The following is a 493899-nucleotide window of genomic DNA, read 5'->3' on the forward strand; positions in this document are numbered from 1 at the left end:
ATGTTGTTTTATTTATTCCTGTGGAATATGACAAATTTGTATTTGTAAATATAAGTTATATTGATAAATATAATCATAAATCCGGGAAGTTTCATACAGCTTGAAAGTAAGAAATAGTTCTTTTTTCTATTTTTTTGGTATATGGTGTCTTGTTCTTGTTTGTTTTGTATTAACACATACCGTTTTGATTAAATAAAATAATTCGATTACATTTTTTCAGTTTTATACAGTTTTTTTCACAATATGTTGAAGAAATCACTTGTCAGTCAAATTTTAAATATTTCCTGCTATGCGTTCCAGTTGTATCAACTTATTTCTTTGTAAAATAAAATAAACTACTTTGAAATTAAAATGACAGACACATCTATCACTGTCAAGAATCTTCTCGTGGGACAGACTATAACACACCAATAAAATAAAAAAATAAATAAGAAATTTTACCCTTTCGTTAACTCCTATATTTGAAAACTACAATTTCATTAATTTTCAACAAATTAATAAGAACGGACACAAAAATAAAGTAAAACGCATTTTTTAGGAATTTTTGACAACAGAAATATAACTTGGCTAAGAAACCCATAGAAATTAAAAACATATATATTTTATGATTTTACCATATTATTAAAAGTACAAACAACTGAAATGTGAAGCTAAAGTAATAAACATAAATTATTTTCAACAAAACTGCAAACCTTGAATGTTCATAACTTTTTCAAATACAGTTCATGCTAATATAGGATCTGCATTTGCCGCACATGGATCGTGCACATTTGATTCATGATTTTTGTTTTTTGTCATTTCTTCATTGACATATGGTTGCCATATACCAGATCTCTTTCTTTTCTGGTATTGATTATTCAATTTTCTCTCTTCTATAAGTAAGAGATTCAGAATCGGAGTTATGGTTACTCTTCGGAGAAAAATCAATGTCTCGATTAGCGATGGGAACTATCGAATGAATTAGACTATCGAATGGTTACTGAATGAATGATTTCAACTATCGAATGGTTTCATTCGAATAAAATCATTCATTCATTTGTATACTAAAGCATATGTGACAACCTCGCCGTGCGACTAAATGGTTATCGTTAAGCCACGACTATCGAATGCTTTAGATAAATGAAATTTAGTATTCGTTTGATTTTTGTCTGCGTCGGTGCATTATTAGTTCTTCCAAATTTTTATAACTTGCCTTCTAAATACTGTGCTATTTTTGCGTTTATTAAAATATTTAAAATACTAAAGTAGTAGTGTTTTTTTTAAATTGACGATTGTGTACGTGTGCAGGTGGTCAAAATTTTTCCGAAAATTTGTGTGATTTTCCGATCTTTCAATTATTTAATTTTATACGGTATATGGTCTATTTTTTTAATGGGAAATTTTGAGAAGTAACAATTTTTAAGAGAGATGAGGTGAACTTACAATTAATTTTGAAAATACATATGTATTTGAGTATGATTGATTTAAGTAATGTGGTAATGTGGTTAAGTAAATGGTTATCGAACTCAAATTTTGGGGTGGGAAAATTAAATTGATTGATTAAAATTTTACACGTGCCAATTTAAAAAAAAAAGTTAACGATATTTGTATTTTGTTTATGCTAATTCTCTTACATGTAGATTTTTGCGAAGAAATATTTCATTTATTTTTTAAAGTAAATGCCAGTAAAAGCAAATATTAGTTTTAAATAATAATACAAAGTAATAAACATATATAATTTTGATTTCTAATTTTTTATTTATATTCTTCTTCTATTACACTGCATGCTTAGAAAATTAATAAATGTTTATATTTCATGATTTTAAAATTTGTTGTTAATATAACAAATTAGTTCTGTAATTATTATTATTTAATAAACCAACGTTGCCAAAAAATTTAGAGACTATATTATTTTTAAATAGGATCTAATATAAATAACTTTGACTTCTAATTTGTTGTTTATATTTTGCTACTACTTATAAAAATGTTTATATTAAATGATTTTAAATTTTGGTGTTAATAGGTATAATAAATTATTACTGTTATTATTATTTATTAAACCAGTTTTGCTTAAAAACATTAAAAATCATTTTCCTACATCCAAAATAAAAATTATTATTGCAGTGTAACAACAGCATATTAATAAAAAAAATGCAAAATATATAGTCATACCACAGGTCATACTATCCCTAACTAACTATAATACCCAAGAATAATATTCTTTGCTAATACCAACTAATACGAATATACGGCAACAGCGCCGTTCATAATGTATTTTCTGTGTAAATACTGGCACCTCAATAAAAAAAATAACGTGTCCTTATCTTTATCTGACTCAAAATCAAAAATTTTCCGGCTTTTTTCATACCATTGCCACCACCGCCGACCGCTGTCGGGTTTCTAGGAAAGAAACCTACGTCGCCGGGCGACAACTAAAATCCAATTTATATTTTATTATAATCGATCCTGACGAATAAATGAATTTTACAAATGAATGAATTTTATAAATGAATGGTTTTTGCTGCCTAATTAATATATTTCAAGGCAGATGACGCATCTATTCGATATTTTTATTCGAATAGTTTTCGACGAATGTTTTCTTACTAGCTATCGAATTATTCGAATGAATTGCAACTATCGAATGTTTCGATAGTATTCATTCGATAGTTCCCACTACTAGTCTCGATGGTCTTCATCTCACTTAAGCCTCTTTAAGTTCATCAAACCACTCAATTAATGCTTCCTCAAAATTAGCGTCCCAGTGAGGCACACTTTTTAGACTACCCATCATCCTAATAATGTAACATTCTTGGCGTGGTGGTGCCACACAGACCCCAATGAAACTTTAGCATCCGCTGGTAGGAACAATACTTGATAAAATCAAGTGCGCCTTTTACAGTTGCATATGGGTACCCTAACTTAAAGGTAAATGACGCGGCGAGGCCTAATTCTTAAACGTAAACATTTTACAGAGGTTAAAATATTGCTTGGGGCCCCCTGGACCCCACCACGCCAGTTGAGGGTTAAAATGAAAAGTTGTGGTCATTTCCGGTGAAACAGGAAGTGACCGAAAACAATTGAATACGTCAATCAATCTTTATTTATGTCATATATATTACTAACATACCAAATCTGTTTTTAAGAAAATAAAAACGTTATAGGGGTGAACCCTTATAAGAAGGTGTTCTTTATAAGAATACATTCATGGGGATACCCTAAATATAAATTTCAAGATATTTTTGTACTATGAATAAATTTGCGTTCAACAAGAATCCTTTGAAATATGACATCCAGTAGAGATATATCGCCTTTGAATGAGTTTTTCTACGGTCTTACTCTTTTCTTTTACAGATACCATCAGTAAAAAAATTGCTATAAAATATTTTTAATTATAATTTATACATTGCTATCTGCTTTACTGTAAGCATTTACTTACACAACCCTACCCGTTCTCAGAAGCTAACCTTGCTTTCTCGTCGTGATGGATCTTTTGGATAATAAAGTTGTAAAGTTTCGTATTCGTATGGCAAACAACCTTATATTGTCTAGAATCATCTTAGAAACAGCTTCATGTGAGATTGAATTAACTCAAAGCGGATAAACTAATACATCCTAGATTAGTTAATTCAGTATCAGTTTACTTATAAATAAAAAGTGAAAACAAATAAACAAATATTTAAAGCGTGAACTAAAAAACCTTAGAAATTTGTTGTCCTAAATTTTCATGTACGACGAAATGATTTTGCACTTTTATGAAGAATTTAATTCTTTATCGAATGGCCCAAACGGTTCTACGATATTTTTTTTCTTGAAGAAATAACGTATGATCGAAAAAAATGGCGTCAAAGACGGGTGGGGAATGACCATCGATAATTTTGGCGAGTCAATCTCATTTACTTACAATTGACAAAAAAACTTGTCAAAATTAACACTAATTATAGAAAGATAGAGAGTTTATAGAAAAAGAATAGAGAGTTTCCAGACACAGAATGTATTTCAAAAATATTATTTTTCTCGGATTTACTAAGCCGTTGTAAGGTTGATTCTCGCTATACCTTCCGTTTCCATTCCATATCCGTTCCGTATTTTTTATTGTATTGACGCTATACGTAAGCTTCCGTTCCGTATCAGTTCCATACGTTTTAGTGTACAATTACATTACGAAAGTTTTATTTTAAAAATTTGTATCTTTTGAAAAAGATAATAGATTTAATTAAAAGGTGAAAGAATAAATAAAATGTTAACAGAGCTGGTACAAATGTAAGAACTTGACAACGCTTTTTCCGATAGGCTTTAGTCCGTCCGCCAAAAAAATGAATGGAATGAAAGGATATGGAACGGAAGGGAAACGGAACGGATAGTGTGCATTGTCCTATTCATTTACATGATATAATACTTTGTGTAAACGGAAGGGAGCTGATATGGAAGGTATAGTGGGAATCAACCTTAAAGATAAAAATTAATAAAGAATTAACAACGGAAAATTTAATAACTATTTAGAAATAAATTGTTGTTTTTCTAATTTAATTAACAATTATACAAATAATAATAAAATTAATACAATAATTATTCTTAAAAAAATACATATGTTTACGACATTTGTTAAAGCAAAAACGAAAGAAACGAATAAACGAAAGTGGTAAGAAAAGGGAATTCACGGTTGAGAAATTGAAAATAAAATGTTTTATCTTTTACGGTGCATTACCGGAAGGACATTGACCAGACTAGTAGAACAAACTGCAATTTTACGCTATAAGGCACACACCACAATGATAAATCTGTTTTTATCATTCGAATTTGACCGACACAACCGACCAAAATAAAATAGATCAATAATTGCCTTTTAATTAAAACAGAAAGCAATAAATAGATCAACACATTTGAGGTTGGAACCTTTAACGCGTTAAAACGGCAAAATAAATCACTAGTCAACGACAACACAGGGTGTCCCATTTTCCTCTGTTTTCTGGGGTTTCTCGTTTATGAGTAAAGATGCAAAGATTGACACATCACTGTACTACATCAATTTCACCTTTTCGATTCACACGCAAATAGACCTATTCAATAAACAATATGTTTTGGAAATAGATGATTTAATTAATACTCTTTGATATACAGGGTGGTCCAAATTGTATACGGTATACTTCGGCAGCATATTCTACAGGTAAAAATAGGTAAGAAAGTTCGTATAAATTTATATCCTAAAATGCTTCGTTCATAAGATACAGGTTGTAGAAGTTTCATTCTCATTTTTTCCAAATAATTTCTGAACTAATATCAATATGTGAATGAAAACAAGGGTGTTTTTTTGACATGAGAAATTTGATTTCAATGAAAATACTCCTACTTGTAGGGGGCGCCACCTACATATTTTTAATTGGTTTGAAGAGTAATAACTTTTCGTCTGTACCTGTATTACATTACTAAGTAAAAAATATAAAGTTTTTTACGTAAGAAAGGCCTCTTTGCAAAAATTGCTACGACTAACCGTTTTCAAAATATTTGAAATGTAAATTATCAATACATGCCAAGATTAACAAAAATTAAACATACTGACTTGACAGTTGTTTGACTGAAATGATTTTTTTGATTTGATTGAAATACGGTGAAACAGTTTCTGTTGAACCTTTGGTACAGAAACATTTCAAATTTATGATTTCAGTCTAATAACTATACAGGGTGGCCCATCGAGTTCCGCAAGGCATAACGGCCAGGGTATATTTTTTTTTCAAAAAACCAAAAACACGTCAATTTTGTTTGTGAGGGGGACAACTTTTGCCCCAAAAATTATTGCAAAATCATCAACCCTCTAAGCGGGGGTGTCATCCCCCAAATTTTTCCAATGGGAAGGCGGGTCGAGTGTCACTGCAATGAAAAGAGCTTTCTATTCTCTATATTTCCCCGCTTCGTTTTTGAAAATCGGTCGAGTCATTGAGAAAATATGAAGGATTAGGATTGAAATTTGAAAAGTTTATATAAACATTTATCAGAGTAAATGATAAGGATAAATTCCTTCGACCAATTTGCTATTTTTTCTTATTATTTCTAGATCAGGTGCGGTAGCTGCTAGATAGCTGTTCTGAGACTTGTGCGTTGAAGTTCTTCTCAATATCGTTAAACTGACCCACAATACAATTTCCAAAAATACCAGACCACACGTTCAATTTCTGAGGGTTTTGCGTGTGCACCTCATGAAAAAAAACCCTGAGGTTGTCCTCCACAGAACACACTAAAGAAGAACGCTAACTCCCATGCATTTTTTAGTTTCAAAACGGTTTCAAATTGGTAAAGAAATCTGTAATCTGTATATTGAAGTGGCGCCATCCCATTTTGACGCCGTTTTTTTTTTTCGACCATTAGTTATTAAAAAATTAAATTATCAATAACTTTCTTAAAAATGTATTGTTTTCAATTAAACATGATCATATTTCATATTTAATAACGTTTTTATTCACAAATTGGCAAATCTAATAAATATGACAAATATACAAATAGAAAAAACTAAAAATAAATAGTATAAAGAAATATTTTTAAATATTAAAAGATAACTACAGTTAGTTGCAGTTGAAAATATGGGTTTCAAATCCATACTCCAAATACTCAATGTGAAAAGTGTTGTGAACCTAATAAATGAGACATACCTACAATAATTAATTACAATGTAAAGTATCAAAATTTTAATTTAGATACAAAATATGGTAAATCGTGAACTTGTATTGATAATAAGGGTTTCAGTACGTATTAAAAATACTGTTGGTAAACTGAAGAATTCGCTTAAATACTGAAATTAATAATAAATCGCCCTCTTGTACCCCGGATACTAAAAATATTCTGGACAAAATGATGAATTTGCCTACTCCTATTCTTATATTTGCCATGCACCGAATAAATGGGTCTAAAGATAAAAATTAATAAAGAATTATTAATAACGGAAAAATTAAAAACAATTTAGATATAAATAATTGTTGTTTCACTAATTTAATAAACAATTATACATATAATTTTACAAATTAATACAATAATTATTCTTAAAAAACTACATAATGTTTACAACATTAGTTAAAGGAAAGACGAAAGAAACGAGCATAAACGAAAGTGGTAAGAAAAGGGAATTCACGGTTGAGAAATTAAAAATAAAATGTTTTATCTTCTACGGTGCATTACCGGAAGGACATTGACCAGACTAGTAGAACAAACTGCAATTTTACGGTATAAGGCACACACCACAATGATAAATCTGTTTTTATCATTCGAATTTGACCGACAGACCAAAATGAAATAGATCAATTGCTTTTTAATTAAAACAGAAACCAACAGATCAATGCAATTGAGGTTGGAATCTTTAGGCATTAAAACGGTAAAATAAAACACTAGTCCACCATAGTACAGGGCGTTCCATTTTTGTGTGTTTTATGGGGTTTCCCGTTTATGAATCGGTTGATTCGGTTTCCACTACTAGAGGCGGGCAAAGATTGAACGACTCGTTCAATTGAACAAGTATTAAAAACGAATCGTGAGATTCGATTCACCGCTTAAAATACGGTTCGTTCAATTGAATCGTGGCCAGCACTGTGTTGTATTATAGCTCAGAATACAGAGACTCGACATGAAAATGAACCAGGAGTAAACGCAAAACTTAGAGCACGGATCCATAAAATTTGAACGAATGAGTCGTAAGAATTGAATCGGATCAAAATGCGGCTCGTTCGTTTCAACGGCTCGTTCGTTCAAAGAGTCGTGAGTATTCATTCATTGCTTAGAATACGGTTCGTTCAATCGAATCGTGGTCAGCACGGATTCATAAAATTTGAACGAACGAGTCGTAAGAATTGAATCGGATCAAAATGCGACTCGTTCGTTTCTACGGCTTGTTTGTTCAAAGAGTCGTGAGGATTTATTCATTGCTTAGAATACGGTTCGTTCAATCGAATCGTGGCCAGCACGGATCCATAAAATTTGAACGAACGAGTCGTGAGAATTGAATCGGATCAAAATGCGACTCGTTCGTTTCTACGGCTCGTTCGTTTAAAGAGTCGTGAGGATTGATTCATTGCTTACAAAACGGTTCGTTCAATTGAACCGTGGCCAGCACGAATCCATAAAATTTGAACAAACGAGTCGTAAAATGGAGTCGTAAGAATTGAATCGGATCACAATGCGACTCGTTCATTTCTAAGTCTCGTTAGTGCAAAGAGTCATGGGAATTGATTCATTGCTTACAACACGGTTCATTCAATTAAGTCATGGTCAGCACGGATAAATAAAATTTGAACGAACGAGTCGTAAGAATTGAATGTCAATTTTTATGATATCATACTTCTTGCAATGGTTTATAGAAAAGACTTTTTTGTCGTAAGATCATTCAGAAAGTCTATTTAAAAATTTACGATTTTGTATTCAAAAGAAGTATTATATTTGAACAGTGAAATATTAAGTTAACTTGAAATGAAATGCGCAAAGTTATAAGTGTCCATTCCTTTGACATTTACCTGAAAATATCTCGAGAAACAAAATGTTAAATGCCAAAAAAGGAAAAGATTCGATTAAATATATTCAACGCTCTATTAAATTAACTATGCAATGTATAAATTATCTCATAAAAGCGTCAGAGGAAAGAATCCTTCTTGTACCCACTCGTGTTAAATCAGTATAAAATGACGTATCAAGAACGAAATAGGTAGACAGGCTCAAGTACCATAATTTATAAATACCGGTCCTTAACGGTGGCTAATATGCACGCGTCTTTATAAACGGTATAAAATTATTCATGCTAAATTTAAATTTTCGCAATTAAACCTAATTTACAAACTTATTATCGCCTATTCCATATATGTATGGGAAAAGAAAAAAAAAGTAAAAGTATTTTAAGTTGACGTCTCCTTTTTGCTGCTAAGATTAATCTGGAAGGGGCCTACTTTGTTTACGCGGAATCGAACCGCGGCTATCGGCCATATCATTGTCAATGGCCTGTCGACTTGCCGAGTGTCTAAATCGACTCTTACTCACGGTGATAATCGATCTCATCCTCATTTAGGAAAAGAAAAATACATCAACAAAATTCACCCTCCTTAACAGCACTTAAGAGACATAAAGGACCATTACTGCCGCTCTACTTTTTTTTATTAAGTTATCTTGTAGACTTCGCATTAAAAGAGGTTCTAAAAGAACAATGTTCGACTGCAAGATCTGCTAATAAAAACTTTGAGGCTTAAAGTATCACAAACACAATTCGTTTAAACCAAAAAACTCGTAATACAAAACTAAAGTGTCAAAACGAAATGACAATGTCCGAGAATAAATAAATAAATGTGGCAACTTGACATTTTTACAGCAGAGCTACCACCTGAATCCCCAGCAGGAAACTTAAATTCCAGTTAGTCAGCCCGGCGCCGAATATGCCATGGGTTGATAATGAATTTAAAATGGCGCCCTCGGTTACGTAACTAAAAGTTTAATTGGTATCTGAATGTACATATTATGTTCTTTATATCCCAGCAAGGTTAAAATCTCTAGAACTAAAATTTTTTTGAAGATATATGAAAGTAAATAATCTAGACTACTAAGTTTCCGCCAGATTAAATGGGTGTATCATCGTCTACCTGTGTAAAAAATCATGAATCATCTTCCGGCTTTAAAAAGACTGGTTAGATGATTAGAGAATCTATGTTAAATGGAAATTTAAATAGGGTTTAAATATTATGTTTTGATAAGAGTCTGTCAAGTGAAAGTCAACAGACAGATCACCCGTTTAACTTTCGAAAAAATGAATTTATCTAAAGGCAATTTATCATTTAAATTATGTAGAACTTTTTACAAAATTGCCAGCGACGATCAAAATCGTCTTCGTTGAGTTCTTGTACCAACTGAATTTTGTACGGGTGGAACTTCTGTTTTTTAATATCCTTTGGACACTTGCACGATTCACGCCGGTCTCATTGGCTAATTTTCTTGTACTCAACGTACTATCTATGGCAACTTGGCCCAATACGAATACCTCCATAGCTTCATTTACTACAGGATTTTCCCTCTGCCTCTTTTTGTTTATTTACTCAATTATTATTTACTCTGATAAATGTTTGAATAAACTTTTCTTATTTCAATCCTTCATATTTTCTCAATGACTCCACCGATTTTCAAAAACGAAGCGGGGAAATATTGGGGGTTGAAGATTTTGCAATCATTTTTGGGGCAAAAGTTGTCCCCCTCACAAAAAAAATTGACGTGTTTTTGAATTTTCAGAAAAAAAATACTCTGACCGTTATGCCTTGCGGACCGTTTTCGATGGGCCAGTCTGTATAGTCAAGATGTTCAATTTTTGTTAATAATGATATTATCTATTGATTATTTCGATTCGAAATATCTCAAAAACCATTAGCCGTAGCAATTTTTACCAAGAGATCTTTTTTGCGTAAAAAACGGTCGAAATGTATATTTTTTACTCAGTAGTTTTATACAGGTACGGACAAAAAGTTTTTACTTTTCAAACCAATTAAAAATATGTAGGTGGCGCCCCCTACATGTAGGAGTCATACTGACATCAAACTCAAACATCTCATGTCAAAAAACTCCCAGACACCAATTTTCATCCAAATATTGAAAAATTAAATTTTTATTTCGATTAAGTTTCCCGAACACAATTCGGATATCACCCTGTATATTAAATTTCTTCAAAGACTAGTAAAATTTCTAATTGTCCAAATAACCGCTTTGTGATTTAAAATCCTGACACAATGTATTTCCAGATTTATACACATTAGAAAAAAAACAAGCATCAAATAATTCCGATTTTGTATGCAAAAGAAGTATTCTATCGGAACGGTGAAATATTAAGTTAACTTGAAATGAAATGCGTAAAGTTATAAATGTCCTCTCTTTTGACATTTACTTGGAAATATCTCGAGAAACAAAATGTTAAATGCCAAAAAGGAAAGATTCGATTAAATATATTCAACGCTCTATTAAATTAACTATGCAATGTATAAATTATCTCATAAAAGCGTCAGAGGAAAGAATCCTTCTTGTACCCACTCGTGTTAAATCAGTATAAAATGACGTATCAAGAACGAAATAGGTAGACAGGCTCAAGTACCATAATTTATAAATACCGGTCCTTAACGGTGGCTAATATGCACGCGTCTTTATAAACGGTATAAGAATTATTCATGCTAAATTTAAATTTTCGCAATTAAACCTAATTTACAAACTTATTATCGCCTATTCCATATATGTATGGGAAAAGAAAAAAAGTAAAAGTATTTTAAGTTGACGTCTCCTTTTTGCTGCTAAGGTTAATCTGGAAGGGGCCTACTTTGTTTACGCGGAATCCGAACCGCGGCTATTGGCCATATCATTGTCAATGACCTGTCGACTTGCCGAGTGTCTAAATCGACTCTTACTCACGTGATATCCGATCTCATCCTCATTTAGGAAAAGAAAATACATCAACAAAATTCACCTCCTTAACAGCACTTAAGAGACATAAAGGACCATTACTGCCGCTTTCCCGTGCAAAATATTCTAATAAAGTTCCGATGAGTTTTTTACGACTATTAAGTTATCTTGTAGACTTCACATTAAAAGAGGTTCTAGAAAGAACAATGTTCGACTGCAAGATCTGCTAATAAAAACTTTGTGGCTTAAAGTATCACAACACAATTCGTTTAAACCAAAAACTCGTAATACAAAACTAAAGTGTCAAAACGAATGACAATGTCAGAGAATAAATAAATAAATGTGGCAACTTGACATTTTTTACAGCAGAGCTACCACCTGAATCCCCAGCGGGAAACTTAAATTCCAGTTAGTCAGCCCGGCGCCGAATATGCCCATGGTTGATAACAATGAATTTAAAAATTGCGCCCTCGGTTACGTAACTAAAAGTTTAATTGGTATCGAATGTACATATTATGTATTTAACATGTCAACTAAGTTCAATTCTTTCGAACTAAATTTTTTTGAAGATATATGAAAGTAAATAATCTAGACTACTAGGATTTCCGCCAGATTAAATCAAGATTGTATCACGTCTACCTGTGTAAAAAATCTTGAAACATCTTTCCGGCTTTAAAAGACTGGTTAGATGATTAGAGAATCTATGTTAAATTGCTTTTTAAATAGGGTTTAAATATTATGTTTTGATAAGAGTTTGTCAAGTGAAAGTCCAACAGACAGATCACCCGTTTAACTTTCGAAAAAAATATGAATTTATCTAAAGACGGTATCATTTTAAACTATGTAGGTATAACCTTTTTTAAATATCTTTCCAGCTTTAAAGCACTTGTTAGATGATTAAAGAACCAATGTTGTATGTACTTGATGGTTTAGTTACTAATTAGAGTAGGTATCTAATATTTTAGATAAAAATAGACAATTATAAATTCGATTTCGTGTATCTTAAACACTATTTCATCAGTTTTATTATAAAATTTGTTTTATACTCTTTGGCTAAATTATAATTATTGGACAAAATATAATTTAACTGACTGATAAAAATATTCATGTAAATTGAAAGGCTGTAAGTTTTTAACGCAGAATTAAAATAGGAGGTTTGAAAATGTCAAAAATAATATGTATGGCATTAACACTCGTTCGAAAGTAAATGTAGCTATTCTAAATAATAAAAAATAAAACAAATAAGTTGATATTCATATCTGCGGAGATTAAACAGATTATATTTATATATTTATTAGCCGACCATACCAACAGGTATGGTAGGCTATTAAGATCGACAAAAAAAAAGTTTCATACACTCTAACATCATAAATGACCTAAATACAAAATATTTTCATGGTATCTGTCTGTCCGTCTGTCACACGAAAACTCAAAAACCGCTAAACCGATTTTAACCAAATTTGGCACAAAAATACTGTGGCACCCGAGAATCTGGCCATTAGTTTTTGGGCGAGGTGGGGGGTTGGTAAGGAGGTATGGGTGGGGGTTAAAAATTTTAAAAAATCGTAACTCCAAAATTACAGTAGCTAGCGAAACGCGGTTTTCAATTTAAGATTAGAAATAATATTTGCAACAAATTTGTAATAACATCAAAATAAGTCAAAGTCGCAGTTTTTGAGATATTCCGTGTTTCCGTAGTCCGTTTTTGAGCAAATCCGTGTGGAGAACTCCAAACCAGTGTACGTAGATCGCCGAGTAGCGACAGAAACCGTCGGCTCTTTTGATGTGGTGGGACCTTTGAATAAGAAGACTAAGGAAGGAGCATATATCAAAAATCTTAGGTACACCGCGATGGGCCTCAAATATGGCCGACTTAAATTCCGGTTTATCAGTGTCGTTCTAATTTTATTTAAAAAATGTAAAACTATGATGTAGGGTAGACGTGGGGTAGACTCAATAATTTGTTGTTTTATTTTACGTTGTGAATAAATGTTGGTAGTTATTAAAATTGTTATAAAAATATATAATTTTATAAAAATAGATAAGTTATAATAAGTATTTATTAACACAAACATCCGATACGCTACTGAAGCAGGTAAGTCAAATTAGCGTATCTAAATTCTTTGACATCTAATCTTTGACAGTAATAAATAAAAGCTAAAATGCAAGAAAAATATATAATTTAGTTAATTTAAGTGAATTTCATAAATGATCGGTTTACTACACGTAAGTATATTATATAGTCACTTACTAGCGAAAAGTTGTTCCATTATTTCACTCAATTTTTGCCGAGATCTACCGCACGCTACACAACCAACTATTTTAGAGTCTTTTTCGATAAATCGCGATAGTGTCACTGTTAATTTAAGTGCTGCCACAATTTCCATCTAGATTTACTACCTTTATACAACTATCAGTAGTAGAATTCTGTAGAATAAATAATAAATAATATAAAATAAGCTCCGTAAAGACTGACAAATCCACAAAATTTCAAATCAAATTCAAATGTGTGAAATGAATCGTCAAACAGAACTGTCAAGGATCCCCACCCTAGAGTGCTTTTATGGTGCTTTTTCCGCCCACCATGCATGAATACATGGATAGCATTATGCTCCTTCCTTAGTCTTCTTATTCAAAGGGTGGGACCAAATTTTCTTTCTCTCTCTTTTGACGTGTTTGACAGATAGACTACGTATTTAACTGCTCAACTTATGAAGTGGTCCTATAAACATGGTATACACTGCTCACAATTTGAAGTGGAATTAATTATAAAGTTTTATACATATCTTTTTTGTTTTGTTTTATCCTTATTTCTAAATTTGAATGTATAAAATATCTTACTGCTAATAAATAATTAAAAAAAACGATTCGTTGCCTGAGGTATACTTGAAATAAAGTATATAGAGATATTTGATAAATGGCAACAGTGGCAACTTCGCTTCTTCGTATGACAGATAACCTACTTATTTCGCGCAGCCGCAAAGAAAATTGAAAACGGGACTGTCGCTATTCGTCGGTTTAGGTACTCTGTCCAAACTCCCATCGGACGCGACCCCAGGTGGCGGATAGGGGAAATAACCGCGGAGCAAAATTGGAAAAATTCCTTTACTTTGAAACTAAAAGAACTGCCTACCAACTTTTTATTAAAATATTTTAGTATGGACGATTATACGTGCCTCCCGGCGCCAATTTTTTTTATATAGGATCGCTAATAGAGAGTCTTCCTAACAAAATCTACAGTCAAAAACAACTGAATACGTCAATCAATCCTGATGAACAATCCAATTTATGTCAGATAGTCATACCAAATCCCGTTTTTTCTGAGCTCCATTGAGGCTGTGTTTATACGAACTATCAGGACAGCCTATCCCATATAGACTTTAAAATATAATGTTATAGTTGCAGTATAAGGATGGTATTACTTGGCCAAATTTCGTAGTTCTAGGTTAACGTTCTAGGTTAACGTTCTAGGTTAACGTTCTAGGTTAACGAATAATATAATATTATATAACAAATACATTTTGATTCCCTTGCGAGTATCGAAATATGCGCTTTTTGGTGGCATAAACGGCTGTATCTTTTTTGTACGTTAAAAAAAAAAAAGATACTGTATTTAAAATAGCTAAATTCGAAATCTGAACTAGACAAGCGCACTTATAATGACAAGAAAAATGAGATGAGGAGAATGGTAAAAGAAGAAAAGAATAAAATGTGGGATGACAAATGCAAAGAAATTAATACGTATATAGAGGGAAGAAGGAATACGGAAATATGGAGATTTATAAAAACAACAACAACTGAAAAACAGGAGCCCCTATAGAAATAATAACCAACAAAGAATGGGTGAAATATTATTCCAAATTGTTGTCAGAGAACAGACCTGAGTATCAAGAACCGCCACAGCCAGAAATAAACATTGAAGGAGAGGAAATATACGTGGATACCAACAAAATAAAGACCGCTATAATGTCTTTAAAGAATGGAAGAGCATGTGGCCCAGAGGGAGTATATGCGGAACTCATAAAATCTGGAAGCAAAAAACTGTTTAGAATGTTAATAAACATAGTTAACCAGTGCTTAAATGGTCATCCAGTACCTGAACAGTGGAAAAAAGCATATATCTCCTCTATATATAAAAAGGGCTCAAGGAATGATCCCAATAACTACAGGGGAATTTCGGTCACCAGCACTATGAGTCGCCTCTATGGAAGGATACTGAGGAACTTAATTGAAGAGGAATACTCCAGCTACGAAGAAGAAGAGCAGAATGGTTTCAGAAGCGGAAGATCATGTACAGATAATATCTTTGCATTGAAACAGATCATCGAGAAGAAATCTGCAATGAACCAGGAAGTTCATATAACATTCATCGATCTACAAAAAGCATATGATACAGTGCCAATAATAAAATTATGGGAAGTATTGCACTAATCAAGAATTAACGCCAGCTCTGATAAAAGCTGTACAAAATCTTTACCATGGAGGAAAATCACAAATAAAAACGGTCAACGGTCTCTCAGAGGAAATTTCTATCACTAAAGGGCTCCGACAGGGTTGTTGTTATCCCCAACACTATTTAAAATTTATATTGCCAAGGCCTTACATTTATGGAAAAGAAAATGTAACGGAATGGGTATAGAACTAAATGACATATGCCTATACACCTTGCAATTTGCAGACGACCAGGCCATAATTGCAAACGACAAAGATGACATGGAATATATGGTGCAGAAAATAATTGAAGAATATGCTAAATGGGGTCTCACAGTAAATATAGAAAAAACAAAATACCTTCCAATTGGAGCTAATACGGAAAATCTTATTTTAGACAATAATATGGAAATTAGGGCATGTGAAGATTACCAGGTACCTGGGATCGATTTTTACAGGAGATGGAACGGACGATAGAGAAATAAACAACAGAGTAATACAGGCACGAAGAGTAATCAGATGCATAAATGGCATTCTATGGAGCACTGAAATTACAAAAAACAGGAAATATAATACATACGAGACACTAGTTAAAAGCATATTACTCTATGGATGTGAAACATGGCAACTCACTGAAAGGAATAAAAGGAAATTAGAGACAACAGAAATGGACGCGATTAGAAGAGCAATGAGAATTTCACGGAGGGATAAGATCAGAAATGAAGACATTAGACAACAGATGGGAATAGAGGGAACAATAGTAAATGACATAGAACAAAAACAATTAATGGTACGGCCACGTTCAGAGAATGCACAATGAAAGAATTCCAAGACAAGTCATTCATTGGATACCACCTGGTAAACGAAAGAGAGGACGTCCCAAGAAAACATGGATGGAAGGAATAAGAAGGTCGATGAGCGAGAAAAATCTGACCGAAGATCAATGGGAAAATCGCACAGGGTGGAAGTTAGGCATCGGACAACGTCGTAGGACGTTCTGACCCGAATTTATATATAACTTAGAAGTTCGATTTTTTTCCAGCTTCGAGAGACAGTAGACCTGAGTATATGGTTTTAAATTCAACTCGATAACTCCACGCGTTCCCGAGATATATGGTCTTGACCCTAGATCATATTATACTTACGTCGATAAATCAACGCCATAAGTTTAGCATTAAAAAATATGTCTCCAACATCACGACATGACATTTTCAAACCTTCTTTATTGCACTTATGAAATGTTCAATGGGTTTGTCTTTCTCGAGGACCTTACTGTGCGCATGCGCATTAAAAGTTGCACGTATTTCCAAAATAATCACAATTTTTGAAGTACGGAACCCTAAAAATGAAAGCATAATCTGCCAATGACTGAATTGTGGACTAATTGATGGCTATAAGTTACAAGAATAATAGAAACTCTTTGTCTTAACTAGCAAATAAGACATATCTTCGGTTGGTTAAACTTGACCTCCGCATATCGAACAGCTGAACGCGAGCACCACAAATAAACCCTATCAGCCGCATTTTAATTGTTTTTCATCGTTTTCTACGATAGAGCCGAGGAATAATGGTCACAATAACGCGCCGCTGACGGTAACAAGTGGCAAGGACCTGTTACAAATAAAACGTCTAAATATAAAGCGGTGGCCGCGCGGTCCGAGTGGGCGAGATTCTCATTAAAAGGCCGCACCGGCGAGTGTTGCTTGGGCTTTTCATGGCGTTTAGTTAGATAACGAAAAATAATAGATCCAGGATGCGTTTAGGGGATATTACAACGCTCTACGCTGACAGTGAACTTATGTTATGAACTCGTCTTTATGTGTTTTGGTTGGGGTTGCCAAATCGCGAAAAACTAAAATATCCGGACAGGATTTGTAAATGTCTGGAGGTTGTTATCAGGGGAAATAAAAGAAAATTGTGACTTATGAAATGTATACCGGGTGTTTCTCAAAAATGGCTCACCGCTATAATTTTTTATTTTTTCAGATAAAAAACGGGATTTGGTATGAGTATTTGACATAAAATCAGGATAGATTATTGACGTATTCAGTTGTTTTTGGTCACTTCCTTTTTAACCGGAAATGACTAGAACATTTCCGAAAAAACAGGAGGTGACCAAAAACAACTGAATACGTCAATCAATCCTGACTTATGTCAATCCGACGATACAGGCTCTCTGCCGATTAATATAGTAGCTGAGTGAAAATTGACGTAACATATTCAATTTTAAAATCAAAATATTCAAAACAATTAAACTTGTACTAAAATTAAAAAAGAAACAAGGCAATTATGCCAGGAAACGAACACCAAAAAATACTAGTGATGGGCAAAACTGTTATTTTTAGATAACAGTTGAAACTGTTATAGTTATTTATAAAAAACAGCTTAAAATAACAGCTTAAAAATAACAGGTTTCTTTATTTTATTGCTAAATATCTGAAAGAATATGAGGCGGTCACCGCCAGGCGTATTAACGCAGTTGCAACAATGACGGCCGGTTTATACATTTTTCGTTATTATCTCGAAAACTAAGCATCCTAGCGAAAAAAATGTTCTATACAAAATGAAAGTAAATTCAATTGTTTACAAAAAAGGTCCTATTCGTTTTTCGCTAGGAGCAGTAGTAAAGAGTGTATGATACTTTCAAAATGCGAAAATTATGAAAAACCATGTTTTTGTTGTTCAAGGACCATATCAAATTCTTTCAACAGAAAAATAAAGTTTGTTTTGCGAGAGGCATCTTGCGGCAAATAAGCTAACTAGTTGTAGCTTAGGTATTGTATTAAAATATATAGATGTCGCCATCAATGCTCTAATTAAATTTGCTGACACAAGATCTGCTCGACTCGGTCTTCAGTGCGCCGCTTTTTATCTAATGAGTTATAAGTATCAAGGATTAATATAGTCTATAAAATGAATAACTTTGAATTTTGACCGTTATTTTTTACCAACATGGCAAATATAAAATCCCTCTGTCAAAAAAGTTACTGATATTCTTTAAATTGAGTGCCTGAACTAGCCTGAACGAATCAGATAGGTAACTCTTTTTACTTTCGTGAAATAGAAACGGAAAATAATAAAACAAGTGACAATTCTTCCTCTTCTTGCAAAAATCAACACGAAATGTCATAATTGACAAAAGTAAAATGTCATCAGCTTTTGACATTTCTAAATATTAGACCAATGCCGTCTCTATTAGAACAGCCACGAGGCGAGATTTATGACGTCACGCTAGTTAGATAATACGGATTAATAAATATGTTGGAGAATACATGGGAAACATAATTATTCCTCGTATTTTTGGTTTGTATTTTAAAAATGATATAGTTTACATGAAATATACATAATATACAGTTAATAAATACAATATAATATATACCGATTTATTGTAATAAATACTTTGGCTAATAAACATGAACCATACAAATGCAGCAAATGTTTTACAATATAAAAATAATGAATAGGTGGTACATAAGATAATGGGTAAAATGTAAAATATATTTTAAATTTTGGGGTTCGAAAATCAATCTAATTTAACAAAAAACATTCAATATCTACTAATAGTGATGTATTATTATTTGCATTCACAAAATTTATTTATATATTATAATATTTACTGCAATTAATAAACTAATATAAATTTGTCAAAAGATGACCACATATTTTTTTAAATTATTATTCTTAACACAAAAACTATCTACATTGACTATGGAGTACGATTTCAGTCATATGTAAAACATTTGCTGCATTTGTATGGTTCATAGTTTATCTGCCAAAATATTTATTAATATAAATAGGTATATATATTGTATTTATTAACTGTATATTATGTATATTTCATGTAAACTATATCATTTTAAAATACAAACCAACAAATCGAGGAATAATTATTTCCCATGTATTCTACAACATAGTTATTAATCTGTAGTATCTAACTAGTGTGACGTCATAAATCTCGCTTGAGGCTGTTCTATTAGAGACGGCATTGCGTCAGCATGGCCGCAAGTTGCTAACCAAGTGCTAACCTAATAAAATTAACACTAGAAAAGCCCGCGGGAACTGTCAAATTCAAAGTTATTCGTTTCACAGACTATAGCAGTAGTAGCCACAGGAGACGGTGATACCAAAATCGTAAGCTGTGGTTTGCAGGCAGCTAACCAGCATCAAACTGTGACAGTCATAGGGGGAGGATATAGACCTGTTGGTGTTGCTAGTTGCATTAACCTCCCCTGAGTCACGTTGGTATAATGTCGCCAACCTCCAAAAGCTGCCATATGCGAAGACATTTCTGTTACTCCATTCGTTCCGCGGTTATGATACTACCTCCGCTATTTATAACAAGAGCAAAGGAGGGGTGGTTAAAGTATTTTTAAAGGCTGAAGAGGAGGTCACAGACATTTATAAAGTCTTCTCTGATCCCTTAGCAATACAGGACATGGTAGCTGATGCAGGACAGCTGATTTTTTTGACATTGTACCAGGTCCCAAAAGGAGCAGACCTGAGTACCCGAGTACGACACCAGGCCTTTGTTAAAGCAAAGGCCTGGTGTAACTTAAAGTCAACAAAGCCAAGATCTGATTTTGAGGCACTTCCACCTACTAGAGGCGCTGCTCGCTAGCACTCCCTCAGAGTTTATTTGCAGGTTTGTGTCAATATATGCTTTGTAAACAAAGCCTTAGAAACTTAACATTTATTTCGTATTACTGTAATGACCAACAACGGATGAATTATCATTTGCAGCTTCAGCACTGGCTGCATGGAAATCAGCAGCAGGAGCCAACTGCTTGGGGATGGTTGAATGGGTTGGACGGCTTCCTCGCACCTGTCACAAGCACGGATCCAGTTGCGCCAGAATCTGTGCTAAGTAATATATTTTGAGGGTGCAAGACTGGTTGCGGAAGCCTTTGCGGGTGCCGTAAAGCAGGCATACCCTGTTCGCTTGTGTGCAGAACTTGCCGCGCTTCGTGAACCAACGGTCCTCCAATCATCGGCATCAACGGCGACGACGATGATGATAACTTTGACGATGAACTCGAACAATAGAGTACTTGATATTGCCATATATAAACTTAAATACTTATAAAAAAAATTCTGGTTTGTGTTAATCTTCCACTATACACAGTTTTTCTACCTATTCGTATTTTCAAAGTATTATACACCCTTAACTGCTGCTCCTAGCGAAAAAATGAATAGGACCTTTTTTGTAAACAATTGAATTTACTTTCAGTTTGTATTACATCCACATTCTTACATTTTTTTCGCTAGGATGCTTAGTTTTCGAGATAATAACAAAAAACCTATAAACCGGTGTTTTTCACCCCTTCCCCCTCCCCCCATGGCTAACGCACAAGGTCTATGGCTACGAACTTTTGGTACGTTACTACTCTGGGTCTCTCTCTCTCAACCCAACCACTTAAAACAATGACCTCCTTGACACACATTTTTTTCCGAATTCATGTTTTCGTTTCCTGGCCTAAATCGCGAAAAAAGATTAAAACCAAAGCAATCAAACTTCATTAAAATATATCAAATTCATCAAACTACATTAAAATATAAAACAACTAAAATAACGGTAAAATTTGATGGCACACTATGGGCATTTATCAGAATAAAAATATCGGTTCCAGTAGTCTGCTTGTCTGTATTAAATCGAGGTGAACTATTTATATTTTAATTTATTTACCAATATGACGAAACCAAATTTTTTACGGCCAGCCATAATAACCAACCATAAAAATATGTTTAGCAAATATTTATGGCTTGGCATTGGCCAACAGTTTTGATTCTTCGCTCATTATACACAAGTAAAATTACAATTATCCGAAAGTGATGATATTTGCTGCTATTCTGACAAAAAGAGTACAAATCTAAAAAAGTATGTTTTTTAATAATAGTAATTATAGAGGAAAACAAACACATTTATTTTCCACAATAATAACCCAAACCCAAGACATCTAAAAAACAACTCTAAGAAAAGAAATGAAAATGATTATGTCCTCTCAAAATCTGGTCATGGTCTCGGCTCAATTCCTAATTAAATATTTATATTGTTAATAACGTATCATAACATTAATTATACAAGACAATGTAGTAAAAAAAATGGAGCATGTTGTACTTTTTATCGCCATGTCGTATTAATATTTTTTCAAAATTAGGCAAAATTTGACGTTGTGTTTCGGGGTATATACTCCAATACATTCCCGATATGCATATATGACTTTACTAAGTGTCAAATAGAGAGTGTGTCACATCACACACATCCTTTTAAGACATATTAAAAAAATAAAGCTTATTAAAATATAAACACTTTTGCTTAAACATTTTTCATTTTTTGATTAAATTTAGTTATGATGTAAGTGATTTTTGACATCCCACAAGACTGAAGCTTAAAAAATAACCAAAACAGTACATACAGTGTATCTGCAATGTATCATATACCCTAAAGAAAATAAAGAGTGACTTAATATAAATTAATTCAATACGCTTAACTTTTGTATTTGACCCGTTGATCAATCACGTAGAAACTTAATATAGATCGTCTATAAATTAGGAGAGGACTAGGATAATAAATCTACTGTAATAGAGGAGTTTTAAAAAATATTTTTTAATTTTGATTTTTTTTCCATTAAAAGTTCAAAAAAGTTTAAAAATCTCCCTCCACCCATACAAAATGTAAATAGCCTTAATATAGATCGTCTACAAATTAGGAGAGGACTAGGATAATAAATCCACTGTAATGGAGAAGTTTTAAAAAAATATTTTTTAATTTTGATTTTTTTCCATTAAAAGTTCAAAAAAGTTTAAAAATCTCCCTCCACCCATACAAAATGTAAATAGCACATTTTTCTACTTACTTGAAATTCAATCCCAATCGGCTATTCTCGTGCCTGAAGATACTTTTCACCTCCCTACCGCCCGAACTCTCACCCTCCGACGTATCGTCCAGAGCTCCGCCTTTGTTCCGCTGGACACGCCCCTTCACTTCTGACGTTTCCGAATCCGATCCGGAATCGTTACACGAAATGCCTTCGTCGTCTTTGTCTGTCGCGGTCTCCGTTCGACTCGGTTTCACTTTACGAAAGGCCGATTCCGCCCGAGACGACTCGAGTGGGAACGAATCTAATCGTGTAGTTTCGGCGGGCGGGGAGTCACGCCTACGGAGGGCGGGACGAGCCGACGCGAACGACTGACTGCGACGCGGTAAAGGGGAAGAGGCGTCGCTAGGGTGTGGCTGTTTGAGGATGCCACGGCGTTCAGATATGTTTTGATCTGAAAAAAGAAAGCAAGTGCATTTTTATAAAATCGACAGCTTGTTACTAATATACAGGGTGATTCACGGCCATGGCACATTAGACGTTTATGGATTAGTTTTTAGTTAAAAACCATAATTTATTGATAATAGGGCAACATATTTATTAGATTAAATTTACAGGAAAGAAAATCCAGAAAAGATCCAGTGGTTCTCAAAATTTTAACAAAAATCATTTTTTTGGAAATTTTCAAAGTAAAATAACTCCGCTATTTTGGACTCATTTGAAAAACGATAAAGTGAAAATATATTTCTTTTATCAAGATCTACCACCCCTTAAAATACTTGCACTTATTTCTGGGACACCCTGTATAGTTAAAATATTATATTAGATAGTTAATATATTATTTTTGGTTCTTATTAAGAAATACATAAAAATATCTAATAGTAAAAAACCTTTTTTTAAAATATATTAATATTTTTTAGTTATTATTAATTATTGTGAATGTATCAAAAATTGAAAAAAAAACTAATGAAATTAAAATCATCTCTATTTGATTCCGAACTACAAAATTCCCTCTCTATTTTCTTCACAAAGGAGGCGTGGCTTCTTAGTAAACGAATGGAGGTTACTTTGCTGGTCCACTGTAAAATTCGCCTATATGATAAATATAACTGAAAAAATGAGCCTGGCGCATTCGCCAAAATGTAATTTTCACATTTGCATTGTTTGTCGCATCTGTTTAGGTTAGTCTGTGTTAATATCCAACTGGTTTATTTAGACAGATCAAATATATTGACTTCGTTAACTTATAACCTCAGATTAACAATAACTTATAACCCAAATTTCAACTTTAAACATGTTTAATTTATGATTTTACTCACGATCATGTTTTTGTCAATTTTACACGTTTTATTTTTTTATCTTAAAAACTATTAGAGCTAGGTATAGGTTAGTATAATAGAATATAACAGAACAATGTAATAATATACCGGGTGTTCCATTAAAAATAAGAAAGATGCTACCACTTTTCAAATGATGCGGCAACATTGTAATGCTGAAAATATTTTAGAAAGATGAAGCAGGTGCCTTTATGTAAAAATCCAAATTTTCAAAAAAATTCACCGGTTCTCCATAAACGTCTAACGTGAATCACACTATATTTATCTTGATGAGAAATATAATTAAAGATATTCCTTATTTGTCTCTTACAAAAGCTGCGTAAAATAACCATTCGTAGACATAATATTAACATATCTATACAGATTTAATAGAAAACATTAATATTTTACCTCTCTCCTGTCGTTTTTTCTTCGCCTCTTCGGCCAAACTTCTCATCTGGCTCGCCAACGACATATCTGACTCTTCAGTTTCTTCTGGAGGTTCTTCTAACTCTAGTCCGTCGCCCAGCGATTGGAAAGCGGAATCAGAAGAAGTTTTGTGACAGACAGGGCTTTCTGGAGACACGCCCACCTGCAAAAGACAATATTTTAAACAAAAATTCGAAATAATCCCAAATGTGTAATATTTTCTTTATTTTTATCTCTTTTCTTACACTATTATATAAGCCGTTCGCTGCATTGTTCACTTAATCGAACTATATCGACAATATTAGTATCTGGTACTCTTTAAACATTTATTACATCTTTAAAAATAATCTAAAATGTCAATATTCCATGGGTATATTGACAAATGAGGTCTAAATTATAAGAAAATGCATTTTCTACGAAAAGTTGAAGAGATAGGTAAAAAATGGTATAATGCAATTTGATAGACAATTAAATTATGCATTTGATTCTCCTAAAATATACAGAGTGTTCCATTTAAATTAAACAAGTTATTGCCGTTTAAAACTAGTAATTATTTAAAATAAATTTTTAGACACTCTGTAAAAGGTAGTATAATTTTATTATTGCAGCAAAAAAATTAGTAACATAGTAACTTCAGTATAATATTTGGTTTAAAAAACTTAAATAAACCTAGAGAAATGAAGCATTAAAATTGTTACTGAATTTTGACAAAAGCGTACATATTTCAAAAACGTTAAGATTAAAATGCGGTAAACCTTAATCAAATTTACCTTTATTTCAATCGTAGTATCTAAAAATAGAATAATATACAGAGTGTTCCATTTAAAAAAATACTATAACATTTTTTATTTATTTAGGACACTCTGTATATTGTAAAAATATTTTTAAATTGTAGCTCTAATAGTCCTTGAACGAACCCAAAACTTACAATTTGTAAAAATCTAATCGTTTCGATACAATACTCCGTATCGTATGTGGTGAACAACCCTGTATAATAAATAAATAATACAGTAGTACTTACAGTTTGGAAAGACGATGACAGGAAGGAGTTTAGGCGACTCTCATTCTCTAACGGCGATGTGAAATCAAAGGTGGCGGCGTCCAGTGATCGGGACGAGCCTGACAGAGTGCTGTGGGCGTGGTAAGAAAACTGAGAGGGGCGGGGAGAGTGATCCTCAGATTGGGAGGCGTGTCTAGGGCTTGTGTGGTTGACAAGATTGCGACTGCAAAAAGAAAAATATACGTATAATTTGATATCAAGTTGTTGTTAAAAAATAGAGTTATGTATTATCTGACAAACGGATCTGAAGCAGCGAAAGGACTGCGAGTAAAAAATTCTATTTTGTCTACTATTTAAGAGTAAAATAAAATTGCTCAATGTTACCTATAAATTTAATATATTTTTAGCTCGTTCCAGTATATTTAATCATATATAGGCTGCTGAGTATTTTAACGTAGTTCTTGTTATATGTATTGTTGTTATTTAGTTAATCGTTTTGTCTATTACAAAAGATAAATATTTCCTAAAGATATCATTCGCTTCGGACACACCGGCAATGCTGAGAAAATTTATCATGGCAAGGCATCCCGAAATCAACCAACCTAATTGGTGGAGTTTTTCGCACACTTCATTACCAGGTGGTAGCTATGCGCATAACATTTGTCTATTGGCCATTGCTACCTCCAATTTTATGACCATCACTGGAATTAGTGGAAATAATGACTACTATAAAAATATCACATACACTAGCATATTATTGTTATACTAGTATAATATACAAACACTACACCTTGGATATTTTATGAATGAAATCGGTCATGCTTTCATGTTGGTTCAGATCTGTTTATCAGACTGTATTTAAAAGATGATTTTTTAAATTATATCTACTAAAGATTTCAAGAAGAACGAAACAGATGATGTACAACTCTATCTTTGAATCTGTTTGTACCTACGGATCGGAGACGTGGGAACTCACAAGGAGAAACAAGGATAGATTCCCCGGGCTTTTCTAGTGTTAATTTTATTACGTTAGCAACTTGCGACCATGCTGACGCAATGCCGTCTCTAATAGAACAGCCTCTGAGCGAGATTTATGACGTCACGCTAACATAACTATTCCTTATATTTGACTATGGCTGAAATCGTACTCCATAGTCAATGTAGATAGTTTTAGTGTTAAGAATAATAATTTTAAAAAATATGTGGTCATCTTTTGACAAGTTTATATTAGTTTATTAATTGCAGTAAACATTATGTGGTTTGGTTTGGTGTGCATATTTTATATGCAATTTTTTGGATTATATTCGACACTATATTTTTATATGACACAACACTGATGAAGGCTATAATGTTAGCCGAAAAGTTTTTTTTAAACCAAAAAAATAATGAAAAACCTAATAAAAACTTAATCAGCGTTTTTCGCGAACCTAAATCCCAAGAAAATCAAAAATTTCAGATTAATTTTACATTATAAAATGACAGCGATCTTTATTTCATAGCCATCGCTGACGCATTTTTTCTATGATATTAATACAATATCATAGAAAAAATGCGAATGCAAATATAATTTTTCGAACATTGATACTTGCAAAATATATGTACATATAAATTTTGTGAATACAAATAATAATTAGTATATATTGAATGTTTTTTGTTCAATTAGATCGATTTTCAAGCCCCAAAATTTAAAATATATTTTACATTTTACCCAATATCTTATGTACCTATTCATTATATGTATATTGTAAAACATTTGCTGCATTTGTATGGTTCATAGTTTATTTGCCAAAGTATTTATTACTATAAATAGGTATATATTATATTTATTAACTGTATATTATGTATATTTCATGTAAACTATATCATTTTTAAAATACAAACCAAAAATACGAGGAATAATTATGTTTTCCATGTATTCTACAACATATTTATTAATCCGTATCTAATTAGCGTGACGTCATAAATCTCGCTCCGAGGCTGTTCTATTACAGACGGAATTGGTCTGATATTTAGAAATGTCAAAAGCTGATGACATTTTACTTTTGACAATTATGCCATTTCGTGTTGATTTTTGCAAGAAGAGGAAGAACTGTCACTTGTTTTATTATTTTCCTTTTCTATTTCACGTAAGTAAAAAGAGTTACCTATCTGATTCGTTCAGGCACTCAATTTAAAGAATACTTAAAGAATATCAGTTACTTTTTTGATAGAGGGATTTTATATTTGCCATGTTGGTAAAAAATAACGGTCAAAATTCAAAGTTATTCATTTTATAGACTATAAATACCTACGGATCGAAGACGTGGGAACTCACAAGGAGAAACAAGGATAGATTACTTGCACTTGAAATGGACTATTGGAGGCGTAGTAACAGAACATCTCGCCTAGATCACGTAACAAATGTTTGTATAAGAGAGGAAATGCAAGTAAATGGTACTATCTTGGATACCATAGAATCCAAGCGATTGCTATGGTTTGGCCACCTTCAAAGAATGGATGATTTAAGAATACCCAAGAGAGTATGGGACTGGATCCCAGTAGAGAGAAGAAAACGTGGAAGACCAGCAAGAACATGGCAGAATGATGTTCAGGAAGCCATGCTTGAAAGACAACTGAGAAATGGCGACTGGTGGGACCGGAATTTATGGAAGTCGAGGAGCGGGAAACGACACTAGTCGTAATAACACCCGCATGCATATATATATACTAAAGATATTAGGAAATTAATTATTTTAGAAAAATACACACGTCTAGAATTCAGAAAATTAGTAAATAATAATAACAAACAAATAATAAAACTGAGCATTCAAAAAAGACTTATGAATTGATTTTCTGTCATCAAAATATTTATAGTAAAAAGTTTTGGTAATAATTAATTTTAATTTTGAAAAGAATACAGCGAATATCTTCTTCTTCTTCGGGTTCCATCTCCTAATGGAGGTTGGAAATCATCATGGCAATTCTAACTTTATTAACAGCTCTTCTGAATAACTGGTTTGAAGTTATTCCAAACCATTCTCTCAAATTCTTGAGCTATGATGTTCTTCTTCTTCCTTGGCTCCTTCTGCCCTTTATCTTTCCTTCTATTATGTTCTGCAGCAGGTCATATTTAGGTCCTCTCATAATGTGCCCAAAGTACTCAAGTTTTCTCTTTTTAAGGGTGTTAATCACCTCTTCGTCCTTCTGAATTCTGCGTCGCAGTTCTACATTTGTAACCTTGTCAGTCCATGCAATTCTCAGCATACGCCGATAACACCATCTTTCGAATGCCTCAAGCTACTCCATTTCGGCCTTTTTAAGTGTCCAAGCCTCTGAACCATAGAGTAGAGTTGCGAATATGTAACCCTTTAGCATTCTTAATCTAAGCTTTAAGTTGATGTCTCCACTGCACAGACATTTTTTGAGTTTTACAAAGGATGCTCTGGCGATGGCTATTTCTATTCGAGCTTTTATTTCTGCTGATTGATCCAAGTTTTCGGTCAACCAACTGCCTAGATATTTATATTTTTGTACTCTCTCCATAGGTGTATATCATCTATTGGAACATTGGCTTGGACATCTTCTCTCTTAGTGATTATCATAAATTTAGTTTTCTTAGGGTTCATTTTCAGGCCATAGACTCTACAGGTGGCGGAATTTCCAAAATTTGTTATCTTATTGGAGTTTGTCTAAGTAGACAGTCGTAGTGGAAGTGGAAACGGGGAAGTTGTTGTCCATCTCTGTTTAAGCATAGACTTTTTATAGGCGTTTCATTCCAATGCATGTAATTCCTATGCCTAGAGATCCATTGCCGGGCCTGTATATTAAACAATAGCGGAGAAAGTATACATCCTTGACGAACGCCACTCAGAATCTTCACTTCATCAGAAAGTTGGTCGTCCACTATAACCTTCGCTGTTTGCCCCCAATAAAGATTTGCTATTATCCTGATATCTCGGCTATCAATATTCATGCCTTAAAGTATTTCAATTAGTCTATGATGTTGAAGTTTATCGAAAGCCTTCTCAAAATGTTTGACAGCGAATATGTTTGATTGTATACAAAAAGTCTTGCAGTATATGTAAGCAGGTTGTAATTTTTTAAGATATTTTCTAAAATCCTTTAACAAATCACAACTTTACTTATTTTAAAATAAATAAAATAATACAGTTGCAATTCATAAAAACAATTCACAACATTTATAATACTGCCTCTCAGATGCTATAATAAAGAGATTTATATGAATCATTGAATATTATTGATACCCACTTGAGATTATTTTTAAGCCATCTTAATTGAACGGGATTTTTTTGCCAAAATGGTTCACAAAAGAGTACATATTATATTATTGTCAAACCAAAATTGTAAATAAATGAATGTTATAGAATAGTATATTATTGTTAAAAATTGTTTGAAATTGGATTTATTCGGAATAAAAATGACATTTTGTACTCCTAATAAAACAATATAGGTACTATTACTATACAAATACAGTAGTAAAAGTAATATACAATCAAAAATACTGTTGGTGTAAAACGTAAGGATTTATTTATAAGTAAAAGCGTGGGTTATTTCATCATAACGTCAATACGATTACATTTTCCAACTTTGCTAGCTATTTTAGACCAAATGAAATAAAATCAAAATATGAGAAACTCTAAAACTGCTATGTAAACAAGTTTATTATCATACAAAATCCCAGCAAATATTAAAATATACCCCAACCATGTAACAAAATTGGAAATAATTTTAATAATAATAACCAAGTTTTCATTATTCTGTTTTAATTCAGATATTTTGTTTATTTTTATGTCTTGGCGGGTAACATCAACTGATGTTATAAACCAAATAACCAACATATGCATTCATCATCAGCATATTTCAATATTCTTCATCTTCTTTGTTTTGTACTGGATATGTTTAACAAAAGATCTCAATAAGATATGAAGCAAATACTATATCTACCTTTGTGGTGAGTTCATTTCTAAAAAAAATGGATATTTCATATTCTGATAGACTCATAGTCTAAAATGTTTCCTTATTCTTAGTAAGAGTATATAGCGAAATATCAATTTCCAGAAGATATGGTGTGTTTAAACTACCAACAACGTAAAAAAATGTATGTTTTTGTATGTAGCTTATTAATTTAAAAAAATGGAATTGATTTAAAAATAATAATAATTCAAATATATAAATAAAATAAACGCATAAGTAGCTTAAACTCTTCAGAAAATCAAACAATAAGAAACTATAGTGTATCTGAACTACTCTCGGCGTAAACAAAAACATACCTGAATCGCAAGGTTTTGTTTATTTTCTCAGGTGAAAAAAAGACGAAAATATCGCGCACTGGGCTTATAGATACGTGCAACTGAACGTATTAAATGAAACTTTCGCAAAACTTTTCGAAATCGGTCTAAATTTAGACCCCCTTGAGAATCCCAGGACCCGTGCCAAGAAAAAAAAGAATTTTTCTTAATGAGATAAAACAAAGAAAGAGAGAAAAAACGTCGAAATCGGACGATAAGATTATTTTTTTATCTTGGCGAAAATAATAAACAAATATAAATTTTATCGGGAGTTGATAGGAGTAAATGATTATATAATCATGGGTGGTTTGTAACCATATGGTTTTCATATATTATCTCCAGAGTAAAAATGTGTGATTTCAACAGACGACATCCCAAAGAAGAAAGAGAAATAATTTATCCTGAAATTAAGGTTATGGTTTTATGTTCCGTTTCTATCGGTTTCCTGAAAGTTTTATTACAACGGAACACGGTTCCTGAGAAATATCTATCATGATTGTCACCAAACTAACCAGCAGCGCGGTAAGGCTGGTTTTTCTGGTTTTGTTTGTCAATCAATGTCATTTATGTGGCAGAAATGAAGCAAAAATTGCAAGTTTGAGTGAAACTCACATTTAATTTATAAAATTTGTGTTATTATTTCCTAGAAGCAATGGAGGTGTGTAGTAAATGTAAAGAAATTTTATTAACTAAATAGAGTCATTTTTTAGGACCATTTAAACTTATCATGCGGCCATTGTTTCAAGTTAGAAACATTGAACGAAATCATGAGAAGCAAGACAAGAAGTAATTATGAATGTTTTGTGAACTATGAAAATATAAATATTGATTAGATCTATTTATTTATTATTGATTTATTTTAATATCGATCAGTTTCCTATGTGGCTACGGACCTGCAAATCCTCATCATTTGAGCTGTTTGACGAGTTTAACAGTTCATTAATAGAGTACTTTTCAATACTAAATTCCATTGAAAAGAAGAATCAAGCATAAAATCAGAGAATAGATACATCAAAAACATCACACATTGAAAACATACATTAAAAATGCGTAAAAAATAAGTTCTATAATAAACTCGTGAGGCGTTATTCGGATTAAACGTTATCACTCAGCGTTGCAGAGAAATGAATGTCAATGTAATCGCTTGTTTTATAGATTATAGAAAAGCCTTTGACTGCGTTAACCATCAAAAACTTATAGAAGTCCTCAAAACAACCGGAATAGATAGAGAAGAAATTCGATTGATTACAAATCTGTACTGGCAGCAAAACGCAGTGGTTAAAATTGAAGGAACATCGTCAGAAGAAATCACGATTAAACGAGGTGTAAGACAGGGCTGTGTGCTGTCACCGCTCTTATTTAATATATATTCAGAGGCTATCTTCAAAGAAGCTCTAGAAGGAATCGAATATTGGAAAATATGGAATTAAGATTAACGGGAAAGTGATCAATAATATCAGGTATGCCGACGATACAGTTGTGCTGGCCGAGAATGAACAAGATTTGCAGAGGCTAATGAATGAATTAGTTCGGCATAGTGAAAACTGCGGTCTCCTCATAAATACCACAAAAACGAAGGTTCTTGCATTCACCAAAACACCTGTGCAGATTCACCTGGATATCAACGGTGACCCAGTAGAGCAAGTGTCTTCATACAAGTATTTGGGGTGTATTGTAAATGATCAATGCGACCCGAAGAAAGAAATTAGAAGCCGCATAGAACAGGCTAGAAAAACATTTATAAATATGAGACAATTTTTCACAAGGTCAGATTTGAGTTTGGAGCTACGGGTACGCATAGTCAGATGCTACATTTTTTCAGTTCTCCTGTACGGGTGTGAGAGTTGGACTCTTGACATATCGTTAGAAAAAAAAATAGATGCCTTCGAAATGTATATTTACCGCCGTATATTAAGAATATCATGGGTCCAAAGAGTTTCAAATGTGGAGGTTCTTAATCGAATGAGAAAACAGAAAGAACTCATGGTTACCATCAAAGAAAGAAAAACATGCTACATAGGCCACATAATGAGGGGTAAAAAGTATGAACTTCTCAGATTAATAATTGAAGGCAAAGTAAAGGGCAAAAGATCTATCGGCAGACGCCAGAATTCCTGGCTAAAGGACATTCGTAGATGGTTTGGTTGCTCATCAATCGACATATTTCGTATGGCTGTATCTAGAATGACGTTAGCTATTTGGATCGCCAACCTTCGAAAGGACACGGCGTCGTAAGAAGAATAAAGGCATTGAAATTTAGAAAACGTCAACATTTGACATATCCAGTATTTTACCAAACCGTTCCGTATCTAACCGATGTTTTCCATGAACCGCTCTTCACCGTAGTTTACCGGTTTCGTTCACCTGGTTTTGCAACGGAATATGGCATAAAACAAACAGTGACAGTTATTGTCATTTTAATTCACAAGTAGAACTTCCGTTCTCTCAGTCGCCGTGATAGCATCGTACTTCTAATGGCTAACAGTTCAGAGGTCTGAATTTAGAGAAAGTTTAGCAATCAGACATCATTTTCGGAAGAAAGTATGTACAGGGTGGTCGAAATTGGTCTGTTTTAACAGGGAAAACCTATTTCCTGACTAGATAGAGCAAAACCGACGTAGATATCATGGGCTCGATTTCTGAGAGACGTTTAATGGCATAAACCGCTTGTTGATATTTTCACTGCCAACTGAGATACGGGGTCTTTTTGATTTTTTTACCATTTTGAAAATTGCCCATAACTTTTTTATTTCGCGGAATAATAAAATTCTGTAAAGACGTTCTTAAGGCACTTTTTTAAGCACAATCCAGTGGCGTAGTCAGTCTTTTTCTATACTTGCTCTTTTTGTCAGAAATAATAAAAAATATAATTATTTAAATGAAAATCATAGTTGGCTATGAACTTAAAAAAATGCTGATGTTTAACCCGTTGCAACAATACAAAGTTATGGGTATTTATTTCTAACAATGAGAGAAATATTAGGGTTTTTATCTTTGTATCGAAGCGGGCTTTGATTTTGTGTTGACCTAGTTGCCTAATTAAATTTTATCGCAATTTCATATTCTATATTATTATTTATCTGTAAAATTAAAGACTTTTGAAAAGACAAATCAACATTCTATATTAGTTTTACCAATTACAATTAAAACGCCATTAATAGAGAATTTAGAGATCGGATTGGAACAAGGGACCCCATATCTTGGCCTGCTAGATCCTGTGATTTACCTTCTTTCGGCTTTTTTATGGGGGAAATTAAAAGACCTTATCTATAAGGGAAGAACCATTGGGACGAGAAAAGAATTACAGAAGGCTACTAGGCAAGCTTTTGGACTTACACCGTTCGCCTAATAAATCGCTGTAACTCTGTGCGCAAAAGATGTTTATTATGTATTCAACAAGGAGGTGCTCAGTTTGAACATCTTAGATGATTTTTTTTAGAAAACTATATTCGTCACTCAAAAAATACGTTTTTTTAGCTTTGTTCTTTGTTTATTGTATCGATTTCAATTGTAATTACTAAAACTAATATACAATGTTAATTTACCTTTACAAAAGTCTCTAATTATGCAGATAAATAATAATATAGAATATTAAATTGCGATAAAAAATAATTAGACAACTAGGTCAACACAAAATCAAGGCCACACTTCGATACAAAGATAAAAAAACTAATACTTCTCTCATTCTTAGAAATAGGTACCCATAACTTTATATCGTTCGAAATGGTTAAACGTTATAAAATTATATTTTTTATTATTTCTGACAAAAAGAGCAAGCATGGAAAAAAAACTCACTACGCCACTGGATTGTGCTTAAAAAGTGCCTTAAGAACGTCTTTACAGAATTTTATTATTCCGCGAAATAAAAAAGTTATGGGCAATTTTCAAGATGGTGAAACCAAACCAAACCACTCAAATATTAGAATATTTTTGATTTAAAAACCGGTGAGTTTTTCGGAAAACTTTTATTATTAAGATTTTAAGATTACTTATTTTAAGATTTTTTAAAAATTTATACAGGGTGTTTCATAAAATATGACCGTTGAGTAATCACGATCCTGCTTAAACTGCTTGACGTAAAAAGCTTATTTTTGGCAAATGGATTTTTCAAAAGTCAAATTCCAACGAGATGAAACTACCCCTCAAATATTACCAAGTTACATAATAATATCGCCATATTGTTTTTTCTCATGCTGACATAAATGTGAGAAAATTTTATCCAGTTTGTATGTTAATGAAAATTCTTGCTTTGCTTTATCATCACCATTACAAATGATTAATTCGACGCGAACGAAGTCGCGGGTACACGCTAGTATTTCCACAAAGTATACAAAATAATACAAACCTCGCTTCCAGTTCGTTGGACGTCACCGGCTGCGTCCTGTACCTATCCCCGCTCCTCTTCTTCGGAATAGCCCCGCCATTCCCATCGCTCTTACCCTCGCCGGTACCGACGTTCTTCTCGAAGGTCTTGATCAGTTCCAAGACCGAAAGAGGTCGCGCCTTCTTCAGATCCCGGTCGTCCTCCCTGCTGCGCCCTATCGCGTTCGAGGTGACGTTGAAATCGGCGCAGACCGTGTAGGACCGGCGGGAGGTGCGGAATCGGCTCGCCTCCACGTCGGACGAGGTGGAGGGTGCGGTTGCTGCGTCGCCGCAGAAGGAGAGGCGCGGCCTGGGCGATTCGGCGCGCAAGGATCCAGATTTGAGGATCGGTTTGACGTCTGAAAAGAAATGAAATAACAATGTTGTTCTAAAATTGGCGTAGTTTATCATCAAACAAATCACAGCCTATTTATTAGGCAGCCAGTTGACTTATGATCATTTTCATTTTATTTATATACTCTCTTTTTTTCTCAGGTAAGATTTCGACAGAAGATGACAGAAAAAGAAGCAGATGACGTCCATACCAATCCATTTATTTCACTAAAAATAAGTTTCTAATATTTTTTAAGTTAATTATGGATGAATTTATATATAAATCCGCCATGCGTCGTCTCTTGTTTTTAACTGATTTTATTGGTTTATTTCAAAAATGACAGATCATATTTCAATATTATTTATTGGTTTGATGGGACGATGAACGACAAACGGACGCCAATGCGTATGAACGCGACTTAAGATTTTTGGGAATTGTCAAACTCTTGCAAGTACTGAATTGTCAAACTCTTGCAACCAAACCAACCAAATTATAAATTATAATTTTGTGTTGAATGTGTCAAATTATGTCAAATAGAAGTGATAAATATTTTGCATTTTGGACTGTGTTATTACGTGTATTTCGTGTTTTTTTTAAATTAAGTGGAGCAAACTGGAGGAAAAATTAAGTGTTGACCTAGATCATAGTTTACAGTTAATATTCGGTGCCCAGAGACACAGTTTGCCAGAGAATTGTATTAGTCACAAATAAAGTTTGTATACCATCTCGTATATGGTACCAAAAACTGGAGTAAAATAACATCACACGATAGGTAAATAATAAATTTTAGTACTGCACAGAGATAATGTCAAAAGGTACTGAAAAAAAAAAGATTAAAGTTAATTGACCAATTTTTAAGATATAAAATTCAGTAAGTGTTGTTATTGATAAAATATTTTGTTTTATTTATGTTGTGTTTTATTTATCCCTTTGCAATATTAAAATTGTTTATTTGTACATAAGTTATATTGATAAATGTAATAATAAATGCAGGTTAGTTGCTTGTTTTTTTTTAGTATGTGGTGTCTTGTCTTGTATAAAATACAATCTTGTTTATTTTGTATTGACACATACCGTAATTTTTTTTAACATAAATAACTCAATTTTTTCACTTTTATATATGTTTTTCACAATATTTTGAAGTAATAACTTGTCACTCAAATTTTAAATTATTAATTTTCTTATATACGTTCCAACTGTACTAACTTGTTTCTTTGTAAAACAAAATAAACTACTTTGAAATTAAAATGACAGACACATCTATCCCTATCAAGCAGTTTGTCGTTGGACAGACTATACCGAGTCGGATTCTGATATACGTGGAAGCTCCATTTATAAAAATTGTCGCGAAAACTAGCCAAGTTGACTGGCTGTCTAATGAACAGACTGTGGCCTAAATTAAGTATATTTTACATTATACTTACTTACTTAATAATAATATCTCAAACCAAATATTAATCAACAAATATCTCCTTAAAAACATTTTATTTCAAATCCACCTAGTCTCCGCATATCTGTAAAGCATTAGGCATATTGTTTTAGTCTGTTTTGATCGTTGGATCCGAAAAGATTAAACAGAAATTACTGCAAACTATGGTCCCATTGGGCCCTTTGTATCGTCTAAGCAGCCGACTATGTATCTCTAACTAGTATTTATCACACTCTGATAAATTATTTAGTCAATTACAATTCAATCCATCCGAGTCATGTGCCTTAGTGTTCATGTCTCATTACTAGAGACAAAAGAGCGTTGCCTAGCCCAGACAATTATTTTACATGACATATCATCAAATTTAATTTATAACTAATCAAACAAATGTACGCAATAAGCTTTTCTTATTTTTATTCTAAAGGTTGTCTTGTTCTAAATTGTGTCAGAACTTAAATTAACACACTGACAGTATTGCGATCTCGGTCAAAAATCGAAGGAAATAATGGAATAGTTTATTAGATAGAGATAATAGATTAACATTATTTATTGACAACGTAGAATAAACCAACAAATTATTGAGTCTATCCTGCATCATATTTTTACAAGTTTTGAACAAAATTAGAAAGGCACTGATAAACCGGAATTTAAGACGGTCATTCTAATTTCCCAACGCGCTTTAATAAGTTTTTTGAGATGCTCTTTTTTAAACTTTTTACTCAAAAATCCAACGAGAAAATTCATGACAGTGAGAGTTGTCTGTTATTTTAATTTATAAGGAAATTGTATTTTTTCTCAGTCACAGACAGAGACTTTATTTCCTTAATTAGATGACTAAATTTAGTAAACAAAAATATGGAGTGGATCACTGAATTTCTATAAATGGTCAATTCGGTTGTTTTAAAATTTTACTTATTAAATTTTTAATTTACCGTCGGAATCCTGGCTGGAAAATCTGGAATATCGTCCCTCTTGACCCGTATCCAATATTTCACGCTCCAAGCTATTTCTCGGTAATTTCAATATGGGTCTCATGGGTTTATCCTCGCCGTCATCCGTGTCCGTGCTCGACTTTTTCTTTAGAATTGGTTTAGGACCGTCCGACGAACTATCACCACTAAAACTAATCAATATAATAATTAAAATCATGCAAAACATTTTTTTTTAATTAAATATCGCATAAATACAAAATTTTACTAAATTTAATTTGTTTTGTATAACTCATGGTTATGATATCTCAAGAACGTCGGAATGCGTGGAAGCTGGAATAGTAGGACAGAAACAAGAAACAAGGATTAACTTTCCTCGTAAGCTTATCCAAGGATGGCAACATTTTCGAGGCAGAAATAATGGCCATCCATTATTGTGCAGAAGAAATAATAGAAAAGAAAGAACACACCGTTCAGTGGCCATCTTCACAGATAGCCAAACAGCGCTAAGGACACTCGTTTCTACAAAGGTCAACTCTGTGTTACTCTCAGTTAGCCTGAGTACCAGGACACGAAGGTAATAAGGGTAACAAAAATGCAGATAAAAAACAAGGTCCATCAATGCCAGTCACAAGATTGTCCACAAAATAGTGGGTAGTGAGTGGGTAGTAAATTTCTAGAAGACAGGCAAAAAAGTTCATAGTATAACATTCGCCAAAATTTACCACAGATCTGATAAGCAAATATAGGACGATTGTTAAAAATATGATGGATCTACTAACATGGCAAGCTTAATAGGGATCTAAAGCTGACGACTGACAAGGAGCTATATGAAGAGATCAGTCTCGAAGTTATTAGACTTTTTGAAAAGGATAAAAGGACCAGAAGAGGACCGCAATAGATCTAAAAAGTCGCAGTAAAAGAGGCCAAACTACACCAAAAATCTATTCTAAACTAATTTGTATAATACTATTAGGCTAATAAGGATGCAATCAATAATATAAAACCTTTGAATAAAAAGATTAAGGAAGGAGTATAATGCTATCCATGTATTCATACATGGTCGATGGAAAGAGGACTCTAGGGTGGGGATCCTTGACAGTTCTGTTTGAAGATTCATGGGGTCGTTCGTGGATTTGTCAGTCTTTACTGAGCTTATTTTATGTTATTTATTATTTATTCTACTACTAATAGTTGTATAAAGATAGTAAATCTAGAAGCAAATTTAGTGGCAAAACTTAAGTTAACAGTCACTATTGCGATTTATCGAAAAAGACTGTAAAATAGTTGGTTGTATAGCGTGCGGTAGATCTCGGTCAAAAATCGAGTGAAATTAATGGAATAACTGTTTGCTAGTAGGTGACTAAATAATATACATAGGTGTAGTAAACCGATCATTCATGAAATTCACATAAAATTAAATAATTTATATATTTTTTCTTGCATTTTTGCTTTTATTTACTACTTGTCAAAGATTAGATGTCAAAGAATTTAGATATGTCAATTTAATTTACCTGCTTCAGTACCGTATCCGATGTTTGTGTTAATAAATAGTTATTATAACTTATCTATTTTTATTAGAATTATATATTTTTATAACAATTTTAATAACTACCAACATTTATTCACAACGTAAAATAAAACAACAAATTACTGAGTCTACCCTACATCATATTTTTACACGTTTTGAATAAAATTAGAACGGCACTGATAAACCGGAATTTAAGTCGGCTATTTTGGAGTCCCATCACGGTCGATCTAAGATTTGTGATATGCTCCTTCCTTAATATTTTTATTCAAAGTATAAAACCGATATAAATCAATAGAATGTATACCTGTAAGAGTAATCTTCTGAAAAGCTTTTCTTTTTCAAAATAGGTTTTACAGACTCTTGAGAAGCCTCTGGTTCCAGAACCATCTCAGCTCCACCAGCCGCTGCCAATATAACGGCTGTAGTGATTGATACGTGTGGAGTACTAGAATTGCTTCCTAAAAATGATAATTAGTACATAAGACATTGTCATCAAAGGGGAATTATTTTAAAAAATGAAAAAAGTTTCATATTTTCAAGAAAAATCTGTTTATCCCTAGAAAATAACTCACCAGCACTACTTGCTCCTGATCGTCGTTTCAGAATACTCTGCGGTGAATTCAAAGAATGATCGTCATCATCAGGTCGAGGTTTCCTCTTCAAAATACCCTGGATATGTATCTCAGGAGACTGAGTTCTTCTCAGTTCCTCCAGTGACGATCTCCTTTGATTTTTGAGAATTGATCTAATAAGAATAAAAGGATTAAGCAACAATATTCTCTGTAGATTAAGTTTTGAGACTTACTTTGAGTCTGAAAATTTGTTGGCCACGTCCGGACTGCAACTCCTGTGCCTCATGACGGTAGACTCGTCTAGGCTCCGCCTCTTTTTCAAGATTCCTTGTTTACGATTGGTCGTGGCCGGCTCGACGACGCTGGGTGAAAATGTGACAGGTGTCGAATGAGGTTCAGTCTTTTCATCTGAAATTACATAAAATTAGTGATTGAACAGCAAACAATCACGTTAAAAGAGTATTTATGATTGTTGAAAATAATTATGAACAACTGATGATAGTAATATTTTACCTTGGGCTACTTTCCGTTTTAAGATGGACACAGGACAAACGTGTGATGGGCCTGGTGTCTCGTTAACTACAACTATAACAGTCTCTTTCTCCTCTCTCGGTTTACGCTTCAGTATGGAAGAGGGCGTTGTGTCCATAACCTAAAAAAAATACTAGATAAAGTATTTCCAAAGTACGTACGTAAAGTACGTAAAGTATTTTTTTGTAAAGTATTTTAAGTTAACGTTCTCTTTTTGCTACTAAGGCTAATCTGGACGGGGCCTACTTTGTTTACGCGGAATCCAAGCCTGGACCGTATTATTGTCAATAGCCTACCGATTTAGTGAGTGTCTAAATTGCGTGTCTAATCGCGATTTTTGCGTTGTTGCGTGTGAAGCGCTTTTGCGATTTTACCATTTGAAGCTTTTAATTCGATTTGTGTACAGGGTGGGTCAAATTCGACGCTTTTAAATGGAAACACCCTTTTCTATAGGAGATAGACAAAAACTAATATCGGTGTCTGGAGCTCAATTTTTGCCAAAAACATGATGGTGAAAACCGCATATCGATATCTGTTACCTTTTCGGAGTTACGGGGTGTTTTTCAAAAATATGCATTTTTAACAAATCGCTGTAACTTTTTTTGCTATGTAAAATTTTGTATTTTTATGAAAACATTTCCAAAGTACCTTTTTACGTAGAATTTAATGGTTTAAGTATAATTCTTTTAAAATTAATAATTTAAGAATTATCAACAGAAAATTTGATTTTTTATATGGGACACCCTGTATATTTTTAATTTATTGAAAAGAATTTAAAATTACCTCTCAGAAAATATAACACACTTGATATTTTGCGCGATTCCCCTTCGAGATATAGAGTATATAAAAATTCGCCCGCTTTAAATAAGTAGGCTTTGAACGGCACTGACTGTAATGCAAAAAAAATCTAGCTGTGAGCATCAATTAAAACGAAAATAATATTTTCTATGAGAGATGTAGAATTTTATAACAACTTAAGATATATTCAACCAACATCAACACATTTAAACTATATCTAATAACAATAAAAATAAATAAGAAAACAAGACATGAGATTTTGCTACAGGTGTTCGACATATCGACCGTCTTCTGTTATGGACAGACGGGGCAGTTTTTGAACATTTTTCGCGGAATTTATTAACTTAGTGGGGGTGAAAGATACCCTCTCGTAACTGCTAAGTATTTCTAATTCTTGTCTAGATTATACGGAAGAATAAGGAACCTTTATTCTTCCGCAAATATATCCATAGGATTTGATCCACGGGCACTAAGTCAGGCGGCCTCGACGGCTAACGGCTGGGATCTTGGTTAGCTATTCAATTATTCTTGAAATTGACTGCAAAAATTTTCTGATAACTTCAGCTTTCAGAGGCCTCTTGCTGGAAAAAATATGTTTTCGAGTTTCATTAAGGGCATATCATCAATAAGGTGTCCAAGGCCTACTAGTTAAAAGTGGCAAACTTTTATAAATTCTGTATTTCGAAGGGGATTATATCAAAATATCGAGTGTGCTATATTTTTGGAAAGGTAATTTTAAATTCTTTTCAGTTAATTAAAAATATAGAGGGTGTCCCAAATAAAAAATCACTTTTTCTGTTAATAACTCTTAAATTATTAATTTTAAAAAAATTATACTTAAACCGTTAAATTCTACGTAAAAAGGTGCTTTGGAAATATTTTCATAGAAATACAAAATTTTCCATAGCAAAAAAGTTACAGCGATTTGTTAAAAATGCACATTTTTGAGAAACACCCCGTAACTCCGAAACGGTAACAGATATTGATGTGCAGTTTTCACCATCATGTTTTTGATGAAAATTGAGCTCCAGACACCGATATTAGTTTTCGTCTATCTCCTATAGAAAAGGGTGTTTCCATTTAAAAGCGTCGAATTTGACCCACCCTGTACATTAAAAACACGCCAAAGAAGCGGCACGCCTGCAGTTTCTATCAAGATGTCGATTAGTAACGTCGCAAGCTCGTGGATTTCCCGACTCGATCAACAATCAATCCTGTGAGAAAGGGATAGACGAGATCGGCGCGGTTCGCGTCGCAGAGACGAAGATAAAAGATTTGCTCGGATCGATCGTTGATCGGGCCGGATGCTCGACACAAACGCAATCTACTGGTAGTGCCAGTTAGTGGTGTGTGTAAAAATAATAATTATTATTAGCCATTTATTTTAGGAATTTTAGTTTATTGGTGTATAGATTATTTATGTTGTAGTTTTGTGGTTACTTGTGTGTTATAATTATAAATATAATAATTATAATTATATAATAGACTAGTAAATATTACTAATTGCTAACGCAATTTTAGGACATGATTTATACAGGGTTGTTCACCACATACGACGCGGAGTATTATAACTAAACTCTTAGATTTTTGCAAATTGTAAGTTTTGGGTTCGCTGAAGGACTATTAGAGCTACAATTTAAAAATATTTTTACAAGATACAGAGTGGCCCAAATAAATAAAAAATATCAAAGTTGTATTTTTTTTAAACGGAACACCCTGTATATTATTACATTTTTAGTTTCTACGATTAAAATAAAGGTAAATTTGATTAAGGTTTACCGCATTTTAATCTTCCCGTTCATGAAATATTTAGGTTTTTATCAAAATACAGTAATAATTCTAAGGCTTTATTTCTCCAGGCGTATTTAAGTTTTTAAAACCAAATATTGTACTGAAGTATTTCTATTTACTAAATTTTGTGTTGCAATAATAAAAAATATACTACCTTATACAGAGTGTCTAAAAATGTATTTTAAATAATAACTAGCTATAAACGGCAATAACTTCTATAATTTAAATGGAACACCCTGTATATTTTATGGGAATCAGATGCACAATTTAATTGTCTATCAAATTGTATTATATCATTTTTTACCTATGTCTTCAGGTTTTCGTAGAAAATGCTTTTCCTTATAATTTAGACCGCAATTAATAAATAATCAATATACCCATGGAATATTGACATTTTTGATTATTTTTAAAGATCTAACAAATTTTTAAAGGTTGCAGAAGATATTAATATTGTTGATATAGTTCGTTTATGTCATTAAAAATAAAAAAATAATTGTCTAAATAATTGTAAAAGAGGACCAATTAATATGATTCCAGTATTCAAACTACATTAATTGACTGTTTGCGTTGATTAATAATAATTGATTCAAATACTAAAAAACTTAATTTTGTATGTGTATTAGACAGTGTGGTAAAAATAACACCTTAAAAATGTTATTTCATTTTTTGACGGATGCTGATTTATAACAACAGAGACGTTCATTTTCATAACTTATTATTATATTGATATCTGATCCCAAATCCACATTTATTTAGAATAATTTATTAACTAACACAGTTAAATATGTAATTAATTAGTATTTGGGCGGAAATAATGGTGGTATTCTTAATTATGGTACACTCTTTTATAAATATTTAAATAGTTTTATTTTTGTATACAAATAGGCTGGTAATATTATCGTTTTTAGCACCTGTACATTTGTTGCTTTAAAAACAACCTAAAATGTCAATATTCCATGGGTATATTGATAAATGAGGTCTAAATTATAAGAAAAAGCATTTTCTACAAAAACTTGAAAGGATAGGTAAAAATAGTATAATACAATTTGATGGACAATTAAATTGTGCATCTGATTCTCCTAAAATATATAGGGTGTTCCATTTAAATTTAAACAAGTTATTGCTGTTTAAAGCTAGAAATTATTTAAAATAAATTTTTAGACATAAATTTTTACAGAAAAGAGTATTAAAAACTTTGATACCCTTGGAGAAATGAAGCCTTAAAATTTTTACTACAATTTCACAAAATTGAAAATATTTCAAAAACGGTCAGGTTTAGAAACTAAAAATGTAATAATATACATGGTGTTCCGTTTAAAAAAATACAACTTTGATATTTTTTATTTATTTGGGACACTCTGTATCTTGTAAAAATATTTTTAAATTGTAGCTCTAATAGTCCTTCAACGAACCCAAAACTTACAATTTGTAAAAATCTAATCGTTCAGCTACAATACTCCGTGTCGTATGTGATGAACAACCCTGTATATGAGCAGTCCAGGAGTTCATCAAAAATATTGATATTTTATACAAATTTTGTAAAAGTGAATCAAATTATTACGTGTAAAAAACTATTAGGTAAACGTAAAAAAACAATACGCGAATAAAAATGTTACACGTAAAAAACTATTTTTACGCTTACTATTTTTACGTGTATAAAACTATTTGTTACTCGTGAAAACTATGTTTTACGCGTAAATAACATTTTTTACTTACGAGGCTTACTCACGAGATATCCGATCTGATCCGGCCTCGAATCCGCGTGAATGAGCAGCGTATGTCTTTTTTGTGACGACACGGAACTTGCCATGGAACAACAACACGGCAGAGTTTCCAGACAGTCACCCGTCCATCCGCCCATTGTCTACAATCGCTTAACTTCGGTGATCTACCCGGAATCGATGCCTCGACGTAGCTGGGCCGTTGCCCTTTATAATCGTGCATTAAAAAACCTCTTCTTTGACATAACTCTCTTACCTGTCTAGCTGGACTCTGCCTCTTCGTGGCATTAGCGGGAATCTCCTTGGTCCTATTGGCCAGTCTCTCCACCCTAGCCAAAGTCTCCCTCGTGAAAGCTCTCAGTTCCTCCATTCTCTTGGCTATGTTCTTGTTGGTTTCGTTATCGGAATGCGAAGCGGATTGCTTGGCTGAACTGGTTCTGGCAAGAGAGGAAACGGGCGACGACTTGTCCTTGGACACGGACGCCATTTGGGCCTTCCTCGCGGCGAAAGGTTTGTATTTGTGCGTATCGGGTGTGGAAGGGGAGGTGACGGCCCGTCTGGCATTTTCCATGTGGACTGACAAGTCCGAACGTCTGTAACGGAGAGTTTCTTAAATTAATTTTCATAAATTAATTTCTACAGGGTGTTTCAAAAAACATATGCCATCCAAGTAAAAATTATTATTAACATAGGTCCGATTCTGCTTTGTTTCGTAGCTACAGACTACTAAAGTCATTATTAATTATCAAATATTTTTCGATTTATTATAATTTTCTTCCAAGTACTTTTAACGTTTCGAATGAAATTTTCAGGGTAAAAGTTAGTATAAATGAGACATATTTTAAAGCTAAAAACGTGTCGACATATTCACCAGTGACGTGTATATGGGTTATCATGTACGCCACTGACTGTTTTTCTCGTTACCGAAATAGTTAAGCAATTTAAAGCCGATTAAAAGTTTTCTCTTGATATTTTGTCCATTTCGGCCTACTTGATGAGATAAATGCAATTTTATTAATTTGCCTCGATCCAAATCTAATAGCAACCTTTTAAAAAAATTTAATATAATAATTTGATTCCTCATCAAAAAATATGAAGAAAAGTTCCATAAACATGGGTATGGAAATGCATGGTCTTCGAGTTACAAGATGTTAAAATTTTTTAAAATTGTTTTTTTTGTAATTATTTTAAATACCGTTATTTTTTTATTTGAAATTGCTCTAGGTTGGACTAATAGTTATAATAACTGAGGTGAGGTGAGGTAATCATATTTAATAATAAATTAGGTGAAATATATATTTTTTTAATTTTATTTATATGTATTTTTATTTATTAATTGAAGAGTGGAAATACCAAAGGGTGTAAGTGCCAAATTTTTCAATATTAAGTTATTACATTAAAGGAAATGAATGATGAATTTATAAAACGTAATTATGTACAGGGTGGGTCAAATTTGACGCTTTTAAATGGAAACACCCTTTTCTATAGGAGATAGACAAAAACTAATATCGGTGTCTGGAGCTCAATTTTTGTTAAAAACGTGATGGTGAAAACCGCATATCGATATCTGTTACCGTTTCGGAGTTCCGTTTCGCTGTAATTTTTTGCTATGGAAAATTTTGTATTTTTACAAAAACATTTCCAAAGCACCTTTTTACGTAGAATTTAATGGTTTAAGTATAATTTTTTAAAAATTAATAATTTAAGAATTATTAACAGAAAATTTGATTTTTTATATGGGACACCCTGTATATTTTTAATTTATTGAAAAGAATTTTAAATTACCTTTCCAAAAATATAACACACTTGATATTTTGCTCGGTTCCCCTTCGAGATATCGAGTATATAAAAATTCGCCCGCTTTAATTAAGTAGGCTTTGAACGGCACCGTCTGTAATGCAAAAAAATTCTAGCTGTGAGCATCAGTTAAAACGAAAATAATATTTGCTATGAGAGATGCAAAATTTTATAACAATTTAAAATATATTTAACCAACATCAACACATTTAAACTATATCTAATAACTAAGACAGGAGATTTTTCTACAGGTGTTCGACATATCGACCGTCTTCTGTTATGGACAGATGGGGCAGTTTCTCGCGGAATTCATTAACTCAGTAGGGGTGAAAGATACCCTCTCATAGTTGCTAAGTATTTCTAATTCTTGTCTAGTTTATACGGAAGAATAAGGAACGTTTATTCTTCCGCAAATATATCCATAGGATTAGATCCATGGGCACTAAGTCAGGCGGCCTCGACGGCCAACGGCTGGGATCTTGGTTAGCTATTCAATTATTCTTGAAACTGGCTGCAAAAATTTGCTGATAACTTTAGCGTTCATAGGCGGTACGTCATCTTGCTGGAAAAATATGTTTTCGAGTTCCATTAAGGGAATATCATCAATAAGGGGTCCAAAGCCTACTAGTTAAAAGTGGCGAACTTTTAAAATTTCTGTATTTCTAAGGGGATTATAACAAAATATCAAGTGTGCTATATTTTTGGAAAGGTAATTTTAAATTCTTTTTAGTTAATTAAAAATATAGAGGGTGTCCCAAATATAAAAACTATTTTTCTGTTGATAACTCTTAAATTATTAATTTTAAAAAAATTATACTTAAACCATTAAATTCTACGTAAAAAGGTGCTTTGGAAATGTTTTCATAGAAATACAAAATTTTCCATAGTAAAAAAGTTACAGCGATTTGTTAAAAATGCAAATTTTTGAAAAACACCCCGTAACTCCGAAACGGTAACAGATATTGATATGCAGTTTTCACCATCATCTTTTTGATGAAAATTGAGCTCCAGACACCGATATTAGTTTTTCTCTATCTCCTATAGAAAAGGGTGTTTCCATTTAAAAGCGTCGAATTTGACCCACCCTGTACAAGGTGGCGCCTCTCATACGCCGCGGAAGCTCCAAGGAGAACGGTAGTTTATACCGAAATGAAATTTTGGCAGCATATGTAAGTTAACTGGAAGCATTTTTAAAAAATATATAGAATTATACAGGGTGTCCCCAAAAAAAGTTATACATCAAAGTTGTGTTTTTTCTAATGGAACACCCAATATATTAATTCATTTTCGGATTCTAGGAAAAAAATAAAGGTGAGTTTTATTAAAGAAACATATACCTAAAATCGAAGGATTTTGACATATTTCCCATTTTGTGAAAATGAAAAGTAAATTTTAAGTTTCGATAACAGCTACCTAAATTTTAGTTGACCTTGTATAGCCTGAGATTTAATTACAGTAACCATTGTATGTTAAACCAAATTGAAATTTGACCCGAAAAGTTATACAGGGTGACACAAAATTAATATGGAACATTAGTCACATTTAAAAGCAAGTTACTCCTTTATTTTAAATGAAACACCCAGTATATTTTTTCGGTTCTCAAAATTACATTCGAATCACTAAAAGTACGTCAACAGATTATTACCGGTAGCTACGAAACAAAGCAAAATCGTACCTAGGTTGATATGAAAAATAAATTTTTAAAAATTATTTTTACCTGTGGAATCTCCCCACGATAGAAGACACATGTTATTTGAAACACCCTGTATATGCCCAATTACCTTGAACTTGCCTCATTATAAGCTTGGTGCATTTTAGTTGATTTCAAAAAATTCCGACTACAACGCTTTATACGGCAGAAATCAGAAATGTTCGCTGTGTATTACACGCCATCCCGGTTACAGTTCATGTTGATCGTATTAAAATAATACTGAAATCGTGGCTTTGTCATAATATTTAAGTATTATAGTTTTTGCTAGTGCAGTAATTGAGACTAGAAAACATTCAGGTAGGAGGTTTGTGTGATGTAACGCTGTTTCGGGTAGTAAAAAATAAGTGAAAAAGAATTCGAACAGTGTTGTGACAATATCAAATGTGAATAAAACTGCCGAAAAAATGTTAACGGGTAAAGGAAAGCGTAATTAAGGCGCTGTTGGTGCAACATATAACTCACCTTTCCCGGATATTCAACTCTCCCGAAACAACATTTTATAGCTTCATACACAGTTTCTTACACAGATTTGATCAAGAACAAAAATGGATTTAAGCAGTTCGACGAAATAAGTGAGTGAACAGCGTGCTCGTTACGTAATCAAAAAATTAAATAGACATAAACTATGAGAGGATAATATATAATTTGCAATATTAATTGTATACTTTTTTTAATCAACTAGCGATTAAATGTTTTATGAACATCTTCTAAAATTATAATTATGTACCTTTAAAAAAATTCGTTATAGCCTAAATAGTCCCAATGCCCCACTAGCAAAACCGGTGATTAAAACTATGCTCGCTACCGTAGTTGAACTCATCTAAAAAGTTTTTTTAACTGGAATAATAAATTATAATACAAGTTATATAGACCTTTTTTGAAGATACCAAAATATTTACTTTTTTATTCTTATTTTTAGAATTTTCACAAATTCTACTTCCTAACACTTTTAGAATAATTAAGTAAATAATAAATTTTAATTTTTCGTATATTCGCTATTTAAAGCAGTGTATTTGTATATACCTACTAGTTAATTACGATATTCTCCGATGGTGGCAGCACTGGCGGAGAATGCACCAAGCCTATAGAGTATGGCACTGTAAGAATAACTGTTCGTGTAGGAATTCTTCTCTTACGTTTATATTCTTGAATAAATGGTCTGGGATATTTGGAAAATGTACAGAAAATAAATGCTTTACAGCTTGTGTATACTTTTTCCTCCATAATACAACCACAGATTATACAGATTATAATCTTTGTTTTTTCTTTATTGTTTTTCGTGGTTCCAATTTTCGGAATCGGGCACTAGTTAGGTGACTAGTTTGCGCACATAGCACGCCCACTTATGGCCTCTAAAATTGTGCACAGCGCCTGACCGGCACAGTTATTAGAGAGATATCGGAAAACCGAATAGCGTCATCCAGTATTTACGCCTCTGTTTACGCGTACCTTATCATGGTTACGATATGCGCGAGTCAATTTTTAACGCAACACCCGCTAATAACGTTACCGCCTGACGTAATTTGCGGATCAATTACACCAAGCGCTCTTTCTAAATAACCTCTGATAACGTTTCAAAATTGCTTAAATGGGCATGTGCGGGTATTTGACAACCGGAGCCGGCCGGCGAGATCTTTTATTTTAGGTTATGTTTGAATTGTTTTGAATTATTGTTTTAGTTTTATTAGGTAATTTGATATTTAAGTAGCTGGGATTAGTTTTAATTAAATAAATATGGCCCAAAATATGGATTCCACCTGTTCTAATACTAAAGAACCTATAAAGAGTCTTAGGTTTACAGCAGATGACGACTTGGCCCTTCTAAGAGAATTTGTTACTTGTTGCCCTAAACCCACTGGCAGACGTTGAACAATAAAGCACTGGAAATAAGCACTTTAGCCCTTTAGTTTTAAAATACCTAGTAAAAAAAACAATTTCAAAGTTAGGTTAAGTTTAAATAGCGGACGCGACGCGATCAGAATTCTTTCCGATCCGATAACTATAAATGAAGAGAGTTAATACCACCTCACATAAAGGAAATAACACCTGGCCTTATTAACGTCCATGCACGCTATTCGGTTTAGCGATATCTCTCTATTACGCTGTTTATTGTTATTTTACGCGAATTTATTTTTGCGCACAGGAAATTTGACTCGTTTGCACATCGTCATAAAAAACAATTTTCGTACCACGAATTAGGGACAAGATTTTTATCTGTATACTTATAGGATACCTAATCTGTGATACAACTAAACTATTTTTTTTATTTAGATCTGTTATTCACATTTACCAGTTACCAATTATAGTTAGTCAATAGGACATTAAAAAAATGATTTCTTTTAAAATTATTTTTGGGAACAAAAAAGTCAATTTGACATTAAAAGACTGAATTTGAAGGTGGCATGTTTGTTATTCTAACCGTATTATTTTTTTGATTAATTTAGTATTTTTGTATCGGTCATAACTCAAGAACGAATTTGTATAAATTATTCAAAATGAACAATTTGCTTCATTTTAAGGAGTTTTTTTAAAAAGTTTTAAATATACTTTTCTGGAGAATAAAATGGGGAAAACTTATTCATTACTTTTAAAATTTACTTGGGATTTCCAGGTCGGCGGTGCAACAGACTGTATAATCCTTACTAATATTATAAACGGAAAAGTTTGTTTGGATGTATGCATGGATGTATACATTTCTGTTACTTTTTCACGCAAAAACTACTGAATGGATTTTAATGAAGCTTTAAAATAATATAGCTTATACATCGAAATAACATATAGGCTATAATGTATAAAGATATTATAGAAAAATAAAAAGATAAATACCAGATAGTTCAAGCACTTAACATCCGGAGTGTTAATGGACTGTTATTATTAACTAATTTAACTTTTATTCGATGCTTTAATGCTTTAAATTTAAGACTCTATTAAGCTGTGCTGTTCGGGTCGCTCACAGGGGTCGCGTAAAGCGGGTGTGTGACCGTGATTTCAGAAATCTGCCTAAGGTTTAGCCCGATCCTGTCGTGTTAAGCCACATCCAATATTCCAAACACACGTGCTTGGATTAAGGCTTGATTAAGGTTTGCAGAGCTTCAGCATTTGCCATAAAATAGCGAGCAATTTGTTACAAAACCATGTGAATTATATATCACTGTAATTACAGTTAATTATATATCACTGTAGTTACAAAACTTCAATCTATTTGCATATTGTAACGGAATTTTAAATGATGTCTTGATTTTCGAGAAACTTTAGTCCAAACAATATTTTGTTGATGTTTGACCAACAAAATCATAAAAATAAACAAGTTATCTAAAAATGTGCGGATATAGTATAATCCTTTATCTTTAATTTCCTTCTTCGTTTGCGTAAAAATACCTAGTCAGTTTTACATAAAACGTTAAATGCCGAACGCTTATTTTGCTACTTTTTCGGACTATTGAAATGGACTCTTAATGAAGAAACGAATTCCTTAAAAAGTATAATTTGAACCATATTATAAAAACCGAACTTACCTAGGAGTAGTTAGTCTTGGAGTTGTTAGTGGAGAAGTTGGAGTGACGGTGGCAGATGAGAACGCAGCGGTCGGCGAAGACAAGGCAGTGAACCGAGCTGGTGAAGGCAGATTGGGAGATGGAGTTAGGGGCGAGGCAGTCGTTGGAGTATCACCTGAAGTGGTTGAAGCGGGAGGCCGAGGAGATTGGTCCAGCACCTCCTGGGGGAAGAATCGTCGGCGTCTTCGAGTGGTCTTTTGATCTTCTAAGACAATACAGAATTAATAAATAATGTTTCATTGGATTCTACAGGGTGGCGTCTCATATACGACGCGGAGGAGAGACGCTCCAAGGAGAGCTACAGCTTGTATTGAAATTAAATTTTGTGAGCGTATGTAGGTTATTTTAGAGCATTTCGGATTCTAGGAGAAAAATAAAGGTGATTTTCATTAGAGAAGTATATGGCTAAAACGTAAGGTTTTTGATATACAGGGTTGTTTACCACATACGACACGGAGTATTGTAGCTAAACGATGAGATTTTTACAAATTGTAAGTTTTGGGTTCGATGAAGGACTATTAGAGGTACAATTTAAAAATAATTTTACAAGATACAGAGTGTCCCAAATAAGTAAAAAATATCAAAGTTGTATTTTTTTAAATGGAACACCCTGTATATTATTACATTTTTAGTTTCTACGATTAAAATAAAGGTAAATTTGATTACGATTTATTATACTTAAACCTTCCCGTTTTTGAAATATTTTCAATTTTGTGAAATTGCAGTAAAAATTTTAAGGCTTCATTTCTCCAAGGGTATCAAAGTTTTTAATACTAAATATTTACTGTAGTTTATTTATTGATCAGTTATTGTGTTGCAATAATAAAAATAATACTACCTTATACAGAGTGTCTAAAAATTTATTTTAAATAATTATTAGCTTCAAACGGCAATAACTTGTTTAATTTAAATGGAACACCCTGTATATTTTACGAGAATCAGATGCACAATTTAATTGTCTATCAAATTATATTATACCATTTTTACCTATCTCTTTAAGTTTCCGTAGAAAATTTATTTTCTTGTAATTTAGAACTTATTTATCAATATATCCATGGACTATTGACATTTTAGATTATTTTTAAAGATGTATCAAATTTTTAAAGAGTACAGATACTAATATTGTCGATATAATTCGTTTATTTCATTAAAAAATAAAAAAAAACTGTTCAAATATTTGTTAAAGAGGACCAATTAATATGATCCAGTATTCAAACTACATTAACTGACTGTTTGCATTGATTAATAATAATTGCTCCAAATACTAAAAAACTGAATTTTGTATGGGCATTAGACAGTGTGATAAAAAGTAACACCTTAAAAATGATATTTCATTTTTTAATAAATGCTTATTTATAACAACAGAGACTTTAATTTGATAACTTATTATTATATTGATTTCTGACTCAAATCCACATTTATTTATAATAATTTATTAATGAACACAATTAAGTATGTAATTAATTAGTATATGGGCGGAAATAATGGTGTTATATTTAATTAATGTGATACTCTTTTATAAAGATTTAAATAGTTTTCTTTTTTTGCATACAAATAGGCTAGTAATATTATCGTTTTGCTAAAAACGATAATATTACTAGTCGGTACATTTTGTACATTTGTTGCTTTAAAAACAATCTAAAATGTCAATATTCCATGGATATATTGATAAATGAGGTCTAAATTATAAGAAAATGCATTTTCTACGAAAACTTGAAGGGATAGGTAAAAAATGGTATAATACAATTTGATAGACAATTTAATTGTGCATCTGATTCTCCTAAAATATACAGGGCATTCCATTTAAATTAAAGAAGTTATTGCCGTTTGAAGCTAATAATTATTTAAAATAAATTTTTAGACACTCTGTATAAGGTAGTATAATTTTTATTATTGCAACACAATAACTGATCAATAAATAAACTTCATTAAATATTTAATATCAAAAACATTGATACCCTTGGAGAAATGAAGCTTTAAAATTTTTACTGCAATTTCACAAAATTGAAAGTATTTCAAAAACGGTAAGGTTTAAGTATAATAAACCTTAATCAAATTTACCTTTATTTTAATCGTAGAAACTAAAAATGTAATAATATACAGGGTGTTCCATTTAAAAAAATACAACTTTGATATTTTTTATTTGGGACACTCTGTATCTTGTAAAAATATTTTTAAATTGTAGCTCTAATAGTCCTTCAACGAACCCCAAACTTACAATTTGTAAAAATCTCATCGTTTAGCTACAATACTCCGTGTCGTATGTGGTGAACAACCCTGCATTTAACAATTTTTAAAAATGAAGAACAAATTTAAAAATTTAATAAATGCTACCTAAATTATAATTTATCCGTTATATCGTATTATGTAGATAAAATTACTATTGTACTTTAAATGAAATTAAAATTTGAGCCGAAAAGTTATACAGGGTTAGAGAAAATTAATATTGAACACTAGTCACATTTAAAAGCAATTTACTCCTATATTTTAAATAAAATACCCGGTATATTATTTCCAATACTCAATGGAGAATTCATATATCTTAAAAATACTATTAAGGTTGCCTAGCTTTTAAACAATGATTTTCCTAGGTATCTTCATTATGATGTTGCAACTTTTGATAACTGTGATACCCTTTTGTTAATTTAAAAAAAAATAATGTATGTAGAGCAAAATATTCAACGGTAATAAAAAGATACACGTTGAAAATATATTTTGATTATTACAGAATTGAAACTAGATATAAAGGTATAATTATTTTGTAACAAAAATTAGCTGGATAAAATCAAATGCTCAAAATTCTTCCATTCCTGTTCGCTGCATAAAATAATACTCTTTTCAAAAGATCTTTTCATGTTAAGAGGCACAGTGAAGTTCTATTTCGACAAACAGCCACAATCATTTCTTTCATGTTGTCGACAATAGTTTTGTTAATGTAGGGTTTTGAAAACATTAGGTTTAGCATATCCCGATAAAAAAACAGTCAAGACTAAATAAATCCAGAGCATTTAAGTATTCTATTAATTGGTGAATGCACACTGCAGTCCAGTTCATAAGTTTCCATTTTCGGCAAATTTCTGAGAATTCTTTTGGTTTTAACCATAGACTTAAAATAAAATATAGACTGAGCATCTCATTCATAAATAGCTGGAACATGCGGTCAGACAATATCTTGTTATTGTTGTGTTATTGTTTTAGGTTATAACGAGTGCGACACGAGCGATAGATAGGTTGTCTCTGTCGTAACGGTCGTTCCCTGACGACTCTGCCGATAAACACAACACTTCTTTCGTTTCTCAAGTACACCTGAACTCTCCGTATCATAGCCGGGTAATTTTTTTATTTTAATGAAGCTATAAGTAAATTAAAAATATATCGTATTTAAACGTTTTTATATTTTATTAAGATTTAGGACAGGTTTTTTACATAAAAGTTTAGAAAAAACGTCTTAGAGTCCGAAAAGGATAAACATAATAAAATACACGTTATAGAAGAAATTTTATAATCGAAATTACGTAATTTTTGAAATTAATAATAAATTATTAATTTTAGTCAAACATTTACAACCCCTAATATTAATCAAAACCGGATCTATTCCACAGATATAATAGAATCGGCGACAGGGAGAGAAAAAAAAATGATTGTTGTAATTTTTTTTCTAGTTAAGTGATGTCTTATTATGTAAATTAGAGAAAACATAAATCTGTTCCATTAAAGCAAGGAAGGTGATAGGAAGTGGATAAAATAAAAACTACATTTATTTAACTCGGTACTGTCTTTATTATACCGGGTGCGGCTCAAAAGTGGCTCATCCCCATAATTTTTTTATATTTTCAAATAAAAAAACAAGATTTAGTATGTTAGTATATGAAATAAATTAGGATTGATTGACGCATTCAATTGTTTTTGGTCACTTCCTGTGTCACCGGAAATGACTATAACTTTTAATTTTTAAACGGCACCCTCGGTATATTTCTACTTTATTCGATAGAAAATGACACTCTGAATAGAATGACATATCATATGTCAACTTTTGACATTTTCGCATATGGTTTAATTGTAATTGTAACACGCGGTTCATAACGACAATTTGGCTCGAAATACCAAGTGTGTGGTATCAATATATTCATATGAAAATGCTTTTTCCAAATATGCTAATGAGTCACCCTTGTTCCATTTGAAAAAAATGACATATGTATGATTAAAAAAACGATTTGTACATCTTTTAACCTGCCTAGACAAGACACGAAACCTATTAGACGATCAAAACTATTTTTCCAAGGCTCCTTGATTAAAACTTAGTGTTTTTAACAACACCATGGCACCCTGGATTGACATTTAAAATACGATTTGTTTTTAAGCGACAATGTCAAAAGTTGACATATGATATGTCATTCTATTCAGAATGTCATTTTTTATTGAATAAAGTAGCAATATACCGAGGGTGCCTTTAAAAATCAAAAGATGTAATCATTTCGGTGAAACAGGAAGAGACCAAAAACAATTGAATACGTCAATAAATCCTAATTTATGTCATATACCTACTAACATACAAATCTGTTTTTTTATCTGAAAAAATAAAAAAGTTATAGGGGACGACCCGGTATATTAAAAAATATTGTTTCATAATATAATATCATTTTAAAATTCTTGTACGTTATTTTAGATTCTGAAGATAATTTTAAAATAAACCGTAATATATTTTTAATAAAAACATTATTAATTATTAACAAGGTTATAATTATGATTTTGTTACAAAAACCTTTATATAAATGATTATGTAAGAGAAAAAAGTCAGATTTTACATTTTACTAAAATATTATCTAAATAAGCGCCTTTCTAGAACAACGCCACTGACTCCCAATGGGTAAATTGAGAGTTGCCTACCGGTCGAAAGTCGTTTCAAGACTTAAATGGATTATTTAAGTCAAATTTCTTGCAAATTTGGCACTGGCGAACCATATTTTATAGTTCTTGAACAGAAAAAGTAAATAAAATAAACACTTAAGGACTACAAGCTAAGAAAATGCGTTAATACAACCGGGGAGATAGCGGCAACAAAGCTTTACCGCACACGTGCGACACGTACTACAAGGTAATAAATGAATGAACAGGCGATCTCGCCTCTAAGCGGTGTTGCCATATTGTAAAGAACTTATCCTTTTCAAATAGTGTCCGACTTATAATTTAGTAGTATAAGGACTATTTAATACATCTATGGAATATTAAAACCTACTTTATAAAAATGTAGTATTAATATCTCAATATATGTGTATAATAAGAAAAAAAATATTGATAATATTAAAGACGTGACAACATAGGCTGGATGAGGAAGGTTCGGTCGACTGTACCTAGAAGTAAACATGTGTACAAAAAAGATTGTTTGACTGCGTTGAGATGTAAATAGTGTAGTCTATATTTTATTTTAAGTCTATGGTTTTAACTGACAAAAATTGATAACTAGTTGTTAAAGTTAAACTAATTTGACATCTATGTTGAAGTAACGTCAAATATATCACAGCCACCGAGATTTTACCAAATAATAAAGATCTACTGTCACTAAATCATAAAAATTAAAACATCTAGGAAAATCAAGGGTAGGCAACCTTTATAATATTTTGAAGAGATTTATGTCTCTTCAAAATACCTTCCCACTGAATATCGGAATAATATACTGGGTGTTCCATTTAAAATAAAATAGTACGTTATTATTACCTTATATCATACAGTATGTAGTTGTTGTAAATAACATATTTCTTACTACAAGATCAAATTAATTTACAACGTACTCTAAAAGAAAAAAAATTAATAAGCTTTCACCTTGTTTGTTTCAATTACCAGACGTATATGTTAAACAACATAATATATACCTAACAGCCTAAAACCTTTCACAAAAACTCCGTCAACACCATTTGCCGCAAATATTCACAATTAGACGCCGCCAAAAGCAAAAAATACTTTGGGTAATTGTACACCCGTCAACGATTTTCAACGTCTGGCATATAATGTAAATTAAGCAGGCGGGAAACTCATTTTCGCACATTTATTTGGAGAATTTTCACAAAAGAGAATGTTTTGAAAACATAACCCGCTGAAAAACTCGAGTTAGACAGAACTAAAGTGAAATGTAAACCTAGATGTACTTGAACTTCTGAAACTTGAAATAATAATAATAGTCTTTGGTGATTATAAAGAAAAAAATAAATAATATAATGGGGTATAAAAATGTGAGCAACATTTAGTGAAAAATGCGGCTTATTTGGACAAAAAAATAATACTTTCAGAAAAAATGGAATTTGTAATGACGCAATGGTATCTCGCATCAATTATTGCAAATGTCGATCGAAGATTGTCTTTGAAAGATCTAGAACCGTATGCAGCATATACAGGGTTGTTCACCACATACGACACGGAGTATTGTAGCTAAACGATGAGATTTTTACAAATTGTAAGTTTGGGGTTCGTTGAAGGACTGTTAGAGCTACAATTTAAAAATATTTTTACAAGATACAGAGTGTCCCAAATAAAAAAAAAATATCAAAGTTGTATTTTTTTAAATGGAACACCCTGTATATTATTACATTTTTAGTTTCTACGATTAAAATAAAGGTAAATTTGATTAAGGTTTATTATACTTAAACCTTACCGTTTTTGAAATATTTTCAATTTTGTGAATTTGCAGTAAAAATTTTAAAGCTTCATTTCTCCAAGGGTATCAATGTTTTTAATACTAAATATTTAATGAAGTTTATTTATTGATCAATTATTATGTTGCAATAATAAAAATAATACTACCTTATACAGAGTGTCTAAAAATTTATTTTAAATAATTATTAGCGTCAAACGGCAATAACTTCTTTAATTTAAATGGAATGCCCTGTATATTTTAGGAGAATCAGATGCACAATTAAATTGTCTATCAAATTGTATTATACCATTTTTTACCTATCCCTTCAAGTTTTCGTAGAAAATGCATTTTCTTATAATTTAGACCTCATTTATCAATATATCCATGGAATATTGATATTTTTGATTGTTTTTAAAGCAACAAATGTACAAAATGTACAGACTAGTAATATTATCGTTTTTAGCAAAACGATAATATTACTAGCCCATTTGTATGCAAAAAGAAAACTATTTAAATCTTTATAAAAGAGCTTACCATTAATTAAATATAACACCATTATTTCCGCCCATATACTAATTAATGACATACTTAATTGTGTTCGTTAATAAATTATTATAAATAAATGTGGATTTTTGAGGCAGAAATCAATATAATAATAAGTTATCAAATTAAAGTCTTTGTTGTTATAAATAAGCATTTATTAAAAAATGAAATATCATTTTTAAGGTGTTACTTTTTATCATACTGTCTAATGCCCATACAAAATTCAGTTTTTTAGTATTTGGAGCAATTATTATTAATCAACGCAAACACTCAGTTAATGTAGTTTGAATACTGGAATCATATTAATTGGTCCTCTTTAACAAATATTTAAACGGTTTTTTTTTATTTTTTAATGAAATAAACGAATTATATCGACAATATTAGTATCTGTACTCTTTAAAAATTTGGTACATCTTTAAAAATAATCTAAAATGTCAATAGTCCATGGGTATATTGATAAATAAGTTCTAAATTACAAGAAAATGCATTTTCTACGGAAACTTAAAGAGATAGGTAAAAAATGGTATAATATAATTTGATAGACAATTAAATTGTGCATCTGATTCTCATAAAATATACAGGGTGTTCCATTTAAATTAAACAAGTTATTGCCGTTTGAAGCTAATAATTATTTAAAATAAATTTTTAGACACTCTGTATAATGTAGTATTATTTTTATTATTGCAACACAATAACTGATCAGTAAATAAACTTCAGTAAATATTTAGTATTAAAAACTTTGATACCCTTGGAGAAATGAAGCCTTAAAATTTTGACTGCAATTTCACAAAATTGAAAATATTTCAAAAACGGTAAGGTTTAAGTATAATAAACCTTAATCAAATTTACCTTTATTTTAATCGTAGAAACTAAAAATGTAATAATATACAGGATGTTCCATTTAAAAAAATACAACTTTGATATTTTTTACTTATTTGGGACACTCTGTATCTTGTAAAATTATTTTTAAATTGTACCTCTAATAGTCCTTCATCGAACCCAAAACTTACAATTTGTAAAAATCTCATCGTTTAGCTACAATACTCCGTGTTGTATGTGGTGAACAACCCTGTATAATTAACTGTCTAAAATGGCTTTGAAATTAACATGTGACTTAGTTATCAAGACATAAATGGCTCAGGTTCTCAGAGTGACGAAGGACACTACGAACGAAGATCAAACTCCAAAGGACATCTGTTGTTATTTTTTTTTCGAAGTGGTTCGGATGCCTGCCAAAGCTGTATACCATTTACATTTATTATAACTGTTCCCATATCGCTGATAAATATAAGAACGGTAGACTATTAAGTAAAATCGAGGGGTGTCTCCCTTGGGTAAAAAATGTACTGCCAAAATATCATTTTACTTTCAAGCGACTTCAAATGACTGCGAAGAAGACTGCCTATAACTGCCATGTAATTATTATAGGCGACTGCTGTAAGACTGCCAAGAATATGTACAGGGTGTCCCACTCAGAATAGCTCTCGGCTGTATCTCAGAAAGCATTAGTCAGAGAGCATGCGGAAAAAAATATTCATAGCTAAAGAGGCCATGAGAAATTGCTGGAAATTATTTTTAAGTATGTAGAACGGCCGCTGGGAGGCGCAACTGCTATAAAAAAATAAGAAAAAAGGAGTTTTTACACAATTTCACCTACATAACGGGTACTATAAATAATAACTTCATAATCTTCAGTAAGTTTTGAATATTTTTCATTAGAACCATTTTCCCCTATCTGCCACAATAAAGTGGTGGGGGAAGGTTACATCTGTTTTTATTTAAATATTAATAACTCCGGCCTGGGTGAACGGAATCCAACAAACGGGGGCTCGTTTAAAAGAGAGTTTCTTACTCTATATTATACCGTATAAACAATAATAATAAGCTTTTGAATGTAGACGCTAGGGGGCGCTGTCTTACAATTTAACAAACATTGCCCGTTTTTTCAAAGAAATTAAATGCGATTGTTAATGTAATTTTAGCTGATAGTAAAGAGTAATAAACCGCATGTTGATATCTTTTTTCAAACCAAAGTTATTAGCAAAATTATAACAAATATGAAAATATAAGCCCTTAATTACCTTATTTTTCTAACACGGTATTACTAGCTTTCTTGATTATGAACATTCTGACAAAAAATAAGATAGAAATGATTAGTTTATTCTAAAATCGACATATACCAGAATACCATAATAACAGATCAATTAATATTTAATAGTAGTGGGAACTATCGAATGAATACTATCGAAACATTCGATAGTTGCAATTCATTCGAATAATTCGATAGTTAGTAAGAAAACATTCGTTGAAAACTATTCGAATAAAAATTATCGAATAGATCCGTCATCTGCCTTGAAATATTGTATTCTAGTAATTCGGCAGCAAAAACCATTCATTTATAAAATTCATTCATTTATGAAATTCATTTATTCGTCAGGATCGATTATAATAAAATATTAACTGAATTTTAGTTGTCGCCCGGCGACGTAGGTTTCGGCAATGCTATGAAAGAAGCCGGCATCTTTGATTTTGAGTCAGATATAGATAAGGACACATTATTTTATTATTGAGGTGCTAGTATTTACACAGAAAATACATTATGAAGGGCGCTGTTGCCATATTTTGGTATTAGTTGATATTAGCAAAGAATATTATTGTTTGGCTTTAGTTAGTTAGGGATAGTATGTCTATATATTCTGCATTTTTTTTATTAATATTCTGTTGTTACACTGCAATAATACTTGTTATTTTGGATGTAGGAAAATTATTTTTAATGTTTTTAAGCAAAGACTGGTTTAATAAATAATAATAACAGGAATAATTTGTTATACCTATTAACAACAAAATTTAAAATCATTTAATATAAATATTTTTTTTAAGCAATAGCAAAATATAAACAACAAATTAGATGTCAAAATTATTTATATTAGATCCTATTTAAAAATAATATAGTCTCTAAATTTTTTGTGTGTGGCAACGTTGGTTTATTAAATAATAATAATTACAGAACTAATTTGTTATATTAACAACAAATTTTAAAATCATGAAATATAAACATTTATTAATTTTCTAAGCATGCAGTGTAATGGAAGGAAAATATAAATAAAAAATTAGAAATCAAAATTATTTATATTAGGTGCTTTATATTACTATTTAAAAATTATATTTACTTTTACTGGCATTTACTTTAAAAAATAAATGAAATATTTCTTCGCAAAAAACACGTGTAAAACTTTCATTTTAATTTTCTCACCCCATAGTTTGAGTTCGATAACCGCATTTACTTAACCACATTACTTAAATATGTTTATTAAGTTCAACTAATTCATATTATTAAAACATCTAAAATACAAATATGTATTTTTAAAATTAATTGTAAGTTCATCTCATCTCTCTTAAAAATTGCTACTTCTCAAAATTTCCCATTAAAAAATAGACCATTTACCATATAAAATTAAATAATTGAAAGATCGGACTACGGAAAACCACACAATTTTTTTTCATTTATTTTAACTATTTTAATAAACGCAAAAATAGCACAGTATTTATACAGCGAAGTTATAAAAATTTGGAAGAACTAATAATGCACTGACGCATACAAAAATCAAACGAATACTAAATTTCATTTATCAAAAGCATTCGATAGTCGTGGCTCAACGATAACCATTTAGTCGCACGGCGAGGTTGTCACATATGCTTTAGTATACAAATGAATGAATGATTCTATTCGAATAAAACCATTCGATAGTTGAAATCATTCATTCATTAACCATTCGATAGTCTAATTCATTCGATAGTTCCCATCGCTAATATTTAATAATAAAGATATCAATGACAGTTAATAAGAAACGACGCCTCAGTGAAGTCATAGTAGGCTTTGGAAAAATGTTGCTTTTGACGTAATAGTATAAACGTCAAAGTGTTATTAGATAAAAATTTTGATAGTCTTAGCAAAGTTTTTTCTCTAGTGAAGAAAGGCATTTTTAGAAAAGCAATCAAAAGATAATGAACTCACTGAGGTGTCGTTTCTTGCCACCGTCATTGATATCTTAATTATTAGATATTAATACACCTAGTATTATGGTATTCTGGTTCATTGTCGATTTTTTGAATAAAATAATTTAGCCCCCTCTGGCCCAGTCCGACTCTGCACTCGTCCTTAAAATGCAAGTTCTTGTTGAAAATCGCCTCGAAGCAAGTAATATAATAAACTGAATTTGATCTAAATAATTTAGTTTTCATCCCCTTTCATATAAATTAATTCACGTTTTGTATTCTGAAATTGAGTTACTTAAATTTAAATAATCCCCTTCAAAACACACTTAAATCTCTCCAATATAATTGGTTTCTGCTATAACTGAATTTACACTGAGTATTATTATAAAGTTCAGTTGATTCTAAATTGAATCATCTTTTCAATACGTAGTTAAGCCTTTCCATTATAGTTCGTTCCATGTTTAAAACAATTACCATTATAACAAGATGAGTCTTTTTTCTTCTTGATGGTTAAACGTTTTTCAGCGTCTGGCATATAATGAAAATAAAGGAAAGAAACTCAGTTAACCACGATTATTTTCGCAGCAGAAAAATATAACAGAAGATTCTTTTGAAAAAATCAGCACAGACAAACATAAACTGAAATTTGGATGTAAAGAATGTCCTAATAGTCCAAGAAAATAGGCGGAAAATTATAAATTTCAAATAAGATTTTTTTTTTAAATTCGCCTCGAGAAGGGGTGAAAAATATAAATAAAAAGTTTTTTCCCAAATTTTGGAGAAACGGTAAGGACTTAAAACAAATCAATAAAAGCTGTACCCTAGCTTCCAGCCAGCCTATCTCAGCTAATTTTGATTTGAGCCAAAAGGGTATAGACCATTTTTATACAAAATTGGACGCTCTAAAACTTTTATTTCAATTTTTTTTCTAGTCCTTATCGTTCCGAAATTTCGAAAAATAATTTTATTTATTTATATCACATCACCCCTTCTCCGGAGGTGAATTTAAAAAAAGTCTTTCACAATTCGTTTTTAGATCTTTCAAATTAACTTATGTATATCAAAAACTGAAGTTTTTACCAAAACTTCCTATTTGAAGGCCTATTTCCTTGGACTACAGTGACGGCTATGCGATGATGAATATTTCCATTTTGGAAATATTGTTTTTTTTTGTCTTGGTTTTGCAATCTATTAATTAGTCCGGTCTTAGTCTTGGTCTTGTTGCAGACACGGTGAGTCTTACGATTTCAACAAAATATTTTGAAATTACTCCAGCACAATTGGTTTTTGCTATAAATAAATTCAATATCATTCAAGAAGATGCCATCTTCTGCTGAGTTAATTCTAATTTGAATATTTTACATATGTACGCATGTACGCACGTAAACATTTCCATGTTACCTACTTGTTAGTAATTTTCATTGATTAAAATGATTACTCACCATTAAAACTAGATGGTGGAACTTCTTCGCAGGTAAGAGATCTATTCAGGTTCGATTTTCTTTTGCTGCTTTTATCCCTTTCCTGTTTATTTTTTGGAGTACCATCTGACAGAGGAGATACACTTTTCTGAAATGAAACAAAAAACACTTGAGTATACTTTTAAAATAACAACATTTGTAAGAAATAAATGGTAAAAACTAAATAAAAGGAACTAAACTAAAATGAATACGGATATACTAAATATACGTAGTCAAACTTGATAACGATTATCACAGGAATTGAGTCATTCTCTGGAAATGTACGAGAATTTTTACCATTGATGGTCAAATAAATATTGAATAGAGTTGAATGGGTGATTCCATTCTTACTGTAACTTTTTATGTCCTGTACTATTTTCTATCACTGGTCTATACATTATCTATGTAATTTTATTCATTATTTATATGTTACTGTAAATGTCCCAAATGTGGTAAATCCTAGGTTTTACCACATTTCAAGTTGGTTAGCGTGGTTATTTGGGGGGTGGTAAATCCTAGGTTTAGCGCGCTGATCCTAGGTTTTACCGCGCTTATCCTAGGATTTACCGCATTTCGGACATTAACGGTAACATATACATTATCTATTATTTTTAAATTAATGATAATCGTTAGGCAACCAGTAAACTCATAGAATATGTATTTCTTTTGCGTAACCAAGATTGTCACTCTAAATTTTACATAACCAAATCGTTGACACTCTAAATCGCTGTATTTTTAGACAGATGTCACTTGTCTTGTCATTATTCAATTCATTATTCGAATTCTTAGAATACTGTTAACAAAATTTTCATCTTAAAATAATATTTTAATCAATCACAATTGTTTATCTCCATTATTTACCGGATTAATAATTAGGAATTGCAATTTAATCCAGGCTTTGAATTTTTACACCCAACGCGCGTGAAGAAGTTTCACAATTTTTTTTTTAATTTCAAAAATTATAATTATATTTTTTGATATTTATAATTAAGTAAATTAAAAAAAAGTTCTAGAAAGCTAGAACCTCTAATTTTCTTGTTAAACATCTTCCTAGTCATTTTATTCGCTGATTTTTATGAATTAACAAATAAAAACTGAAAGATCTGCAAATGGCTATACAAAACATAAACCACAAGGAATAACTTTCCTACTGCATACCACGTCTATCGGCACAATTATCTCTCTTTTTCCTTTAAGAAATTAAATTTGAATACAGAAAGGACCTTTGCAAAATGAAAGACGGTGACCCTTTTCCGTGGTTGCTCGGTTCCGGCTCATGTATTTTTCATGGATATTTGCACATATTTTTTGCCGCACAGTACATCAATTTACCTTTTTTGGAAGTCGTATTAAAGTAGAGACTCGTACTTTGAAAAGAAAATGTTATTTCTTGCATTAATTTTGCTTAGAGGTGGGTTTTGTAAAACATGGCAGTGAATTATAAAATATTAGCGTGTACCAGCGACTTCGTTCGCGTCGAATTAATCATTCGTAATGGTGATGATAAAGCAAAGCAAGAATTTCCATTAACATACAAACTGGATAAAATTTTCTCACATTTATGTCAGCATGAGAAAAAACAATATGGCGATATTATTATATAACTTGGTAATATTTGAGGAGTAGTTTCATCTCATTGGAATTTGACTTTCGAAAATTCCGTTTGCCAAAAATAAGCTTTTTACGTCAAGCAGTTTAAGCAGAATCGTGGTTAAGAAATTACCCAACTTTTTTAAAAACACCCTGTATGATTTTTTTAAAAATTTCAAAATATGTAAAAAAAACAAATAAATTATGCTTGTCCAAGCGTTTTCCCGAAAGACTAACCGTTTTTTAAATAACAAATATTGTAATATTCGAGGGGCGTTTTCACCCTCTTGAAATTTAAGATTCGAGAAACCCCTCCTTATCGAACCTCTACACCCCACGGTCAATCCGTTTGCCAAAAATCAGCTTTAAACGTCAAGCAGTTTAAGCAGAATCGTGATTACTCAATGATCATATTTTGTGAAACACGCTGTATAAATTTGTAAAAAATCTTAAAATATGTAAAACAACAAAATAAAATATACGTGTTTAAGAGTTTTTCCGAAAAACTCACCGGTTTTTAAATAAAAAAATATTCTAATATTTGAGGGGTGGTTTCACCCCCTTAGAATTCGAGTTTTGAAAAATCCCTTCTTATCGGACCTACACACCCTAAAGTCAATCCATTTTCCAAAAATTAGCTTTTTACGTCAAGCGCTTTAAGCAGGATCGTGATATCAATGACCAGATTTTTCGGAACACCCTATATACATTTTTAAAAAATCTTAAAATATGTAAAAAAACAAAATAAAATATACGTGTTTAAGCATTTTTTCGGAAACCTGACCGCTTTTAAATAAAAAATATTGTAATATTTCAGGAGTGGTTTCACGCCCTTGGAACTGGAATTTCGAAAAATCCCTTCTTATCGAACCTCTCTGCAATCAACCTGTATGCCAAAATTGAGCTTCTTACGTTGAGTGGTTTGAGCAGGATCGTGATTAATCAGTGAAACAGATCTGTAGGTACCCTGAATTTTTACATTTCCAGAATTTAAAAATAAAAAGGCCAAAAAAGAAGAAACAATAAAACACATTTTATGTAAATATGCGGTACTTTGTTTTGGACAATGAAAAGTCAATGACAAAGATCTATATGGAGTCTAAGTCTTCAAGTTATTATTAATACCTGTGTTCAGGGCCGGATCTACCTATGGGCTGTTTGGGCTGCAGCCCAGGGCCCCGAGGTTACAAGGGGCCCCCAGGCCCCGCGAAAAACAATAGACCCATAGGTGGGAACTGTTGAATCGTGAAATAAAATTAAAATTCAGGTTAAAAGTTTAAACCAGACAAGATGGCCTTGCCACTATGATGCTGTCAAAGCCTTAAAAAATAACTATGATGACATTATGAAAATTTTCAAAAGTTTCAGCGAAAATGAGGTTGAGAAAGTTGATTTCCGGAAAGAGGCACGAAATTTATTCAATAAAATGGCGAAACTCGAGACTGCAAGTTTGATTGTCTTTTGGGAAGAAGTTTTGGAGAGATTTCATTTAGTTAATAAAAAAATACAGAGCCCTGGTTTAGACATTTGCGAAGGCAACAAGTTAATTGTTTCTTTAAAAGACTTTGTGAGCAACATACGACATCAATCAGATCAAATGTTACAGGAATACGATGAAAAAGCTAAAAAATTAAGTACTAGTGTAATAATAGACTACAATTACATAAACAAGAGACGCATTATCCCAAAATTTTCAGATAAGTCTACAGGTGAATTCTCAGTATACGGCGCAGAAAGATTTAAAGAGACACGTTAAAAGTTCATTCACACGTCAGCATTTAGTGAATGAGTGCATTCAATTAAAATCGTACTTACTCCAATCTATGTCTGAGTCTTACACCTCTTGCAGTGACATTTTTATGCTCATGTATGAAAATAAACTTATTAACATGTTCCCTAACTGCTATACCATTTTAAAGATTTTTTTAACATTGCCAATCACTAGCTGTGAAGCAGAACGCTCCTTCTCCAAGATGTCCTATGTAGAAAATAAATATAGGACAACAATGTCGAACCATCGACTAAATAATTTATCACTTCTTTCCATAAATTGTGATTTAACAAAAGACCATCAAAAGACTTGGAATGTGATGACCAAATAACTGTCAATTTCTGTGACTACAACCTATCAATTTCTTTTACTAATTCATAATAAGTAAATAAATAAAATTGTTTTATTGTTTTTTTTATATTCTTATTAAATATCACTATTTCGGTTTCTCTCTCACCCAAAGTTTGCCTGGAAGAGATTGCTACCACAGCAATAAGGTCGCCTTTTGTACAACTAATACTTGCGTAGATTTAAGTAACATTTATGTTACTTAAATCCACATATCACAAATACCGAAGTCTACAGCAGAATAGGCAGAAAAAGAGAATTGCTCAATATAATAAAAATAAGAAAAACATCATACTTAGGGCATATATTGAGAAATGAAAAATACCACGTCTTACAATTGATAGTTAAGGGTAAGATTGAAGGAAAGAGAGGTCTCGGCAGGAAGAAACTATCTTGGTTGAGAAACATCAGAAACTGGACTCACCTAATTTTGAAGAACTTATAAAGAAAGCCGAGAATCGTGAAGATTTTGCCAATGTGATCGCCAACCTCCACGAAAGAGACGGCACGCAAAGAAGAAGAATAATAATATATCATTATAGAAACAGTTTTTTGATATGGCTATTAGTTGAGTACTTATGTAGGCCCCTAAGTAGTTTCAGCCCAGGGCCCCACAAATTCACGATCCGCCCCTGCCTGTGTTAATACCTAGAGATCAGAAAAGAACTACAGTAGGATCTGGAAAGATCGCGGTGAAAGAAGCTACCTCAAAAATCTAATCTATACTAAACTGAATTTTAACAATACGTGAAGATACAAATTTTGACAAATAAAAAAAAACAAGTCTAAACTACGACAAGCCAATACATACATAACCCTGTAGTGTACGATCTCTAACAAAGATGTCAAATAAGTGCCACTATAAATTCAGCCGTGATACACTTTCCATGTTTATAGACTGGCTTTTTTTATATTTATTTCATCTCCTTGGCGAGTTGTTTTCTTTAGAGGCCACCCGCACGACCGTTTTATGTTTTACCGTTTCCTTATTATCCTTATTGGCCGGGTGAGACAACCGAACCGCCAGCAGACCGCCATATACGTTTCAACATTGTTTGCCTTGTTTTAGTTTATTTCCGATTGACATATCGGTTAATCAATATACAGGGTGGTCCGAACCGTATTCCGGAAACCTCGGCAGCATATTGTGCAGATAAAATAAGTAAAACAGTTCGTATAAATGTATGTTCTAAAATGCTTAGTTTCGGAGATACAGGGTGTAGATGTTTCATTTTTGTTTCGATTTTTTCCAAATAATTTAATGAAGTAATGTAAATATTTGGATGAAAATTGGTGTCTGGGAGTTTTTTGACATGACAAATTTGATTTTAGTATCAATATGACTCCTACTTTAGAGGGCGCCTCCTACAAATTTTTTAACAGGTTTGAGGACTAATAACTTTTAGTCCAAACCTGTATAAAATTACTGAGTAAAAAAATATGCATTTACGACATTTTTTTACGTAAAAAAGGTCTCTTGGGGAAAATCGCTACCGAGTAACGGTTCTCGAAATATTTGGAATTGAAATTATCAATACCTGTCATCATTGACATAAATTAAACATGTTGACTAAATAGTTATTAGACTGAAATCATAAATTTGAAATGTTTTTGTGCCAAAAGTTCAACAGAAACTGTTTTATCATCCTTTCTTCGCAGAAAAATTTATGATTAATTTAAAAAATATAAAAATTTCCCGAATTTATTATTTCAATCAAATAACTATAGTAAACGCCACGAATGTTTGGGAGTGATTTATCGCTTGATGAAGTTAGAATCGACACGCGCGCTATCATTTTTACTAGTAGTGGGAACTATCGAATGAATACTATCGAAACATTCGATAGTTGCAATTCATTCGAATAATTCGATAGCTAGTAAGAAAACATTCGTCGAAAACTATTCGAATAAAAATTATCGAATAGATGCGTCATCTGCCTTGAAATATTGTATTCTAGTAATTCGGCAACAAAAACCATTCATTTATAAAATTCATTCTTTATCAAATTCATTTATTCGTCAGGATCGATTTTAATGAAATATAAACTGGATTTTAGTTGTCGTCCGGCGACGTAGGTTTCTTTCGAGGGGTGTCTCACTATTGGAATTACCTGTACATTTTCTTGGCAGTCGCTGGCAGTCATTGGCAGTCTTACGGCAGTCGCCTATAATAATTACATGGCAGTCATAGGCAGTCTCCTTCGCAGTCATTGGCAGTCGCTTGGTATTAAAACGATATGTTGGCAGTACATGTACATTTTTTACCCAAGTGAGACACCCCTCGGTTTCTTTCCTAGAAACCCGACAGCGGTCGGTGGCAATGCTATGAAAGAAGCCGGCATCTTTGATTTTTTGCGGAGTCAAATAAAGATAAGGACACATTATTTTTTTTATTGAGGTGCTAGTATTTACACAGAAAATACATTATGAAGGGCGCTGTTGCCATATATTCGTATTAGTTGGTATTAGCAAAGAATATTATTCTTTAGCATTAGTTAGTTAGGGATAGTATGTCTAATGTTTTGCATTATTATTAATATTCTGTTATTACACTGCAATAATACTTTTTATTTTGGATGTAGGAAAATGATTTTTAATGTTTTTAAGCAAAGACTGGTTTAATAAATAATAATAACAGTAATAATTTTGTTATACCTATTAACAACAAAATTTAAAATCATTTAATAATATAAACATTTTTTTTAAAAAATAAATGAAATATTTCTTCGCAAAAAACTACATGTAAGAGAATTAGCATAAACAAAATACAAACATTGTTAACTTTTTTTTAAATTGGCACGTCATTAAGGGTGTATTCCAAACTTTCAATTTAATTTTTTCACCCCCAAAATTTGAGTTCAATAACCATTTACTTAACCACATTACTTAAATATGATTATTAAGTTCAACTAATTCATATTATTAAAACATCCAAAATACAAATATATATTTTTAAAATTAATTGTAAGTTCATCTCATCTCTCTCTTAAAAATTGTTACTTCTCAAAATTTCCCATTAAAAAACTGCAATCTAACCTAACCATAATATACCATATAAAATTAAATAATTGAAAGATCGGGCTACGAAAAATCTTGACCACTTCGCATACAATCGTCAATTAAAAAACCCCTACTATTTTAGTATTTTAAATATTTTAATAAACGCAAAAATAGCATAGTATTTACAAGGCGAAGTTATAAAAATTTGGAAGAACTAATAATGCACTGACGCACACAAAAATCAAACGAATACTAAATTTCATTTATCAAAAACATTCGATAGTCGTGGCTCGTGGCGCAACGATAACCATTTAGTCGCACGGCGAGGTTGTCACTTATGCTTTAGTATACAAATGAATGAATGATTTTATTTGAATAAAACCATTCGATAGTTGAAATCATTCATTCAGTAACCATTCGATAGTCTAATTCATTCGATAGTTCCCATCGCTAATTTTTACATTAAAAACGTACATTTTTACCGCAGACGTAGGTTTTTAAAGGCCCGGTCTAATCATCTGCCTGCGCTCCTCCTACTTATTCTAAAATGTTAGCGTGATTGACAAAGACGATACTATATCGCGTTTCTTTGACTGATTCGTTTTTGTGCGTCAGTCCATTGGTGTGCTTGCAGTGCGACCAATGGGGCATTCCATTTTATATTTATAACCAAATATATGTTTTGACAAGACTTTGACAGTTAAAACAACAAATTTCATCTTAAGGTAATGGTTCTGTTTATTTGCATCACCCATCTTTCTGAGAAGAATAATAATGTTGATGGTATTTTTCGTACCTTAAATTCTTTAGGCATAGCCGTAGAATAAGGGTAAAAATAATATTTTATACAATTTGTCGAATATACATATACATATAACCATATTAAATGTATGTTCACAACAATATGTATATTGATTATTTACATTCTAAATATCTTGAGAACAGTTAGTCGTAGGGATTTTTACCAAGAGACATTTTTTACGTAAAAAGTCACGGAAATGTATATTTTTTCACTCAGTAGTTTTATACAGGTACGGACGAAAAGTTATTATTCTTTAAAACAGTTAAAACACATGTAGGTGGCGCCCCCTACAAATAGGAGTCATATTGACATCAAAATCAAATTTCTCATGTCAAAAAACTCCCAGACACCAATTTTCATCCAAATATTGACATTACTTCAGAAATTATTTGGAAAAAATTGAAATAAAAATTAAACTTCTACACCCTGTATCTCCAAAACTAAGCATTTTAGGACATACATCTATACGAACTTTTTTACATATTCTTATCTGCAGAATATGCCGCCGAAGTTTCCGGAATACAGTTCGGACCACCCTGTATAGCTCGACGTTTAATGTCAAACTTGAGTTTAAATGAACGACAAAAATCATACAAAAAATAGACAAATAGACAATTCTCAATTTGTCTTGTTACAGTAACTCAATGGTTATGTGCAAAATTTGATAAAAATCGGTTTACTACTTGAAAATGGTATAAAAATTTTGAAATGAAAAATTACAATACTAGGTAATATTGCAATTTCAATAAAAATTTTTGAAAAATAGAATTTAAAAATACCCAAAATTTACAACAGATTTTCTCTAGTCGTGTACTATATTATGTAGAACCAGCAATACAAGCTCTGTATATATGTTAGCATCTGGAATCACGTTATGACATTGATATATGTCAATATGGCAATAATATCAGAAATAACAACTTGTCAATGATATCGGTATGTAGGACGTATTGGTGTGACATCTTGTGATTTATGGCTAAACAGGGATTTGCAGATTTGAAGTCAATTTATCAATATCCTATCCAGATTGTGATTGATTAACATATTAAAAAAATGGAATTTAAAATACTGGATGAAAAACAAACTCTTATAATTCCGACTATTATAAATAGTTCAAAAACAATAACATTATACAGTATGTCCCCGGATTGTCTTTACAAGAAAAACTTTTTTATTATTGACATTTTTTATTTTTCTTGTTCATACTTTTACAAATTTCCAACACCGTTTTAGAAAAAATTAAAAAAAAAATGAAAATATGGTTAAAAATTTTGGTTGAATTTTAAAGTAAATTTTTAAGTCCTAAAAATCAAAAGGCGTTATGGTAATATGATTTCGATTTCATTCTTTGATTAGATGGTTATTAGTACACTACTATAAAAGATACCGTATAATCGAAAAAAAACGGCATCCAGTTGGCTTGGAAATGAACATGATAATGATATTCCCCATATAATTTTGCATATTAAATGTCTGCGATCTTCATTTGATAGCTATCGCTGACGCGGTTTTTCTCCATCATATTCTCTTATTATTACAAAGAGTGCATATTTATGTCATTAATAAGTAAATTGTGGTTTACTGCGTTTTTCATGAATATAAATAAAGTTTATAATGAGAATAAAACATTTAAATAATAAAATGAATAAAAGCCTATCCAACAAGATAATAACTCTTTCAGCTTGAATAGGAATTTTAATGTTTGAAAGCTGCTAACTATTAAATTAGAGAAAATGGGAAATAAAACTTTATGACGTGCATAATTATACCTGTTTTCTAAAAACATGCTATTATCTGTTAAGTAATAAAATTTATTCAATCACGTTTGAATATCGTATACCTATTTTAACTCACCAAGACAAAACAGGAGGATCTATCGATAAGTATGTAAATAAAGTAGTATGTAGTAAACAAGTAAGTAGAGTAAATAGACTGAGACCATTGAAAAGCCAGTATCCGAGACGATTTTACAAAAGTTAGTTTATCTACGATATCAGATATCAGTCGTGCCAAAGTTTATGGCATAATATGCGAAACAAAGGAAGATGGGTTGTTAGAAACAATCTTACAAGAAAAAATCTTTGAACGAACAGGACCAGAAAGATGGAGGATATCATGGCTGAAAAATAGAAGGACTTGGTTGATCAAAACATCCTCAGAACTCTTTCGGATTGCTGCAAACAAAGTCTGGATCGCTATTGTTACGTTTTTCGTCGGTTCCGTGTGGATAGAAAGTCACAATTTATTTAAACACTATTTATTTAACACTAATGAACAAAAATAATAACGATAAAAGACTTATAGAACTATTTACAAACGATTTATAACTAAGAATTTATTTTGAATTTTAGCGCGTCAACTGTATATTTATAACTGCCCCTGTAGGCCACCGCCGCCGGCTTTTATACCAACAGGTAAAGAACTCTAGAATTGTCCATAGATCGTTAGGTGCGTAGAGAAGGTTTTCGAATGTTCTCGTATGTACTCGTCCATTCCAGTGGGACTCGATTCTTCTCGAACGAATGAATCATTGCGGTGTCTATGCGATGTTAAGGTCATACGAGGGCGGGCCATATTGTGAGGTTAGGTCGAGTCCACACGGGCCCGCAACACTGCCCCCTTCTTAGGCACATGCTCGTCCCGAGATGTATACGGTGAATGAAGGTATTTGCAAAGCTGGCCCCTGGTACATTGCGAAGTCTGGTAGAAATAGCAGTCTACAGTTTTCTCTCCCGATCTCAGCTTTGGGTTGTAGCAGCAAACGAGGATCTCGATTCCCGTAAATCTGAACAAGACTTCAATCATGTTCCGGATTGTACGCCAACTCAAACCATCGAGTCCACACGCCAGCTTCGGAATGGCTAATCGTGCAATGTTGTTGTTTAGCAGGGCTTCTCTCAGTTCAATCAGGGTCTTCCATAGATTGAGATAAGTCGGCTTACTCGGGGACCATTCCTTGGTGACCAGGTAGAAGATGTGCCTTGCTTGACCATGTGCATTGTCGGTTAGCCTCAAGACGCTTCCAACCTCTGGATCCTGTCGGCGTAGTTCTCCGACACGCCCAAACTTCTCATTGAACGTCGCAGCGATTCCTCTGGACATCCGCAAATCTCGAGCCACACAATGAGCGAGCGAATAATCAGGAGGCACGGAAAAGAGGTCTCGTTGATCTTCTTTGGTTACACCATAGCGAGCCTTCTCACTGCTGTTGTATCGGGCCATGAAATCGTCAAAGGACATCTCCGAATCAGGGGGATCAAAGCTGCAGGTTCTCACGGTCCCAGCACGATCTTCTATTTCGCCTTGGTAGGGGCTCAAACGGTTGAAATGGACTACCCTCGGTTTTCCTTTTGGCAATTTTCTGATACGGTATACGACGTCATTAATTCTATCCATGACTTCGTATGGCCCTTCCCACGAGGATTGTAGCTTCGGAGATAACCCACGACGTCTCTGCGGGTTATATAGCCACACCAACTTCCCTGGTTGGTATCCTCCATGCTCAGCTTGAATGTCGTAGTGTTCCTTCATTCGGTCACTAGCACTTTGAATATTTAGGCGGACTCTCTGATGAATGTCGTCCATCCTTTGACGTAGTGTGTGGACATAATCTTCTCCGGCGACTTCTTCTCCCGGTCGGCAACCAAATTTCAGATCACAGGGTAGGCGCACTTCCCGTCCCATAACGATGCTGGCTGGAGTTTGCCCTGTAGATTCTTGGACGGATGAACGGTAGGCCAACAGGAACAGGTGAAGAAATTTGTCCCAGTCTCTTTGGTGGTCAGAGACTACTTTGGCCAGATAACGGTTGATAGTTCTGTTCATGCGTTCAACCATCCCATCGGATTGTGGATGTAGAGCAGTCGTCCTGGTCTTGCGGATGTTCAGGACTTCACAGACGCCTTGGAACAGATTGGACTCAAAGTTTCTTCCCTGATCTGAATGAAGCTCCATGGGAACACCAAACCTGCAGATCCATTCTTTAACAAGGGCATCAGCAATCGTGGACGCTTCTTGATTTGGCAACGCGTAGGCCTCGACCCATTTGCTGAAGTAATCCATTACTACCACAATGTATTTGTTGCCATCGTTCGTCTCCGGGAAAGGACCAGCCACGTCGATCGCTATTCGTTCGAAGGGACTACCAACATTGTACTGGCGCATAGGGGCTTTACCACGCTTTTGTGGCCCATTAATGGCTGCGCAAATGTCACATTTCTTACACCAGGCCCTCACATCTTCTTTGCAGTTCACCCAGTAGAACCGTTCACGCAGCTTGCCAAGTGTCTTGGTAACACCAAGATGTCCTCCGCTGGTTCCATTGTGAACTTCCTCCAAGACTTCTGGGACCCTCTTCTTTGGAATGACGATCTGCCTTCTCTCTTCTTGTCCCTCCGGTCTCTCGATCACACGGCGAAGTAGTCCGTTATCTATTACCAAGGAATTCCACTGGGCCCAGTACGACTTTACGTTCGGCGAATATCTGCAAACTTCTTCCCACGTTGGTCTTTGGCCTGTGTTTTTCCAGTTAATTACTAAACCTAATTCTGGGTCACTGGTTTGGTCATTTGCAAGATCTTCGGGTGCCAACTATCATTAACCACAGTTGTTCTTAGGAGTTTCACTTCTTTCTCTTCTGCTCGGGAACAATGCTTACAGTCCTTAGCGCAAGGTCTTCTGGAAAGTGCGTCGGCATTCCAATGGATTGCCCCAGCTCGATGTTCTGTGTCGAAGTCAAATTCTTGTAATTGTTCAATCCATCTAGCTACCTGCCCTTCAGGATTCTTAAACTGCAACACCCATTTCAAAGCAGCATGGTCTGTTCTTAACAAGAACTTTCTTCCATAGAGATACTTGTAGAAGTGTTCCACTGCTTTAACTACTGCTAGTAATTCTCGTCTGGTTACACAGTAGTTCCTTTCCGGTTTTGACAAGGTCTTACTAAAATATCCAATGACTTTTTCTTGACCATCCTGGATCTGAGACAGAATAGCGCCTAACGCAACATTGCTAGCGTCGATATCCAATATAAAGTTTCCGTTGCCAAGAGGGTAGCTAAGTATGGGCGCACTAGTCAGGTCCTTCTTCAATTTTCGGAATGCCTCGTCAGAATCTGAGTCCCAAGAGAAACGCCTCTCGCCTTCGGTAAGTCTGGTCAATGGTTTTGCGATGGTGGCGAAACCCTGTACATAGCGGCGATAATATGTGCATAGTCCCAAAAAGCTTCGTAGTTCATGTTTATCTTTAGGTATTGGCCACTCTTCCACTGTCTTGGTCTTCTGTAGATCTACCGCAACTCCTTGGGAGGAGACTACATGTCCCAAGTTTCAAACCAGAGCTCCCTAGTCGCTTGAAAACTTCTTCCAAATTCTTCAGATGATCGTCAAAGGATTTCCCAACCACTATGATGTCATCCAGGTACACTAAACAGGTAGTCCAGGATAGACCCTTTAACACAGACTCCATTAGTCTCTCAAAGGTAGCTGGCGCGTTGCACAATCCAAAAGGCATGACGGTAAATTGCCACAGTCCGGTGCCCACCGAGAACGCTGTCTTCTCTCTGTCTTTCGGCGCCATGTCGACTTGCCAATATCCACTCTTCAATCTAAGGTAGAGAATATAGTCGATCCCGCCAGCCTGTCTAGAGTATCGTCTATCCTCGGCAGGGGATAGCTATCCTTCTTGGTAACATTATTAAGTTGCCGATAATCAACACAGAACCTGGTGGTACCGTCTTTCTTCTTTACTAGTACTACCGGCGATGTCCACGGGCTGTTAGATGGTTCGATGACACCCTCTTCTTTCATTTCTCGAAGGATTTTGTCAGCTTCTTCACGTTTGGCGAGCGGCAGTCTACTCGGATTTTGTTTGATTGGTCGTGCATCTCCGGTGTCAATTTTATGTTGTACTAAATTGGTACGACCTCTATGTCCTGCTTCTCCTTTATCAAACACATCTTGATACTTGATTATCAGGTTTCTCAATTTTCTACTATCTTCGGGAAATAATCCCTTAACGTTTACTAACTCCTTAACCATTTTGTCCGGAATTTTTGAAATCGAAACTTTGGAGGCTTCCACGCTTCGAATGACTGAGGAGGCCGAACAACAGTACCCTAACAGGGTTCCCTTCTTCAAGGATACAGAATGATAATTCGTGTTCATTACTCTTACCGGTACAGACTTCTTCGCTCGTAGCAGGGGTTTTCCAACAGCGACCCCTCGTCCTATTTCGCTGTCATGGTTCCTTGGCTCCAACAGAATAATACTCCCATTATTCGTTTTACCTTCCAGGCGACCATCCAAAAATATCTCACAGCGCTCAGGGATCGAAACATCTTCTGCTACTACCACGCGAAGCGTCTCCTCACATTTTCGATGTAGAACCACTTCTTCTTCATTTATTTTCAAAATTTCTTGTTTGAGGTTTAGTTCAAAACCTCTAGTGGTCACGATGTCCATTCCGAGAATAAGTTCATCTTCGATGTCTGCTACTAACACTCGATGATTAAAACAGGTGCTTCCGATAACAAAATTAAGATCTACCTCTCCATGGATGAGAGCGCAGCTTCCTGTAGCTGTACGTAGTCGCCATTGTGTTGTTTTAATCCTTTTTGATGTTTTAAGGATATCCGGCCTGATGATCGTTTTGGTCGCACCCGTATCCAACAGCATGGTCCGTAACTCTCCATCCACGAAACTAGCCACAAAAATGCTGTTGAACTTGTGTTGTAGCGATGCGACTTGAACAGTTTTCGTTGGAACCTGTTGGGTACTGCTCCATATGTGTCCCTTTGATTCGACACTTGGCGAAACCGAGTCCACGTCTTTTTCTTGACAGTGACTTCTTACGTGTCCTGCCTGGCCGCAATTCCAGCAACAAGTCGGTCCTTTCTTGCCCATGTACTCCTCCATGACTTTCCGTACAATGCTTTCCACGGATTTGTCGGAACATTGGTTGACCGCCCGTACTCTCACTAGAGACCGAGAACTGTTTCGCGGCCTCAAATTCTAGGGCACGTGCTAAAGCATCCACCAAGCGCGTTGGGTGGGCTAGAAGAAGCGCTTGCCTTGTCTCCCTGTCACGTAAGCCATCGGAGAATGTCTGTACTGCCAACCGCTCCATAACATTCTCGGGCGTAGCAGGATACGCAAGGCGAACCAGGCGGGCTACGTCGGCTTCAAACTCCTGCAGAGACTCATTTGACTTTTGAATGCGATTTTTTAGCTGTGAATGATAGACATGTTCCAAATGAGCTTGGCCGTACCTCATTTCTAAATGTCGTACCAATTGCTGATAATCTCCCTGTTCCGATGGTGACAGTGTCTGCAGGATATCAGTCGCATCTCCTCGCAGTGCGACAGTCAAAGCGGTAGCCTTTTCAGCGATTGTCCATCCGTTCGCTCTCGCAGCGGCCTCAAACTGGCAAAAAATATTGGCCCAAGCGGTTTTTCCGTCAAACTGTGGAGGCTTAATAACTGACTTTTGAGATATACTTATTTTCGACTAGTTTCGGTGCCTCCGATGTTTCTTGACATTTTGGTGAATTGGCCTTTTCTATTTCTTGTTTTAAAATTTCGATTTTTCTATTTACATCTTCCTCAATCTCTGTTATTTTATCTTGTGTATCTATTATCTTTTCTTCTAATTCCTGTATTTTATTATTAAAGCTGGCCTGTATATCTTTAGAATTTTCTGCGATCTTATCTTCTAAAATATTAATTAAATCCTGGGAATTTTTCATCATTTTATCACTGATTTTATCTTCTAAATTATTCAAATTGCCGTTTAAATTGTCTTGCAATTCTCGGGAATTTTCTGTAATTTTGTCATTCAAACTGTCTTCTAATTTTTGAGAGTTTTCCGTCATTTTATCTTCTAATTTTTGTAGGCACGAGTCAAGGTCACCTTCGAACTCAAAGCAAAATGTGTCCGGATCCTCGCCTTCCTCCCTCAAAACGTCTCTCAGTCTGGTTTGCAAAATACTTTTCTTTCCATCTGTCTCGCACTCTCTCTCTTCCAATATGGATTTCAGTTCGACACTTTCAAGTCTTTCAACAATTTCTTCGGAGCCATTGTTAGTCTTTTTTATTTTTCTTATCACACACGCCACACCTGACACCAATTGTTACGTTTTTCGTCGGTTCCGTGTGGATAGAAAGTCACAATTTATTTAAACACTATTTATTTAACACTAATGAACAAAAATAATAACGATAAAAGACTTATAGAACTATTTACAAACGATTTATAACTAAGAATTTATTTTGAATTTTAGCGCGTCAACTGTATATTTATAACTGCCCCCTGTAGGCCACCGCCGCCGGCTTTTATACCAACAGGTAAAGAACTCTAGAATTGTCCATAGATCGTTAGGTGCGTAGAGAAGGTTTTCGAATGTTCTCGTATGTACTCGTCCATTCCAGTGGGACTCGATTCTTCTCGAACGAATGAATCATTGCGGTGTCTATGCGATGTTAAGGTCATACGAGGGCGGGCCATATTGTGAGGTTAGGTCGAGTCCACACGGGCCCGCAACACTATGATGATCGCCAACATTCATTGGCATCCTACTATTGTATGGGAGGGAGGAAGTGTCCCCCTTCCTTGAATTATAACTCATCATACAGTCTCAGGGCTTGGACAAAAGGTAGTACTTGAGACGGTTTTACAGAGGTTACTTCTCCGTCTCCAATATCGAGCGTACCAAAGTTTATGGCACGAATGGTTGTCTCGGCGCACTCAGTGATTAAGTGTTTTGATGTTCCCCCATTTTCCCCACATAATCCCTTCTATATCTTATCTATCTTCTAGTAAGCCCACATAATCTGCATTCGTCTTTGTTTCTTAGCTTCAATCTACTGAGGTGTTCGTTGAGGAGACAGTGTCCTGTTAAAAACTCCGTGACTTGAAATCAAGAGTTGTATACCCTTTTTATAGAACTTCTATACTACTAAACGGTTGTATAAATGGGCCTTTTTTGGTTGTAAAGCTATCATATTACGGTCTTATAGCACGTTATATGAATTGAGGTATCCTATAAAAATTATCACATAGCTGTTTATACAGCCTTTATAAAATAAAATTTGCTACTTGGGTAGGGCCCCGAAACCGGTAGTGAGAGCAGGTTGATCCACATTATGTCGAACACAGCGTGGAATTAATTACTATATTAGCAGTTTAAGGCAAGAAACTCTTATATAATTTTATTATATACCTAAAAACTGCAAGAAATTTATTTTCCATTATATAAATTCTTTATATATTAGGAAAACTTAACTTTACCGCTATTTGTAAATCTTGGAAGCTATCGCACATTCCTTTAGCTTATTTTATGTGAAATATACTTTCAGCAATTTGACGTTCCAGCTCACGACTTTGAAAATATTAGAATTTTGCTAAATTATTATTTTTCAAATTAATGAATTGGAACCAATGAACCCATATGATGGCCTCCCTGATTCCCGGATTTGTTCGTTCTCGAGTTCTGATTTTGGGGTTTTTTTAAATAATATGATATACATCCTGGCAACTACAATAATGTCGAACACCTGAAAAATGGTTTAATAATGCAATCTTTTAGATATTTGCAAACCCATCCCGTTATTAGTAGTTCTCTCGGTCGTAAGTCCTGAGAAATTTCTTCGAGTGTCTTAGACCGTAGAAGGATTCCCATTCCAGGTTACGGATGGAGGTTCTTCCAGGTTCTTGAGTTCTGCTTTAAGTTGGTTTCCACTTGGGAAACAGAACGGTTCTGGTTCAGTTAAGAAGACGTTCCTAAGAAATGGCGCACTTTCGGACTTCCCATTCTACCAAAAAATGTCCCCTCTCTTAATTTTGATTTTAATAAAGGTTTCCTGTCTGATATCTCTTCAATCGGTCCTGATGAACTACTTTCTAAAATATATGAGCACTAATACAGAGCGTACATATTAGTTTCGCTTTGCATCGTTTAATTGTGGATCTCAGGTATTACAGGAAATCACGGAATTAATTTCGTAAAATGTCATAATTAATTGAATCATTTCAGTTTGCCTGTTTGCCGGTTCTAGTCAATGAATGTATTTATTTTTTACATCGATTTAGGGCCATTGTATGTAGAAATACACATGTCACCACATTTAAACTTATTTTTCAAGAAACTAAATTAATACTACTTAAATGAAAATACAAAAAGCTTTGAAAAGTGGCCGAATTGTCAGAAGAATGTTAGTAAATTTTATAATAATGTAACGTTTTTAGTTCGTTACATGTCTTTTTTATATATAATATATGATGTCTGGCCTATCATCACCGGATTCCCTCTCGTTCAGGCCGGATAGTTTATTTGACGCGTAATGTTTATGTTCCCTAGTCGCCAACCCTGTTATCGTTCGACACAACCCTGTTATTGCTCTGAGGAGGCGCTGTCAACATCGCTTCTGTCAACTGTCTCCGTGCTTAACCTCACTTTGTTTTGACGCTCTGTTGTATCCCAGCTTTTGGAAATGGTGATTATTTAAGTCTTGCTGTATAATTTGAATCAGCTGCTATTTCGAGGCTACAGGTAAAGATGAGTTATTACCTTTTATAGATTCGATATTATTATTGAATATTTTTAGGGTAGAGTTACGGATGTCCCAACTTGTATTTGTGTTTTGCTGGCACGTTGGCGTCCCTTTTCTTTTGTCCTCCAGAATGTCACATGGAAGAAAGGATGTTGTTTATTATTTATTGAGCCCTCGGAAGTATTTCGAGGTAGGTTTATTTTGTTTATTAGACCTTGTTTGGTTTTAAACAAGAGTTTCATATTTTTAGGGTCCAAGATACGGACTGTGTCCAAGATACGGGCTGTGTCCAAGATACGGACTGTGTCCAAGGTACGGACTGTGTCCAAGGTACGGACTGTGTCCAAGGTACGGACTATTTCCAAGATACGGGCTGTGCCCAAGATACGGACTGTGTCCAAGGTACGGACTGTGTCCAAGGTACGGACTGTGTCCAAGGTACGGACTGTATCCAAGGTACGGACTGTGTCCAAGGTACGGACTGTATCCAAGGTACGGACTGTGTCCAAGGTATGGACTCTGTCCAAGGTACGGACTGTCTCCAAGTACCACAGCGTGGATGTAGCTTGAGTCCCATGCTGCTTCACTCCCATTTCTAAGCCTAGTCAGTAGCTACGGCTGTAGTGATTCACGGTGTCCTCAATCTGGCCCCTTTTGTTGTTTTGGCCAACAGGATGGCCGACAGACAGTACAGAGATGCTAGACCACCTCACGCTGCTACTGTTTGAAGCAAGATTACATAAAGAACCGCTAAGTGTAGATTTACGTTCTAATTTTTATGTTTTGGATTTTCTATATTTTCAGTCTTAAACAGTAACGTACATTTTAAATAATATCGTACAGACTATATTTAGTGGTTAGACTATTAAGAACATTTATGTCGATGCAGTAGTTACAATGTGATTTAGATTTTAGGTTTCATTATATTACGCCTTGTAATAGTATTACTTTCTATAGATATTATTATTGCGCTATATTAACAGATGAATAACGAGACATAGATTCTAGAATCTACAGGTTGCAACACATCAGATTTAATACCGCATAAAATTTAACAATTTAAATAAAGTAATGCTACTTTTCTTATATTTTCTATAACGTTACACGCATTGTATTTTTCATAGTCTCTTTCATAGAACATATTTAATATTATTTACATACATAGTTTTACTCAACAAATAACCACTATAATAATTATTAAAATTGTACAATGCTATTTACCATCAGAATTCATCATGAATAAATATAGTCATTAGTTTTAAGTATTATACAACTGTGTTTTCTTTCTCTGTACATGCCTGGCGCCCAATATCTATTTTTTTGTTTATTGTTCTTAATTAGTTTCCTTTCCAGTGAAATACCTTATCCACGACTGATCTCCGATGAAAAGCTGCCGTTCGCAGTGGTAGTGGTTTAAAAAAACGCTACAATAATATTTATATAACATTTATTGATCCATCCCGGTAACGCAAGAACTGCTTTACTCCAAAAGTTTCCTGAAATAGAATAACGAACCCTATTAAAGTATACTTTACTCAAACTTGTGCCACATACAAAGTTTACATTAAATTAGTAAATTGAAACGAGCGACCTACTTACGCCGAGGAACTACCTACCTACTCCATAAGTCTGTTAGTTTCCAGATCTTTTAATTCAAATCTAAAATATTTAAAAACAAGTTCTATACAGGTCTAGGGTTACACAGGCCGACAAAAAAAAAATTTTTCGATGTAACACAAAGCTCAATAGGATATTGTGGTAGAATGAACCTATCTAATCACGAAAGTGGCAAAAAAAAAGTCGTAACACGTAAGGTTTTTTTGTTACATTAATAAAACATCATTCAATATTACAATATTCAATATATTAAGATAGCTATTCAAAACATGATTTAAGAACTTCTTAAGCCTATATACCGATTATATTTTATAGTTTACACTCCTCAAACATTACTTATACCTAAAAAGTACAAAAACAATCGAAACGAGATCAAAACATAAACAAAAAACTTTTACTTTTTCCTTTTATGAGGGACCGCGTCTTCTCTCTTCAAAACCAACAGTAATCACCCATCATGGCTGGATCCCATCGTCCTTGATAACGAATTTCCATTGTCCTTATGTCTTGATGGAATCTCTCACCTTGCTCATCACTGACAGCACCCATATTTTCAGGGAAAAATGACAAATGAGAATGGAGAAAGTGAATTTTTAAAGACATTCGGGCACCAAGCGATTTATAAGCATCTAAAAGCTCATTAACCAATTGTTCGTAGTTCGCATCCTTATTGTTTCCCAAAAATCCCCTCACTACACTAACAAATGAGGTCCATGCTCTGAGTTCCTGCCTGGTAAGCGTGTCTGTGAAATTTGTGTCGTCCAACAATTTCCTGATTTGTGGTCCAATAAAAATACCCTCTTTCAATTTGGCATCACTCAACTGGGGAAAGACTTGCCTTAGGTATTTAAATCCATCACCTTCTTTATTCATAGCTTTCACGAAGTTTTTCATGAGGCCAAGTTTGATATGAAGAGGAGGCAGGAGGACGTCTTTGGGGTCTACAAGAGGGATATACTTGACATTTTGGGAACCCGGTTGAAATTCACTTCTTTCTGGCCAAATTTTCTGTACATAATGATGATTTACTGCACGACTGTCCCACAAACAAAGAAAACAGCAATATTTTGTAAATCCTCCCTGAAGTCCCACTAAAATTCCTATAACTTTCAAGTCCCCACATATCTGCCATTTATACCTGTTGTAGTTGATTCTATCTAAAAGCATGCGCATATTTTCATAAGTTTCCTTCATTGTCACTGAATGGGCAACTGGTATAGAGGGTTTTAAATTTCCGTTATGCAATAACACAGCTTTTAGGCTATATTTCGACGAATCTATGAATAAGCGCCACTCACAGGGAGAATGTTCTATAGAAAGTTCCTGCATTAAGCCATCGATATCAGTACATGCACACAACGAATCCTCCATACTGTAGAATGCAGAGAACGGAGCATTTCTTTTTCTAAAAGTGGTGATTTTTGTTTCATTGGCTAACAGATTCCATTCCTTAAGCCGGGATCCAAGAAGTTCTGACTGCTGCTTTGATAACCCCAAGTCACGCACTAAGTCATTCAACTCGCTTTGAACAATCAAATGTGGCTTGTCGGAACCGCCCTCTGGGGTAAAGGTAGGATCAGTACACTGGTCTCCAGAGCTGTTTGATTCAATATCTTCCTTATCTTCCAAAACAATACCTTGCCAGTCTAAGGGCGCGATCGGCACTGGGAGATCTGCACCATGAAGAACAGGTCGTATGGCAGACGGCAAATTGGGATACTCGATCTTGTGCTTTTTGTTTTTGGAAAACCTTCAGTTTTCGTCAGGCAAAAATAGCAATCGTCAAAATGGTTAGTTGGTTCTCGCCATACCATTGGAACCGCAAATGGCATTTTTTCCTCTTCCCTTTCATCCACTGCACAAGCGACACGCTACAAGTAACGCAGCACACATGAGGAGCCCACTGCTTGTCTTGATCTCCAACCAAAACTCCAAAATACTTGAAGTAGGCTTTCTTCACATTTTCAGAAAATGGTCTGGCTTGTGATTGCACCATAAATTCTCCACAAATGTAACAAAATCGATCAGGAGACACTTTACAACTGCGGCGCGTTTGACTTGACATTTTCGTACTATTTATCTACACGCATAGAACAACTCACGTCGAAAATCAACTGAAAACTGAACTCTCTTATGTTTTTCACAATATATTATAGTGCACAAAATGCGTCCCTTTCAATCATCCCATCATAAAATTTACCTGTATGTAAACGAATCTACCTAGACTTAATACCTGACATCTATAAAATTGACTACCTGCAAAAAAGAGGCGTAATTAGGCAACTGAAAAGTGGTACGTGTAGGAGCTTCAGGAGTATTTTTTCTGTTATTAGAAGCATATTTTTATGAAGAAATTCTGCAACTGACTCGTGTTACAAAAATCATGTCGGCCTGTGTTATTATCGTATCGCAGCAGCAGCGATGCGGTTAAGTAGTGAAGTGATATTAACTCCAAGAAGATTAAATTTTTACGAGTCAATCAGATTCTGGATAAATTCCAAAGTTCCAGGTTATAAAGTTGAGTGTAAGTCGGACCGTTAAACTCTCATATTCGACAACGTATTTCAAAAATTAATAGTGCTGAAGAAGCAGCAATTTGTCTTATCAACGTGTCCCATCATGTTTAATATTATTGTATATTTTCTAGTTTTTTTTTATGAACAGATTTCTTCTTGTTCTTAGGATGCCGATAATTAGGCAAAGGAAATAAAGAATTAGGGGAAGAAAATAAAGTCCTCCTACTCTGGGTGCCAGAACTGCCAGACCACCAAGGGACATGAAAAATCAAACGATCAAGCTAGAAAAGGAGCGAACACTCCACAAATGGACCATGCAGGACAGTTCTGATTCCTAAGTGGAAACCAACTTAAAACGGAACTGAAAAACCTGGAAGAATCTTTCCGTAACCTGGAATGGGAATCATCCAATCCCCGGACTAAGACACTTGAAGAAATTTCTCAGGACTTACGACCAAGAAAAATCAAAGATTTTCCTTGATTTAAGTAAGAACAATATTCGGACTGTCACGGGATTTTTAACAGGAGACTGTCTCTTCAATGAACACCTCATTAGATTGAAACTAAGAAACTTTGTGGGCTCAAAAACGTCAGAAGGCGTAGGAGCTGGGATAGTAGGGCCGAAACAAGGGAGATCCTTCCACGTAAGCCTATCTAAGGATGTCACAATTTTCCAGCCAGAAATAACGGCAATCCACTATTGTGTAGAAGAAATAATAAGGCAACAAAGAACAAATCGTTCAGTGGCCATCTTCACAGACAGCCAAGCGGCGCTAAAGGCACTCGGCTCCGCGGAGGTCAATTCTAGACTAGTGTGGGACTGTGTGCGTGCTCTGAATACTTTGGGCGAACGTAGCACTGTTACGTTGGCCTGGGTGCCAGGGCACGAGGGTCACAAGGGTAACGAAAAGGCAGATGAAAGGGCCAAGCAAGGCTCATCAATGCCATCCATAGGCCCAGAACCTTTCTGCGGCGTTGTAAAGGCGGTCACGAGAATGGTCACGGAAAGATGGGTGGTCAACAAATCTCTAGAATGGTGGAGAAACTCACCAGGACAGAGACAGGCGAAAAGGTTCATTGTAGAACATTCGCCAAAATTCACGGTAGACTTGATAAGCAAGGACAGAAAGACAGTCAAAGCTGTAGTAGGTCTACTAACAGGGCATTGTAAGCTAAATGGGCATCTAAAGCTGATGGGATTGACAGACGAAGCTATGTGTAGGTTCTGCCAATCTGAAGAAGAAACGTCAGCACACATTTTATGTCGGTGTGACAGCCTGGCAAATGTGCGGTTCCAGGTAATAGGCAATGATAGGCCATTGCCAAGGAGCTACATGGAGGGTTCAGTCTCCAAGTTGCTAAACTTTGTGAAAAGGATAGGACTGGAGAATGTAATCTAAGGATAAGAAGAGGACCACAATAGATCTGAGAAGGTCGCAGTGGATCAGGCCGAAAGCCACCTAATCTATGCAGATTCTGTGATAGGATGCCAATCCGTTGCGAATGTTGGCGGTCATCAAAGCGATCCAGACTTTATTCGCAACAATCCGGAAGAGTTCTGAGGATGTTTTGATAAAAGTCCTGGCATTCTTCAGTCATGATATCCTGCATCTTTCTAGTCCTCTTCGTCCAAAGATTTTTTCTTTCTATAGTGATTCTATCCCATCTTCCTTAGTTTCGCATATGTCCATAGGTATTCTAGTTTACGAGCCTTTCGAGAAATTGTGTTCATCACTTCCATATCTCCACGAAATACAAAATTTACAAAAAAATATAACAAGTGTCAGGAAATAACTAAATTATATATAATGCACACGTGAAGTAATTGAATTAATATAGGTAACTCTTTAACCGAATTAGTTACATAAACTCTTTAACTAGAATTAGCATTGAATTGTTCATATCACGCAATGACAAAAAGCATTAAATACAAGTTTAAAGGTTTTCGTAACGATATAATACGTACATTCTTTTATCAATATATCAAAAAATTATTTGTGAATTATAAATATAAAAATTTAAATGTAACCTCAAAATCTATTCACAAGAACCACGCTACAACAACATTAAAAACATATGTATTATTACATTTATACTTATTTATTATTTTATTACTACTTATTCTTTAAAAATGTTTAATTCTAAAATAAATCTGTTAATTAGGAATTTACTCTTGGATTTTACTCGTACTAAACAGTACTTTCCAGTTTTTTTTTCTTTTTATTGTCTTACGGTTCAACATTTTTTAAAGGCATACTACAAAAAGATTCCGTCCAATTTACTACAATGATTCAATAAAATTTAAATAGTTGTCATAATAAAGGTATTATTATTTTGATGAATTGAAAATTATTAAACTGCAATACAAGATACTTAAGAAAGTGCCATTTATAATACATTGAAAATTTCTGAAATTATAATACCGTATGATCCAAAAAAATGGCGTCCATTTGGCTGGGAAATGACGATATACTCTGTTTTTTTTCTCAGGTAAGATTTCGACAGACGATAACAGAAGAAAAGCAGATGACGTCCCATACCAATCTATTTATTTTACTAAAAAAAGTTTCTAATAATTTTTAAGTTATCTATGGATGGGTTTAAATATAAATCCGTCATGCGTCGTGTCTTGTTGTTTTTAACCAGTTTTATTGGTTTATTTAAAAAATGACAGATCGTATTTCAATTTTATTGGTTTGACGGAACGATGAACGACAAACGGACGCCGATGCGTATGAACTCGCCTTTAGATTTTTGTCATTTTGACGCTTGTCAAAGTCTTGCCAAATTATAGGTTATAATTTTGTGTCAACTTTTGTTAAATACCCTGCGTTTTGGAAGATGATGCATTTTGATTCGTATTATTACGTGTGTTTTGTGTCTTTTGAAGTCAAGTGGAGGAAAAATCGAGTGAAAATTAACTGTAGACCCAGAGCACAGTTTATGGTTAATACTCGCTGCCCAAGCAGAAAGGCTTATACACCAATGAAGTTGCCATCGATAAAGTTTGTATACCATTTCGTCGTAGATAAGTGCATCTCGTATATGGTAGAAGATCAAACTAAACACATACTAAAAACTGGAGTAGCGGTAAAATATCGACATCACACGATAGGTAAATAATGGATTTTAGTACTGCAGAAAAATAATGTCAAAAGGTACTGGTTTAAAAAAATTAAGATTAAAATTAATTAATCAACCTTTAAGGTATAAAATTTGGTAGGTGTTATTATTAATAAAATAGTTTGTTTTATTTACCTATGTTGTTTTATTTATTCCTGTGGAATATTACAAATTTGTATTTGTACATAAGTTATATTGATAAATATAATCGTAAATGCGGGTAGTTTCATAAAGCTTGAAAGTAAATAATAGTTCTTTTTATATTTTTTTGGTATGTAGTGTCTTGTTCTTGTTTGTTTTGTATTAACACATACCGTTTTTATTAAATAAAATAACTCGATTACATTTTTTCAGTTTTATACAGTTTTTTTCACAATATTTTGAAGTAATCACTTGTCATCTTGTCAATCAAATTTTAAATATATCCTGCTATGCGTTCCAGTTGTACCAACTTATTTCTTTGTAAAATAAAATAAACTACTTTGAAATTAAAATGACAGACACATCTATCACTGTTAAGGATCTTCTCGTTGGACAGACTATAGCTGATATTTCCCATATAAATTTACATATAAAATGACAGCGATCTTATTCATTACTACATAGCCATGGCTGACGCCGTTTTTTTTTTTCAATCACACGGTATAAGATATACAGAGTGTTCCAAAACAAATACGAAAAACTTTAAGGAGTTATTTTCTGGTAAAAATAAAAGACTTTGTAATATAAAATTTTAGTCAAAAATCAATCTTTTTTACTCAGTTTATTTTCGGTTTTTGTTATTAAATTGCATTTAACACAGATCCATATCTCTAAAAATACGATTGATATAGCGTGTTAAAAGTGAGAAGAAATAAAAAAGAACAATTCTGATAAATAAAACAATAATAATTTAGACACTTACCTCCGTCTTCGGCGAACCCGCGACCCTGAGAACGACCTGCGCCCTCAAACTCGAAGCCCTGGTCGGTCTAGGACCGCCCTCCGACCCACTGGACGACGATCCGGCCCTGAACCCAGTGGCGGCGGCGGGTCCCCCAGCTTCACCGACGCCCCTGCCGAACTGCTCGGCCAGCTGTCTGCGCCGCTCCTCCTTGTAGCGGGCGATCCTGGTCGCGCGCGCAGCCTCTCTCTGATGTGGATGGTTTTCGGACGACATGGCGCAGAAGATGGCTTCATCGGAACAGGAGAGAGGGCGTTGCCATCGGGGTAGGCGGGTGGCACGTGAACGTCGTTTGGAACGTCTATCTGGAAGAGATAATAATAATAGAGTTTCATTATCACTTTCTACATAGTTTCAAAAAAAAAATTAATTTTGCAAAACAGCTTATCAATATTAAATGATTATTACTAAACGATATTATTTTCACAATGAGTATTGTGAATTTAAAAATTAAATTTAAATCAAAAATACAATCTTGTAGTAAAACTATGTCTATAGACATATTCACAAAACTTGCGTGAATTTACCATAATATATTACTTCACTTATCAGTCACTTAAGGATTTTATATATTAGTATAGATTTTTTTTATAATTTTTTTTATTTCTCTTAAAAACAAAAACACTGAAAAGTTAGTGCTCCCATTTAAGTTAAAAATTTCATTTATCATTATTAAAGAAACCTACTCTATAAATAACTTAAAAACTACGGTAAATAGAGAAAAGAAATTAAAGGTCGCAATTCTACAACTACGATGTTGTTTCTTTTGTTTGGTAATTTTATTAATGTCAAATGTCAAGATAGGAAACTTCCTAAGTGAATTTCGGGCACGGTTTATTAGAAAATTAGAGATCGTTGGAAGATGGAATGTTCTTAATCGAAACGTTGCTGAAGTGGGAACAGAATTGGGCGAATCTCTCTCTTAGAATCTGCCGTTGTTAAATGGGTAATTTCCTATGGTAATTTCCTTCTGCTCGTGCTATATTGTTTCACGGCTAGTAGGCACCTAATTACTCATAAAAGTAAAGCACATAGTGTGGTATTTTAACGTCAAAGAAATTACAATAGAACATTTGCATAGTTATTGAATATACTTATTAGTTTGTTTTACAGGTAGGTAGGTATACAGGGTGCCTCCTCTCATACGCAGCGGAAGCTCCAAGGAGAACGGTAATTTATATCAAAATGATATTTTGGCAGCGTGTGTAGGTTAACTGAGAGCATTTTATAAAAATATATAGAATTATACAGGGTGTTCCCAAAAAAAGTTACACATCAAAGTTGTGTTTTTTCTAACGGAACACCCTATATATTAATTGATTTTCGGATTCTAGGAAAAAAATAAAGATAAGTTTTATTAAAGAAGCATATACCTAAAATCTAAGGATTTTTTCGTATTTCACATTTTGTGAAAATGAAGAGTAAATTTTAAATTTCGATAACAACTAACTAAATTTTAGTTGACCTTGTATAGCCGGATATTTAATTACAGTAACCATTGTATGTTAAACCAAATTGAAATTTAACCCGAAAAGTTATACAGGGTGAGATAAAATTAATATGGAACATTAGTCACTTTTAAAAGCAAGTTACTCCTTTATTTTGGATAGATTAATTTTGTCGCCTCACCCTGTATAACTTTTTGGATCAAGTTTTAATTTGATTTAAAGTACAACAGTTAATTTAAGTACATATTAGGCTATACCGGGTAAATTCCAATTTAGGTAGCTTTTATTGTAATTTAAAAATTGTTCTTAATTTTTAGAAAATGTTATATATGCCAAAAACCTTACATTTTAGTCATACACTTCTCTTATAAAATTCACCTTTATTTTTCTCCCAGAATCCGAAAATCAATTAAGATATAGGATGTTCCATTACAAAAAATACAACTTTGATATGTAACTTTTTTGGGGACACCCTGTAGAACTCTCTATATTTTTAAAAAGTGCTCTGAATTAACCTACATATGCTCACAAAATTTCATTTCAATAAAAAAATGTCGCTCCCCTTGGAGCCTCCGCGGCGTATGAGAGGCGCCACCCTGTATAATACAATAAATGAATGAAAATTAAGTTATGTATGAAGGTGATTGCACTGCTACATATTGTAATAATTAAAATACCGTATGATCGAAACAAAACGACGTCCAGTTGGCTTGGAAATGACGATCGATGACATTTCCCATATAATTTTACATATAAAATGACAGCGATCTTCATTTCATAGCCATTGTTGACGCCGTTTTTATTCGATCATACGGTACTTCATTCTTATGTGCACTGTTTAGATTTACTTACCTAGTAATCGAAATAGTGGATTATTTTTTTATAATAAAATTACTATGGTACCGCGAGAGCGCAAAGTCATTATGAAGATGTCTAATATTGATACGACCAACTATAAATGTTGCTAGTCAATTTAATAGATAACAATTTATAACAGAGTAGTTGGATAGGTGATTCCATAATCACACTAAAAATATAAGTAATTTAACATAACACAATCTCCATTTATTATAATTATTTGCATTTTAATTTTAGCGATTTTTTATGTATACATATTTGTTCCATAATCTCTCTATATTCTATCTCAACATATGTCTAAGTATTATCTGTTATTTCAGACCATAGATTTAGGAAGAACAGATATCACATTTTGCATTTTAACCCGATCAAACAATCGGAGGTTGACTACGTACTGTAAAAACCAACTGAGATAGAGAAGGCGACATTGCCACATCTCAAATTTGCGCCTATCTACTTAGTTTGATTTGCAGAAAAGGTGACTTTAAAACCTTCACCGGATATCAATAAATCTCAATTTCTTAATTAAATTAATAGTTTACTTTTAAAGAAGCATGCGTAATAATATGTTATTAACCAGAGGATATTGGCGTTACTATTAAAGGACATGTTTACTGTTTAATGTGCTGAAACGTCTAGAACTATTGGCAACGTCGCTGCTAGTCTTCCAGAATGAAATGAGCCGTCCGTCCCACCACCCCTCGCGACGGCCCTTGGTCCGTTATAGCGTACTACGTTTAGCTTACGGTGTGTTTGAAGTCGGAATCAAGTCCGAAGTGAACTTTTCAGTGTTTTTCAGTAGTTTTTGCTTTTGTTTAACGTACTTTTGAATCTGCGAATTTTCAATATGGTACGACAGTGTCAAATGTGTGGAAAAATAAGCTCAAATTACCCGAATTTGTCTTTTCACAGGTAGGTATTGCTTCCGCCGGGCCGTAATCGCCGTACATAGGCGTCCCACAAGGGAGCCTCTCACAATTAAAATAATTTCTAATTATATTTGTTGAATTTTGAGCTATTAAAACAAGAACGTAGTAGCCAGTAATTGAATTATAATTCGTCTCAATTACTACTTAACTGTTGTAGATCATAACAAATTTGAATATAAACGTTGCATTTGAAACTTTATCATAAGCCAGAAAGTGACATTTTTTTTCTTAAAATTGCGTCATATTTTGGTCATTATATATGATATTCTAAAGGAATTTTGCTCAATAAATAAACAAAGGTGTTTACCCGCCCTTTTTTACATTTTATTGCATTATTATATCTGCCCCTTCGGCCTCGTTTAAACAATTTTTGACCACCGTACAAATACCTCTTCCTAGAGTTATTTGTACGGTGTGTTTACCTTTTTTTAGAATGGGACGAACTGTAAATAATTCTTAGGCTACTAGTTTTATACATACCTATTACCTATTACCTGATTCTTTCTAATTTTTATTTCAATTTTTTACATAAGATGGGGGCCATTGTAACGCACATTTTCAAAATATTTTTGTCAACATACAGGGTGATTCTCGGGGTGATTCAAACCGCAATACATATGCTTAATACAGTTCATGAAGATTGGGACATTTAACTAAAATTTGATTGTCTGATGAAGCTACCTTTAAAAGTATAAATATAAAGTAAAGGATTTGCAAATAAACGTAATATTCATTATTATGCGACAGAAATCCCATACTGTAGCACACAGATTTGATACGTTTAATGATAAATGCCTTCTATTGAGAGACTAAAAGGTAATTGCCTCGTATCAGAGCCATCATAATACAAGAAGAAGACCGAAAGTCAAATCTTGTCTTATATTTTCAAAAAAAACACAATTTTCTCATTAAATATTGATTTTAGGTATAGGAAGTTATTAATAATACAAAATTAAACAACTATTACACAGTACTTTACAGGAAGCTATCGATTGCGAACTAACTAAATCGTTACTAATTACTAATTTTAGAAAGTTCTTTTTAAGATCAAAAAAGGTAAAACTAAAACCTAAATTAGCATTTGAGATTAAACGGGAAGTTCTAAATAATGTTGCCTATTCTAAACAAGAAAAAATTATTTATAAGTTTTATAACATCTCTAATTAAATTTGGACGAAAATAATATTTCTGTTTGCTGTAGGTAATTTTCTCAGTGAAAATACGTAAATAAAATTGACTTTTTAAGTCAAAAAAAGTCAAAAGGACAAGTTATTCCAAAAAAGGACTGTCCTTTTCAAAAAAGGACAGGTGGCAACCCTAGGTATTTCTGGAATGGAAATTAAATGGCAAATCTACAACTTTAGTTTGAAAATATGTTCCGGCCACCTATGTTTACAAAAATGCCTGAAATGTGCTTTACCATTGCCTCCATATTCTGAAAAAAAAAATTGAAAGAAAAGTCACCAACAACAAACCTAATATAGAACTGTTTCGGTAGTCTGAATCACCCTGTAAATATTCAAAAGTAACTGAAAGTTTATATAAAATTAACTGTAAGTTTAAATTGAAAATCGACGTTGGAGCGATTTTCGAAAACTACCTACTAACGTTTCAACATAAGTATATGTGGGATATTAATTATATTATTATATTAGACCTTATAACAAAACTCATCTGACGAAAAAGTGTTAATGTAGTATATTAATATGGAGTAAACATTTTACTAATTACTTTACTTTTACTTTACTAATTAAATTCGTTCAAAAAAACGATACGCCACTGGCCATTAGAACAATCCAAATGCGCCTAGTTGCCGGGGTCGGAAATTTTAGACTTCTCTGTCTCTTCTGTCCTTGTTTGACACATTGGAATGTTTGATACACTACCAACGAGTATTTATGAATGAGATGTTCGGTCTATATTTATAATGTCTTTGTTTCAGACTGTGTTTCGGAGGACAAATTTAATAGAGGACCAAAGTAGGGGACTCTATACATCCATAATCTCTAAGTTGGTTTGGTTTGGTGCTGATTGTTTTGATTAGATTTGTTTTTCTTGTATGTTTTATTATTTCGTATCTAATGGCAATTTTGTTCCGATTTTCGTTAGGCGCAGAATTCCAGTAATGTTCTTCCAGACAAGAAGAGATGAAACGAGTATCTACATACATAAGTTCTGTTTGTGACTTTTTATTAACCTTTATAATCTATACTGATATATAAAATCCTTAAGTGTCTAACATACTGATTAATCACGATCCTGCTCAAACCACTCAACGTAAGAAGCTCAATTTTGGCATACAGGTTGATTCTAGGGTGTGGAGGTTCGATAAGAAGGGATTTTTCGAAATTCCAGTTCCAAGAGGGTGAAACCACCCCTCAAATATTACAATATTTTTTATTTAAAAAACGGCCAAGTTTCCGAAAAAACGCTTAAATACGTATATTTTACTTTTTACATATTTTAAGATTTTTTAAAAATGTATACAGGGTGTTTCGAAAAATCTGGCCATTGATTAATCACGATTCTGCTTAAAGCGCTTGACGTAAAAAGCTGATTTTTGGAAAACAGATTGACTTTAGGGTGTAGAGGTTCGATAAGAAGGGATTTTTCGAAACTCGAATTCTAAGAGGGTGAAACTATCCCTCAAATATTAAAATATTTTTTATTTAAAAACCGGTGAGTTTTTCGGAAAACTGTTAAAGACGTATATTTTATTTTGTTGTTTTACATATTCTAAGAGTTTTTATAAATTTATACAGGGTGTTTCATAAAATATGACCATTGAGTAATCACGATTATGCTTAAACTGCTTGACGTGTAAAGCTGATTTTTGGCAAACGGATTGACTGTGGGGTGTAGAGGTTCGATAAGGAGGGGTTTCTCGAATCTCAAATTCCAAGAGGGTGAAAACGCCCCTCAAATATTACAATATTTGTTATTTAAAAAATGGTTAGTCTTTCGGGAAAACGCTTGGACAAGCATAATTTATTTGTTTTTTTACATATTTTCAATTTTTTTAAAAAATCATACAGGGTGTTCCAAAAAGTTGGGTAATTTCTTAACCACGTATTAACCACGCTTATTTTTGGCAAACGGATTTTTCGAAAGTTAAATTCCAACGAGATGAAACTACCGCTCAAATATTACCAAGTTATATAATAATATCGCCATATTGTTTTTTCTCATGCTGACATAAATGTGAGAAAATTTTATCCAGTTTAGTATCACCATTACAAATGATTAATTCGAAGCGAACGAAGTCACGGGTACACGCTAGTTTTTTAAATGAATTCACAAAGAATATTGGTGAATATAAAGATATATTATAACATATTTACATACATGCCACAAATTAGCCATATAGCGATTTTACAAACAAAATGTAAAACTTTAGAGCGGATGGTAAATTAACTACAATAATCTGTGGCTAGAAATAACCCTCAATATTGTTATTAAATTCACAAATATTTTTTTTCAGTGCAATAACTAAAATAACTGACTTGGTTTTACATGAGATCTCAAAACTTTCTGTAATAAAATAATTGCGTTCGGATTTTTTTTTTATATTTTATGTTTTTGAAGGGAATTATTTCTTTTTCTCTTCTTTCAATAAAAGAAATCTGAGAACAAAACCTACCTTTACAACAAAAACCCACTAAAAGTTTTAATAGAGTTTTGGTAATTAAAAAACTAATAAAACATAACGCTAATCGAACATACAAAAGGTCTAAACAAAATTTTGAACTATTAAGAACAGCGATTAATTTTTTTTTCAATTATCGCCTTTAGTTTATAGAGATTTTAGCCAACAAAAACCTATCCTCATTTACAAAGCCATTACAAAAGTAAACACAGGAATAAATAATACTGGTTTAATTATAAATGCTCTTTCCTGTGCGTCGCTGAGTCACTTCAGTCGACCATCTGAGGTCAGGAATATTTCGATTGACCATATAAACAACGCAGACCATTTTGGATTTAGATAAGCAACCTTGTTACATCAAGTCTATATAGTTATACTCTGTTTTTTTTCTCAGGTAAGATTTCGACAGACGATGACAGAAGAAAAGCAGATGACGTCCCATACCAATCTATTTATTTAACTCTTTGAATAAGAAGACTAAGGAAGGAGCATATCAAAAATCTTAGGTACACCGCGATGGGCCTCAAATATGGCCGACTTAAATTCCGGTTTATCAGTGTCGTTCTAATTTTATTTAAAAAATCTAAAACTATGATGTAGGGTAGACGTGGGGTAGACTCAATAATTTGTTGTTTTATTTTACGTTGTGAATAAATGTTGGTAGTTATTAAAATTGTTATAAAAATATATAATTCTAATAAAAATAGATAAGTTATAATAAGTATTTATTAACAGAAACATCCGATACGCTACTGAAGCAGGTAAGTCAAATTAACGTATCTAAATTCTTTGACATCTAATCTTTGACAAGTAATAAATAAAAGCTAAAATGCAAGAAAAATATAAAATTTAGTTAATTTAAGTGAATTTCATAAATGATCGGTTTACTACACGTATGTATATTATATAGTCACTTACTAGCGAAAAGTTGTTCCATTATTTCACTCAATTTTTGCCGATATCTACCGTACGCTACACAACCAACTATTTTAAAGTCTTTTTCGATAAATCGCGATAGTGTCACTGTTAATTTAAGTTCTGCCACAATTTCCATCTAGATTTACTACCTTTATACAACTATCAGTAGCAGAATAAATAATAAATAACATAAAATAAGCTCCGTAAAGACTGACAAATCCACAAAATTTCAAATCAAATTCAAATGTGTCAAATGAATCGTCAAACAGAACTGTCAAGATCCCCACCCTAGAGAGCTTTTATGGTGGCTTTTCCGCCCACCATGCATGAATACATGGATAGCATTATGCTCCTTCCTTAGTCTTCTTATTCAAAGATTTAACTAAAAAAAGTTTCTAATAATGTTTAAGTTAACTATGGATGAGTTTAATTATAAATCCGTTATGCGTCGTCTCTTGTTGTTTTTAACCAGTTTTATTGGTTTATTTCAAAAATGACAGATCGTATTTCAATTTTATTGGTTTGACGGAACGATAAACGACAAACGGACGCCGATGCGTATGAACTCGCCTTTAGATTTTTGACGTTTGTCAAAGTCTTGCCAAATTATGGGTTAGAATTTTGTGTCAACTTTTAGTCAAATACTGCGTTTTGGAAGATGATGCATTTTGATTCGTGTTATTACGTGTGTTTTGTGTCTTTTGAAATCAAGTGGAGGAAAAATCGAGTGAAAATTAACTGTAGCCCCAGAGCTTTGCCCAGAGCACAGTTTATGGTTAATACTCGCTGCCCAGGCAGAAAGTCTTATACACCAATAAAGTTCGTATACCATCTCGTCGTAGATAAGTGCATCTGGAATATGGTAGAAGGACCATACTAAACACGTACTAAAAACTGGAGTAGCTATATCGACATTACACGATGGATAAATAATGGATTTTAGTACTGCAGAGAAAAATAATGTCAAAAGGTACCTACTGGTTTAAAAAAATTAAGATTAAAGTTAATTAATTAACCTTTAAGGTATAAAATTTGGTAAATGTTATTATTAATAAAATAGTTTGTTTATTTATGTTGTTTTATTTATTCCTGCGGAATATTACAAGTTTGTATTTGTACATAAGTTATATTGATAAATATAATCATAAATGCGGGAAGTTTCATAAAGCTTGAAAGTAAGAAACAGTTCTTTTTTATATTTTTTTTGTATGTGGCGTCTTGTTCTTGTTTGTTTTGTATTAACACATACCGTTTGTTATTAAATAAAATAACTCGATTACATTTTTTCAATTTTATACAGTTTTTTTCACAATACCTATTTTGAAGTAATCACTTGTCCTTATCAGTTACATTTTAAATATATTAATTTCCTGCTATTTGCTGCTATGCGTTCCAGTTGTACCAACTTATTTCTTTGTAAAATAAAATAAACTACTTTGAAATTAAAATGACAGACACATCTATCACTGTCAAGGATCTTCTCGTTGGACAGACTATACTATAAAACACATCATCTTGGTTAAATTGATTGGAATCTTAAATCGAATGACATGAATAAAAATATTAAAAATACTTCAAATCCTTCAATTTTCGCAATGAAAAACAGGAGGCCCCCTTTTACGCGGCATATTTATAAGGGGTTTCGCTTATAAGCGTTTGCATTTTTCACACCATTGACTTGTTTTACGCGGTTCACTTATACGTGGTTTTATTAATTAAGAAAGTGAGATGAACCGCCTATTTAAAAATAGATATATTTCTTTAAATTCAAAACATTCAGTTTTAAGACACTCTGTATACATAAATAAAATTATTGATTTTTAAAATATTATTCACAAACTAGGGAGGGGGAAATCAGGCGACAAACAGAGAGATAATAGTTGTTAAATAATAGCTTTTAGAATGTCGTTCGAGACGCATTGATGTTAATTTGGTTTGTAAGTTTTGTGACAAAGAATGGTTATTAAAGGTAAAGTAAATGTTTTCCCATTAATTAACTAGTGTTAACTAAAGAATATATTTCATTTTTCCTGTTGTGATTCTGTTCTAAAGCTTTTCTTGATTTATTTGATCAGAGGGACCACAAAAATTACAGCGTGGTACCCACGAGGAACTAAGAGACCTAGAAGGAGACCGAACCTGAGATGGGACCATTATTATTACATATTAGGAAATTAGCAGGGATAACTTCACTGAAAAAAAGGATCTCTCAGTCGAAATCAATATGACTTTGACCCAAAAGATTGGCGCTTTTCAATAGGGCCAAGAACGACGTTTCTTTGCCCAAAGCATTAACTATCTTTTCATACGCTTTAAAAAATTACTTTAGAGAATAGAAGAATCTATCTGTCCAAAGTATTTCACTCTTGACCCAAAATAAATATGCAAAGAAGTTCTTGCTACAAGAACAATAGTCTCTTTGATTCATGCAAAAATTCTTGATTGAAAAGGGACATTTCTTGATTAAGAGACACTTTTCTTAAACCAATAGCGAATATTATTTACTCAGCTAAAATTCATTTTGAGATAAGAGAAGTCTATACATCATATATAGGCATATTAGATACGAGGTATATTATTTTCTGATAAATTTAGGTTATTTCTGCTTTTTCACTCCTTGGTATTTTTTGGGGTGGTTCATCACTCTACAAATTACAAAAAAATGTTAAATCACGATTAATCAAAGTAAAGCAAATAAATTATTAAAATTATAAGCTTTGGTCACATTTTGAATTTTTTAATTCGACGACTTGAAATTCTAAAATTTTGGTAATTATTTGCATAAAAAAATCGATACCTATATTCTTATTCTATAGTCACGCATGCATTATCTAAACAGATGCATTAGGTAAATGTCTCTTACCTTCAAATATAGCAAATAAATGCTCTAATTTCCATTTTTTCAGAAACTCCTTTAAAGAATCCATATATCCTAAAATTTGTCGATAAAAAATGACAAATGCATGTTCATAACGATCACTAATTTGCTATGCGATATGCGTTTAAAAAGCAAATTATGCAACATTCCAAGTGAAGTGATTCCAAGCAACAAAACCCGTGCGTACTATGATGTGCGACCTATGAAATGCGACGTACGACTGATTGGACTGCCGACTGATTGTATATACCGTCCTTCGTCATCGTCTTTGCGTGTCGTTATTATTTTTCATCAAAAGAGTATTTAGCTATTGGAAAAATGGCCATGTTTCTTGAATGAAGTACTTCCTAGCGTATTTTTCTTATTATCTTAAAACAAAGTAACTTGCACTTGGTTGAATGAAAATAGATTCAAGACAAATTTTCGAAATTTTCAAGAGAGAACCAAATTTTTTTTTCAAGAACGATGACGACTTTAGTTCAAGTCTATCTTTTTAATCAGTGTTGGGACCACATAGCATAGCCAACAAGCTCAAAATAAGGTTAAATTCATGGGGGTTTGGTTCGACTCGAGCATGCGAATGACCTCACACGTCACAGAAATCAGGGATAAAACGACTGGCATCATCCAGCATCTGACGAGAATCACTCCCAATATGGAGGACCTCTCGCGGAAAAAAGAAGCCTTCTGGCTTCGGTAGTTCATTCGACCATGCTCTACGCATCGCCAATCTGGGACAGATCCATGCCCTTCAAACATTACGAAAACATGCTAGAAAGGATAAACAGGAAGTTAGCACTCAGGGTAGCATCGGCATCGGCACATGTCCAACAGTAGCGGTACTGTGTGTACCAAACTAAGATACCTCCGATCAGTCTACTGATCCAGGAAAGAAACGAAATATATAAAAATGGAACTTCCTTCCGGAAAGAGGCCAGGAAAATTGTACTAGGGCAATTGCAGACACGATGGGAAGCATATAGCAGGTGGACAAAGACTTTCATGGATAAAATGCGACCAAGCAAACACGGACTACAACATCACGCAAGGCCATGGAGTATTTGGCGAGTATCTGCAGAGGATCCGCAAGGCTGACCCTCCTACATGCTGGTATTGCGAGGCGTCAGACTCAGCTAACCATACACTATTTGAGTGTCATGCGTCACGCGCACGAAGATATACAGGAAAACGCAGAAACAGTATGTGGTACGAAGATTACTAGAATAAACGTAGGAAATCTTCATCATGCAACAAAAATATCGAAGCGATTTGCGGCATGTTAAGGAACATTATGAAGAAAAATGAGAAGGACGAAAAAGACAAGATTTGGATACAGACAAGACCAACATAGAAGAATGATAAGTCTCTAATCTCGATGCCTTCGGCGGTACTGAAATTGGCAAGCTTAGAACACAGATGAGTTTTTAGTGGGTAGGTCCTCTCGCAGGAGGGAGATCCCCACACTCTGGCCCTAAAGGCGTTTCCCATCTATAAAAAAAGCACAGCCAACAATAGACAACAACGGGTCCAACTACAAATAGAGTATTTAAGGGAAGCTACACCATAATCGGAAATGGTTGAATAAGCTGAAAATGATGACTTACAATTAAGTTGAATTTGTTGTATATCGTATCTCGAAAAAAATATACTAGACAATTTACTAGATTTGGACAAAATATAGTTTTACGTATTTCAATCGTATTTCCAGTTTTTATTCAAAAAAGAGAAACAAAACAAGCAGTAGAAAATTAATTTTAGTTTTTTTTTTTGCAGCGCATTTTTTCCTTACCAGAGCGTGTATAATTACCATCCGGCTCATCGGACGACGTGCCCAACATATTTTCTCGAAATATGCAAAACCGCCCAAATATTTATGCCGATCGGTAAAACGCGCACACACGCACGCTTTTTTTTTGAGGTTAAACTTGTTTGTTTATCAGTCGATATCGAACCGGCTCGTTGGTTGGACTGAGAACGAGATGCATCAGCCAGGCCGCACCAAACCGTTTTTTGGCACAAAAATCGAATCAAGCATCTCCCGTCATGCTTTAGATATTTACTCACACACCGTGTGTGTGTATTTTAATGTATGCTTCTTGATAGATCGACTCAGAGCAATAAATATGCATGAATGCCGTTAATACATATATGTTGATGGAATGGAATCGATAGACAGTTACAATCAGTTAACAGACAGTTAATCGCGACCTTACAGATCTATTGGGTCCCCCTTTCTTGAAAAATTAAACTTGATATACCGAGTGTTTCTCAAAAGTGACTCACCTCTATATCCATTTTATTTTTACAGATAATAAAACGAAATTTGGTATGTTAGTATATGACATAAATCAGGACTGATTGACGTATTCAAATAATCTCGGTTTCACCGGAAATTATTACAACTATTTATTTTAAATGGTATTCTCAATACAATATTGTGATCAACGTGAATGACATAATATCATGTCAATTTTTGACATTTTCAATTAAAAAAGCTAGCATTTTAAATTTCAATCTAGAGTGCCATGGCTATGTTAAATCATTAATTTTTAATCAAGGAGCTTTGCAAAAATAGATTTGATCGTCTAGTGTTTGTCTTTTCTGGACGGTTCCTTAATGAGACTGTATTCTTCGTTTTTTTCTAAAGGCTATCATTTTTGACATATGACACAAACATATGTTTTTTTAACGGAAACCATAGTTGGCCATGACTTCATAAAAAGCGCCATTTTTAAACTTTTCAGCGATATAAGCTATTATATGTTTTTTTTTTTTTTCGAAAAATTACTTAGTTATAGCCAATTAATATCTTTCTTGACTAATTTCATTTAGTTGGTATGGTATTCTTATTCTGTCATGATTTATAACTTATAAAAAGGCAGAATATTTTATTAAATGGTTTCTTACTCGCTCTCACAGGATACAACATTTTAATGAACAGTGCTTTACATAAAATCAATAAAATGAAAAATATACGAAATAATTCTGATTTCTTTCGAAAATCGACAACTATGAAACTATGAACCCTTCCTGGATACAAACGGTACATTGTGAGACAGGAAATTGTAAAGAGAAACAAGCCCTATAACATAGGATACAACATTTTAATGAACAGTGCTTTACATAAAATCGATAAAATGAAAAATATACGAAATAATATACATGTACTGATTTCTTTCGAAAATCGACAACTATTAAACTATGATTCCTTCCCGGACACAAACGGTACATTGTGAGACAGGAAATTGTAGAGAGAAACAAGCCCTATAACATAGGATACAACATTTTAATGAACAGTGCTTTCCATAAAATCAATAAAATGAAAAATATACGAAATAAAATAAATGTACTGATTTCTTTCGAAAATCGACAACTATGAAAATACGAACCCTTCCTGGACACAACCGGTACATTGTGAGACAGGAAATTGTAGAGAGAAACAAGCCCTATAACATAGGATACAACATTTTAATGAACAGTGAAATCAATAAAATGAAAAATATACGAAATAATTCTGATTTCTTTCGAAAATCGACAGCTATGAAACTATGAACCCTTCCTGGATACAAACGGTACATTGTGAGACAGGAAATTGTAGAGAGAAACAAGCCCTATAACACAGGATACAACATTTTAATGAACAGTGTTTTACATAAAATCAATTAAATGAAAAATATACGAAATAATTCTGATTTCTTTTGAAAATCGACAACTATGAAACTATGAACCCTTCCTGGATACAAACGGTACATTGTGAGACAGGAAATTGTAGAGAGAAACAAGCCCTATAACATAGGATACAACATTTTAATGAACAGGGCTTTACATAAAATCAATAAAATGAAAAATATACGAAATAATTCTGATTTCTTTCGAAAATCGACAACTATGAAACTATGAACCCTTCCTGGATACAAACGGTATATTGTGAGACAGGAAATTGTAGAGAGAAAGAAGCCTTATAACATAGGATACAACATTTTAATGAACAGTGCTTTACATAAAATCAATAAAATGAAAAATATACGAAATAATTCTGATTTCTTTTGAAAATCGACAACTATGAAACTATGAACCCTTCCTGGATACAAACGGTACATTGTGAGACAGGAAATTGTAGAGAGAAAGAAGCCTTATAACATAGGATACAACATTTTAATGAACAGTGCTTTACATAAAATCAATAAAATGAAAAATATACGAAATAATTCTGATTTATTTCGAAAATCGACAACTATGAAACTATGAACCCTTCCTGGATACAAACGGTACATTGTGAGGCAGGAAATTGTAGAAAGAAACAAGCCCTATAACATGGGATACAACATTTTAATGAACAGTGCTTTACATAAAATCAATAAAATGAAAAATATACGAAATAATTCTGATTTCTTTCTGAGATACCATCATAGAGAACATCGTAGAAAATTCACCCTGTATATAATACAAATTAATAATACTTTAAATTTAACGAAAAATTTTGCCGTTGCATTTTTTGCATCTAAGTGTATATGTCGCACCCACTTAGCCTAATTGTCCGTTTCATGAAATGGATATCCATTTAACCACACACCTAACCAAACCAAATAAACTTTTATTCCTCCATCTGGTACCAGTTCCCGAAGTGGATATCCATTTCATGAAACGGACAATTACACTAAGTGGGTGCGATATATATAAAAACAATGAAAGAACAAAATTAATTTAGTTTTTCATTCACTTCATTCGCCATATTTAAATATCGAGGATCTTTTTCCTAAGGTAACTTGACAACTTTTTTTTTTTTCGTTCGTACGATATCTTTGCAATAAATGTATCAGGTTATAATATGTACTATTCAAGAAATTATAATAATATCTGTATTTCTCTGACCATATCGCTCTGAGGATAGCGACGATTTTACAAGAAAAGAAAACATAATGGATAGTTTAACCACTAGACCGTACACCCTATTATTAGAAGATTGATCAATTATAAACATTAATAGATTAGAAAAAAAACGCGTCGGACGTTCCATATATTTTTTCTATTAATAAATTGATTATAACCACGTGGTGAAAGAAATAATAGGAGAACTTATGGAATTCCATAATTTAAATACGCAAAACAGTGTTGATTTTAGTAAATTGTTGTTTTAGGTTGTGATGAAAAAAATATTCGTATAACATATGTAATTGTTTCTATACTAGAAAAACAATGGGAAGAAGGAAATGAATCAGTTTATTTACATAGAAATTATTAAGAAATATAACTGATTTTTTTGATGAACAATATTCCATTTGTATTTTCATTGAATGATTTTCTTTAGGCTTGACGCACATAGAAAGAGAAAAAAACTGTTTTAAACAAAATCTTTTGTTTGTCTCTTATTATGTATGAATTATGCTTCGAAGAGAAGGAAAAAGGCATCAGATACAGGACGGGTCGCGACTAAAACTAAAAATATATAACATAATATGACGATGCGTCGATCGCCGTCTTTCAGCTTGACTCTTGACTGTGACTAAATGAGCCTACTTCTTCTTCAAGTGTATCTCTGTATCGCTCTCGATCTTGCGCTACATAGAGAGATTCATCCGCACTCAAGCCTCAACCACGAAAGCTCCTTGCGCCCAATCCAGTTAAGAATTAGTCGGAGAAATTCATATCGAGGTCCTCTGGTTATACAGGGTGAGTTTCCTACGATGTTCTCTATGGGTATCTCGGAAACTACTGGAGATAGAGAGTCGGTTAAATGGGGAAAGCATTGCAGTTTTGTGGGGTCATAAATATGCGCCTTTCAGATTTTTGAAAAACTTCATGACTTACTAGATATTTCGAAAAACACAAATTTCGGCTATTTTAAAAATTGTCCCTAATTCCATTATAAGCTATTTTAAACAAAAAGTTTTCAGATAAGAGTTATAGATAATCATATCCTTAATGAGGCTGTGTCCTCCGTTTTTTTCTAAAGCCTGTCATTTTTGACATATGACACAAACATAGTTTTTTTTTTTTAAATGGAAACCATAGTTGGCCATGACTTCATAAAAAGCGCCATTTTTTAAGCTTTCTAGTGATATAAGCTATAATATCTTTTCTTCGAAAAATTACTGAGTTATATCCAATTATTATCATTTTTAAACAATTTTACTTAGTTAGCCATGGAAACAAGTTCAATCGTCTTTGCTCTCATAAATGTGAAGCTGTCACATCCAAACTTTGTAAATTAAAATAAACAAAAATTGTAAATATGAATTTTTCAAATGAAGAAAAGCGTGTAGATACTCGCGCATCAATAGAGTGGTTCCAACATGACTTTCACTATGACACATCACCTCCCACCCCCTATAATGAAAGAAATGTTAAAAATTATTTATACCATAATTATACAAAGGCAGGGATAGGAAGACGTGGACTAATTGCATAGGCCTCCTCGATAACCTGATCTATCCATTTTAGCATTTTTTATGCGGTATAGTAACAATAAGGTTTACAAAAGAACTTATGCATTAAGAGAGGCACTCGAAGTGGCGGTACGAGAAAAGTTTAATTAAGTCGACCGGTCCTTCTGTCAGAATAGGTAGTAATTCAGTTTTAAAAAGATGCAACTCAAAACAATGGCGGATTTTTTGAACATTTTCTAAAATAACTTAAAATGTATGTAGTGTAGTGATATTATTTTTTTAAGTTTTAGTTTGTGTAATGTAAATTATAAAAAACCGTTTAGTAATATATTCTGACTTTTTATAAGTTATTAATCATAACAGAATAAGAATACCATGCAATATAAGTGAAATTAGTCAAGAAAGATAAGAATTAGCTATAACTAAATTTAACTATTTAAATTCTAGCTGTGAGCATCAATTAAAAGAGATGCAGAATTTTATAGCAATTTAAAATATATTTAACCAACATCAACACATTTAAACTATATCTAATAACAATAAAAATAAATAGCAAACCAAGACATGAGATTTTGCTACAGATGTTCGACATATCAAGCGTCGTCTATTATGGATATAGACGGGGCAGTTTTTGAACATTTCTCGCGGAATTCATTAACTCAGTGGGGTCGAAAAATACCCTCTCATAACTGCGAAAGTGTTTCTAATTCTTGTCTAGCTTATACGGAAGAATAAGGAACCTTTATTCTTCCGCAAATATATCCATAGGATTAGATCCATGGGCACTAAGTCAGGCGGCCTCGACGGCCAACGAGATCTTGGTTAGCTATTCAATTATTCTTGAAATTGGCTGCAAAAATTTGCTGATAACTTCAGCGTTCAGAGACGGTGCGTCGCTGTAAAAATATGTTTTCGAGTTTCATTAAGGGCATATCATCAATAAGGGGTCCAAAGCCAAGTTAAAAATGGTGAACTTTTAAAAATTCTGTATTTCGAAGGGGATTATAACAAAATATCAAGTGTGCTATATTTTTGGAAAGGTAATTTTAAATTCTTTTCACTTAATTAAAAATATAGAGGGTGTCCCAAATAAAAAATCAATTTTTCTGTTGATAATTCTTAAATTATTAATTTAAAAAAAAATATACTTAAACCATTAAATTCTACTACTAAAAAGGTGCTTTGGAAATGTTTTCATAGAAATACAAAATTTTCAATAGTAAAAAAAGTTACAGCGATTTGTTAAAAATGCACATTTTTGAAAAACACCCCGTAACTCCGAAACGGTAACAGATATTGATGTGCGATTTTCACCATCATGTTTGTGATGAAAATTGAGCTCCAGACACCGATATTAGTTTTTGTCTATCTCCTATAGAAAAGGGTGTTTCCATTTAAAAGCGTCGAATTTGACCCACCCTGTACCTCATGATATAAATGGCAAGCAAGCACCAAAAAAAGGTAAAGAACTTTTTATTTATTGTTATTTAGCGCTAAAATAATAATTCTCATATCAAACATCTCTCTTCAAAATAAAATCATATCTATAAAAGTATTATTATTACAATAAAAAAATCATAAAAATATGACAACCTGAAGAATGGTGGGTGAGAGAAGAAAACTGGACCTATATTAGGATCCACGACCTCATTTTACATAAGAATCAGCAAAGATGGTTAGGGTTGCCACCAATCCTTTTTTGAAAAGGACAGTCCTTTTTTTAAACAAATTGTCCTTGTGACTTTTTTGCCCAAAAATGTCCTTTTTATTTACATATTATCCCGACTTAAATTATCACAACAACCAGCAATATTCCTTCAAATTTGATTAGTCATGTTGTAAAACTTATAAATAAATGTTATTGATTAGAATCGGCAACTTTATTTAGGACTCTCCGTTTAATTTCAAATGAGTTTTTAACCATTTTGATTTTATAAAGAGTTTTTTGGCAGTTTAACACACACCCCTGGTCCCGTTTGAAAGCCCAATGTCTTTTTTTGGCTTTGCAAAAAGGTGGCAACCCTAGGAATGGTACCATTTAGAGACCAGTGTAATCAAATTGGCGATGCGTAACACAACGTATGCAGCGTCTCTTTAACCTGAACCAAGTAAAACCTATCGATAATAATTATCCACTTCAACTAAACATCACTAGATTAGAAGCTACAAAACCGATTTTGCGCGCTCTCTCTCTTGCTCTCTCCGCTATAAACAAGACCCTGCTGATGATTTTTTCACGCGCGAAACCTTTTGCATAATAACATCCATCCATACACCAGCACCGGTCCTACCTGTTCGGTGCACACTTTCACTGAGCCCCGAAGCTCGAGCATCATACCGCGGCTGATTTAACATAATTACATGAAAAAAGAGATTAAAAACAGAGTCGGGCAACATTAATCGGCATCGGTGTGCGTTGGCTGTCGGTGTAAAACAACAATTACCGCTGAAAGAGCGCTGCGAAGGCCGAAGAACCGTACGGCTGGCAATGTATATTATTATTATCATATAAAATGAGAGGTAATAAAAGTGACGAGAAGAACTGCAGGTTGTTACGAGTAATTACGTTTATACAACTTAATGGCATAAAAAAGAATAGCGATAGTGTAAAAATAAAAGTTATTTTTGAATATATTAACGAACGTTAAACGTCAAAATCGTTTGGTACAAAAAACACTGGCAAAGTAGTATATCTGTCCTTAGAAAAAGGAAAAGATTAAGGAATAGGTGTATAAACAAATTTGGTGGAGGGTGACGGTGGATTAATATAGCTGACTTAAATTCTGGTTCATCAATGCCGTTCTAATTTTATTTAAAACGTGTAAAAATATAACACAAAATACTAGCGTGTACCAGCGACTTCGTTCGCGTCGAATTAATCATTTGTAATGGTAATGATAAAGCAAAGCAAGAATTTCCATTAACATACAAATTGGATAAAATTTTCTCACATTTATGTCAGCATGAGAAAAAACAATATGGCGATATTATTATATAACTTGGTAATATTTGAGGGGTAGTTTCATCTCGTTGGAATTTGACTTTCGAAAAATCCGTTTGCCAAAAATAAGCTTTTTACGTCAAGCAGTTTAAGCAGAATCGTGGTTAAGAAATTACCCAATTTTTTGGAGCACCCTGTATGATTTTTTAAAAAATTTCAAAATATGTAAAAAAACTAAATAAATTATGCTTGTCAAAGCGTTTTCCCGAAAGACTAACCGTTTTTTAAATAACAAATATTGTAATATTTGAGGGGCGTTTTCACCCTCTTGGAATTTGAGATTCGCGAAACCCCTTATCGAACCTCTACACCCCACAGTCAATCCGTTTACCAAAAATCAGCTTTAAACGTCAAGCAGTTTAAGCAGAATCGTGATTACTCAATGGTCATATTTTATGAGACACCCTGTATAAATTTATAGAAAATCTTAAAATATGTAAAACAACAAAATAAAATATTTTAATATTTGAGAGATAGTTTCACCCCCTTAGAATTCGAGTTTCGAAAAATCCCTTTTTATCGAACCTCTACACCCTTAAAGTCAATCTGTTTTCCAAATATCAGATTTTTACGTCAAGCGCTTTAAGCAGGATCGTGATTAATCAATGACCAGATTTTTCAAAACACACTGTATACATTTTTAAAAAATCTTAAAATATGTAAAAAAACAAAATAAAATATACGTGTTTAAGCGTTTTTTCGAAAACTTGACCGTTTTTTAAATAAAAAAATATTGTAATATTTGAGGGGTTTGGTTTCACCCTCTTGGAACTGGAATTTCGAAAAATCCCTTCTTATCGAACCTCTACATCCTAGAATCAACCTGTATGCCAAAATTGAGTTTCTTACGTTGAGTGGTTTGAGCAGGATCGTGATTAATCAGTATGTCAGTCACTTAAGGATTTTATAACATTAGTATAGAAGTATAGATAATATAATATTGGTGAAACATCTAGACCCTTAAATGTAGGAATAAAAGAACATAAAGACTATTTAAGGGCGACTGTCACAAATCTAAGATTTGTCAGCATTCATGGAACACAGGGCACAGCATAGATTTTAACAAGGCTGTACTTAAACTGCCGTTAAACGGTAGCTTACTAAAATGCCGTTAATAGGTATGACGTCGTTGATGTGACGCACTTGACGGCTTTATGAAATATAGGAATTTTATAAGAACTAATCAACGCTATCCATCCCACCAAATAACCAACTTAACCAACGCAACTAACCTCGACACTGATAAAAAAATATAAAAAACAAATATAAATTAGTAAAAACCAACCAACCCCACCAAATAACCAACTAACCAATGAATCAATGAATCATCCTCCAAATAACCACGCTAACCAACCCGCCAAGTAACTAAACCAATCCAACCCAAAAGAGTGAAACCAATGCAATAAGATCACGTTATAAGCAAAAAAAATATAAAAAAGTCTTGGTGAGCGTGAGATTTGAACCACGGACCATTCGCTCACGAACCGATAGCCTGCTCTTGCATGAAGCTTCTTATATAGCTAGGCATTACTTTCCGCCGAGATGAACGACGTCACAATATCTATTAACGGCATTTTAGTAGGCTACCTTTTTAACGGCTGTTTAAGTACATCGTTTTAACAATGCAAAAACTATAATGAAAGAAGCGATAGCCTCTAAAAGAAAAATAAAAGGGGCTTTTTTAATACAATCTAATAAAAATAAATAATGTATTGCTCATGCATCTGTAGATGTTAGTAATGCATGGCAATCGCTTCTTTGATTTTAAAGATCATAACATAAATAAATATAACATACGTAAAAATTAAAAACAAATTAAAAATCAGACAGAAAGTTTTAAAGCTTTTTGGTTTTACCTTATTAAGTAATTGTTATCAAGTAGTCATCGTTAATTTTGAAGTTTAACTTGGATATAATGTCATTTTAACAGAACGTCAACGGTTTTTGTAGACGTATCTGTTTTAAAAAAACTAAAGGGTTCCCGAATAGTTGTATTTAGTTATTTTAAATAGTTTTTTTCTTTGTTCTTTGTATTTTTTGCTTCCGACGACGGAAAGAAATATACTTTCCGAAACGTTAAGCATTTTTTTGTCCGTTAGGTAAATTTGTTCATTACTAAGCCACTGCTGACAATTAGACACTGTTAGATTAACGCAGCCAGTGTTTACAAAAAATAACTTTTATATTTTGTAGATTTTCTTCCAGTGGCGAAATCACTAAAATATAAAATAATTTTTCTTCGTTTTTTTAAATGGAACACCATGTATATTACTTTTTTATTAGATGGAGAGTTAAAAATGAACATTTTTTTTATTTAAAGTATTTCAAAAATTTTAATTGTTTCGCGGATAAACGCAGTATTATTTCATATGGCTCTTTCAACGGTAAAATACGAGCGAAAAATCATTGGGTGGCTTGGATAAAAATTTACTGTCAATGCCATATGAAATATAAAACCGCAAATATCTGCGAAACCATTAAAATTTTTGAAATACTGTAAATACAAAAATTGTTCATTTTTTAATTCTCGATCTATTGAAAAAAATGATATATAGGGTGTTCCATTTAAAAAAAAAAAACGAAGAAAATTTATTTTATATTTTAGAAAGTTTGGTGTAGACTTTTGAACATCCTGTATCTTTGAAATCCACTTCAAAAAAATAAACTAATCTATCTCCCTTAATTTTATTACAATTAACTTCACGTAACTATACTTGAAATTCCATTATCGTATTATATTCATAATTCGCCATCACATTCGTATGCAGCTGTTCGCAAATTTCCATTTTTCAAAGAGTTTCTTGTTTCTTGTAATTTATTGTTCAGATATTACTGTTAGAAAATAGATAATTGCTTTAATATATTATAATGTCATAAAACACATTTAAATGTTTATAAATTTACGGTAATATTAAATACTAAAAGTGCAATATGTAATAATAAAAACATGTAAATAAAAATATACATAACAGTAGATATTGTTTGCAATTCAAATTTCTCGGTAATAGTTGAATATCAATCTATAAAACAGCGACAAAGATTAACTTGTAAAAAAATATATTATGTGCTAGAAACCATGCATAATAAGCCAAGTAATACGTTCCAGTATAACCTTCGACAATTTGCATTAATTTGAATTCAGTACCTACTTATCGAAGAATGAGAAAAAATTAAAACGAAACCAGTCATTAGAACGATTGCTGTACTATGATACAAATCGCCATTCGATTTTAACTGTGTATGGGAACAAATACAGTTACAAATCTAAAGTGCATAGTGAAACAAACTACACAATTCTATATCGTATGAACAAAAAAAACGGCGTCAAAGACGGCTGGGGAATGACAATCGATGATAATTTTGGCGGCGTCAATCTCTAGACGTCGCGTCGTCTATTAAAAGTTGACATAAAACTTCTCTTGCCGATATTGTATATTATTGAAGTAAAATTTCTTTACACGCGATAGGAGTAAGAATCCAAAGGCGTTACACGACACGGCCTTGACATAGCGAGAAAAAAAATGAGAGAAATGAGCTACCCATGTGGTCCCACCCTGCAAAGTTGGATACAACCATAGATTTAGTAAGAACAGATATCACATTGTGCATTTTAACCCGATCAAACAATCGGAGGTTGACTACGTACTGTAAAAACCAACTGAGATAGAGAAGGCGACATTGCCACATCTCAAATTTGCGCCTATCTACTTAGTTTGATTTGCAGAAAAGGTGACTTTAAAACCTTCACCGGATATCAATAAATCTCAATTTCTTAATAAAATTAATAGTTTATTTTTAAAGAAGCATGCGTAATAATATGTTATTAACCAGAGGATATATGCGTTACTATTAAAGGACGTGTTTACTGTTTAATGTGCTGAAACGTCTAGAACTATTGGCAACGTCGCTGCTAGTCTTCCAGAATGAAATGAGCCGTCCGTCCCACCACCCCTCGCGACGGCCATTGGTCCGTTATAGCGTACTACGTTTAGCTTACTGTTTGTTTGAAGTCGGAATCAAGTCCGAAGTGAACTTTTCAGTAGTTTTTGATTTTGTTTAACATACTTTTGAATCTGCGAATTTTCAATATGGTAGGACAGTGTCAAATGTGTGGAAAAATAAGCTCAAATTACCCGAATTTGTCTTTTCACAGGTAGGTATTGTTTCCGCCGTAATCGTACATAGGCGTCCCACAGGGAGCCTCTCACAATTAAAATAATTTCTAATTATATTTGTTGAATTTTTATCTATTAAAACAAGAACGTAGTAGCCGGTAATTGAATTATAATTCGTCTCAATTACTACGTAACTGTTGTAGATCATAACAAATTTGAATATAAACGTTGCATATATTTGAAACTTTATTATATGCCAGAAAGTGACATTTTTTTTAAATTGCGTCATATTTTGGTCATTATATACGATATTCTAAAGGAATTTTACTCAACAAATAAACAAAGGTGTTTACCCGTCCTTTTTTACATTTTATTGCTTTATTATATCTTATATCTGCCCCTTCGGTCTTGTTTAGACAAGTTTTTACCACCGTACAATACAAATACCTCTTCCTAGAGTTATTTGTACGGTGTGTTTACCTTTTTTTAGAATGGGACGAACTGTAAATAATTCTTAGGCTACTAGTTTTATACATACCTATATACAGAGTAACCCAGGCGTCCAAAAATGCTTTTTACCTATTACGTTTTTGGTTTGTGATTTTTATTTCAATCTTTACATAAGATCGAAGCCATTGTAGTATTTTCAAAATATTTTTGTCAACATACAGGGTGATTCAAACCGCAATACATATGCTTAATACAGTTCATGAAGATTGGGACGTTTAACTAAAATTTGTTTGTCTGATTAAGCTACCTCAGTAATGGATTTGTAAATAAACGTAATATTCATTATTATGCGACAGAAATCCCATACTGTAGCACACAGATTTGATACTTTTAATGATAAATGCCCTCTATTGATAGACTAAAAGGTAATTGCCTCGTATCAGAGGCATCATAATACGAGAAGAAGACCGAAAGTCAAATCTTGTCTTATATTTTCAAAAAAACACAATTTTCTCATTAAAATAAATATTGATTTTAGGTATAGGAAGTTATTAATAATACAAGATTAAACAACTATTACACAGTACTTCACAGGAAGCTATCGATTGCGAACTAACTAAATCGTTACTAATTACTAATTTTGAAAAGTTCTTTTAAGATAAAAAAGGTAAAACTAAAACCTAAACTATCATTTGAGATTAAACGGGAAGTTCTAAATAATGTTGCCTATTCTAAACAAGAAAAATTTATTTATAAGTTTTATAACACCTCTAATTAAATTTGGACGAAAAGAATATTTCTGTTTGCTGTAGGTAATTTTCTCAGAGATTAAACGGGAAGTTCTAAGTTCTCTTCTTCTCCCAGGGAAAATACGTAAATAAAAATGACTTTTTAAGTAAAAAAAGTCAAAAGGACAAGTTATTCCAAAAAAAGACTGTCCTTTTCAAAAAAGGACAGGTGGCAACCCTAGGTATTTCTGGAATGGAAATTTAATGGCAAATCTACAACTTTAGTTTGAAAATATGTTCCGGCCACCTATGATTACAAAAATGTCAAAAATATGCTTTACCATTGCCTCCATATTCTAAAAAAAAATTGAAAGAAAAGTCACCAACCACAAACCTAATATAGAACTGTTTCGGAAGCCTGAGTCGACCTGTAAATATTCATAAGTAACTGAAAGTTTATATAGAAGTAACTGAAAGTTTAAATTGAATATCGACGTTGGAGCGATTTTCGAAAACTACCTACTAACGTTTCAACATAAGTATATGTGGGATATTAATTATATTATTATATTAGACCTTATAACAAAACTCATTTAACGAAAAAGTGTTAATGTAGTATATTAATATGGAGTAAAAATTTTACTAATTACTTTACTTTTACTTTACTAATTAAATTCGTTCCAAAAAACGATACGCCACTGGCCATTAGAACAATCCAAATGCGCCTAGTTGCCGGCTCGGTTGCCGGGGTCGGAAATTTTAGACTTCTCTGTCTCTTCTGTCTTTGTTTGACACATTGGAATGTTTGATATACTACCAACGAGTATTTATGAATGAGATGTTCGGTCTATCTTTATAATGTCTTTGGATACAACGTTTCGTTTACATCTTCATCAGGGTGGGACTAAGGATTTGATATTGAAGAAAAATGTGGGACGATATCGGCATAATTGGGGACGGGCTACAGGATGACGCCCTCGACGTTTCAAACCGATACCTCTAAATGGACGAAATTATCAGGATTTTTCTTAATTATGGGTCAATTGGAAATTGGAACCAAATTCAGCGCGTGGATAGAGGTACCCGAAATATAGGCGGGTCTTTACTCAATCTATATCGGTATTCATCAACAAGACACATCTTTTTTGCATAAAGCAGTTTTTACCAAGTTTTTACATTAATTTATTTACATTATTTTGTTTTGTGTTAAATTATTGATGAATATTGATATACATATATTGAGGAGAGACCCAGCCTATACGCGAGCTGTCACTATTCTCACTTCCATCAGCTGCTGACTGGCGGGGTTCTATTATCGACGAGTCTGATTGTTTTTTATTAATAAATATAGTCAGTGAAACGTGATAACCTGCTAACTCCATTTTTTACGTTAATAAGTTTTTTTATACCATTAGAAAGAGAAAAAAATACTCTATAAGTAGAGAAAGCAAACACATTTTTTCCCATTAAAGAAAATTTTCTATTTTAACTCAATAATATCTGCCAACTCCCAATGATCTGAAATTGCCACCGAAATGCTGCTATCTCCGTAATTTCCGTTACGATCACGCTAAAGCAAACACACCATAGACTTGAAATAAATAATAAAAAATAATAAATAAAAATAAAATATAGACTGAGCATCTCATTCATAAATAGCTGGAACATGCGGTCAGACACTGTCTTGTTATTGTTTTAGGTTATAACGAGTGCGACACGAGCGATAGATAGGTTGTCTCTGTCGTAACGGTCGTTCCCTGACGACTCTGCCGAAAAACACAACACTGTCTTTCGTTTCTCAAGTACACCTGAACTCTCCGTATCATAGCCGGGTAATTTTTTTATTTTAATGAAGCTATAATTAAATTAAAAATATATCGTATTTAAACTTTTTATATTTTATTAAGATTTAGGACAGGTTTTTTAAATAAAAGTTTAGAAAAAACAATTTAGAGTCCAAAAAGGATAAAAATAATAAAATACACGTTATAGAAGAAATTTTATAATCGAAATTACGTAATTTTTGAAATTAATAATAAATTATTAATTTTAGTCAAACATTTATATAATAATAATCAAAACAGGATCTATTCCACAGATATAATAGAATCGGCGACAGGGAGAGAAAAAAATAATATATGATTGTTGTAATTTTTTTTCTGGTTAAGTTATGTCTTATGTAAATTAGAGAAAACATAAATCCAATCCATTAAGGCAAGGAAGGTGATAGGAAGTGGATAAAATGAAAACTACATTTATTTAACTCGGTACTGTCTTTATTATACCGGGTGCGTCCTAAAAGTGGCTCATCCCCCATAATTTTTTTATATTTTCAAATAAAAAACTAAGATTTAGTATGTTAGTATATGACATAAATTAGGATTGATTGACGATTCAATTGTTTTTGGTCACTTCCTGTTTCATCGGAAATGACTATAACTTTTAATTTTTAAACGGCACCCTTGGTATATTTCTACTTTATTCGATAGAAAATTACACTCTGAATAGAATGACATATGATATGTCAACTTTTGATATTTTCGCATATGGTTTAATTGTAATTGTAACACGCGGTTCATAACGACAATTTGACTCGAAATACCAAGTGTGTGGTATCAATATATTCATAAAAAAATGCTTTTTCCAAATATGCTAACGAGTCACCCTTGTTCCATTTGAAAAAATTGACATATGTATAATTAAAAATACGATATGTACATCTTTTAACCGGCCTAGACAAGACACGAAACCCATTAGACGATCAAAACTATTTTTCCAAGGCTCCTTGATTAAAACTTAGTGTTTTTAACAACACCATGGCACCCTGGATTGAAATTTAAAATAGGATTTGTTTTTAAGCGACAATGTCAAAAGTTGACATATGATATGTCATTCTATTCAGAGTGTTATTTTTTATCGAATAAAGTAGAAATATACCGAGGGTGCCTTTAAAAATCAAAAGATGTAATCATTTCGGTGAAACAGGAAGAGATCAAAAACAATTGAATACGTCAATAAATCCTAATTTATGTCATATACCTACTAACATACAAATCTGTTTTTTTTATCCGAAAAAATAAAAAAGTTATAGGGGTGAGCCACTTTTGAGACGACCCGGTATATTAAAAAATATTGTTTCATAATGTAATATCATTTTAAAATTCATGTATGTTATTTTAGATTCTGAAGATAATTTTAGAATAAACCGGAATATATTTTTAATAAAAAACATTATTAATTATTAACAGGGTTATAATTATGATTTTGTTACAATCTAAGTAAGTAAATAATGTAATGTAAGAGAAAAAATTCAGATTTTACATTTTACTAAAATATATATCTAAATAAGCGCCTTTCTACAACAACGCCACTGACTCCCAATGGGTAAATTGAGAGTTGCCTACCGGTCAAAAGTCGTTTCAAGACTTAAATGGATTATTTAAGTCAAATTTCTTGCAAATTTGGCACTGGCAAACCATATTTTATAGTTCTTGAACAGAAAAAGTCAATAAAATAAACACTTAAGGACTACAAGCTAAGAAAATGCGTTAATACAGCCGGGGAGATAGCGGCAACAAAGCTTTACCGCACACGTGCGACACGTACTACAAGGTAATAAATGGATGAATAGGCTCCCTCGCCTCTAATCGGTGTTGTCATATTGTCAAGAACTTTTCCATTTTAAACAGTATCCGACTTATAATTTAGTAGTATAAGGACTATTTAATACATCTATGGAATATTAAAACCTACTTTATTAAACTGTAGTATTAATATCTCAATATATGTGTATAACAAGAAAAAAATTATTGATAATATTAAAGACGCGACAACATAGGCTGGATGAGAAAGGCTCGGTCGACTGTATCCAGAAGTAAACATGTGTACAAAAAATATTGTTTGTCCGCGTTGAGATGTAAATAGTGTAGTCTATATTTTATTTTAAGTCTATGAAACACACGGATTCTTTTTCGTATGTTTCTTTAGTACAGTACGTCGATCCAGGGTCGCACTAGGCCAAAGGGGCCCGGGTGGCAATGTAAGGAGGAACCCGTGTGGATTTTTTTGCGTATTTTTTTTTATTTATTTCGCCTTACGTTTTGGTAAATTTTCCCCTATTATATACAGGGTGAGTCTTAAATAAGTGCAAATATTTTTTGCGCCAAATTTTTTTTTTTTGAAAATTAAGCATTTTTAAAAAAAATTGGATTTTTTTTTAATTTTTAGTTTAAAAACATACTTTGTAATATGGCAACATAGGTAGTAGATTAAATTTACAAGAAAGAAAATCCAATGATTCTCAAAATTATAGCAAAAAATTGGAAATTTTAAAAGTGAAATAACTCGGTTGTTCTGGATTTATTTGAAAAAACGGTAAAGAGAAAATATTATGTTTCTTTTATCGAGATTTACCGGTCCTGAAAATATTTGCACTTAATTAAGACTCACCCTGTATAGAAATCAGGGAACTACCCTAATGCAAGGTAAACCAATGCAATGCAAATGCCATAATGCAATGCAAAAGCAAATGTTAAGAATAAGTAATGAATTATCCCTAACAGTTATATATATATAATATGGCCCGTCCGACCCTGCGTCGATCCGTTCTCTAAATACGGGGTATCCATAAAGGGTAAGGGGAAAAACGAAATTCTCTATATACGGGCAATTCATCGGCGTGCTAAAAAATAGTTTAAATAACATTACTTAGTTGTACAAGAATTTCCATAATACCTAATAAGTTTTAGTTTTTTCAACGTTTTTCCACGTAAATGATACATAATTATTATAAAAATTAAAAAAATAAGGAGAAAAGTAATAAAAATTAAATAAAATCACGCACTGTTTTTCAAGCTCGGTCTACTACCGTTGTATAAAAATTAGGATAAGCATGGAAGGATTCTACCATATCTTCTAAGAATTATAAGTTTAATTTTTAAATTATTTTCATATTCATTAAGTCCAAAATGCTCCTACTTCAGTTCTTTAAAAATGCATTAAAATTTTAGTCGTTTTTGGACTTGTATGTTTTGCTTCTAGGCCAACGATATTCTAAATATATGGTTATGAATATCATATTTTTTAAATTTAATTAATTATTTCTAAATATGTTTAGATAATATTCAATTCCATTTTCAAAATTTCAAACAATAAAGGTTGCTATCTCCAGAAGTATATTTTTATTTCTTATTTCTGCAAGACGAATATCTGCTATCTCCCTATTGTGTCTGAAAAAAATTATGTAACACGAAATATTGAGGTTTATTGTTCCCCAGCAAATAAAATTCTTATCTCTTTAACATATTAACGCATGAAAATACTTACTACATGTGTACATATTTTTTGGTACCGCTTTTAATGGAGTTAGCAGTTTATCACATTTCACCAACGATATATTGTTTTCACTATTATCTTGCAAAGTTTCAGCCTTCAGAAATCACTTTGAGAGACAATTTTTTTTGACAGCGCGTTTGAGTCCCCATACTGCTTATGTCTGACTGTTATATTTTTGTTTTACATTGCATTCGAATTTTATCTACAACTTTTCAGGCTTCAGAAAACAGTTTGGAAGTGTTAATTAAAATTACACCTTTTTGCGCGCTTCTCAGCGTCAGGTGTCCCGGAACTGAAACAGTGCCAGTTCCGGTTCAGCAGTTCCGGCAGAACTGCTAACTGCATCTTTGCTTTTTAAAACCAAAATGCAATCGATTTTAAAAATATGGGCCATCAGAAAACTCTTGCATGTTGTTGCATCCGGCTCTTGAACTATTAGGTTAGGTTAGCTTAAAGCACTTTTCTATGTATTACTTTTTTATTTTAACGTCTTATTTATTATACGATAAAATTATATCTAAATAGGTTAAAAAAGTCGGTTAAATATTGATATGTGGTATCAGTCTATGACGAATCGTCAATATTAAAATGATATTTTTAACAAAATTTTGTATTTTTAAAATCTATGAGTATGATATAAATAATACCAGTGACAAAATAAAAATTTCTGAATTCCCATGTATCTCATATAGTCTAGTCTGTAAAAAATCTATGAATTAAATTCTTTATCGATAAAAAAAACATCAAAAACGTTAACAATAAAGAATTTTTGAAAAATTTCCACCATTCCACTTCAAAATAAAAATGTTATTCTTCAAGGCGATATGGTGTACACGATTGCGATTAATCAACGTGATTTATGATAGACGATTAATTCTGAATAATGAAAAATATTAAATATTATTAAATAAGTGTTTATAGTTGTGTGTGTTTTGTTATAAAATTTGTTAATATTTATTTTAATCAGTTGAATGTAAATAATATGTTTGTAAAATTAAAACAGGATGTGAAATCGTTGTAGTTATGTGTCCCGGGAAGCCTAAACTTATTTCAGGTGACACTAGCTAGTTTTTGAAGATAATTAAATAGATCCGAATAATAGTTGAATGAGAATGAATTTTATCCTAATCAGTAAATGTTTGTTTTATTATTTTCATGTATAACGAGAATGTGCTTGCCAATGACCAACTAAATGGATATTTGAGGTAAATATTGAGAGAATTGTAACACCTGGTTGAGTAAGCTCCAAGAATAGTTATTTTTACACAAGTTTCAGCTCAAAACTCTTCTTATAGGAGCAATGACGTAACATACATTATTGTATAATCCATTATTATTTAAAAATAGGCTAAATTTTTAATTGTTCTTGAATATTTTCATTTAATGTAAAAAAATTAATGCCTTTAACGCAACTTTTTATTATGTAAGAGGATTACCCTTAATCTGTGAGATTACATAAATAATTTTGAATGAAAGAGAGAGTGAGAACTATTCCTGGTTGTAACAATAAAGTAGAAAGTTTTTTAACAAATGTGCCTCATTCAAATTTGCACGTGTTATAATAAATGACTTTGTTAAATATAAATAATTTTATAATTCAATTCAAATTCACATATTTCCTCTAATTTATTAATATTTGCGTTTGGTAGACAGATTTTATACCGGGTAATATGATAATCATTTAGAATCGTTTTAGAATAATTATTGTTGAAGTGTTTCGTACCAAAAAAAACTCAAAACATGATTTAAAAAATGATATTTTTCAAAAGTGACTGTATTATTGTATACTTTAAAATGAGTTTGTTAGAAAAAATATTGTTCCCGTCATACGTCGTGTCTTGTTGTTTTTAACCAGTTTTATTGGTTTATTTAAAAAATGACAGATCGTATTTCAATTTTATTGGTTTGACGGAACGATGAACGATAAACGGACGCCGATGCGTATGAACTCGCTTTTAGATTTTTGTCATTTTTGACGCTTGTCAAAGTCTTGCCAAATTATAGGTTATAATTTTGTGTCAACTTTTGTTAAATACCCTGCGTTTTGGAAGATGATGCATTTTGATTCGTATTATTACGTGTGTTTTGTGTCTTTCAAGTCAAGTGGAGGAAAAATCGAGTGAAAATTAACTGTAGACCCAGAGCACAGTTTATGGTTAATACTCGCTGCCCAGGCAGAAAGTCTTATACACCCCATCGTTAAAGTTTGTATACCATCTCGTCGTAGATAAGTGCATCTCGTATATGGTAGGAGGATCAAACTAAACACATACTAAAAACTGGAGTAACTATAAAATATCGACATCACACGATATGTAAATAATGGATTTTAGTACTGCAGAAAAATAATGTCAAAAGGTACTGGTTTAAAAAAAAATAAGATTAAAGTTAATTAATCAACCTTTAAGGTATAAAATTGTGTGTGAGGTATAAAAAAGTGTTATTATTAATAAAATAGTTTGTTTTATTTACCTATGTTGTTTTATTTATTCCTGTGGAATATTACAAATTTGTATTTGTACATAAGTTATATTGATAAATATAATCATAAATGCGGGTAGTTTCATAAAGCTTGAAAGTAAAAAATAGTTCTATTTATATTTTTTTGGTATGTAGTGTCTTGTTCTTGTTTGTTTTGTATTAACACATACCGGTTTTATTAAATAAAATAACTCGATTACATTTTTTCAGTTTTATACAGTTTTTTTCACAATATTTTGAAGTAATCACTTGTCATCTTGTCAATCAAATTTTAAATATTTCCTGCTATGCGTTCCAGTTGTACCAACTTATTTCTTTGTAAAATAAAATAAACTACTTTAAAATTAAAATGACAGACACATCTATCACTGTCAAGGATCTTCTCGTTGGACAGACTATAGTAGAAGAATATATATATATATATATATATATATATATATATATATATATATATATATATATATATATATATATATATATATATATATATATATATATATATATATATATATATATAAGGACAACTAATACACAGCTCGGGATCTCTACTACCAGAAATCAACAGTCTCTACTACCAGAAATCAACAGAAGAATTAAGTTAGCATGGAGTCCTTATGAAAGAAACTCGATCGTATTCAAATCTAGAATGCCACTTTATCTAAAGAAGAAAATATTCGACTAATGTGTACTACTAGTCATGACCTATGCATGCGAAACCTGGACACTTAAAACTGGCATTATAAGGAAAGTACAGATCGCACAACGCTCAATGGAATGAAATATGCTGCCAAGGAAGACCGTAAAAGAATAGAGTGAATACAACAAAAGGACCCAGGTAATAGATGTCATCCACAGAATCAAATCCCTCAAGTGGCAATGTGCAGGACACCTGACAAGAAGGACGGACGACAGATGGACCACAAAAATTACAGCATGGTACCCACGAGGAATTAAGAAACCTAGAAAAAGACTGAACCTGAGATGGCACATTGATATTATGAAATTAGCAGGGATAACTTGGACCCGCATAGCCAATAGACAACAATGGCACAAATTAACAACAGATGCGAAAGAACACGTTAATTTACGCGTGAATTACGCGTTCAGGTTTCTGTGACCTTCAGAAAGAGCTCATAGACAATCCGCATCAATGTATAGTTTGGTTATATTATTTGTTTGGGTGAAAATAATCTGCACCAATATGTTATCGAGGCATACAAAAAGGTCCACAGACTTCGAGACATACGAAAAATCAAGTCCATTTAGCGTGTGTCGCAATTTTCACACCTTAAAAAATTAGTTTTTTATAGCTATAGCAACTGCAGCGACTATGAAAAAAGCTGTGTGATTTTCATAGAAAATAAGGGCACCTGTAATTCATTTGAGAATGTTATAAATCGCTAAAAGAGGTTTGAAATCTCTTGGATTTCTATTAATATTAAATAAATTTTATTAAAAATTGAACTAAAATTGTTAGTATCATTAAAAACAATTCAAATTCAAAAATTGGTGAATATTAAAGAAAATTAATTTATTATACTCATTTAAGGTGAATATTAAAGAAAATATAAATACAGCTCATTCTAATTATATTAAATATTTTATTATTTTTATTTTATTATAATATACTATTAAATATTTTCTGCCTTAACTGCTCCAAGTTTTGAATTTCCTCATGGCCGTAAATTTTAGATTTTATGTACCCCCATAAAAAGAAATCATTCACCGAGAAGTCAGGTGAAATTAAACGTCAGTCTAAACAAAACTGTCATTTTTGAAAACTTGTCAAAATTTGGACACACGCTAACTGGACTTGATTTTCCTATGTCTCGAAGTCTGTGCACTTTTCTGTATAATCTCGCAGTAATTTAATAGATTGCTCGTCATATTATATCAGCTCGTAGGAGATTAGGAAAAAAAAAGATATTTATAGTTTAAAAAATAATTTATTTAACAAAATTTAATTAAAGACGTGACAAAATAGTTACATTTCTATTGGTTCTATCGGACTTTTTTCGACTGTATAAATCTTTATTTTTTGTACTAACTTTAATGCATAAAATATTTTCAATCTAATAAATAATTTAATGATGTAAATAAGAGGAAATTTCTCACATGGGTGGTCAAATTCTATAGTTTTCATTATATCAAACAGCCTCTGAATGTTTTATTCAGTGCAAAACTCATCAAAATTTAATATAAATAATTTTTCCAGCCCGTCAAAAAAAAATGAACAAATTTTTCCACTTTCATGATCAAAGGCTTTTAAATGGGTAAATAATTTCGAGTTATCCAGAGATTCGGATTCTTTTGCAAATTTTAGACAAATATCACATTGATGTATTTGAAGACCCTTTTTAATGATGTAGTCAAACATAATTAAAGGCATTTTGAATTGAAAACATTCCTCAGAGGCTGTTTGATATAATGAAAACTATAAAATTTGACCACCCATGTGAGAAATTTCCTCTTATTTACATCATTAAATAATTTATTAGATTGAAAATATTTGATGTATTAAAGTTTAGAAATAAAGATTTATATAGTCGAAAAAAGTCCGATAGAACCAATAGAAAGTGTTACACATTTGTCACATTTTTAATTAAATTTTGTTAAATAAATTAATTTTTATACTATAAATATCTTTTTTTTCCTTATAAATAAACACATTTGCATCCCATTTTAAATAAGATATACAAATTACCAAAACTTAGAAATAACAGTTCAAAAGTTCAACAAAAATCCAACATGCGTTTTTAAAAAGAAACATATAACCACGCACTATGTCATTCCAGCAAGCGAATACGACACAGCATAGGTTTCCGGACTAAACGACTGGTGTATTTACACCACTCAATAGGCGTGTCGGGTTTGCCGAGCGGTTTCCGATGCAGTCGCTTTCTTTCGCATCTGTTATAGGTAATTTGTGACAATGGGCCCAACTACAAAGAGAGTACCTAAATATGTGAGGGAGGCTACACCATAATTGGAAATAGTTGAATAAGCTGAAAATGATGATGATGATGCTAAGTCAATAATAAAAATGTATGATGCAATTTGTTGCGAATTATTTAAGTATTATTTCGAAAAAAAAAATGTAACATATTAACCAAACATTAATATTAACCACAGTTTAAAAATAACCCTGTATATTATTATGATATATACTAAAAACTAGACAATTTTTGTGTATTAAAGTGTTGATAATGGTTTAGAAAATTATATAACGATTACGATTCTGGAAAAAATACAATTATTAGTTTAGCATATTGCTAACAACGGTATTGACAATTTTTATCGCTAAATAAAATGCAACTGTAAATACGTTATCCAATATCGAATGGAAAAAACAACTGCATAAACCTGAAAGCTGGCATTTTTCGGTCTAAAAGCATAAGTTAAGTGATAGATATTTTCAATATCGTACATAAACAAAACCAGCTAAACCTTGATTAAATCGACCAATTGCAAATAATGTATGCAAAAGATTTAATATCGAAAAGGCTTTTGGCCAAAATAACGTTTCCATACTATACCGGATGCTTTTCAAAAGTAGCTCACCTCTGGAATTGTTTTATTTTTTCAGATAAAAGAACGAGATCTGGTATATGTTAGTATATGACATAAATTAGGATTGATTCACGTATTCAATTGTTTTTGGTCACTCCCTGTTTCACTGAAAATGAGCACAATTTTTGACAATTTGACACCCTCTGTATTTTTTTACTTTATTCCATAGAAAATGACACTCTGAATAGAATGTCAATATACAAATAATATTATATGTCTAGGTATGTATAATATACTACCTATATATGGCTTTTGACATTTTCGCATATATGGTTTATTTGAAATTGTAACATGCGGTTTATAACGACAATTTGACTCGAAATACCAAGTATATGTACCATACCGCAATTACTCGCTGACGAGTATTTGACACGCATCAGAAGATGGTCACGCAAGGCGTTTTCTTTCATGAGCTTTTCTCATGAAGTATATGTGGTACCAAATTATTCATAAAAAATGATTTTTCCATATATGCGAATGAGCCACACTTGTTCCATTTGAAAAAAATGAAATATGATTAAAAATACGATTTCGGCATCTTTTAGCCGGCCAGGACAAGACACGAAAAACATTAGACGATCAAATCTATTTTCCAAGGCTCCTTGATTAAAAATTAGTGTTTTTAACACAACCAAGGCACTCTAGATTGAATTTTAAAATACGATTTTTTAAGCGAAAATGTTAAAAGTTGACATATTATATGTCATTCTATACAGAGTGTCATTTTCTATCGAGTAAAGTAAAAATATACCAAGGGTGCCATTTAAAAATCAAAAGTTGTGGTCATTTCCGGTGAAACAGAAAGTGACGAAAAACAATTGAATACGTCAATCAATCAGATATTTCACATTATTGTCTACTGCTTTCAAACAAACGATTAGAACAGTTACAAGAGAAGAACTATGTATTCTACAAGTTGGTGTAAACATATTACTGTACTAAAATAATTTGGAAAAAAGTAAAGAAAATTTGTTAAGTCATAAATTAAAATAAATTTGAATTAATTATAAAGATTTTACAAATTGGTGGACAAGCAATTAAGCAATAAATTAAACGTGTTCAAGGAAAACACGACGAATGAATAATCAGTCGATTGAGAATTTTAGTGCTAAATATTACTAATCGTATATACACGTTTAAATGTCACGATACGATCAATTTCAAAGTTAATTCATTGTTCAAAATCATTAAATTCTTACAATGGAATCATTAGTTAATATGACTATGTGGATTTTCTTTAATAAGTTGGGATTTTTTAAACAGCGTCGTGCAACAGGGCCTTAGGTATCTGTAGGTCCTATAATAAAAAACTTACAACCCAATAGCTCCCAATATACCAGTGAATTTGACCGATGTGATATACCACGAACCAAATCCGCGGGTAAAACTTTGTTTTTGTGTGGCTAGCCAAATTAGCCATTCTAAAATCAAAAATTTTAAAATTTTAAGTCCTTGACTGACTTAAATCATTTTATATATATTTCGCAGGCGTATCGAATAACTCGGCATTTTGCAAAAAGACTAGGCATAATATAAAACGCCGGCGTTTTTAACAAAAGAATGATATTTTACAAAGGGCCTATCTGTTTTCAGTCGCTTTGCAAAATGCCTAATGAAGTCTAGTCAGATTCCACAAAACATTTTACACGGAATTGGTATAACTAACCTAAATTTATCCAACGACATTTTTTGAATTTCTCTTTCAAAATTTGGAAATAATGGCACATAAAGTGATAATTCTGTTAAATAGAGTATGGTTGAGGATGATTATTATAAGGATTTAAATTCATTTAGTCTAAAAGAAAGCAAAGTTCCACAAAGAAGCAGCCCTGTACACACAATCGAATTACAAAGTTTAATAATTAAATGATATATATTAATATTAAGGTTTTAATCTATTTTGTATTTAAAATTAATGTTATTTATAATTAAAATTTATGAAATAGGATTCAAGTTGTTTTCGTCTAAACATAATTAAATTTTGACATAAATAATTATTGTTTGTGTACAGGAAATATAGGGTATTTTTTATTAAAGCTTAAATTATTCAATATGCTTATGCTCATAGCTGACTAAACTTTGATCATTTTTTAATCTGCCTGACCTCGATTCTCGATTTGGCATTTTGTAAAATGACTGAAAACAGGCAGTCTTTTTGCAGAAGCGTACAGAAAATATCATCATTGATTAATATGCCTAATTCTGATTAGGCTTTTTGCAAAGTGACTGAAAATAGATAGGCTTTTTGTAAAAATTCCTTCTTTTGTGTAAAAAGCCGACGTTTTATTATATGCCTAGTCTTTTTTTGGCCTAGTCATTATACATAGTTAAAATAAGGCTTTTTACGCATCTGTATACCTACTATGTATAATATACAGGGTGTTTCAAAACAAATGCGAAAAACTTCAGTTAGTGATTCCTTGTTAAAAATAAAGGGTAGTTTGCTGTATAAACGTTTGGTAAAAAGTCAACCATTAGGGAGATATCGCGGTACAAAGATGGCGGAAAAATAATGTTTTTATTTTTTATCTTGAATACGAAAAGAGATAGATTAATGAAATTTTATGGAAGCATTACTGTTATGAAAACACACTTTCTGGTAATTTTTTCACTTTTTTAAAATGAGTGGAAGGGGTTGAAATAAACTACCCCTATCATTCTTGTTAACGAAATTTAAAGAAAAATCTCATCAAACATATGCAAAAAAATAATTTGGATAGTTAAGTTTGTTTAGAAACTTTTTTATCTCTTGTGTTTTTTTGATAAAACTCACCGATTTGAAATTAAAAAATAAAATGTAAAGCATTATCGCCATGTCAGGATAAAAACATTTTTAAGAAAAAAGGCTTCGGAATAATTAATTGATCGTAAGATAATAACGTATTGCAGTAGAGTAATATCAAATAAAATAATATTAGAAACATCCTAAAAAGTGACAGCGGCCGACTTAGATTTTTTCCTAAAAAAATTACAGTAGCCCACTAGATTCTTTATCTCAAAATGTTTTTTGTCCTCACATGTAATGCTTTACATTTTATTTTTTAATTTCAAATCGGTGAGTTTTATCAAAAAAACACAAGAGATAAAAAAGTTTCTAAACAAACTAAACTATCCAAATATAATAATAAATAATTTTTTTGCATGTGCTTGATAAGATTTTTCTTTAAATTTCATTAACAAGAATGATAAGGGTAGTTTATTTCAACCCCTTACACTCATTTTAAAAAAGTGAAAAAATTACCAGAAAGTGTGTTTTCATAACAGTAATGCTTCCATAAAATTTCATTAGTCTATCGCTTTTCGTTTTTATGATAAAAAATAAAAACATTATTTTTCCGCCATTTTTGTACCGCGATATCTCCCTAATGGTTGACTTTTGACCCAACGTTTATAAAGCAAACTACCCTTTATTTTGAACAAGGAATCACCCCCTGAAGTTTTTCGCATTTGTTTTGAAACACCCTGTATATGTCGAGGTATATTCGTTTAATTCAATACCTTAAAATTTAAATCATTTTGATTTTAGAAATGACTTAGACTTACGCTTTAAGTCTTTTTGAAACTGACTTGTTGCAGCTCTGCCAGTGAGACTGATAGGTGAGACATAGTTGAGGTCTGTACTTATAAACAATTAAAAAGACGCCCGTAAAAATATAACAAAAATTACATTCAAAAAATCTTTCAAAAATTTCCAGTTTAACTTGAAAGTTCAGAACTTGAAAACCCATTACTTGTTGAAGAAAAAAATACCCAGAAAAGCGTATTTCCTGTTGAACTTAAAAAAAAGATATTACATGTAAATATTTGTGGAGCAGGCTTACTAAATGCATTTTGTACATTTTTTAAGATTTTCAACCAAAGGTAAAAAAACAAAAAAAAATAAAAAAAAAATTTATTTTATTTTTATTTAATTTTATTTTATTTTTTTAATTTTTTTTTTATTTTTTTTTTAAATTTTTTTTTAAACTACATTCGCAGAGTTACAATATTATGTCAGAAACGACGTTCTAAATTCATTTGATCCCATTCGAATTAAATGGCGTAAATACCTTGGACTTTCTATGTGCTGTATGTCCATTGATGGTAGACAAACAAACAGAAGTATGTCCTTTTGTGCTGTGGATATACTGCTGGTTGTTTGTCACTGCCAGATAAAGAGTGTTTTTTATACAACTTCTCTATTTTTTTTTAATAATACTACTTAAAATAATGAGTGGAACTACGACTGGGGACCATGTACCAACAAAGAGAAAATTCACGTTTAAAGGACACTCAGCAGTTTTTTTTAAAGATTTTTCAGATTTCATCAAAACTAGCTTTTTCACATGTAGGTATTTTTATGATTTTTTATCCATTTTTAAGTATACTAGTTTTTTGGTAAATTTCTTGCAAGAAGCGTAGTTTTTCTTTGTTTACCAACAAATAAACAAAATGCATCTAGAAAATATGCTCCTCATTTGTAGTCCACTTCAGTAGTCTTCAATATAGCAAACGTTACATTACCTTTGAGATAATACCAACGGCACGTCCCGTGCGAGTACAAATGCACTAGGGATGGCAATTGAAAAAGCTCAACGCAGTTATCCTTGAAACTACTATCAACATTTGCGGTAGCAGACTTGAATGACAAAAATATGTGGCAATACTATGCCAAGAAAGAAATTTACCACTACTAAGAGAGCTGTGTTCTGGTGGAATAGCCATATTGCAGAACTGCGCAAAGAATGTGTCCGAAAGCGAAAACTCTACCTTAGAAACAGGAGGATCATATCCGCTGAAGTTTTGCACCTTTGGGAGGAATACAAAGATACAAAGAAAGCGTCGTGGTACCTACGCGATTAAAGTCTCTAAGAAAAATTTCTGGAAAAACATTTGTGATAATATTGACTGTGATATCTGGGGAGATGGATATAAGATAGTTATGCGTAAGTTGCTAGGTTTCCCTCCTAAACCTCAACTTACAATGGACTTTACGGTAAAAGTTGTAAAACATCTGTTCCCAACTCACCCACCTGTGATATATGACTGTGATATTTACAATTTAAATAATAAAGTTTTAAATTTTACAATTAACGATTTGTGTGTGGCGTCCAACAAACTAAAAAAATAATAAAGCTCCTGGTCCCAGTAATATACCATCAGAAGTACTAAAGGCTACTGCTCATAACAAACCTGAACACGTTCTATCCGTCCATCATAGCACAGAAAAGTCGATTCCCATCGGAATGGAAAATAGGCAAACTGGTAGTACTAAGGAAGGGAAACCCATTACTGAACGAACCAGCATCTTTCAGACCACTCAGTCTCCTAGATGCAGAAGGAAAGCTGTATGAACACCTCATACGAACTAAGCTGGTAGAGGAAATTGCTCGCAAAGGGGGATTCTCAGACACACATTTCGTGAAGGAAGGCAGACTGTGGATGCTATCCTTAAAGTAATGCAGATAGCGGAAGAAGCTGCTGCATACACGAGTAAACATCGTAGACTATGTCCAATGATTACAATTGACGTCAAAAATACCTTTAACAACGCCTCCTTGCAAGGTATATTGAACAATCTGCAAAAGAGGAAAAGAAAATAAATCAACGTCTAATTGATATTATAGCATCCTACCTATCAGAAAGAAGAATCATAATAGAGGGGTTGAAAAAAACTGTGATGGTAAATAGCGGTGTACCACAGGGATCAGTCTTGGGACCTATGCTCTGGAACGTACTCTATGATGAACTACTAAGGATAGAAATGCCAGATAAAACAACTTTAGTTGCCTTTGCAGATGACCTTGCCATTGTATCATGTGCAAAGGATGAAGATGTACGGATGAACACCGTCAACTTGGCAATCCAACGACTTGTAAACTGGATGGAGAATAATCTGTTAAGCGTAGCTTCACATAAAACGGAAGCAGTATTACTGACCAGAAAAAGAAAAATATCCCCGGTGCAGTTTTATATACAAGGAACTGTAATTTACCCAAGTAATTCTTTAAAATACTTAGGAGTGTGGCTGGATACCAAATTGAATTTTGTGGACCATATTAATAAAACCATCACCAAGGCCGAGAAAATTATCACCGCTTAGGCCTTACTCATGCCAAATGTAGGGGGTGCTAGAGCATCAAAAAGAAGAGTACTTGCTAGTGTTGTACACTCGCAGCTGTTGTATGATGCACCGGTATGGCATAAAGTCACTAACAATCGCAAGCTAATGCAAAGATTAGGCAGAATACAACGCATTATGTGTATTAGGGTATGCAGCACATACAAAACTGTATCCGGAGAGGCTATAGGAGTTATAGCTGAAATAGCGCCTGTTGATCTGCTCAGACAGGAACGATATGATAGATACCATGGGATGGATAAAAATCTAGCAAGGACAAAACTTCTCCAACAGTGGCAGGAGAAATGGAATAACGGAATATATGACAGATGGACTAACAGGTTAATACCCGACATACAACTATGGTTAAACAGACAGTATGGAGAAGTCGATTATTTCATGAGTCAAGCATTGTCTGGCCATGGGTGTTTTAGAAAATATTTATACGAACGTCGTAGGGTTGATAGTGCATCATGCATCTACTGTGGTCAGGACGATGATGTTCAGCATACAATATTTGCGTGTGAACGATGGCAGGTCCTTAGAGAACAATTCCGTATAGAAACCGGCAGAGGCTTTGATTTACCCGCCTTTATGATGTACCTAGTTAAAGGGGAAGTACAATGGAAGCTAGTGTATCGGATAATCCGAAATATAATAAGTTGTAAAGAGATGGAAGAGAGACAACGAGCATGATAAATCTATAGACACCCTTTGCACTGAAGCAATGCGACAGCGGATTCCAGTGTAAAGTGGTAGTTGGAGGAGGGTTATTTTAGCCGGTAAGAATCCGGCACTACCCAACTGTGGGTGTTTTATGCAAGATTTTTTCCCTCCTCAACGGAAAAAAAATATAGCAAACGTTGAGTATTTAAGAGTCTGTTACGCTGTACTGTTCGGGTCGCCCTCAAAGGTCGGGAGCGGATGTGTGACAGAAGAAAATATACAATATTATACCATACCAAACCAAACCAAACACGCGTGCTTTCATTAACGCTTGATTAAGGTTTGCAGAGCTTCAGCATTTGCCATAAAATAGCGAGCAATTTGTTACAAAACACTATGAATTTTATATCACTGTAATCACAAAACTTCAATCTATTTCCGTATTGTAGCGGAATTTTAAATTATGTCTTTATTTTGGAAAAAATTTAGTCCAAACATAAGGAATATTTTGTTGATGTTTGACCATCAAAATCTTAAAAATAAAGAAGTTGTCTGAAAATGTGCTACAATACGGATATAGTATAATCCTTTATCTTTAATTTTCTTCTTCATTTGTGCAAAAATACCTAGCCACTTTTCCGGACTAGTAAAATGGACTCTTAAAACAAAAACTAATGACAAATTGTATAGAAAAAGTGCTACAAGTAAATTATTGTATCAAGTAGGTATTTATTATGAGTTTCTACCAGAGAAACACACACACATGTTATACTCTGAAATTTCTAAAAATTCACCTTGCTACCAATTAAATCGTTTTATAGGCAAAACTTAAGGAAAAATCGTTGCCTTTCTCTCAGCGCATGTTTCCATAGCTGAAGGATATGAACACAAAAGTAAATAAATACCAATTACGCCACCAGAACCGACAGAACGTACTGTAAATACATTTATCTCGAACGATATTGACAATCGGTTTCTCAGTTACTTTTACTTAATGTTTATCATTTGCAATTTCGAGATTATTGCAACGTAATTACTGTGTATTAGCGGAATTTTTATCTTTTATCAGAGTAATGTTTAGTTAGAAATACCTAGATTTAACCGTATTGTAACAATTGTTTAATTTTAGCTGTGAAATCGAGACATACTATTGAGAAAACGTCAATAGTGATACATATGTATATGAAAAATAAAAGTGTAGAATGTCATAAACGTCAATCCGTCAAAATAGTTGGCATCTTTGACAGCAAAATAATTATTTACGAAAGTGATGATTTGGTTTGACGAAAAGATTTGTTCTCTGGGCACAACTCTCAGCGTGAGGAATAAAAAGAAGTCGCTAGGAGATAAATCTGAAGAATTCGCAGGATTCAGTCCAGTAGTTGAATAACCTAACTGTAACTCAGCTAGGTGAGAGATCAATATGATAGAGTTGTTACAGTAAAAGTTAGAAATCAGTGATTGTGTTAACAATTGTTAACAATTACTAGTAAAAGCTCACATTCACTGATTTGCTAAGACTATGCCAGTAAAAGTTAAACAGCTATTTTTGAAACCAACTTTAACTAGTGAATGCTAGCATTCTCTGGACAACAGCAAGGAGTTTGAATGATTCAGTTATCGCGGTTTGTCACATGCTCAAAAAAATGAGGATAAATAAGGATAAGTTGAATAATAGGCAATAATATAAGGATAACATTAAATCGGGCTAAACGTTGACAGACATCTGGCATAAATTCGCTTTGTTTTTTGTGGTTATGTATAGTTGTTTTGTTATGGTTCTAAAAAGCGCTGTGCGGTATTTTCCCTTATAGAATTTTTTTGTGAAAAATTAAGGTAAACTATGCACTCGCAAGAATGTAATAGTGCTTGTTTTTCATTTTTGCTATACAATGAAGTCAAAGCAAAAGTTAAGCGTGCAGGAGAAAAAGATGTGATGTGACCATGAATTTATTAAACGTTTTGATATGGTTGAAGTAGTGGATTTGAAAAAACTCCCGTTGAAGAAAATTCGAACAAAATAGGAACTTTTTGTTTTATTTTTGCCTGTAAAATCAGCCACCGAAGTTAGATACACTATTTTCTTGACACCCAGTATATAATTTTATTTTTAGCGTCATTGACGAAAAAAAAACTTAAAAATAAAAATTTATATTTTCTGCGATAATCAGTGATGTACTCGTAGGCAAATCTATACTAATATATAAAATCCTTAAGTGACTGACAAACTGATTCATCACGATCCTGCTCAAACCACTCAACGTAAGAAGCTCAATTTTGGCATACAGGTTGATTCTAGAGTGTAGAGGTTCTATAAGAAGGGATTTTTCGAAATTCCAGTTCCAAGAGGGTGAAACCACCCCTCAAATATTAAGTTTCCAAAAAAACGCTTAAACACGTATATTTTATTTTGGTTTTTTACATATTTTAAGATTTTTTAAAAATGTATACAGGGTGTTTCGAAAAATCTGGTCACTGATTAATCACGATCCTGCTTAAAGCGCTTGACGTAAAAAGGTGATTTTTGGAAAACAGATTGACTTTAGGGTGTAGAGGTTTTCGATAAGAAGAGATTTTTCGAAACTCGAATTCTAAGGGGATGAAACTATCCTTCAAATATTAAAATATTGTTTATTTAAAAACCAGGGAGTTTTTCGGAAAAACTCTTAAACGCGTATATTTTATTTTGTTGTTTTACATATTTTAAGATTTTTTAAAATTTATAGAGGGTGTTTCATAAAATATGACCATTGAGTAATCACGATTCTGCTTAAACTGCTTGACGTTTAAAGCTGATTTTTGGCAAACGGATTGACTGTGGGGTGTAGAGGTTCGATAAGGGGGGTTTCTCGAATCCCAAATTCCAAGAGGGTGAAAACGCCCCTCAAATATTACAATATTTGTTATTTAACAAGCGGTTAGTCTTTCGGGAAAACGCTTAGACAAGCATAATTTATTTGTTTTTTTTACATATTTTGAAATTTTTTAAAAAATAATACAGGGTGTTCCAAAAAGTTGGGTAATTTCTTAACCACGATTCCGCTTGACGTAAAAAGCTTATTTTTGGCAAAACGGATTTTTCGAAAGTCAAATTCCAACGAGATGAAACTACCCCTCAAATATTACCAAGTTATATAATAATATCGCCATATTGTTTTTTCTCATGCTGACATAAATGTGAGAAAACTTTATCCAGTTTGTATGTTAATGGAAATTCTTGCTTTGCTTTATCATCACCATTACAAATGATTAATTCAACGCGAACGAAGTCGCTGTTACACGCTAGTAACTGAATATAATAAATTATCTGTGGTGCTCATTTCATCACAGTTTTTTTTTCATTTTTACTGGAACAAAACTGTAAATTTTTGATAACATCAAACAATCATTGTTTGAATAGTCTGTCAATCTTGACGTTAAAACTAAATATAGCCGATCGAACAAATTTTGAGAAAAAATTGAAAGATGCTACATGCTACTTTCGATATTTTAAAGGAAATATATTTGTAAATGGCCATTCCCATTCATTTTTTTTTTAAATCCAAACATTCTGCTGTGTGTAATATTTATCAAAATATTTTTACTAACAGACTTTCAGCAAAAGCAATTGTAGATTTTTTTACGAAAAAAAACATTATACAGTATAATTAATATCTGAATTATTTCAAAAGATACCGATTGTTTTCTCAAAACTGGTATTTTATGACTTTCCCTGATTACTAATCGTTATAAAGGTCAGAGTGATTAAACATACTCTGATGTACTTTTTAACAATATTTAATAACAATTATTCTCTTTGAAGTATATTTCTTTAATTAATTTTATCAGAGGCGCAGTAAATTTTAACTATATGTACATATTCAAAATATCGCAAAAAAATGCAAAACGAAAAAAAGGTTTAATAAATTCTTCTGTTAAAGATGTCATATATGTTTTAGAATACAGAAAACTTAATTAAATGTGAATCAAAAGACAATAAAAGATTTAGGACAAATATTTTAAGCTCTTAAAATTCTTTGTTGCAGGCTACTAAACAAAAATTATTTTAGAAATTGTTTTTGTTGATTTCTATTGGATTTAAGTAATTCTAGCATTTGCTTTTTTTCGTTTTCTCTTTTTCTGTTTCTCGTTGTGTGTTTTAAATTCTCGCATATTTTTGCAAAATAGCACCTAAAAACTCGAATTTTGATCAGTTTTTTTGCTAGATATTAGCGTCGATTGAGGAAATAAGCGTGCGCAACCTTATGGGCAATTTCGTTGCACAAAACCTGTCCGAGATGTAGCTGGCGGTATCGTCAGCCTGTCCGAGAAAGCCGCTGCGCCCTTTCGTTTACAGCGCAGCAGATAAAGAATACTGTACCGTAGTCCGTAGTTCTGCTTTCAATCGACAGAGTGGTTGCCGGAGACAGTATTGCCAGATCTACTGGTTAATCCGTAGATTTGCGCATTTTGGGTACAGTACGGATAGTAGTAGTAATAAGTAGGAGTAATAATACGGATTTTCTATCATTAAATAATTAAATGTAATATTATATGATTAAACAAAGGACGGCGTCATAGTTGGCTTGGATATGAAGATCGTTGTTATTTCATATGTAAAATATTATAGTAAATATCAATAATCGTAATTTCCAAGCCCACTAGATGATTTTTTTTCGATATTAGAACTAAATCATACAACAGTTTCAGTGCCTATAAAAAAATAGTAATTTTGTTGTTTATTCTGTTTACGAATAAATTTTCAATGCATAAATGTGGATTTTTCATCGAAAGATATTTTCGTCAAACGTATTACAGATATTACACATATTAATATGGCTGTCGCTTTCAGATCGACGCCGTCTTCGATATGCCTTCGGTGGCCGAATTAGAGAAAATAAGTGTTTTATACGTTGACCGCAGAACGATTGGTGTCTCTACCGTACAGCACTTGAGACGTAAGGGGAAATCGAATCAGTCTTGTCACGAATTCTCCCATTAGGTTGCCTATCTTCCCAATTCTTTCAATCAACGACATTAGATAGACTATTAATATATGTATACTGGATTACTTGATATTTATTGATACTAAAAGGAAAGTTTGTAATTAGATGTTCCCCAAAAACATATATCAAAATATCTTCTTGTTATTGATTGGATATGTATGTTTTATTTCATGATTTTATCATTTATTTTAATTTTATTTTATAATAATTTTATCATTTATTTCTAAAAATGTTATAAAATTTAAACCAACAAAGTTTAGTGTCATTTTTAACCAAAACAAATTTTGATATTTCTAAGAATATGTAAAATATGACACACAAAGATAAATATTTAGAAATTTATGCAGGTGAGTGTCTCACAATCCACAAATCAGGTATGAAGGCCTAAGGCATTCAAAGCTGGTCTGCTCATACTGTATCGATAGGCAATGTTATTTTTTAATTGGCTTGGGTTATAGACATAGAAATTTACACTAATAACTACTAATTATGTAATAAACAAAATAATCATCATCGTCTGTTCTAAATCTCACTTGGGGGGGAAAGTGAGATATAGCGAGATTCTGCTTGACCCCCCCCCCCCTTGATTTCCTCCTAGCCAGTCGTTGAGGATTTTGATATATTACTGATGATTATACTTAACCAGCTAGGAATATCTAAAACCACAGGAATTTTGTATCATAAAAAGTCATCCATATAAAAAAATAGATTATTTTTATTGTCATTGGCCTTTCAAAATCTCATTCAATGTTTCACTTGCAATTTGACTGAACAAAGAATATAATAAGCTACGCATATATTGAATGTCCGTATATGTGACGAAATATGTTCAATGACCTCAAACAATAAAAACACGGGAATTTCACTGCTATCAAATTATATGACATATATTTTTAGGTATAAGTACTTCATTTATCTGATAATATAACTATTAAAATACACCAGTTAAAAATTTATACAGGTAGGTATATAATTTCAAGTAAATACAAAGTTTACTGATTAAAAAAAATATATTTAGTCTCTAAGTTTCCAGACAAAAGAAAAAAGTTAGTTCGTAAACTTTGTAAAAAGTAAATTTGTTTTACAAATTAAATAAACACATACATATTTAAAAAATTAAAATTTATAAGAAAACAAAAAAGCTCCAAAAAAAATTAATAAAATGGTTAATTTGATCATGAAAACCCAGATCTTACATGAATTTATTAAAGACAAAAATAAAATTACTAATATAATAACTAACTTCGATAAATAATATCCTTATTGCGAGTTGAGTATAGAAGAACTTGGAAACATTTTTGAATAAACTCTTTAGAATGATATGAAAAATTAAATGGAAAAAGATGGAACAACAATAGAATTCCTAGAAATTCCATCACTCTCTTCAAAATAACATCGCAATAGCTTTATAAAGTTTTTGTTTAAGTCAATTTCAAGAATTTATTATTCCTTATAAAATATACTACCTCGGATCTGTTTGTATAAAAACAATACCTATCAGCAAATATATCGATGGAATTAAATATTTGCGGTGAAAATCGAGTATACAAAAAAAGTAACAAGACAAATGAATACACTAATACCATTTCATTGTTTACTCATATGATATGACACACACATGACAATAAACAATATCAGTTTATCAAGATTACAAACACTATAATACATTTACCTGCGTATATCAATGTATATTTTTATATAAAACATTCAAAAAATACATAAAGATAGATACGAATATAGCAGATATAATTAGTTTTTTTTAAATATTAAGAATAAAATATTGATAATTCGTCTTTTTTAACCAAAAAAAAAGAAAAAATCCTTAGTTGTTCAAGAAATTTATCAGAATTCAACATTGACTTTACTCCTATCATATGATGATAATTCAGGAAGTATTGCTCAGATAGAATATATAATCATGCTTTCTCTCTCTCTTGTCAAAATTTTTACGTTGGATTGGAAATTAATATATTATGAATATAAATCATTTTACTCGATATATCCTAAGGCAATAATAGAATAGAAGCCCTAGCAAAACAAGGTTTTATATATAAAATAGGCCTTATATAGAAACTCTCGCCAATATAATATGTTGGAGGCAGATACCGAATTCGGCCTATGTCCGAAATAATTAGACATATGGCGATTATAATTTCACCGTCTCAATATCTTTAACAATAACAGAGATACGGGGGGTGTCCCAAATTGCAAAATTTTCAAAAAGACCCTGTAGCTCAGAAACGAAGAGGGCAATGAAAATTTTGTTTATCCTTCCAAAAAACGATACGCTACTGGCCATTAGAACAATCCAAATGCGCCTAGTTGCCGGGGTCGGAAATTTTAGACTTCTCTGTCTCTTCTGTCCTTGTTTGACACATTGGAATGTTTGATACACTTCCAACGAGTATTTATGAATGAGATGTCCGGTCTATCTTTATAATGTCTTTGATTTCAACCAAAATGGGACACCCTGTACAACGAACTAGTGGAAAGAAAAGACATTCTAATAAATAACATAACACTGAAAATAGTAAAAGAATATATATATGTACATATATTTGGGACAACTAATACACAGTCGGGATATCCACTACCAAAAATCAACAGAAGAATTAAGTTAGCATGGAGTACTTATGGAAGAAACTCAATCATATTCAAATTTAGAATACCACTCTATCTAAAGAAGAAAACATTCGACCAATGGGTACTACCAGTCATAACATATTTATGCAATAACCAACAGAGACAAGAAGACAGAGTCAAGTCCCTCAAATGGTAATGGGCAGGACACCTGGCAAGAAGAACGGACAACAGATGGACCACAAAAATAACAGCATGGTATCTACGAGGAATTAAGAGACAAGAGACCTAGAGGAAGACCGAACCTGAGATGGGATCATGATATTAGGAAATTAGCAAGGATAACTTGGGCTCGCATAGCCAACAATGGGCCCAACTACACAAAGAAAGTATGTGATGGAGGCTACACCATAATTGGAAATGGTTGAATAAGATGACTGAATAATGATGATGATGATAAATCATTTAAGCCAATGTTCATTCGTCACTTCGACCTCTCCAGATATTTTATGAAAGAATTTAATCTATGATCTTTTCATCATCTTCACTGTCGCAAAAAACTTCAAAAACACTAAATTCCATAAATGTTTTTATGTTTTACTTTCCTGACAGTAGCTCAAAATCATCAAGCACATCTCATACTTGTTAAACAAATTAAATTTAAAAAGCAAAAAATATTAACTTACAGAAAAAACTCTTCTATGCACAACTACTTTGACGATTCACGCTAACACACAAAACAAACAACAAACAGTTAAACAACTGTACGGTAACAAACTGAACGCGATCAACTACTCGCAGGTAGATTGATTGATAAACAAACTGGCGTGGCTGAGCGTACGCGGAACGGATTGAAACGCCGAAGAGATTAGGCACGTGCTAGCGCAAAGACAAACGCGACACGAATGTGTTCCTGCGACAGAGCGAACAGGAGGCGGCACGCAGGAGAACAGACTGAACAGAGATGGAGCGAGCCGGCATCGGCGGCAACTTGTGGCTCGCCTGCTGCTGCGATCGAGTCTCGCTTATCATCTTTCGCGAGATTCCAGACCATCGACGTTCGAAAGTGTAAACAACGACTTGATTATCACTCCTTTATTGATAAAGTTACTGGAAATATTCTTCCCCTAGCAGATGCGAGACCTTGTCAGGTGCTAGGGGAAATCCCCTCTAGCACTTTGGCTGGGTCTAAGGAGTATCTCATTGTCTAGTCCCTGGCTTAAGTGTCGTAGCCAGGGAATTGCACCAAGATGTATAACCACAGATTATAAACTTTGTTTTTTCTCTATTGTTTTTCGTGGTTCCAATTTTCGGAATCGGGCACTAGTTAGGTTACTAGTTTGCGCACATAGCACGCCCACATATGGCCTCTAAAATTGTGCACAGCGCCTGACCGGCACAGTTATTAGAGAGATATCGGAAAACCGAATAGTGTCGTGCAGTCGAAGCGCTATTTCTAAGTAACGTTTAAAAATTGCTTAAATGGGCATGTGCGGATATTTGACAACCGGGGCCGGCAGGCAAGATCTTTTATTTTAGGTTATGTTTGAATTGTTTTGAATTATTACTTTAGTTTTATTAGGTAATTTGATATTTAAGTAGCTGGGATTAGTTTTAATTAAATAAATATGGCCCAAAATATGGATTCCACCTCTTCCAATATTAAAGAATCTATAAAGAGGCTTAGGTTTACAGCAGATGACGACTTAGCCCTTCTAAGAGAATTTGTTGCTTGTTGCCCTAGACGTTGAACAATAAAGCACTGGAAATAAGCACTTTAGCCCTTTAGTTTTAAAATACCTAGTAAACAAAACAATTTCAAAGTTTTAAATTCAAAGTTAGGTTAAGTTTAAATAGCGGACGCGACGCGAACAGAATTCTTTCTGATCCGATAACTATAAATGAAGAGAGTTAATACCACCTCATGTAAAGGAAATAACACCTAGCGCTTTATTAACGTCCATGCACGCTATTCGGTTTAGCGATATCTCTCTATTACGCTGTTTATTGTTGTTTTACGCGAGTTTATTTTTGCGCACAGGAAATTTGACTCGTTTGCACATCGTCATAAAAAACAATTTTCGTACCACGAATTAGGGATAAGATTTTTATCTGTATAAATATAGTATACCTAATCTGTGGTATATCGATGCCGGATGAGACTACCCTGTTCGTCATACCAGGCACCCTCTACTGTCTGTGATCATGTATCACGGGCAGAGGGTGTGTGGGGATCTTAGCTTAACCGTCTGGACCAAGAGAAGACAACCTCACCAAAAACCTAAATCCTATGATGGCAGGACCAGGTCAAAGGGATGCGTGGCTGGATAGAAGACTAGCCCCTACTACCCTGAACCTTGGGGCACCAGGCGGCAACCCATTGTATTCTCGTCTCCCTTATTTCTACATACGACGACTAACCCTTGTGGTGCAATTGACTTCAAACTCTTCAAACCCAAGGAGGCAATACAGAAAGAGGGTTATATCCAACAACAGTAGTAGCCATTTCCAAAATCGAAATTAGTTTATGGACATTTTTATAGGTAAAATCCCTGTTAAAGATACAAAAATGTAGTACTGTAAACATTATTATTTGGACATCGTCTGTTATACCCCAAGTTTCATTTTTAGATACAAAATCGAAAAAAAAATCTCGTTTCGTCGCATTTTTGGTACATAATATGTTTCGTAACATAAATCACTTTTTGTTTCCAAACATTTTACTAAAATATGGGGTCGCTACATAAACTATAACAATAAAGATCTTAGTATCACAAGTTTTTCGAAATTTTAAGAAACAGATGTGGCTCACATTTACAGATTTCGTACCCGTTTTGTGCCTGAAAAGTTTCCATAATTTATTTCATGTTCTATCAAATGTGAGAACATAACCTTACTTTATTGTTTGGATTTTGTTTTGCAGATTTGTGCATTTAAGCATTCCTCAAGTTTTTATAGTAAAAAAGCAAAAGGAAGGACATATGGTGAATACAAATACAAATATTTTACTTATGCGATTTTATAATTATTTATTATACGCATCACAGAGATGATTTGTTTTAGGAATAAATGTAATAACAGCCATACCCAACAGGAGATCGAAGAAAAATGTTACCAGCAAACGTTTTCTTCTCTTTTTTTCCACGATGGAATACATGTTTCTATGTTTTAATTGTGTTATAATAAGTAAATAAAAAAATGTTTTAATTATTTTGACCAGAAGTTTTGATTGGCGTTGTTGACAGGTGACTAGCTCAACATTTCCACACAGATAGCGCTAAACCGGAACATTTTGGAAACAAGGTTTCCATTTATTGTCGATTCATTTTCGAAACACAAGTTTCTCTCTTTTTAGACACAAATATGATATAATGTAGATGATTTGGGTCTAATATATATTTTTTATCGGCCGTTGAGCTTTTAAACTTATAAGAACGCTGTCTACTTACACTGATTTATATATTTTCATTTCCAGAACCATAACATAAAAATAAAAATCTATATTTCAAACAAAAATATTTTTAGCAACAAATAATGATATATAGAAGGGACATTAAAAATATGAAAGTATATTATTAAATTAAACGATGAATTTGCTTGTTCCAGACATTTTTTGTGCGAGAAAACCTAAAAACAGAGATTTTAAGACAAAAAAATTATGGTAAAGGTCGACATTGTTGATGGTTGTTTTCATTTTGAAATACACATATAGAGTATTTTAATTTGGTTTTTTTTCTTCACATTTAGAAACAGTGGCTGCTGAAAACAGGAACATCTTGGACGCAAATTGCAGAAAATGTTTCGAAACGTTTCGCCGTTTCGGCTAGTGCCACCATATTGGAAACACATGTAATAAAGCCATATAAAATATTTAGATTTCGAAAATGTTTCCTATTTGTGGCATACCGTTTCCATTTTGTGTCAAGAAACAGAGACACAATTATTAGAAACATTACCTAAAATGTGTCCAAAATGCTACTTGGGACTCAATTACAGGTATTCCTAACAAATTATGTTGATTACTTAAAAATTCTATAAAATGGACATTTGGACATTGGACAATCCCAACAAGGTTTTTTCTCTTCAAATGTATTTGTTAATATTCAGCATTAAAATTATTTTATATGTTACACGCTATAATCTATCTTTGAATCCAATCAGAGTTCTATATTCCAGCACGTCAATGGTCCGGGCGGATGATTTGTCCCGCGAATGCGATGATTCACCGAAGAGAGAATTTCTGTGCGACCCAGAAGGACAAAGAAGCCGTGGTCGAGCACACGGTGACGAAGACCAAGAATTTAAATGATTTTTTTTTCGAAAGCAAGCGGTGAAACCGATCGTCAAACGATCACGTAAGCCTTGGCTTTGTTTTTGTTTATATCCACGTTCGATTTTATAATAAAATTAACATTTATTACGATCATTATAGCCGAATTATGATTACTAGATTCGACAGGTGTCAGCTTATAATGTGTTGGAGTCAATGACGACGCAAAACTTAATAATTTAGGGGTATACATATACAACCACCCTTGTAGATTGTATAGGAGGGGGGAAGTGAATCACCGCAACCTTATACAACTATTGTGTCCCCTTTTCTTGAATTTGACAAAAGCCGGCAGTATCTGAGACGGCTTTATATAGGTTAGTTCTCCAACTCCGATAGCAGTCGTACCAAATGGTTGTCTGGACCACACAAGGTCTGGACGCACTCAGTAATGAGGTATTCTGGTGATTTCCCATTTCCCCACAAATCTTCAGTCCCCGTTGGTTCTTAGCTTCAATCTACTATGAAGTGTTGAGGAGACAGTGTCCTGTTAAAAACCCCGTGAAAATCCGAAGACTGTTCTTACTTAAATCAAGGAAACTTTTGATTTTTCTTGGTCGTAAGTTCTGAGAAATTTCTTCAAGTGTCTTAGACCGTTGGAGGATTCTCATTTCTCATTGCAAGTTACGGATGGAGTCTTCCAGGTTCTAAATTTCCGCTTTAAGTTTGATTTCCACTTGAGAAGCAGAACTCTCCCTTCGTGGCATGACTTATTATATGACTTGAATATTTTATTTGCCTAATTAGTTCAGCTTCTCTAGGCATTCTTTGGCCAACTTTGAACTGATGGTTACTCATAAAGTTGATCGTTTTTAATATAACCAACCTGAGATAAGAGACAATTTTTGGTCTAAAAAAAGACTATTTTTGGGCTATCAAATAATCAGTCTAAAGGATCCAATCCCCGTTAAAGGATATTATTTTATTATAACACTAATAACCCCGTCTACTAAAATTTATGGTCTTTAAATATTTATCGATAATGTTATTTTTGTAGTTCGTGAAATCAGAAGCCTCAATCCGACGTTGATAATTCAATGTACACGAGTCTCGAAAACTACTAATTCTACGTAAAAAAATGACAAGGACCGTTTTTGTAGGTAATCCGGAGTTTAACCATAGTTTTTTTTATTGCAAATAATTAATCTTCATACAATTTTATGACACCCGTATTTTTTTATTTTACTTCAATTTCATCCCATTTTTTTAAAAAATTAATCAATATTAAGAATTTCAAATTTACACTTTTGCAATTTTTGACGTCACCTATCAAAAGTGTCACGGTTTGCCACCAGGTACAAAGGTAAATAAAAACCATTTTTCTAAATGTATTTTAAAGTAGATATAAGATTAATTGTAAAATAAAACTTAAGGAACTTACGTTAAAATGATCTTTACAGCAAAATCTCGTACTTTTGCTGACATATTGTTGTCTTGCCGCTTCAAACCAGGCTCTTCGACGGCTTTCATCCAAAAGAACAGTTATAAAAACTTTTTTTGGAGAGCCTTCAGAGTTATTTAGACAGCCCTTCACAAAACAAACTTTAATACCCTTCATTACAAAAATAATAAAGAGGGTACAATAAAACAAAATTGAAAACTCAAAGTGTTTAACGCCAAACGCAAAATCAACAAAATACAAATCTAACCTCGAACGCCTCGAACATCCGAACAACTTTAGTAGTGTTTAATGCTTCGATAAAAATGGCAGTAACCTGTTAATAATAAAAATTTAAGTTTCAATTTCTAGTAGTGAAAAATATAAAAGTAAATTTAATATTTTATATTTAATTATTTTTATATTATAAAGAATAATCCCACATAAAAACGTATTTTTTAACGATCTTAATAAAAATAGAAAAATCTAACGTGATTTTAAGATATATGGCGTAAATACGGTAGCAAAGAACTAGACACGCCATAATATTATTCTTCAGAGGCTGGAGCGCCCTCTCTCAACTATTCAGTCAAATGCTGATAGGTGACGTCACAATTTTCTACGGGTCATTTCAAACCAGTGAAATTTGTATTGAATTTGCTTTATTATTTATTCCTTAATTGTAACTTCGTTGCATTTCTTTTTGCATTGAGGGAGTACTTTTTAATCACTTCAATTGAATTTTATATTAAAAATAACAAAAATTTACTATATTTAAACACCGGATTGCTTAAGCTTCATTTTTTATACCAAGAAAAATGTTGTCAATTGCATATTTTGGCAGATATTTGCAAAATAACTGATTTTCGGCCTAGGAGCAGGCGTCCACCGAAACCAGTAAAATCTCGAAAGTTATCCACGAGAAATTTGAATGCTAGCATTCACTAGGAACCTCCAATTAATTGATCCTAACATTCACTAATAAAATCTTGTTTCAAAATTAGTTTACACTAGCGTAGTGTTAGCAAATCAGTGAATGTGAGCTTTTACTAGTAACTGTTAACCAGTGTTGCCAAATTTCTGAAATAGAATTTCCCACGAAGACGGTCAAAATTTCCCGTTTTTTCAAAAATTCCCACGACTTCGCAAATCCAATATAATGTCGTCAACACAATACACATATTATGTTTTTTAACTGAAAATTTAAAAATGCTCTAAACAAATTTCGAAATATACTTTTCAATTTTTTTTCGCGCAAAAAAAAACTTTTACCCACCTCTACTTTATTGTATTTAGTTGCGGCAATGCTATAGCTTGAATTTACTCAATTTACTGAGAAATGCGTATACTACAACTATTTTTTTACGAATAATACATGAATTCAGAATTTTCCACGAATATTGCGTTTTGGGTTACAATTTCCCTTTTCCCTTTGGATCTCGAAATTTCTCACAAATCGAGAAATTTTCCACGAGTTGGCATCACTGCTGTTAACATTCAATGATTAAATTTTTTTACTGAATTAATACTTTTATAAAAAAATATCTAAATGATACATTAACCGAACAAAATTGATTATATCGTAGTAAGTATATAATTATAAATATATTAAAGCCCAAAAGAATCTAATGGTTATTTTATTACTATTTAATGAAATTAATAGATAGTAATTTTATGGTCGCCACACACATAGTGTGTAAATGCCTTAGTCGTAGAGATTGGGGATCCTTGACAGTTCTGTTTGACGATTCATTTGACACATTTGAATTTGATTTGAAATTTTGTGGATTTGTCAGTCTTTACGGAGCTTATTTTATGTTATTTATTATTTATTCTACTACTGATAGTTGTATAAAGGTAGTAAATCTAGATGGAAATTGTGGCAGCACTTAAATTAACAGTGACACTATCGATTTATCGAAAAAGACTCTAAAATAGTTGGTTGTGTAGCGTGCGGTAGATCTCGGCAAAAATTGAGTGAAATAATGGAACAACTTTTCGCTAGTAAGTGACTATATAATATACATACGTGTAGTAAACCGATCATTTATGAAATTCACTTAAATTAACTAAATTATATATTTTTCTTGCATTTTAGCTTTTATTTATTACTTGTCAAAGATTAGATGTCAAAGAATTTAGATACGTTAATTACGACTTACCTGCTTCAGTAGCGTATCGGATGTTTGTGGTAATAAGTACTTATTATAACTTATCTATTTTTATTAGAATTATATATTTTTATAACAATTTTAATAACTACCAACATTTATTCACAACGTAAAATAAAACAACAAATTATTGAGTCTACCCCACGTCTACCCTACATCATAGTTTTACATTTTTTAAATAAAATTAGAACGACACTGATAAACCGAAATTTAAGTCGGCCATATTTGAGGTCCATCGCGGTGTAGCTAAGATTTTTGATATGCTCCTTCCTTAGTCTTCTTATTCAAAGTCCCTGATTTATCTATAATAGTCTGGACTTTTTTTACAATGGTTATCTTAATTACGTATTTAGGCTGTACATGGTATACTCCAATTAAGGTAGCTTTTATTGAAATTTAAAATTTGTTCTTCATTTTTAGAAAGTGTTAAATATTTATGTAAAAAACTATACATTTTAGTCATATGCTTGAAACTCTACTTATTTTTCTCCAAGAATCCGAAAATCAATTAATATATAGGGTATTCCAATACAAAAAACACAACTTTGATGTGTATTTTTTTGAGGGACACCCTGTAAAACTGTATATTTCAAAATATGCCCTAAATTGACCTACAATATGCGCACAAATTTCATTTCAATATAAACTGTCGTTCTCAGTTCTCATTGGAGTCTCCGCGACGTATGAGGGCGCCACCCTGTATATTTATGAAACATAATATACGCAAATATTATTCTGAACAACTTTTCTCTTTGACTTTTTTCGATATTTTCTTAACCCAAATTTAAAAATTCAATTTATTTTGGATAATTTTTATTTACTTAGTTTAACATTATTAAGTTTGTTGCTTTAATAATTCAAATATTCATGTGTTTTTAAAAATCTTCTATCAAGAAACGTGACTAATCATACAAAGTTATGAATGTTTTAATCTTTATACAACGCGTATAAGAAACAATGATACGCGAGTTGCTTGAAATGTTTATATCTAGCACGTAAGACATTCTACCATAATATAAAAATAAACCGCCTAAAATTATTATACTTATACAAATAAACTAAGCCTAAAATTAGAAATGACAACACAATCTACAGAAAAAATATTTATTTATCCTATTTTCGCAAAATAAATTACAAAACTATTTTTTTTATACATACAGCTTTAATTATAATATTTTATTTAAACAGCAATCATTACAATTATTATTAGAATCATAAATAAAGTAATAATCAGTCGGTGAGGATTCGACCGCAGGCAACCACACATACACCGAGTTGTTTGACTGGTTGTCTAACATCTAAGCGCGCTTATTTTTAAATTCGACTTCATAAAGGCAGGCAATATTTTTAAATACATATTAATTTAAAACATGCTTTTTTTAAAAGTATAAACTATGTAAATATATTTGATTTGGCTTCTTAGATTATATAATTCAGCTTAAGGTCACTTTTATTTTCATGAGGAAATAGAATGGAATCCTTACTAAAAATAACTGGGATCTACCTTGATATTCGCTATAAATATAATACATAAATTCTCATGTCATTCTATTATTACATTTTATTTCGAATAAATAAAAAATAGTAAATTCTTCAGTTCAAAAATTTGAGCTGATACAAAGATTCATTTTCTTTATATGACGAAAATGAGAAAATATTAACAAAAATGCTACACAAATAAGAAAAAGACTAGATCTTTGAAAAATTGTATCTTGACTGAACAATACTAATTAAAAAATAAGCTAATAAAAAATAAAGCAAAAATGTATTGGATGTAAAATGTACCGATAAATATACAAGGTATAATATTTTTATTTTAATGCTTAAATATAGCAACTACATTTTACGGGAAAAGATATTTTAGGGTATTAAAAACAAGGAATTTACCTACATATTTTGGTAACTCTGTCGGGTTAATACACCCTTTAACTATATTAATACAGAAAATATTTGTTTTTATCATACACTATACAGTATGTCCCCAGATTATCTTTACAAGAGAAAAAACTTTTTTATTATTGACATTTTGGGAAAAATGCATTCTTCATAAAAATTTTTGCTTGTTCTAAAATGGTTAATCCCGTTTATACTTTTCCAAATTTCCATACCTTTTTATATAATTTCGATTTCATTCTTTGATAGATGATTATTATTAATTTTGATTAAAGTCATATTTTTTGCTGTTATTAAAGTATCACATTTTCCGATAACTATTATCACCCTTTCCATAGCAGTAGGACTTTTTTCATGTTTTTTTTTAATTATCTCATGTATAACGGTCTGGAAATTTGAACAAATATAGACGGGGATAAACCATTTTAGAACAAGCAAAAATCTTTACGAAGAATGTATTTTTCCCAAAATGTCGATAAAAAGTTTTTCCTCCTGTAAAGATAAGCCGGGGACATGCTGTATATTAATATACAATAATTAATAATAAATAATTACTAATGACTTATAATCACTATTTACGAATTTTTATTCTCAAGGAAAAATTACTTACTTAGGTATCATCAGATATAAACATATTATTAACCGTACATTTAATGTATTTTACATTGAAAAAATACCGTATGATTGAAAAAAACGACGTCGATTGGCTTGAAAACAAGATTAAAATAACAGTAACCTTCATTTCCAAGCCAACTCTAACGCCTATGGTATACTATTAACTATCCTATGGTATACTATTAGCAATCCTATACTATACTATTAGTTATGTATTTAGCTATTTTTATATTAGCTATTATAAATGCAATACAGAAAAAAAAGGTTGTTTAGCTATGTATATATTTACCTATAATTATTTCATCGGTACATTATTAACAACAAAATCACTAATTACTATTCTAACGTACTAAAACAAAACAAAAAAACAATCACAAAAAAAACAGAGTAGAAAAATAAAGCGTATAATATTTGATGTATTTGTCATTTTTTATTATTTGGTTCTAGCTTCAACAAATACTCTTCAATTTTTGGAAACAGATACCTACTGATATGTCAAAACTACACCATTGCATTACATTAATTCCTATACCGGGTGCGTCTCAAAAGTGGCTCACCCCTATAACTTTTTCATTTTTTCAGATAAAAAAACGAAATTTGGTATGTTAGTATATGACATAAATTAGGATTGATTGACGTATTCAATTGTTTTCGGTTACTTCCTGTTTCACCGGAAATGACTACAACTTTTGATTTTTTAAGATTTTTAAATGGTGCCCTCGGTATCTTTTTACCTTATTCGATAGAAAATTACATTCTGAACTTTTGATATTTTCGCATATGGTTTATTTGAAATTGTAGCATGCGGTTCATAACGACAATTTAACTCGAAATATCAAGTGTGTGGTATGAAATTATTCGTAAAAAAACCTTTTTCCAAATATACTAATGAGCCACCCTCGTTCCATTTGAAAAAATTGAGATATGATTAAAAATACGATTTGGGCATCTTCTACCCGGCCAGGAAAAGACACTAAAAACACTAGACAATCAAATTTATTTTTCCAAGGCTTTTTGATTAAAAGTTGGCGTTTTTAACATAGTCATGGCACTCTACATTGGAATTTAAAATACGCTTTTTTATTAAGCGAAAATGTCAAAAGTTGTCAAATATGTCATTCCATTCAGAATGTCATTTTCTATCGAATAAAGTAAAAAAATACCGAGGGTGCCATTTGAAATTCAAAAATTGTAGTCATTTCCGGTGAAACAGGAAGTGACCGAAAACAACTGAATAAGCCAATCAATCCTAATTTATATCATATACTAAAATACCAAATCTCGTTTCTTTATCTAAAAAAAAATTAAAAAGTTATAGGGGTGAGCCACTTTTAAGACGCACCCCGTATATACAGGATCGCATTGCAACAATTCTTATATAAATATTTTTATAAATACACAGGGTGATTCAACTATATTTTTAAACTAGTAGGAAATAAAGTTTTTTACAAATGGATTTGGCATAAAATTTTCCTTTTATTTATCTACATTTTTAAATTCACAAAAAAGTGCTTAAACACTACTTGTAATACCTATATAAGTTGTCCCATAAAAATATAGTTTATATCAACATTTGCTAGCGTATGTTGTTTTAGATCATAATATGTATTAAACCTTTAAAAAGCCTATATTTTTTAATGAATGAACTCAAAAAAACAGTAAAAAAGTTAGGACATGTTAAATGTGGAACAAAATAAAATGCTAATACCACAGCTTATTCAGCACCAGCTGGTCAACTTAGCGTATTTCAGACAGCCAACAAGTCATCTACTGGACATACTTACATACAGGGTGAGTTTCCTACGATGTTCTCTATGGGTATCTCGGAAACTACTGGAGATAGAGAGTCAGTTAAATGGAGAAAGAATTGCAGTTTTGTGGGGTCATAAATATGCGCCTTTCAGATTTTTGAAAAAGTTCATGGCTTACTAGATATTTCGAAAAAAACAAATTTCGGCTATTTTAAAAATTGTCCGTAATTCCATTATAAGCTATTTTAGACAAAAAGTTTTCAGATAAAAGTTGTAGATAATCACGTCCTTAATGAGACTGTGTCCTCCGTTTTTTTCTAAAGCCTGTCATTTTTGACATATGACACAAACATAGGTTTTTTTAAATGGAAACCATAGTTGGCCATGACTTCATAAAAAACTCCATTTTTTAAGCTTTTTAGTGATGTAAGCTATAATATCTTTTCTTCAAAAAATTACTGAGTTATAGCCAATTCTTTTTATTTTTAGACAATTTCACTTAGTTAGCCAGGGAAACAAGTTCAATCGCCGTTGCTCTCAGAAATATGAAGCTGTCACATCCAAACTTTGTAAATTAAAATAAACAAAAATTGTAAATATGAATTTTTCAAATGAACAAAAGCGTGTAGATACTCGCGCATCAATAAAGTGGTTCCAACATGACTTTCATTATAACACACCTAACCCCCACCCCCCATACTGAAAGAAATGTTAAAAATTATTTATATCATAATTATAGAAACGCAGGAATAAGAAGAGGTGGACTAATTGCATGGGCCTCCCCGATCATCTGACCTACCCATTTTAGAATTTTTTATACTGTATAGTTAAAGTTTCTGTAATTCTGTAAACTTTGGTATAGTTAACAATAAGGTTTACAAAAAAACTTATGAATAATTAAGAGAGGCACTCGAAGTGGTGGTACGAGAAAAATTTAGTTAAGTCGACCGGTCCTTCTGTGAGAATAGGTAATAGTAATTCAGTTTTGAAAAGATGCAACTCAAAACAATGGCAAATTTTTTGAACATTTTCTAAAATAACTTAGTGTATGTATTGATATTATTTTTTTTAAGTATTAGTTTGTCTAATGTAAATTGTAAAGCACCGTTTAGTAATATATTCTGACTTTTTATAAGTTATAAATCATAACAGAATAAGAATACCATGCACTCTAAGTGAAATTAGTCAAGAAAGATAAAAATTGGCTATAACTAAATTTAACTTTTTTAACATGTATTAAAAACCGTTTTCTGAAAAACGTAACATTCACCAGTCAACGTATTCTCGAAAATGTATGGTCAAGAAAAGTTGAACCAATAATCCTAAACGTTTTTCTTCATTTGAAAAATTCATATTTACAATTTTTGTTTATTTTAATTTACAAAGTTTGGAAGTGACAGCTTCACATTTATGAGAGCAAAGACGATTACACTTGTTTCCATGGCTAACTAAGTGAAATTGTTTAAAAATGATAAGAATTGACTATAAATCAGTAATTTTTTGAAGAAAACATATTATATCTTATATCGCTGAAAAGCTTAAAAAATGGCGCTTCTTATGAAGTCATGGCCAACTATGGTTTCCATTTAAAAAACCTATGTTTGTGTCATATGTTAAAAATAACAGGCTTTAGAAAAAAACGGAGGACACAGTCTCATTAAGGATGCGATTATCTACAACTTTTATCTGAAAACTTTTTGTCTAAAATAGCTTATAATGGAATTAGGGACAATTATTAAAATAGCCGAAATTTGTTTTTTTTTCGAAATATCTAGTAAGCCATGAACTTTTTCAAAAATCTGAAAGGCGCATGTTTATGACCCCACAAAACTGCAATTCTTTCCTCGTTTAACCGACGCTCATCTCCAGTAGTTTCCGAGATACATCGTAGGAAATTTCCGAGAACATCGTAGGAAACTCACCCTGTATAAACGAGTAGTGAGAAAACTGTCGGTCTCGATCATTTTATTTTTAAAAGAAGTCTCAGTGTAATTCAGAATTCGACTTGTGACAGAACCTAAAATAAGGGAATATTTAACTATTTTGATGACGTTTATTGATTTTCTGGCTTTTAGGAATGCCGGTTCACCCTGTATACCAATGAGGTAGGTATATGTTCCAAAAACCAAATAGTATATGTTTATTTGCGTGTCACAGCTTTTGAGACAGGGACAGAGACACACAGAAAGAGTGAGATGTGTGATGTCGCAGTACAGAAACGTTTCGAGCTACACGCCACAACACCAGCAGCAGAGAGACCCACTAACCTACGGACAAAAAGAAAAAACAAAAATATATCAAACAGATTGCAATATTTCTACGGATGCGTTCATATTACCTATAGTAGAGACGATGCGATGCTTGTGGGATGCAACAGATGCAAGATGCACAAAACAGAGAATGGCTAAAGAGTGCGAGAACGACAGTGCTGATGGAATGTGCCAATTCGTCAAAAATGTTACTACGTAGTTTTATTTAAATTTGTTAAAACACTAACTAACAATCGCTAAGATTTATATAGTGTGTCACCAGATCGTCTTTTGGAAGAGAAAAAAACTTATTATTGACATTTAAAGGAAAATGCATTCTTCATAAAAAAAAATTGTTTGTTCTAAAATGGTCAATCCCATTTAAGGTTGATTTTCACTATACCTTCCGTTTCCATTCCATATCCGTTCCGTATTTTTTATTGTATTGACGCTATACGTAAGCTTCCGAATCAACCCGCTTAATCAAAATGAATAATAACAATCTGTCAAAGAATGGAAAAGAAATCCAAACACCATAGGTGTTTTCATTTCTTTTTTTTGCATTTTGACTTTTAGGACGACTTTTCAAAGGTATTTTCATATTTTTTTAATTCATTTCTTTTTATTTTCTGTAAAACGGTATGGAAATTTGGAAAGTTAGTCTGTGGTAAAGTGTAAACGGGATTAGCCATTTTAGAACAAGCAACTCTTTTTATAAAAAATGCATTTTTCTCAAAAACTTGATAATAAAGTAGTTTCCCTCTTATAAAGACAATCCGAGGCCATACTGTATACAACTTAATAAAGTATTAATTATAATGTTTAATTAGGTATGTATATCAAGTCGCGTAATAAGATAAAAGCTTTACATTTACACAAAAAAGTATTGTAAAGAAACTTGGACCATTTCTCAACGCATTAAATACCATTGAGTACGTCTACTATAATTAGAAATAATATACAGGGCATTTCAAATAAGCCGTCCATTAAAAGCATTTTAGAATCTATTATACAGGGTATCTCAAATTACCAGCGAGGTCTTTGATGCCGATCACAGTAAAAATTTACAAAAAGAAATGCAAATACAATACAGATGTATGACAAAATTTAAAAGTCTATTATTACCAGAATAATTTTTCTAATTTACGATTTTTGAAACAGTCTTGTAACAACAATGAGCTAATAATCTAAATTAAAGTATGATTGTTTTTATATGCCTAAGAAAATTAGAGATTAAACAAATGATAATAGTTTATCTATTAACAATATTTTTATCGATGGTCTATTAAAATTTAATTTTATTGTTCTAGTATTTACCTAAAGTTGGTTTTGGTTCAAGGTCGAAAAATAATACCTATGAACCTACCTGCTTATACAGGGTGGCGCCTTTCATACGCCGCGGAGGCTCCTAGGAGAACGACAGTTTGTATTGAAATGCAATTTTATGAGCATATGTAGGTTAATTCAGAGCACTTTTTAAAAATATAGAGAGTTCTACAGGGTGTCCCCAAAAAAAGTTACATATCAAAGTTGTGTTTTTTGTAATGGAACACCCTATATATTAATTGATTTTCGGATTCTGGGAGAAAAATCAAGGTGAGTTTTATAAGAAAAGTATATGGCTAAAATGTAAGGTTTTTGACATATTTAACATTTTCTAGAAATAAAGAACAATTTTAAAATTATAATAAAAGCTACCTAAGTTGAAATTTACCCGGTATAGCCTAATAAGTAGTTAAATTAACTATTATACTTTAAATCAAATTAAAACTTGATCCAAAAAGTTATACAGGGTGAGACAGAATTAATATTGAACATTAGTCACCTGTAAAAGCATGTTACTCTTTTATTTTAAATGGAACACTCAGTATATTATTCCGATATTCAATGGAGAATTCATGTCTTTTCAAAATAAGGTTGCCTACCCCTCAAACAAATATTTTCCTGGATATTTTCATTTACATGATTTGATCTGAGTAGATCCTTATTATTTGATAAAATATAGGTGGATGTGATATGTCTGACGTTACTTCAACATAGCTGTCTAATTAGTCCAACTTTAATAACTAGTTATCATTTTGTGTCAGTTAAAACACACAAAAAAAAATTTCAGAAATTTGCCGAAAATGCAAACTTATCCTACATCAGAAAGAATTGATATGATTCCAACTTTCTTTCAATTAATAGAATACTTAAATGCTCCTGATTTTATCTAGTCTCTTTTTTTATGGGGATATGTTAAAGACAGTGTTTACAAAACTCGACTATTGTCGACAACATGAGAGAAATTATTGTAGCTGCTTTTCGAGGTAGAACTCCACATATGCTTTTTAAAATGCAAAGATCCTTTTGAAAAGACAATCATTTTATGCAGTTAACAGGAAAGGAAGCATTTTAAGTATTTGATTTCATTTTAGCTAATTTTTGTCACATAATTATAGTTTTATATCTAGTTTTAATTCTGTAATAACTAAAATATGTTTTAAACGTGTATCTTTTTATTACCCTTGAGTATTTTACTCTACAATCTTTAACTTTTGTTAAATTAACAAAAGGTATATCACAGTGTATCACACAGCCCCCCTAGATATTTTCAAATAATAAAGATCTATACTGACGCAAAATCATAAAAATTAAAATATACAGGGTTGTTCACCACATACGACACGGAGTATTATAGCTAAACGACTAGATTTTTACAAATTGTAAGTTTTGGGTTCGTTGAAGGACTATTAGAGCTACAATTTAAAAATATTTTTACAAGATACAGAGTGTCCCGAATAAATAAAAAATATTAAAGTTGTATTATTTTAAATGGAACACCCTATATATTATTACATTTTGAGTTTCTACGATTAAAATAAACGTAAATTTGATTAAGGTTTATTACACTTAAACCTTACCGTTTTTGAAATATTTTCAATTTTGTGAAATTGCAGTATACATTTTAAGGCTTCATTTTTCCGAGGGTATCAAAGTTTTTAATACTAAATATTTACTGAAGTTTATTTATTGATCAGTTATTGTGTTGCAATAATAAAAACTTTACTACCTTATACAGAGTGTCTAAAAATTTATTTTAAATAATTACTAGCTTTAAACGGCAATAACTTGTTTGATTTAAATGGAACACCACGTATGTTTTATGAGAATCAGATGCACAATTTAATTGTCCATCAAATTGTACCGTTTTTTACCTATCTTTTCAAGTTTCCGTAGAAAATGCATTTTCTTGTAATTTAGAACTCATTTATCAATATACCCATGGAATACTGACATTTTAGATTATTTTTAAAGATGTACCAAATTTTTAAAGAGTACAGATACTAATATTGTCGATATAGTTCGTTTAGTTCATTAAAAAATAAAAAAAACTGTTTAAATATTTGTTAAAGAGGACCAAAATATAATTCCAGTATTGAAACTACATTAATTGACTGTTTACGTTGATTAATAATAATTGCTTAAAATACTAAAAAGCTGAATTATGTATGTGTATTAGACAGTGTGGTAAAAAGTAACACCTTAAAAATGATATTTAATTTTTTGACAAATGCTTATTTATAACAACAGATACGTTCATTTTCATAACTTATTAATATATTGATTTCTGATTCAAATCCATATTTAATTAGAATAATTTATTAACGAATACAATTAAGTATGTAGTTAATTAGTATTTGGGCGGAAATACTGATGGTTTATTTAATTAATGGTATACTCTTTTATAAAGATTTAAATAGTTTTCTTTTTGCATACAAATGGCCTAGTAATATTATCGTTTTACTAAAAACGATAATATTACTAGCCTGTACATTTTGTACATTTGTTGTTTTAAAAACAATCTAAAATGTCAATATTCCATGGGTATATTGATAAATGAGGTCTAAATTATAAGGAAATGCATTTTCTACGAAAACTTGAAGGAATAGGTAAGAAGTGGTATAATACAATTTGATAGACCGTTAAATTGTGCATCTGATTCTCATAAAATATACAGGGTGTTCTATTAAAAGTAAATAAGTTATTGCCGTTTAAAGCTAGTAATTATTTAAAATAAATTTTTAGACACTCTGTATAAGGTAGTATAATTTTTATTATTGCAACACAATAACTGATCAATAAATAATCTTCAGTAAATATTTAGTATTAAAAACTTTGATATCCTCGGAGAAATGAAGCCTTAAAATTTATACTGCAATTTCGCAAAATTGAAAATATTTCAAAAACGGTAAGGTTTAAATGTAATAAACCTTAATCAAATTTACCTTTATTTTAATCGTAGAAACTAAAAATGCAATAATATACAGGGTGTTCCATTTAAGAAAATACAACTTTGATATTTTTTATTTATTTGGGACACTCTGTATCTTGTAAAAATATTTTTAAATTGTAGCTCTAATAGTCCTTCAACGAACCCAAAACTTACAATTTGTAAAAATCTAATCGTTTAGCTACAATATTCCGTGTCGTATGTGGTGAACAACCCTGTATAAGAAAATCTTTGTCTGAGGGGTAGGCAACCTTAATAATATTTTGAAGATATTTACATTGAAACTACTAATATCTGAAATAACCTACATATTATGCTCACAAAATTGCATTTCAATACAAACTGTCCTTCTCCTAGGAGCCTCCGCGGCGTATGAGAGGCGCCACCCTGTACAACTAAATAATCCGTTAAGTAGTAAAACTTATCTTTGTCATTTCCGAAAATATAGCAAAAAAGTTAAAATTTCCGGTTTTTAAAGTAAATGGTTATTAAAGTATGGTTTAGGTATGTGGATGATATTTTTGCTGTTTTTGACACACATTCAGACACCATAGATAATTTTATTTCTAAGTTAAATAATCGTTTTCCTTCCATTAAATTTACGCATAAAATTGAGAACAACGACAGATTACCATTTCTAGATGTATTAGTTATTATAAATACTAATAATTGCCTGGAATTTGATATATATATATATATATATAGGAAAAATACGACCACACGCAGATATATTCCTAATGAATCACATCATAGTGTTGAACATAAAATGGCTAGTTTAAATTTCTTAGTTCATAGATTACTTAGTTTCCCACTTTCCAACGAAAGATATGAAATAGAAAGAGATTACATTAGGAATGTAGCTGAGTGTAATGGATATTCTCCTTCACTAGTTGATAAATTAATTAGAAAACGTAGGTATAGGTTAATGATTTCTGAAAATTCGACTTTTCAAGTGGAGAAAGATACGTCTAAATATTTTTCGATACCGTTTGATAGAGAGTTATCCCGTGGTCTAAAAGGAATTTTTAAGAATGTCAATTATAAACTTGTGTATAGTGCTAATAATAAATTACAACAATTATTAGGTAATCCAAAAGATAAAACACCTCCACTAGAAAGGTCGGGTATTTATGAAATTTCTTGTAAAGATTGTAATCAGAAATATGTTGGGCAAACGAGAAGATCAATATTAACTAGATTTAAAGAACATTTAGCTCAGATAAGATATGGTAGACCGGATAAATCTTGCGTTGCCGAACATATTGTTGATAATGAACATTGTATAGATCTTAATAATTTAAAATTAATTAAACAAGTCTCAAAGTACAGGCAATTAGATGCATATGAAAGCATCAGAATTAATAATTGTAAAGATAGTATGAACAGAGTCAAAGGTCCAATTCCTTCAAGGTCTTTGTTCCTACTACTCTAGTGGCGTAAATCTAACTGTTACGCTCAGTTGGCTCTGACTCGGTTGGCTAGATTTTGCCACGCCCACTCGGTGCCCACTGAGCGAGTATATAAACGCTCAACTTGTAGATTGTACTTTAGTTTATAATCATCTGCTGATGATGCTAACATGGTTAGCGAAACGCGCGTCCAGTGTAAAATAAAAGTGTTTTGGTGTATTGTGGTGATTTAGTGTTTTTATTTTGCAATGACTGGCATAAAAATTCGACCGAACGAATCACTATCAGTCTTGATTTGTCCGGACGCGACTGGACTGTACACGACGTGTTTTGTTTGCATGACTGTCCTAGATTGGATTCAGCAACGTCCGACGTGACTGATCGTGACTGGATTGGACTGTGTTGGTGCGAAATGGCCCTAACCATGTTAGCATCATCAACAGATGATTAAAACTCACATGAGTTTTAATCATCTCAAAAGTAAAGTGCTTTGGTGTATTGTGGTGAATTAGTGTTTTATTTGGGTATTGTAACACCAAAGGTAACCCCCAACTGTAATCTGGATTTTTTATGTCCATTTTTTCGAATGTTATGACATCGAATATTAACTAATGATTATGATGATGTATTTTAATAAACTGTGCTTATGACGTCCAAAATACCGTATGATCGATTAAAAACGGTGTCCAGTTGGCTTGGAAATGACGATCGTTCACATTCGCCATTCGCCATATAACTTTACATATAAAATGACAGCGATCTTCATTTCATAACCATCGCTGACGCCGTTTTTTTTTCAAGTCATACGGTACATTGATGTAGAAAACTATAGAAAACCGGAAATTTCATTTTTGCCGCCATATATTCGAAAAGCGCAAAGTTAATCTTCAGAAAAAGAAAACAAAAATTAATTTTCAGAATATGATATTGGATTTGGCACATCCCAAAGCGCAGGTCTTTATGATAACGTCATAACATGGATGCGATGAAAAATGGACCAAGCAAGATGGTGCAACACAATTTTGCGATGAGCTTTATACAATTCCTACACATAATACGCTGCAAACATAAAAATATTCAAAATATTCCTTTAATTAAAATGCTTAATTCCAACAGTTTTATCTATTAACTTTTCCATTATCAGAAAATTATAATATAGATAAACTTAACGTTGACATATACAAATCTTTATAGATATTACATTACTAGACATAAAATGACTCTAAAGCCCCATTCAAAACCTCGAAATTAGTGGAATAAATTTGTGGTTTCATTTATACTTCATACTTAAGAGTTTACGATCATTCACAATGTCTAAAAAAATACAATTAAAATTAACAGAATATCCTAGCAACAGAGTTTGCTGTAATCAGTTGCATCCATAGATAAAGCATAAGAATTAGATTTTAATACAATAAACTTTTGATTTCTAACCATAATTTCTCTTGACGGGTGATAATACTGATAATCCAAAACCAAAATAACATTAGTTGTAAATTTTGAAGTATATTTAGTTGAAAAAGTTAAAGTTTGTTAACTTTTTCTGCTAATTGAAAATTACTACCACTAATTTTGACGTTCTAAATGATTACCTTGAAATTAGGGGAACAAACTTCTATGCCAATTGAAACTACTAATGTATTCCATTAATCTGGAGGTTCATTCTGATCTGGAGCTCATTCGACTCCTCTAATTTCAATGTAAGCATTCAGAACGTCAAAATTAGTGGTACTAATTTACAATTGGTGCAAAAAGTTAACAAACTATTAACTTCTTTCACTAATTATACTTCAAAATTTAAGAGTAATGTTATTTTGGCCTTTGATTATCATCTGTCAAGAGAAATTGTCTTAGAAATAAAAAGTTTATTGTTTTATCAGCTAATTATTACAACTGACTATCGCAAGCTGTTGCTAGGATATTCTATTAGTTTTGATTCTGTTTGTTAAACATTGTGAATGTGATCGTATACCCTCAAGTATAAAGTATAATTGAAACCACTAATTTATTCCACTAATTTCGAGGTTCTGAATAAAGCTTAAGAATCCAAAATTATATATCTGTATGAAATAGATAATAAAGGTGGGTGTTTAAATAATAGTTTCTGATTCATGCTGAACAAAATAAATATATTCGTTGTCTCGTAAGATTGTGTAAATAATAGAAAATCTTATCTCTAAAAACTAAGATAGGTATGTCATTCATTAACCAGTTGTCTCTAAAGTATACAAAATCACATTAAAACTATAAATGTATGTACAAAACAAAATAACATTTAGGTACGAATAGAATAATATACAGGGTGTCCCAGGCTGAGCATGCATTAGAAGTTTCTAGAGAACCACAATATCTAGATCGGAGATTTTTTGCACATCATTGTTTTACAATGAGATCTATCGATTAAAAATATTATCAATATGGCGGCACTTTGACAGCAACTTTCTTATTTTAAATGGCTACCCCAATTTTTTATTATACATTTATCTGTAAAATTTTATGAATTTTGATATCAAACACTCTATATCCAACATTAACCGTTTCTGAGAAAAAAAATATTTAAAATTTTTAGAGGAAAAAAACTACCTGTCAAAAAAATTTGTATAGCCTAAAACTCAAATTTAATGATTACCACAGTCACTGTGACATAAAGAGAAGACATATGGCTATATATTTCAAAAATTAAATTGTTAGAATGTCATACAGTAATGACGTTAGCTGTCATTGAATTGAGAGATTAAACAATTATCGTAAATAATTTTATTCAAATGGAAACCAACTTTTTTATTTCACTAGTGAAAAGGTTTTCCAATTCGTTACTTTTTGAGTATACATGTTCCTATACCTAAAATAAATCGTTTTTGAGCTATTTAAGATTTAGTTTGAAAACGTATATTTTCCTTGATTTTATCTAGATTCCTTTGACAGTAAGTGTCAAATTGTCAGACAATTTATTTCAATCTATCAAAAAACTAATTATTTGAATTTTCTCTATTATAAATACTGCCTGCCTTAAGAGTTTAAAAAGTGTATTTATAAAAATATATCTCGTATTTTCGCTCTTTAGTGATATGTAATAGTTGATATTATTAATAATGTACCGCATGATCGAAAAAAAACAGTTCAAGTTGGCTTGGAACTGATAATCTATAAAATACTGCTTTTTGAACAAAGTGTCACAATATGACATGGCCAGATCTATTGTTTTGCATCACTTGACGTTTAAAGTCATAAGCTACTGGTTAAAATCAAGAAAAATATACGCTTTAAAAATAAATCTTAAATAACTTAAAAACAATTTATTTTAGGTATAGGAACATGTATAGTCAAAAAGTAACGAACTGAAAAGTATTTTCACTAGTAAAATAAAAAAAAGTGGGTTTCCATTTAAAACAAATGATTTTTGATAATTTTTAATCGCTCAATTCCCTGACGTTTAGGCTATACACAAATTTTTTTCGTCCAAAAATGTTAATTTTTTTTTCTCAAAAACGGTTAATGTTTGGTATAGAGGGTTTAATATCAAAATTCATAAAATTTTACAGAGAATTTAAGTATGTATTAAAAAATGGGGGCACCCATTTAAAATAAGAAAGTAGCTATATTGAAAGTAGCTCCGGAAGTGCCGCCATATTGAAAATATTTTTAATCGATAGATCTCGTGAAACGATGTGCAAAAAATCTCCGATCTGGATATTATACTTTTCTAGAAACTTCTAATGCACGCTCAGCCTGGAACACCCTGTATATTGCCGCAAAATATAAATAGTAATACTTTTATCGAAAAATTTACAAATCATATTAAAAATAGATAATAAGATACAAAATCTATCTATGCTACATCTATATTTTAAATATACAAACAATCGAAAAAAAACACAATAGAGGTAATTATTCATTCTTAATTCATGCCTGGTCAATATTAGTTACAATAATGATATGACAAATATTGTACGAAAAACAAAATGTTAATTTTCATTTGTAGTACCATCAGAGTTGTACCTATTCATATATTATTAAATTTAATAGACATAAAATTACTGAATAAGAAAAATGGTCCAATAAAGATACACTCTTCAGGCTTATAAAGTGATGTGATGTCAGAGGTAAAATATTTTGTTTTATGCACCAAAAAGCTCAATAGAAAATAATACTTGTTTTTAACCTGAATTGACATGATTTACGTTATTTACAAGGTATTCGGTAGTCTAATATCAGATCGTATCTATACAAACTTACTTCTATCTCTGATGGTACTACAAAAACAAAGCGACAACGAAAGACATAACGGCAAACAGCAAGCCAAGAACGGTGGTGATGTCGACGTAAGCCAGCTGGTGGGCGCATGCGAGCCCGTAAGTGCACGCCACCGCCACCTTGGCCGGATCGTGGTACCAGCACTCCCCCGGCTTCTTGGCATCGAAATCATCGAGATCATCCCGACTCCTAGAAGCCCCCGGGAGTGGCTGGAGGTCCAGATCTCTGGACGTGCACTTTCGGGCGGTCTCCAGCACCAGCCGCGGGCTCTTGAGCGATTCCAGCTTTAAAGGGGGTTGTTTAGAGGGAGTTGAGGGACAAGCTGCAGCGCTACGCTCACCTTCCTGTTCCTGTGTCGTCGTTTCAATGTTGTCGTAGATCGAATCGGTTTTTGCTTCGAACTTCGGCACCTGGATGTCGTCGATGTCCTTTTTCAGCTCCTGGAACGTGGCCACCAGCTCGTGTTTTCTCTCTTCGAACGGCGACTGGCATTTTTGGAACTCCTCCTTCTCCACCTCCTTCTCCATCAAATCCACATCGATTTTGTCATCTTCAGAATCAATATTTTCATAGTCATGCTCGGACTCTTGACTTGTTTTACTACTCGCATCGAAACAAGACTGCACGATCACAGCAGACTCAACAGGAGGTATTTGCACCTTAATTTCCTGAACCACCTCGCAAGGAGCTTCGTTCTTGTCAACGACAGCCTTCAAAAGTTTTTGACAAGGTTTCAAATCTACCTCCTCCTCTTTCTTACAACGTTTCTGTTCGAGCTCCTCCAATTCTTTAGTTATTCTTTCAGTAGTTACTTTGGCTTCTTCAGCGAGAGCGTTGAGCAAATCATCCAAAGAGGAATTGTCAGATTTGTCATCCTCCAAAGCCGATTTAGGAATAGGAGTCGATTCTTTCGTAGGCGTACGCTGAAGCTTCCTTTCTGGAGTCAAACCCTTCGGTGGACGAGAAGACATCTGGTTATCAGCGTTCTTCAAACCGTTAAGAAACTTCCTGCGACTCTCCCGAAAAGCATCACCGTTAGGTCTCACCTCTGTATCACTCATAAACGCTTTTCTAGTATTACAAATATTCTTTCCCTTCTCCTGAAGCACCTGTCTGGCTATCTCCATAGCATCAGCAATATCGGTCAAAGTTTTATTCTTAAGTTCATTTTCAACATCTTCTTCACTACTCCTGGCGGATTTTCCAAGAATATTACCAATATTAGCCGATAAAGACCTGACGGCTCGTCGCTTTTTCAAATAATTCAAATCCAAACCCGAATGAGGTAGAACAGGTTCTTTATTGGAGTCCTTTCTGAGATTTCTGAAAGCGAGATCGTCCTTGACTATGTCAGGAATTTTGGTTTGTTTATGGACAGGTGTGTAAACGTTTTCAGGGGTCGCGTGGAGGTAGTCACTGTTAGCTGAAGGAGTCACAGGTCCTAAAGGAATACCGAAAGGTGGTTGAGTTTCAATGACTCTAGGTGTGCCCTGAGCGTGTTTGAGGTTTCTATATGTCACGTCATCAAAGGTTGTATCTGGTTCTTTGCTGACTTTGGTCTCTTTTTTACGTTCGCCTTCACTATCGTAAGCTGCCTGAATCGGAGACGACAGCAAGTAACTTACTTTGGATATGACAGACTGTGGGTCACTGATAGTGACGGCTTTTTCCCTCACTAATTTTCTGTTATACATATCGTCCTCTTTGGTATCCGGTATCCTGCTTCTGCGTACCAGTCTCTTCTTTTTAGGTCCATCCACCTGATCGAACGGTTCATAACTGAAGCTCGAATCACTTAAAGCTCCTTTTTTACCTTTGGAATTAGCTTTCTTAGCTTCCTCTGCCTTCTGGATTAGAGTTTCTTTCTCTCTTTGCTCAGCTCTGTCCAGCAAGTTCTCATCCCCCAATCTTAGACTGTTATAAATAGCTTCGAGTTCATCTAAAGCTTCCTCCAAGTTAGTCGATTTCCTATTAGAATCTTCTAACTCGGTTTTGTGAATCTCCTTCACTGTGGGTGACACAGGTTTAAAAGGACTGGCCCCTCTAGACGCTTCTAAGTTCGAACTCTCATTCAAAACAGGACTAGGAAAATAAACTTGGCTCTGAACTCGAGTTTGGCTAGTGAACATCTGAGGACTGTTCGAGACTGGTTTTGAAACCGGCTTGGGCACCTGGTTTTCTTCCCTTTGCTTCCAGAATTCCATAGCTTTCTGCGTGGGGGAATCTTTTCTAGGTTCTACCTTATTACTACTACTCTGTATCACTATAGGTTTTCTACTTCTTGGGTATCGATCTGCTAGGTAATTATAACCGTCCACGGTATGTCTTTCGTCCCTACGAGTCAGGTATCGATAAGGTTTTGGTTCGGGAGTGGTCGAAGCAGGTCTAATAGTAGCCTGAAGGTTAAATGAATCTGAAGGTATGTGAACCTCCGAGTTTGATCTAGAACTAGGACCGAAGTTAAAAGAACCCATTTTGGGTTGTAAAAACTTATTTCCCGCAGAGTTAAAGGACTTGGATTTGGTCTGTCCTAAACTACTATCTAAATAGAAGGTATTGGGTCTACTATTCTCGAAATAATGCGATACAACCGTCCTATTCGGATCCCTTGGAGGTGGCTGAGGAGGCTGTCTAGCACAGTTCACCTGACCCGAGTCTATTAGACTGAAATTCCTATAACCTCTTGCACTCGGTCTCATAATAGGAAACTGAACGTGCATGATGTTGTTATCTTCGAAAGAAGGAGCTTTGTGAATGTTGGCGTCACAGGAAATGCTTCTCTGGCTGTTGTTATAGTCGTTCATAGAAAGAGGAGGCTTATAGGAGGGATTACTGGTTGAATTACTCACTCGGTATTTTCCGTGAGCTCCGTGACTAGGAGGAGGAATGGTACTAAGCCCCGAAATATTCGATGAATCGATACTACTGTGGTCAGTTCTCACAGCCATAGGCAAATTTGGACTCCTACTAGGCGACCTGGTATCGTCCGCGTCAGATTTAGACAACCTCAAATAGTTATGAGGATTCTCTCCATCTCTTGAGTGTCTTTTTAAGTATCTCTCAGTTCGGGCTGATCGCGATTTTCGACTATGCCCATTGTCGCTTATCGGTCTCGCCAAACTCTCATCACTTCTCATACGTAACGATGAATTAGATCTTAAAGAAGAGTCTTCGTCAGAACTGCTTTCGTTGTTGATTGCGGTTCTTCTAGCGGCAGCTCGAGCTTTGATCATACCTTTTCCTTTCTTCTTTGATATGCTGTCAGCTGAACCGAGCGAGCCCACACTGACCACTGAGGAATTTAAGTTAGTAAACGAGTTGTAAGAGTTCTGAGATTGAGGAGGGTTATTCGAGGGTATCAGAGGTAAAGTTCGACCAATATAATTCGAGAAACCTCCTGAAGGATCGGAAAGAATCCCTGTATCTTCGTGGTGATTGTAAGCAGGAGCTTTGGAAAGCACCACGTGGTCAAAACCACCCAAAGTTTTAGGTTTTCGTCGTTTCCCATCACTTTTTCGTCTACGCCTATTCAGAAACCCCTTCTTCCTGTCCTCATCGCTGCTGCTTTCACTTTCATCCTTCTTTTTTCTCCGGAACAAGCTGCCTATAGACCATTTCTTCTCCTTCTTCGTAGTTTTTTCGGGAAAATCGTAGCTGTAGCTGAGGGTGGAGCGCTTGGTGGGGTAGAAGTCGGGCGGACTGCGGTAGATAGCGATCTCCTCCGTACTGTTCATGGTGGCGTAGGGAGGAGGCTCATCTTTGTCCCTGATCCGAATGTTGGTTTGGGAAGACCACAGACGCGGTCTGTTGCTCACCGTCTGTAACAAGCGGAAAAAAATACATATCAATTGGGATTTCGTTACTTGGACAAACTGTAAAGTCGCATCGCGAGTTGGAGCCTTATTCGGTATCTTTTTCTACATTTCTTATTGCATCGATCGGTTCGATAGTTACAGAATGGGGCTCCTGATCGAGAAGCGACGGAACCGCGACCGCCTAGTGCGTTGGAGCCTTAAATTTGCTAGAGGAAAAAACCGCAAAATGTATTTTATTACTAATGAAGTGTATCTATGAAATAATACTTTTGCAGATGTTGGTTCTGAATGATACCGGATATTTTAAATAAACCACAAAGTTTATATAAGGCGAAATTTCATAATATACTTAGTCAAACTTGAAAGATAAACATTCCGGTGTTTTTTTAACCATAGTAAATTTTTGTTATTTTTAATATAAAATTCAATTGAAGTGATTAAAAAGTACTCCCTCAATGCAAAAAGAAATGCAACGAAGTTACAATTAAGGAATAAATAATGAATCAAATTCAATTCAAATTTCACTGGTCTGAAATGACGCGTAGAAAACTGTGACGTCACCTATCAGCATTTGACTGAATAGTTGACAGAGGGCGCGAGCTTCTGAAGAATAATATTATGGCGTGTCTAGTTCTCTGCTACCGTATTTACACCATATATCTTAAAATTACGTTAGATTTTTCTATTTTTATTAAGATCGTTAAAAAATACGTTTTTATGTGGGATTATTCTTTATTACCCCAATATTAAATTTACTTTTATATTTTTTACTACTAGAAATTAAATCTTAAATTTTTATAATTAACAGGTTACTGCCATTTTTATCGAAGCACTAAACACTACCAAAGTTGTTCGGATGTTCGAAGCGTTCGAGGGCATACCGTGACACTATTGATAGGTGACGTCAGAGATTGCAAAAGTGTAAATTTGAAATTCTTAATATTATAACAGGCCCAGACAAAGTCGTCAAAGAGTCACAACTCAACAACAAGACCGCTTTGTGTGCCAAATTGCTAGAAGAAATCCCGATGTTTCTCATCCAGGGCTACAAAGACCACTTCTGGTAGATACAGGTCTGAACGTTTCAGTTGAAACCATAAGAAAAAGGCTTCCTGCTCGAGGGTTGTACAGTAGGAGAGTTAGGGTCCCACAGTTACTCGGCAAAATAAAATAAACCCGCTAAATTGGTGCCTTCAACATCAAAACTGTACAATTCAGAATTGGCAAAATGTTCTTTTTTCGGATGAGGCCAGAATTGGCCTAAGATCAGATCACCATCGAATACGGGCTTTCAGAGCTTCAGGAAGACGAGTGAGACTCCCGGCTGTCAAATCTGTTCCAAGCATATAAAGGAGCAACTGTAATGTTCTGAGAGGATTTTTTACTGGGAGCAAAAACTCCATTGGTACCACTTCAACAAACTTTAACGGGTCGGATGTAAGTTGATTTAGTGCTAGAACCAATCGTTATAGGCTTTGGAGAGCTGCAATTGGAGATAATTTTAACTAGGATACATTAAAATACGCAACCAACCGTCCAATTAGATGAAAGAGGTACGTACCCTATCGTTGGGTATTGTGCAATCACGTGATGCTCATGTCGTATGACGGTTAAATCTTTGGTTAGAATTTTTGTTGTTGTTTTTACCTGTTTTTACAGTTTTTACTTTATTTTTCTATTTACATCAGATTTATATTTTGTAATTGCCTATCAGACAATACGTATTTAGAAAAATAATAAGAATTAGGATCGTGTTTTTTTTTAAATCCTGGATATTTGGAACCCTTGATAACATAACTGCTTTTGATATAAAAAGTGCATTTTTGATTATTTACTTGGGCTAGGATATTAAAATATCGGTTGGATTGTACGACATAAATAGATGTAGGTATGATTATTTATATATATGTATGTATTTATAAAGCTTACTATCTGTTTTGCATTTTCAGTTTTTGATCAGACATTTCATTTTATTTGTGAAATGCCCACAAAAAAGCTTCCCATGATTCAACATCAGTGTGTTTGCTGCATAATGGATCATTCCTGCTGAATTTTTAGATCATTTGAAGACTACATGGAAAAAACCAGATAATATGTTACATTTTCATAGAAATTGATAGCGAGACAATTTTATAGGCAAGTGTTAGCATTATTCGAGGCACCATCAAAGAAAGCAATAATAATATGCTTAGTCCCAGAGATATTACAGCTTAGTTATTTTGCCCTACAGGAGAAAAACCAGAGTAGTTCACTCGTAATTGCATTTTCTCGGCTCCAGTTAAAATGAACAAAGCTGGTTTTTCCTGTGGTCTTCATTTGAAATAACGTAAATAAATGTTTATACATATGTATGTGATGATTAAATTGGTGTTAAGGAAATAAAAATGTTTTTCGATATTAATATATACCTATATATGTATATTTATTTTGAAATAAATTACACTTTTAACAGTTTAATGGAGTTTTTAAAGCCAGTTATAATATTTATATTTTAAAAACTTGAAATCATGTGGATGTAATCACGCATTAAACCACAGACTAACTTATATAAGTCAAAAAGTAGATTTTAGTGTTAACTTTATATAACTTGTAAGTAAAATAATAAATAAAACAAATATGAAAAAACCAACAATTCTAATGTATATATTAAAATACAGTACAATAATAGGTATCTGATACCCTCACTTAACGTAGAATAATATTCTACCCAACTCAATACTATGTCCAACATGAGTTTCAAATATATCGGGCCCTAATCGTTCCTGAAAATAATATTTTTTTACATTGTTATACCATATTCTAAACTATTTAATATTTCAGTCACTTAAAAAGTTAATTTGTATTGAATAATTGTCTACCATTAAAGCAAATTTGGACTAGTATTTTTAATGGGCATATTCTGTGTATGGATATAGGTACTTCCTCCAGATTTTGGGTTCAACCAATTTATTCTTAAAACCTGAAACATCTACGTATAAAAAATAGACAGGTTACTAATTATAATAAAATTTACCCTTAGAATTATACTTCTTTAACAAATAATTTCCATTGGTATACTTTTCCATGACAAGTAATCAACTTCCTAACATTTTTTAATTGATGTAATACTTCCTCATGATGCGAAAAGAAAATCTTTTCTTTAGCACACAAAGGACAAACGATATGTTGGCTTACTTTCAGATTAGTTACTTTTCCATAGATATCCTCATGTCAATTCAAAGACGATGAACATGAAAATGATCATCACATGAAACATCACAAACTAAAAACCTAATAAACAAGTTTATATCGAATATAGAAATAAATTTAGTGTTCTTACCTATTGTCGTCCAAATCCACGTTAATAGATAATTAATTTTTGGATTTTATCTTTTATTTTTAAATATATCTTTCGAACTACTGGTTTTAGTAATTATTAATTTAAACGAACTAAAAAGTCAAAAATAATAAACAATTCTCTTGTCAATTGTCAATTTTCTCCAGGCACCGAACATTATCGATAACGCACGATCTACGACGATTACTCCTTTGATCTGATTGGACGGTTCAATGACGGTTGGTTGCGTATTTTAATGTATTCATGCACGATAATGCACCTCCCCATACCAGCAGAGTGGCTATAGGGAATGTCTGGAAACGCAAGATGTCATAGTTTAGGAATGGCCTGCATGTTCACCAGATCTAAACTCTATCGTACAATTGTGGGACCAACTCAAAAGAAGGGTTAGAGCTCGCTAGAGCACAGCTTATTGATGCAGCATTAGCAGAATGATTAAATATACCCCAAGAGAACGTTGATAATTTAATAAAAAGCAAGACAGCGCGGATAGAAATTTGCATAAGGGCTAGAGGTGGGAACACATGGATTATTAAAATTATCAATTTTCTTCTTGTTTTTGGTTTTTGTCAATTTAAAATGTAAATCTTATTTCGTATTAGAAATAAAAAAACACCATTGTGTTTATTTTGGGAACTGATTAATTTATTTTATTGCTATATGGATTATATTTTTCATTAAAAGTCTTTGGCAAGGAACGTGTTTATTATAATTTATTACTCAAGCGAATAAAACTTTTTAGATTAGTAAAAACACGACAGCTGCTTCAACTACGGTAACAATTAGTAGTGGGAACTATCGAATGAATACTATCGAAACATTCGATAGTTGCAAATCATTCGAATAATTCGATAGTTAGAAAATATTCGTTGAAAACTATTCGAATAAAAATTATCGAATAGATCCGTCATCTGCCTTGAAATATTGTATTCTAGTAATTCGGCAGCAAAAACCATTCATTTATAAAATTCATTCATTTATTCGTCAGGATCGATTATAATAAAATATTAACTGAATTTTAGTTGTCGCCCGGCGACGTAGGTTTCTTTCCGAGAAACCCGACAGCGGTCGGTGGCAATGCTATGAAAGAAGCCGGCATCTTTGATTTTTTGCGGAGTCAGATATAGATAAGGACACCTTATTTTTTTTATTGAGGTGCTAGTATTTACACAGAAAATACATTATGAAGGGCGCTGTTGCAATATTTTGGTATTAGTTGATATTAGCAAAGAATATTATTGTTTGGCTTTAGTTAGTTAGGGTTAGTATGTCTATATATTCTGCATTTTTTTTATTAATATTCTGTTGTTACACTGCAATAATACTTGTTATTTTGGATGTAGGAAAATTATTTTTAATGTTTTTAAGCAAAGACTGGTTTAATAAATAATAATAACAGTAATAATTTGTTATACCTTAACATTACATTAACTTTACATTAACAACAAAATTTAAAATCATTTAATATAAATATTTTTTTTAAGTAGTAGCAAAATATAAACAACAAATTAGATGTCAAAATTATTTATATTTTTTTGTTTTCACTCTTGGCTTTAGGTCGTTGGGGTTGCAAAGATGTTTCTAGATTTTGTTCATTATTTTTTTATTTTGTGACGACGTTTCGACAGTATATGTCTTTTTCAAGCCTCTTGAAAGTAGATTCTTACAGAGTTAAAATTTGTTAAACTGGACAACACAATAACACATATTAACTATTGTTTTTAATTGTTTTTGGACATTACACTTTACTACGAGCACGTACGTATTTCCTTGCAGATCGCTCTGTATAAAACACATTTATAGGTTCAATACCCGATGTCTACTCTCAGTAGACATCGACAACGACCTAAAGCCAAGAGTGAAAACAAAAAAATATATAGTATACAGGTCAAAGAAACGAAACAAAAAAAAAATTATTTATATTAGATCCTATTTAAAAATAATATAGTCTAAATTTTTTGTGTGTGGCAACGTTGGTTTATTAAATAATAATAATTACAGAACTAATTTGTTATATTAACAACAAATTTTAAAATCATGAAATATAAACATTTATTAATTTTCTAAGCATGCAGTGTAATGGAAGGAAAATATAAATAAAAATTAGAAATCAAAATTATTTATATTAGGTGCTTTATATTACTATTTAAAAATTATATTTACTTTTACTGGCATTTACTTTAAAAAATAAATGAAATATTTCTTCGCAAAAAACTACATGTAAGAGAAATAGCATAAACAAAATACAAACATCGTTAACTTTTTTTTTAAATTGGGACGTGTAAAACTTTCATTTTAATTTTCTCACCCCATAGTTTGAGTTCGATAACCATTTACTTAACTACATTACTTAAATATGATTATTAAGTTCAACTAATTAATATTATTAAAACATCTAAAATACAAATATGTATTTTTAAAATTAATTGTAAGTTCATCTCATCTCTCTTAAAAATTGCTACCTCTCAAAATTTCCCATTAAAAAATAGCCATATACCATATAAAATTAAATAATTGAAAGATCGGACTACGGAAAACCACACAAATTTTCGGAAAACTTTTGACCACCTGCACATGCACACAATCGTCAATAAATAAAATTAAAAAATAACTACTATTTTAGTATTTTAACTATTTTAATAAACGCAAAAATAGCACAGTATTTATACGGCAAAGTTATAAAAATTTGGAAGAACTAATAATGCACTGACGCATACAAAAATCAAACGAATACTAAATTTCATTTATCAAAAGCATTTGATAGTCGTGGCTCAACGATAACCATTTAGTCGCACGGCGAGGTTGTCACATATGCTTTAGTATACAAATGAATGAATGATTTTATTCGAATAAAACCATTCGATAGTTGAAATCATTCATTCATTAACCATTCGATAGTCTAATTCATTCGATAGTTCCCATCGCTAGTAACAATCATAGTTTTTCCACATTAAGCCTTTTTCTTTAGGCCGCGCTGCATAAATCCGCAACAAAGATGCAGACTGTATATCCGAAATGTCTACGAAATCTCAACTTACATCATCCAGGAAACGTAGGATCTTACCGTACAAAAGAACCGAAACAATCGGTTAGATTACGTAAAGCGAATTTATAGTAACATCAGTTGGTGCGAGAAATTATTAAATTAAATGCGACCATTCATGTTTTCGTTAGGTGAAAAATGTAAACAGGCGAGTCACAGGATGTCGAAAATTATTAGTAGGTATGCGTGGGCAAAGAAGCTGTTCTATCTCGCGCGCACACGCTTTTGGTACCCTTGCCAAAAAATGATCTAAACGATGTACGAGGATGTGAGCAATAACATACTATAAACGTGAATTATGAATACACGGTCGTAATTCTATCAAAAAATCAGAGTAAAAAAGTATATAAGCAAGAAATATACCGTGCTTTTATTTTAACTTTTATTTTGTGAATATACCGGGTGCGTCTCAAAAGTGGCTCACCCCCTATAACTTTTTTATTTTTTCAGTTTAAAAAAACGAGATTTGGTATGTTAGTATATGACATAAATTACAATTGATTGTCGTATTCAATTATTTTCGATCACTTCCTGTATCACCAAAAATGAATACAACTTTTGATTTTTAAATAGTATCCTCGGTATTTTTTACTTTATTCGATAGATAATAACATATGTCAACTTTTGACATTTTCGCATATGGTTTGGTTTGAAATTGTAAAATGGTGTGTGGTATCAAATTACTCGTAAAAAATGCTTTTTCCAAATATGCTAATGAGCCACCTCGTTTCATTTGAAAAAATTGAAATATGATTTAAAATACGATTTGATGATACGATTGAAAAATATGTCTTTTTGCGGACGACACTAGCTTCACTTGGAGCAACAAGGACATCGCGGCACTTCATAGGATTATATCAAATGACTTAATCACCATTAAATCTTGGTGCGATTCGAACCTTCTGAGTCTCAACATTTCTAAAACTAAGGCTTTGCCGTATAAAAACTCGTTGCGGCCTTTTGTACTTAACAACACCACCATTGACGTCGTAAAATCTGTAAAATTCTTAGGGCTTGTTGTGGACAATTCTCTGAAATGGGACATACATATCGAAGCTTTGTCGAAAAAATTGAACTCTGCCTGTTTTGCATTAAGGTCTGTTTCTAAGGAGCTTAACTTGTCAGTGGCTAGAACTGAAAAAAAAAAAAAATAAAAAAGTTATAGGCGTGAGCGACTTTTGAGACACACCCGGTATATAAAACTCCGTATACTCTTTGGTATGTTAGTATATAACATAAACGAGGATTGATTGATATATTCAATTATTAGTTTTGATCCTCGTTTTGATCACTTCAATTGAAATTGAAATGAAAGGATTATTTAGTAAATTTTTGATTATTGAATGGTACCCTCTGTATTTTTTTACTTTATTGGTAGAAAATGACAATAGTCTCAATAGAATAACGTACAATATGTCAATTTTTGACATTTTCGCTTAAAATAGTATTTTAAATTTCAATCTAGAGTGTCATGACTAAAAACCACTAATATTTAATCAAGGAGACTTGAAAAATAAATTTGACCGTCTAATGTTTTTCGTGACTTCCTGGCCATGTAAAAGATACCAAAATCGTATTTTTAATCATAAGTCAGTTTTTTCAAATGGAACGAGGATGGCTCATTACCATATTTCAAAAAAGCATTTTTTAAGAATAATTTGGTACAACATACTTGGTATTTAGAGTCAAATTGTCGTTATGAACACATACACCCATTATACTCTAGATTGATATTTAAAATATTATTTTCTAAGCGTAAATGTCAAAAGTTGACATATGACATGTCATTCTATCCAGAGTGTCATTTTGTATCAAATAAAGTAAAAAAGATACAATAGTTTATATGTCTGTTTTACTCAATACGTCAATTGTCCTGACTAGTGTAACGATCACTAAAAATGTAACCAATGATATCCTTTTTTTTTGAGAATGAGTTTTGAAGAAATGAATTCATATAATGACGTAGAATATCTGAAGACATTTAAGCATAATTATAAGATTAAGGATTATGGTGTTTAATTTAAATTTGTGTTATTTGCTTAACTTTTTAAATAATAATTAATGAAACGATACTAATATATTCCTAACATTTGCAGATGACTGCACAATTTATTTATCTCTATTTGATTCAATTAAAAGTGTCTCTTTAATTGATTTTTAACCTCACTTACCAGTTACCAAAATATTAAATTAATAAAATTTTAACACGCGACTTATGACCTAACTTTATCTCAAGGATAAATTGACTTGCTTATTTTTCAGAATAATAATTAGAAAATATAAATTATCTTTCTAGTAAAATCTTCTGAAAAAGAAATATATTTAATACATTTGCCACATGAATTATAAATAAAACTATACTATTAAATTTTCTAATTCTTAGTACATTACAAAATATATTATGATACAAAATTACATAGGTACCTACATAGAAATTATAGTTTTTTTTCCATAGAGAAGTGGAAAACTTAATATACCAATGATTCTACATTTAGAGTTTTATTATAAGAACAAGATTTGAATTAAAATTAGATTTCTATGTTGATTATTTTGCGGGTTACTGGTTTAATTTTAGTTGATATTGATTTACTACAACATTGAATTTTATTTTGTAAAATGGCCGTTCTAGTATTTAATATATTTTTTGCCGCGCCGCACATAATTTTTGAGAATGTTTCTCTGAAGCTGATTTACATAAGATGTTTCTCGTCACATCAAGTTATGTAGGCACATAAATTGTGTGCAATTAACTTATTTTGATCCAAAAAATACGTATGTTCTATGTCCACGGAATATTGCTCCCTCTATATTTTGTATGTCCACGGAGATAGGTATACAGGGTGAGTTTTCTACGATGTTCTCTATGGGTATCTCGGAAACTACTGGAGATAGAGATTCGGTTAAATAGAGAACGAAATGCAGTTTTGTGAGGTCATAAATATGCGCCTTTCAGATTTTTGAAAAAGTTCATGGCTTACTAGATATTTCGAAAAAACAAATTTCGGCTATTTTAAAAATGGTCTCTAAAAAGTCCCATTATAATCTATTTTAGACAAAAAGTTTTCAGATAAAAGTTGTAGATAATCACATCCTTAATGAGATGTGTTCTCCGTTTCTCTCTAAAGCCTGTCATTTTTGACATATGACACAAACTTCCACCCTTTTTAAAACATTTTAAAATGGCCATTTTTAAAAGACCATTTTTAAAATTCCCAAAATTTGTTTTTTTTTTCGAAATATCTAGAACATGAACTTTTTCAAAAATCTGAAAGGCGCATATTTATGACCCCACAAAACTGCAATTCTTTCCCCATTTAACTGACTAAATTGATCTCCATTAGTTTCCGAGATACCCATAGAGAACATCATAGAAAACTCACCCCGTAGATACCCGACGCACTGTTGCAGACGACTCTGTGTTAACGAGTGATTTCTGTCGAGTGAACTCACCCTGTATATTAATCATATGGTGTGTATTACGTAACGTAATGTAAGTTAGAGTATTAATCATGTTAAGGTAAAGTAGGTAAACGAAACAATATTCGTTACTTACGCGAGAGTGATTCGAGCTAAAACAACAAACCATGTCCAGGAACAACGGAATAAAGACTGACAAAAACCTCTCTAGTTGTCTTTTTTTTCGCGAATCGTATGAATTATTCCGCGAATGAAATCATCCGTTCCATATATGGAGTGTTTCAAATACGGCAATTGTTACATTAAAATAACACTCACGTCGTCATAACTTTTTCCTTTATTAACATGAAACGAAGGACGATAATAATGTGTGAGATTGTTAGAAAGGAGAAAAAGATTAAAGACTCGTTAAAAGAAAGAGTGAAGATTATAAAAAAGGCTGTCATATGGATGTCAAGTGCTACCTAAAGAAGCTAAACCATGTAAAACCAAAAGGAACTCTTTGCTGCGGATTCTGCGATAAAGATTCTGAAACCAAAGCAAACTGTAAATGAACGAAGCAATTCCAAAATAATATGACAGTAGAAAGAGTATACCGAGTACGTCTCGAAAGTGGCTCACCCCTATAACTTTTTTATTGTTTCAAATAAAAAAGCCAGATTTGGTTTGTTAGAATATGACATAAATTAGGATTGATTGGCGTATTCAATTGTTTTTGGTCACTTCCTGTTTCACCGGAAATGACTACAACTTTTGATTTGTAAATGTCACCCTCGGTATTTTTTTTTTGCTTTATTCGATAGAAAATGACATTCTGAATAAAATGACATATCATATGTCAACTTTTGACATTCTCGCTTCATAAAATCGTATTTTAAAATTCAATCTAGAGTGCCATGGCTATGTTAAAAACACTAATTCTTAATCAAGGAGCCTTGGAAAAATAGATTTGATCGTCTAATGTTTTAGTGTCTTGTCCTGACCAGTTAGAAAATGCAGAAATCGTATTTTTAATCATATCTCAATTTTTTCAAATGGAACGAGGGTGGCTGATTAGTAGGGAATGCAATCCCGCACCAAAATCTCAATCCCGCAAACCCGCGGGATTAAAGCAATCAATCCCGCGGATCCGCAAAAATGCGTGATTGTAAACAATAAATGCTCTTCTTTTCTCTCTCCGATTTTGGGATGCGGTTTGGACCAGGTTTTAGACGCATTTATTGTGATTAAGATGCTATGTAGTTTTCGAAAATATATTTAGCGAATTCTCGTATACAGTGTTTTATAATAGTGTACAAATTTGGTCAAGAATTTTTTCTACCGAAAATTTACAATTTTTGAAAAATCGAAATTTTAACTATGTACGACTAATCTCTATTGAAATTAGAAAAAACAATTTGGTGTTTTTTTTTAATTTTTTGTTTTAAGGAAAATATGAGTTTTTTCGAAAAATATGCATTTATAGTCATACATTTGGTCCTAAATGGTACAAAAGGCATTGTACATTTTGCATAGGCCCACAATATACTGATATAGCGTGTATCTTAAACTAGCTGAACAGAAATTTGGACCGATGTATACAGGGTGTTCAAAAAATATATTTAATATTAAATAAACTTAAACTTTATTATAATTTATCTACTTATTTTATAAATAAAAATATTATTCTGATGTTGAAGGTTTTTTTTTTAATTTGTGTTAGTTATCTGCTTTTAGATACACTCTATATCAATAATTTTTTGGCATATGCAGAACGTACAAAGCTTTTTGTACCATTTAGGACCATCGTATGACTAAAAATGCATATTTTTCGAAAAAACGTCGTATTTTCCTTAAAACAAAAAAATAAAAAACCGATCAAATTGTTTTCTTCTAATTTCAATACAGATTAGTCGTACTTAGTAAAAATTTCGATTTTTTAAAAACTGTAAATTTGCGGTAAAAAAGATTCTTGACCAAATTTTCACACTCTTATAAAACACCCTGTATACGAGAATTCGCTAAATATATTTTCGAAAATCACATAGTACCTTAATCACAATAGATGCATCTAAAACCTGGTCAAAACCGCATCTCAAAATCTTTTTTAGTTCAAGAGATATTCAACTTTAAATTTACCCTAAAATTTTGCTTGTCCCGATAATTATGTCCGGCAGTTTATTTGACGAAATTGTCCACAAGTACTACTTAAACGCTTTACTTCACTTACGCACGCCAGAAAGAAATCTAATAACTAACCTGTTTGTTTCACGTATTTTTAATGGCCAAGCCGTAAGGGGAATCCCCTGGTGTCGATCCCGCAGATCCCGCACGGTAAATCCCGCAAATTTGATCCCGCGGAATCACAGAAGCATCCAGCATTTGCGGGATTGCATTCCCTACTCATTAGCATATTTTGAACAAGCATTTTTACGAATAATTTGATACCACACACTTGGTATTTCGAGTCAAATTTACGTTACGAACCGCAAATTATAACTTCAAAGAAATCATATGCGAAATGTCAAAAGTTGACATATAATATGTCATGTATTCAGAGTGTTATTTTCTATTGAAAAAGGTAAAAAAAATACCGAGGGTGACATTTAAAAATCCAAAGTTGCAGTCATTTCCGGTGAAACAGGAAGTGACCAAAAACAATTGAATACAATCAATCCTAATTTATGTCGTATACCAACATTCCAAATCCCGTTTTTTTAACTGAAAAAATAAAAAAGTTACAGGGGTAAGCCACTTTAGGGACGCACCCAGTATAATATTTTGACAATTATTACTAAGATTAATAGTTTAATTCTCACATTATTGACCATTTTATTATTTTCCCATGCATTTCAATGCATCTCATTTTACGTATATCATTAGATCATTTCTTTTAAATAATACTGTAATATTTCAACAATACTTGCATATTAATGCATACAAACACCTTGAAATAACTGTACAAAATCATTAAGGCTATACAACATTGTTGTTCTCTTTGAACTGATTCTTTTCGCTTTTAAAGATACGAGAAATCGTTCAAGGTTATCAATTTCGTTAAATGTTTGTTGTTACTCTTCATTGAACTTGTTTGTATATTTCTAATTCAAGAGCAGAAGTCTGAACTACCAGACGGGTCATCATATCATATCACATATCGTATAAAGTTATGAATAAATGAATAATTTCCATGATTTTTAACTTTGGTGTCCTAAATGGTGGTAAAAGAAAAATAAGTATTAATACAAATTTCTGATAAAGGAAAAATTAGAATAATTGTAAAATATAAATAGAAAAACATAGAAATAAAAAACATAAAGTTAGACTCTAACAATGAAAAAATATAATAAAAGAACCGATACGCTCTAAACGAAAAATTTCTAATCCAATCAATTAAACTCAAATTTGCATTATTACATTTATATTCTTCATTTTAGAACATTTAAATAAAAGCTTGTTTTTAAAAAGATATTTTACCAATAATTTTATTAGTGTGGACAAACCCCTTCCATGCGAACAGACAGCAAAATTAAAATTTATAAGCCCTATATACCTAACCTGCATCAGACCAATAATGACATATGGCGAGAGGAAACAAACGCTGAAATGTGAAATCAACAATGTAAATGGAATACAGGACGTAGTGAGATGGGGCAGACAAAGAAAAAGACAATGGTTCGCACACGTAAAACGCATGGAAGAAAACAGGCTATCACGCATAGCTCTTGAAGGAAAATCCATGGGTAAGAGACAGTCGGGAAGACCTCCAGACAGTTGGCAGTCTATCTCCCAAGAACTCCTACATAGGCGACCTTAAACACTAACAGATCGACTAGATCGCAAATAAGTAACAGAAGAAGACGAATTTTCTTTTCAACTTTCTAGTTTTCTCTCAAACTGTCCATTTCTATTAATGCATCCCCAAAGCTGTTTACAGCAACACTAGAAGAATCTTCTGTCAACTACACTGGACCAACAAAGGATTGATAATAAATAGAGAATATCTTAACCATCTAAGATTCAAAATAAAACACTAAATCACCAATGATTAATGCTGATAATGCTAACATGGCTAGCGAAACGCGCGTCCAGTGTAAAAGTTAAAGTGTTTTGGTGTATTGTGGTGATTTAGTGGTTTATTTTGCTGTGTAACATCAAAAGTTCCAACCCCCAACTGTAATCTTCGATGGCTTCACGGTCAACGGAACTGAATCATTATCGTAAGTTTAAGAGTTTTTAATCATCTGCTGATGATGCTAACATAGTTAGCGAAACGCGCGGCCAGTGTAAAAGTAAAAGTGTTTTGGTGTATTGTGGTGATTTAGTGTTTTATTTTGCTGTGTAACATCAAAAGTTCCAACCCCAACTGTAATCTTCGATGGCTTCACGGTCAACGGAACTGAATCATTATCGTAAGTTTAAGAGTTTTTAATCATCTGCTGATGATGCTAACATAGTTAGCGAAACGCGCGGCCAGTGTAAAAGTAAAAGTGTTTTGGTGTATTGTGGTGATTTAGTGTTTTATTTTGCTGTGTAACATCAAAAGTTCCAACCCCAACTGTAATCTTCGATGGCTTCACGGTCAACGGAACTGAATCATTATCGTAAGTTTAAGAGTTTTAATCATCTGCTGATGATGCTAACATAGTTAGCGAAACGCGCGGCCAGTGTAAAAGTAAAAGTGTTTTGGTGTATTGTGGTGATTTAGTGGTTTATTTTGCTGTGTAACATCAAAAGTTCCAACCCCCAACTGTAATCTTCGATGGCTTCACGGTCAACGGAACTGAATCATTATCGTAAGTTTAAGAGTTTTTAATCATCTGCTGATGATGCTAACATAGTTAGCGAAACGCGCGGCCAGTGTAAAAGTAAAAGTGTTTTGGTGTATTGTGGTGATTTAGTGTTTTATTTTGCTGTGTAACATCAAAAGTTCCAACCCCCAACTGTAATCTTCGATGGCTTCACGGTCAACGGAACTGAATCATTATCGTAAGTTTAAGAGTTTTTAATCATCTGCTGATGATGCTAACATAGTTAGCGAAACGCGCGGCCAGTGTAAAAGTAAAAGTGTTTTGGTGTATTGTGGTGATTTAGTGGTTTATTTTGCTGTGTAACATCAAAAGTTCCAACCCCAACTGTAATCTTCGATGGCTTCACGGTCAACGGAACTGAATCATTATCGTAAGTTTAAGAGTTTTTAATCATCTGCTGATGATGCTAACATAGTTAGCGAAACGCGCGGCCAGTGTAAAAGTAAAAAGTGTTTTGGTGTATTGTGGTGATTTAGTGGTTTATTTTGCTGTGTAACATCAAAAGTTCCAACCCCAACTGTAATCTTCGATGGCTTCACGGTCAACGGAACTGAATCATTATCGTAAGTTTAAGAGTTTTTAATCATCTGCTGATGATGCTAACATAGTTAGCGAAACGCGCGGCCAGTGTAAAAGTAAAAGTGTTTTGGTGTATTGTGGTGATTTAGTGTTTTATTTTGCTGTGTAACATCAAAAGTTCCAACCCCAACTGTAATCTTCGATGGCTTCACGGTCAACGGAACTGAATCATTATCGTAAGTTTAAGAGTTTTAATCATCTGCTGATGATGCTAACATAGTTAGCGAAACGCGCGGCCAGTGTAAAAGTAAAAGTGTTTTGGTGTATTGTGGTGATTTAGTGGTTTATTTTGCTGTGTAACATCAAAAGTTCCAACCCCCAACTGTAATCTTCGATGGCTTCACGGTCAACGGAACTGAATCATTATCGTAAGTTTAAGAGTTTTTAATCATCTGCTGATGATGCTAACATAGTTAGCGAAACGCGCGGCCAGTGTAAAAGTAAAAGTGTTTTGGTGTATTGTGGTGATTTAGTGTTTTATTTTGCTGTGTAACATCAAAAGTTCCAACCCCAACTGTAATCTTCGATGGCTTCACGGTCAACGGAACTGAATCATTATCGTAAGTTTAAGAGTTTTTAATCATCTGCTGATGATGCTAACATAGTTAGCGAAACGCGCGGCCAGTGTAAAAGTAAAAGTGTTTTGGTGTATTGTGGTGATTTAGTGTTTTATTTTGCTGTGTAACATCAAAAGTTCCAACCCCAACTGTAATCTTCGATGGCTTCACGGTCAACGGAACTGAATCATTATCGTAAGTTTAAGAGTTTTTAATCATCTGCTGATGATGCTAACATAGTTAGCGAAACGCGCGGCCAGTGTAAAAGTAAAAGTGTTTTGGTGTATTGTGGTGATTTAGTGTTTTATTTTGCTGTGTAACATCAAAAGTTCCAATCCCCAACTGTAATCTTCGATGGCTTCACGGTCAACGGAACTGAATCATTATCGTAAGTTTAAGAGTTTTTAATCATCTGCTGATGATGCTAACATAGTTAGCGAAACGCGCGGCCAGTGTAAAAGTAAAAGTGTTTTGGTGTATTGTGGTGATTTAGTGTTTTATTTTGCTGTGTAACATCAAAAGTTCCAACCCCCAACTGTAATCTTCGATGGCTTCACGGTCAACGGAACTGAATCATTATCGTAAGTTTAAGAGTTTTTAATCATCTGCTGATGATGCTAACATAGTTAGCGAAACGCGCGGCCAGTGTAAAAGTAAATGTTTTGGTGTATTGTGGTGATTTAGTGGTTTATTTTGCTGTGTAACATCAAAAGTTCCAACCCCAACTGTAATCTTCGATGGCTTCACGGTCAACGGAACTGAATCATTATCGTAAGTTTAAGAGTTTTTAATCATCTGCTGATGATGCTAACATAGTTAGCGAAACGCGCGGCCAGTGTAAAAGTAAAAGTGTTTTGGTGTATTGTGGTGATTTAGTGGTTTATTTTGCTGTGTAACATCAAAAGTTCCAACCCCCAACTGTAATCTTCGATGGCTTCACGGTCAACGGAACTGAATCATTATCGTAAGTTTAAGAGTTTTTAATCATCTGCTGATGATGCTAACATAGTTAGCGAAACGCGCGGCCAGTGTAAAAGTAAAAGTGTTTTGGTGTATTGTGGTGATTTAGTGTTTTATTTTGCTGTGTAACATCAAAAGTTCCAACCCCCAACTGTAATCTTCGATGCTTCACGGTCAACGGAACTGAATCATTATCGTAAGTTTAAGAGTTTTTAATCATCTGCTGATGATGCTAACATAGTTAGCGAAACGCGCGGCCAGTGTAAAAGTAAAAGTGTTTTGGTGTATTGTGGTGATTTAGTGTTTTATTTTGCTGTGTAACATCAAAAGTTCCAACCCCCAACTGTAATCTTCGATGGCTTCACGGTCAACGGAACTGAATCATTATCGTAAGTTTAAGAGTTTTTAATCATCTGCTGATGATGCTAACATAGTTAGCGAAACGCGCGGCCAGTGTAAAAGTAAAAGTGTTTTGGTGTATTGTGGTGATTTAGTGGTTTATTTTGCTGTGTAACATCAAAAGTTCCAACCCCCAACTGTAATCTTCGATGGCTTCACGGTCAACGGAACTGAATCATTATCGTAAGTTTAAGAGTTTTTAATCATCTGCTGATGATGCTAACATAGTTAGCGAAACGCGCGGCCAGTGTAAAAGTAAAAGTGTTTTGGTGTATTGTGGTGATTTAGTGTTTTATTTTGCTGTGTAACACCAAAGCTTCCAACCCCCAACTGTAATCATCTAAAATTCGCTGATGACATAGTCCTAAGTGCCAATATTTCTGAAGCACAAATTAACGAACTAAATGCAGCCAGCAATAAAGTAGGTCTCAAAATAAATTTTGCAAAAACTAAAGTAATGTACAGGGTGGGTCAAATTCGACGCTTTTAAATGGAAACACCCTTTTCTATAGGAGATAGACGAAAACTAATATCGGTGTCTGGAGCTCAATTTTCTTTAAAAACATGATGGTGAAAACCGCACATCAATATCTGTTACCGTTTCGGAGTTACGGAGTGTTTTTCAAAAATGTGCATTTTTAACAAATCGCTGTAACTTTTTCGCTATGGAAAATTTTGTATTTCTATGAAAACATTTCCAAAGCACCTTTTTGCGTAGAATTTAATGGTTTAAGTATATTTTTTTTAAAATTAATAATTTAAGAGTTATCAACAGAAAAATTGATTTTTTATTTGGGACACCCTCTATATTTTTAATTAACTGAAAAGAATTTAAAGTTACCTTTCCAAAAATATAGCACACACTAATAAATAACACAAACCTGGAAATAGTAGAAAAATATATAACATATTTGGAACAAGTAATATACAGCTCAGGATCTCTATTACCATAAATCTACAGAAGAATTAAGTTAGCATGGAGTACATATAGACGAAACTCATATTCAAATCTAGAATGGCATTTAATCTAAACAAAAATTAATTCGATCAATGTGTACTACCTAGCCATGACCTATACATACGAAACTTGGTGAACACTTAACCGACATTATAAGCAAACTACAGATAATACAAACAAGTCGTCTAGCGTACAGGAGGCTGGATATTGGGAGCAATTTTATAAATGTCTGGTAATTTGTTCGATACTACATTCGCATAATTTTGAATGTTGTGGATCTTTAAGATAATTCCAATTGACTATATTGTCTTTTGTGCTGCCAATCCCACTTCTAAAGTCTGTGGGGGGAAGGACTTCAGAAGGTGGGATCCATTATTCGATATCTGCATTTCTCAGTGTCCACAAGATTTGTCATCGCCATCAATGAAGATGCATCGTCATCGATAGTAGTTTTTGGGAAGCTCGTTCTAGATTTCAATCTATTTTCCCAGGTAATAGATGTCATTCACAGAATCAAATACCTCAAGTAGTAATGAGCAGGACACCTAGCAAGAAGGACGGACAACAGATGAACCACAAAAATTACAGCATGGTACTCACGAGGAATTAGGGAGACCTCGAAGACCTAACCTAAGATAGGACCATGATATTAGAAAATTAGCAGGAGTAACTTGGACTCGCTTAGCCAACAATAGAGAACAATGGGCCCAATTACAGAGAGAATATCTAAAATATAAAGAAGGCTACACCATAATTATCAATGGTTAAATAAGCTAAAAATGATGATTATGATGATGATGATCAGCAATGCATTATTTGCAAGGTATTTTTCCTGTTAATTTAGAACTATCTAATTCTTCGATGCTGAACTATTTAACAATCCTAACTCCTTTCTTCGACTACCACGAGTAACATAAGCTTGCCCAGCGGTCACTCAAATGAGCCCAAACACGGTGTATTTATCCTGTTTAGTTTAGGAGTTTGCATGGCCACCACCCAACTCCATCTTCAACTCCAGATCAGCTTCATGGTACCATAATATTGCATTCCCCACTGAAGATATACAAATTAGCTCCCAAGATTCGACTGAAACTATCACGACAAGTTAAAAAAGCTTGTAAAAACAAAGGAAGCTCGACAAAACCGATTTATTTCAAATGTAACACTGTGTAGCATCTCAAAAAATCATCATCAAATAAAATCCTGAAAATAAAAGTTAAAAGATCTTCTAGTTCACCGAAACACTAAAAAGAGACACTATATTGATCCAGTACTCCACCAATAACCTTAATAATTATTATTCCGGTAATACAAACCATAATTATTAAGTAATTAATTATTAAATCGGCCAAGAGAACGTGTCTCTCACGCGGTACTATCTAGAATAAAAGCCATACAAAACCGCTCGTTATCGTATGGCTTTTCGTACCGATTAACGAAATAACGCAAAAAAAGAAAGCAGATATTTATGGGAACTCGATCGAGATGGAAACATAATGGGCCTTTTTGTTCTCATGGTACCTGCTACCACACCGGCCGCCGTAGTGGCGCAATGTATATTTAGTTTCGGTGCTTGTCGTTAGTACCTACGTGTACGCCCGTATCAATCCGTTCTCTCGGGTATGAGAATGTATTGTGCATGAATAGGGAGATTTCAGTACTGATATCGGTTTTAAGTGGGTACTACTACTGACACCCATAAAGTGATTTCTTTCTTTACTTATAATTGTAGGAAGATTCAATTCATCTAATCGGAAAATATTTATAGTAGGGTACTCAAGATGGCTAATTGGGATTTACTCGAGATTTACTCTACACCAAGAAATTAACTGAGTACAATAATGATATATTGATCTGACTTTAGATCTATTTGCAAAAACATCACTTCTACTACTATAGCGTTTTTTTAAACCACTACCACTGCGAACGGCAGCTTTTCATCGGAGAGCAGTCGTGGATAAGGTATTTCACTAGAGAGAAAATTAATCAGTAATAATTAACAAAAGATATATAGATATTGGGCGCCAGGCATGTACAGAGAAAGAAAACACAGTTGTATAATACTTAAAACTAATGACTATATTTATTCATGACGTTCTTTGCTGATACATGACATTGTAGAGTTCTAGTAAATATATAGTGGTTATATGTCAAAGAAAGTGGTGGTAAGAGTCGTACTAAATATCAATGAAAACAACTACGATAAAATCAGGACATGTAAAGTTTAAGAGAAAATATGAAATGTAGCATTACTTTAATTAATTTGATATATTCCATATGATGCTAAATCGAAGATGTTACAACCTGTAGATTCTAGAATCTATGTTTGATTATCCATCTATTAAAATAGTGCAATAATATCTATGAAAGTAATACCATTACAAGACGTAATGCAATGAAACCTAAGATCTAAATTATATTTTAAAGATTATATCGACAGGAATGTTCTTAACAATCTAACCACTGAACATAGTCTGTACGATATTACTTAAGATGTACGTTATTGTTTTAGACTGAAAATGTTTTAGATGTTAAATGTAAAACTAGAACTTAAATATACACTTAGCTGTTCTTTTATGTAACCTTGCTTCAAACAGTAGCAGCGTGAGGTGGTCTAGCATCTCTGTACTGTCTGTCGGCGATCCTGTTGGTCAAAACAACAAAAGGGGCCAGATTGAGGACACAATGAATCCTTACAGCCGTAGCTACTGACTAGGCTTAGAAATGGGAGTGAAGCAGCATGGGACTCAAGCTACATCCACGCTGTGGCACTTATATGTAAGAAAAAATCATTCTTACTGGGGACACTCGTCCACAGGACATCTGTACATAAGATAATGTCTGTATATAAGACACTACCCGTACCTTGGACACAGTCCGTACCTTGGACACAGTCCGTACCTTGGACACAGTCCGTACCTTGGAAATAGTCCGTACCTTGGACACAGTCCGTACCTTGGAAATAGTCCGTACCTTGGACACAGTCCGTACCTTGGACGCAGTCCGTACCTTGGACCCTCGAAATACTTCCGAGGGCTCAATAAATAATAAACATGTCCTTTCTTCCATGTGACATTCTGGAGGACAAAAGAAAAGGGACGCCAACGTGCCAGCAAAACACAAATACAAGTTGGGACATCCGTAACTCTACCCTGTAGCCTCGAAATAGCAGCTGATTCAAATTATACAGCAAGATTTAAATAATCGCCATTTCTAAAAGCTGGGATACAACAGAGAGTCAAAACAAAGTGAGGTTAAGCACGGAGAATTGACAGAAGCGATGTTGACAACGCGCGCCTCCACACAATAGTAACAGGGTTGTGTCGAACGAGAACAGGGTTGGCGACTAGGGAACGTAAAAATTACGCGTCAAATAAACTATCCGGCCTGAACGAGAGGGTATCCGGTGATGATAGGCCAGACATCATATATTATATATAAAAAAAACATGTAACGAACTAAAAACGTTACACTACTACTACTACTACTACTGCCATTACTCGCTGACGAGTTTTCTTTCATGAGCTTTTCTGTGACTGAAAAGCCTGATACGTAATGTTATCTCTCTTCCGCACTCTGGACATTCAAAAAACCCATTATCTTGTTGCCTCTTTACTTTTTGGTTGTCGTTGTTAACTGAGTTTACAATTCTTCTCCATTGCATCCTATTGTGAGCTGCTTCTTCCTATTTATTCTACACATTTGCATATTAATGCCCTTTAAGTTTTCATGAACAATATCCTTGTACCTTTTGAGTTGTCCACCCGGTTACAGTTTAGGATTGGAACCTTTGGTGTTACAACAGCAAAATAAAACACTAATTCACCACAATACACAAAAACACTTTACTTTTGCACTGGACGCGCCTTTCGCTAACCATGTTAGCATCATCAGCAGATAATTAAAACCCAAATTGAACACTAAGTAACCTACAAACTAAGAAATTTAAACTAGCCGTCTTATCTGCAAAACTATGATAGATTAGGAACGTAGATATAACATTTATTTACTATTATAAAGACTATTGAACAAGTGAGTTCCTACAAGTATCTAGGGTACGAAGTACGTATTGGCAGAGACAATCAAACTTGCGAGATTGGTAGAAGAATAGGCTTATCGAGGACTGCCTTTGGCAAATTAAGACATGTATTCCGGTCAGTGCGTTCTACCGGTACTGACATATGGTTCTAACAACTTAATAAAACTCTAACCTTAATCAAAAATAGTGCGAACAAAATAAGAATAGCGCAACGAAGAATGGAACGAGCCATGTTAGGCCTATCTCTTATAGATAAAATGCCTGATACAACTATACGCAGCATGACTGGATTGTTAGATGCGGTGGAAGGAATCACTCACTTGAAATGGAGTTGGGCCGGACATCTGGTCTGACTGAAGATCGGATAATCGGTGAACTACAAAAATTACCGAATGGAGGCACAGGCAAAACACTAATCGTAGTAGAAATCGTCCACCCATACGCTGGTCCGACGATATAAAAAGAATCGAGAAAATTGGATGAATGCTGCGAGAGATCGTGAGGAGTGGCAGAGAACCATAAGCCTGAAACCATAAGCCTGGTCGAGCAGTGGACGCGAGTGGCTGTGTGATGATGATGATAATAAACGCTCAATTTGTTATTTAGTTTATAATAAGTTTAGTTTTAGTCATCTGCTGATGACGCTTCTGGAAAGTGAATTACTCGTAGTGTTTTATTTAATTGTTGCAACACCAAAGGTTCCAACCCTCAGCTGTAAACTGTATCTGAGTTATAACTCAAGAAAGGGGGACACATCTGTAAGCTCGCAGTGATTGAACTTCCGCCCTCTCGTACATTCTACATTGACCGTAAGAAAAATATCGTGTAAATTTATCATAAACTGTGTAACATTTAGCTTCTATTTATTACCACTGTAAGTATATTCACAATTAGACGATTAAAATAAAAAAAAACTTCTTTTAATTCTTTACGAGACTATAAAATATTTAAAGACCGTTTAAAACTTTTATTCTGAAAGCCAGTATTATATTCCCAAAGCCACCGTTCCCTTTCATCTCTCTACATCGAAGCACTTTATACCAGCCGATACGTTTACGGCTCTTCTACTCAGATGAATCACTCATCAAGCTTTAATATAACGTGATGAACATATGCGGCAAACGATAATATAATCAATGACCCAGTTGTTACGAAGTTCCGAAGCATAGTGTATAAAATTAGGATACAATGATTTTTTCACTTATTTTAATTATAGACATTTTGTTTGAAGATGGATTTTCCAGTCTGATTGTAGAGAAATCAAGATATCCATACTAAATATATACGGAGTATATAAATTATAATGAAAATAGAGTAAATTGATTTATGACCTTTCTCTTAAATTAAATTGTAATTTTTGCACGCTATAAACAATTGAATTTAAAATAATGCTAGTATATTTTCGAATTAAACCGTTCTTTCTCTTTAAATACTTTAAAATATATAAATACTACTCGCAATGTATTACAACAATAACTTTTTTATTTGCAGAAATCTGTGTACCAAGTCTGTGTACTGGTCTAGGTATACTTGCATCTTGCATCTGAATGTTCCTTAGAGCTATTGGACATTTTTTATTAAGTTTGAATAGATCACAGAACCAAACCAAACCAATACCTTTATTAAAGTTAACTTAAATTAAATAGAAAAGAATATACACTCAGATGCAAAAACGCAACGGAAAAGAATTTAGTGTACAGGCACTAAGTCCAGCGTCCTCGACGACCAACGGCTGGAATCTTGGTTAGCTATTCAATTATTCTCGAAATTGGCTGTAAATTTTTTTTTGCCTGTAAAAATCAGCGTACCGAGGCGGGTGCTCGTCTTGCTGGAAAAATATGTTTTCGGGTTCCATTAGGGGCAGATCATCAACAAGGGGTCCAAAGCCTACTAGTTAAAAGTGGCGAACTTTTAGAAAGTTGGTATTTTGAAGGGGACTATAACAAAATTTCAAGTGTGCTATATTTTTGGAAAGGTAATTTTAAGTTCTTTTTAGCTAATTAAAAATATACAGGGTGTCCCAAATAAAAATCAATTTTCCTGTTGATAACTCTTAAATTATTAATTTAGAAAAAAATATATACTTAAACCGTTAAGTTCTACGTAAAAGGTGACTTGGAAATGTTTTTATAAAAATACAAAATTGTCCATAGCAAAAAAGTTACAGCCATTTGTTAAAAATGCACATTTTTGAAAAACACCTCGTAACTCCGAAACGGTAACAGATATCGATGTGCGGATTTTACCAACAAGTTTTTGATAGAAATTGGGCTCCGATTGACACCTTGTTATTGACACCATATTAGTTTTCGTCTATCTCCTATTGAAAAGGGTGTTTCTTTAAAAGCGTCGAATTGGACCCACCCTGTACACATTAGATGAAACCAAAATTAGCGCCAATCTATACACTTACCACTTTGGATGGACCTCCAAGATGATCATTAAAAAAATTACAAATTTAAATAAACATTGACCTAATATTAACGGTGAATCATCCTGTAGAACGTAAAGTTATATAACTCAACTGCCAGACGGGTTTAAAATTATTTAATGTAAATAAATTAATAGATACATACCGCTCCCTTTACTTACACAAGAGAATTAATAAGATATACGGGTCGAACATCTTCTAACTTTCTAATTGCCATGATGAGTTAAGAATGTTTTGAACAATGTTTTAATATGGTATCTTCTCTTTACTTCCGGCAACGGCCCAGCTACGTCGAAACACCGGTTCCCGATAAATCACCGAAGTTAAGCGACGTTAAACGATACAAATGGATGGACGGGTGACCGTCTGGAAACTCTGTCGTGCTGTTGTTTCATAGCAAGAGCGAAAAATTTATAGACACACACTGCCCATTCACGCATTCAGTAAGAGTCAATTTAGACACTCGGGGGTACCAAATTATTATTTTTTTTTTCCATAGCAAATGTTAAAATTGCCTTATATCTATCAAAAATAGTAGATAAAATAGTACTTTAACCACAAGGGTAGATTAAATGATACTTTAACAGCGAGGATAGGTTAAAAACTGTATTTCTTCTTGCACGTTTTTTAATTGCTTCCATTTTTGAAAATTTTTGTATTCCTTTTCATAAGTTATTCGAGATTTAAATGGAAGTAGTTTGGATATGGCGTTTGTCGCCTCAGCCTGAATATCTGTTGGTAATTTACTTATTTCGTTTTGAGCCATTTCTGGCTCCAATTCAATCAGCAATCGACACGAAAGAGAATTAAGAAATATTGACTCAAAACTGACAAATAAAGAGAAGCTGCCTCTTTATCTGTCAAATTACATAGAAACCAACGCAAACCCAGCACAAAATTTTTTCTACTCGTAATAAATTCCTTGAAATAATAATTTCTGAATATTTTTTAAAACGTAACTCGCTATGGAAAAAAATATTGCTTTATACACGACGATAAAATTGCATTACCATCTCCCGAAATTTTCTCCCCGAAAAATCTCCCGAAATTTCATCGCTCGTGAATTAATCTTTTCGATCGACGATATAATAATACTACTTGGTAACAATAAAATGGTATTTTATCGTCTTGTATAAAAAATAACTATTTGATTTAGACACACCAGGGCCCGAATTCTGGAACTTCGGCATAAAAACGTTACGCTTTCAAAGCGGTAAGCGAAAGTATTCGATTAGCGGAACGCCAACAAATCGATTTTGGTATTCTTGTTGCCGTGCGAATCGTTTTCTGGATACGCGTTGAGCACATATTGGCAGCATCTCAATTTCGCAGATATCTAATAGTCAAATGTGGATGAAACAATGAAAAATGTTAATGTTACGTGAATTTCATAACCTATTGTTGAGTTATGTCAACCTATTTTTCTATGGAGATGTTATTATTCTTATTATACGAGGGAAATGTTGAAGACCCTTCTCAATATTTTTGATGTTTTGAACAATATTTATAGCTACCAAGTGGTGAATTATCAATTACCTTATTGATGAATTTACAGAAGAAATAGTTTTCATTAGAGAGCAAGAGAACGCACAAAACCACAATTTTTTCTATTTTTACTGAGAGTTCGACAAGCAAAACGATCCTTTAAGCTAGCCGTTTTCGAATCGCTTAGCGCAATCAGTAAGGACGCTAAGCCCGCCAGATGAGTTAAGTGCGCGCTAAGCGAAAATTAACTACTACTGCGAAAATTAACGTCATATACCTGAGCGTCTAAAAGCGCTTAGCGTTTTCTAAGTTACAGAATTCGGACCCAGTAGATGATGATACTACACAGTGTACACCCATGGTACAAAGAATACAAGGTATGATATTGCGCAGGTTGGTCGCTACGTCACAGGTGATAACAGGCGCTATTGGTCAGCACGCTCCGCGCGCCAGTTAAAATCGTCAAGATATTGTTATAAACCTGTTTTTTTTGTTTATATACCGTCATTGAATTATCGCTAAGCAAGTTACTGTGGAGCAGTGCGTAAGGAGTCGGGCTAGGAAGCGAGAGACCGGAGTTCGAATCTCGGCCGGGACATAGCTTTTTATTTATTTTTTTAAATACTGTTGTATTCTATAGTTTATTTTTGTAGTATAAAAAAAAGAACTATTTATTCTGTTATTTTTTAATCTCCGGTATTAATATAAATTGATTGTTGGTACAATACCTCATTTAATATAAAATAATATTCTACTTTTTGAAATGTATCGGGCCCTAATTGTACCTAAAAGTAATATATTTTTAATGATATACCATATTGTAAACTATTTAATATTTCAGTCACTTAAAAAGTTAATTTGCATTGAATAATTGCCTACCATTAAAGGAAATTTGAGCTATATAATCTTTGATGGGCATATTCTGGGTATGCAAATACTTCCTCTAAATTTTGGGTTTCGTTCAACCGATTTATTCTCAAAACCTGAAACATCTACATATAAAAAGAAGCACAGGTAACTAATTATAATAAACTTCACCCTTGGAATTACTTCTATCACAATTACAATACATTCATCTGCATTGGCATTTTCTACTTTTCGATGGGAAACAATAAAATTCCCAACATTTTTTAAATGACGTAACAATTCCTCTTGTGGTTACTTTTCCATATATACCCTCATCTCTGTCCTCATGTGAAATCAGAGGCAATGAACATGAAAATTATTTACCATAAACATCGCAAACTAAAAACCTAATAAACTATTTTATAGGTACCGAATATAGAAATAAATTTAGTATTTTTATCCTATTATGGTCCAAAGTCCAAATCCATGTTAATAGATAATTATTATTTTTAAATATATTTTTTTGGAACTTCTGGTTTTAGTAATTATTAAATTAAACGAACTAAAAAGTCTTAAAAATAAACAATTCTTAACCATAACCCCAAAAAATGCAGATCTCCTGTCAACTTTCTTTATTTTTTATTTATTCCTCATTTTCCTAGTGACGTCACAGGTGGTATGCGCGAACTGAACGAAATTGGAGCCGCTATCGATCATACCTTGTATTCTTTGTACCATGGTGTACACCTATCATTCGCAGATGATCAGGCTGTTGTGGCACAAGATGTATACGACTTAGAATAGAGTCATGACACGAATGTTTATCGAGGACTATGAAAAATGGGGATTAAAACTTAATATTAAAAAAAATTAGGACAAGTCATCAGACATTGCAATAGCTATAATATCTCTAAATGAAAATATGTAAAGACGGAACACTAGATGTAACACGGATAGCAATATTAGAAGGAAATGCAAGGCAGAAAAGTAGTTTCAATGCTAAATGGAACACTATGGGATAAGAATATAACTCCATCGTAAAAAGCATAGTTACATACAGCTCTGAAGAATGGCACTTTTTTGTAATTAACGGTAGATGAAAGACAGCATAAGATATGATGACATAATATCTTATAAACAAAAATATAAATTGCAAGTGGTAATCTTACATCGATATCATGAATAAAACAGTACCGCTTTTCTTTAGTATCCACTTAAATTCAATTCCTCTCAATAAAATTACAAGAATACCTCGAGTCGTATACGCGTTCGAAAAAGGATTTTCTTCTAATGAATTATTAATAAAATATAAGAAATATTTTTACGGTAGCGACGCGTACTTATTTTCTTGTTTTCCTCGTGGGTATTCAAGGTTGTTGGGTACCTACCTCGGCGGTAGGTACTCTTGTTTCTTGTCTCGAAATTAACTGGTTCTGCGCCGCTCCGAACTCCGAACCAACACGGACAATAATTGTGCCGTTATTGATTAATTGTTCTTTGTACTGTTATCGTTACGTTCTTTTTCTCTCCTTCTTCGATAAACGTGTTCAAAGCGAAAAAAAGGTCTTTTAATCATACAACGCTAGCCGAAAAGATCGTTATAGATGATAATGCTTATCTTCTTATAATGTATAGTCCGTCTAGAAAGTATCGGGAATTTTATATTTTTCCTAATTTTAATGTTTTTTTTTTCTGTAACACTCTAAGACAACAGTAATCCATCACATAGGTTGTACCGATAGTAAGCTATGACCAAAATCGCATGGCCACACCATCTGTCTAATATTGCTGATTGTAAACCGGTGTTCGCGAAAACTATGTAAACGCTTTAGTGGCATTAGGACGACAGAATCCACGCCTAGGGTTTCGCAAATTGGCTAACAGATTTGGAAGTCAGCGAAAATTAAAAGTGTGCCCAGAAACCGTCCGCATATCACTGAAAAGACAAGGCTACATATCAAGGAAGCCAAAAAAAATCCCTGCAATAACACCTCTACAAAGGCAGCGAAGAATGGATTTTTGTCAACGTTTTCAAGAAGATAATTTTAATAATGTTTTTATTTCTGACGAAAGTTGTTTCCAGCTTGTAGGAAACCACCTAAAAATCCTATCAAAAGAAAATGTTACCGTGCAAGTTTCAAAATTTCCCACTAAAATAATGGTTTGGGGAGCAATATCTCAGCGTGGTGCTACACCTCTGTGTATAGTTGATGGAACTGTTAATAGTGCCTATAATTGTCATATTTTAAATGGTTTTCTTCTTGAAACGGCTCAAGTTTTCTATCCATTTCCAGTTTTATATCCGTTTTCAGCAGGATAATGCAAGATGCCATACGTCTGCCTATATTCAAGCTTGGATTCAAGAACACCATTTGGCAACAATTCCACGGCCAGCAGCTTCACCAGACCTTGGTCCCATTGAAAACATATGGGGACTAATGAAGATTGAAGTGGAACGAGCAGCTCCACGAAATAAACAAGATTTGATTCGCTCAGTTTTACAGGCCTGGACTACCGCCACTGAACATTATGGTGTGGACCTAGTTTCGGGTGTACCTGGACATTGTACATGGAGGTTGTGTAAGTAAATAAAATTAATAATTTGTTATAATTTTGTTAATTCAAGTCCTAAAAATATATATCGATAATTGTAATTTTGCTTTCTTTATTCCGGATACTTTCTAGACGGACTATATATCTTCTTGGACTGACATTGCCTATATATATTTTTTTCTAATTTCCACAACGTTTCGCTCAGATGTCACGTTAGCTCAAAAAGCCGGGCTCCTTTTTGGTTCCAAAAAATTTACACGGGATGGGTTTTCTATTGTGTTAACTATAATATTCTTTGGTACAGGGTATAAAAATTTCATTTTAATTTCGATTTTTTCCCAATAATTTCTGAAGTAACATCGATATTTGGATGAAAATTGGTGTTTGAGAGTTTTTTGAGATGGGAAATTTGATTTTGATGTCAATATGACGCTTACTTATAGGGAACGGCACGTAAATATTTTTAACTGGTTTGAAAAGTAATAACTTTTCGTCCGTACCTGTATAAAACTACTTGGTGAAAAAATATACATTTCCGCCGTTTTTTACTTAAAAAAAAGACCTAAAAGACCTCTTGGATAAAATCGTTACGAGTAATCGTTCTCAAGATATTTTGAGTATAAATCAAATTAGATTTTAAATTATCAATACATGTCATCATTGACAAAAAATGAACAAATTGACTAGATAGTCATTTGTATGAAACATTAAATTTGAGAACATTTTTTTCAGTCATATTAAAAAAAAGATTAAAACAGTTAGAACCTTGTTGAAAATTATTTCACTTAAGTACCTATTTTGCCATATTATCAAGATGTAATGTTTTCTTAACTGAAAATTTAAAAATTTTCACAAAATATAAAATTGTCAAATTATTTTTTCACATAAAAACCTCATAGGCGTGTTTCACAGATCGAAATATACCGATTGAAACTTACCTTGTGTAGTACATTGTACTAATAAAGTTCGTTTCAATGTACGCAGCTCCGATTTACGCGGTAGTTTCAAGGAACATAACCCCTGCGTAAAACAAGGAACTGTAATAAAAACTGTAATAGGAATTGTAATAGAAACTGTGATAGGAACTGTAATAGAAACTGTAATAGGAACTGTAATAAGATATCAAAACATGGCCTTGTAGGGTTCAAGTCGCAACTTTTTTCTGATTAATCATCTTTATATCTCTTCTGGTTTATGAGGTAACTGTAGTGTGAATTCTTTGAAACACCGTGTTTAGCTTTTAGAGATGAGCAACAAACCGCAAACTGCAATCAATCGCAGCGATTTTAAAATCGCAATCGCAACCTGCGATTGCCTCTCATAGGAAACTGCGACTGCGATTTTTTCTATTTGCTAGTTTCAATTTAGGCAACCAATATTACGATAGTTGCGATTTGCGATTTTGTTGCGATGTGATTTTGTAAATTAGGACCGTGATAACCTTATATCTGCGAGTTTGAATTTTTAAGAGTTGCGATTTGCGATTTTGTTGCGAATGTAATTTTTTGGTCCATTGAAGCATTTTACAGTAAACTACTATTTCATGTTTTCCTTATTTTGTTTATTTATAGAAAAGGTATTATTTTCTAGGGCCTATATCATAATATATCGGGTGTTTCTTATGAGTGGTTCGCCTCTATAACTTTTTTTTATTTTTTCTGATAAAAAAAAACGAGATTTGGTATGTAAGCATATGACATAAATTAGGATTGATTGACGTATTTAATTCGTTTCGATCACTTCCTGTTTCACCGGAAATGACAACAACTTTTGATTTTTGCGTTTTGCTCATCTCTAATAGCTTTAATTTCTATGATTTAAAAGTTAACTGCATCTAATAAAAAAAGTTTTATTAATACACCAACGGTTTGAAATAATATTAAATAACAAAGGCGAGTTTATTAAATTGAATCGAGCTTAATTACATTTAGACGAATGCAGTTTGTTTCTAACGGGTGGTCTAGATGAACGATTAATAAATTCTAATCAGAGAATATAGTAGTTAGATGAATAATAATGTGCATTTATAGATTCCGATGTGAGGAGGAAAATAATTAACAAATTTAACGTGGTGAATAAGGCTTTGATGATACAATTGCAACTGTTCATAGAAACTGTGTATTAATTCTGCTATGTTCTGAAGAGTGAAATAATTAACAAATTCAACGTGTTGAATAAGCTGTAATGATGAAATTTTAACTGTTTATAGAAAACATAAGGACTTTTTTATATAACTGTATACTGTGGTTCACAATCCAGTTACTTGATAGATATCGTTGTTCCAGTGAATGATATCTGTGTGAGATATTAAAAAATGATTTAATATAATATACCGTACGTTTATATTAGCAGATTACGTTTACTCAGTAGTTAAGACCATACTATAACGTAGTATACTGATGCTTCCAAAACCAAAGCAAGAAAACGGATAGAAGTACTTAAGCCGAAAACTAAATATTCCGAACCAATAGGCAACCTACCCCAGCATCATTCAAGTAGAAATCTACTACTATCAAAAGATGCGTACAAAAATAGGAACCATCGGAAACAGGAAATGGCAATTTATTCGGTAGTCAAGCAGCCTTAAGAGAGATCAACACAGTAACCATCAATTCGAAATTGGTCAAAGAACGCCTAGAGAAGCTGAACAATTAGGCAAAAAAAAATAAAGTCCTCCTACTCTGGGTGCCAGCTCACAAGGGTTAGAAGATAATGAAAAAGCAAAAGATAGAAAAGAAGCGAACACTCAATTAACTGGACCAAAACGGTTCTGCTTCGCAAGTGGAAACGAACTTAAAGCAGAACTAAAGAACCTAGAAAACGCCATTCGTAACCTGGAATGGGAATCCCCCAACAGTCTAAGACACTCGAAGAACATATGACATTTCTCAGGACATACGACCGAGAAAAATCAAAGACTTTCCTTGATTTAAGTAAGAACAAACTTCGGATTATCATAGGGTTTTTAACAGGACACTGTCTGCTTAACCAACACCTCGGTAGGCTGGGCTGAAGCTAAGAAACAACAGCGAATACAGATTCTGTGGGGAAAATGGGGAAACACCTCATCACTGAGTACGACTGATATCGGAAATGGAGAATTAACCTATGTAAAATCGTCTTAGATATTGGGTTGGCTCCACATTACTAATTTTGTGTAGATCTAAACAAAAAAAACCTCGAAAAAAAATTAGAAAAGATCTTTGTAAAAACGACAGTGTTCGATCGAACCAGAATACTGAAAGGGATTATATTAAGCTATTCGTCGGCTAAAATTAGCCAGTGACTCGATGCGAGGCGGAATCTGGCATTTATTTTCGAAAGGATCCTATTTTTACACGGCCGAACCGCCAACTTTCACGTTCTTTGAACTGAAACGAAATTTCGATCCAAAATTTCCTCGTTTTTGTTAGAAAACCGCTAACAAAGAGAGATAAAAAGGATTTACAAGAGAACGAGTTGGCCATCTCAAACACATTAGTAAACATAGAGGATACCAACTATACAGGGTGAGTCTTAAATAAGTGCAAATATTTTTAGGGGTGGCATATTTCGACCCCAGGAACACGTCTATAACATCTTTTCCACAAAAAAAGATTTTGAAAATTGTGCCATTTTCTTTCAAATTTGCCTGTATATTTTAGAAACCTTTTTAAAACTATACCGGGTGCGTCTCAAAAGCGGCTCATCCCTATAACTTTTTTATATCTTCAGATAAAAAAACGAGATTTGGTATCTATACTAATATATAAAATCCTTAAGTGACTGACATACTGATTTAATCACGATCCTGCTCAAACCACTCAACGTAAGAAGCTCAATTTTGGCATACAGGTTGATTCTAGGGTGTAGAGGTTCGATAAGAAGGGATTTTTCGAAATTCCAGTTCCAAAAGGGTGAAACCACCCCTCAAATATTACAATATTTTTTATTTAAAAAACGGTCAAGTGTCCGAAAAAACTTTTTTTATTTTGTTTTTTTACATATTTTAAGATTTTTTAAAAATGTATACAGGGTGTTTCGAAAAATCTGGTCATTGATTAATCACGATCCTGCTTAAAGCGCTTGACGTAAAAAGCTAATTTTTGGAAAACAGAATGACTTTAGGGTGTAGAGGTTCGATAAGAAGGGATTTTTCGAAACTCGAATTCTAAGGGGGTGAAACTATCCCTCAAATATTAAAATATTTTTTATTTAAAAACCGGTGAGTGTTTCGGAAAAACTCTTAAACACGTATATTTTATTTTGTTGTTTTACATATTTTAAGATTTTTTTTGTTTTGTAAAATATGACCATTGAGTAATCACGATTCTACTTAAACTGCTTGACCTTTAAAGCTGATTTATGGCAAACGGATTGACTGTGGGGTGTAGAGGTTCGATAAGGAGGGGTTCTCGAATCTCAAATTCCAAGAGGGTGAAAACGCCCCTCAAATATTACAATATTTGTTATTTTAAAAACGGATAGTCTTTCGGGAAAACGCTTGGACAAGCATAATTTATTTGGTTTTTTACATATTTTGAAAATCATACAGGGTGTTCCAAAAAGTTGGGTAATTTCTTAACCACGAATCTGCTTAAACTGCTTGACGTAAAAAGCTTATTTTTGGCAAACGGATTTTTCGAAAGTCAAATTCCAACGAGATAAAACTACCCCTCAAATATTACCAAGTTATATAATAATATCGCCATATTGTTTTTTCTCATGCTGACAAATGTGAGAAAATTTTATTCAGTTTGTATGTTAATGGAAATTCTTGCTTTGCTTTATCATCACCATTATAAATGATTAATTCGACGCGAACGAAGTCGCTGGTACACGCTAGTGTTAGTATATGACATAAATTAGGATTGATTGGTGTATTCATTTGTTTTTGGTCACTTCCTGTTTCACTGGAAATGACTACAACTTTTGATTTTTAAATGACACCCTCGGTATTTTTTTACTTTATTCGATAGAAAATGACATTCTGAATAGATTGACATATCATATGTCAACTTTTGACATTCTCGCTTAATAAAAAAAAATATTTTAAAATTCAATCTAGAGTAGCTATGCTAAAAACACTAATTCATCAAGGAGCCTTGGAAAAATAAATTTGATCGTCTAATGTTTTTAGTGACTTGTGCTAGCCAGTTAGAAAATGCTCAAATCGCATTTTTAATCATAACTCAATTTTTTCAAATGGAACGAGGGTGGCTCATTAGCATATATGGAAAAGGCATTTTTTTACGAATAATTTGATACCACACACTTGGTATTTCGAGTCAAATTTTCGTTACGAACCGCAAGTTGTAATTGCAAATAAACCATATGCGAAAATGTCAAAAGTTGACATATGATATGTCATTCTATTCAGAGTGACATTTTCTATCGAATAAAGTAGAAATATACCGGGGGTGTCATTTATAAATCAAAAGTTTTAGTCATTTCCGGTGAAACCGGATGTGACCGAAAACAATGGAATACGTCAATAAATCCTAATTTATGTCATATACTAACTTACCCAATCTCGTTTTTTTAACTAAAGAAAAAATAAAAAAAGTTATAGGGGTGAGCCACTTTTGAGACTCACCCGGTATTTCGACCCCAGGTCGAAATCCAAAATCGTGGATTTTTTAAATTTTCCTGCACATTTTAGAAAACTTTTTAGAACTGCCTTATCACCGCAAATTTTCCCACGGTATAATTTCTTAATCTATGACCTTACCACACTAAAAGGAATGCAAATTCAGAAAAAATCCGGTGGCTCTCAATTTTTTTTAATAAATATTTTTTTTTAATTTTAGAACTTGAATAACTCGGTTATCTTGGACTTACTACAGGGTGAGTCTTAAATAAGTACAAATATTTTCGAGACTGGTAGATCTCGATAAAAGAAACATATTTTCTCGTTTTTCAAATAAGTCCAAAAAAACTTAACTCTATGAAAATAACCGAGTTATTTAACTTTTAAAATTTTAAAAAATAATGATTTTTGCTTAAATTTTGAGAACCTCTAGATCTTTTCTGGGTTTTCTTTCGTGTAAATTTAATCTACTACCTATGTTGCCATATTATCAAGAAATTATGTTTTTTAACTAAAAACTAAAAATTCCAAATTTTGAAAACAAAAATCGCGAAAAAAAACTAGACGTGTTTCGGGGGTTAAAATTGTACTAACCCTAAAAATATTTGCAAATAAGCAAATTGAATGCAAAATAAAAAATAAAATTAAACTAAATTTAAATAGAGAAAATGAAATTAAAAAAATAATAAACATGAAAAATAAATAAAAAAATGCATGTGCAAAATATAAGTATTAATAATAAAACAAAAAAGCTTGATTTTACTTCAAACATCAATTTTTTTTCGTGCATTTCATGCAAATTTTTATTCGTTTTCCTGCTTAACATATTTCTAAAACGTCTATTTAAGAAATGAGTGCGTGAGTTTAAAAGAAAAACAAGAAATTTATCCAATTACACACGTTGCAACATAACAACAGACAGAAGTGTAGATAGAGATCACGAAATGCACACTGCATTTTCTGCGAAATTCTAGGAAGTAAATTGAAGACAATAAATACACACACATAACGCTAAATGTATGGCGCTCAACGCGTTATAAACGTGCAAATACGCCGTAGTAAATCAAGTAATAGGATTACCATATTTGCTAACAGCTCAAAGTTACGTAAAGTAAATATCTACTTATTGTGTGTGTACCTTTACTGTATAAAATAGACTATAGACTCTCTATTTATTGATTTTTATAATTAATCCAGAGAAAGACAGTTTGGTAGTGGTTTTAAAAACTACGTCAGTTTTCTTTCCATATAAACATTTAAAGAAACCAAAAATATTATATTTCAAATAAAATTTGGTTTGTCCTGAAATAAATTCACATATATCATGTTTTGGGGGGTTGGGCCAACTTCACTGAGACAGGGCTCGTAGATATTAAATTAATAGATGCACGGTAAGTAGATCCTAAAAAGTACTATACAAGTTTTTGTACTTAATAACACCACTATTGACGTCGTGGACTTTGAAAAAGCTCTGTTAAAATGGGACTTGCACATCGAAGCTTTATCAAAGAAACTAAAAGCTGCCTGTTTTGCGCTCAGATCAGTTTCTAAGGAACTTAACTCATCAACCTCTAGAATGGTCTACTATGCCCTTTTTGAGTCGCATCTTCGTTATGCCCTTCCATTCTGGGGTACTTGCTGCGCGACAAAATTTGATCGTATTTTCAAACTACAAAAGAGAGCAGTTCGATACTTATTGGGACTGAACAATAGAACTCACTGCCAGAATCCGTTTGCTTAATCCGTAAGCACATATCTGCTGTTCCGAAAATGCCATCTCACAACTATCAACTTGGGAATGCGGAGCACGATCTTTATCTGCCAACCCCAAGCTCAGAACTAGTTAAGGGCTCAATACTATACAATGCCCAAAACATGTACAGGGTGAGTCAACGATAGAGTAAAGTCCATTATCTCATTTATTTCAAGGTTTACAAAAGAATGTTCAATATAAAAGTTATAGGGATGGTTAAGATACACATTTTAAAATTATTATAGAGTATACAAGGTGCTTCAAAAAAGTGTGGCGGCTATAACATATGTTTTTTTAAATACAACACCCTATTTTTTATTTTATTTTTAGATTCTGCGTAAAATTCCATAACTTTTTTGTATATAATGTTATATACCTAAAATTAATAGTTTTTGTAATATTTCAATTTATTTAAACAAATGTTAAATTGCAGAGTGGTAAAAAATTGTCAGTGGTGCCATTGTTTCTGAAGTTGGAGTACCAAAATTTGGTAGGAGAGTTTTATAGAGATGAAAAAAAAGATATATGTAAAGATATTTTAGTTAAATGATACAGTGTGTTTAAAACATATTTGTGAATTTCAACTACTTAAAATTAAAAAATCTCAAATTTTTTAAATGGGGCACCCTATATATTATCATTTTTTCTGATAGATTTGACAAAACTCTTCAACTTTTATTAAGTATGTCATATCCCTATTTTTAATAGTTTGCGATTTATTCCCATTTTTTCTATTTTTACCGATATTTTTAATACAATTACCCTATCAAATCATAGTTGCCATGACAAAACAAAACTATTTATTACTTACCTTTAACAAGTAGCTTCATAATTAGTTACAATTGCTGGTATTAGTTAAAATTAATTAACTTTACTCAAATAAACTAAATCGCAGTAGTGAATTTCTTGGTGTATTTCTATATTATGAAAGATGACACTTGGGATTTTTCGTCGGGGCGAATAGCCACAGATTAGGGTAATACTAGATTACCTAATTGCTGAAGGCTACTGATATAGGAATTTTCTTCGACATACAGTAAAGTTTTTTCTCGTAGTAATACTGGTTTATAATTCATGTGGTAAAGTCAATATTACTACTGCTGTGAAACCGTCCCATAACACACTGAAGATGTTTTCTAGATAATCTACATCTATTCTTATTCTCCTTAGCAAAATACCATATAATATATAGTACTGAACCAAAAATACGTTTTTCTTGGTTTGTTCGTGTATATCAGTCACATTGACTAATTCATTTCAGGAAAATCTGTAACTATTATCTCTACCATTTATACTAATTACAACAAGTATATGACATACTTAATAAAAGTTGAAGGGTTTTTGTAAAATATATAAGAACTTTACTGTATGTCGAAGAAAATTCTTCGACATACAGTAAAAGAATTTCTCGTAGTAATTCTGGTTTATAATTAATTTGGTAAAGCCAATATTACTACTGCCGCGAAACCGTCCCATTACACACTGAAGATGTTTTCTAGATAATATACCAGATCTTTATAGTAGTTAGCAAAATAGGTACTATATAATATATAGTACTGATCCAAAAAATGTGGTTTTCTAAGCTTGTCCGTGTATATCAATCACATTGACTTATTCATTTCAAGAAAATCTGTAACTATTATCTCTACCATTTATACTTATTACAACAAATTAAACTAAAATTCAAATATTTTTCTTAACTTTCTTAACAGACATGAAATTGTGATAATTATTACTTTTTGTCATGGCAACTGTGATGGTATAGCGCAATTATTGTATTAAAAATATGGGTAAAAATAGAAAAAAATGGAATAAATCGCAAACTAATAAAAATAGGTATATGACATTCTTAATAAAAGTTGAAGAATTTGGTAAAATCTAACAGAAAAAATGATAATATATAGGGTGTACCATTTAAAAAAATTGAAATTCCTTAATTTTAAGTAGTTGAAATTCCTAAATATATTTTGAACACCCTGTAACATCTAACTAAAATATCTTTACATAGGTCTTTTTCTATATGTCTATAAAATTCTCCTACCAAATTTTAGTTGTCCAACTTTAGAATCAATGCCATCTTTGACAATTTTTTGACCCACTGCAATCTAACATTTGTTTAAACAAATTTAAATATAACAAAAACCATTAATTTTAGGTAGATAACATTATATATAAAAAAGTTATGGAATTTTACGCAGAATCTAAAAATAAAATAAAAAATAGGGTGTTGCATTTAAAAAAACATATGTTATATTCGCTACACTTTTTTGAAGCACCCTGTATACTGTATAATAATTTTAAAATGTGTATCTTAACCATCTCTATAACTTTTATATTTAATATTTTTTGTAAACCTCGAAACAAATGAAATAATGGACTTTACTCTATCGTTGACTCACCCTGTACAATCATTTGCCTTTGAATATCAAGTCACTTCATTCTTTCCCGCATTTCGCAAAGCTCTGAAATCATACTTACTGGAGAGAGCACTATCTGCGGTAAACGACTTTTTGTTGATGTTTAATCATGAACAATTTTGAATTTTAAAATTTTGATCATCTCACACACTGGTTAAAGGTCTAGTATTTAATATTTAATAGTTTATAACTCTTACATGATTTTATCCATATACAATTTTCCTTTTGTAAAATTTTCTTGATACGCCTGTGTTCTACAATGTATGTTTTATTTGTAATTTTAATGGCGTAATTTTTTTTTGAATTGATTTGTACTGTATGACATTTTTTAATATTTGTATATTTGTTTTTGTGCTTTTGTTTGTTTTGTAAATGCTTTGTCGATGAAGCTATTTTGGCTTTTTGCACAATAAAGCGTTGTTTGTTTATTTATTTATTTATCTGTAGCTAATCCATTTTCTGATCTATATTCTTCTTTTACGTCTAGTTTTTTACGCAATAAGTTTTCAGGCAATTGACAAAATTTTGACAGTTTGAAGTACGGCTTTACGCACAGTCGCAATTTTAAATCAACGGAAGCTTTTTGATATAAAATGTGGAAACTAGGAATATACTTTCAAGTTAGAATTCCTGTAACTTGATCAAATCACTTGACTCTTGAAAACACGCGTATATGTTAAAATAAAAACAATATTTGCCTACGAAAAAATAAAAACAATATTTGCCTACTTTAAATTAAAAATTAGTGTCATTTCGGTTAAGTGAAAAATAAAATTCCTGACCTCCTTAACTGAATTATTGAAATAAAGATGGACGATGGACTCATCAAAAGTTACTTTCGAATTATTTTATCGAAGATATTCTGCCGATATACTTTCACTCTGACACCAACAAAAAACTAGCTACACGAGATTAAAAAGAAACAAAATGTTATTTTTAATTGGAGTTATAAAAATCTTTATAGTTAATGTTCAAAGTCAGAAACTATTGGTTGACATATAAACAAAATGAAATAGCAATTTTATGATTGCATGCAAACTGCCGCTCATAGTCTTATTAATTAAAATATACAGCAATTAAAATGATTTAAATGATTAATGGACAGTGTTAGATAATTTTGCCCAGGTACAAAGTACTACAAAAGCATTAATAATCAAAACGTCGATAACCGTAGTAGTCCGCAGCACTTCTCTTTTTAAGACATTTTTCTCAAGTCATGCCATAATATCTAAAAGAAATAAATATGTGAAATGAACAAAATTCTTACAGCTTTAGTGTATATTAATAAATAATATTTTCTTGCCTTTAGCTGTGTATTTTTTCTAATTTCGAAAAATCGAAAGTAGAGAAAAAATTAAAAAAAATAAAAAGTAAAAAGAAAATTGTTTGGCTTGTCGTAAAGGGGGGAACCAAGCTCCACTCCCACAACCGGTTTCTGGGCCTACCCTTCATCAGGTGGGCTGTCCAGGGGCTGGTTCTCATTTTCTTTTTACTTTTTATTTTTTTTAATTTTTTCTCTACTTTCGATTTTTCGAAATACAATAACAAATCAAATACACAGCTAAAGGCAAGAAAATATTATTTATTAATAGAAATAAATATGTAGACCTTAAATGTTTAAATTAAGGAACATAAAGAGTATATTTAAAAAGGGAGGGTAAAGAACAAAACGCTTATTTGCCTCAAAAAAGTTCACTTTTCGGAAACAGCGAGTGAATGTTTTAGTGTTATGTTATAAGTTAACCAATGTGTGACTTTAAAACGCCATTTTTAAAACAGAACTATTGGAATATGTAGCGGAATTCAATTACCTCGGGAGTTTGATTTCGGAAAAGGCCAATATCAACTCTGAAATTCAGCACAGAATTAGCAGCGCCTCAAGAGCATTCTGGAAATTAAAAGACAGGGTTTTCTACAATCATGACTTGAGCACAAAAACGAAACTTGTACCGAGTAATAAGCAGTGTACTGAGCAGTGTACCGAGCAATAATAATCCCCACCATGTTATATGGGAGCAAAACCTGAGTGCCGATGCCGTACCGTCAACACATGAACGCATTAAACAAGTTGCAAAAGAGACACCTTAGACAACTCTGAAGAATCAAATGGTTCCATCATGTCTCAAACGTATCAATCCTTGAAAAAGCTAACTGCGAGAGTATTGAAGTCACGGTACAAAATCCTACTTAAGTTGGGCTGGTCACGTATGCAGAATGCAAGGAAACCGCATACCAAAATCTCTGCTTTACGGTGAGCTTGTAGACGGTAAAAGGAGGCCGGGTGGACAACTCAAAAGGTACAAGGACATGTTCCACAAAAACTTAAAGGGGATTTACATGCAGAATCAGTGGAAGAAGCAACTCACGATAGAACTCAAACAGTTCTATCGTGAGTTAGTCAGTTAACAGCGACAACCAAAAAATAAAGTGGCAACAAACCAATGAGAGTTTAGTTTTAGTAGAGTGCGGTAGACAGATAATATCACATATCGGGCTTTTCAGTCACAGAAAAGTTCATGAAAGAAAACGCTTTGCGTGACCATCTTCTGATGCATGTAAAATACTCGTCAGCGAGTAATGGTAGTATGTATGTATTTTTAAAACAGCTGACTGTATGTTCTTCTTGCAGCAATAAATCTGCAAAATTCTCGGTTTAGCGTGACAATTATCGGAAGAAAAAACAATTTGCAGTTCTTGTAGCAAAAAAATGAAATCTTAAATTTGTTAAGAATTCATGGGACACAAGCTACAAAAGTAGACTTTAACAATGCAATATTATAATGAAAAAATCAATGGCTAAAAGATCAATTAAAGATTCCTTTTCAATACAAAACACAAGCGAAAAGCAGAGATTTAACGAAACTATGACAAAAATTGATACAAGTAGACAAAAATCACATCTAGAAAAAATAGCTCGGCAACAGTCGCGTGTCAGAGACGTAAATGGATATATCGTGTCAAATCAAAGGTCATTAAGAAAATTAGTTTCATTACATAGCATTTTATAAAATTGATATTTCACTCAACGTTTCAACAATTTCTCGTATGCTTGAAGTTTTAATATTCATATACACTCACCGGCACAAAAAACGGGCATAAAATTTTGATGTGTTTCAAAATTTAATATATTTTGTTATAGTGGTCCGATTTTGATGATATTTTAAGCAATTTGTAACTAAATTATTTGACTTTTTAGAGTCTCTTAAGTCGGCCGTAAGTCTCTCTGTCGTAAGTTGGCCAAAGAATGCCTAGAGAAGCTAAACAAATTCGGCAAAGAAAATAAAGTCCTCCTACTCTGATGGGCCCCGCTCACCAAGGGATAGAAGGCAATGAAAAAGCAAATGATCTAGCTAGAAAAGGGACGAACACTCCACTAACTGGACCACCAACTAAAAACGGAGAATTGAAGGATCTGGAAGACTCCATCCGTAACCTGGAATGGGAGTCCTCCAACGGTCTAAGGCATTCGGAATTAGTGATGGGTTGTTATTTAACTGTCTCTTGTTTTATAACAATTATTTAACGTGGAGTGAGATGCATCCTGTACACTGATTCAGGCGGATCGAGGGGCAGGGCGTAGGTAGATCGGAATGTATAGGTATAGACGAGTGGCGGCATTTTGGCTTTTTTTATATCGCAATTTGTAAACAGCGCTTATTTGTAAACAACCACCGTTTTTAGAGAGGTATTTTAGATAACAATCGATATATAGAAATGTTTTGACACCCTGGAAATACCATATACGTATTACTTTTTACAAATATACTCAGCCTAATCTCCAAAAAGTGAAGCCCAAACAGTGAAAGAACAATATGGAATTCTGCATGTCTATTTCACCCGGATATTCATTTAACTGAGCATGCCTCACCTGAAGAAGTTTTCATTGGTCGATGTTTTTAAAGGGAAGTGGTTGACTGACATTTCCCCTAACCTTCAATTTTATTTATATTTTTATTATTTATAACACATTATCATGGAGTTGGAAAAATATCAAAAAATAGTTGGAAAATAAACTAAACAAAATCACTCTTTTACGCGCACAAATAAAAAGTAATCCAAGCAAGAACTAAAACAACAATCAATCGGGTTTGGCGCAATCGCAGTTCAATCCATATCCGGGTGAAATAGACTTATGCAGTTCTAATATGGAGCTAGATTTATGTTGTCTCTTCTTACGGCACAGAAATTGCACACGAGGTTAAATAGGGAACCTAATTATATTTGTAAAGAAGTAATACGTATATGGGAAATACACCGAGCGTCATTGTTGCAACTTGCAACTGCGTTAATACGCCTGGCGGTGACCGCCTCATACTCTTTCAGATATTTAGCAATAAAATATAGAAACCTGTTATTTTTAAGCTGTTTTTTATAAATAACTATAACAGTTCCAACTGTTATCTAAAAATAACAGTTTTACCCATCACTATTCGAAATAGTTCCTCAGATCTCACGACCGAGAAAAATCAAAGATTTTCTTTGATTTAAGTAAAAACAATCTTCGGATTGTCACGGAGTTTCTATCAGGACACTGTCTCCTTAACGAACACCTCGGTAGGCTGGGCTGAAGCTGAGAAACAACGGCGAATGCAGATTCTGTGGAGAAAATGGGGGAAACTCCAGAACACCTTATCGCTAAGTGTACCCTAGACGACGACCTTTCGTGCCATGAGCTTTGGTACGGCTGATGTCGAAGATGGAAGCTGATCCCCTGGAGCCGTCTCAGATACTGGCTTTTGGAGTTATAACTCGTTATAATTCAAGAAAGGGGAACACATAATAGATCTTGATTAACGCGGTGATTAACTCCCTCCTAAACATTCTACATTCTACATATCAAATTATTTGGTTGATATAAAGTTATAAAAAAAAACTAATTTAACATTCTAAAATTGAAAGTCTGGAACCCTCCTGTCAGTCAAATATATCACTTTTCTACAAAACCCAAAAACGATGGATGATTTAAGGTGCAGCCAAAGTGGACACGTCTAGACTCAAAAGATATACAAGGGCTCGACGTGCAGGTAGCCAGATTAAAGGTATTTTCGTGATTTTTTCTATTTCGGAGCTCTGCGTGTAGGGAAAGTGCGTTGTTTAACGTATCGGAATGAACGGTATTACGACAATCTCGCGTAGCTTGTCTAGAAAATTGAGTTTGTGGTCCAAGGCTAGGTAGGTATATAGCGAGTCGGCTCAGTCGACTATGTTATGTAATTACATACCGCATTTTATATCAGTACCAATAAACCAAGAATTCTAACATTGAGAAAAGTACATAGATTAATATTTAATTAATACTAAACTTGTCTTTAAAACTATAGTTCAAATCAAATAAACTTTTAGTCACGTGATTAAGCTTGACCGGCACAGCGTTGCCCGCTTTTACATATTTTCTTTTAATCAAAATATTTTCGGAAACAAAAATAAATCTATACTAATATCTATATATATAAATCTGACTGTCCTGACTGATACTGACTCATCAACGATCAGACCAAACCCTTGACCCTAGAAAGCTGAAATTTTGCACAGGGGTTCCTTTTATGATGTTTACGTAAGATAAGAAAGATTTTAAAAATTCATCCCCTAAGGGGTGAAAGGGCCTGGAATATTACGATATTTTTATTTAAAAACGGTCGAAGTTTCCGAAAAACGCTTAAACACGTATATTTTATTTTCTTTTTTACATATTTTAAGATTTTTTTTAAAAATGTATACAGGGTGTTTCGAAAGATCTGGTCATTGATTAATCACGATCCTGCTTAAAGCGCTTGACGTAAAAAGCTGATTTTTGGAAAACGGATTGACTTTAGGGTGTAGAGGTTCGATAAGAAGGATTTTTCGAACTCGAATTCTAAGGGGTGAAACCACCCTCAAATATTACAATATTTTTATTTAAAAAACCGGAGAGTTTTTCGGGAAAACTCTAAACACGTATATTCTATTTTGTTGTTTTACATATTTTAATATTTTTTTAAAAATTTATACAGGGTGTTTCATAAAATATGACCACTGAGTAATCACAATTCTGCTTAAATTGCTTGACGTTTAAAGCTGATTTTTGGCAAACGGATTGACTGTGGGGTGTAGAGGTTCGATAAGGAGGGGTTTCTCGAATCTCAAATTCCAAGAGGGTGAAAACGCCCCTCAAATATTACAATATTTGTTATTTAAAAAACGGAATCTTTCGGGAAAACGCTTGGACAAGCATAATTTATTTGTTTTTTTTTTACATATTTTGAAATTTTTTAAAAAATACAGTGTTCCAAAAAGTTGGGTAATTTCTTAACCACGATTCTGCTTAAACTGCTTGACGCAAAAAGCTTAGTTTTGGCAAACGGATTTTTCGAAAGTCAAATTCCAACGAGATGAAACTACCCCTCAAATATTACCAAGTTATATAATAATATCGCCATATTGTTTTTTCTCATGCTGACATAAATGTGAGAAAATTTTATCCAGTTTGTAGGTTAATGGAAATTCTTGATTTGCTTTATCATCACCATTGCAAATGATTAATTCGACGCGAATGAAGTCGCGGGCCACACGCTAGTATAATATATATTTCCTTCGGCCACACACTCGCTTTACCCGACCCTAAAAGCCACCGTGACAAGTACAACGTAATAGACTCTTAACAGAACGTCAACGGTTTTATAGACGTAATCTGTTTAAAAAACGAAGTATGTATTATCGAATAGTTGCATTTAGATATTTTAAATATTTTTTTTTCTTCTTTGTTCTTTGTATTTTTTCTGCTTCCAACGACGGAAAGATATATACTTTCCGAAACGTCGAGCATTTTTTTGTCCGTTAGGCAAATTTGTTTAGGTTAATTTTTTACAGTGGCGAAATACCCATATGGGACTTTTTGGATAAATAAATCAACAACATAACTTCTTGGGGTATGATATTAGGTTTTTACATTTTGAAGCAAGCAAGGTTATATTTTTTACGGCTTTATGTATCAACTAGCGTGTACCAGCGACTTCGTTCGCGTCGAATTAATCATTTGTAATGGTGATGATAAAGCAAAGCAAGAATTTCCATTAACATACAAACTGGAATTGCGAAAAAAGTTTGAAATGTTTAAAAAATTATATAGAAAACTTGGTAATATTTGAGGGGTAGTTTCATCTCGTTGGAATTTGACTTTCGAAAATCCGTTTGCCAAAATTAAAGCTTTTACGTCAACAGTTTCGTGGTTAATCAATTACCCAACTTTTTGAACACCTATATGATTTTTTAAAAATTTCAAAATATGGCAAAAAAACAAAATAAAAATAAATTATGCCTAACCTAACCTAAGCCTTTTCCCGAAAGACTAACCGTTTTTTAAAAACAAATATTATAATATTTAAAGGGCGTTTCACCCCTGTTGGAATTTGAGATTCCAGAAACTACCTCCTTATCGAACCTCTACACCACACAGTCAATCCGTTTTGCCAAAAATCAACCTTAAACGTCAAGCAGTTTAAGCAGAATCGTAATTAATCAATGGTCATATTTTATGAAACACCCTGTATAAATTTTTAAAAAATCTTAAAATATGTAAAACAACAAAATAAAATATACGTGTTTAAGATTTTTTCGACAAACTCACCGGTTTTAAATAAAAAATATTCTAATCTTTGAGGGTGGTTTCACCCCTTAGAATTCGAGTTTCGACTAAATCCTTCTTATCAACCTCTACACCCTAAAGTCAATCCGTTTTCCAAAAATCAGCTTTTTACGTCAAGCACTTTAAGCAGGATCGTGATTAATCAATGACCAGATTTTTCGAAACACCCTGTATACATTTTTAAAAAATCTTAAAATATGTAAAAAAACAAAATAAAATATACGTGTTTAAGCGTTTTTTCGGGTAGTTGCCCGTTTTTTAAATAAAAAATATTGTAATATTTGAGGGTTGGTTTAACCCTCTTGGAACTGGAATGTCGAAAAATCCCTTCATATCGAACCTCTACACCCTAAAATAAACCTGTATGCCAAAATTGAGCTTCTTTCGTTGAGTGGTTTGAGCAGGATCGCGCGTGATTAACCAGTGAGTCAGTCACTTAAGGATTTTATATTAGTATAGAAAGGGTATAGATAACATCTTTCGAATTCTGCCAAAAATATTTCAAGAAATATTGTCAAAAATCTTTTAAATTATTTTATGGCGTTTTTCTCTGATTAGACACGGGTTTAAAAAAAATCAATGAAAGAAATTCCTTAGACTAGAAGTAATCCTAGACCCGTCTGTCTCACCCCAACGCGTTTCCGGCTTTTAGCATCCCATTCCAAGCCCCGTTTACGATTCTGCTTTATGTTTTTGTCCTGTTTTCTCCGATTGGTCGTTCGCGGCCTGTCGTTTTGACAAACTGCACTAAAACCTTTACGTTGACGTTTTTATTGGCTTCAATTAGCTACATTACGGACGTAATAAATGTTTGGAAGCGGAGAACGAACGGACTAATAGGAATTGATGGATCGGGGTTAATAGAGGGCATGGTCGGTGCGATAACCGATGGACTAATTCAAGCACTTGGAGATATTCAAATTTTGTTTATGTGAATGAACTAGTTGATACCTGGTTTACTTTGCTATGCACATAATATTCGAAACAGTACACTGGGTGCTAAAAACCGCCATTTCATTAATTTTTATCGTATAAATTTGTGATCAAGAATCAAGAAGCCTTGGAGAAATAGATTTGATCCTGTAATATTTGTCGTGTCTTATCTTGACCGGTTAAAAGATGCCCAAATATAATTTTTAACCAAAACGCAATTTTTAGCCGACCATACCAATAGGTATGGTAGGCTATTAAGATCGACAAAAAAAAAGTTTTTTTAATTTCACTCAAAATGAGTTTTTTGGGTCATAAATAACCTAAATACAAAATATTTTCATGGTGCCTGTCTGTCTGTCCATCTGTAACACGATAACTCAAAAACCACTAAACCGATTTTAACCAAATTTGGCACAAAAATACTGTGGCACCCGAGAATCTGGCCATTAATTTTTGCTGGGGGTGGGGGGTTGGTAAGGGGGTATGGGAGGGAGTTAAAAATTTTAAAAATCGTAACTCCAAAATTACAGCAGCTAGCGAAACGCGGTTTTCAATTTAAGATTAGAAATAATATTTGCAACAAAATTTGTAATAGCATCAAAATCAGTCTCGGGCGCAGTTTTTGAGATAAAAAAAATTGGAAAAATTCCTTTACTTTGAAACTAAAAGAACTGCCTACCAACTTTTTATTAACATATGTTAGTATGGGCGGCTATACGTGCCTCCCGGCGCCCATTTTTTCAAATGGAAGAGGGTGGCTCATTATGGCATATTTAGAAAAAGCATTTTTTACAAATAATTTGGCACCAAACACTTGTTATTTCGAGTCAAATTGTTGTTATGAACCGCATGCTACAATTTTAAATAAACCATATTAGAAAATGTCAAAAGTTGACATATGATGTGTCATTCGATTCAGAGTATCATTATCTACTAAATAAAGTAAAAAAATACCAAGAGTACCATTTAAAAATCAAAAATTGTAATCACTTCCGGTGTTGATACTAACATATGAACAAGATGATGATACTAACATACCAAATTTGATTTTTTATCTGAAAAAATTAAGAAGTTATAGGAGTGCGCCACATTTGGAGAAAATTATATATCTTAACGTTCCCTATATATATAACTGTTATACATATTTAACATTTTTTCGGAATTTTAAAAACAAACGAGATAATGAATGTTACTTCATCGGTGACTCGCCCTGTATGTACACATATTCTAAAGTAAAAAAGTTTCACTAGTTTAAAAATCAAATGAGATTAATTTGTAACTAAAAATTTCAAGGTTTGCATGTTATGTACGTAAAATGTTTAAATATTATGACTAGCATATGCATGCCTGTCATCATACAGCTGACAGCCATACATATGTACGTAAATCATTTTAATATAAACATAAATATTTATCCCACAAAATATAACTAATCCAACCCATATATCAATTTGTATTCAATTGTTTATTTACATATTTTGAAATATGATTAACTCGACGCGAACGAAATCGCGGGTACACGCTACCCAAGTAGCATCTATCTGACTTCGAACTAAATCTGACCTGAAGCGACGTCAGACTTTGTGCAAATTTAGGTCGGGTGCTGGTGATACAACCGGTGACGTCGCTTTCCTATTAAAAGCGACGTCGTTGGATCCGAGTCGGTAAATCCAACGATCTGTCGACGTACAAAATAACAACGTACCTGCGTTTTTAGGCAGTTATTACTGAATATTTACCCCGGCGGAAGTCATACCTATATTTTCCTTGATGATCCTAGGCAAATATTCAATGGACAAATTTATCTAACAGGAAAAGTTAAGGTGGAAGATGAATGGTGGAGATCCCCAACAATGATTTGTTTTTATGCTGTTAATTTTATGATTCTTCTTATTATGTGCTGCTTTAATAGATTTAGGATTCAAGTTCCGAGCGTTAAATGTTACGGCGACTGCATCAGAGATGAATAAAGATGTTATTCCTTTATAGTATCAGATAGTAAATTTTATCGTATAATAAAACTGTATTAAAATATACTTTTTTATTATGCCTAAAAAAACACTAAACAGGCATTTAGACATTCATCTACATTTTACAGAAAGAGGTCGAGGCTTTTGCAAAATAATAGTAGTAGTAGTGATGTCTTGCCTCCACCCATAAATGCTTTTTATCCGGAAGAGATGCTGCATTACACTGGTGCATCTTAATTTCATTTTTTAGCTTAGGAAATCAGCAGACCCCATCCTCCTCCCTTATGTGAGGTTAGGCTTAAAAAAGTGGCTGTCCATTTTTTTAAGGAGAAAACAAAAACTAAAATATAGTTGCACAAATCCAAAAATCACTGATACGCAAAGTGAGGTTACGTGGCGTACGTTGGAATTATATACGTCATAATACGATTGCCGGTCGTCCGGTTTGATTACTTCGGTCGTGTGAGACGACTAATGTTGGAGACCCGGTCGGAATTGGTATATTGGTAGTTCATATTAAGTCGGACACAGAAATCCGCCATTCTTAAGAAGTATCCGATTGTCAGCCATTTTAAAATCGTTTTTTGTTTTTAAAATTTATATTCACATTTCGATTTCTAGTAGAATAATATTGATAAGGTTGTGTTTGGGGGGAACCACAGTACAGTTTTATGATTAAACCAACATTAAATCAAAATTAAAATTTAAATATTTTACCATCGGAAGTTTTCATCGAAAATATTATTTCTACTTCAATCAAACTTCTACCTGAGAACAAAATTACGAGTATTTATTTACTTTTGGAAAATCATAATTTTCCATAATTTATATAGTACCTATACCATTAAAATAACATTATAGTGCATAATTATTTTATCCCTTGTATATGCGCCTACCTCTTAAAGGTAAAGATTCATTTACATTTTTCACATTAGTGTTAAAAAATTCTACACCGGTTTAACACAGGAAACTGAAAAAATACCGTATTATCGAAAAAAAACGGCGTCCAGTTGGCTTGGAAATGACGATCGATGACATTCCCCATATAATTTTACATATAAAATAACAATGATCTTATTTCATAACCCTCGCCAACCATCATAACCAGACGCCGTTTTTTTCGATCATATTGTATACCGGGTGCTCAATGACACTCTGAATAGAATGACATATCATATGTCAAATATATCTTGTCATACCAGGACAAGACACTAAAAACATTAAACGATCAAATATATTTTTCCAAGGCTCCTTGATTAAAAATTAGCGTTTTCAACACAGCCATGGCACTCTAGATTTAAATTTAAAATGCAATTGTTTTTGAGCGAATATGTCAAAAGTTGGCATATTATGATATGTCATTCGATTGAAAGTGCCACTTTCTATCGAATAAAGTAAAAAAATACCGAGGGTGCCATTTAAAAATCAAAAGTTGTTGTCATTTCCGGTGAAACAGGAAGTGACCGAAAACAATTGAATACGTCCAATCAATTCTAATTTATGTCATATACTAACATACCAAATCTCGTTTTTTTATCTGAAAAAATAAAAAAGTTATAGGGGTGAGCCACTTTTGAGACGGACCCGGTATACAGTATTGTCAGTGGTGATGAATCTTGGATTTACTACTTTTATGAGCCCGAAAATAAACGTCAATCGGCTGTTTGGGTGTTCCGAGATGAACCATGGCTTCCTTTTGAGCGACATTTGTCTCAAAAGCGGGTCATGTAGCAACAGTCCCTGTGAAAGATCAAAGAACCGTTACTGCCGATTGGTACATATCTATTTGTTTGACGGAAGTAATTGCTAAGTTTCTCCAAGCAACCCTTAACGACGAATGATCCTCCACCAAGACAATGTAGGTTCCCACACAGCTCGGAAAACAATTGAGCTTTTAAAGCAAGAAAACATCGAATTGTTAGACCATCCTCCAAACAGTCCCGACCCAAGCCTAACGACTTTTTTACTTTTCCAAAAATTAAGAATGAACTGCTTGGTCAAGGGTTCCAGTTCCAGAAAATGCAGTCAAAGACTTCAAAAACGCAATTTTGAAGGTACTAACAAGAACAAGCGAGTCTATATGCAAAATATAAAAGACGACCCTCGTATCAACATCAACTAATTTACTCAAACAATGAAAAACGAAAAAAACAAATTAAAAATTCAGAGAATCCCATTTAAGGCGAACCTTATGGGCGTCACTGTATATAACACCAGGATCACATTAGAGAATATGATTGAAAAAAAAATGTTTTTAAATTTAAATTCGAGCCTAGTACAAACCGAACAATAACAATTATAAAGCCGAATCCACATGGTGGGCGAACATAAGTGAAGGCTTGATGATGATGTGCTATTGTCAACAGCAGCTGTTTATCTTTCAGACGCATCGCCTTGGAATGTAAATAATCTCTGTTCAAATTTATATTAAACATCAAATTTTATCGTACAAGGATGTGTAAAACATTTGTTTGATATATATATTCACTCTGAAAAAATATATAAACATAGACAAGCCCTAACCATACAGGGTTGCCAGACGTCCCGATTTAGGCGGGACTGTCCCGATTTTAATCGATGTGTCCCGATATGTCCCGCGGCCCGAGACTGTCCCGATTTGTCCCGCATCTCGTTCTCTGCCTTCAAATTCCCAAAATCTTCCTTCGCCACTATTATAGTAGGAGACAGGCGACAATGGCATCATGCGTAAACTCTGTTATCGCCTCGTGTCCGCCTCACCGTTTCAAGTATCGACGGTTTAAATACATGACATATCGATGCATCATTGCCATTCCTACTGATTCTTCTTTTTCTTTCACGGGATTTAGTCGCTTGTCGCTTACGTTTTGTCGCAAGGTCTTTGTCTTTTTAATTTTAAAAGACCTTGTTGTAGTGTACTTATGTTCACTTGTGTCTAGCCCTAGCAGGCAACTGTTAAGCCCGACCAATCACGTTAGAGTTTTTGACAAACACGAATGAATTAACACACTCCAAATAACCACGCTAACCAACCTGATTGGTCAAGCTTAATAGTTGACTGCTAGGACTAGACACTTCTCTTCTGTTCTGTGGTGTACTTGTACTTTGGTGTTTGGTGTACTGCACAGAAGGTAGAAGGTGTACTTGCTCCTTGCTCCGTGTCCGTAGTCCGTGCAGTGAGTGCTTTACCCGAGATCAAACGCTTGCGTATTTATTTCAACAATTTAGGAAACAGGTACGATATATTATGAGTTAATTTGCTGCATATTACGTACATTTTAATATTATATATAATTATATAATTATAGGTTAATTCTTTTTTTTTTGCAACAAAATGGATTCAGATTCCTCAGTGTCCTCTGATGAGATTGACTGGCTAGGGGTAAATTGTGGTGTTTTTGAAGATGAAGATGATGTGGTCAATGTCGTCAATGACGGAAATTCCCGAGAATTTGACAACGGTGTTACGATGTTAAAAAATCAAGAACTTTTCCGGGAAAATACACGGCGGCTGCGTGTTCAATTTTGCAAAAAATAAAAGAAAAAGAGAGGTAGGTATATTAAACTATTTTCATATACAGAATAATCCACCAAAAGATACGAGGTTTGTTAAATTAGAAAAAAGTTGCGCATTTTTGTGCTCAATAAAGTTACGTTTACAGAGTTGCCAAAATTTCATTTGTTTCCAATATACAGGGAAATATGTACAAAATGTGTAACATTTATTTTATTTAAAAAAAAAATAACTCAAAAACCATTAATAATTATAGAATCATAAGTTTTGTGCACAAATTTTATATTTTTTTCTTTTTCTACAAAATATGCTACTTGGAAAATTCACCAAATGTATAGCTGTTCAGATATCGATACCAACTTATTTTATTTTTTTTAATACGGACTTTTTAAAATATATTTTACAGACGTCTGGTAACAAAAAATGGCCATCATAGAGGGGGTTTTCTTGAGTACGGACCTGAGAATAATCGGGTGTTATCGTCAGCATTTATTATAATTTCTTAGCAATCATGTTAACTTTATATTATCCCCTTTTTGATAAAAAACAACTACCTACCTATACTATCTTATTTTTTAATAAAATATAAATAATGTTAATATGTTCTTTATTTTTCTGTTTAGTGCTTGTTAATTTTCATTTTAAAACATTTTTATACCACAATCCCTCAATAAATTATTATTTAAGATATTAAAATAAACATTTTTGGGCGTGACACCCAAACATTTTCACCTCCGGCGGTCATTCAGTGCGTCCCGCTTTTTCTTCTTCTAAATCTGGCAACCCTGTAACCATAACCATAAAATGTTATGGAGATTCCAAATAACAACTAGGCAACGGCAACATGTGTAAAATTGACAAAAACCTGATCATGAATAAGCGTTGTTAAAATCATGAATTGGACATTTTTCAAGTTGAAATTTGGGTTATAAGTTAACGATTGGAAACTACCCAGTGAGCAAAGTTTTGTCACATTTAGGGAACATTAGGGAACAGTTACGTATCTGCGTTTTATTCTTCATATAAGGCAAAAGATGGGCCTGGTAACGTAACAACGACGTCACCTAGGACACCTTTCCCTTAAAGGAGTAAAATTGAGTATACTGGATATACACATGGAGAGCAAAAAGAACAATTATTTCCATTTGTTATAAAATTGGAAATCTTTGTATACAGGGTTGTTCACCACATACGACACGGAGTATTGTAGCTAAACGATTAGATTTTTACAAATTGTAAGTTTTGGATTTGTTGAAGGATTATTAGAGCTACAATTTAAAAATATTTTTACAAGATACAGAGTGTCCCAAATAAATAAAAAATATCAAAGTTGTATTTTTTTAAATGGAACACCCTGTATATTATTGCATTTTTAGTTTCTACGATTAAAATAAAGGTAAATTTGATTAAGGTTTATTACACTTAAACCTTACCGTTTTTGAAATATTTTCAATTTTGCGAAATTGCAGTATAAATTTTAAGGCTTCATTTCTCCGAGGATATCAAAGTTTTTAATACTAAATATTTACTGAAGGTTATTTATTGATCAGTTATTGTGTTGCAATAATAAAAATTATACTACCTTATACAGAGTGTCGAAAAATTTATTTTAAATAATTACAAGCTTTAAACGGCAATAACTTATTTACTTTAAATAGAACACCCTGTATATTTTATGAGAATCAGATGCACAATTTAATTGTCTATCAAATTGTATTATACCACTTCTTACCTATTCCTCCAAGTTTTCGTAGAAAATGCATTTTCTTATAATTTACACCTCATTTATCAATATACCCATGGAATATTTATATTTTAGATTGTTTTTAAAATAACAAATGTACAAAATGTACAGGCAAGTAATATTATAGTTTTTAGTAAAACGATAATATTACTAGCCCATTTGTATACAAAAAGAAAACTATTTAAATCTTTATAAAAGAGTATACCATTAATTAAATATACCACCAGTATTTCTATTAAATACTAATTAACTACATACTTAATTGTTCGTTAATAAATTATTCTAAATAAATGTGGATTTGAATCAGAAATCAATATAATAATAAGTTATGAAAATGAACGTCTCTGTTGTTATAAATAGGCATTTGTCGAAAAATTAAATATCATTTTTAATGTGTTACTTTTTACCACACTGTCTATATATATACACATACATAATTCAGCTTTTTAGTATTTGGAGCAATTATTATTAATCAACGCAAACAGTCAATTAATGTAGTTTGAATACTGGAATTAGTGATGGGTTGTTATTTAACTATCTGTTATTTTATAACAATTATTTAGAAATAACATAACGCAACCGTTACTGCTTTTAAAAAATAACAGATATAAAATAACAACACGCAGAGATCGAGTGTTCGTGAAACGAAGTCGGCGCTCTGCACCGCCACGAAATTCGATGCTGCTCGAAGCAATTCCAAAAAACAACTAGTATGGATGGAAAACCTATTATTTCGACAACCATCGATACAGGCGGCGAGATACAACGGACAACGGAGTGGGGTATGCGCTACGGCGCGGCGCGTCGTGTTGGGCTGACAACAGCTTAAAAATAATAGGATATAAAAGAAGCAGCTTTTTTGAAACAGTTGCGGGCATAACGCCTGGCTGTCGAGATAACAGGAGTGGGAAAGGAGCGCTGCTGCATCGGTCGATTGTCGATGGAGGCTCGCAACGGGTTGGAGAATAACGCATCAGTTGTTTTAGCTATGTTGTTTTTTTACCTGTTACGAGCATAACAGAACGGCGTTCGAGATAATCGGAGGTTTGAAACAGGTTGGAGAATAACGCATCAGTTGTTTTAGATACATATTGTTTTTCAACCTGTTACGAGCATAACGGGCGGAGGTCGAGATATTATGGCGCTGTATGTTTCAATACTTTGTTATTAAGTTTCAATATTTAAGTATTTATTTATTCTGAAAAATTTTCAGAATAATATTTTAAGATTTTTTAAAAATGTATACAGGGTGTTTTGAAAAATCTGGTCATTGATTAATCACGATCCTGCTTAAAGCCCTTGACGTAAAAAGCTGATTTTTGGAAAACGGATTGACTTTAGGGTGTAGAGGTGCGATAAGAAGGGATTTTTCGAAACTCAAATTCTAAGGGGGTGAAACCACCCTCAAATATTAGAATATTTTTTATTTAAAAACTGGTGAGTTTTTCGAAAAAACTCTTAAACACGTATATTTTATTTTGTTGTTTTACATATTTTGAGATTTTTACAAAATATATACAGGGTGTTTCATAAAATATGACCACTGAGTAATCACTATTCTGCTTAAACTGCTTGACGTTTAAAGCTGATTTTTGGTAAACGGATTGACTGTGGGGTGTAGAGGTGCGATAAGGAGGGGTTTCTCGAATCTCAAATTCCAAGAGGGTGAAAACGCCCCTCAAATATTACAATATTTATTATTTAAAAAACGGTTAGTCTTTCGGGAAAACGATTGGACACGCATAATTTATTTTGTTTTTTTACATATTTTGAAATTTTTTAAAAAATAATACAGGGTGTTCCAAAAAGTTGAGTAATTGATTAACCACGATTCTGCTTAAACTGCTCGACGTTTAAAGCATATTTTTGGCAAATGTGAGAAAATTTTATCCAGTTTGTATGTTAATGGAAATTCTTGCTTTGCTTTATCATCACCATTACAAATTAATAATTCGATGCGAACGAAGTCGCGGGTACAACTTAACAAGTATAGCTAGAGACGTGAGAAATATAAAATAAGAGACGCCCCCCGATGCGCAGTGGACATCCCACAAATTTGCTTCAATCAGATTTTTCGTAGCGTAACTGCATCTCTCTTCCGCCGAATGCGTTCTCTCTCTATCGTGTGCGCGACCGGTGCTATCCCCAAGTCTCTTCCTATATTTGTCAAACTGTACATGCTAGTTTAAGTGTAAAATTAATTCGAACTCTAGTGTGTAGTTGGTTTACTTATGAAGAATATACTACACATTTTCTTATATTGCTATTTTTTGACCGCAAATGGTAAAATCATAACGAAGAGCTTCTCGCCCGTCGAGTGAGATGCACCCTGTACACTGCTACGCAATTCAGAATCTACGCGGATCGAGGGGTAGGGCGTAGGTAGATCGGAATTTATAGATATAGACGAGTGGCGGCATTTTGGCTTTTTTATATCGCAATTTGTAAACAGCGCTTATTTGTAAACAACCCCCGTTTTTAGAGAGGTATTTTAGATAACAATCGATATTTAGAAATGTTATGACACCCTGGAAATACTACCACCGAGCACGTCATTGTTGCAACTGCGTTAATACGCCTGGCGGTGACCGCCTCATATTCTTTCAGATATTTAGCAATAAAATAAAGAAACCTGTTATTTTTAAGCTGTTATTTTAAGCTGTTTTTTATAAATAACTATAACAGTTTCAACTGTTATCTAAAAATAACAGTTTTGCCCATCACTAACTGGAATCATATTAATTGGTCCTCTTTAACAAATATTTAAACAGTTTTTTTAATGAAATAAACGAACTATATCGACAATATTAGTATCTGTACTCTTTAAAAATTTGGTACATCTTTAAAAATAATCTAAAATGTCAGTATTCCATGGGTATATTGATAAATGAGTTCTAAATTACAAGAAAATGCATTTTCTACGGAAACTTGAAGAGATAGGTAAAAAATAGTAATACAATTTGATAGACAATTAAATTGTGCATCTGAATCTCATAAGATATACAGGGTATTCCATTTAAATTAAACAAATTATTGCCGTTTAAAGCTAGTAATTATTTAAAATTAATTTTTAGACACTCTGTATAAGGTAGTAAAGTTTTTATTATTGCAACACAATAACTGATCAATAAATAAACTTCAGTAAATATTTAGTAATAAAAACTTTGATACCCTCGGAGAAATAAAGTCTTAAAATTTATACTGCAATTTCACAAAATTGAAATTGCAGTATAAAAAGAAATATTTCAAAAACGGTAAGGTTTAAATGTAATAAACCTTAATCAAATTTACCTTTATTTTAAGCGTAGAAACTAAAAATGTAATAATATATAGGGTGTTCCATTTAAAAAAATACAACTTTGATATTTTTTATTTATTTGGGACACTCTGTATTTTGTAAAAATATTTTTAAATTGTAGCTCTAATAGTCCTTCAACGAATCCAAAACTTACAATTTGTAAAAATCTAGTCGTTTAGCTACAATACTTCGAGTCGTATGTGGTGAACAACCCTGTATATATTAATCGGTTCAAAACGTTCTACGTCTTCCGATGCCATCTCTCCATGCCTGTCTGTCTCTCCATGCACCGTCTCCGAGAGCTCTTTCCTTCATAAACTTGTTTGTCAATCCCTTCCTGCCAACTTCTTCTCGGTCTACCCGGATTTCTTCTTCCTGCAGGTTTCCAGTTTATGATTTGCTTTCGGATTCTCATTTCAGCCATTCTTTGGACATTATTTAAAAAACGGTCAAGTTTCCAAAAAAACGCTTAAACACGTATATTGTATTTTGTTTTTTTACATATTTTAAGATTTTTTAAAAATGTATACAGGGTGTTTCAAAAAATCTGGTCAATGATTAATCACGATCCTGCTTAAAGCGCTTGACGTAAAAAGCTGATTTTTGGAAAACAGATTGACTTTAGGGTGTAGAGGTTCGATAAGAAGGGATTTTTCGAAACTCGAATTCTAAAGGGGTTAAACTATCCCTCAAATATTAACATATTTTTTATTTAAAAACCGGTGAGTTTTTCGGAAAAGCTCTTAAACACGTATATTTTATTTTGTTGTTTTACATATTTTAAGATTTTCTATAAATTTATACAGGGTGTTTCATAGAATATGACCATTGAGTAATCACGATTCTGCTTAAGCTGCTTGACCTTTACAGCTGATTTTTGGCAAACGGATTGACTGTGGGGTGTAGAGGTTCGATAAGGAGGGGTTTCTCGAATCTCAAATACCAAGAGAAAACGCCCCTCAAATATTACAATATTTGTTATTTAAAACACGGTTAGTCTTTCGGGAAAACGCTTGGACAAGCATAATTTGTTTGTTTTTTTTACATATTTTGCAATTTTTTAAAAAATCATACAGGGTGTTCCAAAAAGTTGGGTAATTTCTTAACCACGATTCTGCTTAAACTGCTTGACGTAAAAAGGTTATTATTGGCAAACGGATTTTTCGAAAGTCAAATTCCAACGAGATGAAACTACCCCTCAAATATTACCAAGTTATATAATAATACCGCCATATTGTTTTATCTCATGCGGACATAAATGTGAGAAAATTTTATCCAGTTTGTATGTTAATGGAAATTCTTGCTTTGCTTTATCATCACAATTACAAATGATTAATTCGACGCGAACGAAGTCGCTGGTACACGCTAGTTAATAATAATTCTATGATTATAGTTTCATTTCAAGAATTCCGTCACAATGACAATTTAAAAAAATAGAAAGTGAAGTCTAATGATATTTATAAAGTTTGGATATTTGTCATTGTTAACGAAACAATTATAATAGAATATATTATTTTTTAAATAGTTTTACTGAAGAAACCAAAAGGTTTAAATATGCGAACATGATACATCTTTGAAAAGCAATTTTATTTGAGTTACGCTTTTTTTTATTTGAACGATTTTATAACAAACCGAATACTTTTTTTGGTCTCCCTGTTCGATAACCAATCGGTTGATTTAGACAAATGTAGTAGTTACCTTTATATAAAAATCCAATTTAAAAAAAAATCCCATAACCGGTTCTCCATAAACGTCTTACCTACCATTGCCGTGAATCACACTGTATATAGTCTTTTATACATGTTTACGTATGTATTACATGTTTTATACATGTTTATGTATGTGTTGATAAAATTTCTCGATAAATTTCTAGTATGCGTGTTATAAATTTGGATTCAATTAATAGTGTGGCAACATTTAGATGTCCGATGTCATTGGTGGCAACAATGCAAGATTTAAACAAACTATTTAAGTACTACTCTAGGTTTACTTATTTCTCTGAGCTAAGTTTTTCTTGAATGTTAAATAGAAAGCCATCGCGAATTTATGCCATACATTATCTTATCAGGGAAAAAATCACTATCAGATTACAAATAAATATTCCTGGATTATTAACAATGCCTTATTTAATCAAGTAAAGTAAATGTAAACAAAATACATCACATATTATAACAAAGAAAAACTACGTCCCACTAGTCAACTCGTATCCCCAACTATGTTGCCGTTTGCTGTCGCCTTAAAGTTTAAACTTAAATTATCAAAGTGAGGCAGAGTCAAATGTAAGCAATATCATCCAGGATATTGGTAATGATGATGCATAGACTTTGACTGTGTCTTTCTTTGTCCTCTTTTAAGAATGGAAAAGTTTATCTTAATATCCTTGATTGAGGGGTAATAATAGAACTGTAGAAGTTAAAATATGTTCCTGAAATACATCCTCGTACATACTTAAGTCTCATTCAGAACCTCGAAATCGGTAGAATAAATTAGTAGCTTCAATTAGACGTAGAATTTTGTTCACCTAATTTTAATGTAGGCATTCAGAACGTCATAATTAGTGGTAGTACTTTTCAATTATTGGAAAAAGTTAACAAACTTTTGACTTTTCCACTAATTATACTTCAAAATTTGCGAGGAATGTCACTTTGGCGTTTGATTATCACCAAAGATATTTAAACTCGGGAGATACAACGATCCATTCATAAAACGCTCTAAACCTTCATCACACATTGGTTTGCGAAAATCAACGAGTGCGAGAGAGAATGGACAAAGAAGGGAATAAGGTATCGGCGCAACGGCAACAATGTAGTTGTTTACAAAGATTAGACGGTTGAGGTCAATTTCCAGTGGCGTGCCGATCGACCGACAGTATTGTAAGGAAATTAAAATAATTGTTTAATAAATTTAAAAAAATAATAATAACACTTACATATTTGTCGCATTGTAAAAAGTTGAGGGTGGATATTAATGGGAAAAAAATATGTTGAGGGAGGACAGCGAAATAAATAAAAACCGGCATAATTTTTTATTATAAGACGGCTTTACACATAAGAATAACGATTAAAAAAATCAATAAGCGCTTTTTACTTTATTTTATTAAATAAAATATCAAATTTTGGGTGTATTAGTAAATGCAGTTTCAATATCTTGTTCCAAACCTTGTTCATCTCCGGTGAATGAGACTCCCTCTATTAGCAATAACAAAATAAAATAGTTATTTTAACCTAGTAACAGAATATTTTACCAAAAACTAATATTTGTAGACTTCACATATTTTTGATAAAAACTTTATTATTATATGTATATTTATTATATACCTATATGAGTTTTACAACTACTAAAATATGTGTCTAAAGGGATCGCACCGCGATTAAAAAACCGATACAATGACACAAAGTACCAGAGTGGTGCGACCCCAAAAACAAAATAGAAATAAATTAAATTATAAAAATAAACAGAATTAAAAAAAATAAAATTCGATAAAAAAAGTGAAAATATAATTTTATCAGGGATGAGCGGAGATAAGTGTGTAAGTACCGGTGATAAGTTAAATTTGGATTTAAATGATACACTCTCTTGTACACAATACATGAATGCGCCATATTTTCAAATTAATGTCCACAGAAGTCCACAAAATAACGCAAAAATACTATAATACTGCAAATAAAGAATACAGAGCTTGATCGGCGGCATAGCAACATGGCAACAGGAGAATCTAGGAATTTTCATTCATCCTCGAAATCCGTTGTACTACGTCGGCATATTTCTAAAACTGACGTTGCCAAACTGCTTTTTATTATTAAAAGAAACACGATCATGATATTTTTATTCCATTATAAAATTTAAAATAGTTAAGCAGTTAAGCATTAAATGAAAAAATCGACGTTAGCAAATTAATGTAGTTGATATATTACAAAAATATAACGAAACTATGTATTACTTAATAATTGGTTGTGGTATTTAATCGAATACTAATACCAATATACAGGTAAATCTGGCAAATGTTTTCGGTGTAAGAGAGATGCGAAAATAAGGATAGAATAATGACCGATGAAGGAAAAAGGTAAACAATTGTATCTCTTGAGTTTAAATATCTTTGATTATCACCCGTCAAGAAAAATTTTGGTTAGAAATCAAAAGTTTATTGTTTTTATAACCTAATATTAGAATTTCTCTATGGATACAACAGACTACCGCAAGCTGTTCCTAGGATATTTTATTAATTTTAATTGTGTTTTTTAGACATTGTGAATGATCGGAAACCAAAAAGTATAAAGTGTAATTAAAACCACTAATTTATTCCACTAATTGGGAGGTTCTGAATGAAGCTTAAGGTTTGTACTTAAACAAAGTTCCCAAATTTTTTTATTCTAGGAGCTACAGATGACTGACGCACTATTGCCGGACCCTGTATAATAGAGATAGATCTCTAGTTAAATAACTTAAGTATAACAATTACTCTGACATTACAAAAATGCAAGAAGTAAAACGATGACAAAGTCGGTCGTCGTGTGCCGAATACTGATTCGCGAACCTTGAATTGTCACCCAACATGCATGTATGTACAATACATTAAGCATTTAATCGTAGCGATTTTAATAATACATAATTGTTGTCTGCAAAATGTCGTTTAAGGTATGCCGAAAACGTGACACAGATTTTCAGGATAGGCAAATTGAGATATCTGCCTTAATATTTGCGGCCACATGCAAAATAACCTGTTGAATAATTTAAATGTTATTATTCTTTTTTAATATTAGATATGTAGACGTAGATTTAACATTGACTTGTTTAGGAAAATGTCCTTTTGATTCTCTAACCAAGGTGTCCATATCTTTAGAAAGTTTTGGAAAAAAATAAAACACTGGCCATTAACTTTTAATACATTTGGAGGTTTATGAGAAAAAATATATAATATTGTATTGTTATTATTATAATTGGGATCTTTTTTTACTAGCTTTAACTGGCAATAACCTGTTTAATTTAAATGGAACACCCTGTATATTATATTATTCTTACGTGAATCAGATGCCCAATTTAATTGCCTATCAAATTGAATTATACCATTTTTTACCTATTTCTTCAAGTTTTCGTAGATTAAGCATTTTCTTATAATTTAGACCTCATTTATTACTATACCCATGGAATATTGACATTTTAGATTTTTTTAAAGCAACAACCCACCAACAAAATGTTGCTTTGTTGGTGGTAAAAAAATAATATTGCAAAATTTTGTTTACAAAAAAAACTAGTTTATTTGTTATACCAATTAAATATACCACCATTATTTCCGCTTAAAAATTATTCAATTACATAACTTAATTGTTTTAATTAATAAATTATTCTAAATAAATGTGCATTTGACTCAATATAAAAATAAGTTAGGAAAAAATCTATGTCAGGAACGTCTCTGTTGTTATAAATAAGCATTCAAAAAATAAAATAAAATTTATAAGGCGTTACTTTTTACCATACAGTGCAAAATTCAGTTTTTTAGTATTTGGAGCAATTATTAATTATTTGACAAAAAATATTTAAACATTTTTTTTTATATTTTAATAAAACAATTATATCTACAATAGTAGTATCTGTACTCTTTAAAAATTTGTTACATCTTTAAAAATAATCTAAAATGTCAATATTCCATGGGTATAGTGATAAATAAGGTATAAATTATAAGAAAATGCATTTTCTACGAAAACTTGAACAGATAGGTAAAAATGGTATAATACAATTTGATAGACAATTAAATTGTGCATCTGATTCTCGTAAAATATACAGGGTGTTATTTCCGTTTAAAGCTAGTAATTATTTAAAATAATTTTTTAGACACTCTGTATAAGGTAGAATTTTGTTAATTATTGCAATACAATATCTGATGAATAAGTAAACTTCAGTAAATAATTAGTATTAAAAACTTTAATACCTTTGGAGAAATGAAGCCTTAAAATGTTTACTGCAATTTCATAAAATTGAAAATATTTCCAAAACGGTTATGTTTAAGTGTGATAAACCTTAATCAAATTCACCTTTATTTCAATCGTAGAATCTAAAAAGAGAATAAAATACAGGGTGTTCCGTTTAAAAAAATACAACTATATATTTTTTACTTATTTGGAACACTCTGTAGCTTGTAAAAATATTTTTAAATTGTAGCTCTAATAGTTCTTCAACGAACCCAAAACTTACAATTTGTAAAAATCTAATCGTTTAGCTACAATACTCCGTGTCGTATGTGGTGAACAACCCTGTATAGAACATCAGGACATTTACTTATAAAACCATGCATTAACCCCGTCTCTACGACCGAATTAATTTTATTCCATTGTGACGCGAGGGTAGTAAAACATTTAATTCCAAACAAATATGCGAAAATGTTTTGTGCGTGCCTTGAAAACGGGAACGCAATTTAATCGAGACGTGCTTGCCCGAGGGACAGCAAACACGCCATGAAAAACAGAGGACATACGAACTTATAACCTTGATAATTATGTAAGTGGAAAAGGTCCATATTAGTCGAGACAGAAAAATAAATAGACGAAAAATAAATGACATCAGTGACCTTCACGCTGTAAGGAAACATTGGCCGTGACGTTAATTTTTGTTAATTGTTCCGTGAGTAATTTACAGTCGTCCAAAAGATCGAAAAAGACGTCCAAAAGTATCGAAATCAAAATGTTTAAATCGAGATTTAAATATTCCAATAATTGTGAAAAATTTATTTGTAACGATAATATAAATTATGGCTTATTCTTGGAACTGTTTTAAAAGTAACCCTAAATCCAACATCCAACATTTTATATCTATATATATAAATCTGACTGTCCTGACTGATACTGACTCATCAACGCCCAGACCAAACCCTTGACCCTAGAAAGCTGGAATTTTGCACAGGGGTTCCTTTTATGATGTTTACGTAAGATAAGAAAGGATTTTTTTAAATTCATCCCCTAAGGGGGTAAAAAGGGGGGTGGAATATTACAATATTTTTTATTTAAAAAACGGTCAAGTTTCCGAAAAAACGCTTAAACACGTATATTTTATTTTCTTTTTTTACATATTTTAAGATTTTTTAAAAATATATACAGGGTGTTTCGAAAAATCTGGTCATTGATTAATCACGATCCTGCTTAAAATGCTTGACGTAAAAAGATGATTCTTGGAAAACGGATTGACTTTAGGGTGTAGAGGTTCGATAAGAAGGGATTTTCCGAAACTCGAATTCTAAGGGTGTGAAACCACCCCTCAAATATTAGAATATTTTTTATTTAAAAAACGGTTAAGTTTCCGAAAAAACGCTTAAACACGTATATTTTATTTTCTTTCTTTACATATTTTAAGATTTTTTAAAAATGTATACAGGGTGTTTCGAAAAATCTGATGATAGATTAATCACGATCCTGCTTAAAGCGCTTGACATAAAAAGCTGATTTTTGGAAAACGGATTGACTTTAGGGTGTAGAGGTTCGATAAGAAGGGATTTTTCGAAACTCGAATTCTAAGGGGGTGAAACAACCCCTTAAATATTAGAATATTTTTTATTTAAAAACCGGTGAGTTTTTCGGAAAAACTCTTAAACACGTATATTTTATTTTGTTCTTTTACATATTTTAAGATTTTTTAAAAATTTATACAGGGTGTTTCATAAAATATGGCCATTGAGTAATCACGATTCTGCTCAAACTGCTTGACGTTTAAAGCTGATTTTTGGCAAACGGATTGACTATGTGGTGTAGAGGTTCGATAAGGAGGGGTTTCTCGAATCTCAAATTCCAAGAGGGTGAAAACGCCCCTCAAATAATCTATACTAATATATAAAATTCTTAAGTGACTCACTGATTAATCACGATCCTGCTCAAACCACTCAAAGTAAGAAGCTCAATTATGGCATACAGGTTGATTCTAGGGTGTAGTGGTTCGATAAGAAGGGATTTTTCGAAATCCCAGTTCCAAGAGGGTGAAACCACCTCTCAAGTATTACCATATTTTTTATTTAAAAAACGATCAAGTTTCCGAAAAAACGCTTGAACACGTATATTTTATTTTGTTTTTTACATATTTTAAGACTTTTTAAAAATGTATACAGTGTTTCAAAAAATCTGGTCATTGATTAATCACGATGCTGCTTAAAGCGCTTGACGTAAAAAGCTAATTTTTGGGAAAACGGATTGACCTTAGGAGAGGTTCGATAAGAAGGTATTTTTCGAAACTCGAATTCTAAGGGGGTGAAACCAACCCTCAAATATTAGAATATTTTTTATTTAAAATCCGGTGAGTTTTTCGGAAAAATTCTTAAACATGGATATTTTATTTTGTTGTTTTACATATTTTAAGATTTTTTAAAAATTTATAGAGGGTGTTTCATAAAATATGACCATTGAGTAATCACGATTCTGCTTAAACTGCTTGACGTTTAATGCTGATTTTGGCAAACGGATTGACTGTGGAGTATAGAGGTTCGATAAGGAAGGGTTTCTCGAATCTCAAATTCCAAGAGGGTGAAAACGCCCCTCAAATATTACAATATTTGTTATTTAAAAAACGGTTAGTCTTTCGGGAAAACGCTTGGACACGTATAATTGATTTTGTTTTTTACATATTTTGAAATTTTTTAAAAAATCATACAGGGTGTTCCAAAAAGTTGGGCAATTGATTAACCACGATTCTGCTCAAGTTTGTATGTTAATGAAAATTCTTGCTTAGCTTTATCATATCACCATTACAAATGATTAATTCGACGCGAACGAAGTCGCGGGTACATGCTAGTCAATTCATAAGATGTCAGAAGAATAAATCAAACCAAAATGCAAACATCATAACAAAATAAAAAAATTATCTCCAGCCTACCTAGAAGACTTCGAAAACAAAATCCACAACTCAGTGACTTCAACCAATCCAGGCAATTTGAAATGAAAAAGCGCATTCTTGCTTTAGTTTGATTTAAATATTTTTAGATATTTTATATGGTTCCAGGAAAGATCCCACCACACAAACGGTAAACCCATTTCTATTTAAATTACGGTAAATATATTAAGCAGCCGTTTTGTGTAGATGTATTGTTATCGCTCATCAATGAATTAAGAAAACAAATACAAATATACAAATATCTAGAGAACGGCATGTACTTGCCAATTGCCATTATAAACAAATTGATCAAAATGGAGGTACTGATTTTTAATTGACTAAGTTCAACGACCTGTTAATGTAATGTATCATAGTATATCTCAAAAATCATAGATCAGCTTGACAAGCTGAAGCTGAAATTCCAAAGCAAGGTACTTGCTAGGATGCTTCTTGGTACAATAGCAACAAGAATCTCCTTAGAAACTGAAATAATCATAACAATAATCTAGAAACAAAAGAATAAAATAATCTAGAAACTGAAATAATCATAACAGAAGTCCAAAGATTTTCTAAATGATGAAAAATGCAATCACAGACATGTGTACACCAACATAAATTTACTCTTCAATAACCATCCAGATATTGCTGACGTAATGTACACCACCGAAATAACCAGCGTTTTTAATAATAATTAAAGATACATCAGTGTGGATGCCCTTTAAATTTCAAAATAACTGTGATTAGATTAAGACTCATTAATATCAGTAATTGCTCATATATACTAATAAGACTGGAATTTTGTCAGATACCTATACAGAATACCACTGAAAACATAAAATCTATAACTTTTCTACCTATTTCGTTCTAGTGGGCCGTTTTTGATGATAATTTAAGCAATATATATAAATTCGGGTCAAAACGTCCTACGACGTTGTCCGATGCCTAACTTCCACCCTGTGCGATTTTCCCATTGATCTTCGGTCAGATTTTTCTCGCTCATCGACCTTCTTATTCCTTCCATCCATGTTTTCTTGGGACGTCCTCTCTTTCGTTTACCAGGTGGTATCCAATGAATGACTTGTTTTGGAATTCTTTCATTGTGCATTCTCTGAACGTGGCCGTACCATATTAATTGTTTTTGTTCTATATCATTTACTATTGTTCCCTCTATTCCCATTTGTTGTCTAATGTCTTCATTTCTGATCTTATCCTCCGTGAAATTCTCATTGCTCTTCTAATCGCGTCCATTTCTGTTGTCTCTAATTTCCTTTTATTCCTTTCAGTATATTTTCAATATATCTAAATATTAGTAGCTAAATTATTTGGCTGTTTAGTATCTCTTTCTAAATTAAAAATGAAAGTTTCTATCTGTGAATTATGGGAAGGAAAATAAAATGTTGATATTTTTGTTGATGTTTGTTGTGTTGAATGTTTCAAACACCCTGTGGGATATGTTAAGACAGCAAAGAATTTAAAAATCATTTTATAATCTAGGTACATTCGTTCTCGATAGTTTGTTTTTTGGTTCATCTCGATAGCTTTATTTTTGCTATTCGCTTTTGAAGAAAACACTAACACTTTTTCGTAATTTTTATATTAAAATTAAAGCTATGACTTATGACCTAGTAAGTTTTAGTCCCGAAGCCGGCTTTCTTGACATAAGATTTGCTTCTCTAATCTTCTTACAGTCCCTTCATTTCCATGAACGTTTCTTAGGTGCAAATCATTAAAAATTTTAGAAGCTGGGAAACGGCGGTTTCTTAGCGATAAACTAACAATAAATCGATCGTCTTGATTAGAAGTTCTCATACGAAGGTTCCTCAACGTCTAGCATATGAACTTGTCTCGAGGAAGACAACATTGTACTTCGTACACACCTAAATCTATTAGCGACATAATTTTGATCTATATCATCTTCAATTAAAGCAACTATAGCGGATACAACTTCTGGACTTAAAACCATCTCTACTAGAGTAACTGCCTAACTGCCATCAGACAATAATAATACAGTTTCTCAATAACACTAAAATTACATATAAATAGTTGACTGGGACCAAAAGCAAAGGCATGGTTTTAATGTAAAAATTACGAAAAAATGTTAGTGTCTTCTTCAAAAGCGCATATTTTAAAAGAAAAGAAAGAATATTCCAAAAAAATAAAGCTACTGAGATGAACCAAGATGATAAAATTATTTTCAAATTTCTTGCTTTGTAAACATATTCCACAGGGTGTTCCAAACGTTCACCAAAATAACAACATTTTGTGTTCCCTCGTATGATTGACAGATGGAAACTTTCATTTTTAATTTAGAAAGACAAACTAAAAAGTCAAATAATTGAGCTATACATTTTTTAAAAGATCATCAACATCAGTCCACTAGAACACAATATATCAAACTTTAAAATACATGCCCGTTTTTCGTACCGCTCGGTATTTTGTATATTCGCTCCTCAGTTTGAAGTTTGAAATTGATTTACTAATACCAAAGGTAATCCTATTGTATTCTTTCCATTTCAAGAATTATTGTTATTAAAATTGTTTCACCATATTTCTTGTCGTTCATCTCATGCATCGACCCATTATTTACAAACAATAACACTGATAACCAAAATATGAGATTATAATATATTTAAATCTAATTTAATAAACACATTAATTTTATTATCCTATTTAATTTAAATAATCCAGTCTTCAAAATTGCTTTACAATTATCTTCAAACCAAATCCATTATTTATAACAGTACATTAATAATAGGAGCGTAAAAAACTATACTCACACTAACGCACACGGTGCTCAATGGCATCTCAAAGAAATCCAAACCAAGGTCACCAATTTCGGCTATGTAATATACGCATACAATCCATTACAGTCGGCTCTTTATAACAATTTATAACAACTATCAACACTTCACAGCTAAAACTAGTAAGTTTTCTTCAAGTCAAACACACTTTGGCAAAAAAATCCAGATGAAGAACGAACAAAAATTCCCCGAAAAAAAATAAAAACAAATTTTAAAAGGCGCTTATTTTGACGCTAGACGCGCCACTTGTAGAATAAGAGCGGTAGTACCAACTAGCGACCTCTCACTCGGGCCTCTCGCATGTTACTAATAAGGTTCGTAATCGTTTGTTTCGTGGCCTGCTGCGATCGAAAGGAACGGCGGCGGCAGCGTCGGCAACGTCGATTCTCGGCTCGAAAGGACCATCGACGAGACAAGAATAATACGCGATAATTTTATATGAACGCTTATCCTTTGTAAAGAGATAAGTCGATTTGTTAATGGGTTTGACAACATTGCCGTTGTGTTGGGTGTCTTTCTGGTCAAACAAACAAGCCCTTCCTTAGTAGATTTGTTTTCATTGTTTGCGGAAAGCAAGAGGGGTATAGTAAGAGAGTTTATAGGCAAAACCTGTGCAAAATGCAGACTGGCATGTATCTGCATCACAAAAGACATAAGAACCAATAGCAACAATGAAGACCATTCTAGACCTAACGCACATTGTCATTGGCAAATATGCCAATGAGACAACAATTAGAATGGTCACTGACGAAAACAGCACTGGAAGAATTGTCAAATGAGGAGCCATCCAAAAGAAAAAGTCCACTCTTCCAACTCCCAATAGATGCCATACCAAGAATGTACAACTTTGAGAAACACCTTTCTGTAAAATTGAGCAACAAAAAGAATTGGAAGAAAGGAACGTTTGCTCAGCAGTAAAAAGGCCACCATAACGTGGTATACTGATGCTTCCAAAACCAAAGCAAGAAGAGAGGAAGGATAGAAGTATTTGGGCCGGAAACTAAATACTCCCAACCAATAGGCAAATACTCCAGCATTATACAGACAGACATCTACGCTATCGAAAGATGTGTACAACTTCTTTTAGATAGGAATTATCAGAAACAGAAAATAGCAATTTTATCCGATAGTCAAGCAGCACTAAATGCTATCAACTCAATAACCATCAATTCGTAGTTGGCCAGATAATGCCTAGAGAAGCTGAACAAATTAGGCAAGAAAATAGTCCTCCTACTCTGAAAGCCAGCTCACCAAGGGATAGAAGGCAATGAAAAAGCAATAATCTAGCTAGAAAAGGAGCAAACACTCCACTAACTGGACGAGAACCGTTCTGCTTCCCAAGTGGAAACCAACATAAAGCAGAAGTCAAAAACCTGGAAGACTCCATCCGTAACTTGAAATTGAAATCCTCCAACGGTGTAAGACACTCGAAGAAATTTCCTAGAACTTACGACCGAGAAAAATTGAAGATTTCCGTTGATTTAAGTAAGAACAGTATTCGGATGGTCACAGTGTTTTGGGTGAGCACACTGTCTCCTCAATGAACACCTCAGATAATTGAAGCTAACAAACAAATAGGAAAACATCAGAACAAATAACTGAGTGCACCGAGACCACAACCAATCTTAACATAAACTTAGGTGTGACCGAGGGTGCGACTGATATCGATCACGTATCGGGCTCTCTAAAACCGTCTCAGGTACTGGCTTTTATCAAAGCCCTGAGACTGTATGATGAATTATATCTCAAGAAAGGGAGACACGATAGATCCATAAGGTCGCGGTGATTAACTCCCCCCCCCTTCCATAGTGGTAATTTTCATTCTCTTGTTCGACTTCGACTAAATTAATGCTTCCCTGATAATATAGATGTAATCGATAGCGATGAAGCCACTATCAAATAAACAAAGTTAAATTAAGATAGGAAAATAAACAATGGGCAAGTAATCAACAACATTAGATAATATGTAATCAAGGAAAACAATGATTACTTCAAGGAATATAGATTTGGACTATCAGAAATAGAATTCACTATAATACAGAATGTATGTATAGTAACCACCTGAATATAAAAAAGACGCTTAAGAAAAATTACTTCAATTGATAATTATAGATAAATATTAAAAATAACTTAATAATATCGCCATTAAGACAGAATCGTGAAGCCGACAGACACTTTTCTAAGCTAACATGATTTTGATGTTCCGTTTGATGAAGTAATTGTCCAAAAACTGAAAAAAATAAGACCCAATACAAGACAATCCATTCTTGACGATGGTTATTTCAATACAATCATAGCCATTATGTGTACACGTGTGTAGAAAACAATGACAGCATTAGCCATCGTGGGCCACCACGGCCAATCATGGTTAATTTTATGCCACTTGATCGTCAAGAATGTAGAACTCATGTAGAACTGTTGTGCCTCAAAAAATCTCTTATAAATCACTATAGACGAAGCATGATGAGGGAGGAATAGCTCCAAAGTAGAGATGACTAGATCCGGATTGATATGGATACGAATTCACGAACTTCTCTCCGGTGCTGGTACTGATGGATGTAGATCCTACTGAATATCAACCTCTATCAGCGGACCTCACTGTTAACAGCCAACCGGCCACTCTGTCGGCAGATAACGAAAAAATAACGATGCAGCAAAATAAATCATTATTGGGGAGTATTGGAATAAAGAGAGAATTATAACTGCTGCTGAATTGTATTTACATTTTTTCAGAGTAATCTTAAAAAATAAATACAAGGTATCTTAATTATCTTTAGAAATGGAACACCATTACAGAAGAATACAACGCCTCATTACTTAATAAACTGAAGATAGAAATCGCAGCAATACGGCCAGATCGGAATAAGAAGTTTTGTTTCGCCAAGACAATGGGCTATCATATCATACCTCCCTTCCCCTAGGAGATGCAACACCTTGTCGTTGGTGGGGAAGCTCCTGAGACATATAACGATGCCGGACGGGGCTACCCCTATTCCTCATACCAGGCACCCTCTAATGACTGTGGTCATGTATCACGGGCAGAGGGTGTGGGGGGTCTTAGCTTAACCGCTTGGACCTAGAGGACACAATGGCGGGACCAGATCAAAGGGATGCGTGGCTAGATAGAAGACTAGCCTCTACTGGTCTCAACCTTGGGGCACCAGGGGACAACTCATTGTATTCTCGTCTCCCTTACTCCTACATGCGGGGCTCTGTAGAAGTGGACCAACTAACCCTTGCGGTGTAATTGGCCTCAAATCCAAAGAGGCAATAGAGACAGAGGGATATAACCTATATTATCGATTCGGGACAACACCGGTATCAGGTCTAATGAGAGACCAAGTTAACGAGGTGCAAAAAATGGAGATAGATCCTCCAGCCTCCACCTCACAGGTACCTCAGCCGAAGACAAGCTCCCCGACTGTGAAGGGTACGGAGGGCTAAACCCCAACCGTGGAAGGGTTTATCTATACCCTCGTAGGAGGTACATGCCCACTCCTCGGAGGATGAACGTCTGTTGTCGGAGGGGGATGGGAAAATACCCTGTCACCCCTACAACAGGATGTATGATGAGTTATAGAAATATAATTCAAGAAAGGGGGACACAATAGATCTTTAAGGTCGCGGTGATTAATCCCCCCTCTTACTTATTCTACATTCTACATTCTACATCATACCTCTGCGATTTCCATGGCGGATATTCAAAAGAAACAGCTTAAACTGTTAAATCACTGTCCGTATTCGCCAGAGTTAGCCAGGGACTTACTTTTATTCACCAAGATCCCAAGTTGCAAGAGGCGCTCGAAGCTGGAAGACTCCATTCGTAACCTGGAATGAGAAACTTCCAACGGTCTACTCGTAAGACACTCGAAGGAACTTCTCAAAAGTTATGACCGAGAATATCAAAGATTTTCCTTGATTTAAGTAAGAACAATCTTCGGATTGTCACGGGATTTTTAACAGCCGACCATCCGTCTCCTCAATGAACACCTCGGTAAGTGCAGTAGTTGAAGCTAAGAAGCAACGGCAAATGCAGACTCTATGGGGAAAATAGGGAAACTCCAGAACATCTCATCACTGAGGGCGCCGAGACGACAACCATTCGTACCATAAACTTCAGTACGACTGTTATCGGAGATGGAGAACTAACCTCTATAAAACCACCTCAGATACTGGCTTTTGTCAAAGGCCTGAGACTGTATGATTAGTGATATCTCAAGAAAGGGGGACACAATAGATCAATAAGGTCGCGGTCTACAATCTACAAGATAATTCTCTGAGGTTGAAAACTTTTAGACGACCCTCGTACCAGTATGACCATCACTAATTATACGATTAATTACATCCGACACGCTTCTACTTTTATCGACGATCCGACAACGTGGCCGGACGTCCCCAACCCTCCAGATCGATGTCCCCATTAAGCTCCTCCACCTCTATTTCCGTTTGGCGGTGGCTGGCGTTGTCGCTAAAACAAACGTCCGGGTGGTTTGATTTATTCCAGGTAAAGATCGTAAAAATTGCCGTTGTTTCGCGAATTATTTGCTCCTAGCTTCCAGGTAGATGCCCTCCGAGTCCACGTATATTTGTCTCTATCGCTTCATTAAGTAATTGCTTCCTCGATCGTTGAAACGCGATCTCGACGATGAGTATCGTATGAACATAAATAAACATAATTAAACAGGCTTTCGATCTGACAGCTAAATAACTTATTTTAGTAATATAAAATAGGTTTTTTTTTAGAATTTAGAATGAGTGGGAGGGGGGTTAATCACTTCGACCTTACAGATCCATTGTGTCCCCCTTTCTTGAATAATAACTCATCATACAGTCCCAGGGCTTTGACAAAAGCCAGTATCTGGGACGGTTTTATAGAGGGTAGTTCTCCATCTCCAATATCAGTCGTACCAAAATTCATGGCACGAATGGTTGTCGTCTCGGCGCACTCAGTGATGAGGTGTACTGGTGTTTCCCCATCTTCCCCACAGAAATCTGCATTCGCCGTTTCTTCTTAGTTTCAATCTACTGAGGTGTTCATTGAGGAGACAGTGTCCTGTTAAAAACCCCGTGACAATCCGAAGATTGTTCTTACTCAGACCCAGGAAGATCTGTGATTTTTCTTGATCATAAGCCCTCAGAAACTTCTTCGAGTGTCTTAGACCGTTGCAAGATCTCCATTCCAGGTTGCGGATGGAATCTTCCAAGTTCTTGAGTTCCGCCTTGAGTTGGTTACCACTTGGATATACTAAAATAGGTTAATAATCAAACATATTTTTCTCATAAAATTAAAATAAAACCTAGAAATGTCCTAGAAATAACATTTACACGTGGTTCCATTTACACATAGTCCTTGCATATTAAAGAGATGAGTAAAAGTCATACAAAGTTACTTTCATTTTTTTAAACCCTGTTTTTTAAACCATATTATCTGATTGACTTACACTGAATGACTTCTGAACCCTCCACATATATTACAGGTTGTCCCACAAACAAGTGCAAGTATTTTAAGGAGTGGTAGATCTGGCCAAAAGAAACATATTTTCTCTGTACCATTTTTAAAATAAATTGATAATATCCGAGTTATTTAACTTTGAAAATTTAAAAAAATACTGATAACGTTTTGAAAGCCGCCGGTAGAAATCAATTATCAGCCGCAAATACCAAGCAATTACCAGAATCTCAGCTTGTTCGACACCCAGTGTACACACATTAACTAGAATGATTTAAAAACGACTTGGAAAATTCAGATTAAAAGTGAAAAACTTACCTAACATTAGAAAGAACATTTCCGGAAAATGTCAAGAAAAATATAAAAATTTCAACATTTTTTTTTCTCAAAAAAAAACCTAATTGACGTCTTCTGGGGTAAAACTATGCTACCAGTTAAAATACATGCACTTATTTCTGGGACACCCTGTATATTACAATATACCCCTTTCGACAATAATATTTGAATGGTAAAAAAACAAAATGTATGGAATAGAAGCTTAAGAAATTACATTTATTTATAAAAAAAGACAGTATCTTCAGCATCACAATATTTTTTTATGCAATTAATTAATAACTAAATTTTGCATAAAAGAAGGTATGTTGGCATATGAATAAGCAATTCAAAAATATCCCAATTCGTTATTACCAAACCAAAGAAATTAAATCTAATAAAAACGCTCAAATGTATGTTAATATCTGTTAGTCAAGCAGTACAAATGCAAGGTAATTAGCTTATTATTGGGTTAAACTTTGAACTGGTCAAGGTTTTCAACACGTTCCTTGTAATATAGTTAAAGAAGAAACACTGAAGTTCAGTTAAATACGTACGAATCCATTAACATAGTACCCATAAAGTAAAATGTCCAAGACATTTCTTTAAAATTAAATAATAAATATAATGTAGACTGTCCAAAAAAATAATCGTTTATAGGATTCTTCCCGGATTGGTTTAAATATCAAATTTGAATTAATCTATTTAAATTCAAAAATTAAAGAAACTATCTTTGTCAAGGTCCCTTCTTATTCCGTAGTAAAGCTGATGCTGATTGCCACTTTATTTAAGTGTGAAACAAACTGGTAAACTCTGACCATTCTTATTTAAAATTGCGGCCCATTACCATGATCCCATCTGCGTTCACTGGTAGAGTAGTCCTGTCCTGTAGAATGTATAAGGTAAGTTATAAGTTATTGGTAACGAGTTCTATCTTATCGTACAGTCTCAGGGCTTAAAACATACCGAAAAAGTAGGTTATATTACTCGATTTTCTTTATATCTTGTCTAATAAAGTACCTCTCAAATATTGCTTTACGATGTTCAAGCTCCAGTAGCGGCAACTTTATTGGAGATAACACAGAGGTCTGTAAATATGTTCGTTTAACCTGAATTAATATAGAAACATCTTTAGATAACTTAACGCTAAAGTTTTAGACCGCTTCGTTTAAAGCTGTACCTTAACTGAATTTTTGAAGTTGACAAGTCAGTCGAAAAATGGAATTAAATCGAGAAAATTTTCACGCAATAATTTTTTACAATTTTCGAAGACAGTTGTCTCAACAAAAATGTCATACCGAGTTGGTTTCTGTTTTCAGCAATGAAGCGCCACATTAGTCGAAAATTTCTCGTTGGTATGGAGAATTTAAACCTGAACGGATTAGTCGAAGCGACAGACCAAGAACAAGTCCACCAACAATGGCAGTTACCCAGGAAGACGTCGATGCTGTACGTAAGCTGATGCAAGAAGATCGGCATGTCACATATCGTGAAATTGGAGCATCATTGTGCATATCAAAGACCCTAATCCAAAAAAAAATTTACATAAAAAATTATCTGCAAGAAAATTAGTTTCTCGTTGGATACCGTATCTGTTGACAGAGAACAGAAAGCAATTCGAGTCAATTGGTGTTAAAAAAACTCTACACCGGTTTAACGCAGGAAACTCAAAAAATATATACAGTATTGCCAGTGGTGATGAATCCTGGATTTACTATTATGAACCCGAAAATAAACGTTAATCGGCTGTTTGGGTGTTCCGAGATGAACCAAAACCGACGAAAGTTATCCGTTCGTGACATTTTCGACATTTGTCTCAAAAGCGGGTCATGTAGCAACAATCCCTCTGCAAGATCAAAGAACTGTTACTGCTGATTTTTTTTCCATGACAATGGGCCGTTCTCTGCCGGAAACACTGCGACCTGTTGCCACGCCCTTTCTTATTCGAAGTTCAATAAAACACAAAGTTTACTTAATCTGAATGAGTTGCATAGAGGCCACTAGCTTTTTAATTTTAACAGCCGGGTGGTCGGGGTTCAAAGATATTAATAAAAGGGCGCCACGAGATTATACTCTATGAACTCGGCAATAAAGATGTAGCTATTAAGTAGACTTCAACACTAACCTCGAACTGTTGAGTGCAACTATCATGAACTTCAAATATTCTATAACTATTTGTACTTAAGTGACTCTAACTTAACTATGAGACTAGACTGTAAATAATACTACTAAAAATATTTAAGCAATTTATTAAAATATCAAAAAGTTTATATTTAAAGAAATGAAATTAAAGTTAAATGAAATGTAAAGTTAAATGAAATTTAAATCAATAAGTACTAAACCTATGACGTCAAACCCCCTTATCTAACTTAATACTAGATACAAACAGGGTGGTTTACATAAAGCAAATCTAAATCTAAACAGTCTTACTCTAATCAATGTACAATCTTGAAACAACTCGGAAGTTCCTCCGGCTGAGCTACGGTGTATAGCTACAGAGTGGCTACGGCGGTGCACAGCAGCTCGGTGTACTGTCACTGGAGCCCACGGATGTCAGCAGACGTACGGATGCCGGCCAGGTGTAAGACTTCAAAAGGTGAACATAAAAAACCCTAAATAATATTGGTTGTCTTAGAAAAGAGCCTCAATTATAGAACAAGGACTAGCACAACGTGTAGGAGTTAATAAAGGTAGAACTTTGCCTCAAAGAGGGTTTATGATGTCCAACGGGTAACTCTACACACGGGCAACAGGAACGGATGGAATTCTGGACTGTTCTGTGCTACGGTCTGGATTGGTCTTCTTGCTCTACAATTACGAACAACCAAATAAGACTTAAGAAAGATAACACTCAACTAATCTTTCTACACCACGTGGGCGTGGAAAAGTCGAAAACCAGTCAACAATATGAACAAAAATCAGTTGAGCATTGACTTAGAATAGGCAGAAGAATTATAGCATACCTTGGAACTGTTCGGGGACTTCTTGGGCACGTGGAATCGGAATATCGGTCGGAGAATTTGGCTATTTTAATCCCATTGCGGAAATTGGTCGGCGGTCCATAAAAATCATCAAAATCCAACCACGTCTCTGACCAAAGGTGTTTCGGAAGCCTTAATCCTTCTTTACGAAGACCTGCTATTCGCCAACAGGGAATGCTTCACGAAACGGCAGCCAGTTCTTCACGACGATATTCTGACGGTGGATAACCAAGAAGTGATGCAAGGATTCGATTTCCTTCACAAAATCAGATTTCAACCAGAAATCTCCCTCCAGGATATAGATAGAGAACTATATATCTTGACTACTCCAACTCACAAAAAGGCATAAATAAAAAATAATGTTTTAGAATATTTTCTAACAGCCATATTTCATATCCGGTCAATGAACGAACTAAACTCAGAAATCCCACAATTAAATGAACGAATTGCACACTCCGATCCACATCAAAAATAACCAATTTAACTACGAAATTTTATCTGATAATTATAAAATTTCAATAACCAAAACAAAGGATAAATAAATCCAAAAACATCTGATTTGATCTGACAGTGACAAGTGACAAGTGATGACTAAAGATAAAAAGAGGTCGACAAAAATTCTAATGCTGGGCGGCATCCAGTAACAATATTCTGTGGCTCTATAGCGCGGTGTATATCGGGTTGCATAATGGTAAAATTTAAATAAAATAATATTTAACAATAAAATTATAGTAAACATGATGCAAAAATAATAGCTATTTGCGATATTTTATGAGCTAGCACACAGAGGTCGTTGCGAGGAAATCTGACTGTTACACTGTGAGGCCTATTGTGTTTGTCCCCTTTCTATATCTGCACCCATTCTCCGATCCCTGTGCCCTGCACTAGCTTATGCAGGTCCTTGATAGAATGGGGGAGCATAGTTCCTCCGGTTCTAGCCTAGCTTTCCCAAATAAAAAGTGTCGCTTGCGATCCAGAGCCTCGCAATGACATATTATGTGCTCAGCTGTTTCAGGATCTTTATTGCAGAGTCTGCAGCAAAGACTTCCTTGATACAGGTTGAGCTTGTTCAGGTAACACTTGACAGCCATGTGTCCTGTCAAGAGGCCTGTTGTAATCCGCACTTTATCCCTGCTAAGCATTAGCAGTTCTTTTGCGGTTTTAGAGCTAGGTCCTTGGATAAAAGCCTTGCTGTGCGTGTACCCCTGCCTGTTTCTCCAATGGGCATTCTGCTTTTCCCTGATCCAGAGTTTTAGTGCACTACGGGCCATACATTTGGGTATTCCCAGTACTGGCTCTGGACCAAGATAGGATGCCGATGATCTTTGCCTAGCTAGCTCATCGTCTTTTTCGTTGCCTTGGATGCCGGTGAATAATTTAATTCTGTTCCTTCATGAACTAGTTCACCCAGGCATCCCAGACGAGTCTCGTTACTGCTGATAGGGAATATCTATTTGTTTGTCGGAAGTAATTGCTGAGTTTCGAAAAAGCAAACCTCAACGACGAATGGTCCACCACCAAGACAATGCAAATTCTCACACAACTCGTAAAACAAATGAGTTTTTAAAGCAAGAAAACATCGAATTGTTGGATCATACTCCACACAGTCTCGGCCTAAAACCTAACGACTTTTTTAGTTTTCCAAAAATTAAGAATGAACTGCGTGCTCAAAGGTTTCAGACCCCAGAAGATGCAATCAGCGCCTTCAAAAAATGCAAATTTGAAGGTATCAGCAGACGAGTAGAATAACTGCTTTCAGAATTGGTTCCAACAAATGTAAAAATGCATTTCTCTTCGTGGAGAATACTTCGAAATACAGTAGTGATTAAAAGTTATCTACTGTTTTTTCTGCCTCTACATGCAAAATATAAAAGACAACACTCGAATATCGCCATTTAGATTGAACAACTGACAAATTTATATGGTTCAGCGTACACAGTACACACTAACCTTATTGAATTCAAGTTGTTAAATGCACGTACAAGTATTAAAGCAACTGCAGAGTGTACAGAACCTATAAAGTTTATGTAGGTTAAATGTTTACATAATGAAGTTAACCGAATTAGCTTTGATATGCCTCCTCGACCTACCGCTCTCTATCAAAAATCCTGCATTATATAGTATCTATTTGTATAAATCACTCGGTATTACGAGAACTAGGCTTGCAGGAATTATTTAAAAGCCTCTTTGAAACTGGGTTTATATACGACGTCCCATATAGATTAGGTGCTTTTACAACCTTTCGAGTAGTTTCCGGTAACACGAAGTGATAAATTGGTTATAACCGATGAGGAAAAACGACGAAATATACAGGGTGAATATTTTTTCTTTCCTGCAATTTTCTTGGAATATTATATTTCAATCACGTTTTATCCAGACCCGTCCGGCTAACTTGTAGGTTACATAGTCCATTAAGTGATACTAATTATTTTGAAATCTTGGCCGATAAAGGGTTAATCGAAATTATTAATACCTGTGTTCATTGACATACAAATTAAACATGACTAAATAATTATTAGACTGAAATCATAAATTTGAAATGTTTTTGTACCAAAAATCAATTTTTCGAAGAAAAATTTATGTTTAGGTTTAAAAAAAATATAAAATTCCCAAATTTATCATTTCAGTCAAATAACTATCTACTCAACATGTTTATTTTTTGTCAATAATGACATGTATTGACTATTTCCATTCTAAATATCCTGAGAACGGTTATTCATAGCGATTTTACCAAGAAACATTTTTTATGTAAAAAATTACGGAAATGTATATTTTTTTACCCAGTAGTTTTATACAGGTACGGACGAAAAGTTATTACTCTTAAAACGTATGTAGGTGGCGCCCTCTATAAGTCGAAGTCATATTGACAAGAAAATCGAATTTCTCATGTAAAAAAAACTCCCAGACACCAATTTTCATCCAAATATTGACGTTACTTCATAAATTATTTGGAAAAAATCGAAATAGAAATGAAACTTCTATACCCTGTATAACGAACTTTTTTACTTATTTTAGAAGTGCCTAGTTCTCTTGACCAATCAGGTTGGTTAGCGTGGTTATTTGGAGTGTGTTAATTCATTCGTGTTTGTCAAAAACTCTAACGTGATTGGTCGGGCTTAACAGTTGCCTGCTAGGGCTAGACACAAGTCTTATTTTTATCTACAGAATATGCTGCCGAAGTTTCCGGAATACAGTTCGGACCACCCTGTAGATGAATTGGATTGATAATTTAATGTTATTGGTAAAATAATCAATCCAACTACGCGAATGCCGTAAAGTGTTGAAAAACAAATGAAAGAACTGTATACAGGGTGAGTTTCCTACGATGTTCTCTATGGGCATCTCGGAAACTACTGGAGATAGAGAGTCGGTTAAATGGGGAAAGAATTGCAGTTTTGTGGGGTCATAAATTTGCGCCTTTCAGATTTATGAAAAAGTTCATGGCTTACTAGATATTTTGAAAAAAAAAACAAATTTCGGCTATTTTAAAAATTGTCCCTAATTCCATTATAAGCTATTTTAGACAAAAAAGATAAGAATTGGCTATAACTAAATTTAACTTTTCTAACAAGTCTTGAAAATCACTCTCTAAAAAACATAACATTCACCGGTCAACGTATCCTCGAAAATGTATGGTCAAGAAAAGTTGAACCAATAATCTTACACGCTTTTCTTCATTTGAAAAATTTTTATTTACAATTTTTGTTTATTTTAATTTACAAAGTTTGGATGTGGCAGCTCACATTTATAAGAGCAAAGACGATTGTTTCCATGGCTAACTAAGTGAAATTATTTAAGAATGATAAGAATTGGCTATAACTCGATAATTTTTCGAAGAAAACATATTATAGCTTATATCGCTGAAAAGCTTAAAAAACGGCACTTCTTATAAAGTCATGGCCAACTATGGTTTCCATTTAAAAAAAAACATATGTTTGTATCAAATGTCAAAAATGACAGGCTTTAGAAAAAAACGGAGGACACAATCTCATTAAGGATGTGATTATCTACAACTTTTATCTGAAAAAATAGCTTATAATGGAATTAGGGACAATTTTTAAAATAGCCGAAATTTGTTTTTTTTTAAATATCTAGTAAGCCATGAACTTTTTCAAAAATCTGAAAGGCACATACTTATGACCCCACAAAACTGCAATTCTTTCCCCATTTAACAGACTCTCTATCTCCAGTAGTTTCCGAGATACCCATAGAGAACATCGTAGGAAACTCACCCTGTATTTCTTTTTCTGATCCCTTTAGAAATTGTCCGGCCAAATTATCGCCAGTAGTGCCAGTTACGATTCTTCTTTTTATGAAACGTAAATTGTGCATGTGGTTCATTCAAATGAACGAATCGTAGGAGTCGATTCAATATGAGAAATTAAATCGTGTGATTCGATTCACTAAAAAGAATCGTAATGCTCATCACTAACTGATATCGGAGATGGAGAACTAACCTCTATAAAACAAAACGGTGCTTAACTACACCCCTCCCATACAATCTAGAATCTACGTAATTCGTTAACCACAAACATTGACTTTGCAGTGACCGAAAAATTCCCACTGGTAAATCGACAGTCACGTTTATTCTTAACATATTTTCGTATCGTTTGTTTATCCCACGGGACTTTTCAGAAAGACGAGCGATCGTTCCAGTTAGGCGGCCGATCAAAAATAGTCCTGTGGCGCGTAAACCGAGACCGGGATTTGTCGATAAATCGGGGGCATTTACCCGATCATGAATGAAACATTTCGACTGTTTGTTGTTTTATAGACGCCAGTAATAATATTCCCGACGATGCAGGGATATTTCTAGAAGTGTGTGACATATTCGTCTGTAATCAAGAAGCTTTGATGAAAAAAAGGATGAAAATTTAAATGAAACTAATTTATTTTGCCACGCCCTTTCTAATTTGAAGTTCAATAAAACACAAAGTTTACTTAATCGGTAATGAGTTGTATAGAGGCCACTAGCTTTTTAATTTTAACAGCCGGGTAGTTGGGGTTCAAAGATATTAATAAAAGGGCGCCACGAGATTATACTCTATGAACTCGGCAATAAAGATGTAACTATTAAGTAGACTTCAACACTAACCTCGAACTGTTGAGTGTAACTACCATGAACTTCAAATAAACTATAATTACTTGAACTTAAGTGACTCTAACTTAACTATGAGACTAGACTGTAAATAATACTACTAAAAATATTTAAGCAATTTATTAAAATATTAAAAAGTTAATATATAAAGAAATGAAATTGAAGGTAAATGAAAATAGATGTATGTAAAGTGAAATGAAATTTAAATCAATAAAAACTAAGAGTATGACGTCATAATCCCCCTTACTTAAACTAAGTACAATATCCTGGGTGGATTACAAATATCAAATCTAAAATTATACTAAAATTCTACAGTCTTACTCTGTCTTGGCGTATATACTTGAAACTACTCAAAAGTTCCTCCGGCTGAGCTACGGTGTACAGCTATGGGGTGGCTACAGCAGGGTACAGCAGCTCGGTGTACTGTCACTGGAGCCCGTCAGCAAATGTACAGATACCAGGCAGGTGCAGGACTTCAAAAGGTGACATAAAAACCCTAAATCATATTGGTTGTCTTAGAAAAGAGCCTCAATTATAGAACAAGGACTAGCACAACGTGTAGGAGATAATAAAGGTGATAAAGGACTAATTAAATCTGAACTTTCCCTCAACGAGGGTTTATGATGTCCAACGGGTACCTCTACACGGACAACAGGAACGGATTGAATTCTGGACTGTTCTGTACTACGGTCTGGATCGGTCTTCTTGCTCTACAATTACGAACAACCAAATAAGACTTAAGAAAGATAACACTCAACTAATCTTTCAACCCCACGTGGGCGTGGAAAAGTCGAAAACCAGTCAACAATACGAATAAAAATCAGTTGAGCATTGACTTAGAATAGGCAGAAGAATTATAGCATACCTTGGAACTATTCGGGGACTTCTTGGGCACGTGCAATCGGAACAACGGGTAAAAATTCGGCTATTTAATCCCTTGACGGAAATTTGGTCGGTGGTCCATACAAATTCAACTAAATCCAACCACGTCTCTGACCAAATGTGTTTCGGAAGACTTAGTCCTTCTCTAAGAAGACCTGCTAATTACCAACAGGAAATGCTTCACGAAACAGGCAGCCAGTTCTTCACACGATGTTCTTCGGTGGGGAAATACACAAGAAGTGATGCAAGGATTCGATTTCCTTCACAAAATCAGATTTCAACCGGAAATCTCCCTCCAGGATATAGATAGAGAACTATATATCTTGACTAGTCCAACTCACAAAAAGGCATAAATAAAAAATTATGTTCTAGAATATTTTCTCCTTAGCCATATTCCATATCCGATCAATGAACGAACTTAACTCACAAATTCCACAGTTAAAATGAACGAACTGCACACTGCGATCCACATCAAAAATAAACGATTTAACTACGAAATTTTATCTGATAATTATAAAATTTCAATAACCAAAACAAAGGATAAATAAATCCAAAAACATCTGATTTGATCTGACAGTGACAAGTGACAAGTGATGACCAAAGATAAAGAGAGGTCGACAAAAATTCTAATGCTGGGCCAGTGACAATAATGTGTAGCTGAATAATATCGCGGTGTATATCGGGTTGCATAATTGTAAAATTTAAATAAAATAATATTTAACAATAAAATTATAGTAAACATGATGCAAAAATAATAGTTATTTGCGATAATTTATGAGCTAGCACACAGAGGTCGTTGCGAGGAAATTTGACTGTTATAATTTTAATATATTATATTATGTATATTAGGGTGAGCCAAAAAAACTAACCTATGTAATTTATAGGTTAAAATAAACCTAATAACCGCGAAAAAACATATCCCCGGAAGGCAGAATTTTTAGCTCAATTTTAAAAGGTGTCGGTGAATATTAAAAGTTTTCCATTTAAATAACACGTAATTTTTTTCCATTAAAAGTACCATAACTTTGAAACGGTTTACAATAAAAAAATATTACATCGCGGATTCTTGTAGAGCATAAAATTTACTAAAAAATCTATCTGAGAGTAATTTTTTTCATTTCAATAATTCGCATATTTGAAAGCTTTGAAAAATGAAAAAAAATCACTAAATAAACACTAAAACTGCATTTTTTCACTTTTCAGAGCTTTAAAATATACGAATTATAAACCGTTTCAAAGTTATGGTACTTTTAATGGAAAAATATTTTTTACGTGTTATTTAAATGAAAAACTTTGAATGTTCACCGACACCTTTTAAGATAAAAAGCGAGCTAAAAATCTTGCCTTCCGGTGATATTTTTTTCTCGGTTATTAGGTTCATTTTAACCCATAAATTCGACATGTTAGTTTTTTGGCTCACCCTAATGTATATCTACAGGGTGTCCCACTTAAGATTGATACAAGCCAATATCTTGGTTGTTTGTTGAGCGATCTTTTTCATTTTTGGCAGGAGGCTGTAAACAAAATAAACTGAAAATATTTAGTTTATTTGTATCGTATCTTAATTATTATGGAAGCTATCTGAAAACTTAAATCGATTATTAATTGATAATTAGTTATAATTGGTTACTGATAATAAACCAGTTTATCCAGTGGCGTCGTAAGTACTTAAAAAAAATAATAATAAAAATAAAAATGTCTTATTTTAATAACACACCCTGTATCAATATTTATCAAAATTAGAACTTAAGTATCTTGGGTAAGGAGGATTCAATATAATTTATCAGATTTTAAATAAATACTGTCCTAAGGGTAGTTTACTCTTGACTCGAAAAATATCAAACCCTATTAAAACGTACGTCTATGAGGTATCGCATTTCTTACCCTGGGCAAAATGCACGTCTTATAGCCATACAGCCTCCTGCCAAAAATGAAAAAGATCGCTCAACAAACAACCAAGATATTGGCTTGTATCCATCTTAAGTGGGACACCCTGTATATAGAGATGCACAAAACTGCGATTCTCCAATCGCAATTGAAACTGCGATTGCGATTTTTAAATCGCTGCGACTACGACTCTAACCTGCGATTACGATTTTAATATTTAAATATTGTACTAATTCTATTCAGACTGTCATTTTCTATCGATTAGAGTAAAAAAATACCGAGGGTGCCATTTAAAAATCAAAATTTGTAGTCATTTCCGGTGAAACAGGAAGTGATCGAAACGAATTGAATACGTCAATCAATCCTAATTTATGTCATATGCTTACATAACAAATCTCGTTTTTTTATCACATAAATAAAAAAGTTATAGAGATGAACCACTCTTCAGAAACACCCGGTATTTTAGGATCTTGGCCTTAAAAAGTAATACCCTCTCTGTAAATAAATAAAATCAGAGAAAAAATTCCACGCATTTTACTATAAAATGCTTTAATGTACCACAAAATTACATTCGCACCAAAATCGCAGCTCCTATAAATTCAAACTCGCAGATAGAAAGGTTAGCGCATCACGGTCCTAGTTTATAAAGTCACAATCCCAACAAAATCGCAGCAAAGTCGCAAATCGAAACTATAGTAATATTGGTTGCATAAATTGTAACTCGCAAATAGAAAAAATCGTAGTCGCAGTTTCCTATGAGAGCCAGTCGCAAGTTGCGATTGCGATTTTAAATCGCAGTTTGCGATTTGTCGCTCATCTCTATATCTATAGTTCATATCAAATAAACTTTTACTCACGTGAGTAAGCTTGACCGGCACAGTGTTGCACACGTTTAATTATTTTCTTTTAATCAAAATATTTTAGGAAAATAAATTAATTATAATTATATAAACAGTTATTATTTACATCAACTAAACTCACCTTAAGGGACATAAAGAGCCATTACTACCGCTTTCCCGTTCAAAATATTCTAATGAAATTGAGATTAGTTTTTTTATGGTTATTAAGCTATCTTGTACACTTCGACTATAAAAATGAATGCCAATGTCAGGAAAGTGGCAACTTGACATTTTCTACAGCATAGCTACCACTTGAATACCCAGCGGAAAATTTTAATTACTTAATAAACTCATTATTTATTAAAATTATAATAATTATAATTGATTATTTAATAAAAATTTGATATTATTTTTATTCAAAAACTCAATTTTTATTAATTTTACTTTTGAAATCCATCTCTTGCTTGCTGATTGACAAACTGCACTGCAGAAAAATGCAATTACGCGTCGACTACTCTGTTTATTCCCTTGTACGTAAGCGTATTATTTCTTATTTTGATGGTGCCTCGAATAACACTAACATTTGCCTAAAACTTGCTATAAGTTGTCTAGCTATCTTAATTTCTATGAAAATGTGACATATCTGTTTTTTCCCGTGTGGTATTCAAATGGTTTTCTTCAATCCATCATCTTGATCTTGCTTCTTAATCCCATTCTAATTTTGACTCGAATTCTATTAATGCATCTGTGAGAATATTTAATGATAATTTTTAATGATCTTTATTTGTACATGAACTGGAATTCTAATATTTTATAGACGTTTTCCCAATATAAAAATGTGACATCTGGCATGGTATTTTAAACAAAATCACATAGAACAACAAACTAAAAATGGAATAAAACAGATATTTATTTATTTTTAAGGACTGTTTTTAAAACCATAATAATCAATCTAAATTCTCACATGCAGTTTTAAACAAACATTTTTTTATTCAACTCTTTTACTTTTATAACGTAATACAAAAGCTTGTATAGTTAGTTATCAGAAATTCTACTAGTAGCATTCACCTTTTAACAATATGTAAACAGAACCATCGGAATTGTCGAGGTGGAGTGCTGAATATGAAAAAGTGGGAACGACTTTATTGAAGATACTTTATCGTGTAAACCTCATTTCGTATTCCATTGACAAGGCAACCATGGGTGACCGACTCTACATATAAATTCTGAATATTTTCACGTTTACTAATACCACTGTCCATATCTGTCGTATTTTAATCTGAAACCACATAAAGTAAAGCGACAATGCAACCAATCCAGGACAATTAACATCAGGAAATAAAATAAAAAAGCTTTACGTTTGCTGTCACTAGTAAAATTTAGAAACATAAAATTAGTCAGCACAAAAAGATTACTCACACTCAAAGGTGAAAATATTGGCAAAGTAATAACGAATTCACCTATTCACCACAATACACCACTGGACTTATTAGGAATATACAGAGTCCGGCAATAGTGCGTCGGGTATCTGTAGCTTTGCCACGCCCTTTCTTATTCGAAGTTCATTAAAACACAAAGTTTACTTAATCTGAATGAGTTACATAGAGGCCACTAGCTTTTTAATTTTAACAGCCGGGTGGTCGGGGTTCAAAGATATTAATAAAAGGGCGCCACGAGATTATACTCTATGAACTCGGCATAAAAGATGTTACTATTAAGTAGACTTCAACACTAACCTCGAACTGTTGAGTGCAACTACCATGAACTTCAAATATTACTATAATTCGTTAAACTTAAGTGACTCTAACTTAACTATGAGACCAGACTGTAAATAATACTACTAAAAATATTTAAGCAATTTATTAAAATATCAAAAAGTTTATATTTAAAGAAATGAAATTGAAGTTAAATGAAATGTAAAGTTAAATGAAATTTAAATCAATAAGTACTAAACCTATGACGTCAAACCCCCTTATCTAACTTAATACTAGATACAAACAGGGTGGTTTACATAAAGCAAATCTAAATCTAAACAGTCTTACTCTAATCGATGTACAATCTTGAAACAACTCGGAAGTTCCACCGGCTAAGCTACGGTGTATAGCTACAGGGTGGCTACGGCGGTGCACAGCAGCTCGGTGTACTGTCACTGGAGCCCACGGATTTCAGCAGACGTACGGATGCCGGCCAGGTGTAGGACTTCAACAGGTGAACATAAAAAAACCCTCAACGAGGGTTTATGATGTCCAATGGGTAACTCTACACACGGGCAACAGGAACGGATGGAATTCTGGACTGTTCTGTGCTACGGTCTGGATCGGTCTTCTTGCTCTTGGAACTATCGGGGACTTCTGCACGTGGACTTCGGCACGTGGAATCGGAATATCGGTCGGAAAAAGTTGGCTATTTAATCCCTTACGGATATTGGTCGGTGGTCCATGTAAACTCAACAGAATCCAACCACGTTTCTGACCAAATGTGTTCCGGAAGCCTTAATCCTTCTTTACGAAGACCTGCTATTCACCCACAGGGAATGCTTCACGAAACAGCAGCCAGTTCTTCACGACGACACTCTTCAGCCGGGGAGTACACAAGAAGTCATGCAAGGATTCGATTTCCTTCACAAAATCAGATTTCAACCGGAAATCTCCCTCCAGGATATAGATAGAGAACTATATATCTCGACTAGTCCAACTCACAAAAAGGCATAAATAAAAAACGACGTTCTAGAATATTTTTCATTGTCATATTTCATATCCGGTCAATGAACGAACTTATTCACAAATTCCCACCATTAAATGAACGAATTGCACACTGCGATCCACATCAAAAATAACCAATTTAACTACGAAATTTTATCTGATAATTATAAAATTTCGATAACCAAAACAAAGGATAAATAAATCCAAAAACATCTGATTTGATCTGACAGTGACAAGGGACAAGTGATGACCAAAGATTTAGAGAGATGGACAAAAATTCTAATGCTGGGCGGCATCCAGTGATAATATTCTGTGGCTCTATAGTGCGGTGTATATCGGGTTGCATAATTGTAAAATTTAAATAAAATAATATTTAACAATAAAATTATAGTAAACATGATGCAAAAATAATAGTTATTTGCGATATTTTATGAGCTAGCACACAGAGGTCGTTGCGAGGAAATTTGACTGTTACAGCTTCTAGAATAAAAAACTTGTGAATTTTGTTTAAGTTAAATTTCAATATACCGAGTATTTGTCCATCACTGATGCAAAGATCTTTAATCAATAATACTACTAACAAACATCATACCACCAAAATGATCTGTCCTATGGAGTTTGACAATTCTAATATTTTTTAACGTCATATGCTTGTCGAATCTAGAACTAATATTTTTATAACAATTTGCGATTAAAAATAACAAAAAGGCTCTTCGGCGGAAATGACCTCCTTACAAACCAGATCTAACACCGCTACGGAATATAACAAATGTCGCGCGTATTATATGGATTATCGTTTCCGCTAATAGACTGAAGAGGCAAAAATATAGGTTATAATTTTCCCACATATTTACTATCTTTAGATTGTTTACAATGATAAGCGTAAAGAAATAAGTGTATTTTATAAAAAGAAAAAAAGAAACTGTTATATATTGGTGTCTTTAGTTCCAATAATACATATTTTTTTGTGGCTCGAAGAGCACCATATTTTCATATTTAGACGACGTTTCGTGCACTACGAAACCCCATCATCAAATGAATCAAATCAACAATTCGTCTGATTTCAATGAAATTTGGTTGGTCGATAGATTAGACCAAGGCCAACTTAACCGGATACCACACGTATCACTGAGACAGTTCGTTTTGACGTAAGAAACGTCAAGGCAAATATTTACAGCAAAATCTCAAAATATTGTTCGAAAATTAAACTAGTAGCATTATTGTCACTAAATTTTATTCCAATCTCAAAACAAGCTTTTTGGGGTTAGGCCGTTTTTGCGCAGGTATAGCCTCAATTGCTTTATTATTTTATTAAGACCAGTAAAGACTAGTATTTGAGACTGTTTAGATCGTAATCTAAAATCACAATGATAACATTAAACAATACTTAAAAGTGAACTACTAAAATTAATATAGGGAAAATTCATTGTAATTCAGTTCATAGAGACTAGTGTATGGTCTCAAGAGGTTGGTACTTCAACAACAACTGTTGGTACCAACAAATCCATGTAATTTTCGCTCACCTTCGCTCTGATTTAGCCACTCTTTAAACTAGTGATGAGATCACTCGAGTGAAAAATATTCGGTAGGAATGTCTCGAGGATTTTTGTCGATCCTATAGGATTACGGTGAACTTGTAGAGGGTAAGAGGAAACCGGGTGGACAACTTAAAAGATACAAGGATATTTTCCATGAAAACTTAAAGGGGATAAGTATGCAGCATCAGTGGGAGGAAGCAGCGCACAACAGAACGCAAGGGGAAGAATTGTAAAATCAGTAAACAACTACAACCAAAAAGTAAAGAGGCAACAAAGTAATGCGATTTTTGAATGTCCGGAGTGCGGAAGAATGATAACATCACGTATCGGGCTTTTCAGTTACACAAAAGCTCATGAAAGAAAACGCCTTGCGTAACCATCTCTTGATGCGTGTTAAATACTCGTTAGCGAGTAATGGCAGTAAGTAAGTACTTACTTACTGTAAGTATATAAAATAAAGCTTTTTATTTACCTATACATTGTATTTTATTTATAAAAATAAAATACTAATAAATTTGAATTGAAAATATTTTCCGATATAACTACGAAAAATGCCACACCGTTCCAAAATTAACAAGAACAGCGCTAAATAGTATTTACATTGTACAGGGTGGGCCAAATTGGACGCTTTTAAAGGGAAACACCCTTTTCCATAGGAGATAGACGACAACTAATATCGGTGTCTGGTGCTCAATTTTCATCAAAAACATGATGGTGAAAACCGCACAATCATATATCTGTTACCGTTTCGGAGTTACAGGGTGTTTTTAAAAAATGTGTATTTTTAACAAATTTTGTATTTCTATTAAAACATTTCCAAAGCACCTTTTTACGTAGAATTTAATGGTTTCCATAGCAAAAAAGTTACAGCGTTTATTATAATTATTACAGCTTTTATTATAATTTATGCTTGCTTTTGTTAAAAATGCATATTTTTCAAAACCCGTAACTCCGAAAAGGTAACAGATATCGATATGCGGTTTTTACCATCATGTTTTTGGCAAAAATTAAGCTCCAGACACCGATATTAGTTTTCGTCCTATACAAAAGGGCGTTTCCCTTTAAAAGCTTCCAATTTGGCCCACCCTGTACATTGTCCTTATGGGCACTTTCCAATCTAAACTTTTTATTTGTCTATAATAAAAATATACAGCGATATCGACAAAAACATCGTTTTATCAACGTCATTTCGTTCACGTTCACAAACATATATTTCGACAATTAAAAATTGACACAGCCATCCCCTGCAGCGATCCTCTGTTTCCCAATCGGAACCTTGATACATTTTCGAAAAAAAAACACGTAAATATAGACGTTTCGCTAATAAATTAACCAAACGGTGCGGATGCTTTTGTTTTTGATAATAAAAAAATTGGCGCCGGGAGGCACGTATAGCCGCCCATACTAAAATATGTTAATAAAAAGTTGGTAGGCAGTTCTTTTAGTTTCAAAGTAAAGGAATTTTTCCAATTTTGGTCCGCGGTTATTCCCCATATACGCCACCCGGGGTCGCGTCCGATAGGAGTTTGGAGTTCTCCACACGGATTTTCTCAAAAACGGACTACGAAAACATGGAATATCTCAAAAACTGCGACTTTGATTGATTTTGATGTTATTACAAATTTTGTTGCGAATATTATTCCTAATCTTAAATTGAAAACCGCGTTTTGCTAGCTACTGTAATTTTGGAGCTACGAATTTTTAAATTTTTTAACCCTCTCCCATACCCCCACCAAAAACTAATGGCCAGATTCTCGGGTGCCACAGTATTTTTGTGCCAAATTTGGTTAAAATCGGTTTAGCGGTTTTTGAGTTATTGTGTTACAGACGGACAGACGGACAAAAGGACAGACAGACAGACACCATGAAAATATTTTGCATTTAGGTCATTTATGATCCAAATAACACATTTTGAGTGAAATTAAAAAAACTTTTTTTGCCGATCTTATAATAGCCTACCATACCTGTTAGTATGGTCGGCTAAAAATATATCGCGATATCGATAAAAACATCATTTTATCAACGTCATTTCGTTGACATACATTTTGACAATTAAAAATTGGCACAACCATCCTCTGCATCAATCCTCTCTTTCCCAATCGGAACCTTGATACATTTTCGAAAAAAAAACACGTAAATATAGACGTTTCGCTAATAAATTAACCAAACCGTGCGGATGCTTTTGATTTTGATAATAAAAATATACCTCCATTATCGAAAACAACGTCGTTTTGGCCGCCGGCCAGACCTTGGCCGGAGCTCGACCGGCTAAATTTAGAACACAAAGATTTTCGAAAAATCGTATCGGAGACTGGGAGTCGTCGATTGGCCGGCTCCAAATCGAAGAATTTTCATTGATGTGCCTTGAGAAAAACGCATCGCGCGGTATAAATAGCTCGTTAGGTAAGTCGTAAGTAAAAACATGCATCGGTTAAACTGTGAAAGGATGGGATATGTCTGGATATCGAAATGATCTAAAAAGAAGCACATTTTTATGTGTCGATGGATAATTACTTCGTCGTCCATAAGTTACGTGAGGGTTTTTTGAGGTTCTTTTTTTTTAATAGTACTGTGGATTTGGTTGGTTCCTTGTGAAACATCGTTGAAATATTAGTATTTTAATAAAACACGCTTTTAGATGTATCAAATTTAAAAGGCTTCCCAGGATTTTTTATCGCCCCTCCCCCACTGGTGAGATGTGAGATTTGTCTCGTCCTCCCCTCCCCTCTCCCCTAATATCACGTGAGATCTGTCAAAATTTGTATTTTAAGTAGGTATAAATGCGTTGGATTTATTTCAAGAAACATAACTTGCTTTATTATGTTTATTGAGCCTAGTAAAGTTGCCAATCGTCCTTTATTCCAGAGGACAGTCCTCTTTTTAATAGCACTGTCCTCTTTTCTCTCACGTATTGAAAAAGTCCTCTTTTTTACATACCAAACTCAAAATCTAAAATATATTCGTCTCAATGCTTAAAAAAAATTGTTGTTCTGTTTCTTTCGCTACTTCCATTCCGTTTCTACAGAAAAAAAAATGAAGAAATATTTATGGACAGGAAACATTGGTGGAAGCTCGGGTGGAAGCGATAAACATGTTTAACGATTTTTAGTTTATTTTAGCTTATGTTTTGAAAAAAATATGTTGAAAATGGTTTCTTTTATTTTAACAAATGTTGAGTATAAATGAGGCGTCAAATTGCAAAACCCGCCTTTTCCATTTTTTTTAAATGTGGCCCAATGACTAGGGAATGCAACCCCGCAAATGCTGGATCCCGCAAATGCGGGATCCCTCTGAGATTCTGCGGGATCAAAGTTGCGGGATTTACCGTGCGGGATCTGCGGGATCGACACCAGGGGATTCCCCTTACGGCTTGGCCATTAAGAATAAGTGAAACAAACAGGTTATTGTTAGATTTCTTTCTGGCGTATGTGCGTAAGTGAATAAAAGCGTTTAACTAGTATACTTGTGGACAATTTCGTCAAATAAACTGCCGGACATAATTATCGGGAGAAGCAAAATTTTAGGGTAAATTTAAAGTTGAATATCTCTTGAACTAAAAAAGATTTTGGGATACGGTTTGGACGAGGTTTTAGATGCCTCTATTCTGATTAAGATACTATGTGGTTTTCCAAAATATATTTAGCGAATTCTCGTATACAGGGTGTTTTATAAGAGTGTGAAAATTTGGTTAAGAATCTTTTTTACTGCAAATTTTCAATTTTTAAAAAATCGAAATTTTTACCAAGTACGACTAATCTGTATTGAAATTAGAAAAAAACAATTTGATCGGTTTTTTAATTTTTTTGTTTTAAGGAAACTACGACGTTTTTTCGAAAAATATGCATTTTTGGTCATACGATGGTCCTAAATGGTACAAAAAGCTTTGTACATTCTGCATACCTATGCCAAAAAATTATTGATATATAGAGTGTATCTAAAAGCAGATAACTAACACAAGTTAAAAAAAACTTTTTTTGAAAACCCTGTATACATCGGTCCAAATTTCTGTACAGCTAGTTTAAGATACACGCTATATCAATAAATTGTGGTCTATGCAAAATGTACAATGCCTTTTGTACCATTTAGGACCAAATAATGTATGACTATAAATGCACATTTTTTCTTAAAACAAAAAATTAAAAAAAAACCACCCAATTGTTTTTTTTCTAGTTTCAATACAGATAGTCGTACATAGTATATTTCGATTTTTCAAAAATTGTAAATTTTCGGTAAAAAAGATTCTTAGCCAAATTTGTATACTATTATAAAACACCCTGTATACGGGAATTCGCTAAATATATTTTCGAAAACTACATAGCATCTTAATCACAATAGATGCGTCTAAAACCTGGCCCAAACCGCATCCCAAAATCGGATAGAGAAAAGAGGAGGATTTATTGTTTACAGTCCCGCAATTTTGCGGATCCACGGGACTGATTGCTTTAAACCCGCGGGTTTGCGGGATTGAGATTTTGGTGTGGGATTACATTCCCTACCAATGACATATATTAATAATGCACCCTAAAATCTACATAAACATAGTCCCAAACTGCAGCAAAAGTCGCCTATTCCTACATAATATTCACTACAAATTACGTTACTGCAGCAAAATTCGTCTTATCCACTTATATTTGCTTTTGTCATTACAGCGCTTTCAGATGGACCGGACCGTCCGCGATGGACCGTCCGTCGTGTTTTTTCAAGATAACCGTCGGACGAACGCCGTCGGACGGAGCATACGTGCCCATGTGAAATTGTTCATATAAACTCATGGTACTTGCTCGAAGTCATGGACGCTCCATCTGAAAGCGCTGTAACAGCGTGTTTTTTCTCTTTAAAAATTAAATACTAATTTTTATTTCTAGAAAAACAAGATACAAAGCAATGATTCCACTCAATGGACACGTTTTTTTGTAAAATAACACTTCAAACATTTGCTAAAACAGTTTTTGCATACTATCTCGAAACCCTCGCAGCGTTTTTGGGATAAGGCGGGTTTTGCAATTTGACGCCTCATATTTATTAATATTTACTAATGCTTTGTGAATTTTCAAAAGAAACTGTAAATTCACTATAATAAAATGTTTTAATTTGTTCTCACTCTATAGTACTATTACAAGGAGTTAGCGATTTTAAAAGATACATGTCCAATGAATAAGTAAATTTACTATGAGATACACATTTTTTAAATAAATTCAAAAAGAATATTGGTAAATATAAAGATATATCAGTTGCATTTCAAAGTCTGCTTGGTACTTCCGTAATGATACTGCAAAATTTCTTTAACTCATTTGCAACTATTTTTCACCCAGTACTTCTAGAAGATTTGCATCCATCCAAAGAGATTCAATAAATTCTATTTGGAAGTTCATTGGATTGTTCATTCATCATTAAGTAATCATATGTATTTCATCAATGAATGAATGTTTGTTCACACTTCAATTCGCAGACGATTTAATGTATTTCATCATGAATGTATTTCATCATGAATGAATGTTTGTTCACACTTCAATTCGCAGACAATCAAATAATAGTTGCCAATGACAAAGACGATATGCAATATATGCTAAGAAAACTTATTGAAGAATTCGGAGAATGGGGCTTGACAGTTAACATAGCCAAAACAAAATATCTATGTATAGGCGCACAAGAAGGAAACTTGAACTTGGACAACGGTCACGAAATTAAGCAGTGTCAAGAGTATGAGTACCTGGGAATTACATTTGATAACACTGGAACTGACGGCAGAGAATAGAGAAAAGGATTATCAACGCGAAAAAAATAATCGGATGTCTAAATGGAATCTTATGGAGCAAATCAATAACACAGCGAAGAAAATTCAATATATATGAAACCATAATAAAGAGCAACCTCCTGTATGGAGCAGAAACATGGAGAATAACTGAGAGATACAAGAAGGGGATAGAGGCCGTAGAAATGGATGTCATTCGAAGATCAATGGGAATTTCAAGACAACAACGAATAAGAAATAATACCATAAAACAACAAATGGGTATAGAAGATACGATAACACAGGATATAGAGAAAAAGCAGCTGATCTGGTACGGACATGTAGAGCGAATGAAGGACACTAGATGGCCCAAGAAAATAATCAATTCGCAACCAAAGGGCAGAAGAAAACAGGGAAGACCAAAACTGGAATGGCAAAAAAGCGTACACAAAGCGATGAGTGAAAGAAACCTGTCAACAGAGGATTGTACGAATAGAACAGGCTGGAAATTGGGTATCGGACAACGTAGAAAAACGTTCTAAACCGACAAATATATATATATATATATATGTATTTCATCATTTTTTTTTTCATTAAATCAAATTAAACAAACTAAATTACCATTCCACCAAGTTTAAAAATATGAATTATTATATCTAAAAAAAGCAGCGCAATTGCCGTTAATTGAGCAGAATTAACATACCGAATAACTCGGTTTGTTAGTATAATTATTATATTAACGACGATATTATTAATTAATGGTCCCGCCACGCGTATATCTTCCATAAAATGGAAAATAACACCGTCTTCCTTTCTCTATTTTTAACTTGTCATTAACATACAGCCTGACTGGCAACGTTGGAGGTAGACAGATTACTCTCTAATAGTAACACGAGTATATTTTTCGGTCTCTTTTCTCTCTTTTTTTCGGAAAAATGTTTTCTAAAACCAAAGAGTTGTTAATTAGCTAGAATATCTATTTATATACTGACAATGACCTTATGTAAAACGCACGTGTGTTATTTTATTTAATTTCTTTATTAACATTAAATTTTAAAAATTATATAAGTACTATTGTTCTCATCATTTAAATTTTCCCATCACGGCGAAACACAAATTGGTAAATTGCTTCTACTTCAACAAAATTTTATATCGCCAAAGGAAAATGTAATATACAGGATGTCAAAAAAATAGTTTTTCGAACTTCGATGGGTGATTCTACAAATAAAAATAAAACAAAAAGTTCCTATGAACATATGCTCAAAAATGCTTCCCAAAGAAGTTACAGCGCTCAAAAAGGTAAATAAAACTAATATATACAGGGTGCTACAAATTCGAGGTACGAGCATTGGTATCTCGGAAACCGTAATAGATACGAAGATGGTTAAATTGGGGCAAAGTTGCTCCTTGGCATGTTCACCAAGATGCGATCAAAAATTTTTTAAAAACTTCAAGGATTGCCGAGTTTTTTGGAAAAAACAAATTTTTTTGAAAATGAATTTTATTTTTTCCTGTCGTTACTTTTTAGAAAATCAAAAAACTAATTGCACATTCTCATAGCCACTTTATTAGGGCTATCTGATGGTATTTTTAGATTTTCAAATTAGCTGATAATCTGTGAGATACAGAGGCCAACTTAATTTTTTTAAATACGGATCTGCATTTTTTATTTCAGGTTTTGAAACAATTCTGTCTCCTGAGAACAATGATATGCCACACTTGATACTTTTTTTTTTGTTTTGGGTACCTTAACAGTAACAAAACTATTTAATTGTTATTTAAAATAATTTCAAGTCCGACTCTGGTTTTTTAATTTATTTAATTTGATTATATTCATCGCTATAATAATATTGATCATCGCTAATTAACATTGAATAAGAAAAATCACGCCAATTGAAACATTCAAATAATTAATATCCAGGTCAGCAATTTAAAGATATCTATTATGTTTAACTTTTTTTATTGTGAATTTGAAATCTCAGTGAACGATCTAATAATATGCATAATATTAATCGTAGTTATTATAAATAAATCAACTTCTACAAACTAGTTTCTAATACTTTGCCCATGTTCGAAAGAGTTAACACCCTCCATAATGCACAAATTTATTTTTCGTTTAAACTCTTTAAACAGATCTTCTTCTTATACTTCCGAATGCATTTTGTACTCTTTAATTGTTTTTATTACTCGTTAATTGTTTTTGTACTCTTAATGTTGAAATGTATTGATTTCAAATGTCCAGCGCTGATCAATATTTTTGTGATGAATATAATCAGATGAAATACATTAAAAAAACAGAGTCGGATTTGAATGTATTTTAAATAACAATTACATAGTTTTGTTATTGTTAAGGTACCCAAAACAAAAAAAAATCAAGTGTGGCATATCATTGTATTCAGGAGACCGAGGTCTTTCAAAACCTGAAATAAAAAATGCAGGTCCGTATTTAAAAAAATAAGTCGGCGTCTGTATCTTACAAATTATGAGCTAATTTGAAAATCTAAAAATACCATCAGAGAGCCCTAATAAAGTGGCTATGAGAATGTGCAATTAGTTTTTTGATTTTCTAAAAATTAACGACAGGAAAAAATAAAATTGATTTTCAAAAAAATCCGTTTTTATCAAAAAAATTAGAAATCCTTAAAATATTTAAAACTTTTTTGATGGCATCTTGGTGAACATCCTAAAGCGCAACTTTGCCCCAATTTAACCATGATATCAATGCTCGTACCTCGAATTTGTAGCACCCTGTATTTAGAATATTGGTAAATCGTTTTTCTTGAAATTTGGTACTCTTACACACATTTTAATGCCAAAATGAATAGCGATAGTTGACACCCTGTATATTATATTATTCGCGAATAGGGAGACGTGATATCCCCGAAGTTGTTTAAAGCAACACTATAAGAAATTTTCAGTCAACTAGGCTGGACCAACAAAAGACCGAAAATAGATGGAGAATATCTAAGATTCACTGATGATATAGTCCCAATTGACACAGTCCTGGTGTTGGCTTTTGCCTGGTATTGTATTGTGGCCTGTTCAGTTTTCATTTAAAAATAGATGCAGTTTTTCTTAAATTAGTTAAAATAGGCTTGTCCGAAATTCTTCAAATTTGATATATGCATTATGCATTTACCATCCGCAGATTTTTTTAAAAACCCATTTACGACTTCGCTGTAAAATCAACAGGGAGGCCAATATTTAGACAAAATTCGCATGGAATTTCCTGTTTCAAACGACGCCGACGATGCACCACCCGTTATAGGTTAAATAAGAAATCATGTGTATTCCACTCTCCCCTAGGCGTATTATAAAAATATTAAATTTTAAGTAAGAGTGCATTATATTTTTACAATTCAAGTGGAAAACTTACTTAATTAGTACAGTAATTAAATTGTTTCATAACGAATTAAAGTTAAGTGCTTTCTAATTATTCTACAGCCATTATACTAGGTAGTTTAGAATAAGGTTCTTTCTTGTACATGTTTTACACTCATCTAATTAAAAATCAGTAAATTTTTTAAAAGCTATAAATATGAACAAGAGCAACAATGATTTAGTAAAAGGAATATACATAAATATTAATAAATGTACAGGGTTTTTGGAGATCATTACGAGCCCTAACAACTATATTGTCAAGAAAAATGGCGTATCCGCCAGAAATTAAAAATGTATTACTGGTTGCCTGCACAACCGCAACGTATCCGCCAGAAATTAAAAGACTTTTTCAGACGCCATCTTTTAGTCAAGTCGAGAAGTAAGGGAATCAGACAATGGAATTGTCTGGTATGAAGAAGTACGCTTTCCGAGAATTGGGGAAAATTCGAGAAGCAGTCAATAGAGTATATAAGCCGGAGCCATCGACAACTGAGACAGTTTTTGAAATTTGAATATACCGCGTGGAAATTGAAAATCGGACAATTTGGTGAAGGAATCTTATAAATAGTTAGTTTGTTGTGTGTTATAAATTAGTAATTGTGTATAAAGTGAGAAAATAAATTCGTTAAGTATTTTATCGTGAGTTTAAATTAGTGGACCCACGGAATCTGTAACAATTGGTGTCAGAAGTGGATTCAAGAGGATTTTAAGCAGAAATTAAGTGGATTGGAAGATTTTTAGACCGAATTAGAGTATTTTTATGGTTGGTACAAGGGAACAAGCGAAGAAAATGGAGGAAGTAAGCAAATTATTGGGCGATTTTATGGAGAATATGAGAAGAGAGAAGGCAGAAGAACAAGAAAGACTCCGTAAAGAACGAGAAGAAGAGCGAGCCCGACTAGAAAAAGAGAAAGCAGAAGAACAAGAAAGACTCCGTAAAGAACGAGAAGAAGAGCGAGCCCGATTAGAAAGAGAAAAGGAAGAGGAAAAACTACGACGTCAACAAGAACAGGACCGGCTTGAGAACATTTTCGAAGATTTGAAAATTCAACGACAACAAGATAAACAAGAAGAACAGGACCGGCTTGAGAAAATTTTAGGCAATTTAGAAATCCGTCAGAAGAATGAATGGAGGGAAATTTTAGAAGATATAGAGACGCACCGCCAGAAAGAAAGACAAGAAGATCAAAACCGTCTTAAGAAGAACTTTGAAGAACTAGAAAGAAGGCAAGAAATCCACCTTCAAGAAGCCGTAGAAGATCTGGAGGAACGCCTTCAGCAGAAAATGGAAAAATTAGAGATGGACCTACACAAGACCAAGGTACAAGTAAGACACCTGGCGTTCATGGAACTGCGAACCTCAAGGCCCCGACCTACGATGGACAAACCACCTGGACGATGTACCACCGCCAGTTTGAAGCAGCGGCTGCTGCCAATGGATGGACTGACCAGGAGAAAGCAGCGGCACTTGTCATCGCGCTGCGTGGCCCTGCCCTGGAACTCCTGCAAACTATTCCTGCAGCCCAACAGCAGGAATATCAAACTTTGGTCGCTGCACTGGACAGAAGATATGGCGACCAACATCGACGCCAACTTTACCAGGCACAGATCAAGACACGCCTGCAGAGGTCCGGAGAGAGTCTGCAGGAATTTGAAGCAGACTTACGTCGGCTGGTACACCTGGCATATCCAGAAGCACCGGAAGGATTTAGGGAGGAACTCGCTGCTCAGTGCTTTATCAGCGGACTGAGGGACAACGAATTACAGAGGGCGCTGCAAATATCCCGATTTTCCACCAGCAGCGAAGCACTGGTCAGGGCGCTGGAAATCGAAGCTGCCTTTAGCGCCATCCCTAGGCCGAAGATAAGATCGGTAACGGTCGAGGAACAGCCCGAAAGCACTCACAGAGGTTTGGAGGAGATGTGTAAGAAAGTCGACAAACTATGTGAGCTACTAATAAACAAGGGAGTCAACAACACCCAGACAGAGAACCAGAGAAGATTCCAGGACATAAGGTGCTTTAGATGTGGCAGGAATGGCCACATTAAACGGATTGCCGCGTTCAAATGCGATCCCGTTCACCATCCAGAGAACGTAGGCACCAGGAAAACTAAAAATCAGTCAATACTAAGGGGCGAGTATTGACTGGGGAGAACAGAGCCCCCAGGATTTTTTCCATTAGAAGTCTAGGAAGAACCGCTGACAGTTTGGTGATCGACGGGAAAGTCAATGGAAAGAGAATCCGAATGACAGTGGACACTGGCGCTATGGTTTCGTTGGTGCGGGCTAACTCAGTGCAAGGATTGAAGCTGGTGCCTCTGAGAAGAAGAGTGTGTTTACGTACAGTTACGGGGGAAATGGCCGTTGTACGGGGAGAGGCTATCGTCGAACTGAAGTTAGGAAATTTGAAGTTCCAGCATAGCGTTTTAGTGGCAGATATTGAAGATGACTTCATCTTGGGCATGGATGTGATTCGTCAACATGGATTTTCGTTCGATCACCAGAGAAATATCTTAAATATTGGAAATGAAGAGTTCATGTTATCTCCAGACGAGGGACCAGGCAGAATGGATGTAAGATCAGCGGAAACTGTGGTGATACCTGGTAATACCGAGAAGATCGTATTCGGTAAAGTGGAGAAAATCGCTGGGTGCTGTGTTGGACTGGTACAAAGTAGCGACAAGAAACAAGATAGGTACTTAGTAGGAAAATCATTGGTGAACACCGACAAGAATATACCGATCAGAATTGCGAATGTTTTCCTGAATTGTGTCAAGATCCAAAAGGTCACAAGATAGCCATCTGCGAACCTGTAAGAAGTGTCACCCGATGTGATGAAGTGTCGTCAGCTGTTACACAAAAGGCATCCCAAGAAACACTAAAACATCTAGAACAGCCATGGGATCACCTAACACCTGAGGAGGAAACAGAAGGCCAAGCAGTTCCTGCTAAAGCATGGTAGTATTTTTGAGAAGAACAACAGTGGAAAACGGATTTTGTGAAGCACCGGATTAATACTGGTCATGCTCAGCCGATTCGACAACGTCCTAGAAGGGTGCCCCTTTCCAAACAACAAGAAATGGAGACAATGGTAGATAAGATGCTAGAAGATGGAGTTATCGAAGAATCATCGAGTCCATGGTCATCTCCTGTTGTTTTGGTGACGAAGAAAGATGGTAGTACACGATTCTGCGTGGACTATCGGAAGCTCAATGACGTCACTAAGAAGGACAGCTACCCACTGCCACGTATAGACGACACGTTAACCACACTGGCAGGTTCGTGCTGGTTCTCCACTCTCGACTTAAAGAGTGGATACTGGCAAGTTGGTCTGGACGAGGAAGACAAAGAAAAGACGGCTTTTTCTACAGGAAACGGACTATACCAATTCAAGGTCATGCCGTTTGGATTATGCAATGCTCCAGCCACTTTCGAACGTCTCATGGAGGTGGTGTTAAGAGGATTAACTTGGAAAACGTGCTTGGTTTACCTCGACGATGTATTGGTTATGGGAAGAACTTTTGAGGAGCATTTGCGAAATTTAGAAGATGTCTTCGGCCGCATACGGAATGCTCACCTGTACTTGAACCCGAAGAAGTGTAGTTTATTCCAGCGACAAGTGGAATTCTTGGGTCATGTAGTCTCAGCAGACGGAATTTACACCGACCAGAAGAAAATCGCTGCAATCAAGGATTGGCCTAAACCTCGCGACAAACATGAACTTAGAAGTTTTCTGGGTTTATGCACATATTACAGAAGATTTGTCAAGGGATTTGCCAACATAGCTGCACCTTTACATAAACTTACAGGTGATGAAGTCGGCTACGAATGGAACACCGATTGTGATGTAGCCTTTGAAAGACTTAAAGCGGCTTTATGTTCAAGTCCTATTTTAGCCTACCCACAACAACAAGGAAGGTATATCCTGGATACCGACGCCAGCAACATCGGCATCGGTGCAGTGCTATCACAAGTGCAAGATGGCGAAGAACGAGTGATAGAATATTACAGTCGAGTTCTATCCAAACCAGAAAGGAATTACTGCGTTACCCGGAAGGAGCTGCTAGCAATTGTAAAGGCAGTTGATCATTTCATAAATACCTGTATGGCCAAGAATTTTTAATTAGGACAGATCATGCGGCTCTCAAATGGCTTATGGAGATGAAACAACCTGAAGGCCAAATAGCACGATGGCTCGAGAAGCTCCAGCAGTATCACTTTACCATCCAACATCGTGCTGGGAAGATGCATGGTAACGCAGACGGTTTATCCAGAAGACCCTGTCAAACCGATTGTAAGCACTGCTGTAAAACGGAACAACGTGAAGGCACTGTCATGATAAGGAGTTTTAAGCTTGGAGCTGATGAACAGTGGACGACGGCACAGTTGAGGAAAGACCAAATGGAAGATCCAGACATCGGAGCAATACTAGGGCTCAAGGAAGGTAACGGCGAGAGACCACCGTGGCAGGATATTGCGGACAGAGGGCTAGTTTTCAAAGCTCTCTGGGCTCAGTGGAATTCACTGGTTATTGAGAATGGATTGTTAAAGCGCATGTGGGAAAGTGCGGATGGCAGGACAGTAACAACTCAGTTACTGGTACCAAGGAAGAAAGTTACCCAGGTATTGGAAGAAATTCACGGTGGTAAAACTGGAGCCCATCTTGGGGTAAACAAGACCTTGAGCAAGCTGAGAGATCGTTTTTACTGGGTGGATTATTGCGAAGATGTCAAGAAATGGTGTCGACAATGTAAAACTTGTGCAGCCAGCCAAGGACCAAGCACTCGCTCTAGGGGAAAAATGAAACAATATAACGTTGGACTGCCATTCGAAAGAATCGCTGTTGACATTGCAGGCCCATTCCCTGAAACGCACAAGGGCAACAAGTACGTTTTAGTAGCGATGGATTATTTCAGTAAATGGCCAGAAGTTTTTGCCATTCCAAACCAAGAAGCATCGACTGTAGCTGAAGTATTGGTCAATAATGTCTTCAGTAGATTTGGAATTCCCTTAGAGCTTCACACTGACCAAGGAAGGAACTTCGAGTCAAGACTGTTCCAGAAGATGTGTGATCTGCTTGGTATTCACAAGACTAGGACAACAGCTTTACATCCGCAGTCTGATGGGATGGTCGAAAGATTCAATAAGACCATTGAAGAACACCTCTCGAAAATGGTGGCCGAACATCAAAGAGATTGGGATCAACACATACCGCTGTTCCTAATGGCGTATAGAAGTGCAGTTCACAACACCACCGGACTTTCACCATCGAAGATTTTATTTGGTCGAGAATTACGGTTGCCTTGTGACTTGGTGTTCGGATCACCAGACGACGGCACCACAAATGTAGAGGACTACGCGGATGAACTGAAGGAAAGGTTAATGGAAATTCATAAGGCCGTAAGAAGTAAGATTACGCTAGCCAGTGACCGGATGAAAGCTCGTTACGACCTCAGAGCCAATTCTACGGGATTTCAACAGGACGATATGGTATGGTTATATAACCCACAGCGCAAGAAAGGGAGGTCCCCAAAGTTAACTCCAGCATGGGAAGGTCCTTATACAGTCATCAAGAGGATAAATGATGTTGTGTACCGGATTCAACGCAGCCCTAGAAGTAAGATGAAAGTAGTTCATCTGGATCGATTGAAGAGATATCAGACAGGAAACCTTGATCGGGACGATCAAATTTGAGAAGGGGGCAATGTCAAGAAAAAATGGCGTATCCGCCAGAAATTAAAAATGTATTACTGGTTGCCTGCACAACCGCAACGTATCCGCCAGAAATTAAAAAGACTTTTTCAGGCGCCATCTTTTTAGTCAAGTCGAGAAGTAAGGGAATCAGACAATGGAATTGTCTGGTATGAAGAAGTACGCTTTCCGAGAATTGGGGAAAATTCGAGAAGCAGTCAATAGAGTATATAAGCCGGAGCCATCGACAACTGAGACAGTTTTTGAAATTTGAATATACCGCGTGGAAATTGAAAATCGGACAATTTGGTGAAGGAATCTTATAAATAGTTAGTTTGTTGTGTGTTATAAGTTAGTAATTGTGTATAAAGTGAGAAAATAAATTCGTTAAGTATTTTATCGTGAGTTTAAATTAGTGGACCCACGGAATCCGTAACAATATGTTGGGACAAGGTCATATTTTGGAATTATTGCCCTGGTTTTTCAAAATAACTGAAAAATATATCTCTAATTTTTTAAATATAAACATAGCCATATATCCTAAACAACATGACAATATTTTTATGAATTTGTAAATCAATCCATATTTACAGTAGCGGATTTTGTTCATAAAAGGACAAATTTGCTGACAACTAAATGTTGGGACAAGTATTTTTAAATAATTAATATCATCATAGGCGGCTTTGCTATAAACGTCACAAATATCGCAAACTTTTTACTTCAGCATTGACAGCTTGTAAGTGACTCGATACTTTGTGTAGTGAGATTTACTCTAAGTAATTTTAATTTTTTTAATTTTCAATTTTGTTAATTTAATTCAAAGTAATGGTCCGTGGAAAAGCTACAAATCAAAAACTACGAGAAATTATCATTCGTCAAAACGGGAAAAACAATTCGAAAAATTTCTGATGATTTAAGTATTCCAAAAACCACGGTCTTTAATATAATAAAAAAAATACGGCAATCTGCCAATGTAGACGTTAGAGGTAAAAGTTCGGGAAGGCCAAAAGTTGTATCTCAGAGAGATTTACGAAATTTAGTAAAAATTTGCGCAAGTCTGCGAGAAGAAGGTTTAAATATATCAAGAGAATGTTGCCGGACATATATCCATAAATGTGGTCTGGGGGTTTTACAAGGTAAATTTTATTTTGTGTAGATAATCAATTACCTGAAGATTATTGATACAAATGCTTATTTAGGCCAAAGAAAAATCGCTACAATTGGGCAAAATCTAAATTATCGTGGACACAAAATGATTGGAATAAGGTCATATTTAGCGATGAGTCTAAATTTGATGTTTGCGTTGGAGATCATCGAAAACGAATAATACGAAATAAAGCAGAAGCCTTTCATAAAGATTGCTTAAAGAGGGTTGTTAAATTTCCTAAGGGGATTATGGTTTGGGGTTGCATGTCAGCAAGAGGTTTGGACAAATTAAATTTTATAGATGGCTAGATGGCTGTTATATCAACATATACTTGAGACCTCACTTTTGCCTAGTGCTCAAGAATTGTTTCCAAACGAAGACTATATTTTCCAACAAGATGGAGCATCGTGCCATTCAGCAAAATCAACTAAAAATTGGTTCGGTAATAATAATATAAAAGCTCTATCCCATCCTGCAAGTAGTCCAGACCTCAATGTTATAGAAACTGTGTGGCATAAAATGAAGCAATATTTAAGAAACCACCCTCAACGAACAATTTTTGATTTGCGGACAAAACTGCAGGAAATTCGGGAAATTTTTTTCCTCAAATGTGCCAATCTTTGGTCAATACAATGCCATTAAGAGTTCAGACAGTTGTTAAGGCGAAAGGTGATGTAACTCCGTATTAAACAAATTTCTTGTTGTGCTGTCCCAATATATAGTTGTCAGCAAATTTGGCTTGATTTTGGCAAAATAAGCTATTATCTAAAGTGATTTGTTTGCAAAGTTATAAAAATATAGTAAAATTGTCTAGATCATATTGTAATGTTTAAATTTAGAATAATAAACAAAATAAATTGAGTCGTTTTAACAAATTACTATTTTTATTGCAAAAAAAGACCTTGTCCCAACATATAGTTGTTAGGGCTCGTAGTGCAATACCTGCAGGCTTACCTATTGGCGGTAGGAAAAAACATCGTAAAAAACTTTGTGTAGGAGATGTATGGTTTTACCTAAACCGCCAGAAAGTGAAATAAAAATAAATATAAGAGGATCAGCAAGTTAAGAAAAAATTATAATTTTATTTTAATACAGCATATCCAAAGGATTTTCTTCACAAGAGCAAAAACTTCTTTATTATTGATATCTTGAGAAAAATGCATTTTTCAAAAAAAAAGTTTGCTTCTTCTAAAATGGTTAATCCCTTTATATTTTTCCAAATTTGCATACCGTTTTAGAGAAAATTAAAAAATATATGAAAATATGGTTGAATTTCTTTAAATATGGTCCTAAAAATCAAAAGGTGTTCCATAGCAATATAATTTCGATCTCATTCTTTCATATTAGATGGTTATTATTAATTTTGAATAACGTCATATTTTTTGCTGTTTTTAAAGTCATCACATTTTCCGATAATTATTATCACCCTTTCCGTAGCATTGAACTAAATAAACTTTGTGTTTCTTTAACATTTATTTTAAAACAGCAAAAATATGACATTAATCTCATACTAATGAATTAAATATGTCAATAATGACATGTATCGCTTCTACCAAGAGACCTTTTTTACGTAAAAAACGGCGGAAATGTTTATTTTTTTACTCAGTAGTTTTATACAGGCACGGACAAAAACTTATTACTCTTCAAACCAGTTAAAAAAATACAGGTGGCGTCCTCTAAAAGTAGAAGTCATATTGACATCAAAATCAAATTTCTCATGTTAAAAAACTCCCAGACACCAATTTTCATCCAAATAATATCGAAGTTAGTTCAGCACTCCTCGGTCAATAAATTGACATAATTTATAATTTGTTAAAATGTTTCGATCGATAATTTGTTTTAGAATCAGTACCAATCACTAATTTTAAAATCGGTATTGAAAACTATTTCAATCATTTTTGATCGCTCCGTACTAACTGAATATGTTTTGCCATTTGTTACAAACTTTTTGGTTATCGCTGTATAGATCTCTCCAATATTTAATCATAACAAAAGTACTTACATAACAAAGTGAGTCGTGGAACTCAGAGCAATATCCAAAAAATCGAAAATCACAGAAACCGAAACGCCAAATTCGTCCAGATCATTTCGCACCACCTATTAACCGTACACGTCCAACGTTCCCGGTTAAAAATAGCACAAATACTCGGAAATGATCCGCGAAATAGTACTAAAAACAATGAAAAATAAACTTTCGAACTGCTAGACGAGAGTCGCGAACTGAACCAAGGCAAAAACGCCGTGAAAAGATCGTGGAGTAACGCGAATGTCTCGTCTGGATGCGTCCGATTCAACTGAGCGCCGTATCCCGAACCAGCTCTGGATGAGATGAGGCCAACGGGCCGGAAATATCCTCAATTATAAAGAGTTTTGGATTCGGGAGTTTATGTGAATTTCTAAACACGAAAATATACATGTTTCATGTAATACAGATGCCAAAAACATAAAAAGGAAAAAAACTGTCAAGTCTCCCAACGTATTACTTCCACACCATAAGCTGTAAAATCTCAGCTGTAAAACCAAGTCAGTTGTTTTAGTTAGTGTCTATGAATGTCTAAACACGCAAAATATACCATATAATCGAAAAAAAACGGCGTCCAGTTGGCTTAGAAATGAACATCGATGACAAAATTCCCCATATAATTTTACATAATATATAAAATGACAGCGATCTTCATTTGACAGCTATCGCTTACGCCGTTTTTTTTTTTTGGATCATACGGTACATGTTTCATGTGGTATTGATGCCGTCTGATTCTTCTGACTTCAAATATATACAGAGTGATCCAAACTGTATTTCAGAAACTATCCAGATTTTCAAAAAAAAACTATCACCGGTTCTCCATAAACGTCTTTACGTTCCATAGCTGTGAATCACCCTATATAGGGTGGTTCGAACTGTATTCTGGAAGCTTCAGCAGCATATTCTGCAGATAAAAATAAGTAAAAAGTTCGTATAAATGTATGTCCTAAAATGCTTAATTTTGGAGATACAGGGTGTAGGAGTTTCATTTTTATTTGGATTTTTTCCTTGATTATTTCCAAATAATTTCTGAAGTAACGTCAATAATTGGATGAAAATTGGTGTCTGGGAGTTTTTTGACATGATAAAAATTTGATTTTGACGTCAATACAACTCCTATTTGTAGGGGGCGCCACCTACATGTGATTTAATTGTTTTGAAAAGTAATAACTTTTCGTACGTACCTGTGTAAAACTAATGAGTGAAGAAATATACATTTCCGTAATTTTTTACATAAAAAATGTCTCTTGGTAAAAATCACTACGAGCAACCGTTCTCAGGATATTTACAATGAAAATAGTCAATACATGTCATTATTGACAAAAAAATAAACACGTTGAATTTGAATAGATCAGGGTTCGAAAGTAGTTAATTAAGAGTGATTTACCTGATTAACTACGTGTAGTTTTTCTTCAAAAACTACCTTTTTCCCGTTCATTAACTTAACATAACATAAAAACTACTTTAATTAATAACATAAAAACTACTTTAATAAACTACGTATTGATATTACGAAAAAAAAATTTCCTATAGGTTAATTTTGATAGAATTATGTAATGCATATAGCTTTTTATTTAAGTAAAGAATTACACATTCATAAAAAAAACAGAATATAATGGTTAACACAGACTTGTCAAGACTTTGTAGAAAGAAATACGAAGAATATAATCGAAAAAAAACGGCGTCAGCGATGGCTATGAAGATCGCTGTCATTTTATATTCAAAATTATACGGGGAATGCCATCGATCATCATTTCCAAGCCAACTGAACGCCGTTTATTTTTCGATCATACGGTATTTTTCAACCTGATTTATAATATGGTCATCAGTTTAATAATTTTCCGTTTTATGAGGGGTCTAAATAATAAGTTGGGAATATTATATTTAAAACTCTATTTCTTCTGTTTTCTCAAATATATTTATATGTGTTTTGTAAAGCTTTTAGTTATCTTTTACCTCACCTCTATCTTTTACCTCACCTCAAACCTGCCCCAAACCTGTAATATTTGAAAGTTACATAAACTACACCCTCTACATCAATTAACTACATGTAATGTAGTTTATGTAGTTTTTAAGAGTGACATGTAGTTTTCTGAACCCTGGAATACATACCTAGTTATTTGACTAAAATAATAAATTTGGGAAATTTTAATTTTTTTTAAATTAATCATATTTTTTTCGCAGAAAAAATGATTTTTAAAAAGAGAACTATTTTACGTAAAAAACATCGCAAATGAATATTTTTTACTCAGTAGTTTTATACAGGTACTGTCGAAAAGTTATTACCCTTCAAACCAGTTAAAAAATATGTAGGTGGCGCCCTCTACAAGTAGGAATCATATTGACATCAAAATCAAATTTCTCATGTTAAAAAACTCCCAGACACCGATTTTCATCCAAATATTGACGTTACTTCATAAATTATTTGGAAATAATCGTAATAAAAAACAACCATCTACACCCTGTATCTCCGAAACTAAGAATTTTAGGACATGCATTTATACAAACTCTTTTGCTTATTTTTATCTACAGAATATGCTGCCGAAGTTTCCGGAATACAGTTCGGACCACCCTGTATAGTAATGTTGCTTCTTTTGTAAATAGTTTTAACAATAAATATTACATTTTCAAAATGTAATACAAGATCCATCATAGATTTGTTTTGAACCGTGTTTTAATATCTTTCGTTTTGAACTATAAAATTATAAAATTCATACCTTCGCCATTTTATCATGAAATTAAATATGATTTGAAAAAAAAAGTTTAGAGACAATAACTAAAATTTTATATTAAATTATATAAAATTAAACCTCAATATGTAATTCAAAAAATATAGTAATTTAGTATTTTCTTTTGAGACTAATAATTTGTTTAAATTTTCTTGTTCTAAGTATGTATTGCTATAATAATATTTTGATTCAAATTCATTGAAAATAGAGCAACACATAGTTTGTTCAATAAGCCCTTAATAAGAAGCAAAAAATATGTTTTTTTTTATTTCTATAAAATTTACCCTACACAGGAATATGCAGAAATATGTTTTCTTCTAATATGGCGAATGCGCTAGGATTTCGATAATATTTTTTGAAATAAACAAACATCTCTGTAAACTCCAAACACACTTTACAATAAGTAACACATATCCACAAAAAATATTTTAAAACGTCAATGTTCTGTATATATTTACTATATAAAAATCAATAATAATATTAATTCACAAACCAAATAGAATTAAAAAAATACCCTTGGGTACTAAAAATAAATATTGTCATAAAAATATTTAAAATATCCGGTACTTATCATTTAGAACTCTCCATGTTTAAAAATTCAAACGTTAATCTGCTATCATGAAATATAAAGAAGCATGTTTAATATGTTACAGGTACAGCACGTTTACCATTTTGATTTACATTTTGCAACAATAATGACACTATCATAAAATAATCTTGATTTAAACGTACTATGTAGGTAATATATCTCTTTTAAAACATTATTTCTATTTTTGTTGCTTAAATTAAGAATAAAACAGCTTACCATAAAATCAGTGTCTTGATATTAACACAATATGATCTACATTTTAATAGATAAATACACAAATTAATGACACTGGTTTTACAGTGTTTCAATCAAAAGGAAACGTAAATTTACTCACCAAATTTTGAAGTCCTGCTGCTGTATTCTCAAGCATTCACAGTCACAATATTTGGCTCCAAGTCAGTTAGTTACTCAACACAACAACACCGTTAAGTCACAAAATTACTCACACGCAACACAAAACTGAGAAAGGTTAACACGAAAACCATTATACCGTTCAAATCTACACAAAGTTAGTGATAAAGATGTAAATTATTTCAGTTTAGCAAAAAAAATCAGTTGAAATCGAACAAAAAACAATACAACAGGTCTTGATTGTGATTCACAACCAGGCCGAAAAGAGAAAAACAAGGAGATCAAAGAGACTTACCCTAATAAAATGTAATCCAAAAAACCGTATAAACACTATTTTAGTAAGTTATTTCGAAAAATCCAAACCGCTTAATATTAAAAAGACGCTAGAAATTCACGTTAGCCTAAAAATAAAAAACGATCTACTGACTTTGACAATTGACATTTCGGACGGCATGTCCCTCGGCTTTGTTGCCAAATTCCAAAAGTAAATTTGATACTGGAATTTCGAATAGTTTGAAGTTAAAATTAACACGGATGTTAAAAGTCTGCTCGACAATTTATTTTAAATGCAGTTTTATGTTAGGTCAGTTATGAAGAACAAATCTAGATTTTTAAAACAAGTCTAGTTCTTAAAATAAACTTGGACGTTAATAAGATCACTGGCAACGTCGAAGAGAAAACATCTGAAATAATTTAATGTAGGGGATCACATAGCCGTAGAACAAAATTAGGATTAAAATATTAAAAATACCTAATAATTTTTTGATCATTGTTAAAATTATCAAAACCAAGATTTCATTATCTCTATTATATTTTTATATTATACTTTGGCATAGAAACTTAATATATTAGCCTAAACTTTAATTGTTAAAATGTTTCTTAACTTATGTAATACAAAATAAATAAATAAATTCTGCGATAATTATTACGTTATTATTATAGATAATATATATTATCTTAAAGTCTGTGTTTTTATCTACTCAGGAGTGCAGTATAATAAGGATTTTATCAAAGTACCAAGTTCGGAGATAAATTGAGATAAAAATACTAAATTTTTATCTTAATATTTTGAAATCAGTGGCATCTCAATGTCAACCTGTCTGTTATAAATACATTTCAGGTAATTAAAAAATTAAATATAGCGTTTGCGACTTATCAAAATAACAATTTAGTAACGGAAAAATTTATCGTCAACTTAAAAAGTGTTATATTTTTTATATTTTTAGCCAAATTTTTGTGATTTTTTTGGCAAACTGTATAATATAAATATATCAACTTTGAATCTGAACATCCGTTTTTTATAAACTTTAGAATTGGGTTTTATTATACAGGGGTTTTTATTATACAGTTGGCAATACTAGCACCAACTTTAGAGGATCTCCAGAAAATAATAAATAAGATAGGGGACATGGGAAATCGTTTCGGTCTTAAAACCAACGCTGCCAAGACCAAACTTATGGTAATAGGACGCCAGCCTACAATCAACACCGCATTGACCGTGGATGGAACTATTATAGAGCGAGTTCCACGATTCAAATATCTGGGTGCCATGATCAATGAACGATGGGACTGCGATGAGGAAGTTAAACTTAGAACGAATTATGCAAAGTCAACATTTTTTAAACTTAAAAACTTCCTATTAGCACGCAGTCTCCCGCTAACACTTAGATTACGGGTAGTAAAATGCTACATATGGCCAATCTTACTATACGGCGCAGAAACCTGGTCTCTCAAGGCTAGAACCCTAAACCGCATCGAGGCTTTCGAAATGTGGACTCTCCGAAGACTCTTATGTGTGCCATGGACCGCACATGCCACCAACGAAGAAGTTTTAAGAAATGCAGGCTAGGAATGAGAAATGCTTAACATAGTTAAAGAAAGGAAAGTCTCATACCTCGGCCATATCCTTAGAGGAGACAAATATTACATTCCTAAGCTGATTCTACAAGGAAAAATAGAGGGACGGCGAGGCCCAGGAAGAAAACAACATTCCTGGCTAAGAAACATACGGGATTGGTGTAACATCAGAGACGCAGCCACCATATTTCGAAGAGCCGAAAACGGCAGTCTACACATTGTATGAAGAGTACAGACAATCGCCAACGTGCGGCTAAGCACAAGGCACAGGAAGAAGAAGATAAAGGGGTTATCGAATTGTTGTTTTTTACGTTAAATTTAAAAAACCCTGTGCAATAATTTCGTAAACAAATTTTTATAAAACATTATTTTTATGTTAGAACCAATCATCAATCAGTGTCATTTTGTTTTTGTTTTGGAACCTGTCAACGCATGCCTTGGCTAATTTTTAAGAGCGAAATGAACTTGCCACCAAAAATTTGCAATTTTTTCAATCGTCATAAGTATCCTTTTGAAGTTATTTTTCAATATGACAAGGCGGCTTTGGTGATTATTTTGAACTATATGCTGCTATGAACTGCTCATGTTCAACGTTTGAGAAATGCTTGGCAGAAGGGTTAGAGGCGATGAGGCGGTACCAGCTTCATTAAATGATCTTTGCTTAGTCCTTATAAAAGAATGGGAAAACATAACACAATATGATATTCCCTGGTGGCAAGCGAAACCTTGGGTCGGCGTTTACATGTATAGGAGCGAATAGCTATGGCAATCTAGTAAGTCGGAGAGAGCAAAAATACGAAGTATTTATTACATAATCACTTAAGCTTGATTTTCATGCATCCGTTGTCCGATGATACGATGATACGATATTAATTTTATTGGTTGAATTTAAAGACTTCGATTGGTTAACCGTTTCTAACCAATTGAAGTCTTTAAAGTCAACCAATAAAATTAATATCGGACCATCGTATCAACCACAAAACACATACACAAGAAGAAATGCGAGCGCCTTGCTAAATATTGGAAAGTGAAATTGACGTTTAAATTTGACACTATTGACAAGTCTACTGCTACTAGCGCCCCCAATTTCGCTTGTAGGAACTACGGACTAAATTGTCACGCATGGCGGGAAGTTTAAAAAAATAAAAAAAATTATTTCTTCATTTATTTTTAATTATGACATACACAAAAACACAAAAAATACACCATTTTTTAAAAATATGTTTAATATCAATATCAAATATACAACAGAAATTAATTTCACCACAATAAATTAATAAAATTAAAAGAATAATGTTACAAGTAGATCAAGAGACAAAATTAATTATAACAAAACTGAAAAAAATGTCGAAAGTAAAATATATGGGAAATGTCTTCGATCATCATTTTTAAGCCAACTGGACGATTATTTCAAACATACAAGCTGAGTTCGTTCATAGTGCTCTGAGAAATCTAGATAAACAAAGAATAATAAATTAAAAGTATTCCAGGGGAAAAGAGAGGAAAAACCTGTATCGTCTCTGATATCTGTCAGGGTATTGTTGAAAGTGTCATATTTTTGCTCGAAGTTTTCAGGTCGATCAAAAGATGACATTTACAACAATACTTTGCTGTAACTTTTCACAAATATCAGAGAGAGTACATACAGGTATTGCCTCTCTTTTCCTCTGGGATGCTTTATATCTGTTGTTCTTTGTTTATCTATATTTCTCAGAGCATAATGCCGAACACGACTACAGTATATAATAATTTCAATATCCGAAGTGGAAAGAAAAAGATCACCTTTCTGGTTTGTACTATGGTCCCTTTCTTCCGATGGCTCATCTCGTTGATATTTAGGAAGGATAAATAGGAAGGAAAATATAAAATTCAATTTGATTTGATGATCCTTTTCTGTCACCTAAAATCAGGAGAACGACAATGAGCATGTTAAGATGAAAAAAAAATTATCAACACTTACCTACACGTTAGTCCGAGGAGTTTTATTAAAAACCTATATTTGTCTAAATAATTTATGTATTAAATTTGCAAAGCAAAATGCAGCGTGTAAACAAAAGAAATAAAATGGCGACAAGTCAACGTGAACGACCCGACAAGGAGAAAAGTGGTGTTCGAATAACAAATTATGGGTCACCAAAAATTGTTTTTGTCTTCTTTCAACGCACACTTTAGAAAGAAAAAGAGATGAACTGGAATACTGAAAGAACGTCAAGGTTTTATCTGTCACTCTTGTCAATAATTTATCGGTAATGAAGATTCCTAGAAAATCGCTTGTGGTCAAGTTTTCAACCATTGCCAGTTCTCCCATAAGAAGTGTCATCCACCTGTATCAACGGATAACGGACGCATGAGAATCAAGCTTTAATCTGACGCTGGATTCCATGTGCTTGAGAGAATACTTGCCTTATGTCTTTATTCAGTACATCTTATTTTACTAAGCGTGTTGACCGGACTCTTCGTACACACGAAAACCGGCACCCAAGATCAGAAATGCCGACCCTATTATGCAGGCTCAATGACAGTATAAACGGACATATACAGGCAGTTATAACAGCCAAGGGAGGCAATACAAAGTATTAGCGTATTCTTTAAGTTTTTTTTCTGTTTGTATACTTGAGTATTACAGACGTTTTCTTTAATATCGTTAGTTCTGTTATCGTTATTAATGTTTATTAAAACCAGGACTGTATCGTTACTTAACGTTACGTACGTTATCTTTAATGTTTTTTTTTTTTTTAATTTAATATAGGGTATCTTTAATAATATTTTTTTTTTAATTTAGTATACCAGGTGCGTCTCAAAAATGGCTTACCCCTATAACTTTTTTTTCAGATAAAAAAAAACGAGATTTGGTATGTTAGTATATGACATAAATTAGGATTGATTGACGTATTCAATTGTTTTTGGTTACTTCCTGTTTCGCCGCAAATGACTACAACTTTTGATTTTCAAATGGCACTCTCGGTATATTTTTAGTTTATTCGATACAAAATGACACTCTGAATGGAATGACATATCATATGTCAACTTTTGACACTTTCGCTTAAAAACAAATCATATTTTAAATCTCAATCTAGAGTGCCATGACTGCGTTAAAAACATTACTTTTTAATTAAGGAGCCTTGAAAAAATAGATTTGATCATCTAATGTTTTTCGTGTCTTGTCCTGGCCGGTTAAAAGATAAACAAATCGAATTTTTAATTATATCTCAATTTTTTCAAACGAAACAAGGGTAACTCATTAGCATATTTGGAAAAAGCATTTTTTTACGAATAATTTAGTACCACACACTTGGTAGTTCGAGTTAAATTGTGGTTATGAACCACATTTTATAACTATATACGAAAATGTCAAAAGTTGACATATGATATGTCATTCTATTCAAAGTGTCATTTTCTATCGAATAAAGTAAAATATACCGAGGGTGTCATTTAACAATCAAAAGTTATAGTAATTTTCCGTGAAACAGGAAGTGACTAAAAACAACTGAATACGTCAATCAATCCTAATTTATGTCATATACTAAAATACCAAATCTCATTTTGTTATCTAAAAAAATAAAAAAGTTATAGGGGTGAGCCACTTTTTTGTTTTATTTCCATCATACTGTAGGTTACATGTACCGGTATTTTCGGGAGCCGCTTTTTTTTGGTCATATAAAAAGGGTGTCATACGGTATTTATTTGACATTCGAAAGGACTCATAATCTCATAATATAATCTACTTTTATCACGATATTATAATTGCAATATTTACTAATTTAATTGAACCACTTACAAAATATTTGAAGCATCCTCGTCTCGTTTGATAACCCTTTTCATTAACACGGCCCTATTTTTCTTATCGCAAAAACTCGTTCAATTTTTCCTGACCTCACTCTCAATTATTGTTATTTTTAAATAAACGCAAAAAAAGACACAAATCGTGTGCAAAAAATGATTCCCTATCACACTCCACCACTGGAATAAAAATATCAAGAAAATATCGTCCTCGAGTTCGACGTTGCCAGATTTCAAATGTTAATTTCAGAGAAAATTTTCAATGAAACTATTTTTATTTTTTTCTCCGCGAATTAGCTAGAATTTTTTAAGCGCGGGTACAAAATATCACAAACCTTGTCGTACACAATTTTATAAGTGATGTTCCACAACCCCTAGACCATCATTTCAGACTAAATGGTGAAGGTAATCCATTATATTCGAGAAAATGGACAAGAACAATATACTCTGAAAGAATTGCAAGATATAAAAGATATTGAATTTAATTTTGAACTTTTATCATTGACCCCTCTTTGATGTTTGTTACTTATAAAGTTATTAGCAATTTTCTTTTGTTTACGATACTTCCGGAAATTCCAAAAATTACAAAAAAGCGGGAAAAGCTGTTTTTATTTTATTCAAATGTGTTTAAACAAATACATCAAACTTTCTGTGTTGCTTAAAGAGACTCTAAGAACAATTGTTAAAAAAAGCTTGACAAAAGTGAAAATATGGGTAAGTTTGTAAACATTTTTGGATCAAGGAATGTTTGTCCGGTCTTTTTATTATCATAAAATATGACAAACTTCAAACACATTCCAAAATGTGATAGCTGTTGATTCTGCCTTTTAAATGAACTTTGAATCATCAAAAAATATTAAATTTTAGCCGAGTTATTAAATTTGTCCTATCAATCAATAATACGCTTATGAATCTCCGGAGCCGTTAAGACTTGGAGAGAAAATTCAGGGATTTTCGAGGTGGAATATCTCGAAAACTACTAATTTTACGTAAAAACCTACCTAAGCTTCATTTTTTATTCCAAGAAAAATTTTGTAAATTGTATATTATGGCAGATATTTGCGAAAATCTGATTTTTCAGCCATTTGGAGCAATTTTTTGTAGTGTAACAACCCAGGGAACTGTATACAGTACGTCTGTCCGTTCTGTAGCTACGGGGTAACAGTGAGAGGGGAAACGATATATTCTCTCGATGTTTTTCGTAAAAAATTAGACGACGCGTCCCATCAATAAAAATTCGACAAATTTGCAAGTAGCCAATAAAATGAGTGGACGGAGCGATTTGCGGTGACGTCAAGTCGACGTATATAATATATTGCTGTTTATTTAAATGTTTTTTGTCCGCATTCCTTTCATAGACACAGATCCAGCAGATGTACTGTACCTACCAAACGATTTAAATGAAATAAAGAAACCTACGTTGTGTTGAAAACATTTTTTTTATTGTGATTACATTGGATGCGCCCGACAGAAGCAATATTTTTGGAAATTTGAAGGGAATAGGTTATATAAATGAAACGCTAAATTTGTAACTAGCCCTACTTATTTTGTTAAATGAAATAAAAGGAGTGCCGTACTCTGCCTGGAATTCATAAGTAAAAGAGCACGACAGAGAAAACCCTGATCACTATTCCAAAGAATCTAACTATGCTGTCCTGAACTTTAATAAAATAGAAATAATAATAATATTGAAACTGTCTTCATATCAAGGTTTGTAGTTTAATACATTCAAAACATGCCACATTTGTTATATTCAAAACGGAAGAGGTTTTTGTCAGTTTAGAGGTCCCTACCCGTAGGTCCTAAAGTCTCTTGTTGCGAGTCTCGAAGCTAAAGTTGAAGATTTGGTGCCACTGTCTTTTGATTATAAGTTATACTATGAGTTATTCTATTTATTGTTTTTGTTTGCCCTTTTGCGAGCTAAGATATTCGCACAAGCACGGTCGAAAAATGTTAGTACACTCAACAAGGCCCTTACTCTCACACTGAACCACAAACATCGGCACGAATGGACAGTAAATGATTGTATTTAGATTACTTTTAAACTGAAATTATTCACAGCATAATCCATCCCATATAACACAACACAATCCTATAGATATCTTGAGGATATCCACCAAGGATATAGTAAATATCTTAGGGATATCCAAAAAGTAGAGGAGGATATTTATGGGATATACAGATGGGACAAAAAAAGTCATCTTCAAGACATCCCTAAGCAAGCCTTTTACGATTATTTGGGATATTTATAGGATAATACAAGGATGATGTTGGGAGCATTATAGAATATTTTTAGGACATTATATGAGGACTGTTTTTTGACAATACTTACTTCATCCTTAGTTTATAGTAAAAACGTTCGCGATTTAGTTTTATTTAGCCACATTTTGACGTTATTCATTGGATATTTTTATTAACAGCTTAACAGCTCTAAAATATACCTACATATTATGTCAATGAATTTTGCGTCAAAATTTAGAAGTTTATTTGTATGAGTTAAGAGCTTTCAATTTATACTGTACCATCGAAAAAAAAAACGGCGGTCAATTGGCTTGAAAATTACGATCGATGACATAACCCATATAATTTTACATACAAAATAACAGCAATCTTCATTTCCAAGCCACCTCTGACGCCGTTTTTATCGATCGTATGGTATTATATTAGATTATACTACCCTTTATGGAGTCTAGCAGTTTATGTCTAGCAGCAACAGTTTACATCAAAGTTAGCACACAGGATACAGGTATAATTTCTAACACCACACATTCCAGAAACTCAAAATTTAAACACATAAATAGGATTTCTGTTTGAATAGATCAAACACGAAAATGGGTTTAGGGATAAGGAACAAGCGCTTTTCAACAAATTTTCACCTATAATTTTGTCACAAATTTTTCATTGTAAGACCCTGAGTCGTTCGTCGTTTTTCGACATTAGTTGAGGTTAGGATAGAATTTCTGCTAGAACAAGGCTAGAACTATGAGTATAAGAAAAAACTAAGTCAAACTCAACCAGTTTTGTTAGTTTCAGTCATTTTAAGTCCATTCAATATCGACAAACGACCTAATTCGCCTCGAATTTCACTAAATCAAAGAACTGAATAATACACGATGCAAAAACAAACAACTGTCGAGATGGATTGTGGGAAATTTTTTGCGCGGGCGTTTTAAATTCTCTGTATTGGCCAAGCTCATAAATATCCAGATTATCCAGAAGATACCAACAGAATATTTTGTTGCCTTGACGTAATATATATCTATCTGTACGGTTTATTGCATTTTATGTTATATAAAAAGTAGTACATTATTTATTTTTCCTAAATATCTAGACGATATCGTTAGGATATTTTATTATCATGAGCATGTTTGGATATCTCAGCTGGATGTACATTAGATATACGACAGAGATATCCATAGGATATTCTATTCTGAGACATCTACAGGATTTCAGGATGTCTGGAGGATATCCTGTCTTTATAAGATGATCTTATAATGGGACATTCGGACATTCTATGAATATCCTGCGGATATTGTGTGTTATATGGGATCTCTGGTCGTCGCCTGATTTCCCTCTTCTTAGTTTGTGAATAATATTGTAAAAATTTTTAAAATAATTTTTATTATGTATACAGAGTGTCTTAAAACTGAATGTTTTGAATTTAAAGAAATATGTCTATTTTCAACTCATTAGGGAAATTTTGTTAGGAGAAAAATAGTTGGTATCTTATCTAATATTAATAAGGCGTTGGTAATTAGGATAACTTTCAATGTCTTGTAAGTCGAAAAACTTGCTTTAATCAATTAAAAAAGGCTTTGACTTGATAGATATTCCATAATTAAGATTATGGATAATTCTCCTATGATGCAAAAGGAAGATGATTAAACATCCCTAGATCTACCTAAGTAAATATAAATCTGGCAGCGCGGCGTAACGAAGATAACGAGACGCCGCACCACGTGCTAAAAAGACGCAGAGCTACGACCTACCTACTCTACACGCGAAGTTATAAAACGCGTAGCGTAGCGCGCCCGAAACGTCAGCCTGCGTCAGCTCGCGGTGTGCCGTGCCGCTGCATGTGCCTTTCTATTTTATAATCGTCCCGATTTTTTCATTTAGTTTTTCCATCCGAAACAAACGTCGCACAGTGAAAATGTTACTGAAACTGGTGTCGATTTTCCTCTGGACGATGGCCGCCAGCGCCATCAAAGGACATCAAGACTGGGGTAAGTGAAAAAAGTGCGATTTTTTTTGAATCGGAACGGATTTACCGCCGCCGCGCCATGCGGCTGGGATTGTCCGTCACGTAGGCCCTGCTCGCGCTCGATACTCGCTTATTTTTCGTATAATTTCAATTAAAACCGTCTTTGATCTGAATAATATCATTATAATTTATAACATTCATATTTTCATATTTTTTACGGTACGTTATATAACAAAACATTTTTTTTTTATTAATAGATATCTTTTTTTATTTATACCGATCAAATTACAATGCATTCGAAGTTCATATGTTTTAAATTATTTAAGTTATTATAGATAAAATATTATAGAGATTAATTACTATTTCAAAGTTCATAGAAAGTTTTTGGCAATGAATCATGTTAAGTTCATTCCCACATTTCGTAACTTTTACATTTTGCTCACGTGCATATAGACCTTAATTAGTAAAACTGTTATGTAAATCCGATATATTATTTTATTTAATTAGATTAATAATTATAAATAACAACTATACCATACAAGTATTAAGTGCTGTTGTATTATATCATGGATAAATTAATATGATTTGAATTAGGTATAAAAATATGGAATTTTTTCTTACCACTTCTCGTATACATCCACTTAAACAGTTATTGATTACTTATTCATTCAATTTGATTTATTTTAATTATTTATTAAGTTATATTGGGAGTTTTTGTTTAATATTGATTATAAAGATATACAAAATAATCAATAATTTCTAAAAAATAAAATGATTTTCTTTTAAAATGCCTATATGAAGTACCTAGGTGTGCGACTTTTTCACGAGACGACAACAAAAATATTTAAATCTTTATTTTCTTGAAATGATAAAAAATAAACTTTCTATTTTTTTATGGAAGGATTTACTCCTATAGCTACTAAAATACTGATTACTAAAATTATTTATTTTATTTTATACTTTATCACTATGTACTGATTACCAAATAATGTAACAAATTATTTAATTACTTATTTATATTATAATAATTTTTATCACTGTATATTAATGAAATTGGTAATGTAAATTTTTTAGTCAATGTGAATGAAATATAAAATTATCTGGATATACGGACACATACTTTGTATATTTTATTTATTGTGGTTAAGCAAAAACCGCTCACGTATGTTTGTTTGTTACATGTTGTGTAAATTCCGATTTTATAAAGTAAATTTAACATTATGAATAATATTAATACTTTATCTATCATAGTATACAGTATAATTATTAGCAAAAACCTTTTACTATAAATATTTAACAAATATAAAAAGTATCATTATAACATTACGAAAAAGTATGTTTACACGGTGCCACTACCACCGCCAGTATTGCCGTACCTACCAATGAAACTGGCCCCTGCTACTGGATAGGTGTAAATCAGCCTTTATATCATATAAATCTTAATTAAAATAATTTAAACTATTTAAAATATTATTTATATTATTTCATATTTTGATTATTATTTTTGCGAATTTCTTTCAATTCACAGGATACAAAGGGGCGGATACAAAGTGGCGGATACAGAGGGGGGGTCCATGGGCCCCCCCCCCCTAAAGTCTGTAAATTGAGTTAAATATTAGGCTTTTGGGTTAAAAAAAAGCCCCCCCCCTAAGGCATATTTTGCATTATTTTTTATTTGGGTCCCCCCTAAAATAAATTTCTGTATCCGCCCCTGACTGTACCCCATGATCCATTATACCCTATGATCCACTGTACCTTATGATCCACTGTACAGGGTGGGTCAAATTCGACGCTTTTAAATGGAAACACCCTTTTCTATAGGAGATAGACGAAAACTAATATCGGTGTCTGGACTTAATTTTTATGAAAAACATGATGGTGAAAACCGCACATCAATATGTTACCGTTTCGGAGTTACGGGGTGTTTTTCAAAAATGTGCATTTTTAACAAATCACTGTAACTTTTTTGCTATGGAAAATTTTGTATTTCTATGAAAACATTTCCAAAGCACCTTTTTACGTAGAATATAATGGTTTAAGTATATTTTTTTTAAATTAATAATTTAAGAGTTATCAACAGAAAAAATTATTTTTTATTTGGTACACCCTCTATATTACAACAAAACAACTAGTGGGTAAATGAATTTGTAGATATATTACGACATTTCTTGGAACTTTAGTTTCGGAGATATTAATTTAATCGGACCTTTTTAAAAAAATTAATTTTATTTTTCAGAAACTATTAGAGACAGAGTTTACCAAAAATGCTTTTTATAACTACTAGTGGGTAAATGAATTTCTAGATATATTACGAATTTTTTTGGAACTTTAGTTTCGGAGATATTCATTTAATCGGACATTTTTAAAAAAAATAATTTTATTTTTCAGAAACTATTAGAGACAGAGTTTACCAAAAATGCTTTTTATATCTACTAGTGGGTAAATGAATTTGTAGATATATTACGACTTTTCTTGGAACTTTAGTTTCGGAGATATTAATTTAATCGGACCTTTTTAAAAAAATTAATTTTATTTTTCAGAAACTATTAGAGACAGAGTTTACCAAAAATGCTTTTTATATCTACCTTATGATCGACTGTACATTATGATCCACTGTAATCTATGATCCACTGTACCCTGTGATCTGCTGTATCTTGTCATTCAGTGATCCACTGTGTCTTGTAATTTGTAATCCATTGTATCATGTGACCCGTTTACTCTTCCGTGTGATCCAATGTGTCTTGTAACCAATTGTGTCTTGCGATACGCTGTGGCTTGTGATCTGTATCTTGTGATTAGTCTCAACTTTATGTAGATCATACCAAATAAACTTTTAGTCACGTGATTAAGCTTGACCGGCACAGCGTTGCCCACTTTTACATATTTTCTTTTAATCAAGATAACTTAGGAAACAGAAATAAATTAATTATAATTAGGTATATATAAACAGTTATTATTTACATCAACAAAACTCACCTTCTTAACCGCATTTAAAGGACATATAGGGCCATTACTGCCGCTTTTCCGTTCAAAATATTCTAATAAAGTTGCGATGAGTTTTTTGAAACGGCTATTAAGCTATCTTGTACACTTTACACTAAAAGAGGTTCTAAAAAGAACAATGTTCGACCGCAAGATCTGGTAGTAAAAAATTTTAAGCTTAAAGTATCACAACACAATACATTTAACCAAAAACTCGAAATACGTAACTAAAGGGTCTAAACGAATGACAATGTCAGGAAATAAATAAATAAATGTGGCAACTTGACATTTTTTACAGCAGAGCTACCACTTGAATGTTCAACGGGAAATTTTAATACCCGTTAGTCAGCCTGACGCCAATTACGTCCATGGTTGGCAACAATGAATTTAAAAATCGCGCCCTCGATTACGTAACTAAAAGTTTAATTGGCATCGCTTATATTTTCGCTTCGTAGTGTCTAGTGTAATCTGTAAGCTATTTATTTCATTTCTATTAAACACATTTTTTTATTGCAGTATGGATATGTTAGTTATATAAACTCGAGAACATAAAACCAGGGATTAATAATTATAATAATATATGTAATACCACAAGTAATACGTTTATTAACTTAATTTATATTAGAGAACAACGGCATACGGTCGAGTCGGCCGCTGCTGGCACGTATACGTAGACGTAAAGAATCTTTTACGTGTATAAAAAATAAAAAAATATAAGAAATGCGCATGCGTACGCAAACGTTTACGTGTTTGTAGGCCGACTCGACCGTATGCCGTTGTTCTCTATTGTTACGGATTCCGTGGGTCCACTAATTCAAACTCACGATAAAATACTTAACGAATTTATTTTTCTCACTCTGTACACCCAACTTATACTATTTACAACACAATTTATGCAACTACTATTACTCTAATGGTTCTGGCACCTTCGCCAATGAATTCACAATTTAAAAGCGGTATTATCAAACTTCAAACTGCCCAACCGCCAAGCAGGGTTCGGAAGTAGTTAATTAAGACGTAATTTACCTGATTAACTACGTGTAGTTTTTCTTCAAAAACTACGTCTTTTCCCGTTCATTAACTACATGAAAACTACCTTAATAAACTATGTATTGATATTATGAATAATTTTCATTTGTATGAGGTGTAATAGAGATAACATGACGTAAATATTATATTTAAAGCCATATTTCTTCTGTTTTTTTTAAATATATCATGTGTTTTTAAAGCTTCAACTTATTATAACCTCACCTCAAACGTTTGATATTTGAAAGTTACATACATAGGTTACATAAACTACACCCTCTACATAAACTACTTTAACTACGTGTAATGTAGTTTTTAAAAGTAACATGTAGTTTTCCGAACTCTGCCGCCAAGCGTGGGTCTTTATATACCCCTACTGACGGTTTCTCGAACCTTCTATAGAATTCTGTAATATTCTTTGTTTCGCTTTCTGGTGAATTCGCCATGTTTCTTGACACGTAGGCACGTTGCGACAATGTAGGCAACCAGTAATACAGTTTAGCGCCACATACACCTTGACAATATGTAAAATCACAATCAATATAATATTTAAAATAAATGAAGTACGCTATTATTTTAAGTGGAAGAGTAGGTAATTTATAAATATGTATTTTTGATTTAGTTAGGCAGACAAAAGAATAAGAAAATTAAATAAAAATAATACCTTTATTAATTTTTGAAGATTTGGGACAGAGATTATTTTATTTATATAATTTATAAGTAAATCTTTGTATTACCTATATGTAAACATTATTTATATAAATGTATTATATTTTATTATCAAAATTTGCCCTTACTGTTAAAGTTTAAATATTTTATATGTTAAGTTATTATTTTATTAAATTAAATTTTATCTATACGTAATCTATTTTATTCCATTATGTAATCAACTCCAATAATCAAGTGAATAGTGTGAATCCCTACAGATTAGGTACATTATTTTACAATAAACATTATTAGTCGGGAAGTGCATCTGATGTAATAAAATTCGAACCTTTACACACGTTTATGATAAATGTACTATCTTAATAGTCAATTCATTTACTGTTAAATAATCATTGACAAATAAATATTATCTAATGAGGAATATTCAGTTAAATAATCTATTTCTATTTATAACAATTAATTTGTTAGTTTGAGTTTAATAGGGTGTTATTAGCTTCGTTCCAGCACACAAATTTGGACAGTTCTGTTAGGATACCAAAATTCAAATTTATAACGTAATTTTTTATTATTAGGGAATGCAGGGTGCTACAAATTCGAGGTACGAGGATTAGTATCTCGGAAACCGTAATAGATACGAGCATGGTTAAATTGGGGCAAAGTTGCACCTTGAGACTCTCTCCAACATGCCATCAAAAAAGTTTCAAAAATATCAAGGATTGCTGGGTTTTTTGAAGAAAACGAATATTTTGAGAATCAATTTTATTTTTTCCTGTTGTTACTTTTTATAACGAAAAAGTCACTTTATCAGGCCTATCTGATAGCAATTTTAGATTTGCTAATTAGATTTTAAACGTTCACGTTTAAATTCTCCATACCAACGAGAAATTATTGTCGAACGATGTGGTGCTTCATTGCCAAAACAGAAACCTGTCTTCGAAAATTGTAAAAAAATTGTGCGAAAATTAACGAATCGATACTTTGACGTTAACTAAAGATGACAGTTAATTTTGACATTTGATATACAGGATGAGTTTTAAATAAGTGCGAATATTTTCAGGGCTGGTAGATCTCGATAAAGAAACTTATTTTCTCATATTCTTCAAAATGAGTTATTTTACTTTGGAATAGAGGTGTGTAGTTCGTGAACGAACTAGTTCCAATCAACTATTCCCATCCAACCCCGGAATGAATGGAACTAGTTCCCAGTTTCTCAAAGAACTAGTTCCTCAGGACCTATTCCGGAAACGGTCGATTATTAGGTAAAATATAGGAGGTACCGCAAAAAGTTAAATACAAAAGTTATAGGGTTTATAAATATCTATTAGCGGGTAATACATTTAAATATACAAGGTCGTTCATAAAGTCGTGGCACATCAAAGTTTTATTTTTTTAAATGGAACCCCCTGTATATTATTGCATATTTCGGTTCTTTCTTCAATTCTAGGCAAAAATCGAAATAAACACAATGTACCTCAAACCAACCGTTTCCGAGTTAATGAATTTTGAAAATATCACTTAAACAATTTGATATAATTAATTTCGATATGTTCAGTTTAATTTAACGATGCCATTCTGCCAAAACTGTGATACTTAATAACATTTGATATTAGTTCTTAAGTTAGCATTTATAGATGTATAAATGAGGGTATATCAAGTTTGGAAATTACAAAATTTTCGTTAACATTTCAATTCTTCAATTTATGTACATTGTGTATTACGATTATTGCGTAAAATTGAAGGAAGAATTTAAATATGCAATAATATACAGGGGGTTTCATTTAAAAAAAATAAAGCTATAAATTTTTTATTTTTTTTTTTCGTGAAAAAAACCTCATAATTGTTTTTCTGGGGTCGAAATGTACTACCCCTAAAACTATTTGCACTTATTTCAAACTCACCCTGTATATTATTATGTTGACAGGCGCCTACCATGTCATAAAATTTAAAAGACAACCCTCGTACTACGAATTTAAAAAAAATGTTTTAAAAACATCGATAGCACAAAAAACTGACCTGTTCCTGGCCTAATAACACTTTTTTAATGTAAATGAACTTATAGCTAATGGTGTTTTGGGTACATACAAAGTACTGGTATAAGTGAAAGTATCTTTCCTTCAATTATATTATTAATGTTATAACAAAAGTGTAAAATAATATTTTAATGTAGCATTGTTCTGCTTGTTCCTAATTTCACTCTTTCTTTTAATATAGTAAGTTATTATTTTTTATACAAGTGACATTAAATTATATTCCTGCAGTAAATAATTTTTTCTATTATTATTAAATAAATCAAGGACTGACGTCAAAGAAACAATCAGTGCATTTCTGATTCTTGAAAAAAATAATGCAGTTATTGCTTTATAATCAAAATTGTTCAAAATACTAATTACATATTTAACAAATGGTTTTAATGCACAATCAGACGCACAAAAAATAATTTATAAACAATGCTTATTGTATATACGTATATACACTAATTTTATTTTAATAAGAATTCATAAATTAATTTCCTCAATAATGCCAATTAAATACAGCTAAGGTTCGTTGTGAAGTAAGAAAAAATCTAGAAGGTTATAACTGTGTTTTTTTGTTTGTGTGTTCAATTTATTTAAACTATATAAGTTCAAGTTCATAAAACTACTCATGCAGTTCCAATCATTATTTTTGTTCTGCTATTTTGTACAGGAAAATAGATTTATTAAATGGTCACATAAATATCTCTTAAAAGTGCTGGTAAAAATGATTTATAAACAATAAACCCTATAAGTTACCTTGCAATCTTTTAAACATAATATTACATTTTTAAAGTAATTAAATAAGTATTGCAAATATTAGTTTTAAACTAGGATGTTACAACAGACACAGATTACAAATACAAAATTGAATAGATGGAAAAATTATTTTAATTATTTGTGGTTTGAACATTTGACAACATAAATAATTATGTATTATGTACCATTTTTGATGTTCTAATTTTTATTGATATATGTATTTAATCTTTGAATGAAATAGACATCTATTTTATTCGTTTTTTATTCTGCAACATATCTACAAGGAGAAAACATTTTAAAATTCAATTTATCAATTTTTAATCACACTTCAATAGCATTTAGAAAATCAGTGCGATCTATGAAAGGTAACGTTTTCAATTTTGTTGTAAAGTAAAAAGGCTAGGAAGTAAATTTTCAATTTTCAATAAAGCATCTAGCTCATTTGCCAGCTCAAAATTAGAATTTATAGTTAGGAACTCGTATTTTCATTGGAGAAACCCTGTTATATTTATTTCAAACCAATAATCAACGAGAATATTCGTATAATTTAAGAAAATTACTGTAAATCGCTATAAATAATGAATAATAAACAAAACATTTACACATAAACCAGGATTCTTCTTCTTCTTAGTGTGCCGTATTCATTTAATGAATGTTGGCGACAATTCTGGCAAATTCGTCTCGATCTTGGGCGACTCTAAAGAGTGAATGGGCATCGAGACCAGTCCAGTCTCTGATGTTCTTAAGCCAAGAATACTTCTTTCTTCCGATGCCACGTTTTCCTTCAATCTTCCCCTCCATAATCAGTTTCAGGAATTGATATTTGGTGTTTCTAAATATGTGGCCCAAGTAAGCTGTTTTCCGTTTTTTAACTATTTGAAGCAACATTCTTTCCGTTCCCATACGTCGCAGAACTTCGTCATTTCTCACGCGATCAGTCCAAGGAATCCTGAGCAATCTTCGAAATATCCACATCTCAAAGGCCTCTAGTCGGTTCATAGTTTTTGCCTTGAGGGTCCAGGTCTCCACGCCATATAGTAGTACTGAGTATACGTAGCCTTTTACAAAACGGTAACGTAGGCGTAGACTCAGGCTTTGGTTACTCAACAGAGTTCTCATGTTCGTGAATATTGCTCGGGCTTGTTCGATCCTGCTTCGAATCTCCGTGTCTGGATCTAGGTCTTCGGTAATCCAGCTGCCGAGGTACTTAAACTTCGGGACCTGTTGAATCTGTTGGCCGTTCACCGAGATGTTTAGACGGTCGATCGGGGTTCTGCCAACCATCATAGTCTTCGTCTTATCGATGTTGATTTTTAAACCGAGTCGCTCGCCTTCCGCGGATACTCTATCGATAAGTCGCTGTAATGCTTCTTGGTTATCAGCAATGATGACTGTATCATCAGCGTAGCGAAGGTTATTAACCGCGTAGCCGTTGATCTTTATGCCGTCGTCTGTGTCCTTTAAGGCACTGTCAAAAATGGCCTCCGAATACAAATTAAAGAGGAGAGGCGACAAGACACAACCCTGTCTTACACCCTTCTCTATTGGAAAACTAGAGGTGGTTTCATTTCCTACCTTCACCGATGCTATCTGGTTTAAGTAAAGCTTTTTTATGAATGCCAGGTCGTTCCTGTCCACCATTTTCTCCTCTAGAAGTTTTATAAGTTCCGAGTGGTTGACACAGTCGAAGGCTTTCTGGTAATCTATGAAGCACACGCATACATTCTTTCGCTGGTCTCGACACTTCTGAAGAAGAACACTCAGACTGAATAATGCTTCCCTTGTGCCAAATCCCTGTCTAAACCCAAACTGTGTGGTGCTGATCTCCTTTTCACATCTGTTGTATATTCTTCCGTGAATTATTTTTGTGAAGAGCTTTAAGACCTGGCTCATTAAGCTGATCATTCTAAACTGGTCACAGTGGTCAGCATTGGGTTTTTTTGGTAAGGGTACGAACACCGAGTGTAGCCAGTCCTGTGGTATTTGACTCGACTCATATATGTTGTTGAACATTTGCACCAAGACTTCAATGTTTTCCTCGTCCAGCAGTTTTATTATTTCTATATAAATCTCATCTGGTCCTGCTGCTTTTCCCTGTTTTCCCTGTTTAATGGCCTTTATGATTTCTGACTTTAGTATTTTGGGTGCGGTTTCGCCAGCGCAATTATCCGTAAAGATTCTCTGTTCATTTTCGCGGAATAGTTGTTCGGTGTATTCTTTCCAGTGGTTCAGTAGGCTGCTAATGTCAGTTATGAGTTCGTTACTGTCATCTTTTATACATATATATATATATATATATATATATATATATATATATATATATATATATATATATATATATATATATATATATATATATATATATATATATATATATATATATATATATATATATACTATATTTGGTATATATTATATATACCAAACCAGGATTGGCATGATTTAAATCAAGTGATTTTTTTAATTTTTATCATGTGATTTAAATAAAAAAAATATTTTATTGAAACTATAATAAATCAAAAAATAACTGTAAAAGTTGTTAAAATGTGTGCTAGAAAACTATAAAAAATATTTCTATATCAGATATAACAGATAATAAATCGAAAAATAATTGTAAATGTTATAAAACTATATAAAAATATCTATTCATCAATTTAAATGTTGGACCGACTTTTGAAGTAATTTCGTGTTCGCAACCAATCCATTAGACCGCTAAACACAGGGATTTATCTTAAAATTTATGTATAAGTGACAAAAATTCGCTGTTCGAATACATATCATTTGCAAAGTCTAGTGCAGAACTAGGTTCTTCTAATATACAGACTATATCTTCATTCCCGAGAATCTAGAATCGTTGTCAGAAAATATGTTGGTTTATTTTTTTTGAAACGGTTGTATGTTTCCAAATTCCTACCGAAATTTTGATCTGCAGTAAGTACTTTGATATTAGATAATACATACTAATTTCATTCTCGACTTAAGACTATTTCCGAACAATAGTGTATTGTTTTATTAGGAGTAAAAATTATACTTTTTTTGACGATGCTGTACCTTTGAAGGACCATCTAGCCTATCTAGCCTCTACCTTTGAAGGACCATCTATTCCGACTAGAGTGAGGCACAAAAAGTACATTTTTACTCTGAATAGAACATTTTTTTTAAACATTACAAATAGTGTTTTAATCAATTTCAAACATTGCAACTAATATAAGCAGTAATCGAGCAACAATTATTTGTATTCTCGTTGAATTTGACACTTAATATCAGTTTAATATTATATTTTTGTAATTTTGTGCTTAGGCGTAACAGTCCTTTACTTTTATGCCTAGGCGTTAAAATGACAAAAATTAATACTTTTGAGACGTTTGAAAAAAATCCTTTTGATCTGAAGGGAGCGACTTTTTTGCGGAATATATTGGTGATCGATGTAGAAAAATGACACGCGCTCTAGAATTGTTAATGTTATCGGTATCGGGCAGAGTTATAAAGATTTAACCATTTAGGATAGGACTTTAATTGGAAATAAGTCCTAGTCATTTGGAAATCCGTTTTAAATATTGTTTTGAATTAAAATCAAAAAAATCTGATTTTTTTAAAAAAATCATGATTTTTTCCAACCCTGACAAAAACTGACCACATAAAACAAATTGTTGGTTAGTAGTAGTCAGAGATATATGTAGATGTAGTAATATTTTTTTGGTTTAATGGCCACAGCTGCCAGGGCTAACGATAGAATTATCGTTTTTAATAAAAATTAAAAAAAAAAATTATAAAATTTTAAAGATAGAATAGTATACGGTTTTATATTAACTCTAATTTTTTGGAAGTTTATAAAAAGCATTCTTAAAAAATATACAGGGTGAGTCTTAAATAAGTGCAAATATTTTCAGGGCTGGTAGATCTCGATAAAAGAAACATATTTTCTCTTTACCCTTTTTCAATTAAGTTCAAAATAACCGAGTTATTTAAGTTTGAAAATTAAAAAAAATTTTTTTTTTTGGAAAAATTTTGAGAGCCACCGGATTTTTTCTGTATTTGCATCCCTTTTAGTGCCGTAACCATAGACTTAAAATAAAATATAGACTGAGCATCTCATTCATAAATAGCTGGAACATGCGGTCAGACAATGTCTTGTTATTGTTGTGTTATTGTTTTAGGTTATAACGAGTGCGACACGAGCGATAGATCGGTTATCTCTGTCGTAACGGTCGTTCCCTGACGACTCTGCCGAGAAACGCAACACTGTCTTTCGTTTCTCAAGTACACCTGAACTCTCCGTATCATAGCCGGGTAATTTTTTTATTTTAATGAAGCTATAATTAAATTAAAAATATATCGTATTTAAACTTTTTTATATTTTATTAAGATTTAGGACAGGTTTTTTTAAATAAAAGTTTAGAAAAAACGTCTTAGAATCCAAAAAGGATAAAAATAATAAAATACACGTTAGAGAAGAAATTTTATAATCGAAATTACGTATTTTTTGAAATTAATAATAAATTATTAATTTTAGTCAAACATTTACAGCCCCTAATATTAATCAAAACAGGATCTATTCCACAGATATAATAGAATCGGCGACAGGGAGAGAAAAAAATATATGATTGTTGTAATTTTTTTTCTGGTTAGGTGATGTCTTATGTAAATTAGAGAAAACATAAATCTGTTCCATTAAAACAAAGAAGGTGATAGGAAGTGGATAAAATGAAAACTACATTTATTTAACTCGGTACTGTCTTTATTATGCCGGGTGCGTCCCAAAAGTGGCTCATCCCCATATTTTTTTATATTTTCAAATAAAAAAACAAGATTTAGTATATTAGTATATGACATTAATTAGGATTTATTGACGCATTCAATTGTTTTTGGTCACTTCCTATTTCACCGGAAATGACTATAACTTTTTAAAAATTTGCGGTGAACAGGCAGTTCTAAAAAGTTTTCGAAAAATATACAGGGAAATTTAAAAGAAAATGCACGATTTTATTTTTTTGCGAAAAAACTTCATAGACGTGTCCTTGGGGTCGAAATATCCCACCCCTGAAAGTATTTGCACTTATTTAAGACTCACCCTGTATATATCCTTCAAATCCTTCAGTTTATTAGCTGTTAGTAAGAACTAGTAAGAAGTTTCAATTCAAATATGCGCACATAGTGCACATACTGTTTCTTTTCGACTAAGAGCGATAGATAGTTGGGATTGGGAGCTGATGTTAAAACTTAAGGGTATAATAACACTTAAGGGACATAAAGGGCCATTACTACCGCTTTTCCATTCAAAATATTCTAATAAAGTTGCGATGAGTTTTTTACGGCAATTAAGCTATCTTTGCACTCAAAGAGGTTCTAAAAAGAACAGTGTTCGACTGCAAGGTCTTCTATAAAACAACAAAATAAAATATACGTGTTTAAGAGTTTTTCCGAAAAACTCAGCGGTTTTTAAATAAAAAATTACGTAATAATAAGTAAACTCTGTAACTTATTCAATACATTGTATCTGTCCATCCAAGGTAAAGGCTATACCTATCTATCCTAGCCACCGTGTAGTGATTCATAGAAAAACCTTTGTAAAATTATGTGTAGCAACAAATAAAATCTGTCAGGAACAAGTCAACGATCAATCGGAAAAAAAACTTAACAGATTTATTAACTGCAAGAAGTTTACAAGGATTTTATGTCGGTCCTATACGAGTCAGATCGAAAAAGAAGGTTATTGTGAACCGTCTGAGAGAATTTTTTCCCTTGTAGTGTTGTGTTTCTCGGCAGAGTCGTCAGGGAACGACCGTTACGACAGAGACAACCTATCTATCGCTCGTGTCGCACTCGTTATAACCTAAAACAATAACACAACAATAACAAGACAGTGTCTGACCGCATGTTCCAGCTATTTATGAATGAGATGCTCAGTCTATACTTTATTTTAAGTCTATGACCCATATCTATCTGATTAATTTTTTCGTTCTCGGTGCACTCGTGGATGTGAATTGAAATTTTTTTATCTTTATTTTGTTATGATTACCTGCGTCTCATGAATATTAGTCTGTCCAACGATCTATTACAGTGGCAGTTGTGCCTGTCATTCTAATTCACAACTAAAGCTTGATTTTCGTGCATCCGTTATCCGACGATACGATGATACGATATTAATTTGATTGGTTCAATTTAAAGACTTCGATTGCTTTGGTTTGGTCAGTTTTTAAATTTATTGCATTTTCATGCCTCCGTTCATCGGATGTACGATTTGCTTGTGATTGGTGTCATTTTATATTTTCATTTCCATATCGATTTCGCTGTTTTACTTATGTTTAAGAGCCACTTACTTATGTTTACAACCAAACGCTTTCGAGAGAGAATTTTAAGAAAGCTGGTTCTTTATATATCTTTTGTTATGCTCTCCTGAACATAGTGCGGATCATCTGGCTGCCGGTAGACATTGCTTTCACTACTGCGCATCATATCTGTATTCAACATCTTTCACTACTGCGCATCACAAATTTTCCCTGTATTTCAGGAACTAAGGAGGCTAGGAAAAACATATGTGTAGCATATTTAGTTTCATCAAAAAGTAGCAAAATAATTTGAAAATCGCATCATTGTATCTCTGCTCATACACGAGAAATCCCATAAAACACACGAAAATGATGTGATGCGCAGTAGTACAGCAGTACTACCACAGTAAACCAGCTTTCTTAAAATTCTCATTTTCCTGACGTTGCTATTAGCTCTTGTACTATTATATTTTAATTAAGGTTAGATTAATTTTGTCAAAACGTCCGTTGTCGTACGATCTTTCTTCGTTGGCCGGCTGGAGTAAAAAATTTACGGATGAAAAATATCGCGAAAACGCTATGGCCAATCAAAGCGCCGCACGCTGTCGGACCATCGTATCAACGGATAACGGACGCATGAAAATCAAGCTTAAATTGACTTTTCTGTCATTTGTCGAAATCTCCCTGACTCGTTGGATATACTTTAGCTGATACTAATTAGCAAAATAAAACAATAATTCACCACAATACACCAAAACTTTACTTTTACACTGGACGCGCGTTTCGCTAACCATGTTAGCATCATGAGCAGATGATTAAAACTGAACTAATATTTAAGATTCATTCATATGATCTTTACATTTATTAATTCTGACTTTCACATATGCATCTAATTGCCTGTAATTTGAGACTTGTTTAATTAATTTTAAATTAATAGTATCTATACAATGACTTTTCTTTATCAACAATATGTTGAACAACGCAGGATTTATCCGGTGTACCATATCTTATCTGAGCCATATTTATGTTCTATTAATCTAGTTAATATTGAGACAGCTAAATTATCATCGATTATCATTGCCTAGCTTTCATTGACTCCTTTTTTTTAATCGGATTGTATAAAGAACCGCAATTTTACTAGCCTATCGCATTAGTTATTTTAGTTATTTTATTAAGAGTGTTAATTTTAGGTAAAACTATTTATTTTCTAATTATTTTGTATTATTTGACATTTCATTTTATTTCCTTTTTGTTATAATAGTCTCTTGTTCTTATTAGGAATAGATTGATGGCTACTTCCTCAGCATTTCATTATTACTTGATCTTGGTTGATCTTGGCCTGTTAAATGATCCGTGATTAATAAGTTTTCTTTTGACTTCGTTCTTTTTAATGACAAATACAAATATATCACGTAGGCATACTACTGTAAAATAAATGTTTTTGTTTTTTTTTTCGATTTTATTATCAATGTGAATGATGGACACCAATTATTACAGTTGGGGTTGGAACCTTTGCTGTTAGAACAGCAAAATAAAAACATTAATTCACTAAAATACACCAAACACTAAAATGTAAACTTTTAACACTGGACGAGCGTTTCGCTGACCATGTTTGGTTTGTGATCATCAGCAGATAAGTCATCATTATCATTTTCAGCTTATTCAACCATTTCCAATTATGCTGTCGCCTCCCTCACATATTTAGATATTATCTTTGTAGTTGGGCCCATTATTGTCTATTGTTGGCTATGCGGGCCCAAGTTATCTCTGCAAATTTCCTAATATCATGGTCCCATCTAAGGTTCGGTCTTCTTCTAGGTCTCTTAATTCCTCGTCGGCACCATACTGTAATTTTTGTGGCCCATCTGTTGTCCGTTCTGTTACCTGGGTCTCCACTCTATTCTTTTATGGTCTCCCTTGATTATTCCCAGCATATTTCGTTCCATTGAACGTTGTGCGACCTGCAGTTTCCTTATGATGTCCTTTTTAAGTGTCCAGGTTTTGCATACGTAGGTCATGACTGGTAGTACACATTGGTCGAATGTTTTCTTCTTTAGATAGAGTAAATGAGTAAGACTGATTAATCATCTGCTGATGATGCTAATATGATTAGTGAAACGCGCGTCCATTTTTAAAAGTAAAGCGTTTTGGTGTATTGTAGTGAATTATTTTTCGTCTTATTTTGCTAGATACCATGTACCTCTAATCTCTTATCTCTATAAACTTTGTTACCAGGATTTTAGCTTTTGAATTTGAAATTTGACAAAAAAATATATTGAAATCTTTGAATAAGAAGACTAAGGAAGGAGCATAATGCTATCCATGTATTCATGCATGGTGGGCGGAAAAAGCGCCATAAAAGCACTCTAGGGTGGGGATCCTTGACAGTTCTGTTTGACACATTTGAATTTGATTTGAAATTTTGTGGATTTGTCAGTCTTTACGGAGCTTATTTTATGTTATTTATTATTTATTCTACTACTGATAGTTGTATAAAGGTAGTAAATCTAGATGGAAATTGTGGCAGAACTTAAATTAACAGTGACACTATCGCGATTTATCGAAAAATATTCTAAAATAGTTGGTTGTGTAGCGTACGGTAGATCTCGGCAAAAATTGAGTGAAATAATGGAACAACTTTTCGCTAGTAAGTGACTATATAATATACATACGTGTAGTAAACCGATCATTTATGAAATTCCCTTAAATTAACTAAATTATATATTTTTCTTGCATTTTAGCTTTTATTTATTACTTGTCAAAGATTAGATGTCAAAGAATTTAGATACGTTAATTTGACTTACCTGCTTCAGTAGCGTATCGGATGTTTGTGTTAATAAATACTTATTATAACTTATCTAATTTTATTAGAATTATATATTTTTATAACAATTTTAATAACCACCAACATTTATTCACAGCGTAACATAAAACAACAAATTATTGAGTCTACCCCACGTCTACCCTACATCATAGTTTTACATTTTTTAAATAAAATTAGAACGACACTGATAAACCGGAATTTAAGTCGGCCATATTTGAGGCCCATCGCGGTGTACCTAAGATTTTTGATATGCTCCTTCCTTAGTCTTCTTATTCAAAGATTGAAATTTAACCCCCATAAGAATGAAATGTCTGTCATCATACAGAGCATGCTTGATCGTCTTGATTTTTCTGCAATCTATAAACGCAGACAGTATTTATATTAAGAACAAAGATAAATATTATTTACATATATTTTTGAAAATGAAAGAAAAATAGTCTATTTTGGTATTTGTGTATATATAAATAATGTAAATCATAAACATATTTGTTTGCAAAATAATTTTAATCTGGATTCTTAAAAAAATAATTATTGTTACGGATTCCGTGGGTCCTCTATTCAAAACACACAGAATTTTTCAAGAGAATCAGTTTACTTGAGTTAAGAGAGTTTTTCTTCAGGCAAAATATTTTCTTTTACGCTAAAATAAATTCTCTTGCCACTATTTTTTTTTCCAAGAACGATGACGACTTTAGTTCAAGTCTATCTTTTTTATCAGTGTAGAAACGAACGATCGCATTGTGATCCGATTCAATTCTCACGATTCTTTTTTACGACTCATAGTTTAAATGTTAGGGATCCGTGCTAGCTACGATTCAATTGAACGAACCTATTCCAAGCAGTGAATCGAATCTCACGATTCATTTTTAATACGCGTTCAAATGAACGGCTCGTTCAATCTTTGCCCACCTCTAGTGTGTCATCTTCTAATTTGGAAATTAAACGTCAGCTTTACGTTTATTCTAGAATTATTCTTGTATAAAAAATAACTGCGAATACAAAGTAACGCTGATCTTTGACTTCAGAATTGATTAGCTAATTTATTGAACTTGTTTGCGTAATCCAGTTCATTATTTTTGTTTGGTTTGAAGGCATCTCTGTATATTGGAAATTTAGCAAATGCTTCGATTAGTGAAATATCTAAATAAACATGTTTCTAAATAATGTGGCGAAAAACCCAAACTTTTTTCAAGAAATATGTTTCCCTTGCAATGATGCTTCAAAAAAATCTAAAAGAAAAAGTTATAATGCATTTAAAAATTTTCTGGTTCTAAGTTTACCTGATACGTCTAGTTGAAGTTTTTCAGTTCCGGTTTTAGTTGGTTTCCGCTTGGGAAACAGAACGGTTCTGGTCCAGTTAGTGGAGTGTTCGCTCCTTTTCTAGCTAGATCGTTTGCTTTTTCATTGCCTTCAATCTCTTGGTGGGCTGGCTGGCATGTGGCTGGCACTCAGAGTAGGAGGAATTTATTATTTTTGCCTAATTTTGTATATTCTTTTTGTTAATTCTTTGATGAACTTCGAATTGATGGTTACTGAGTTGATCGCTTTTTATGGAGCTTGCCCTTCAGGTAAGATTGTAACGTTTTTAGTTCGTTACATGTCTTTCATATATAATATATGATGTCTGGCGTATCGTCACCGGATTCCGTATCGATCAGGCCTGATATTTTATTTGAAACGTTTGGCGTAAATTTTACGTTCTCTAGTCAACAACCCTGTTATCGCTTCACTGCTTCTGTGGAGGGCTGTCAAGATCGTTTCAAGGCGCCTCTCTGCACTTTAACCTCACTTTTTGGTTTGGCCGGTTTGCGGCACGGTTGCAAACCCTGCTTTTAGAAATGGTAATTTAAATCTTGCTGCAAAATCTGAATCAGCTGCCATTTCGAAGCTACAGGTAAAGATGAGATATTATCTTTTTTAGATTCGTTATTATTATTGAATATTTTTAGCGTAGAGTTTTGGATTGACCCACCTTAACTCGTATTTGTATTTTGCTGGCACATTGGTGTTCTTTTGCTTTTGTCCTCCAGAATGTTAAATGGAAGAAAGGACAGTTTCTGTGTTTATTATTGAACCCTCGGAAGTAATTCGAGGTAGGTTTACTTTGTTTATTAGACCTTGTTTGGTTTTAAACAAGAGTTTCATATTTTTAGGGTTCAAGGTACGGACTGTGTCCAAGTTACGGATATTATCCTATGGTTGGATGTCCAAGTTACGAACTGTGTCCAAGGTACGAGCATTATCCAAGGTCCTAGTAGTGTTCCAAGGTACGGGTAGTGTTCCTATGTACAGATTTCCGGATCCGTCCACTGTACGGATAGTTTATCCTATGTACAGAGTGCCCCAGCGTGGATGTGGCGTAGGCCTCATACTGTTTTGTTCCTGTTTTTAAGCCTAATCGATAGTTACGGCTGTATTAGTTCATGGTGTCCTCATCCTGGCCCCTTTTGTTGCATTGGCCGAGAGACAGTACAGAGATACGAGTCCCACCTCACGCTGTTACTGTTTGAAGCAGGATTGCCTCAAGAACAATCAACTAAGTTTAGATTTAAGTTCTAGTTTTCACTTTCTTTGACATATAACTACTATAATTACTAGAATTTTACAGTGTTATTTACCATCACAGTCCATCGTGAATAAATATAGTCATTAGTTTTAAGTAATATACAACTGTGTTTTCTTTCTCTGTACATGCCTGGCGCCCAATATCTATATTCTTTTGTTTGTTGTTATTAATTAGTTTTCTTTCCAGTGAAATACCTTATCCACGACTGCTCTCCGATGAAAAGCTGCCGTTCGCAGTGGTGTGGTTGAAAAAACGCTATAAGATGGCTGTTTCTTGTTTCCGATAGTTCCTTTCAAATGCCGGATCCAGACCAAGGCGACAAAAAGTAAACACGATTTTGAGACAAAAACAAGACAAACTTGCGACAAAAAAATGAGGAAGACAAACTTGAGACAATTTGTCCACACCGCAAGGACAAAAGTACAACAAAGTCAAAAGTTTAGTTGTTGCGAATGAGTTTTATTAACCATGTTTGATTTCACTGATGGTCTCCTACTGTTGGCAGCACACGCCATCCACACTGCGCCGACAACTTGTAAAAAATACGAACAAAACATAGACACTTTGATCTTTACCGACTCGAGACGAGACACTGAAAAGTCTCCGAATTTTGAAACAAAACAAAAATGAGACGAAAATGTCGCAGAAATGTATTGGATTTGTCGCAATTTTGTCGTAAAGCATGAATGTTTCTGTCTTGTCGTTGTTTTATCTGCTTGGTCTGGAGCCGTCATAAGAAAAGTGAAATATATCGATGTTGAATATGTTGATTTTTTTGGTTCTGTTTAATTTTTTTATTTAAATCATACATTTCCATGAAAAAGGTCCATCAATACTACAAGTAACGTGCGTTAAGTCCAACTGTTCAACTGATTTCTGTTTATTTACCATGCAATTGCGTTCTCTTCAAGTCCTGTTAATTACTTACTTATCGATATGTAATTTAAAAATAATGAGTACTAACAAGTCGCAGATATGCTTGAAAATTAGGCGTCTAGATATTGCGCTTGCATTCTTTCTTTATCGATGTTTTCCATTTTTTTCTCCAAACCGCAATCTGCTTTATATATACAGCTTCTTGCACAAGTAAATAATAACAAAATACAAGAACGTGAACGGGTCACAACTTATTTGACATTATTATTTATTATTGTTCATAAGGATAGAAAATATTAATTAATATTATTAGAAAACAGTTTCTAATGTTTTTGTTATTAATTTTATATACCATAATTATACAGAATAGTCACTTCGCTCATCAGTATATGTTATTAATTCGTTTCAGGGCCAGCGGAAGGGCCGCCCGGGGCGCCTGAAACGAGGGGCGCCACGACAGCAACTAAAATATTTAAAAACAGTAATCTAAACAAATAGTAACGAATATCCAGTTCATTAATTAATCGGTACTGTCAATTTCCACATTAACACATTAGCTATTACCACACCACATAGGGAAGAATATCTGACTAAACATTATAAACACTATACTATATCCTAGATGTATTCTATTATAGTTTACTGAAATTATGCTCAAAAAAATCCTTAGCACGAAAGCTTTGGGATAGTTTTGATTTCTTCTATTCTATATGTTTTTTGAGTGCTCTATCCGAAACTGGGATTTGCGAATTCATTTTCGTGGAAGAATATTAAACAAAATTAAATAAAAAAATATAACTCGGATTTGTTCGTGGCATTTTTATAACTCAAAAGCTAACAACTTTTTCTAAATAATCCTTCTTTCTACAATTCTCGTTTTTATAAATTTCTAAACAAACTGTTTTGGGTCAAGAGCCAGCAAAATTAAGTTTTAGATTGACCGCTCAAAATTGCACTTTTCCACACCCTTTATTTGTTATTAATGGCTGATATGCCCTAAAGTTATATGCAGCAAATATTCATTCGCAAGAAGTTGAAGAGGATCCCGATATCCTTATTATTAAAAAAAAAACTTATAAGTTTGCCTCATTAATTAAATTAATTTATTAATAGTAGTGGGAAAGATATCAATCTTTTGGTGGTTTTGATTGTTCCGGATTGAATATGTAGTAATACACTGAAAATGGTAGCAAAATCGTAGAATTTTCTCATTAGAGGAATCACACAAAGAAAAATTTCGCACAAAGAAATGCTTCTCAAACATTGGCTGATCCTCATTTTGCAGCCGACAAAACTGTCTGATCATAATACTGATTCTGCACTAAATATGTAATTTTTTGCGAAAAAGAAAGGAAAATTTTCTTAAATTCTTAATAATAAAATATAATAAAAAATAATGCAACTGCTTGCAATTAAATACTGTTTTGATTTCAAAGATCACTTATACCAGAACGAGACTGCCGAAGTTGAAATTCTATTTCTTATGCTCTATATGCCGAGTGCGTCTCAGAAGTTTCTCCCCTTATAATTTGTTTATTTTTAACACAGCCCTGGCACTATAGATTAAAATTTAAAATACGATTTTTTAAGCGAAAATGTCAAAATTTGACATATGATATGCCATTCTACTCAGAATGTCATTTTCTTTTGGAATAAAGTAGAAATATACCGAGCGTGCATTTAAAAATCATTAAGTCATTTCCGGTCAACCAGGAAGTGACTAAAAACCATTGAATACGGCAATCAAACCTAATATATGTCATATACTAACATATCAAAAATCAAAACTGGTTTTTTTAACTAAAAAAATAAAAAATTTATAGGAGTGAGTCACTTTTGAGACCGGTGTAGAAAAAACAACAATCGCAGACTAAGATTGAACGAAGAGAAGAATTTTGAAGTATATTTAAGTGAAAATTTCACACCTCTACTTTTCAACCAATAACATGCTTTAATGTTGACTAGTTACCATGGCAACTGAAAAAATTTCCGGAAATTTTTTCGAGGCGCCACGAAACTTTAGTGGAAATTTTTTGACAGTTGAAAAGGTAAACATAAGATCTACAATCATAATGTGAATGAACTACAATGTCTATATATTGAAATATTACCCATTTGAGTTTTAGCATTTGATGTAACTAATTAAAAATATAATAATATTTGTTAATATTATTAACAAATTGAAATTATTTTAAAATGTCATGTTGGATTAATATTTTTTTTTTTTCAAATTTAGGTGTGAAATTTTCTTACCGAATACCACGCAAGCTTAAATTATTCCTGGAAATTTTCTTTCGGGCACGAATATTTTAGGAAAATTTTCAAAATATTCGTGCCCTCAAAAAAATTTCCGAAAATAATTTAAGCTCTTGTGATATTATAAGTGAAAATTTATCGTTAAAGTAGCATAGATATGCTTATTTGTAGTTAAAGTATAGGACTGAAGGAAAAAGAGAGTTATAATAACTGTTAAGGAGGTGGGAGGGGGGGCGCCAGATAGGGTACTCGCCCGGTCTCAATATTTTTCTTCCGCCGCGCCGGCCCTGATTCGTTTCATTTGCGATCGAAAATTATTTGTTATTTTTATGTTTTGTTTATTTTATTTAAGCTCTAGGTTGAACTAGATATTTCAATCAGATGTCTAAAGCCCCGTCTACACTGTTTTACCTATCGGTTTTGCATGTCAGATAAAACGAAAGACCCAGAAAACTGACGGCTATCACCAAGTCAGTCTATACAGGGTTCGGCAAATATTCCGTCGGGCAGCTGTAGCTCCTGGAATAAAAAAATTGGAAATTTTATTTAAGTGCAAACTTAAAGTATGTACGAGGATGTATTTGAGGAAAATATTTTAACTTGTGGTTCAAAAAAGTGTGAATGGATCGGGATGATTATTTTTTAAATGGAACACCCTGTATATTAATGCTTTTTGGCTTCCTTTCAGATCACTTTACATAATCCTAAGATATGAGTAAATATATTTCGATAATTTCAGAGATATTAATAAATAAATAAAAAATATATATTTTCAACCTTCGTTAAAAGAATAATTACATATTACAAATACAAAAACTGTCCTGAAATCAAAACTGTACTAGGTATTTACTTCACATGGTCTATACTTTTATAAATATCGTAATCTTCAATCATACAGGATGTTCAAAATTCTGCGGCAAACATTCTAAAATATAAAGTAATTTTTCTTTTTTTTTTTAATGGAACCACCCTGTATATTATTTTTTCAATAGATGGCGAGCTAAAAAATGAACTTTTTTTGTATTTAAAGTATTTCAAAATTTTTAATGGTTTCGCCGATACACGCAGTATTATTTCATATGGCTCTTAAATGCGAGAGAAAAATCATTGGGCGGCTTTGATAAAAATTTACTATGGAAAATGCCAAATGAAATATAAAACCGCGATATCTGCGAAACCGTTAATTATTTTGAAATAAATGCAAAAAATGATCATTTTTTAGTTTTTCATCTATTGAAAAAGTAATATACAGGGTTTTTCATTTAAAAAAAAAACGAAGAAAAAGTATTTTATTTTTTTGAAAGTTTGGCGTAGAGTTTCGAACATCCTGTATTATTTACGATTACCATATTTATAGCAAAGTAAATACAGACCATCTAAAGTAAATACCTAATATAGTTTTGATTTCACGACAGTTCTTGTTTTTTTAATATTTTTTTTTAAGAAAGCCTGGAAAATTTATATTTTTTTATTTTTAATTAATCTCTCTAAAACTAATACCTAAATATATTGACACCGTTTTTTTCGAGCATATTTTATTTTTTTAGACATTATGAATGATCGTGAACTCATAAGTATAAAGTATAATAATTAAAACTACTAATTTCGAAGTGCTTCGAAATTAAATGCTTCAGTAATTATATCAATAACTTACTTTTAAAATAATAAATGAAAACCAAAGCAGTATTAACTACTTTTTAAATAGTACATATTTTTTAATTATTTCTAAAAGCCGTGTCCATTGTAAAATATTTTTTGTAATGTACGCGTAATTTCGAAAATAATAGAAACCATACAAATTTAATGTAATGAGCATATTGTTTTGTAGCATTGTATTTTATTGACGTACTTCTCATATAACGCCATCGATTGTTTAAATATTGCTCTGCTGCGATAAAAACCAACGAGGTAGAGAATTTTTATTAACCCAATGATAAAAATTGAAAAAAAAAGGCATGGATGCGACGACATTGGGTATGTGTTTCCGATCACGTAGTACCCTGTAATTCGAACTTTTAGCCAGTGCTTAAGTCAACAGCGAAATGTCTAGTTGGCACTAAACAAATGCGGCAAAACATTTGCAATTTGCATGATTTATTTGTGTAATTGATAAGTTATTAAATTATCGATGAAAATAATATCATGGCTTGCTCGTCAATCGTGGGCAATCATTTGCTTTTAAAAAATAATAACATATCCATTAGCACCAATAAATAATAATTAAACATATTATCTGAAATTTAAGAGTTGCGAAAAAACTATTGATTATATTATAGAACAAACACATATACAGGATATCCCAGAATAAGTGCTGGTATTGTAAATGGTAGTAGGTCGACAGAAACGCTCCCATGAGGTTTTTTTGCGAAAAATAATGCTGAAAATTATATATGTTTTTTACATTTTCCAGAAAATATTGCAAAACTTTTGAGGTTCGAGAGAATGCAATGCAAAAATTCAAATAAAATTAATAATATAGATTTCATTTTTGTCTCATACTAACATACCAAAGCTCTTTTTTATACCGGGTGCGTCTCAAAAGTGTGGCTCACCCCTATAACTTTTTTAATTTTTCAGATAAAAAAAACGAGATTTGATATGTTAGTATATGACATAAATTAGGATTGATTGATGTATTCAATTGTTTTCGGTCACTTCCTGTTTCACTGGAAATGACTACAACTTTCGATTTTTAAATGGCAACCACGGTATTTTTTTACTTTACTGGATAGAAAAGGACACTCTGAATCAAATGACTTATCATATGTCAACTTCGACATATTCGCTCAAAAACAAATTGTATTTTAAATTTCAATCTAGAGTGCCATGGCTGTGTTAAAAACATTAATTTTTAATCAAGGAAGCTTGGAAAAATAGATTTGATCGTCTAATGTTCTTAGTGTTAAAAGATGCCCAAATCGTATTTTTAATCATATCTCAATTTTTTCAAATGGAACGAGGGAGGCTCATTAACATATTTGGAAAAAGCATTTTTTTGCGAATAATTTGATACCACACACTTGGTATTTCAAGTTAAATTTTCGTTATGAACCGGATGTTATAATTTCAAATAAACCATATGCCAAAATGTCAAAAGTTGGCATCTGATATGTCATTTTATTCAAAGTGTCATTTTCTATCGAATAAAGTAAAAAAATACCGAGGATGCCTTTTAAAAATCAATAGTTTTAGTCATTCCGGTGAAACCGGAAGTGACCGAAAACAATTGAATATATCAATCACTCCTGATTTATGTCATGTACTAATACTAACATACCAAATCTCGTTGTTTTATCTGAAAAAAATAAAAAAGTTATAGGGGCGAGCCACTTTTGAGACGCATCCAGTATATTATATTCACAAATAGAAAAAAAATTGATCTGAAAATTAAAACAACATAAAATAATCGAGATATTAGAAGTACCTACACCTACTACCGATTACAAGAAAATAATAATTAGTAACTAATTATAAGTAGGTAACTACTGAATAAACAATATATTAGAATGGGATGAACATGCAACAATGCAAAAAAAGCATATGTGAAAGGTAATAAAAATATGACTTTGCTTTTAGATAAAACTGATATCAAATTGTATCGATTATAAATAAGGAAATATTATTGGAACTGCAACTCATTGTACCTATTTAAAATTAACTTTGAACTACGTTAAAAATAATAACTCATTGTTGTTTTTTCTTAGTGTAATATTCGTTATGCTGAAAGCTATCGTTGATTCAAGATACGCAGATATGAAAATCCAAGAAGCGTTTAAAACAAATTGGAAACGTTATTCAAAATGATATAACCGGTTGTATTTCAGAACACGCCACAGAAATTAAAGAATCCGAAAAAAAAAGAGCACGTTATTTTATTCGGTGCAAGAAGACGAAACAACAGATATTACAGAAAAGTCTAAATGTTTTTAACCCAGAGACAACATATATTTACGAACTGGGTTAGGGTACTATGTAAATTTAGGAGGGGGGGGGGGCAAATAGACGCAACTAAAATTTTGTCGCCTACCCAGTGACACGGGTCACGAGGCGCCACTGAATGGCAGTAGATAAGTCAGTAGATAATCGCAGGTGGATGACACTTCTTATGGGAGAACCGGCAATGGTTGAAAACTTGACTACAAGCGATTTTCTAGGAATCTTCCTTACCGATAAATTATTGACAAGAGTGACAGATAAAGCCTTGACGTTCTTTCAGTATTCCAGTTCATCTCTTTTTCTTTCTAAAGTGTGCGTTGAAAGGAGACAAAAACAATTTTTTGTGACCCATAATTTGTTATTCGAACACCACTTTTCTTCTTGTCGGGTCGTTGACGTTGACTTGTCCCCATTTCTCTTTTCTTTTGTTTACAAGCTGCAGTTTGCTTTGCAAATTTAATACATAAATTATTTAGGCAAATATAGGTTTTTGATAAAACTCCTCGGACTAACGTGTAGGTAAGTGTTGATAATTTTTTTTTCATCTTAACATGCTCATTGTCGTTCTCCTGATTTTAGGTGACAGAAAAGGATCATCAAATCAAATTGAATTTTATATTTTCCTTCCTATTTATCCTTCCTAAATATCAACGAGATGAGCCATCGGAAGAAAGGGACCATAGTACAAAACAGAAAGGTGATCTTCCACTTCGGATATTGAAATTATTATATACTGTAGTCATGTTCGGCATTATGCTCTGAGAAATATAGATAAACAAAGAACAACAGATATAAAGCATCCCAGAGGAAAAGAGAGGCAATACCTGTATGTACTCTCTCTGATATTTGTGAAAGTTACAGCAAAGTATTGTTGTAAATGTCATCTTTTTGATCGACCTGAAAACTTCGAGCAAAAGCATGACACTTTCAACAATACCCTGACAGATATCAGAGACGATACAGGTTTTTCCTCTCTTTTCCCCTGGAATACTTTTAATTTATTATTCTTTGTTTATCTAGATTTCTCAGAGCACTATGAACGAACTCAGCTTGTATGTTTGATATAATCGTCCAGTTCTCCAGTTGGCTTAAAAATGATGATCGAAGACATTTCCCATATAATTTTACTTTCAAAATTATGATATATCTTTTATTTCTAAGCCATCTATGACGCCATTTTTTTCAGTTTTGTTATAATTAATTTTGTCTCTTGATCTACTTGTAACATTATTCTTTCAATTTTATTAATTTATTGTGGTGAAATTAATTTCTGTTGTATATTTGATATTGATATTAAACATATTTTTAAAAAATGGTGTATTTTTTTGTTTGTCATAATTAAAAATAAATGAAGAAATAAAAATTTTTATTTTTTTAAACTTCCCGCCATGCGTGACAATTTAGTCCGTAGTTCCTACAAGCGAAATTGGGGGCGCTAGTAGCAGTAGACTTGTCAACAGTGTCAAATTTAATCGTCAATTTCACTTTCCAATATTTAGCAAGGCGCTCGCACTTCTTCTTGTGTATGTGTTTTGTGGATAATCGTCAGCGAGTAATGGCAGTAGACAGTAGATAACGCAGCAACAAGCAAAATTGCGTTATTTCTCCATAGTGGTAGGTAGTGCAGAAGTTTCAGAATTGTAAAGAATTTTTAATATAAAAATGGTCCCCTTATTAAATTCTGATAAAAAGTAGTCGAGCTTGTAATAGTTATAGTATTGAGAGATTTTTTACCGTTTTTAGAGTTCTTAAGATTAATTCAGAACCTCGCAATTAGTGAAATAAATTAGTGGTTCCAATTGGCGTAGAAGTTAGTTCCTTTAATTTCAATGTAAGCATTCAGAACTTCAAAATTAGGGGTAAACATTTTCAATTAGTTGAAAAAGTTATCAAACTTTTAACTTTTCCACATTATACTTCAAAATTTGCGAGAAATGTCATTTTGGCCTTTGATTATATTCCGTCAAGAGAAATTATGGTTAGAAATCAAAAGTTGACTGTTTTATAAGCCAAATATTAGGCTTTCTCTGTGGATACAACTACGGTTGCCACCTTTTTTGCAAAGTGAAAAAAGGACATTGGACTATGAGAAAAGACCAAGGGGGGGGGTTAATTATAAATCGCTACTTTAAAATTTTGAAAAACTAATTTTAAGATCGAATTGGTTAATAATAAATCGTAAACTATCATTTGAGATTAAACGGGGAGTTCTAAATATTGTTGCCGATTCTAAACAATAGTACACTGTTTTATTATGAGTAAAAATGATACATTTTGTGGCGAAGCTGACGACATACGGGCGAACAAATAAAGTAATTTTTACTCCGAATAGAACATGATATTTTTTTTCAAACATCACATATAATTTTTAAACAACTTCAAACGTTGAAAATAACATAAAAATATTTAAAAGTAATACACTTTATGTCAGTTTAATAATATACTTTCGTACTTGCGTAAAAATGCTTTACTTTTATGCCTATAGGCGTTAAAAGAACTTTTTTATATTGCAATCGACGGTTCAAAAATTAATACTTTTCTGATTTTTGAAAAAAAAAAAACATTTAATAAGTTTTATAACATGGCTAATTAAATTTGAACGAAAGAATTATTACTGGTTGCTATAGATAATTTTCTCAGGGAAAATGCGTAAATAAAAAGGACATTTTAGGATAAATAAAGTCAAAAGGGCAATTTGTTCCAAAAAAGGACAGGTGGCAACCCCAGATACAACTGACTAACGCAAGCTGTTGCTATGATATTCTATTAATTTTAATTGTATTTTTTAAACATTGTGAATTGTGAATGATCGTAAACTAAAAAGTATAAAGTGTAATTTAAACCGCTAATTTATTCCACTAATTGCGAGGTTCTGAATGCAGCTATATATACTCTCACTATGCGATGGTGTTGCCAATAATATATTATGACATCTTGACACAATAGCGCTACGCCTTCTTTAGTGACGTCATACTTCAGCCTTAAGCCTTAACAGTCGCACCTGGAAGTGGGGGGTCAGGCGATGACCCCAATTACCTTTTTTAACACTACTTACCTATTTTTACATTCTTTTCAAATATCCTTTAGGACATTTATTTTACATATTTTTTCAATCCCTAGACATACAATTTGTTGGAATTTGCTAAGAGTTTGACCTTCGCCGGACGTTTTTATAACGCATAGTATGTCCGCGCGTGCGCGACGCGCCTAATAATAACGATATGGATGTGTCTGGCAACTTTTTACCAGTATCATCTCAGTTGTTGCAGAAATGAGTGTTAGTCTAGTGTTGATTTTTTATATTCTAAAAGATTCAATTACATTTGGATATGAGTGGAAGATATTTGACTGATCGCGAACTGGAAGAAGCTCTTTATGAGGATGACGATGATTTGTGTAGGGATTACATAGACCGAGATTTGGAAAGCTCAGACGAAGAATCCGAAGTCGACCAAGGTGAACAAGAACATCAGGATCGCTTTTTTGAAGAAACAGAAAATGAGTCATCTTGTAAGTAACTAAATAGATGGTTTCAAAAAACCATAAAAGAATGCTATATTCATGGCAAATACTTGATAGGGGTTGTTATATCCTAAATGTTTTTGTACTCTTTTAGCTCCAAATTCTCAGTTAGAGCAGCACGAATCTGAAGAAACCATGGATGAGGATTCAGCCGAAGAAAGTAGTGATACGGAGGGAAATAATGATGGTTGGTACATTTATTCTCAAAATGGTTTAGTAGTACTTTTGATTGTTTTTCTAGACACTATAGCAAGACGTCGTCCACGACCTAAAGGTATAATAGATCAAACCAGTTCTGACATGGTTTCTGTATCAGGTCTGACATGGAAACCTAAACCCATTACTCGACGAAGGCAAATAGCTGCCAATCTAATGAGAGAAGCACCAGGTCTAAAAAACGGAATAAATCCTAAGCTGCCGATTGAAGCGTTCCGGCTCTTTTTCGATGATGATATCATTGATTTTATTTTGCAATATACGAATGAGAAACTCGCCCTTGTAAAAGAAAGCACTCCGCAATCTGCTTTCATACAAAAATCAAGAAGTTTTGAAAAAGATGAAATATTAGGATACATGGGATTTTTGATAACAGCAGGTGCTTACAAGCAAAATAAAGATCCACTTATCGACTTATTCAGTGAAGAGAATTTGCCAATTTACAGGGCTACGTTTTCACATTCTCGTGTCCAACTACTACAAAAATGTATGAGGTTTGATGATCAAGCTACTCGAGGTATTCGTAAAGAATATGACAACCTTGCTGCAGCAAGAGATATTTGGGAGCGAGTCACAAGCAAATTTCCAGACTTTTTGGCTCCTTCAGAGTCAGTTGTAATAGACGAGGAGCTTATAACCTTTCATGGAAGATGCAAATTTCGTTTATATACTCCTACCAAACCTGGTAAATACGGAATTGAAGCTAATGTGCTGTGTGATTCAGAAAATTACTATTGTTTTGCTGCAGAACCATACGCTGGAAAAGTAATAAATCAGCCCAAAGATTACAATAGTGGTCCGGCAGTTGTAAAACGTCTTGTAGCATTAGCAAAATTGCATAACAGTGGTCGCAACATCACAATGGACAGAAAATTTACATCTCTCCCAACAGCAAATGCTTTTTTAGATCAAAATCTTACTGTCGTGGGAACGATAATGAGTAACAGAAAAGACGTCCCACCAGAACTAAGACCACAATCTTTGAAGGATGCAACACCTGGCACAATTCGCTTTGCTTTTCGCGACCGGGAAATACTTGTAAGTTATGTGCCAAAAAAGAAGAAGGTCGTCACTGTGCTATCTACACAACATCACAACATGCAAGTGCAAAATGACAAGCCAGAAATTATTTTGTACTAAACTCCACCAAAGCCGGCGTCAATACGCTTGATAAATGTGTAAGAGGATATAGTTGTCGGCGTGGCACAAGAAGATGGCCGATGGCGGTTTTTTTTAATTTGATCGATATAGTTAGTTATAACTCCTATATTCTTTTCATAAAAGCTAACGAGAACTGGGCAAGAGAAAATCCAAAACAAAAATCAGGAAGAAAAGTTTTTTTAAAATGCTTAGGCAAGGAGTTGTGCCAAATAAATATGAGTAATCGATCAAAGAAAAGGGGACTCAAAATGTTCGTCGTGAATCAATAGGACCAGCTACTCGATCCGCTGTGCAAAATATTCCCAAAAAAGGAAGATGTTTTGTTTGTCCAAGGTCGGCCGATAGAAAATATATGAAGGCATGTTCTAATTGCCAAAAGTATATTTGCCCTAGGCATACAGCCAGCGAGCAAATTACCACAATAAGAAATTGCACAAATTGTAATGTTTAGGTATTTTACACTTTTATATACGATTTGAATACTGTTTCGTTAAATTTAATAAAAAATAAATGTTTATTTAATTTAAATTAGTTTTAATTAAAATCCTTGGGTTCTCTAAACTTTTTTTCGTTAAAAACTTATCCAACTTTTAAGAAAACGTGGGGTCAGTCGCTAACCCCCGTTCCGATTTTAAGAAAACCTGGGGTTAGTCGCTAACCCCCCTGTTCCACATTTTCCGGGTACCCAGTTCTGGTCCTAGTGCGACTGTTAAGGCCCACAGAATATCTAGCTATTATATCTAATAATATCTAGCTATATGAATATACGCAGATATTCTGTGCTTAAGGCCTCTTTTCTCGAGGGCGACTACTTGTTCTATTCTTGAGTTGAGTCACTCCGTATAACAGTGAAATTCATGAAAAAGACAATCTGAATATATTTTAAAACATTTGCATGCATGCGTGCATTATGATAATCCTATAAAATACCAACATATCCATAAAATTTATTAGGAAATCTTAATCGTGTTTCGTCGAACTGATAAAATCGCGTAATGTAATTCCATAGTAAATATTTTATATAACCTTTTTTATCTAATACGCTGGCCCCGTCTCGTAATACTGAAAAATCTAACGTTGTTTATAGGAAATTGTTGTTGTCATTTTTGACGTAAACCGCATTCATTAATAAAAATTACGTGCTGATACGGTTTTTATGGAATGTTTTATATTTATAGATATTTTTACGCAATATTTGTGTATCTTGGGATATCCACTGGAAGATTTTTTTCATATTAAAAAAAAATGAATATATTGCTAGTGTTATTTGCATTATTAATGAGATATATTATAAAAATAGATTGTTTTTTTATTTGCTATATAGATTACCCTAATTATTGATTAAAAACTTTATTTACTAGTTGTTTATAGAAATAATCATAAACAAGCGTCACGGATGGCAATATAAAAAGAAGTTTGATTTGAATTAGAGAAAACTTGGGTTTTTTTTTACCCAAACGTTTATTTCAAAAATGTCACAAAAGTAATCTCTTTTTATCACCACTCGTTATCTGGGACAGTCTACTTGAAGACTACATAAAGAACCGTACATTTGCCAGGCTATTGCACTGACAACTACTTGTTGCACTAACTTTTTTTCTAATTGTCACTTTAGACATTTTCGCTTACAAAAATCGTATTTTAAATTAATTTCAGAATACCATGGCTATGTTAAAAACACGAATTTTTAATCAGCCTTGGAAAAGTAGATTTCATCCTCTAATATTTTTCGTGTCTTTTTTTTAATCATTTTTTTCAAATGGAACGAGGGTGGCTCATTAGCATATTTGGAAATAGCATTTTTTTACGAATAATTTGGTACCACGCGCTTGGTATTTCGAGTCAAATTGTCGTTATGAACCGCATGTTGCAATTTCAAATAAACCATATGCGAAAATGTTAAAAGTTGACATGATACGTCATTCTACACAGAGTGTCATTTTCTGTCGAATAGCGTAAAAAAATACCGAGGGTGTCATTTAAAAATCAAAAGTTGTAGTCATCTCCGGCGAAAGAGAAGTGACCGAAAACAATCCCTGATTTATGTCATTTACTAATGTAAAGTACCATGATAATAAAGTACCAAATCTCGGTTTTTTAGTTCAAAAAATTAAAAAGTTATAAGGGTGAGTTACTTTTGAAAAACACCCGGTATATTGTTTAGCTTTTAATTGTTTGTAGCTTGTTATTTTTTATACCCCTAAGTAATATGGGTGGTCAACCCCAATTTTTTTTATTTTTTTACGAAAAAATACATACAGAATGTTCAGCCATCGTTCACCATTACGTCATCATTATTTGTCAAATATGAGTTTTAGGGTATGTCTATATATATATTTTTTAATTTTGATATTGATCGATGTTCGTCAATAAAATTATAACCCCAAATCAACTGCCAATGAAAATTACTAAAAGAATATGCAGTAATAATAATTTACGAAATGCGTAATGACGTCACCAATATATTTCATATGGTTATCAATTTATTGAGAGACTTCGACAATATATGACGTGACGGTGAACGATGGCTGAACATTCTACAGTATGTCCCCGGATTGTCTTTACGAGAGGAAAAACTTTTTATTATCGACATTTAGAAGAAAATGCATTCTTCATAAAAATTTTTACTTGTCCTAAAATGATTAATCCCGTTTATACTTTTCCAAATCTCAATACCGTTTTAGAGAAAATTTAACAAATCTTGAAAAATCGTTGAATTTTTTCTAAGTCCTAAAAATCAAAAGGCGTTTCTATGGTATAATATAATTTCGATTTCATTCTTTGATAGATGGTTACTTTGAATAAGAAGACTAAGGAAGGAGCATAATGCTATCCATGTATTCATGCATGGTGGGCGGAAAAAGGACTCTTGGATGGGGATCCTTGACAGTTCTGTTTGACGATTCATTTGACACATTTAAATTTGATTTGAAATTTTGTAGATTTGTCTTTACGGAGCTTATTTTATGTTATTTATTATTTATTCTACCACTGATAGTTGTATAAAGGTAGTAAATCTAGATGGAAATTGTGGCAGAACTTAAATTAACAGTGACACTATTGCGATTTATTGAAAAAGACTCTAAAATAGTTAGTTGTGTAGCGTGCGGTAGATCTCGGCAAAAATCGAGTGAAATAATGGAACAACTTTTCGCTAGTAAGTGACTATTTAATATACACATACGTGTAGAAAACCGATCAATTATGAAATTCACTTAATTTAACTAATTATATATTTTTTCTTGCATTTTTGCTTTTATTTACTACTTGTCAAAGATTAGATGTCAAAGAATTTAGATACGTCAATTTGACTTACCTGCTTCAGTAGCGTATCGGATGTTTGTGTTAATAAATAATTATTAAAACTTATCTATTTTTATTATAATAATATGTTTTTATAACAATTTTAATAACTACCAACATTTATTCACAACGTAAAATAATAAAAAAATTATTGAGTCTACCCCATGTCTACCCTACATCATAGTTTTACATTTTTTTAAATAAAATTAGAACGGCACTGATAAACCGGAATTTAAGTCGGCCATATTTGAGTCCCATCGCGGTGGACCTAAGATTTTTGATATGCTGCTTCCTTAGTCTTCTTATTCAAAGGATGGTTATAATTAATTTTGATTAACGTCATATTTATGATGTTATTAAAATATCACATTTTCCGATAATTATTATCATCACCCTTTCCGTAGCATTGAACTAAATAAATTGTATGAAGACATTTTAGAACAGCAAAAATAAGACGTTAATTAAAATTCTGTCAATATCTATCTATCAAAGAATGAAATTGGAATGATATTTACCATAGAAACGCCTTTTGATTTTTAGGACTTAGACTAAAATTCAGCTCTATTTTCATGTTTTTTTAATTTTCTCTAAAACGGTATGGAAATTTGGAAAAGTATAAACGAGATTAACATTTTAGAACAAGCAAAATTTCTTATGAAGAACGAATATTTTTCTCAAAATGTCAATAATAAAAAGATTTTCCTCTTGTAAAGACAATCCGGGAGCATACTGTATACAACCCTAAATTTTCAACCTTCCACCATCAACCTCTATTTTTAGCCGACCATACCAATAGGCACAGAATAACTATTAATTATTCTGTGCCAATAGGTATGCTACCTAGGCTATATATATATTAAGATCGGCAAAAAAAAAGTTTTTTTAATTTCACTCAAAATGAGTTATTTGGGTCATAAATGACCTAAATACAAAATTATTTCATGGTGTCTGTCTGTCTGTCCGTCTCTCTGTCTGTCCGCCTGTAACACGATAACTCAAAAACCGCTAAACCGATTTTAACCAAATTTGGCACAAAAATACTGTGGCACCCAAGAATCTGGCCATTAGTTTTTGGTGGGGGTGGGGGGTTGGTAGGGGGTATGGGAGGGGGTTAAAAATTTTAAAAATTGTAACTCCAAAATTACAGTAGTTAGCGAAACGCGGTTTTCAATTTAAGATTAGGAATAATATTTGCAACAAAATTTGTAATAACATCAAAATCAGTCAATGTCGCAGTTTTTGAGACAAAAAAAATTGGAAAAATTCCTTTACTTTGAAACTAAAAGAACTGCCTACCAACTTTTTATTAACATATTTTAGTATGGGCGGCTATACGTGCCTGCCGGCGCCAATTTTTTAATATGGATATGTATTAGTAATTGAATAATTTTCAACCCCGGTCGATAACTGATCAATTATCACTTGATCGTTATCCGTGCCAGGCGTAATCATAGGAATAATTTATATGGCAAAAACATTTTTGCCGGGTTAGCTAGTTTTATATCGCTAGGTATCTTAGATAAAGAATTTTTTATTATCTCTGATCTCTGATTAGCACTAAGCAGTGTTTAAAATATATGATAACTGACATTCAAAGTAATGCGCCTAAATCTGACACCAGGCCAACGGCCAAATGTTTAATCGATCTTTAGTCAGAGTAACAGTTTGTCGGGCAGGTCTACGTGATCCGTCCATGATCCTATTATTAGAATTGTAAAAACCTGTGTTTAGCATGCAAACAATATAGGTTAAAGTGTCGTAAATACACAAGTTAATAGCGGTAATTTGTTATTTCAAACTAAAATTAGAATAACAATATAAATCATGCATGGATAATTTATATATTATATTTTTTTCTGTCTGTACTCCATAAAAAATAAATTAATGAGATCAAATTATACAGGGTGTCCCAATATTCTGTGGCCATAGAACTACTACGTATTTTTGAAACCAAAATAACTTCATTGGACACAATTTACCAGGGTTGGCAAGATTTAAATCAAGTGATTTTTTTAATTTTAATCATGTGATTTAAATTAAAAAAAAATTTTTTGAAACTTTATTATAAATTAAAAAATAACTGTAAAAGGTATAAAAATGTGTCCTAGAAAACTATAAAAAATATTTCTATAACAGATAATAAATAGAAAAATAATTGTAAATGTTATAAAACTATATAAAAATTTCTATTCACCAAATTAATTGTTGGACCGATTTTTGAACTAATTTCATGTGAATCCATTAGACCGCTAAACGCAGGGATTTATTTTAAAGTAATTTATAAGTGACAAAAATTCGCTATTCGAATACATATCATTCGCAAAGTCTAGTGCAGAACTAGGTTCTTCTAATATAGAGACTATATCTCCATTCCCGAGAATCTATAATCATTATCAGAAAATATGTTGTTTTATATTTTTTTTTGAAACGGTTGTATGTTTCCGAATTGCTAGAGACAATACATACTAATTTCATTCTCGACTTAAGACCTATTTCCGAACAATAGTGTATTGCTTTATTTATAATAAAGAATTATACTTTTTTGACGATGTTGTACCTTTGAAGGACCATCGTAAAGCTATTCCGACGATACAGGGAGGCACAAAAAGTACATTTTTATTCCGAATAGAACATACTATTTTTTTAAACATTACCAATAATTTTTTAATCAATTTCAAACATTGCAAATAATATAAACAGTAATCGAGCAACAATTTGTACACTCGTTGAATTTGACACTTAATATCAATTTAATAATATATTTTTGTACTTTTGTGCTTAGGCGTAACGGCGTAACAGTTCTTTACTTTTATGCCTAGTCGCTAAAATGACAAAAATTAATACTTTTGAAACGTTTGAAAAAAAATTCTTTTGGCCTGAAGCGAACGACTTTTTTAGCGGAATATATTGGTGACCGATGTAGAAAAATCGGAAACGCCCCGTAGAATTGTTAATGTTATCGGTATCGGGGTATACATTTAGCCATTTAGGCTAGGACTTTAATTGGAAATAAGTCCTAGTCATTTGGAAATCCGATTTAAATATTATTTTGAATTAAAATAAAAAAAATCAGATTTAAATTAAAAATCGGATTTTTTTGATTTTAAAAAAAAAATCATGATTTTTTCCAACCCTGCTATTTACCTTTTGAATGAGGTTTAGGGTGCCTATGTTTTGCTAAGCGCTTTAATATTTTACTTTCACAAAAAAAATCAAGAAAAAATACGGGAAAATGAAAACTAAATTGTTATTTCTTTGCTCAATCTGTGATGATTTTATTCGATCACACTGTATACCTATTATAACATGACAAAAATTTTATAAAATATTTTAAGATTAAAAACCTTGGATTAACATAAATTGATCCTAGATAAGTGGGAAGGTGTGTGAGATAAGTCATGTAGGTAAGGAGTACATAGAAAGTGATATAAAAAATCACATGCTAATCTAACGGCATTGACCTTCTATTTCGGCAGTCCCAAAATAAAAATGAGGCTTTATCAGCTGTTTGGCTGTGCAAACGTAATGATATAATTAGACTTTAACACGGATAACATATAGTTATTTATAAATTATATTATATATTAAAGTTTCCGTTATGAAATTCAACGCAACAGTAATTAAATTTTATTTTTCTATGTTAAAGAATGGTTTGAATAGGTATCTGCAAAATTTCCTCGCTACGACCTCTGTGTGCTAGCTCATAAATTATAGCAAATAACTATTATTTTTGCATCATGTTTACAACAATTTGAACCCCGACCACCCGGCTGTTAAAATTAAAAAGCTAGTGGCCTCTATGCAACTCATCCCGATTAAGTAAACTTGTGTTTTATTGAACTTCGAATTAGAACAGGACGCGGCAAAGTTTGGCGTAGAATTTTGAACATCCTGTATGATTTAAGATTACGATATTTATAGCAATGTTAAGGACAGACCATCTAAAGTAAATACCTAATATATTTTTGATATCTGGACTGTTGTTGCATTTTTAATATTTTTTTTTTTTAAGTTTGAAAAATATATATTTTTTATTTATTTATTAATATCTCTGAAACCATTGAAACATATTTCCCCATATCTTAGGGTTATGTAAAGTGATCTTAAATGAAGCGAAAAATGCAATAATATACAGGGTGTTCCGTTTAAAAAAAATCAGCCCGGTCCACTCACTCTTTTTTGAGCCACCCTGTAGAAGTTAAAATATTTTCCTAATTTTTCTTCTATTTCCAGAAATAGCAGTAGTAATCAACGACCAAATCGAGCTCCTCCAATCCAACGGCATGCTGATCGGGTCCACCATGCAACAGTTCACCAAGCTGAAGGCGCTGACCTTCGACAACGTCCGTCACCAGTTCGTGGTCAGCGACATGGACCATGACAACGACACCATCTTCACGGTCCAGCTGACCAAGGAGACCGAAATCACGCCCATAGTGCCCGATCTACCGGACGATGTCCAGGTAAGAGCAGCGGTTTAAATGTTAATAAGATTAAGAGTCCGAAAAAGCAGCAAAATAAACGTTCGGTATTTAACGTTTTACGTAAAACTGACTAGGTATTTTTACACAAATGAAGAAGGAAATTAAAGATAAAGGATTATACTATATCCGTATTGTAGGATATTTTAGACAACTTCTTTCTTTTAAGATTTTGATGGTCAAACATCAACAAAATATTCCTTATGTTTGGACTAAATTTTCTCGAAAATAAAGACATAATTCAAAATTCCGTTACAATACGGAAATAGAATGAAGATGGTCTTTATTCATTTTGCTTACACAACGTTTCGATCAGAAGTATCACTGACCATTATCAAGTGTGTTCGGTGAATTTGTTAGGTGCAGTCAAGCCACCTTAGCCATTATCACCTTAAGAGGTGAAACAATAAAGTCGGGCATTGCAGATCATGTGTGGTCCAAGCACCACAACATAAAATGGTCGGAAGCCCTGGTTGTCCACAAAGAACCCCATTGGAAAAAGCGCAAGTTTAAAGAGGCCGTATTAATTTCTAATAATAGCAAAATCTTTAGCAATCGAAGTATGGAAATTTAAACAATATGGCAACAACACCTCATGCTTGACTGAACCCAACAAAATTACGGGTGAAAGCTCGGCTCTAGTATATAAGCTCAGTAGTTTTAGGATTTAGTTTAGTTCACACTTGATAACGGTCAGTGATATTTCTGACCGAAACGTTGTGTAAGAAAAATAAATAAAGACAATGGAAGTCCGAAAATCCTTTAGTTTTAATAATATTGTCATTCTCAGGTTCACTTAAGTCGTTGTTTATTGTTTTTTTTCCAATGCTTTTTTCATATCTTTACTTTGTCTCTGGCACCAATACACCTGTATACTCTTCATCATTATTAAGCAATGATTTTCGTTTGTTTCAGGGTTTGGCAATTGATCCCATCGAGGATATTCTGTACTGGACCGACTCGGTAAATAATACAATTAATTATATTAAACTAAACGACTCGGATTCTGAACCACAGCTACTTTTCGCTTTCAGTAATGTCATTCCGCAAGACGTCGTTATAGACGTGTGTCGCAGGTAAGTCTATACAATCATTACATGATAAAGTCTGTCCAATGAATCGTCAAGATTTCGACATACGACATCCAAAAAATTACAGAAAGTTAAATTTATGTACTTGTGAATGAAAATGACTGTCAAGTCCCTTCATTGGACCGATTTTATTAGAAAAATATAAGTACCTTTAGAATTCATAACTTTTTTGGTATAATACATATCGTAGAGATGATATTGTTTCGAGAATTCCCTGAGCTTTTAATTAAACACACTAACGTATTTACTATAAACAACCAGAACTATAATTTTCTATTTAAAGTACACCAGAAGTACACACTAAATTATCACAATTAACGACAAACTACTAAAAAATTACCAGTTCCTTTTAACAGATGCGTCTTTTCACTTTATAATTAGCAACTGACTCACTTGTTCCAGTTTCGACGCTTTTTATAAAAAAGTTATGCTTCTAGAGCATTAATTTCGACTTCTAGGCTCTGGACATTCCGCGATTATTTGTCTATTCTAGTTTATGCCTATGCTTCGATCGGCATGGGCAATGGCATTGTTGCCAAACGGTGGTAATACTCCTTCCTATGATTTTCGATAACTTTTAAAAACTACAAATCTTTTTTTATTTTGATTTTGTTACTAAATCCAAAGCTGTTTTTACAAACTTGACAGCGTCTCTATTATTCACTACAGTATAAAGATTTGAAAAGTGATTAAAAATAAAAATAAGCGCAGAAAGCTCTGTAATAAATAAAGTAACCAGATTTTGAGTCAACCATTAGCCCCCATACACCGGCGGATTAGTTGGCCGACTTGATCGGCGGATTTAGGCCCGTATTTATAGTCGAGTCTCAAAAGCGACTCCAGTCACGAGATTCAAAAGACCGACAAAAATAACAGGCTTACTAACAGGTTTACGTTTCGTCTAACGTTACGTTACGTATACACGAGCCTAGTAAGCCTGTTATTTTTGTCTTTTCAGAGACACAGTTCGAAATGCGACTATAAATACGAGCCTAAGTAAGCTAAGATTTAGTAATCACCAGGCAAACACAATGTGCACACCAAAATGTATTTATATCCTTGAAAACTTCAATTACCTTGTTTCTAAATATTCTAAATTTTATTTAATTAACCTAAATCCCAAGAAAATTAACCTTACTCTGGACATTATTTATATTAAGGTGCGTCCAGACCTGACGAGAGCGAGACAAGAGCAAGACGAGAGCGAGATATCCTCTATCCATTTTTTGAGGCAAGCCTGCCACGAGACAAGCGAGTTGGATCATAGTAAAAGGAACCCAAACACATATTAAATAATTGTAATTGAATATAACAAACGATGTCCAAATAATAACGCAGATAGTAATAGATTTTTGTATTTTTAACATGGTATTTGGTTCGTCGTATTTTTTTCATAGTCGGGTTTTCCCCTTTTGGCTGTTTTCCCCTTTAGCCCTTCATTTGTTTTGAGACACAGCGTCTTTTACATAATTGGTTTTTTAACGTTTTGAGAACAAAAAGTTAAATAGAAAAGTTATTGGGAGTGTTAAGAAGTACATTACTGTAGAATATACAGGGTAGTTCAAAAAAAGTGTTGCGGATATAACATATATTTTTTAATGGGTATACCCTATTTTTTATATCAGAAAAAATGATAATACATACGGGGTACCATTTAAAAAATTTGAGATTACTTAATTTTAAATAGTCGAAATTCATAAATTAGGCCGTCGCAAAACCGACAGAGAACGGATTGCAACGAGGCTCCGTGGGAGGCTCTCGCGAGACCCGTCCACACTTAGCAAATTTGGAATGTCTCGCGCTCGTCTCGTCAGGTCTGGACGCACCTTTATACCTACTGCGTATTTAGTCATTATTTTTAAGTGTTACTGTTTGAGACCAAAATTGTTGGTTTCTACTATATCTGCAAATATCGTGAGATAATTCGTACAGAACGAACAAAAACAATTAAATTTTGCATCTATCTTTGTTGCATGTTTTTTTGCCCTCCTGTTTTTTATAACATATCCACTGTGGATACAGCTATTTAATCTCTTCTGATCATAATATCTTTAGAAAAAAATTGCTATTTTCAGGTACATCTACTGGACCAACTGTTACGTCAACGAACCCACCATAGAACGTTCCTTCCTCAACGGTTCCAACAGGGAGGTTGTGGTCAGTTCCGATCTAAAGTCGCCGGCGGGTATAGCCATAGATTACAAACGTCAGCGTTTGTATTGGGCCGATATGCGCGAGGGGATCTACTACAGGATCGACAGTTCAAACTTGAACGGGGGCGATAGGGAGATAGTGTACGAGGGGAGTCATAACAAACCATTCGGGATTGCCGTGGATGAGACGTCTATATACTGGACGGATATCAATAATAACGCGTTATGGAGGTAAACATTTATATTTATATTTAAGAACCAAAATTATATTTTATACAAACTAAAAACTAAAATAATACATCAAACAGCTACGACTTCCAGTCAATATGTCACTAGATGATACCTAAATATAATAATACACTTTAATAGTTTAGAATTTCCTGTTAAAAGATCTCGCATATACAGTGTTGTTCACCAAATACGACACGGAGTATTGTAGCTAAACGATTAGATTTTTACAAATTGTAAGTTTTGGCTTCGTCGAAGGACTATTAGAGCTACAATTTAAAAATATTTTTACAAGATACTGAGTGTCCCAAATAAGTAAAAAACATTATAGTTGTATTTTTTCAACGGAACACCCTGTATGTTATTCTATTTTTAGATTCTACGATTGAAATAGAGCTAAATTTGGTTAAGGTTTATCACACTTAAACCTTACCGATTTTGAAATATTTTCAATTTTGTAAAATTGCAGTAAAAATTTTAAGGTTTCATTTCTCCAAGGGTGTCAAAGTTTTTAATACTAAATATTTACTGAAGTTTATTTATTGATCAGTTATTGTGTTGCAATAATAAAAGTAATACTACCTCATACAGAGTGTCTAAAAATTTATATTAAATAATTATTAGTTTTAAATGGCCAATAACTTGTTTAATTTAAACATCCTGTATATTTTACGGGAATCAGATGCACAATTTAATTAGTGTCTATCAAATTGTATTATACGATTTTTTACTTATCTCTTCAAGTTTTCGTAGAAAATGCATTTTCTTATAATTTAGACCTCATTTATCACTATACCCATGGAATATTGACATTTTAGATTATTTTTGAAGATGTAACAAATTTTCAAAGAGCACAGATACTAATATTGTCGATATAGTTCGCTTATTTCATTAAAAAGTAAAAAAAAACTGTTTAAATATGTTTTGTTAAAGAAGACCAATTAAGATGATCCCAGTATTCAAACTACATTAATTGACTGTTTACGTTGATTAATAATAATTGCTCCAAATACTAAAAAATGAATTTTGTACGTGTATTAGACAGTGTGGTAAAAAGTAACACCTTGTAAATTTTATTTCATTTTTTGACGAATGCTTATTTATAACAACAGAGACGTTCATTTTGTATAATTATTCTTATTATTATAATGATTTCTGAGTCATATCCACATTTATTTATTAATGAGGTCTAAATTATAAGGAAGTACATTTTCTACGACAACTTGAAGAGATAGGTAAAAAATGGTATAATACAATTTGATTTTGAGACAATTAAACAGGGTGTTCCCTTTAAATTATACAAGTTATTGTATATTGTTGCATGTTTTTTTGCCCTTTAAAGCTAGTAATTATTTAATATAAATTTTTGAACTCTGTATAAGGTAGTATATTTTTTATTACTGCAACACAATATCTGATCAATAAATATTTAGTATTAAAGACTTTGATACCCTTAGAGAAATGAAGCCTTATATTTTTTACTGCAATTTCACAAAATTGAAAATATTTAAAAAACGGTAAGGTTTAAGTGTAATAAACCTTAATCAAATTTACCTTTATTTCAGTCGTAGAATCTAAAAACAGAATAATATACAGGGTGTTCCGTTTAAAAAAATACAACTATAATATTTTTACTTATTTGGGACACTCTGTATCTTGTAAAATTATTTTTAAATTGTCAACGAACCCAAAACTTAAAATTTCTAAAAATCTAATCGTTTAGCCACATTACTCCGTGTGGTATGTGGTGAACAACCCTGTATAATATAAAAATATCCTTTTGAATTTTAAGGTACTACAAGAGCGACCGTGGCTCGCCACCGCAAAAAATCCGAGAATTCAAAGAGCGACCTCTAGGCTTAGTCGCCAAAAATGTCCAGATTCGGAACTATCCAGACTGCAAAGAATTAGAAGTAGCCATCGAAAAATACGGTGACAGAGAAGAGTCATTCGACAGTTACAAAGAAGCTGCTATTGATTCCACGGAGGTCACCGAGTGTCTCAATGGTGGTGAACAAATCAACAATTATTGTAAGTGTAGAAGAGGATACACTGGGCGAAACTGTGAAATTGATAACTGCCATAACTTCTGCATACACGGTACATGTCACTTGTCAACGCAAGGTTACCCCATGTGTTACTGTCCAAAGGGATTTGGCGGTACGCGCTGCGAATTGGATATGTGTAAAAGTTTCTGTTTGAACGATGGCGAATGTAGTTACTCCAAGTAAGTATACAATAATTATTTACCGCTAAATATGTACAGTGTACAGGGTGGCTCGAATTCGACGCTCATCATTGGGATTTCGGAAACCGTAAGAGATACAGGATCGGTTAATGGAGGCAAAGTTGCGCAATTTGATGCTCAATAAAATGCCGTATTGCATTTTGAAAAATTCTGAATACTTCCGAATATATTCGAAAAAAAACGGAATTTTCAATTTTGTTTTCTATTGTTTCCTGGCTTTATTTGTTAAGATAACTTAAAAATGAAAAACACATTTTCATGGCCGCTTTTTCTGCTCTATAACTCTGTGTGATTTAATATTGACTCTGACGTTTCGGCTTCTGGCGACCATCATTAACCTAATTTTTTTAAATACGGACCTGATTTTTTTTTCAATTTAATTAAATCCTTTCATCACTCTTAAAACACTATATATAGGCACTTTGATATTTGCCGACCTTTACGTTTATTATCTCTTACGGTTTCCGAAATCCCAATGATGAGCATCGAATTCGAGCCACCCTGTACAGGGTTGGCCAAATTGGACACTTTTAAAGGGAAGCACCCATTTCTGTAGAAGATAGACGAAAACTAATATCGGTGTCTGGAGCTCAATTTTTATCAAAAACATAATGGTGAAAACCGCACGTCGATATCTGTTACCGTTTCGGAGTTACGGGGTGTTTTTCAAAAATGTGCATTTTTAACAAATCGCTGTAACTTTTTTGCTGTGAAAAATTTTGCATTTTTGTGAAAACATTCCCAAAGCACCTTTTTACGTGGAATTTATTGGTTTAAGTATATATTTTTTTTTAATTAATAATTTAAGAATAATTATCAACAGAAAGTTTGATTTTTTATATGGAACACTCTGTATATTTTTAATTTATTGAAAAGAACTTAAAATTACCTTTCCAAAAATATAGTATACTTGATAATATTTTGCTCGACTTCTCTTCGATATATAGAGTTTTTTAAAAATTCGCCCACTTTGAATAAGTAGGCTTTGAACGGCGCTGGCTGTAATGCAAAAAAATTCTAGCTGTGAGCAGCAACTAAAACGAATATATTATTTGCAATGAGAGATGCAGAATTTTATAACAATTTAAACTATATTTAACAACATCAACACATTTAAATTATATCTAATAACAATAAAAATAAATAGCAAACCAAGACATGAGATTTTGCTACAGGTGTTCGACATATCGACCGTGTTCTGTTATGGACAGACGGGGCAGTTTTTGAACATTTCTCGCGGAATTCATTAACTCAGTGGGGGGTGAAAGATACCCTCGCATAACCGTTAAGTACTTCTAATTCTTGTCTAGATTATACGGGTAATTTAAAAATAAGAATCTTTATTCTTCTGCAAAGATAAAAATTCATAAGGGCAAAGTCCGGCGGACTCGACGGCCAACGGCTGGGATCTTGGTTAGCCATTCAATTATTATTCTCGAAATTCGCTGCAAAAATTTGCTGATAACTTCAACGTTCTGAAGCGGTGCCTCGTCTTGCTGGAAAAATATGTTTTCGAGTTCCATTAGGGACAGACAATCAATAAGGGGTCCAAAGCCTACTAGTTAAAAGTGGCTAACTTTTAAAAATTCTGTATTTCGAAGGGGACTATAACAAAATATCAAGTGTGCTATATTTTTGGAACGGTAATTTTAAGTTAAATAAAAATATACAGGGTGTCCCTAATAAAAAATCAATTTTTCTGTTGATAACTCTTAAATTATTAATTTAAAAAAATATATATATTTGAGCCATTAAATTCTACGTAAAAAGGTGCTTTGAAAATGTTTTCATAAAAATACAAAATTTTCCATAGCAAAAAAGTTAAGCGATTTGTTAAAAATGCACATTTTCGAAAAACACCCCGTAACTCTGAAACGGTAACAGATATCGATGTGCGGTTTTCACCATTACGTTTTTGATAAAAATTGAGCTCCAGACACTGATATTAGTTTTCGTCTATCTCTTATGGAGAAGGGTGTTTCCCTTTAAAAGCGTCCAATTTGACCCACCCTGTAGATATTTTGTTTTCATTATGTTAATATACAATAATGGCGTTTTTTAGGGGTGACTTGATACCAAGCTGTCGATGTTCCGAACATTATACCGGGAGTAGGTGTGAAATTAGTACAGAATTTAGCAACTTATGCTTGATGTACTGTAGGGAGAACACTAGCGAAAATGATTATTTAATTTCGAAAAATCGGGACTTAATATGCAGGTAAGAAACTTTCGAAAATGTTCCAAATTAAGATCAAATGAATTGAAACATATTGTACCTCCGCCTTTATACAGGGTGGTCCGAACTGTATTCGGGAAAATTCAGCAGCATATTCTCCAGATAAAAATAAGTAATAAAGTTTGTATAAATGTATGTCCTAAATTGCTTAGTTTCGGAGATACAGGGTGTAGAAGCTTCATTTTTATTTCTATTTTTTCAAATAATTTCTGAAGTAACGTCAATATTTGGATGAAAATTGGTGTCTGGGTGTTTTTTACATGAGAAATTTGATTTTGATATCAGTATGACTGCTATTTGTAGGAATCGCCACCTACATGTGTTTTAACTTTTTGAAGAGTAATAACTTTTCGTCCGTACCTGTATAAAAGTACTGAGTACAAAAATATACATTTCCGTGATTTTTTACGTAAAAAAATGTCTCTTGGTAAAAATCACTACGAGCAGCCGTTTTTAAGATATTTAGAATGGAAATAGTCAATACATGTCATTATTGACAAAAAATAAACATGTTGAGTAGATAGTTATTTGACTGAAATTATAAATTTGGGAACTTTTTATTTTTTTTTTAATTTATCATAAATTTTACTTTGAAAAAATTATGATAAAACAGTTTCTGCTGAACTTTTGACACAAAATGATTTCAAATTTATGATTTCAGTCTAATAACTATTTAGTCAACATGTTTAATTTATGTCAATGATGACAGGTATTGATAATTTTGATTCCAAATATCTCGAGAACCATTACTCGTAGCGATTTTTACCAAGAGGCCATTTTTACATAAAAAACGTCGTAAAGGTATCTTTTTTTTACTCAGTAGTTTTATACAGGTACGGAGAAAAAGTTGTTACTCTTCAAAACAGTTAAAAAATAAGTAGGTGGCGCCCTCTACAAGGAGGAGTCATATTGACATCAAAATCAAATTTTTCATGTCAAAAAACTCCCAGATACCAATTTTCATCCAAATATTGACGTTGCCTCAGAAATTATTTGGAAAAAATCAAAATAAAAATGAAATTTCTACGCCCTCTATCTCCAAAATTAAGCATTTTAGGACATATATTTATACAAACTTTTTTACTTATTTTTATCTGCAGAATATGCTGCTGAAATTTCCGGAATACAGTTCGGACCACCCTGTATAACTTATTCATATTCAGTGTTTCTCATATTTAATGTTTATCGCAGGTGTACAAATCAAGATTACGTCATCTCCAAGAACAACCTAACGGCCTCTGCTCTTCTCTCCAAATCCAACGAACCTCCTGAGGCCAACTTCATCACCAAATTAGTTTCGGACAGCGACTACAGCGTGCTGGCCGCGCTGCTGTTGATGTCCGTGCTGGTCATCATCTTCCTGACGGGTTACATCCTGGCTCGGCGCAGGCGCAGGAAGGACCCTGCCCCGTCCAGGCGCATCATCGTCCGGCCCAACGTAACGCCTCTGACTTACAGGCCACAGCCAACAAATGATCACTGCGAGATTACCATCGAGAATTGCTGTAACATGAACGTCTGCGAAACGGTAGGTAATTCAACTCAAGCTTCATAAATTGGCTCTTTCACTATATTTTGGAATTCGCATAATTAAATAAAGCAATTAATTCTAGAATTTTCTGCTATCTCACTTTCGAAAAACTTGAAGTCGTTCTTAGGAAAATAAATAAAAACAAAAAAGCCCAGAATAAAAAACCGCACTTTATTTTTAATACGTCACACCTGGCATGTTGAAAAGCGGCAACACCGCCGGGCCACCATGCTGACCCATTTAAAATTTAACCATTTCGGCGTCAACTTTAGGAAGGTTATCAGATGACGCCTTTTCGAATCCAGGTTCTGGTACGACCATGATGGAACAAATTATCAAAAAATAACAATTTAAAACTTAAAATTTGATTACAAGCTTTCACAAACGGTGTAAACAAAAAATTTAACCTCAAATTTATTATTCAACGTGCACGTCAAATCAAATCGCAATGTTGCCAGTTGTTGGCTGGCGTACGAGCACGGTTCTGTAATGTGATTGGGCGTATTTAATATTATTATTATTAAAGCAATTTTGAGGGCCTATAAAAAAATTATGCAGTGTCATGGAACTACTTTTTTTAGATAAATATACTGAAAATAGTCTTATGTTTCAGATTTTGTCCTTGAATTGGTTATTTTATTTTTTGTGAAAGAGCCTCGGAAAGAGCCCATTGAATAGGTTGTCTCACTCTTGTCCTTAACTCACTCTGTGGTTGTGACGTTACCCGGCGACCCGCTACCGCAAGCGCTCTCTCTTCTATGCCTTTAAAGCCATATAGCTCTGTTATTTTCTAGTTCATATTTAAAATATTTGTTAATTTTGTTGTACCTTAATTAAACATTATACAGGGTGTTTGAAACAACATGTGCCATCTTTCCTGGGGAGATTCTTCACGTAAAAATAAAATTTATTGTTCATATCAACATATGTCCGATTCTGCTTTGTTTCGTAGCTACAGGGTGTTAAAATCTTAATATTTTTTCGGTTTATTATTATTTTCTTCCAAGTACTTTTAGCGTTTTGAATGAAATTTTGAGGGTAAAAGTTACTATAAATGCGACATACATATTTTAAATATAAAAAAATGTCGACATATTCACCAGGCACGTGCATATGGGTTATCACTGGAATATTTTTCTAAAAAGCATGTACACCACTGACTTGTGTGAATTTATCGACACTTTTTAGCATTAAAATATGTAGCACTTATAGTAAATTTTACCCTCAAAATTTCATTCAAATCACTAAAACTAATTGGAAGAAAATTATATTAAATCAAAAAATTATTAAGACTTTAACACCCTGTAGCTAAGAAACAAAGCAGAATCGGACCTATGATGATATGAAAAATAAATCTTATTTTTATGTACGTGAGGAATCTCCCCACGAGAGATGGCACATGTTTTTTGAAACACCCTGTATATGCACGAATCTTACCAACTCTATCTTATTTCAGCCATGCTACGAGCCTTCCAGTCTGAGGAACAAGAACAAGGAAGACCAAAAGACGCTCCTTACCAATATGGAAAATGGCGAGGACGCGTACTAAACAAACATCCTCTTCGGTGAAGAGTAGGCTGTGAAATTTAAAGTATTACCCGATCGTCGTTCATTTTTTACAGGGTATATGAGCGTGCGCAGTGGGCCAGGACATTTGTTAAGTTTTCTTTTACTGATAGATACTACTAAAAACCAAATAAAATAGGCAGCTGATAAAAAAGTTATATATTCAAAGGCGAATCTGCCGGTAAATGCCAAATATGCCAACATTCCCTATGGAATTTTTACGTTTTTGAAATTGTTCAAATTTCAAAGTGGTTCAAATTCCTTCCAATTGAGTGAAATTGACGTCATAGCAAGCGTATAGAAGTATAATTTCAGTGTGAGCTTTACTATGTATTACTAAAATTCTTGACAGCGATAGCTACAATTAGATTATTTGGTGTTTTTTTCTTAAAACTCAAAACTGGGACATATAAATTTAAATATGTAATTATTAAACTACTTAATTTTTATTCATTATTTTCCATTTTCATGTTGTAGTTTTAATGTTTAACACTAAATAAAATTTAAATCATCTGTCTAGAATATGGTACATAGTAATTCAGCAGGCAAATATGTATATCTACGCGTACTGTGACGTACTTGTTTTGTCATTGAACTAAAAGTTTTCAACTTTAAATGACTTATTCTCAATATATTGTGTTTTCTTTGGTAACTTTTATTATGTCTATAAACACCGTATGATTGAAAAAAACGGCGTCAAGTTGGCTTCAAGATGACCATCGATGACATTTACATATAACTTTACATATAAAATGACAGCGATCTTCATTTCTGCGCCAACTCCGACGCCGTTTATTTTGCGATCGTATGGTCCTTCAAAAAACCTTTTAATGTCTCTCAAAAAAATATTAAGAATGGCATCTGTCATTGCTAAAATTGCTTAATTATTTTTTATGTATTTCAAAGATAACAAGATTTTTTTCTATTGAATCAATAGATGTTCATCAAAATGGATGCGTGTTATTATATCTTTCATTTTTGAAATGTTTATTTTTAGCAAATTTTTATGCAATAAGATTCAACGGAAAATGTTTTGTCAAGTTTAAAATGTTATATTTTTTTTATTTTTTTTTCTGATCGAAAAATAATGTTTTAGGAAACAACTCCTCAATTAACCCTGTATAATAAGCCAAATACTAAAGTTTATAAAAAACAGAGTTTATGAATTAAAGTTAATACATTTATATGCAGTTTAAATAATAATATACTAAAAAATTCATGAAAATAGGGCTAAAAGTAAAAAAATATAACATATTAAACCTGACGAAAAAATTTTCCGTTGCGTTTTTTTTGTATCTTAGTGTAGGTAGATGTTTGAACCACTTTAAAATTTTTTGATTCTTTTATTCGTGGACCATCTTAAATGGTTCCTTATTGAACCCCATGAGACTTAAATAAAAAGGGGTACACACTACTTAAGCTCTTATTTATTTTAATTTCAAAGTTTTAATTCAATAACTTAAAACGATTTTCTTTTCATACAAAAGGAAATTATATATTTTATATAAATATAACCAGTTTTATGGTTAAACAGATATCCTATAAATTGCCAGCATCATGTACAATAAATTTTACCTTCAAATGATCTTCTTTTCTACTATTTGTGATTAAGTGTGCTTAAAATAACTTAATACTTAATTCTCTTACTTATTTGTTACTATTTATAGAAGGAAGTACTTATAGCTAACCTTATAAGTTAGTAGAAACTACTAACGTACAAATTATAAAAGACATTTTGTTTGATATTGTTAATTTATTACCTATTTAATTGATAATAAGCTGGTGTAGTTCTCGAACAATCTGCAATACTAAATGAATGAGAGGAAAAACATTAGTGAAATTTAGATTTTAGTTAGGCTAGAATAGTTATTTAAATTTGTGGCTTTTAATATCCACGTGAGAAATGTGATATTAGGAGACAATTTAAGAATTATTATGAATACTTTTGTAAATTGAATAATAAAATTGATCATAAAAAACTTGCATGTATTTTTATTTTGAATTTCCCGCTCTGACCTATGTGATTCCCATCCCATGGATTTATGGTGGATATACCAATAAAGATACAATATAAAAAAAAAGAAAGATCTACATGTTGCCGATATGCTACAAGTATTTTTAGAATAAGAGTTTCAAAGATGGTGATATTAGACATTAAACAACCCTGAATGGGTAAAATAATTAATAAAGTTAATAAAACTATTGACAGCTTTAAATCATTTTTAATTTTCGTGTTGCGCGCTCATCTTGTCTAATCGCACGACCACGTGACCTTTCTTAACCAATAAGATTTGCAGAAAAGTGATCCGAATCAATCCGACTTACTCCAAACGCTTGAAACGAACAGGACGTTTAGACGCCTTTTTTGACCTTTCACGTCGACCATTTCCTTTCAATTTGGCAGCATTTGTTGGAAGCCCTGATTTCTAGCGGAAAATAAATGTCCCCTAGATTATTTGACAACATTTAAAAGGTAATTTTTTAATTCGTATGTGTTGTTTTATTTGAAGGTAATTTTAAAGATTTTTCTAAAAGAAGTTGGACCACGTTTTAAATGGTTAGAACTGAAATGTGACAACGTCATTTTCCTAGTTTATTTTTTATAATTTAGAGACATTCTTTATATTTTCTTATTCGTACGAAATAAGGCAATAAGAGACTCTGTACTATATTAAAAATGGTAGTAAAACTTCTAAACTACAAGTTGAGAAGAAAATATGTGCAGTGCCACGAAATCTTAACACCTTGATAAACAAATATTTCCTTGAATTTAAGTGAATTATGACTTCGAACACGAATGTTTGTCTGATCTGCAATGCCAGTTGTTTGTCAAGCAGAAATACTATCAAAATCTTCGATAAAGATGTAAGTAGACAAATTGTTCCTGGTTTGAAAGGGTGTACAATTCTGAAATATATTTTCTAGTCTGCTGTAATTAGTGAAATAAGCATCCCAGTAACTATAGGACGTATCCTGAAAAGAGATGTAAGGAAAGACAATGTTCATTCTGAGATATTATGCAAGAAGTGCTTCAAATTAGTCGATGAGTATGAAGAAATACAAAATCGGATGGGTGAAATATCGAAAGAAATTTCAGATAACTACAAAGCCAATATCGAGTCTAGACAAATAGAGACAGACCATATGCAAGAAAGCAGCAATAGGGAAAACAATGAATTACCAAAGAAAATTCTAGATATCCCTTCAAGTGATGATGAATCTTCCCAGGTAAATATAGGTTTTCTAGTTTTATTCTTTTGCACTGTTCAGTTTCTTTATTTAAGGTAATAGAAAAGCCCCTAGAATCTCTAGAAGATATTAACATGGTTTTGGTTAAAATGCATGATACTCCGATGGAGGATGATGACGATATAGAAAATGGAAGTCAAAACTACCAACCAATCCACGTTAATTCAGATGGTGAAGAACAGGAACCTTCATCAGAAACAGGAGGTAATAATTAGTATTTATAAAATATTTGAAAAGAACAGAAAAATATAATTAAAAAATATTATTCCCAAAGCTTATTAAAAATTTACAAACTTTAGTTTTTGAGATATTTAAAGATATTTAAATATGCATGCTAAAATAGAAAAGACTGTCAACCCCCTGTACATTACTTTTCAGAATTAATTATTGTGCTGACTTTTAAGCCAGAGAAATAAACTTTACTAAAAATTTTGATTGCTTCGTTTAATGTATACAGGGATATTAAAAATTGCTGGTCTATTTTAAATATTTATCTTACATAAAAACTTCAATATTTTAAATGCAATACTTGCAATGTATTTTTTAAAATAAATCGAAGCATATTTAAATGCTCTTTCAAACTATATTAGCAATATTAGGCTTTCCTATACCAATCTAGCTCAGATTTTGAATAAAGAGTAATTTTCCAATAAAATGGCAACCAAGAGGGCTGGTGTCTTTATGGCAAGTTTCTAGCGACAATAGCTATTTTCAAAATTGAAATTAGTGGCTGACTTTATTTAAATTTATAGCAGTTTAATTTTTTTTAATTTGCCTACAATAGTTTAATAAATAATGTATTGAATAAGTATTTGTTATTTTATCAAGAAAAATGAAGTAGTTCTTAGATTTATTTTATGATGACTTGTAAATACATATATGGATTTTCTATAAAAGAGCCAGTTATGGCAAATTCATTTTCTTCGCTTCCAACGACACTAACGACAGGTTTCTGCCTAATAGGTTTTTTATAAACCACACTACTGCAGCTCTGCGAAATAGGACAAGTAGTTTTTCAAAGGAACGCTTATCAGGAAATTTCCTATTTGGATATCTTTGAGCATAAGCCCTTGAGGCCAAGAAGCAATTAGCTTGAGGCCAAAAACCTCACAAAATAAAATCACTAGTAACATATCCATTTGTTCCGCCAGCAGGTAATGCTTTATTTTTCTTGATAATAATAATAATAGCTCCCGTATATAGCGTTTAACGCCTTGGGAGTAGCAAGGTACAGCTTGTCATACTAGAGCCGTTCAGTATACAAGGAAGGTAATGTGGCTAGCACTACGCTTCAACCGCCTATTATTACCTCAGGATTGTGAATCCCAAGTACTCATTTAAGGCTGAGTCGACCTAGGTACCCAAACTATTTTTATTTTAATAAAAATAGTCGGCTGATGCAATGCCGGGTGTGGGAATCGAACCCACTACCTTGAGATTGGTAGACGAGAGCCTGTACCTCTACGCCACCGGGCACCTTTTTTTTTTTTTTTTTTTTTTTGATAAAATAATAAATACTTTTTAAACTATTTTTTAACTTAATTGAAAACTATTACTACGAATTTTGGCGTTCTGAATGCTTACATTGAAATTAGAGGAACAAATTGAAATCACTAATTTCGAGGTTCAATGTTCTGAATGAAGCTTAAAACTGTATTACTAACTTCATGCATTATTATCATATAAATATGGTTATATTTTTTTAGAAAAAATTACATTCATTAAAGTAGAACCCAATGTTAGCGATACTAGCTCAAACGATCAAACTCAGGTGTCTCACACTCCTGATACAAGCAAACCTAACATTTTAAAGCGACGTGCTTCGTCCAATGGCATTACTTATGGTGGTGACAGCATAGGAATGCAGTCTGTTAAACTTAAACCAACTGAAGAATTAGAGGCTCCAATTGTAAGCAGGGATGGCAAAGCATACACATGTCTTTTGTGTGTTGGTGATGAGGTAAGTGATTTTCTTAGGAGCAGACTTTCTATTATAATCGCAAAACATTTTCCGATGCACGTCATCAATCATATCGACATGACACTAAGGGTTCGAACTCACTGACGACCAGGTCGCAACGACCTGGCCGTCGCGTCGGTTGGCCGGATGTATTGCGTTTATAGCTGCGGCCAGATGAACGACCAGTTTCAACAGAGTTGTCAGATCTAACGATTTTTTGCTTTTTACCAATTAGAAAATATTGTTTCAGAAATGTTAAAATATACGAGTTAACTAAAAAGCGAAGCTGTTATTCATGAGCTTATTAAATGTTCTAATATTAAATAATGCATTTAACATATTCTTGGATTTTTCGTTAATAAATACTGGTGTGGTAAATGGAGTAAGTAAAATCTCCAACCCCGACTACACGATAACGTCGTTATTTCCATGTTTTTCAAATCCGCGATGCCTGCTATTCCATCAGTCGTTTCATAACAGAATATTCTACATCCTACGTCTATGTAATTTAATATGTGTAGAGTGAGATATGTAACTCGTGAGATTTTCAGCATTATATCAATAAACGACAAAAACAGTATTGTTCCTAAAGGTGCGTCCAGACTTGAGCTGAGCATTTTAGCCCAGACGAACCGAGCGCGCACGAACAAGCAGAACAAATAGGCCGAACAATAAGCATTGTGTACGCGCGAACGACAAAAACGGACATAATCTGTTTCTTTTTTCTACTGATATGGACTTCTACTGATGGCTCTTATCGACTTTAGAAGTAAGCATATTAGGGCCATCGTAAAAAAAGGTAGTCAGACACTGGCTCTAAATATAAGCAGGTAGAAAGTTTAGCTTCCAGTTATTTCAATGTTTACAATATAAATTCCTCTTTTTTATTGTTACTGAGATTCTACAACAGTAAATACTTCTATTTTTATAAATGTTTAAGTTACTTTTACTCTTAATTTTTTTAAAAATAATGTAGGTACTTAGTAGAAATATAGTCTAATGTTACCCTGTTTGAAAAACGTTAAGTTAAATATAATATTTAAAATACAGTAGTTGTCCTCCCTGTACATGACTACAATACAACTAAAAAAACTAATTTAACAAAAAAAACAAGTGGTTGTAGAAAAACTTTAAATATGTTTTTTTTATTTTTTAACATCGAAACTCGAAGGTATAATAACAGGTATCATACCAACCATAAATAGAGTATAAAAATATATATAATATATAATATAGTACTATATATAATATAGTAATAAAAAAAAAGAGACTAGATTTAAGTTTCCCTTTGATCCAGTCTGTATACTATTTCTTTGGATTTTCTGCACGTGTGCAAAAACTACACTAAAACACTATATCTTATAGAAAATAAAATATTGTGCGTTGAATTTGGGGGATTTCATCTGAAAAATTATTAACTTGGAAGAAAACCGGCAACAAGCGGCAGAAAATAATAATATTTTAGTGCAGTCTATCTATGTTGGTCACATTGCGCGGTTTTTAGCAAAGTTGTCCTTTATTATTTGACAATTATCCTATTATTAGGCAGTTTTTACAATTATCCTAGTGCATAGAAAATAACCTAACGGATAAGAAAGGAATCTACGTGTTAATTTTTTGACGCTACATAGTGGCGCCATCTAGTTGAGCAGCGCGTACTATTCATTAAATGGCGGGAATATAGCGCTAAAAGCAAAACTTATAAATTGAAATTTTATAATCTAAACATTAAATCTGCTATAGCAAAATGACCAAATTGAACTTATGCCGACAAGTACAAATTATTCTACTTTTGTTTCATTTATTTATAAATAAAAAAAAAATATTTTTTATATTTTTCGTATTTATATATATAAACGATAAAATAATTTGTAGATGTTAGCTCAGAAAATTGGTCATTTTAGCTTTAACAGATTTATTGCATAGACTTTTATTAACAAGTAGGGATTGTATTATTGATTAATCTTTTTTTTAATTATTTATGACAATTTGGCGAAGTAAAATAAAACACAAAAAATAAACACAATTAAATATTATATATATTACAAACACAATTATATATTATTTCATTTATTTTTTAAATGTTTCATACGTCTGTATGCCTCAAAACAATTCATTTCTAATATATTTTTGCTGTCAGGATTCAGCTTACCCATTAATATATTATTTAATTTTTTAACATAATTATATATGTATATTTTGACAAAATGGGAGAAAATAAAAGTTTCTATTTCCTCTCTGTGAGGGCACTCTTCAAAATTAAAATTTATTTTGCACCTTAAAACGGATATAATTCGGACTCGTATATTGGTTTTATCAATCGCAGAAGGTACGTAGCTTTGTAGCATTTCATAAATTTTAATAATATTTTTTATAAGGTCAACATTGGCATAAACTAATTTTTTTACAAATGGGTCGTATTCTTTAATAGATACAAGTTTGTGATGAAATTCATCAATATCTGCGTTGTTGTGTAACAAATTTAATTTACAAATGTCACAACCTGTTATTTTTTTAAATAAATGATTACATATAAATCCGCTGATGTAGCTTAATGTAGCCTTTTCAATTTGTGTTACATCTTGTAATGTAACTTCAGGTGGATGCCAGCGATCAGGTACTTGAATTTCCTGATTATCTTTATTGCTATGTAGCATTTCCCTTAATGTGGACAAACAATGTGACATATCGTCTTCACAATTTGCCGTTTGAGGGTGGTATCTAATGTTTTTGACAATCAAGGCTTTGTAAAAACTAGCAAAAGCAGCACATGTAGGATTTGTATTTCTAATACCATATTGTCTTATTTGACAAAAGAAATTTTCGAGCGGATCTTGGTTAAACATGCGTGGAGCAAATGCTTTGAAACCATGAACCATTAGAATTCTATTTATTTGTATAAATCCCCTGATAGTTTTTATCCAACCATTTAATACTGGTGGCTTGGATCTATCTGTTGGTTTTGATTTTATAAATTCCATGGTTTCTAAAACATTTACTGCACTTCTCCAAAACCTAACATGGGCTGATTTGTCGGACACAAAACCTCTTAATGGTTTTCCTGCACTTGACTGTCCAAAACTACCATTAGTGCTGTCAAACAGGTTATCAAAAAATATTAATAATTCGGCAGTATCTAATGCACTCGCATCCAACTCTGAAGCTCCATCGGCGGATTTTATTCCTGATATTGCACAGTATTTTATTGCAGATGCCACTGTTGCACTAAATATTTGTGCTGCAATAGAAACTTTCATTTTTCTCATTTTATCTTTGTAGATATGTTGATCTGTTATTTTTCTCATCACCCGTATATTATTAGATTTGTCTATATTGTAGGCTTTAATAATATGTGACCACGATCCTAACATTTTTTTATTATTTAGAGTAAATGATAAATTTTTGTTTAAAAAATTATTTCTTGTGCTTTTTACAAGATGCGGTGGATCAAAAAGTGGTAAAACTGGTCTATCCTTTATGTAAAGCACTGTATCATCCCAATTTTCATTATTGGATATTTTTTGCATTCTTGTCTCTTCACGAAGCAAACTTATAGCTTTTACATTATTAGGACCTTGGTCACATATTAAACCTACTAGAGTCAGACCAGCTGAGATTACTTTTTCTGTAATAATTTTAATATAAAAAACAATTTCAGCTGCTGGCATAGCAGATTTATTAAATATGTATGCTACAGGCTGTTTCCATTTACTGAAAACTCCCCGTAACATAAAAACTGTGACATGATCAGCCACATTTAGATTTTTGGTAAAGCCTACTACCATATCCAAGTTATAATTGTAATCTAAATGTGGCTGAAGAGACATTTCGTCAAAAATTAAATTACAATATTTATCTTTGTTTTTCATATTCTTGGACATATTTGTAATACTAGTAAAAATTGACTCTGAAATGCCCATTTGTATAGGAATTTTTGATAACAACTTATTTAAAGTCCTTGGTGTAGGTAATGAAAATCCGAGCCTATTTAAATTTTTGTAGGTTGTTGGTGATGACTTCCACAGCATCAACGAGTCTAACTTAGTATCTAAGTCAAACCTTTTTCCTTTAGCACTTTTTTCAATGTTTCTAAATTGATTCTGGAAAAATCTTCTTTGGAAAGAACTCATTTTCCTGAACAGCCTATTGCCATTAACATTGAAAATAAGTTTCTTTGCTTCTGATAAGCGCTGCTTAATGGAAGCATTGCGGCGTTTTAATCTGGAAGCTTCTTGTTTCCATTTCCTTGATTCTTTATATAATGCTAGTGTTTTAGGTGACATGTTCTTCTTTCTAGCAACCATAGTAATGCTCTTGTGAGCTGGAAAATAATTTATATTCATTAGAATTAAAGAATATTTTATAAAAGTAAAATACTAATATATGTCATTATGTCTCTGGATTGTCTTTACAAGAGGAAATTTTTTTTATTATTTTCAGAAAAATGCATTCTTCATAAAAAATTTTGCTTGTTCTTAAATGGTTAATCCCCTTTATACTTTTCCAAATTTCCATACCGTTTTAGAGAAAATTCCAAAAACATGGAAATATAGTTGAATTTCTTAAGTTAATTTAAGTCCTAGGAATCAAAACGTGTTTCTATGGTAATATAATTTCGTTTTCATTCTTTGATAGAATCATTGTATATGGATAGAATTTTAATTAACGTCGTAGTTTTTGCCACTTTAAAATGTTATAGAAGTACAAAATTTATTTAGTTCAATGCTATGGAAAGGATGATAATAGTTATCGGAAAATGTGATACTTTTACAAATGTTTAACAACAGCAAAAAAATGCCGTTAATCAAAATTAATAATAGCCATCCATCAATGAATGAAATCGAAAATACCTATATTACCATAGAAACGCCTTCTGATTTTTAGAAAAAAATTCAACTATATATTTTCATACCTTAATTTTCTCTAAAATGGCATGGACATTTGGAAAAATATAAATGGGATTAACCACTTTAAAAGAAGCAAAATTATTTTATAAAAAATGTAGGTTTTTCTCAAAATGTCAACAATAAAAAAGTTTTTCCTCTTGTAAAGACAATACGGAGACATACTGTAGAAAATTTGCTACATATAATTTTTTTAATTCTGCCTTTTTGGAGTTATAACTCTAGGTAATATCTGTGGTACAAGGCATAACCCGATAATATCAAATATGAAATGTGAAATAATGTGCACATTCAGGGACATTCAGCGGCTGAGCAAAATTCTCAGCGGTCAGTTGGCCGCTGTGTTCCCGGAACGCGCACAATGTTAACATATTCTGCCTTAGTACCACAGATATGATCTAGAAGTATAACTGTATATTGTATATACATGCTGAGAAAAAATTAAAAAATAATTACCTGAAGGCTTGAATATGTCACTGACTTCTACATCATGTTGTATGTGCTCTTCTTGAGGTGCAGCTAGCAAAGTTATGTCTTCTAATCTAATTATCTTTTGGGTATTACAGTCCCTTTCCGATAAAGGCAAAGGTCGTTTAAATGAAGGCCCTCCCTGGTCTACTTCCGTTGTGGTAACTGTTATGTTGGTGTTACTTTCCAAAGTATCTATCCCAAATGTGAGTTTTAAAGGATCTAAAAATTAATGTATCGTTTTTACTTGAACATACAACTTTTCTTCTATTTAAATCTATACAATATGATCAAAATGTCTTATGTACAAACATGCTTTGAATAAGCACAGTTAAACACTTCGTATGAAAATTTACATTAGTATTTTATAACTGTAAAAGTCAAAAGTTTACGTGATACCTAATAAAACTTTCTGATAGTATTCCTATTTAAAAGTACAAGATGATCATGCTGGCTTTAAGTTCAATAGTTACAAATGAAAATTCTAATAAGAACTGTTTTTCTGTCAAAGTTATACAAGTCACATAAATATAAACCTTCTGATCACATTGTACCTGTTTGTCGATTAATGAATGGAAAATTATATTTAACTAATGAAGCTAGAACAAATAAAATGTATGTATAATTATTTACCTGGGAGATGTAAAGAGGGCACACAGTTCTTTATTTTCTTTAGTAGCAATTCTACATCACTACTAGTAAAATGCTTATTACAAATATACACTTTCTTGTATACTTGTTCTGGTGTCAAGGTAGAAAATTTAGCATTTCCTGTTGCTCTCCACCAAGACAGGAATAAATCCCATTTATATTTGGGATTAGGAATACGAAATAAATATACATTTTCATCGTTGCGGTAGCTTCTACCACAACCAAACACTCCACAACTAAAATGAGCCATTTCCTAAAAAATAAATAAAAATTAACTACTTTTACAATGCAAAACTATTTATAATAAACTTACTGTTTATACGTACGTTGATATATGCTAGAAATAGGGCACAAGTTAATATTATAGTAATCACGAAAGAAAAAACTCAGCAAACAAACGATCAACACAACAGTTCGCAAGCAAATAAAAATTTTGAAATCGACGCGTGCCGCGTACTTCACCTGACAGAAAATGGCTGACTTATAGGTGTTTAACTGGTTGCATATGGGATGCATTCAACACCTAGCGCCATCTAGTTCAGCAGCGCTAATTAATTTCTTGAAAATATTTGGCCTATAAAGATTCAGGCCCCTGTCCTAGTGTCAGTCATTATTTTGTATAATATCGTGTTGTTGTTGAATCTTTGTAATTTTCGTTTTTTTTGCCTATTTTTATAGTGTTTTTTTTTAATTGCACTTTTAAGCACAAACAGTTCTTTCAAGAACTAAATTTTCGAGATTTTGTATTGCATTTCTTGATATTTTGTGTTGAAAATATCCAAAAGCATTTAAACAGTCGAAGCAGAGAACTTGTGGCTTCCCTGTTTTTTTTTTAACTATTTTGAACGAGAACGTGACGGTAAAGGTCCCTTATTACCCTTGACTGCAGTCAGAAAAGTTAGTTTATATCAAATTATATGATTATTAGTTCGTGCATTAATAGAACCCTCTTACTTGTACATACATCAATAAATAAATAACCCACAATAACGCTTATAATAATCTTTATAATGGACTAGTTTTTGCCAATATGTAATAAGTAAAATAAGCTATAAAACAAATAACTCAATTAATCACTAAAATATTAGTTATTAAATTAAAAATAAAACTCTTTAAAAAATGATATAATAAATATGTTGTTTGTCAATTTTAGCTGAATTAAGGCTGTATTCCGTTGCAAAACCAGGCGAACCAGACCGGTAAACTACGGTAAAGAGCGGTTCCCGAAAAACATCGGTTTGATACTGAAAGGTTTGGTAAAATACTGGAAACGTCAAATGTTGACGTTTTCTAAATTTCAATACCTCTATTATAAAATTTATCTTTAATGCATTTTTAATGTACCTATTATCTGCTTTTACGTTTGCTTCTCCTTTTCAATGGAGTTTAATATTGAAAAGTATTTTATTAATAAACTGTTAAACTCGTTAGACAGCTCAAGTGAAGACTTGCAGGTCCAATATTAAAACAGATCAATAATAAATAAACAAATCTAATCAATATTTAAATTTTTATAGCTTACAAAACAGTCACGATTACTTGTTGTCTTGTTTTTCATGTTTTCTTTAAATGTTCCTGACTTTAAGAAAGAATGGCTGCATGATAAGTTTAAATGGTCCTAAAAAGTCATTCTATTTAGTTAATGAAATTTATTTATCTTTACTGCCTACCTCTATTACTTTTGGACGTATATACAAAATATTACAAATTTTAGAAATTAAATGAGAATTTCATTCGAACTTCCAATATTTGCTTGATTTCTGTCACATAAATGACATTGATTGACAAACAAAACCAGAAAAACCAGCCTTCTCGCGCTGGTTAGTTTGGTGACAGTTATAACCGAATTTTTCAGAAACCGTGTTCCGTAATAAGAAAACTTTCAGGAAACCGATAGAAACGGAACATAAAACCATAACCAAGGTAAGCAACGGAATACACCCTAAGATTCATCTCATAAATCCATCACAATCCGGCAGCGCTGTCGCCATCGCTTGTCAGTCAAAGTTGATCACGTGCATCGGAAATTGTTTTGCGATTACCATAGATGCATTTTGTCCATTTTTTCGAATTTTGGCAACCAAAGAAAAACTGCCACGCTTTTTGCGAAAAATTTACCGAGAAGCTAGTGTACTAGAAAAATGGATAAAAAATCATAAAAATAGTACATATAGTAGTTTTGATAATATCTGAAAAAATTGAAAAAAACTGTTGACTGTCCTTTAGACGTGAAATTTCTTTATACCACGGTCCGTATCCCCAACTACATGGTCCCCAATCGTAGTTCCATTCATTATTTTAAGTAGTATTATTCAAAAAATAGATAAGTTGTAGTACAAAAAAAACTCTTCAGCTGGCAATGACAAACAAACAGCAGTATGTCCACAGCACACAAGAACATTCTTCTATTTGTTTGTCTGCCGTCAATGGACATACAGAACTTAGAAAGTCTAAAGGCGCATTCTCACGACTCGTGTACTTGACAAACATTTGTTATTGGAATATACTCGCCATGTCGTGAGAACGGTTTCCTTGATTACTTGTCGCGTCCCCACTCTCTGTCGGTAAATATAGCCCGAGTCAAAGGATAACAATAATTATTCGTACACTTTTCAAACTGTACTGGGCCAGCCTTGTCTATACTTGCCGAGGCGCAAAAAAACGACTAATATATATAAATAATTGACCTGTTATAGAGTATGTCCCGTTTATTTCCGGATCGTAGTGTTTTTCGAGTTAATTGCGGATAATTTAAAATGTTAAAACAATAATAGATTATATAATATCAAATTTACATTAATAACTTCAATATTGGCGACATACCTAAATCGTTCTCACAGCAATAAATGGAATGGACAAATGAAGACTACACGGGAAAAACCAGATATGTCACATTTTCATGGAAATTAAGATAGTGATACACTATCTTAATAATAGACATATTAATATCTTAATTAGACTATACTTAACAATAGACAAATGTTAACGTCATTCGAGAAAAAAGAAAGCAGTAGTACCGCTTAGTCCCAGAGATATTACAGCGTGGCTATTCTGCCGTACAAAGGAAAAACCAGAGTAGTCCACGTGTAAATGGCAAAAACCAGAGATGTACTTACGCATGGACGATAAGCTTGCATCTTGCAATTAGTATTATTATGTTATCAATTTATGTATTGTAATAAAAACCTACTTAAATATTAATTTTCTTCCTACAACAAAAAATAATAGTTTAGATTTAGGTTTTATACAACCTTTAATTGGACATCCCTGGTTTTCCCCTGTTTTATTTTGCATTTTGACATTTTTATTTCGGTATTTCAGAGATGGCGATAATTCACAATATTAATAATTCAGAATTGATAGTACAGTACGTCTGTCCGTTCTGTAGCTACGGGGTATCCGTGAGAGGGGAAACGATATTCTCTCGATGTTTTTCGTAAAAAATTAGACGACGCGTCCCATCAATAAAAATTCGACAAATTTGCAAGTAGCCAATAAAATGAGTGGGCGGAGCGATTTGCGGTGACGTACTCGTCAAGTCGACGTATAAAATATATTGCTGTTTATTTAAATGTTTTTTTGTCCGCATTCCTTTCATAGACACAGATCCAGCAGACGAACTGTAATATATATTTTTCTAATTATTCAACCGAAAATAACATATTTCTTTAAAAACACTAAATTGTATTTTTCTCGGCTCCAATTAAAATGGACAAAACTGGGTTTTCCCGTGTAGTCTTCAAATGCTGTTGTTTTGGAAATTATGGATTTATACGAAAATGAGCGCTTCATATGGACGGCCAAACATAAAGAACATAGAAATCGTATTGCAGTGTACAGTAAAAAAACTTAAAAAGAAAAAAGAATCACTAGCAACGACAATTTCGGGACGACCGGTATCCATCGATGCGACTATACTGTTTACTTACCAAGGATTTAAACAATGTTTGTGCTGGCGTACTTGTTGAAATGGACACGTCGTGTGAGCGCCACACTTGCCGATGTAGTTTACAAAGTGGGGACTGGTGGGATACTTGCCAAGTACGCAAATATTGGCGTACTTGCCAAGTAGACGAGTCGTAAGAGTGTGCCTTAAGATATTTTTGCCATTTAATTTGAATGGGATAAAATGTATTTAACATGTCGCTTCTGTCATCATATTGTAACTCTGTGTATGTAGTTTGCAATGCCACTTCTGGTTGAAAATCTTAAAAAATGGACAAAATGCAATTAGTAAGTCTGCTCCTCAATTACATGAGGTGTTTTTTTTTCAAGATTCTTTGTCAAAGATTCTCTCTTTTTGCCAAATTAGCTATATAGTTAACTACTGTTTTCCAGGTAACCGGTGAAGACAAAGAAATAATAGCGCACATGAAGGAAGCCCACGAGTGTCGTTTGTACATTTGCGACGTGTGTGGCATGGACTTTAGAAAAAGAAATTTGCTGTCTGCGCATGTCGACGAACACGTGGCCAACGAAGAGGGCGACTTCCAGTGCGAAGTTTGCAACAGGATATTTACCAATCTCCGTCTCTTTAGAATTCACAGAAGGTAGATATTTTTTTGTTTCTCCAATGGTGATATCATTCAATATTATAGAAAATCTATGTAGAATGTAGAATGTAGAATGAGTGAGAGGGGGGTTAATCACCGCGACCTTAAAGATCTATTGTGTTCCCTTTTCTTGAGTTATAACTCATCATACATGGAGATTTTTTGTTGGGGGGACAGGGTATTTTCCCTCCTCTGACAACAGATGTTCTTCTGCCGAGGAGTTTTAATTGTTAGTTAACCGGAAATGACAACAACTTTTGATTTTTAAATGGCACCCTCAGTATATTTCTACTTTATTCAATAGAAAATAAAACTGAATAGAATGACATATTATATATATATATATATATATCAACTATTGACATTTGAGTGTCAGTGGTGAGCCAGGGTGGGGCCTGAGATTACAAAATTGCTGCTTGGACGTAAACCTTATGTTTTTTTATTGTAGAATGCATTTGCCCCCAGCCAAGGCTTGGAGTTGTAGTACGTGCGCAAAAAGATTCAGCAGCAAGAATTTGTTGGACGAACATGTTAACATGCACCTGGGCGTGAGGCCTTACGTTTGCAACGTTTGCGGCAAAGACTTTGCTAGCAAATACACTTTTAAGGCCCACGAAAGAACGCACGAAAATAGACCAAGACCTTACAGGTAAGTTACATAAATGCACGCATTTGTATCTACTGCTTATCAGGGTTGAAAAAACATGTTTTTTTTATTTTTAGAGGGTGTCTTAAATGAGCGCAAAATTTTTAGGGCTTGTAGATCTCGACAAAAAAAACATATTTTCTCTTTGACGTTTTTCAAATAAGTCCAAAATAACCGAGATATTTTACTTTGAAAATTTCAAAAAAAATGATTTTTCGCTTAAATTTTGAGAACCACTCAATCTTTTCTGGGTTTTCTTTCTTGTAATTTTAATCTACTATCTATGTTTCAAAAAAAGTCCTATTGGTATTTCGCCACTGTAAGAAAATCTACAAAAAAAATAGTTATTTTTAGTAGACACTGCTGCGTTAATCCAACAGAGACTAATTTGTCAGCAATGGTTTACTAATAAACAAATTTGCCTAATGGACAAAGAAAAATGCTTATCGTTTTGGAAAGTATATCTCTTTCCGTCGTCGGAAGCAAAAAAAAACAAAAAACTATTTAAAATATCTAAATGCAACTATTCCAGAATACTTTATTTTTTTTGAAAACAGATACGTCTATAAAAAACGTTGACGTTCTGTTAAAATGACATTATATAAAGAAAAAAAGTTTCGGAAAGAGATATACTTTCCGAAACGTTTTTTGTCCGTTAGGCAAATTTGTTTATTAGTAAACCACTGCTGACAATTAGTCTTCGTTGGATTAACGCAGCAGTCTTTACTAAAATAAATATTTTATTTTGTAGATTTTCTTACAGTGGCGAAATACCCATAGGACTTTTTTGAAAAGATGAATCCGCCACAGAGGTATAGACATTTTTTACTATCTATGTTGCCATATTATGAAGATATTATGTTTTTTAACTGAAAATTAAAAAAAAAACTCCAAATTTTTTTTGGCGAAAAAAACCTCATAGACGTGTTTCTGGAGTCGAAATATTCTACTCCTAAAAATATTTGCACTTATTTAAGATTCACCCTATATGACATGCAACTATACAATGTCACACATTATATCATAGCCAACGACACACGAGAAAAATGTTATACCTATAAGACTTCTGTCATTTTTTAAAGGTGCGAACAATGCGGTAAGTCGTTCCTGAGTCAGCAGAACTTGACTCAGCACGAGAAAACTCATTTGGGTATAAAAGAGTTCGAGTGTCACCTGTGCAACAAGCAGTTTGGATCAGCCAATAACTTAGAGGTAAAACTACATACAGTATTTGCCAAATTATCGATATTCTATTCTGATTATCGCCAAACTCCTTTAAATCTAAAACTTATTTATCAGGTACATTCGATCGTGCACACTGGCTACAGGCCGTTCATATGCGGCCTTTGCGGCAAAACGTTTGCCAGAAAGGCTGAAATTAAGGATCACGAGAGAACTCATACCGGGGAACGACCGTATCAGTGCGAATTCTGTGGAGCTACATTTAGTCAAAGGTATTTTCTGCGTTTTCGTTTGTATTTCGGAATATTTATAATTTTATTTGTCTTTTTGTAGGTCCAACCTTCAGTCTCATAAAAGAGCCACTCATTATGATGATAAAAGATATAGATGCGAGGTAAGTATCTTTTTACTTTTTATTCTTTATTTATTTCCATGATCAAATACATTTATTGATGTAGGAGTACGTCTATATACATATTCACCATAATTCACATAATTTGTAAATAGAGTAAAACAATCTCAAAACATATAAAATTCTAAATATCTACAATAAACACTCAAAGTAAAAAAACAAAAATATTGTCACATACATGTCCTTAGACAGACCTATCCACTAAATATTCATTGACACGGTAGTAGCCTCTATCCACCAAAAACCGCTTCAATGGCCTTTTGAATTGAGGTATACTGTTGATTCTCTTTAATTTATTATAGAATCTTCCTATATAGGATGGAGATCTCTCAAATAAAGCAATTATAGCCAAATCTTGTTTCATAACCATGCAAGTTTATGTTATTATCACTCAACTTGCAATATTTTCTAATGTATAGAATACAGCAAGCATAATGTATTATGTAGATTGAAGGGAACGTCAAAATGTCATACTTCTGGAAATGCATATGACCACGACTGCCACAATTTGCAATCTTACTGACAACAAATTCAATAATTCAGTATCACTGATACAATCTTTTGCCAAGTCTTAAACATTTTCATCCTACTGACTGCGCCATGTAATAATGTGTTGGTTATTAAATGATTTATTTAGTAACAGGTTGAAATAATTTATTATAATCTTTTGTTCTCCTATGATTAAAAATTAGTAGTTTTAACACAACCATGGCACTCTAGATTGGAATTTAAAATACATTTTTTTAAGCGAAAATGTCAAAAGTTGACATATGATATGTCATTCTATTCGGAATGTCATTTTCTATCAACTAGAGTGAAAAAATATCGAGAGTACCGTTTAAAAATCCGCAGGCCTGCGGATTTGGTATGTGACAGGCTTGGTCCGTCACAGACCTGGCCCGCCACACAAACACAAAATTTTATCCGCGGATTTTGCTCGTGTCATGTCAAGTTGTTTAACTTTACCGCTGGTGTATGGCGGGCTATTAATTTACTTAATTATAAAATTAAATTGGCAGTGTTATAACAAAGTAAAGTAATATTTTTTTTTATCATATTATGTAGTATTCAGAAAAATGTAACATGCCTTTTTACACTTTAAAACAGGATTGTGGTAAGTGCTTCAAACGCAGACGACTGCTGGACTATCACATTAAGGCTGCCCATACTGGAGAGCGTCCATTCAAATGCGAAGTATGTCAAGCTACTTTCGTCTATCCAGAACACTTCAAGAAACATCGGCGCATTCATACTGGCGAGAAGCCCTTCTCTTGCGAGGTAACATACTTATTCTCTTTATAATTAAGTTATCGAAGTATCCTTTGTATTAAAATACTAAGGAAGGAGAATACCAACAAATTTAGGTTGAGCGCGAAGGGAGACTTATTGACCGACATTTAAAACGTGTAAAAATATAATGTAACTCAATATTTTTTTGGTTTTGTTTTACGTTGTCAACAAATGTTATTAGTTACTAAAATTGTTACAAAAATGTATTTTTTGTCATACGCTCCCAAAAACAGCTATTTTACGGACTCATTTCAGTCCGTAAAATGTTTCTTTTTCGGCCTAGGCCGTAAAGGTCGTCATGGCAACCTTTATGGACTAAAATGTCTAAATTCGTTATTTGGTTGTTTTATTTTGTCATTCGAAATTTGTCACAAAATCACATAAAATTATACATATATTTATAATTAAATTATTAAATACTAACAATATCAAAAGCTAAGTTATTTGTTTAAAGTAAGTACCTAGGTACCTATTTAAAAGAGGCTTTTAAATTAAAATATTCTTAAATTACAGTCACAAACATTCAAACCATCGTCAATTTGGTCGAAATATTCCATGCTGAGAGCAGTGTTAAGTGTTAAAGAAGATATTTATATTGACAAATTTCCAAAACTTTTGCTTTTTTGAAGAGGAATTCGGTTGGTTACGAGCCTAAAAAGTCTAAGGTTTTGTCCATAAAAGAGATCGGTGATTTTTTGGCCACGGCTAGTGATGAAACTTATTTACTTACTAAGGTAAGTTTGCGATAATGATTTTTAAAATATATAGATGGTTTCTTATTCCATTGTATTTGATTTTTAAATTATTAAATACTAACAATATCAAAAGCTAAGTTATTTGGAAAAATAAAAATGAAATGAACAATTTTGTGCATTTTGAAAACTTGCATCTGCAATCGAAACGACTCCTCCATTGGCAGGTAAATTTACTTTCTGATGAGGTGGAGTAAATGCGAACGATGATGTACTTGGTAATACATCCGTGGAAGTGGTCGCGATTTTCTTTTCCCCCATTAGCAGTTTGCAAACTTTCTTCTTTTTCTCAATAGATTCTTCTATGTAACCTTCGGCCACTGTGGACGACCTAAATAATTATTGTTGTTTAGAACAAGATCGGAAAATATTAAAATTTTTACCTCCAACCTCCTAGGCGTTTCAGCGATGTAAAATCCACATCTGCATCTGCAGCAAGAGTAGCAGAACTACGTCGGAAACAATGACCTGTATATTCGTTTGGGTTCGACAACTTTAAAAATGCTGCTACAATCGATGGCATCTTCCCAAATGAATGAATGCCGACTCGTTGCACGGTGCATTTTCCTTTACGATAAGAGATGAAGACATAATCATGTGGTACATTTTTTGGCCTAAGACAAGCATATTTTCTATACAACTCAACTGGATTGACAACGTTCCCTTCGTTCACCACCGGAAACACTCTTTTGATATTAGTTTTTGTATCCGCAAGGGTAACTAAAAGGCAGCTGTTGTCTTTTTCTATGATGTCTTGCACTCGTAGAGAGTACAATTCTTCTCTTCTACATGCTCCACAAAGGCCAATGACAAGAGCTACCTAAAATCAAATACAATGGAATAAGAAACCATCTATATATTTTAAAAATCATTATCGCAAACTTACCTTAGTAAGTAAATAAGTTTCATCACTAGCCGTGGCCAAAAATCACCGATCTCTTTTATGGACAAAACCTTAGACTTTTTAGGCTCGTAACCAACCGAATTCCTCTTCAAAAAGCAATAAGTTTTGGAAATTTGTCAATATAAATATCTTCTTTAACACTTAACACTGCTCTCAGCATGGAATATTTCGACCAAATTGACGATGGTTTGAATGTTTGTGACTGTAATTTAAGAATATTTTAATTTAAAAGCCTCTTTTAAATAGGTACCTAGGTACTTACTTTTCGTGGAAATAATTTAGCAATACATCTTCATTTACAACGAATACGCCATTTTTGTCTTTCCATTCATTAAAAACATCATATTCTTTCTGGTAAATGGCACGAGACTTCACAGGAAGTAAATCCAACACGATTTCTTTGGCCTTATTAGCAATATGTTCGGGATTTTGGAACATTTTAAAATTGTTGATGAATTTGTGTGATTTTGTGACAAATTTCGAATGACATGTCAAAATGCGATGAAATAAACAAACTCGTTACTAAGATATGAATTTATAAGCCAACTTTTTCAAACATTATAATTTCAAATATGGAAAATTTGCAAATATGCGTTCTAAAAAACTGTAAAAAGCGTATGACAAAAAATAGTGTATGTAACACGTACCTAAATTATGTTTTTTAGGACTCATCTACTATTTCGGACTCGGCTAACGCCTCGTCCGCAGACAGTAATGATTCGTCCTAAAAAACATCATTTTAGGTACTAGTTACATAAATAGCTATTTTAATAAAAATAGAGAAGCTATAATAATTATTTAATAACTTAAATATCAGATGCCGCTACTGAAACTTCTAAGTTAAATTGACGTATCCTAATTATTTTTGACAAGTTGTAAATAAAAGCGAAATTGCAAGAACGGATACATAATTAGTTAATTCTAAGTGAATTCCACAATTAATTTGTCTACTCACGTAACATTTATTGAAAATTATTCCCTGATATATCTCAATTTTTAGATAGGTATTTTCTATTTCTGAACAAAACCAATTGTAGTAAAGTTTGTTCTTTTTAATTGTTTTTGTAACACGAGAGAAAAGGGGACCAGAGAGGAGTTGTGAAAAATAGCTGAAATCTGTCTTAAAGGGCTTTAGAGAAAGTGGCATTCATAGACACTGCAATTGTGAAAAATAAAAATACGATTGTTATTGTTAATACTTTACAAAAAAGTTTTATTTTCCAACAGTCAAACTATTGGTCACTAATGGCTAAGTTTCACAGTTTTGTTTGACGTCAATTGAAACGTCAAACAAAACTGAAAAATGGGAGTTCATGCTGTTGTTTCCATCTCTAATGCATGAATGAGAACAGGACGAGAGAGGAGTTGTGAAAAATAGCTGAAATCTGTCTTAAAGGCTTTAGAGAAAGTGTCTCTCATAGACACTGCAATTGTGAAAAATAAAAATACGATTGTTATTGTTAATACTTTACAAAAAAAGTTTTATCTTCCAACAATCAAACTAATGGTCACTAATGGCTAAGTTTCACAGTTTTGTTTGACGTCAATTGAAACGTCAAACAAAACTGTGAAAAATGGGAGTTCATGCTGTTGTTTTCATCTCTAATGCATGAATGAGAAGAGGACGAGAGAGGAGTTGTGAAAAATAGCTGAAATCTGTCTTAAAGGCTTTAGAGAAAGTGTCTCTCATAGACACTGCAATTGTGAAAAATAAAAATACGATTGTTATTGTTAATACTTTACAAAAAAAGTTTTTATCTTCCAACAATCAAACTAATGGTCACTAATGGCTAAGTTTCACAGTTTTGTTTGACGTCAATTGAAACGTCAAACAAAACTGTGAAAAATGGAACTTCAAGCTGTTGTTTCCATCTCTAATGCATGAATGAGAAGAGGACGAGAGAGGAGTTGTGAAAAATAGCTGAAATATGTCTTAAAGGCTTTAGAGAAAGTGTCTCTCATAGACACTGCAATTGTGAAAAATAAAAATGCGATTGTTATTGTTAATACTTTACAAAAAAAGTTTTATCTTCCAACAATCAAACTAATGGTCACTAATGGCTAAGTTTCACAGTTTTGTTTGACGTCAATTGAAACGTCAAACAAAACTGTGAAAAATGGGAGTTCATGCTGTTGTTTCCATCTCTAATGCATGAATACAACACTTTTAGGATAGCATAATTTTCTTTCTTTAATCTTTTTATTCAAAGAAAGCTGTATGTAAATATCTAATATTTTTGTTTGACAGAAATTTTATAACTTATGGCTAATATTTTTTTAAGATTTGTGGGAAGGCTTTCAATTCGAGAGACAATCGTAACGCTCATCGCTATGTCCATTCGGATAAGAAGCCATATGAGTGTCTTGTATGCGGAGCCGGGTTTATGCGAAAACCTCTTTTGTACCAGCACATGCAGTTGCAAGGTCATCTGAACGATACCATTGTGGTGAACCAACCCAGACTAACATTAGGTAAGTTTCCTTAAAAAGCTGCTTGAAGAAAATAATTATCAAATTCAAAATTCAATAAGAAAACGGTAAAAAGGTGTAGTGGACTGTTTATTTACCGATGAAACGTAACTCCTGGCTCTCAATCGTAACAACTAATCGCCATTGTAATAAAGTTTATACAAAGTTCACTACACACAAACTGTTAAAAATCTCTAAAATTGTCGTTGATGAGCAGCCGATGACTCATCGTTACAACCATAAATATGGCGTCTAACATCACAAATTCGACTGCAGCCCGTATATTGGCGTTTATATGTCCTTGTATTCTTTAGTCATTGCGTTAAACAGAGTATATTATATCTAATTTTATCCTATTGTAGACGATAAACTAGTAATGGACTCGGAAAGCCACCTGGTCCGGGTCGAAGAAGAATCCAGCGCCAACGAATCGAAGCTTTTTATAGCCGCGGAAGACGGCAACGAGCACATTATCATCGACGGCCAGCACATCACCTTCGCCGAAACCACCTCCGACAACGAGGACGATAACGGCGAAGTCATAGACGAGATCGAGCAAGTGGTCGGGACCGAAGAGGCCGAATACGAGGAGATCCTCACTTCGGAGGCTCTGACAAGCAGCGAGACGCAGATAATCGATACTCCCGACGGGCCGATTCAGCTGGTTAAGGTGAAGATCCCGAACGAGCACGGCGAGGAGGAAGAAGCCTGGATCAAGATAGTGCCAGAGTGAATTTGGAAGCGTGGATGTGTCATTTCTTAATGCTCTATTTTATGTAAATATATCTATGATAGCTCTAATATAGGTTTTTGTTATAAATATTTCTGTTGTTTTAATGTGAATAGATGCTAAAGAGTGCGAAAATCATTTAAGAACAGGGTTGGGTAACGACGCGTAGAAAATTAATTTTCTACGTGTATGTAGAAAAGTGCGTAGAAAATGTAGATTATGTAGAATATCAAGCAGAAAATGTATAAAATTTGAGAATAGGTATAAAATTAATTTTGTATATTTAAAGCCGTTTTTTTTTTCACTTTAGAGGTTTATTCTTCCTTTCTATTTTCTTTAAATTCTTGTCATCAACCTTAGGCTGTATTCCGTTGTAAAACCAGGCGAACCAGACCGGTAAACTACGGTAAAGAGCGGTTCCTGAAAAATATCGGTTTGATACGGAACGGTTTGGTAAAATACTGGAAATGTCAAATGTTGACGTTTTCTAAATTTCAATAGCTTTTATGTATTTTTAATGTACCTATATCTGTACCTATTCTCTGCTTTTACGTTTGGTTCTTCTTTTCAATGGAGTTTAATATTGAAAAGTACTTTATTAATGATCCGTTAAAATCGTTGGACAGGTCAAGTGAAGATTTGCAGGTCCAATATTAAAATAGATCAATAATAAACAAATCAATATTTATATTTGTATAGCTTCACACACACACAACAACACATTCACAATTACTTGTCTTGTCTCTCATGTTTTCTTTAAATATCCAAAAACAGTCTTTTGTGGGGAGTGTCAATTTTTTGTCTAAGGTTATACATCTTCAAAGTATTTAACAACAAGCCAAGTTCAGAGACACCCAGTCCAGAGTATATTAAAATTATACAACAAAATGGCGTCACTTTTTTCTTAAAATTTTTATTATATTTTAACAAATTAAAAGTTCCTATTTTGGTCACATCCGGTCGCAATATGCTATCATCAACAGGTTTATTATACAGGGTCGCTAATATGTGTGCATTATGTATGGGAACGGTCGATTATTAGGCAAAATATACGTAATATCAGTATACAAAGATAAAATATACGAGGTACCGCAAAAAGTTAAATATAAAACTAGGAGAATAGGAGTTATATATATATTAGGACCTATATATACAGGGTGGTCCGAATTGTATTTTGGAAACTTCGGCAGCATATTCTGCAGATAAAAATAAGTAAAATAGTTCATATAAATGTATGTCCTAAATTGCTTAGTTTCGGAGATACAGGGTGTAGAAGTTTCATTTTTATTTCCATTTTTTCTAAATAATTTCTGAAGTAACGTCAATATCTGGATGAAAATTGGTATCTGGGAGTTTTGTGATACGAGAAATTTGATTTTGATGTCAAAATGGCTCCTATTTGTAGGGGGCGCCACCTACATGCGTTTTGACTGTTTTGAAGAGTAATAACTTTTCGACGGTACCTGTATAAAACTACTGACTAAAAAAATATACATTTCCATGACTTTTTACGTAAAAAATTGTCTTGGTGAAAATCGCTACGAGCAACCGTTCTCAAGATATTTAAAATGGAAATAGTCAATACACGTCATTATTGATAAAAAAGAAGCATACGTTGAATAGAGTTATTTGACTGAAATAATAAATTTTTATTTTTTTAAATCAATCATAATTTTTTCTGCGAAAAAATGATGATTAAACAGTTTCTGTTGAACTTTTGGCACAAAGAGATTTCAAATTTAAGATTTCAGTCTAATAACTATTTGGTCAACATGTTTAATTTGTCAATGATGACAGGTATTGATAATTTCAACTTCAAATATCTCGAGAACCATTACTGGTAGCGATTTTTACCAAGAGACCTTTTTTATGTAAAAAAAGTTGTAACTGTATATTTTTTTACTCAGTAGTTTTATACAGGTATGGATGAAAAGTTATTACTCTTCAAACCAGTTAAAGCATATGTAGGTGGCGCCCTCTACAAGTAGGAGTCATATTAACATGAAAATCAAATTTCTCATGTCCAAAAACTCCCAGACACCAATTTTCATCCCAATATTGACGTTACTTTTTAAATTATTTGGAAAAAAATTGAAATAAAAATGAAATTTCTACACCCTGTTTCTCCGAAACTAAGCATTTTAGGACATACATTTATACGAACTTTTTTACTTAATTTAATCTGCAGAATATGCTGCCGAAGTTTCCGGAATACAATTCGGACCATCCTGTATAATAATCGACCGTTCCCATACATACAGCGACCCTGTATAATAATCGATTATTCCACCTGTAAAATAAACCTTTCACCGATTGTTCACTGCCACAGATGTCAGTAACATCAGGTAACATCAATAAATCAACTTTCAAACTACCGAAAGTTTGATCAATAAACCCGTTTTTGTTGATATAGGTGTATTGCCCGCTCTTCTAAGTAGACCTCGTAATATTTTTCGCTAAATATGTCCGTAATATTCATCACTCAACACGACGAAAACATCTACAACATAACGAAATCTCAAATCGATTTGCAACATAAATCACCCAAATACAAGAGCAAATTCCGCGACAAGAACAAGCATGCTCTTCATTTCTACGCTAAAAACATCAAGAATCACGCTACGATGGGAATACCCCAAGAGGAACCACCAGATCCTCAGAACTATTTGAAAAAAAGAACGGGGAAACCAAGTTACACTAGTAATATACCGAAAAAGGAACCAAAGTTATGCAGGAACTTGAATTTACCTCATAAAGAAGATACGCCTTTGGTTAAAGATTTATTAGAAGCGTCTAAAAAGGTAGGTACTTATAGAGATGAGTTGGTGGGATGAGCAAATGCGAGACCAAGACTTGGACATAGAAAATCTTTAAAAACAATAGTATTTTAAGTACACTTCCCCAATAAATTAACGTACCACAAAAAATAAGTTTTTGTCAAAACCACTTATCCGATTTGGACGATTTTTTTTTGAATGATAGGTTATTCTTTCCACAATGTTGCTATACTAACACTAACTGTATTTTGATAGGAACCCTTTTTATACTGTTATATGTACCCTTTTTATACTATGATATGTTAATTAAAACCAATATTAAATCATGTCATTCTATAAAATGTCGTTTCTCGTGTAATAAGGAAGATAATGGAGTAAATAAAAAAATAAACTGTAAAAAAAAGTTAAGGCTAAAATGTGATTTCAATTTTAACTTGATACTGTAACTGATCAACTCTACAGGGTGTCACAAATTTTATTAAAAAAAACAAGTTATAATTGCTACACCCGGTATTAGTATAAAAAGGGTTTCTATCAAAATACAGTTAGTATAACAACATTGTGGAAAGAATAACTTATCATTCAAAAATAAAATCGTCCAAATCGGATAAGTGGTTTTGACACAAACTTAACTTAAACTTTTGGTTATTTTTTTGTGGTGCGTTAATTTATTGGGGAAGTGTAATTTACACAACATACATAATTTGTAAATGACACTTTTTCTTTCAAAATTTTATGCAAAAATCGGGAATCCCCTTTTTACAATAAATTAAAACAATAATTTAAACAAATAAGTAACTTTTTCGAATAGTTCAAAAAACGAGCGCCTTTTTTACTGCAATATTCAGTATGTTTCGACAAAAAAAAGCTTTTATACTAATCTGGCTTAAGCCTCATACTATGCGCTGTTACGGTTCGGCAACGCATCGACTTGAAGAGTAGATGCGATTTGATGGCTAACGAATCGCATCGACGACCGCATCATAATCACTATAATATGTGTGCATGGACGCATCAGCGCAATATACCATAAATCACATAGTTTCGCAAAAACCTTTTTTATTTTTTATTAAATAAATTATAGGGGATAAGGAAATATAAATGTATAAATGTCATATTATTTTTTTTTAATAGCTATCAAATTGATGGATTTGACGGAAATGTTTGAAAAAGTGTATTCTGAAATGTTGAAAAAGTAATAAATAAAAATTAATAAATAATTTGATTCGCTTTTACAAAATTCCATTCTCCCTTCGGATACCAGGACTCCATTCGGGTACCTCTATCCACGTGCCGAGTTTGGTTCCAATCGACCCATAATTAAGAAAAATCCCGATGATTCCGTCCATTTAGAGGCATCGGTCTGAAAGGTCGATGGCGTCATCCTTTAGCCCGTCCCCAATTATGCCGATATCGAACCACATTTTTCTTCAATATCAATTTCTTAGTCCCACCCCGATGAAGATGTAAACGAAACGTCGTATCCAACTTTGCAGGGGACCGTGTGCACCGTCGCTATATCGACATACCAAATTTTATTTAAATCGTACGATTTTTTCGCCATTAATGATACGGTTTCATAGTGCGCGAAACGTTATCAAAATACCATGAAAAAATGGAACTCTTCGATCCTCGAGCCCCGTATATCTACATTTCGAGTTGCAGCCCCCTAGCTCACATAGGGCCCGAGTTACGACGACCAAAGACCCATCTCAAATTCTTCATATATCACTTTTTCGATCGTTAACACTTTTCGTGACGCGTGTCGTGCCGCTAGCTAGTGTATCACGGTCTTGAATTTTTACTCCCAGCGCGCGTTTCACTTCAAAAACTTGAAAAAAAATATAACACCTCAAGAGCCGTGCATGCTGGGTCTTGGTCTTGCATTGTTCGGCCTTGGTATTAGCCTTGTTTATATATTCTTAAAGTTGTTCAACGGGCTAGACAAAATGTGCTGCCAACTGGAGGACAAATCGTGAACCTTTCGGGGCGGAGTCAAAAATATCGATTATTTTCGTTATTTTCCTCAGAGTAATGTAATAATATAGCCCCGGGTTTCTGCGAACTTTAATAGTAATCAGCTGATTAAGAAATTTAAACGTAACTTTTATTTTATTGTAAATTGTGGATTATTTTTGCCTGTTATTTTAAGAATTCTAAACCGTATTAACAAAGAAATTATTATTTCGATATGTTGGTACATTATTTATAATTTATGATAATGCTAATTGGTGTTAATTAATATTTAAAAAAAGTTACATACCTATTTTAATTTGATTTAATGCAGGTTTATAAAAGAATCATTTCATTCTTAGATTATTTTATTCTAAATTGAGTGCTTTACCAATTTTACGATATTTTTTTTTGAAAACATAACTTTTTACATTTTTGATGCCAACTAATTGGCATGGTATTATTGGTATGGGAATTAGCCAAGAAAGAAAAGAATTGGCTATAACTTGTAATTTTTCAAAAAAAACATATACCTATATCGCTGAAAAGCTTAAAGAATGGGGCTCTTTATGAAGTCATGGCCAACTAGGGTTTCCATTTAAAAAAAACATAATATTTGTGTCATATGTCAAAAATGACAGGCTTTAGAAAAAAAACAGAAAACACAAACTCATTAGGTATGTGATTATCTACAACTTTTATCTGAAAACTTTTTGTCTAAAATACCGTATGATCGAATAAAAACAGCGTCAGCGATGGCAATGAAATGACGATCGATGATATTTCCCATATAATTTTACATATAAAATGACAACGATCTTCATTTCATAGCCATCGTTGACGCCGTTTTTATTCGATCATACGGTAGATTATAATGGAATTAGAGACAAGTTTTAAAATAGCCAAAATTTGTTTTTTTTTCGAAATATCTAGTAAGCCTTGAACTTCTCCGAAAAATCCGAAAGGCGCATATTTATGACCCCACAAAACTGCAATTCTTTCCCTATTTAACCGACTCTCTGTCTTAATTTGATTAATAAGACTCGATTAATTTATTTTAATATAAATTTGATCAGATTTTTTTTTCGTATATTCTACTACCAGAAAACCAAAATTATATGATAACGCACTTTTCAACGAAGTTGAAAGAAGATATAGTGTATCTATCACAATACTTAATAGAATTACTACAATTAGAAGAAAAACAAAAAGAAAAAATACCCAAATACCTTCACCTACTACTCATCTACAAAATAAACGAATATGATCTCTTATAAAAACACTACACAACTACTTCTTGTATTTTACACTGAAAAAATGATCAAACTTACTAATTAACCAAACAAAAATAAAAAATAACCAAATTATCCCTTCACCTACTACTTAACTCCAAAATAATAAACTATAAAAACACTACTAAACTAATTCTGGTATTCTACACTAAACATTATAATTAAACTTAATAAAATAAATCTAATTTTACACTACAACCCCTACAACTACAAAGAAATAAGAACATTTTTTAAAACTAGAAGAAACAGAACTTCGATACGTGCGACCAGTATAATAGATCAAGCTGACAAAGAATATAAAATACTTTAAAAATGTGCATTCAGAAAGAAAAAATATCTCGAAATTTATCTAAACAAACAATTTTTTTTCTTATTCAGTGGAAAACATCGGCCTCGTCGACCTTGCGGAATTTGTCGGGTATTTACAATGGTCGAATTGTATAATTTCCAGCTTTTATAGCACATCTAATAGACAAAAAGTATCTGGTGGATTAGTAACCAATTGGCACAGTCCGAAAATTCTCGATTTTTATTTTCTTTGTTTTTATTGGTCGCTTCAAAATTCAGAGTAACAAAAAATATTTTTCTGTAGTAATAGACTGTGAAATACGCCCCGCCATCTGGTGCTTTACATCCATAAACGTCTTAGGTTGAGCTACTTTAAAAAATCATATACAAGGGTGTTAGTCTTGATTTTAACTATTTTCTTTCATTGGTAATACGCACAAATATATGACTAGGTACATCTAGATATTCATTTTTCTTATATAATTTATTGTTTTATTAGTTCGATAGAGTCGCCTTCCTAGTGCAGTATATTTTAAAACAATAATTAAAACATTTTAGCATGAGAAAGAAGTACTGTCTACTAAAGATTTTATTAAGGATAATATAGCTACTGTAAAAAGCATGAAAACCAAAGAGCCAGATCACAAGATAGTCGTCGATCGGGTCGGAACAACTGTTCATCCAGAGGCCAACGGATGGGAACCAGTTTACATTAAAAAATCAATTTTTGGAAAGACACCTAATTATCTAGTCAGGTAGGTATAAATTTGATAATGTTAATCTTGTTATTGTCAACATTAATCTTCATTTCTTATTTTTTATTTATTTCTTATTTTATTTTATTATTTATTTAAATTATGTTTATTATATATTTATATCAAGTTTATATAAGTCAAACGGGCTTGGACTTTGACAAATGTAATTTCCCATAAAAATCTATCATCATACAAACACCATTTGGATTATATTGAATTTGAGCGCATAGCATGAACATACCTATATGAATGTAAAAAAAATGTCTAGCTCACACCCATGTAATTTTTAACTTTTATTAATTAGGTTCAATAAAATTAAGGAAAAAGAGTATCAAATGCGCAAAGATGCCTCTGGAAAACAGCAACCAAAATGCAGATATATTCGTAGAGATGAAAGAGAAGAACTGCTAAAGGTAAATGAATTTAAATTTCTTCGTATGTGTTGGCCACTATTGATTCTGGTGAATACACATCAAATAAATAAAACACTAAATCACCACAATTAATACACCAAAACACTTTTACACTAGACGCTCGTTTCTTCATTTTTTTTTTCATCAGCAGATGATAAACCTAGTTTAGTTTTAATCATCTACTGTTGTAACACCAAAGGTTCCAACTCCCAACTGTAATAAAATTATCAGATTGTGCCACTAGAAACACAAGACCCGCCATTATATTTATTTTCAAAATTTTTTATTTTGGTTATAGTTTTTTGTAGTACTTTATTTTGTATTTATATATTTATATCTCTGTCTGGTAGTAGTGCGTCAGGCATCTGTAGCTGCTAGAATAAAAAAATTAGGATATTTGTTTAAGTGCAAACCTAAATGTATGTACTAAGATGTATTTCTGGAAAATATTTTAACTTTTATAGGGGTACTCAAAAAAGTGTGAGTGGATCGGTATATTTTTTCTTAAATGGAACATCCTGTATATTATTGCATTTTTTGTTTTTCTTCCTTTCAGATAACTTTACATGATCCTAAGATACGAGTAAATATATTTCGGTAGTCGCAGAGATATTAATAAATAAATAAAAAATATATATTTTTCAGCTTTTAAAAAAAAAAAAATAAAAATACAAGAACTATCCTGAAATCAAAAACTATATTAGCCTTGATAAAGAAGGATGTTCGGTATTTACTTTAGATGGTCTGTACTTACTTTGCTATAAATATGACAATCGTAAATCATACAGGATGTTCAAAATTCTACGCCAAACTTTCTAAAATATAAAATAATTTTTCTTCATTTTTGAGCACCCTGTATATTATTTTTTCAATAAATGGGGACTTAAAAAATGAACGTTAATATATGAGGAATTAAAAAATGAACTTTTAATTTGTTGTATTTAGAGTATTTCAAAATGTTACTGTTAACGGTTTCGCAGATATTGGCGGTTTTATATTTTATATGGCATTTTCCACAGTAAACTTTTATCAAAGCCACCCAATGATTATTCTCTTGTATTTTACCGTTGAAAGAGCCAAATCAAATAATACTGCGTGTATCTGCGAAACCTTTAAAAATTTTGAAATACACACACCGGAAAAGTCTAGGGATATTACAATTTTATCCAGCCATCGTCAGTAATTTTATTATTTGCATTTCTGATATAATAAAATTAAAATAAACAAATAGTTTACAGGACGTATTGGAAACAAAAATGCGAAATTTACCGAATTTTCCAAATTTACCTTGATTTTTATTGAACTCAAAAAAATATACACATTCTTTTTTATTCTAAACTGTGAATTAAAAAAAAAAGATAAAACCATTTTTACTTAATAAAGGGTATAGCCTCCTCTACTGTTCATTACAGCCCTACATCGTCTCTCCATGCTCCTGATCAGGTTGTCGATCTCTTCTTGAGGTACAGCCTGCCACGCTGCATTCACGGCCCGAACCAGATCCCTACGAGTTTCACGAGGCATACCCATTCTCAAAATTCTTCTTTGGACCGCGTCCCATACGTGCTCGATGGGGTTGAGGTCAGGAGATTGTGCCGGCCAGGGTAAGATGTTTAATTGATGAGCATTGATAAACTCACTTACCACTCTGGCTGTATGAGGCCGTGCATTGTCATGCATGAGAATGAAGTTTCTCCCAAAATCATTGGCATATGGTAACACAACAGGCTCAAGAATTAAATCACGATATGTGATTCCTGTTAGAAACCTTTCAAGAAAAACGAGATCGATTTTTTTTTTCAAACCTAACTGGTCTCCTCCCCAGACCATAACTGTTCCACCTTGATAAGGGTGCACTTCCTGAACATGTTCCAACCGAATAAGATTTCCCGGTTTTCTCCATACCCTAAGCCTTCTCGAATCCGGATGAATTCCAAAGGTTGACTCATCCGTGAAGAGAACATTGGCCCATTGTTCATTCGACCACTGAACATGATCTTGAGCCCACAAATATCGTACCTCTCGATTTCCTCTCGTTAAGGGTTGAGCTCTCCAGGGGCGTCTGCTTCTTAAGTTGACCTCTCTTAATCTATTGCGAACAGTGTCAGGACTAACGGTTACATTATGTGTTTCCTGGAGAATTAAACTAAGCTCTGATGCTGTAAGAGTCGGTCGGCGTCGAGCATTTAATTGTAAAAAATGATCTTGCTGAGGGGTAGTAATGCGATGTCGCCCTGTGTGCCTTTCAGCAACATCACCACTTTCGCGGTAGCGTGCACTTAATCGCGATATTACACTTTGCGTTGTATTTAATGCTCTAGCTACGTCGATTTGGCGCATTCCAGCTTCGAGCATACCCATGGCCCTTAGCATTTCGTCTCTGTTAAGATGTCGCTCCATAATGTCGTTTAATACTAAACAGAGTTATTTGAATGAATTCTGGCCAGTTATCATAAAAACATAGCCAGTACAGGTTAAATTCGAACAATTGATGCTAGGTGCTTTTTATACATTTGACAAAAAATGCACAAACACTTCTGCAAATATCCCAAATTTAGAAATAACTAGTGTGACTACTTCGTTTCAATCGAAGTAGAAAGAATCGGCCTACAAAGATGTGGTTGTTTATGCAAAACATTTATTTTTAACTTTAATAAAATTATATCCCTAGATTTTTCCGGTGTGTGTACTTTAAATACAAAAAATGTTCATTTTTAACTCTCCATCTAATAAAAAATAATATATAATTATTTTATATTTTACAAAGTTTGGCGTAGTATTTTGAACATCCTGTATGATTTACGACTACCATATTTATAGTTAAGTACAGATCATCTAAAGTAAATACCTAATATAGTTTTGATTTTAGGGCAGTTTTAGTATATTTATTTTTTTTAAGAAAGGCTGAAAAATATATATTTTTTATTTATTTATTTATTTCTCTGGAACTACTACTATTGAAATATATTTACTCCTATCTTAGGAGTATGTAAAGTGATCTGAAAAGAAGCCAAAAATGCAATAATATACAGGGTGTTCCATTTAAAAAAAATCATACCATCCACTCACACTTTTTTGAGCCACCCTATAAAAGTTAGTTAAGGTTTGCACATAAACAAAATTCTCAAGTTTTTTATTCTGATGCCCGACGCACTATTGCCGGACCCTGTATATTTATAATTTTTTTTTATTTTTGAATTAAAATTTTGTGCTATAAAGTGCTTAAATTTTTTAGCTTGAAATACGAGGGTGATCTGATAAGTTTCCGACCTCACCATCAACAGTCACGCAATAAAAATTATTTTTATTAGACACTGGAATTTTAAACCATCAACATTCATTAAATAAATTTAAATCCAAAAGAAGAAAAAGACTTAAGTCTTTTTTTTCTTCTTTTGGATTTATAAACCAGATCTCTTTGGGAATAATGGACGCCTTTTTTAAATAAATTTAATATTAACCACTCCTATTTTCTCTATATTTTCAGGGTTTGAAACAAAATTGGGAAGAATTGCAGAAACAATACCAAGGCCTCCCGATTCTGACTGATACGATTCCGAAAAAAGTGCGCAAATCTAAACTCGAAGACGAACTGAAACAAATTGAAAAGGACATCGTGCTGGTAGAAAGACATCCCTATATTTACATTTATAATGACGCAGAATTTCCATAACCCATCAGTGTTTCGTGTGTACATTTTCAATTATTGATCATACAATTTTATTAAATATAGATATTTTAAAATACAGGTTTTTATTTTTTACCTTTTTTTACGCTTAAAAAGTGGCTGTTTATCAGTAAGTACAGAGTGTCCTTTTTTCACTACTTTTCACATTATGGCGCCAGCTAAATAAATCATATTCTTCTATCCCTCTTTATTTCTGAGATACAAGGTCAAATTGAAAAACGGGACTTTGCGGACAACCCCCGTAACATTTATGAGCTTTTCAGAAATATATAACCCGGACACTTCGCTACTCTATTTTTCGATTGTTCGTGATTCTTAATTAAATATTTGTGATATTTTTTAACTCCATTTTCAAATGTTTTAGTTTGTATTTTTTTCAAACATAGGAAAATTTGTGTCAATTCGACATCATTTATCTACGGATACAGACCCGGATAATGCCAGGATACTCGCATACATTTGCTACTCTTTTTATACTTATTTCTGGCATATATCAGCTTAATTCATTTTTATGCAACCAAATATACGTAAATTTAAAAACAAATGCACATCTTAATTATATACTTATATTAATAAGCTAATAACGTTATTGCATAAATACCCAGCATAGTCGATTAATGTTTATTTATTTTATTAAATAATCAAATACTGTATGAATATGTTGGCAACAGTTGGCCCAGTTGGCAATACAAGAAACTGTCACTAACTGTCAATTCAAAGGGGTAAAATGTCAATGTCAAACTTTTTAATGAAAGTCGAAAGTTGTGAATAAAAATATTGTAATTTTTCCTTAAAGAATTATTGTTCAGGCTTATTATATATAATTCAAGGAATCATACATATGATGGACAAGTAAGATACAAACAATAACTGTTCTAAGTATTCTAAAGTTGTCACGTTTTAGACCTGAAAGGAAACATAGTATATCAAATTCCGAGAAAAATGAAGAAGCCCCACCAAAGAAGAAGCACAAGAAAGAACATAAGCATAAACACAAAAAGCACAGCGCTGAGAAAGGCGAGAAACCGGAGAAACATAAGAAGCATAAAAAACACAAGAAACATAAGCAGAAGAAGGAAGAAAAGACTCAGGACGATTCAGAACGCTATACTCCTGAACGAATAGTTCAAATTACGGATAAAGAAGTGACAAATGGCAAGATCGTTGAGGAAAAGGCAGACAAACATGTTCCTAAAGATTTACCTACACCTACTGAGGTTAATGAGGTTACATCATTTATTTCAGAAGGCTTAACAAATAATACACCCCAATTACTCGAAATTATATCTTCAGAGAACGACAGCATGGATGTCCCGGAACAAGACTGCGACTCTGATGCCATTGACACCAATGTAATTGAAGCAGATATGGATTTGGAGGAACTTATGAGACAGAAAGAACTACTTCAGGCCCAACTAGCAAACGCATATGTAGAAGATGACCATGATGTCGGTGATCAAAAGAAGAATGAGGTAGATAAATCAAAAACCAGTAATGATGACGTGATATTGTTGTCAGATTCAGATGAAGAAAATAGGAAGGTTCGTAAAGATAACTTGAATGTGCAGAGGCATAAAGATAACCGAAGAATTAGAAACAAAGAGAGGTATAGTTTTCTTAATTAAATAATAATAATAATAATCTTTATTTCAAAACATATAAACTTCACAAATTATACATGAAATGAAATAACATTTGCATTTTCTTATAATTTAGACTTTTATTATTTATACCCATGGAATACTAACATTTTAGATTATTTTTAAAAATGTAATAAAATTTTTTAAAGAGTATAGATACTAATATTGTTGATATAGTTTGTTTATTTCATTATAAAATTAAAAAAAACTGTTTAAATATTTATTAAAGAGAACCAATTAATATGATTCCAATATTCAAACTACATTAATTGACTGTTTGCGTTGATTAATAATAATTGCTCCAAATACTAAAAAACTGAATTTTGTATGTGTATTAGACAGTGTGATAAAACGTAACACCTTAAAAATTTTATTTAATTTTTTGACGAATGCTTATTTATTTATAACAACAGAGACTCGTTTTCATAAATTATTGTTATATTGATTTCTGGTTGAAATCCACATTTATTTAGAATAATTTATTAACTAACACAATTAAGTATGTAATTAAATAATATTTGGGCGGAAATAATGGTGGTATATTTAATTAATGGTATACTTTTTTTATAAAGATTTAAATAGTTTCTTTTTGTATACAAATGGGCTAGTAATATTATCGTTTTTAGCACCTGTACATTTTGTACATTTGTTGCTTTAAAAACAATCTAAAATGTCAATATTCCATAGGTATATTGATAAATGAGGTCTAAATTATAAGAAAATGAATTTTCTACAAAAACTTGAAGAGATAGGTAAAAAATGGTATAATACAATTTGATAAACAATTAAATTGTGCATCTGATTCTCGTAAAATATACAGGGTGTTCCATTTAAATTATTAAACAAGTTATTGCCGTTTAAAGCTAGAAATTATTTAAAATAAATTTTTAGACACTCTGTATATCATTTTTATTATTGCAACACAATAACTGATCAATAAATAAAGTTCAGTTAATATTTAGTATTAAAAACTATGATGCCCTGAGAGAAATGAAGCCTTAAAATTTGTACTGCAATTTTACAAAATTGAAAATATTTCGTAAACGGTAAGGTTTAAGTGTGATAAACCTTAATCAAATTTATCTTTATTTCAATGGTAGAATCTAAAAATTGAATAATATACAGGGTGTTCCGTTTAAAAAAACACAGCTATAATATTTTTTAGTTCTCTGGGACACTCTGTATATTGTAAAAATTAGTGATGGGATTACTCAAGCGAAAATTTGCTCGAGTACTCGATTATCGAAATAACCAAGATCGCTCGATTATGAACGAGCGATGCACGTAACGAGTTACGTACGACGATCGCAAGCGATCCTGGAATGAAATAAATGAAAATCCGATTTTAATGTGACATACTCGATAAAAAGCCGAGTGAATTTTCTACATACATTGCAGGTAGCAAATTTATACGACGTTATCTGTTGCGTATCTGAGGCACAACATTTTACGATCTATATCGACAAATAAACTAAAATTGCTCTGAAATAAACTAAATCAAGCGATCAAGCGAATCGCTTGCTACTTACCATTCATCACTGAAAGAATATGTGCCCTGCGCACGCAACTTACTGCTTGGCGCTTGGCGTTAACGAGTACTTACAACAAGCGACGCGACGGTCGTAAACCCGTATTTTTAAATACGAGCGATCGCTAGATTATTGCAATCGTTTACTCGAGTAGTCGATTATTGAAATTAATCGTTTTTTCCCATCACTAGTAAAAATATTTTTAAGTTGTAGCTCTAATAGTCCTTCAACGAACCCAAACTTACAATTTGTAAAAATCGAATCTTCTAGCAACAATACTCCGTGTCGTATGTGGTGAACAACCCTGTATATTATTCTGCAAGCTTATTTTCCAACGCTTCATAAGAATGACTGGCTCTAACTACGATTCTGTTATATGATTTGACAATATTACTCGCAATCGATTATTATACAGACCGGACCACCGTAGTAGTAACATAGGCAGAACCGGACGAATTAGCGTATACCCGTCCGCCGGATAAAAAGCAGGCGAAAAAATGCGATAAAATAAAAATAGGTATCTCGCTACAGCTCTCGTGTAAAATTTATTTTTTAAGTAAAATAATGGATGTTTACGAAGTTCGTGAGAAAATTCAAAATGTAAATTGTAAAATGGTATTTCCAAAATAGGTCTTATCGGGATATACAAACAATTTTTCCACAAACTTTTGTAAACAGGCCAATTCCATCTTTACCTACTATATCAAGTGTTATTAATAATTTTGAAACACATGGGTGCGTGTCCCCACAAAAACACAAAAAGCCTGATGTGTTGATTAATGAAGAACAGGAGTTAAAGCAAGTGTTTGGGCTGGTTTTGTAGGGGAGCATATGATTGGTCCATTTTTTATAAAGGGTAATTTAACTGTTGCAAAGTATTTGGACTTGTTACAGCAGCAGATTATCCCTAGAATTTGTGAGTTATTGGGAGAAAGATTCCACAATGTCTGGTTTCAACAAGATGGTTGCCCTGCCCACAATGCCCGTATTGTTCAAGAATATTTGAACAATACTTTTCCCAACCGTTTAGTTAGTGGACATGGAACTATTTTGTGGCCCGCTAGATCACCAGATCTTTCTCCCAATGATTTCTTTTTGTAGGGTTATGTAAAATCCAAAGTGTATGGTCATAATAGGGCTAATAATCTGGATGAGCTTCAAGTAAAAATATGAGGGGCTTTCCAAACTATTAGCCCTAATATGTTAGCCAATGTCAGACGGGGATTTTAGGACTGCCTAGGCTTCTGTCTAGCACAAGAAGGTGGTCTTTTTGAACACTTGTTATAATTTTTTTTATTTAGAGTAAGATTTTAGTTTTTTTCGGGTTTAGAGAATTTATTTATTTTTAATTTTGGCTTGTAAACACACTCAAATAATAAATATTTAAGTATTTTTATTTTAAATGTTACCTTAAGTGAAGCTTATTGTCACGACCGACCCGTCCAAGCACAACTGCAACTGCGTACTGCCTGACCAGCCGACTAGCCGGCAGCGAATCTCTAGTACGAACGCAAATCGGGTAAACGTAAATTCGTCAGGCAACTTGTTATGTTACTAGTAGCCTGGTCTTCTCTGTATATTAATTATCGCTGCGATGCGATTAGATAGCAGTTTGCGATTTTCTGCTCATCTCTACAATAAATATTTTAATTTCAGAGAAAAGCGAATGAAAGATTTGTTAGAAAAGGACAAGCAGAGGGAAAGAGAAAGGGAAAAGGAACGCGAACGAGCTAGAGAACATGATAGATCAAAACACCACGCCAGGCATCATTCAGCGGAAAGATCGAGAAGTCGACACAACGATAGGATCTCTAGAGACGTTTACGAAAATTCTAGAGACTCGCGCGGCGACTACCAGAGAGATCTCCGCGACTTTAAAAGAGACAAGGACAGAAACCGTAACAGTAATAATGTCGTTAAACACGATAGAGATAGAAGGTTTGATGATAGAAGGAAAATGCAAGAGCGGCCATATGAAAGAGACAGGAGACATCATGATCGGCATCATAGAAAACCGAACAAAGACCAAGATAAGTTTAAGGATTCTTTGAGCGAGGGGCAGACAAAGACCAAAGATGGATCGTCGGATAGTGATGTGGAAATTGAGCTGGATATAGATCTGGAGGAGGAGGATGAAGAAGCAATTATTGAGAAGAGAAGGAAACAAAGAGAGGAACTTTTAAAGGTAAGTCCAGTTTAAAAAAAAGTGTGTGTGCACTATCTTCTTCTTCCTGTGCCTTGTGCTTAGCCGCACGTTGGCGATTGTCTGTACTCTTCATACAATGTGTAGAGTGCCGTTTTCGGCTCTTCGAAATATGGTGGCTGCGTCGCTGATGTTACACCAATCCCGTATGTTTCTTAGCCAGGAATGTTGTTTTCCTCCTGGGCCTCGCCGTCCCTCTATTTTACCTTGTAGAACCAGCTTAGGAATGTAATATTTGTCTCCTCTAAGGATATGGCCGAGGTATGAGACTTTCCTTTCTTTAACTATATTAAGCATTTCTCGTTCATAGCCTGCAGTTCTTAAAACTTCTTCGTTGGTTGCATGTGCGGTCCATGGCACACGTAAGAGTCTCCGGAGAGTCCACATTTCGAAAGCCTCGATGCGGTTCAGGATTCTAGCCTTGAGTGACCAGGTTTCTGCGCCGTATAGTAAGATGGGCCATATGTAGCATTTCACTACCTGTAGTCTAAGTGTTAGCGGGAGACTGCGTGCTAATAGGAAGTTTTTAAGTTTAAAAAATGTCGACTTTGCATAATTCGTTCTAAGTTTAACTTCCTCATCGCAGTCCCATCGTTCATTGATCATGGCACCCAGATATTTAAATCGTGGAACTCGCCTTATAATATTTCCATCCACGGTCAATGCGGTGTTGATTGTAGGCTGGCGTCCTATTACCATAAGTTTGGTCTTGGCAGCGTTGATTTTAAGACCGAAACGATTTCCCATGTCCCCTATCTTATTTATTATTTGCTGGAGATCCTCTAAAGTTCGTGCTAGTATTGCCGTATCATCTGCATATCTTATATTGTTAATTAGAACTCCGTTAATCTTAATTCCTCCACTTTCTCCTTCCAGGGCCATTTGAAATATTTTTTCGACGTATATATTAAAAAGTATTGGTGATCTGATTCTCGTAAAATATACAGGGTGTTCCATTTAAATTATTAAACAAGTTATTGCCGTTTAAAGCTAGAAATTATTTAAAATAAATTTGTAGACACTCTGTATGAGGTAGTATCATTTTTATTATTGCAACACAATAACTGATCAATAAATAAAGTTCAGTTAATATTTAGTATTAAAAACTATGATACCCTGAGAGAAATGAAGCCTTAAAATTTGTACTGCAATTTTACAAAATTGAAAATATTTCGTAAACGGTAAGGTTTAAGTGTGATAAACCTTAATCAAATTTACCTTTATTTCAATGGTAGAATTTAAAAATTGAATAATATATTTTTATTTTGAATAATATATCTTTATATATTAAAAATTATTGGTGACAGTATACAGCCCTGGCAGACTCCTTGACAGACATTGAAGGTGTCTGTGGATAAATTTTTGTTAACTCTTATCTCTGCGGTTTGGTTCCAATATAGTTCCTGTATGATTCTAATGTCTTTGGCGTCTATTCCTATCTCGAGCAGTCTGTTTAGGAGAATATTGTGTTTAACGTTGTCGAAAGCCTTCTGATAATCTACGAAGCACACAAAGACATATTGGCGTTGATCATAACATTTCTGGATTAGTAACTTGATTGAAAACAAAGCCTCTCTGTTACCCAGCCCCTTAATGAAGCCGAACTGTGTCTCTCCGCTTTTTTCTTCACATTTCGAGTATATACGAGCATGCATGACTCGAAGAAAAAGTTTCAGAGCATGACTCATTAGACTTATAAGTCTGTAGTCACTACAGTCTTTTGGAGATGCCTTTTTGGGAATTGTTATAAAAGTTGATTTTAGCCAGTCGTTTGGAATTTTACCCGTATCGTATATTCGATTGAATAGATATGTGAGATGCTTTGAGTTAAATATTTTAAGAACTTCTGCATGCACGTTGTCATGACCGGGGCTTTTTCGATTTTTCACAGCTTTCATAGCATGCTGAACTTCAGATTCAAGAATTTCCGGGCCCGACCAGTCTTCACAATTGAGAGGTTGTCTGTCTTCTCTTTGGTCTTCAAATAATAACTGTGCATAGCTTTTCCATGTGCTGCATAGATCTACTGGGTCTAAAATCAATTTTCCATTGTGTTTTAGGGCAGGTATTGGTGCTTTTTTTGTGATTCCAGTAATTTGTTTGAGTTTTCTATGAAAATTTACAGAGTCGTGCAGAGCATGCATGCCTTCCGCCTCTTGGCATTCTGTAGTTACCCAGTTCTCTTTAGCTTGTAGGCATTGTTGTTTAATAGTTTTATTTATTTCGGACACTATAGTGTGCACTATAGTTGAAGTGAAACTTCTTACTAACAGCTATTAAATTGAAGGATTTGAAGGACATGTTGAAAAAGTGTAGTTTGAAATGTTGAAAAAGTAATAAATTAAAAAAATATTTTTTTACGGGTAAAAATATCTTTTTGCATGTACAAGTAGTTTTGTACATGTAAAAAATAGCTTTTTGCGTGTAACAAATAGTTTTTTACGGGTAATAAATAGTTTTATACGCGTAAAAAATATTTTTTTGCGTGTAACAAATAGTTTTATATGTGTAAAGTAAAAGAAAAATAATAAAATAATTTTTGTGTAACAAATAGTTTTTTACACTTAATAATTTGATTCACTTTCACAAAATTTGTATTAAAATTTTGTTAAAGGGGAGTAAAAAATTGATTTTTTACTCCCAGCGCGCGTAAAGAAATTTCACTTCAAAAAATATTTTCTAGAGGATAATCTTTTATTTTATACGCAAGAAATAGCTGTCCATATTTTAAAGATTATTCAAATACATGTATTTTCCACTAAAATTGTAGTGCTTAAGTAGAACATTGCATTTTTATCATGTGAACTTGAAAAGTTTGGTTTCAGAAATACCATATTATCACAATCTCTACCTCTTGATTTTTGGGTAAAATTTTAAACCTACATAATTCTCTCAAGGATATTGTAGGTAAAAACTCAAATTATTAATTATTATTATTTTATGATAGCGTCTTTTTTAAAACTAATCATACTAAGCTATGCGATATTGCGTATAAAATGTATATGTTACGGTTAAAGTCCGATGTCCGGTTAATGTCGACATTAACACGTTAATGTTTGGGTTAGGTTATGTTTTTCGTTGTTTTGTTACGTGTTATTCTCAAGATTAACCGGATAATGTCGACATCAAGCGGACATCGGACCTTAACCGTAACATATATACAGGGTGAGTAAAAAAAAAATAACCATTTTTGTGGAACACCCATGGAACATCCATTTTTTGCAACTTAACTTTATATTTTAATAAACACCAAGATCGTAAAATTATTAAATATAATGTAATTTATAGATAATTAAATAAATATTTATTCCATATACAGGGTGACGCCACTCATACGACGTGGAAACTGCGAGAAGAACGTCAGCTTGTATAGAAATGAAATGTTGTTAATCATATTATGTAGGTTAATCTAGAGCATTTTTTAAAAATATAGTCACTACTACGGGGTTTCCCCAAAAAAAGTTACACATCAAAGTTGTGTTTTTTCTAATGGAACACCCTATATTTATTACTTGATTTTCGGATTCTATGAGAAAAATAAATGTGGGTTTCATTAATTATTAACATTTTAGTCACAAGTATGTGACTAAAATGTAAGGATTTTGACATATATTTAACATTTTCTAAAAATGAAAAATAAATTTTGAGTTTCAATAAAAGATACCGAAACTGGAATTTACCCAGTATAATCTAATACATATGTAGTTCAAATAACCATTGTACTTTAAATCCAATTAAACTTGACCCGAAAAGTTAGACACGGTACAGTACGTCTGTCCGTTCTGTAGCTACGGGGTATCCGTGAGAGGGGAAACGATATTCTCTCGATGTTTATCGTAAAAAAACAGTCAATGTAAAAAAACAGTAACAGACGACGCGTCCCATCAAAAAAAATTCAACAAATTTGCAAGTAGCTAATAAAATGAGTGGGCGGAGCGATTTGCGGTGACGCACTCGTCAAATCGACGTATAAAATATATTGCTGTTTATTTAAATGTTTTTTGTCCGCATTCCTTTCATAGACACAGATCCAGCAGATGTACTGTAACTAAAAATTGATATTGAACATTGGTCACTTTCGTGTTTTAAATGGAACACCCAGTGTATTATTCCGATATTCAATGAAGAATTTATGTCTCATCGAAATACTACTAAGGTTGCCTACCCCTCAGACAAAGCTTTTCTTAGATATTTTCATTTTTGTAATTAATTATCAGTAGATCTTTGTTTCTATTATTTGAAAAATCTAGGTGGCTGTGATATGCCTGACGATGATTCAAAACCTGACAAAATTTCCTCTTCCGTCATGTGAGAGGCGCCACCTTGTAGATTTGTTTTTGAAAAAAGAAGAATTTTGGAGAATTTGGCGCTTAAAAATCCTTTGGGAATATCACACTTCAATTATAAGTTTCTATAACAATTAAATGTTATATATTTTTTATAGAGACTGGGAGCCAATAATGAGAATAAAGAAGATCCAACACCCCCTAGTCCAAAACAAGATAGTTTACCACAGCTTGAAACTAAAGATGAAGAATCAAAGGACGGTGTTAATTCAGATAGCAGTAGCAGCAGTTCAGAGAGCGAAACAGAAGCTACAGATGATACGCCTTGTAATCACAATGGTATTTTATAACTATTTTATTTATATATAAGTTTAACAAATTAATTATTATTTTTAAGGCAAAGAAAAGAAGCCCATAGAAGAGGATCAGTCACTAACACCACCTTTATTGCCAAATATGAAACAGAAAGAAACCGATAAGAAATCGGAGAAAGACGGTAAAAACAAGAGAGCCGAATGGGACATGTTTGCCGAGCAGGATGTCTTTAAATCAAACACTAATGTAAGATTTATTCTTTACTGACAGTTACATTTAATTTTCTGCAAATGGTTTGCTTATAGGCTTGGTGCATTTCAGTTGATTTCAAAAAATTCCGACCGCGGCTTTGTATACGGCAGAAATCAGAAATTTTCGCTATGTTTTTCACGCCGTCCCGGTTACAGTTGATGTTGATCGCATTAAAATAATATTGAAATAGTGACTTTGTCATAATATTTAAGTATTCTAGTTTTTTGCTAGTGCAGTTATTGAGACTATAAAACACTCAGGTACAAGGTGTGATGTAACGCTGTTTCGGGTAGTAAAAAATAAGTGAAAAAGAATTCGAACTATAGGCGTCGCGTCGTAATGTTTGATGTTGTGACAATTTCGAATGTTAAGAAAATTGTCGAAAAAATGTAACTCGTAAAGGAGAGCGTGATTAGGGCGCTGTTGGGTGCAATAACATTCAATAACTCAACTTTCCCGGATATTCAACTCTCCCTCCCGAAACAACATTTTATAGCTTTATAGTTTCTCACACCGATTTGATCAAAAGCAAAAATGTATTCAAGAAGTTCGACGAAACAAGTGAGTAAACAAAATGCACGTTACATAATCAAAAAATTAAATAGACATATACTATGAGGGGATAAAATATAATTTACAATATTTAATGGTTTACTTTTTAAATTTACCTTCAAAAAATTTCGTTATAGCCGTAATAGCCCCAATTATGACCCCACTAGCAAAACCGGTGATTAAAACTATGCTCGCGTTAGTTGAACTCATCTAAAAATATATTTAAGCTGGAATAATAAATTATAATACATATTAGGCCTTCTGTAGATATCAAAATATTTGCTTTTTTATTTTTATTTTTAGAATTTTTACAAATTATACTTCCTAACATTTTTAGAATAATTATATCATCACACAATCTTCGTACCTGAGAAGTTTATAGTTTCAGCAACTGCACTATTTAGTAAAAATTAAAATATAGCCGGGCAGTTCTGATTTTTACCATACCTAGCGCTGCTGTCGAAATTTTAAAAAAGTCGATTGAAATGCACCAAGCCCATAAGAAACACCCTTTATATTCTACTTGATTATTTTTAGTCTCCCAGTACTATAATAAAATCCAAAGGTCAGGGAGCAGAAAATCCCGCTCTCACAGACAACTGGGACGATGCGGAAGGATACTACAGGTATTTCAAATTGTTTTCTATGACTTTAGTATGGTTGACAATGATTTTTGTATTTCAGAGTAAGAATAGGTGAAATTCTGGACGCCCGGTACATGGTTTACGGTTATACGGGCCAAGGCGTGTTCAGTAACGTTATAAGAGCGAGAGACCAAGCTAGAGGTAGTCAGGACGTCGCAGTGAAGATAATTAGGAACAACGAAATCATGTAAGTAGCAAAAAAGAGAAGTTTTAAAAATACGTATAGTTTAACCAGCGAAAGAGTATAAAGCAATGACAGTTGTCTGTTGCCATTTTAATTCAAAAGTAAATTGTTTATCTCTCCATTTTTGGATGTTATATCTCGAAATCGTCCTTTCTCTCGCTGTACAGACTATTTGAAATTGTTCGAGAACCACACTGGAGCGGTGAGTTCATTTGAACTACTAATATCAATATTGCCGTTTCTTTAAAATATTTTTATAACTATTCTTTTTACCCTGAACTTTTGTGAATTATTAATTTTAAAAAATACATTTTGTTATTTTGTTTGCAGGGTCTCCCAAAAAATAAACAAAGTAATAATAAATTAAAAAATACCCTGAAAACATTATTTTTTTGCCATTGGACATGCTAAATTATTCCACATAAACTTTTTTCTTAAATAATACAATAATAAAACCTCTTGGCGACACTGTACAGGGTGAGTCAAAGAAAATGTTTATATTGTAAATTGCTTTCAGAATTTCGAATATATTGTATATTGAATAGTTTTATCATTACAAGGGTTTTCGGTAACGTTAAGAAGCATTAAAGCTAAAATCATTTTTAGATATACGGGGTGCCTTAAAAATGTGACAGATATAGGTAACAATCTTTTTTAAAATTAGAACTCCATTTATTATTTTATTTTTAGATTTTAGATTTAGTGTAAAATTCTCTAACGTTTTTGTATGTAATATTATGTATTTAAAACTAGTATTTTTTGTAATATTCGATTTTATAAATAGGTACTAGTTTTCGGTGAGATAAAAATAGTCACTAGCGCTATTGATCCTGACGTTCATGGTTCAGAATTGACGAAAGATATTTTTATAGTGATAAATACAAAATATATAGGTAAAAATATTTCATTTAGGTGCTACAGGGTGCTCAAAATAAATTTATGAATTTTTGCTATTATAAATGAAAAAAGTCTTCTCTCTTTTTAAATAGCACACGACTGTATCTGTGGCTCATTAGCATATTTGGAAAAAGCATTTTTTGCGAATAATTTGATACCGCACACTATTTCAGTCAAATTTTCGTTACGGACCGCATGTTATTTCAAATAAACCATATGGTGAAAATGTCAAAAGTTGACATATGATATGTCATTGTATTTAGAGTATTATTTTCTGTCAAATAAAGTAAAACAATACTGAAGGTGCAATTTAAAAATCAAAAGTTGTAGTCATTTCCGGTGAAACAGGAAGTGTCCGAAAACAATTGAATCAATCCTAATTTATGTCATATACTAACATACCAAATCTCGTTTTTTTTAACTGAAAAAATAAATACGTTGTAGGGGTGAGCCACTTTTGAGACGCACCCGGTACGGTCAGTCCGACACTGCAGTTTTAAGGACTTTGAGTGCAAGCAGCCTTTTTCTTTTTGAAATGTCTGTCATTCATATAACTTAATAACACTGTGCCACACATTGTTTTATCTATACTAATATATAAAATGCTTAAGTGACTGACATACTGATTAATCACGATCCTGCTCAAACCACTCAACGTAAGAACCTCAATTTTGGCATGCAGGTTGATTCTAGGGTGTAGAGGTTCGATAAGAAGAGATTTTTCGAAATTCCTGTTCCAAGAGGGTGAAATCACCCCTCAAATATTACAATATTTTTTATTTAAAAAACGGTCAAGTTTCCGAAAAAACGCTTAAACACGTATATTTTATTTTGTTTTTTTTACATATTTTAAGATTTTTCAAAAATGTATACAGGGTGTTTCGAAAAATCTGGTCATTGATTAATCACGATCCTGCTTAAAGCGCTTGACGTAAAAAGCTGATTTTTGGAAAACAGATTGACTTTAGGGTGTAGAGGTTCGATAAGAAGAGATTTTTCGAAATTCGAATTCTAAGAGGGTGAAACTATCCCTCAAATATTAAAATATTTTTTATTTAAAAACCTGTGAGTTTTTCGGAAAAAAACTCTTAAACACGTATATTTTATTTTGTTGTTTTACATATTTTAAGATTTTTTATAAATTTGTACAGGGTGTTTCATAAAATATGACCATTGAGTAATCACGATTCTGCTTAAACTGCTTGACGTTTAAAGCTGATTTTTGGCAAACGGATTGACTGTGGGGTGTAGAGGTTCGATAAGGAGGGGTTTTCGAATCTCAAATTTCAAGAGGGTGAAAACGCCCCTCAAATATTACAATATTTGTTATTTAAAAAACGGTTAGTCTTTCGGGAAAACGCTTGGATAAGCATAATTTATTTGGTTTTTTTACATATTTTGAAATTTTTTAAAAAATCATATAGGGTGTTCCAAAAAGTTCGGTAATTTCTTAACCACGATTCTGCAAACTGCAATTCTGCAAACGGATTTTTCGAAAGTCAAATTGCAATGAGATGAAACTACCCCTCAAATATTATCAAGTTATATAATAATATCGCCATATTGTTTTTTCTCATGCTGACATAAATGTGGGAACATTTTATCCAGTTTGTATGTTAATGGAAATTCTTGCTTTGCTTTATCATCACCATTACAAATGATTAATTCGACGCGAAGTCGCTGGTACACGCTAGTATGTTTTATAAAAGATATTGGTTATTTGTATTAGGAAAATAAATAAAAATTATGTAAGAGTTGTATCCCTAAATACTATTTTTTCAGGCACAAAACCGGACTTAAAGAACTGGACATCCTGAAAAAACTGAACGACGCCGATCCCGAAGACAAGATGCACTGCCTCCGCCTCATCCGGCACTTTTTCCACAAGCAGCACTTGTGCATGGTGTTCGAGCCTCTGGCCATGAACCTGCGCGAAGTCCTCAAAAAGTACGGCAAAAACGTCGGCCTGCACATCAAGGCGGTGCGCAGCTACACGCAACAGCTGCTCCTCGCCTTGAAACTGTTGAAGAAAACCGGGATTCTACACGCCGACATCAAACCCGACAACATTCTGGTCAACGACAGCAAGCTGGTCTTGAAACTGTGCGATTTCGGCTCCGCTTCGAAGATCAACGAGAACGAAATCACGCCATATTTGGTGTCGAGGTTTTACAGGGCGCCGGAAATTATCCTGGGAATCCCCTACGATTACGCTATAGATATGTGGAGCGCCGCTTGTACCATTTACGAGCTGTACGCCGGAAGGATCCTGTTTTCGGGAAAGTCGAACAATCAGATGTTGAAGTTTTTTATGGATCTGAAGGGGAAGTTTCCGAATAAGGTGATCAGGAGAGGAGCGTTTAAGGATCAGCACTTTGATTCGAATTGTAATTTTCTCTATCATGAGATCGATAAGGTTACAGAAAGGGTAAGTTGTTTTTTTTTTAATTATTAACATCCTCTATTATTTTTACTTAGACTATAAAATTCCTTTTTGAATAATGCATTACTAAAATATGTCTATACCTATGTGGCGGATTCATCTCTTCAAAAAAATCCTTTATGGGTATTTCGCCACTGCACTGCAAGAAAACCTACAAAATAGAATAGTTATTTTTTGTACACACTTCTGTATTAAACCTAAACGGACACTGCTTGTTAGAAGTTTTGTTTACAGTAAAGTTATAAAAATTTGCCTAACAAAGAAAAAAATGCTTAACGTTTCGGAAAGTCTATCTCTTTCCGTCGTCAGAAGCAAAAAATACAAAGTAAGAATGCAATAAAGAAAAAAACTATTTAAAATATTTAAATTCAAACTTATGAGAACACTTTAAAAAAAAATATGTTTTAAACACTTTAGTTTTTTTAAAGCAAATACGTCTACAAGAAACCGTTGACGTTCTGTTAAAATAATATAATATAGTTCTGTTATATAAAAGAAAAGAAATCTTATGTAAACGTCGTACAAAATAAAAACCGTTGCATGTCATCGACCACGTGCTTTTGAAAAATTTACAATATCTAAGATCTATTAAAAAATCTAAAATAAACTTTAAATTGTTAACAGTTTTAAATAGTTTCAAGCAGCACTGAAAAAAAATATTTTTAAACAAAACATTTTTTTTTTATTGTTTAAAACGAATTTTTATGGTTTTAAAGAACATTGTAAATACAAAGTAGAAAATATGTTTAAAACACTTTTACACTCTGTTTTAAACCATATCGTGTTGAGTAATGATAAAGCCAAAGGACAAAACTTAATTCGATTTTAGAAACCGTAATGATGCTCCTCCAAGTAGTAATACAGAATTAATAGTTTATTTAGACAATATTAAGTTGAGCTGATTACTGTTTTTTATTCCTTTTGTATTATAGTTGCTTTTTTATTTTGAAAGAGTTTTTCTCATTTTTTATTGAAATAAACACCTACACACCAAACCTATTTAATACTGTGTTTTAAACAAATATTTAAGACAAGTAATGGTGTTTTTTAAAAACATTGTTTTAAACATTTTGTTTAATTAATATCTTTTGTTTAATTAATATCAGTCTGGGTTTCGGGCTATTCAAAATATTATCTATTATAAAGAGTGGTAAATGATTATAAAATATATAGGCAACTTTTTGAAGTATTTCAAGAATTAATAAGTATTTTCCATAGAAGATTAGTAGGTTTTGTTTCTCAAAATAAAAAAACTCACTTCACTGGTCTACTTTAAAATACATTATTATAATATAACGAGCCGTTATTGTCCCTTTCTTTCTCAAAATATTGTATCAGATGGCACTAATTCTTGGCACCGACTATTAAAAAAACTAGCAACTACTACACAAAATATTCTGAAAACAACAGTTTTCGATCGATAGATAAAGGTTCTAAAAGATACAATACACACGAGACACAACTCTCAACTAACGTTCAGAAAATTCTGGCAAATATCAAATAAACGTGGCACCGCTGCAACCGCTTCCTCGGCGTTGCCAACACAATATCGAGTGGGAGATAATAAAACTCATTGAAAACGTCCCATAAAGGCCATATTTGTGTAGTGGTAGCACTGCACACATTTATTAGCCTAATCGATAGCCCGCAACGGTTTTTATTTTGTACGACGTATAAATCAAATGTATTAAAAAGAGATAAAAGATTTTCTATGCGGTATTGCCGGATTTTGCATCAAAAGTTCAAACCGCACAAGTAGGCGTTTATGGAAAATGTTGCATCTAGGGTTGGAACCTTATTTTTCACAATTAGTTACTTATTTTACTACAGATGTAATAGATTATATTTAGCTTAGATATATTATCTGCATTTCAGTTGTATACATGAGAGTTTTTAAAATAGTTTATTTTTTTCTACACAAATTTTCCTACAAACGTAAAAACCGGCAACGCTGTATGCCGCTTTGATTTTGTCTCTCTGTCAACCGGTCATTTATATTATTCTCTGTCTTACACGTTAAAATCCAGACCACACTTCTAAAATGACCAAATCGGTATATTGATAAGTATACAGGGTTCGGCAATAGTGCGTCAGGCATCTGTAGCTCATAGAATAAAAATCTTGGGAAATTTGTTTAAGTGCAGATCCAAAGTATATTATGTACTAAAATGTATTTCAGCAAAATATTTTATCTTCTATAGGGTGGCTCAAAAAAGTAGCAGTGGATCGGGATAATTTTTTTTTAAATTGAACAACCTGTATATTATTTCATTTTTGGCTCTCTTTTAGATCAATTTACATAATCCTAAGATATGAGTAAATATTAGAGATGAGCAAAACTGCGATTTTCCAATCGCAGTTGAAACTGCGATTGTGATTTATAAATCGCTGCGACTGTAACCTGCGATTGCGATTTTGATATTTTTAAATTGGTACGCTGTAATCTGGGAAGCTCAATCCCAAAATTTCTAATAAAAAACAGAATAAATAGCGGAATAATTTTTTTTAATAAGAAACTGTTGGGTGTTTTCTTGATGCTATGTGCCTTTTAAAATTTGTAGTGCGTGTTTTTATGATATTTTGCTGCACACATATTGCACTTAAAATTTTCATCAATTACCTACCAAAAAAAATCCACAAATAACTTAGTTTCCTTTTTTTAAACATTTTTGATTAGAACAGACCGAATAAATTTAAAAGGGAAATTAAAAATACATAAAATGTTCAAAATATTCGAATGTGCTTTTAGACAGTAGGTATACTAACGAAAAATTTATTATAAAAAAAGTTGCCGCCAACCTTAATTCAGATAAGTAGAAAAAAAAACTGTTTATTTTATCTTGTTTTCTTTTAAAAACATTTTCTTTATATGTAACTCAAAAGAAGCCGACGCCGACGGCTTTGATATGGCCCGTCCAGTGCAAGTGCAAACTTTCGAACTTTTAGATAAATAAAAGGACAATATCACATTTTATATTTAAAATTTCTCTAAAATGAAAAAACTGATTGTAAAGGATGTATTTAAATTAACATAGCAGCGGATCCACAACTGTTAGTATATTCAGAAAATTATATTATATTATGGACTGTTATAAAAATGTTTATAATAATATAATATATAACAAAATATAATAAATAAAAAGGGATGTTTCTTTTCCGTGCTCTATATCTTCTAGTAAATAAAGGATAAAAATAGATAATTTTTTATAATTTGAATCCAAAACTGTCCTTATCAATCATTTTACCTGAATCATTACCGGGGAGCAACTGTAACTATAATTAGTCATAACCGAAAACAAGAATTTTTTAACCTTCTCAATCCATAATTATATTATAAATCTGAAACTATTATCAAAATTTAAAACTAATTAATTATATATATTATGCGGTATATAAACATATATAAGCCTATTTTCCAACGCTTCATAAAAATTACGGGGCCCTGATTGCGAATGTGATTTTGCGATCTAGTCTAGGCCGATGTGTTGGGAGCTGCGAACGAAAATCGCAATCGCAATGCTGGGATGAGCTGCGATTTTCGTTCAGCTCCTCGTTCGCCTGTCCACTGCCGTGTTGAAGACGCGCCGCCGCCGGCCGGGGCGTACGAGAATCGCAATATTGCGATTTTCGTTCGCAGCTCATCGTTCGGCTTCTCAGAGCCGTGTCGATGCAACGCCGGTGCGAACGAAAATTGCAATGCTGTGATTTTCGTTCGCAGCTCTTCGTTCGCGTGCCCACTGCGATTGCAAATCGCAACTGGTGTAATATTGGTTGCCTAAAAATCCAAAATCGGCAGATATATGTTTCAATCGCAAGTCGCAGTTTGCTATAGAAAGAAATCACAGGTTGCGATTGCGAATTTACAATCGCTGCGATTAAATCGCAGTTTGCGATTTTCTGCTCATCTCTAGTAAATATATTTCGATATTTGCTGAGATTGTAGTTGATAAATATTTAGAAAATATATACAGGGTGTTTCAAAAAACATGTACCATCTCTCGTGGGGGCATTCCTCAAGTAAAAATAAGATTTATTTTTCATATCAACATAGGTCCGATTCTGCTTTGTTTCGTAGCTACAGGGTGTTAAGTCTTAATATTTTTTCGATTTATTATAATTTTCTTCCAAGTACTTTTAGCGTTTTGACTGAAATTTTGAGGGTAAAAATGAAAAAGTGTCGATATATTCACCAGGGACGTGCATATATGGGTTATCACTGGAATAATTTTCTTATAAATAGCATGTACGCCACTGACTTTTTTTCTCTTGTTAGCGAAATAGTGTAAGTCGTTTAATGCCAGTTAAAAGATGTCTCTTGATATTTTGTCGATTTCGGCCTCCTTGATGAGATAAACGCAATTTTATTAATTTGCCTTGATCCAAGTCTAATAACAACCTTTAAAAAAATTTAATATCATTAACTTGCAAAAGTTTTAAATAAGTACTCATTGATTCCTTATCAAAAAATATAAAAAAAAGTTCCTATAAACATGGGTATGGAAACGCATAGTTTTAGAGTTACAGGGTGTTAAAAAATTTTAAAATTAGGTTTTCTGTAATCTTAAATACCATTATTTTTTTATTTGAAATTGCTGTAGGTTGAACTAACAGTAATACAAACTAATAGCAATAATATTTAATAATAAATTAGGTAAAATATATAATTTGTTAATTTTATTTTAATTTTAATTTTATTAATTGCGATTAATAAAATTTCGTTTCATCAAGGTGGCCGAATTCGACAAAATACCAAAAAATAACTTTTAATTTGCATTAAAGGGCCTACACAATTTTGATATCAAAAGAAAAAAGTCAGTGGTGCACATGTTTTTTTTTTGAAAAATATTCCAGTGATAACGCATATGCACGTCCCTGATGAATTTATCGACACGTCTTTAGCATTAAAATATGTAGTATACTTATAGTAACTTTCACCGTCAAAATTTCATTCGAATCAGTAAAAGTACTTGGAAGAAAATTATAATAAATCGAAAGAAGGAAGACTTTAACACCCTGTAGCTACGAAACAAAGCAGAATCGGACCTATGTTGATATGAAAAATAAATCATATTTTTACGTGAGGAATCTCCCTACGAGAGATGGCACATGTTTTTTGAAACACCCTGTATATTTTTCAGCCTTATTTCAAATACAAGTACCTGTCCTGAAATCAAAACTATATTAGATATTTATTTCAGATGGTCTAAATTTACTTTGAAATAGAGCTATTCAAGAACACCCTAGTTTTTTCAACAGATACCTCTATAAAAACCGTTTTGTCTTTCTGTTAAAATTTCTTACTTTAAAGTCTTGAAAAAAACTTGTATCTACGTCATAGAAACCCTATCTACGTCATATTCATTAAAATACAGACCAACAATTTAGAATGACCAAACCGATATGTTTTGTAACTTTTAAATAAGAATTTTTAGGAATAGTTATTCAACGATTTTTTTAGGAAAAGGTGGTGGTAATGACCGTGATCAAAGTAAACCGAGATCTGCAATCGGAACTGGTAGCAGGTCAGGCATTGCCCCCCGATCAGCTCAGAAAAGTAGGCCAGTTAAAGGACCTTTTGGAAAAAGCCCTTTCCATAGACCCAGCCAAACGGATCAGTCTCAACAACGCCCTAACCCACCCTTTCATCCAAGACAAGATTTGATAGTGCACACAGGAGGTAAAACCCAGGGCAAAAAACTAAAAAAAAACTGAAAAATTGTGTTAATTCATGTTTAGAATATAAAAAGCAAACGAAACAAACACTCTCAATGTTATAATTATATAAAATGAAGAGACACTTACTTGTAGGGTAAATTTTATTAATGAAATTTGAATATTGTCCAAGTTGGTGTTGAAATAAACATATTTTAAAGCAAATCAGGCTCCGGATTTTGTTATTTGTATTTTTCCTCGATGTACGGATCGACCTTTTTGTACTATAAACGATTTTTTCTTTATTTTGCAGAATGGACCTTTTTGGCGTTTGGCTGTGATAAGTATGTGGGATGTTTCTACCTAAACTGGCCTTAGAACTAAAGGTAGTTTATAAAGGAACAAGTGATTTTATTTTTTGAAATTATATTGGGTTGATTTTTACTCTCTTATGAAAATGATTCAAAGCTGTCTCAGTTTTTTGAGTCGTTTTCGCTCTTATACAGGGTGTTATAGTACATTTTGTTCTAAGTTTCTTAGCAAGCCTTTTACAGAGTGTTTACATCTATTTTAGAGAATATCTATCTTTGTAAATATTGATTTTAAGTAAAATGTTTAAATTATGAGTTGAAAAAGTTTATTAATTTGTGTTGAAATGATAAAAAAAAACATCGAAACTGTCAAATTTTCATGTAAATTACAATAAAACTTAAATATTAATTTTTGACAAGTTTTGTGGAAATGTTTAATGAAGGCATATAGACACTGGTCAAGCATAAATTATCATCGTTATCATATCAGAGGTTATCTTGGCGGCGATTTTTTTTCGATCAAATGGTATTACTGTTCATTCGTTCCTGACGAAAATATCAAATACAAATTTCTGTTAGATATTGGCCGTAATTATACTACACCCTGTATAAACATGTTTCTTAATTTATATTTTATCTTTTGTTTGGTAGAATTAATTAATAATTCTTCTATTTTTATTATCTTTTTCAGAAACCGGTAATGTGACTAAAACTTCTTGAAGATAGGCCCAGAAAACAGGCTAAGTATCATATTTGTACACTTCAAAAATATTAAGGCATTTTTTCTTTTAGGGATGTCAACAGAAAAAAAACAGGGTGGTCCAGTGTTCCGAAAAAGGTCTATATCAGGATGTTTGATATTTTTACCTCAAAAGTGGCTCAACTATAATAGCTGCAACCCCTATAACTTCTTTATTTTTTCAGAGAAAAAAACGAGATTTGGTATGTTAGTAGTATATGACATAAATTAGGATTGATAGACGTATTCAATTGTTTTCGGCCACTTCCTGTTTCACCGGAAATGACTACAACTTTTGATTTTTAAATGGCAACCTCGGTATTTTTTTACTTTATTTGATAGAAAATGACACTCGGAATAGAATGGCATATCATATGTCAACTTTTGACATTTACGCTTAAAAAAATCGTATTTTAAATTTCAATCTAGTGTTAAAAACACTAATTTTTAATCAAGGATCCTCCGAAAAAAAATAATTGTCTGTTGTTTTTCGTGTGTTGCCCTGGCCGATTAAAAGATGCTCAAATCGTATTTTTAATCATATTTCAATTTTTTCAAATGGAACGAGGGATTAGCATATTTAGGAAAAGCATTTTTTACAAATAATTTGGTACCACACATTTGGTATTTCGAGTCATATTGTCGTTATAAACCTCATGTTACAATTTACCATGCCATATTATGTGAAAATGTCAAAAGTTGACATATGATATGTCATTCTATTCAAAGTGTCATTTTCTATTGAATAAAGTAATAAAAATACCGAGGGTGTCATTAAAAAATCAAGAGTTGAAGTTATTTACGGTGAAACAGGATTCAATACAAAGCACTTGAATACGTCTATCAATCCTGATTTATGTCATATACTAACGTACCAAATCTCGTTTCTTTATCTAAAAAATAAAAAAGTTATTAGAGGTGAGCCACCTTAAAAAAATAGTTATTTAATATCTTTTAAGAATTGGATAAAGAATTAGAAAGCTGAGAACCGTAGAAAGAGTAGGTATTGGTATATGTAGTTACTATAAGTGCTACATATTTTAATGCTAAAAAATGTCTGAATGATAAATTTATCAGGGACGTGCACATGGGTTATCACTGGAATATTTTTCAAAAAAAAAAACATGTGCGCTACTGACTTTTTCTTTTGATATCAAAAATGTGTAGGCCGTTTAATGCCAATTAAAGTTATCTCTTGATATTTTATCGAATTCGGCCTCCTTGATGAGATAAACGAAATTGTATTAATCGCAATTAATAAAAATAAAATTAATAAATTATATATTTTACGTAATTTATTATTAAATATTATTAGTTACTTACTATTAGTCCAACCTACAGCAATTTCAAATAAAAAAATAATGCTATTTAAGAGAATTACAAAAAACTTAATTTTTTTTAATTTTTACGTGAGAGATGGCACATGTTTTTTGAATCACCCTGTGTATACCTAGTACAATATTTAAATATTAAAATCGTAATCGCAGGTTAGAGTTGCAGCGATTTAAAACATGCAGTCGCAGTTTCAATTGCGATTGGAGTATCGGAGTTTTGCCCATCTCTAATATTTACGTTAGAAAAGAGCTAATTTCACTTCAATTATATAAAAACTTCTAACAAAATATAGTCATCCACTGAATTTATTCAGTTCACTAAAATCATCAGACGACAAAAAACTTTTGTCTCTTTTTCGTTTTTGAGATAAAAAAACAAAAACTACTTCGTTCCTGGGACAACATAATAAAAAATTATAAGTATTATATTCATAGGGAATAATAATAACAATTTTAAGTAAAAAAAATTAAAGTTACTTGCCTTTATTTTTATAATTTCTAAGAGGAAAATAGACTATTAAAATTGAAAGAAATTAAGTATAGCCCAGTTTTTAGGAGTTTAAAATTTTCATTATGTGTCCTAGAGACATGCGCTATAGAATGTGATATCTTTTATGAACAACTTTTATCTGAAAAACGAAACATGATAGGGAAAAACGTTGGAATAAATGAATAAAAAGATTATATTCAAAGGAAAAAGCTCAAAAGACCAAAAAGGAGTATTATGTCAGTGGCGTACTTTATTCTAATTAAGGTTAAACTAGCCTTTTCCTGTCGTAAATTCTACTGGCAAAAATCAACAAAATCAACTCAGAAAATTAAAAAAATATAAAAAAACGATTTATTTTTAAGTTTAACACCCTGTATATTAAAAGGGAAGCATTTCAAGAAATAATTTTTTATCAGTACATCTCATATTTACAATAAAGAATATAAAATACATTCGGAAGTATAAGAAGAAAGTCCAAAGATCTATAAATAAAATTGGACGAAAAATACATGGGAGGGTGGTAACCCTTTCGAACATGTAGAGCATTAGAAAGTAGTTTGTAGAAGTTGTTTTATTTATAATAACTACGATTAATATTATGCATATTATTAGATCGCACACTGAGATTTCAAATTCACAAAAAAAGTTAAAATTAATATTTTTAAATTGCTGACCTGGATATTATTTATTTGAATCTTTCAACTGGCTCGATTTTCCTTATTCAATGTTAATTAGCGCTGATCAATATTGTTCCGATGAATATAATCACATTCAATAATTTAAAAAACCAAAGTCGGACCTGAAATTATTTTAAATAATAGTTTTGTTGTTGTTAAAGGTACGCATAACAAAACAAAAGTATAAAGTGTGGCATATTGTACTCAGAAGACCGAGTTCTTTCAAAACCTTAAATAAAAATGCAGATCCGTATTTAAAAAAAATAAGTTCGCCTCTGTATCTCACAAATTATCAGCTAATTTGAAAATCTAAAAGCACTATTAGATAGCCCTAATAAAGTGACTGAGAATGTGCAATTAGTTTTTTGATTTTCTAAAAAGTAAAGACAGGAAAAAATAAGTGATTTAAAAAAATCGTTTTTTCTAAAAAACTTTAATCCTTCAAATTATTAAATATTTTTTTGATGGTATTTTGGTGAACATTCCAAAGCGGGCAACTTTGCCCTAATTTAACCATGTTCGTATCTATTACAGTTATCGAGATACCAATGCTCGTAAAGGAAACGCCACAAATGTTTGGGAGTGATTCATCGCTTGATGAAGTTAGAATCGACACGCACGCTATCATTTTTACATTAAAAACGTAAATTTTTACCGCAGACGTAGGTTTTTAAAGGCCCGGTCTAATCATCTGCCTGCGCTCCTCCTACTTATTCTAAAATGTTAGTGTGATTGACAAAGACGACACTATATCGCGTTTCTTTGATTGATTCGTTTTTGTGCGTCAGTCCATTGCCAATGGGGCATTCCAGTTTATATTTATAACCAAATATATGTTTTCACAAGACTTTGACAGTTAAAACAAACAAATTACAACAGATTATATATTGATTATTAAATGACTTGAAACACCACGGCACTGGAATTAAGTTTTATGTGACCTTGAACAGATTAGTTCACATGGTAGCGACCGACGAATCACTCCCAAACATTCGTAGCGTTTACTATACCCCGAATTTGTAACACCCTATATTTTAAATATATCTTATTTTAGTAAATTCGTTTTGAAAATCATATTTTTATAAAAAAATTAATTAAAAAATGTTTATGCTTTGCGATTTTATATTTTTGAGAGATAAATTTTTTGTTAAAAATTTAGTCTAAAAATGGTCAATTGCAAAGGGAATTTACGCTATATTCACCAAGTGTAAAATTACCGCATTCCATTTAAAAAAAAACTTTAAAATTAAAAATTTTAAAAAACAGTAACAAGCATTTGAATCACCCTGCGTATGTTTAAAAAAAATTGGGGTGGAGATCTAAAATAGAAAACCTGACATAGAGCTTTCTCAGAACGCTAGATTAATCTAATGTGTAGGGAATATAAAATTCGATAAAAAAATAAGCCAGGTAAGTACGATAACAATATATTGTTAATAATCTCTTCAACATTAAGTACAATAAATATTTAAATTATATAAATAAGTCATTATGTTTGTTTTTGTTAAGTAATTTGCTTTGGCATTAGTTACGTTATAGGACTACAACCATTGTTTGGACAAAATAAATAGGAATGAAACTTTATTTATTTTTCATTAATTTAATCCCTTTCCGGATAAAATTGTACCAGTTGTTTCGCCAATTGTTCTGCTAATTCCTGATTGCTGGCTGCCAAAACTCTCCTTGATAATCTGTCAATCTTTAAAAAAAATATAAATGAAAATCTTAACAAAATAATATAAAAAAACATTTTCAATTGAATTAGTTCTCTTAAAACAGACACTACAATAAATTTTCAGTATAAAAATAAATTAATTAAATAGGTTTAACCATAAGGTTTACCTATTTAATACGGTAATCGCAAAACATTTTCCGATGCACGTCATCAATCATATCGAAATTGACACTAAAACCTATAAACCTGACAAAAATAAAATTTTGGTAAAAATGTTTAAATTTGTTGTATAATTTAAGATACCGTGCAGCTCTTCATTTTACTTCATAGAGCAAATGATTGTAACAAATATTTTATTTAGATTAAGCTGCAAAAATTAATTTAAAGCGATTTTTATTATCGCCATGTTGGTCACGTTGTGCCGCGATCAGCAATGTTGTTTATTATTTGACAATTATCATAATGTCAGTCATTATTTTGTATAATATCGTGTTGTTGAATCTTTGGGAGTAATTCTGTTTTTTTTCTCGATTTTCAGAGTCTTTTTGAAAATTGTACTTTTAAGCCCAAACAGTGTTAAGAACTAAAAAATTGTGTGTCGAAAATATGCCGAAACATTTAAACAGTCAAAGCAAAGAGCTTGTAGCTTTCCTGATAAACTATTTTTAAAGAAAACGTAACAATAAAGGTCCTTTATTACCCGTGACTGCACTCAGAGAAGTAAGTTTGATTGGTAAGGACATTATACCACTTTCAAAGTTATTTCTACTTATTTCGATTTGTAGTGAGTAGGTGCTGCTTTAAATTTAAATATTGCTACTGTGAGTGTTAGTGACTACTGTTAATAAATATAAATTAATTACTAATTATTACATTAAAAATAAAACGTAAAAATGATATAATAAATATATTGTTTCCCAATTTTACATTAGTGTTCGTCTCATAAATCCATCGCAATCTGGTAGCGCTCTCGTCATCGCTTGTCACTCAAAGTTGATCACGTGCATCGGAAATTGTTTTGCGATTACTTTAGTTGCATATTCAATTGAGCGTCCGGATTGCACAACGACCTTAGTGTGCGAACACAGTGCAAGCAGGTTTGCCGCTTACTGGTAGTCAGCGCCAATCTGGGCACCTATTCTTGACATCGTTCGCAACTTTGCGTATACGCATCACGTGTATTGTTATAAACAGGGTATCCCAGAAATAAGTGCAAGTATTTTAAAGGGTGGTAGATCTCGATAAAAGAAACATATTTTCTCTTTATCGTTTTTCAAATAAGTCCAAAATAATGGAGTTATTTTACTTTGAAAATTTCCAAAAAAAAATTATTTTTGCTAAAATTTTGAGAACCTTCTTCTTCATGTGCCTTCTCCTCATCGGAGGTTGGCGACCATCAATTGGAATTCCTCCCTGTCTTGAGCCAAACGGATAATTGCACTGGCCTCTCCTATATTAAACCACTGGCGCAAATTCCGCAACCAGGAAAACCGTTTACGCCCGATGCCTCGTCGTCCTTCAATCTTTCCCTCAACGATCAGCTGTAGGAAACTATATTTGTTATTTCGAAAAATATGCTGCTTTCCGTCGTTTTATTGTAGTCAATAGTTCTTGGTCCTTACACATTCTTTCCAATACTTCGAGATTTGTTTGAGAACCACTGGATCTTTTCTGGATTTTATTTCTTGTAAATTTAATCTACTACCTATGTTGCCATATTATCAAGAAATTATTTTTTTAAATAAAAACTAAAAAAAATTTCAAAAAATTCAAAAATATTTTCAAAAAATCCGAATTTTTAAAAAAAATTATTTAGAAAAAAACCTCATAGGCGTGTTTCTGGGGTTGAACTATACTACCAGTTAAGTTAAAATACTTGCACTTATTTCTGGGACACCCTGTATATGATTACATAGTAGCGCCGCGCCGCGCCGCCTCGCGCTTATAACCTTGAAAAATTAAAGCGTGTTATCAAATCGGCTAGTTCACAGTGAAAGCAGGCAGGCACCGTCAACCAGCATTCATCGGCGTTCTCGCTTTTACCGGAACGAAAATTTATTTATTTCTACTTTTGCACGCGCCGACGGCGCACAGGGAAGAACTAAAGTTGGCCAAAATTATGTTTTATGATTTTTTTGCTTTTTTGCTAGTAATATTGATTATTAATTAGAGGAGAGGTTGCTAATATGGAACCCCATTTTGTTTTTCCTACCAATATTTTTTCCTCTACTCTGAAACCCTTTCCACCGATCAAATAGGGCCATTCTGTGCAAAACCAAGCAATTGGATGAGGATGCTAGAACAAGAAAGTAATTTGTATATTATAAACGATATTTGAGCCAGGATGGGTGTTAATAGGGTAAAGACTATTTCCTTTGAGAATCTATTTAAATTAATGTTTTTTTTGGAAGTGGCAAATATTGGCAAAATTTTTGTGCATATTCCAATGCTGGAGACTTTAAGCATTGAACGGATACTAATTTCCATGCGGAATATTGCCGAATAGTCTTACACCTTATAAAAATGCCACTGATTTTTTAAATATAAAACATAAAAAAATAGAATAGAAGGAAACGTTTCAAAATAAAAATATGGCATAAAACAGAACAGAGCAAACAAACAAAGCTGGCTCTGTATCCATCATGACAGTTATTATGAACAATTTGCACACAAAAAAGCACTACAAACAATTCCACTATTTTTATAATCTTAGAAATATTCAGAATACACTCAAGATAATTCATACTTTTAACTGAAATATATTATTTATTTGATAGTCAACTTACGACTTAAAAAAAGCTAATAAACGTGCTTACATTTAGTATTTATAGATTTGTATTCAGTTAAGATAAAAAATGAAAATAAAAAAATATCACTTTTGGCCAGGTTTATAAACCAAATACATCTATGTGCGGCCCCGGCGAGGCGGGCGCGGCATTTGAATATGGTTTGGTTAGGTTAGGTTAGTTAATCAGGTAAATTTCCTCTTAGTTATCTACTTCCCGTATCCTTCTCGCATCTCCGAAATAGCCATATACAATACACGTGATGCATATACGCAAAGTTACGCATCTGTGTATTGTTATATGGCTTTTTAGGAGATGCGAGATGCGAGCGATATTTGAAGATGCGAGTGGTCAAGAATAGGTCCCCAGAGACGGCGCTGGTTGCCGGAAAGCAGAAACCTGCCTCCACTATGTTCGTACCCTTAGAGTGTGGCCGCGGGCAGCCCAGTAGGCAAGCGAGACAGCGACGCGCCGATTTAACAAAATAAATAAATAATTTTAAACCTGCCGTCATTTCGTTAATAATTATCGTAGCGTGTTGATTTTTGCATAGAAATACTCATGAGTCTTTAGCGCTTCCGACAAGCCTAAATAACTGGATTATTTTTTTATATTTTAGATTTGTTTACATTGCCCGAGCATATTATAACTTTGAGATAAAAATTTCTGTTATAAATTTTAAAACTGACAGATATGAATACTATCATTTAATTATTTATACATTTAGTTACAACATATTCAAAATTTAGGTCTATCGGTTTAAGTTAGCAGTAATAACGAGTATAAATAAAAAAATGGTTAGTACAACGCTCGCCGTTTTTAGCGCACGTTCAGCTTTGATTTTAGTTTTAGCGCTATTTTTACAGAAAATAAATTCTGAACTTTGATCAAATGACAAGAACATTATCATTGCCGATATCTCCTGGTTATAATGTAGTTCTTTTTTCAAAATATTGCATTGTTTTAGCTTAAAAAAAAATTGAATTATGCGGCTTTTTTTGCGAGAGCTACCGGAGCTGCGTTAATAAAGAGATGGCTATGTACGTCAATCATAGCCACAATAGACTGTAATTTTACCTCGTCACGAGATTTTTTGGTAATATTGCTCTTCCATTTATTCGGATTTCTACTAACTTTTGACCTTTCTTTTCGGCCGCATTTCCCTCTATTTAATAATAAATAATTTTAAAAAACGCACAAATACTACTGGTAGTAAACAAGCTGTGGCAAAAATTTTCTATACTCCGTGTAAACAAAAGACTATCGCAAATACTGTCTTTCGATTGACGATGGATTGACGTACATAACCATCTCTTTATTAACGCAGCGCCGGTAGCTCTCGCAAAAAAGCCGCACAATTCAAGTTTTTTTTTAAGCTAAAACAATGCTATATTTTGAAAAAATAACTACATTATAACCAGAAGATATCGGCAATGATAATGTAATGTTCTTGTCATTTGAAGTTCAGAATTTATTTTCTGTAAAAATAGCGCTAAAACTAAAACCAAAGCTGAACGTGCGCTAAAAACGGCGAGCGTTGTACTGACCATTTTTTTATTTACACTCGCTATTACTGCTAGCTGAAACCGATAGACCTAAATTTTGAATATGTTGTAACTAAATGTATAACTAATTAAATGATAGTATTCATATCTGTCAGTTTTAAAATTTATAACAGAGATTTTTATCTCAAAGTTATAATATGCTCGGGCAATGTAAACAAATCGAAAATATAAAAAATAATCCAGTTATTTAGGCTTGTCGGAAGCGCTAAAGACTAATGAATATTTCTATGCAAAAATCAACCCGATACGAAAATTATTTACGAAATGACGGCAGGTTTAAAATTATTTATTTTGTTAAATCGGCTCGTCGCTGTCTCGCTTGCCTACTGGGCTACCCGCGGCTACGCGCTAAGGTCTTGGAATAAAAAAAAAACAAATTTCACAGGCATAGAAAATATAGATTAAAATATTGGATAAATGAACTAATGCCGTTTCACATTGCGCGGATCGGCCGTTCGGATGAATTCGTCCGACGGCCATTCGTCGAGCCCTTGCCGAAGGACCATCTGCGCGCTGGTGTGCTATATGATTAAAAATGTTCTCTCACAACGTTCTCTCAAAAAAACGCAACGGAAATTTTTAGTCAAATATTTTAAAGTGTCATATTTTTGTTATTTTTAGCCCTATTGTCATAATTTTTTAGCAAGCTGTATATAATTTTATCAAGTTTAATTCGTAAACTCAGTTTAATAAACTTTAGTATTTGGCATATTATACAGGGTTAATCGAGAGGTTATTTTTTATCCTAACTTTAAAATACCATGTGCAATAATTTCGTGTGTAAGTTTTCCTTTACGGTTGTGTCTCCAGAGCCTTTTGTTTTTTGGATCATGTCAATACATGTCTTGGTTAATTTTTAAGAGCGAAATAAACTGATGACGATCAATTTGCAATTTTTTAAATTATCATTACATTTTGATGTAATTTTTTAATATGACGAGATGGTTTTAGTGACTATTGTCGTAACGTCATAATACGCTAAAAACGTTAAAGATTAACGATACAACCCGGGTTGTAATAAACATTAATAACGATAACAGAACTAACGATATTAAAGAAATCTAATACTCAAGTATACAAACAGAAAGAAAAATGTAAAAAATACCCTAATACTTTGTATTGCTTCCCTTGGCTGCTATAACTGCCTGTATAGGTCCGTTCATACTGTCACTGAGGCTGCATATATCATATTGCGTTATGTTTTCCCATTCTTTTTTAAGAACCAAGCGAAGTTCATTTAATGAAGCTGATACCGCTTTGCGACCGCTAACCCTCCCCCCAAACATTTCTCAAACGTCGAACATGATGGGTAAAAATAGTAAATAGTTTACAATAATCACCAAAGCAGCCTTATTATATTGTAAAATAACATCAAAACGAAATGATAACTTAAAAAATTGCAAATTGTTGGTGGCAAGTTCATTTCGCTCTTAAAAATTAACCAAGGTATGTATTGACATGTGAACCAAAAAACAAAATGCTCAGGAGATATGGTTCTGACCTGACCGTAAAATTATATTTTAGGAAAACTTACACACGAAATTATTGCACAGGTTTTAAAGTTAAGGTAAAAAAAAAATAACTCCTCGATTAACCCCGTATAATATGAAAAATACTAAAGTTTATAAAAAACTGAGTTTACGAATTAAAGTTGATACAATTATATACAGCTTGCTAAAAAAATTCATGAAAATAGGGCTAAAAATAACAAAAATATAACACTTTTAAATTTGACCAAAAATTTCTCCGTTGCGTTTGAGTGTACATACATATTAACAAATATGTTTGTTTGCATAGTTCATAAATAGCTAAATGAAATAAACATCATTGTCATGGACTTTAAGATGGAAAGTTTTTTTCTTTGAAACCTATAATACAGGGTGGTCCGAACTGTATTCCGGAAACTTCGGGAGCATATTCTGCAGATAAAAAGAAGTAAAAAACTTTTTATAAATGTATGTCCTAAAATGCTTAGTTTCGGAGATACAGGGTGTAGAAATTTCATTTTTATTTCGATTTTTTCGAAATAGTTTCTGAAGTAACGTCAATATCTGGATGAAAATTGGTGTCTGATAGTTTTTTGACATGAGAAATTTGATTTTGATGTCATTATGACTCCTATTTGTAAATGGCGCCACCTACATGGGTTTTAACTGTTTTGAAGAGTAATAACTTTTTGTCCGTACCTGTATAGAATTGCTGAGTAAAAAAATACACATTTTCGTATTTTTTTGCGTCAAAAATGTCTCTTGGTAAAATTCGTTACGAGCAACCCTTCTCGAGATATTTAGAATGGGAATAGTCAATACACGTCATTATTGACAAAAAATAAACATGTTGAGTAGATATACTTATTGGACTAAAAAGATAAATTTGGAAAATTTTTATTTTTTTAAATTAATCATAAAATTTTCTTCGAAAAAATGATGATTGGTGATGATTTGGCACAAAAACATTTCAAATTTATGATTTCCGTCTTGTAACTATTTAGTCAACATGTTTAATTTATGTCAATGATGACAGGTATTGATAATTTCGATTTCAAATATCTCGAGAACTATTACTCGTAGCGATTTTTATTAAGAGATCGTTTTTACGTTAAAAACGTCGTAAATGTATATTTTTTTACTTATTGGTTTTATACAGGTATGGACGAAAAGTTATGATTCTTTAAACCAGTTAAAAATATGTAGGTGGCGCCCTCTACAAGTAGGAGCCATAATGACATCAAAATCGAATTTCTCATATCAAAAAACTCCCAGACACCAAATTCCATCCAAATATTGCTGTTACTTCAGAAATTATTTGGAAAAAATCAAAATAAAAATGAAACTTCTACACCCTGTATCTCCGAAACTAAGCATTTCATTTTAGGACATTCATTTATAAGAACTTTTTTACTTATTTTTATCTGCAGAATATGCTGCTGAAGTTTCCGGAATACAGTTCGGACCACCCTGTATACAGAGCGACAATGAAATGAATAAGTGCGAAAAAGTTTTAGAGTTCATTGCTTTTTGACAAATTAAAGGGGTCTGTCATATTTTATTTCATTTTGGCATTTCCCCACAAAGGGATCTGATTATGCAGGGTGTACCAAAATCATAATACATCTCAATCTCAATTTACTCATACAAGTTCATTTGGTAGAGTTTAGAGTGTACTGAGGAGAGTACAATGTACTTAATATTGGGTCAATATTATAGTTGAAAATGGTGATTGGCCTACGAGTTGTTTTTTTACGAATTTAGTTTGCTTGTTCAAAAAATGTGTAAAGACAAAAAGTCTATAAATTGACTATTTTACACTATTTTTGAAGTGAAACTTCTTTACGCGCGATGGGAGTAAACATCGAAGGCCGTGACGCACGAGACGCGAGAGGAAAAGTGGTAACGATCTTGAAGCGTCGTAACTCGGGCCCTATGCGAGCTAGAAGGCTGAAACTCGGAATTTGAATATTTTGACATATCAGTGAAACAAATAAAAAAATCGTCGTATTTAAATGAAATTTGATATGTCGATAGATTGGACAGAGCAGGCCAACTTGAGCGTGTACGACACGTATCACTGTGACAGTTTTGACGTAAGAAACGTCAAAAGTTGATGCGGTCCGACCGCGACCAAATTTGGTGGGAAGGCTATGTGAGCGACGATGCAAACGGTACCATCCTGCAAAGTTGGATACGACGTTTCGTTTACATTTTCATCAGGCCTAACGGTTTGATATTGAAGAAAAATGTGGGTCTATTTCAGCATAATTGGGGACGGGCTACAGGATGACGCCATCGACGTTTCGAACCGATGCCTCTAAATAGACGAAATCATCAGGATTTTTCTGAATTATGGGTCGATTGGAACCAAACTCGGCATGTGGATAGAGGTACCCGAATGAAGTCCTCAAAGAGACAGACTGACGGAAATACGAAAACGTTTCATTTCAAATATGCGCACATTAGGCACACACTTTTAATATTTCAAAATTACCAGTATAATATATATAATAAAGTGTACCAGCTGTTTGGACGTCCTGTATATAACTTATCCAATTATTCATTCTACCTAAAAACGCGACTTGACTTGATTCATGACATCCACACTTCAAATGTCAAATTTTTAGTTGAACTGTTTTTGAAAAATGTCAATAATATTGTGATTTTTGTTCACCCTGTACATGCAAATCATTATTATGTAGGGAAACCTCTATGAAAAGCTCGAGTTTATTTATAAAAAAATACTTTTTTCACACTGATTAATTTACATGACACCCTGTATATATAAAAATAATTTTTAAGTAGGTAAACATTTCTTCCTCACAATTCACAATGATGCACCACATTTTTGCTTCTTGATACAATGGCAGTGTATGTTATCAGTTACTTTTAGATATTGCAACATTTCTCACAATTTAATTAAATTTATATGCTTCTTGGCTCTTATCCAATTTTTTTTTTATAAATAGACATTTAATATCATCAGTTTAGAAATTAGATCGTTCAAACAAGTGGAACATTTCACAATGTGAAAATTTATTTTCTAAAATATGTGAAGGACTTGAATTGAATTACTGATAATATAAAATATAACTGTAATTAATAATAAAATTACATTGAAAAATACTCATATTATGCATATAGACTGATTGATATAGGATCTTTCTTATAAATTAACTATGAAGGTGTTATTTTCATCTCAGCCAAACTGATCTTACCTCTCCACCAGCTGGATCGATAACAACACCACCTGCTTCCGTTATAATCATTTCTCCAGCAGCAATATCCCAGATATGAATTCCATATTCGAAATATGCATCAGCAGCACCACATGCTACCATGGCCATGTTTAAGGCTGCAGAACCTAAAGCCCTGAGACTAGTTGAAAGAAAACAATTAATTCTGAATTTGTAATGATTTTTGTTGCTTACCCATGCACCTGAGGCATAAGATTCTGTTGATTCTCCAAAATAACTTTCCTCCTTTCTGGATCCCTGCTTGTACCAAACTCCATCATGATCAGGGCATCTGCCAGTGCTTTTGTCCCAGAAACTGTAATTTTCTGTCCATTCAGATAAGCGCCTTTTCCTTTTCTTGCGGTGAAAAGTTGATCAAGCATGGGATTGTATATGATCCCAATCACAGGCAGTTTATTGATAAACAAAGCGATAGAAATGCAAGAGTGTGGGAATGAATGTACAAAATTCATGGTGCCGTCTACCGGATCTATGATCCAAGTAGGGGCATCGGTGAAATCGCATTGGGCTCCGCTGGAAACCGTTTCTTCTCCAATGAACTTGTGATCTGGAAATGCTTTTGATAAACCATCAATTAACAATCTCTCTACGTCTTGATCGGTTTCAGTGACGAAATCAATGGCTCCCGTTTTCGTTTCAACTTTTTTGGTCCTCGAAGAAATCCGTTCTTTGATCAGCTATCGTAAAGAAATTTTATATATCGCTCGATGACCTAATTTAAAATTTTAGCGGTATACCGCATTTTGTAATATCTATAATGCTATCCTACCTGTCCACAATTTTTTGTCAAGCTCAGTACGACATCGTAAAATTCGTTTGTGTTAATTTGGGCAGTTTCACTAGACATTTTTGCAAAAAATTTACAACTGCACTGGTTTTGAAAATTGTTTCTGGGCATCTGGCGGAAAATCACTGATATATCACTCGGAAGCGTTTCAACGCGCAGCCTCAAATTTCTATTTAATCTTTTTAGATAGCGAGCAATTAACATCACCTCTGTTATATTCTTAGCTGTTCCATAATATGTTGTTTAAAAACATTTTAAATAAACAAATACTAAATAAATTTTGAATATTTTTAAATTTAAACTGACATATATAATCAGGGTTGCCAATGGTATAAAACATGTATAAAACTTTATACGATTTCTCAGTTTATACTTCATTTGAAAAATATAATTCTCTATCTCTTTTCAATTCAAAGGCAATTTTATGTATGTCTCTGTTGGTCATCATAAATGTCAAAAATGGAGTGACATTTCTCCTGCGTAATTTGCCAAGTGAAAGTGTAATGTTTTGACGAGTTATTTTTCCGAAAATTAAACGAATTTTATGTCTCATTTGAGGAAAATTCTTAGAATGAACGATGCCACTGTGGAGTATGTGTACGAGGATGAACATGGGCAGCAATTTACCGCACATCAGCAGCCACAAGACCCGTTGGAAGGAGATGGACACAAGGCTGAGGTGATGATAGTGGAGCAAAGCGATCTTCAGAATGATGTTAATGAAAGCAATGCTCCTGAAGAAACTACTGATCATGCAGATCCCGAATGTCGTCGCAGAGGTTAGTTCTTCAAGAAAATACAAGTCATATTTAGAAATATTTTTGTATTTTTCGTCCCGAAAGGTGTAATCATTTAAGTATGGGGGTCATTTTCGACAGTCATTTTATCTTCTCTTTCACTCGCTCATATATGACATGACAGCTAAATTTTTAAATATTGTTATATTTTCTTTTTGAAAAATAATGGAAACTACTTAAATTCCTCAGAATATTTTGTTATTGAAGATTTAGAAGAATATCCTGAATCAAAGGTAAATAATCCGTATTTTTTATAATTTTGATGGTATGCAACCAACAATACAATCAGATATTGTTCATCGGTTTTTAAATTATCAATTACTCCTGTATTACCCTAAACAAGGCTATTACAACAAACTAATTTATTATAGTGTAGTTTGTCTGTGCTATTACCATTACCTATTGTATTTAAAATAAAAACTATATTTTTTAGTGCATGACAAGTCTAAAAAGAGTTTTTGGAAGATTTTGTCTAATAGAACGTCACGCTATTTTTTCTATAGTTTGTCCAAGGAGTCAGGTAAGATTTAGACAGATGTCATTCAAAAAATGACAGGAAATTCAGTTTACTTTTGAATTAAAATGGCAGATATAACTGTCATGGATTCCCTCATTGGACAGACTATACATACAGCATTTTATTTAACAACATGAAAAAAAATTACACCCCAGGTTGGTTTGGTGATTTGGTCATTTTGTCAATGAGGCCGTTACTACTCTTTTGCTTTTTTATGGCACCGTTTTGTAGGAAACCGAAGCTTAAAGCTCGTCCGTCAAACGTACAGTCTCACCACGTAAAGTATTATTTTTACTCCTAATAAAACAATCTACTATTGTTTAAAAAAAGAATATGTTTTTTTTCAACCCTGCATGGTTTTCAGTCTATAATTGATAAATACTGTTCTGGCGACTCTTACCTTTGAGTAGGTATTGACATGTGTGGAACTAAATCGCATAGGGATTTTATTAAGTCGGAGTGAGAGAAATGCGACGGTGTGCTGTTGCGGCGTTGCCACATTTCTCCGGTACGCTTTTCCCTATCAAGAAAAGCAAAATCGCTTATTTTTAAAAGACTTTTTATCGAAAAACTAGATAAAATCATTAGATATGTTTCTGAGCATCTGAAATGGAATTATAAGGATATCGTTAGGATGTCCATATTTTATATAACGAGAAAACGTCAGTAAGCGCGATAATTTAAAAACTCAACATATGTGATAACACGTGATAACTCGAAAACCACATTAGATATTGAAACTTTTTTTATTATTTTGAAATTGGGATCTTTTACAAGTTGAGAAAAATTCGATAGGCTTGTTTTTTTTTTCATTCAAAAAATTTTAAAACCTCCATTTACTTTTAGTAACTTTATGCTTTTAGTACATAACAATTTTCAGCAATCGTGTAACTTTTTTATTTGTAAAGATCTTCACATACTGTCTGTGAAGAAAATATAGCAATAATATTAAGAAAGTTTTTGAAAAAAACTACAATCATTTATTTCTAATGAATTACGAGATGTCGATTTTTGAATTCAGTGTTCTAAAGCTGCGTATAAATATGTCGAGACGAGTGCGAGAGACACCCGTAACGAGTCAACCTCAAGCGGATTTGAGGTTGACTCGTCATATTGGGACGGGGTCTGAGCTTCGAGCCGAGCCTATGCCCAGCCGGACGGCGTTGTCTCCGTTTTTTCCGGAGCCTTTGGCGAACCATCAAAAGGATTGGGGCGTCTATTTGACCAGTGGCGTATACACCGCGGCTCCGCGGAACAATTGCCTTGAGTCTCAAGGGGCTCGGATTCCACATCCCATTTTTATATAAAAATAAATATTCTTTCCTTTATTTGTAATAATGTTAATAATGCATCCTAACTAGAAAGATGCAATTTTGTCTTCTCTAAAATAGTATAGGTAAGTTAGCCAAAGTAGGTAAATCTCATGTACAAAGATTTATTAGTGATTTCTTTTATAAAAACATGAAAATTTTATGAAAAATGAATAAACGTAATGAACTTTTCGTCGAGTTATTAACGACTCAAACGTAAATTATGCGCTATTTCTGCTGAACGGAATTAAAGATGTAAAACAAGCTTCTTTACATATAGGATACATAGAAGATAAGAGAGGCAAATCGAGTGTGTTGAAAAAGGTGGCCATGCTCTCAGAAGTTTCTTACGGTACTCTCATAAATAAAGGGAATCGACAAAGAAAGGAACGATTCGATATAGAAAAATCCAGAAATTTGAACTATCCAGACTACTAAGAAACTTAATTTATGGCAAATATGAAAATAATAAAGTTCCCGCCATAGATATAATTAAAAAAAAACTCTCTGAGCTTTAAAAAAACCCTGTTCAGAAAGCACATTACGGCGAAGGTTTAAAAAACTGCATGGGAATTAGATTTAAAATTATATACATAATAATATTTTAAAAATTATTAATAAGCGTGCTGCAATGATGGAAAGCCATAGAATGATAATGTGGCGAATGGAATACCTTGAAAAAATATACAACTTTAGAAATGAAGAAATGCAGATATATTATTTACAATATTTGTTCCAGGTTAGTTATTGGCACTTAAATGTAGATTTAAATTAATAATTTAAATCTTAATTACATAAATTTCTAATTTTTTAAGTAAATAAAGTCGAATTAGGTCTTATCTTACAGCGCTTTCAAATGGAACGGAGCGTCCGCGACTTCGAGCAAGTACCATGAGCTTATATGAACAATTTCATTTGGGTTGCGTATGCTCCGTCCGGATGAGCTATCTTGAAAAAACATCCGTGTGGACGCTCTGCGCGTACGGTCCGCTCCATCTGAAAGCGCTGTTACTCTATTTAAAAATTTTATAGATATACAAACCACATACAAAATATATTATTGAATAAACTAATTAAAGACTCAAAAAAACGGCACTGGCAGAAGGCTCCGCCGCCGCCGCTGCTGTGCCGTTATCTCCAGGTATCTCAGTCGGCGTTCTCCAGTTTTTTTTAATGTAAACAGTTCGAATATAATTTAAATTTATCATGAATTCCTTTAATTTATCTAGCTTGTTTTTTACCTATTTTGAAATTAAACAAACATATACAGGGTGTTTCAAAAAACATGTTCCATCTCTCGTGGGGAAGTTCCTCACGTAAAAATAAGATTTATTTTTTATATCAACCAATCCAATTCTGCTTTGATTCGTAGCTACAGGGGGTTAAAATAGGGTTCCCAACCGTCCTCTATTCCAGAAACAGTCCTCTTTTTGATCTGATTGTCCTCTTTTCTCTCACGTATTGAAAACTTTGTTACATACTAACTTCAAAATCTAAAAAATATTCGTTTATCGCCACAATGCTTTAAAGAATTGTTAATCTGTGTCTTTTATGTAATTTTATGTTTACTTACTGTTAGTTTATGTCTTGAAAAAAAGTTTGTTGACAATGGTTTGCTTTATTTTAATAAGTTTTGAGTATAAATATTTTTGTGTATTTTAAATATTTATCGCATACCGTTTATATAACTTTTTGGTAAATTCTCGACATTTGAGCGACGTTTCAAAAATGTTTCGCCTGTGCCTTTTTTTATCCTCTCGCCCCTATTTTTTATTTTCAAAGTTGCCAACCCTAGGTTAAGTGTTTTATCATTTTCTTCCAAGTGCTTTTAGTAATTTGAGATCGTTTGATGACTGATTTAGTTCTGATCCGGGTAGTTTTTTGTATAAAACAGTGCCACCATCGTCGATTTTTTTCGTTAAATGCGAATAAGAAAATATCCTGATTATATTCTGGCCCTATCCCTTATTATTTTTATTTACAAGCGATCTTAAGTTTATAACATATACATATATTTTATTTAATTGTTAACATTAGGGTAGTTTTACCAATTGTGTATGTGTGGAATTCCACTGATATGTGTTTTAAGTTGTTTGTTAAATTTTTAAAATTTTTTGATTGTATTTTGCTCTCTTAACTTTGTAGTGTCCTGAAGATGCAAATAAATTTTGCGAAACGTCGACAAATTTAAAACAAAGGACTTCTGTTGATTTTTTTCGATCCTAATCCAATTAAAAAACACATTATACTTAAATTTATTAATTAATTTTTTAAAATATTGAATGGTATCGAATAATACTTTAATATATTTATCAATATTTTAAAGTATCGATACTTTATATTCAATACAACCGATACCAAAATATCGATACTGCCTCAGTATCGCACAGCCCTATGAAGAATTTTGTGGGTTCGCCAAAGGCTCCACTGAAAATGGATAGCCGCGAGACAACGCCGTTCGACTGGGCAGGGACTCTGCTCGAGGCTAAATCGCTCGGCTCGAGGCTATAATATGACGAATTCCGCTTGAGGTTGACTCGTCTCGTCCTCGTCTCGGCATATTAGTACGCCTTTTGGAAAGAATTTGCTATAGCCTCGTTTCATACTCGTTTCGGGTTTGTCTCGTACTTGCCTCGGCATGTTTATACGCGGCTTAATAGCGCGACCACTGTCGAACACCAACTCAATTCCACTTATTTTTACCAAAAGTGCAAATGTTTTTAACTTGCACTTAAACATTTACAAACTATAGGGAAAATTACAACGACTCGTTAATAAAGAAACAAAAAATAAAGTATCACGAGACGTAATTAAATCGTAAAGCATGATATACACCTCTCTCTAGAATTTAAGTACTGAATGGGTCCACCGCGACGAATCTGCTGTATTCCTTTCCACGTGCACCGATTCTCGGTTTATACTATACTACTCATACTACTATATACTCACTTCTCGGTTTATACTGTACTATAATTCTTCTTCATACGTTTGGCAACGTTTTTACTGGTTCTCTCTTTGTTCAGTACATTATAAACGAATTGTACTCTTCTTACATACGGAAATCTCGACCCAAAACTAACCTTTGCCAGCCCTTAGTATAAAAATTTCATTTAGTTTCTTATATCTATTAAAAAAATTGGTCAAGTGCGAGTCGGACTCGCGCACGAAGGGTTCTGTACCATTCATTATCTATACAACATTAGACACTATATTATTATAAACTTTTTTTCCGATTTAGCTGAAATTTTGAATGCGCGTATAGTAATTTAAAAAAAAATGAAGAGACGCATTACTAAAAATTGTATTTGGTTAGGTTGTAATAAATATGTAAAAAGTAAACATAAATATGTAAAAATATGTAAAAATTAAAAAAAAAACGATTAAAAAAGTCGCCTTGGCTAGGATTCGAACCTGCCTTACTATGGCTCCAACGTCATAGCAGCGTAAAGTCCTAATGCTTTAACCACGCGGCCACCGAGGACTTGAAAGATTCTATGTAAAATTCTTACTTAAAAGATAATGTTTAGTGAAAGTACTTTTTTATTTATAAACATTTATTTAATTCTGTTTTTAGTATTTGTTCTTATAGTGGCAACATAGATACATTATCTGTAAAAATTTCAACTGTCTAGCTATAACGATTCATAAGATAGACCTTTGTGACAGACGGACGGACGGACAGTAATAGGTTTCCCGTTTTTACCCTTTGGGGACAGAACCCTAAAAAGCTGCGAATTAATATAGATTTTTCTCTTATTTTCCAGACACGCATCATTGTTGGGGCGTCGAACAATCCCTAAAACTAATCGAAACTGTGAAAGAATTCAAAGACCAACTAGGCAAAACAGGCAGCCGGAAAGAGACCTGGCAAAAAATCACCAAAGCCGTCCGAACCAAAGGGGTGGACGTCAACGTTCAGGAATGCCAGAACAAATGGAAAAACCTAATCCGCAGCTACAAGGAGTGCATCAAGATGAAAAACAGAAGCAACATGCGGTTTCGGTACTTCAACGAAATGTCCGACTATTTCGGCGGAGATACCTCCTTGCTCAACTTGGAACACGACTACAACAAGACCAAACTGACCCTGATGCCTTTGTTGAGTCCCGGCAACGTTCCAGGGTCCAACACAGCCCCTCCGACGGTCACTTTCCCCCCTATATGCTTCACCGACCGGCAGTTCGTGGAGTACACGAATATGAAGAGGGAGGAGTACGCGGCTAGGCAGAAGCGACACGACGAGGAGATGGCCATCAGGCGGCAGGAGCTGGAGGTGCAGAAGAAGAAGTTGGAAGTGATGAAAAAGGCGGCGATGGCCAACGTGCCCTCGAACAAGAACGTTAATTTCGGTAAAAAGTCTAAACTTAATAATAGTAGTAATGCGATTAAGGAGGAGATGCAAGTGTACGAAGGCGATAGTCAGAGAAACATAGAGATTACGTATCAGTCTGTACCGAATATTCAGATTCTTGAGAGTATGGCTTTTTGAAATGAAAGGTTTTATCGTTTTTTGAACTTGAAAATGCTTTATCGATAGGGATATTTTATTGTTACTATCTTTTTTGGGAGTGTCGCCATTGAAACAAAAATGCAATCAAAAATCGGTTTCAAGCCTCGTCTATACATACCGATTTACCTGTCAGTTTTGCGAGTCAGGTAAACCGGACAACCGTCTAGAAAACTGATGGCAGTTGACAAGAATATCGTCCGTCTTAAGACGGGATTTTCATGCATCCGGTTCCAATATTAATTTTATTGATTGAAATTTAGTACAGTTAATCTGGCACCCTAACTCCCACCAAGTTACCCCCGCTCTCGTACTTTGCCAGTCGTAAGTGGTCCACTAGAAAAGCTTAAATTCGAAAATTCGTATCCCCCCACACCACCGTTTTTGAGAAACTCAAAAAAAATTTGGATTCAATTTTCTGGCTGAACCGTAGATAATTAAATTCTCTACATTTTCATATGGAAGTAACAAATCTCTAAAACCTACGGGGACAAAGTTAGAGGGCGCCAAAATCACTGAACCGCAGGTTTTTGCATTTTTCCTTGTGAAACCATTTTTCTTATTGTCGGAAAGTTTTTAAAATTAAAGAGCATAAAAAATCCTACCGAATTGATATGTAACTTTTTTTACGTTTCACTGTTTACAAGATATAACGTTGCCAGTGTCGCGGGCTGCTGCGCAAGCATTTGAGGACGCAGCTGTCTCTTGGCCATTTGTAGGCCTCCCTCTGGTCCGCATTTCAGCACTAACTAGTCGATCAGCTGACGTCTTTCAGCAATTTAACTGCGAGGGTTTTGACGTAGTAAGCAATTTTTTCGTGTGCGGAGTAAAAACTTTGTCTCGGTAGGTTTACAGTTTTGCTACTGAAAAATGAAATTGTAGAGAATTGAATTCTCTTTTGAAATTTTCTATTTAGCCAGAAAATAGAATCCAATTTTTTTTGCCAATTTTTTTTGCGCACCTAAAAAACACTCAAAACGATTAGAGAATATAATGATCCTCAGTCAGTATTTCGAGTGAACATCATATTCCGCGAAGGTAACTTGCAGTACCCTATCGACCGTCATTGATTTTATGAAAGTTGCATACACATTTGCTGTCCTCCATTCGCGAACTTCGAGTTCCGAGCTTTACGCCCTGGGGTTACTCGAGAACGGTTCTGAAAGGAGCTGTGCGCGATAGCCTCGTGCCTCCATATGGCGCGGAACAGTTCTGGAACTTTATGACTCAATTGAATGGAGTAAGAGTATCGCGTTCTTGAACAGTTCAGTGCTGCTCAACTGCGTGAAAGGAGGACAGCAATTGTGGGAATGAATGCAATATGTCTCATAAACAGTAAAACGTAAAATAAGCAGAGAAATAGAAGGGATAGAGAATGAGCGTCAACATGCGCAGAAGGTCTAATCAAGTTGGGCGCCATATTCCAGGTCTTCGTGTCATTTTGTATATAGGTGGTAATCTATAACTAATCAAATATCAATTTGCTGTTTTCAACCATACGGGGGGCAATTTAAATTTAGTGAAATTCTATCATTTATTATGGTTAGTTAACATTAATATGATTTATTTAATTATCAGTTTCAAAACTGCGTACGATATTGGTATATAATACACTAAATATACGAATATTCTGACAAAAGACGCTACGGACAGATGACCTTTTCGTCGTTAAACACTCGAAATGATATTAAATAAGTATTTACAATATTTCATGTTTACTTGTACTGAATTACGCGTTTCAATTTAAAATTTTTGCAAATTTGGTAAAAATTGTTCTAAACAACTTTTTGTTCAAGTTGTATATTCATAAAAAACATTTGGTTCATAATTATTTTTGATGATTACCTACCTTGTATTTTTAATATAAACCTAGAAAAAATATGTTTTTGTTTTATTTTTTTTATTCGTCCCTTCAAATTATGTTTCAAAAACTGTTACATAACATGTCCTCTAACAAATATTTTCATAATACATAAACATCATTGATTTTATTAAGGGTATTATTATTAGTATTTATCCTGGTTTTTGTCGACAATAAAAACTCAATCTTGTAATAGAACATCAATTTTATATTTCGTAAAATTATTTTGATACAAATTCGATTTGTCAAAATTCAAGTCATTAATATATTGATAAACAACCCAAATTATTCCTAAATATTTTATTATAAACAAAAACTGTTACCGGTAAGTTTGTAAAACACATTATGGTTTGTCGTAATACTAGAAAAAATCATTTATTTTTTGCACAAAAGAAGCTTGTCGATCCTTATTTGTCCATAACAAAATTCTGTATGTACATATACCTAATTTATTATTAAGAAAATTAGATTATATGATCTCAGAATTTTAAGAAATTTTTTTTTAAGATAAAATAGTTTCTTCTCAACTGTAATATTGTCAACTTTGGCCTGTATTTTATCTATTTAAAAACATGGGATTGACAATCCCCTTACTAAAATACATACTGGAAGGTACCGATTAAGTTTCATTGCATCAAATACCTTTACTATAAATCCTGGCTCACAACTCACAATTTAAGGCCATTGCAAAATGCTTTTGAACTTCATCATAGATTTTACAAGAATAAAAGTGTAATATTGAAACAAAGTAACACTGTAAGCTTCATGACTAATAGTCTCATTTTTAACACTCTTTAAATATCATCTCGTTAACAATTATGAATATTATATGATTTTTCTCAGTGATTTGTGGCACAGATACAAATTAATATATGCCCCATAACAGTTTTTAAATAAGAAACTTCTGCCTACAGATTTAATTTTCTTATTGGCATATACCCTTTCTTCCTATATAAATCTTGCCATTTTTTCAGTCCAATGTTCCTTGTTTTTACAGTTGTAGGAATACTAAAAATGTTGACTATAGAACTTGATACTATGTTTGAAAAAGCCTTCATACCTGTAACTCTGCATAAATCTAATTAACTGAATTCTCCTCCTCTTGACACTCTGAACACTGCTGCTGCTAATGTGAAATATATTTAGCACAAAACTACAACTACCTACAACAAACTTTACAATAAAAATTTTCGCTGTTCGATTAAAATACCCTATCTTATGTTTTCTTTTCCTCCAAATAATCTTCTTGTCAAGTAAGGACCAATCTTATTTGACATATTTCTGGTACACTTGAACTTGTGCTTTCATGGACACTATAAGAGTGCACTGTTTTACAGAAGCACGAACATTGATTCCAAGTATCTTCTTCCTCCACACGTAATAAAAACATCCTCTTTAAATAGCCACATCATACACTTATTTTTGACCATTCCCAATTACAATCACGATTTTTACAAATCGCCTTTAGGAAAACTAAAAATAAACAGTTTTGGATCATCTGTAAACACGATTATGTTGTATAAACTTACACATGAAAACTAATGAACATGAAAACTAAATTTTTCCCGGCGTATTAGCTTTCTTAGAATGACTATGACAATATACAACAAGCCTTTTTGAATTAGTGTTTAGAATAATTGAGATAATAATAAATTTTAACTAGATAACCACACAAACGAAAAAAAAACAAAACAAACAGATGTCAATTAAAGAGGGGAAGTGACAGCGAGACCTGGAAGATGTCTGCCATCTTGCCGTCGACAAGAATTTGGATGCGCACTCGTCGAAGCTCATTCTCCCACTTCCATATCTCTGAAAATAAGTTACACATCAATTTCATAGGTTTTTTATCATCTTAACTTTTAAAAACTTTGCTTCAGTAAAAAAATGGTTTCGTCCGGAAAAAATGCAAAAAACTGTTTGCGTGATTTTGGCGCCTTCTAACTTTGTTCCCATAGGTTTTAGAGGTTTGTTACTTAGAGATGAAAATGAAGAGAATTTTATTCTCTTCATTTTTTGTTACATAAAATGTTCTGTAGGACCTACGGTTAAACCAGAAAATTGAATCCAAAATTTTTTTGAGTTTCTCAAAAACGGTGGTACGGGGGGAAGTATTTTTATTTAGCTTTTCCAGTGGACCACTTACGACTGGCAAAGTATGAGAGCGGGGGTAATTTGATGGGAGTCCAGACCTTTTTTGATGCCAGGTTGACTCTGTACTATTTTAGAGTTTGGTTAGAAAATTCCGTAGTTTATAAATTTATTGCACTGATACATTGTGATATGTAAAAATAGATAGGCACTCATTACAGACTTAATTTTTAAATGTGTTTTATTTCAATGGCTATATTCTTAGAAAACTGCAGTAATGAACCCACTACAGCGATACATACATGACTTCTTTAATTCTTGTTATTGTTGTTGAAAATAAAAAAGTTTTTTGTACTTGATCTCAGAACAATAAAAAAAGGTATCAAATGAGAAAAAACTAAAATAAAACATATAAATTATTAATATATAATCTTTTTTTTTCTAATTTTTTGCTTTAAAAGCTATATTAATTTAAATTAAACGTGTGATGTGTGATCCATTCATTATTCTACTACTATACTTATTGTTTTGTAGGTTGCTTGTATATAGTCTATATGAATTCTATCGTATTAAAAAACAAAAGGTTTAAATATATTATATAAATTATACAAAAAATATTTTTGTGTATTAACTACATACTGTAATACCAGTATGGGACATGAATTGTAGGCCTAATTGCTGACGTAATCCCACCCCAAAATAGCAAATATATGCCTTTGATTAAGTGACGTAGTAAAAGTAATCAACTTTTTTTTTAAATGAACCATTTTTATTGTTTAAAAAAATATATGTGAAATAATTTTTGCAATCTTTTGAATTTAAGCAATATTATGTAACGAAAAATTATTTGTTGTTTTGTTTACGTCGCAGCTGTTTGGTTGTCTTCCTCTCACGATGGTAATGGTCCCATTTGTACTTTACTCTCATCGTGACTATCATTTTATTCAGAACATTTTAATCTCAGTTTTGGTACGGGTGACTTTAAAATACAATAATACCAATCACATCTAAAAAAATATGTCACTGAATAATATAATTATGTTTTTTCCATAGCCAACTGCAACTGTTAAGCTTATATCCATCTTATATCTATCAAAAATAGTAGATAAAATAGTACTTTAACCGCAAGGGTAGATTAAATGATACTTTAACAGCGAGGATAGGTTAAAAACTTTATTTCTTCTCGCACGTTTTTTAATTGCTTCCATTTTTGAAAATTTTTGTATTCCTTTTCATAAGTTATTCGGGATTTAAATGGAAGTAATTTCGATATGGCGTTCGGCCTCAGCCTGAATATCTGTTGGTAATTTACTTATTTCGTTTTGAGCCATTTCTGGCTCCAATTCAATCAGCAATCGACACGAAAGAGAATTAAAAAATATTGACTCAAAACTGACAACTAAAGAGACAAGAGTCTTGTATAAAAAATAACTATTTTTGTTTGCTTTTAGATTGGATGTCATTACATTGGACGTAGTATTGTTAATAGATTATTATTTTAAATGATTTTAATTTATTTTATAATTGTAAAAATGTTTAGCTTTTTATTGGTTTATAAAGTATTATTAGTAAATCAATTCAACAATATTCTATTATATGTATTGACATTTCTAATTTAAAAGTGAACAGAGAAGATATGTTTAAATATAACGTAGGTATTTTTAGTCAACTGCTTTCAGGACTTTCTCTTGTAAAAAATCTTTTTATATTGTTTTGAGGGTTTAAACCTAGATCATGTATTATACCACTCAATCTATTATACGAAAATGGTACTAAACTGGTTTTATTTAATTAGTATTTAATTATTTTACTTCCTTTTTATTTAATTTTAAATAATATAAGTGATCTAGGGTGATAAAGAGTAAGTTTAACTCGTAGTTTACATATGTATATACTAATATATATCATATTGTATTTTCAGAAATTTAGAACTATTTTTTCTAAATAAAATTGAAGGATAAAATTTAACTTTGTGTTTTTATTTTTCTCATGACAATTGCCTTCCTACACTTCGACCCAGAAACATTTGTTATGACGGTTTATCATTTATAATAATTAAAAACAGAATATTAGTGGTCATCATGATTAGGACATCGATTTTGGATATTAATTTATTTATAAAAACAAAGGTGGATATATACCATACAGGGTGTCCCAGAAACAAGTGCAAGTATTTTAAGGAGTGGTAGATCTCGATAAAAGAAACATATTTTCTCTTTATCATTTTTCAAATAATTTCAAAATAACGGAGTTATTTTACTTTAAAAATTTTCAATAAAAATTATTTTTTACTAAAATTTTGGGAACCACTGGATCTTTTCTGGATTTTCTTTCTTGTAAATTTAATATAATACCTATGTTGCCATATTATCAAGAAATTATGTTTTTAACTAAAAATTACAAAATTTTTTTTAAAAAATTCGAATTTTCAAAAAATGTTTTCGCGAAAAAAACTCATAGAGTAAACGCCACGAATGTTTGGGAGTGATTCGTCGCTTGAAGAAGATAGAATCGACATGCGCGCTATCATTTTTACATTAAAAAAGTAAATTTTTACCGCAGACGTAGGTTTTTAGAGGCCCGGTCTAATCATCTGCCTGCGCTCCTCCTACTTATTCTAAAATGTTAGCGTGATTGACAAAGACGATACTAGCTAAGTTCGGTAATAACATCCAGATGTCGACGGATTTTTTGTCACGTGATCACAGATTGGATGGAGTAATCTGAAATTACCGAACGGTTTGGAATGTTCAGATCGCTAAGGGAAAAGTGACAAATTTGAAATCCCAATTCCCAATTGAAATCTTTCAACGTTCAAAGACAAAAAGACCAGTAATTTATTTTTTGAGTTTTGAACGTCGTTTTGCATTAAGCAACAAAATAAACAATTTAAAACTTGACAACAACTAAAAATTTAACCTCACTAATTCAAATTAATCTGTTTGCTCCGTCAAAATTCTCCGAGCAAAAAGATCACCGTCCGATTGCTCCGATTTTATTTACCGAACGGTTCAGATTTACTTCCCGTACATCTGGATGTCATAAACGAACGATCGAGATCGATCCGAGCGGTCGGACGTGAATACCGAACGCGCCTACTATATCGCGTTTCTTTGATTGATTCGTTTTTTTGCGTCAGTCCATTGGTATACTTGCAGTGCGACCAATGGGGCATTCCATTTTATATTTATAACCAAATATATGTTTTGACAAGACTTTGACAGTTAAAACAACAAATTACAACAGATTATATATTGATTATTATATGACTTGAAAGACCACGGCACTGGAATTAAGTTTTATGTGACCTTGAACAGATTAGTTCACATGGTAGCGACCGATGAATCACTCCCAAACATTCGTGGCGTTTACTATAGTAGTGTTTCTGGGTTTGAACTATACTACCAGTTAAAATACTTGCACTTATTTCTGGGATACCCTGTACATATATATTTAATTTAGTACATTTTTAAAATATATGCCATTATTTTATATACAGTATGTCCCCGGATTATCCTTACAAGAGGAAAATCTTTTTTATTATTGACATTTTGAGAAAAATTCATTATTTTTAAAAATTTTGCTTGTTGTAAAATGGTTAATCCCGTTTATACTTTTCCAAATTTTCATACCGTTTTAGAGAAAATTAAAGAAAATATGGTTGAAGTCCTAAAGATCAAAACGCGTTTCAAATCGGGAAAAGGTTCTTAAAATATCAGAAAAAATGTGTTTATTTTTTTAAAGTTTGATGTCCCTCTAACGGACAAACGAAGCACTTTTGTATAGGGATAAACTATGTCCAATGAACCTATTTTGATTCCAAAAATACATATTAGTTCTATGTCCGCGGAATATAGGGGACACCCTGTATATCAAGTTGGTCGTACTCTTGTTTATATATTATGGTGCGTTTAGACTTGAGCACGCACGCACTGATCCTCCGCGAATGCTCAAGTGTAAACGGTCACTCTGAATCTGAATGTGCGCGAGCAGCCGCGAACATGAGCCGTCTGGTGTCGGTTTTTGGTCCGTGCTCAAAGGGATTTTATGTGTGCGCAAACGCTCAGTTTGCACCGGCTATTTGTTTTGTCTGCGTTCGTGCGTGCGTGTGTGATTTTTTTTCGTTTTCTTTATTAAAATTATGGAGTGGATCAATGAATCTTCGTTATTATTAATTGAAGAATATGAAAAGTTGACTATATTATGGGATGTTAAACATTCTTTGTATTATTAAAAAATAAAAAAAACGCATGGCAAGATCTTGTAAATAAAATTAATATTGAATATGTCGATATTAATGAAATTGCTATTCTAAAATTTGTATCTTTTGTTCGTAATTTTTAATGTTCGAAAAATAAGTTTTTAATTTGAACGGAGCCGAAAGCGCGAACGAATGCCGTGCGCGCACGCTCAGCTCGTGCGTGCTCAAGCCTAAACGCATCTTCAAGCGTGGTGCCATAAAAAATGAACTCAATCATATTTTAAGTTCGTTTCACAATGATATAAACTAGGTATTATATATCAAATGAAGGGTCTAGGGGAAAACATGATAAGTGCAATTTCACTGATTTTCAGGAGAGCACTGGACGGCTGGTAGTTATCAGGTTCTTGTCGTGTATTCTATATTTTTACTAGGCATATATCATAGGATTTAGCAACTTATTGCCTTGCAGAGTTTATACATTCTATAGGGACCAGTTAGACCTTCTATAATATTAAAAAATACTTAAATTAAGAAATTGGCGCTTATCAAGTTTTTCCGATGAACCCTTCAAATATAATTGTTTTGTAAAATTTATATTTTTTTTTGTAGATTTTCCTTGTCGTTGGCCAGACGAGGCTACTTCGTTACTAATTTCGATCATACGCAGACGAAAATACGAAATAGCCGACAAAGATCAAACGAAAAAACCCGCCTTGTGGAATGAGATAATGGCGGAAATGAATGAGAACGGATTTCCCATCACAGTTAAGGAAATTAAATCAAAATGGCGAAACCTTATCCGATCCTACAACTTAAGATGTAAGAATCAGAGACAGAAAGGCTTTAAATTTAAGTTCTTCGGCGAAATCCAGGAGTTTTTCAGAGAAACGGAATCCCTAGGTATCGACCCGGTAGTTTTCGAAGTTTACGCAATTGAATAGTTTATTATGTTCATATTTATATATATTTTAAATAGTTATTTATATAGATACAATGCAGTTGATTGGCGAGAAATAAATTGATTATCGTTTGCTTATTATTCCACTTTTAATATATTATCGATATTATTGAAGTGTCGATACTTTAACATCTACCTATTAGTAGTTCAAATAAATCGGTTATCCTCGTTATCCTGAATTTAATCTTCTATTGGCAACACTGATGTTTGACAAATATGCCTACTTTTTGTGAATTAACTAGAGGTGGGCCAGTCTGCGATTTTTGTGGAGCTGCTACGCTCTGCGACTGCTCCAATAAAAGCACTGTGACAAGTAGCAGCGATTTTTCGGAGCAATTAACCTATAACCTATAAATTAAAAATGTAGTTTTATAGGTTAATTGCTCCGAAAAATCGCACTCGGTGTTCGGCACCGTTCGTTGCATTTACTAAAAAGTACAGGACTACAGGTGTGATTATGATAGGCAACATCATCGTCTAGTTTTTATTTATTTATATCGTATGATGGAAAAAACGGCGTCAGCGATAGCTATGAAAATGAAGATTGCAGGCTTTTATATGTAAAATTTATGGGGAATGTTATCGATTGTCATTTCCAAGCCAACTGGACGCCGTTTTTTATTTCGATCAGTAGTGGCGATTTTAACGTCTGTGCAATCGGGGTAAGTCACCGACGGGCCCCAAGCCTCCCGGGCCCTTGCGAACAAGATTCGAACTTTTCCGAACTACGGGCCCCTAGAGCTCTTAAAATCGCGGCTGTACGGTACTATACTGATGTCTTAGTTTGATAGATGTTGCTATATTTTTTTAGTCTATTCAGAAGAATTTGAGTGTTTCTAAGTACCAAGCACTTTGCTATAAATATCTTAAAGAGTCTGTTCATTTTCACAGAGTGGTGGCCCATGGTAAAAACTTAATGTTATATTCAATTCAAAGTCGAAACTGTCAAAAAAATCTTTATTAGTGACCGGTTTCGGCTATTTAGCCATCATCAGACCTTAAAAATAGATATAAATAATAAAACTTATATGAATGTATAAGATCAAATAAAAGATTTAGGATATACAACAAAACACAGATACAAAATTAACTAACAAATAAACATACTAACAAGTTAAAAATTACCTTTGTCAAAAACATCTGTTTGTGATTAATATATAATACATAAATATCTTATTTAGATTCATGAAAGAAAAAGCGAACGCTGCTACGTTTCCCGTTCCCAAACTCCCAACAGCTCCAGTACACAGAATATACTCAATATACTATGCTCCAGTCGACTGCGACCTGCGACGACTGTGACTGGAACAGTCTGACCGGGCGACGGGGCTAGGAGCATTTTCAGAATTTACACTATTGCCTGCTATTGCTCCTATTGCTACTCACGAGCGCAGATGTCCTAAACTTGTAAACTGCTCCGAAATGTCACTGCGATTTTCTTGGAACTGGAGCAGTCACATACTGCGACGTTGGTGGAGCTGTGACAAAGTAGCGGACTGCGATTTCACAACCCACCTCTAGAATTAACTAACCTCAATTTTTAAGATACCAAAACAAAACCGCAGTAAAATTTTGTATATTTGTTATAGTATTTATTACATTATTATATGGAATTGTTTTTGGAGATAGTTATAATTTAAAAGGAATAATATATTTACTTTTAAGATGCGGTAAGTTTATTTAATACAAGATATAATTTCAGGTATTAAATTAATGTTGTAATTTTACATTTTAGGCTGAGTGTTGACGGTTTAATAGTATATTTTCCTTACGAGTATATTTATCCTGAACAATATGCCTATATGTGTGAGCTTAAGAAGGCTCTTGACGCCAAGGTATGTATAATATCTATTAAATACTTTTTTCTTTCAATATTGACATAAAATTTATTTAGGGCCACTGTTTGCTTGAAATGCCTTCAGGAACAGGTAAAACCACGACCCTATTATCACTTATAGTGGCGTACATGATTGAGAATCCTCACGATGTTAGAAAACTTATTTACTGTTCTCGTACTGTCCCTGAAATAGAAAAAGTTATGGAGGAACTCAAGAAATTACTGGATTATTATGAAAAACAGGATGGACAGTATCCTAGTCTAGTTGGTTTAGTTTTAAGCTCAAGGAAAAATATGTGCATTCATCCACAGGTAAGTCTAAAACAGGAATTATACAATACATATGCATTTCAATGTTTCATAATAATAATCTTTTTTTGTTTTCATAATCTAAAGGTTAGCACTGAGAGGGAAGGAAAGATTGTAGATGGAAAATGTCACAGTCTTACAGCCAGCTATGTAAGAGAGAGACACAACATAGATGATACAACTCCAATTTGTCAGTATTATGAGGGTTTTGCATTGGATGGTAAAGAAAGCAATTTACCATTCGGTGTATATAATTTAGATGATATTAAACAGTATGGAAGAGATAGAAATTGGTGTCCATATTTTTTAGCACGCTTTGCTGTGAGTTTATTTTATTTAAATAGATTTAGTAGCTTGATTATGCAATTTTTTTCAGATAATTCATGCAAACATTGTGGTATACAGCTACCATTATTTATTAGATCCAAAAATAGCAGACGTAGTATCCAAAGAACTTGCCAGAGAGTCTGTAGTGATATTTGACGAGGCCCACAACATAGACAATGTTTGTATAGACTCAATGAGTGTAAAAATTCGCAAAAGGACAATTGAAAGGGCTTCAGCCAATATAGGAACTTTAGAAAAACATGTATCTGAGTAAATCTAAAAAGAGTTTGTATCCAATAAAAATATTTATTGAAATATTTGTAGAATGAGAGACGAGGATCACAGAAAGCTTCAAGAAGAATACCAAAGGTTGGTTCAGGGGTTGCGTGATGCAAGTGTGGCCAGAGATACTGATTTAATATTATCAAATCCTATTTTACCCGATGAAGTTCTGAAAGAGGCAGTTCCAGGGAATATTCGTAATGCAGAGCATTTTATTAATTTTTTAAAACGTTTTTTGGAATATCTTAAAACTAGGTGTGTACCTATTTATTAATTTTGATGATATAAACTAATTTTATTTATTGATTGGTGATTATTTTACAAAGATTGAGGGTACAGCACGTTGTGCAAGAATCTCCAGTAGGATTTTTAAAAGACATCCAACAAAAAGTGTGTATAGAAAGGAAACCTTTAAGATTTTGCGCCGAGCGTTTGGCCTCATTGTTACGCACTTTAGAAATTACTGATATGACGGACTTCAGCCCTATTATTCTTATCACACATTTAGCTACACTTGTATCCACTTACACAAAAGGTTTTGTAATTATAGTGGAACCTTTTGATGACAAGACACCAACAGTCTCGAATCCTATCTTGCATTTTAGGTAAACTAAATGTTATTTAGAATACTCGAAAATTAAAAGGAATGTTTTTAGTTGTTTAGACTCCTCAATCGCGGTAAAACCAATCTTTGATCGGTTTCAAAGTGTGATCATTACTTCAGGAACTTTGTCTCCATTGGATATGTACCCTAAGATATTGGATTTTCATCCTGTAGTTATGTCTTCCTTTACAATGACTTTGGCTAGGCCGTGTTTGCTACCAATGGTAAGTTTCTTGCTTATTTAAATTATAGATATTTAATAGTTTATTAAGAATTTTATGATAATGTTATAACATTTTTATTAAAGTATTCCTATATTAAATATTCTAAGAGTTATTACAAACAAGTCAAGATAGAAAAAAGAAAATTTTAATGCCTACTATTCATCTCATTTTTTTTTTATTGTAACATAGAATTTTAGAAATAATTGAAATAGTTATATTTTCTAAAATGTGCCAACACTCGTGCCATAAAAGGTTTGTTGACAAGATTTTCTACCACACTACTTCACAATTGAAATATTTTTAAATAATAAATATGTTATATAAAACAAATACTTACATTTTATCTTAGGTAGATATTATAAACCGTAAAATTAACTAAATATTTTTTTAGATAGTTTCAAAAGGAAATGATCAAGTAGCAATCTCTTCTAAGTTTGAAACACGTGAAGATAATGCTGTGATAAGAAACTATGGCCAACTTCTTGTAGAGGTATATATTTTATTTAATTTTACCCTGTCTTATAATATAATAATAAAATGGTCCACAGATATTTCCATCATGAATATACACATCTACTATCTATGACCCCTATGTTGCCATATTATCAAGAAATTATGATTTTTTATTAAAAACTAAAAAAAAAATTAAAAAAATGTCAGATTTTCGTGAAGAAAAAAATCATAATCGTGTTTCTGGGGTCCAAATATACTACCCTTATAAATATTTGCAGTTATTTAAGACTCACCCTGTATTGGAAATAGCACCAATGAAACAAAATTCTTACCAATTCAAATATAAAAAGTTCCTAACGGTTTTGGAGATATTAGCGGTATTATAATATGGTTCTTTTAACAGTAAATTTAGGAACACCACATAGTCAAATAAAAATAGTATACTATATGCAGAATTTTATCCTGATGTACAGAAAAATAGAGGTTGTAATTTAAAAAAAATGTACAACTTCATTATATCTTTTTTTAGGACACCCTGTATACAACAAAATATTTTTAGGATATGCATTTTTATAAACCATGCAACATTTATAATAAACTTTTTTTCGTACCTTTGTCAACAACCTAACCTAACCTGGTATATATTTTTTTAAAAAGCTCTGGGACCGAATACTGTAACTCAGAAAACGCTAAGCGCTTTAGACGCTCAGCGTATATGACGTTAATTTTCGCTTAGGCGGCACTTAACTACCGATTTGGGTATTCTCGTCTGACGCGCTTAGTGTCTTTACTGATTGCGCTAAGCGATTCGAAAACGGCTACCTTAAAGGATCGTTTTGCTTGTCAAACTGTCAGTAAAAATAGAAAAAATTGTGATTTTGTGCCCGTCCTCTTGCTCCTTAGTGAAAACTACTGCTTCTTCTATAAATTCTTCAATAAGTAATTGATAATTTACGACTTGTTCAAAACATCGAAAATGCTGAGAAGCGTCTTCAATATTTCCCCCGTATAATAAGAATAATGACATATCCATAGAAAAATAGGTCGACATAACTCAACAATAGGTTATGAAATTCAAGTAAAATTGACATTTTTCATTGTTTTGTCCACATTTGACTATTAGATACCTGAGAAATTGCGATGCTGCGGGTAACGGTTGCTTTTAACGGGTATCCAGAAAACGATTCATAAGGCAACGAGAATACAAAAATTTACTGCTTGACGTTTCGCTAAACGATTACTTTCGCTTACCGCTTTGAAAGCGTAACGTTCTTATGTCGAAGTTCCAGAATTCGGGCACTGGGCTCAGAATGTTCTGATTTATATCTCTGGAAAAGAGCCAGCAATACACAGCCATCAGACACACGATGCTGTCACGACAACTGACAGAAACGGAAGTCGTTAATTCGTGTTGTTTTTTAGGTTGCTGCCAATGTCCCCGACGGTATAGTCTGCTTCTTTACCTCCTACCTGTACCTAGAATCTGTGGTGGCCGCCTGGTACGACCAGGGCGTCATCGACAGCCTCCAAAGGTACAAGCTACTCTTTATAGAGACCCAGGACTCGGCCGAGACCAGTTTCGCTCTGATGTATTACATAAAGGCCTGCGAGTCGGGCAGGGGAGCCGTGCTTCTGTCGGTGGCTAGAGGAAAAGTCTCGGAGGGTGTGGATTTCGACCACCATCTGGGCAGAGCAGTGCTGATGTTCGGTATTCCGTACGTGTATACGCAGTCGCGGATACTGAAGGCCAGGCTGGACTATTTGCGAGATCAATTCCAGGTAAAGTGTAGTTTTTAACTGTATTTTTCCGTTTTTGCGCCTGGAAATCAATGTTATGATGTTGTTCCAAGGAAAGGGTAAAATCTATCGAGATATACTCCTTGTTCGCGCCGGTTAGATGCCGGATGAGATCGGATATCTCGTGAATAAGAGTCGATTTAGATATTGATTAAGTTGGTAGGCCATTATATGACGAGGACCGCGGTTCGAACTCCTCGTAAACAAATAGTACCCGTCCAAATTAGCCCTTGCAGCAAAAAGGAGCCTTTAATTTAAAATACTTTACTATTTTTTTTGCGAAATTTTGATTGTGAATGTTCAATAGTAGTTCCAAAAATCAAAACGCGTTTCTGTGGTAATATAATTTCGTTTTCTCATTATCTAATAGATAATTTAGTTCAATGTTACGGAAAAGGTGATACATAGTTATTGGAAAGGACATAGGTGATACATAGTTATAGGAAATATGACATGATAAAAATTAATAATGACATCTATAGTCTGTCCAATGACAAAATCCTTGAGAGTGATAGATGTGTCTATCATTACTAAAATCTATTATTTACCTATCGTGTGGTGTCGTTATTTTACAGCTACTGGCAGTACCATATACGAGATGGTATACAAACTTCATTGGACACCAAATATTAACTATAAACTGTGCTCGGGGTCTACAGTTAATTTTCCCTCGATTTCCTCCACTTAACTTTAAAAAACACAAAACCGGTAATTACACGAACCAAAATGCAAACACGCAAATATTTGACACAATTTATAACCTATGATTTGGTAAGAGTTTAACAAGCTTCAAAATTCTTAAATCGGGATCGTACGCATCTGCGTCCGTGCATCGTTCATCGTTCCGTCACTCCAATAATATTGAAATATGATCTGTCAGTTTTGAAATAAATTTTATTGATTAAATTTATTAAAAACAACAAGACACCGACGCCATGACCGATTTATACAGGTTGTTAGTTTGTTCATTACTCGCGGCAAGAGCTTTATGGTTGAAATATGGCAACCTCGGCTCGCTCGTCGATAGACCACGCGACACGACGGGACGAGTCGGCAGAAAAATCAATAGTGCATGCGTTCTCAATAGGCAATGTTGCCATTCTGTTCCCCTATAAGTAACTGTCGAGTTAACAACCTGTATATAAATAAACCCATCCACTGTTAACTTAAAAAATATTAGAAATTTTTTAGTGAAGTAATAAAACAGAGTAGGTATATCACAGAATAAAAACTAAACGATAAAACTAAACGCGTTTTGATTTTTAGGACTTGAATTTTTTTTCATATTTTCATGTTTTTTCTTAATTGTCTCTAAAACTGTATAGAAATTTGGAAAAGTATAAACGGAATTAATCATTTTAAAACAAGCAGTTTTTTTATAAAGAATTGAATGCATTTTTCTCAAATTAATAATAATTAGTCGAGATTATAGTGATGTCCACTATAATCAATACACCAATTTAAAACTGATAGTACCACCATTTTACACAAAGTACCGGCACCTGTGTCGGTGTTGACACTGGTACAACAACTAACAAACGATTTGTCATCAACATCTAAAAAACCGGTGTTCAAATCTGAACACCAAACAGGTCTAAAGCCCAGGACATACTGTGGAATGCCATACCTGTGTTTATAACGACAATTTGACTAGAAATACCAAGTATGTGGTACCAAATTATTCGTAAAAAAGTGATTCTTCTAAATATGCTAATAAGCCAGCTCTAGCAAACAACTATTAAGAAAGAATATGATGAAACACTGCATAATTAGAAAGGATACAATGCTGAAGAAAATACTTTTTTAGCCTTTAACATAGACTAAAAAAGTAATTTTATTAGGATTAGTAATTAATGTTATAGTATTAAATCCCAATAAAACCGTTTCTGCGTGAAAATAACATTTTTATTACATTATCAGATGTTTTTTCATATACCGGGTGCGTCTCAAAAGTGGCTCACCCCTATAACTTTTATATTTTTCAGATAAAAAGACGAGATTTGTTAATATATGACATAAATTAGGATTGACTGACGTCTTCAATTGTTTGGTCACTTCCTGTTTTATCGGAAATACAACTTTTGATTTTTAAATGACACCCTCGATATTTTTTTACTTTATTCGATAGAAAATGACACTCTGAATAGTATGACATATCATATGTCAACTTTTGACATTTTTGCATATGGTTTATTTGAAATACAATAACATGCGGTTCATAACGACAATTTGACTTGAAATACCAAGTGTGTGGTATCAAATTATTCGTAAAAAAATGCTTTTTTCAAATATGCTAATGAGCCTCCCTCGTTCCATTTGAAAAAATTGAGGTATGATTAAAAATACGATATCGGCATCTTTTAACTGGCCAGGACAAGACACTAAAAACATTAGACGATCAAATCTATTTTTCCAAGGCTCCTTGATTAAAAATTAGTGTTTTTAACACAGCCATGGCACTCTAGATTGAAATTTAAAATGCAAAAGTTGGCATATGATATGTCATTCCATTCAGAAAGTCATTTTCTATCGAATAAAGTAAAAAAATACGGAGGGTGCCATTTAAAAATCAAAAGTTGTAGTCATTTCCGGTGAAACAGGAAGTGACCGAAAACAATAATTGAATATGTCAATCAATCCTAATTTATGGCATATACCAACATACCAAATCTTGTTTTTTTTATCTGAAGAAATAAAAAAGTTATAGGGGTGAGCCACTTTTGAGACGCACCCGGTATAAAATTTTCTACCTACCCAACCCTGACATCAATCAATCCTGATTTATATATATCGGTCATATACATACATACCAATTCTTCTTTTTTTTATTTGAAAAAATAAGAAAGTTATAGTGGTGAGCCACTTCTAAAATCACCCGGTATAATATCGAGGGACTTTAATTCGCACAGTTTATCTTTTAACGGAAAAAGGGTATAAATAAGGATGTTTTTTTAACAATTTCAGTCGAAAGTGACTACAATAAGAACAATATCTTCCGACCGGGAGCGTGGCGTCTCTTGTAATCCAGCTGCATGGAGGTCGGATTCGGCGGATGGTTCACGGTGTCGGGAGGTCTAACGCGAGCATCTTGCTTACGGAGCGCTGCGTTTATCGCCTATACCACTACCAACACCTGGAGGAAGCCCTCGGTGTCCAGGCCGTCCTTTAGAATTTTATAACTGGGCCAGGGGAGCGGCTCGGTAGCTGAAATTCTTCGCGACGGCGGTAGTAGGATCGCGCCTGAGAGCGGGAACCTTGCGCGGACCCCACCAGTAGAACTAGACCCGAATCTTTTTGCTGTTGTTTTTTCGGTTATTTATGATTTTTAATTAATATTTCTGGGGATTTTTAATTTAATATTGTAATATTTTAGTTTTTGTTTTTTTTTGGTACCTATACTGGGTACCTTTTGTAGGCCCGGGCCCGACCGAGGCTCGAATCTGCGAGCGAGAACTCTGTATAAACCCCACCTGTACAACTGCACTCGAATATTTTTGTTGCTGTTTTTTCGGTTATTTATGATTTTTACTTGATATTTCTGGTGTTTTTTAATGTAATTTTCAAATATTTTAGTTTTTAGTTTTTTTTCGTACCTATCCCTGATATAGCTAGATCCGGATTCTTTTCCTACTCTTTTTTCAGATATTTATGATTTTTAAATAATTAATTTTTTTTTCATATACTCTGGTAAGGGTTAGCAACTATAAAACTTCAATATTTAAGCAATTTTTAAAATTTTCAAAGAAAAATGAGATATTTTTCTATCTAGCTATATTCTGTGCTATATTTATATATCTAGCTATAGTCTGTGCAACGGGAGGGTCTCTGACAGGACAGTTGTGTCTGTCATTTTAATTCACAGGCATATTGTATTTTCTGTCACTTTTTAGATGTCGACGGTCGAAATCTTCCCTGACTGGTTGGACAGATTTTGTGTTGGACTTATTTGAAAAACGGCAAATAGAAAATATATTTCTTTTATCGAGATCTAGAAAATATTAGCACTTAATTTAAGACTCATCTTGTAGAGTAAATACTTATTATGGGGCGGTCAGACGACTCGTGTACTTAACAAACATTTTTTATTAGCATACAGGGTCCGGAGATAGTTCGTCGGTCATTTATACAAAATTTGTTATTTATTATAGACGCTACGGCGCACTATCGCCGGACCCTGTATACCAATATTTTTTTTTTCAAACGTTACAAAAGTATTAATTTTTGTGACGTGATTGACAATATAAAAAAGTCATTTTAACGCCTAGGCATAAAAGAAAAGCACTTAATCTATTCTTTGGCTCATTTCTATAACTATTTTAGATTAGAGAAAACGATTTTCTGACGTTCGACGCTATGAGACACGCAGCGCAGTGCGTTGGCAGGGCAATTCGGGGGAAAACCGACTATGGTATTATGATCTTTGCCGACAAGCGATTCTCCAGAGCGGACAAAAGGTCTAAATTACCGAAGTGGATTCAGGAACATTTGAAAGATAGTTCGTGTAATTTGTCCACAGAAGAAGCCATACAGGTAAGATTATTTTTCCTTATTGCGCGGATAGTATTAATAAGTCTTTATTTTATAAATTCGAAAACAAAATGCTCAGAATACATGGTTTTGATAGAAAAATCACGTTTTAGGAAAATTTTCTCACTAAATTATTGCACAGGGTGTTTAAAGTAGAGTAAAAAACAACCCATCGATTAACCCTGTATAATAAGCCAAATATGTACTAAAGATTACAAAAACTGAGTTTACGAATTAAAGTTGATATGAAAATACGGCTAAAAATAAAAAAATATACAGAGTGTTTCAAAAAACATGTGCCATATCTCGTGGGGAGATTTCTCATGTAAAAATAAGTTTTGTTTTTCATATCAACATAGGTCCGATCTGCTTTGTTTTGTAGCTACAGGGTGTTAAAGTCTTAATATTTTTTGGATTTATTATAATTCTATGAAATTTCGAGGGTAGTTACTATAAATGCGACATATTTTAAAGCTAAAAAGTGTTGACATCTTCACCAGGGACGTGCATATAGGTTATCATTGGAATATTTTTCTAAAAAAAAGCATGTACGCCACTGGCTTTTTTTTTGGTTAGCAAAATAGTGTAAGCAGTTTAATGCCGATTAAAAGTTGTCTCTGATTTCGGCCTCCTTGATGAGATAAACGCAATTTTATTAATTTGCCTTGATCCAAGTCTAATAGCAACCTTTAAAAAAATTAATACTATTAACTTGCGAAAATTTTAAATAAGTACTCATTGATTCCTCATCAAAAAATATGAAAAAAAACATTCCTATAAATATTGGTATGGAAATGCATAGTTTTAGAGTTACAGGATGTTAAAACTTTTTAAAATTAGTTTTTTTGTAATTATCTTGAATACCATTATTTTTTTATTTGAGATTGCTCTAGGTTGGACTAATAGTAATACTAATAGTAATAATATTTAATAATAAATTAGGTAAAATATATAATTTATTAATTTTAATTTTATTAATAATTGTGATTAATAAAATTGCGTTTATCTCATCAAGGAGGCTAAATTCGTCAAAATATCAAGAGATAACTTTTAATTGACATTAAACAGCCTATACAATTTTGATATCAAAAGAAAAAAGTCAGTGGTGCACATTTTTTTTTGAAAAATATTCCAATGATAACCCATATGCACGTCCCTCATGAATTTATCGAATTTTTATCGTAACTTTTACCCTCAAAATTTCATTCGAATCACTAAAAGTACTTGGAAGAAAATTATAATAAATCGAAAAAATGATTAAGACTTAACACCCTGTAGCTACGAAACAAAGCAGAATCGGAAGTATGTTGATAGGAAAAATAAATCTCCCGTTATTCTTGAATGAATGAAAATGAATCCCATGATTCTTGAAGGATTTCCTTCAAAATAAAGATAATATAACCACGCTCGGGAATGATGACGTTTTTAAATCCAAAATCCCTTTTGGGCTCCACTACTATTATAACTAACTAATATTGTATGCATTGTTGCAGATAGCAAAACGTTGGCTTAGACAGATGGCACAACCATTTACCAGAGAAGACCAGCTAGGCGTCTCTCTATTAACCTTAGAACAGTTACAGAATTTAGAAGACAAGAAAAGACAGGAAAATGGCCAGGATAAGATGGAATTGTAACACTTAGTTTAAAAAAATGTATGTATATTGAAAAACAAAATAAAACTTTTTATCTAAATAACATCAGTCTCATTAAATCATTTTAATCTAAGACTAGAACAAATAATAGTTCAAGAGTTCATTGAAGTCTCCAAACCCGCTGGTATCGTTATACCTCCGTTATCCACAGTTTCTTCAATATGCTCGGTATTTAGGAAGCAGTTCTGTGTTTCCTCGTCAGCCTAAAATAGTGTTTTTTAGTTAAAGTTAGTTAAAATGAATTTATAACAAAATAACCTGTAAATCAGTTTCGTGATTGGTTTGTTTGTCATCAATTAATACCTCTGTACCGCTTGAACCTAAAAACAATAATTCAATTATTAACGTTGACTTTGGCTTAAAACGGAATATTATTTATAGGAAAATCAAATCTCATTGACATTATATACCATGCTGGCAACGCTTACTTTTGTGTCGGTATTTACTAGTGATGGGAATAATCGAATTATTTTCACCATCGAATAATTAGTAATAATTCAAATTTCATAATCGAATTAATAATACGAATTATTTAGTAGTATTATAAATTTAACCTAAAAATAAATTCGTCTCAGCTAGTGCTCGTCTAGGGGCTATTTTAAACAAATTCTGAACCATTGCCATACCTATATTCTATCACTGAATAAAAAATAAAAAAAATATTCTTTATTTAATGTATTCTATTAACTGTGCCGAAGCCGTTTAATAAATTAAACCATAATTTAAAGTTTTAAATTTAAAAGTGCCGAGTTTATGATTGTTTCAATTCCTATTGAAAAGCTCATATCTAAAATAAAAGCTTCTTCTAAAACGATATAAGTATGTCCTTGTTTACGTGCGGTTCGTATTTCTTTTTATTTTATCAGTTGCAATCAATAATTATTTAGATAAAAGAAGAAAATTAATTTTAATGTTCGGCAGGTGTTCGGTGAAATTTGGGTGGGATGGAAATGAACCAAATAATAGTAGTATTCTTTCGTTCTGAACGAAATGAAAATTTTCACTTGAACTGATTTATTCCTACGTCATATAGGAAATAACAATGATTTCTGGATTTTTCTATATCAGATCGTTCCTTTCTTTGTCGATTCCCTTTATAAATCAGTTTAAGTGAAAATTTTCAGTTCGTTCCGAACGAAAGAATACTACTAATAGTACTATACTAATTTTAATATTCGTATTCGTACATAAAAGGTTATGTTTTATGTTCATTTGTAATTCGGTTACCACAGATATAAGTAAAGTAAAATCAAGATTGCAAACACCTTATTTTTAAAAGACTTTTCGAAAAGATAACTAGGTAAATCATTAGATATGTTTCTGGGCATCTGAAATGGAATTATAAGGATATTGTTAGGGTGTCCATTTTTTTATAACGAGAAAACGTCAGTAATCGCGATAATTTAAAAACTCAACTTTTTAACACATAACACGCGATAACTCAAGAACCACTTTAGATATTGAAACTCTATTTTATTTTGAATATCGGATCTTTTACAAGATGTTTAAATAAGAAAAATTCGAGTCTTGTTTTTTTCCATTCAAAATTTTGAAAAACCATCCATTTACTTTTAGTGCTTTGCAATTTTCAGCAATCGTGTAACTTTTTTATTTATAAAGATTTTCACATACTGTCTGTGAAGAAAATATAGCAGAAATATTAAGGTTTTTGAAAAAACGGCAATCAATTATTTCCAATGGATTTCGAGATATCAGTTTAGAGTTCTAATAGCGCGACCACTGTCGAATACCAACTCACTTATTTTTACGAAAAGTGCAAGTGTTTCTAACTTGCACTTAAAAATTTACAGGCTATAGGGAAAATTACAACGACTCGTTAATAAATAAACAAAGTATCACGAGACGTAATAAAATCATGAAACTGAACGCATGATGTACACCACTCCCTAGAATTTTAAGTACTGATTGGGTTGACGTCGACGGCGACGAATCTGCTATATCCCCTTCCACGTCTCTTAGCAATGTACAGGGTGGGTCAAATTCGACGCTTTTAAATGGAAACACCCTTTTCTATAGGAGATAGACAAAAACTAATATCGGTGTCTGGAGTTCAATTTTTGTAAAAACCATGATGGTGAAAACCGCATATCGATATCTGTTACCGTTTCGGAGTTACGGGGTGTTTTTCAAAAATATGCACTTTTAACAAATCGCTGTAACTTTTTTGCTATGGAAAATTTTGTATTTTTATGAAAACATTTCCAAAGCACCTTTTTACGTAGAATTTAATGGTTTAAGTATAATTTTTTTAAAATTAATAATTTAAGGATTATCAACAGAAAATTTGATTCTTTATATGGGACACCCTGTATATTTTTAATTTATTGAAAATAATTTAAAATTACCTTTCCAAAAATATCACACACTTGATATTTTGCTCGATTCCTCTTCGAGATATGGAGTATATAAAAATTCGCCCGCTTTAAATAAGTAGGATTTGAACGGCACCGGCTGTAATGCAAAAAAATTCTAGCTGTGAGCATCAATTAAAACGAAAATAATATTTGCTATGAGAGATGCAGAATTTTATAACAATTTAAAATATGTTCAAACGTCAACACATTTAAACTATATCTAATAACAATAAAAATAAATAGCAAACTAAGACATGAGATTTTGCTACAAGTGTTCGACATATCGACCGTCTTCTGTTATGAACAAACGGGGCAGTTTTTGAACATTTCTCGCGGAATTCATGTGAAAGATACCCTCTCATAACAGCTAAGTATTTCTAATTCTTGTCTAGATTATCCGGAAGAATAAGGAACCTTTATTCTTCCGCAAATATATCCATAGGATTAGATCCATGGGCACTAAGTCTGGCGGCCTCGACGGCCAACGGCTGGGATCTTGGTTAGCTATTCAAATATTCTTGAAACTGCAAAAATTTGCTGATAACTTCAGCGTTCAGAGGCGGTGCGTCGTCTTGCTGGAAAAATATGTTTTCGAGTTCCATTAAGGGAATATCGTCATCAATAAGGGGCCAAAGCCTACTAGTTAAAAGTGGCGAACTTTTAAAAATTCTGTATTTCGAAGGGGATTATAACAAAATATCAAGTGTGCTATATTTTTGAAAAGGTAATTTTAAATTCTTTTCAGTTAATTAACAGTTAATTAAAAATATAGAGGGTGTCCCAAATAAAAAATCAATTTTTCTGTTGATAACTCTTAAATTATTAATTTTAAAAATATTAAACTTAAACTAATTCTACGTAAAAAGGTGCTTTGGAAATGTTTTTTTATATGGGACACCCTGTATATTTTTAATTTATTGAAAAGAATTTAAAATTACCTTTCCAAAAATATAACACACTTGATATTTTGCTCGATTCCTCTTCGAGATATAGAGTATATACAAATTCGCCCGCTTTTAAATAAGTAGGCTTTGAACGGCACCGGCTGTAATGCAAAAAATTCTAGCTGTGAACATCAATTAAAACGAAAATAATATTTGCTATGAGAGATGCAGAATTTTATAACAATTTAAAATATATTTAACCAACATCAACACATTTAAACTATATCTAATAACAATAAAAATAAATAGCAAACCAAGACATGAGATTTTGCTACAGGTGTTCGACATATCAACCGTCTTCTGTTATGGACAGACGGGGCAGTTTTTGAAAATTTCTCGCGGAATTCATTAACTCAGTGGGGGTGAAAGATACCCTCTTATAACTGCTAAATATTTTAAATTCTTGTCTAGATTATACGGAAGAATAAGGAACCTTTATTCTTCCGCAAATTATTCCGGATTAGATCCATGGGCACTAAGTCAGGCGGCCTCGACGGCCAACGGCTGCGATCTTGGTTAGCTATCCAATTATTCTTGAAATTGGCTGCAAAAATTTGCTGATAACTTCAGCGTTCAGAGGCGGTGCGTCGTTTTGCTGGAAAAATATGTTTTCGAGTTCCATTAAGGGCATATCATCAATAACGGGTCCAAAGCCTACTAGTTAAAAGTGGCGAACTTATAAAAATTCAGTATTTCGAAGGGGATTATAACAAAATATCAAGTGTGCTATATTTTTGGAAAGGTAATTTTAAATTCTTTTCAGTTAATTAAAAATATAGAGGGTGTCCCAAATAAAAAATCATTTTTTCTGTTGATAACTCTTAAATTATTAATTTTAAAAAAATTATACTTAAACCATTATATTCTACGTAAAAAGGTGCTTTGGAAATGTTTTCATAGAAATACAAAATTTTTCATAGCAACAAAGTTACAGCGATTTGTTAAAAATGCATATTTTTGAAAAACACCCCGTAACTCCGAAACGGTAACAGATATCGATATGCGGTTTTCACCATCATGGTTTTTACAAAAATTGAGCTCCAGACACCGATATTAGTTTTTGTCTACTCCTATAGAAAAGGGTGTTTCCATTTAAAAGCGTCGAATTTGACCCACCCTGTACACAGTTTGTCGGTTTATTTAATACATTTGGCAAACGGTTACAGTACATTATAAACGCATTCTACTCTTCTTACATACAGAAATCTCGACCCAAAACTCACCTTTGCCAGCCCTTAGTATAGTCTTAGAAAATGTGTATACTGGTACATGGTGTCTCAAGGAAGTATAAGCTGGTGAAGGAATTTTTTCTTAATGAAACACCCTGTGTATTATCGCATTTTTAGCTTCTTTTTTGATGACTATATAATCTTAGGTTATTATTAAATCCATTTTGCTAGTTCCAACAAAAAAAATACAAAGGTATATTTTGCTGCATTTTTTAAAAAATCACTAAAAATACAATAATTATGTTTTTAAAGTATTTCAAAATTTTTAATGGTTTCGCAGATACACGCAGTATTATTTTATATGGCTTTTTCAACGGTAAAATTTGAGAGAAAAATAATTGGGTGGCTTTCATATAAATTTACTGTGGAAATATATGAAGTATAAAACCGCGAATATCTGCGAAACCGTTAAAAATTCTGAAATACTCATTTTTGAATTCTAAAGTTCCTTTAAAAAAAACGAAGAAAAATGAGTTTAAATTTTAGAAATTTTGGCGTAGAATTTTGAACATCCTGTATAATTTACGATTAGCATATTTATAGCAAAGTAAGTACAGACCATCTAAAGTAAATACCTAATATAGTTTTGATTTCAGGGCAGTAGTTCTTGTATTTTTAATATTTTATTCAAGAAAGGCTGAAAAATAATATATATATTTTTATTTATTAATATCTCTGAAACTATCGAAATATATTTACTCATATCTTAGGATTATGTAAAGTGATCTGAAAGGAAGCCAAAAATGCAATAATATACAGGGCGTTCCATTAAAAAAAATCATCCCGATCCACACTTTTTTAAGCCACCCTATAGAAGTTAAAATATTTTTCTGAAATATATCCTAGTACATATTTTAGGTTTGCACTTAAACAAAATTCCCATTTTTTATTCTAGGAGATACAGATGCCCGACGCACTATTGCCGGACCCTGTATTTTATCTTGTATAGAATTCAGAGATATAACTCACCATTAACTTCTGAATGCTTCTTTTCGTGCGCCTCCAAAAACGTCGGGTTAATCGTTGTGTAGGAACAGTAAGTACAACTAAGCGTTCCCCCTTTTCCTTTATGCTTATTCGTAAGATGGTACTTAAATGAACCAGACTGAATACACGTATAAGGACAATGAGGACATTTATACCGATATCCCTAAAAATTGTAATATTGATTTTTCTTTATTATGGAAGAAATCTTTAAAACTTACGCCGACGTGCTTCAATGCGTGCTTCCGCAAACAATTGTAATCTCCGGTTTTGTAGGGACAAAAATCGCACTGGTGTGGTTTTGCGCCAGTATGTTGCCTCAAATGGAGCTGAAATAATATGATTTAATAAAGCATATTGTTAAACTTATTTGTTTATAAAAACATTTGTTCCTCAGATTAAAAAATTGGCGCCGGGAGGCACGTATAGCCGCCCATACTAAAATATGTTAATATCTCGAAAACTGCGACTTTGACTGATTTTGTTATTACAAATTTTGTTGCAAATATTATTCCTAATCTTAATTTGAAAACCGCGTTTCGCAAGATACTGTAATTTTGGAGTTACGATTTTTTAAAATGTTTAACCCCCTCCCATACCCCCTTACCAACCCCCCACCCCCACCAAAAACTAATGGCCAGATTCTCGGGTGCCACAGTATTTTTGTGCCAAATTTGGTTAAAATCGGTTCAGCGGTTTTTGAGGTATCGTGTTACAGACGGACAGGCAGACAGACACCATGAAAATATTTTGTATTTAGGTCATTTATGACGCAAGTAACTCATTTTGAGTGAAATTAAAAAACCTTTTTTTTGCCGATCCTAATAGCCTACCATACCTATTGGTATGGTCGGCTAAAAATAGTTCCGCTATTCCGCTATTAGCCTAGATATTTTGAAATTTAGGTTTGTCAAACAGAGTTATGGTCATAGGTTATGCCACTACAAAATAGCGTTGATTGATTTTTAAGGTCCGACAGTCTGTAAACTCGATCATACCCTAACTTATTTCGGTATATTCCATTTTGTTGGGTTTTCAGTTAATTTTGTTGGTTTACGTTAAATAAATAATCCTTTAAGTAATGTACAGGGTAGGTCAAATTCGACGCTTTTAAATGGAAACACCCTTTTCTATAGGAGATAGACGAAAACTAATATCGGTGTCTGGAGCTCAATTTTCATCAAGAACATAATGGTGAAAACCGCACATCAATATCTGTTACCGTTTCGGAGTTACGGGGTGTTTTTCAAAAATGTGCATTTTTAACAAATCGCTGTAACTTTTTTGCTATGGCAAATTTTGTATTTCTATGAAAACATTCCCAAAGCACCTTTTTACGTCGAATTTAATGGTTTAAGTATAATTTTTTTAAAATTAATAATTTAAGAGTTATCAACAGGAAAATTGATTTTTTATTTGGGACACCCTCTATATTTTTAATTAACTGAAAAGAATTTAAAATTACCTTTCCAAAAATATCGCACACTTGATATTTTGTTATAATCCCCTTCGAAATACAGAATTTTTAAAAGTTCGCCACTTTTAACTAGTAGGCTTTGGACCCCTTATTGATGATATGCCCTTAATGGAACTCAAAAACATATTTTTCCAGCAAGACGACGCGACGCACCGCCTCTGAACGCTGAAGTTAGCAAATTTTTGCGGCCAATTTCAAGAATAATGAATAATTAAATAGTTAACCAAGATCCCAGCCGTTGGCCGTCGAGGCCGCCTGACTTAATGCCCATGGATCTAATCCTATGGATATATTTGCGGAAGAATAAAGGTTCCTTATTCTTCCGAATAATCTAGACAAGAATTAGAAATACTTAGCAGTTATGAGAGGGTATCTTTCACCCCCACTGAGTTAATGAATTTCGCGGGAAATGTTCAAAAACTGCCCCATCTGTCCATAATCCTAAGACCGTCAATATGTCGAACACCTGTAGCAAAATCTCATGTCTTGGTTTGCTATTTATTTTTATTGTTATTAGATATAGTTTAAATGTGTTGATGTAGGTTAAATATATTTTAAATTGTTATAAAATTCTCTCATAGCAAATATTATTTTCGTTTTAATTGATGCTCACAGCTAGAATTTTTTTGCATTACAGCCGGTGCCGTTTAAAGCCTATACTTATTTAAAGCGGGCGAATTTTTATATACTCTATATCTCGAAGAGGAATCGAGCAAAATATCAAGTGTGTTATATTTTTGGAAAGGTAATTTTAAATGCTTTTCAATAAATTAAAAATATACAGGGTGTCCCATATAAAAAATCAAATTTTCTGTTGATAATTCTTAAATTATTAATTTAAAAAAAATTATACTTAAACCATTAAATTCTACGTAAAAAGGTGCTTTGGAAATGTTTTCATAAAAATACAAAATTTTCTATAGCAAAAAAGTTACAGCGATTTGTTAAAAATGCATATTTTTGAAAAACACCCCGTAACTCCGAAACAGTAACAGATATCGATATGCGGTTTTCACCATCATGTTTTTGACAAAAATTGAGCTCCAGACACCGATATTAGTTTTTGTCTATCTCCTATAGAAAAGGGTGTTTCCATTTAAAAGCGTCGAATTTGACCCACCCTGTACATAACTGAAAAAGTAGGTACTTAAGGAATGGTGGCATTCTATATTTATTTATAAATACCGCATACGTGACGCGAACGTAATAATACTGACAAACTTTATTAATAATAGAAATAAATAAGTATTTCCTTATTAAAAGACGTACTTCTGGCTCTATGAGCCACTCCTATATAACCCTAACATAACGTTCTCTAAATGTCAAAATAGCGCATGTCGTCTTCTCTACGTAAATAGCGGCATGCGGTAACGTTATTAGCGCATAAACACTTATTATGACACTTTAACTGTCAAATTTGCCAAAATAATATCACAGATTATACAGATTATAATCTTTGTTTTTTCTTTATTGTTTTTCGTGGTTCCAATTTTCGGAATCGGTCACTAGTTAGGTGACTAGTTTGCGCACATAGCATGCCCACTTATGGCCTCTAAAATTGTGCACAGCTCCTGACCGGCACAGTTATTAGAGAGATATCGGAAAACCGAATAGCGTCATCCAGTATTTACGCGTACCTTATTATGTTACGATATGCGCGAGTCAACGCAACACCCGTTAATAACGTTACCGCTTACCGCCTGACGTAATTTGCGGATCAATTACACCAAGCGCTCTTTCTAAATAACCTCTGGTAACGTTTAAAAATTGCTTAAATGGGCATGTGCGGGTATTTGACAACCGGAGCCGGCCGGCAAGATCTTTTATTTTAGGTTATGTTTGAATTGTTTTGAATTATTGCTTTAGTTTTATTAGGTAATTTGATATTTAAGTAGCTGGATTAGTTTTAATTAAATAAATATGGCCTAAAATATGGATTCCACCTCTTCCAATACTAAAGAACCTATAAAGAGTCTTAGGTTTACAGCAGATGACGACTTAGCCCTTCTAAGAGAATGTGTTGCTTGTTGTCCTAAACCCATTGGCAGACGTTGAACAATAAAGCACTGGAAATAAGCACTTAGCCCTTTAGTTTTAAAATACCTAGTAAACAAAACAATTTCAAAGTTTTAAATTCAAAGTTAGGTTAAGTTTAAATAGCGGACGCGACGCGATCAGAATTCTTTCCGATCCGATAACTATAAATCTAAGCTATAAATCAAGAGAGTTAATACCACCTCACGTAAAGGAAATAACACCTGGCCTTATTAACGTCCATGCACGCTATTCGGTTTAGCGATATCTCTCTATTACGCTGTTTATTGTTATTTTACGCGAGTTTATTTTTGCGCACAGGAAATTTGACTCGTTTGCACATCGTCATAAAAAACAATTTTCGTACCACGAATTAGGGACAAGATTTTTATCTGTATACTTATAGGATACCTAATCTGTGATAATATCTCTTAATACCGCGTATAGTTACCAAATCTCTCGATTATACTTACTTCTAACATATATTTTCGAGTTGTCTTATGTCCGCAAATGTTGCATATAAAAGGCTTAAAATTCTCATGCACCGATTTGATGTGAGTTTTTAAACATTTCATGTTGGCGAAGAATCGCTGGCACGTATCACATTTCTTGACTTTACACCAAGAAGGTAACTAAAAAATCGAAGTATAAGTAAATTTAAAATTAACATCAATATATTGTCTATTTACCTCTTCAGGCACTTTATGAATAACTTCATGATTTTTTAACTGATTCCATTGTTTGAAAGCTTTCCCGCATTCACTACAAAGAAATGGTTTTTCATCTGAATGGATAACCATATGCTTTAGAATGTTAACTGAAAATAATATATACATAGATTCTATTAAATTATGTAGTGTTGTAATAGAGAAAACAATCCCATTTGTGATGAGGAAATGTTCAGGATCATTCAGAACAAGAACATTCCATATAAACATTTTTTACATTTTTTAAAGTGATTCTTTTGATATGTAGGGTCTAAATAACATAAGCTTTTAACAACAATAGTGTTTTCTATATCAAATAATCTTACCAGTGCTGTAACTTTTCATTGTATTACACATAGGACAACTAACCATGCCAAAATCGAGTTTGTGTTCTTGGTACATATGATTCCTGGCTATTCTCCACATTTTAAACTTCTGATCGCATTCAGAACATTTAAACGTCGACTTGCTTCCATTACAATGTAAAGCTTCATGTTTTTTACGTACTTCTTCAGTAGGAAATCCCGCGTTGCAACCTTTAACTGAACATCTAAAAGTACACATAAATTAATTTTATAAAATTGCAATTAAAATCGCTTTTTTACTTAATCTTTTGCAGTGATCTTTCCTGTCTTTTCATCATATTTACTGTAAGATCACCTAAAACAGATGATTTTCTATATATTACACTAGGAGACTTATTTTCTTCCTTCTCTGGTAATTGCTCTTTTTCTGGTTCTGTAATTAATTTATGGGTCTAAAATACGAATAATAAAATAAATATAGATAAAACTTAATTAAATTAAAATCAAACCTGAATCATATGCTGTCGTAAATCATCTTTATTCGTACACACATCATGACAAACACTACAAACATAAACGGTATATTCTTTCCGTATTTCACTAACACCATTATTTTTCTGCTGATTTTGTGCTAATACTGATATACCATTTCCATTGAATATTGCTAAATGCTTTTCGGCTATATGAGCCTTAATTTGTTCTAAATTTTCACATAGGTAGGAACAAATCTTACATTTATTCGCTATTACAGTTGAGAACAGATCGTTAACGTTTTTTACTGTGTGCTGTTTGTTTGCTGACTTTAAAACAGATTTATTTGATGTTAATAATGTTTTATCACATTTATCCAGTTGTACTATTTCAGTTTCACATTCTATATCTTCTTTTTCGGCAAAAATAAGTTCTTCAGTATTGTAATTTTGCTGTTCAACTTCGGTATTGCACAGTGTAGCGTCCAAATTATGATTACCTTCATCTTCTTGTGTTCTGCCATTGGTATCATCTGAACCACTTACCTGATCTTCTGGATTAAAGTAAATTAAGAATTATATAAAATACCTAACATGTAACAAAAATATTTACCTTCAACATTTTCAGTAATTAGTGGATTAGTAAGTAATAAAGGAAAACTATCTGGAGGCCAGTCAGCAGTATCTATTTCCGTAAATATAGGTTCTTCTGAAAACATAGCCACTTCGCTCGTTTCCAATAAGAATGCGTTCTGTGTTTCGGAATCATTTAAATACTTTAAATATGAATCTTCGGTATCCATTGTGGTGGAAAAAGAAATGTTTTAAAATCGCTTCTAAAATTAAAAACATAAACAGAAAAGTGAGGTTACTAACTGTCAACTGCTGTCAATTTTTTTAAATTAACATATTACCAACATAGCAATGTGGCAAACTGTCTAAAATTAAAGTTAAGTAAATTATTCTCCTTTCGTTTTAAATCAAAACTGATACAACTCTTGATTGCAACTTATCCTGCAATGTAAATTATTTAATGTTTTACTTGCTAATCAAGGAAATAATTTTTTTTTAATATGTATTTTGCAAATACGTTTGTAATATTGGCAATATTGCTTATCAGTCCTGTCAGTGCCTGTCAGTGTCAGCTGTTAAGTCCGCTAAATGTCAATAAATAAGAAAAATATTTGCGCTATTTCATATTGTTTATAATTACGTAGAATAAATAATAAAGTTTATATATTTTGTTATTATTTATTAGAAAAGTCGGAGACGGTATAATTTTTGCAGTAACATAAAATTTACAATAAATAATTTAAAAGTACTTTTCAGACTGAAAAATATCATTTTTGATCATACAAAAGAATATTATATGGTAAATAATTTTGCTTATAAAAAAAACAAGTACAAAATTATTAGTGATAAGTGTGCCGTTGAACTTCAGCTTTAGAATGAGTGTTATCATCTTTTAACATATTTTATCTGACTGTTTTGAATCGCTGTTGTACTTGAAAAACCGAGTATATATAGTCGTCTCATTAGCTGTTCAGGGCTATGAAGATACGTAATATTATATCGTCTTTTCGGGCGAATAGAGGGAGGAAGTTAACCCTGTCTAATTCAGTGAGTTTTGAAGATTTTTGTAACGAAGTACCCCCGGAGCGCTACCCGAGACTAAAGGAATCTTCCTTGAACAGTTCTTTTGATATTTCTCCAGTAAAAGATAGAGTAAGTTATACTTAATTGTATTTAATTGTTTAGCATTAAAGTTTAAAATTTTAGCCCACTAATTACGAAAGATTTGCTCGTGACGAAGATATGGAGTTTACATCTTCCCGTCCCAGCTTAGCAACTGTGTTGCTTTTTATAATTCTTTCGGCTGTGTTTTTGATCCTTCCAATTATATATCTACTCAATTGTTTTGATATTATCTATGAACACCAGAACATCAAGCACAACCCCATTTTGTCTCCAGTAAGTTTATTTTTTTAAAGTCTTATTTGAGTTCTATATCTAATTGTTCTCTTTAAGGATTCTTCTGAACTGAATACAGAGGTTCAGGATGCTGCTCAACTCAGCAAACCCATATCCTTACCATCGCCACCAGCTCCAGATTATGATCAGTGTGGTTTGACAGCACATGATTATAGATTTGATTGCTATCCAGAAGGCGGTGCCGATCAAAACAGTTGTGAAGCAAGGGGCTGTTGCTGGCTGTCAACTGAAACAAAAGCCAGAGCCAAGAACACATCTAAAATCCGGCAAAATATTGCGATGCCTTACTGTTTTTATCCACCAAACTATAACACTTATAAGTTTGTAAATGTGAGTGAAACAGCATTTGGTTTGGTGGCTTATCTGCAAAGGTCTTACCAAAGCGGATATCCAAATGATGTAGAAGTTATTCAGTTGATAGTTAAATATGAAACTGAGAATAGACTACATATTAAGGTAATTAATCCTGTAATTTGTTAATACATTTACTACATGTTTTAACATAAAACTACATTTTTTATATTTTTGTTTAGATTGTTGATCCACTAAACATCAGATACGAGCCAGCATATCCTGAACTACCTATAGTAGACACTGCTGCTGAAAATTTGAACTATATCTTTGAGTTGGACACGTTTAAAGCTGGATTTAAAGTTGTACGAAAATCAGACAATGCTACACTGTATGTAGATGAAAATTATACAAAACTTATGCATGATAATATTTTTATCTGGACTCTTTTAGATTTGATGCCAACAATTTTCTTAACTTTATTTATGCCGATCAGTTCTTACAAATTAGTAGTAATCTTCCTTCGAAGTATGTCTACGGCATAGGAGAGCACACTTCAACTTTGCTTTTGGATGTTGGATGGAGCAGATTTACACAGTGGAATCACGATGCTCCACCAAGTGAGAATGTAAGTGTAATATCAAAATAATTAAATGTGTTTATTTAATTTTGGCCGCTCTTAAATAAGGATTTAAGTAATAAAAAGTAGGATGGGGGGTCTTATATATAATTTAATAAAATATATAAATAAAATTTTTTTGTCTTTATGTGCCAAAAAAAAATAATACAATATTGTGATATAAAAAAAAACATTTTAATCTATAAAATTCTGGTTTGAAGGCTTGCCTAACTTTGGATAGAGTATAAACTGTATAAATATGTTTTTTTTAATTCTTTGTTTTATTTAACAATAACAATAATCGCATTTTTTAATGTTTATCTAAGAAAGAAATTATTGTTTATCTTTTGTTAGATAAGGCTGGACAAAATGCTGACATTTTTATGCATTTATATGAGTCATAAATGTCCTTGTTTATAAATAATATTTATTCAAACGTGTAGAAACATTTATTAAAAATATATTTTTAAGATTACAATATTTTATATAAAAAATATTTCTATCAGAGTGTGATTTTTTAAAAATAGTTAGATTTAAGTTAAATCAATAATTGTTTTTTTCATATCCTAAACACCAAAAAATTCAAGAGATAATTACTTTTTTTAAAACAAGGATTTTTTATTCATATATTTTTTTGGATTTGGTGTTTTCTTACAAAGCTGTTTGGTTATACAGGATGAGTGTTAAATAAGTGCAAATATTTTCAGGGCTGGTAGATCTCGATAAAAGAAACATATTTTTTCTTTACCGTTTTTCAAATAAATCCAAAATATCCGAGTTATTTTCCTTTGAAAATTTTCCAAAAAATGATTTTTTGCTAAAATTTTGAAAACCACTGGATCTTTTCTGGATTTTCTTTTTTGTAAATTTAATCTACTACCTATGTTGCCATATTATCAACAAATTATGTTTTTTAACTAAAAACTAACAAAAATCAATTTTCCATTTTTTTTGGCGAAAAAAAAAACCATAATCGTGTTTCTGGGGTCGAAATACACCACCCCTAATATTTGCACTAATTTAAGACTCACCATCATATGGTGCACCAAAATTAACAACTTATTTTTACATAGAGCCAGTAAACTAGGAAAAAAAGTAAAATTCTATATTAGTAATCCCATTAGAACTGTATATACAGAATATACACCAAATTTGTAAAAAACGCTGTAACATCTTAAACTACAAATTACTTAGTAATAATTACACTCTTATTACTCTTTGTCTCGTAAATAAGTTGGAGTAAATTGAGTGACAGTATACAGGGTCCGGCAATAGTGCGTCGGGGATCTGTAGCTCCTAGAATAAAAAAAACTTGAGAATTTTGTTTAAGTGCAGACCTAAAGTATGTAACAGGATGTATTTCCGGAAAATATTTTAACTTCTACAGGGTGGCTCAAAAAAGTGTGAGTGGATCTGGATGATTTTTTTTAAATGGAACACCCTGTATATTATTGCATTTTTGGCTTCCTTTCAGATCATTTTACATAATCCTAAGATATGAATAAATCTATTTCGATAGTTTCAGAGATATTAAAAAATAAATAAAAAAATATGTATTTTTCAACCCTTCTTAAAAAAAATATTAAAAATATAAGAACTGTTCTGAAATCAAAACTATATTAGATATTTACTTTAGATGGTCTGTTCTTACTTTACTATAAATATGGTAATCGTAAATCATACAGGATGTTCAATATTTTACGCCAAACTTTCAAAAATATAAAATAATTTTTCTTGTTTTTTTTAAATAGTATATATACTAGTAATAATATATATACCTATGTATACTAGTAATACTATATAATAGTATATAATAGTATATATAATAGTATATATATGTACCTGTATATTATTTTTTTATCTGATGGAGAATTAAAAAATGAACATTTTTTGTATTTAAAGTATTTCAAAATTTTTAGTAGTTTTCCGGATACACGCAATATTATTTCATATCGCGCTTTCAATGGTAAAATACGAGAGAAAAATCATTGGTTGTGGCTTTGATAAAAATTTACTGTGGAAAATGCCATATGAAATACAAAACCGAATATCTGCGAAACCGTTAAAAATTTTGAAATACTCTAAAAGCAAAAAATTTTCATTTTTTAATTCTCCATCTATTGAAAAAATGATATACAGGGTGTTCCATTTAAAAAACCAAAGAAAAATTATTTTACATTTTAGAAAGTTTGGCGTAGAATTTTGAACATCCTGTATGATTTACGATTTCCATATTTATAGCAAAGTAAGTACAGACCATCTAAAGTAAATATCTAATATAGTTTTGATTTCAGAACAGTTCTTGTTATTATTAATAATTTTTTTAAGAAAGGCTGAAAAATATATAATTTTTATTTATTTATTAATATCTCTGAAATTATCGGAATATATTTATTCATGTCTCAGGATTATGTAAAGTGATCTGAAAGGAAGCCAAAAATGCAATAATATACAGGGTGTTCCATTTAAAAAAAGTCATCCCGATCCACTCACACTTTTTTGAGCCACCCTATAGAAGTTAAAATATTTTCCTGAAATACATCCTAGTACATACTTTAGGTTTGCAATTAAACAAAATTCTCAAGTTTTTTATTCAAGGAGCTACAGATGCCCGACGCACTATTGCCGGACCCTGTATATTGTGTATTTGGGCCACCCTATATAAGAAAATAATTTTATAGTTAGCGAAAGCCAATTTTCTAAAAATATATATGAACAAGTCCTTTTATATTTTACAAAGCAATCATTTATTTATTTACAGCATGTATGTAAGTTAATTTAATCTAATTTTACTATTACTAATACACCACATATGGGATTTTATTCATTAAAACGTAAAGTATCCATTTTAGCAGTTAAGTCAACCCTTGCATATCTACAATTATTCTGAACGATTTTTACTCCCGTATAATAAGAGATTATAACAAAAGAAATGTAAATTATTTTCAATTTTAAGCTAAATCTGTATGGAGCTCACTCATTCTACCTTGGAATGGAGAATTCAAGCAACAGTCATGGAGTATTTTTGTTTAATAGTAATGGACAAGGTAAGTTTTCTCTATAAGGAAAAATAATTATTTGTACCATTAGTTATCCTTAAATCATTCGTTAACAATAACTAATATTAACCTTTATTTAGTAATCAATCTTCTTCTTCTTCTTCTTTATGTACCCTCTCCATATCGGAGGTTGGCTATCATCATTGCTATTTTGACCTTGGAAGCTGCGGCCCTAAATAGGTCAGATGACGTGACATTAAACCATTTTCGCAGGTTTCTGAGCTAGGATATTCTTCTTCTTCCAACAGATCTGTTGGAGTAATCAATCATTAACAATAAACTTTAAATAAAAAAATTAAGGCAGGACTATAATGCTATCCATGTATTCATGCAAGGTAGACGGACAAAGCGCCCTAGGGTGGGGGTCCTTGACAGTCCTGTTTAACGGTTCATTTGACACGTTTGAATTTGATTTGAAATTTTGTGGATTTGCCAGTCTTTTTTTGTATATTTATTATTTATTTTACTACTGATAGTTGTTTAAAGATAGTAAATCTAGAAGGAAATTGTAGCAGAACTTAAATTAACAGTGACACTATTGCGATTTATGGAAAAAGACTGTAAAATAGTTGGTTGGGTAGCGTAAGGTAGATCTCGGTCAAAAATCGAAGGGATTAATGGAATAACTTTTCGCTAGAACCTTCGAAAATTATCTGTAACCTTCTTTTTGGTTCCAGTAATTTCCGCTGATTGGGAATTATATAACTCACTTTTCTTCTACCTGGCGCGTTCCCTGACAGATGTCGCCATACACCTTAACAATGTATACAGGGTCCTAAAAATTTGAGGTACGAGCAATGGTATCTCGGAAACTGTAATAGATACCAAGATGGTTAAATTGTGGCAAAGTTGCGCCTTGGGCTGTTCACCAAGATGCCGGAGTTTTTTGGAAAAAACTGATTTTTTTGAAAATCAATTTTATTTTTTCCTATCGTTAATTTTTCGAAAATCAAAAAACTAATTGCACATTCTCATAGCCACTTTATTAGGGCTATCTGATAGTATTTTTAGATTTTCAAATTAGCTGATAGTTTGTAAGATACAGAGGCCAACTTAGTTTTTTTAAATACGGACCTGCATCTTTTATTTCAGGTTTTGAAAGAACTCGGTCTCCTGAATACAATGATATGCCACACTTTATACTTTTTTTTGTTTTGGATACCTTAACAGCAACAAAACTATTTAATTAGTATTTAAAATAATTCAAAACGACTCTGGTTATAATATAAAAAATATAAATTATTTAATCTGATTATATTCATCGCAACAATATTGAGCAGCGCTAATTAACATTGAATAAGGAAAATCGAGCCAATTGGAAGATTGAAATAAATAATATCCACTATTATTTTTAACTTTTTTATTGTGAATTTGAAATCTCAGTGTGCTATCTAATAATATGCATAATATTAATTGTAGTTAATATAAATAAATCAACTTCTACAAACTAGTTTCTAATGTTCTACATGTTCGAAAGGGTTACTATGGCACAAATTTATTTTTCGCTCAATTTTATTTATAGCTCTTTGAACTTTTTTCTTATACTTTCGAATGCGTTTTGTACTCTTTATTGTAAATGTTGAGATTAATTGATTTCGCTTTTACAAATGACGTCAAAAGTGCATATCATTGTACTCAGGAGACCAAGTTCTTTCAAAATCTGAAATAAAAAATGCAGGTCCGTATTTAGAAAAATTAAGTTCGCCTCTGTACCTCAAAAATTATAAGCTAATTTGAAAATCTAAAAATATTATCAGATAGCCCTAATAAAGTGGCTACGAGAATGTGCAATTAGTTTTTTGATTTTCTAAAAAGTAACGACAGGAAAAAATAAAATTGATTTTCAAAAGAATCAGTTTTTTCCAAAAAATTCAGCAATCCTTGAAATTTTTGAAACTTTTTTGATGTCATCTTGGTGAACATTCCATAGCGCAACTTTGCCCCAATTTAACTATGTTCGTATCTATTACGGTTACCGAGATACCAATGCTCGTACCTCGAATTTGTAGCACCCTGTAGACAGGGTGAGTCTTAAATACGTGCAAGTCTTTTCAGGGCTGGTAGATACTCTTTACTGTTTTTCGAATAAGTCCAAAATAACCTAGTTATTCAAGTTTGAAAATTAAAAAAAAATATTTATTTTTAAAAACATCTGACAGCCACCGGATTTTCTTCTGTATTTGTATCCCTTTTAGTACCGTAACCATGGTAGTAGTAGTAATATCTTTTATTTTTAAATTTGAGACTCACCCTATATAGATTAGATTTATAAGGTAGCTGTTTGCGTGTCCCGCTGCGACCTTTTCAGATCTATGGTAGTTATAACGATATTATGAACCAAAATCTTAATATATATTAAAGATTTACAATTTTTTTTGATATTTATAGTATTTCAGAAAAATATTAATATTGTACATTAAAATTTGAATAAACAAATTCCTAATAAAGAAAAATGTGAGAATTTCCGTATTTATCAATCAAATTCCAATTTAGATGATAAGAAAATTAACCTACGTGGCTTATAGATTATTAATTTTTAGGTAAATTTACGTGATAGGGCATATTTCATATCAAAAGTATTGTTCTAAATAGTTTTTCAAAATTATATTTATCATTAAAGAAACAATAGAAAAAATGAAACAATAATATCGAGATTTTTCAATATTATAGAAATTTTGTTCTTCCTTTATTTATTTATCTGATCCTGATAAAATCAGCGGCGAAGCTTTAGTTGATGCGGGTGATGCATCGCATCCCTTCACATTATTGTAATACGTTTTTATTTAAAAAAGTCGCAGAGATCTCCTATAATAAATTAAACTTTTCAGTAAATTTATTCAAATAATTAAATTCAATTTCAATTATTTAATGTGTGTATTGATCGAGCTTATACTATATGTCGCAGGCGCATAGAATTATCCGGCTTTTTGCAAAAAGACTAGGCATATTATAAAACGCCGGCTTTTTAAACAAAAGAAGAAATTTTTACAAAAAGCTTATCAGCCTATCTATTTTCAGTCACTTTGCAAAAAGCCTAATCAGAGTCAGTCATATTAAACAATGACGATATTTTCTGTACACTTCTGCAAAAGACTGCCTGTTTTCAGTCGTTTTACAAAATGCCAAATCGAGGCCAGGTAGATTAAAAATGATCAAAATTTACTTAGCTATATGAGCATAAGCATATTGAATAATTTGCTTTAATAAAAATACCCCATATTTTCATATACAAAAACAATAATTTATGTCAAAATTTTATTTTGTTTAGACGAAAACAGCTTGAACATTATTTCATAAATTATAATTATAAGTAACATAATTTTAAATAAAAAAATATATTAAAACCATAATATTAATATCTCGTTTAATTTTATTATACTTTGTAATTTCATTCTGTGTACTGGGCTGCCTCTTTTTGGAACTTTTATACTTTTAGAATAAAATGAATTTTGATCTTTATAATAATCGTCCTTAACCATACTCCATTTAACAGAATTATTACTTTTTGTGCTATTATTTTCTAATTTTGAAAGAGGAGTTCAACATTTTTTGAGAGAGGTTTGGGTTTGGTTTTGAAAAAAAAAAAGTTGAACCAATATTTCTACACGTTTTTCTTCATTTGAAAAATTCATATTTACAATTTTTGTTTATTTTAATTTACAAAGTTTGGATGTGACCACATTTCTGAGGGCAACGACGATTGAACTTGTTTCCATTCGTTAACTAAGCGAAGTTGTATAAAAATGATAATAATTAGCTTAAAAAGTCGCGTTTTTTATGAAGTCATAGCCAACTATGGTTTCCATTTAAAAAAAAACATATGTTTATGTCATATGTCAAAAATGACAGGCTTTCGAAAAAATACGGAAAAAGGGACACAGTCTCTTTAAGAATGTGATTATCTACAACTTTTATTTGAAAACTAAAATAGATCTAAAATAGATTATAATGAAACTAGGGACCATTTTTAAAATATCCGAAATTTGTTTTTTTTTCGAAATATCTATAGTAAATCATGAACTTTTTCAAAAATCTGAAAAGTGCATATTTATGACTCCGCAAAACTGCAATTCTTTCCCAATTCGAGATACCCATAGAGAACATCGTAGAAAACTCACCCTGTATATATCGCTAAGACCTACGCTAAACGCTACAAATAAAAATATTTCGACAGCGCTTTTTTTGGTGCGACTGTCCTCGTTACATCTTGAACGCCGCCGAACGCGAGCCGAGGTCAGCGAACTTTCCGGCCGCGATTGCGTCTCCTGTTCGCCGTTTTAGGCGGTGAGTGATGCGGTTTTTGAAACACATCTCGTTCGTCATATAAAATAGTCGTTCCAGAGATTGAGTTAGTCTCTTCCCTAACATAATAAATTCGGAAGTTGTTGATTTGATTCTTCATCCCGTTTGATTGTTCCGAATAAAATTCCACTTGTATTTTTTTAGCTTCGCTAAATTTCCAGATGTTTTAATTATGCTCTCGATATATCAATTTCTTAACATCATAAATCGAGAATCAGCTTTCACAGGATAGAATGTAACACATTATCGATTATTTTATCTTTTCAGATATTCTGCTCCAACCTGCACCCGCCATCACTTTCCGCGCTATCGGTGGTGTGTTAGACTTCTACTTCTTCTTGGGTCCAACCCCCTCTGACGTCATTGAACAATACACCGATCTGATTGGCAGGCCTTACATGCCGCCCTTCTGGGGTCTTGGTTTCCATCTGTGCAAGTACGGAATTAAGACGCTCAACGCAACTAGGGAAACTATGGAGAAAAATATCGCTGCTGGTGTACCTTTGGTAAGAGATATTTAGTTATCCTGTTTTATTTATTAGGGTCCATGGAATAGTTAAGACTTTGTCTCTTAATATTTAAACCTGTGGTTTGTTTTCTATTGCATGAAATAAAGATAAATAACAGTTGATACAGACAGAAACACAAAGAAATGAAACGTTTTATAATAAACAAAAAGGTGCCATAGTTTCGCTTGACCTTCGGAAGGCATTTGACACTGTGGATCACGAAATTCTTCAATCTAAACTAAATAATCTAGCTTTTGTAAACATTACCCAAAAATGGTTTAAAAATTTCATGGGTCCTAAGAAACAATATGTCTCTGTTAATGGGACCTCTAGCTCTGAAAAAAGTCTTTGTTGTGGCGTTGCCCAGGGATCAATCATAGCTGCAACACTATTTTTAATTTATATCAATTCTATCTCAAATTTAAAACTCTTCGGAATGCTACGACTCTACGCTCATGACACTCTATTAATCTATTTTGGACAATCCTTTGACACTTTAAAAACTCTAATCAAAAAAGACCTACAGCTTGTATCAAGCTGGCTGGACTCTCACAAGCTTAGTTTAAACATAGAAAAATCAAGCTAAACTTAAATTCCGGTTTATCAGTGCCGTTTTAATTTTATTCAAAACGTGTAAAAGTATGATATAGGGTAGACTCAATAATTTGTTGATTTATTTTACGTTGTCAATAAATTTGGTAGTTATTAAAATTGTTATAAAAATATAAACTCGCCGACGGCGGCACGAAAAACGGGTACCTTAAAATTTTAATGTATTTTAAAGTTTAATATATTTCGTTCTAGTGGGTCGATTTTGATGATTTTTTAAGCAATTTGTAGCTAAATTATTTGTCTTTTTAGTATCTCTTTCTAAATTAAAAATGAAAGTTTCCATCTGTCAATTACACCAGGGTAAACAAAATGTTTGTATTTTGATGAAAGTTTACAACACCCTGTGGAGTACGGTAACAAAGCAAGGAATTTAAAAATCACTCTATCATCTCACAATAGTTTGTTTTTTGATTCATCGCAATAGCTTTATTTTTATTGGAGATATTCTTTTGAATAAGACAGTAACGATTTACAGCAATCTTAGCATTGATTTTGGATTCTCATCACCACACTTATAAAATAGTGTTTATTGTTTTTGTAATGTCACTATCATTGAAAAGTCATATTATTATTGTTTATTGCCGTTTACTCTAGTAGAGATAGTTTTAACTTCTAAAGTATCGGCTATTTGCTGCTTTAATTGATCATGGCAGAGATCAACTTTTGAACTTAAAACCATATCTGCTAGAGTAACTGCCTAACAGACAATAATATAATATGATTTTTCAAAGACAGTGATATTACATAAATCATAAACACTATTCTACAGGTTTGTTGACTAGGACCAAAAGGGCAAGGGCATTGTTTTAATGTAAAAAATACGGAAAAATCTTAGTGTCTTCTTCAAAAGCGAATATCTCCAATAAAAATAAAGCTATTGGGATGAATCAAAAAGCAAACTATTGGGGAAAGATATACCTAGATGACAGAGTGGTTTTTAAATTCCTTGCTTTGTTAACGTACTCCACAGGGTGTTGCAAGCTTTCACCAAAATATCAACATTTTGTTTTCCGTCATGTAATTGACAGATGGCAATTTTCATTTTTAATTTAGAAAGAGATACTAAAAAGTCAAATAATTTAGCTACGAATTGCTTAAAAAATTATCAAAATCGGCCCACTAGAACAAGATATATTAAACTTTAAAAAACATCAAAATTTTAAGGTGACTGTTTTTCGTGCCTGTGAGTGTATAATTCTAGATAAGTTAATAAATAAATAAGTAATACATAGATAATTTATTACTAAGACGCCTCTTCTTTTATTTTATATAGAACTCGCACTTTGCTTTCAGCTCCATCTACGGTTACGTAGACGAAGCAAGCTTGTTTGTTTTAATAGGCCGCTGGTTTTATTTGGTGGTACGATTCGTACGGTTCTGTACGATAGCCGCCAGGTGGCGAGATTGTTTAAATCTTATCATTTTTGTAGTACTTTTGGTACTCAAGTGCGATTTTTGCGTTTAGTTTGTCAGATCGAGGGATCCAGCAGAGTCGGGCTGATGATAGGAATAAATTAAACTATATTAAAAAATTGGTCAAGTGCGAATCGGACTCGCGCACGAAGGGTTCCGTACTATCGTAACCACCGTAATAATAAGGCCGCACAGCTTATTCGTGACGTCATCAACTGGAGGCCTAAACTTTGATTGCATTTGATACACTTTATACGTATATAATGGACATAAACTTTAATTGCATCAAATTTGTAATAAATAATAATTAAACATAAAATTTAAAAAACATCAGATTGATATCCCACCTCACATTATCCATCGTCATTGTATTTATTTATGCTGTAAGTTTGTCTAAGTTTTTTTATTTCCTTTTCCAAGTCTATCATGTTTTTACAACAGTAGTTTTTCAGACGTGTATTTCTAATAGAATTTATGACAATATTTACAATAACTTAGCATTATAAATAGTACATTACGGAAATTTTAATAATGTCATTACTTCTAATGTAATCCAAAGATATTTTTGATAAAAATATTTTTTTATTATGAATTTTGGGAAACTCCTCATGGCTTTGCAAAACTTTGTTAAAAATTATATATTCAAATAAAACTATATTAGTTATTTCATCTTTTGGAAACCCAAGACTGCCTTTAGTAAGGTTTTTTATAAGTGAATTTTGTTCAATATCAGTGTTGTCTGAAAATGTTAAATTATTCTTACATGTATCGCATTTAATTTCCTTTAAAACAATATAACAGCAATATCCTTCTAAATAACCAATAACAGGCCTTTCTTCCTTCACACTTTCGATATCTTGTTCAGAAATAGTAATGTCGATGTTAAACCAATCTGATTCGATATGGTACTTGTATCGCGTGGTATTTCTTTAGACAAGGTATTGTCATTATAAAATCATAAAAAGTATCGATTTTTATAGAACCAAAACAAGTAAGATTTTAGGGACATTAAAGACTGAATCCTAAGTTTCTTTTCGCCTTCATATAAATGTCGAACACAAATACTGTACTGACCCCCAGCTACTTTTTCTGAATAGAACTTTTTTCACCCTTCTATTATCGATTATAATTACCACGTCCACACACCTACCGATAAATGGATGACTGTCAACTGCGGCAATACCAGTGGTGGTTACCCCTGAGTAGGGGGCGCAAAATATCGATGAAGTACATAATATATACTATAAAAAGATCTATTTTTTATTGTTTTTTTCTCATGTTATACACTATTGTAAACTTAAAATATTCCTTTATTAAATTTGATTGACAAAAAAAATGAGAGATAAACATTTATTGACTGGTATGATTTTTTCCGTATTCTATTAAAATTATTTTTATATACTATAATATTTTTAAAAACTCAGAGAAAGACATTTTAAAACTTCGAAATATATCTGAAAAAAGATCCACAATTTGAACTTTTATCGTGTAATTATCACCGCTGCTAAATAGAGTTGAGCCTCCAGTTGGTGACGTCACGAGATTTTTACGTCACAGCTGTCCGGCCTTGTTATTACGGTGGTTACGGTACTTATTCATTATCTATACAACATTAGACACTATATTATTATAAACTTTTTTTCGGATTTAGCTGAAATTTTGAATGCGCGTATAAGTAATTTTTAAAAAAAATGAAGAAACACATCACTAAAAATTGTATTAATCAATAATAAATATGTAAAAAGTAAAAATAAATATGTAAAAATATGTAAAAATTAAAAAAAAACGATTAAAAAAAGTCGCCTTGACTAGGATTCGAACTTGCCTTACTACGGCTCCAACGTCATAGCAGCGTAAAGTCCTAACGCTTTAACCAGGGGGGTGACAGTGAAATAGGAAAATTGGAAACAGTCATTAGTGTCATTCCTGTCATTCTCCTCACGACAAGTATGGCCGCCTAGACAAGGACAGCATTGTTTTTGTCTAACTATTATCTAACTTCACAGTTTAGAATTGACAGATTTCAGTTTCAGAGACAACTTCAGATTTGTTCTAGAACAAATTCGAAAATATTCGACGCCATTTTAATTCATTCCGTTTAGTTTCGTTTTGGAAGTCCAATTTAAAATTTCGACTGAAATTTATAAATATAAAGGTAATAAAGTATATAAAATATATATTACATGAAGAATCCTGGAGAAAATGTCGTTTCTGCAGTAGTAGGTATGTCCCATGTATATGAAAAATAGGTAGCAAATAAACACTGTTTTTACATTTTTTAGATGCAAGAAAATGGTGTTATAATCTCTTTGATCGGCGATTTTTTTGAAAATGGAAACAATTTACAGCAAGGTAAGATCATTTTTAACTATAGCCAACATTAGTTATCTCCAATATGTGCGATTTATTGTCAATAATGCAATAAATCTGACTGATAATCTGATTATGTTATCCGACTAAAAGTCTCTTTTTGCATCTTTTGATTTATAAGCCAGGTTCTTTGGGAATAATGGACGCTTTTTTAAACAGTATATTTATATTTTATACCTATTGATATTTTTACATTGTTAATTTTAGTATAAAAAATTGTTTTTCTGTTTTCAGGTTTTTGTATAAGGCTCCCGTTTTCATGTTCCTGTGTCCGTTTTCTGTCCTTGAAGTTTGCTAATGTGTGTGTTTATTTACAAATTACTGTAAGTCATGCTTATACCTTAACTAATTTACGTTAAAAGTGCATATAATTAACTAATTGGTATTGAAACAATACAATCCTCTATATTTTTATATTTATTTAGTCACGTTGTTCCATATTTCAAATAAATATATGTGAATAAATTATTTTTTGGTTTTATTTATGAAAAGAAAAAATACAAAATACATTTGAACTGAAAGAGGGCCCGCCATTGAATAACCGGAAACGGAAATGAAAATTAAGCCATCATGTCCTTATCATGTCAACCTGTCAATTGGAAAGTTAGTTCTCCAGACGACAACGAAGACTTTCGGGGGCGTATCATGTTTCCACGATTTAACACAGAGTTGACACTTCTTTCTAGTTAATTATTTTATGGCTTTAACCACGCGGCCACCGAGGACTTGAAAGATTCTATGTAAAATTCTTACTTAAAAGATAATGTTTAGTGAAAGTACTTTTTTATTTATAAACATTTATTTAATTCTGTTTTTAGTATTTGTTCTTATAGCGGCAACATAGATACATTATCTCTGAAAATTTCAACTGTCTAGCTATAACGGTTCATAAGATAGACCTTTGTGACAGACGGACGGACGGACAGCGAAGTCTTAGTAATAGGGTTCCCGTTTTTACCCTTTGGGTACGGAACCCTAAAAATTGTTAATGGTGTTTGAAGAGGAAATCAATTTACTTTTTTACTACTTACTTTTAAGTATTACTATTGAAAATATTTTTCAAATAAAGAGGATCACTTTTTAATTTTTGAGTATACTTTAAATTCTTAATAGCAGTTCTTATGCTATGGTTTAAAGTGTCCTCTAAATAATTAACTTTTACAAATTGGCCTTTTTATTGCTTTCAATGACGGGGAGATATTTATGCCCCTTGAAACGTCAAGTGATTTTTGATAATGGGTCACTTTATATTCTAGTAAAGAATCATTGAGAAAATAATCTTCATTGATTTCTAATCCATTGGCTTTTGTATAAAAACGTGTTTTTAGTAGCGATGGGAACTATCGAATGAATTAGACTATCGAATGGTTACTGAATGAATGATTTCAACTATCGAATGGTTTTATTCGAATAAAATCATTCATTCATTTGTATACTAAAGCATATGTGACAACCTCGCCGTGCAACTAAATGGTTATCGTTGAGCCACGACTATCGAATGCTTTTGATAAATGAAATTTAGTATTCGTTTGATTTTTGTGTACGTCAGTGCATTATTAGTTCTTCCAAATTTTATAACTTCACCTTATAAATACTGTGCTATTTTTGAGTTTATTAAAATATTTAAAATACTAAAATAGTAGTTTTTTTAATTGACGATTGTGTGCGTGTGCAGGTGTCAAAATTTTTCCGAAAATTTGTGTGATTTTCCGTAGCCCGATCTTTCAATTATTTTATTTTATATGGTATATATGGCCTATTTTTTAATGGGAAATTTTGAGAAGTAGCAATTTTTAAGAGAGATGAGATGAACTTAGAATTAATTTTAAGAATACGTATTTGTATTTTAGATGTTTTAATAATATGAATTAGTTGAACTTAATAATCATATTTAAGTAATGTGGTTAAGTAAATGGTTATCGAACTCAAACTATGGGGTGTGAAAATTAAATTGAAAGTTTTACACGTGCCAATTTAAAAAAAAGTTAACGATGTTTGTATTTTGTTTATGCTAATTCTCTTACATGTAGTTTTTTTTGCGAAGAAATATTTCATTTATTTTTAAAGTAAATGCCAGTAAAAGTAAATATTATTTTTAAATAGTAATAAAAAGTACCTAATATAAATAATTTTGATTTCTAATTTTTTATTTATATTTTCCTTCCATTACACTGCATGCTTAGAAAATTAATAAATGTTTATATTTCATGATTTTAAAGTTTGTTGTTAATATAACAAATTAGTTCTGTAATTATTATTATTTAATAAACCAACGTTGCCAAAAAATTTAAAGACTATATTATTTTTAAATAGGATCTAATATAAATAATTTTTACATCTAATTTGTTGTTTATATTTTGCTACTACATAAAAAAAATGTTTATATTAAATTATTTTAAATTTTGTTTTTAATAGGTATAACAAATTATTACTGTTATTATTATTTTTATTAAACCAGTCTTTGCTTAAAAACATTAAAACTCATTTTCCTACATCCAAAATAACAAGTATTATTGCAGTGTAAGAACAGAATATTAATAAAAAAAATGCAAAATATATAGACATACTATACCTAACTAACTAAAGTCAAACAATAATATTCTTTGCTAATATCAACTAATACCAATATATGGCAACAGCGCCCTTCATAATGTATTTTCTGTGTAAATACTAGCACCTCAATAAAAAAAATAATGTGTCCTTATCTTTATATGACTCCGCAAAAAATCAAAGATGCCGGCTTCTTTCATAGCATTGCCACCGACCGCTGTCGGGTTTCTCGGAAAGAAACACAACTAAAATCCAGTTAATATTTTATTATAATCGATCCTGACGAATAAATGAATTTCATAAATGAATGAATTTTATAAATGAATGGTTTTTGCTGCCGAATTACTAGAATACAGTATTTTAAGGCAGATGACGCATCTATTCGATAATTTTTATTCGAATAGTTTTCAACGAATGTTTTTTTACTAGCTATCGAATTATTCGAATGAATTGCAACTATCGAATGTTTCGATAGTATTCATTCGATAGTTCCCACTACTAGTTTTTAGTAGTGTTATTTGCAGATTATCTTTTTTGTGCAGAATTTTCTCTTATTTATTTTTAAAGTATTAGGTACTGATATAATCTGAAGTGTTAATATTACGTGATGATTATACCTTTTTCAGCTGTTTATTTATTTGACTATTTAAAGATGTTATTACCCATTACTGATATTTTTTGCTTTCAATTTTATTTGTTTAATAATTATAAATATCTGAATGTCATTAAGAGGTTAAGATTAAAAATTTTACACGGGGATAAAATATGTTATTTATGTGTGTTACTCTAGATAAAGGACGTTAATTGATCAAAATAATCTGATAAAATTCATTAAAAAGCATGTGATTTTTGTTCCAGAGGTACTTCAATAAATTCAAATTAAAAAAAAACTACCCAGTAGGAAAATTTCTAGTATTTTTTATTAGACTCAAAGTTTATTACACAGGGTGTCCCAATATTTCGTGGACATAGAACTACTATGTATTTTTGGAATCAAAATAAATTTATTGGACACAATTTACCTCTATACAAAAGTGCTTTGTTTATCCGCTAGAGGGCATCAAATTGAAAAAAAATAAACACATTTTTCAGATATTTTAAAAACCGTTATTCCCTTTGAGTTATTCCGATTGGAATGAGATTTGGGTGTCTATGGTTTGCTAAGCGCTCTAACATTTGACTTCCACAAAAATAAAGAAAAAGTACGGGAAGTGTCAAATCTACCTCCACCCCTACAGAAGTTTTAGTATGAATATTTTCCGACTATTAACCTAACAAATTTTATTAAGAATTCTAGATTAATATAGCTATTCATGTTACAAGTTGCGAAATGAATGTGTTTTAAGCACGGGACGCAAAATTGTCCAACGAGGCGAAAGCCGAATTGGACAATGCGTCGAGTGCTTAAAACACTCTTTTCGCAACGAATTTCATACAAGATTTTTTGTGAAAGCGGATAATTTGAGATTTTAATGCTATTATTATCATAGATAAAATTATTATTTATTTTTAAACATTTTTTTAAATGTTCTGGTTATCGGTTTCTAAGGCATTGTTTATGCATTGTTTAATGACAAAGTTCTGTCAGGTTCAAACGTCGCCGTAATTCCTACAAAGTTTTGTGAAAAAATGGGTGATAATGACGAGTCTTTGGATATTCAACAAGCTGCTGAAACTACGCTATCCACGTTAGTGTCCGAGAAGTCAAAAAACTTATACGAGACCACCCACAACAACTTTGAAACCTGGGTCAAAGAAAAACATGTTGAGAGTTTTACAGAAAAGGTATTGCTAGCCTATTTCCTGAAGTTATCCACTACCTTAAAGCCGTCAACTCTGTGGAATAAATATTCGATGCTCTCTCCGCACCATGATTTACCTGAACAGAAACGTAGATATTAGCAAATTCACAAACCTTATTGCATTTTTAAAAAGAAAAGCTTCCGGATATCAGGCAAAGAAATCAAAAGTATTTACAAAACTGGAAATAGAACGCTTTATGAAAGAAGCCGATGACAAAGAATTCCTGTTAGCTAAAGTTGTCTTAATCGTTGGAGTATTTGGAGCATGTAGGAGGGAAGAAATCACGTTTTTGAATATGGTTTTTGACCGTAGATGCCATTAAATATTGTCAGTCATTTATTAGTGTGAAGATTCCGAATACAAAAACTCATTTTCCAAGAGTGTTTACGATTACTGAGGGACCAATAGATGGTATCAATTTATTACCTGTATTTCGTAGATGTAATTGTACCTTTAAGATTTATAATTAATAAATATTTTCATTGTTTCAACAATCAACAATCTACTTTTAAACAAGTGTCACTTTTAGATACTAGTGCCTAAAAGAATGTCATTTCGAATTTCAAATAAATATCAAAAACTGTCAATTTCGAAACGCTTTCACAAAAATGTGTTTTTTTCTTGCTTAAAAACACTTAAAAAATAGTCTGGTTATATCGTGACGCTACCGTATCCCATTACGGCGCTGGAAGAAAAAAATTGTACAGTGGCGCCATCACGTTAAGAACAGATTATAAGTTATTTTAAAATTAAAACCCAAAGAAGTTGCAACCAACGCAATCAAAACTCTTAAACTCAAAAAAACTAAAACTTACTAAGTTTGATTCAAACCATTATTCATACCAGCTTTTGTTGCAATTTGTAGGACACGCAATGGAACGATTTGGACTACATGAACGCGAACAAAGATTTCACCTACGACAAGGACGCTTTCAACGGTTTACCCGAGTTCGTAGAGGACCTTCATAAAAGAGGAATGCATTACATCCCATTGATAGACCCTGGTGTGAGTGGCAGCGAAGAGGCTGGTACCTATCCTCCCTACGATGAGGGAATTAAATTGGACATTTTCGTACAGAACAGTTCAGGACAGACATTCATAGGAAAGGTAAGTTTGTTGAGTAATTTTCTTCTGTTGTTTATTTTATACCAGTTAAGGCGGATTTTCATGCGTTTCCGAGAGTGAAACACGCATACCATAAATGTAAAATTATATATAAATTGGAAAGAGAATTTGCCACTTTCCATATGCTTCCCAATATCCCATAGATAAATGAAACAAGTTTAGATTGGAAAGTGCCCATAAGGACAATGTAAACACTATTTGGCGCTATTCTTGTAACGGTCGCGACCCTAAGCTTTTGATAATTTCGGCAATTATGTCGCCAAATGTTATTTATTTAAATTTATTATTATTATTTTTTTATTTTAAATAAAATACATTTTTTGGTTGCATACAAGAAACTTTATTTTATATAATGACATGTATGAAATGCCTATGAAACATTGGAAATCGACGTTATGCCACGATCCACGATGGTTTTGCAATTCACAGCACGGCTTTTTAAGTTTTTAATGCCACTTTTTACAATTATCACGGGTTTGAGTAAATAAAACTTAAATTAAACTCATAAGATAGCAATAATTACTTTGAAAATGGGCGCTTTAAACGCTTTACGGAATTTTTTCAATGAGAGCGGTTTAGATTTTGAAAGATTTGATAATTTTTGAAGATTCTGACTTTGACAAGAGATAGGGCCAGGAGAAAGTTATTTTTGTTTTTGTTTGCGGTTGTTCTTAGCAACCTAAAATAGCAACCGCTATAGCAGCGCCAGATCGCGTATAACGGTCGCGACCCAAAACAATTTTGCGACTTAAAATTTTGACGGGCATTCCAATCTAAATTTATTTCATTTATCTATGAAATACACCAGATATTTTAGCAAAAAAGTAAGGTTACATTATATTTGTCAAAAAAGTGTCAAACATCCGTTATTTTACGAAATTAACTAATTTTGGTTAATTTTATTGTAACTTTTTCCGTTGACGGCCAGGAATTAAAAATTTTTGGATGACAAGTGGCAGGAATCTGTATCAAAGGATGATACCTATAGGAAATCCCATGTAAATTTTAAGGGACAGCCTTAATGGAACTTTTTAAAGTACTGGATGGAATACCTATCAACTTTAAAACTCTTCCTCTAAGGGTATATTCCGTTGCAAAACCAGGCGAACCAGACCGGTAAACTACGGTAAAGAGAGGTTCCTGAAAAACATCGGTTTGATACGGAACGGCTTGGTAAAATTCTGGAAATTCAAATGTTGACGTTTTAAAAAATTGACGTTTTCTAAATTTCAGTACCTTTATTATAAAATGTATCTTTTATGCATTTTTAATGTATCTATTCCCTGCTTTTACGTTTGCTTCTTCTTTTCAATGGAGTTTAATATTGAAAAGTACTTTATTAATAAACTGTTAAACTCGTTAGACAGCTGAAGTGAAGATTTGCAGGTCCAATTATAAAACAGATCAATAATAAAGAAACAAATCTAATCAATATTTATATTTTTATAGCTTACAAAACATTCACGATTACTTGTTGTCTTGTTTTTCATGTTTTCTTTAAATGTTCTTGACTTTAAGAAACAACGGCTGCATGATAAGTTTAAATGGTCCTAAAAAGCTATTTAGTTAATAAAATTTATTTACCTTTACTGCCTACCCCCATTGCTTTTGGATGTAAATACAAAATATAACAAATTTTAGAAATTAAATGAGAATTTCTCTCGAACTTCCAATATTTGCTTGATTTCTCTCACATAAATGACATTGATTGATAAACAAAACTAGAAAAACCAGCCTTCTCGCGCTGGTTATTTTGTTGACAGTTATAACCGAATTTTTCAGGAACCATGTTCCGTAATAAGAAAACTTTCAGGAAACCGATAGAAACGGAACATAAAACCATAACCAAGGTAAGCAACGGAATACACCCTAAGTAGTTTTTAAATTATTTGCAAAATTAGGTCCTTAAAAAATAATTTATAATAATTGTAATTTGTACAACGGTAAAACATCCCGGCCATCAGTAATTTATTAAACTTTATGACACTCATAGATAAATGCAACAAGTTTAGATTGGAAAGCCCGTAAAAATTTTGGGTCGCGAAATTATTTTGGGTCGCGACCGTTATACGCGATCTGGCGCTGCCATAGCGGTCGCTAAGAACAACGGCAAAAAAACAGAAATAATTTTCTCTTGTCAAAGTCAGAATCTTCAAAAATCATAATAATCTTTCAAAATCTAAACCGCTCTCATTAAAGAAATTGTTTGAAAGTGTTTATAGCGTCCATTTTCAAAGTAATTATTGCTATCTTGTGAGTTTAATTCAAATTTTATTTACTCCAACCGGTGATAATTGTGAAAAAGTGGCATTACAAACTTAAAACGCTGTGCTGTGAACTGTGAACTGCAAAAACCATCGTGGATCGTGGCATAACGTCGGTTTTCAATGTTTCATAGGTATTTCATACATGCGTCCTTATATAAAATAAAGTTTCTTGTATGCAACACACTGTATTTTATTTATAAAATTAAACGAAAATAATAATAAATTTGAATAAACAATATTTGGCGATATAATTCCGGAAAAAGCCGAACCGCTCCGAAATTTTCAAAAGTTTTGGGTCGCGACCGTTGCAAGAATAGCGCCAAATAGTGTTTACATTGTCCTTATGGGCACTTTCCAATCTAAACTTGTTTCATTTATCTATGATGCCACTGACATTGATAAATTTTTGAAGCCGATTGAAGTCTAACACAGTTTTGAACCTAAAGACGCTGTTCTGATTGAAGAACCTTATTCTTATTTTCTCCAAGGTATGGAACAGAGAGTCTACCGTTTGGCCCGACTTCACCGACCCCAACACAGTGGACTACTGGACCCTGATGTTGAAGAACTTCCACGACGAGGTGGCTTTTGACGGCGCCTGGATCGACATGAACGAACCCTCCAACTTCCTCTCGGGAACGGCCGACGGTTGTCCCGAGTCCACGCTGGAGAATCCGCCCTACTTGCCCGCGGTAGACGGGGGCGTGTTGTACTACAAGACGTTGTGCATGACGGCCAAACAGAAGGCTGGTCTGCATTACAATGTGCATAATTTGTACGGGTTCACTGAGGCGATAATTACGAGCTTGTAAGTATTTTTTGTTGGTTCTTGATAAGTTATTGATTTATCTATGGAAAAAGGTCTCCAGAAGGAATTAAGTACCATTTTTGCAATAAAGTCCTTAAAAAATGAAGATTAATATTGTTTATTGTTAATGATTAATTACTAAATAAAAGTTAATATTAGTTATTGTTAACAAATGATAGGATAATTAATGGGACAACTAATTATCAAATAAAGATTGATTTTATGATTCGATTAAGTCGTGTTAGTTCTACCATTTATAACTGATTCTAATAGTGATGGGATCACTCGGGTGAAAAATACTCGGACACTCGATTATTCAAATCCTCGGTATGGCTCGAGGATTTTTGTCGATCCTCGAGGATTACTCGACACGCAACACCATGTATGGCGTACACGTTGAATCGAAAATACAAGGCAATTTATGCTGAAATCGTTCCAAATGAAAACAACTAATTCCCCGAATTTCTTGTTTCCATTTAACCGAAAGATTGCCAGATAAATCTCAAAATCAGAGTTAAAGAAACAAAATAAGCACATTTAAAAAACTATTTAAAATGGGTAATTATTTATTTTTTATTACAATATAATTCAAGTTTCTCAGGTAGGTACATGCTAACAATGAATGAACAAACAAGCAAAACTCACCGAGCATTAGGGGGTATCGATCGATAAACTTTTATAACCGAAGATTCCTCGGATAATCATTAGATTATTGATTGGAATCGTCGAGAATTGAAATCATCAGCTTTCCCAACACTTGATTTTAATGATGTCTCTTTTGTTGGATTTGTCTCCTTCCCAAATAACAGGATAACTATTAAAATATTGAAAAAATTCACGGAAAAAAATATATTTATAGAAAATAAACATTTAAATAATTAGGTTTGGAACACTGCGATCTTCCGCAAGTGACAGCTCATGTTACACTCTTATGTATATACTTATATACTTATACTAGGGTCGGTATTTCTGGCCCTGGATGCCGATTTTCGTGTGAACGAAGAGTACGGTCAACACGCTTAGTAAAATAAGACGTACTGAATAAAGACAGAAGGCAAGTATTTTCCCAAGCGCATGGAATTTAGTGTCAGATTAAGTGGTTATGTAATAAATACTTTTGCTATCTCCGACTTACTAGATTGCCATAGCGATTCATTCCTATACATGTAAACGCCGATCCAAGGTTTCGCTTACCAGCAGGGTATAGTTCATATCAAATTTTACTTTGACCAACAGTTTTTTTTATGTTGGTTATGTAATAAATACTTTTGCTATCTCCGACTTACTAGATTGCCACAGCGATTCATTCCTATACATGTAAACGCCGATCCAAGGTTTCGCTTACCAGCAGGGTATAGTTCATATCAAATTTTACTTTGACCAACAGCTTTTTTTTAGAAAAAACTTTTGGTCACGTGATTAAGCTTGACCGGTACAGCGTTGCCCACTTTTACATTTTTTTTACAGCTATTAAGCTATCTTGTACACTTCGCACTAAAAGAAGTTCTAAAAAGAACAATGTTCGACTGCAAGGTCGGCTAGTAAAAATCTTTAAGCTTAAGGTATCACAACATAATTCATTTATACCAATAACTCGTAATACAAAATTAAAGTGTCAAAACGAATGACAATGTCATGAAATAAATAAATAAATGTGGCAACTTGATATTTTTACCTACCTGAATCCCCAACGGGAAATTTAAATTTCAGTTAGTCAGCCCGCTGCCCGGCGCCGAATATGTCCATGGTTGCCAACAATGAATTTAAAAATCGCGCCCTCGATTACGTAACTAAAAGTTTAATTGGTTTCGAATATAGCTTATTTGTAACAGACCTACTGCGAATCTATGATATACTAGACATTACAGAATAGAAATTTAACAGACCATAGTTGGGAAAATCTAGAAAGATATTTAAATATTTATATAGAAAATATACTGATATTGAGCTAAAATTAAATTTACATTTTTTGTTAAAAAACTAATTGGTAGTCAATCACTAATTATTGGCTGGAGATTGTGATAAAATGTGTGTGTTTGTTTTGTAAAAATAATTAAGTAAACGTTACACAATACGATAACATAAAATAAATTGATCGTGAATTTTGTTTGTCTGTTTTACAGATAAGTATTATACAATAATAACAAATTTATTTTATCTAAAACAATAGGTGTAAAAACAAAGAATTTATTAAAATAAATAATAATTGTGATATTCACTTTTATTTATGGAAACGTTATTTTTATTGAAAAGGTGGTCATTGTCTGATAGAGGAATATTTTAATTATTTTGACATGTACATTAATCAAGAAGTGTTATAATCATCCCTTGAATTGGCTGTTGAGCGTGTATCTTTTTTTATGTAATTTGTAAATGGGATGTACTTGTTCATACCTAATAAATAATATTAGAATACTTAGGACATCTTGGACATTCTAGAGATAGGAAATGTAATGTTTATCAGCATGATAGGATCGCCCTTTACTCCTTCGTAAAAGAAGATTCATATAAAATGCCATCTTAAGAGAGGATCGGAGCAAATAATTGAAACAGGTTTTCTTTTTGCCTAAAAGAAAGCGATTATATTATTATTAAAAAATTTAAGTCATTAAAATTACAAAAAGAACATACATGGACAATAATTGCAGAACAATAAGCAGTAAATAGATATAATTTTAAGAGTTATAAAATATTAAATACTTGACCTTTGACCAGTGTGTGAGATGATCTAAATTTTAAAATTCAAAATTGTTCATGATTATCCATCAACAAAAAAGTCGTTTACCGCATACAGGGCTCTCTCCAGTAAGTATGATTTTAGAGCTTTGCGAAATGCGGGAAAGAATGAAAGCGACTTGATATTCAAAGGCAGATGATTGTACATTTTTTTGGCACTGTACAGTATTGAATCTTTAACTAGTTCTGAGCTCGGGGTTGGCAGATAAAGATCGTGCTCCGCATTCCTAAGTGGATAGTTATGAGATGGCCTTTCGGGAATAGCAGATATGTGCTTGCGGATTAAGCAAACGGATTCAAAAATGAATAAAGAAGGAAGAGTCAGTATTTTGAAATTTTTAAAGAAATTCTGGCAATGAGTTCTACTGTTCAGTCCCAATAAATATCGAACTGCTCTCTTTTGAAGTCTGAAAATACGATCAAATTTTGTTGCACAGCAAGTACCCCAGAATGGAAGGGCATAACGAAGATGTGACTCAAAAAGGGCATAATAGGCTATTCTAGAGGTTGATAAGTTAAGTTCCTTAGAAACTGATCTTAGCGCAAAACAGGCAGCGCAGTTTCTTTGATAGAGCTTCGATGTGAAAGTCCCATTTTAACGAGTTGTCTACAACAAGTCCTAAGAATTTCACAGAGTCCACGACGTCAATAGTGAAGTATTATTCTAGCTTCTACGCTATATGAGGTTCTTGAGCTATCTGAATACCTAGTTACCCCAGCTTGAATGCGATTTTCCAATCTTCCTACCTGGTATAGTTATTTTAAATAAATCGAATTACTACATTGATTATACTGAAAGTTTGCATAATCTAAAAATTATTTATACTTAAAATATTATAAGCTTTTGACTAATAATTTAAACATTTTTTATTTACATAATATGTCAATGATTTTTTTTTTCAGTGCTATGGCTGAAATTAGAGGTAAAAGACCTATGGTCATTTCGAGATCCACCTTTGCCGGTCATGGACACTACGCTGGACACTGGAGTGGAGATGTATTTTCCACTTGGGACGGTTTGAGACAAAGCATTCCCCGTGAGTAAATTATTTAATACTACTCTTTTTTGCCACACAACCAGTATATTAAAATTTATTTAGGATCAAATATTATTATATTACATCAACATATTATTTACATCAACAAAACTCACGCTTCTTAACAGCACTTAAGGGGTCTAAAGGGCCATTACTACCGCTTTCCCGTTCAAAATATTCTAATAAAGTTGCCATGAGTTTTTTTACGGCTATTAAAGCTATCTTGTACACTTCGCACTAAAAGAGGTTCTAAAAAGAACAGTGTTCGACTGCAAGGTCGGCTACTAAACATTTTCAAGCTTAAAGTATCACAACACTATTTACTTAAACCAAAAACTCGTAATACAAAACTAAAGTGTCCTCGATTACGTAACTAAAAGTTTAATAGATATTAAATATACCATATGATCGAATAAAAAAGGGCGTCAGCGATGGCTATGAAATAAAGATCGCTGTCATTTTATATGTAAAATTATATGCTCATTTCCAAGCCAGCTAGACGCCGTTTTTTTTCCGATCATGCGGTATACAGGGTGTCATTGAAATGGTGTAAAAAATCGGGGGGTGATAGTACTCCTAAAAATAGTAAAAAAAGTTCCTATAAGTATAGGGCGGAAAATGCATATCAAGGGAGTTAGGGACACTGAAAGGGTGAATTTAAAAAACGGTTGTTTTGAAATTGCAGGCTTAAAAAACGAGATAAAATTTCGAAAAAAAATGCTCTGCCATAAATTTTGACCCTAAATTAAATGGCGATACTGAAAAATTATTTGGAAAAGCGGAAAGGGTAGGGGGTTGTTTCGTGAATAACTTTTTTGAGGTTATTTTTTTGCAACGTGGGTTCATTTTTTGAAAACTGCATACTTTTTCCTACAAAAAAGGTACTCTTGTTGCACATCGCCCAGAGCGATGGTTTTCGAGAAAATTGAAGGCAAAGAGTTTGCTCTGATGGGTTGCTAACTGGTTAATCAACATAAACTTATGAAAGTTACGGCGGTTCAAAAGTAACCAAGTAGTTATCAAATAATTAATTGAAAAATCAAAATTTCATGATTTTTTAAACATCTTATTGCTTTAAAAAACGAAATAATCCACTAGATTTCTACTTCTGGGGCCACTTGAAAGCTTTGGTTTACTCAGTGCCGATTAATACTAAAGAGCAACTACGGCAACGCATTATTGACTGTTCCATTCAAATTTGGACAACACCAAGGATATTTCACAAGGTCTTGGAGCAGATGTCTGCATTGAAATGAATGATGGTCACTTTAAACATTTACTATGAATTAATTATTTTAATAAGGAATTTTGGTAATTGGTTTATTTCGTTTTTAAAGCAATAAGATTTTTTAAAAATAATGAAATTTTGATTTTCCAATTAATTATTTAATAACTACTTGGTTACTTTTGAACCGCCACACGGTGGAAAGACCCAATATAAAATGTTGGACATTGACTTAAAAATAAAATTTTAAATTAAATAATTTTGGTAGAAGATTTTAATTACTTAAAGTCCAGACCGTTATATTTTATCCAACTCAAAAAAATATTTTTAATTATATGTCTGTTTGAAAAGTTTCAAATGAAGATATTACACTGACTTAATAATTATGGTGTTCATTTCTTGTGAAACAACCTAGTTTTATAAAAAGTGGCAAAGACATTAATACTTTTTTTTAACCATACATATTAGTGCAAACGATTGTTTTCACTTTAAAATAAAAGATATATATAGTCACAAAAGTTTGGGAGAACAATAATTGTATATAAGAGACACATAAACATTTTTTTGCTACTAAATACTATATTTAGTAGCAAAAAAATGTGTATGTAGAAAAATAAAAAAATGGCCAAAGTTGGCCAAGACTTTATATATGTCACAAGGTAGATTAAGCCTTTCTAATAACGAAACTAATTTAACATCTTGCCCCAGCTTGCCCCCCTCTAAACATTTTCATTTTATATATTACTAATACATGCTATACTAAAATCAAAAAAGTTTTCAATTCCAATAAATTAATTTAAATTTAAAATTTTTAGAGTCAAATTATCTTTATTTTTTTTATAAATTCATTAATATTTAATTATTAATTGGATAAATACAAAATGACGCTTAAATCAAAAACAGATACAGGGTGCTACAAATATATGGAAAACTTATAAACTGTTGGAAAAAGAAAGCGGGTTAAAGTGCAGTGTTGAGCTTTTTTATTTGTGATAAAAATATTCTAGTGCGTTGATTTACTGTTATATTCTTTGCTTATAATAAATTGTACAGGGTGTCCGACTAAGAATAGCTTTCGGCTATATCTCGGAAAGTATTAGCCGTGAGGCCGGCGGAAAAAAATATTCATAACTAAAGAGGCCATGAGAAATTGCTGGAAATTATTTTCAAGTTTGTAGAATGGCCGCTAGAGGGCACACCTGCTATAAAAAATAAGAAAATGGAGTTTTTACACAATTTTGCCTAGATAAAGGGTAGTATAAATATTAGCTTCATAATCTTCAGTAAATTCTGAATATTTTCTGTTAGCCATGTAGCTATATGCCAAAATAAAGTGGTGGGGGAAAGTTAGATCTATTTTTATTTAAATATTAATACCTCCGGACTGGATGGACGGAATCCAACTAGCGGGGGCTCATTTAAAAGAGCGTTTCTTACTCTATATTATACCATATAAAAAATAATAGTAAGCTTTTGAACGTAGACGCTACGGGGCGCTGTCTTACAATTAACAAACATTGCGCGTTTTTTCAAAAAAATGCGATAATATATGTAATTTTAGCTGATAGTAAAGAGTAATGAAAGCTTAAAAAGTCAGTGAAAACCGCATCTTGATATCTTTTTTCAAACCGAAGATATTATTATTATTATTAAAATTATATTAAATAGGAAAATATAAGCACTTAATTACCATATTTTTATAACACGGTATCAGTAGTCCTAGATCTCAGTGGTAAAATCTAACGCTATTTCTTTTTAAAAAGATTAAAACTAAAACATTCCACGACAGTTTGGCAAAGTTTATAAACATTTAAAAATTCTAAGACTTTTCCAAAACATACTATATTTTTAGGTCACCCTGTGGATGGTTTGTAATGAGCCAACCACTTTCTTTCATTAAAATTTAAAATTGTTCTGTTTATACATTATTACGGTATATAAAAATCATTTTTTCGTCTTTTGGATTAAAAGTGCTGAGAAGAAAACCTCATGTCCAACCGCTCCCATAAGCTCGTTCCACTGTGCGCCATAACTTTCATAAGTTTATGTTGATTAACCAGTTAGCAACCCATCAGAGCAAACTCTTTGCCTTCAATTTTTTTGAAAACCATCGCTCTGGGCGATGTACAACAAGAGTACCTTTTTTGTAGGAAAAAGTATATAGTTTTCAAAAAATGAACCCACGTTGCAAAAAAAATAACCTCAAAAAAGTTATTCACGAAATAACCCCCTACCCTTGCAAAAACTACCCTTTTCGCTTTTCCAAATAATTTTTCAGTGTCACCATTTGATTTAGGGTCAAAATTTATGGCAGAGGATTTTTTTTTCGAAATTTTGTCTCGTTTTTTAAGCCTGCAATTTCAAAACAACCGTTTTTTAAATTCACCCTTTCAGTGCCCCTAACTCCTTTAATATGCATTTTCCGCCCTATACTTATAGGAACTTTTTTTACTATTTTTAGGAGTACTATCACCCCCTTTTTTTACACTATTTCAATGACACCCTGTATGTATTGGACACTATATTTGACTTGAGAACTCATGGGAATTTTTAGAAAAAAAAAGGAAAATGTTGACCGTCTTTGTGGGAAATTCTATTTCAGAAAGTTGGCAACACTGGGTTAATCTCCTTAATTTTTTATAACTGATTAAATATTGCACAGTGTGTTTATAAAAATGTGAATAATTCGGGTTGAAACAAAAATTACACTAAAAAAGTTACAAAAGTCGACCATTTTTGTTATAGATCTTCTCAGCTTCAGTTTGTACGGTATTCCTCTGATGGGAGCGGATATTTGCGGATTCAATTACAACACCACTGTCGCCCTCTGCAATAGGTGGCAACAGCTGGGCGCCTTTTATCCGTTCTCTAGAAACCACAATACCGACGACGGCATTGTAAGTTTTTAAAAAACAATTTATGAGGTTTCGTTTAAATTATATTTTTTAGCCTCAAGATCCCGTCTCTATGGGAGAATTGGTAGTTAAATCGACCATCAAAGCTCTGACAGTTCGTTACGAACTACTACCCTATTTATACAGTCTGTTCTACAGGGCACACGTTGATGGAGATACAGTAGCCAGACCTTTGTTCTTCGAGTATGTTGTTCTACAGCAATATTTGGTTTTGATGGATTTTAACGCTTGTTTTTTAGATTTCCCAAAGACCAAAATACTTGGACAGTCGACACTGAATTCTTGTGGGGTGGTGGACTTTTGATAGTTCCTGTATTAGAGGTTAGTTTAATTATGATATTAAAAATGTTTCACCGGAAATGACTACAACTTTTGATTTTTAAATGGCACCCTCGGTATTTTTTTACTTTATTCGATAGAAAATGACATTCTGAATAGAATGACATATCATATGTCAACTTGTGACATTTTCGCTTAAAACAAAATTGAATTTTAAATTTCAATCTAGTGTGCCATGGCTGTGTTAAAAAAAATAATTTTTAATCAAGGAGCCTTGGAAAAATAGATTTGATCGTCTAATGTTTTAGTGTCTTATCCTGGCCGGTTAAAAGATGCCTAAATCGTATTTTTAATCATATCTCATTTTTTTAAACGGAACGAGGGTGGCTCATTAGCATATTTGGAAAAATAATTTTTTACTAATAATTTGGTACCACACACTTGGTATTTCGAGTCAAATTGTCGAGTCAATCGCATGTTGCAATTTCAAAGAAAATTCGAAAATGTCAAAAGTTGACATATGATATGTCATTCTATTCAGAGTGTTGTAGCGTTTTTTTAAACCACTCCCGCAGCGAACGGCAGCTTTTCATCGGAGAGCAGTCGTGGATAAGGTATTTCACTAGAGAGAAAATTAATCAGTAATAATTAACAAAAGATATATAGATATTGGGCGCCAGGCATGTACAGAGAAAGAAAACACAGTTGTATAATACTTAAAACTAATGACTATATTTATTCATGATGAATTCTGATGGTAAATAGCATTGTACAATTTTAATAATTATTATAGTGGTTATTTGTTAAGTAAAACTATGTATGTAAATAATATTAAATATGTTCTATGAAAAGACTATGAAAAAATACAATGCGTGTAACGTTATAGAAAATATAAGAAAAGTAGCATTACTTTATTTAAATTGTTAAATTTTATGCGGTGTTAAATCTGATGTGTTGCAACCTGTAGATTCTAGAATCTATGTCTCGTTATTCATCTGTTAATATAGCGCAATAATAATATCTATAGAAAGTAATACTATTACAAGGCGTAATATAATGAAACCTAAAATCTAAATCACATTGTAACTACTGCATCGACATAAATGTTCTTAATATGGAAATATGTGACATTCTGGAGGACAAAAGAAAAGGGACGCCAACGTGCCAGCAAAACACAAATACAAGTTGGGACATCCGTAACTCTACCCTAAAAATATTCAATAATAATATCGAATCTAAAAGGATAATATTTCATCTTTACCTGTTGCTTTGAAATAGCAGCTGATTCAGATTATACAGCAAGATTTAAATAATCACCATTTCTAAAAGCTGGGATACAACAGAGCGTCAAAACAAAGTGAGGTTAAGCACGGAGAGAGTTGACAGAAGCGATGTTGACAGCGCCTCCTCAAAGCGATAACAGGGTTGGCGACTAGGGAACGTAAAAATTACGCGTCAAATAAACTATCCGGCCTGAACGAGAGGGAATCCGGTGATGATAGGCCAGACATCATATATTAAATATAAAAAAGACATGTAACGAACTAAAAACGTTACAGTGTCATTTTCTATCGAATAAAGTAACAAAATACCGAAGATGCTATTTAAAAATCAAAAGTTGTAGTCATTTCCGGTGAAACAGGAAGTGACCGAAAACAATTGAATACGTCAATTAATTCTAATTTATGTCATATTAATATACCAAATCTCGATTTTTTATCTGCAAAAATAAAAAGTTGTAGGGGTGAGTTTGGTTTGGTTTGGTTTAAAATAAATTAATTGTTGGTAATAACGCGTTTTGTTGTATTGGGTACAATTCTGTATAAAAAATTCTGTTGTAACTTCTAAGGTTCCACACAATCTAATTTTTTTTGTAGATTGATGCTACTTCTGTAGTAGGGTACTTACCTGAGGGCATCTGGTACAACTATTACACCAACAACTCTACTCAGAGCAAAGGAGAAAATGTAACTTTGGATGCTCCTTTGGACACTATCCCTGTCCTAGTGCGTGGAGGTTACATTCTACCTCAACAAGATGCTAAACAGACCACTACAGCTTCTAGAAAAACTAAATTGAAGCTGCTTGTGGCTTCCAATGAAGACGGAGAAGCTTCGGGAGAACTTTTCTGGGATGACGGAGATTCTTTGAGTGAGTATAGCGGAGTAGTTCAAATGTCCTATCAACTATGTGCATTGAATGGCATATAAATACTATTTAACTGCTTGATCGTGTTTCATGCTGTGTTCTAAATAAATTTACTTTATTTTAGATTGTTTGCCAAAAAAAATTATAGTATTTCTGTCATACAATAAAAAACGGCGTCGCAGTGACCTTAGAAACGTATTGAGTAAAAAAATTGAAAGTAGATATTTGTCTGAAAATGTTTACTTTTACAAATCAAGTACCAAAAACCAAAAAATCGACTTTCAAAAACCAAAAAATCGATTTGAAATTGCAACATGCGATTCATAACGACAACTTCACTCAAAATATTAAGTGTGTGGTACAAAATTATGTCTAAAAAAATGCTTTTTCCTAAATATGCTAATGAGCCACCATCGTTCCATTTGAAAAAATTGAGATATAATTGAAAATACGATCTGGTCATCTTTTAAGCAGCCAGGACAAGACACTAAAAACATTAGAAGATGAAATCTATTTTTCCATGACTGCTTGATTAAAAGTTAGTGTTTTTAACACAGCTATGGCACCCTAAATTGAAATTTAAAATACAGTTTAGTTTTAAGCGAAAATATCAAAAATTGACATATGATATGTCATTATAGTTCAATCATTGGGGATCCAAAAAGGGGCCTGCTTGGAAAAAAGTCCGGTAGTTTTGAAACTTTGCAAGTTTATAGGTTTTGGGGTCCCTAACTAAAATCCATAAAATGCACATTTCCAGACATGCCGCCGACGCCGCCATCTTGCCAAGATGGCGCCCAAAATAGGTATTTTGTGAATATCTCGAAAACTATGCGTTTTTCGCGAAAATTTGAGGAGAGCAAAATTAAAAAAAAATTCCTATAAAAACGGTTTTATGAAAATTTTCGCTAAAGTCAACCGTTTAGGCACAAAATCCCTGGAAATTTTACAATTTTGCGTAAAATATGATATAGTCGATTTTCCGAAATTAAATGTCGATTAGGGTTCACTAAAACTGGTTTTAGTTTAGTTTCTTTAATTTTTTGTTTAATTAATTCGCTCATTAATTTATGAATAATTAATTGTCGTGCTGGACAGCATTCATTGCGAACTTACCACCAGGTTCAGCATTGGTCTGGTTGTACCAAAGATGCCGAAGTATGGGGTTGGAAGAAAATAAAAACAGGCATTACTCCAGTCACAATGTTGAAAGATCCAGCTCCAAAATCCCTATTGGCATTTTTATCCTGTAAATGTAAAACCAACAACTATGGTAAAGCCTGCGGATGCAGAAAAGCAGGATTAAAATGTTCAATGATTTGTGCATACTGCAATGGGAAATCCTGTGAAAACGTCACTGAAATGTCACTCGACGAATCCGATGAAGAGGAGTTGAACTTGCCTGTAGATATCCCTCTGGCGGCTGAAGATGAAGAGTTGGACGAATTGAGAGACCAGCCTGATGAGCCCAGCACAGCAGACACGATCGACTTTGACATCAACGAGCCAGATCCGTCGGGCTTGTGCAGATAAGTTAAAGTTTTTAATTTATCTAGTGGAGTAGGCCTCCGGGGAGACCACGTTAAAATAAACGCGTCATATACTTTACCTCTTGGGTGGTGTGGAAACAAGTACACATTTTCAATAACTAAAAATAATTATTCATAAATTAATGAGCGAATTAATGATACACCACTGTTTTATGACAAAATTGGAGAAACTAAACTAAAACTAGTTTTATCGACATTTGATTTCGGAAAATCGACTATACATAATATATCATATTTTACGCAAAATTGTAAAATTTTCAGGGATTTTGTGCCTAAACGGTTGACTTTAGCAAAAAATTTCATAAAACCTTTTTTATAGGAAATTTTATTCTCCTTAATTTTGTTCTCTTCAAATTTTCGCGAAAAACGCATAGTTTTTGAGATATTCACAAAATACCGATTTTGGGCGCCATCTTGGCAAGATGGCGGCGCCGGCGGCAAGTCTGGAAATGTGCATTTTATTGATTTTAGTTAGGGACCCCAAAACCTATAAACCTGCAAAGTTGCAAAACTTCCGGACTTTTTTCCAAGCAAAAATCCCCAATGACTGAACTATTATGTTCAGAGTGTCATTTTCTAAAAATTGTCTATACCTATGTGACGGATTCATCTCTCCAAAAAATCCTCTATGGGTATTTCGCCACTGTAAGAAAATCTACAAAATAAAATAGTTATTTTGTTAACACTGCTGCGTTAATCCCAAACGGAAACTACCTGTCAGAAGTTAGGTTTACAGTTTAAGAAACTTTTTATGAATGAGAAAATTTTGGACCATTGGGGACGGACAGTTGAACTACTTTATACCGGTGCTTTATTGTCATTTTCTATCCAATGAAGTAAAAAAATATTGAGGGTACCATTTAAAAATCAAAAGTTGTAGTTATTTCCGGTGAAACAGGAAGTGACACAAAACAATTGAATACGTCAATCGATCCTGATTGATGTCATATACTAACGTACCAAATCTCGTTGTTTTATCTGAAAAAATAAAAAAGTTATAGGGGTGAGCCACTTTTGAGACGCACCCGGTATAAAGTAGTTCAACTGTCCGTCCCCAATGGTTCAAAAATTTCTCATTCATAAAAAGTTTCTTATAAGAACAAATAAAAGATATTAATTTTGTTGCCATGCTGTGTAATTTTAGGTTTATTTTATAAATATATTTGATTAAGTACTTATACGTCAATAAATAATTATCGTGGAACAGATTTCGGATTTTTCCTAAAATATGTTATAAATATGTATTCAAGAGAGAAAAACAGAATAAGTGGCACTTGATTAAATTATATGTTGATTGCTTAGGTTATTTATGATTATTAATAGACACGGTATCATTGGTTGTCTAAGGGGGCGTGACATAATACTTGTGACTGGAGATTGGTAACTTGTATATAAGTCTCCACAATTGGAAATTGGAATTCATATATATATATATATATATATATATATATATATATATATATATATATATATATATATATATATATATATATATATATATATATATATATATTTTTGTTTTTGTAGTTGTTACAGCAAAATAAAAAGAAAAATACGTTACTTTGGTAATAAAAAAATCATATAGATATAATGGTAATGTTCCCATATGAAAACAAGAAATATTATGATGATACAACTTAATTATGAGAATTTCTATTATGTGCAGGGGGAGACTGCGGCACCGGGTGTTTTCCAGAAGTGGCGTTGGTTTGGAACTTATTAAACGCCAAAATTATCATCCCAGCCGTCTTTTTTTTCAAAAATTTTCTATCCGTTATAAGTTAACATTCATGTTCAATATCCTTTCACTCAAACTCAAATAGCTCACACAGAGAAGGATAGCTTTATATGTTAACCTTGTCCTAGGAAGAAATAAGTAGAAAAATGCGTGTCGTTCGCATATAAACAAAGTTGTGTGATATAATTTATGGCATATCATTATTCACGAAGTTTGGTGCATTCTCCGCCGGTGCTGCCACCGCTGGAGTATATCGTAAATAACGAATACATACAAATACACGGGTTTAAATGGCGAGTAAACGAAAAAATTAGTATATAATAATCATTCTAAAACTGTTAGAAAGTATAATTTGTGGAAAGTCAGTTAAAAAAAATTTAGATGAGTTCAACTACGGTAGCGAGCATAGTTTTATCTCCGGTTTTGCTAGTGTGGCATAACTGGAGCTATTTCGGCTATAACGAAATTTTTTAAAGGTACATAATAATTTTAGAAGATGTTAATAAAACATTTAATCACTAGTTGATTAAAAAAGTATATCATTAATATTGCAAATTATATTTCATCTTCTTATGGTATATGTCTAATTAATTTTTTGATTATGTAAGGAGCACTTTGTTTACTCACTTGTTTCGTAGAACTGCTTGAATCCATTTTTGCTATAGATCAAATCGGTGTAAGAAATGATGAAGCTATAAAATGTTGTTTCGGGAGAGTTGAATATCCGGAAAAGTTGAGTTATTGAATGTTATATTGCACCCAACAACGCCCTAATTACGCTCTCCTTTACGCGTTAACATTTTTTTGGGCAATTTTATTAACATTTGAAATTGTCACAACACAACAAGACGCCTAGTTCGAATTCTTTTTCGCTTATTTTTTACTACCCGAAACAGAGTTACATCACACAAACCTCGTACCTCGTGTTTTATAGTCTCAATAACTGCACTAGCAACAAACTAAAATACTTTAATATTATGACAAAACCCCGATTTCAATATTATTTTAATGCGATTGACATGACGGCTGGCGGCGTGAACTATATATTGATAATTTCTGATTTCTGCGGTAGAGTGCGCTGCGGTCGGAATTTGATGAAATCAACTGAAATGCACCAAGTCTATAGGCATCTAAGATTTTTAATGACGCGTCAAAAATACGAAGTAGTTCAAATGTACTTTCCTGTTATTTCAGACACGATCGAAGAAAAACTCTACACTCTCGTACAGTTTAATCTGCAAAATGGAACGTTAAGCAGCGAGACCGTTCAATGGACTGGCGAAGAACCTCCTCACTTGGGAGCAATTACTGTACTGGGTGTTCAGAAGCCAGTATCGTTAGTAAAAATAAACAACTTATCGGTGAATTTTAAATTTGACACAATTAATAAGGTAAGTGGTATGGAAAGACAAAAATGCTTTTATACACATTTTAAGGATTGTCATTTCGAGTGACAACTTTACAATTATTTTTGTCAATCATATGTTTTATTAAAAAAAAACGCAAATTACATACAGGAATGTTTTGTTAAGTTTTTTTTACACATCCTGTATATATCAACTATCAATTGAAAATGTTATAATGGCATTCATGGTTTCCTGACTAATATACATTTCTTTTTCTAGTATTTGCTCATTGACGAGCTTGATATATCCTTGGAGCAATCTTTGGTGGTAACATGGAATTAAGACAAGACAACCAAACTTATACGTCCGTTACAATTTACCTATTAAGTTTAAAATCGTTACCTTCATATGTATATTTAGGGAGTTAAGATTTTTTGAGACTTTTTTTTTACCAAAGTTGGTGCAAGTTTGTTTTGTTCGGTAAACCAAATATGGATAAAAAAATATTTTTTTGAGGATTACTCTGTGATAATTTTACTCTGAAAAGTTTGTTACTTTTTTACTAAGTAATATTCATTTTAATTGATGTGCCAAAAATAGAAAAGATGCCATATTAGATAAAGTATCTAACTTCCTGTTAGTTGTTTTTAAAATTACTACTTAAATATATACAATAAGTTTTAAAAATGGGCATTACGTTTGAAGTTATCTTCAAAAGCTTTAAAGTGATATGTACTATAGGGTGCACCAAAAGAAATAAATATTTTTTTCTATAAACGTCAAAAAATGACAAGGTTCGCGAATTGATGGCAATGTGCGAAGTGACACTTTTTTTCATTTTCCTACGTTACCATTACACGGTGCGCGAAATAATGCGCGAAATGCCTATTTCGCACACTGCATGTAAATTATATGAATTTTGGAATTTTGAAAATGAATTGATTGATTTCTTCACGAGTTAAAACCTTGGATTTCTTAGGATGACGGTGTCCAACCGACAGTTTTTTCAAAAATGGATCCAACTTTGTAAAGTCCACGTTTTCTCTGACATTAAGTGTCAATTTTAGCATGGAATATACGGCCCACAACGTGGAAGACTTCACCTTTTTGGATTTCTTAGCAAAATATGCCAATAGCACGTTTTCAGATATATTATTAGCCCCATTCGCTGTACACCAGTCTTTGAATTGTTCATACGTCTTCTCATACTGACGTTTGGACTTTTCTGGCAATAAACTCGAAATTGCCGCTTTCGCTGTAGCTATTAAATTAGGCGGGGTATTGCTTAGTTCTTCATCACTTGAAATGTCCATCATCAGAAAATTATTAAAAGCGCGTTAAACGGTAGCCTACTAAAATGCCGTTAATAGATATTGTGACGTCGTTCATGTCGGCGGAAAGTAATACCTGGCTATAAGCATTTTGCAAGAGCACCTGTGGCTCCGTGGCTGAGGCTATCGCTCCGGGAGCGGACGGTCCGTGGTTCAAATCTCACGTGGACCAAGACTTTTTTATATTTTTTTTTTGCTTACAGCGTGATCTTATTGCATTGGTTTCACTCTTTTTGGTTGGATTGGTTTAGTTATTTGGCGGGTTGGTTAGCATGGTTATTTGGAGGGTGTTAATTCATTGGTTAGTTGGTTATTTGGTGGGGTTGGTTGGTTTTTACTAATTTATATTTGTTTTTTATATTTTTTATCAGTGTCGAGGTAAGTTGCGTTGGTTAAGTTGGTTATTTGGTGGGGTGGATAGCGTTGGTTAGTCCTTATAAAATTCCTATATTTCATAAAGCCGTCAAGTGCGTCACATCAACGACGTCATACCTATTAACGGCACTTTAGTAAGCTACCGTTTAACGGCAGTTTAAGTACAGCCTAATTATTATTATTATTTCCAATTTATTTCCATAGTTACAGTGACATGTTAATTCGAAATTAAAGCTTCATTCAGAACCTAGCAATTAATGGAATAAATTAGTGGTTTCAATTAGCGTAGAAGTTTGTTCCTTTAATTTCAATGTAAGCATTCAGAACGTCAATATTAGTGGTAGACATTTTCAATTAGTAGAAAAAGGTATCAAACTTTTGACTTTTCCACTAATTGTACTTCAACATTTGTGAGAAATGTCATTTGGGCCTTTGATTATCTTCCTCCAAGAGAAATTTTGGTTAGAAATCAAAAGTTGATTGTCTTATAAGCTTAATATTAGATTTTCTCTGTGGATACAACTGACAACCGCAAGCTGTTGCTGGGATATTCTATTAATTTTAATTGTGTTTTTTAGACATTGTGAATGATCGTAAACTAAAAAGTATAAAGTGTAATTAAAACCACTAATTGCGAGGTTCTGAATGAAGCTTAAGCCATGCTCACGCTATTTTTTCGAAGCAATAATATAATAATAATAATTTTTAGGGATATCCCGATTTTAACGTTTGTAGAAAAAATGTTGTTTGCAACTCGTGCGCGGACTACTTTGGTGATGTCGACTAATTTTTCAACTCGGCTACGCCTCGTTAAAAAATTCAAGTGTCAATCACCAAAGTAGCACTTTGCGCACTAGATACAAAAATAACTATTTTCTTTTTAGTTACCGCGAAAATATCGTTCAGAATGATGAAAAAAATTCTGGTAAACTTTGAGGTTTTAATATTA

At 32.7% G+C, this 493899-nt stretch overlaps 12 protein-coding genes across 22 annotated transcripts; 8 read left to right on the forward strand and 4 right to left on the reverse strand.

Annotated features, from left to right (window-relative positions):
* Window positions 1–22619: 22619 nt before the first annotated feature.
* On the reverse strand, window positions 22620–283392 carry LOC115889648 (nucleolar protein dao-5-like). 3 transcript variants are annotated; one of them, XM_030909703.1, is made up of 14 exons: window positions 283267–283392; window positions 90555–90898; window positions 64319–64445; window positions 51671–51914; window positions 44904–45240; window positions 40320–40458; window positions 40040–40214; window positions 39807–39979; window positions 39539–39692; window positions 37707–37897; window positions 34995–35370; window positions 25383–25584; window positions 24344–24524; window positions 22620–23070 (listed from the first exon to the last, which is right to left on the reverse strand). In XM_030909703.1, exons 2-14 carry the CDS (start codon window positions 90807–90809, stop codon window positions 22652–22654), a joined length of 2973 nt encoding a protein of 990 aa, XP_030765563.1. In that variant the 5' UTR covers window positions 90810–90898; window positions 283267–283392; the 3' UTR covers window positions 22620–22651. The 3 variants fall into 3 exon arrangements, with proteins under 3 accessions (XP_030765563.1, XP_030765564.1, XP_030765562.1); XM_030909704.1 differs by lacking the exon at window positions 283267–283392 and adding an exon at window positions 142353–142605 and having other exon boundaries at window positions 51671–51911; XM_030909702.1 differs by lacking the exon at window positions 283267–283392 and adding an exon at window positions 142353–142605.
* LOC115889647 lies at window positions 155623–283154 on the reverse strand. Of its 7 annotated transcripts, XM_030909701.1 has the most exons (3): window positions 282955–283154; window positions 166330–169807; window positions 155623–156071 (listed from the first exon to the last, which is right to left on the reverse strand). In XM_030909701.1, the coding sequence occupies exons 1-3, from the start codon at window positions 282988–282990 to the stop codon at window positions 156067–156069; spliced, it is 3519 nt and encodes a 1172-aa protein (XP_030765561.1). In that variant the 5' UTR covers window positions 282991–283154; the 3' UTR covers window positions 155623–156066. The 7 variants fall into 7 exon arrangements, with proteins under 7 accessions (XP_030765561.1, XP_030765555.1, XP_030765559.1 ...); XM_030909695.1 differs by lacking the exon at window positions 155623–156071 and having other exon boundaries at window positions 165460–169807; XM_030909699.1 differs by lacking the exons at window positions 155623–156071; window positions 282955–283154 and adding an exon at window positions 279282–279548 and having other exon boundaries at window positions 165460–169807.
* A 9217-nt stretch (window positions 283393–292609) lies between the features above and the next one.
* On the forward strand, window positions 292610–344699 carry LOC115889630 (protein cueball). The gene is made up of 8 exons (XM_030909679.1): window positions 292610–292834; window positions 331420–331649; window positions 332583–332743; window positions 334834–335142; window positions 336932–337366; window positions 339450–339605; window positions 340815–341151; window positions 342611–344699. Exons 1-8 carry the CDS (start codon window positions 292762–292764, stop codon window positions 342701–342703), a joined length of 1794 nt encoding a protein of 597 aa, XP_030765539.1. The 5' UTR covers window positions 292610–292761; the 3' UTR covers window positions 342704–344699.
* LOC115889632 lies at window positions 322271–324352 on the forward strand. Of its 2 annotated transcripts, XM_030909681.1 has the most exons (3): window positions 322271–322494; window positions 322601–322693; window positions 322748–324352. In XM_030909681.1, exons 1-3 carry the CDS (start codon window positions 322314–322316, stop codon window positions 323860–323862), a joined length of 1389 nt encoding a protein of 462 aa, XP_030765541.1. In that variant the 5' UTR covers window positions 322271–322313; the 3' UTR covers window positions 323863–324352. The 2 variants fall into 2 exon arrangements, with proteins under 2 accessions (XP_030765541.1, XP_030765540.1); XM_030909680.1 differs by having other exon boundaries at window positions 322601–324352.
* A 378-nt stretch (window positions 344700–345077) lies between the features above and the next one.
* LOC115889634 (zinc finger protein 431-like) lies at window positions 345078–366982 on the forward strand. The gene is made up of 13 exons (XM_030909684.1): window positions 345078–345193; window positions 345496–345585; window positions 345646–345948; window positions 346005–346173; window positions 347676–347929; window positions 358291–358502; window positions 358954–359154; window positions 360234–360363; window positions 360451–360605; window positions 360667–360727; window positions 361853–362023; window positions 365974–366163; window positions 366523–366982. Exons 2-13 carry the CDS (start codon window positions 345502–345504, stop codon window positions 366891–366893), a joined length of 2301 nt encoding a protein of 766 aa, XP_030765544.1. The 5' UTR covers window positions 345078–345193; window positions 345496–345501; the 3' UTR covers window positions 366894–366982.
* Window positions 366983–369220: 2238 nt separating this feature from the next.
* LOC115889643 (enkurin) lies at window positions 369221–378114 on the forward strand. The gene is made up of 4 exons (XM_030909692.1): window positions 369221–369691; window positions 373759–373955; window positions 374260–374368; window positions 377856–378114. Exons 1-4 carry the CDS (start codon window positions 369353–369355, stop codon window positions 378039–378041), a joined length of 831 nt encoding a protein of 276 aa, XP_030765552.1. The 5' UTR covers window positions 369221–369352; the 3' UTR covers window positions 378042–378114.
* A 629-nt stretch (window positions 378115–378743) lies between these two features.
* On the forward strand, window positions 378744–399768 carry LOC115889640 (serine/threonine-protein kinase PRP4 homolog). Its single transcript, XM_030909687.1, has 11 exons — window positions 378744–378908; window positions 378961–379662; window positions 382882–383410; window positions 387873–388053; window positions 388112–388275; window positions 389371–389459; window positions 389518–389664; window positions 392341–392986; window positions 398460–398678; window positions 398967–399039; window positions 399656–399768. The coding sequence occupies exons 1-9, from the start codon at window positions 378898–378900 to the stop codon at window positions 398661–398663; spliced, it is 2673 nt and encodes an 890-aa protein (XP_030765547.1). The 5' UTR covers window positions 378744–378897; the 3' UTR covers window positions 398664–398678; window positions 398967–399039; window positions 399656–399768.
* Window positions 399769–403615: 3847 nt separating this feature from the next.
* LOC115889629 (inositol monophosphatase 1) lies at window positions 403616–414116 on the reverse strand. The gene is made up of 4 exons (XM_030909678.1): window positions 413747–414116; window positions 413152–413654; window positions 412939–413098; window positions 403616–403903 (listed from the first exon to the last, which is right to left on the reverse strand). The coding sequence occupies exons 1-4, from the start codon at window positions 413966–413968 to the stop codon at window positions 403805–403807; spliced, it is 984 nt and encodes a 327-aa protein (XP_030765538.1). The 5' UTR covers window positions 413969–414116; the 3' UTR covers window positions 403616–403804.
* Window positions 414117–414202: 86 nt separating this feature from the next.
* LOC115889628 lies at window positions 414203–430087 on the forward strand. Its single transcript, XM_030909677.1, has 3 exons — window positions 414203–414543; window positions 420153–420737; window positions 429661–430087. The coding sequence occupies exons 1-3, from the start codon at window positions 414309–414311 to the stop codon at window positions 429990–429992; spliced, it is 1152 nt and encodes a 383-aa protein (XP_030765537.1). The 5' UTR covers window positions 414203–414308; the 3' UTR covers window positions 429993–430087.
* Window positions 430088–430567: 480 nt separating this feature from the next.
* On the forward strand, window positions 430568–442059 carry LOC115889652 (general transcription and DNA repair factor IIH helicase subunit XPD). The gene is made up of 13 exons (XM_030909708.1): window positions 430568–430671; window positions 431191–431679; window positions 431745–431844; window positions 431904–432158; window positions 432243–432476; window positions 432532–432752; window positions 432807–433019; window positions 433091–433369; window positions 433421–433592; window positions 433984–434082; window positions 435468–435824; window positions 440163–440372; window positions 441863–442059. The coding sequence occupies exons 2-13, from the start codon at window positions 431675–431677 to the stop codon at window positions 442004–442006; spliced, it is 2289 nt and encodes a 762-aa protein (XP_030765568.1). The 5' UTR covers window positions 430568–430671; window positions 431191–431674; the 3' UTR covers window positions 442007–442059.
* On the reverse strand, window positions 442020–453426 carry LOC115889653 (zinc finger protein 492-like). Of its 2 annotated transcripts, none has more exons than XM_030909710.1 (10): window positions 453163–453426; window positions 452589–453100; window positions 452380–452531; window positions 452101–452324; window positions 451757–451884; window positions 451541–451699; window positions 447778–447885; window positions 447542–447722; window positions 442283–442344; window positions 442020–442227 (listed from the first exon to the last, which is right to left on the reverse strand). In XM_030909710.1, exons 1-10 carry the CDS (start codon window positions 453350–453352, stop codon window positions 442117–442119), a joined length of 1827 nt encoding a protein of 608 aa, XP_030765570.1. In that variant the 5' UTR covers window positions 453353–453426; the 3' UTR covers window positions 442020–442116. The 2 variants fall into 2 exon arrangements, with proteins under 2 accessions (XP_030765570.1, XP_030765569.1); XM_030909709.1 differs by having other exon boundaries at window positions 452589–453103.
* A 322-nt stretch (window positions 453427–453748) lies between these two features.
* LOC115889651 (lysosomal alpha-glucosidase-like) lies at window positions 453749–492251 on the forward strand. The gene is made up of 16 exons (XM_030909707.1): window positions 453749–454274; window positions 454329–454520; window positions 454578–454997; window positions 455075–455223; window positions 455286–455460; window positions 458408–458498; window positions 463080–463318; window positions 472935–473177; window positions 475951–476270; window positions 479910–480043; window positions 484014–484165; window positions 484218–484366; window positions 484423–484504; window positions 486340–486613; window positions 491093–491289; window positions 491524–492251. Exons 1-16 carry the CDS (start codon window positions 454101–454103, stop codon window positions 491584–491586), a joined length of 3054 nt encoding a protein of 1017 aa, XP_030765567.1. The 5' UTR covers window positions 453749–454100; the 3' UTR covers window positions 491587–492251.
* The last annotated feature ends 1648 nt before the right edge of the window (window positions 492252–493899 follow it).

This window comes from Sitophilus oryzae, unplaced genomic scaffold (genome assembly GCF_002938485.1).
Source record: "Sitophilus oryzae breed Bouriz unplaced genomic scaffold, Soryzae_2.0 scaffold_817_pilon_pilon, whole genome shotgun sequence".
NCBI classification, from domain to species: domain Eukaryota; kingdom Metazoa; phylum Arthropoda; class Insecta; order Coleoptera; family Curculionidae; genus Sitophilus; species Sitophilus oryzae.

What these genes read in the sequence shown, in the direction of transcription:
- LOC115889640 (XM_030909687.1), top strand. An exon ending in AGAATTAGAAACAAAGAGAG is followed by an intron (nt 379,663 to 382,881) that starts GTATAGTTTTCT and finishes TTTTAATTTCAG; the next exon opens with AGAAAAGCGAATGAAAGATT. An exon ending in TCTTTAAATCAAACACTAAT is followed by an intron (nt 388,276 to 389,370) that starts GTAAGATTTATT and finishes GATTATTTTTAG; the next exon opens with TCTCCCAGTACTATAATAAA.
- LOC115889632 (XM_030909680.1), top strand. Translation starts at nt 322,314, where the DNA reads ATGAGTGGAAGATATTTGACTGATCGCGAACTGGAAGAAGCTCTTTAT. An exon ending in AACAGAAAATGAGTCATCTT is followed by an intron (nt 322,495 to 322,600) that starts GTAAGTAACTAA and finishes GTACTCTTTTAG; the next exon opens with CTCCAAATTCTCAGTTAGAG.
- LOC115889652 (XM_030909708.1), top strand. An exon ending in ATATGTGCATTCATCCACAG is followed by an intron (nt 432,159 to 432,242) that starts GTAAGTCTAAAA and finishes CATAATCTAAAG; the next exon opens with GTTAGCACTGAGAGGGAAGG. An exon ending in ATTTTTTAGCACGCTTTGCT is followed by an intron (nt 432,477 to 432,531) that starts GTGAGTTTATTT and finishes AATTTTTTTCAG; the next exon opens with ATAATTCATGCAAACATTGT.
- LOC115889647 (XM_030909695.1), bottom strand. Translation starts at nt 282,990, where the DNA reads ATGCTTGAGAATACAGCAGCAGGACTTCAAAATTTG. An exon ending in CAGCAGGACTTCAAAATTTG is followed by an intron (nt 169,808 to 282,954) that starts GTGAGTAAATTT and finishes CGCTTGTTACAG; the next exon opens with ACGGTGAGCAACAGACCGCG.
- LOC115889653 (XM_030909709.1), bottom strand. Translation starts at nt 453,352, where the DNA reads ATGGATACCGAAGATTCATATTTAAAGTATTTAAATGATTCCGAAACA. An exon ending in TTCATAAAGTGCCTGAAGAG is followed by an intron (nt 451,700 to 451,756) that starts GTAAATAGACAA and finishes TCGATTTTTTAG; the next exon opens with TTACCTTCTTGGTGTAAAGT. An exon ending in GAAGCATTCAGAAGTTAATG is followed by an intron (nt 442,345 to 447,541) that starts GTGAGTTATATC and finishes TATTGTTTTTAG; the next exon opens with GTTCAAGCGGTACAGAGGTA.
- LOC115889651 (XM_030909707.1), top strand. Translation starts at nt 454,101, where the DNA reads ATGAAGATACGTAATATTATATCGTCTTTTCGGGCGAATAGAGGGAGG. An exon ending in GTTTAATAGTAATGGACAAG is followed by an intron (nt 458,499 to 463,079) that starts GTAAGTTTTCTC and finishes TTATCTTTTCAG; the next exon opens with ATATTCTGCTCCAACCTGCA. An exon ending in GACAGACATTCATAGGAAAG is followed by an intron (nt 473,178 to 475,950) that starts GTAAGTTTGTTG and finishes ATTTTCTCCAAG; the next exon opens with GTATGGAACAGAGAGTCTAC.
- LOC115889643 (XM_030909692.1), top strand. Translation starts at nt 369,353, where the DNA reads ATGTCCGTAATATTCATCACTCAACACGACGAAAACATCTACAACATA. An exon ending in TATTAGAAGCGTCTAAAAAG is followed by an intron (nt 369,692 to 373,758) that starts GTAGGTACTTAT and finishes AAAACATTTTAG; the next exon opens with CATGAGAAAGAAGTACTGTC. An exon ending in ACACCTAATTATCTAGTCAG is followed by an intron (nt 373,956 to 374,259) that starts GTAGGTATAAAT and finishes TTTATTAATTAG; the next exon opens with GTTCAATAAAATTAAGGAAA.
- LOC115889634 (XM_030909684.1), top strand. Translation starts at nt 345,502, where the DNA reads ATGACTTCGAACACGAATGTTTGTCTGATCTGCAATGCCAGTTGTTTG. An exon ending in GGAGCTACATTTAGTCAAAG is followed by an intron (nt 360,606 to 360,666) that starts GTATTTTCTGCG and finishes GTCTTTTTGTAG; the next exon opens with GTCCAACCTTCAGTCTCATA. An exon ending in CCAACCCAGACTAACATTAG is followed by an intron (nt 366,164 to 366,522) that starts GTAAGTTTCCTT and finishes ATCCTATTGTAG; the next exon opens with ACGATAAACTAGTAATGGAC.
- LOC115889628 (XM_030909677.1), top strand. Translation starts at nt 414,309, where the DNA reads ATGTCTCATTTGAGGAAAATTCTTAGAATGAACGATGCCACTGTGGAG. An exon ending in TCCCGAATGTCGTCGCAGAG is followed by an intron (nt 414,544 to 420,152) that starts GTTAGTTCTTCA and finishes CTTATTTTCCAG; the next exon opens with ACACGCATCATTGTTGGGGC. An exon ending in GAACAAGAACGTTAATTTCG is followed by an intron (nt 420,738 to 429,660) that starts GTAAAAAGTCTA and finishes TTTTTTTTGTAG; the next exon opens with ATTTTCCTTGTCGTTGGCCA.
- LOC115889629 (XM_030909678.1), bottom strand. Translation starts at nt 413,968, where the DNA reads ATGTTAATTGCTCGCTATCTAAAAAGATTAAATAGAAATTTGAGGCTG. An exon ending in TGACAAAAAATTGTGGACAG is followed by an intron (nt 413,655 to 413,746) that starts GTAGGATAGCAT and finishes TCTTTACGATAG; the next exon opens with CTGATCAAAGAACGGATTTC. An exon ending in CTTATGCCTCAGGTGCATGG is followed by an intron (nt 413,099 to 413,151) that starts GTAAGCAACAAA and finishes TCTTTCAACTAG; the next exon opens with TCTCAGGGCTTTAGGTTCTG.
- LOC115889648 (XM_030909703.1), bottom strand. Translation starts at nt 90,809, where the DNA reads ATGTCGTCCGAAAACCATCCACATCAGAGAGAGGCTGCGCGCGCGACC. An exon ending in AACAAATTTTCAGACTCAAA is followed by an intron (nt 39,980 to 40,039) that starts GTAAGTCTCAAA and finishes TATTCTTATTAG; the next exon opens with ATCAATTCTCAAAAATCAAA. An exon ending in TCCAACGAACTGGAAGCGAG is followed by an intron (nt 25,585 to 34,994) that starts GTTTGTATTATT and finishes TTCTTTTTGCAG; the next exon opens with TCGCAATCTTGTCAACCACA.
- LOC115889630 (XM_030909679.1), top strand. Translation starts at nt 292,762, where the DNA reads ATGTTACTGAAACTGGTGTCGATTTTCCTCTGGACGATGGCCGCCAGC. An exon ending in CAAAGGACATCAAGACTGGG is followed by an intron (nt 292,835 to 331,419) that starts GTAAGTGAAAAA and finishes TTCTATTTCCAG; the next exon opens with AAATAGCAGTAGTAATCAAC. An exon ending in AATAATAACGCGTTATGGAG is followed by an intron (nt 335,143 to 336,931) that starts GTAAACATTTAT and finishes TTGAATTTTAAG; the next exon opens with GTACTACAAGAGCGACCGTG.